The sequence below is a fragment of the Sinohyriopsis cumingii genome, chromosome 4 (assembly GCF_028554795.1).
Source record: "Sinohyriopsis cumingii isolate HCF-2022 chromosome 4, ASM2855479v2, whole genome shotgun sequence".
Classification (NCBI taxonomy): Eukaryota; Metazoa; Mollusca; class Bivalvia; order Unionida; family Unionidae; genus Sinohyriopsis; species Sinohyriopsis cumingii.
Genome location: NC_142964.1, coordinates 102,442,584 through 102,968,107, shown reverse-complemented (window position 1 = coordinate 102,968,107; position 525,524 = coordinate 102,442,584). Strand labels below are relative to the sequence as shown.

The following is a 525,524-nucleotide window of genomic DNA, read 5'->3' as shown; positions in this document are numbered from 1 at the left end:
CAACACTATTTAAACACACTGTACAAGGAATTTTTCTGCTCATTTACATTTTCTTGCCAACAGGTTTTTTTTATCTACTCAAAAAGAGACATCTAAAGGATTCAGTCTGGGAAAACTGAGGGTCCCAGGATAGTTGCTGAAGGTCCATGGGATGTACTGCCATGAAACAATGCAGTCTCCCTTCTATGTATACATATACAAGGTTGGCCAAATCCACTTACCGACACCTGGAAAAAAGCTCAAATTCTGACCAGGCATGTTGTCAAGTTACTTGTCCACAGACCTGGATCAAAAGCTTGAGAGAGAGTGATACATAGGTTATGTTTAGTTCACAATGTTCATTGTTCTGCAAGTTCTTTTGGCGAACTCACCACAGTATGCATCACTGCACCATTATTGGGTGTTAATATGTATGACATCATTCCGTTACATAAATGCCTGCAATTTAATTCATCCATCAATCTTTTATTTCATAACACGTGTACAATGTCGAAGTCTATCACTTTCATCTAGCATTTTATGTCAATATCGGTATTGCATTTTCTCACAGACAAAATACTGTAATTGCTTATTATTGCAAGCAAGTTTAGAAAAAAATAGTTCCATTTTAGTCTATCAGTTACATTTTAATCATAATGTTTGTAAACATACAGCATTTCACTGTCTTTCAAGTCCTAATATGCAATGGGCAAGTTGGCTCCGCCTTAACTATTATGGTGCCTCTTGGCCATCTGGTTAGAAGCTACTGAGTCTTCAACTCAATAAAGTGTAAACTGCATTAGACCAATGTTTCTCTAGTTCAAGCACAGCAAATGGTGTAGAGGTAATACATATGATGGGTCCTTCAGTTTCGTCTACCTGATATAGGTGGCCTCCAATGGCTCCCCTACTAAGTGAAAGGATGTTTGGTTTGTTGTAAATATGGAAATGTTATCAAGCCTTGAATACATGGCAAAGATTGGGAGTATCAGATTGATTACTCCACATTACCATTTTAGGGTGCTAAAAAACTCTACTGGAGGGATTTACAAGGAAGCAATATAATAATGCCAGGCAACAAAAGTGCTTGGCTGACCTTCTGGTCCAATGAAATGGAATGTGTCAAGCTTGCTGATTCTCAAAACATTGGTTTGTCAATGAATGTTTAGATACATATATCTGATTTCAAGGTGAATCATCCTAACAGTGAATTAAACAGTTGGTGAAATTATGTTACAGGTGTGTTTGGAAATAAAAGGCACTCGTCTCTAATGAACAGCCATGTGAATTTATCTAAAGGCAAGATCAATGTAAGAAATATCTACCACTTGTAAGTTGTGTTTATAATTTATATTTTTTTTTTACTGGAGACTGATATATAATGGAAAATAATTACACAGATAAAAATCTGTGTTTTTCAAGTATACAGGTGTATAAATAGATAAATCATTACAAATACACTAACATTTATAAGTCATGTTTAAATTATTGTAGATGAACAGTTTAAATGTTTGCTACCTGCCTGTCTTTTCCCTACTAACTAACTATACAAATCATCATATACTGTATTGTTTTTGATAACTTGAATTATTGGCAATAAAGACTGAAAAAAGTCAAAAAGAAAACAAAATAAGCAGTTTATTTATAAACAAAATTATAAAACAGTTTGAAGAAACATCACATATTTAATTTTAGCTTATTTTTAACTTTTGTTTTGATATTGTCTTATCATATTTTGGCAGGAAATCTAATCACCCAAAAAGAAGTTCAAATTGCCAGCTGACTCTTTGTAAATCTGTCCAATCCTAATTTCTTTTGGAGGGAGGTAATGGAGTGGAGGCTCAACATCATCAGTGGCATACAAATGAAATGACAACGTGGAAGAAAAAATCTGGATGATTTCATATCAAAAGCAAAATCATGCATCTAGTCAGCACCAAGTGATTAGCACAGTATCTTCTCACATCCAACTGTCATCCAAAAACATTGCATTCAGAACATCCAGTTTAGCCTGGCTCCAAAGATGCACATAATTTGCTCCAACAACAAAACATTTCAGGAAAGGGAGAGAATTGTTGAACATTTGATGACTGAAGGTTATAACAAAGACCAGATAGTGAAGCAACACCGGTCTAATCAAAACAAAATACAATGACCTCTTAAAATATTGAGAAAAGAAATATATTTATCGGATGCCATCCTGATCCACACAACCCAAATGCAGGACAAATCATCCAGAAACACTAGCCCATCATGGAATCATGTGATATACTAAAGTTAATTCTCCCAAACAAACCAGTAGTAAGTACCTTACTGCATACCAAAAAAACGCTGAGACATTCTACTAATAATAGTACCAATCACAAGCCCAGACCATGCTGGCACATCTCCAGGGTCCTGTGCTGATAAAAGATATAAAAGCTGTCAACGTATGAACTATGATAGAGACCAACATATTTTCCAGCACAATGATGAGCAAAATATTTTACATTGTCCAAATAAAACATGGCAAGCAAAGAATGTAATACATCTCATCATATATTAGATTTGCAGCCTTCAGTATGTTGTTGAAATCAAAAAACATACACAAAAGGACAAATCTTCAAAGATCTGATTCGATGATTAAAAAAAAAGCTGCAAAGTCCAGTTGCATAACACTTCTCTGACCCTAGCCATACCTTCATTAATATATCATACTGACTGCAACTGCCCAAAAATGCAACGGGAGTTCTAAATCCAGGAAAGTAAATGAATATTAAAGTATAAGTTGACAGAAAAAGATCCAAAACCAAGTAGCTTAAACCAAGAATGCTCAAAACAGGCATTACTTATTTTGAGGCCACATTTTTCAAAAAAAAAAATAATTAAATCATTTACTTCCTTGCTTATTATTGCTTGAACCATCAGTAGGAAATTTTATGCAATCTGCTACATTGATTTCTCTAAATTTTACATCCAATGTTTTGTCTATCCTTCAACATGAAACGCCTCCCTTGATATTTGTTTTTTTGGGTCGCCATTGGAGGCATTTTACACTGTAGGACTACTGTTTTGTCATAAAATTGGATCAGTATGATCTAAGCTATTTGTGTGTGTGTGTGATTTGGCTTTTCAACATAGCTCTAACAATTTTTCAGTCGTATTGCTACGATGTCTGCAGTGTGACAGTTAATACTGGTGCTTGACGCGTGTTTAATGTTGAAAAAAACCCACGAAATAATCTGAAGGAAAAAATCATACTGAGTGACAAACTTACCTCAAATTACCCCCAGGACCCGTTCTGACATAGTACCTCGTCTATCATACTATATGATCTTTTACATACTGTTCTGGGGTAATTTTGTCACTCAGTGTGAAACTGTTTCCTTCAAATTATTGTTTTTATTCAACATCATGCTCGCGTCTAGCACCCGTGACAGTTTATAGTGTTGTATAACACTAGGGCATCATGCCACAGACATGTAACATCATGTCCCATCCAGTCACGTCATCCTGACACCTGGCCGGCCAGTCTTAGCAGTAGCACTAACCTCATAATGCTTAGCACCTAACGAGGTCACTAGTAAATTATTTGAATTCTGTTAGACTGTTGTTGTATATTAATAGCATTATTATCTAAAACTGAATTTGCATATTAAACTGTCACATTATTGGTGGCTAATACAAAGTTAATTTCCTATGGTGATTTATCTTTTATTTTTACCAGTGCAGTAAAACTAGATCCTTTTGAATCACTGAATGTCATAGTACTCCACGGTATTGTACTTCCCATCTTTTGCTTAAATCTCGCATTTTCAATGGGTAGTCTAATGACAAATGTTGCCTTTCTCACTGTATATCAAGTAAAATTTAGTCATGAAATTTTAGCTTAAAGCACTATAGAACATTTTGCATCCTTTATTTGACAGTTCTATTACGAAATTATGTGCCAAACGAAAATATTCAGATAGAAATAATTCATGTATAACCGGTGTCAAAAGATATATCTCCACCGGCAACGACGACCTAGATATTACCCGGGGTTAATCACTTAAAAGGTATCACCCGACAGTGAAAGTGATATTTAAGTTGCAACTCTACTACACGAACAAATGTTAACATTTATGTAATGAAAAGCAAATTTGTAAGCACTGTTCCTGATACTAAATAAATGATCAAAGTTTAGCATTCTTTTAAATTTCAAATAATCGATAAAGTGAAATAAAACAAACGGGAGGGTGTGCGAATAGTATATAAAGAAAACCATTCTTGAGAAGAATTTGTTTAGTAACTATAACTTTGCATCATAAATAACAAATGCCTCACCGAAATTCGAATTTTGAATTTAAAAATAAACAAAATAATACAAAACCATTATATTAATTTGATAGCAAAATCAGACTTTGTTTTTGTTTATCTTAGTAGTGGTTTCTGCGGGGTTTTATATTATTTTTACTTGTTCTTATTTTTGTTTGACTCTTTAAATAGAATTAATGTTAAACGGGGATAATTTTTCCAATTTTTAAATGAATGCCGCAAAACACACACACACACACACACACACACACACACACACCCCTCTGTGTTGGACTGACAGTGATGGTCCTTGTCGATGGATATGATCATCAGGAGAAGAAAAGAAGAAAAAAATCTCGTTATCCGGAACAATTTCATTGTCAACAATAAAAAGTGCTGTGGAATGAAGTTTACCTTCATCACCGGTTTAACTCTCTCTCTTCGACTTCCGGTCCAAAATGGTGAGCTTGAAAATTTATTACACTATCTGAAATCTTTCAACATCTGAATTCGAAAATGAAATTAAGCTCATTCGAAATATTACTATTCAAACTGAAAGACTTTTTGCTTTAAAAATCGAATGATTTCTTTATCCCAGTAGAAGTATGATCGAGAAATTGATCGTGAATAGACATATGTAACCCGGTCTTGCAGGTGCCTTTTACAATAATACTTTCAACAGTGTAACTTATAGTTTGAAGTTGGTTTGCCTTTGACCACAGTATCGATACTGGAAGCACATACTCCTGAGAGTTGAAGAAATAGTTGAAAAATGTACATTTTAAGTCGTAATAGCTATAGCAAATATACAACTTCATAGAGGCTGGTATCATTGCTTAAAATTTACAAGAACTATACCACCATGTCGGCCAATTCTGCACGTCGGGCGTATCGACGAAACGATACGTCATTTCTGTACACGTTGGATCATGTGTTATTTTGGGTGAAAAATCCATTTTGTATCATGAAGGGACGATCGTGCTTTAAAGAAAAGTGTTATTCATAAAGTGTACAAAAATATCTCACATTTCGACTCGAAATGCATATGAAAATGTGATTTCTAAATGTCGGCACTCCATGACCTTCTTGAACCTGCAACAGAAAATTCCATTTGCTATGTATCTTTTAGACTCATACAGATAAATACATTATTTAAAAGATGGAAATGTTTACCTTCAAAAAATTCTACATCCTAATCCAAGTTTCCAGTTTTTGCAAGTTGTCCCAAACATACAAAATTGTCTGCTATCCACCATGTCAACTGTTTCTGAATTCTTTAGTAATTTTCCCCCATAGACAAAACATTGTAAACACATTACATCCTATTCATTGTTTCTGTTCCACATAATAGCTTCTTTTTTCTAAAATGTTGAACTTGACTAATTTTGTTAAAAAATCTGTTTAGTTTGCCTAATATCTCTTGCCATTTATTTGCATTGTTACATTGAGTTTTGTAAAACTAGCTATAAACCTGACCTAGTTACTCAACTGAATTGCTGACAGAAACAAAGTAATGTATTTCATTTCTATAGCCCGATGGATAAACAGTACATTTTTTAAAGCTGTGCGCATAATAGGCCAAGATATCACAAGTCATGAAAACACGGGGATGGTATCCCATGCGTCCAAAATTAATAATATTTTGAACAGGATATTATGGTGACAATTACCTCATTTCAAATGGTGAGCATTTCAGTATATTATTTTCGTCAATTTGTTGAATTTGGTATACGTTTTGCTTCAGTATTGGTGATAAAAAAAAACTTAGGTGTGCAGAAATGCCTGACAACATTGTATACATTAAGCCATCAGCTTTGATGTAGACCTAAAAGATAGACTCTTACACTAGGCAGAGTGTAGCATAAAATGTCTGTCAATTCTTAAATAGGATGGATGAGAAATGAGAGAAGTGTAGCATTTGTGTATAGTATATTAATTCTACATACAGGACCTCAACTCTGATATTTATGTTTTGGGCATCTGGGTCTTACTGCCTAACAGTACTGTGTAGCGTGTTTTGATGTCAATTTACATCATAACGAAAGTTTTCAGGAATATCTCACACCACTGGCAACCAATAACAACATTTTTCGACAAAGTAAACTCATAATGTTTTAGAGTTTACTTACTTTGATGTCTTTCTCTAATAAATTCAAATTCTCACAAAAGAAATGGACCTGTTTTCAAGTATCTTTGACCTACTTTTAACTTGGCTGGAAAGCAATGAAAGCCGGGAATGCCCAAATCAGGTTTAATCGAAATATTAATTTAATGAAACAAATAAAAATATATTATGCCTATTTGAACTGTAAGGAACATTTCGTTTCGCAAGAAACACATCCCCCACATGAACCTACTTGAACATACTTCAGCATACCCTGACTACTGTCACATTTAAACAAATTCAGATGTATGTCAGCGGAACATGAAAATGCATCCATTTGCCAGTGTCCAGTTTTGATTCCACCAGGATAAAAACTACACAGTATATTAATTACATATCAGTTTGTGGAAGAGTGTCGATATGGGCTGCCAAGTGTGTGAGATATTCCTGAAATTTGGACTATTCATTCCGATGTCAACCAAAATTGGAACACGCTATACAAGGCCATTATTTGGGTAGTAAGACATAGCACTAAAACAAAAATAACGTGATACATCTTACAATGTATCACTAATAGTATATGTATTATCAGTGTATCCCCCAGGGTGTAAAATTCGGGTTATAAAAAAAAAACTTTTTGGCATAACTGGGGATCAAATAAAAAATGTGGGGGTCAAAAATGTACCAACAAATTTTCATCTGACCCATACTTTTTCAGCTTGAAATAGGATATTGCAACTTGCACAGCACACATTCTCTCTCTCTCAAAACATACATATAAACCAATATGCTCAATTAACAAACAAATGCATTGTCCATTCAAAGAATAATTTTATTAGTTCATTTTTCTTTTATTTTAAAGTTGTACTTTTAACAGTCTCCTTATAATCTTCTTGAAGCAATATTATAGACCAACACATTACATTTAATCCAATACAAAAAGCTAAATCTTTTTAACCAAATGGCTGTTAATTTACTGCCTGTCATAAAATGTGTACTATCATCAGTTTCATTGTACTTCATCCAAAAACACGTTTATCCAAAAATCAAGGAGGCTGATGATTCATCTTCTTTCTAATAAGTTACACTTGAACTTTAAGATCTTTCTTTTATTGCAGCAAAGTTAAAAACCAACAAAATCTGCAATGACTCCCGACTTTGTAATCTGAATAATGCATTTGTCCCTGGAAGTTTACTGATTTCATTGTTGTGAACGAATGTCTTGGGTTATAATGTGTTCTCCATATATCTTGTGGCGAACGAGGGCAGATTTTTTAAAATTCTTAAACCCAGTCATGAAAGGATTATTCACTTTTGCAGTCTTCGCAATCTTGCAATCAGAAGTCACACCAGTAATCCTAATGGATGTGCCATATTCCAGTCAAGGGAATTATTTCCTCCATTTTTCATTAAAGTTAGATCCACAGTTACACTTTTGTGTTCTGCTTCTTTCACTTTCTCTGCTAATGATTCTTAGTGCATGCCGTTTTAATCTGGAGATCACTTTCTAGTGCAACAAGGATTGAGGTTAAACATCTAGACGACATCTTACTGAGCTCGATGGAAAGCACATAAGAGCTCGCAAGATATGGGGAAGCTACTCCATCATAACATTGCCAATGCTAGTCTGGTTCCCTGTTTTGTATGCTCCCTGCATTGCACTCTGCTGTATGAAAGGTGTGCAACGCAGGGAGCAAACAAAGCAGGGAACCAGTCTATGCCTATGCTTGAAGTATACACGATGCCATCCCTCATCCAAAGCATTGAACATTAAATAAATCCTAAAAGATTTATACAAATCGTTTGCGTAAAAATAACGCACAGCAACCAAATGTGTGTGTCAATTTTCTCCAGGGTGCGTCCCTGATGCACCAATATGCATAAAGGGAAACACTGATTATATACCGGAAAGTTGTAAACGATATGAGCTCCTGTGCAGTCGTTTGCGTCGATTTCTCTAGTCCTACAATGTAAGTCCTCGACCCAGATATTTATGTTTTGGGTGAGGAGGCCTTACTGCCTAAATAATAGTGCTGTGTAGCATATTTTGATGTTGACTGACATCATAACTAAAGTAAAATTTTCTAGAATAACTTGCACTTGGCAGCCAGTAACCACTTTTCTTCAAATTAAAGTCATAATGTTTTAGTCAAACTTTACTTGCTCTGATGTCGTTTTTCTAATCAACCTTTCACAAGAAAATGGAGCTGTTCAAGTTTCATTGGCCTACATTTCATTGTTTGGAAAGTGATGGAAGCCAGGAATGCCGAAATTGGGTGAAGTTGAAGTATATTTCTTTAATGAAATGAATAAAAATATATTAATATTGAAGAAAATGTTTAGATAGTTTCTATTCAAAATTCTTATTATCCTTTTAATCGATTTTGGTATTCCCGAATTCCATCTCATTCCAGCCAACTGAAATGTAAGCCAATGGAACTTGAAAACATGTCCATTTTCTTGTGTGGGAATCTGAATTAATTAGGAGAAAGACATCAGAGTAGGTAAAGTTTGACTGAAACATTACATTAATTTGTAGAAAAGCACTCATATGGGCTGCCAAGTGTTTGAGATATTCCTGAGAATTTGGATTATCATTCTGTTATCAACATTGCAACACGCTACACAGTGCCATTATTTGGGCAGTAAGACCTTGACACTCAAAACAAATATCCGGGTTGATGGCTTACATTGTAGGATAAGGATTCCTCATGATCTTCCCTCTGCTATTGTGGATATATACAGCAATATGATGGGTGGGTGGGTAAGAAACCGTGTCGCTTTCATCACATATTTCTGGTCAGTAACTTCTGAAGGACTTGCATTAAGATCAGGTTTGATTTCTATAATATTCTGGCAAAATTGCAGAGGTATGACCTCTTTTTGATTTTGATGGATCAAAGCTACATTCAGTATGAAGTTTTATATTAACAAGATGTGTATCCTATTTTATTGTTAGCAATTTCTGGCAAAATTGATTGGTATTGTGTTCCCTGCTTGACTTGGAACTTTGACATTGTGTCCTATTGTCAGTGGTATCTGTGTCATATTTCTAGGGATAGGCTGGTTCAGAAGGGCTGTACTTTCTATTCTGGCTTTCCTGTAATTTGAGCAACAGACCATATACCTGACAGTTTTACTTATATTACATGTTAAAATTGTATATTTGCTCATATGTACATTATTTTATAAATTCATTGCTCATTTTTTAATGGGATTCATTTGTAGAATATATGTTTGAATGGACAGTCTGTCTTTGGTAAAATCACAAAGCGATGTACCCTATTGTTGTTTTATTCTGGTACATACAAGTATTTTTATTCAATTATGTTTACCTATTTTTCCCTTGTGTTTACCTATTTGTTGTATTTTTCAGGCTCGTGTCAGAACAAAGACGGTTAAAAAGGCCGCCAGAGTCATCATCGAGAAGTACTACACAAAACTCACAAGTGATTTTCACACAAACAAGAGAGTATGTGGTGAAATTGCTATCATCCCCAGCAAGAAGCTGAGGAACAAGATTGCTGGGTAAGGTATTTTCCAACCTTCAGTAGACACCCTCTTAATAAATTTGTGTACAGAATTGGACTGATAAACAACTTAATTTCTTATGGAGCACGTTTGTTGATTTTCCAAAAGTTAAATTGCCCTATTCTTACTTATAATGGGTTTTCAATCAGTAATTTTATATTTTGTGGTTAGTATATACTCTTTCACTGTAAAAATCTCTATTGAGTAAGGAGACCTGTAAAAGTACTTTCTTCCTTTCTCTGATCAACCTTAAAAATACTTTTAGCCACCTGGAAATCTAGGTCCCACAAGCATTGTTTATCATCATTTGTTGATGTGAGTATTACAGGAGACTGATACGTACTTGCCATTTAGAAAATAATTAAATGGAAAAAATAAGTGTTCTCAAAAGTTGACCAGTCGAAGATTATATTCATGCATGTCACAAAATTAAAAGTGAAATTGGACAATGTGGAAGCAGATGTGCGTATACTACCAATGAAAGAATGAAGTAATCAGTATTGAAATGTTTCAGTGATGGGGCTAAGTTTTATTTTGTTTTCTTCCTGGGTGAATGCTTGAATCTGTACAGTTAAGTTTTAAGTGGAAAGAAAAGGAAATATTTTATAGTTTATTAGCAGACATGATTTTTCTGTTTTAAAGCAGAATTCTGCTTTTCTCCTGACTTGAATCAGATTTTTCTTGATGTAGTCTGGTTTTTTTATATCATCTTCGATCCTTTTTTTAAAAAAAACAGTCTGTCCAGTCCCATTCCGTAATGACCCTTGTAAAGTATTCGTTCCATATATTAGTTAGCACAGAAGTCTCTTAAAGACTATTCTGATTGGTCAAAAGTTTAAATTCATCCAATGAATCTTCATGCATTGGAAACTGATGGCAATGGAAAGAAGAAGCATGCTTGCAAAACATGGCATTCTAAGTGGCTGAGAGAGACCATGGCATGAAAAGTTTAGATAAAGGTTTAAAAAAACATATGGGAATGGCTGGAGCGAAAAGTTGACAGGAATTTAGTTATAAGAAAACTGATTGATAGAGGACTGGCATGTGGTGACCTCGGTAAGAAAGCTCTGAATTACGGTAATCACGGTTGGAAGAGTTTGGAACAGCATCTACAAAAGAAGCTGCATATGGAAAAATTGAAGCTCAGAAGGCATCTGGATAAAGTGCAATTAATTACTATAAGAAGAAAGATTTTTTGCATGAGAGAACAGATGTAGCTGTCTGTCAGAATGTGTGCACTGCGTGTCGGCAATACAAGCACCAGCTTGAAAGAAAAAAGGCTCTCGCTGAGAAGGAAATGAAACGATTGCACATTGAGCCAAAAAAGTCTGTGGTGACAAAAAAAAGGCTAAAGAAATCTTTGACAAAGCTGCAAAAAAAAAGCTCAACTGGCATATCAACAGGTTGTGTCTGGTAGAGAAAAGACAAGTGTATGTACGAGATTATTTGTATCTAGTGATGTACTTGGGTGTTTATTTTACAGCTTTGTTATGAAAAGAGAGAAGTATAATATGTTTTCTGCAAAAATAGACATTATTGTGACTGTATTACGATATGAACATTGACATGCACATGAAATAACTTTAGGCATCAATAGTATTGGAGAACAAATTCATGAGACAATAAATATTGTGAAATTATTCAGGCCAAGTTGAATATTTTTAAGTTTTCTGGTTTTTCAAATGATGATAATAACAGTGTTTCCTTTTATGCACATTTGTGCATCAGGGACGCACGCTGGAGAAAATTGACATACACATTTTGTTGCCGTGTGTTTTTTTTTACGCAAGGGATTCAGATAGTGCAATCAGGATTTATTTAATATCCAATGCGTTGGACGAAGGGTGGCATCGTGTATACTTCGAGCATAGGCATTGACTGTTTCCCCGCTTTGTTTACTCCCTATGTTGGGCTCCTATTCATATAGCAGAGTGGAACGCAGGGAACATACAAAATAAGGAACCAGACTAGCATAGGCAATGTTATGATGGAGTAGCTTCCTCTAATCTTGCACGATTTCCATTGAGCTCAGCAAGATGTCATCTTGATGTTTAACCTCGTTGCTTGTTGCACTAGAAAGTGATCTCCAGATTAAAACGTCGTGCACTAAAAATCATTAGCGAAAAAAGTGAAAGAAGCAGAACACAAAGTGTAACTGTGGATCTAACTTTAATGAAAAATGGAGAAAATAATTCCCTTGACTGGAATATGGCACATCCATTAGGATTACCGGTGTGACTTCTGATAGCGTGATTGCGAAGACTGCAAAAGTGAATAATCCTTTCATGACTGGGTTTAAGAATTTTAAAAAATCTGCCCTCGTTCGCCACAAGATATCTGGAGAACACATTATAACCCAAGACATTCGTTCACAACAAAGAAATCAGTAAACTTGCTGAGACCAATGCGTTTATTTGGATTACACAATCAGGGGGTCATTGCAGATTTTGTTTGTTTTTAACTTTGCTGCAATAAAAGAAAGACCTAAAAGTTAAAGTGTAACTTATTAGAAACAAGATGAATCATTAGCCTCCTTGATTTTGGATAAATTTGTTCCAGGATGAAGTACAATGAAACCGATGATAGTACACATTTTATGACAGGCAGTAAATTGACTGCCATTTGGTTAAAAAGATTTATTAGGCTCTTTGTATTGGCTTGTATATAATATGTTGGTCTATAATGTTGCTTCAAAAAGATTATAAGGAGACTGTTAACAGTATGATTTTAAAAGAAAAATGAACTAATAAAATTATTCTTCGAATGGACAATACATTTGTTTGTTAACTGTGCATGTTGGTTTATTTGTATGTTTAGAGAGAGAGAGTATGTTGTGCAAGTTGCAATATCCTATTTCAAGCTGAAAAAGTACGAGTTGGATGAAAATTTGTCAGTATATTTTTGACCCCCACATTTTTTATTTGACCCCCAGTTCTGACACCAAGGGGGTTTTTTTAACCTCAGTTTTACACCCCTGGGGGATACACTGAATAAGTTGCACCAGGAGCAGTTTTTTTATGATTGTAAAATGCATTTTTGGTTGGAGGGCCTTTGGTTCCCAGCACCACCAGATCAGGGGCAATGCCCCTCGAGATCCCATTGGGGAAGTACTCCAAAACCCCCTTACAAATTTTTCGGCTTTTTTTATGGAAGACAAAAATCGTGTCTGGTATTAGGTCATGATTACAGACAAGTTGTTACTGTTCTGGTTGTTCCATTTCTGATTACTTTCTGCTTTTTCCAAAACATCTCTAAAACCTATCAATTTCCAAAACCTTTACTTACCAATCAATTTATCTGTTTGCATACATGTATGTCTGATCTTCTGACAATGTCTGCTTTTTCTTTCCAACTGTTCCTTTTTTGCATATATACATATCTATCTACCTGTACTGTTTGCATCTTTTTTTTATAACTTAATTTTCAACCAAAGATAAAAAGAAAGCAAAAGTTTTATCTTTGTAAATAAATATGTGATTTCCTTAAAACCTTTTTTTTTAATCATACATGATTTTAAGTTGAATTTTCTCATAGTATATACTCATATCATGACATTTGGAGTTAATTGGTTATACATATGTCTAAAATTTGTAGTAGAAAAAAGAAGAATGAGAATGTTTACTTATCACATTTTTTAAGGCCCATTCAATGCAGACATTTTCTCCCCAGGTTTGTGACCCATTTGATGAAGCGTATCCAGAGGGGCCCCGTGAGAGGTATCTCCATCAAGCTGCAGGAGGAGGAGAGGGAGAGGAGAGACAACTACGTACCTGAGGTATGCAAAACGTGTGCTAATTAGATTTAAAACTTGAGGAATAAAAGATTACTATTGAATAAATAACATTTAGTTTTCCAGCTAAAGAGTTGGATAACAATAAAATTCTTGCTAACTTTGCATCAGTGTATAGAAGACCAGACATCTTTTATTGTTGTTTTGTATTTAATGCCATATCTTAGCACAGGATGGGTTATACATGGCAGCCAGTATTACTGGTGGTGGAAGAAACCAGGAAAGCCCGGTAAGAACCACTGACCCATGGGAAGCTACTGGCATGCTTTCTCACGTACCCAAATTGGCCAAGCCCAAAACTTGGTATAGGTGAGTGTTTTAGACTGCCACCCGTGGCCCCTGTGACATATCCAGCTTTTAATTAATTGTACAAAATATAACTTCCAAGAAAAAGACTTCGAACTGGAGTACTTTGCTTTTGCTGAATATAAGAGCATGTGATTATTTCATACATTGGAACACAAGTATGTAACAGTTTTTGGCCCATCCAGACTTTCAAATTGCAAAAGGTTCACAATAAGGGTATGTAAATATTAAATAATCTAGTCAGATTTCTATGTTGAAATTATTTATTTTTAGATCTTTTTGGATTATATCTTCACAACTAGCTATAACTAGCTGATTACTTATCTTGTCCTCTACCATCTACTTTGAAAACATTACGCCTCCAGACACCTATTAGTTTATTAACTGGCGACTTACCTAACCTTAAACAGCACAATCCTTCTTATTGCAATCTCAGTTTTGATTTTTTTTTTTTTATGCATGCTTGGGGCTGCCGCGGTTGGCTGCTATGGTATGTCCCTCAGAAAGGCACTGAATTCCCATTTCCTAAGTATGCTGTAGCCAAAAATTGTATTACATGGGCTGTTAAAAACCAACAACAAAAGCCTAAATAAAAATGGTGACAATCTACTGTTGAGTATATCAGCCATGGCTGCCATCTTGAAAATGATTCCACTACACCTCCTAAGTGGAAAGTCATATCAACATACGGTTTTGCCAAAAGAACTCTTATGATGTTTAGTTGGACCTAAATGAAAATAATGCCCAGTAGATGTCCAATATGGCTGTCACAATGAACAAACTAAAAATTGTAATAAAATTCTCCAGAATGGATACTCTTTCTGGAGTGGCATTTTCACCAAAAAGTTTTCCAACATCTAGTTTTTTTTTTTGAATGAAAATGGTGCCAATCTTGCATCCAATATGGCTGCCACAACAGCTAATTCTTGTTGCTCAAGAATATCATAAATGGTTTCAGCACTCGGCAGTTGAAAAGAATAAATGGTCTTATCTGGAATTCCTGAATGTTTTGCTATGGCAGATCAGGGTCTTTATTGAATGCACCTGGGCATGACATGGGTATATATGGTAACTCACATAAAGTTTAAGACAAAGATTAAGATGATCTGTTTCATGATTCAGTCAGATTTCCAGTCCTGTGTAATCTCTGTAATTCTTAGTCCACTTATTTTTAGTATTTTCTCAAATAAAGCATTGCATTTCATGATAGGGAAGTTATCATTAGTATCTATATGTTCTGAATGATGTCATTCACTTTCACAAATTTGAAAGCTGTTTTAATGGGTGAAACACAAGGTCGACCAACAATGAATGCATATTTTCCAGTTTATACATAGCGCGGTTTGCGTAATCTTGAAAAATCCTTGCACTTAAGGTGTTGCCTTGGAAAATATCCTTGAATTTAGCAGAAAACTTATTGAATTTAAATAGGAGCAAATACAGAACAGTCGGGGGCCTAGTTTCCAATTGGTCTACAGCACTCACTGTTACATAGCGCTGCCATATCACATCTGCATGGGTTTGAGTCTTGGGCTCAGCCACTTTGTGTATGTGAGAAAGGTTGCCAATAACTTCCCATAGGTCAGTTCTTTCCAGGGTGTTTCTGGGTTCTTCCTCCATCAGTTATACTGGCTGCCATGTAAAGCCTATCTTGTGCTTAAAAATGATGCTAGTCCCCATGACAGCAACAAGTCAGATTATATAAAAAATACACACATTTTAAACTTCAGAAATATTTAATTAATAAAATGATGGACTACAGTAGTAGTGCTGGATGGAGTAGCATCCCTTTGCTGTAGTTGTAACTGATTATAGTAAGACCTATTTATGTAAACCGAGTAACATATGAAGAACATTTTATTTCCACAAGAAAAAAATAATCCTTGAAAGTCATTGAAAAAATATTCTGTGGTAACATTTTGTTTGTAATCTGTCAGACAGTTGGTAGGAACAGTTGGGTCAGAATGATTATTGCCAACTTCTGAAACAGTTCTATCTTGGCAGAATGTTAACTCGAGCAGCTTATCACATCACAATTTTGCAATTTGACATTTTCACTTGAGGACAATTCAACAATTTTACTATCAGATGCCCTATACGGATTAACATGATAGAATAAAATGAGTGCATTTGTTGACACACAAGAAACAAAATGGGACAAAATGTATTGAAACATGATATATAATGCTTTTAAAAAAAGAACAAACATGGGGGTTGAACAATAGTTGATACTTGTACACTTGGAGTTTGACAGGAGTGAACACTAAGCAAAATAATGAATTTGATTGATCCATGAAGACAAGTTATTACTGTGCAGCTCAAAAGTTCATATTTTCTACAGATCTCTGTCTTGGATCAAATGGACGTGATTGAAGTGGATCCAGATACTAAGGAAATGTTGAAGATGATGGTAAGTTGGCCATTCTTTGAAAGGAATTCTGTTTTTAGAAGCTTGAAAATTTTGCATTATAGTAATATATCCTTGAGTATTCAATTGCAGCAATTTCAGTTTTACTTGTGGCATGTGGCAGAAGAGTGATACAAGTCTGGGTAGTGTCAGTTAGGTGACTGAGGTAGGAGCAGTAGATAGGACTGGAAGAACAAAAAGAAGATCAAGAACTTTTACTTTTAAGTATATTTGGCATCTGTTTTTTTTTTTTGTTTTTTTTTTCATGACCTATATGATCCAGGCAATTACATGTTAAAATTTACATACATAAGGGATTGGTCCCACATCTATGAGCTGAACTGACTTAGAGTATATGGTGTTGATTGCTATAAAATTTGAAAGGACATGCAAACAGACATGATATTTCTCTGTTTAAAAGTAGAAATCTGCGTTTCTTCTGACTTGAATCAGATTTTTCTTGATAAAGTCCATTTTTTTATATCATCTCCTATCCGGTTTTTAAAAAACAGTCTGTCCAGTCCCATTCCGTAACTACCTTTGTAAAATATTTTTTCCATATATTAGCTAGCACACGACTCTCTTAAAGAGTATTCTGGTTAGTCAAAGGTTTAAATTCATTGAATCCTAGTGTAATGGAAACTGATGGCAATGGAAAGAATAAGCATGCTTGCAAAACATGGTGTCCCGAGTTGTTGAGAGAGACTGACACACAGAGTTTACATAAAGACTTAAAAAAATGTATGAAAATGCAAATGGCTGGATTGAAAAGTTGACGGAAATTTTGTTGGTTAGTTTATAAGAAAACTGAACGCTAAAGAACTGGCATTTTGTGACCTCTGCAATAAAGATCTGAATTAAGGTAATTGCAGTTGGAAGAGTTTGGAACATAGCCTACAAAAGAAGCTGCATACGGAAAAATTGAAGCCCAGAAGGCATCTGGAAAAAGTGCAATTAATTACTATAAGAAGAAAGATTTCTTGCCTGAGAGAAGAGATGTATTTGTCTCAGAATATGTACACTGCATGTTGCCAATACAAGTACCAGCTTGAAAGAAAAAAGGCTCTCACTGAGAAGGAAAAGAAACGATTGCACATTGAGCAAAAAATTGGTGACAAAAAGGAAGGCTAAAGAAATCGTTGCCAAAGCTGCAAAAAAGAGCTTGACTGGCATGTCAACAGGTTGTGTCCATTGGAGAAAAAGACAAGTGAATGTATGAGATTATTTGTATCTAGTTGATATACTTGGGTGTGTATTTTACAGATTTGTTATGAAAAGAGAGAAGTATGTATGTTTGCTGCAAAAATTGACAAATTATTGTGACTTAATTACAATGTGAACACTGACATGCACATGAAATAACTTAGCATCAATAGTATTGGAGAACAAATTCACGTGACAGTAAATATTGAGAAAATATTGAAGTCAGGTTGAACATTTTTGGTAAGTTTATTAGTTATTCAAATGATTATTTTGGTTTATTTTATGATCATATGTTGCACCAGGATCAATTTTTTATGAGTGTAAAATGCATTTTTGGCTGGGGGCCTTCGGCTCCCTACACCACCGAATATGGGGCACTGCCCCTCAACACCCCATTGGGGGAGGACCCCCAAACCCCCTTTTAAAAAATTTCAGCTTTTTTTTTATGGAAGACCAAAATCATGTCTGATGCATAATAAACAATCCCATTGATGTGGTTAGTGTTTATGTGTTTGATTCAGACCTGGTGTGTCCAATTCTGTGAGTTTTGAGAAATTATATGTATGTATGTATGTATGTTGGCCTAGTCCATTTTTTCATCATAGTTGTTTGGATTCAGTCCTAGGTAGTCGTCATAGTTTGGATTTATGCCTAACTAATACTTTAGGATTCAGACTAAGCAGATTCTGGTATTTTTATTCAGTCCTGGCTTGGTTTGGTAGTTTCATTTCAAACCTGGCTAGTTCTAATAGCCTGTAATCAGACCTGGCCTTTCCTAGCAGTTTGGATTCAGTCCTGACTAGTCCTATTATTTATAGTTCAGACCTTGCTAGCCCTAGTAGTTTGGATTTAGTCTTGACTGATCGTTATAGTTTAGTTCAAGTCTTGTTAGTCTTAGCAGTTTGTAGTGGGTATCAACATGTCCCAGCAGTTTGGATTCAGACCATTCTAGTCTGAAGTAATTTGGTAACCAGTTGTATTTTGCCTGGCAATGCAGTCATTAGGATATGGAAAGGTTATTCACTCCCAATGTTTATTTTTACAGGACTTTGCCAACATCCAGAACCTGCAAGTAACACAGCCAATCAACACTGCTGGTGCCAGTTTCAAGGGTGCCCGCTAAAGTACAATATTGATTCTTTGTAGCAAAGAATAAAGCTGAATATGTGATAACTTATGTTTTTGTTTTTTATTAGCATTTTCCTGCATACATGTAATGTGCAGACTTTGTTAAGATGTAATGATATATGTAGTTGCCCTAGTCCTTTACAGATCCACTGCCTGATTCTGATGCTGCCAGAATATATAATTAAAAAAATGTTTTCATTTTTTAGTTTGTCTCAAGTTGAAGTGATTGGCAATAATTTTGTACATAACATGTATCTTATTTGTACATGGGGGGAGGGGGGCTGAACACAGGCTCATAATCCAAGGGTCATGGTTTTGATCTCCACCCTGGCCAGTGTTAAAAGTGCTGTTTAAACATACAACTGCACCCTTATCACAAAAGGGGGCCATTTTGCAATTTAAATTTATTTCTCAAGTTTAGTTATGCTGGAATCCTCCAACTAGATGATTGTTGTATGCATCTCTATTAGATCAAAACCATTTTAACAAAAGAAGGTCTCTGAGCTGCATTTCACATTTTACCTGCATAAGTTAAATTGTTGCATTTACTTCATGACTGTGGTTTGTTTGTTTTTTGTTTTTTTTTAATGTGAATAAAGGCATTATTTCTCTTAGATCTACCAGTTAAGCAGAAGCATTTTAACTTTGTGCAATGAGACAATCATGCAAAGAAATTTTGATAACTGTTAACATCACTGATGTGGACAAACAGCTGTTCTGATGTAGGTATTTTCTTTGGAAACATTTATTTTATATAAAAGATTTCAAGTGCATTTGATACAGTCTACAATGATTTTGTTTTCATTGCAACTATATTGCAACACAATAGTTACTTTGCCAAAAACCAGAAACTAAAATGGCCTTAAATCTTGACCCAACCCACAGATTTGGGACATCAAAAAAGATTATAAATTTTTGTTTCTAAAGACTTGGGTTAAATGTGGTAATTTAGAAAAGACCTGTCAAGATTTTCCTTGTGCTTGGTAAACTAATCTTTCAAAATAATTGATTGCTTTCCCCAATAGCAGTACCATGCCTTATATGAACTGAGATAAAGTTGAAAGTTGTATAAAATGAGATCATGTTTGTCTGTCAAACTTATAAAAACTGTAAATATATTGGACAAATTTTAGTTTGCATGTGAATGGGAAATTCCAAGGGCACTCACATAAGGTTGAATCATTGTTACAATATGAGAGAAAAAAATGCTCAGGAAAATTTTATTTGCAAAAAAGTGCACTTTTTGTTTAAAAACTGACCCAATCAAACTGCATCAGAGCTGCTCAAAGCAAAATGTGAAGGGCCATGTCTTACCCTATAACAAACTCATGTTGGCAACAATTGCAGATTTCATGTGAATAAAGTGATTGTGACTGAATGCTTGGAACAGACTTTAAAAGTGGTTGTCAAAAGTTTCATGGAATGTTATTAAATTTGACATTTAAATTACTGCAAGAAATGAAAACCATCTGCCCCTGAAATGGGGTAAAAAATATTTGTAAACTTGATTATGTTGATCCAGTGCAACTTGGAAAAACTTGACAGCTTTTGATTTGTAATTTGTCGAGTTATGACCCAGGTCAGAGGATAAATAAAGGAGATTAACAGCGGAAAAACCCAGGCAAAAAAACTAATAATATTTTTTTTAAATAACAATATGGCAAAACAAGTTAAAAAATACTGACACTTCAAGTGGTTACATATCTAATAAAGTTGAAGAGTTTTCAGAGAAAATAGTAAAGTAATTAATTGACTAGCCATGATCAAATTGATGCATTAGACGGGTTTAACTATACATCAATTTATTATACTTTCATTCAGAATTTTCACACAAAGACCGCAAATGTATTTGTTACTCTAAAATTGACCTTCAATACTTGCTGAACAGACACAATATAATAATGATTTCTGGTACAACCAAATTATTATTTTCAATCTTATTTTAAAAATTATAAACAGTGCAATTATTTGGTTTCGAATCTGACAATAAAATGAAAACTGACAATTTGTTTTCATGTATTGTGAACTTGATCAGTTGTAAATGTCAATAGTATTTTCTTTTGTTTTTCCTCAGAAATTATTACATTTACTTGCTATGGTGATTGTAATCCTGTGGGTAAATAAAATAAATGCATCAAAGTAGTTCATTAGATGCCTGCAATTCTACAAATTTACACTTGAATGCAAGATAGAAGGCTGTACAAAGGGACAAAACATTTTTTACACTCGGTTCTCTATCTCATCGATGATTACATTTCTGATTTTAAAAAATTGTTTACAGATAAAAATGCATGAAAAATATGAGATAACTTGTTGTTTGCAGTTATGAGAAAGACTCATTTTGATAATTACAAATTATGCATTTTGTATTTAAAAAAACTTTACGCATAAGTGGTAAATGCACACAGACAGAACTTACATTTTTTTTAATGCTTCTTTGTATAAGACATAAGTAAAATTGTATGACCCAGGCCATGTAATTGTTTATATTTTAAAAAATCAATTGTTCAGTAATAATTCTCTAACAATAATATATGTAATTTGTGCTTTAAATTATTTTAATGTAGCCTTTTGCGAATTCTTCTCATATACTTACAAGAAGCAAAAAAAACGATGCCTTCCCCTGCCCACCCAAAAAAACCGATTGTTTACTGCAACTTGACTATTGTAACATAATCTAATGCACACACATTAAAAAATAATGGCACATAAAACATAGTTGTACAAAACGTGCATAGTTCTTTTGGCAAACAGGATTAGCAAAATATTAAAAACATTAGATGGCAATACATATGACAAAGCAAAGAGCTTCTCAATATAAATCCATTAAAAAATACTTGTTTTGATTTTGATTCTGGTGTTTGAAATAATGTTGGCGTTTGTGCTGTTTTTGTCCTTGTTTTTGTGCTGTCACAGGTTTCTGAAATTATTTTGCGCATTATTTCACACTGAATTTTATTTGCTTTTGTCTGATTAATTTCTTAAACTCACTTAATTCTGGATCAAGAGATCTATGATCATCAGTTACTTCACAATAATTTACAAAATTCTTTAGCCATTTGTGTGGAGACAACCCAACAAACAGCGTTGGTTGACCATGATCACAGCTGTATTTTTCAATAACGGCCAGTCGAGAAACATTTTTAATGTATCTTTAGATACTGTGCATACTTCATCCCAAATGATGATCCTTGGAATGTATTTCTAGCCCATTTAGTCAGGATCCCATGCGTCCCTCTTCCATCGGAAGAAACTATGATAAGTACATGAACGCACTCCTTGTTGTTTCATTTCTCTTGAGAGTCCATGTGTAGGTGTTAAAACAACCATATCATTTGAATTCTGTCTAAATAATTCTATCACTTAAGCTGTTTTACCAGAACCACAAGGTCCATTTAGATAAAGTCTTGTGTCAGGATAATGGATCATACACAGATGGTGCATTCGGCATTTATCCTGATAATATTGATATACGATAAATATCTTTGATTTCAATGTCTGCGGATTCAGAATAATTGTGTAACATTTCTTGTTTTATTCTCCATTCGCCCCATGATGCATCATGAGCGAATTGAGTTGGTAGTTCTGAATATTTTCTTTCAACATAAAACGAATCCGTTGCAAATCTGCATTGGTAGGAAATCTGTTTACCATCGATATTAAATTTATCAAAAATACGCGAGCATTGAAGATCTTGAGTAAACTGAGGCGACTCACCATCAATATAACCAACAACTGTACCTAATCGTGTTCCGTTAGACAAGTAAGTGGTTTCTCGACTTAACAGATGTATTTCTCTTCATTGCATCAGTAATTATAAAATCATATTCAACATCATCTATGATTATTCATGCATAATGTCGTTTTTGATCATATGCTCCACCTTGAGTAAATTTACCAATTATTCTTCTACCAAGATCTTTTGCGATTTTATTTTCATAATCAGAATAATTTTGTGGTGGTAACCAAACTTCTTTCTGAGAACGGTATGATATAATTGCCTCACTTACAATCAACGATATTAGTATTTTACAATCAAGCATATATCGTAACAACACTATTGGTGTCCACATTTTTTCTTAAAAGTGTCTACCAAACCAAATATAACAAATCGGATGAAGACCTTCAGCAAACTCGAATGACTGAACATGAGCAAATCCAGTTAGATCAAAATTGGGTAGGGGTCCATTTATCAATACTCTAGTCATCTCTTGTGTGGATGTCTAAGTCTTTTAAAATATCCAGAACACTCTCCGTAACCAAGAAAACTTCCCAGTTAACATGTGACCATAACAACCGAGATAACATTGTTGTGGTCATACTCAGTATTCCACAATCCACCATGTCCGTATTCACAGCAGCTTAGCTGCACGGCTTCAAGAAATTCAAATCGTGTTGGCTTCCATGAATTTTTTTCTCTTGCAAAGTGAACAGCAACTGACAGAACAGTGAAACACTTATTTAGTAATTGTTCAGTATTCTGCGATGAAAATTTCTGCGCAAGATTTTTCATTTCTTCATGGAGAGATTCTTTCAGATATATTTCACCGTTAGGTCATACAAATTGATAATATTTTTCATCATCAGACCTTTGAAATAGCCATACTGATACAGGATCGTTTTTACTTATTTAGTGAATAAAATCAAATGCGTTTCCCCCAGAGTCTTGAGGGTAAAATCTTACGGTTTGATCTCATGGAAATATTGTCACTGCGCTGGTCTATGCATGCACATTATGATCAATGATATTTATTTGAGCTCCCCCCTTTTAAAATGTTTAGAATCGTGTAAAATCTCTCCTGTTGTTGCTGCTACTTTTATTGGGAATTTTAGTGTTTTTTCTAACTTAGCAACATCATTTATTTTATCTCCGGTATCCTTGACCGATTCAGCCCATTTGTTTATTTTTTCACATCGCTGATCTGTTAACCCATTTCCACTTATCGCGTTTGTAAAATGTTTGATTACTCGTTTGGCTACACAATTTAGTCTTGATAATCTCATTGGCGCAAGATCATCGATGTTGGGTTTAACATTTAGTGAAGAAATTCCATAAATAACTGCTTTTATAGGATACGCTCGTACGTAATATGGTTTATAAATACCAGTCAACATTCCTGGTTTGGAATTTTTACTTAGCATAGCGGTTTTCCCATTAACAAGGACAGGGTCACGTTTGTCACAGATAATCCACTCAGCGGAATCACTGGGGTTGTCTGTTTCTGATAATACAACAAATTTTATTCTGAAAAATATTTTTGATTGTCGAGATAATCAATAATCATTTTCGCCCACTCATTGTTCATTGTAGCATCAGTGACTATCACATAATTCTGAATGCTGACCACATGTGAGATACACTATTGTTGCAAAATTCTCTATTAGCATCTCGAATATTATTAGATTATTTGTCAGATCAGCCAGAGCTTGCCTTCGCAAGTCAGGAGTTTTTCTGTCAAGATCGAATCTGGCCTCAGGAAACAAAGTTTTCCAAGGTTGGATTGTAGATAATCTCTCAAACTCTTCCATATTATATTTCATACGAGTATTTAAATTAAAAATATTATATATACAATCACTAAAGCAAAGAATCAATGCAAGTGGTCGATGATAGGGTTTTCACCTCCTTGTAACAAATCTTGTGTAAATGAATTCTGCTGACAACATTTGCAAAGCATGCGTCGTGGAAGTCTTGGTCCAAAACCATGCTTATGGTGTGGTGTTGGAGTTGGAGGGAAAATACAGTTGTGTGTGCGTTGTGGTGGTAAAAAAATAAGAGAACTAAAACGATATTATGATAAAAAGAATAACAACCCTGATGTTGTCAAGGACAATGCCCTTAATAAAAATCTACATGATAAGGTTATAAGAAACCCTGAAGATTGTATAGCTAGATTTGTAAAGACAAATTATAATTTAGACAAATAATATTATATATAAAATGGAGCAAAAAGAATTTGTCAGACATCCTATCATCAAGAATTATGAAGCTTCTCATGATGGTGTAGTCAGAAATTCGGCTATAAAACAAGTTGGTGTTTGGGAGAAAAGGTATTACAATCATAGGTTTGTATACGAGACTTTTCACGGGTTGATCAAAGACGGTCTTGTGATTGACCATATTGACTCAGATCCCAAAAATAACTTTGGATAACTTCGAGCTATTACACAGAGTGAAAATTGTGCATGTGGGAATACTAGAAAGTATTAAAAAAAATTCCTAGGTCGTTAAATCCATAAATGCTGAGACCGGTGAAGAAATAATATTTCAGTCTATGAAGTATTTTGACACCTGCATGGCTTCAGTACAAAAAGTCGCGAATAAAATGTACAAATCAGCATATTCTAAAAGGTACAAACAGAAAATTGTTTGAGTATCTCCCGTTTGTGTTAGATGCAGACAACGTCCTTGATAAAAAAATAAAGGGAGATAACTCCGCAGTGGATATTAACGCAGTTGATAGAGTTATCGTTGTCCTTGACTCTCTCGAAATAGATTTCACAATAATATTGACTAGTAAATATATTTTTAAAAATGTGATTAATTCTCTCCCTCCGAAGTGTAACCTGGACTAGCTAGAATGTCATGTGGCAATCTAGAAGTTAACATGAGAGTGTAAATATTTTTCTTTTAAACGTATATTTAGTATATAATGAACCATGAAAATATCAATGATGTTAATTCTGCCATTAAAAAATTAAAACATGACGGCATAAATATATCTGATGAACTAAATCCTGAAAAAAAAAATGTTTCCGATTTTGAAACATTACAAGAACGTAAATTCGAAGGTGGAATCACACTACCATCAGAAGAAAAAACTGTAAAGCGAATTCAATGGGCTATGTTTCATTCGTTGGCTACAGTAAACGAAACTGAAGATGGGGAATTAGTCTCTCTCTCTCTCTCTCTCTCTCACAATAGAAAAAATTAGATTAGAACTGTCTCGTGAATACGAAGCAAAAAAGACAATCAACACTCGCATAATACAATTAAGAAAGATTATATCATAAACTGTCAGTGATTATAGTAATGAAAGTGAAAGTTATGGTCATTTCGTGAAAATGAAAGTAAAAGTATGTCAGATTTTAGTCGATTTGTCAGTATAAAAATATCCCCTGAATCAAGGCAGGGGTTATTATACTTTTTTTTTTCTCTTGTTTTATCAAGTATGTTTTGTCTTTTGATAAAGTCAAGGACTCTACGATTAAAATTTTTTAAGACCTCACATATAAATTTAAGCTCAAAACCTGTCCAAGAAGGTCAAGCAAGTGGCCGGTCTGGTCAGTTAGTCCGAAATGTATTCTTGATAATAGCGGATTATGACATCGTAAGTGAACCGGATTGATCGGTTCTTGCACAATCAGATATCCGGGAGGAACTTGCGGTGTAAAATTATAAAGAATATATCCCGCTTCACCTGATTTGATACGTCAGTGTTTGTCTGATAGCTACCATCAAATACGTAACATGTAAGATAGATCTTGATTGTTGAGGTTATATTTACAATTCCCGGCGAAATATGACGGCCTTCACCGTGCTGAGCATTGTCATATCGAAGAATACATGGTGGTGGCGTTATTTTTCACCACGGTTCAAGTATTTTAGAAGAAAAAACTCATTGTTGAGAACGTTGATTGATTTTATTTTAGTTGGATAGTTTCAAATGCTGGAAATATGAGATCTTGTAATTGTTCTTCTTCGATCACATAGTGTTTTAGAAACAATTGTTTGAGGGTCGTTGTGCGGGGTTTTCAATGGTAATCGACAAATTCACTGCCGAGGCGATTTATATTCCAAATGACAGAATTATCATATATTCAAAATCTGACATAACCTGATTTAGATGTTGTATGGTTGCAATGATTTCTTGTTTTAAGTCATCGTTGTAGTGTTGTGTAGCGCTGGAAAATAAATTTTGTAATTGATTTAATGATTGTCTAAACTCGACGTTGATAGGTTCGGAAAGGATCTGATAAATTGTTCATTGACAATCGGATTTAATTTATCATCATGGGTGTATAAATCGCCTATTACTGTAAGAAACTTAGCTCTATAATACTGCTGCTGTTCCTGGTGTTAACGCTGATAATACTACGCCGGCACCAGCAGTGAGCGCGGATACTGTATATACAACAACATCAATGAGAACCGCACGTCTTCGATATTTTTTTACTTTCGTTGTATTCGCGTCAACGATGGTTTATAGCGCTGTTTGCCATTCACGTACATGATCCTATCTAAATTTTTGAACGATTAATTCTGTTACGGCTATTATTATATTTTACACAGCAACCACTTGAGGCGTTTCAGCAACAAATTCCAGACACCACCAGTAAGATGCTGCGGTTAATTTCTTATCAGCTGATTCTAGTATAAATGTTTCTTCGTTCCCGCTATTTAACACAATAGACACAACCCCGGAAAACTTATCGGTTGAATGCCGCCAGGGGTATGTAGTGTATATACTAAATTTTGCAGCGCTGAACACAGACAACCTGTACACACCAGTGACTTCCGCGATATGTTTGATAGCATTATTTTGATGTGACCATGTTGAGAACCCTGGTGATATCGTGTATACGTTATTGACAATCTGCTTGTGGGGAATTTTAATCAGATCAGTTTTTTAACGATATCAGGAATTCCACTTATGACATCTTCTAGTGTTTTCTTAATTGTATCAATATTTGTTTTAATATCAGAGAGTTTTACGTCAACAGTCAACGGGGTGCCAAATAAATCGTCTGCGATTTCATTAAGTTTTCGAAAGTTTCTACTTGTGTTCATAAACATATTTATGTGAACGTCATACTCGGCCCGCAGCGTGGATAATTTACCATCTACGTTGTCCACGTATTTTATTTTGTTGTGGCATCTTCGTCGGATGTTGGATCTCTTAGCACGACTATTTCATGATGAGTTCACCTGTCACTGTGTCGCATGTATTCTTCAAACGCTTCTTGCAATTTCATTTCTGATAACCGCGATTGATATACTTGAGTCTCTGATCTTACCGTCGCTGGTAAACACATGGATGTTATCCGTGGTAGCACCTAGAACTCTACGAACTATGTCATTCCACTTGACATTACTCGTTTTAAAACGCCGTATTTATCCTGAAAAAAAAAACAACTTTATCTAGGACAACTCCAGAGAAGTTCATGATAGCAGCGAGTTCATCCTTTTGTACGGCGTAACATAGTTGATAAATTCCTGCGGTGGAGCCAACCCATACGAATCGAAATAAAGAATTTCACGGGGATCAATCGCGTATGATACCCAGTGAGTTCCTACACCGGTACTATTATCGAGATTAATAATACCTGTCTCGGTACTGTTTGGTTGTTGCGGTAACTGATCGCGCATAAAAACACCTCTAAAGTTTTTGATATTTAGTTGCTTATCACCATCGAGTAAATCAAAATTTGACAACTGTGAAATCAACGAAGTGTTCATGGAAGTCTCAGACCTTTTCCGTTTCGAGGATGAGTTCCCGGAAGTCTTAGACCTTTTCATGTTGATTTTTGTAATGCCATTCCAGCAGCGGTTCCAACTGCACCTAACGCGACCGCTTTTGCGATGGCTGGAGCTTTAGCAGCTACGATGTCGTAGCCTCAACTTGATTTGTTGTGGTTGAGGCTACGAACTGATCCCATATCATGTAATGGAGCAAAAACAAATCATCACTGAAGTCAGAAAAACAAACAGTGTACAAATCAACTACATAAGTATAATCATGTTGTGAAAGAAGTTTAGCTTATTTTTAATTTATTAAGCCCTTACACGATAAAATAAATTGGCATGGTTACTCTAACCTTATCCTGTCCGCCATGACAGACTCTCGCCGTGACCTCTTTTCTACGTAAGGCTTGCCATACCATAATTTTGATATTCTACGCTATATTATTATCAATCAAGTGTGAATAATCGCTTCTTGGTGAAATTTCAAAGTTGCCGATAAACTGTATTTACTTTTAATGCGCAGAATTTTTGACCCAAACGGCGCCAAATTTTTACTACGATTTGTTTACATTTCCAAATAAGGCGTCAATGTCCTTATATGGCACACAAACAAATGAGGCTAAGAACGGAAGTAATCATTATCTGAAATAACATGGCGGACGATCTAAACGAAAATATCGGCTGAAAAAGGTAAACGAGATTTTACAACTATTTCTGCAAAGATTTTCGATACTTCCGGTATTAAATAAGAGGACTACTCAATTTATTGGATTATATGCAAGGAATATGTTTAAGGTGTTATTATTAGGTTAAAAGAGCGCCGGATGTGAATCACACCCGGCTGGCTCCATTAACACGTATATGCTCATGTTAGTATTCTGTCCACGAGGTACGAGTAAGGGTACTAATATTAGTACTAGAGCTGTAGCAGCTATCAATGCCGCGAAAAGTGGAAATATACCGCCGGTTTTAGCGGCATCGCTGATGGCTCCAGCGGAGAGTACAAGTCGTATTCCTGTTCGGGATTGTTTGGCTTTATCAAGATGGTTTCGTTGACGCGATGTCAACGACAACTTGTTTTCACCGCCTGTGATCTGTGCTTTAGCGTTATTGTGGTTCCTGTTTTTTTCACTGATGCGGATTGTAGATTTTTAATCTGACCAGGAGTCAGACTGACACTAACATGATGGTATGATGACATTTATGATAATACTCGTATCTTTAGATCATCGCACGATTACGTATTCAGAACACTATGTGTTCCAAACATTACATGTTTTCTACTGGTGCGTCAACGATTCTCATTCGACCACCAACGCTTTCAAACAACACTGCTTTGTTGCTAAGTATGACCGCGATCGCTATGTAATTAACACCACCTGGATTCACGTTAACTGTGAAGTGTATATCAACGACAGATTGCCTAAATAATTCTAAATGTTCCAGTGAAAAGTAATAGATTGGATACAGTGTTGTAAAATCCAGCTGAGATATCTGCAACCCAGTGTCTCCATTTTTATCACGTCCCATGTACGACAACAATCGATGATACGCGCGCGCAACACGATTGTGTTCAAAATTTAAGATTGTATCTTCAGATGGTTCTTGGTGTCCATTTATTCGTAAAGAAACTTCACTGACTCCAAGGTTGTCAAATATAATGTGACTATGTTCCTGATTACCCAACTGATTAACATGTTGGAGCGCAATGAATATATGTCTTGGTGCAGAAACACCCTGCCGAGTCGCTATTTGTCATGTAAATAACCCGGCAACATTACTCTGAATGCTATCTGTGGACATTGTAGACCATGACAATAACGACTTATCACCTGTATTCATAAAAGAAGGTAATCGCTCTTCTTCAGCAATCGATGGAGTCATTACTGGCAACCATAGTGAAAGTTTAAACAGTATTACTTTACCAGCAGCAGCTGCGGCTGATCGCTAAATAGCATGATCATCACTACCCTTTCTTACAAACGCAAATGTGTGTTTCGCTCCAAAGATAACCTTTCTGACTTTTCTGCAAAATCCAAAAATATGTGACACTGGAATCGCGCATGAAAATCTTCTACGGTCACCTTTTAACATTAATTTACGTGTAGCAAGTCCATAATTGTAATTGTTGTTGGTGTTTTGTAGCATCAAAAAAGCAGCGCCAGGTCTAGCTATTGCTGTAGCCGGTTGTGGATCAGACGCAGTATCGCGTGGTACTTCTTCTTGAAGAAATTGCCTGTGATCAGGATGATCAGCGTTATCTTGGGTAAACATCACTGACGGGCAAATTGATCTTGTATAATCGTCGGAGTATCTTGCTAACCCTACTATTGTTGTGGCAACGTCAACGTCCATCTGAACTGTCTCGATGTTTTTTCCATCAATCATATATGTGGCGCCGTCAAATAACGCCATAATACTATTATTAGCAAAACCAACTATAGCCTCAGCCCCGTATGCTGCATTGAGAAGAACATCTGTTACAAGCTCACCTTCTACTTCAATAAATGCTTCAGCAGGTGAGAAATATCTACTTGTATCCTAAACTTGTAATTCGAATCGTGCGTGTTTATTTGGTTGTCTTGTGTCGTAAAAATAAAATTGATAATCGCGTACGGATTCATCTTTGTGAACTGGTTCATCCATACCGAATGCTGTGTCGGATATACGTTTGAACATTTTATTATATTGCCCATTTTCCAAATGGTTATCGCCTTGACCTTCCAAGGACACGAAAACCACTTCCTGAAATAAAACTCGTGTTTATTTTTTCCTCTTTAGGTAACATTTCTCCTTGATTTATCAGCGCTGCTAGCTTTTGATTTTCGGCTTGATTTATTATTTTACTGACATCCGTGGGCATAACTTCAGTGCTTGGCAATTTCACTGGTTGTGGTGAACCGCGTGGCGGTTTGCGTATTAATCGTGCTATTCTGTCTTTGATTGCCGAGAACGCTTTACCAATTGCACCAGAAGCTTTTTCTCGAATAATGTCGATAGCTTTCATTGATAGTTGTTTTGCGATTGGTGCTGCTTTGGGAGCCATCCTTGTAAATAATCCCTGATTGACATTACCAAGTCCATCTCCGTAAAACTCTTTGTAAACAGGTAATCGTGAGTATACTACTCTGACTATTACGGGTCTACGCTGAGAACTGTGTATGATCATCTTATTTATTATTCATTTATCTAATCACTGTAGTCATCAACGATTTCATCAATGAGAGATCGATAAACGCTAATATCTATGATACCGCCTAGAAATAATCGTTGACAAATATCAGCTGCTTCATTGATTATTTCTGGAGAACTATTTCCAGCATGTTTTCCTCCCATGAGAACTTCAAGTCGTTGTACGTCAGAAAGAACATTGTTGGGACATGGAGTAAGCCCACTTCCTCTTGACACAGTCAAGGTAGTAATACCACTTTCCAGTAGCATCGGTGTCAGTTGCATCGTGAAATTCTTCTTCTGGAGGTTCTCCATATAGTTTACGAAATTCTTCATCCGTTTCTTCATCTTCTTGCAGAGGTGGAGGACGTTGATAAGAAGGCTCTTACTGTTATCGTTTTTGTTTTTGCGGTTCATGCTTTTTCTGTTTCTGTTGTTTTCGTTCTTGTTTTCGCTGTTCTTGTGGGGTTTTTTTGTTTTTGTTTTTTTGTTTGTTTTTCTGTTTGTTTTTTTTTTGTTTCTGCTGAAGTTTATCATGAAGCATCACTCCATCTAAAACTTTGCTATGAACAAAATCTTGCTTGTCCATCTGATAAATGTTCTGATTTATTTTAAACACCCAATCAATCCATGTATCACGACTAAAACATTTAACGTTTTCAGGTTTTAAAAATTTATCTCGCGAAGAATAACTTGAAGCAGCAAATGAACCATACTCCACTAAATCCTTATTGGTTTTTATTAGCTTATTTTTTTATTATTTGTGTACCGCCTTAAGTAAATTTCTCCGTAAAACTAATTCCCTTTTCTCTTTTTTTTTTTTAATTTTTTTTTTTTTTTTGGGGGGGGGTGTCTACACCAACGGCACCTTCAAGTGCTTCTTCAAGTTGAGGAGGTTGAGCTGCAGCTATATCAGCTAAAATTTTCGCAAAATCTTTTTTGTTTGTTTAGCTCTTTTTGCTGTTTTTCAGTAGCCGTTGCAACTCTTTCAGTAACCGCTATAACAGGTCTAAATAACTGTTCTGCACTTTCTGCAAATTCAACTTGGGATTCTTGACGAACTTGTAGTTGTTCTTTAACAGAATCTCTTACGGGGAGATATTTTTTAATTGCTTCAAATCGTTCTCGAGCTAATCTAGCTGTGTGAGACTCCAACGCTGGTGACATTATTTGATATAATTTTATTCAATTAACAGCAGCAACGAGGGTGCGACCTTTCCTCCGTTAAGGTAACCCGTATAGACCTTTTTGCCCGGCCCATCCAATGGAGCCTTCCTTTTCGAAAGCTTCATTTTTAAAAATGGAACCTTCCTCCTCTAAGGTAAGCCATATAGACTTCGTTGCTCGGATTTTTTGAGGTGGGTTCACCCTCTCTGCTGCTAGGTTTCACAGAAGTACAGTACCTCGGGCACATTCTATCAGCAGAAGGTCTCAAACCCGACCCTGCCAAAGTAGCAGCGGTCAGAGAACTGGAACCCCCAAGTAACCGCGCCGAGTTAGAAACCATTCTTGGCGTGGTGAACTACTTGTCCAAATTTTCCCCATATTTGGCAGAGGTCACCAGTCCGTTAAGACAACTGTAAACAGTTGAAGCGAAAGACGTATAGTTTTCATGGGACTCTCCGCTAATAGACGCATTTGAAAAGGTCAAAGACATAATTACTATAAGCCCGGGACCTGTTCTGTCCTATTTTGACCATGAGAAACCACTGACTTTGCTTAGATAGAGAAAGAAACGTTCGCTATACTGTTCGAATGCAAACGGTTCTGTCAATATGTATACGCGAGAAAGGTACATGTTCAAACTGACCACCTTCCATTTTTTTCTATAATGAAAAAGCTCCCTCTATGCAGCCCCACCGTTACAACGCATGCTTTCGCAACTGCAGCGTTATGACCTAGAGGTAAAATATTACCAAGGTAAGAACATACCCGTAGCTGACACACTCTCCCGTAAGTTCTTATCGGATACACACCCCACCTTATCTGAAGGTAAAGATATGTATGTGCATATGGTGTTATCAGCATTACCTATATCTGATTGTAAAAAGGAAGAAATTCAGCCTCTCACTGAACAAGACCCCCAGCTTGTCATACTGAAACATGTCATAATTGAAGGTTGGCCTGAAAAGAGGTCAAGCTGTCAATCAGAGATAATTGACTATTGGAATTATAGAGATACACTTTCAGTTGTTGATGTGTTAATCTTGAAAGGTAAAAAAAAAAATAGTCATACCACAAGTCCTTAGGCTGAAAATACTAGAAACTGTACATTCAGGACATTTAGGTATTGAGAAGTGCCTGAGAAGAGCCAGAGATGTCTTGTTTTGGACAAGAATCTCAGTTGACATTTCCGATTTGCAATAACACAACAGAATTCTCGTTAAAATGTGCGGCAACATGATATAAAAATGATTGATCGATATAATTTATGTTTTGTTGACTGGTTTGTCCAATATACTGGATGGCACATTTTTCTGCATATGATCAAATAAATAACATTTAATGTTGCACAATTAGTATCACAACGCATATTAAAAGTTTCTTTCGTATTATTACTATTGAAAGAAGTATTTTCATTAATAAAAGAACAGTGCGAACATCTAGGTCTATCACATTTAGTTGATGATTCTTTTTTATGTGATGTTTTTTTTCTAATTTAAAATTAATTAGGAAATCTTTTAAGAGTTTTAGTCCTTTTATAAGCAAGTGTCGGTTTGCTTTCGTGTAGCGATTTAACACTTGCTTTTCATGATAATATTGATAATATTAATAAATCCCAATATGTATTGATAATCTTACCTATATTAGGCAAACTTGGATTATATTCAGTAAGATATCTTCATTTCTATTTTTAATATTATATTGTAGAAATTAAATTTGTGTAAGAGAAGATAATTTTAGGGAAGCAGTATTAATGATGTCAATAGGGTAATTTCTATTTAAAAAATGCGGACCTAACTGTCAAAGATAATTTAAAAACAGCGTCATCCGAAATAATTATTCTGTATCTTTTTGCTTGACTACACGGTATCCCGTTTTTACATGATATAGGATGGCATGAAGAATATTCAACATATTGATGAATATTCGTGTTTTTAACATGAACCATGTCATTATTTTCATTTTTCACGACCTCTACCTCTAAAAATGATACTTTAGTTTTAGACACATTGAATGTAAAATTTATTTTTGGATGTAATTTGTTTAAACTGTCTATAAAAATAATAATGGTCTTGTAAAGAATAACTCCAAATCATAAAGATATCGTCTAAAAATCTTAACCATACATCTGGTTTTAAGAGGCATTTATTTAGAAAGTCATTTTCTAATTTTCCCATGCGTAAGAAGGTGCCATAGGACTACCCATTGATGTACCCATTTTTTTTGGAGATAGTTTGTATTACCAAATTGAAAAAAAGTTACTTTCGAGCACAAGTTTTATCAAATCGCAAACATGTTCTTTTGACCGCCCCGGTGGCCTAGTGGTTAGAACGTCCGCCTCGGATGCGGGAGAGCGTAGGTTCGATCATACCGAAGACTTACAAAAATGGTACTAACAGCTGCCTCGCTTGGCGCTCAGCATTAAGAGGTTAGTGCTAGGACTGATCGGCCTGGTGACAGGACAATGTGACTGGGTGGGACATGATGCTACATGTCTGCGGCATGATGCCCGAGTGCTAGATATCACTATACACTGCCACACTGCAGACATCGTAGTGATATGACTGAATTTTTTTTTTAAAGCTACGTTAAAAATCCTAAACACACACACACACACACACACACACACATTCTTTTGATAGTTTACATGTATATTCGTTTTCTTCAATATAATTTTTAATTACTTCGATGCCATCTTTGTGTGGTATATTCGTGTTGAGTGAAACCACATCAAGTGTAACTAGGAATGAATTTTCAGTTGGCTTCGATACAGATTTCAATTTGGTAATGAAATCAAACGTATCTTTGTCATATGAAGGTACTGATTTCATTAGTGGTTGTAAAATATGACCAATACATTGCGATATATTATTTGTAATTGAGTTACATGCAGAAATAATGGGTCTACCTGGATATCCTAAAGGCAGTGACTTATCAACCGTGTTATGTATTTTGGGTAAAATATAAAACCGAGGTGTGCATATTTTATTTGGGAAGATATCTAGTTCATCATATATGGAGCAATTGTGTATAGATATTTGATTAATACATTTGCTTATTTTTTCTTTAATTTCTTCAGAAGGATTAGAGGAAAGTTTTGTATAATATACTTCATCATTTAATTGTCTTTCTACTTCTTTAATATAATCCTCCTTATTCATTATTGCTATGGTGCTAGACTTATCAGCTTTTTTAATAATAATACTTTCGCCTTGTGATAAGGTACGTAAAGAATTTAGTTCTTCTTTAGATATGTTTGTAAAATGTTTTCTTTTAGGACTGCTATTTAAAATTTCTTGTTTAGTTGCTTCAATATAAAAATCGAGATAAATATCCCGTCCACTAGAAGGTGTGAATGATTCTTTTTTTTATTGAAAAAGGGCTTATTTTGTAGACGAAAACTACTTTCATATTGTGAATATGTACATGATTATGAGAAAAATTCTTTTAACTTGATCCATCTTGTGTATTTGAAAAATACTTCTGCTAAATTAATATCATCATGCACTTTGATTATCGGACAATATGATAACCCCTTACCTAGAAGAATGTAATCACTATTAGAATTCGTTTGGAAAGGTTTAACACAGTTTCTTTTCCTCTTTCGATTTCTTTTGGTTTTCTGTTCTGGACGCACGGCGGCCTAGGCCGATAAATCAGCTCTTCACCCGTGATGATATCAACAGAGTTGTGGGGTTGATTTATCGGACTAACGGCGGCCGTGCGAATACTGTAGTCTATTCAAAAGTAGCCACATGGAGCAGTGCGAATACAAGTCCAAAATAATTACCGTAGACTAAGCGAAATTACGCCCATAGCTGTCTCACGTATCGCCCATCGTGGTTATTTTTATGCTTTGTTCCTGGTTATTTTTGTTTTGTCATCCGCTGTATTGTGCCAGGCTAGACGTTAGTTGGAGCAAAAGGCCGTCGCCAAAAGCTACGCCAGCTCAGACAATTCTTGTTGTTGTTGTTGGGTTTAACGCCATTTTTCAGCACACGATAGGCATTAACATGGCGGCCAGTATTAATGGTTGAGGAAAAAACCGGGAAAACCCCCCAAAAGAACCACCGACCCACGAGAAGCTGCTTGGCAGGCTTTCTCACATACCCACATTGGCTGAATCTGATACTCGAACCCACGCAGACAGAGGTGAGATGGCAGTGATCCGTAACGGAGAGCGCTTTATAGGACTCACGGTACTAATTCCACTCCAATGGTAAACATATGGAAACACTATCATATTCAAAATTCAATAACTTAAAATTTATGGGTGCTGATAATGACACCTATAATTTTTCGTGCACATCTAACCTTGGTGCAAGCTTATGTGTGGAGAACACCATATGACCCGCGGCAATTTGTTTACATACATGTGCATGAAACACGTGTTATTGATTCTGCACCAAATGAATCAGGTGCTACTTTCAGTATTGAGTACTCCTGAGTCAAGCCTGTAAAAATGTTAAAGTTGCATCAGTAGAAATTTGTCAATATTTTTTTTACATTACATATAGGATAAGCTCTCAAAAGATATTTTTCCTAAAATTTTAATTTTCATTATTAACCAATTATGGACCAACAAACCTGTAAATACTCTATTATTTCTTACCCATTTCTAGACTGGTTCACAGTTCTTCCGTATAATTAGTACCGTGTGTCCTTTAGACCACTCGGCCACTCGGGGCCCCTCAGCTCAGACAATAAAGTCTACAAGAGTAGAAGACCAGTCTAGTGCATTTAACACAGGTCTACGACAGGGGGCAGGGGACAGTTTTTATGCACAAATTTAATGCCGCAATCAGTGACCTAGTATTAAAAAAAAATCTTAAAAAATCAAATACACAAGTTTTGGATACCTATATTAAAACAAAGCATAAGAATATTATCCACTTGACCAAAGAAGTCAATGGCAGTTCATAGCAGAAGAAGTTTATGCACCCCAACCTCAAATAATTTCTTCCTGCAATTTTCCTGTCCGAAGGTCATTTTGACACCACGTGATGCTCACAGTGCAAACACAGGCCCTTTTCCTAGATGACAGTTCTGCAAAACAGTGTGTACTAAACAGGCTAATGCAACTTAACTGAAAATAGTTGTCTTCTAATCCGTTTTATAGATATTCTACTTGCCCCAAACCCACGTGTTTATTGCTATGGGAGGATAGCTTTTCTTCCTTGCCGACTTTTTCAACATACTGGACTCACGGTACTAATTCAGTTCCCATAGTAAACCTATGCAGACACCTTGATATTAAAAATTCAATAACTTAATTTTTTTAGTACTTATGATCAAACTTATTTATTAGCATAGATAAAACCTGGATGTCATCTTCTGTGTGGAGGAAAGGATACGAACCGCGGCATTTTCTGGACCTATGTGTGTTTAAAAGATGTGCTTTTAATTCCGCACCAAAGAGTCCGGTGCTAATTTTAGTAATGAGTGTTCCAAACTCAAGACTGTTAAAGGACTGAAATTCCATCAATAAAACAATGTCTGTATTTTTCTTCACTTACAACTAGGATAACCCTCAAAAGATTATTTTTCCTACAACATAACTTAACATTATTAACCAATCCTGGTCATCCAAACCCATATATACTCTATTTTATGTTCACACATTTCCAGGCTGGTTCCCATTTTTCCATACCATTAGTACCAGTTCCTACTGCAGAGTAACCATGGAAGTTGTACATGCCTGACATAAATTTTAAGAAAAACACAAGCCCAAAATACCTAGTTCACAAACATATCCATATCTTGAAATAGTAAACAATAATAGTTGAAAAAGTCACACCATATCCTTAAGAAATTTGCCTGGGGCCAATTTACGAAACTGGACCCTGCCGCCTACATGTGATGTGAAATTTCGAGGTAAGAATACTGTAGAGTTCGGACGACTATACTCAAATGTGCTTTATCAATGGATTAAGAGTTTTGTTTTGAACACAGTGGCAATTAAATTTGTCTTTTCTTGAAAGTACCGACAAATCTTAAGGGAATTCAGGTGGAAAAGTCTAGATTCACTGATTTTCTTTTAGTTACTGTTTAAATTAATTCACCACGGGAGTCTTGCCAGTAAAGCACGACGAAATCTCCGACAACATAAAATCACCTTGTCGGTACTGTACTTGTGTTAATTTATATTACCGATAAGGTGATTTCATGTTAGAGATTTCTTCGTACTTTATTGATAAAACGTGTGTATTCACTATCATGGTTTTACATGATCAGCCCGACTTATAGACAATTCGGCCCAAGACAATTCGGCCCAACTTGGACCGAAAATAAGACAATTCGGCCCAACTTAAAAGACAGTTCGGCCCAACTCGAATGATAATTCGGCCCAACTTTGCGATTTTTCTTCAAACAGCAAGTAGATACTATGTAAGATATATATATATATATATATATATATATATATATATATATATATATATATATATATATATATATATATATATGTATGTGCGTGTGTGTGTGTGTGAGAGAGAGAGAGAGAGAGAGAACACAAACTAACATATATTGCGCTTTCTAATTAAAATACTTAAAGACATTTATTTGTTATGCTTAAAAATATATGCATCTGCACAACGACAGTCTCAATTAAAGTCGTCTGGTCAAATTATCTATATTGATTTATCAAATAATAATACTTAACAGATAATATTCTACAGAATACACTTACATTTTTCTAAAAGTATGGACACCGTGCATGAGATATTATACTAATATATTTGATTTTAGGATTCAGATTGTAACACGTTATATTTTTGGAGTGACAAAAAAGGCATACACATTGTAAATTTTCGTGCTTATATTTTGATGCGGAAACTGTTATGATTAGAATGGTATTAATTTGACAACTTAAAATGATTTTGGTGTTTTGAATATTCATTATTATCAATTTAAATGAAATTTAAAATACGATAAATTTTGGTAAAGATGCATCTTACGTTGTGCACATTTATCTGTCTTTTTCGTAACTCATAATAGCAAAACGCAATAATGTTCTGAATTAAATTTATGTGAAATTATCGCAAAATACCTAATTATGCAATTTTCAACCATTTTCCCGGTGTCATTTTATTTGTAAATCATAACAAATACGTTCAAATACAAGAAGATCTCTTGTAACGTATGTATTTTGCTTGAGAATTAAGGTTTTGAGACCAAGTGGGCAAGTGCCTAACAAAATCGACCTTCTTCCACAGGAGATATGATGCATCTCATTATTGTCTACATAACTCCCAAAGCATCACGTCCATCTCTACTTCTTTTTATCAGACGTCCTTTCTCCACAGTAATATTTGTCTTTGGTACGGTTTTCCTAAAGATATCAGAAAGCTCCTAACCATTATAACTTCTGAAAACATTTATCTAGTTCACCAAATGTTTCAAATTTTATTCTCAACCTATTCTATTTTACAAACTAATTAAAATGAGAATGAATAATTAAGTTACCTAATGCAAGGATTTTGAACTATACGGTAAAAACATATTATATAAGAATTGTCAAAATATATGTTAAAAATAAATACTTGTTAAAACTATTGTCAGTTGTATTATAAAATTGGGCCGAATTGTCTTTCGAGTTAGGCCGAATTGTCTTTTAAGTTGGGCCGAATTGTCTTATTTTCGATCCAAGTTGGGGCGAATTGTCTTTGGGCCAAATTGTCCAATAGCCGATCAGCCCGTAATCACAAATCTTCCCCACTGTAGTGTAGACGTAGTCCTACATGTAAGACCTGACGCTGATATTTATGTTTTCGGCGTCACAGAACCAATGAGACCCCCAGCACACGAACACTGCTTATTGATCATTCGGTGCTTTCAGTTTTAAATTATAATAAAAGGAAACATTAAAGCGTATAGTCTTGAGAAGTGAGACGCTGACCCTGATATGCATGATGGTGGGGACGTCAACCCACCCACCCCGTATATCAGGATCAGCATCTTAGATTGTAGGACGATAAAACGTACATATGTTAACATTTTGTGTATGCAACTGACTTGAATATGGGTGCATCGAAACACCAGAATGCGTTCAAAACACCGAAATGCACTTGAGTTATATTTTATCATAGTGTATCAATGGTTGTGTGTGTATAATTTATAACTTTGATAATTTACTAATAGTTATAATATTAATTAACATGTGCTTTCATTACTGCCAACAAGTGATGCAACAGTAAATTTTACAGGCTATAATTGGAAAGCAAATGATTAAGAAGCTGGAAATCATCCATCCATGTTCAACTAATCTTATGGTCCTCATATTAATTATAATAAAAGAAGTGAAAAGATAACAAAAATGGTGGTGTTATCTCAGTTGATAGATTTTGAGAATGATGACAAAAGTGTCTTCCACATGTGAAAAGAAAAGACTTTTGACTATTTAATTAATCTGCTGTAATTAAACACCATATTATCACCATCTGTTTAATATATTTTTTTTATCAGTACATCCTTAATTAATTTAACTGTCTTTTGTAAATTTAAGAGCTGAAAATCAACCTTTACAAATCAGCCAGCATTCAGTTGTCATGGAATTGTGTAAATCCCTTTGTTATTTATTAAATACATGTACTCGGGTTTCCCTTTTTTGTGTACAATGATGCCTGAGAGTGCTTTATGTATATTGTACAATATTTTGAAACAGTGAGTTCGGTTCATCCTATACCACATGTGTGAAGTGCTTTCATCAAGCACACCGATGATGTAGGGCTACATCATCTGTGTATAAATACCTCACTGTAGGATAAAAACATTACAGAAATGCCTTGTCAGTGAGCAGTCTACTTAAGGACTTGCAGATCTTGAGCTGTAGAGGTATGAGAGTTATTTATTAATTTCTTATGTATGTTATAGGCTATAACTATTGTACTGCCATGTTTATTTTTGTATATTTTCTATGTAGCTCCGGCTTGCATAGTATAATGCAAATATTTACTATTCTTATATGTGACTTAACAGTTGATCTATACATATTAGCAATAAAGTTGCATTTTATTAAGAAGCATTTAGTACCATATGATTCTTATCGGACACAGGTAGGTTCACTTCTGATCATGCTTTTTGCTTTGTAAAGTTGTGCCTATAATATAATTTGTATAGCTTACCATATATAATGTCATTACGTGTTATCGTATATGCCTGTGTCATTCTTAGTACATCATGTTAGATTTATTTTCAGTGATCAGAGTTGAGGAGGTAGCAGCTGTAGAGCTAACCATAAGGCTGACCATAGCAGCTGTAAAGTTGACAATAGTGATCAGAGTTGACAGGGTAGCAGCTGTAGAGTTAACCATAAGGCTGACCATAGCAGCTGTAGAGCTGACAATAGTGATTAGAGGTGATAGGGTAGCAGCTGTAGAGCTAACAATAAAGCTAACCATAGCAGTTTTGTGTAACTCCATACATGTATTCTTTTAGCTGTGGGCTAATTTTGGGGTTTGTTATACAAGGTCATTTACTTGTATTCACATTTATGTTGCATTATTAGGTTTGTGTGAATTGTGTTAATTTGTCCAGTAATTGGAGCTTATACAAGCATGTATTAATCGTAATTCTTTTTTTCATTTGAGTCATTCATAAATAAACATTGTATTTTTGTCACCATCAAAAGTGTTCTGTTATAAATCCGAACCCAACCTGGTTATCTTGTGACATTCTTGCACTGAAGTGAAGATTAGATAATCAGTAGCCATTGACTATGATTGATTATCATACTTTAATTTTTATTTTAGTTACAATGTTATAATAACTTAATGGAAAATCTTATGAATCATTTCTCGTAATTTTGGCAAAATATTACCCATGGTAACATTATTCCATTTTGTATACCAAATTAATTCTAACATTATGAATACAAACATGAATATGAAAAATGAAGAAAGAAAAAGAAACAAAACTCGTTTACCATAGACAGCTAATTTCATTACTACTTTTTTCTTCACTTTTATGATATTAGTTACTGTTGGCAAAAATAGATTTTGTTTGAAACCAAATAACAAGAATCTGTTTCAGTTTTGAGAATAAACCAAGTATTTATGACTTGATCACATTTCAGTTTTTTATTACTTGAAATAAAGAAGCAGTGGTATTAACTTATTTTGAGGAATCTGTTGTTATATTGTAAGCATGAAGACCATATTTGTAATCCAAATGACGTTTCAAATTAGTTTTAAAGTTAACTTTGTTTACAAAAATGACTAAATACAGGAATAATAAAATAAAATTATTTGAATCCTCTTACCTTGATGAAGCCACTCCTTCATTATACTCATCATAATCAGATGCACAGGGTTCAGTGATTTCAAAAACCAGGATTTGAGCTTTTGCTGAGACATATCAATACACTCTGTGGTACCATTTACAACAATCTGACCACTTAATGATATTGTTTTGACATAACAATTTACAGGTGCCACAAGGAAATTAAACCATCTATACCAATTCACTAAAGACCACAGATCTGCCAACCCTTACAGTTTAACTGAAAATTATTATGGAAAATGACCCTTAAAATATGGGCTTAGAGAATAAAATTACAAATTACAGAGATATGATTGTTTGTGGTAAAATCCAGATGCTAGTTTGTCTTTGTTTGATCAGTGGAACTGGTCAGGGAACCAGACTAACTTTACCAATGTACCTCAGAAAATTTAGACTATGCATATTTTATGATGCACAACATCTGCTTGATCAAGCTGTTGCCATTTTTTTTTTTAAATGATGACCAATTTTCCGAAATATCTGGACAAAAAGGACATTAAGTGTCTAAAAATGTTTTAATAGTAAATTACTAAGGAAAAATAAAAGAGAATATTAAGATTTTTAAGGGGGGAAAAAATCAGGAAAGGCATCAATTATGTTTAGTGGGCATATGGTGATTTGGGAAAGATGATTGCCGTTGCCATGGCCCATGTGAATTTTTTTTTTAAAGGATTACATCGAGTTGAGAGATATCAAGAAGCCATTGAACTCTTAGGGTTTGAAACTACTGGAGGTAATTATGGTTGAAGTAAACTTTGCAAACTTTTTATTTGAACACGATGTTTGCCATTACTGCATCAGTCTTGGATCACACTTCTGGGATTTTAAATGTATGTTTTCCAGCTTGACAACAGCAGAACGTGATATTTTTTTACACCTTGCTGAAAACTGGTCAAATGTATGGAAAAAATTGACTGCCTTACTGAGAAGGTCTTATTAGGGTTGGCGAGTCTGAAGAAGATAGCTTACTGAACAAAGCATTGGAGAGTTTTAGCATTTTTATTTTTATTGAATTGATTTGTAAAGATGCATCAAACAAGACAGTGAAGTAAAGGTAATGAAAAGGTGGCATGAAAAACAATATATACACTTCAAAATGTACCGACCTTTAATGACTCATCTTATTAAGGTGAGTAAAGACATTTGTAATTTATTTATTTTGATTGTCACTTTGTACAGTGATGTTTTTAAATAAAAGCACCAAGTTATCTTGCAGAAAACTTGAAAGAATAATGGCTCTTTTTAATATAATTTAATTACATTCTTTGCTTTTCTGGACAAAGAGGATCAATTAAGAATGGATTAATTAAACTTAGTCGTTATACCCAAGTACCCTAAAAATATCGTACTATAAATTATTCTTTTGTTTCGTATTAAATTTTGTTATCAGTAATGATAGTACATGGTTACTCTGTTATAATATAAGTATTATTAGATTATCAGTGTTTTGAATTATTCATCCACAACTAATGAAACACTAGGCTATATACATTATAACTGTTCCGGTGTTTCAGTGCATTTCAGTGTTTCGATGCACTGCATGAACACTGCATAGAATTTAGAATAGTCATGTACTTGTGGAAACTGATTCCATCTGACGAGTGCTTGGCAATCATCCAGATCTTACTGATCCACTAAGTAGGTGCCCTCAGCGACAAGCTCCTGCATCAGATATTCTAATATGATGCACCTTTTCTCTGTGTAATGAATCTCCATGATGAGTCTCATTTTCTGCTGCTCCCCTTTTTATGTTTCTGGTCTGCCATGGCACAACAGGCTAATGGCTAGACTTAGGTAAGCAGGAATGAAGTCACTCTGACTATTTAACAGTTAATTCGTTTGACTTTAATGAAACTGATTATATATATTATACTAATTAGTATATATAATGTACTAAGCGCATCTAGTACTGAGCTAATTTGACTTAGATGCACAACTTAATTTCAGGAATATTTTTTGGGTACCTTGGGGGAAACAAATGCTATGGTCAGCAACAAAAAACAGGGATGGTTGGTCAGCCAGAAATATGTGGGCTTTTTTTCCTAATGAAATATGTCTGAGTTTGAATTGAGCAATAGTGTCGAATCATCAGTATAGCATAATATGATAATATTAATAAAACCAAATTTTAATTTTTTTGTGCTTCTGCTTATGTTGAAGAAAAATTAAGGTAGATGTGATGTGATGTGATTTTTGGATTTTTAATGTAGATTTAACAATTTTTCAGTCATATCGCTACAGTGGCAGTTTATAGTTTATAGTGATGTCTAGCACTGGGGCATCATGCCGCAGACATGTAACATGATGTCCTACCCAGTCACATTATCCTGACACCAGGCCAACCAGTCCTAACACTAACCTCTTAATGCTGCGTGCAAAGCGAGGCAGCTATTAGTACCATTTTTGTAAGTCCTTGGTATGATATGACTCGCCCGGGGATCAAACCCATGACCTCCCGCGTCTGAGGCGGACGCTCTAACCACTAGGCCACTGGAGCGGTAAACTTAGGGTAGATAGATAGCACAAACTTGTTTTCTTTTTGTTGATCTGTATGGATTTAAATGAAGCTTAAACTAGAAAATAAATATTTGTAGCCTAAATTTATGTTGGATCATAGTTACTTCCCATTATTCCTTTTTTTTCTCTACAAGTTTTGTTTACCTTTTTCCAAAATTGTATAATGTTTGCCCAAGTAGAATGTATGGTCAGCAGGTAAAAAATAAGGTAACCAGAACTATACATTATTATTTATTTTGCCTAATAGTAACAGTGATAATAGTAAGTGCTGCTTCAGTACAGGTTATAATAGACATGGAACTACAGCGTAAGTACACTTTTTAAAAGCATGCAGCAGAAAAGTATCTTGACCCATAAAATGAGTCAGCAGAATCAATTATCATGTTTGGGGGAAACTGACATGCGATGAAAATTATACTAATGCAAACAAAAGGTAAAAAAATGACAAAAGTGAGAGCACAAGTGAAGATAAGAAAAAAAACCTCAGATTCAGAATGTATATTTAATGATGACTCCATCTTGGTGAAGGATGCTGATAAAAATGGAAGCAGAACTAAATATGAGAACTTGAAGACCTGAGTGAGATAAACAGTCCTCATGGTTGAAAAAAATGAAATGATATGGTACATTGAAAGCAATTTGTAAATGGTTTAAGACTGCTGGAAAGTAAAATCCTTTCACTTGAAATGGAAATACTAACTTGCAGCTATTAGCCTTGAGCCAACTTGAATTTAACCAGGATCATTGAATTTTCGCTGGGTTTTGCGGTGCTGTTCAAAATGACAGACAATACCATAATGTTGTTGAGAAAACACTTGAAATTAGTATGAAAATTGGTGGAGAAAATACAGATTTTGTCCAAATTCGATGTTACCATGACAGTACTGGCCATGGCAGAGAACAGCTGTATGTGCCACTTTTTAAAATTATTCTGACAATACTGACCATGGCAGAGAACAGCTGTATGTGCCACTTTTTAAAATTATTCTGACAGTACTGACCATGGCAGAGAGCAGCTGTATGTGCCACTTTTTAAAATTATTCTGACAATGCTGACCATGGCAGAGAGCAGCTGTATGTGCCACTTTTTAAAATTATTCTGACAGTACTGACCATGGCAGAGAGCAGCTGTATGTGCCACTTTTTAAAATTATTCTGACAGTACTGGCTATGGCAGAGAGCAGCTGTATGTGCCACTTTTTAAAATTATTCTGACAATGCTGGCCATGGCAGAGAGCAGCTGTATGTGCCACTTTTTAAAATTATTCTGACAATACTGACCATGGCAGAGAGCAGCTGTATGTGCCACTTTTTAAAATTATTCTGACAATGCTGGCCATGGCAGAGAGCAGCTGTATGTGCCACTTTTTAAAATTATTCTGACAGTACTGGCCATGGCATAGAGCAGCTGTATGTGCCACTTTTTAAAATTATTCTGACAATACTGGCCATGGCAGAGAGCAGCTGTATGTGCCACTTTTTAGAATTGTTCTGACAATACTGGCCATGGCAGAGAACAGCTGTATGTGCCACTTTTTAGAATTGTTCTGACAATACTGGCCATGGCAGAGAACAGCTGTATGTGCCACTTTTTAGAATTGTTCTGACAATACTGGCCATGGCAGAGAACAGCTGTATGTGCCACTTTTTAAAATTATTCTGACAATACTAGCCATGGCATAGAGCAGCTGTATGTGCCACTTTTTAGAATTATTCTGACAATACTGACCATGGCAGAGAGCAGCAAGATCAGTAATTGTTTATCCACATGCGACCATTAGCAGTTTGCTTAAGAGTTTAAAAGCCACTAGACAGAAGGTTGGTCATTTTAGAAAGGGATTGCAGATCAACTTTATCGGAAAACAGGCTGCAGATGATTGACAAAGAAATTAAAATCTGCATGTACATGTCTATACACAAAACATGCTTTGTTAGTTTTATGTGCAGTTGTACATCTTTCTTGGGGGCCCCAAGTGGCCGAGTGGTCTAAAGCGCTCTTCGTTACGGATCACTGCCATCTCACCTCTGTCTGCGTGGGTTTGAGTCTCGGATTCGGCTAATGTGGATATGTGAGAAAGCTTGCCAGTAGCTTCTCGTGGGTCGGTGGTTCTTTCCTGGGTTTTCCCGGGTTCTTCCTCCACCATTAATACTGGCTGCCATGTATAGCCTATCGTGTGCTGAAAAATGGCGTTAAACCCTACAACAACAACAACAACAACATCATTCTTGTTAGTGATAGATGAGAATAAATTATGTTGAGTTGACAGTGGAAGAAAATAGTATTGTGTATTAACGGCAGATAATGACATCATTTGTACAGAAGTTAAGATCATATGTTTTACTTATCTTGAAGGAGAAAACTTTTGCATCACTTTTCCACTGCCTGTGGTAGGGTTAACATTAACATTATGACTTGGGCATCACTTTTCTACTGTCAGTTATGGGTTTAACATTAAGATTTTAAGACTTGGGCATCACATTTCCACTGCCAGTTATGGATTTAACATTAGCATTTATGACTTAGGCATCACTATTCTAATGCCAGTGGTAGGGTTAACATCAAAATTTTAAGACGGGGGCCATTTCTGCTGCCAGTTGTGGGGTTAACATTAAGATTTTAAGACTTGGGCATCACATTTGTGCTGCCAGTGGGGTTAACTCTAAGATTTTAAGACTTGGGCATCACTTTTTTGCTGCCAGTGGGGTTAACATTAATATTTTATGTTAGAGTTTCATGATAGACATATTTCTTCAACATAAGTTGTTGTATTTAACTGAAACTGAAACGAAATTAACTGTACATATAAAGTGCCTATCCAGATATGCTAAGGTTTCCTGTCTTGCCTGCAACATAAGTATTTTAGATGTCAGTGTTAAAATTATGTGTTAAAGTTTAAAAAATTACAATCTTTTTCATCAGTTTTTAATTCAGATTGTACCTGCTTATGCAGAAAGTTGCATTATATAACAATGTCATTCATACATGGAACTCTGGGGTTTAATGTGACTGGTTTACATCTTGCTTTAAGGCTTGGTGTGACTGGTTTACATCATGCTTCTTTGTATTTAAAATATTAACAAGTGCATTTCTGCAATGCTTCTGTTTCTGAATGACATTTTTTTCACCCATAAGGCACTTCTTGCTGCACTGTATCAGTGTAGGAAGGCCTGAAAAGGTCTGTCTTTAAAATATCCTATACACAATATAAAAATTTATACTTATTCCATTTTTATTATTTTGTTTTTGTTTTCTTTCATTTAGATCTATCCACTATGAGGCCAATTGGGTACATCCAGTCACCATTTTATTTTAAGAATGGGACACCACGACAGCCAACAGTATGCCCTCAGGCTCATGGCACCCTTACCATAGAGAAGTCAATATTCAACAATCCTGATCATTCACTGCAAGGACTGGACAAGTTCTCACATATCTGGTGCATTATTTTGACAAGTTGATGATTTAACAGTCCAAATGCCCATTTGACTGAATCTTAAATTTGGACAAGTTAAATTGCATCAGTTTAGTGGGCAAGTGGGTTGGAGGACTGCTATCAATTAAATAAATGGAATTTATTAAGTTTTGGGGATTTTTATATAATTAAAAAGAAAGATATTGCTGTAAATAACATCAGTTTTTCTAATTAGTGCAACAGTGGTATTTCTTCAAGTTGCAATAAAACAGAAAATTTGATTGTCATTTCTTTGAAAAAGTGACTACGCTCTTGAGGAAGTTAATTTCACCCCATCCCCACCCACACTTGCTCCAGTAACTGGAAAAAAATAATTTTAGAATTTCATGTTCCACCCTGAACTGGCCTTTATAGAAATAAAAGTATAAGGGGAGGATTGGAAGTATCTTTCTCAAAGACCCAATCACCCATGCAGTTTTAATTGGACTGGTTGGTTATTATGGGTTTAATGTCATTATCACCATACCACCAACTCGTGGCAAGCTTTCTCATATACCCTATTTGGCAAAGGCTGAGACTCGAACCAACAACGACAAAAGGTGAGATGACAGTGATCTGTAAAGGTCAGAACCTTATACCACTCGGACACATGGGACCATAATTGATCTGGCAAAAAAAGACCTCAGTGTACTCAGGTTTGATTTTGTTTTAAAAACTATTTTCTGACCACTCCCCCATTTTGGGGAAACAGGCCATATGATTTTATGTGGGAATAAAGGTCAGTGACATTAAAGATAGTTATAGTATAGCAAATATAATTTGGATGGGTCATACAGTGATAGCTACCTTACAAATTCTTATTTATGCACCTTTTTCAGTCATTTAAAAACTTATGAGTACTACTGTTAAGAAAAGTTTACAATGTTTCAATTTTGGGGGCAGCAGCCTTTAGAGGTTTTGGTTTGTAGAGTTCAACAGGTACCATTTCTCTGCTGCAAAAAATGATAACTGTATGGCTATTAACACACTGCTTGCTCTTAACAGCATCAAATATGCATTACTCACCATAATATTTGTTGTTTTCACTTTTCCATCAGCCTACTGCTGTTGTTCAGCATTAACGAAACAATGGCATCAGTGTTTCCTGTAACTACACTATCATGACAATACCCACTTCACTAGTTAATAAAATAGGCAATGATATGTCCCAGCTTTATTTAAAAGATAATTAACAACTTAAATGTCCTGGATGATTACTTTTAATTGCTTGAGGGTGATTACTTTTGTGTACCAAGCACTCGAATTGTCATGGGTGTTTTTTTAAAAAATAGTTCTAGAGTTATTACTACCATGTACAAAGTACTGTGACAGATTCCTGTTCTGCCTTTGGACAAATGAACTCATCAGACGCAAAGCAGACTGGTACCTACTTTGGACAAATGAACTGACCAGACGTAAAGCAGACTGGTACCTAATAAGGTATCAGTCATTTTTCTTGCATTCATATTTTCATTTCTTTTAAATGTAAGACAGTGCAAATAAATTTGTCAAATGTTTATGCATTTGTAAACTTTTGGGATTTTTCAGGATGGTTCAATAAAAGAAAAACATCTTTGGCATTTTTATTTTTGTCACTGTAAATAAATGATCTGACTGCATTTTCATGGTGCAATTTTATTGTCATTTTTATTGTATGGGGGATGTTTTTGGCCTGTGGTTGTGGGGCACATATCTAATTCATACTTTATTTTTTGGTTTTGGTTGGGTTCAGAATTTTTAAACTTGGAGAGTACCTGTATTAAAGAGACTTTTCCCAAGTTCTAATGGAAAAGCACCAAATCTGGAGGGCCCCGAGTGGTCGAGAGGTCTGAAGTGCTTACCGTTATGGATCACTGCCGTCTCACCTCTGTCTGCATGGGTTCAAGTCTTGGGCTCGGCCATTGTGGGTACATGCGAATGCCAGTAGCTTCTCTTCGGTTGGTCATTCTTTCCAGGGTTTTTTAGGTTTTTTCCTCCAACATTGATATTGGCCACCATGAATAGCCTATCTTGTGCTAAAAAATGGCATTAAACCCTACAACAACAACAACAACCAAATCTGAAGCAACTCCTAAATTAGAATAAATCTTGTACCATATGTACTTGCTTATAATTCGAGTCCAACTGCAGACAACATACACCCTGATCTACCATGATGGTATAAGTTGCTGGTAGATCAGGGTCTGTGTTGTTGGTTCTACTGATTACTCCTAACAAACTGAACAGACCCTGATTTGCCAGTGCATTATACAACATTAGTTTGCTGTTAAACCTGGCTTAAAAGCAAGTGTCATATTTGCTGGCCTATAAGTCAAAACATTTTGACCAGAAAATCTTAGCTTCGTCTTATACTCCGATTGACATATATGGATTATGTCAGCCAGATCGCTTTATCGTATTTTTTTAATGGAAAATAATTCTCCAAGAGTATAAAAAATAATGTGTACAAAATATTTTATTTTGGGGAAGAGATTGTATATGAAAAACTAAAGGATCCCACATTTAGTATTTTAAACAATTACATGATCGTCAGAATTAAAAATTAACATAGATCAGATGTAATTGCACTAAAGCAGCATGCACCAGTATGTATGTTGTTTCTAATATATGTTTTTTAAATTTGATTAGATATATATGTGCATTAGAATTTACAAGTTAGAAGATGAATAACCATGACAAAGATATATTCCATCATAATTTTCTTCTTGCACCTAATGATGAAATAAAACATGCCCCATAGAGAGAGAGATTCACAGCCAAACAAATGTCTTCATGATTGTAAATCTGTATTGTTCACTTGCCTGATGATTGATCTTACTTGTGTACAAGTGCAGTACCATATTCCATTGTCAATTAATACCACTAGGTAAGCAGTTCCTTCTAGTTTTTGTTGCCACTTCCATTATTAAAAGAATCGCATGGCTTTATTGTTGTATTTACATGCTAATTAATTATGCTACTGCTGTATTCAGTCATTCCAAACTTACACTTGTTGGAGATCAAGATTTGGCAGACCAGATCAAATTAGCAAGGCTGCCAACAGGAAATGAGGCTTCCCATTGGTATTATGAATACCGTACCATATAATGAAAGGAAATGTCAGGTAGTTACTTGTGTAAATTTCTCAGCCAGTGACATTTTTAAACTTGCCAACAGAATTGACAGCAATTTAAAGTACATCCAGCATGACCAAAGATCAGAAACAATTGCTGCCTAAGTACAGGAAGAGTACATACACTTTAAACAATTCTTATTTGTTGGAAATGGAGAGGTCATTATACTTGCAAAGAAAATTATACAACATGCAAAATGATCATTCTTGGGATTTAACCTAATGGAGACTATATGGATATAACTATTGTGAATATTTAAACCCTGAAGGAGTATGGTATGTATTTTCATAGTTTATATTTACTTTTTCATTTATTAATGTTTTCTCTCTTTGACAAAAGCTTCCTCAACACGGGTAGCAATAAAGTTTTAAAAAAATGCATGAAGAGCTGAACTATTCTCTCTATCTCTCTCTCTCTCATATATTGGACCATATTTTATCTTGATCACGAGGTGCAAGAAGAAAAATGCAATGGAATACATATGCATCCTTCTCTCTCTATCTCTCTCCCCCCCCCAAAAAAAACAACAGAAAAAGCATTTTAGTATTAATGATGCAATTTCCCTATTGCTGGAAATCTGAAATAGCATTTAATATTTATGAAACCGGAAGTTATAATTTAATTCCACACAGCAGTGTGAGTTTTATCCTATCTGTAACTCAGTATATTTTCGGGTCAGCGTCATTATATGTAGCTAAAAGTACATAATACATTTAAAATATTTCGTGTGAAACAATTTAGGTACTTTTAGTTACATTTAATGATCCTGACTGGAAAGGTTACTAAGTTACAGATAGGATAAAATTTGCGATGCTGTGAGGAACAAAGTGAAAAACACAATCTGAGGTATTGATCTGGCCTCGTCTTATACTCAGCATTGATTTATATATGGATGAAGGAAGTAAAATTTGTCAAATTTGCTGATTCAGCTTATACTCCACATTGACTTATAGGCTGGCAAATACGGTATGTATGGTGTGTCTGCCTGGGCATCCTACCTTACTGCCTCAAGATTAGACTAACTCTGTACTTCATGTGTAGTTATATGGTTATCCACACAACTTTTAAGTAGATTGCTGATTACTCTAAACCTTTTGAGATATCTTTCTTAATCTGATGATTTAAAATGCTACTGTGTGTATTGGATTAACAAGAGTAGATAAAAAGTCATGGTGACCTAATCTTCACCAGTCAGTTACATAAAATAGGAAGACTAAGGTAGGGTGACTGCATTTGACAGTTTGTGTATGTTTCAGTGAACTTCTGTTACTTTTTAGATACTGTAAAGAAATTTTTTTTTTTTATTCATTATTAAACTGCAGCAAAGGCTTATTTCAGAACTTGAATGGTGACAATTGTGTCAAAATACTAATTGTATTGTACTATATATACTCACTTATAAGTTGAGTTCAACTGCAAACATCAACCTTGATCTGCAGTTGCAAAATACACCAACAAATTAGTCTGTGTTGTTTTTTTTAGCTGATTACTCCTAACCAACTGCATAGACCTTGATCTGCTGACACATGTGATGGCAGTTCTAGGTCTATGCAGTTTGCAGTTGGACTTGACATATAAGCAAGCATATACATTATCTGCATATCATACACTAATGGTGTACAAGGACATAGACTAGGAAAGAGAGATAACTCTTACTGTTGTGCCTACTATGCCTTGGATATATTTTCTTTTTTTCTGCTGCCAGTCTGTAGATAATTGTAAAGTTGTTTTATCCCCTCATCAACCAAGTTGGGTTTGAATCCTCTCCAGGCTAGCCTGGGTTGGATGTCATGGCATATCTATTTACAAGGTTCTTAACTTCCATTTCCTCTCTATCAATCCTCCATACCACTTTTTATGTACTTTCCTCTCCAAATGGGCTAATTTGGCAAGAAGAGTTGTGTTTACAAGTAAAAACCTTGTCTTTTCATTTTTCAGGATAATATTTGACTTCCACAAGAACAATAACCAGCATACAAAGGCTAAAGTGAGACCCCCTCGGCTGAATGGCCAGAAAGTGGGGGTATTTTCTACAAGGTCTCCATATAGACCTAATGCCATTGGCCTGACATTGGCTAGAATTGACAAAATCTTGGGTAGGTTATAACCAGTAAATATTTTCCGCTGATCACTTATTTTGCGCTGATCACTTTGTTCAACAATTACAACCTGATCTCACTAATACAGCACAAACTGATGCCACAAGGAAAAGATAAATGTTAGAGAGAGGGTTTAATTTCAGATGACTTTTCACATAATAATAAAGTTAGTGTCTGATAAATTGTCCCCTGTAGACCATCAAGAACCAATAAATACAAAAATCAATTTTTATAACAATGTTAAACGTAAAATTTGATATTTCACAAAGATAGACAACACCAGAACAAAGGAAAAGCAACATATCCTACCTTAATATTATATCAGATCCGGAGGCACTGACAGTTTATGCTGAGATGATATTATAATCTGAGACGAGCTCTTTTTTTATGTTATATCTTTTTATTTTGGGTTCTTTTATGTTGTATCTTGTTATGTGTTAATAGACAACAAGATCTAATAATAACTATTAGTGTTGTGCTTGCATCAGCAATGTTAGCATTTTCTGTGAAGGTTTCTCAAGGTTACATAAACTTTTAAGATGTTGAACAAGTTATTCTTTTACAAAATTACAGTACACTTTACAGCCAAGACATATTGTCCAATCAACCTTTCTTTTTGTTTCAGGCAGTACACTTCATGTATCTGGTATAGACCTTTTGGATGGGACGCCAGTTTTGGATATCAAACCCTACATTCCTGAGTATGACTGTCCAATGCTTTGGCCATCACAAGACAGTCAGGTTTCTGTGGAAAATCCAGAATCTTATGACTGTGCTAAAAGTGTTAATGATGTTGTGCTTCCACCTGGTCATTGCAATGATAATTACCCAGCATATTCTCATGAATGTGGTGATATGCATTTTTCACATCAGACAAAAGACATTGCTGAAAAAAGAGTTTTTAGTAAGAGACTGACTGGACAAGAAGGTGTTTGTCCAAATGAAAACATGGCTGTGGTTAGGAGGGAAAATGAACTAAAACATCAAGATTGTAAAACGATTTGTAATTCAACTCCTGCATGTATTAGTTCATATTTGAAACATAAGTATGATGTGTTGCAGCCATGTAGTGGGGACATGGAAATGATGACTGATGAACCGCCATCCTGTACTTATGAACAACAGAATATTAGTGAAAATTGTAGGCCCTGTAACATGGATACAAACAATTGTTTTGATAATATTGGGCCTTGTAAAGAAGATAATGAAAATTGTAATCGTGAACCTTGCTGCCATCATGAGGAAGTAGAAAGCAGTACCGGTGAATCAGCACCCACTGGTGATGACAGTGAAGGTACCAGTAGTCAGGTCAAAGAAAATGAAAAGATAGGTGGACTAGTAGATGGATTCTTACTAAAAGTTTGTAATAATAATAGCCAAGACTCTGGTGCAGTATCTGTTACTAAAGAAACAGAGAAAACTAGATATCCATGTTCGCATGAATCCATAGGAAAAGAGCTATTGAAGAGTAGTTTATCAACGGCTTTACAGATGATGCATTCTGAACTCACACATCAAGTTTCATCAGGTTGGATTAGTAATCCACCAATTTCAAAACTAAATGTTCGCTTCACACCCTATTCAGAGTCTCAGCTTTCACTTTTTAGTCCCATGGCAAAAAAACCAGAATACAGATTACATCATTTAAAGAACACGAAAGAAGCAAAGTCAGCTATTTTGAACATTTTAGGTGAGGACCCGAGATCTGTCTATAGAAGGCAAAACTGCTGTGATCAGCTGTATTATTTTGCCGTGGATGTGATTCATGTTACTTGTTGGTTTGATGAAGATGCGGCAGAAGTTGTGAGAATAAAGCCTGTATCACATGTTCCACAGTGTAATTTGAGTCAAACTAAAGATTAATAAAAGGAATTAAAAATTCATGCAAATGATTTGATAAATTACCTTGAAAGTATTTGGGGTCATATCTAGATCTCTTCATCAAGAAATGCTAAGTTGTAATTCTGTGCTTCAAAAAACTTCTTTGTCGGTTGTTAAAGAAAGAAATGAGTTACGTGAATTATTATTGATATATTCAGATTACATCATGTGGTCCTAAAACAGTATTTCTTCCATCAGTCGCTTAAGTATACAGTTTTGTTTAAATCAGGATTAATTCTTAGACCTGTCACTTATCCCAGTTTGCTTGGGTTTGTATCAGATTTTTGTTTAAAAATCAGAAAAGCCCAATTTCCCGATTTTTTTCACAAAATCCCAATTTTATACAGTGAAAAATTATTTTAAATACCTTTTAATTCTCAGTGGCTGTGCAAATAGAGCAAAAGTGATGCAGAAATTCCACAAAGAATACATTATAGTTATACCATGCAAAAAATCATTTTTCCATTTTCATCTTTTATGCTGATATTTAATATGTTTATTGAACTAACACTAATTATAAGCATAAAAGATGAAAATGGAAAAATGATTTTCATGGGTATGACTGTAGCATGCATTTTTATGTTAAGAAAATAGCATAAGACAGTGGAGATGTCAATTTCTTTGTAAAGTTTTTGTAAATATATGGTTGCAAACACTGATCCTGATTTTTTCACCAAATCCTGATTTTATTTTACTTTGGCATACTGATTTTTATTCCACTCAAAGTGGCAGGTCAGAATTTTTAAAAAGTTCACATATTTGCACATGCTGTATTTATTTGAAAATGCATGATCTACCAGAGGTATGATTCAGTGAACAGTTTTATTCCAAAAAAAATATTTATCACATCAAATTCGGTTACATACAATGCAGAATATATCAATACCAATACTAGTTAAAAAATCATGTGGTTGAAAATTCAACACTTTGTGGATGTAAAACACAAGTTATTGAAAGAAAATTTACATAGTAAGCTTCTAAGACCTAATGTTGAATTTTTTATACAGTAAAACATCCATTATCAGCATGCACTGGGAAACACATTTTGTACAGATGGTTTGTTGTCTATACAGGAGACAGTTTTCATATAGAATAAGGCATGTATCAGGGGAAACTTCACTGTTCTACATCATCAAAAGATCTGGTGAAGTGGCTGAATATGTTTTTGCTTAAATATTAAAATGTTGAGTTGAATATTAGCCTGTGTTATCTTTAATCATAAAATGATAATTCACTCAGGGTGTTGCCAAACTTATTGGGCATAATATATATTTGCTTGTATCAAAAACTTCTATAATAGACAAGCTACTCTGTTGTTTAAGGGGGCGCTCACCAGTTATTATGTACTTTTGAGTGAGTGACGTATGTTAAGGTGAAGTTGTTTGCATTTAAAACATGCACAATGGAGAGAATGTTGGCATACCTCTATGCTACATTAATGTTGTTGTTGTTGTTGTTGTTTTAGGGTTTAACGCCATTTTTCAGCACAAGACAGGCTATACATGGCGGCCAGTATTAATGGTGGAGGAAGAACCCGGGAAACCCCCGGAAAGAACCACCAACCCACGAGAAGCTACCGGCAAGCTTTCTCACATATCCACATTGGCCGAGCCCGAGACTCGAACCTCTACATTAATGTAATATGGGTGATATTTCTTTGGATATTGTACTTTTGGAAATTGAACATGATCTAAGCACACTGCTAACTAAAATGACTGCTCCCTTGTGCTAAAAAAATCAGCCTGAATTAGCCTAAAGTACACTATCTGTAGCAGCTATAATAATAGGCAAAATGAATTTTGCCAGACTAGACAATACCAGCTATTGAAAGTGCAATGAATGAATTAACAACTATATAAAATGTAAAAAAAAAAGTTATCGGCTCTTTTTTATACAATGAAGTTCAGGCATTGAAAATGACCAAGTGGACCTAGCACTTTTTTGAAAGGTGCACATCTGGAATAAGGCCAAGCTGTATACTCTATAACCCACATTACACCCATCAATCATACACCAAAATAAAGGGAATTAAAGGTTCTTTGAACTGTACCTAAGATATACATGATCTTTTTTAAATAACCAGTATAACCAGTGAGGAAAGCTGGGGAAATTCTTTGTCTTTAAAATTCCAACCCAATGCAAAATACGAAACTCTAGAGCGCCACCTTAAAATGGATAAGGTAGTCCTCATCTTTGTCCATCTGTTTCATATTTGTAAAGAAAATTATAACCATACTTATTTAACACTGATTGTACAGCAGGTTTTTACACTTTCATGAGGTACTCTTGATAGTTCATATGTTGATCTGAGATTGTATCGGGGGTGGAGTAAGTCTGATTACAATTAAATCTCCAACATAATGGAAAAAATCTGAGAGGCATCGATAACAAAAATTATGTTCTGCTGATGTTTGGAATTCCTGTCTCATGTTTTTAGTGACTTATAAAATAATGCATTGTATTTCTAGCTGGGGAGATTGATGGGTAGTAACTATGTTGCAAATGATATTTTTGAATTTCATAATATTAAAGCTGTAATTTGATTGGTGAATCAAAAGGTCAACAAAACATGGCCTCATATCAGTGTTCATCAGATCTGCTTATAATAAGTACATCATGATTTTTTTATTGGGGTGGGGAACAGTGTAAATCTTGGGACATCACTGACTTTTTTAATATACATGTTTTTGAACTGAGTTTCAACACTCAGTGCTTCAGGGCTGCCAAGCAAGCATATTACTGCTGAGACTTGGTTTTCTTTGACTTTTCCTGCGACATGTTGGATGTGTTTCCTCTGACCTTTACCACCCTGAGTTAGGTGTGATTCCTCTGACCTTTCCCACCCTCACTTGTGTTTCCTCTGACCTTTCCCACCCTCACTTGTGTTTCCTCTGACCTTTCCTACCATGTGTTAGATGTGTTTACTCTTATCATTCCTACCCATTGTTACTTGTTTCCTTTGACATATCCAGTCTCAGGTTAGATGTATTTTCTCTGACCTTTCCTACCCAGTGTTACTTGTTTCCTTTGACATATCAATCTCAGGTTAGATGTGTTTTCTCTGACCTTTCCTACCCAGTTTTACTTGTTTCCTTTGACATATTCAATCTCAGGTTAGATGTGTTTTCTCTAACCTTTCCAACTCTGTATTAGATGGGTTTCTTTTGACATTTGCCACTCTGTGTAAGATGGGTTTCCTTTGACCTTTCCCACCCTGTGTTAGATGTTCCTCTGACTTTTCCAACAGTGTTGGATAGATTTCCTTTGACCTTTCTCACCCTGTGTTAGATGTTTCCTCTGACGTTTGCAATCCCAGGTTAAATGGGTTTTTTCTGACCTTTTGAACCCTGTCTTAGATGGATTTCCTTTAGTCTTTCCAACCCTGTGTTAGATGGATTTCCTTTGATCCTCCCCATCCTGTGTTAAATGGGTTTCCTTTGACCCTCCCCACCCTATGTTAAATGTTTGGACAGTACCCTGACATAACTGTCAAAGATCATATTTAAAATATGTGTCCAACCACTGCAAGTCTACAATGTTGTCTTTGACCCAGAGGAATATTTATGATCTAAATACAGATCAGATGTGTTCTAGACATGGCTTTTGTTTTGCAAATACAGTTTTGTTTGTAATCTGACAAAATAATTTTGATGGAAAGTGTTCAGAATGACTGAAGCCAGCTTCTAAATTTTTTAAGAAAATGATAACATGTTTAGATAATTTTACACTGTTGCATGAAAAAGTTGGTAACAATATCAGTATCAGTGATGATGAATAACAGAAAGTATGCAGAATAAAGAATCTAAGGATAAAGATAACGAATAAAAGATTGGTATATTGAAAGGAAATGTAGCTTTATTGAAGTTATTTTGTTAAGTAATGCTTGGCAATGTAGCAATTACCAGGTGTGAAATTAATTACTGCGAGTATACAATTTTATTTTAAAAATAATGTTACAATCAAGCACCTATAATAGTATGCAGTCTTACAATTGTGTATAATCCTTTAAAATGCAAAATTACTTTTTCATATTGCGTACCATACATGCTCGCATATAAGTCGAGTCCAACAGAAAACTGCACAGACCTGGATCTTCTGTTGCATAATGCACCTCCAGATCTGGGTCTATGCAGGTTTATTTAGAAGCAATTAATAAAACAAAGAACAACAGCCCTGACCTGCCAGCGCATTATACAATAGCAGATCTTGGTACGTGTTGTTTGCAGTCGGACTAGACTTATAAGCAAGCATATACAGTACTTTAGGTAGCAAATTTGATTCATGATTAAAATTTATTGTCTGGATAATTTATTTTAATCATTCAGTTTTACCTTTGATCAAGGAAGCAATACTGGTGATTGTAATAAAAGGAAATGATAGAAATGTTTGCTGACAATAAGCTAAAGCACTTCTATGGCTACTTAATAAATATAAAATAAATTAAAAATCACAATATATTTGGTAATATAGTAAATAAATATTTATGTGTGTGCATATATATATATATATATATATATATATATATATATATATATATATATATATATATATATATATATGATTTCATTAATAATAAAATTGAACATATCTGAGAGACACAACATACAGCACACTTGCCAAATGTAATATTTTGCAATGCAATTCAGCCATGCTTAATGTCTTAATATTTTACATTTTCTTCTCAGTTGTTGCCCCTACCTTCATTTGGTAATACCATTTCTGGATAATTTACTGCCTTGTATTTAACCTTTTCAAATGAATGAGTGTGCTGCTTTTATTGTCCCAGAATTAAAGTTGAGGATTAGAAAAATATTTGTTTCCTTAATGAGTAAGATGTATATTTAACATTACAACAGTATTTATACAATCAACTTTTTATAAATACTTTTTATACAGTATAAAATACAAAAATTAACATGAAATGATAGTTCATGTGGTAATAGTTGCAATATAATTTTTTATTTTTTTTCAAAGTGATAAAGGAATAATTGTTCATAATCATCTAATTGTGCCTGTGTAGTAATATAAGGAAAAATAAAACTAAATAAATAAATAAAAACCTAACAGAATTGCATTTTTTAATACATTTTTAGAAAAATAGACTCTGTCAAAAAGGACCTGTCATGAGGGTTCATCTTTCATTAATGTGCAAGTTCACTTGATTAAATATACCTAAGACCCTTTTTGTGCATGTCAATGATTAATCATTAAATATACCTAAGACCCTTTTTGTGCATGTCAATCATTAATCATTAAATATACCTAAGACCCTTTTTTGTGCATGTCAATCATTAATCATTAAATATATCTAAGACCCTTTTGTACATGTCAATGATTAATCATTAAATATACCTAAGAACCTTTTTGTGCATGTCAGTGATTAATCATATGGCAACATTGAAACTCCTTCAAAATCCATTACAAATATAAGTGAAAATTGCATGTGGTTCATTCAAAGTCTGCAGGTCTTGTAAGTTTGCACTGATTTTTTTCTTCTTCAAAATCATACCATTTCATACCCATCAGTAATACACAGCCAACATTAATAGTCATCTCACTTTGAAGTTTAGTAATTTTACTTGTTAGTATATATAAAGTCCATAATTTATAATTTTGGCTATAACTGAAAGTGAATGAAATGTAATGTCAGCAGCTTATTAAGGTCTTTTGTGAATAAATAATTGAAAACATTTTAAAACATTTCAACCAACCTGCATTGCATAGTATTTTGAAGACATTCTTGTAATTGTATCAGTCTTCATGCAGAGTGCCAAAACTAGGTACATGGAATTGCATTGTGCATAGCATTTCAATCAAGAGCAGGAGTGATTACTGCTGAATTACTGATACATGTACTTGTGTTAATAGATTTTTTCCTAGATATTCTTTTTTGTATTTAGAAAAGCTATTTAACCCTAAATAAAACTTTTGACAATTTCAGAATTTTATTAATTTATATTTTCTGTCATTTGTTTGCAATAGCTTCTTTTCTACTTAGATTTCAAGCTAGTTTGTGTCCCCATACTCTAGCATTGAAGATGTTTTGATACCACTGATCCGTCTGTATGTCCATCCCATTGTCCGTAACTATGTCCTCCTAACCCAATGGTTCCCAACCTTTTCTGGCCATGACCCTACAAATAATTATTTTCTGAGCCTCATGTTCCTGTTTGCACGTTTTTATAAGCTTTGCCAACCTAAAAAAATGCTGGCAACCCGCAGAACATCTTCACAACTCTGATCTGGGTTGTTACCTAGGGGTTGGGAACCACTGTCATAAGTCACTATTTGTAAGATGGGTATTGTTCTGGGGTTGGGAACCACTGTCCTAAGCCACCATTTGTAAGATGAGTATTATTCTGGGGTTGGGAACCACTGTCCTAAGCCACTATTTGTAAGATGGGTATTATTCTTGGGTTGGGAACCACTGTCCTAAGCCATGATTTGTAAGATGGGTATTATTCTGTGGTTGGGAACCACTGTCCTAAGCCATGATTTGTAAGATGGGTATTATTCTGGGGATGGGAACCACTGTCCTAAGCCACTATTTGTAAAATGGGTATTACTCTAGGGTTGGGAACCACTGTCCTAAGCCACCATTTGTAAGATGAATATTAATCTGGGGATGGAAACCACTGTCCTAAGCCATGATTCGTAAGATGGGTATTATTCTGGGGTTGGGAATCACTGTCCTAAGCCACCATTTGTAAGATGGGTATTATTCTGGGGTTGGGAACCACTGTCCTAAGCCACCATTTGTAAGATGGGTATTATTCTTGGGTTGGGAACCAATGTCCTACGCCACCACTGTAAGATGAGTATTAATCTGGGGTTGGGAATCACTGTCCTAAGCCACCATTTGTAAGATGGGTATTAATCTGGGGTTGGGAACCACTGTCCTAAGCCACCATTTGTAAGATAGGTATTATTCTTGGGTTGGGAACCACTGTCCTAAGCCACCATTTGTAAGATGGGTATTAATCTGGGGTTGGGAACCACTGTCCTAAGCCATGATTTGTAAGATGGGTATTATTCTTGGGTTGGGAACCACTGTCCTAAGCCACTATTTGTAAAATGGGTATTATTCTTCAGTTGGGAATCACTGTCCTAAGCCATGATTTGTAAGATGAGTATTAATCTGGGGTTGGGAACCACTGTCCTAAGCCATGATTTGTAAGATGGGTATTATTCTGCAGTTGGGAATCACTGTCCTAAGCCATGATTTGTAAGATGAGTATTAATCTGGGGTTGGGAACCACTGTCCTAAGCCATGATTTGTAAGATGGGTATTAATCTGGGGCTGGGAACCACTGTCCTAAGCCATGATTTGTAAGATGGGTATTATTCTAGGGTTGGGAACCACTGTCCTAAGCCACCATTTGTAAGATGGGTATTTTTTGTGCCTCCCTTTCCTAAGAGGGTCAAAGGTCAGATACATACATTTTTTAATCAGAATAAGTTTTGAATATATTTGAACCAAAATTTATACACACATTCTTAACAGGAAGATACATACAATAATTTTATGTAAGAGATTTTATAGCCTCTAAGTCAATGGACTGGGAAGTGATGGTATGTGGAAAGTAGGTATTTTGACAAAAGTAATTGAAGTTGCCCTAGTATCTTATTATAATTGTGACCATTATCATGTTCAATTTACATTTAACAGAGTTTTGGTGTATTTTTTACATTTTTTTTTCTATACTGCAGTGCTTATTTTTCCTTAAATCAGTTTCAATTGTCTTCTTGTATCAGGAGAATTTCACATGAAAAGAAGGATAAACTCTTAATAGTTCATAAAAATTGAGCCCATGACACTTTTTCTTCTGTTATTCTACAAGCAATGCAAAATAATTTTAAAAAAATTGTGCCTACACTAGCATTCAGAATTTAAGGAGTTACATGTGATTACCAGTACCTACAATACACCACAAGAAAATTGATCTTCCCTCATGTTCCGTCACTTTGCTGAATTTTGAGCATTTATGATACTGTAATTAGAGGTGGAAGGACCCTGCCAGTTTGCTTTATTGGACTTTCAGTTAACGGAGTAATAGTATTCATGACAGGTTGGTACAGTCTGTGTCCACGGCTGTCATTTTCAACAAAGATGTATCGTGAGTTTGTCTTGTCCAGGAGGGCTGCCTCACACTGCTCTACACGTTTTGGTGTGTAATCTGTGCGGTACATGGTCATGTCATCAAACTGTGCGTCACTTCTGAAGACTGTCCCATCTGGTCGGTAGCTGTGGGACTTTGAAAGTTCATGAGGTACATAGTGCATTTTGTAGCTAGATAGCCCCTCAAATGGAGCCATATTAGGGACATATTCAGCCTTTATTAAAGGCTTATTTCTGTCTCCAAGACCCCATTTTCTGTAGTCTGTCAGGTAACTTGTGATGCCATCAAATGGAGCACTTCTGGTCATAGAAGACGTACCTGGTCTCCTTACAACAATTCTTTCGATCGGCTTTTCAGTGTATGTACTCTTGTGAGTTGTCATCGTATCCATTGGGCCTTCTGGTTTCACATACTGAGACAAAACTCGGGCATATGGTTTCTCTATTGGCCATTTGCGATAATCGATCCTGTGGGTTGTGTCATCATCAAAAGGTTCATGTGATTGGAAGGCTTGAGAATCTGGCTTAAAGCTCTTAGTTTTGTCTCCCTGCTGACCCCTATAGTCCCTTTTGAAAGTTGTCTCGTTCTCCATTGGTGCATTTGATGGCTTGTACTGCTCTTTCTCATGGAGATATTTCTCCTGTAATGGATGCTTTATGTAGTCCTCTCTGTACCTAGTCTTGTCGTCAAAAGGGACGTCTGACTTCAATGTATTATCCAAAGGCTTGAAACTCTCACGGGCTGCCATTGGATGATTGGTATAATCATGCTTCATCGTTGTCTCATCCATGAATGGGGCTTCAGGAGGATGCCATGCAGCTTTCTCTCCATAGGGCCCAGGGCGACCACCAAGATCCCATTTTCTGTAGTCAGCTGTAAGAAAATTTAGTTTTGGCATAAATATTTCTAATTCACATGTAGAGTTTTCTCCCTTGAAAGATCTCTTCTTCATATGAGTAAAAAATCATTATAACAAGAAAGTGCTATAAAATATATTGTGATCTACTTTTCTCACTCTTATTATATATACATAATTTTTAGCAATATTTTGCAGCACGAATCTAGGTTGGTTAAAACTGCATAATAGGACACAAAACTACTTCAACAGCAGAAAGGAATTAATATGCAGTTATTTACCCTTCTTGTGTGCTGGACAACTTCATATTTTACAGGATTCATGAAGTGTAAAAATTGATTAAACTTTATACGACTGGCCTTTGCATCACAACAGATGTTCATGCATTTTTTAATCAATTTCAAGCTTCATGATTCCATGAATCCTGTAAAATATGAAGCTCAGTTCTTACTGGAACAGTGGAGTTAACATTGATGTACATGCATATATAATTACATCTACTTTGCACAAAGCAAGATCTTGGCTTGACTTGGTTTTTATTGTTATATGGCACACCAACACAAGTTAGGTTATTTGGTGCCGATGCAATTGGAGTAAAGTGCCCTGCCCAAGAACAGAACACAGTAGCCAACACAGGTTGATCTTATGGTAGGATTCAAACCCAGATCCTTTTGGTGAGGAGTTCAACATGCTAACCACTGTGCCAATGCGGGTCTCCAAACAGAGTGAAAGACAAAATTAAAGATGTTGGTTTGAGTCTCAGGCTCTGCCACTGTGGGTATGTGTAGCCAGTAGCTTCTCGTGGATTGGACATTCTTACTGGAGTTTTCCAGAGTTTTTTATAATGGCCACCATGTATAGCTCATCATGTGCTGAGAAATGGCAATAAACCCACAACAACAACAATAATACATAGTCTATATCTTTCTTTTGATACCTTTGTATGTGGGTTCCCCTTCAAACTTCCCAGGTGCCAAAGGCATGCCATCATGCCTTATTGCCCTTACTGGAGATGTGTGCTTAGCTGAAAATATAAGAGAAAAATATCTATTCAATGTATTAAATTTTATGGCATACTCTTCACCAACATTTGACTGGTATTTATGGTTTGTACATTTTCAAAACTTGTTACATCTCAAAAGAAAGTGATAGGTAATAAGTAACCATCTGCAAACTGTTGCCGTTTTCAAAGAGCTATGAAAAACAAGGTAAAAACACATGCTTATTCTATGTCTCAAAAGCATATCTTTTATGTCCCCTGCCCAACAAAATAAGCTCATGTCCCACTTTCCTGTCCATTTTGTAAATTCAAACTTCAATGCATATGAACTCGTCAACAAATTCTTTTGTCTTTCAAGACAAAAAAGGTGAAGGATGTATGTGATTCCATTTTCTTGTTATTTTTCAACTGAATGCAGAAAGTAAAGAAAAATTCAAAATTTTCTTTTGATTCTATGACTTTCTATCTCTATCAGTGGAGCTTTTAGGTTTTGGTTTTAAATAACTAAGTCTTTCAGTTTTTTGGATCAAGTAAAATTTTATGTGATTAAAAGAGATTTAGTAAACTTTAAAACTGACATAAAATGAATCAAGCGCAAACAAAAGTATTTTCATTTTGAAAAGGTTTGAAAAAGTTTACTCTGGTTGAATGATGGATGCTGAAAGTTTGCTCCTTTGTGATAACTATTGCACTTTTTGTAATTTCTGCTATACACAATAACAGAAAACAGTACCATTTACTGTAATGGAGACATCTTGATATCCAGTAATATTAGTAGCTAACTTTTCAGAGAACTTTAGTTAATATGAATCAACTTACGTGTATATTCCTGTTTGTATGATGTAACATGTTCCATCTCTCCTGGGGGTTTTATATACTGTTCTGCGGCATGAACATGGGGCTTCTCTACTGGCCATTTGCGATAATCAATCCTGTGGGTTGTGTCATCGTCAAAAGGTTCCTGTGATTGGAAGGCTTGAGAATTTGGCTTGAAGCTCTTTGTTTTGTCTCCCTGCTGACCCTTATAATCATTCTTAAAAGTTGTTTGACTCTCCATTGGCACAGATGATGGCTTGAACTTCTCTTTTTCATGGTAATATTTCTCCTGTAATGGGTGCTTTATATAGTCTTCTCTGTATCTAGTTTTGTCATCCAAAGGAACATCAGACTGCCATGCAGTCTGCGCTGGCTTACAACTGTATCGTTCTTGTGCTGGATGCTTTGTATAATCATGCTTCATTGTTGTCTCACTCTCCAAGGGGGCTTCTGGTGGATGCCATGCAGCTTTCTCTCCATAGGGACCAGGACGACTCCCAAGGTCCCATTTTCTGTAGTCGGCTGAAATGGTTTGGTATGGTTTAGTTAGGTTTTTTATGGTGCAGCGACATAAGTAGATTATTTAGTGTTGATTGGAACTGGAGTAAAGTGCCATGCTATACTATGTAATGTAAAATGTATGCTAGTTATATATATATACATGTTAACATCCATATAAAGAACGCCTATTTCTATTACCTGTGTTTGGCCAGCATCCCTGATAGGACATTGTACACATGCATCCATTGGCCAGCATCCCTGATAGGACATTGTACACATTCATTCTTTGGCCAGCATCCCTGATAGGACATTGTACACATGCATCCTTTGGCCAGCATCCCTGATAGGACATTGTACACATGCATCCATTGGCCAGCATCCCTGATAGGACATTGTACACATGCATCCTTTGGCCAGCATCCCTGATAGGACATTGTACACATGCATCCTTTGGCCAGCATCCCTGATAGGACATTGTACACATGCATCCTTTGGCCAGCATCCCTTATCAGGGACATTGTACACATGCATCCTTTGGCCAGCATCCCTGATAGGACATTGTACACATGCATCCTTTGGCCAGCATCCCTGATAGGACATTGTACACATGCATCCTTTGTCAGCATCCCTGATAGGACATTGTACACATGCATCCTTTGGTCAGCATCCCTGATAGGACATTGTACACATGCATCCTTTGGTCAGCATCCCTGATAGGACATTGTACACATGCATCCTTTGGCCAGCATCCCTGATAGGACATTGTACACATGCATCCTTTGGCCAGCATCCCTGATATGACATTGTACACATGCATCCTTTGGCCAACATCCCTGATAGGACATTGTACACGTGCATCCTTTGGCCAGCATCCCTGATAGGACATTGTACACATGCATCCTTTGGCCAGCATCCCTGATAGGACATTGTACACATGCATCCTTTGGCCAGCATCCCTGATAGGACATTGTACACATGCATCCTTTGGCCAGCATCCCTTATCAGGGACATTGTACACATGCATCCTTTGGCCAGCATCCCTGATAGGACATTGTACACATGCATCCTTTGGCCAGCATCCCTGATAGGACATTGTACACATGCATCCTTTGTCAGCATCCCTGATAGGACATTGTACACATGCATCCTTTGGTCAGCATCCCTGATAGGACATTGTACACATGCATCCTTTGGCCAGCATCCCTGATAGGACATTGTACACATGCATCCTTTGGCCAGCATCCCTGATATGACATTGTACACATGCATCCTTTGGTCAGCATCCCTGATAGGACATTGTACACATGCATCCTTTGGCCAGCATCCCTGATAGGACATTGTACACATGCATCCTTTAGCCAGCATCCCTGATAGGACATTGTACACATGCATCCTTTGGCCAGCATCCCTGATAGGACATTGTACACATGTATCCTTTGGTCAGCATCCCTGATAGGACATTGTACACATGCATCCTTTGGCCAGCATCCCTGATAGGACATTGTACACATGCATCCTTTGGCCAGCATCCCTGATAGGACATTGTACACATGCATCCTTTGGTCAGCATCCCTGATAGGACATTGTACACATGCATCCTTTGGCCAGCATCCCTTATCAGGGACATTGTACACATGCATCCTTTGGTCAGCATCCCTGATAGGACATTGTACACATGCATCCTTTGGCCAGCATCCCTTATCAGGGACATTGTACACATGCATCCTTTGGCCAGCATCCCTGATAGGACATTGTACACATGCATCCTTTGGCCAGCATCCCTGATAGGACATTGTACACATGCATCCTTTCAGCTATTTTACATCAGTTGAATGTAAAATTTAGATTGACAAAGATTTATTTTTATGTAAGGCTTGGGATGCCTGTACACAGTACAGCGAATCGGGTCTAAATGAACATTTAGGAATCACATTTTGTCCTCTGGACAGCAGGCGATCATATATATATATACACACGCACACACATACAAACATACATATATACATACATACAATTCAGATATGTAAGTAAACATTAAACAGTTTATAAATGTCCTCCTAGATAAATGGGCATTTTATACACATAGGTAAAATTTCGCTGCAATTGGCATTGTTGCTTCTTTTATAAATTTGATCATTTAATATCAATTTGAAATTTGTATAAATTCCAATGCCAAAAGCATTGATAAAATATTTTTTTTTTAATGAAACTTAAACATTTATATACACTATATAGTGGGTCTCTTCCCTTATGTTAAGGCTTGTACAATTTTTACCTTTGTAAGTTGGCTCTCCTTCAAACTTTCCTCCGTCATTTAGCTGATGTATAGGTTTATAAGCCCTTGCTCGCTCTGCATGCTTCTCTGAAAGAAAAAGTTTGATTTTGAGTTGCTTAGTAGCCCATCATATATATTTAAATCAATTCTAAATCTAACTGGTTGAAGTTTGGTATGGGACTCCCTTTACTTGTTGGACTTTGATAAGTTCATGAGGGCTAATGATACTAACAAATGGCACAAAGGTTATAAGCAGAGATATTTTTAATAAATATACATTAAAATGTTTTTTAAAGTTGGGTTGGGGTCATCATTAAAGGTGGACTTTTAAGATAAATGCAGTACAGTACTGACAACTTACAATGAAAACATCCATACATGGCCTTGCGTCAGAACTTTGTTTTATTTTTAATTATCTATTTGCTATATTTGACATCCTTATTAATGGTTGTGATTAAAACTGCCTTTTACATAACCTAAATAAATTATTCTGAATAATTAATAAGGATTTTAAAATATTTGATTCCTTGAAAATTTAATGTAAAAAAAAATGTACTTAAATAAGAACTAAATAGCTGCAGTTAAGTCAGTTTGGGAATTTTGAGTCCAAATGATCTTTCCAGACTGGCCAAATCACACCCCTTTGCTTTTGTCATCTTTAGCAAAAGCCAAGAAACTGAACTTGAACATTTTATTTTCTGTTTAGATTTGTAATGTTGCTTTCTATCAAATGCAAGTGGTTAGCAAATCTCCAGGAAAAATCAGAAAAATATTAATGATTTTTCTTAAGGAGTACAGCAGAATACTTAAACATTATTGGCTCAAGTAGTTTAGTGATACTTTGATGAGAGAGCAATTCTTTATAAAAAAATGGCAAAGTTTGGTTGCGTTTGATCACTGTGTTTTGCTCCAGAGAATATTGTTTACCTTCCAAGATCATAGTCTAAATGGAATGTCGTGTGATGTCATTAATGTAAGATCCAATCACAAGGACTCACTTGTCATAATCATTTTAAAAAAATGAAGATTGCTTGAAATGTTTGAGCCAATTAGAATACATTTCTACAAATAAATTATGATTTCATTTGGAAAGACCACTTTTAGTCAATATTTGTATATTGTTACATATATAAAGTTTTTAAAGTAAAATTTTTTTAACATTATTGGCTAAAATCTCCAGATTATTGCTTTTATTGAATAAAGATATCCCCCACCACTCCACCACAAATTTTTTTAAATAGTACCTTTAATCTCTCAATAAATGGATCTTGAGAAATTGTATCATGGATATCCAGACTGAAACATTATTATGATCCTATCGCATTGGTAAAAACCAAACCACCTGAATGTGTCCTGTCCAAAGTATAGCAGTACCCCAAGAGTAGAGAAAAAACACCTGCAATGTAGCTAACATGATTAAAATCTGATCCCCACTGTCCTGGCAGCAACTACTTTGGGGATCATGCTCTGGTTGACATACATTATTACCATAATCACTAATTTTATCAGCCAATCAGATGAAACCTTGTACCTTTGCATTTGGGAGACTGAGCAGTATGGCTGAAGAGCATCAATATGTGCCAAATGATACGATTCACTTTCGGATTTCTGAAGAATGCATTTTGATTGGCTTATTCAAAGGTCGTCAAAACATGACCCCTAACAGCTGCTGTCAGATGTTCACATAGTTCAGTGGAGATCTGATTTTAATTAGATTGCAATGTAGCAGTACCCCATATGCAAAGAAAATGCATTAGATAAACAACATTGCAACCAGGTATTGTATCCATTTCAAATCAAAACCTGTGTAACCTTATGACAAACTAATTTGTATCATTTGTCCATTGTAAGAAAGAAATAGGTCTAAATTGTATATTTCTACTGTTTAAGAAGGAGGATGCTAAGTTTGTTGGCAGTGCATTTTTCAAATATGTCCCAAATAATTGACTTGTATATCTCATTTACTTGCATAAAATAATTAGTGATGAATGCATCTAGATGCTTAACTATTAAAATAAAAATTGTTGACCATGGATTCTGCACTTCATGCTGTTTAAGGCATAACTACCTTAAGTACCTTTATATACTTCCTTTATGTTTCTTCAATTTTATGAAGTACACTTTATTAATTATAAGTACTGATGTACCATGACCATCTTTTTTATACTGGGCACGACATATCAAAACATCTGCATCAGTTATCTGGTATTTTCTGGAATTAGTTGCTTTGGAATGAAAGGACTGGAATATATTACTACCTTAAGTACCTTTATACACTTCCTTTATGTTTCTTCAATTTTATGAAGTAAACTTTATTAATTATAAGTACTGATGTACCATGACCATCTTTTTTTATACTGGGCACGACATATCAAAACATCTGCATCGGTTATCTGGTATTTTCTGGAATTTGTTGCTTTGGAATGAAAGGACTGGAATTTTGGGTACAAATGACCTTTCTGGGACCAGCTAAATCACACCCTTTTCCTTTCCCAGCCTATGCAGAAGCCAAAAGGTTGAACTCAATAAACGTTTTACTTTCTAAGTAGGCTGCTTTCTATTGTAGCAAGTGACATTGTTTCACTGGTTAGCAAAATCAGATAAAATACGAAAGATTATCTTCGGGGACTACTATGGGATGCAGTAGCAGCTAGTGTAGTGATATCTTTAAGTACCTTCCCCAAGGACACACCATGCTAGCTGATCTGGGCTGACCTAATGGTGTCAACTGAATGTACAGCCTTCTGTTTATGAGTCCAACACTTTAATCACTGAACCTTTGCAGGAATCAAATGCACACGTCTGGTCAAAGGGCCCAACATCTGAACCACTGAGCCACAACAGGAATCAAATGCACTAATATCTGATCAAAGAGTCCATCACCTGAACCACTGAGCCACAACAGGAATAATAATGCACACATCTGGTCAAACAGTGCATTGTCTGAACCACTGAGCCACTATGGAATCAAGTGCATACACTTCCGGTCAAGAGTCCAAAATTTGAACCACTTAGCTAAATCTGAAAAAAACATGCTTATACTTACAGTGGAAAAATCACCACTAAAATACAGTTTCAATCTTATGACCTTAAGTTTCAGGGGTCAATCCCTTTGACCATGTGACTTGGGTCTTTACAATGAACACATGAAAAATGAATGCTGAAAACTTGGGCTCTAAATGTAGCTTTTGCCAGTGCTGCATAGAATGTGTACATTTTGCACTTGTTTAGATGAAAAGGAATTCTTTACATTGTACAATGTTGGGGACAAAGTACTTTTTAGGAAATTGGGCTGCTGTCAAAATCAAATCTATATCAAAAGGTTGATCATATAAGGTAATTAAGTAAATCAAATAAGCAAACAAATAAACCATGAAATATTATTTTTTATTTAATTTTCCTTGATTATAAGTATTACTACTATATGAAAATACATAGCCATGCTTCACTAGGGACTGACCATTTAATGTTTTAAAAGGGGTTTGGTGCCTGCAAGTTTCTTTTCAACTGGGATATTTTTTTTCTTTTATACAAGATAATGTTTTCAATTAAAATGATGGTTAGAATAATGCCCTTTTTCTACTGATCAGAGCAAGAGGTTTTTTTTTCAAGCATTTTGAAGCTGGAAATCTTCAACAAATCCAATCCACCCTCCCCCCATTAAATGGTCAGTCCATTATCTAAATGGAAGTACATATAACAATAATGATATTCAGATATCAATGAAACAAAAGTCTAACAATATCTCACAAAGTTCTTCAATAATTACAATGTTTTCTTGTTGAAAAAACAAAAATATATTAACAAAAGAAGAAATAAATATCCATTTCTATAAATGCTATAATGATAAATATACATTACATAAATTTATTTATTTTGTTTAATTATGATACCAGCATTTATATTCTTGCGTACAATTTTTCCTTTGGATGTTCTCATTTTTTATAACACATCTTGTTAATTTTATTAATTATATTTATTAAAATATAATTTAAATCACAACATTTTCTCAAATAGATGCTTTCACAAAAATTTGTAATATGAAATTATATAAATAGGAACATGACGGTTTTAATATTGATCTAATAAGTAAATACACAATAAAACATTGGAAATTATTTACTGTGGATTATCCATCATTAGCATCGCAGTTACATCTATATGCCTGAGTAACATTCTCTCCCATGTAACAGTATGTTTCATATTAAAATACTGTTCCAATTAATATCATGGCAGGAATAACTTTGCGCAAAGATCTATGCAAGTATATATACCAAATCAGTATTTACTTTTATTCATATGAACAATTATATCATAATTGAAGCTAAGCATAATTATATTAAAATAACATACACCCTATGGGATTTCTACAAAAAAAGTGTTTCCTTTAAAAAATAGTTCTTTATGTTCTGAATACAAAACTTCAATTTACTTTTCTCTTGTGTAAAAAGAACTAACAAAACAACTGAAATAATATAGGTAATGTTGTAAAAAAATTATATTATCACAGTTTTGCTTCAAATTAATAATTGTAAACAAACATTAAAGCTTATTTCAAGCACTGGTTGCGTGGGCATCAAGATTTGCTATCTTACACTCCATGACCAAAATATTCAAAAGACTAAAAGAGCATTTTAAGTAGTTAATTAAGGCTGAATGGTATTCACATCATTAAATAAAAGGCATTACAATGACAAGAACCTTTTGGCAAATGATCAGCTATACATTTCCTTCACACTTAAAATATTTTGTTCTCTCAGTCGCCTCAATTACTTCCAACAAATTTGACAATTTTTACTGTAGTTTTTCTGAATGAATTCATATCTGAAAGACCAAATAATTACTGCAAAGTGGGTGTTCATAATTTCAGTGCTTTTTGTCTAGATAAAATCTGAAGAAATACTTAAATCTGTAAATGATGCCTTGAGATATCTTGCACACATTTTGGTGCTCTAAATGGAACTCTTGAAACAATTCTCATTGTTTTGAAATATCTTGGCACTTATTAGTGTAAATCTAGGTAGGTAGGACTAAGAACGTATACAATATCCAGGGGCATTAGGACAAGTTCTCAAGTAAGTACGCTCTTTCAGAGATAGGGGAATTTTTTAAATGAGAGAGGTGCCATTGGCAGGTAACTTCTGAATTTGTGAAACCTTTTGACTGGGTGTAACTGATCCACTTGCCCTGGTTCTGACATCTTTTGCTTAAAAAAAAAGGAATGTGTCGTGAAAATTGACAAGTATTTATCCTTACGGTTAGATGGTTTTATCAGTCTCATAACCGTTGATGCCCCACTGAATGGCTCTTGAAAATGCTACTGTGTAAAATGTAACAACTATATGATACACACACGCTTCTACATCTATTCACTGAGTATAATTCTACTTCTGTACAGGATAAATATGATCTTAATCCATCCAAAACATTTTTCAATAGATAGTTCATCGAAGAAATATAATGTCTGTATTGATAAATAACAAAAAATTAAAAAGACAAAAGCCTCATCTACTTCAACATAGTCCAAAGAAAAGCTGTTTCTCAGCATATAAAAAAAAAACTTTTAATTAAATTAATATACACCACCATCAAAGAATTCTCATTTTCTCACCTGCTAGCACAAGCTGTTTGCACGTTCTTTACGATAAATCTATCGGCATTATAACAGAAACAGCAAATAATCAACAGCACTTAAAACAGTTTAAGCACAAAAAGTATGCAACAAAACCTTATATTTTTGTTACAAATACCTGAGGAGGTAGTTTTGAGTTTTCATCATTATATTAAGCTGGACGATATGATGCAGCATGCATCTTTTGTATACATTTTTTTACAACAGATTTTACTCCACATAGTCTTTCAAACTTCTCTGTAGGATTAAAATGAAACCAAAATCTAAGCAAAAAGAATTATAAAAATTAAAGAACAAAGAAGAAAAATTTTCCCTTAAGAACGTGCATAAAAATCAAATAAATATACACGTGTATCATACTATATATATATATTAGCATACTATACAAAGTAGTAAAATAACAGAAACAATTCTTTATGTTGGTTTAAAATGGGGTATTTTCTGGTACTTAATAAGGCACAGGTTTATGCATGGAATGTGTACTGTGGCATGCAAACAGTTTTAAGAGATGCAGAGTCTCTGATGCAGAATCAGTCTTTGTGAAATTGTGAAAAAAAGTGCGATAATTATGAAATAAAAATGTGATAATTGTGAAATAAAAATGTCATAAGAGCGGTATTAGTATATATTTTCTTTTTCATGACAAATGTTAGACATTCAATCTAAATTCATCTCCATAATGTAAATATACTACATATTTTTTTTAAGTCAGAAAATATAACAAGAAGCCCAAGTCCTGAAATTTCTCACATAGCTGACATAATAGCATATAGCCCAATGCAAGAGTTGTTGGCCACTAAATCATAGTCATTTGGATGCTTTCTGTAGAAATTTCTACCAATGCTGTTGATTGCATGTCATGAAAACAGTTGTTGCCAGGTTTTCTGTTTTTAGCATCATTATTTGAAAGCATATCAGCCTATTTTGTCCAATTTTGAAAGATATATATGCCAGGATGCATCAGAGTTCATTTAATTCTATTTGGAAAGGGATTTTTACCAAGTTCTATAAATCTTTTTCTGCTTTAGTGAAGGAAACCAGATTTTATGGCTATATGGCATAATTTGTAAAAGACTGAAAGACCTTCATTGTAGAATGTTTTGTTAAATTATGTTAAGTGGTTTTTTAGAATATATATAATAATTAACAGAAAAAAATGGCAGATCAACATCATTTATAAAAACTTGGAAGGTCATCGTGTCAGGATGATTTCTGTCAAATCAAGTTAAAAATGCTGTTTAGTTTTCTCTTTTCAGTAATAGTGGCCATTATGAAATTGAAAATACTTCATGCTAGGATGCTTTCTGTCAGATTTAGTCAAATTGTGTTGATATTAGTTTTTAAGAAATCCTTTAAAAGTTGGTTTTTATTAATTTTTAGCATTTGATGGCTTATATCCATCATTGTACAAACTTAAAAGACCTTAATTCCAGAATGCTGTCTGCCAAATTCAGCTGAAATTAATTAATGGGTTTTATTTCTTCCGAAAAAGTTGAAAATACTCTGATTGTTGACAGATGCAGAGTAGGTGATTTATGTCAGATGCAGGGCTGTACCAGCTTACTTGACTTTATGAAGATTTATCAGTGCCATGTAAGAACGTTAATTATTATCTTTAAGCTATAGATTTCTGAAACTTAATTGAATTATTCTGATTTGTTTGTCAACTTGGCTAATGTTTTGAATAGTGTCAGGGAATACAGGGGAGCTAATACAATAAATCTGAAGCCATTATGTGACCCATATTATGTCCGAATTTGTGTCATATCAAAATGCATTATAGCTGGGTACCCTGGTATACATACCCTCCTTGACTAAAATCTGTACTTCAAATTACCCCCAAAACCGAACAGAATTATTTCAAATTAGAGCAAATAATGGATACCATACATATTCACTTATAGGTCCAGTACAACTGTAAACAACATGGACCCAGATTTGCCACGTTGTTAGTTTTAGTGATCACTTCTAACTGCAAAGACCCAGATCTTTACTTCTAACTGCAAATACCCAGATCTACCAGTACATTATGTGTCTGGGTATATACAGTTTGCACCTGGATCCAACTTACACATGAGTATATATGGTAATTCATATTTTACTACTGACACTGTAGACTTTTACAAGTCATGTCCCAACTGAACAACACAAATCTTAATCCTCATGAAAAGGAATTAGTTAAAAGCATGATTAAGCCGGCTCAGTGCTATGACAGACTAATTAAATATAGATTAACATACGTGGCTGACTAATTGCTGGTGCAGATTTTGACTTCAACAAAAGCTGGGTACATCACCCAATGCTGACTTGATTACAAACAAGACAAAGGATAAGTTTGTTTAATATTTAACTGAATTTATAACAGCACTGAATGACAGGGTTTGTACAAAATGTAAGCATCCCATACTTATGATATTTTAAAACATTATGCCACTGATAATGGCTGAAGTCTGCCATTTGGCGATCTCAGGGGACTATTTCTGCCTGGTAATTCAGTTATCGTTGTTTGGACAGGGACAAACAACTTGTGACCTCGGTTATCAAGCTCTGTAAACTTGTATCTCATACTGTGTTCAATATTCTCAGCCTCACATCTTTCCATGGGCTTTGGTGTGAAATCGGTTCTGTACATTGTTGCATCTTCAAATCTGGCATCACTCATGAAGGCACGATTATCAGGCTTGAAGCCCAGGTTTCGCTGCATTTCATGTGGAACATAGTGTCCCTTGTATGTGGACTTGCCCTCAAATGGAGCTGCATTTGGTTGATACTCTGCTTTGTTTGGAATCTTGGCTCTGTCACCCATGCCCCATTTCTTGTAGTCTTGTGTGTAGTTTGTGGTTCCATCAAATGGTGCATTTGAGGTTTTTGCAGCTTCAGGCCTCTTTGCAACGACTCTGTCAATTGGCATTTCTCTGTATGTAGTTTGATGCGTTGTGCTTAAATCCATCTCGCCATCTGGTTTCTTGTACTGCTCTGGGGCATGAACAAATGGTCTTTCCATTGGCCATTTCCTGTAGTCTATCCTGTTTGTTGTTCCATCTTCAAGAGGTGCAGATGATTGGAAGGCAGTATTATCTGGCTTAAAGCTGACAGTTTTCTCTCCAAACTGACCCCTATAGTCTCGCTTGAAGGTGGTCTCACTATCAAATGGAGCATCTGTGGGCTTGTACTTCTCTCTCTCATGGATATGTTTTGATGGAAGGGCATGCTTAATATACGCATCTCTGTATCCTGTTCTGTCTTCAAATGGAGTGTCAGACTGTTTGACTCCTTCATTTGGCTTGAAGCTCTGACGCATTGCTTGCTGATGGCGTTTGAAATCATGAGCCATTGTTGTCTGTCCTTCAAAAGGTGCCTGTGGAGGGGCCCATGCACCTTTGGTGCCATAAGCCTCAGGTCGACCACTGAAGTCCCACTTTTTGTAGTCAGCTAAAACAAAAAAAAAACAAAAAACCAATGGTTAAAAATTTGAATTATACTCATTTTCATTCAAAACTCTTGCATTTAAAACCACCTGTAAAGCTTTCCAGTAATTAAACATTAAACAATTTAAATGAGAACATTTATTTTTGGAGGTAAATTGTTTGTAAAAGCCTGTATTTTTCCATTCTTTGAAACACAAGGCACTTTAATTTGCAGGATATCATTGAAAAACTCTGTATAACAATAAATCATGAATAAAAATATAATTGGACCAACCAAACATTCTTCACAAGGACATAACTATCTTTTACTTATATAGTGCATATTGTTCCTTTATGCAGTACTGAAAGACTTTCACAACTAGAAATGTATCCATATGCCGTGGATGCCCAGCCAGCATGATGCAATCAAAGGTCAAAGTCAACAAGGCACTTTGTCTGATCATGGTGAAAGCTGAGCTTCACCTAGATTTTCATAATGTAAAGCCTTCTATCAAATTTGTTCCAAGTCAAATAGGGTCATAACACTAGAAAATTTGCTGGAAAATGGTGAAAACTTATCATTATCTGGGTATTTTTAAAACCAAATTATACTTTAAATCAAAGAAATCCTTCAAAAGTTAATGAGTAGAATAATAAAATTGAGGGAAGTCAAACAAGGGCCATAACAATGAAGTTTTTGTCAGATAATAGTTGTTGTTGTTGCTGTAGGGTTTAACGCCATTTTTCAGCACATGATAGGCTATACATGGTGGCCAGTATTAATGGTGGAGGAAGAACCCAGTAAAACACCGGAAAGAACCACCGACCCACGAGAAGCTACTGGCAAGCTTTCTCACATACCCACATTAGCCAAATCCAAGACTCAAACTCACGCAGACAGAGGTGAGATGGCAGTGATCTGTAATGGAGAGTGCTTCAGACAGCTCAGCCACTCGGGGCCCCCTCAGATAATAGTAAAACTTGACCGTGACCTATATCTTTCTAATGTAAAATCTCAAACCAATTTTGATTTTAATGCATTAGGTCCTTCTAATATTGTTGAGCAAAAATAAAATTGAATAGTAAAGTTCTAAGTTCATTAGGTGCTATAACTGCATAGAATTTTCCCAGAAAACCATGAATATTGAACTTTACCTAAGCCTTCTTCATACCAATTTGTTTTATTTCAATCATAAAGTCCTTCAAAAGTTACTGATTGGAAACAAAACTTGTGACAAGGTGTGTCAGGATGGGCACGAGCAACACTATGCAGAGCGGCATGAAAAATGAAGGAAAATTAGAAACATGCATATTCCAAACATTTCGATGGCTTGAGAAAATAGCAGATAATAACTGAAGTGTTACAAATTTTGAAATTTTTGTAGATGATTATTACCAAACAAATTTTTATTAAGAACAATTTGCTAATCTATTTAGTCATAAATTCAACATGAAGAAGGAAATGAACAAGATACGAATAATCGTCAATGCTGTAAACAAAATTACAGTCTTTATCCAACAGTGTGAATTAAGTTTAATGCTTTACTGGGCAAGAAATGTGTCACCAGATTATAAATGCCCCCTCTGTTGTGATATTATAGAAGAAATTTGAGTCAAACTGCAAGGACATATTTCTAAGCTAAACAAGGACCATAACACAAATTTTATTGGACACATATGCAAAATAAAAGGGGCACTCACCAATTATTATGTACTTTTGAGAGAGTGATGTATGTAAGGTGAAGTTGTTTGCACTGGAAACATGCACAGTATAGAGAATGTTGTTATACCTCTATGCTACTCCAATGTAATGTGGCTGACATTTCTTTGCATATTGTACTTTGTGGAAATTGTACATGATCTAAGCACACTGCTAACTAAAATGACTGCTCCCTTGTGCTAAAAAACTTGGCTTGAATTACTCTTAAAGTACTATATCTTCAATACGTATTAAAATGGGGAACATGAATTTTGCCAGATTATCCAATACCAGCTTCTGAAAGTGCAATGAATGAACTACCAAATATATAAAATGTAAACAAAAGTTATTGGCTCTTTTTTCTACAATTTACCTCAGAGTCTGAAGTTCAGGAAGTGAAAATGACCAAATGGAGCTAGCAGTTTTTTGAAAGGTGCGCATCTGGAGTAAGGCCAAGGTGTATCCTCTATAACCCATATTACACCCATCAATCATGCACCAAAATAAAGGGAATTAAAGGTTCTTTGAACAATACCTAAGATATACAAGGTCTTTTTTTAAATAGCCAGCATAACCAGTGAGGAAACCCAGGGAAATTCTTTTTCTTGAAAATTCTAACCCTATGCAAATATAAAACTGTAGAGTGCCACCAAAAGTTCAAGCCATATTACTAAATTTGTTTTTCAATCCAAGAATGTCTTCAAAACATGTCAAGTACAAAATTTATAAAGTACAGGACTGACCGACAGACTAACAGGTTTTTGTGAAATGATACAACAATTTACATCCTGATCAAAGAAGGAATTTAAAAAATTAATGAACTCAAATACGGCAGATCGATGCCCCTCTATCTACAAGCTATGTTTAATGTATAAAGTACATTCACACAGACTACACAGTTCAAGATCTGACATCAGTCCTAATTACATCATACAATAGATACCTTTATATGTGGGCTCTCCCTCAAAACGACCAGTTGATTGGTGCATAGAATCGTGTTTGATAACCTGGGCAGGAGAAGCATATTTTTCTGAAAGAAAGAATGGACAAGATGCACAATCTACAAATTTAAGGCAAAATAAATAATCAAGACAAAATCTGCCATAAATCACTCATTTTTCCCAAGCTTCAACTACTTTAAATTAGTAAAACAATAAAACTCACATACATATTATTTAGCTGACAGCAATATTTGTTTGCAATACACTTACTAATGTCAGCTGTAAAAATGTAATTTTATCAAAAATATAATGAATTTATTGAGAGAAAAAATTTAAATGCAATGATTCTAAATAAATTTTTGTACAGTAATCTGTTTATCTACAAAATGTTCACAAATTTGTATTTGTCATAAATTAGCTTATTCGATCATCCAAATTCTGATAATATCAAAGGGGTAGGCACCGTAAGATTTCTTTTGGCTCAAAAATTCTCAACTTTTCAAGCAAGTAGTTGATCTGTTAATACCATGGTAAAAAATTCAACAACATTTGAAAAACACAGAATTGGAATTGATGTTTAAAAATTATTTCATGTGATGACATAGGCACATGCTCATAATGTCTAATTTGATCCTGTGAAAATTAAACCATGCAAAACCAAATGTATTTTACTGGGACTGTTCTTTATTTAGACTGAGTTTATATTCTAAAGAAACTGGATACTGTTCAATGTTCTGCTAATTTATTTTTTATATAATCTTTAGCAATAATTAATGCAAAATACTGACCAGAAGTAAAAATTTAAGTAAAATTGTGTGTGTGTGTGTGATTTGGATTTTTATTGTAGCTTTAACAATTTATCAGTCATATCACTATGATGTTTGTGGTGTGGCAGTTTATAGTGATGTCTAAAACTGGGGCATCATGTCACAGACATATAGCATTATGTCCCACCCAGTCACATTATCCTGACACCAGGCCAACCAGTTCTAACACTAATCTCTTAATGCTGAGTGTCTATTGAGGCATCTATTAGTACCAATTTAATAAATCTTTGGTATGACCTGATCAGAATTTGAACCCATGCCTGCCTGCATCCAAGGTGGGCAGTCTAACCACTAGGCCACTGGAGTGGTCAGTAAAAATGTATAAACACTGCCTCAAAACTGGAAAAGCACATGGCATCCTGACTGCATCAAAATCAAACGTCCCTAAGATGACATTCTTCAAAAGTCACATAGAGACAGCCTATGATATCCAAGAGCTGTAGTCATCAGTACAGAGGGAGGAATTGTCTACATAATCTAAATTAACTTCTTATTTCTAATTAAAGAGGAAGTCAGTCTTCATTTAGAATCATACCCTGAAATGCAGGCCAACAGTTACATCTATGTGGTTTGATAAATCAACACTATGCCAAGACACCTTGTAATAATGCAAACTGTTTAACTTGGTCTGCAATGCACATCTAGTAACACAATAACTATTCTAAATAACACAGCATTCATCGCTTTTTCATAAAATGTTAACCAAATTCTTGCATACAAAATGGTTTAAATACAGCCTAAGCAATACCATCAATAACCAAATATAGGCTGCAACATCAACCCTCAGATGCAAAAGAAGCAATGAAGGAAGTGAGTATGAACCGTTCCCCTTCAGACTCTCTAAACTAATTGAACTTAAGCCTTTATTAATTACTAATACCATACCAGGGTCATCAACTTTCAGCAATTTTTTCATAACCATTATTGTGTACTGATAAAAAAACATAAAATGCTCTGAGAAAGATGCTAACTGTTTATATGAAACTGTTGACTCTGAAAACGTCAAAAATCCAGTTCAGTATTATTACAGCAGTCAAATAAAAATATACATATTTACAACTGTGCGTATTGTGACTTGCAAAAATTACATTTCTCACAGTACAACATACCCTCACTATAATGCTTTCATTATAACATGGTATTCCCTTACTATAATATCATCTTAACATCATATTCTCTCACTATAATGCCTTCATTTAACATGATATTCCCTCAATATAATGTCATCTTAACATTATATTCCCTCACTATAATACCTTCATTATAATATGGTATTTCCTCACTATAATATCTTCATTATAATATGGCATTCCCTCACTATAATATCTTCATTATAACATGGTATTCCCTCACTATAATATGCCTTCATTATAATATGGTATTCCCTCACTATAATGTCATCTTAACATTATATTCCCTCAATATAATATCTTCATTATAATATGGTATTCCCTCACTATAATATCTTCATTATGACATGATAATCCTCACTATAATACCTTTTTATAACATGGTATTCCCTCACTATAATATCATCTTAACATTATATTCCCTCACTAAAATACCTTCATTATAAAATGGTAAACTCAATATAAGATCATTATAAAATGATATTCCTCACTATAATACCTTCATTATAACATGTATTCCCTCACTATAATACATTCAATATAACATTGGTAGTATTGTAAGGCAAGTGGTCACGTAAACCATTTCATTAAGTGTTGGTAAAATTACATGTATGATGTATTTCATTATAAAGTAGTCTCATTAAAACTCCCATGAACACCATTATAATGATGAAGTACTTTGCCAATATTTGTGATCTGGAGAAGACATCCTATTATTTCCTAAGAATCACTGTGTTGGGTCTTCAAATTCATGGCTTGTAGCAACCATGAAATGCAATGAAGATGGTACCCAAGAAAAATTGTGGATTCCTACAGGTTGTTTTATTTGGTGAAAAATATACTTGTTTTGCCTCAACTGTAGAACAAGTTCTAATACCCTTGACTCAGCACTGTTGGTGCCAAAAAAATAATGGCAGTTATTACTTGGCACTGCTGATGCAGAAGGTAATGGCAATAATTACTCTGCACCTCAGAAACTAAAGGTAATGGCAGTAACTGATCCTTGCGGCAGAGAAAGTAGAGGTCCCGGGGGATACCACTAACATCGAAGTGGTAAACGAAAACTTTGGCATTTGCCAACCAGAAGAATGAGACCAGAGTTCAAAAAAATTAGTTTGATATGACTGTGCTAATTAGGTCCCCATGATTAAATTTAAGCTTCTAAGTTTATCAGTTAAATTATTGTCCACAAGTCTAGGATTAAAATCTTATAATCTTACATTAATAAATGCAATAATCAAATAACAGCAGCAAAAGTAATCCAACTTAGAGAAAAATTGCCTATTCACACCTTGCTCTCTTACAAATTCTGGTTTAACCCCATATACCTTTAATCAGCACCATACAACCATTACTCTGCTGATGTACCATTAAACCGCAACAATACTTAGTAAATTTGTATTACAGACAACAAACTTTTTAGCAACAGCAATCAGAAATCATAACTAATGTAAATGATGTTGTGAAATACTTAAAATCAACTTCAATCAGGGTCTTATAAATTTGAAACCAGGGGTAAATTGTTCATCTTAAGCGATCTGGGACCCATAACTCCTCTAAATGAGATTAAAACTATCTGCACATGCAGGTGTTTGAGAACGTTGATACTAACATACATTAGGATATGTTCAATGGTCCTTGAGCTATGCCATTTATAAGCTACATCTCATGCAGTACTATGAAGTTAATTGTCAAGGGTCATAACTCTATCCAAAATGAAACTGATGTGACAAAACCCATAAGGTACATCAAGGTTTTGAGACAATGTAAACACCAAAATACATATAAATATGTTAAATTATTCTGAACTATGCTGCTTACAATGATGTGCTCTAACAGATAATTAATGCTGATGGAAGAAGGGCAATAATTCTATCAAAATTTGACCTGAAAAGAAAGATGCAACTTTGAAGAAAAAAAAACACTACATATAATAGACAGTTCACCTATCAAATGGCAACCGATTATATGAAAAGATTGCAGCTATGCTGGTTACAAACAACATCCTCCATTAAGATAGAAAGTTAACTGTCAAGGGCCATAACTCCATGAAGGAAATGGATTTAATGGAAAACTCATACAAGACTCTAGTGTTATGACATCAGAATACATTGAAAGGTTTCTGACCTATACTGGTTAGAAGGAGCTGCTGCAGTGAAATTTAAAATTCTTAGCAATAAAGCAACAACTCTGTTAAAATTTTACCTACAATGATAAAACATTGAAAGGCACATCTACATGTAATGTACATTACAAATCGCCTACCAAATGGTATCAAGATATGTGTAACAACTGGGGCTGCAATATAAACTCCTCTTCTTCGACAAGTCCAAGATTTTATCGAACAGTACATATTCATAAAGTTTCTTAATTGAGTTCACACTTTTAAAAAACTCTGTCTACAGCGTACAAGTCAATACACTCAACAATGATGTTTTCCACTGTCAGTGGACAGTGGCAAGGTATGCACTCTGGTCCAGGTTCACCTACATGAGGTATGCATGAGTGAGGTACGAGTGTTCTATATGCAACCAGCACAATACCTCATCTCTATGATTTCTTCTATATAAGGGATACCACTCTCTAATGATGGGCTTAATGTTCTGTAGCTTGTTTGTGGAGATTTCATTCTGTACAAATATTTTCCAAGTATATAGGAGATGCTAATTATTTAAGTCAGTATATGGAATCTTCTATTCCTAAGTGGGTGACTGCATGGTAGCTTTGGCTGCTTTATTTTCCCTTCCATTTCCCTTAATTCCAGCATCCAATCAGTGAGGAATACTTTTTTTTAGATGAATAAATGTCAAAATTCTTTGAAACACATTGGAATACAAATTATATGGTTTTTCTCTGTGAAATTAAATGGATACTACATCGCACATTTAATCATTAGTGGTAAGTGATTGAAGAACTTTGTACTGATAGATCACTGAGCATAATAATACAGGTAAAAACCGTTATATGGTGATTCATTATAATGTGATTCCGTTTATAACACTATGGCAGCATGGCTCCCATTTTTTAATTTAAGGCGACCTCTCTTTTTAGCATCCTAAATACATGCTCTTGGACAAACTGATTATTCGTATCTCTGGCAGATTTTTAATCCCAGCACTGCATTTTTTAATGTTGCCTTAACTTCACTGTGCACAGTTTTTGCCATATTGGCATGTATACAATTCAAAACTGAAGTATATTTGATGTCTGGTGAAACCCGGCAAACAAAACAAACGATATATGATCAAGAGGTTAGTTACAACTGATGACATTGAAATTTCAATGCACATTTGCTATGGGGAACACGATCCCATTTATATTGCGATGTTATTCCTTGGACCCTGATCATCATGTTATAATAGGTTTTACCTGTAATTAGTAAGGCCAAATAAAAAGGTATGTGTGGTTCTGGTTATCTGACTGACCCTATTTTTCCTGCCCTAAAGAAACTTTAAAACAAATATTCTGAAGTAAAACAAGAAAAACAACTTACGAAAAAGAAAATAATTCTCATAAAAACCAAAAACATGTCATGTGAGTAAATTCAGGATACAAATGACTCTTGAGTTTCTAGATTACGATTCAATTAAGAACAAATACAAATAATTGTACTGACCTACCTACACTAATTTGTGGTTTTAGGTAACCTGATCCACACATTTTTTTATTTGGGCTAATCTATTTTAGACTTAAGAAGTCCTCATGCATTTCCTGTGAAGATAATAAAATATTTACAAAAGTACTTCATAGGCTATCTTGTGCACTCACAGATCATAATACATCATCTATATTAAGATGTGTTAACAAAATAACTTCCATGATTATATATGCAGTATATGAAAAAGATTCTAACATACAAATTTAATATATCCAGAAAAGGTCTGATAGAATGCAATTGTTTAGGAATTTATTTTATAGTTTGTCTTACAATCATCTTACAAATTCTGAAATTTTCAAACAAATTTCATATAATAACAATACCATAAGAATTTGTCTACCCATAAATTTCATATGATAATAATACCATAAGAATTTGTCTACCCATAAATTTCATACGATAAGAATACCATCAGAATTTGTCTACACATAAATTTCATATGGTAATAATACCATGAAAATTTGTCCACCCATAATCTGTATATGGTATGTATACCTTCAGAATTTGTCTACTCATAAACTGCATCTCATAAGTATACCATCATAATTTTTCTACTGATGCTCTTACATAATTATATTCAGAAATTTTAAGCAATTTTTCAGGCAATATCTACAAAACAACATTATCAACAACTATTAAGACACAATTCCCTCTATCGTACGAACTGTGAAAATTACAGAATTGGAGTCAATCATATAAAACTAGGGTTGCCAAAGAAACTTCACACATATTATGAAATTAATATAATAATGTATAGAGAGGGTCATATGTACAATTGAATAGCTAAGACATCAAAGAACTTGTGTGCAAAGAAAAAATATGGTCACGAGCTCACATTAATAGAATTGAGCTTTTAAATGTCTACATTTTGAAATTCTGATATTAAGTATACATAAAAGTAAACAATAAAATGTTATTCTGCCACAAAAAACAGCAGACTAAAACTGCTTGCCACAATTTAACATTATACACTGGGGGCCCAAAGTGGCTGAGTGGTCTAAAGCGCTCTCCGTTATGGATCACTGCCATCTCACCTCTGCCTGCGTGGGTTCGAGTCTCGGATTTGGCTAATGTGGATATGTGAGAAAGCTTGCCAGTAGCTTCTCGTGGGTCGGTGGTTCTTTCCGGGGTTTTCCCGGGTTCTTCCTCCATCATTAATACTGGCCGCCATGTATAGCCTATCGTGTGCTGAAAAATGGCGTTAAACCCTCCAACAACAACAACATTATCCACTGAAAGCATTTTCTAATTTCCCTTAAAAAAAAATAGCCATCAGAAGAATAGATGATCCTCCAGACTTTCTGTAGTTACAAATATAAAACTGATATAGTTTTCCCTGAAATGACCAATGACCTTGACCTGTCATGATTTAACCCAATATCATTATGCATAAACCAAGTAATAATCTAACCTCATCACTTTGACCCTCCAGGAAGAAGAAACCTTCCCATGTTGTTCAGCTCTAAGTGTGTGTGTGTGTGTGACCAAAATTATAATTTCAGTGATAATAACCTTGACCTTAGACCAATCAGCTCCCAGAATTGATCAGGGGCTGCAGCTGCCCAAGTGTAGTATTCCTATGAAGTTTGTTGAAAATTGGGTCCTTGTGCATTATTATGCATAAAACAAGAATGTAGTTTCACATTCAGTAACCTTGACCTTTGCTCACTTGATCATGGACTCAGTAAAGAGCTGTCCTTCCTCAACTGATATGAAACTATGAGGTTGATTTAAAAAAAACTGTATGCAAGAAACTTAAGGCAAGTAGAATTATCACTTGTCCCAAAATGACAATTTTATCTCAAGTGATCATGAACTTTGACATCTAGGTCACAGAATCAAAATAGACCTGCCTCTGCCCAACTTTAGACTACATATAAATTGATAAAAACTGGTTTCAGGAACTTAACTTACCAAGTTGAAATCAAAACAATGAAATTGCTGACTCCAGTAACTTTGACATTTCAACTCTGCTGGTGGCCTAGTGGTTAAAGCATCTGCCTCAGATGTGGGAGGTTGTGGGTTCGATCCCCGGCTGAGTCATACCAAAGACTTATAAAACTGGTACTAACACCTGCCTCACTTGTCGCTCAGCATTAAGAGGTTACTGTTAGGACTGGTCGGCCTGGTGTCAGGATAATGTGACTGGGTGGGACATGATGCTAAATGTCTGCTGCATGATGCCCCAATGCTAGACATCACTATAAACTAACATACTGCAGACATCATAACGAAAAAGCTACGTTAAAACTCCAAATCACACACACACACACGTTTCAACTCTGACTCTGAATCAGTAAGGAGATTCCCTTGCATGTGTGTATGCTACCAATGAAGTTTCATGAAAATGAGGCTAAGTAAATCTGACTTATCACATAGAGAACAAAACCATGTTTTCAACTCCAATGACCATGACCTTGCACAATGCAGCCCCAAAACTGATAGACTTCTGCATCTATCAGTAGATAAGCCACATATGAGGTCTGAAATATGACCACAGTCTGATAAAGGACCACGGCAAACAAAAATTACATTGTGGAAATCACTGAATAGATATTGTTATCACTAAATCCCAAGCACCTTTGGTTGGTTGTTTGGGTGAGGGAGGTGTTTATAAATTGATGAATGCTGGTCATGCAGAACAGAAGGGCATTCAGAAGTGCAAGTATTTTTCAGTAGTGCATGTATTTTGGCTACTTCTGCAAACTGACTTTTTGCTTATGTTACAAATTTTCACGAATTTGTGTGGTTATTAAAAGTACCAAATTCAAACACCCAATAAATAAAGATCTACCTGCACAAAAAAGAATGGACTATCCTTTCTCTGTGGCCAACCCATAAATTCAAAAATGTAATTGTCCACATAAACATAAATCAATGCCTATGAAAATAAAGTAAAATATAAAGATAAAGTATTACATGAATCACAAATTTTTCTGTGACAAATCTTACAGTATTTTGAATAATAAGTACTAGTGGTACATATTAACTAAAATACCTAAGGATGTAAAATGACTCAAGTTCAAGCAGCAATAGTAAATAATGAGCATGTATGACTACCAAAACAGTAATCTTTTGTTCCTGACCATTAACTGAACAAGGAGCCCACACACACTAAGCACTCTTGATGGAAAATTAAAGTATGGTTAATTGTGTTTAATGGATTAAATTGTAAATGAATGGATCACATTTCACCATGTACAGTAAAGGTAGGTAATGTAACAAAGCCAAACAGGGTACTAAACCATGCATTGGATGTGCTTAATGGTAAGCAGTTTTCCAGAATAGTTCAGTTGAGCTAATGCACATCTATAATTTTAAAATTTCAACCCGTGGGAAAATAAGAATATGATACTGAATAAAGACCAAAAACAAAACATGTACATGTAGTCAGAAGAAAAGCTAAAACTGACTGACCACACTATGGTATTGAAACTTTCATACCTACAGTGATGTAAATGATGCATGTATGAAAATATCAATTTCACATGAAGATGCTCAGACAACATAATAATTTCCAGAATATTTTTGTATAAATTCATGACTGTCAAAAAAAGAAGTATGTGATCTCCTAGAAAACTTTAAATAATTACTGTAAAGGTTAAATTTCTTAAGAGGTGCTGACTAAAGTCTGTCCTAAATTGCATATTTGATATCAGGTACATCTCTGTCTCATTTTAACACGGCAGTTGGTATCCGTGTCTACCAACTGCATTATGTACCAAACAATGGTATAGTGGGAATTATCAAAAGTTCTAAAACTTCATGTGTGTCTGGCTAGGATAAACAAAATGCAAGTCAGATATTTAATAATAATTTTAGTTTATGTAAATTCAATATATTTTTCACTTCATGGATTCTGTGCATTTAATTTTGTCAAATAATAATGTTCAAAAAGGAAATGTAGATTTAATGCAAAACCTTGTTTTTCTTCAACCACTGTCATACTGTATGTACTTGCTTATAAGTCTGATCAAACTGCACAGACCCAGATCTGCTGTCACATAATGTGCTGGCAGATCTAGGTTTGTGCAGTGTGTTAGGAGTAATCAATAGAACAAGCATTATAGACTCTGATCTGCAGGCACCTTATGCTACAGCAGATCAGGATCTATTTTGTTTGCAGCTGGACTCAACTTGTAGGCAAGTATATGTAAATTTGGAAGATCAATTCAAGTACAATGGTTTAAATTTGGTCACTGGGTCTATAACAGTACCATGTCATATCTGGATTTACATCAACTCAAGTACAATGGTTTAAATTTGGTCATTAGGTACATAACAGTACCGTGTTATATCTAGATTTACATCAACTCAAGTACAATGGTTTAAATTTGGTCATTAGGTACATAACAGTACCATGTTATATCTAGATTTACACCAACTCAAGTACAATGGTTTAAATTTGGTCACTGGTTCCATAACAGTACCATATTATATCTGAATTTGCATTATAATGAATGGTGCTAAAATAAGCTTCAGTTGTATTAACAAAAGGACGCCAAAAGCCATGCATTTAACAATACAATTCTTGTACTTTTCTACCCTGTGAAAGCAACACGATTCTGTCACTTTACATATTCAACAATACATGTATATGCATGTAAGTTTAATTTAAGGCCATTATTTGAAAATTGCTTTGTGGATTCATTTTGGCTGGTAAGAGAAATTATCAGAATAGTATGCATTTCTTTTATATTTGTATTTTTCTCACTAAAATGAAATCTTTATTATGAAACCCAGTCTCTCTTATTGTTTTGCCTGATATCTGTATCAAGTTCAGAGACAATACAATTTAATACTATTCAATGACCACAATTTGACTTTTTGTCGAAATCAGTAGCACATTACTGATCTTCAAAGAACAGTCCAAAAAATACTGAATTTTGAGGGGGAGGGGTTTCAGTTTTCATTTACATTTTAATCCTCCCTGTACACTTTTATCCTCTTCATAGTCATATGAAATACAAAAGATGAAGGTGTGGTCAACAATGTTTAATCCATATTTTCATCACTGGATAATGAAAACAGCAAACAAAACACCAGAAATGAGATCCGGATGCAATAATCAAAACCTCCCATTTGCACTTGCAGTTATTTGCCCTTCACCTTCACTGTAATCAAGAGTCAACAACTTCCACAGCACCCCTGGATACACACATAGCAACATGTAAACAGACCACAAGAAGCTAGGCGTGAACAGACTGCCTTCCATATAATGACTTTTCTGTGACTTTTTGAACATGAGTCAAGTAAATGAGTTTATACACATAACATAAGCAAATCCTGGGTTTATATACATATAGAGTTTAGGTTTAGAGCAAATATATCAAAGCACAAATGTATGTGTATTGAAACCTGATATAACTGATTTATGCTTAGTTTTATTCAGTTAATACCAGGTACCCATTGAAATGAGGAAGACTTGAATATTACTTATGAAAATCAGCTGTTAAATTCAATTGCATTCACAGTTTTTATTATTATTTTGCATGACTCCCTACCTTCCTAGTTTTCAATAAAATATTTGCAATGTAAACATGATCCCTTTTTCATTTTAAACAAACCATGGTAAATGGAAAAAAATACTTGAACACTGAAACTTTCCATGTCTCGATATTTTCCATGTAAACTACAATAAAAGCATGTACATGTATTGAAATTCACTAAACATTACTTTATATACATTGGACTGTAATTTAAGTATCACAGGACTGATAATAAGGTGTACAAATATTTTTTTCTTCTTCAGTATTATTTATCATATCATGCATTCAAGCGTTGTTAATTTTGATAGAAACATTTTAACCGATCATGCTTTTTTGTATTACTTTAACTAGAAAAAGAGGATGTTATTATATGGCTGAATTTTACTGGGAGGAAGAATTTTACCACTGATATTACTTTTGAAAAGTGTTGTGATACATTATATAAAAAAATTAACTTGCCAATCCTCTTACCTGAAATTGGCAGTGATGAATTATGGCTTCCCAACTTCCTCTAGAAAAATACTCCTCGCGAAAATGGATTCTGCTCCTTGTTACATTTTGTCACGTTCTAATAAATTCATGGTTGTAGAAACTTGACATGAAGAGCTCCAAACAAAATTTGCATTTCACATTTGCCCAATAATAATATTAATTTACTAATGGAATGTATACTATAACAAATAGTTAAATAATGAAAAACTGAATAAAGTTAATTTGCTAAAATGCTTACTATCTACAAATGATCAAGCATTTTATGTTTTAATGAAAAGTTTTTATAAACAAAATTTGAAAGAAAATTACCATTTTACATTTGCCCAATACTAAATTTGCTTTCTGTTGGAATGTATACTATATCAAATAGTTCAGTGATGGAAAGTTTGAAAATTAATGTACAAAAATGATCATTATTAATGAATGATCTAGCATTTTATGTTTTAATATGAACTGACCAACATTATTGAAATTTGTTGTGCAGGAAACAAGTTTAAATGCACAAACTTTAAACATTATTCAATAATTAAAAGAATTTTAAAAAACTAATATTTAGTTAACTATACAGGAATGTATTTAAATGTGTGAGTTATACTCAATCTAAAGGTGAAGCATTAAAAATGATTAATCTATGATGTGCAAAATAGTTAAAAGATGCTAATTACAAAATTTGAAAGAAAAAAGCCCACAAAATTTGCAACTAAGGTAATACATTGTAGTGATAGCAATATTGTGAAATAATAATTAGCAAATTTAAGTGCTGATAGACAGAAACTATAAATAGTTAATCAAATCTTGTTTTAAAAAATGCCTACCTTGTTTCTTTTCTTAAAAATCTCAAATAGCAAGCCATGATAAAGCAAGTTTGAAGACTGGCAAGTTTTAAGGTCATATTAACCAGTAATATAATGGAATTACATTCTGACAAAACTAATACAACATTATATTTTAAAGAGGGTATTTCATTATGTAAAATTATAGGGGACAATTTATTTATTTACACCATCTGTACCTAAAGCATGTAGGCAACAAGCTGTTTTTGTAAGATATTTTTGAAAGAGATACTTCTAAGCATGATTTTCTCCCTGGACTTATCCCTATTTTTTAAAATTCAAATGGTTTAGTGCATTAAGTGCATCAGATGATTTGCTTTCTGTTACATTATTTCATTTCTCAAATCAATGCTTTGTGTATGGAAGTGCACCTGTTCATTTACTGAACCAGAATGCATGCATAACAGATTTTTGTGCAAAGGTAACTTATCAGTGGCTACAGCCAGCAACCCACATAAGGCTCATTTTTCATTCAGTTTACCCATAAACACACCTTCGTACTGATTGAATCCAGTGTCAGGTTTGATTGAACTTTAACAGGTATTCAAATAAACCTAGTCAGTTTTATTCAATTGATCAACGACTGCATTTCTGAATCACCAAGGTGAATGATATTGTCAGTGGAATTCCTAATGCTTGTAAATGACTGCCATATCTAGCTTAGGGACAACCTGGTGTCATCATACCCAATAACACTGATAATAACATACTGCTCTGAGTTTTAAAATCCAACATTTTGCAAAAGGATAAAGGAACACTTATTAATTTTAATTAAATTGAAAATTATAAACATGAGGACTTTATATATCATGAATATGGATTAAATTACCAAAAATAACATTGCTGAAAGTTTGTTGTTGTCTGTGTTGTTCTTGTTTTTTTTTTAATATTATTATTATTATCATTATTATTATTATTATTATTATTATTATTATTATTATTATTATTTTAGCTTACTGTCAGCTTGGTCATGTCCAGTTGTCTATAAAGGGTGGAAATATGTGTCCATTAGAAAACCAGGCAGGTACGAAAATATACATGAACAAGATCTGCCAATGGCATATGATATACCTATCTCATGATATCTGCCCTACAAAAGACCTTGACCTTGGATCTACTGTATAATAAGACAAGAACCTTGGTCAAGTTTCATCAAAATATCTGCAGGGGTTAACAAATGACAACCTGGACAAGCAAACTGGCCACTGACTTGTATTATTCCTCACTGTGACCTGGACCTTGATGCCAGGGTATGACCAAATATGTAAAATGCTGTCAAGATGTATAACAGGCTAAAACTTCCTTGGAATATCTTCTGTGGTTCAAATGTTATACTGTACATGGACAGAGATCACTGTTTTATATTTTTCTTTCCATTACCTTGACCTTGAAGCAGGGTGTGTGGCTGTGATATGTGACATACTTTCTAGTCATGATATAAAATTAGTTAAGGTTTCATTAAAAAAACTAAATGGTTCAAAAGTTACACTCCAGCAAGGATACAAGAGACTGGCATATGGAGCAAAGGTACAGTATGCAAAACATCTTCTGAAATATCCTCATTGGTTCAAAAGCTATACTCAGAACAAGGATACAAATCACATTGTTTTCCCTTCATATGACCTTGACCTTGAGGCAGAGAGCATGGCTATGGTACACAACCATGCCATATATATGGGCAAATTTACTACAAAATATCCTAAGTGGTTCGAAAGTTATACTCCAGACAAGGATACAAGCAAACATAATTCAATACTCTTTCTGTTTTGACCTTGACTTTGAGGCACTAGGCCTGACTATGGTATGTGACACACCATCTAGTCATGATATATACATGGGCCATGTTTCATGAAATATCTCCAACTGTTACAAAGCTATGGGCCAGGCAAACAAATGATAATGGACGCAGAGATGGATTAACAATATACCAAACATGTATATAAAAGACAAGCAGTGGTGAGTGGGGGAAAATTAAACCCAATTTACTCGGTTTATGAAACAATTAGAAGAATGACGTGTTCCATGATTTATATGTATGGTCTTGTTTCTTGTTGCACCTCCTTCTTGGCGACTAACTATATTTTGTTGCAAACTCCCTGCAAGTGTTTTAATGGCAAGAATTTCCCTCTTCTAAGATAAGTATAATTCTCACTACTTTCACACGCAACTTCAAACTGATTTGGTGGTTATTAAGGTATTAAGATATTGTTAAACCCTAAAACTTGTGCTTCCACGCCAGCCAAAAAAATTTCTCTCTTTTTTCTTTTGTCAAGTTTTCTATCTTTTTTGCTGAGCTTGTTTTAAATTCCACAGAAGTAGATATCTTTCCGAAAAAGGAAAGGTCCTCTGCACATTTTTTAACTTCTTCATCTGTCGATGGATTTTATTCACCTAAGTTTACACTAGCCCTCAAAGCATTGAAATCTTCCTAAAGTTCATCAATGTCAATATAGTTCACAGTAATCTAGCTCTCTTTTTGATGAATCTCTTTTCCAAGTTACGCAAATCTGCATTGTCAGAAAGTTACATGTAAACTGAAACCTACAGAAAGTGAGCTTAGCACAAAGTATGCACCAAAAAGTTATCTTCTGGAAAATCAAAGTAGAAGTCAGATTAATCAGGGGCAAAATCATTCAAAAATAACAAAGATGGCTAAAATTAATAAAACTGATTCAATTTCTCATTCAGCTGCAAACCAGATCTCACTAAAATACATCAATACCAAGTGCTATCTTTCAGAAATCTAACAGATGAAGGATGGACAGACAGTTAGATGGACAGATAAATGCATGATGTGATTCGTCTATGACTTCACTGAGCAGAACCCTACTGTATTTACTCGCTCATAAGATAAGCACAACTGCAAACTGTAATGACCCAGGTCAGCCACAGACTAATACATACGCAGATCTGGGTCTTTGCTGTTTGTTAGCAGCAATCACTAGAACAAACAACACAAACCCTGATCTGCAGCTGCATTGTGCAAAGGTAGATCAGGATCATTGATGTTTGTAGTTTGATTTGACTTATAAATGAGTACATACGGTAATTGTTTATTTATTGTTAAAGAGGAATAGTTAATATCTAGCTAATGAGTTTTAAAATAAAAACAACTTTTGTGATTATTCTGAAACAAGGAATATAACAGTATGATATCATGTGCATTCCAAGTATTTACATTGGAGGAAGAGGTTTTTGAAATGTGCAAAGGTGCTTTGAAATGCAAGCACACCTGTCATGCAATACACAAATCTAATGCTACTGAATCTAAATTATTAAAGGCCATGCTAATGATAACAACACTGGCAAAGGTGTAGCAAACAAACCAACTCAGAACTATAATATGATAAAAAAAATGTACACAAGACCTTGCTGTGGATACAATAAAACCATTCTTCATGTATCAATAAGATAAAACTCCACTATGAAAAAATTAGAAAAAGTGAAAGTTATACTGGACCCTGCATTCAAACAAAATGTAAAAATAAATTAAAACTCTACCTAAAATGAATATGATTAAACTTATTGAAGAAATTTATAAGCCTATGAGAAAATGTTCACACGAGATTGCATCACAAAATACTGAATGATTCTTGAGCTATGCTGGTTACAGGCAATATCCCTTGTGAACATATGCAGTTAATTGTCATGGGCCATAACTCAATCCAAAATGTAGTTGTCAAGACAAAACACATAAAAGACAAATCTAGGTCGATGAGACTATGGAATCAGAATACGCTGAAAGGTTCATGAGCTGTTACAAGGACCCAATGTATGTAGTGGAGATTTACATTTATCCAAAAAAAGGGGCCAAAAACTCCAGCAAAATATTGGTCCAGAATAGACAAAAATTTAAAATACACATTTACAAGTAATAGGCAGTTCACCCAAAGAAATGGCATCCTCTGTCTCCCTATAATAATCAAGACATAAGGACTTTAGACAGACACTGCAATCTGGAGGTAGGATAATGTCCCCAGGGCTAGGTCTAGGTGTAAAACTGCTATGGTGGTTATAAGAAGTGAGAACAGATGGACAAATGGGTCGAATGATCGCTGGACAGAAAAGGTCAATTTTGCAGGGCTTCTGCATCTCAAGGATCCTGTCCTAACATGTATAGCAAAGCAAAATGCAACATAACAGCTGTTGAAAAAATCATCAAAAAGATAATGAACTCATTTAATTGTCAATGTCAATAGCAGTTCAACGTTAACTTTGGACACTAATATTTGTATGACAATCTGACTGACGATGATCAAGTGTTTTATCTAAATTCTTTCTAGTAATCACACTAGATTAAAAATGAAAAACAAAAATTTCTTTATTTTGAGTAACGTGGCCAAATTTGATGGCAAATCTGCATCTGATTCATTTGTAACAAACTGAAAGGACTTCCTGACATGATACTTTGTGCCAAATTTGATAGCAAATGAAAGGACTTCCCGGCATGATGCTTTTTGACAAATTTGGACGAATTCTGTTCAGCATTTTCACTAAAAAATTTTGTTTAAATGTCTTCCTACATCTTATTTTTATTAATAGCAATTTTGGTAACAACCATCGTATTTGATGGTAGACCAAGATCCTTTGTACGCATTTCAAAGGCCTTTATGGCCACGTGTTTTCTATCAGATGTAGTCATAGTCTATTATGACGTATGTAAGAAGAGTTTATTAACGGTTTTTCTTTTTTTAGTACAGGGGTCATCCTTAATGGCAAATCAGCATCATTTGTAATGAAAAAACCTTTATGCCTGGATGCATACTCCCCATGAATCTGAAGAATTATGTTCATCATTTGTTTAGAAGTCATTTCAAAGTACTTTTAACAATGGCAAGTAGATCTGACTGGTTCTGCATTACTTGTACAAAATTAAAATACATTTATGACTGCATACTTTCTGTCAAGATTTAGACAATTTCTTTTCAACAGAGACTGTGAACAAAATTGTTTTAATAGATTTTCTATTTTTAGTAATGGTGGTCATATTTGATAGTGAATCTGCATTATTCATTGAAAACCCTTTAAGACCATATGATTTCCATCAAATATGGTCAAATTCTAGTGATTTTGACAAGTCATTTAAATTTCATGCAACGCAGATAAATAACTACTACACATACTCACAATCAGTATGTTAAATATAAATGTTAATCTACATCTATGTGCACATGTGCATTCTATGTTTACTGTGCTCTCTGCAATATGTGCATACTTCTAAGTCATATACATGTATATACTGACTTTCAGTATCTACTATCCATAATGAAATGTGATCCATCTTACCATAATACATTCAAACTTACTCAATATCTTGACTTTACTGGTCAACCTGATTAACTCAATATCTTGACTTTATAGGTCAACCTGATTAACTCAATAACATAACTTTATAGGTCAACCTGAATAACTCATTTACTTCTAATTACCATCCACTTCAGCCCTGCAGAATGTAGTCTTGTCTACAAAGCATGATCTACCCCACTGTCTAAGACTTAATGACTTGAAAATGTACAATCTTTAAGTTGACGTCAGTGGCAGTCAATGTTCTACCTATGAATCAACATCTTGTACATTCAGACTTGATGACAAAAAAAAATGTTTTATTGAACATGTATAAACGAAGGGTAATTTTCAATTTTACCTTTCTTATTGCCACTATGTTTTCGATAATTTATTACACTGCACGAATCAAGGACTTAACATTTACCGGTAATCTAATTATAATAGAATATTACTGACACATATAACTGTATATTACCAACACATGTAATTGCATATTGGCAAAATTGTGAAGAGATCTGACCTCAGATTATGCTCAGTCTAACCAGCTGGCAACAACAGAACCTGACATTTTTTGGCAAGGATAGTAAATACAAGGAGTTAAAATCTTCATGTTTTTGCCTACTACACTGAAGGACCAATAAAAGTATTGAAGGATTTTGTATTCATTATTATAATACAAAATTCCAGGAAACTGTTAAAACCATCACAATTTATGAACAAATTTATTCAGGGTAACTAGAGCCAATTATCAATGACGTTATGGTGGCTTATTAAAGAAGGCATTAACGAGGTATATTTAAATGTCTGCAAAAGTTGCTCATTACTGAGAAACTTAAAACATAACCATCTACATTCCATAACTGAAAAATAGCTTGCCACGAATGCAGGATCACTTTTAAAAAAACTTGTGTCATTTTTTACTTTTCTTTGCTATGAAAAAGCATTAAAAGCAATGCCCTATATGCAAGTGCAATAATTTATGATATAGACTCCCTTGTAAGTCCAGTCCAATGTGAACTGGACAGACCCAGATAATGCACCAGCAGATCTAGGGTCTCTGCAGTTTGTTACAAGTAATCAACAGAGCAAAAAACAAAGACCCTGACCTGCTGGTGCATTAGAGTACATCTGGGTGTAGCTTGTCTGCAGTTGGACTTGACTTAAAAGCGATTATACATGGTACTGTTCCAGATTTAACATTAAGCAACCATAATGCAGCCTCTACACAAAGTGTGACAACTTCTGTACAATTTAAGAAGTGTTTATGTACAAGAACAGACTGTTGTTAGATGCTGCTCAACAAATTCAAATGTATTTTTGCAAATGTATTAGGCCTCTGGGGAGGGGATCACTGTACAAAATTTGGAAGCTTCATTAATTTTCCTAACATGCAAATCGTAAACCTATGGAAGAATAATGAGTTCATAGTTTTGAACACCAACATGAGCAAGTCCCAGACCGACACAGTATACTTAAAGTAATTACTCAAGTGTAAGCCATAAAATATGGGCACAGATACATGAAAACAGATTTGACTTGTAAGGATTCAAAATTATTTATAACTCTGTTAAACCTTAGGCATTTGACTGCAGTCCTGGGAGATAAATTATATATAAATTTTTCATATCTCCATTGAGTGGCAAAAACAAACATTTTCAACACCTTCAAGTTCCTGTCTTGTATACATGTATGACTACTAGAAACATTTATGAAGCAAAAGCTGGGCAACACAAAATAATCTAAAAGATTGTTGATGAATAATTTCATCAAGAACGATTTTGTCTATTGACATTTTAGTAATAATCTCCATCATCATTATTAAAATTATATTAGTTGTCACAATGACATGTAAAATATTGTGAAATTTGCAAATTTAAATCAAATACGTACCATTGGTAAGAGTATGCAGTGGGATAAATCAATTACATGTAAATACTGAAACAGGCAGACAGACAAACAAGGACAATTTGTATTTAGCATTAGGGTAATGTGCCTTCTTAGTAGGGAGGGGGTGGAAGGGGAGCTAAGGCCCTTCATTATAACACAGTTTCTGTTATAAAGTGACAAATGTCATTGACCTCATATCATTAAATGGTAGTAAATTATATCATTTACTTCATTACATGGACTGTGTTATGATGAGGGAACACTGTATATCTGTTACAATGACGGCACAGTAAGTAAAATCAGAACATCTGAACAGGCTTTTTAAGTTCATCCAACTTCTGAAACTACTGCCTCAATAGCATCACTGACGTGGCCTTGTTATATCCATCAATCAAATGAGTCTCACAAAACAACCTGCATTTCTGTGAACAAATCTAAAATACAACTTTTTTTGATCTACTATACGCAATTTGATCCTACACGTCTGAGAGAAGTTTACAAGATAAAATGATGCAATTCATATCAAAGGAATAATTTACAAGATAATTTATGGTGTCTTATGATTATTCAAACTGTAAATTTAGGCAAAAGTTTGGACGACCATAAAAAAGGACCAATTACTGCATGATGTAGATCAGCATACATGTGTTATTTCTACTGATTCTCATTTCACCTACCTGTGTAGTCTTTTTTGTAGGATGTGGTAGTGTCCATGTCACCCTCTGGTTTTTTGTAGGCCTCTCCCTGATGAACAAATGGACGTTCAAGTGGATGTCGAATATAGTCTGATCTGTAAGTAGATAAGGGCTCATAGTTTTCATCGATAGAGGGGTCATAAATGACCCTAATAGAGGGCAGCACTTCATACCTGTTTAAACTCATCTTAAATCAAAACATAAAGATATAAATAAAGTACAGACAAATTGTGCATGGGTCTTATCCAGTTGAATTAAATATATCAGTGATGGTAATGATTTAGACACAAGCTTAACATCCCATACAAGCTTAAATTTTCAGCAACACTTGGAATCCAGTTGTTGAGATATAGTCAAAATAATTTCTTCACAATAATTTGAGACAATCCATCAAATATTCAGAGAATGTAATAAAATCACACAGGGAAGACATATTTGTTTACAGTTGCTATGGCAATCTCCACTTGAATCTTGAAGCACACAATGGATTCATAAATTCATTCTATATCCTGGATGATATAACCCAGTTTATCAGCAAACAGAAACATAAGCCTAATTAGACCAGAAATCCACTGATGATTTTGTATAATTTTATACAATTAATTCAATCAATGAATTATCCTTGGAAGCTTATACTCTGTAATAACACATCCCAGGATACCTCTGTACATGTGATCAACAATCTCAGTGGTGCCGAGTTCATGAACAGCTATCTCAAGTGGTTGTTTCAAGTGGCAAGCAAAACAAAACTCTTTGCTCAACTGGGAACAATCATTAACAGCTAGTCCTTGCAACAGATCTTCAGTGTTGGTATCATTTCAAGTTTATTGCACAAAGCTGATAGGCCATGGCAAACATATAAAAATACATTATAATATACATACAATGGCTTGTGACACCAAAATACATTGCAACAGTCCCTTTGGTCAGGCAGAAATTCAATCACAGTTAGAAAGGTTATTATTAAGTTGATTGTGTCTGATCTAGCAGAGCATATCTTATCTCTGTATTAATTATCAGTTGACTGTATAAATATTGTTAATGAAATACTGGCTGCTACACAATATACCATATATATTCACTTATAAGTCAAGTCAAACTGCAAACAACAAATGATCCCAATCTGCCATAGCATAAAACACACACAGATCAGGGTTTCTCTTGTTTGTTCTACTGATTACTCTTAATAAATTACAGAAACCCAGATTTGCTGGTGCATTATATGATACCAGATCTGGGTCTGCACAATATGCAGTTGGACTATTAAGTGCATATATATGGTACCATTTAAAGATTTAATCTTCATGCAAAAATGTAGCATTTGTAGTGAGGCAGGTATCCAGGGTTGGAAATTACAATGTATACCCTTCATCTGTATTTAACTGTAATGCTACTTTCCAATAATAATAATAATAACAATAATAATAATTATAGGTTACTGCATTTGTATGGGAAAATATGAACGAATTTTGGGATGGAATACTGCATGACCTTGGGAGTGCAGTATATCCTTCTGACAAAACGAGTTCATATTTTCCCATACAAATGCAGTAACCTTTTTATTATATGCTCATTTTTGTTATTATACCTAGGGTTTAATTATATAAACACAATGCACTACAAGAAACAATGCAAATGAATGTATGCCGCATTCCAAACTAAATACACAAGCACATATTCATCATTACACAAATCAACATTATTACTGTGCACATAACTCTGCCCAGATAAATTTGAACTTAGTCGCGCGCTCAACATAACTTTCAAAAGAAAATGGCGTGTCTAGTTAAAATTGAAATTTAGAGTCATATTGTGAATAAATGTGCATTGCAACAACTTTTCCATTTGATCTGGAATGAATAGATTTTGGTATTTTTCTTGATTCTAGGAAATTTCGTGATTATTGACTGGATTTGTATGTGGCGATTCCACATGAAATACATGAGATTTAATAAGCTAGGGAGAATTGTTGTTGTTGTTCTAGGGTTTAACGCCATTTTTCAGCACAAGATAGGCTATACATGGCGGCCAGTATAACTGGTGGAGGAAGAACCCTGGAAAACCCAGGGAAGAACCACCGACCCACAAGAAGCTACTGGCAGGCTTTCCCACGTACCCACGCTAGCCGAGCCTTGGACTCGAACACACGCAGACAGAGGTGAGATGGCAGTGATCCGGAACGGTGAGCGCTTTAGACCACTCGGCCACTCGGGGCCCCAGCTAGGGAGAAGCGTGTTGACATCTGCAAATGTGTTTCTGTTTCTGTCATTGAATGTTTGAAATCATAATGTGGGGAAAAATATGAAGTCTTTCAATTGCAATTATCAAAAAGACGCTATGGAATTTAATGCTTTTTTTATTTTGAGTGCAGTAAGGAGGATGTAATTGCACTTATCATTGAAATTACAGCACAATTTTGAAATGTGTAATCCAGATTGAAAACCTATGACATGGCTCATGTAATTCAGATTTGCAGAATTATGAGAATACATTTTGAGGAAATTCAGGATGTAAAACTAAGTTTATTTTATTTTGCCATTCTTATCACCAGCTAAAGAAGAGAGTATATGACTTGTCACTTGTATGTTACTTGTAAGGACCTTATCTTGCGTCTGTTATATAATGTAGCTAGCCTAAATCCGTAACATTGTATCAACGCGGAATGTCCATGAAACATCTGTTTTAGTTCATTCAGAAACAAATTTAAACAACAATATAAAGAGCCTCTTACGTGAGTGTACATGATTTGTGTTCAAATCAAAAGTGCTGGCATCTGTGTCCAATGTTTGTTTACAATAGAAAGTAGTTCCTTTATGCACGTGAATGCTATATGTGTATTGTCGCACGAGTTCAGTATCGGGTAATACTGAATGATTCTGACGAAGTAATGTTAACGGGGGAAAAAATGAGCATATAATAAAAATTGTTATTTATTATTATTAGCCAATCACAACTTTCTGGGTGCACACAACGTAAATCCAATAAATTAATCAAAAAATCACAACTTTGAACAAAATTTTAAGAAACATTTTTGTGTACCAAAAGCAAATAACAAATATTTCTGATGGCAAGTGCATCCACACTTTTCAAAAAATGTACAAGGATAGCCACTTGAACTTACTATATGAGAAATATTGTATTATTAATATCTGGGCTGATCAAAATCCCTAAAAATCCTCTTTCCCTCTCCTTTGAAACTTACTTCAAATGTAGCTCCTCAAATCCAATATTCATGAACTCAAATAAAATCCACCAGCTCAAAGGTCTACCTAATTCAATACAACTAAAATGGAGAGGTTTTACTACACAAGACTTTCATGCTGAATAGACATTTTTCATCACAGTGAATGACTAAAAAAAATTTCCAGCATTATTACGTCGTTTTCAAAAACAACTAAGAGCTAATCTTACCTCTGAGTAGTTTTATCTTCAAAGAGGCCACCCTTGATTGGTTCCTGTGAGGGTTTGAATGACTCTCTGAGAGGGATTGGGTGTTGCTTGTATGTGTTGCTGTACTCTGACAAGGTACATGGCTGATCTCCACGCCCTATAAGGTTTGTGGGCCGATGGGGACATCGATGTCTCCTGCACATAAAAAATAAAATAAAATAAGTATCTATCAAAATATGACACAAATTTATGAACAGACATCAAGGAAATTTATCACATACAAGCTACAAGTGAGAAGAAAAAGATTGACTAAAGGTTTGGTTCATATTCATGTTTGGTAATAAAACCTTGTCTCTGCAATAGACTGACCCCACATGATTATTTTGTATTTCTTCTCAATCCCATGCTTTAACAAGGTGATACTCTGCATCAACTCAATCCCATGCTTTAACAAGGTGGTACTCTGCATCAACTCAATCCTATGCTTTAACAAGGTGATATTGTGATACTCTGCATCAACTCAATTCCATGCTTTAACAAGGTGATACTCTGCATCAACTCAATCCCATGCTTTAACAAGGTGATATTGTGATACTCTGCATCAACTCAATTCCATATATTAACAAGTTGATATTGTGATGCTCTGCATCAACTCAATCCCATGCTTTAACAAGGTGATATTGTGATACTCTGCATCGTCTACATGTATAAGAAATGTCTCTTCCTAAACTGCTAGGTGGAAATTCACCATACTTGGTACAAAACTTGCTTTAATGGTGACCATTTGCAAATGAAGTAATATTTGTGGGTGGTCAATTATCTATCTATATCTGTATGGTACATCGCTGCAATCACCCATGACTATTACATGATGGTGGTGCACAGGAGAAAGAAGAATGAACAGAATAAATGAGCAGGTAGAAATACAATTTGTAAAGGAAGAATTCAGGAATGTATTAAGAGATTACATTTTTATCCCTTCATCCCAGACCTGTCCAGCTACAAATTGTATATATCAGTGATGGTAATGATTTAGACACAAGCTTAACATCCCATACAAGCTGTTGAATTGTATATATCAGTGATGGTAATGATTTAGACACAAGCTTAACATCCCATACAAGCCGTTGAATTGTATATATCAGTGATGGTAATGATTTAGACACAAGATTAACATCCCATACAAGCTGAAATTTTCAGCAACACTTGGAATCCAGTTGTTGAAATATTGCCAAAATAATTTCTTCACAAAATGGCAGAGAAATATTTCTCTGTGTTCCCATAAAATGGGGGGCAAGATCGTCAAATATACAAAAACAACAATTGTAATTACAGTGACATTTCTAATCTTTTTTGACCAAACTTTGTATATCCATTTATAGAAGTACACATATGTAATGGATATTGGACTACATCCTTTTGATCAGTCTGAAATGGTGGCAAAATGCAATAAAGAACATGGGGATTTTGCCTTTGTGACCCATGAAAATATAGACAGCTCATGTTCACATTTCTTTGTGTGTGTTTAAAATATCATTTTCATAGATAAAATTTGTTCTTCTAGGCACAGCGAAAATAAATCCAAGGTGCACAAGCAGTGGTCAAAATATGTGTTCCAAAACACGGAGTCTTCAAAGTCTATACTCAGTGGAACAGGCCTTTTCACAAAGTTTCAATGTTTATATAAGTACCATTTACACAAAATTCAAAGTTTACCAGAAACATTTTTTGATTTGTAAACAATAATAAATAATACCAGACAGCTACTGAATACTTGCTGTCACAATAAAGATGATGCAAGTAGAGAATTTTAAACTACCAGCTGCTGTATCTTTCATCAGCAATGAATATAGTTATTACTAACAACAATGAAAATACATTTCCAAAGTCATCTGTAAAGAAAAAAATCTGCTCCATCATAAAATGTACAAAAATTTAAAAAATCAGTTCATTGATATTTATTCGACTTATTTTACTCTCACTGCCAACATAATGAAGTATCCCGTGAAAACAAAGGTAAAAGAATTAAATTATTTTGCAAAATATCTATCCCATTAAGCTTCTGATGTTAGATTGTTTTGAAAATAAATCTGGGCTTATTTTGGTGAAAGAATTTCACTGATGTAAATTTTGCAGATTGGCTTATATAAATTCAATAAACTTTGTCAGAGAAAAACACAGCCTTAACCAGTGTAATCAATTATTCATCTAAAATGTGTTTCTGATGAGTGTCTCTTCAAATTACCATAACATTTTAATCAAAATATCGACAAGAAACATGATAGAATACAACATATTTGTTTATTGATTTTCTCCAGCAGGTAATGTACTATCTCAATCAATGTAATGAACATAGAAAATCATTACTTTGTCTCATGAGCTGAAATAATATTGATTCCGAGTAAATGGTAACCAATATTAAAAAATCTGCAACAACAGAAGGTCACTTTGATGACAGAATATTATGTGAGGGTAAACAAATGAACTATTAACATGCAATAACCTGTGGTAACCAATAGTTTGACTTGAAAAATATCTATTTACCAGAAAAAACAGGTATTTTTAATTTTAAAGAAACCTGCTTTATAGGCAAATTAAACACTGAGAGAATGGGGAGAGGAAAATATGTCATATAATAAAAAATTATCTCTTTATGATTCTGTAAAATTAAGCCTTTTTCATCAACATGCAAATATATGTATGATAACTTTCTTGACTGTCCTTCTCAAATGGTCCCAACATTGAATTTTCATGACAGTATACATTTCAAATATTCATGTCCTTGGTCTGGGCAAATCTTCACCATGTTGTACATTTCAAATATTCATTTCCTAGGTCTGGGCAAATCTTCACCATGTTGTACATTTCAAATATTCATTTCCTAGGTTTGGGCAAATCTTCACCATGTTGAACATTTCAAATATTCATTTCCTTGGTCTGGGCAAATCTTCACCATGTTGTACATTTCAAATATTCATTTCCTAGGTCTGGGCAAAACTTCACCATGTTGTACATTTCAAATATTCATTTCCTAGGTCTGGGCAAATCTTCACCATGTTGAACATTTCAAATATTCATTTCCTTGGTCTGGGCAAATCTTCACCATGTTGTACATTTCAAATATTCATTTCCTAGGTCTGGGCAAAACTTCACCATGTTGTACATTTCAAATATTGATTTCCTAGGTTTGGGCAAATCTTCACCATGTTGTACATTTCAAATATTCATTTTCTAGGTTTGGGCAAATCTTCACCATGTTGTACATTTCAAATATTCATTTCCTTGGCCTGGACAAATCTTCACCATGTTGTACATTTCAAATATTCATTTTCTAGGTTTGGGCAAATCTTCACCCTGATATAAATTTTAATATTTTCCTAGGTAAGAGCCATTCTACACCATGATATATATTTCAAATATTAGGTCTAAGCAAATTTTCTGCATCTTAAGGTGTGACATGTTCATACAAGGACATGAAAATAAGATGATTTTTTAAAAGGTACAAAAATTAGCATCAACTTTTAATAAAATGTTAAGAATATTTACAACTGGTATAATCAAAGTGATCTTAAATGTTTCACAGAAATCTTGATATCCCATACTCATGAACAGTACTTTGATAATCTTCAATAGTCAAATATCACGGATACACTTCATTTTCCACACTAAGTAGCGAAGATGTATTTGGATATTTCAGAGAGTATATAATCCATACCATGTCTCTTAGAATTTATTTTAGTGGAAATCAATACAGAGAACCTTAGGCTCTTTTTCTGAAAGAAATATCAGTTGAGACACAGAAACTGATTAGCCAACTGCAATGATAAAGCATTTTCAAGTCAACTGGTATATGAAATTTATGGGGTGTTCAGGGCCAAATTTAAGCCCAATTTCAATGGAAACAGACCCCAAATAACAAATCCATATACATGTATTCTAAACATTATGCAGAATTCCCAGTTTTAAAAACTGTACATTTCTATCCATACTGATCAATTTTCCTCCAAAATAATGGGCTTAAACACAAGACCCATCATACCAACAAGAATTATTGCAACATTCATATTATCAATGCCATACAAATCTGTGGAACTCCCAAGTTTCTTTGAGTATTTGTACTTTAAAAATAAAATTTCTGCCAGGATTCATTTTAGTCTGGTATTTGACATTAACAAAGCAAGGTAAGAATCCTGTACCTATCAACAACATTATGGCTGAAAACAATTACCTTGTGTGGCTGTACAGATGAGATGACATGTAACTACTATGTGCACAAAGAACAATTTGATCCTTGTGCAATTTCATGAAAATTTCAGTTTTAGAAAAAGCTGAAACTTGTCATATTTCTCATGTCTTAAACAAAAGGACACATTAAATAGACTAGAACATACACTGACAAGCATCTGTTTGCTTTCTATGACAGCCTGTTCTTGCCAGGTAAATTAGAAAAGACGCACAAAAAACAAGAGTCCCATGTGGGCCTGGGATTGCTTACTTAGCTGACATCTGCTTAATACCCACATGGAAGAGCAGTTGGTCAAGAAATCTAGGACAGTTGGATGCTTTCTGAATAAATTTCTTCCCTTTTGCCATTGATCACATATGTTATGAAAAAAAATGTTTTAAGGTTGCTGGTTTTACACCTACCCGCTGCTCTGTACCCATCACTGGCTATCCATTCGATCCAGAATCAAACACAAAATTTGTTCTCTGTGCTACATTTCGCTGTCGGACTCTAGTCCAACATACCTATCTGACCTCACCCATGTGTACACACCAGCAAGATAATTACGCTCCTCTTTTGACAACTGTATACTCATTATTCCCACTATGAAAACAAAGTCATATGGACAGCGTTCTTTTGCATACCAGGGCCCAGCAATGTGGAATGAATTGCCCACTGAACTTAGACACAAAGACACACTGATCACATTCAAGAGGGCTCTCAAAACTCACTTATTTCGACAGCAAGAACAAACTTAAAGACCTAATAATGTTTCCTACCTGAAATATTCTCAGCATGTTTTTTATTTTTTAATGTTTTTCTAATTTCATGTTGTTTGTTTTTGTAATAATATTATTATGTTTCTTATTTTATAGATGTTGTCTAATGTTGTAAAGCGCTTAGAGCTTCTAAAGATTCGGCGCTATACAAAGTCCTCATTATTATTATTTATTTGTATCTTTATCTATATTTGATCACACATAAGGATGACATATCTCTAGTATTTGGGGCCCCAAGTGGCCAAGTGGTCTAAAGTGCTCTCCATTACGGATCACTGCCATCTCACCTCTGTCTGTGTGGGTTCAAGTCTAGGATTTGGCCAATGTGGGTATGTGAGAAAGCTTGCCAGTAGCTTCTCGTGGGTCAGTGGTTCTTCCCGGGTTCTTCCTCCACCATTAATACTGGCCGCCATGCATAGCCTATCGTGTGCTGAAAAATGGCGTTAAACCCAACAACAACAACTGTCTAGTATTTAAAGGCCTTTATGCCAGGATAATAATAAGGTGATATACTTCAATTTAAATCTTCACTATGTTATAATTATTCACCTGGCACCTTTATAGTTATCAAAATAAACAAATGGAATTATATAAACAAACAGAATAAATCAATATTTTCTTCACTGTTGGATTTAATTTCATAAAAGTAACTGTTTACAGGGGCAATATAGCTTTCCCACTTATCTGGCAGCATTATGTTTGCAAATTCATTACTCCTGTTTCTATTACTTTAGAAATGTGTAAAATACAACAAAACTGCAGAACAATGAATCTGCTGATCTGTGAACATGCATTGTAAAATCTAGATAATAAGCAAAAAGCATATAAGGAAACTTAGTGCAAAGGGGCCTTCCAGTATTTTGTGAGAAACAGGTAAGCACATATATGTACGTCAAGGAAAACAAAAAAGACATACAAACCTATTCTAACAACTGTTTTGCAGGCATACTTGCTTGTAAATCAGGTACAACTGCAAACAACACAGACCCTGACCTGCAGTTGCATCATGTACTATTAGGGTCAATGATGTCTGTTCTACTAACTACTCCAAACTGGAGAGACCCAGATCTGCTTGTGCATTATGCAATGACAGTCAGTTGATCCAACTTATAAACGAGTATACATATATATTGTATTTTAAGTGCTAACCATGACCGATTCTATTAAAATCAAAAACCTCTGACATAACAAAGGTACGATGGACACCGATATAAGGTCATGTTCTTATGACCTTTAGCATCATCACTCAAATTGGAGCTTCATATTTATGAAAGTGAAAAACGTCATTCCAGACATATCACTTGTAATTATAACTCTCTCTAACAAGAAATACAGTGCCTTATCGAGTATGTTACTAAAAATATGTGGACTAGGAATTCTAACAGATCACATTCAATTCCAACAGTCCACAGAATGTGAACCTTTATCATGCCTGTAAGATATACCCATCCTGGCTAAATCTCAACTGTAATCCGACCTCCACCATGAATGTATACAGTATTTAATTATCTTCTTAGCCTTTTCCTGTCTGCAAGCTCTACTAATTACCTTAATAAATCATCTGTTGGTCATAAGCATCCAGATCTGTTTGATAAGCATTATTATTACATAATTGTTTTTCACTGGATGGCACAATGTCATGTGATAATTCTTCATGTCACATGGTCATTCTTTATTTCACATGTCATTGGCATCACTGACTTTTATGTGATGTTATAATGTCATTTGTAGAATTGAGATTTAAAAAATAGTAATTTTATTATCTAAATCATGTAATGAAACAATTAGAGAACTTTGTTTCAGTAAATATAAAAAAATTTGAACCAGTATATCATACTGACTCCTACTCTGCATCAGTCAATAAGAGGCTTCCTGGTTCATGAAACCTGACGCTTATACTGAAAAAGGTTGATAAACATATAATATCAAAACTTTATGTGTAATTATAAATTATACTGTACTGTGGTTAAGAGCATATAAAAAACACAAAGCAAATAGTAGCTTTACAAATAATTTTAAAAAATCTCCACTTAATATCAGGATTATACAGTTGGCAGATCAATGTCTACACAAGTTGCATGACAAGATGAATAGAAACAATTCACTGGAAGTTCAATTTAATTTAGAACATTAGATAACATATACTGCTAGATAAATCTTGAGGAATCTTTCAAACATCATACTTTAAAAAACCATGAATCAAAGAGTGAATAGTAATCTCTTGTGTGGTGATTAGTGAGAGTAGTATTCTCTTGTGTGGTAATCTGATAATAGGAATCTTTTGTGTGTTCATTAGTAAGAATAGTAATCTCTTGTGTGGTGAGTAGAGAATAGTAATCTCTTGTATGTTCATTAGTAAGAATAGTAATCTCTTGTGTGGTGATTAGTGAGAGTAGTATTCTCTTGTGTGGTAATCTGATAACACTGGTCAACAGTGAAATCATTACTGACTTGAAAAGGCCCTAATCTGTAGTATTTTGGTGTGCCGAACACGAATATAACCGTGAAAAATTTGTATTGGCTCTCGTTTTGAAGATATTCATATACCTCATTTTCTATGTTTCACTGTGTAAATTTCTCCAGTAGGACTGCAGCAACATCCGGAATAATGATGTAACATTGCATAATACCATCATGCTCACATCATCCACAGTTGATTATATCATTTTCTGATGCAATGCAATACTAATGCCATGCGGCTGCTGAAGTAAGTTGACGTCAGCAGTGTACTATACATGTGTAGGCCTATTATACTAATGCCAGGCGGCTGCTGAAGCTGACGTAAGCAGTGTACTATATAAAGCCCAATCAGATAGGTTCAGCATTTAAAATATTTTAGACGTTGTGCGAGACAGTTCAAGCTACTGTTACATAAAACTTATTATTTTATCCATTTACGTACAATAAAGAACAGTAATGCCTCGAAAGTGTGTTAATACCGCGGACAATTTTTGCTATATTTGTGGGGAAGTGACATTTGCCAACCAGAAGAAAAGTATCAATTCTCAAGTGAAGAAGGCATATCATCTTTACTTCGGATGCAAGGTTGGTGACCAAGACAAGCCTTGGGCTCCGCATATATGCTGTGCTACATGTACAACACAGCTTTCACAGTGGTTGAATTGCAAAATGTCATCAATGCCGTTTGCAGTCCCAATGGTGTGGAGAGAGCCAAGCAACCACCTAAATGACTGTTACTTCTGCTTGGTTCCTCCTCTTTCCGGCGGAATAACGAAGCGAAAGAAGTCGAGAATAGTCTACCCAAACATTCCGTCTGCATTGAGACCAGTTCCACATGGTGAGGGACTTCCTATTCCAGAACCTCCAGCAGAATATTCTCTTGATTCATCTGACGAAGACAAAGGTGAGTCGACCTGTTCTTCTCCTGGTCCATCAGCATGCAGTGATCCAGATTTTCACTGTGGTGCATCATCAACCCCACACAGAATAACACAGGAAGAACTAAATGACCTGATTCGTGATTTGGACTTATCAAAGAACAAGGCAGAATTGCTAGGATCAAGACTCCAACAATGGAATCTTCTAGAAGAAGATGTCACAATTACTGCATATCGAAAGCGCCACCAGCAATTGGAGCCTTTCTTCAGAAAGGAAAGTAATCTGATATTCTGTTCCGATATTGAGGGCCTCATGAATGCTTTAAAAATCACTCATGACCCACAAGAATGGAGACTATTTGTGGACTCTTCGAAATTGAGTCTCAAGGCTGTGCTTTTGCACAATGGAAACATTCTTCCATCTATTCCAGTAGCGTATGCTGTCCACATGAAAGAGACATACGATAACTTAAGGCAGCTACTGAATTCCATTGAGTATAACAAGTACAGCTGGCACCTCTGTGGTGATTTGAAGGTAGTTGCCCTTTTAATGGGACTGCAGCAAGGATATACAAAATACATGTGTTTCTTATGCGAGTGGGATAGCCGAGCAAGGGAAATGCACTACATGAGGAAGGAATGGACTCACAGGCAGAATGTAGCCATTGGAGAGAAGAATATCCAACACCCAGCTCTGGTTGAGGCTCAGAAAATCTTGCTACCACCCCTTCACATCAAACTAGGTTTGATGAAGAACTTCGTGAAAGCCATTGACCGGACTTTGCCAGCATTCCGATACCTGCATGAAAAATTCCCTCGACTCAGCGAAGCAAAGATTAAAGAGGGAGTTTTTGTGGGTCCTCAGATTCGAGAGCTTTTCAAAGATGACCGGTTCAACAACTTGCTGGAAGGTGACGCGAAACAAGCATGGAATGCTTTTCGCCTAGTTTCTACAAACTTCCTCGGAAATGTTAGGGCAGAAAACTATAAGGAACTAGTAGAAGACATGTTGATGAAGTATAAGAAACTTGGCTGCAATATGTCTCTAAAGATTCACTTCCTTCATTCCCATTTGGATTTCTTTCCTAGCAACTGTGGTATTGTTAGTGATGAACACGGCGAACGTTTTCATCAAGATATCGCAACAATGGAACAAAGATACCAGGGAAAATGGTCCACTACAATGCTGGCTGACTACTGCTGGACACTCCTCAGAGATGCTCCCGAACAGCTGTACAAGAGACAGGCGAAGAAATCTAAGATGTAGTCAATGACTTGATTTTTTATAGGTAGGCTATTACAGTTGACCTTTTACTATTGGAATGCATTTCGTTATGTAAACATTAATTTCTTGCAGATTACAAAAAAACTAGAGCCAATTTTGCAATTTGACTGTCATATTCGTGTTCAGCACATAAAAATTGATAAGAATTGACTAATTTTATTTCAGTAACATGACTTTTGTAAAAATTTGTTGTCCAGTGTAATAGGAATCTTTTGTGTGTTCATTAGTAAGAATAGTAATCTCTTGTGTGGTGATTAGATAATAGTAATCTCTTGTGTGGTGATTAGAGAATAGTAATCTATTATGTGTTCATTAGTAAGAATAGTAATCTCTTGTGTGGTGATTAGAGAATAGTAATCTCTTGTGTGTTCATAAGTAAGAATAGTAATCTCTTGTGTGGTGATTAGAGAATAGTAATCTCTTGTGTGTTCATTAGTAAGAATAGTAATCTCTTGTGTGGTGATTAGAGAATATTAATCTAAAGGGTGTTCATTATTAAGAATAGTAATCTCTTGTGTGGTGATTAGAGAATAGTGATCTTTTGTGTGTTCATTAGTAAGAATAGTAATCTCTTGTGTGGTGATTAGAGAATAGTAATCTCTTGTGTGTGATTAGAGAATAGCAATCTCTTGTATGTTCATTGGTAAGAATAGTAATCTCTTGTGTGCTCATTAGTGAGATCAAAAACCTCTCAAGCAATGACTAATCAGAATAGTAATCTCTTATGTGTTCATCAGTGAGAACAGTAATCTCTTGTGCAATGATTAATACAAATAATATTCTACTATATGTTCATTTGTGAAAACAGTAATCTCTTGTGTGTTCATTAATAAGAATAGCAATTTCGTGTGTGTTCATTAGCAAGAACAGTAATCTCTTGTGTTCATTTGTGAGAACAGAAAACTCTTGTATGTTGCTGCTTCATGATATACTCACTTATGCTATGAACAAATTAACTTTTCCATCTATTAAGTGATGAACTAACCCAAATGGAAATGTATGTACCATGCCTTGAACACCATACATGCATATGTCACATAACAACATAGACCCAGATCTGCCATCACATTTTGCTCCAGCAGATCTAGGCCTGTGTTGATTATTGATACTAATCACTATATCAAATAATAACGACTCTAACCTACTGGCACTCAGTGTATTCCCTAGAGGTGCAAGACTGAGAGTCAAAAATCTCCTTGGTGTCAAAACTGGGGGTCAGACTGAGTAAAAAACAAACTTAGGTATCAAAACTGTGGGTCAAGTTAAAATCTGGTGGGGGGGGGTCTGAAGCACAAATGAGGGTAAAGGGAAACACTGTGGCACAGTATGATATGGCAAATCAGGGTCTATGTTGTTGACAGCTGAATCCAACTTATTTTTAATTACTTATACTACCATTTTAACTGTCATCATTATGAGAAAAGCATGTTTATAGGCAATCTTTGACACAACTGAGGAAGACAAATGTGCAACGTATATGTATCCATATGTACAACCTGAAACACACTTCATGTGTTTTGACACCTGAGGTTAAATAATTTTAGGCATAATAGTTCTTTCTCTTGCCTACATGTCAGTGGGATATAAAAAAATTTTTGCTAATTGACTGCCATTACTGTTTTATAATAAGTATTAGTATCTCATGAAATAATTCATTGGGTCACAGTCTATGGATCTGATAACATAAATGTGCACCAAAACAAATCAAGTCAATTTGTATGGTAAATTATTTCTGTTCAGAACCCAAATGACCAAGATTCATATCCAACCAGTAGCCAAAACTAATGCAGGTGGACCTTATTTTGGGTTAAGAATGACTGGTTTCACAGGTGTCATTTTATACTCATTGTAATGAGGCATGAAAAGCCTCTTGTTGGTATTAAATTATGATGCATTCAGAATGTATGCTAATGGATGCATCACCCACTCTTAAATAATTACTGCTTATTGTGTTGACACTGACCCATCATATTGCAAACTACATGGGAACCACCTTGATGTTTAAGTTACACCAGTCCATCAAATTTTTCGAAACAGCAACTGAAATAAAACGGCAAATGGCAAATGGCAAATCAGACAGAAAAATCTTAACTCAACACCAGACCACGTAAGAATGAAACTATATGCCATAATCCAGTTTTTGGGTGTGGCCTTGAAAAATAATACTAAACTGATATATTGCCTGAACAGAGATAACCAAGCATGCTCATTCGCATTGCACAACATATAAAATCTCATTATTTTCTACTGTTACTTACTACATATGAATTAGTACACACTGAAAATTTAATGAAAAATGGTCAACAAATGACTTGATGTTATGACAATCTCAATTTGTATAAACTTTGTTATTGGAAGTCAACTAGGTAACTGACACCAGGCCTGAATGTCCAACAAGCTTCCACTTCACCTGTAACTCACCATGCCAGTAATAGTACTGGTCAGTTGTCCATAGATATTAGGATGTTATAGGGTTTGACTGACACATGGTGATACGTTAATTGATGTACGTAAGGTTTCCAACAGCTTTCAACACAAGACATGAGATTCTACTGAAGACAATGAAGTCTCCAATAGCTTTCAACACATGCCATGAATTCTACTAAGACAGGGGTGCACAATCAGAGCAAATTAAAACAACACAGAAATCTGGCCCGTGAACAGTAATTATATTAAAGAAACTAATGTTTGCGGCCCTCAAGTGACCTTAGAAAATGGAATCTGGCCCTTGGCCGGAAAAGGTTGTGCACCCCTGTACTAAGAAATTGACATCTCCAATAGCTTTCAACACAGGACAAAAAATATGAGATTATACTGAAGACACTGATGTCTCCAATAGTTTTCAACACAGGGCATGAGATTCTACTAAAGACATTCATGTCTCCAATAGTTTTCAACACAGGACATGAGATTCTACTAAGACACTGACAGTATGAATGACTTATGATTTTTAGCTTCTGAGACCATTAATGACCAACAAATATTAAACTGACATGTCTGTAGCAATTATTTTGCTTCCATTGGTCATGAGGTCATTGAAAGACAGACAGACGAATAAGACTGATTGACAGAAAGTGAGATCTGGTCTGCATAGACCCGATTGCTCTTTCTCTTTTAGAATAAATTAAAAACTATATAAGTTTTAATTCATTGAAATGCACTTGCAATTCAGTTTGCTGCAAGGCTTTTGAGAGGATAGAGTTTAAGGCCCAAATGTGGACAATACATATTCATACCACATAAAAAGAATCATTATAACATAAGCCATGTAATATCAACACATCAATATCAATAATGACAATGAAAGGAACTACCAAAATTGGAAATCATTGATCATTCTGAACACGCCATTTAAAAAGACTATCTAAATGATCTACACACAATAGCCTGGCAATTTCAACTTTCAAGTGGTGGCACCAATATTTACACATGTTGGTAGGTAATTTGAATAAGCCATACTACCAGCTTAATAGCAAGATAAACAAAATGCCTCCTCAAAAGCTGAAGGGAACCCAGACATGTCAGATCCAATTCAAACTAGACAGATTTGAAGTGAAGTCAGATCTGTTTGCATCATTCATGACCTTCAGGAATGTTTTAATCTATATTTACAGTAATTACATTAAGTAGCAATCACATACTACTACTTCAAAAAATATAGAAATAATGAAAGTACAATCATTATAGTACAATGTTAATTCCATTTTGCTTTGTGAAAGAAACATGGACTGGTTATTTACCAAATTTTACTAGTGCAAATAGACTGGATCAAGTTCCAGAATTGTTTCATGTAAATTTAGTGAATTTTTCAAACAAGGGGACTCCAGATATAATGCTTTCATACAGATCTTATAGTCAATACTGATATATTTTTGTTCTTGAAGAAAGTGGTAAAAGGTTTAGTTCACATATTCATTGGCAAGACAAACTTACATTAAAACTGCTAATTTTGTTTTTTTTATAAAACCCAATCTAATTTGAATATTTATGGATGCCATCCATTAATATATATATATATATATATATATATATATATATATATATATATATATATATATATATATATATATATATATATATATATATATATCCTTTAGGGATGTATTTCTTACTGTATATGTCACTGAACTCAGTGGCAGTGTAAAGAGAGGATTATTAAGATAAGGTTGATGGTAAAAGTTCTCTGTAGTATTAATATGAAAGGTATAGTTTGCATAATGGACCAGAATTTGTTGTTTCCTTTAGAAAAGATCATCACATTCAGTGCAGTGAAAAATTGGCCATTTCTTTGGTGCTAACAGCAATTTAAAGAGGGAAGAAAGTCATTTCTCTTCATTGAGTTCAATTTATTAATCATGTCATTTTTTTTAAAATAAATGGTCTTTTTGTAATGCATTTGGACACTTTATATAATGCAGTCAGTATATAAAATAAGACCTCAACATGATGACTCCTCTTAGGATGAGTGCAGTATTTCCTCACTTATAATTTAAGTCCAACTGCAAACTGTACAGACCCAGATCTGCCATCACATCACGCACTGGCAAATAATAGTCTGTGGAGTTTGTTAGTAGTAATTGGTAAAACAAACAACAGAGACCATGATCTGCAGGTGCATTATTCTATGGCAGGTCTGGATTTTTGTTCTTTGCAGTTTGACTCCACTTATAAACCAGTACATCTAGTACCAATTTTATACCTGTCATATAATGGCTCAACTTAAATTTCACAGATGTAACAGCCATGTATAGGTCTTATACCTGCAAATTAACAATTTGTACCTGTATAAATTAAAACCTAATACTTGGATCTAAATTTCAGGGTAAATATATATTTTAGTAGACACAGTAGTAGCCACTTATCTGGATGTCATAGGAGGAAAAATAATAACGTTGCTATTTCTGAAGAATCTCCTGAAAAAATATAAAGAAAAAACAAACATGTATGCATCTAATGGTTGGTAACTGATTCCTTGGGTCTTTCCATAGCTTGTTATTGCTCAGGTATGGAGATCAATCGAGAGAGACCAAAATGTCAAGAACAACATGAATGTGATCAAACCAAGATTTAATTTCATGTAGTCTTTTTCAGGTTTGGATTTAACTGTGTACCATATATTTTCAATAACACTGTGGTCCTGAATCTGCAATATTCTGGACAATGATTCATTGTTTTATCAATTTCATTATTTTGTCCACCTTAAAACATGGACCAGTCACTCATCATCCTGAAATTCCCCATTTGGAACTCCTTTATATTATCTGTCCAAAATGTTTAGTTACTATGCCATTACACCTGTTAGATTCAATTCTTCCCAGTGCTGGGGTCAGATTCCAAACAGTTGCAGTTAAAACACCTGCTAGAACATAACCAAAGTATTCTTGAAATTCAAGTGTTCATTGTGCAGATCTAAACACTTATTTGGGTTTTCTTTAATTAAAAATTTTCAATCTTTGTCAAGAACAACTTTTCTTTCCAAAATTAACTCTTGACTACTTGATTCAACTGTCCAGTTATCTTATATCTACCTTTAAGTTAATGTGATACATGATTCTGCTGAGTAATTGTAATTTGATTCCTTACAGTGCATTTTCTAAATCGTCTGTTGATGGTACTTTCAGAAACATAAACACTGACTGACTCATTAAAAGCAATAGTCAGGTCTTGCCTATGATTGTCAAAAAATCCAATGAACAAATGAGAAAGTACATAATCACCCCTTTTGCTTGTGGTTTTTGTTCTCCTGCTTATTTCTTGACATATAAAAACCTTTTTTAAATCCTCTCAAAAGTTGTGATTGATTATTATATTTTTGGGGGGTTGAACATGATACACATATTATTTAAGATACTTTTTAAACCATCAAAATCTTTCCTAACTGAATTACCGTCTGCTTTTGACCATCTATCAGTTCCTTACCATGAAGCATCATGTTTGGTTTACATCACCAAGGAGGACTAAAAATAGCACTTGCTTTACAATTTCTGACTTTAGTCACAATGTTTATTAGTTCACACATATAAAATCAAGCCTGAAGAATAACCCTGACCCATGCAGTGACCGTTAGAAATCACATTTCATTAAATGACGTCGACTTTTCATACTCAAGTGGTTACCCACTTGGCAATGTTGCATTTTTAAGCTCTCAAGTGTCTCCCGATAAATAGTTATTTTGCCAAATAATTCTTGGTGCTAAACTTTTATTAGACTTTATTTCGTATTATAAATATATGAACCCTGTAATCTTCTAGGAAGAAAAGAAGAAAGAAAGACGCATGTGTGTGTGTGTTGGTGTGTGTGTGGAGCGGAGGACTATTTAAGGTATACTGTATGCGTGCGATATTCATTTTCTAGCGAACATTCTTAACTCTGATCCTTTTGGATAACGATGTCTCTTTTCACATTATGATGTGCAACTTCTCTCTAAAAGTATATTCCATGTGGAACGTTTGCCAAGAAAAAACTCAGAAAAGAAAATTCTAACCTACAGTTTTGTTAAAGCGGGAATCTAGCGCCACCGGGACATGTTTTTACACATTTAATCCCGCATTGTTCTAAAAGTTAAAAGCTTGTTTGTACTTACCCGCATGTGCATATTTCACAAATACACCTCTTCACCATTCTTCCTGAGTGGTATAGATGATAAAAATGTTTTAAATAAACTGTTACTCGACAGTGGTGAAGTTTATCCCGGCCCAAGTTGCGTTGTCAAGTACTTAACTCAACCTGTTTATCAATAATGGTGGATGGCAACATGTTCTTTTTATTTCATTACAGGGGGAACGAAGGTTACAAGCGGAGAAAATAGATTTGATTATTGTTACATCGAAATAAATATTTTGACAAATATCTAATTAAATCAATAATATCTATAAATAAAATCAAAGTTTGAGTGATATATGCTGATAGTTGCTCCCTGTTGACTTTATTTTTTAATCAAATTATAATATCACTCCTACAATTGGAAGCGTCCATTATCACGTTCAAATTTGAAGTGCCACCTGCTGGTAGTTTGCCGCATTACAGTATCATCACTAATGGGTAGTTAGGACAACCCACAGGCAAACTAATACTATATTGGAGTTAAGAACGAAAACACCGTGCAAGATATTGGATGAAGAAATAGTACAGTAACTGGCAATTCTTGTTTAGAGAATTATATCTGTGAGACATGAAAACGTTACGACTGTATCCAATCACATTGCGAAACTGGTTCAAAACATAAAGACACAATATATAAATAAATAAATAAATAAATAAAGAAAGAAAGAAGATTGAAATTAAAGGTTATACTCAAATTTTATTTCGAATTTTGTGACCATATTTGCTAATATAGTCTATATATTGGCGCTAAATAATCTATATGTGTTGCGGTGCTAAAACACTAAAACACATTGTTCATACATTGGAAAACATGCACTTCCAACTGCACGATGGCTTTCAATAGTCTGCATTTCAGCGAATCTCTGATATCGGGATTCAGACAATAATCACTTGGAGCTAAATCAAGACTGTATGGGGGATGTGGCAAAGTTTGAATGGTGCGCTCTTTCAAGAGCAGTCCGAGTTTCCTTTGAGCCTTGTCACCTCATTTTTTGCTATTTGGACATTTATGTTGGGGTGTAGAGTCAGAGTCCACTGCCTTTCGAAAATTTGGAATTCACCGACACCATTTGGTGTCGGCATAAGGTAGCCGCTTACTTGATGGCCTAGGAAACTATAGTAAATTTTCATCGAGATATACCTGCATGAAATCGATAGGAATATGATTAATTTTTTTTCTTTAGAAATTGCGAGTATAGCATTCTTTATGTCTTTAATCCGCTGACAGACGAGAACTACAGCGCTGATGACATTTCACCTGGAACTCGCCATTTGCGTTCCGAGTCACATGACTACACAAATTTCTCAACCTACACGTCAATGACATCACTTGTCCAACAGTCACCTCCAATATTAAATTAATAATTATTTTAGAAGTCCCACCCAGGCTCGATTTTGGTTGGAAAATAAATTAGTGAAAAATAGATGTAAAGTTCCTATGCCCCAGTCAGCAATACAGACGGTTAAATTATTGAATAAACAAAAGAGTGAAATTCAACGAATAACAATTCAATAGTCAAGTGATTAAAATTTCGCAAGTACTCTCCTTCCGCTCGACCCTGTTATAGCCAGTTGCATCATTTGATTAGTAGTATGAAATAGCTTTCCACCTGTCCTTGTATTCTACTCGTCTGTGCATTCTTCTTTCCTATTCCTCCAATTCCTTCTCCTCTTCCTCCCGACTTTCTCCAATTCCTTCTCCTCCTCGACTTCTCTATACTCCTCTTCCTTCTCCATTTTCTCCTCCTCCTCGACTCTCTCCACCGACTAGACTTGTCGACTCCGACACCTCTGTTAGTCATACTTCTTAGAGTCTCGGGACTTAAACCGAACTGGAAGTTCTGTCTCCAAAAATGCGTCCTTTACGAAGCTTTGTCTTTCCTTGGAATCTCCTTTCTAAGTTTTACCGCCAAATTGCGAGTGGCTTTCTTGGAGTATCCCTAATTGCTCAGCAATCTTCCAAGGCGAGATTAATTTTTCGCTTGCTAGTTAGAAGTTATAAATCGGATCGAAATTGTTACCATACCCGCATCTCAATTCCGATTGGATGTCCCTTTGATTCGATCCAATCAAACTTAGCGGACAATGTCCTTCTCGCTGTCTGTCCACGTGGGGACGGATTTAGAACACGCCCCGTTTCCCGTCGCAATTCCTCTGATCTTAGGACAAAGCTGTAACACATAGGTGGGAAGTCGCTCGATCTAACGCCTGTACCGATCCAAGATGCCGGATCTTCTGTCGGGTCACGGTAACCTTGCGTAAGAGATTAACTCGAGCCTGTGCCAATGTTCAGACATTAAACTTGGCTTGTAATAATACCTTAGCTTATACACGATTTACGAACTGGAGCTGAGCAAACGTGGCCTGCATATAATTAATGACATGTTAAAAGAAACAAAAAAGTTAAAACAAGATATTCACAAGTTTTCAAATGCCTCTCATACATTTTAGAAAGATAGAAAAGAGATACGAATCCTAATAAGGAATTGTTGTCTGGTCTGTATTGATTTATGTAGCTTAAGATATTTTTTTTTGTGCTTGATTTGGCTGATTCTTTTGGATTTACTGTTGGGGTTAGTTATATGTGTATGTTTATTGAATCAATCGCGGAATCAATTTTAGTTGTGTTCAGTTGTAATTTTAGAGGAATTATTTATTTCAGTTATTAATCGGAGTTACAAAAGTGCTCATTGACTTTGAGACTAAAACACTGTTTGGGGATTATTGTGAATTCATTCAAAGACGTTCTGGATTATATCATTGTGATTCAGCAAGACTAGTGGTACATCTGCACTAACAAAACTGAAATTCATTTGGAACACCCTATACTTTGGGACTTGTAATAGAGCTTTTAAGGATTTATTTGGGATAAAATTCAAGAACTGTATTTCCTCTTACATCTTCATTTTATAAATACCAGAATCTAATTATTTGTTAAATTTACAAAACATGTTGGATTTGCTTTTTCTATTACTTAGTCTATGAACAAAGAGATCGTAACAGAAAAATGGAGTGATATCTTTGACATGACGATAGTCTTGAGGCAAGCTGCAGGAAAGTACCATTATTTTGGAATAAACAACTTCCTGTCTAGAGACTAGTATCTAGCCAAACCAAAGAAAAATAATTATCGAATGTTCGCTTGTAGTGCCATAATTTTGTTCAGTACACCAGTAAAACGAATTGGGCAAAAGATTATGTAATAATGAAAAGTAACACGATATATATCTTATCTAAAAAGTCTTCTATATTCAATTCAGAAGCCTTTATTTGGCTAAACGTAAGGGGGATGCAACTGAAGAAAGTAAAAGCAACGAAGAAAAAAAGGAAAATAAACACACACACGCGCGCGCGCGCGAAACAACATCATTCAGTTCCCATCTAATTTCTGTTTACGCCTTCAATCCGTACACAAAAGTTAACATTTTTTAAGAAGTATTGTGCTCTACCAAAAAGATATAAAACATTTTTAATCATGCAATATATGCCATATCGGTGACAAAAATCACCACGAACAATAAAATTCGCGACCACAATTTTTTTAAGAGGTCCAGCTCATAGCGATTGCAGATTAAACGTGACATATTCCACATTCATGTCACTTTTCATTCATAACTTGACATATTCCACATTCATGTCACTTTTCATTAATAACTTGGCATATTCCACATTCATGTTACTTTTCATTCATAACTTGACATATTCCACATTCATGTCACTTTTCATTAATAACTTGACATATTCCACATTCATGTCACTTTTCATTCATGACTTGACATATTCCACATTCATGTCACTTTTGATTCATAACTTGACATATTCCACATTCATGTCACTTTTCATTTATAACTTGTAAAGTTATAACACACGTTTAGTCATTAAGAAAAAGGATGATCCGATTGACGATCAAGATATATAAACAAAATCTAACCACGATGACAAATATATTTCATTCAGCAGAGATTTCTTATTTCCCATAACCATGAAATATGGAAAACAAACATTAATTGAAAGAACGTTGATAACTTAATATTAACGAAGCAGTCGTGTGGATAGTTAGGAAAACCGTTTAAACCATGGATATTGAGTGAGTATAGATAACAAAAAGCCGAAAGAGAAATTTAATGAGTTTTGAATTGTTGGTGTGAAATACTATGTCAGTGATTTTTATTCCAGTGATGCACGTCTATCTCATTACTCTGGTTTGAAGATCGCCGGTGTTGAACTAGAATTGGGAACCAATTATGGTACGATTTGTTTGTGAGCAAGAATACCAATCGCGAATCTTAAGCAGGTTATGTATAAATTTAAACTGATGGTAGGGGTGATCGATCCAAATGAAGTTCTTCATTTCTTGACCTGGGTATAACAATCTTTATGGCTGGGTCATGTGTCATTCTTTAGAATCATTACAGATGGGCAAAAAAGTCCAGAACAAACTAGAAAGGTATAAGCTAATATCATAATAATGCAAGATGTCAACGAAACTGGGTATATGTTAGGGGTTTATTAATAGGAATCGAAGAAATGAGACTTCAAAAGCAACAAATGGAACAATTAGGACCAAAACTAAGAAAAGTAAGGAGAGTTATTCTTTTGGAAGAACATCTGCCAAAATCATAACGTGAACTAAATGCAGCTATTAGACACAAAGCAACTAATGACTTCGAGAAGGACTTCTAAGAATTGATGAGCAAGTCTGTATTCGGTAAAGAAATAGAAAGCCTCATAAATATGAAAACTGTAAATATTCGTAGAAACGAAAACATATTTCAAAATGAACAAAGATTTCTAATTTGCCAGAAAACAATTATTGACAAAGGTTTGGTTTTCGTTTGTGTGAAAAACAATGATAAATAAAATTAGTCAAGCATATTTACGGTGACTTCGCTGTGTTAGACCTATGATATTGCTATGGTGCAAACTATATTACAACAAGTGTATACCAATGAAAAATAATTTTTGTTTTCAAAAACTCTTATGATGAAAGAATTAAACTTCTTAAGACTGTCACTGATTCATCGTGTATCGATGCTGAAGCTGATAACTAATACGGTAGTATGAAAGCAAACATAATTTTTTTTAAAACACAGGTAATTACTAAACATGCAGATTATACAACATGCCACAGGTATACAAAGAGATTTATGGACGTTTCAACGATGAGCGAAAGGTCAAACCAATTTAAAGTTGTGTGGACTAATCGCGAAAGTCGTTTCGGACAGGTAAATAAGAAAGAAAGAAAAAACGTGCTAGGGAATTAATAACCGTGTGACCAAAAAGAACATGAGATTCAATATTTACAAAGATTGTTTACTTAATCACGAAAAATAATACCAGATCATAGAACCATCAGTTAAATTGAGGAAAGTGGCATTGTTTGCTGGTAATGATGAAATATTCTTTATTGGCATCTTAAATGCATAATGTGCTTTTTTAATTGCTGCATTTTAACTGTAAAATAAATTCTAAAACAGTAAATACAATTTAGTCACGAGAGATAACAATTTCTTTTGTAAAAACTTGTGATGGAATGGTAAAACTTGAATCGAAAACATCAAAGACATTGTTAAAAATTATGCAATATTCTTATTTTGAATGTTTTCCCAGAACCTAAAATGACAGGAAAATGAGAATAGCATGTACAAGTGCACGTGTCTGAGGGAATACATATTATAAAAATATGAGGGTGCTTGGTACATCACCCCGACCCTATATGTATGCACCCTAAAAATAAATAAATAAATAAATAAATAAATAAATAAATAAATAAATAAATAAATAAATAAAAAACATTATGAACTAAATATATAATCAAGAATATGGGAAACAACACGTTCTTCATGGGGGAATTTTAATATCGTAGACCCAGACCTAAATAAACATGTTTACTTTTAATAATAAGGATCCTAATATTTAAACCACACTCCTAGAAAAAATATTGATGCTGCAAACAGAAGAAGAAGAAGAAAAAAAAATACAGAAAGAAACACCAGTTATATACACGTACAAATTCGCAGGTAAACAAACTACTTGCCTGAATCGATTAAAATATTTTAGATCCACCTTTACCATCATTCATGACATAACCATTGTTAAATATAGTTACGACCTGACGTCACCGTATTGTATCATCACATGTTCAACAACAAATGACGAGAATTTTTAAGTGTTTCTCTATGATCAGTCTCTCTATTCCATAAAACTGACAAATCGCAAAAACTGAGATATCTCTAATTTAAAAAACAAAATGTTTCGCTTCGTTAGAGATGACCTTTTAACTGGGTAAAAGAAGAACTTGTAAATTTTGTGCAAACGTATAAGGGGGTTCTATAGAGAAAGCTGTCCAGGTGTCTAACAATTTAACACAACAGATGTAATTTTGAATAAACGATAACTGATTAACAGCCTGTGATAGATAGAACGAGACATTTTTTACATTGTGGAATTTGGGTTGTAGAAACATGGGTGGAGTTGTACAAAAATTTCCTGAGACTGTGATACATTATTTGCCCCCTCTTAATAAAACTAGTGTACAAAGTGTTGAGCATATTTTCTATGCCCTTTAAAAGTGTTGAACACATTTTCTATGCCCTTTAAAACTGTTGAGCATATTTTATACGCCCTTTAAAAGTGTTGAACATATTTTCTATGCCCTTTAAAAGTGTTTGGAGGAACCCACAACTGAGCTGACGTAGTGCCAAGGGTCATCTATCCATTGACATTATTTTGTTGTACTTTTCTTCTTCGTCGTCGAAGCAGTAGTTGTAGTAGAAGCAACAAGAACAACAGCGGTCGTAGCTGTGGTTGTAGTCATTCTATTATTTCTATCCTCTTTGGTCAATCTCAAGACACGTGAGCCCATGTCAAGGTATTGATACTTTGTCGCAAAGCCAAATTTTAACTAAAAGTTTCAAACGTTCTTTCTGGAATAAAATTTTTTAAATTAATTTTGTATGACTTTGGTTGGCAATAATTGTTTTTCTTCCAAAAATCAGCAGGCATGAATGATTAAAGTAAAGAAACAATTATACTGAATCATCCTGAGAGGAAAGTTTTTACATTTCAGTGGATGAATTTGTAGAATTTCCTGATCGACAAATGTAAAGAAAAAAAAAATCGACATTTGGCAAACATAGAAATAAATCAAGGATTCCAGAGTGTACACTTTGCATCAAAGGGTTGGTTTTTTTGTTTGCTACCAGCTCAACTCGAACAAATGCCAATCTTTTTATAGTCAGCCCAAGAAGTTAAAATTTAATCTTAAATCGGTAGTATATTTAGTGTAACAGAGACAGAACTTGCGGAACAAACAGCATGATGATGATGACGATGATGATGATGATGATGATGATGATAATGATGATGATCCTCCTCCTCTTCCTCAAAAAACAACAACAGCTACAACAACTTTTGCAGCAGCAATAAAAACAACAACAACAACAATACTGCTACAACTACTACTAATAATAAATAAATAAATAAATAAATAAATAAATAAGATCACTTTAAAAAAGCCTGTAACTTTATGTATTCGATTTTATGACGAAATTTTTATTTATGTATATTTCCTACATCGAGATTGCCATCTCTTGGGATTGTATGAAAACATTTCACTCCAGACTTAAAACCTATACAAAATAAGTATTAGTTTTTAAAAATATAATTACGACAATATATTAGATATGAATCAAACTAACATAGGCAGATCCAGAAATAGCGTTGAACGTGATGGGATTGGGGTGGGGTGGGGTGGTGAGGCAAAAAATTTTTTAAAAGGGTCTGTGGGGTGGAACACCTGGCTGAGGATTTTGTACTGCAAGTGTTTTCAGAGCATAATTTGAACCATCTTATGAAATAAAACATTCCGGTGATATCTCTAATTTTGTCAGTGGGTGAGGCACCGGCACGGATCTGACCCTGACAATTTTATGTTTTACTCATTTTTCTCAGTTATGCACACTGGTTTGACAAAAATACGCCTAAGACAATACGGCTGGACATGAACTTGATCATTTTAATAAGTTCACTTTAATAACAGATCATTGTGTCATCTTTGTGCGCTGGATTTGTGGGATTCTAGTATAAAAAAATATAAAAGTTAAATGCTTCGTGCTATTTTGTACATTTTCTTTATGTTTAAAAGCCAGATTCACTTTAAACAATAAATCAGTTCCAATTGACTCTGTTGTTATTGACAATTGTTTACCTTTAAATGTTACGTTAGGTGTTATATTCCATGAGTTGGTAGAGAAACAATGGGATAATGAGTAGGGGGATTAAATTATTATAAACAATAAGGAAATAATAAAAGAGGAAGGATAGAATAAATAATATGCATGGACTACTGAATAAGTGAATCTGTGAAATACACGATGTGCTTGATTATACGTAAACATTTCTCGAACAAGCAAGAAACAGGCAGGGTACACGATCCCATCAAAGACTATATATTAATTTAGCGAACAGATTTCTTTAGTAGACCATATTTTATAATTAAAACCATATGAAAGAAAGGAACAAGAAAATAAAGAATACATCACAGTGTAAATTCTATTATAACTGAATCAAATATATAGACTATTAGTAAAATTGTCATTTTGTTAGTTATCTGACCGGACGAGACTGTGTTTCAGAATTGGACTGAATTATGTCACATTGTAATAAAAATGTATATTACGTGTATTTACAACGTATATTTTATGGAAATCCTGCAATGTTGCAAAAGTTAAATTAATTTGTTCGTTTAGAAATATGCTTTATACCCCCTCCAAATTTCTCACTTTTGTTCTCTTTCCGAGAAAAAATTATTTTTAAAAAAATCAAAAGATATTTAACATTGAACCTTCTATGTACAAACTACCACGTATTACCGGTATATCATTCACATATTGGCGCTCGTTTAGAGAACAAAAGTCCTCAACATTTTATTAAAACCAATACAGAAAATTATCTGAAAAGAAAAGTCACATTCAGTCAGTATAAATTATTGTTAAATTCAGCTGAAAGATTACATCCAATATGATAATTTATCGAAATATACGGTGCCCGCTAGGAACTGTTTCAAGAGATTCGTATTTATTATTCATTCTGATACGTCCTCTGAGCACACGCACACTTTTGAGTACATACATTCATACATGCATACATACAACATACATACATACATACATACATACATACATACATACATACATACATACATACATGCATACATGCATACATACATAGAGTATCATTTTCTACTACTTTATATATTCATTCTTCAAGTTAATATGTCAAGAACTTTTGTTCCTCTTTTTTGTTTGTTGTTGTTTTGTGTCCGTCATTTAGTGGCAATAAAACATCGATGCTAGTATTAGGGAAATCCCAAATTGTCTGAGTAACAGAGATATTTATTTTTAAACGATTATGTTATTATGCGTCTTTGTGACAAGGAATAAAATTGAACGGCATGAATTTCGCAACGTGATTCGAAGAGCACGGTACATGCAATTGTTTGAACATTACTTATATATAGTAAATCACATGTGTAGATTGGTCACATATATTTTTTTCGTTTTTATGATAGTTTTAGTTTTGTGAAACTATTGTTTTGAGATAAAATTAATTGAAAAAGTGTGCAATAAATATGTTACACCCGTTGTCACAAATGTATTTACGCAGTGACTTGAGTAAATTAATTGAATTAAGACACATACAGTCTTTGGTGTTAATTTTAAATGAATGAAACAGTGGAATATCTATCAGAAGGCATATTTAGTGTCTACTCCGCAAAGATCGATTAACGGTTTGTATTCACATTTTAGAGATAGCTGTTTGGTGTTTTTCTCTCGTTTAGATGTCAAACTGACCATATGGCCCTTGTTATATCAGTTGTCCAGTTGGAGATTTATATTATAGGTCCTTTGTTTTTACCTATGTCTTATCAAGTTCAAATTAAGGAAAGCTGATGCCACTAAAACACTTGTGTGTTCATTAGTACTTTCAAGACTGGACTATTGTAACTCAATTCTGTCTGGTTCATCTCAGTATCTCTCCAGAAACTTCAAAAAGTTCAAAACACATATAATAAAATTGTGTATTCAGGTTATACTTGGTTAAGTTGGTACAGTTGCCTTACTGTTTATTTTTTAAAAAAATTGCCAGTGAAGTTTTGTGTTCATAAAGCAAATTTAAAACAAAAATCAAAGATGTGCAATGTGCTGAATGGAATATTACCCTCTCATTGGCCAACTGAAAATAACTTACCAGACTGCCATCATGCATCGTTTTTGATTTGCCAATGAGAGGGCACTATTCCATTCATTGTGTTGCACTTGCATATTATTCTATGTGAAATATCAGCATTGATTATCAAATAGGTTGTGCAAGAAGAGAGAAGTGTCCTCCCTTGTATTTTTTTATATAGTATATGTATGACTGACTGATATGTAGATTGTAAGCAAAGATACGAGTCCCTGTGATCAGAAAAGGGCTGTATTATATAATTTGCATTCCAGAGCTGTTCAGCACTAGATTTTACTTGTTATTTGCTAGTGTGTAAGGTAATAATTCTCTTTATCTGGAATTTCTGCAGTGCAGCTAGTAAAAGTTTGATTTATTGATACAGTTGCCATTAATACATCATAAATACCAGAAATGACACTGCTGATTTTGGAATTCCTGTTGAAAATGCACACATGATCCTTGAAAAAGAAGAAGCACATTTTGTTTATTTTTGTCTATCCCAGTTACAAGCCAGGTTATGACTTGGTAGCTTCTATCTAGGTCCATTATTAATAATATTAATCATTTTGCCAAATATGTGATCTTGCACAGTAAAATTTTATGAAAAGAAGACTTTCACTATGGAAACAGTTTCCAAATTTTGATGAAAACCTATATTAAGCTCGACGTTTTTATCCAATAATTATATTTTATAACTTCACCATATTCTGGCAGGAGAAATGTAATTTCACCCAAATAGAGTCTCAAATAGCCATCTGAAAAATATGATAGTCTTATATAGCATGATTTGTGTGTAATTGACTTGAAAGCTGAAGCATCCCAGTTAAATATTTTACACTTCATACAAATTATGTACATTGAAATTTTTTGTTTCAAGATCTATACAAAATCTTGAGTATAGCGTTCTTTTTTTTTGCAAAGATCTATAAAATCTATTAATATACCATTTGTGAGAATATCTATAAAACTCTGCTAGTGTACCTTTCATTTTTAATTTTTTTTCCAGAGAAATAAGGATCAGGATGAGGACCACAAGCATACAGAAGATTTCAGAGCTTCAGAAGAATCCAAAGTGCATTCGCAATATTTGTATCTTGGCCCATGTGGATCATGGTAGAACCATTTTGCAATCTACATCCAGTACTACATGTTTTCTGATATTTGTGTGGCCATAAAATTTTGAATATTCCATACCCTGCTAATCAGCTTTGCAAGTTGACTGGCACAATATTGTTTCAACAACCATTTCCTAGTCATTTTGTCTCTGAATGATATAGGACAGGTGCAGCCTAGTGGATTTGGTTATTTTTCGTTTCTGTATCCATGTCAAATATTAGATCTTGCTGTTTAGTTGTTTTAGTAACTAATATTGTTCTAGTGATGAATATTGCTGCCACTATCCAATTAATTTCCAGAATTGGAATTAAAGAGATTTTGAGTTAGATCAACTTAACAATAGTGACAGTGATTAGAGGAGGTGTTATTTATTAAACAGTTTTGACCAGGTATTTACATGTAACACTTTATTAGAGACTGAATTTCACATTTACAGGTATCAAATAAGTACAAAGCAAGGTAGAAGCAACTGACAGTGCAAATTTATACTTATGTTTATTAAAGTTCTAAGAGCTGGAAAAGACACATGATATAATTGATGTGAACGTAAATTGTTTCAATCATGATACCTTTGATAAAGCCTAATCTCCAAAAAATAAATGGAATGGTTTTTTAAAATACAAATTTATTATTCTTCCTGGATGTGGTTGTCTAGCATTTGGGTTTTCTGTTTGTGGTTGTGTGGGAATGTAAGTGTATATGTGTGTCTGTGAACAACTTTGGTTAAAGTTATTTCCAGAACTAGTACCCTTTACCTGGTTCACTTCATATTTCATCACATTATTCTTCTCTCTAGACATCACTACAAACTGCCATACTGCAGACATTGTAGGAATATGACTAAAGTTTAAACACTCCTGTCTTGATATACATAATCCTTCACCTGATTCACTTCATATTTGGATTATAATTTATTACATATTCCCCATTTTCTCACTACTACTCCATCCCCAGGTGGAGATCATATAGTCAAAAGTTATAACAATGACACATTTTCTCATGACTAATATTTTAGAACTGTGGTAGCTCCAACTCATCTAAAAGTTGCTGGATCAGTATCCATCCAAGCCAGGCTGGGTTGGCTGCCTCAGTATGTCCTTGGGAGACGCATTTAGCCTTCATTTCCTTGGCATTATATAGCCAGTAATGTGGACCGCTTCAGTGGTCTAAGTGGTTAGAGCATCTGCCTTGGATGGAGGTCGCAGGTTTGATCCCTGGCCAAGTCATTAAAACGTTAGTATTAGGACTGGTCGGCCTGGTATCAGAATAATGTGATGCTACATGTCTGCAGCATGATGCCCCAGTGCTAGACATCACTATAAACTGCCACACTGCAGACATCCATGTTGTTGTTGTAGGGTTTAACACCATTTTTCAGCACAAGATAGGCTATACATGGCAACCCATATAACTAGTGGAGGAAGAACCTTGGAAAACCATGGGAAGAACCACCAACCCATGAGAAGCTACTGGCAGGCTTTCTCACATACCCACATTAGCAGAGGCTGTGACTCGAACCCACGCAGAAAGAGGTGAGATGTCAGTGATCCGGAATAGTGCGTGCTTTAGACCACTTGGCCACTCAGGGCCCCTGCAGACATTGTAGAGATATGACTAAAACTATTAAAGCTACTTTTAAAAAAAAGCCTAAGACAATGTGTTGACAGTGCCATTAAAACCACAAGTTTAACTCTGTTGACAATCACATACTGCAGTCATAATATGGGTAATTATAGATGTCAACGAGATTTGATTTCAGGGATGTGTGCTGGCTTTAAAAAAGCTGTCCCCTAAAAAATAACCAACCTCAAAATTTTGTTGTCATTATAAAAAAAAATTGTTGCCATTTTCATAATACAGTACTACCCATTTATCTGAACATCCTTGGGACAACGTAATATTGTCTGCTTAAGTGGATGTTGAAGAAGTGGATGTGGTTTGGCATACAGGTGAAATTCATAAGAGGTTACCTGTCATAAGTAGGAATTACACTCAGAGAAAATAAATGAAGGAAATTTTGATTAATTGAAAACATAACCAGTCTGAAATACACTAGTGTATTGCCAACTTACAATTGTGTAGTAGAATCCATAATGCATTAAGTACTGTACATCATGTATATGAAAGATCATGAATTTGGTTATAGATCAGGTTAGAAAATCATTCACATCCTATTAGAAACACACACACACACACAGATGTTTATTATCCCAGCAGCATGTGGCTGTGTAGTTGTTTACATGCTATATGTATATGTACTTAAATTGCCCTAGATTTGGTCATCTGGAGACAGCTATCATCTTGCCATGCTACCAAGGAGATGAGACTGTTCGTAGTGAAATGAAAACATGTGAACAAATAAAAAAGTTTTGCAAGATGTCCCACCATCAATTAACCTGACAACCAGATATCTGTGGTTTCAAAAGATTTGAAATTTAGTTTTTGTGTTATTTCACCAATGATAGCAATTGTAAGCATAAACATTTTTTCCTGCAAAAAGGAAACTTTAACTGCACAATAAATGTGTTCCATTCTCTTTGGAAAATACAATTGATCTGATTCCATTGCTTTTATTTAAGTTTGGTGCTGACATCCTTTGATGAAAGGTGCTTTGTTTCAGTTGAAGGTTTTAGTCGGTTTGCTTTGATGGAGGATGCATGTGTTATTATAGTCACAGCTAAATGCCAACTTTGTTGGATCAAACAAATGCCGGTTTGTTATTATGGCAGTAACATCAAATAATTGTAGAACATTGATTGAGACCAACATTTTTTCATTTGCTTAGTGTTATTCAGAACAATTATTGCTTTAGAGGTGATTAGTTTTCTTAAAGTTTGAGCAAGACTATTTTTTTTTGGGTACATTTGTTGTAAAATAAAACATTGTTTGGTTGATTGTAGCCATTCCTGTTCCCACCTTTGGAAATTGGTCGATTTTAGCTAATCCATTAGTATGACTATTTCAGTGTATCACAGCATACAGTATGCAGGCCTGATTTCAGTGTAAGTGGATTATGATGTAACAATGCACTCTTAAGATGGGTTTGTCAATATTAACAAAGGATTTGTTCATGTAACGATAGATTCCAGTGCATTTTATATCCAAGTATGTGGTTTCCTTTCATAGTAACTTTGAGTTTCATTACTCCAAACCCAAGACTGTATTACAAGTTTAAACAGCTAAACAATCACCCCAAAAATTGTCAGATGGTATATTTTGTTGCCAATAAGAAAACAAAAATCACAATTTGCAACATGGCAAAGTCCAGTGTGATCCCTGGATTTCTGCCAATATTTGAAGTTTTAATTCTGTGAGTTGATAGAATTATGAGTTTACTTTTGCACAAGAGTGGCCCCAAAGTGGCATGGCTGTTACATGGCTTCTGTTAAATTGATATCTTATGGAGTCCTGAGGACCCCCACATTTGAATTTTATAGGGTCATTACAAGATGTTAACAGATTCCACTTTATAGTTTCTACAGTAAGTTGTGTCTGTGTGTGCATCTTTGTGTGTGTGTGTGTGTGTGTGGGGGTCTCACTAGAATTTTGGCAAAAATAGGAGTTTCACTAGCAAAAGTTGCAGTCCCCTGTCACAAGCATGTTCAGTATACATGAAGTGGATAAATATCCATTATAATGCCAGGAATAAAGAGACATAAAACCTTGTCAGTTGTATTTATTTGTAATTCTTAATATTCATGTATTAAAATTGATATCCTGTCAGTAGACTTGGGAACACATTACTTAAGACCGTTATTTAGACAGTAATATGTCGTGCCCTCTGAAACAAAAATATCGGGTGAGACATCTTAATTTTAAATTTTGGAAAGAACATTCATGTGCTCAATATATTTCATTACTCTCATATTCTTCCTTTATAACGGTGTTGATTTGTCCTTTTTGTCTGATCCGACAAGTTTTGAAGTATGCAAAGATCCATCTGCTCTAACATTTTTCATCATGTAACATCCCCCAGTCACACTGTAAAGCATCTTGCTTATAATCTAGCGCCATTTTCTATAAAACCATAGACTGGTCCACTATTTAATTTTAATATGAATATAATGAATCTGTGAGGCCAAGATCAGATTGATGAAATCCGTAGTTTTCTTGGAAATAAACTGGGTCATATACAGTTGCTATAAAAAAGAAAACAAAGAAAATTCTTACTCAGCAGTGATGTTTTTAAAGCAGATTCTCAATTTTATAAGAGTGGAATAAAAGAGATGATATTATAAATGATAAACACAACTTTTGACTGATTTTGATTTATTTTATTTTTTAATTTACCAAAACAGCATAATCCATATACTGGAGAACATAAAATGTAATTTTTGGAAAATAGGTATGAACTAAGACAAAAGCATAATAGCTGGCATGTATGCGTTTAACAGCCAAAATAATTATCCAGATTTGCAAATGTCATTTTGTCCAAGTCTCGATTTGAAAATAACAAATGGTAGTAATATTTATTATCGTAGGGTTTATCTTCATCGTCCTTTCAAGATCATGTGTGCTATACTTATTTGGCTACACTCGGAAATAAACACAATGCATAATTAATGGGCATGACCTTAACAGGCGGCATTGAAAATCCTTGAGACCTCTGTTTTGAGAAACCCCAACCTTTTCTACAAGCTGGAAATTGGCATGGTCACAACTTTTTATTGTGTCCTACGGGCTGCTTAGGCTTGGGTTTTAATGCATTATTTTTAATTTTATTGTGTCAGGTCATACCAAAGACTTAAAAAATGGTACTAACAGTTGCCTAGCTCAGCATTAAGAGGTTAATGTTAGGGTGGGTTGGCCTGGTACCTGGTTGATGTGACTGGGTGGGACATCATGTTACATGTCTGCAGCGTGATGCCTCAGTGCTAGACATCACTATCAACTGCCATGCTGCACACATCATAGCGATATGACTGAAATTGTTTTAAAGCTACGTTAAATATACAAATCACACACATACACACACACATGACATACAAGACAGAAGAATAATTTAATCAGAAGCTTACGTAAGAATAAAATGTAATTATTTCACACTTGCAAGTAAATTTAGTATTTAAAGTTATGTGAAATTTATTAATCCTTTTGCTTCTTAGTATAGAAAACATCATTTGAGTTATAATCTCAGCTATTTCAAGTCAGAGAAAATAACAAAATATAAACATGTAAAGGAATTTTGTATTTGGTGATATGTCACAATTTTCATGATGAAGACACTCAATCTGGAATTGAACAACCAACCTGTTTGCCAGTAATTCAATGTCTTTCAAAAGAGGTGGTCTCTCATGACAGGTAGTCTCACATTATAACACAGATAACATTATACAGTCAATAAATCAATACATTGTTTATCTGGTCTCACAGGTCAGGTGGTCTGTCATAGCAATATTCACCAATTATATTACAGTTTTTTATGTTTATGAAAGTGACAAATGTTATTTGTAATATTTCTAATGATAACTTTCCTGACACAAAATGCAACCATCAGATAGATTACTAAAAACAAGTGGATCAGGAATTCCAAAGATTGGCAGAACATAAACCTTTATGTGCCTTTATTAAGTGTAGAACTTGATTTTAATCAGATTGGATCTTTATGATTTATCTGTAATGCTTTAGCTGAAACATACTCTGACAGTATTCAGTTATTACTTGTACAAGTATTGCATTTATGTGGAATCATATATATGTATTTATATTTCAGGAAAGACAACTCTGGCTGATGCTTTGATTGCAAGCAATGGTATTATCTCACAAAAGATGGCAGGGAAGGTCTGGTTGGATTGGCAGCATTTAAAATAATAGAATTAATTCTGTCCTCTTTTTGTTGTTTATATTTTAGACTTTCAGTATCACTTTTAGTGATTGTGTCCATAATCTGCCATATTTTTTTTTCTTGGCATGATCATTAACAGCTGCAGAGAAATTTAACATTGATGCACGCAGTTGTAAAAATTATTGACTTAATTTCAACAGTTCAGATTTGATTGTATTAATTTTGACATGCAAATGTATCCAGTAATATTTGTACAAATTAAAAAGTGGACCATGAAGTATGTTTATGTATATCAGAAGTACTTGCTTATTATATTCAGTTAAAATGAAAAACTTAAAAAGTATTTTTCTATGAGGTGAATATTGCAACTTGATTACTACAGCGTTAGTTTTTTTAACATTAAACAAAACTGTCATCTTACAAAGATGAAATTGTCACTTTAAGACTTGTGTTATATATCTATTATTTGCCCCACTACAACACCCATATTTCACATTAATTCAAGTTACTGACACCTGTCATCCCCACAAAATGATATACCACTTTGAAAAATGTTTTACATCAATGCTGATACTTTTTTAGGGTGATTTTGCTTTCTTGATCATAAATAATTACTAGATTGTGTTTTATGTTAATTTTGTTCATGAACAGTGGAAGTATTCTTGTCTTACATTAACCTTCATCAGCAATTAGAAAATTGAAAATTGAAAAGTTAATTTAATGTCAAAACTTTTCAGCACATCAAAATTTCATTTGAATTTTGTCCTGCAGATCTGGTAGTATGCAATTGCAATCATACGCAGAAAGAGTGTTGTTAATCCTGGTTTGATCATGTTCATGTATGATGCACATTAAACACAACAATTTCATTAATTAATGTCATTAATTTTTGATTGCATAAATGCTCAACTATTCCTGACATTCAGCAACTTTATTTTTCAGCTGCGTTATCTTGATAGTCGTGAAGATGAACAGATTCGAGGGATCACAATGAAATCTAGTGCAATCAGTCTTTTTTATGAGAAAGGTAAATAAAAGTACAGTGGTCCCTTGGTATAAAGCCCCTCAGTATATCACTACTCCACTCACAATGCTGATATGGCTATATATCCAATTAAATGTTTCAGTTTTGTTGTTGAGCCTATGTTAGTAGGAAATAAGACATATCAGTTACCTTTTTGGAAGCTTCGTCATGTCAGCAACAGCTAATCAAGGGTTTGATTAAAGTTTTATTGTTTGCTTATATCTCTTGATGTATTTTGTTCATATTTGGAGCATTAAAAAACGAAAACAATTAATGATCCTCCTTCTTCATAACCTTGGGGTAAAGGTCAGTCTTGAAAAGCAGGCATGAAAGGCTTGGTTAAAATCTTTTTATTTATTTCCTAAACCTCTGTTTGGAATTTCTTCATACTGAGGATAAATCATTATGAAGCTAAGGCAATTCTTTAGGTAAATTGAATGATTGCCACTTTGACCTTGGGGTCAAGGTCTCATTCATAGAAAATTTGCAGTAAGGTTTTTGTTTAAAGTTGTTTTATTAGCTTGTGGTTCCTGTAACTGGTTGATGGATTTTCTTTGGGATGAATCGTTATGAAGCTATGACTGCTATATGCTCACTCAACTTTTGACCTGTTGGCAAATTCATGTGTTTTATGGCAATGTTTTGATCATCGGCTCAACATGGTTCACTGTTATAACTTCCATAAATGGTGCTTTAAAGAAGTAGTACGTTTTTTTATCATGTTCTTTTTTCATAGAGGTCTAAGGAAGGGCATATCTCAGGCTGCACTTTTTCAGCAGAAAAAATCTAAATATATGCCTACAACTTTTCATTAATGAATGTCCATTCATCATTGTCTCTTTTGGCACCAGCAATGGCCAAAGTCATGAAAGTTTGTTGTTGTTTGGGTTTAATGCCATCTGTCTGCCCTCCTAGCTTCAACCTTCCATGTCATCTGTGGACCATGCTGAACGTACCCACATTGTCCAAATCCGAGACTCAAACCCAAATCCAAGACTCAAAAGGACATAGGTGAGAAGATAGTGAACTGTAAAGGTGAGCGCTTGACATGGCCACTGGTTGTGATGAAACTTTAAGACAGTAATCAGTGTTTATTTTAAAATAAATCAAGCAGTGAAAACATTCAAGGTTTGCTTTTAGGCTGAGTTAAAATATAAAGTGCTTGATGGTCATTGATGTAACATATTTTTGAGGTTACATTCACCCCATTGGACAGAAGATTTGATTTCTTTTGAGGTTGAAATAATGACAAATGAGACTAAATTTATGCATATAAACAATTTATCATTTTATTAATGATCTGTAGTTTTGGAAAGAAAAATAGGTCAGAAGACATAAGAATATATTATATGATTTGCTGGTAGATAATGGGTGTATACTAAAATTGAATGAAAGCAAAATCCAGAAAATTCCATTGTGCAGCTCATTTTATGTTAACCAGATATTCAAATATGTTCATATTTTCTTGAATTTCTTAAGCATATTATACACTTTATAGCAACATTGTAAGTGTAAAAAGAAAATATGATAGTATGGTGCATGCCACAAAGTTAAGATGGCAAAACTATTGAAGCAAATAAGATATCTCATTTTTATGGTACCATTAGTGCATTATGTAATATTATTTTCCTTTTTCTTGCTAACATGTTGTGTATCCTCCATATCTGGATGGTGGGGGACATCGTGTCTCTTACCCTTGGGATCCTGTATGCAAGGATTAAATCAAGGTCATTTGTGTTGATCTCTGTTTTTTTTGTGATGCTGTCATTCATAGCAGTGTTAAAATGCAAAAGATCATGGTCACTGGTCACATTCTGCATATGGTATCTCACTGCATTGCATTTATACAATAAAATCAATCTATGAACTATCATTATGGTCATAAATTAAAGATAATCGCCCATAGTATGGATCGCTCAAGGCAGGTTTTACTGCACCTTCCAGGTTGCTTCTGATAATTTTGCTCTGTTAGGATTTTGTATGTATCGAATTTTTAATTCAGCTGCATGATATTAATACTAAGTTGTTTGCCACCCATGATAAATTAAAAAAGAAAGTTAAATATTATCACAGACTTGCTGCTTTTGTGAAAAATGTTATGTCAAATAATGAGATAAAGTACCTTTATTTTCAGAAAGTAAAGAGTACCTCGTGAATCTGATTGACTCACCAGGGCATGTAGATTTCTCCAGCGAGGTCTCAACAGCAGTGCGTCTCTGTGATGGAGCTGTAGTTGTTGTGGATGTTGTTGAAGGAGTTTGTCCTCAGGTACTAATAGATTGGCTTGCACAGCAGGTTTGACTTTATGTTAAAGGTTGTTTGTAAGGTTTATTGCTAAGAATGACTTCTGTGATACTTCTTTTCACTACAGGATCAAAGTAGTTTTAGCTTTACAGGTCTGAGACAAGAGAACTTTTTACTTCAGTTGACTGGTTTGCCATGATTTGTTACTGCTATTTGTTCCCTAGCACTGATAATTGTTAAACTTGACACATGTTCATCTTCAGGTTTAGCCTGATTTAAATGAAAATGGTTTCCTTCAGACATTTAATATGGCCACTAGGGTGACTGTAGAAAATGTAGTTTTGGCTACTTCTGTACTGTTTGGAGATATACTGTATATACTTGCTTATAAGTCAAATCAATCCGCAAACATCAAAGAGCCTGATCTGCCATAGCATAATGTGCCTACAGATCAGGATCTAACCAGCTGCACAGACCCAGATTTTGCACCAGGAGATCTGTGTCTGTGCAGTTTGCAGTTGGGTTCATATTATAAGCGAGAATATACAATACTAATAATTTTGTCACAGTCATCCTGAGATGTAGTTGATCTTAAATATGGGTGGTTCCCTTTACATATCTAATATGGCCACAGTGGCAGTCATCTTTTATTTATTTTGTTTCTAAACCATTGGGAGATTTGTTATGAAACTTGACACTAATTAATCCCCAGGTCTAGTCGATGCCTAGTATTACCACTCTGACATGTAAAATGGTTACTATTACTCATGAATGGTTTGTCATGTTGTACCTGACTGGTTGATCTTGTTACCAATCTGGAGTCCAGATTTCTGATCTGATTTTAATCAAACTTGGAGCATGTCCCTTTTTCAATAATGACTTCAATAATGAGAGATTTCCATGCATGCTTAGACCATTTTGTATCTGATTGACTGAGCTTTGTACCCCTATGGAGGCCTCATCTCTGATCCTGTTTTGATGAGCTTGAAATATGTGTTTATATCCTCAAGATCTTGAATGGATGGGCCTATATCATCATGATCTTGAATGGATTGAGTGAGATCCACATTTCAGTGATGTAATCTTGTATCTGATTGGCTAACCTTTTTACCACTTTGGAGGCAAGATTTCTGATCTGATTTTTATCAGACTTGGAATATATGCTTGTATCATGAAGCTCTTCTACAATTAGTAGTATGTAATTATATTAATGAGTTGATCTTGCAGAGCTTGTTGCCGCTCTGGAAACCATATTTCTGATCCAGTTTTGATCATACTTGAAATATTGGCTTGCATCATCAAGATTTGGATGGGTTTGATAATAAGTTAGATAAACACATGAATGATATAATCTTGGACCTGATTGGATGAACTTGTTACCATTTTGGAAGCCATGTTTGTGATCCTATTTTGAACAAACTTGGTATATATGTTTTTACCATATAGTTCTTGAACTGTCAGAAATGAGCAAGATCTATGCATATGATTGGCTGAGGCTGTTAGCACTCGGGAAGCCACAATTCTTATTAAATTTTTGTCACAATTGGAATCTGGATTTATATCATCAAAATCTCAGATAAGTTTAATGTATGAAATCCATATATACTAATGAAGGGATCTTGTATCCAAAATATGCATATATCATCAAGTCTGATAATGAGTAAGATACACACATATCACTGAGTTAATCTTCCATCTGATGGACTCAGCTTGTTGCCATTCTGTAAGCCATATTTCTGATCCAGTTTTGATGAGAAAGAAATATGGGCTTATATCATGCAGATTAAAGCTGAGTTCAGTGAAATCCACACATACTGATGATGTAATCTTGATACTGACTTGGTGAAGATTGTTAGTTCTATGGAAGTCATACTTGTGATCTGATTTTGATCCAACTTTGCATATGTGTTTATGTCATCCTGATCTTGGACTTTTTCAATAATGAGTGAGATCCATGCAAATTTATGAAGTGATCTTGCATGTCTTAGGCTGAGCATATTACCACTCTAGAAGCCAGGATTCTGATATGATTTTTTCAAGAATACTGGTTCATATCACTGAGATCTTGGGCAGTTTTGAAAGTAAGTGGGAGCCATTCATAATAATGAGGTGATCTTGCATCTGATTGGATGAGCATGTTGCCATTCACGAAGTCATATTTTTTTTCTGTTGGGTTTATTATCATCAAAGTCTTGGATGACTCTGATTATTTGCATATTAATTATTCCTTTATATTTAGAAAGAATTTTTCAGAATATGGTAAAATAAGTACAATATATAGAAGTATTGGGAGATCATTTACATTGAGTGTGTTTTTGACAATACTACATAAGCCTGCTTTGCAAAATATCAACTGTTATGTAAGCAAGTGAGTAATGTCAGCCCCACTTAAACCTCTTTTCTAAAAGTAGCCCAACAACTTTCTCATAATTTGAATAAACTGTTTGAAGCATACTTTTTCATTTTTTTTCTCCATGCAATCCATACAGACCCATGCTGTTCTTCGTCAAGCCTGGCTGGAAAATATAAAACCAGTATTGGTCCTTAACAAGATTGATAGACTGATTTTAGAGCTGAAAATGGAACCTCTTGAGGCATTTATACACTTGCAACAGACTCTAGAACAGGTACCATTTTTCATATTCTCAGCATGCTGAAGGGTTTTATACAGTACATTTTCCTGAACTGTTTTTATATATAACAAGAAAGTTGTTTGATCCTGCCTGTTATAAAGCTTGTGATTGTTTCTTTTGGTGAGTGTGTGATATCAAACAACTATGTGATTATTCCTTTTAGTGAATGTGTGATATCAAACTTCTGTGTTATCCAGTCTCTTGGTGTGTGTGTGTGTGTATGTGTCTGTGTGTGCTGTATTGGTAGAGTGTTAATGTTAATGGATTCCATATTATTCAAGAAGAAAGGATCCAAGGAAGGGTATGTTAATTTATTTTATCTCCCCTGAAAGTTATTTGAATTTTCTTACTAGTCTTGGAAGAGAATTGTGTGGTAAAAGTTGATGTTTAGAATTATTTTTTGTTAGGTTTGGAAAACAATTTTGCATTTTGAGCAAATAAGTGGCATAAAAAGTGAAGTTATCCAACTGCAAGCAGCATTGACCCTAATCTGCCATCGGATAATGTGCTAGCAGATCAGGGTCTGCGTTGATTGTTCTTCTGACTACTCCTAATCAGCTATATAGACCCAGATTTGCTGGCACATTTTGTGATGGCAGATCTTGCTCTGCAGTTTGCAGTTGGACCCAGCTTATAAGTGACTACATATGGTTACCTCATTTATAGCATATGTATAGGCACAGAAAATACATTTTAAAAAAGGATAACTTTCAAGAATTATCTGCTTCTGCTTCTGTTGAAGCAGATGCTTTTGTTGAGCAGCTTAAGTATGAAAGGGGGCCCCGAGTGGCCGAGTGGTCTAAAGCGCTCAGCGTTACGGATCACTGCCATCTCACCTCTGTCTGCGTGGGTTCCAGTCTCATGTTTGGCCAGTGTGGGTATGTGAGAAAGCTTGCCAGTAGCTTCTCGTGGGTTGGTGGTTCTTTCTGGGGTTTTCCAGGGGTCTTCCTCCACCATTTATACTGGCCGCCATGTATAGCTATCGTGTGCTGAAAAATGGCGTTAAACCCAACAACAACAACAACAATAAGCATGAAAGCGTTCAAAGTTTTTATTTTTTACCTTGGGAAATCATTCAAAACATATAGGAAAAGATATATGTCAGCCGATCCAATTTGTGAGTACTGTCAGTTACATACAGTAGTCCTATCCATCAGTATTTCTTTCACAACAAGGACTTTAAAAAAAATTTAAAATGGTCATTTAAGTTTGAAAGATAAACTTTGTTGAAGCAGTTTTTCTTCAGTTGCACCCTGAATCCAAATATCCAGTCCTTGCATCTCTTACCACTCCTAATTTGTTTTGTGTAGAGCTTGATGTAAGTGCCAGATATAACTTGTCCAAGTCCGCTTTAACATGTATTAAATGTTTTGAACAGTTATTTTAGGACTTTGAGTGATAAATCCATTGAAGAAAAAAAATCTACTTTGTTCTATCATTTTCATGCACTAGTCTTAGTATGTAGTATTATTTGTTTCTGTTTTCTCATTTCAGGTTAATTTGGTAACAAGTGAGCTGTTCACGACAGAAGTTATGGAAAAAAACTATCAGGTAAATGTTTTGTTAAAATTATGGGTTGACACGGTCAAAGCTGTACCATATTCATAGCTGCCAACCCTCACGAATTTGGTGTGAATTTCACGACTTTTTTAGCAATTCACGAATTCACGCCGCAAGCCAAAAATTCACAAATTCTCCAATCCTCAATTATTTTAAATCTTTAATAAAATAACCGATTTCCCGTTAAGCGCTAGTCGTGATATTCGCAGTTGCTGAAACGGTCTGGTACTGCTAGTCACGATATTAGTAGATCTACAGCCGATTAGTATAGTTGGTCCGGTAGCAAGCATTTTAGCCTATTTTAATCTATATGTATAAGAGTAGTTTTACAAATGCTTTTGAGAGAAACTGGGGCCTAACCGGAATTTTGCTCCACGCATGCGTCACCAACACTGGTTTGAGTTACGGTTCAGCATCGCATGTATGTATTTGAAAATGTCTTCACCAGCAAGAAAAAAATGTATTACTCAAAAAGTTTAATTTGGAATATATCAAAAATTGGCCATGCATTCTGCCATTAAACATTGATATTCATCATGCTTTTTGCACTCAGTGTGCCATCGCAGAGACGATGTGAGGAAGTATGTCGGTTGCAAAAAAACACGTAGAAGTTGAGAAAATTACGAATTCGCAGATTTCAGCTCCAGCAATATTTTAAACAATTGGTGGAAGAAATGCAGGCTATCAACGCTGACGCATTATTTGTGAGTTTTCTTGTCGAACACAATCTACCTTTATCAGCTGGAGACCATGCTAAACATTTGTTCTGACAAATGTTGCCGGACTCGAAAATCACTTCCAAATTTTCCTGTGGAAGGACCAAAAGTGCTGCAGCTCTTGTGCATTCCTCACAGCAACAGTGCAAGCGAAAGTGTATTTTCTCTAGTGAGGAAAAATAAGACTTTAGGGCCTCCTTAGCTGCAGAAAATTTGTCAGTAATTTTAGTCCCCAAGATCAACCAGCCGGCAAGAAGTCTGAACTGTTTAGAAAACAAATTTACGATCAAGCGGTTGAGGAAGTTCAAGTCTGCCACATTATCATGTCTTGATAAATAAATATTTCTGCATATATGTAGTGTTTTAGTTTTATATTGCGAACTTGATATAGTGTAGTATTGACAGTCAGAGTGGATGGAGTTATTGTCATGGTATTTTTCACGAATTATTGTCCAAATTCACGATTTTTTATCCCTATTTTCACTAATTGTGAGCCTGAAATGTTGGCAGCTATGCATATTTATTGAAAGAATTATTAGTTTTCCCAGGTTCTTTCATGATTAGTAATAGCAAACATGTAATCGAACAAATTGTTTGAAAAAGAGGATATTTAACAGCTAGAAAATATTGTACTTTTTGCATGCAGCTAATGTTTGCCATTACTTTGAATGCACTATTTTTCAGGGCGTATCAGTTTTTGTCTTGACTTCAAACCATGAATTTAAAGATCGAGTGAATACTGTCTATACTTATAAGTTGAGTTCAGCTGCAAGCAACATAAACCCCTGATCTGCCATTGCATCCATGTGCTAGCAGATAGGGTCATGAATGAGCAATGTTCCACTGCCAGTCCTTTTTTTTACAAATACATCATTTCCCACAAATACATCTATAATGGCTTCTCTCTGGTATGTTGTCATACTTTTGATGTTAAACCTAGTATCCTTTTGAAGTCAGTTACCTCTTCCATTTTTGGCTATGCACAAAATACCACTGTTACAGACTTTTGGTTACTGTACATTATATTCTAAGGGAGGCAACCATGCAATCCAATAGTAATGGTATAGTAAGTCAAAATGTTGTTTTATATGGTGTGTACAACATTTTTGAGAATTCCAGTGAACTTATTCATAATTTTGCAATTATCATATCCTTCGTTATTGTCACCTGTGATTTTGGCTGGTAACATTTAATTTCATTGAAGAACTTTTTGGGTGGTGTATTAATCATATGTTACACAAATGAGTGGTTTAGATAACACAATTTACATTTATTTTAATTTGTAAATATTTGTTTTATTCTCTTGTTTGTTTATCACTTTCATTACTGAGATGAGAAACAAAGTGCAAAAAGTGCAAATGAATAGAGTTCATATAGGATGGACATAAGATATGTCTGTGCATACAATTGCTTTTTGGCACATGCATGTAGAACTGCACACAGATGGCTTCTATTCCAGAACATTTCTGGTTATGAATTCCAACAGCATTTGAAACCTGCGATTGAGACATGACAAGTATGCAATCAGTCTTGACATGTCATATGGCCCCAATCTAAGCCCTTGGGCCTGCATAAAGAGTTCGGGATGTCCGCTGCAGAGATGGCGATGATCCTGATTGATACACCACAAAAACATCTGGTAAGTTTGGTTTTTGGTTCATGAAATGAATACTCTCTCTTCCCTCATTGTGTGGTGGATCATCAGTATAGAGTAGTCCAACCTTATCCCAGCATTTTGTCGATCTGTCTAGAACCCTTAACACTCTCAACTTGGTGTCTTCCTCCCAAATACATCAAAAGTATCGTAAAGGTGTCAGAGAAGACATCAACCAAGATGTTGAAGTTTTACCTTTAATAAAGACTATGTCATATTCATGTTCAGGGCATCCTCCATGGAGAAGGTAGTGTTCCTGGACAAAATAGTACAAAAACATTTGGTAAGTATGGTTTTAAATTATGACATGAACAACTCTACTTCCATCATTTGCAGTTCAAGTTGGATAATCAATGCAGAGAAGTTGAACCGTATCCTTTTTCAATATTTTGTCCATCTAGATGTGGAACCTGGGCCACATATCAACTTGTTGTCTTTCTCCAAAATGTGTCAGAAGTATAACTCATGCATCGGAGAAAGCACCAAACAAGACATTGTTTAAGTGAGGAAGTTCTTACAGCTTTTTGACCTACTCATTGTTGGGGTGGACCTGTTACACTGCCAGTATCTCAGGTTGGGGAGCATGCTTATTGCTCAGTTTGTGATGGTCATTGGCATGTGAATGCTTCAAGAGATGGCTCTAAATACTAACATCATGGAAATGAAAGCTGTTCTCAGGCCTTCCACACAGGGGTGGAACATATCCATGAAAACAGGTTTCTGATAATGTTAGATAATTTGATTGTGATGATGTATCTCTGCAAGAGGGGAACAATCACCAGACCTTAGCTTGATGTTATGGGAAACCCTTCACGGGGACTTCCAGTATCAGGTATTATTAAAGCACAACACATTACTGGCCAGCTCAGTGTCCTGGCCAACTCAGTATTGAGGATAATCACTGCTTTATACAGAGTTGCTCCCCACCCCACTCAACCCTCAACATGTCAACAGGTCCATGACCATAATGGGGCCATCTGATGCACAACATTTCTTTCTCACATTTTCCTGATCCCAGAAGAATGGACCATAGTTGCTTTCTATGTCAGCTGGGAGGTTATGTGGCCATATACTTAACCCCCATCAGTTTTGCATAAGAAGATATTTACAAGTTCACAGACTGGAATAGCTCAGGTTGTTCCACTAAGAAGGAAAATCTTGGATCAGTGATCTGCTAGATTTAGTGACAGATGTACCCAGACAAGTCTCTGTGACCTCCACTCAGCTCAGGCAGTTGAGATTGCCACTATTCCATCCATGCCCATGGAACCTCCTCCTTCATGTCATGTCTGACTCCTTTCAGTGATGTCCTGATTGAAAAAGTGTTTGGAGCTTCAGTTGTGGAGAGGATCACAACATCTGAATATTTTCCACTTTGAGGACATAAAAGGGGGAATCAGGTGTTGTCAGTTACTGGTGTCACATCAGTGTCACACTACTCTCAGCACCCATCCCCTGATAGCAAATGTCTTCCTCTTTCTCTTTGAAGACCAGAAGTTAGCACCTAACACAATCAGGAGATACTGTTCCATGATGTCAGACATGTTCAGACATCATGCAAGAGGTGATGTTGGTTGGAACAAGGTAATCTTTGACTTGCAGCCCAAGTTTGACATATCTAGACCACGCTCACTCACATTATTCCCAGATGGAATCTCTCCTGGGTTTTGACATGGCAGCCAAACAAATCTAAGTATGAACAGTCGTACTAGTCCAAGTATACATTGCAGGTATATAAGCAATTAAAACCAGAAAATATGAGCAATTAAGAGCAGAAAATATGTGTACCATCCATTAGCCATATGCACTGTCAACTATCCAAACAGCTGGTCAGCAAAATGTTTATAATTATGGAAGGAATTCATACCTGTTGTTATGAAAATGGGGTGCTGTTTGCTCTCTTTTCAGCTTTTCAACAATTCACTTTTTTTTTGAGGATTCCAGTATTTACAGGGTCAGTGCAAGAGGGTGATTTAGTATAGTTACTCATGTGTCATTGTGCCCAGACAGGTTCACTAGCGAAGTTCAGGTTGCCTTGCATTAAATTCACATTATCTCCACCCTATTTTGTTTCAATATAGTGCATTAATAAATAAAGTAAAATGTCGACTTGAGTGTCAGTTTTCTTGCCAAAGAAGTTGGTTGAGGGAAAGAAAAAGAAGTCTTATATTCTATTGTAAAATATGGTGCTAACTTGATGATCATAAATACCAGAAATTACCTTAAAATCTGTACAATTTGTGCCAAAAAGTCACACAAGAAATGAACAATTGCATTTTTATAGCCCAGTCTGAAGAAAATGACATACAGATCCATTACTGAAAAAATTAAGAATTTTATCCAATATCTCATCATAAAAATGTATGAAAACAGGACTTCTGCTTTGGGTAAGTTGCAGATTTTCTGCAGTAACTTATTTTTGAGGTTGCCATTTTGTGTTGTACAGCAATTTGTGGTAAGAAGAAATAATGACCATTTAAATACTTTTATAAATGTTTGAATATATTTTTGTCTTTTAATAATCAGACAAGAACAATAAACTTAAGAGTATTTTGAATTACTACACCCACTTTGCCCTATTTTGCCAACTTTGTATAATTTAGCTAGAGAGGTAATTTCATCCAGATGTTAGGGTCCAGCTTGGATCAGATTTATTATGATTAATGCATTTAAAAGCAGTACCAAGTTTTTGTATGATTAAGATGACTTCTGGTATGGAAGAAGGTAAAATTATTTTTCCCATCTAGTAACACTTGTAACAGATATGAATGGAATGAGGGAAAAGTTTTGGCAAGCATGATTGACTAACTTTCAGTTGGGATACTTCAAAATAAAAGTTACGGGGCTGCAAAACAGAAATAGTGGTCTCATGTTGGTCCCTGATTATATAGTAGAGTCAACCCTGGGTGGTCATTTGAAGATGTACTTATCGACAGATTACCGTATCCTTTCATTTTTTGATAGTCTTATTGCCTTTTTATGTCCTTCAGCTCAGTGCAGTATAAGATAGAATCTTGTGATTTGTATGGAAACTTTGTATGTATTGTTACCTTTGAAAGATACACATATTGACAAATCTTGATGTAAAAGTTATGCACCTTTTTTACTATAGGCTCATGTACATCATGGAGGTAGGGGTTGTATGTGGGTTAGTTGTGTGTGTGAGCTGTTGTATTTACCTGAGCAACTTGCTTACCATTGCTCAGTTTTATTACTCTCGTTTCTTTTTGCCTATTTATTTTGTATTTTATTACATTGGGAAGTTAGAGGCAGGTCATAAGGGTAGACAGTCAAACAAAGAAAGGTTGAGTATATTTTATTTATTGATTACTTTGTATTCTTCTTAGATATCTATTTATTTGTATCTTTTTTGTCACAGCAAACAGATGGAGATGAAGAAGGCACTGAGCAGGTAATTTATACTGAATAATATACTTATCAAGGCATTAAGACAAAATACAATTTTTACCCACTCAGTATTTAGACGTTTTTACATTCATTAATTAATTTACAAAGAAAGAAAATGTGTGTGTGTGTTTGTGCATGCATATGTGTGTGTATGATTTGGATTTTAGCATAGCTTTAACAATTTTCCAGTCTTATCACTATGATGTCTGCAGTGTGACAGTTTACAGTGATGTTTAACACTGGGGAATCATGCCGCAGACATTTAGCATCGTGTCCCACCAGTCCCATTATCCTGACTCAAGGCCAACCAGTCCAGACACCTACCTCTTATTGTTGAGCATTTAGCAAGGCTGTATGACTTCGCTGGGGTTCGAACCCACGACCTCCCACATCCGAGATGGACTTTCTAACCACTTAAGCCACCAGAGTGGTCCATAGAGATTTTAATCAGTTTATTGATTCAGCCCAGAAAAATATTGCAAAAAATGCAAATAAGAATTTCCAAGTTTTCAGTATACTAGAAATGTTACTTATTTGATAAATTGGGTACCATATATACGTGCTTATAAGTCAAATTCAATTGCAAACTGCACAGATCCAGATCTGCCATAACATAAAATGTGCTAGGAGATCAGGGTCTTTTGAGTTTGTTAGGACCCTTAAATTAATTGTTTTAAGATTGTACCAAAGTTATGAAACAATTTTGTTTTTCTTTCTTTTATCAGACTTATGACTGGACTGAGGATGCTGATGAGTTTGAAGAGAAAAACATTTACTTTTGTCCAACACAAGGCAATGTCGTGTTTGCCAGTGCTTATGATGGCTGGGGTTTTACGTAGGTTTTAACCTTATTTTGTTGAATATATTTTCTTGTTATTTACAGTTAAAGCTATGTTTAACGGTCACCCAGGAGCTTGTTAAAATTGGCCTAATTGAGAAAGTTGCTTTTATAAATAAATAATTACAGAAAGTATGATTGCAAAAGGACTTTAGTCCTTATCGGCTTATCAACTTACAGGTCATTGCAGTAGCATGATTATTGTTACTGGTATTACCATCTTCACTAGCCAAGGGTCCAATGTGATAACCCTATGTACACTTGACAGATTGAACAGAAATATTGGTGCTTTGTCCTAACAACATCCATTGGATTTCATGAGTTGTCTCCCTTAGTATGTAATGCCAACTGACCAGTATCATGGTGCATTGTATATTTCCGAAAATGGTTGGGGCAATTGACCTAAAAAGGATACTTTGGAAGTTTATCATTGAAATTATGGTTGTGTAACAGAGGGAAGCCATTATAGGTGTATCTGAGTGAAAGGTATTTGTGCAAACATGGTCTGGCACTGGAAAGCTGCTTATTTATTAGTCCATTCAAGTTGTGTGCTCCCTTTTGTCTCGATCATTCAGGAACAGTATTCTGATTTGAAGAACCTAATTTTGATTGGATGTGGTTGCTTTTTGCCGCATCCAATTAAATTCACAGACTCGAAGCACAGAAATATCTGCTTGATACGTCAAGGTGTAGATATTGTTATCACACTGGAACCTTGGCTAGCAAAGATGCTGGTACTGCATGTTGTGTGTGTGTGTGTGTGTGAACTACAAATTTTCCATGCTATGTGGATTGAACATAGTGTTAAATACCATTATCAAATATTTTTAATTAATTAACAGTGTAGCAACATTTTGGTTTGTTAAACCATCAGTCTGTTAGCATCCTTGTTAATGAATTGCCAATTTCCTTTATCTTAAGGATCCATCATTTTGCTGAACTGTTTGCTAAGAAATTGGGAGTGAACTCGGCAGTTCTTGAAAAGACCTTATGGGGTGATTTTTACTTGAACTCTAAGATGAAAAGAATCCAGAAGGGTGCCCAGGTATTTAGAAATTAATTTAGAACATAGAAAATGGTAGTTACCAATTTTCATGACCTATAATATTTGTGATTGTTTAATGAACAATAGTGTCGATATTAGTTGTGATGAAACCACATGGTATATAAACCTATCAAATTAAAAGGTACAAAAAACTAAAATTGTCACCGATTGTAATCTGTTAAAGTATAAGTCTTAAATGATTTTAGAGACCAAAACATTTAGTAACTTCACATATAGATGTTTTCCCATCATTTAACTGAAAAAAAATGTAATTTGAAAATATTTTTGGTACAAAATAACTTACCTCCTTCCCTCTCAATTTGCCTCAACTTTTTTTACAAAGATATTATAATTAAGTTTAAAATTTCATAATACATTTTGAAGATATTTCATTATAAAAAAATAGCACCTAGATTGGAAATGGTAATGAAACTTGTAAATGCCACATTGTAGCAGTCATGCTAATCCGACTTAAGCTTAAAGACCATTTCTGCCAGTTTTTCTGTATATATGCCCCCAAAAATGTGAGTTTATGATAGTAAAGCCTTTGTGACTTTTATATGAAATTGAATTTAGAGAATGAGACTTCCATTTTTAATGTTTCGAAAATATTAATAGTATTTTTAACTGTTGTAAATAGAGTTTTACCACTGCCAGGAAAACTAACACTATTGCCTTGAAATCCTCAAATACAAAATTGTTATCCCATTTAAAACTATTAAATTTTGTATCCATTTATCCAAAATAAGATTGAGACAGTATGTGACACTGTCATAATGTCATAATAACATCAGACTGTGACAGTATATCACACTGAGTATCAGGATGTCACAGTAACATAAGACTATGACATTATGTCACACTGAGTGTCAGGATGTCACAGTAATACAAGACTAATACAGTATGTCACACTGAGTATCAGAATGTCACAATAACATAATACTATGACAGTATATCACACAGAGTATCAGGATGTCACAGTAACATAAGACTATGACAGTATATCACAGTGAGTATCAAAATGTGACAGTAACATTGGACTATGACGGTATATCACACTAAGTATCAGGATGTCACAGTAACATAAGACTATGACTATATCATACTGAATATCAGGATGTCACAGTAACATAAGACTGACAGTATATCACACTGATTATCAGGATGCCATGGTAACATAAGACTATAACATTATATCACATTGAGTATCAGGATGTCACAATAACATAAGATTTGCTAAAAGTTTATTATAGATTTTACTGCAAAAACGGTTGTCATTCAAATAATCAGAAATTTTTATTGTAATTGTTAATGAGAAATTACAAATGTGTTTGTTATAATTTGTTTTCTATTTTTAGTCAAAAGCTAAGAAGCCCCTGTTTGTACAGGTTGTTCTGGAGAACATCTGGGCTGTTTATGACGCTGTCATGGTCAGAAAGTAAGAATTGCTACTTATGCTGATTTAGTTGCTTAAATGTTAAAATTAGCAGTCAGATAAAGCAAAGATACTAACAGTGACCAAAATATATTGATGTCGTACTGAACAGTTTCAAGTGTTAACATGCCTACATGATTACGCACTCAGAAACAGCAGTACATTATCAGAGACCAATGCCATAAAATTTCATGCTGAACACATTTTCAAGTGAAAACATAACTTCATTATTTGCAAAATTATATCACAATAGTAACTTTAAAAGACAATTTATGAAATACCAAGAGAGCTTCCACCTGCCTGAATAGTTTGATTGCTTTAATTACAAATTGGTAGCCTGTATTGTGTAAGGACCACTTTTTCCTTTCAGTAAGATGTGTTGTTGGGTAGATTTGAGATTTGCATTTAGGAAAGGATTTCCTGTTTTGTTTTTAGCTTTACTGGTCATAGATTGGAAGAGCTCATGGGATGGTTTGTTGTTTATCATCCATCATTTGTCCATTAACGTATGTTTGTAATCTCTACTTCTCTTAAACTACTTGGATTATTGCTTTGAAACTTTACACACACATTCATCCCCTGTTTTAGTTGGTCCTGAATGAAATAGGCGCTACTTGGAAATCCAATATAGCCACCATAGTGGCCATCTTGAAAATTGTGTTATTGTCACTCATCCTGATTGGTTGGTCATATCAGAATTGGGTTTTCACTAAGAGACTTCTTATGGTGTCTTGAAAATGGGGCTGAACTGATGTCAAATATGGCAGGACCTGATTTAAAAAACAAATTGTTGAAGAATATTAACAATGGTTTCAGCACTCTTGAGTTAAAAGAAGAAATAAACTTTTCTTGAATTATAGAAAATTCTCAGCAGCCATTAGATCATGGGTTCCTTTGTTTTATGAAAGAAATGTCATAAGGACTTATGATTAGAACTGTGATAATGATTTTACTTTTTAAATTTAGTGCTGTCTGTGGTTTATCGGCTATCTGATTGCACACACATTTTGGCCTCAGCATTAATAATCATTGATCAGTGAAAAGAAATGGCTTACATTAATTTTAATATTGTTTATTCAGTGCATTTTAGGAAGGCATTGATCCTGTATTTTTCACTTTTGGATATTGTCGGAATGCCTTCTAGTCCTCTCTTCAACTCCACCCACTTTTCAGCCCTCTACGGAGTAATACAGAATACTGTTTAAGAGCAATAAGTACTCATAATCATGAGAATTATTTACAGAGAAAATACAGATTTATATATATAACTTCCATTGATAACAACTGGCCTAATCATAGGTTTAAATTTAATACAGCCAATAGTGAAGTAGCATTTTTGATTTGTAATGCTGGTGATGCAAAGTGGAGTTGTTGTTCAGAGGTCACTTGGGTATTACTTAAATGAAGTGGTTTAAGAAGTAATCTATTTTTAGACTCATAACTTTTGCTAGGAACAAGCTTACTGTCCTATATCAGCATTTTCAAAGCATCCATCATGTGTGTACATCACAAGAATTTTGTTGTGAAATAACATGGAATGTGTTGAAATTTGATGGACATTATTTGCATCAACATGTGTATATAGTTCTGCCATCCAACTCTGATGAGCTTATTCAGATATAGGACAAGTCTAGTGTGTTCACCAGTCATAAAGGTTTTGGTGAATTGTTCTGCAACTTGGCAGGCATTCTTAACAGTTGAATATCAGCATATGGTTCTTTTGGTGAATTGCCTTGCAACTTGGCAGGCATCTTAACAGTTGAACATCAGCATATGGTTGTTTTGGTGAATTGTATTGCAACTTGGCAGGCATTCTGAATAGTTAAATATCAGCAGATGGTTGTTTTAGTGAATTGCCCTGCAACTAGGCAGGCATTCTTAACAGTTGAACATCAGCAGATGGTTGTTTTGGTGAATTGCCTTGCAACTTGGCAGGCATTTTGACTAGTTGAATATCAACAGATGGTTGTTTTGGTGAATTGCCCTGCATTTTGGCAGGCATTCTTAACAGTTAAACATCAGCATATGGTTTTTTTGGTGAATTGCCTTGCAACTTGGCAGGCATTTTGAATAGTTGAATATCAACAGATGGTTGTTTTGGTGAATTGCCCTGCATTTTGGCAGGCATTCTTAACAGTTAAACATCAGCATATGGTTCTTTTGGTGAATTGCCTTGCAACTTGGCAGGCATTTTGAATAGTTGAATATCAACAGATGGTTGTTTTGGTGAATTGCCCTGCAACTTGGCAGACATTCTTAATAGTTGAATATTAGCAGATGGTTGTTTTGGTGAATTGTCTTGCAACTTGGCAGGCATTCTTAACAGTTGAACATCAGCATATGGTTCTGTCACCATGCTCCATCAAAATTTTATACATCAGCATGAAACCTGTCATTTTTGGGATAAAAAGGTCAAAGTTCAAGGTCAGTGACACGAAGATAAATGATTTCTGAAGAAACTTCAGTTCTCAAACATGTATCTTTGTCAGAGTTTGTGGATGTCTTATCTATTGGATAAGAAAGAAGCCCTTTAATCTTGGGTTAGAGGGTCAAGGTCTAGTCAACTATTTGTAGGCCTTCTCAAAATGTAACACGGTAACTTATTCATTAATTAAAAAGTTGATTAGTTTTTTCCACTGTTTTGAAGTGGATTCTGTGTGACAAATAGTTAGTTGTGTGAGTTTTGCATGCATGTGTATGTGTGCATGCATGTATGTCAGCTTTTTGATGAAATTCTTTGAATGTTGGGTAACATTATTGATATAAGATGAACATGTGATACTGTTCTGTCATTTTTATTTGCTGTCTTAAGTTGGGCTCATTTTGTTATGACATTGTCTATCCATATCCATGTCCCCTTGCAGGTGTCTCGGAAACACTTAAGTATATTTGGATGCACATTTTTTATCAGGGAGTCCTCCGTATGCATGTAATAACTGGACGGCAAATTCAAAGACTTGCCTGTCCTGCTTCAGCCTCTTGCTGAGTGGAAAAATGTGTTGATAATTTAATCAGTTTAGCTGTGTTAATATTTACAAGGACAATTCAGTGGTAGAATGACCCCCAGATGTGCATGTTGTCATTATAAGAGTACATTAAAAGAACATGATGCAATGGAGTGTATATTTAATGAAGTTTTGGCAGGTTTTATTTAGTTGGTTTGTCTCATACCATAATCATGCTCCTATGCTTCAAGGTGAAGGTCACAGCTGTTGAAAATGTAACTTTGACTTGTACCCTTATCCAGAGTTTAAATTCAAAACCATTGAAGATGTTTGTAGTGTAAGCCTTAATCTAATTAGCTTTGTAATATCGCTTGACAGTTAAAGTAATCAGATATTCCACACTGGATTAGAACTGATACACACCAAAAGCTGGTTTATGTTATACATTCACTAGGGTTTATGTTCCATGGGAAAAATACTTTCAGGGCAGTCTTTACTCCCCTTCCTAGCTGTATTGATGTCTTGTATTTAATAAATAGTATAGAATGCCTTCTGCAGTTATTATTCAATAACAAATAACATTACAGGGGATCATGTAGATCAGTGTCCTGTTTCCTTATTCAGACTTTTAATTTTGGCCCTTATAGATAATTTAATGAAATTTTACCCTGATCCATACCTTATGAGACAGTAGTCAAAAAGTCCCAGTTATAATCCCAAGCTTGACAATAAGCTTACCCTCCATTTTTAAAACATTTGGGCAAATGATTATTTTGGATACTTTTTTTCTGTAAATTGTCCATCCTCTGTTTTATTCTTTGTGAAATGTTCTTTTGCATGTTCATACATACATGTATATACTGTTCAAGATCTATTGTTCTTTTCTTCTTGTACTCATAATTCAGACAGAGGGGTGAGGCATCCAGTGTTGTGGATACTGGACACTTTTATTGTTTTGAAATAAAATCAAGACATGACAAGGTTTAATTCCATGCAATATGATACATATTTTTCATTGCTATACATGGGCCAAAAGTTACTCTTTGTTGAACAAGTCTTAAATTAGGAATAACCTTTAAGTAGACAGGAGTCACGAAATTTGTCCAAGTTTGAAATTATTTCATTTTAATAGAACAAAACTGAAATATAATTATGCAACCTTTTCATTGATATAAGTTGTGATTACTCTGAAAATTTTAGAGCATTAAAGACATCTTGATTTTTGATTGGATTTGCTTTGATATACATAAGTGATGAGCATGTTTAGGAATTAGGTTTTGTATTAACTTCATTCATAAATCATTTGTCCTTTCAGAGACAAAGAAATGATAGAGAAAATCATCAGGTCCCTTGATTTGAAGATATCTACTCGGGATTCTCGGCACAATGATTCCAGGGTCCAGCTTCAGGCTATTATCAGTCAGTGGTTACCAGTTTCTTCTGCCATTTTGTGTAGGTTTAATATCTTTGTTTAACTCTATTGGTCAGAGACAGAAGAGTTTGCCTGTTGTCCAGCCATTATCCTTCTTTCCATTAGCACAAGTTTGTTATCACTACTGCCGTTTTGTGTAGGTTTAATATCTTTGTTTAACTCTAATGATCAGAGACAGAAGAGTACGCCTGTTGTCCAGCCATTATCCTTCTTTCCATTAGCACAAGTTTGTTATCACTACTGCCATTTTGTGTAGGTTTAATATCTTTGTTTAACTCTAATGATCAGAGACAGAAGAGTTTGCTTGTTGTCCAGCCATTATCCTTCTTTCCATTAGCACAAGTTTGTTATCACTACTGCCGTTTTGTGTAGGTTTAATATCTTTGTTTAACTCTAATGATCAGAGACAGAAGAGTTTGCTTGTTGTCCAGCCATTATCCTTCTTTCCATTAGCACAAGTTTATTATCACTACTGCCGTTTTGTGTAGGTTTAATATCTTTTTTTTTTAACTCTATTGATCAGAGACAGAAGAGTTTGCCTGTTGTCCGGCCATTATCCTTCATTCCATTAGCACAAGTTTGTTATCACTACTGCTTCTAAACTACTTGGAGCATTATGAAGAAACTTACATTCATCCCAAGGTCCAGTTGGTCCTAAAAGAAAATGGTGCCAATTCAGCTTCCAATTTTGAAACTCTTACTTCCACTGAATGAATGGTTCTTATCAGCATAGGTTTTCACTTAAAGACTTTTATGATGTCTGGTTGGCCCTAACTGAAAATGGTGATTTTGCTGATTTGACATCCAGTATGGCTGCCACAGCAACTGTCTTTTGAAAATCTTGTTATTACTTCTTCACCTAAACTGAAAAGCATATTCACATGATGTTTTAGTTTGGGGGGGGGGGGTCACCAGAATGTTTATGATGTTTAGTTGGTCCTGAATGAAAATTGTGCTGACCTAACATCAGCTTGGACTGTCATGGAGTTCATCTTGAAAATCTTTTTATTGCTACTTCTCCTAGATGGATGGTCCTATTGACATGGGAGTTTAACCAAAAGACTTTTTGATGTCGAGTTGGTCCTAAGTGAAAATGGTGTTAGTTTGACATCCATTATGGTCACCCCCCAGAAGATCTTGTAATTGCTACTTCTCCTAAACAGAAAGTCATATCAACATGGACTTTTCAATAGAAGACTTCTTATGGTCCTAAAAGAAAATTATGCTAATCTGAAATCCAGTATGCCAGCCACAATGGCCATCTTGAAAATGTTTTTATCAATATTCCTCCTGGCTGGATCATATTATTGACATGGTTTTTTTTATCAAAAAGACATTCAGTGATGCAAGTTAGTCCTAAATGATCTGACATCCAATATAGCTGCCACAATGGCCATCTTGAAAATGATCTGACATCCAGTATGGCTGCCACGATGGCCATCTTAAAAATGATCTGACATCCAGTATGGCTGCCACAATGGCCATCTTGAAAATGATCTGACATCCAATATTGCACTCACAGGGACACTTGTTCTTGCTTAAGAGGTGTTATGGAGGCATTGAGCTCAACAGCTTTGTTCATGCTGTTTTCCTTATTGTTGTTGTTGCCATGGTTGTTTTCATTGAAGTAAGTTTCTGTATCTGCTAGTACTGCCATTTCTCTTGAACTGTTGTATTGATAGTTATGAAATTTAAGCGGTATAATCATCTTGAGAAATGCCAATTACCACTAACAAAATCAGGTAACATAAATGTACTTGCCTTCACTGCCATCTCACCTCTTTCCATATGGGTTTGAGTCTCGGACTTGGCCAGTGTGAGAAAGCATGCCACTAGCTTCTCATGGGTTGGTGGTTCTTCCTAGAGCTTTCCTAGGTTTCTTCCTCCAGACATGCTGGCCATCATATATATAGAATATCATATGTTGAAAAATGTCATTCAATCCATGAAAACAACAACTAGCTAGCTCAGCCTCAGAATTATGCTTAAAAAAAATCTAGAGACAGTTGAATTATTTAAGCTTTATTCATCATCGCTATGGATTATGTATTTATTTTTTAAAGGAAATTTTAATTAAATTACGAAACTTATTTTGCCTTAAAGTTGACTTTGTAAGAGAATATGAAAAGACTTTTCAGTCAAATTTATTTATCTTCCAAATGCCAAATAGACAGAAATATTGCACCCACAAACACATCATTGTCACAGTCACAAAGGTGCTCTTTGAAGATTATTATTTTTGTTTTTATTTTAAAGCTATTGTGGTTGAGAAACTACCATCCCCTCTAGATATGAGTGAAGAAAAGGTGGAAAAACTTATGTGTAGCCAGTCTAGGCGTTTTGACTCATTTCCAGTGGAAACACAGAAGCTCAAAAAAGGTAGGTGTAATAAACACTTGGAAATTGAACCTCCAACTCTACTAACAGTATTTACATTTGTGTTTTTTTTTTAATCAAAAAGACTTGGAAGGTTGTAAGTAAGGAAAACAGCATTACTTTTATGAGTTCCAAAGTAAATATTATCAGTAGATTCCTCCTTCTAGAAGACCACCACAATAGTTTTTCAGCATCAGATTTCATTAGATGGTGGAATAGAGTGCATTTCTTTGCCAAATGTAAATGGGAAATTATGGGATTTGGCACCAGTCTCTGTATCCCATGGGAGACCACTTTTGTCTGACTTAATCTAGGCAACCAATTTTAGCAGCTTATTCCAATTTTTATTGTCCCAGACACATATAGAGATACCAGTGTTTGGACTTTGGATTTAACTCATTTCACTACAAAAAGAAGAAAAGTATATGATCGTCAAGAGAAAATAATTTCTTAATAATTGAATTAAAAAAAAGAATATATATTGTATAGGCACTTCCCAACTTACATAATACTCTACATTTGTAAACTTGTAAACTTGGACTTAATGTAAGTTAGTTAAAAATGAATATATATTGTACTTGCACACCTTCCAAATTGTTTGTACATCCCTACCAATTTGTATTCTGCCTTGTTGCTGTTGTTAGTATTTCCATACAAAATACAAATTAATAATGTAATCATCCATCAGATGCTGAGTACAGTAAGAACTAATAATCCTTTTGTATTTGAAGAATTGGCTTTGGATTCAGTTTATTATCTTCACTGAATAAATATATTACAGACATTTTGATGTAATTTTATTTTTCCAACCCAATAAAATATTTAGGATTTTTTCAGCTTCTTTTGACCACCCTGCTTTAGCACTAGTCATTATTCCATCCAATGTTTTTTCTTTCTGAAATTAAGCTTTCATTTTATCTTTCACTGGGGGGGGGGAGGGCTTTGTGAACAATATCTCATGGATTAAATTATTTCAAAGCTTGTTTTTGTAATTTATATATTTTAACATTTTGTTTTAGCTCTTTAACCCCTGGAGATTCTTTTCATTTTCACTGGAAATTGTGGTAGGAAATGCATTTTTGGAGTTACTTCTTAGTACATCTGAATACATCTGCTTCCAAGAGCTTTTTGTTTACCTGGATGCATAGGTGTATAAAAGACATTTTTGATTGGCTATTTTGCCTATACATTAGCAGTAGGGTAAAAATTGGACTTCTCTTTTCCTTTTTTGATTTTGCTTATTGGATCCATGATTTTGTTGTCCTGACCACTTTTCACTCCAAATTTCAAACTTTTTACAAGGTTCACCTGTCTGTGCTGTTTGGACCATTTTGCTTCAGTCAAAATGTCTAAATTCTGAACACAAACTCTGGTTCTGAAGACCAGTAATTTTTGGTCTAAAATAATGCATGTCTCAAAAATTGTGTTTTCCTCACTGTATTTTGTATTGCGAGTAGAAACTCTACATTATTTTGTATCATTGTAGAGCTGCATCTGTCTGCTTTTTGAAATAGCATTAACTTGGGTGTATCGTAAATGATGTTGGCTGTACAGAGCTTGGAAGTATGGTACAACCTCATGATGTGTAAAAATGTCACTCTGGGTTATTTCTTGTTTTATTTTGACTATTAAAAATTCTAAACCATGTTCAGCTGTATAAATTTCTGTATACTGAACAATGATATCTAGTTGAATTGATATATTCTTTGTTTACGTGGCCCCAATATTAGCTGACCTGGTAATAAGGCCAAGTGAACTTATGGCATCAACCAGTGTATGTTGTGCATTGTGATTCTGTCAACAATTGAAATGTTAAACTAAAAAAACACCAGGCCAATTTTGACTACATTAAACACATAGAATCCTGGAATGAAAGGCTTTCATACAAATAAGACTAATCTTCCATCAGATATGGCTGCCATTAGTAAAAAAATGTTGAAATCATAAATGGTTTCTCAAAAACTTAACAGAATTTAGTCCAGTTTGACAGAAAGTATCTTGGCAAGAAGACCTTTCAAGTTTTATAAATGATGCCAATGCACCATCAATTATTGTTGCCAGTACTGAAAAAAGGAATTATCTTTAAAGAAATTTAACTTCAAAACCACTGAAAAGAATTTAAGCCTGCTAGAGCAAAAGCATCCTGACATGGTGTCCTTTCAAACTAAAACAGTTGATGCCGATCCACCATCCAGTATGGCAACTGTTACTAAAAATAGAAAAACCTTAAACAACTTCTCAAACACTGCTCAGCTGAATTGGACCCAATTTGAGAGAAAGTATTCATGCATAGAAGGTTTTAAAGTTTGTACACCTGATGCTAATTCACCATCAGATATGTACACTATTGCCACCCACACCCCCAAGCTTTAAGATAACTTTTTCTGAAGAACTGCTGAACAGAATTTAACCAGACATTACAGAAAGCAAGTCGGGGCCCCGAGTGGCCGGGTGGTCTAAAGCGCTGTCCATTACGGATCACTGCCATCTCACCTCTGTCTGCATGGGTTCAAGTCTTGGATTCGGCCAATGTGGATATGTGAGAAAGCTTGCCAGTAGCTTCTCGAGGGTTGGTGGTTCTTTCCGGGGATTTCCCGAGTTCTTCCTCCACCATTAATACTGGCCGCCATGTATAGCCTATCGTGTGCTGAAAAATGGCATTAAACCCTACAACAACAACAACAACAACAACAGAAAGCAAGTCAGTAATAAAGTGTGTTCTGCAATTGTGAAATTAGAAACCAGACTTTAGAAGACTTAATGTTAGAAGCTGTTCAGCAGAAATTAAATAAATTTGACAGAAAGCATTCTAGTAGTAAGGACTTTTAGACTTTTGCCAATATTGCTAATAATGGAAAATCCTTTAACAACTTTTTCAGAAACCATTTGGCAGTATCTGACCAAATTTGACAGAAAGAATTCTGTCTTTGTGAGTTTTCAATTTATACCAATGATTCCAATCTGGTACATAATATGGCTGCTGTTATTTAAAATAGCGAAAACTTTAATAACTTCTTTGGAAGAAAAGCTAAACCAGTTTTGCTCATATTTGACAGAAAGTGTCTTAACTTGAATACCCTTCAAATTTATACAGATGATACTGTTTTGCCATCAGATATGGCTGCTGTTACTGAAAATAGAAGACCTTTGCACAAATTGATCTCAACAAACTGCTGAACAGAATTGGACCCACTCCAGCACAACACATCCTGGCACATGCTCCTTTCATTACTGGACCAGTGACATTGATATGCCAACAGATATGCATGAAGATACAAAAACTAGAGAAAACTCAAATTAATTGTTTTCATAACATATGCAGTTAATGGCATTGGAAGAAATTTCAAGAAGATACATTCCTACTGACCCAGAGTTAATCACAATCGCTTATGAAGATGTCAGGTAGGTCTTAGGACCACCTGGACCTATTGTCATGTTGCTTTGATTAAAATGCAAAAATATTTAAAGAATTATCACTTTTATATTCAGATGATATAGATGCATGTTTTACATGACATACAAGGTCTGCTGATAAGTTATTCTACAGTGTATTTGGGTGGAGGAACCAGAATATATTTGTAATTTACTCTAAAGTATATTTGGGTGGAGAAACCAGAATATATCTGATAATTTACTCACAGTAGTCCCCCTCTTAAAAGGCCACCCCTACTGCAGCAGGAAAGTGGCCTTATAATGAGGGTGGCCTTTCTAGAGGGGGATGACAAATGTGAATAGTAAATACATATGAAGAAAGTCACAAGTACATTTAATTCGAAAACATTTAATACTTTTATTAAAATATCACATGCATGTTGTGAAATAAATGAAAAACAAACTGTTTCATCATTTTCAAAGGAATGTTATGAATAACCATTGATATAGTTTTAAAACTGTCTTTATAATCATGTTACAGATCACATCATCTGTCACTCTGTTGGTAACAGTCTAAAAAACAAACCAGTCTCGTCACAATTAAAAATATCCTTGCTGTCATATCCCCTGCATATATTGTTTAGTCTTTTGTTCCAGTCTTCGACAGCTTCATTATTAACATCAGCTGATTCTTCACTAAGGACAGAACACTTAATATTGTGTCGCACTTGAAATCTGTGCAACCATCCATTACTTGCGGTAAAGTCGTCATATCTCAATTCAGCTGATAAAATTGTTGGTTTTTCTTGTCATTCAAATCAGGATACAAACATCTCCTGGCTCAAATAATCTTCCTTTCTTCGACCATTTCACCTTCCCACTTCTGCAGAACTGTTTCCTTATCTTTCATGATATTGTTTATCTGAGTCTTTCCAACGTTAGTTTTCTGCAAGGATCCTCGACCCCCCCCCCCCCCGATCCTCTCGGTCGGTTGAATTGCTTTCATTTTCTCTTCTAAACTGAGAATTTTTCTTTTCCTCGATGACATGTTGATCTTTTTGCAGTAAGTTATTCATGTTGCCAACTACAATACTGATAAAACAATTTTGTATGCATCTAAACAAATTGACGTGTGTTTTTAAAGGAAGTGATCTTGTCACGTGATTCGCTAGTCGCAGTCTGGTACCCTATTGTTTTTATACATTTCTTGAAACTAAGTGAGAGAAGCCAAAATGGCATTGATATGTACCATTTAACATCATGCAGATTTGACCTCGTGGCCGTTAGGATTTGTAATTTTGACAATTATTGTCATTTGTAATAGCCACTAATTATCAAAGTGAACATCTTACTAAAGGAAGCCATAAAGGCTATTAAACTATTTTCCTGCTGACTTGTGTATTGTACATCGATGCTGCCACTTCTCAGCTGTTACTACTGTTCAATAATTGTAATCTTAACAATTATCAGAGTGACTAAACCGGACATCTTATGATAACAGAACAGTAAGGCTAATTGGATTACATGTACTTACCCTTTTGTATGGATTGAAATTTGAGACTTTATCAGCTTTATGGAATAAATGTGGCTTCCCATGAGGCGTAAATGATATAATATTAACCTTAGTGGTACATGTACTTTAGTCAACACTTCTTTCAGTAACAAAAACCTGACATCAGGAAACAGAAATCGGATTACTTAACACACGTTATAAATAAAATACTGGTTCTGGATACATATTAAAATAAAATGCGGCCGCTTGTGATGGGTACATTTTATATTATTGCACTAATCTGCTGGCCACTGGTCGCGTTAGCCAGGTGGCCTTTCGCGAGGGGTACTTTTGAACACAAACTCATCGGTGCCAACGGATTCTGGCCATAAGGAGCGGGTGGCCGCTGGTCAGGGGGGCTGTTCAAGAGGGGGACTACTGTACAGTATATTTGGGTGGAGAAACCGGAATATAACTCGTAATTTACTTTCAGTGTATTTGGGTGGAGAAACTGGAATATATCTGATAATTTACTCTACAGTGTATATGGGTGGAGAAACCAGAATATATCTGATAATTTACTGTACAGTGTATTTGGGTGGAGAAACCAGAATATATCTGATAATTTATTCTACAGTGTATTTGGGTGGAGAAACCAGAATATATCTGATAATTTACACTACAGTGTATTTGAGTGGAGAAATCGGAATATATTTGATAGCTTACTCTATAGTGTATTTGGGTGGAGAAATCAGAATATATATGATAATTTACTCTACAGTGTATTTGTAATTTACTCTACAGTGTATTTGGGTGGAGAAACCAGAATATATCTGATAATTTACTCCTTTCAGTATTTTTGGGTGGAGAAACCGGAATATAACTAGTAACTTACTTTCAGTGTATTTGGGTGGAAAAACCGGAATATATCTGATAATTTTACTCTACAGTGTATACGGGTGGAGAAACCAGAATATATCTGGTAATTTACTGTACAGTGCATTTGGGTGGAGAAACCAGAATATATCTGATAATTTACTCCACAGCGTATTTGGGTGGATAAACCGCAATATATCTAGTAATTTACTCTACAGTGTATTTGGGTGGAGATACCAGAATATATCTGATAATTCAAATTGTTCCAGTTTGTTTATCAGCACTTTCCATGTTCTTCGTTGGTTCTCATCAGTGGTTGATCAGACTGTTTGTTTCTAACATAAATGAAAGTCTCAGCCTACAATTAAAGGCTTGAAGTTTTTTGTATACCGAAGAAAATAAGTGTCCAATGTCATTATTAGGAACATTAGCACTGAATAAAGTTTTAATACTTACATCACTGCTATCATTGTTATTACTTAATTTAGTGTTAAAAATAATAAATCTTCCAGAGTCAATTCTAACTACTTATTTTATTTGAAATTCAAAAGTATTATTACATTGTATTGACATAGATTTATTAGCTGATTCAGTACAATCAAAGAAATGTTTTATAAGCGCAGCCATTACTCCAAATATCTTTCTTTAACACATTTCCTTTTCAGAAGAAAATTTATATCACAGTTCTTATCTATCCTTTAATTAAATATTTCACTTTGTTTTCATTTAAACCCCATGCATTGAAATATGAAACTAATATCTCAATATATGTTGCAACTTTATTAAATTAGAACAGTTTAAGTTGAAAAAAAAAAGCAGTTTTAAGAAACAAAATTGAAAGGGGAGAAAAAAGATGGGACAGTAACTGTAGAAATAGGCAGTGAGGAAAGGATTGACTATAATCTTGGGTCAGTTGGCTTTCCTGGCTGAATACACTAGAGGATTATTATTAACAAAATGAGTTTACTGCAAAAAAAACCCCACTGGAATGACAAGTACAGTGTACGTATTATAGTGGACAAAAGGATACAATAATGCATGTATATAATTTTTATTACCATAATCTAGTATCTTCAGTCTATTAGGGAGAAAATAAAATTATACAACAGTAGATCATAAAAAGATGGTAAGCACAACACATGGCAGAATTAGTTTTATTCTGTAGTGTCACAAGTTCATTTTTTTCAATGTTAGAAAAGTTAACCAGTGTAGAATTTCACGGTAAATGTACCCCCCCCCCCCACAATAAATCAACAAAACTGTATAACCAAATAATTTTACATGCATGACAATTCTTATCCAAAAATTTGTCAAGGAGATTGTAGCTATGGTAGCTTATGTATATTTAATATCGGTAAGGGAGATAACTGATACATAGGGTATATATAAGGTGTACACTTTTTGTGCATGTGGGCCTAGTGGCTTTCGATACTGTTACTTGGGTGATATCATTAAAAAGAAACAAAATTGTTCTACATGGAATACATAATATCTACTTGGTATTACTCATCTTTATGTTGCTTGGTACAGTGACAGTTTGCTGACAATGTTTTCTTCTTATTGGAAAACACTATGGAGCTTAGAAGTCTGGCTTGATTTTGACATTCACACTTTTGCCACTTTCCTTCTGTAATTTAAAGACCTGTGTTTGGTATCCAAACTGTTTCATGTTCTTCTATCAATTTTTCCATAAATGTTTAGTTTTACTGGAGCTTTTCTGTTGAAAATTAGAGATCCTTTAATATTTCTTTAACCACTCTGATGTTAGAGCATCTGCTTCGGATGAGGGAGGTCACAGGTTTGAACCCCAGCCGAGTCATGCCAAAAAATTATTAAAATGGTACTAGCAGCTGCCTCGCTTGGTGCTCAGCATTAAGAGGTTAGTGTTAGGACTTGTCAGACTGGTGTCAGGATAATGCAATTTGGTGGGACATCATGTCACATGTCTGGGATGTGATGCCTCATTGCTAGACATCACTGTAAACTGCCACATTGCAGACATTGTAGTGATATGACTGAAAATTTGTTAAAGCTACATTAAAAATCCAAATCTCACACAGACAGACAGACACACAATTTGTGGTATATAGAAATTTTTTTTGGCAATAATTAACATTTTCACCAGTTTCCAGAAAAGTGTAATTTAGTTGAAGATATTGTGGAACTTATTTCAATTTGGGAGCCTCCCATAATAATAAATTTATATTTTCCACAAAAGAACAAAACTTCTTTATATATATATATATATATATATATATATATATATATATATATATATATATATATATATATATATATATATATATATATATATATATATATATATATATATTTTGGTTCCTATTTGGATATTTAATCTTTCCTAAGAAAAGTGCATGTCAATGCACATAGCAACAGGACTGTGACAAAATGAGGTTGTTGTTGACGTGGGGTTTAACGCCATTTTTCAGCACATGATAGGCTATGTATGGTGGCCAGTATTAATGGTGGAGATAGAACCTGGGAAAACCCCAGGAAAAACCATTGACCCATGAGAAGCTACTGGCAAGCTTTCTCACATACCCACATTGGCCGAATCGTAGACTCGAACCCATGCAGACAGAGGTGAGATGACAGCGATCCGTAACAGAGAGCGCTTTAGACCGCTTGCCCAACAAAATGAGGTAATGTGTGATCATTATACAGATACTTAATCTGTAAAACATATTCAGAATTTCTCAAAACATTAATCAATGACATTGAATGTGCTCACATAAAATTAGTATCACTTGTCTTTTTTTTCCTTTGGAGAGGTATGTGTCTTGCTAATGTTTATATGAATAGTGTGCATGTGCAGTGATTGCCAAATGTTTATATGAATGGTGTGTATGTACAGTGATCATCAAATGTTTATATGAATGGTGTGCATGTGCAGTGATTGCCAAATGTTTATTTGAATGGTGTGTATGTACAGTGATCATCAAATGTTTATATGAATAGTGTGCATGTGCAGTGATTGCCAAATGTTTATGTGAATGGTGTGCATGTACAGTGATTGCCAAATGTTTATGTGAATGGTGTGCATGTGCAGTGATTGCCAAATGTTTCTTGGAATGGTGTGTATGTACAGTAATCATCAAATGTTTTTATGAATAGTGTGCATGTTCAGTGATTGCCAAATGTTTATATGAATGGTGTGCATGTGCAGTGATTGCCAAATGTTTCTTGGAATGGTGTGTATGTACAGTGATCATCAAATGTTTTTATGAATAGTGTGCATGTTCAGTGATTGCCAAATGTTTATATGAATGGTGTGCATGTGCAGTGATTGCCAAATGTTTATATGAATGGTGTGCATGTGCAGTGATTGCCAAATGTTTCTTGGAATGGTGTGTATGTACAGTGATCATCAAATGTTTTTATGAATAGTGTGCATGTTCAGTGATTGCCAAATGTTTATATGAATGGTGTGCATGTGCAGTGATTGCCAAATGTTTATATGAATGGTGTGCATGTGCAGTGATTGCCAAATGTTTATATGAATGGTGTGCATGTACAGTGATTGCCAAATGTTTATATGAATGGTGTGCATGTGCAGTGATTGCCTAATGTTTATATGAATGGTGTGCATGTACAGTGATTGCCTAATGTTTATATGAATGGTGTGCATGTGCAGTGATTGCCTAATGTTTATATGAATGGTGTGCATGTGCAGTGATTGCCAAATGTTTATATGAATGGTGTGCATGTACAGTGATTGCCAAATGTTTCTTGGAATGGTGTGTATGTACAGTAATCATCAAATGTTTTTATGAATAGTGTGCATGTGCAGTGATTGCCAAATGTTTATATGAATGGTGTGCATGTTCAGTGATTGCCAAATGTTTCTTGGAATGGTGTGTATGTACAGGGATCATCAAATGTTTATATGAATGGTGTGCATGTGCAGTGATTGCCAAATGTTTATATGAATGGTGTGCATGTACAGTGATTGCCAAATGTTTATATGAATGGTGTGCATGTGCAGTGATTGCCTAATGTTTATATGAATGGTGTGCATGTGCAGTGATTGCCAAATGTTTATATGAATGGTGTGCATGTACAGTGATTGCCAAATGTTTCTTGGAATGGTGTGTATGTACAGTAATCATCAAATGTTTTTATGAATAGTGTGCATGTGCAGTGATTGCCAAATGTTTATATGAATGGTGTGCATGTTCAGTGATTGCCAAATGTTTCTTGGAATGGTGTGTATGTACAGGGATCATCAAATGTTTATATGAATGGTGTGCATGTGCAGTGATTGCCAAATGTTTCTTGGAATGGTGTGTATGTACAGGGATCATCAAATGTTTATATGAATGGTGTGCATGTGCAGTGATTGCCAAATGTTTATATGAATGGTGTGCATGTGCAGTGATAGCCAAATGTTTCTTGCAATGGTGTGTATGTACAGTGATCATCAAATGTTTTTATGAATGGTGTGCGTGTGCAGTTATTGCCAAATTAAAGGGATGTAAATATTGGAACCTACTTCTCCATCTTCACAGACTTTACTTGTTGACACCTATGAGATACCAAACATTCCCTTTTGGCATTAATAAAATACCAAAGTTAAATATTGTATCAATTATCCAATTGAAATGTTACCTTGACAGTCATTTTACCTGTGGTGAATAGAGATCCAACTGTAGTAAAATCACTCAAACATTAAAGTCTATTTTGTGTGTGTGTGTGTTTTTTTTTTTTTAACGTAGCTTTAATTGTTTTTCAATCATATCACTATGATGTCTGCAGTGTGAGTTTATAGTGATGTATAGCACTGGGGCATCATGCTGCAGAAATGTAGCATCTATCATCATGTCCGAACATTAACCTCTTAATACTGAGTGCCAAGCGAGGAAGCTGCTCATACCATTTTTATAAGTCTTTGGTTTGACTCGGCTGGGTGTCTGAATCTGTGACCTCCCACATCTGAGGTGGATGCTTTAACCACTAGGCCATCAGGTTAGAAAGCTTTGATAATTGCTGAATTACAGAAGCACGATACCAAAACCAGCAGATCATGATCATGTGTCCTTGTTTAGTTGTGTGGTTTTGTTTTGGTTGTACCTGGTTTGACAAAATGGGGAAAAATGCAGTATTTTTATACAAACTTTCTTTTATAAAACTGTTAATGTTTCATGGCAGGACTTTTATCATCTAGTTCCACTTTTGAATGTCAAGTGTCTTTGATTATACATTTATGTGTTTAAATTTATAACAGATAGAATTTATCGGCTCATTAATAGCACTGCTGAGATAATGCATTGTACAGCAATTTATTATGCTATCCTTGTAAGCGTGTTATTAAAACCTAAAACTACCACAACGGATATCTTACTCTTAAAAAATACAAATTATCATTTATCGACCAGCAGATTGCATGTACAGCCTATGAATGATTGATCATAGAGGAAACTTTTATAATGATGAAAATTATATGCGACTGATTTTTTGAGAAAAAAGTAGGTACATAGTATAAATATCCAGCCAGTGAGCTCACGCTCCAGTAGTAGCTGGGTGGTCACAGTGATAACTTGAAGTTGGTTCTTTTCAAGCCTTGGGCCCTGGGTGGCTGAGTGTTCTAAAGCACTTGTCTTTACCGGTCACTGCCATCTCACCGCTGTCTGCATTAATTTGAGTCTTGAGCTCAAGCTGTGTGAGAAAGGTAGCCAGTAGCTTCCTGTGGGTCAGTGGTTCAAACTGGGGTTTCCCCATGTTCTTTCTCCTCCAGTTATGCTGGTGGGCATGTACAGCCAGCCTATGATGCTGAAAAATGGCATTAAAACCAAAACAGCAAAAACAACATTTAAGCCTACTACATGTATTACAGACCATTGACCCACGTGTAGGCATCTTCTGAAAAATTGTTTTTTTTCCCCCAGTTAATTTTTTTCATCCAATCAGCAACCATCATTCTTTTCAATATAGTATTTAATATACCACCATACATTAACTGGTTGTAGGTTATACAGATGCCGTTGGCTAATTGTAACTATTTGTAATCATTTATATTTGGTTGCTAGCAAAGTATTTTCAGTTTTTTGTGGTTGCAGTAAATATATGATTTTGTTGTGGGGTGTTGAATTCTTTTTTTAAAATTTATTTATTCATATGATTTCAGTGTTTATGGAATGTGACTCAAGTGAGGAGGCACCAGTTATACTGTTCGTATCAAAGATGTTTCCAGTGGACAAGAAAGCCCTACCACAAAACAGACAGAGGTAGGTGCATTAACATCTTGAGTTACATTGTCATGACTATATTCAGTTTTGTTGTTGTTTCTCCTTTGAATACATTCCCCAATCACATTTCATTAGGAATATTCACCTGCTACCAGCCCTACTAAAAGATGAACATATGTCTTTCTCTGTCTTTATCAGTAGACAAAGGGCAATAATTCTTGCCCATTATCTCCCCTTTATACCATCAGGTGTCACCAGTTTTTAGCTTCGCTGCTGTACAGACTACATGTCATACAATTTATCCTCTAAGAATATAGCCAATTTTTTGTTCCTATGGTCCCATCAAACGTTCATTTTGAATTAAATGTGCAGATTTATTGATCTACAGTAGGTTGTATGCATTATTTTACAATTTCTCAGGGTTTGTATGGGTCATGGAATCCTGGAATAGTTTTGGAATTTAAAAAATAATTTCAAGGGCCTTGAAAAGTAATATAATTTGTCAAAACCTTGCAGAGTTTTCGAAAAGTCATGGAATTTCTGACATTGGAGTTAAAGAAATTGATTACTTCAAATTTCATAGAGCACCGATCACCAATTGAATAAAACACGATAAAATTAATACGATCAGTAAATGGTTTCATTTCATATAACAAGAATAAGTTCCCCTAACAGTAGATATCATGTGATTTCTGGTGTAGTTTGATTTGAAAATTCAAATGGTCAGCTGTGCCAATTTGAGTAATTACCACTTGACAATCTTTCAAAACGAAGTTAATTTCTTCTGAAAAAGTCTGTTATTTCTTCGATCTAACATACAAGGTAAGTACTAATTTGGTTTTGTTTATATTTCTCGCTTCATTTTTTTATAACAAGAGTAAGTTCCCCTAACAGTAGATCTCGCATGATTTCTGGTGTAGTTCGATTGGAAAATTCAAATGGTCAGCCATACCATTTTGAGTATTTACCACTTGATCTTTCAAAATGAAGTTGATTTCTTCTGTAAAAGACTGTTATTTCTTCGATCTAACATACAAGGTAAGTACTAATTTGGTTTAGTTTATATTTCTCTCTTGTTTTTCGGGTCACTCATTCCTTTATTATGTTGGATGGTACGACATGATTATAGTCATTATTATTGATTTTATATTTTTGTTTTGGGCTGTTACTTTAGTTCTAGTTTCAGAATATTAAAAATTGTAGTTTTCTTTCAGAAACCATTTTTAGATAACCTGCCAACCCTACAAATTTAGAGAATAATTTTAATATTAGACCCATCTAGGTATCCCAATTGAATTCTCCCGTTTTTCCAAGATCCCCAATAAAAATAAATAAATAAATACTATAATAGATTGCGTATTAGAGAACAAAGATTATTTAAAGTTAGAATTAAAAAATCTGCAAGAAGGCTTCAGTCAAAATTCCAGTAATATTACAGTGTGGGAATTTTGACTTCCACTTTTCAAGAGTTTTGTCAGGTTAGGATGAAACATGTTTACTGCCAATATAGTTTAACTTTAATCAAACATTTTACATGTTCCTGGTAAAATTTGATGTCTTTTTAGTGTTGTTGTTAATAGTATATTTAATGAAATCAGTTTTAAAGTTAAAGAAAAGAATTGTCATTGTCTGAAATTGCATTTTAATTTTAAATCTCCAATACTATGTAATATGATAATGAATAAGTCTTAGATTGTAAGTCTGGTCAGGTAACAGGTGATGAAAATATATTACTTAATGAACACTGGGCTGTTAGAAAATTCTGAGCACATACTAAAATAACATCTTTCATTTTATATTGCTTTAGGTAATAAATAGTCCAACATGCCTGTTATGTCCATGTTCAATAACAGTTGGCTGACTAACCCAAACTGTGAAAAATGGGTGGAGAATGGGTGGAGAAAAAAGCTTCAGACCCAATGACTGCTAAATGCAGACTTTTTTTTGCAAAATTATAGATATTGCAAATATGGGAATAACTGCCCTTAAAAGTCATTCCACCAGCAAGAAGCATGTGCAGAATTGTAAAATAATGAAATCTGCTCAGAACTCTGGTTTTATTTCAAATTCAGCCTCACCATCACCTGAAAAATCCATTGGTATGTTTAGAAACTCCTAGAATTGTTCCCATAACTCCTTGAATTTACTAGAAGGAATGCAGAACTTCAAAGCTGAATAAAAAGTATCACTTTTTAAATTTTTTATTTACATATTTCCAGAAATAAATAATTAATAATGGATAACATCAGTTTGATAAAATCAAAGAACACATGATACGTGCTGTTGCCAGATGGATAAGCGTCCCTTTGCTACAGAGGTGGGCTAAAAAAAATAGTTTTCTACTGTTGTACCTATTTTGCCACGATAAATCAATTAACATGGGTAAAGTAAAATTTCGGAAAGAAAAATACTTCTTCAGAATTGTTACAAGTCCTTGAAAGGTTTTTGAGAAAAAAACATCGTTATGTGGTTGTATGAACCATAATTAATACTTTCCACTGCTTTCAACCTCTTGTTTTTAGGTCATTCTGGCCATTAGATCCAAAGAGAATTTATAGGTTATGGGTAAATATGATCGATTCATTCCCATAAAATTCTGGACTTGTATATAATAGTGCACAACAATCAGCACAGCTGACTGCTTTAATATTTAAATAACGTATGTACTTGCATATTAGAAAGTCCAACTGCAAACAACATAGATTCTGATCTGTCATCACATAATGTGCAGGCAGATCAGGGTCTTTGTTATTTGTTTTGCTGATTACTCCCAACAAACTATATAGACCCAGAACCACCAGTGCATTATGCGACGCAGATCTGGGTCTGTGTAGTTTATAAGTGAGCATATATGGTATACTTTTCAGGATCCTATGTGATATACTTGAAGAATGATCCCCATTACACCATATAAACTGAGCATTACATAAAGAAAGAATGATCCATATTTCACCACAAAAAGCATATCAAATCAGTAATGACATAAAGAGACAGTGGTCCATATTATACCATATAAAAGCATACAAAATAGCATCAGTATGAAGAATGAATTGTCCATGTTACACCATAAAAAAGAATATAAAATGAGCAATGACTTGATAAAATGGTCCATATTACACTATCAGAAAGAAATACAATGAGCATCAACACAAAGAAAGATTTGTTCACCAATTTTTCTTGTATTATAAATGGGAATTATCTTGAAAACTGCAGTTTCAAAAGAAAATTGTCAAAGGTCATGGTTCCGTAATGATAATAATGAGATATGAAGTACATGCAAATTGCAAACTGAAAGGTCAAATGAATTATTTCTTATATCTTATTTATGTATAGCATATCTTATTTAATATTTGTATGACATGGGAAGAAAAAAAATTTACCGTCTCATAATTGTAAATTCATTAACTAATTATTGTACTGAGAAATAAATGAATACATAATGAATGATATACAAAATGTCAGTACAGATCACAATATTATTGATTATATCAGGTTTCTTCCCATGCGATAAAGAGGAGCAAAGAGGGATTCTTATAACAGTCGAGCAGGTTGTTGAAAGCAGAAATCCTGAATGAACACTGTATAGCAATAGACATTTCTTGTTAATTGCACAGTCTGTGTCATACTATTGCATATTATTACAGAAAATTTTATTACTCATGCACACACCGCTCCAGTGGGCGAAGTGGTTAGAGTATCTGCCTCAGATGTGGGAGGTCATGGGTTCAAAAACCAGCTGAGTCATACCAAAGACTTACAAAAATGATATTAATAGCTGCAGCGCTTGACGCTTAGAGGTTGGAGTCAGGACTGGTGGGCCTAGTGTCAGGATAATGTGACTGGGTGGGACATGATGCGCCACTGCTAGACATCACTATAAACTACCACACTGCAGACATTGTAGCAATATGACTAAAAAAATTTAAGGATATGTTAAAAATCTAACATACACATACAGACACAGATACGCACACAGACCCATACATGCATACACACACAAACACATGCATGCATGCACAAAGGCAGACACACACTCAAAAGCAGATGTATCAACTCATTATATAACCAGTAAATGTACCAAATTGGCACCACATCAGACAGGTATGAATGAAGAGAAAACTTCCCAGTAGGCATGTATGTTATTGTTTATTAGCCGAGTGGGGGTGGGTGCATGACAGTAGTTCTTGTAAAAGAAAAAATTTAATAATAAAGTCTTTAATTGTTTATACTTTAGATTCACTTTCATTTTTTTGGTAGCAAATTGTGTACATTGTTGCCACAAACCATAAATTGAGACACAGGGGCAACAGTGATTAATTTCCCATCAGATGTCCATCCACAAATTTAAGTGCTAACAAAAGTGGCATATTTTGCAATATTATGAAAATTGATTTACACACATCATTAGAAATGTTTGTGGGGAATTGGTGTTGGTCGGGACAAACAAAAAAAGGAATAACTTAGGTTCTGATAACTGAATTTAATATTTACTTGCAGGAAATGAATAAGTTAGTTGGTATTGCTATCATAACTATCTTTCAGTTATTTTATTTATTTTTTTGAAGTTAAATGATAAATGGAATTAAATAGAGGATATGTGCTTGAAATGAGTGAATAACGTATATCATCAGGTAGGTGAAAAAGTTAGTATTTTCAGAAGTGGCAAAGCCACAAGTGAAAATACTCTAGATTTTTACCCATGAGATAAAATATATCTGTTCACTTGTAGCAAGCAGATTTTCTTTATGTTCAGATGTATTTGCTAGCAAGATGTACTGTATAAACAGAATGAAGTAGCATAGTGGTTCCCACGTGATGTCTGCAGTTTACTTTTTATGTTCTGCTGTGTGTCATAATTATTCATACAGAAAATAAAAATAGATAATTCTTATTCCCAATTAAAAGTTAAAAAAAAACAAAAAATTTTTTTTTGCACCTTGTTGGATTTGAACTGGAGTAATTTGTAATGGTAAGCTGCCATCTTAACCACTCTGCCAAGTAAGCATGTAAGAAAAACTTAAAATTTCATGCTTATCTTGTTATCGATGCAGCAGTGAAATTATTTCCCATAATTCACTCCACTGAATTATCAGATTTATTTTACTTGGAAAATACAGTAATTTATGGCTGGCATAAATGAAGTACTATTGATATAGTGTGACCTCAGTGCTAAACATTTCTAACATAAGCATTTCTGAGCTACTTACATGAAGTTCTGTTGAAAATACACATGAAAGAAGTAAGATCCCATAGAATATATGCATAACAGTTTCATTATAAATGATACAGGAACAGCACATGAAGGGATGTTATTCCATAGCATGGCTTTGTTCATTTTGTGTTTCCTGGCACTTGAGAGCCAAATCGGGAAGAGAATTCTAAATTAATTTAGAAATAATGTATCCAGACGACAGTTTTTATGTTCTAGTCATAACTGGAGAGACTTGACAACCTCCATTGCTGCTTCTGCTGCTTCCTGTAACATATAAATATTCTCTTGACTTGATTCCAAAAACTTCTGTTCACAAATACGTAGATAACAGGATTGGAAACATTGTACAAGAAATGCATGTAGAATATGATTACATTCATTTCAACAGCTTTGAGAGCCATCAGCCAGGCTGGCAGAAAAGCAGCAATGAAGGTGAAAGCTACTAGTGACAGCATGACAACTGTTCTGATATTTGACATTCGTAACTTCAATTTTTGATTGACAGAAATGCTTCTTTCATGTAAAATTACATTTCCAAGGGAACTGCTGCTTGGTTTCAGTGAACTAGAATATCTTTTAATTCCTTTTTTGATGCTGTTTGATGAATTCTTCCTAGTTTGGAGCATTGCATCATTGTTTGAGTCATCCTTTGTCGATATGGGCAAACACGTGACACAGCAGCTTTTTGTTTCCATCATAGCTTGCTGTCGACGGTGCAGTTTATAATAGATTGATGCATACAGACAGATTACAGCCACAGCACAAATTCCAAATAAGGAAGCATAAATCCTCTGAATCATATAGAAGATGGAATTACTTATCAAAATGTCATTTTTGTTGCAAAGTCCAGAATATACAATTGCATTATAAGTCAGATTAGTGGAACTGCTGTGTTCTTCTGCTAGAATGGTTGAATTTTGTACATTGGTCATGTGATCAGAAACACTGATATTTCCCGGAAATGACTGAATTTGGTCAGTGTGTGTTTTGTGATACACACCATAAGTGAGGGAACATACAATACCAATAGATATGGCAGCCATTGCTAGAGTGAATGAAATAATTTTTGCTCTCTGAACTGTCATTGTGTAGTTTCGCCTAAATGGATGCACAATGCAGTGATATCTGTCAACAGCAATTGCAACATTGATGAATGCAGAGAAAGGTATTGTTGATGTAATGAGGAATCCATGCAGTTTACAGAGGGCATCAAACCGAATATCAAAATTTAAAAGTTCCATAACAATTGTAAAAGGCATTGTAATAAGGGATGTAACAAAGTCAGTGCCTGCCAGAGTGAGAATAAAAACAGTGGATGTCAGCTTTGGCTTACAGCGACAGAACACATTAAGAACCAAGGCATTTCCAACTATTCCTGCCAGAGAGAAGAATCCAACAATTGTCATAGCGACATGAATCTCTGTCGCCTCGTCATCCATCTTGTTATCAGTTTATGCTTTAAAGGCTAGACCCTGAAATGTAAAAAAAATACATAGCATGAAAATTATTATGCTACATGTGGTGAAACAAATAATTAGAACTTATTTTATGTTGATTGTATAATAATAATAATTGTAACTAGATTATATACTTGTAAAGTTAATCATGTATAATATCCTCATGCTTGTTTAGAGTGTCATCATCACCAAAACTCCATTCCAAGATATTATGTATATATTACTTAGCTTTTATCCATGATTGTTGATTGTAAGGGCCATTTATAAGCAACACAACATATTACATCGCCAGAATTTCATCTACCCATGTGTCATGCGTCAAATACGCAGACTTTTATGATTTGACACACAAAAATAATCGCCAGTATGTAAATTGACACATCCCAATATTACGTTTTACTCATTAATGAAAAACAAAAAAGGTTCGGTCTTAAAATCGTCACCGGTAGAAAAAATTGACGCACACCAATATTATGTTTGGCTGATTAAAACAAAATTAAGGTTTGGTCTAACTAATTTAATGGCTGATTACGACTCTCTCAAATGCAAAACACATGCACATCAGTTTCTTAAGCTAATGTTATCATAACACGTAGGGTTAAAACTGAGTGTGGAGCCTGGAGCTGACCTTATGTGACCTGTAACTGTCACATCATTTGTAGGAACAGGATGTTAGAACAGTATAATCACCATACCCAAGAAAAAGGTGGAAAATAAACATGTGATTTTAAAGTGATTCTCAAAAGAAACTATTATTTTATGCACACCTTTGTCACGCAATGGAGCAACAATATCCATTCGCTCAATTGCATGCCTTGCATTGTCCAATATAGTGTCAGCATTTGATTGAAAATCAGCATCCAAGGCGGGGGCCCTGAGTGGCCGAGTGGTCTGAAGCGCTCTCCGTTACGGACCACTGCCATCTCACCTCTGCATAGGTTCGAGTCTCAGATTCGGCCAATGTGGGTATGTGAGAAAGCTTGCCAGTAGTTTCTCAAGGGTGGGTGGTTCTTTCCGTGGTTTTCCCGGGTTCTTCCTCCACCATTAATACTGGCCGCCATGTATAGCCTATTGTATGCTGAAAAATGGCGTTAAACCCTACAACAACAGCAACAACAGCATCCAAGGCACACAAAAAATAGATCCGAAACAAGTGAAATTGTCTTTTGGACTGTGCTTATGACTGACTGATGATAACAGTATTGTTATCAAACCGGTGGAGCCTTCATCATCCAAAGATGAGGTAACGGTTACTCGTAAGATAAAACGTAGTTTGTGCAGCAATGGTTGAAAACACAGCTGGCTACATTTTTTAAAAGAAGTTAAGTTGAGTGAAGAATGTGACAGTTAAAATGCCTTTATATTTTGCCATATATGTACAGAGGCTAAAAAAAACACTGTGACCAAATGTGCAAAAAACAAAAACTTTCAGAACAGTACACTGGCAAATCATGGTGGGTTGCCAGAACACAAACTGCTGATTGAAGGTCCACAGCACCAGGCAGATTTGAATGCAGGAATATAAAAACATACGTCCAATCAAGACATAGAAGTGAAAGTGCAACTTAAGTGTGTACATTGGCTGAGTGTAGAAGACATCTCGTTTTAAAATACAAATCTCTTCTTAACTTAATACATGACTTTAACTGCTGAAGAAATTGATGCCATTGGTATTTTGAAGAATTCTGCCAGTCAGTATGACTTGGCTACTGCCTGTTCAGAGTTACTGGAGAGCCTGTCAAATGTTGTTGAGGATAGTCTTATACGTGACCTGCAAAATTCATCATTTGTGACGGCAATGGCAGATGAAAGCACTGACATAACCAACAATAAATGCCTTGTCATATATGCTCAGATTATGTCTGATGACATGAAACCTTCAGCAAGGTTTTAACAAATATATAATGTTCATATGCCTCTGGCAAGGGAATTGCCTTATTGGCTTTAGTCACATTATATAACTAATATTTCTGTTGTGTATTTAAACAATATATTTTAAAAACTACTGAAAACTGTTCAGCTTTAATAAGACTCATAGGTTTAGATTTTGATTCACTATTTTTTTGCCTTGATGAGTCAAATGACTTACATGAAGCCATTTGTAGATAAAACACAGCATTGCTAACTTTTTTCCATGATTGTAGATTATGTTTTAATATAATGATCATTTGTAAACTTGTTTACTTGGATTTGAGTTCAGGACCTTGGTTTTTTCGTTGTCAAATCTATGGTCTCCTTGATTTTTGTCTGAATGGTTCACTAAAATTTAAGTAAACAGACCTGACCTTGTTTAGGAGTTTGATTGAAATATTCAGGGGATTTTGTTGTGTCATAAGTCAGGTGACAGTCTGTATATAAGGAAGAAGTAAGCAGTTCTTCATTCCAATTGAAAGATCAGTCTGTTAGTTGTGTTCAGTTATTATTTGAGAGAAGTCATTTATTTAAATTATTATTTTGGAATTACAAAGTGCTCTTTGACATTTTGGACTTAAACATTACTTTGAGATTATTGTGAATTCATTCAGAGACATTCTAGATTACATCATAATGCTACAGCAAGACTGTTGGCAGATCATCACTGTCAAGACTTTTGGTAGATCAGCACATTCAAGATTGAAATTTGTCTGGAACATGACTGGAATTTATTGAAAACAGTCTAATCTTTGGACTTGTGATAGAACTTTTAGGAATATTTAATTTTCATTTTTCTACTTAGAGAATAAAATTATTTGTTGAATTTTACTGAACTAGTTGGGTTTGCTTTTTTCTGTTATTTAGTTTAAGACCATAGAGTCATAAGATGGATAAAAATTCTTAAACAGTTCTTAAACAATTGTTCACATCTTGTGACTACCCTTGATTTTATACTAAGGTTTTAAGTCCTTACATTGAATGGTGATAGAGAAGTTTTACAATGTAAGGCGTGCACCCATGTATATAAGCATACATACACAGACAGGCAGAATCAGATAGTCCCAGTTTATTTTGGCATTTTAGGCATTTCATTCACTTTGAAGTCTGTGTGGCATGCAGTTTACACTTATGTTTCTAGGATTAATTAGTTTCTTTGGCAAATACAGTGAAACCTGTCCTATCTGTCAACAAAATGTGGTTTCTCAAGACGGATGGTTGCTCATTAGAGGTCAACATGTTATATAATTTGATCTGTGCACAAAAAACCCATAACATATCATTCAGTTTTATAAAAATATTAATAAATAATTCACTTACGAAGCACATATAAAAAACTAAGGAAACCGCAAAATCGGATGTCCTAGATGTCCTTAATGAACCGAGTAACCAGCTAGGACTCCGGTCCTAGATGTCCTTAACGAACCATGTAATCGGCTAGGACTCCAGTCTCTTGCTAAATAAAGTATAAATAACATTCAATCTCTAAAAACATTAAAAAATAAATAACTTAAAGAGGCAATATCTAAAAACTTATAAATAACATAACGTAGGAAGCACACCCTAAACACCTCAACTAGTATTACCATAATAACAACCTCTATAAACATCATAGAACACACACCCCTTTTTAGAACATTTTGAAGAAGAAAAAAAACAACACAAGAAACACTAGGCAAATGCAACAAGAAACCAGTGATGTGAAGCAACCAGGACCGTTCCCGAGCTCTCCTTCTCACTAATGACAGCCAACCATTCAACTGTAAGGGACCTTTATGGACCCACAGATTGAGGCCAAACTATCAGGGTTCCTTGAACCCATAAAAGCCTGGGAGAGGTGGCACCATTCCCTTCCCCAGGAACAACTAGCAAGCTGCGGTGCAGTCAGAAAAAAGTGGCACATGCACAATTGTGCACAAGCCACTATAATTAAACTCAACAACAACAACGACAGAGGTGAGATGGCAGTGATCCATAATGGAGAGCGCTTTAGACCACTCGGCCACTCGGGTCCCCCACACTGTTTATGTAGTGTATCAGTTTGATGCATACAGTTGACTATTAGTGGACAGAATGACAGATGGGTGACAGTTTTTGCCAGACATTTGTCCTGGACTAATGAGAAAGCAGAAGCGATCTTCCTATGCTGGCACAGTTGCAAAGTTCTTAATGTTCTGGATGAGGCTGAGGAGTCTTTGATCAAGAAAAAGACATGGCATTCTTTGCCACCATGGTCCCACCACATAACTGCAGGAACATTTGGTACTTGATCAGTACTGATAAGATACCATGGACAACATTGATCAGTCCTGTACATCCCGTCACTGTAGATACATTCATATACTGGTTATGATAATCAATAATGGTATAACCAGTACAGCATTTTATGATGAGACATCAGCCAGCCTCATACTTCATCCATTCCAGTTCCAGTACTAGTCTAAACCCATGTCCACTGCCACCTGTTCTGGGTACAGTGATTCATCTTTCTGACACAATCCAATCCCAGTTCAGGATCTGTCCATCTCAACCCATGCCCAATGCCACCACTTCTGGTTACAGTGATTCATCTTTCTGACATCCCAGTTCCAGCTCCATCTCAATCCATGCCCAGTGCCTCGAGTTCTGGGTACAATGATTTGTCTTCAGACACAGCCCAATCCCAGATCAAAGATGCTGACAGTATCCAAAACCCAGCCACGACATTTCCAACTCCAGCATGTTACAGATGCACAGTACAACTGGCATCAGATTTGGTGATTGTGTTTACCTTGATATTGAATATTGGGCCACTTCATAATGATTACCAGTACTACCGGTCCCAGCTTGGGCACAACCAAGTACTGGTTGTGGTGATTTCCCTTTCCTGGATGCATGGTATTTACCTCAGACAATTTGCTGATGCTCAAAGCCAGCATTTGGAGATAACTGTTTCCCAGCATGGACCGATTCCCAGCCTCATTTATCTTCCCAGACTAACTGCTTCTTGCTCCAGTCAGTACCACTGCAGAGACTTTTTTTGTTGCCCAGCAACTTTGACTTCAATGACATACCCTATATACTCACTTATAAGATGAGCCCAGCTGCAATATACATTGACCCAGATCTGCAGTCTCATCTTGTGCCAGCAGATCTGGGTCTGTGCAGTTAGGAGTAATCAGTAGAACAAACAAGATAGACCCTAATCTTCAGGTGCATAATGCTACAGCATCTCAGGATCTTTGTTGTTTGCAGTTTTACTCGACTTATAGCAAGTATATATGGTAGGTTTGCAAACCCTTTCTTTTTACTCAGTCTGATGATCTTGATTGAAGAATCACCCTGTCTTCTGGCTTCTCCCTTTAGCTGTAGTCCTCCTGCTTTGTCACTGGTCACTCATAGAATTTCTGCATTGCCTGACATTCTAACCAAGAAAGACTAGCCATCCATCTAATAGTTTCTGCAGCCTGGTCATGTCACTGACATCTTGCACTGTTCTGATAGTCAATGTCAATTCTTCAGCACCTTTAGGCCTTACTTCTCATACAGACAATTTCCATCTAACTTCACTCCAGCCGTCATTGACTGCTCTGGTGGCCTAGTGGTTAGAGCATCTGCCTTCGATGTGGGAGGTAGCGGGTTAAATCCCCAGGCTAGTCATACCAAAGACTTATAAAAATGGCAATAACAGCTGCTTTGCTTGGCTCTCAGCATTAAGAATTTAGTGTTGGGACTTGACGGCCTGGTGTCAGGATAATGTGACTGGGTGGGACATCATGCTAGATGTCAGTGTAAATTGACACACTGCAGACATCGTAGCAATATGACAAAAAATTTTTTAAAGCTATGTTAAAAATCTAAATCACATACACACACACACACACAGACACACACATCAAACTTCCAACTAGATAGATATGTGAATGGAATCGTTTGTACACATGGCTAATGGACTGAAAACCTTTCCTTGACACACTATATCTGGTTCACAACATCCAGTTTTGGTCTAATTCTTTGGCAATGAGGTATTGGGACAGCACCACCCATGATACAAATGAAAAAATGTTTGGAACAAAGGAATGAAATCCCTTGTTCAACTTTTGTTTGCCTCAGATTCATTTTCAGTAAGGACAGCTATATTTTTACCAATTTCTGAGTTTTCACTTATCTGTTCACGCAATTTTCTTTTCAAGGTTTGTGCCTTGACAGTTGTGCCAACTCTTACGATTTTGCCATAAGTCTTATGAAAATTATCCTTAAAATACGAACTTACGGAATACTAGCAAAAACTATGGAAAAATTATTGTTGCCAAAAGACTGGATAATTGGTTCATCCGTATTTTATTTGGATCTGGGTTTCATCTTAGAATCCGTAAAATTAGGGAACCAGACTAACTTGAGAAAAGCACCCCAGATGCTTTAAACTGCACCTGTTTGTTCATGTGAAGCGTCTGCATGATCAAACTGTGGATTATAGAATTGTTAAAAATGGCATCCAGAAAGAAATGCATGTTTAAGGGGAAAATAAATTTCTAGAAAAGTGTTAATAATCAACACAGAAGAATAAATAGGAGTATTCAGATTCTTGTGAATAAAAGCTGGAAAGGAAATAATTACAAAAATTAGACATCACGTGTCAATTTGAGTATGTCTTGTGGCGGGAGATACGATTGCCGTCATCATGTGAAATGGAAAAGAATTTCCAAGAATTATGTCAAGTTGACAAAATTGATCAGGTAAGAAGGTCCACCATATTCAAAACCTATGAGAAGCAGAGAAACATTGCCAGTCATGGTCCACATATAGGTAACTTGCTCCAATGACTTTAAAAAAAATGTATTTTTACATCATGGAAAGAAGGACATAGTCCAGAAGAAAGATCTCTTCAGCCTTGTAGCCAGTTTTAATACATTTTGAGATAAGATTTTGGCGTTTTCCTGTAAAATGAAACCAGGTGGGGATTTTGGCATTTGAAGAACGCACTCTTTGAACTACCCTCAAGAAGGAAGGGACAGTATTTCCACTCATGCTCATTCATCCTGGATCTATCAGGATTTCAGCTTAACTGACAAGGAATTAACACATGATCATACGAATTTCTTCAGCATAGCATCATGTGAGGTTAGGACAGTTACCAACAACATAGCATTTGAGTGACCTGTTCCCTTCCTGAAGTCATGTAGACAGTACTGCTGTTATAGTAGTGGGCTTTACACCATTATTAGCAAGTGATTGGCTGGCTATACATGGCACCCAGTACATTTTCTATACACTTATCTACCTTTTTTACTGGCTTATAAGTTGGGTCAAAACTGCAAACAACACAGACCCTGATCTACCATTGCATCAGAAGATCAGGATCTGTTACTCCTAACTGATTCAGATCTGCCAGTACATTATGCATCGACAGTGTATAAAGTTATAAGTATTTGGATAAACATTTTCTGCCAATTTTTTTCCTCACCCATTTCCAAACCAAACAACAATTAAAAGTTAAATTTAAAGATAAAAGATATAAAAATAATTAAACAAGTATATTTATCAAATACTCTTTGTGAATTTTTGTGCAAGCATTAACTTACATTTATAGACTTTTAAAATAGCCAAACCTGTTATAAATAGCCACTCATGGGAGGTAATAAAACTGGCTCTGAACACTGTTGCTTGCTTAATAAAAGTTAATTTTGTTATTGTCTTGGTTTATGGGTCTATTAAGAACTGGCTGGCAGAGAAAGGTAATCTCTTAATACAGGTAATTGTTAAGGAAGGTTTGACTGTATGATCAAATGGATTATTATTCCAGCACTTATGCTAAAATCAAGGCTATTTTGTCTTACCCCAGTCACATACCTTCCCTAGCTAATAAAAGGTAGTCATTTATATCCATTTGTCCACCCATCCCATTACCGATTCATTTGTCCACCTACTGAATTTCCTATTTATTTGTCCACTCATCTTTTTACCAGCCAAATCATTTGTTGGATAATGAATGAAAACAAATTGTTTTACATTGTGCAATTTCGATTTTTTGTTATTGTCTGCATTCTGGTAAACTTTTCTTTCTTCTTCAGGCTACATTTTTCTCTATAGCATAAAGGAAACAACATGCACTGCTAAATTTTGAATAAGTACAAATTTCATGAAGAGGATCTTGAGCTTCAAACTTAATTTTTGTTAAAAATTGTTAGATTTTGCACCAAAAAACTCAACAATTACTACATGCAGATAGCATAGCTTTTGTGAAAGTACTTCCCAGTTATAAGCATGATATTTTGTGTTGGAAATTAGGTCATTGTAAGTTTGCTTATTTTGCACTATGAGCACAAGGCCCCCCCTCCATTGACGAGTCCGAAATCAGAAGAATCCGAAAGAGTTTGGTATTGAGGAACTAATGGTTTTTTACAGTTGAAAATGGTTCCAATGATTACCAGATATACTTGCACAGTTTGCTGTGAGTACTCAGTAGCAGAAACAAGATAGACTCTAATCAGCTGGTACATCATGCAAGAGCAGATCAGGGTTTGTTGTGGTTGCAGGTGGACTTGACTTGGAAGTGAGGATATACAATATTTCTGTGATTATAAAGTGTATATGTTTTTGGCAAAATGTAATACATTTTTGCAAAAATGCAGTGACAACAGGTAACCTTGTTTGTTAGATTGTTTTAAAGCAGGTACATTTATTTTTTATAATGATTTTCAGTGTTTGGTTATGAGTGTCACAGTCATTTGATTTTTGCCGTTCCTAGAAAATCTGTTTGAAATATAATAATTATAGCACAAAATTAATTGACACAGTAAACATTTTTAAAACATAAAAATTATAGCACGAAGTAATAAAAAGGATGCATTTTAAAAGTGACTGTTCAAAATAGTGGAATAAACTCAATTGTTTGTTTCTAAATGCTTTTGACTATAAGAGTATTACTTGCCATAATTTGGAAAATGTGCACAACACTAAATTTTGTCTTACCAGGTGATACATTAAAAGACCATCTTTTAGTTATGTAAAACCATTTAATACTAATGATCAATTACAGATATTGATTGATTGCATCAATACAGTTCTGGTTCAGATAAAACTAAACAGTTGCTGGCCACAGTATGTGGGGAAAAATGCATTGATGTTACCTTTAAAACCACCTATCAAAATAAAAGCTCCATTGCCATCAATATGTTGACACTTTCAGATTTGACAGAGAATGGAAAAACTAAACCATTTGAAAAATTGATGCAGCAAAACTGATCCTTTGATGATTGCCTCATTTGGAATCCCACTAATCCCACTCTCTCCAGCATGTCAAAATCCCCAAAACTCCAAATTTTAACTTCTTCAAATGAGCCACACTGAACATTTATACATAAAGCAGGAACAATAGTCTATGGATAATACATTAATGAAAAGATTAGTAGGTCTTGAAATGGTGATTTTCCAGAAAGCTCACTTTATACATTTTCAAAAAGGAGTGAAAGAACTAAGCTGACAGAAAATGGGCAGCCACTATATGGTTGGCCAGAACTTTATCTCCAGCTCAGTTAAGAGACATATTGTAAACCAAAATTTGATCTCAAATCCAGTGAAGATGCACACTGCAGACCAAAACTTCAGCTCAAATTTCATGCATTCTTTACATCACTGTAAATAATGTGGGAGAAACAAGGAGGTAAAGGAGGGATATATTGATCATTACCCCATTACCAAAAGATTCGGGAATGTTCAAAATGATCTAATAAGAAAAAGTTGCTTTACGTTCAAATATTACATTCATAACATAGTGAAACCTGTCTGAAGAGACAGTCGGTTGTTTAACACAACTTTTTAGCATCTCAGGCATCAGGTGCAGAATTAAACTTTGGTCACAGAAAACTATTTTATAAGTTACATACAACCCTAGTATATGAGTGATGACTTGTACTTACAAGTGATGTTTATTATTAGTGTTCAAGTGATGACTGGTATTTGAGCGATACTTAGTACTCATATGATGACTAGTATTTAAGTGATAATTTGTATTTACAAGTAATGCTTATTATTAGTATTCAAGTGATGCATATTATTTGAGTGCTGTTTGCCAAGAAAATAAAAGTGACTAGTTTTTGAGTGGTGTGTAGTATTCAGGTGATGACTAGTATTTGAATGATGACTAGTATTTGAGTGATGACTAGTATTTGAATGATGACTAGTATTTGAGTGATGACTATTATTTGAATGATGACTAGTATTTCAGTAATTCTTTGCATTTGAGTGATGCAGGATATTTCATGAATACCTACTATTTGAGTGATTCTTTGCATTTAAGTGATGCCTAGTATTTGAGTAATTCCTTGCATTTGAGTAATGCCTAGTATTTTAGTAATTCCTTTCATTTGAGTGATGCCTAGTATTTGAGTAATTCCTTGCATTTGAGTGATGCCTAGTATTTGAGTAATTCCTTGCATTCGAGTGATGCCTAGTATTTGAGTAATTCCTTGCATTGAAGTGATGCCTAGTATTGAGTAATTCCTTACATTTGAGTGATGCCTAGTATTTTGAGTAATTCCTTGTACATGTATGTGAGTGATGCCTAGTATTTGAGTAATTCCTTGCATTGGGGGCACTCACCAATTTATATGTACTTTAGAGAGAGTGACGTATGTAAGGTGAAGTAGTTTGCATTTAAAACATGCACAATGGAGAGAATGTTGGCATACCTATATGCTACAGTAATGTAATGTGGATGATATTTCTTTGGATATTGTACTTTTGGAAATTTTACATGATTTAAGCACACTGCTAACTAAAATGACTGCTCCCTTGTGTTAAAAAATTGGCCTGAATTAGTCTAAAGTACACTATACATAGCAGCTATTGAAATAAGGAAAATGAATTTTGCCAGACTAGACAATACCAGCTTCTGAAAGTGCAATGAATGAATTTACCAAATACATAAAAATGTAAAAAAAGTTATTGGCTCTTTTTTATACAATTTACCTCTGAAGTTCAGGAAGTGAAAATGACCAAGTAGAGCTAGCACTTTTTTGAAAGGTTCACATTTGAAGTAAGGCCAAGCTGTATACTCTATAACCCATAGTACACCCATCAATCATACATCAAAATAAAGGGAATTAAAGGTTCTTTTAATTATACCTAAGATATACAAGGTCTTTTTTAAATAGCCAGTATAACCAGTGTAGAAAGCCGGGGAAATTCTTTTTCTTTAAAATTTTAACCCTATGGAAAATGCGAAACTGTATAGTGCCACCTTAGAGTGATGCCTAGTATCTGAGTAATTTGTTGCACTGAAGTGATGCCTAGTATTTCAGTATTTCCTTGCATTGAAGTGATGCCTAGTATTGAGTAATTCCTTACATTTGAGTGATGCCTAGTATTTTGAGTAATTCCTTGTACATGTATGTGACTGATGCCTAGTATTTGAGTAATTCCTTGCATTCGAGTGATGCCTAGTATTTGAGTAATTCCTTGCATTTGAGTGATGCCTAGTATTTCAGTAATTCCTTGCATTTGACTGATGCCTAGTATTTCAGTAATTCCTTGCATTTGAGTGATGCCTAGTATTTGAGTAATTCCTTGCATTCGAGTGATGCCTAGTATTTCAGTAATTCCTAGCATTTGAGTTATGCCAATAATTTGAGTAACTCCTTGCATTCGAGTGATGCCTTGGATTTGAGTAATTCATTGTGTTGAAGTAATATGTAATATTTGAGTTATCATTCAAGTTTTGCTCGAGATATTCCATGATTTTGTTCATCCTTACCTTAAAATGTTGGAAAAAAGCCTCTTTATCCAAATATCCTTGCCTGATAAAAATTCTGCTGCTTAACTTTTTACACACTCAGTAATATCAGAGCATCATGTTTTTTAATGAAACAATGCATACAGTTTTGGTATGTGTATTGCAGAGAGATTCTAATTACATATTTTGATTGGCTGCATTCTGGTTGGCTGCCTTGGTGTGTCCCAAGGAAAGGCAGGTTGCTCCTATTTTCTCAGCATGATGCAGCAATAATTTGTTGAAAGTGCTGTTAAAAAGACCAACAAAAAAAATTCCATTCAGTATTGTCAGTGTGAATAATCTGCCTATGAAATAAAACACGTGAGGTGGATATAAATAATTTAGAACACAGATGTTACATGACATTACAACAATTTGAAAGGTAATTGTATAGGTTGTTGTGGTATATGTATCTGCAACAGAACTGTCTTCAGGACCAATGGGAAAGTGCTTTGAAGACAATAGAGAGCCAGTCAGCATAATATTGACTGTGGCCAATTGTTTTAGGTATGGTTACAATTAAATTTGATAGCTGTTAATATCTTCTGTAAAACGTATAGATATATTTAAGTCTGGCTTAAGTGTTAAGAGTTTAGTAATTTTATATCGTTTTATGTTGACAGATGGTAGCTAGTAGGCAATATAAAACTACTTGCATGTTGCAGTTGATTTGATACTGTTTCTGTATCATACAGTAAGTGAATACATGTATCTATACAAACTTATTATTTGTGTGAAGCTCACATTAGTGGAAAAGTGAGACACAGCAGTAGCCTATCATCTGGTGTCAGCAGCATCACAGTTTTGTTAGGGTTTTATTTGAAGTGTTTTGTCTAGATACATTTTCTAAAGCTCTTGATTGATTCTGTGCACAGTTAATCATTCAGAGACTAAAACAACTCATTGTGTGATGCTCTTGCTCATCCCATTGACCTGAAGGCCAGGAGCACAGTCCGTGATTGTGTTACAGTTTTTATGTTGCTATATGTTTGTTTTTTTAGCTCCTTGATAGATTCTTTTCATACTTTTCAGTGGCAAGGAAATACAATTTATTCTGCAACACACTCTCTTTTGCCCTTTTCACCATGTGGTCAAAGTAACAATCACAAAAGATATTTTTGTATGAAGGTTTTGGTTAAACATTTTGCATTTGCTTTTAATTCTGTAATCCTTTCATGGATTCTGTCAGTACTTAGGAAAGACATTTTGAGGCAATTTGTTGACTCGCAGTAATGTCACAAGGTTTGTAGCAATGATTTGAGCATTGACTGGCATGCAGGCCCTGGCAGCAATGTGCCTTTGTTTCATGCAGGCCCTGGCAGCAATGTGCCCTTGTTTTCATACTTTGAGTTCTTTCAGTTATAAGCAAGATCCATGCATATTTTGGAAGTTATATATATCACGATCATGTTGGAGCATGATTATGAGTGAAAATCATTTGGCTGAGCATGTCAGGAATTTGGCAACAAATTTCTGATCATAATTTGATAAAACTCTTAAATAGTCATTTATTATCAAGCTGTCAATTGAGCAGGATCAGTGCAATCTTTGTTGTTTAATGGGGGTTTAATGCCATTTCTCAATGCAAGATAGGCTATACATGGTGTCCAGTATAACTGGTAAAGGAAGAACCCAGGGAAACCCCAGTAAGAACCAACAACACACAGGAAGCTACTGACAAGCTTTCTAGATAATCAGATTGGTTGAGCCAAAGACTCAAAGCCACATGGACAGAGGTGAGATGGCAGTGATTGGTAAAGGTGAGTGCTTTGGAGCACTCAGCTACCTGGGGCCCAGATCTGATCTTTTTATCTGATTGGCTATGCTTGTTTCCATTCTTCTTTTGCAAAGCCTTAAGCTTATTATTGATTGGCTATGCTTGTTTCCATTCTGCCTTAAGCTTATCATTTTGATTGGCTGAGTTTGTTACCTCTCTAGATCAAAAATGTATTTCTGATCCAGTTTCTTTAAAATTTGATATATGGGTTTATGTCATCAGGAGTCTTGGATAACTTTGTAAGTAAAGAGCAACAGATTGTGCATGTTAATGATGCCTCTATCTTTAGAGAGACTTTTTATTGGGATATACAGTTGTAAAATACTTTTATTTAAACTGAACATGATATACCATTTGGGAGGCAATTTACATAGATTGAGTTCTTATAACACAAATTAGCATAGTGAAATGACCAGCTGTTGTACAAACTAGGTGAGTGATGAGGCCCACTTGGGAATCTTGTTATTAGTTTTTTTTTTTTTTATCAAAGCCTTATTCCGTTCAGTGCATATTTGGGTATGATGTTATCACATTCTTACATATTACCTAGTACCACTCCTGAAGGATTATGTCCTTGGATAGGCCATTGGGTCAAACAGTATAGTAGCCCCTCTCTTACGAGGCCACTGTTGAGCACTTAAAAGCTGGCCTTATAATTACTTGAGAGGGACAAAATGGTACAGATGTAGCATTTTGGTGTTGAGAAGGGTGGTCTCTGATTAGAAGTGGCCTCTTTTTGGTTATAGGTTTAGTTTGTGTGCGTCCAGTTGACATTTTATTTGGATTGGCTAACAACATCATATATACAGTATATACTCACTTGAAAGTTGAGTCCAACTGCAAAATGCACAGATCCAGACCTACCGACACATAATGCGCCAGCAGATTTGGGTTTATTCAGTTTGTTAGGAGTAATTAGGAGAACAAATAACATAGACCCTGATCTGCCAGCACATTATGCTATGGACAATATTTCACAGTGTTTAGAAGACTTGTTGACCACACCCTTTTAAAAGGAAAGAATTACTCTTACTGACAATGCTGGACATTTACATTGCACCACCCCAGGGTGTCGTAGAATAAATATGGCATGTTCTCACTTTTTCCCTTCACATTTCCAGGTCCTGTTCAGTTGAAGTTTACATTGACCATGTCCATTAGTACATTTATTTTGTAATACATTTAATCAGTGTAAGCTTTTGTCAAATTTATTACATACTAGCCACTGTAAGAATGCCATAGAACTGGGTTGTACTTCAACACAGACCATTCAGTTGACATCTGCATTTTGTTAACCACTAAAAGTTTTTGACCCAACACTAAGATGCTGACCTGCAGACAGTAGTAACTTGCTGTTTGTTTGATCCAGCTATGAAATTTCAAGATTAAAAGTCGAAAAATCTGTTCTGTCAGTGTGCCTATTCAAGTAACTGATGGAAAGAAGTACATGAGTAAATAATAATAATAATAACAATAACAATTATATATTGTGTGCATCATAAATTGCCAATCATATATAGGACTTAAAAATAATTTTCAATGGATTTAAATTTCAGTCCTTTTAGGTAAGAAGTTGATAAAAGCATTGAAAAAAGACAAGAAAATGAAACATGTTTGTACTGTTTTCTAGTCGAACAAATTTGCTTTATCATGGCCATGCTTGTGATCATTGTGTTATATATTTGTGCAGTTTTGTGAAAGGGTAAGTACAGTTTCTATTCAAGTGTTCATTTGATAGATTTGTAAGAAATTGAATCTTGTTGTCAGTAAGAAATTTAAAAAATATTAAAAGAACATTGTTGGCAGTATACATGTTATTTCTTATATAATTTAGAAAATTATTCTTTCACAAAGTATAATTTTTTTCCAAAACAATATTTCATAAAATGTTTGAAATTGCATGATAATATCAACAGTTTACAACTGTCTTTGACTGACAGGGCATGTAGAAGATAAATTATATAGTTTTCATCAATAACAATCCGTAAAATTAGATAAAATTGACACATATTTGCAGTGGTCAGTAGGTCAGTATCTTGTTATTAGTCCACAAGATTTGATGGTCATTAAAGTGCTGATGTCAGCAAACAGATTAGCATTTTAAACAGTGATTGTTTCAAAGGTTGTTTTCTACTGACTAGAGTAGACAATTTATACAAAATCCATAATAGATGTGTAACGATGTTCCCTCTTGGTAAAGAGGGGTGATTAATTAGATTCGGCTATTGTTATCTATAGGATGACCTCCTTCGATTTTATTGCCCTGTTTGAGTGGATAGTTAGAACATCAACAGAGAACTGAGCATAGCTTTTGAGAAGAAAAAAGACAATACGAGCCCCCTTTAGACAAGAGAATAACAATTTAATCATTCACATGAACTAATAGTGTCAGATTCAGTTCAAACAAATTTGCGTTACAGAATTTCAGTAGCAGTTTTCTATTTTTGAGTCATTTCATCATGATAACGAGAATGGTGAAACGAGCACAATGTCCACGCCTGATCTGCATCGCCTATCATCACTTTCTGTCATTGTCTCCTTGTATCCCACGTCTCCCCACCTTCATGTGTATGCATTCAATCTTTCTTAATCTTCTGTCCTAACCACTCAATCTCTTGTCTGGACTTCCGTCTTGTGGACTGTCCCAGTCTGTTCCAGAGAGCTGTTTTCCTGAATGACAAGATTACCACTCAGTCTCTATTTGTATCACCTTCTATTGGTATATAAAATGCTCTCACTTTCGTTACTCAGAAAGCATTAAATAGCTATCTAAACACTGCATAAGGTGACCTTTACGGTTAATGGTCCTTACAAATTTAGATCGTATTTTGAGTAAGGTACAATCATTATCTCTATTTAAAATAACCCCTGTAATGTACATCTTAGTCTGACCTAATTTGATAGGTCATCACCCTCGCTTTACAGCAACTGACCTTAGATTAACTTGTGAGTGGTGCATATAACTTATCTCTCTGCATATGTTACCACATGACTCCTTAGAAACTGCTTTGGTGGCCTAGTGGTTAGAGCATCCACCTAGGATGTGGGAGGTCGTGGGTTCGATCCCAGGCTGAGTCATACCAGACTTATAAAAATGGTACTAACAGCTGCCTCGCTTGGTGCTCAGCATGAAGAGGTTAGTGTTAGGACTGGTTGGCCTGGTGTCAGGATAATATGATTAGGTGTGACATAATACTACAGTCTGCAGCATGATACCCCAATGCTAGACATCCCTATAAACTGCCAAACTGCAGACTTCATAGCAATATGACTGAAAATTGTTAAAGCTACGTTAAAAATCAAAATCACACACATACACACACACACACACACAGAGAGACTCCTTAGACATTCAGCCTAGTCAGTTCCACTCAGTAAGATTCATGCTATCAACTACTACTGCATAAGACTAACTTCTAGCTCACAGCAATCCCTAACCTACAAGATTATTTAAGCATTAAAACAATCAGATATAAATATGCAATTATCTTAACTCATGATAATCAATATTGTCCTAACAGACAAATGAAATTAATTCATATAACCCTGTGAAATCCTACGCAATTGAATATTTGGATCGCATGCAATCAGTCAATTCTATCAATGAACTAGTAACTATAAAATTAAAGAAATAAATTGCATAAACAACTCTGTCATATCAACAGATTTCCATGAATCAAATAAATGATGCATGGTATGGCTCCTAGGCATATCAAACACATTTGCATAAAACAAAATGAACAAAATAGAAAATTGTGTGAAAAATTAAAATTGCTTACCTTAATGCTGTTCTTTCCAGGAAAATATGTGTCCTAGCACTAAAGGCCTGCCTTTGCCTACAAGACAGCCACCTGGTCCCCTTACTTGTCTTAATGAGAAAGAACTGCTCTTTAGTTTTCCCTTGAGTCAAACGAGTCTCGCTCCTCTTGCAGGAAAATCTCGGACTGAGAAAATTTGCCCAACGTCATTACTTTAAATTCAACATTTCTTCAAGGGTTACGCCTTAAGTTAAACTGACCAGTCTTAATCAGATGTTCCTAATTGTTCCCCAAGATAATTATTACTTCCGTCAGATTTTGACAGCTTAGCGAATCTGAGAAATATGACACATACCAACTTCCTTTTATTAAATGAATATTTGACATGATGTTCCCATTAAGCAGATATGGTTGGCATCTTAATGTTTGCTTTCCCAGGATGGCTTTGCGATACCTGGGTCAATTCCAAATTAGGCACATATGATGGCCTCTCCTTCTCCCACAAAATTTAACAACTGACATGGGAAAAGGCCAAAGTATCCCCTCACATAAAACCTTGCTGGCTTGACTGTAATAAAATTTTAATGTACATTGCATACTCAAAATTCAACACATTACAAGATGCATTTTTCCTAAATCTTGATTAGTAGAAAGAAAAAATATGTTTAAAGATTTATCTAAATGATTGCTTCCAACTTCAGCATTTCCATGGATTTGTAAATAACAGTTTCTTGGTATTCTTTAAATAAGTGGTTTGCATCCTTTATTGGCTGCGACCCCAAACAAATTTTTCTGATTCTCGTGTCTCCATTTCCACATTTTGATATGTTTTGCCACTCTAAAAAAAAATGTCCTGGCAACCCTCCAGAACATCCCAGTGACCCTGATTTTGTTTGTGACCTGGGAGTTGGGAACAACTGCTATAAATTGACAAGTGATCCCAGACAAAAAGCAATATCACGTCTTTGCAAGCAAAACATGTCAGGCTTTTTTTTTAAGAGAACCGCAAATAAGGGTAGGACCATAATTTATGCCGTTCTGTAAAAGAGGGCTGGTCAAATAAATATCACTATGTTCAGTGTAGCAAAACAATACAAGTGAAACACAAAATTTAACTCGATGAATTCATTGTGGATATGTGAGAAGGCTTGCCAGTAGCATCCCATTGATCGGTGGTTTTTCCTGGAGTCTCCCTGGGCTTTTCCTCTACCAAATATACTGATTGTTGTGTATTGCCTATCATTTGCTGAAAAGATGACATTATACTTTCAAAAGTAACAAGAGATGGGGCCTTGAAAGAGTTTGACTTCCAGTGTTCCATGACTTCCAGTGTTCTGTGACATCTTTTACAGGAGTGATCCTTCCTGACTGCTTGTTTTCCAGGCTTTCACAACTTTACCAGGGATTATTGAATTTTACCCAGATTTGAAAAGAAGCTTAATACTGATGAATGAATTTCATTTTCAGCATTCCAGCGTTCATTATTTAATAGCATTACATACCCTGATTACCATTCTTGTAACTTTGCTTTCCTAAAACAAATTCCTATATACTTCCGAGAAGACTATAGTGAGTGGGGTCATTTGTAACTCACCCTTCTAGAACAGTTCCAAGTCTGTAAAGTAATGAGAAATATCTGCTTTAAAAAAATCAGAATCATGCTTAGTAAGGGCAGCATTGAGCACTGGAAGAGCAGTATGGAGCACTGGAACAGCAGCAGAGTGCTCATCAAGGGTCCAAGTACTCTTCAGGCCTAGATTGCTGGTACTCAAGACACAAATGCAAAGCACCATTTCCATCTGAACAGTATGTCACTCCTCCATTTAAATGACTCAGCAAACTAAGTTAAACACAAATGTAATGTAAATCACTGGTGTATGAAATATAAGTCAATTTAACCTAAATAATATTTTTTTCTAGACTCTACTGTAAACGCACTACTTAGTTATGAGGTATCTGCACAGAATCCAGTATGACTGCAGGTCATTGAATTTTAGAAACAGGCCAGATTGTAAGGGTAATCACAGGTTCATGATATAGGTCACAGTAAGCTAATTTTGGTCAGTTTAGTATACAGTATGATGCCTTTAGATATAAAATTACACAACACTTTTGGCCACTGTGAAGCAAAGGAAGATTTGATCAGTAGAGAGACAGACAGACATTCAGTCCATTAGGCAGAGTTGTTTGGATGCTACATTATTTTATGATTTAGATGACCATAACTGTAAAACTGTAATTACAGATTTCGTTATACTTACCTACTCTGATCAACGTATGTCCTTGCCTGGTGAAAATCATTGCTGATATGATTCCTTATGAGCTGAATCTTCAGATGTTGTAATAATTTGGCATAGCTTTTTTTGTGACTGGCAGTGAAATATTTTCAGACTTATATATGTGGAAACTGGCAAAACAGCAGCAAACTTGGAAATATATCCGCATGCTGGGGCCATCAGTAATGAAGCCTTCACTTAGGTTGTAAGAACTCCACTGAAGTCAGCACCAATTAGCTTTGATCATTTTTGTTTACACCAGGAAATATTCTATTGGAACAAGGGATCAGTGATAAAATTTGTGTTTTTTAGGGCGGGTGTATATATCCCATATGTATAGAGGAAAATCAAGTAATCAGTGCCTAAATACTTCTCCACACAAACTACATTTGCGATAACAAGGTGCTGTCAGTTTGGAATGATAACCTCTAACTTAACCTGGTTTTGATTCCGTATGATAAACCTTCTATTGTCATATTATGATGAACTTGTATGCCTTTGTTTTCTTTTTGTTAGAAATGATTTTAATTCTTTTGGCTAATTTCTTTAATAGTTGTTATTTTCCAATTCCTCTTCACCAGTGAAACAGTGACTTAGGAACGTCATGATTTTCCTTTGGTTTTGGGAAATGAAATTTGTGCTGAAATTTTGAACAATAAAAATGTATTTTTAGAAGTGCATATTTTAGGAGGAAATTGTTTAATTTTCGGTGTTTTGCTTCATTTTGAATTGCTTTATTTTGGAAGTGGGGACCTATTCAGATAGGGACTTGGGTCATAGCATTTTTAGCCCAAGGGTATGTCTAAAGGGAAGACTCATGGAAAATGTTCTTGGCATTAATTTGAACTTTTTCAAGGTCAAGGAATAATAATAATAATAATAGTAATAATAATAATAATAATAATATTGTTGTTGTTGTTGTTTTCGGGGTTAATGCCATTTTTCAGCACAAGATAGGCTATACATGGCGGTCAGTATAACTGGTGGAGGAAGAACCCTGTAAAACCCAGGGAAGAACCAATGACCCATGAGAAGCTACTGACAGGCTTTCCCACGTACCCACGCTAGCCGAGCCTTGGACTCGAACCCACGCAGGCAGAGGTGAGATGGCAGTGATCCGGAACATTGAGCGCTTTAGACCACTCGGCCACTCGGGGCCCCAATAATAATAATAGTAATAATAATAATAATAATAAATAGTAGTAGTAATAGCATTAATAATAATAATAACAATAATAATAACAATGACAACAAAAACAATGAGGACAGCAACAACAAGTAACAGCAACAATAATAGTAAAACTTGATACAACAAACAAGGGAATTTTTTCAAGGTGTTGATGATATTGATTACTGTACTGGTTGGTAATTAAGCTGGTGGTTGTAAAGTAGTAGAAGTACTAATACTGTTGTGATACAACCATATCCATCACATTTAGCCACCGATGTTGTCTAGATAAATGAAAGCTCAGATATATGACAATAATGCTGAGAAAAATTCTTGGTCCAGATGTCATTCCTTTAATCTGCTTCATATAAAAGCCCACATAACACTTTGTGGATAATTGACATTTTGGGTTAATTGCAGATCATTTCCAGCTTATGAATTGACAATGTCTGTCTTTCTGTCTGTCTGTACATGTTGTTCTGTATGGCATCAATACTTCTGTTTGATTTTAGGTCATTTTCTTATATTTTGTTGCTCTTGGAATCAACATAACTTGGTTTTTAGAAGTGTCATATGCATTACTTATTCATACAGGAAAATTAGGTCACTATGACCCATATCTCACAGTCCAGTGACATTTATCACATTTTCTCCGGTGCTGTTGCCTATGAAGTCCCTAAACTTGGTATGTAATTGTGTCATGAGGAATACTGCAGTGATGGTTTGGTGATGTGTACTTAACTGTAGTATTGAACTCTTGATTAGGGTTTGTGTTAAATCGCTTTCTCAGACATCACTGCTATATGCCAGTCTGTTGAACCAGAAAAATTCCACAGATGTTTCCTACCATATATGCTTGCTTATAAGTCAAGTCAGACTTCCAGCAAAATAGATACTGGTCTGCCATTGCATAATGCACCTGCAGATCAGGGTCTATGTTGTTTGTTCTACTGATTGCTCCTAACAGACTCTACAAACCCCCTATCTACTGGTGTATTGTGTGATGGCATATATGGGTCTATGCAGATTGCAGTTGTTCTCATCTTATAAAGTGAGTACATTTGGTAACCAGTGAAAAAGAATATCCATAGTTTGTAATCTGCCATATTGATACAGGCAGTTTTCTTGTACCATTGCAGTGATAGCATGTGTGTGTGTGTATGTGTGTGTGATTAGGATTTTTAATGTAGCTTTAACACTTTCAGTCATATCGCAGTGATGTCTGCAGTGTGGCAGTTTATAGTGATGTCAAGCACTGGGGCATTATGCCGCAGACATGTAGCATGATGTCCCACCCAGTCACATTATCCTGACACCATGCCAACCAGTCCTAACACTAACCTTAATGCTGAACGCCTAGCAAGGCAGCTGTTAGTACCATTTTTGTAAATCTTTGGTATGACTCAGCCAGGGTTCGAACCCACTACCTCCCGCTTCCGAGGCGGATGCTCTAACCACTAGGCCACCGGAGTGGTCTGCAGTGATAGCACATGTAGTGACTACAAAGTGGTAGTAGTATATGTAGTAGCACAGTTATTCATCCATCATCAATCTTTTAATACATTTGTTATTGCTGTGCCTCCCAGACTACAGGGAGAAATTGCCATGAAACTTTACATTCATCTTATGGTCTGTTTGGTTTGGAATGAAAAATTTGCCTCTATGACTGACTTAAAATATGGCCATTATCAAAGTCTTCTTTACACTATTCCTTCATAATGGATGACTGTATCAGAGTTGGTCTTTTAACTAAAGACTTGTGATACATGCATTTAGTTAGTTGTACTTAAATTTAGTTAGTTGTACTTAAAGACTTTAGGATACATGTATTTAGTTAGTCCCTACTTTAAAAACATATGATATTTAGTTAGTCCTACTTTAAAAACATAATATTTAGTTAGTCCTACTTAAATATTTCTTATGATATTTAGTTAGTCCAATTTAAAGATTTCTTATGATATTTAGTTAGTCCTTAATAAAAATTGCACCAGTCTGGCTTCCAGCATAGCTGCTATGGTGGCCCTCTAGAAAATTTTGTTTTTGCTATTCCTTCAGAACAGAGGTTAATATTGTCATATGGTTTTCACTGAAAGTCTTTTACAATGGCTAATTGGTCCTTAGTGTAAATGGTGCTGATTAGAACTCATTGTTGCCGTTATGGCCGTCTTGTCTGTTTGGTTCAAGTCTCAAATGTGGCCAGCGTAGGTATGTGAGAAAGCTTGTCAGTAAATTCTATGGTTTGGTGGTTCTTCCCGGGATTTTCCTTGGTTCTTACCCAACAAAATAGCCTATCATGCAGTGAAGAATGGCATTAAAGTAACAAAACAAAACCAGTTTTGCTATGTCTGATATATACCAACATTCTATGCTCTGTTAAAACTAATTATTTTCTTATGTTTAAAAGCACTAAATTGTTGAACTGGCGTCATTCAGGGTATTCTTCAGATATATCCACAAACTTGATTTGATAAAAATATCCATCTAGTAGACCCATGCTGGTATCCCAAGAGGAGAGCAGTGATTAGTTACTGATGGGGTCTTGATGGTAAACTGTATGTAATTTTACTTACATCAGACATACTAGAGTTGTATCTAACTCACTCAAATGAAAAAAGGTGGTAATAATTTTTGAATTTCCTTTTGGGATGGACAAAACAGGAATTGCTAGAGAAAAGAAACATCTGTGATCTACCCTTAGGAGAGCACAAACTGCTCTACTATTTGGATTGTATAGACCTGATTCAAAATAAAACATTAGTTCTGCATGGTTAGATAGAAATGGTTTTCAAACTCATGACCGAATGTACTGGGACTGTTTCACTGCACGAGATTATGTAAAGGCAGCAGCAGAAGTAATAGTAGTGGTTGCGGTGGTAAGCAATAATATCAGTAATAGTAGTTCAATTGGAGCTGGTTGTTACTGCTGTTGTTTTGGGGTTTAACATGAATTTTCAGCACATGATAGGCTGTACGTGGCAGCCAGTATTTCTGATGGGGGAAGATCCTGGAAAAATCCCGGGTAGAACCACTGACCTATGGGATGCTACTGGTAAACTTTCTCACATACCCATTCTGGCTAAGCCTAAGACTCAAACTCAATCAGACAGAGGTGAGATGTCAGTCATCTGTAAAGATAAGCACCTTAGATCACTCGTCCACCCAGGACCCATTTAGTATTGGTGATTATGTCAGTGGTAGTAAAATGGCAGTTAGTTTCTGAGTGAATGTTGATAGTAGTAGTAGTAGTAGCAGTAATAGTACTAGTAGTAGTAGTAGCAGTAATAGTACTAGTAGTAGTAGTAGTATTAGTACTAATAGTAATTGTAGTAGCAGTAATAGTACTAGTAGTAGTAGTAGTAGCAGTAATAGTGCTAGTAGTAGCAGTAATAGTAGTAGTAGTAACAGTAGGTACAGTAGTAGTAGTAGCAGTAATAGTACTAGTAGTAGTAGTAGCAGTAATAGTACTAGTAGTAGTAGCAGTAATAGTACTAGTAGTAGTAGTAACAGTAATAGTACTACTAGTAGTAGTAGTAGTAGTAGCAGTAGTAGTAGTAGTAACAGTAATAGTACTAGTAGTAGTAGTAGCAGTAATAGTAGTAGTAGTAGTAGCAGTAATAGTACTAGTAGTAGTAGCAGTAATGGTACTAGTAGTAGTAGTAGTAGCAGTAATAGTACTAGTAGTAGTAGTAGCAGTAATAGTACTAGTAGTAGTAGTAGCAGTAATAGTACTAGTAGTAGTAGTAGTAGTAGTAGTTATATGATTAACTGTTAGTAAAATCTGTTGCAGTAAAAATAACACTATATTTGCAGAGCTGATAAGGCCAAATACAAAACATATGTGTGGTTCTGGTTACCTGGCCAACCCTGTTTCCTATTTTTACCTGCCAACCCTACATTTAAAAAAAATTAGGAAATGAAGACCAAAAAAAACAATATTTGAACTGACCAACCCTATTTTTAACTGCTGACCCAATATGTCTTTCTTCCGCATAAACAGAACAACCGATTTTTATATGTGGTGTGAGAGCAATATCAGTTTTTGTATTAGCAGTAACGTATTACATTGCATAGTGACTTACAAGTTCAATCAAATAGCACACTGCACAGATACAGCCATCTGCAGTTTGCAATCAGTAATCAATAAAGCAAGTATCATAGACCCTGATCTATAGTGCAGATCAGCATCGATGTTTTTTTGCAGTCAGACTCGACTTTTAAGCGAGTAGAGACTGTAAATTTCATAACAGAGAGATTTTGGCAGAGAATATTAGATGAACAAATTCAGCAACAGTTTCTAGGTTAAAAGATCATAAATCATTCCTTACAATAGTTTAAATTTAGTTTGTCTGATTTATTGTATCAGCAGCACACATTGATGGGAGAATGGTAAAATATTGTTTTTCCTTAACAAATGGTCCTAAGACTTGGAAGCTCAGCCACATTTTTGAAAATGATGATCATAGGGTTTATGTCTTGAATATGATGGTTCAGAGCTAATTACTTTTCATTGTGTGGTAAACAGCCTGAATATAACTTCACCAAGCATTTTCGGTTGATGAAGTTTTGAAAGTCAGTTCTAGGAATGTTTATTATTTATTTTGTCTTTAGACAAATCTCGGGGAAAAAATAACAGATATATCTCAACCTGAATGACTTGGCAGTCTGACCTAATATCAGAACATTAATTAGTGCTTCATTTTAAAAATAGGTAAAGTGTTATACATGGTTTGTGCATCAATGATATGAACAGCATATCATGTAAAGTTGGGTCCAACTGCAAACAATGTAGACATGATCTGCTGGCTCATGTGATAGATGATCAAGATCTTTGCAGCTTGTTGAACTGATTATTCCATACACACTGCAGAGATTGAGATCTGCCAGTGAATTATGTCATGGAAGATCTGGGTCTGTGCAGTTTTAGTTGGATTTGACTTATAAGTGAGTATATATGGTATGTATTATATTCCCTCACTGTAAAACTGTTCATGGGAGTCGTAACATTACACAGCTTATGGATGAAATTGCCTTTATTTGAGGTATTTTATACATATTATTGTATAATGATGTTAGATCTATGACCATACCCTTAGTATGTAAAGAGTTACCTTATAATAAGGTACATTATAGTGAGTTAGCTACACTTGTCACATTGATGCATGATCCTAATACTGTATGATAGGTTATAATTTTCATGGTTTATATTTTTGCTGTTTTTGCAGTCTTGCACAAAAATGAACCATCCTTGAAGATTTTGTAAAATTTAAATTATAACCAGGAATGATACTGAATACACCTGTTATAAGTTGATTCAAACTGCAAACAACAAAGATCCTGATCTGTCATAGCATAATGCACCTGCAGATTATAATCTATGTTGTTTGTTCTACTGACTACTCCTAACAAACTGCACAGACCCAGAACTGCCTGTGCATTATGCAATGACATATCCAGGTCTATGCAGTTTGCAATTGGACACTACTTGTAAGTGAGCATATATGGTAGTGGACAGCAGTGAGAAATCAGAATGCCCTGAAAATGATGTTAGATTGGGAGCCAACAAAATTTATTGGCATTGAACAAATACATTTTTTCCCTAACTGATTAAATGAAGCATAAACGAGAAAACAGATGTCATTCATATCTTGCATTTAACATTGATCATAATTACTGTATATATTTACTTATAAATCCACCTTTTTTACTGAAAATTTGAGTCCTGCAGAATAGGGGTGATCTTACAGGTATGACATACCCAAAAATTGATAATTTTCAAGTAATGTTGGAAACTTGAGATATTTGCAGTAGATAAAAATTCTGTGAATTCAAATATTTTTAGGTTTCTATGCCACTATTTCCATTTAGAAATGTGCATATATTGTGTTTATCTGTTTTAAGATGGTATTCATTACACATAACTTGTATCTACAGTTATTTGGATTTTAAAATATTATGGATATATAAAATACTATTCACCACAAAGTGAAGAGAGTGTGTGTGTGTCAGATTTGGATTTTCAACATAGCTTTAACAATTTTTCAGTCATATCGCCATGATGTCTGCAGTGTGGCAGTTTATAGTTATGTCTAGCATTGGAACATCATGCCGCAGACATGTAGCATGATGTCCCACCCAGTCACATTATCCTGACACCAGGCTGACCAGTCCTAACACTAACCTCTTAATGCTGAGTGCCTAGTGAGGCAGTTGTTAGTACCACTTTTTAAGTTTACAGTATGACTTTGAACCTGTAACCTCCCGCATCTGAGGCAGATGCTCTAACCACTTGACACTGAAGCATGTATATTGCTTCTATTTTTGTGCAAGCCCTGACAGCCTGTATTTTGCATAATATATGTTTTGCTGTATAAACTTAACTTTTATTGTTTATTTGTAAGATGCATGGAATTAACATATTACAGGGTGAATCAGATCCTTCTGTACTATTTTTATACCAGCATGTGACCTATAACTGAATTCATGGGTTTATGGATATTAAACGTCAAGCATTATAGATTTTAATGGATTTAATTAGGACAAATGGTAAATTGTCAATTTATTTGTGCTATGTTCGACTCAGTAATATAATTTTATTTTAACGTGGATCGTTCTGTTTTTTTCCTTATCCATCTAGGCTTGTTTATTTTTCAAAAGTGCATATCTGACTCACTGATGACATGTCAACCCTTACAAAATACACCTCAACTTTTAGGTTTTTTAGCCCTAAATAATGTGTGTGATTATAGTCAAATTTTCTTATAAGTGAGTATACATGGTGCATTTGTTTGATTGTTTACATTTTTTTTCTTCAAAACTCTTTTTAAAAAAATGGGTTGTTCAGGAAACCAGAATTACATACTTGTCATGAAATGATGCAGTTGTGGAAAGATCATTTCTGTGATGAGAAAAATTCAACAAGATCTTCAAGGAAATTTGAACAACAATACCATCCAGTCTCTAATGAGTTAATAATCAACAGTCATAGAAAACAATAAAAAATATTCACAGAGAGTGAAAGGTTTTTGACAACAGCAGTATATATCATAGCATATGGTCTGTATAAACCGTAAACAGTCCTGCTTAGAGCCGATGTAAAACTATCTCGAGGCAGCTTATACAATAGACCAAAGTCACTTAAAGTTACTTAAGGTGGTCACACATAAGCAGCTACTGTTTCACAGATTTCTTAATTGGCTGAGAATAGCTAGGGTGAAGTGGAGTTAACTTCTTTGAAGATTGTTATGGATGCATCCATTAAGGTGATTTGCATAGGTAAAGTTGAACAGCCCAATCATTTGAAGTTATGTAAGTCCCCAGATGCACATTTAGTTATTACACATTGTTACCTGGAATGAGAATGCCATTATTATTAAAGATTATTGGCAAGTTCATGATAAGCAGCAGTGAACTCGCATTTCACTCAGTATATAAAACACAAAATATCATTTCATTAGTTGGAATCATGTACAAGTGTGATTTATTATTGAAGGGAAAATTTTTGAAATGCAGATGTGATTCTAGAAAGGCTGAATCATCTGCAAAGTCAGCAAAACCCAGCAAACCTAAATTACTTTGTCAAGTGCAACAGCAGAGGGAATCATTTTATTTTTTTGCATACATTGCAAACACCATATTGACATCATTCTGCAGTATACAACATTCATTGATTTAGCAGCATCAACCACCATATTTCACACTCCCTCAAAGCAATGCATTTGTGGAAGGATCATTTCTGTGCTGAGAAAAAATTCAACCAGAACTTCGGAAAGTTTGAACAACAGTATCATCCAGTCTGTAACGAGTGCAAAAAACAGAACTGACGCATCCAGTACCTTCAAAGCTATCTACGGAACCACTGAGCAAAGACTGCCTCTAATTAAGAAAATAATCTACTATCCAATGAATTTTAATGGCAAAATCTTGAGGGGGGTATATACTATATATTTAATGCCTGGTTGTGAGTACCTGAGAGGTTAGAGCATCCACCTTGATGGGTGAGGTCACGGGTTCGAACCCCAGCTGAGTCATACCAAAATCATACTAGCAACTGAGTTGCTTGATGCTCATCATTAAGAGGTCATTGCTAGGACTGGTCAGACTGGTGTCAGGATAATATAACTGGGTTGGACATCATGCTACATGTCTGCTTCATGATGCCCCAGTGCTAGACATCACTATAAACTGCCACACTGCAGACATCATTGTGATATGACTGGAGAATTGTTAAAGCTACGTTAAAAATCCAAATCACACACACACTGATTGTGAGTATGTGAGTGTTGGCACATATGTGTATGCTGATGTTATTGGACGATACTAAATCTACCAACTATTTTTGTAAGTTTATTAAATGCTTCAAAGAAAATGGATGTTATTGACTTTGTCTTTTTTTTTAAAAAATTGAGTTGCTTAAAGGAGACCAGAAATCAAAATTTTCCTTTTACGTATGTAATTCTCTACAGATTTTAATTCGACTGTAATGTTTATAAATTAAATATCGTAAGCGGGTGGTGATTTTATTGCGTGGAAGATACCACGATTCCGTAAATTGCTGAGTTTTCCGAGTTTTGATGAGACAACAGATCACGTGGTCCCGTGACGCAATACTAGCCAGTCCTAGAATACAAACATAAACATGGCGAGCAAAACAAACAGGAGTAGACCAGATTTGGGTTGCACATTCAAAAGATGAATCTGCTGTCGGATATAATAGTTTATGTACTGTACTGGTCAGTGCTCAAATAAAAAAATTTAGGCACAGGCCCCGGGCTGGTGACTTAAATAAACTCAAGCCCTGACTGAAATTCCACAAGCTCAGACATTTCATACCTGTTAACTCACAAGCCAGGAGAAAAACCTCCTGATTTTGGGGGTATTTCCTCATCTACCTTCCGATCTTGTAATATCTCAAAAATTTTCGCAGCAAAGTCCCGATTATTACATTATATGTCAATTTTCATTTGTCAGAAGAAGAAAAAAAAAACGTTCATAGATGTAACGTATGCAATCTACAGATGCCATATTCTATTTTATCACTTGTGAATATTATAGTGATGAAATCTGTGCCAGATTTAGGCATAAGCTAAACAAGCTACAGCTTAGGGCCTCACAGTCTGAACTCACCATCTGAAGGGGCCTCTCAATTTTATTTTATACCAAATAGGGCCTCTAAAGCTTCCCATAGCTTAGGACCTCACTATGTCTAAACTACCACACTGCAGACATAGTAGCGGTATGACTGAAAAATTGTTAAAGCTACATTAAAAATCCAAATCACACACACACCCCTCTAAATCCAGCACTGGACGAAATAATTAATATCACGTGACAGTTTTTTTCTTCAGTAAATAGAACGTTAAGATTAAACATTCACATAAATTTCAGATGTTTTTAAACAACTACAACAGTACTATAGTATATAAAAAAATTAAAAGCATAAAATTGTCACCAGTTAGCTTAAATGAATGATCACTGTGAATACTGTGAAATTTTCTCTGCAAACAAAATCGCATCTCCATTTCCGCCAAAGAAACTCAACCAGTTAACACCTGACATTCCTCTACCGTATATGTAAAGTTTAATTACCATGATTAAATTAAAACAAGGAATAAAACAAAATATACCATGCAGTATATGTGGCCCTAAAGAACTAATTCAGAATAAATATTTTATTCAGTAAACAGTTTTACATGCATTAAGACTTAAACCTAAGGAAATAAGGTGGGGCATAAAACGTGGGAAAAACAGTTGCCACACATACGGTAACTTGTGACTGCAGATTTGAACTGTTAAAATGAAGTCCTAGGCATTGTAAGTTACAACAAAATAGGCATGCTGTTTAGACCTAAATGAAAATGATGCTGATCTGACATCAAATTTGGCCCCTACAGTAGTCGTCTTGAAAATCTTGTTACTCCAAAAGAAGATGAGAGAAGTTTCAACACTCATCAGTTAAAAATAAGAAATGGCTTTTATCAATTCATAGACAATCTTTTGAGCAGTGAAGTGCTTCAGTTCCCTCTGGGGACTCTTGTATTTAACAGGCTAGTAATTTGACAGAGCATATTGTATTATAGTCATGTCCATCTGTCTGTTTATTCATGCCATCGTTTCCGTGTAATATCTTTAGTTTTACAAGACAACTTTATGTGAAATAATGCCACTTCAAACATACTCTGTATGGTTTTGGGAGTTGCATCATCTTGCAGCCAGAAGGGTGCATGTTTGAATCCTGCCCTGAGCATTCTAGGTCAGCTGCTGTGGTGTGTCTCAGGGCAGGACACTACTCCAATTGTATCAGTATTATATAAACTCTCATGTGTTGATGTTCCTTTTAACACCAATCCGTCCGTAAATCTTGGAGGATATGCATTTGGGGCAAGGAAGTAATCAGTTTTAGTCTGGGACAAGAGGCTGCAGGTTATTGCTGGTTTACTTCTTAAATTGATGTAATATTTTTTGCATAAAATTTTAAGCCTTACATTGGTATGTTTACAAATATTTGCTTGAGTCTCGCTGAGCTTACCATGCAGTATTTTTTACTCACCTTCTCGAGTACTCTTTAATAGCTTGTCTTGAGAGCTTGATAATGCTATATGCTTGGTTTGACATAGGTACAGAAAAGCACCTTAACATTGTAAGTTTTCTGGGTCAGGGAATCAGGTAGTTATGACCTTATTGGTTTTATAATTTCTGTTTGATAACTTCAACTTTATATTTTGTAAAAGAGATAAATCTACAGTGGTCCTATTTTAAAATGCTGATTACAGAATTACAGAAGCAATAAAAATGCTTTTCCAGTTGTGTTGTGTTAAAGTAATCCCCCCCCCCCAGTTATTAAACTTCATTTCAAGCATGCTGCACTATGATTATTTGTAGGTAAAAACACATTATGATTGGTTATGTTTGATGTGAAATCCTAATTTGATGGGGCATAAAACAAAACCATGAACTTCAGTTAAGTAAATTATGATGACATTATCAAAATAAAAGTCAACCATTATCATGGAATCCATAAACATTCCTGGTGGTTTAATAGGATTCATATTTTACTGAAGTGTTAAACAGTGCTGTGTCCAAAACATGTTAGCACAGAATTCCGTCATTATTTCACTGTCCATGGGAGTCATCGAGTATACCTTTGCATAGTCAGACCACCTTTCATGAAGTACATTATACATATAACACCAAATTAATTTTCTGGTCATAAAATTATTAATGATGTCAAGGATTTGAAAAATTGGATAAATTTTGTATGGTAAAATTTTTACTGTGAGGCATAAGTTATCATGTCTCTAGTTCAGAAAACTCGGAATTTACACATTATGAATTGCATCAATAGTTTTTGTTGAACATAATTCATAAAATCAACAACAGTCATAATTTATGATGGCTTCAACCAAGTTGTAAATAAATAGTCAGATGATTTATATTTTTGTGCATACATTTTTGTTGTTTGGAGAAAACAGCATTTTTATTGGTACCTAAATTCATCATATAGGAAAGGAGTCCTGTTGTTTCTGTAGGAAAATAACTATATCGGTCTTTCAGTTTGTGTTTATGCCAAGAGGGCAAAGCCCATGAAGGTCATCCATTTTAGGCATTTCCAGGGAATACTTTTAATCATCTAATTGTAAAGAAAACTTAATGCTTGTTTTGTGATCAAGTTTATCTGGGTTACATTACCTTGCAACCAGGTAGTCTAGTGGGCTACTGAAATTTATCAGGATGACAAGGTTCTTTTACTGGTAGCCTGCTGGGCTACCATCTTATTTTAGAATTTGTTGGACCTTGAATGTTATGTACGGCTTGAGTTCAAAAAGTTTAAAATAATTTGAAAGGGTCACAGGCACAGATAAAACTGCAGGCTGAACAATATCAAATTTACCCATATGAGAATTTGCTATTTTCGTAAGGCATAGAGTGGTAAACCATGTTGATACATTTGTGTAGATTTCATACAAATCCTAAGTTTTTCAAATATGTAAGCGACCAATGAAATTGGGGAGGGGGGTATGGTACTTACTTTCCAACTGGGATAAAAGAAATTTCTTTTATCTTGATAAAAGAATTTCCAGTTAATGTGATGGCTAGAATTGGTTTTGTTTTTTATGCAAACCTGAGCAAGGTAAGTTTTTAAAAAGCTGTATGGGGGCCAGAAGTTAAGAAAAATAATTCCGTTTTCCCTTCCACTCACCTCCAAAAAAATAAATAGTGTCTTAATGTTTTATGTGCATAAAGCATACAGAATTCTTCTTGCCTTCCACTACTTCATTAAAAAAAAAAAAACATCTGTGTTGAAAACTCATACTAGTGAGATCTCCCTTGTGATAAAAGATATTTTATATATTAAATGAATCCCAAATCATATTTTATGTTGTAAATTGATTATGTTTTATATAAGAATTCTTATCTTTACTAGAGTCTTGCACCTGATTGGATGAAATTGTTACCCAATTTTTAATAAGCTGTGGGCAAGACCCCAGTATTCAACAGTATAAACACTAATTTATTTTTTACGTCCAGTTGTTACTTATTTTATTGTATTTAAATTGCTTTTCACAAACGTGAAGTGACTACAAATAGGTTTGAAGAGAATTCTTACTTCAGTTATTTTTGTGACTGAATCACACATAAATACATTGTATGACATGATGTGTTCTACATCCTTCACTGTTCTTGTAATCTAATTGGTAAGAGTGTCTGCCTTGGATGTGAGAGGTTGCAGGTTCAAACCCTGTCAGAGATATACCTGAGACTATAACAATGGTACATACAGCTTCCTTGTTTTGCATCAGCATTAAGAGGTTAGTATTAAGACTGGTTGGCCTGGTGTCAGGATAATGTGACTGGGTAGGGCATGATGCCACATGACTTCAGCATCATGCCCCAGTGCTAATCAGCACTATAAACTGCACTACAGACATCATAGTGATATGACTGAAGTTGTTAAAGCTACATTAAAATTCCAAATCACACGCACACCTAGCAATTGACTTATTTGGTCCTACGTGTGCTTAACAGCACCCAATAAATGCTTGACAATGTGTAATAAGTGGAAAATTTTGTGGTTAAGCCCAGTCGGTTCATTTACATATGATGTCATGAGCTGAGTATAATCAAAGTTTATGTATTAAACAGTTCTTAAATTAGCATGATCCATGCATATTAATGAGGTGACCTTGCATCTGATTGGTTAGCTTGTTACATCTCTGATGGTAACATATCTTGTCCAGTTGTGATAAAACTTGGAATATAAGCTTACATCATCAAGATCTCTGTTGATTATGAGTGGGATTCCTGAATAGTAATCAATAGAGTAATCAATGAATGGGATTCCTGAATAGTAATCAATAGAGTAATCAATGAATGGGATTCCTGAATAGTAATCAATAGAGTAATCAGTGAGTGGGATTCCTGAATAGTAATCAAAAGAGTAATCAATGAGTGGGATTCCTGAATAGTAATCAATAGAGTAATCAATGAGTGGGATTCCTGAATAGTAATTTGGTTTTAATTCGTCAGATTGGCTGAGTTTGTTATCACGTAGATTAAATCAAATTTGGTCAGGCATAGTAAATGGCTGGCTGTCATCAAGATATCCCATGAGTTTTATGATGGCGAGGTTTCATACATATCATGTGTACTCACTTATAAGGTGAGTCCAACTGCAAACTGCCCAGGCCCAGATTGGGGTCTGGTCAGTTTGTTAAGAGTAATCAATAGAGTAATCAGTAGAATAAAAAAACATAGACATTGATCTGCAGGTGCATTATGCATTTGTTGTTTGCAGTTTACTATACTTATATGCGAGTGTATATGGTATTATTGCTTGATTACATGTATTTGTGGTGTGTGATTTGGATTTTTAACATAGCTTTAACAATTTTTCAATCATATCACTATGAAGTCTTTGGTATGACTCAGCCCGGGTTCAAAGCTGTGGCATCCCATTTTTGTGGCAGACACACTTAGGCCACCGGAGTGGTTGTATTTGTTTCATTGTGATGCATAATGCTTTTATAACATAGGAAATTGTACACATGTTATTGAAAAGAAAACAATATTTAAAAAATAAATCTGAAATAACCCTAATTGTCAAAGCTGAAGAGATTTTTCAGGAATCACTCTGGTGCCTATGTGGTTAGAGTGTCCACCTTGGATGCAGGAGGTCGTGGGTTGAAAAAAGTATATTTGAAAAATAAGTATGAAAAACTAGTTGTTGATGCTTTGAGACTTTTAAGGGCCACTTAGGTTCAACTCCCAAGTTGTTCCTTATTTGCCAGAATTTACAAATAAAAATGAATTATAGCATTTTAATAATAGGATTTTTTGTTATTTAAAGCAGATTCCAGGAATGCTGTGTTGATTTGGATTATTTTTGTTTAAGGAATCAGTATGTTCTAGATGTTATGGATGTTAAACTTTCGATGATTAATGCAGGGTTTAAATGCAAATCTACATGCTAGAATTGAATGCCTGGTATTAGAAAACAAAAAATGGTATCCGATGTTTGTGATTAAACTTAAAAAGTTCTGCTGTTAAGATTTTCTTAAAATTTTGTGCAAAGAAATTTTTAATTAACATATGTTAATTTTTATATGAGGGTAGTTGTGGAAAATTTGTTTGAACAGAAACAGAGCAAAATACATGTACTGGTATTCCACTATTGTCAGGACCTTTTTGTTTTTGTTTTCAAGCTGGATTTAAATGGGTGTGGAATAATTCTGGTTTAAAATTGAAATATAAACCTTAAGCTGTACAGAGAATTCTATTTTGGATTATAGTAGATGAAAACGGTCACAGTAATGGATAGTTTTCACTGTAAAGATTGAATGTCATGCGTCAGACAGTATGTGGGGGGAAGTGGGGGGAAGTGCAGTTTTGTGAAAACTATGGAACATAATCTAAGCTTCTGTCTTTGAACAGAATTTGTATCAAATTATGGTAAAATAAAGTATCAATAAAATTGACATCATATAAAGGTTGGGAGATGTTTACATAGGGTTGTGTTGTTACAATGTGACATAAGGATTGGTGGTCAAGTTATGCAAGCCAGGTAAGCAGTATCATACCCACTTCAGTCTCTTGAGTCTCTTTTCCTAAGGATGCAGCTGTGCTTTTAAATTGGGAAGAATTGATACAGGCAGAGGCAGTGTTTTGCAACCAGAAAGTACGTGTATATATTTCAGGATTAAAATTTTCCAAATCAGTGCTCTCTCAAACTCACTTTACTAATGACAGAAAACAGTATGAATCTTTCAGAGAAAAAAATGGTTAAGTCAGAAAGAGGGGAACAAAAAGATCAAATCTGGCACATACTGGATAAAGGAATAGGCAGTAAAAAACAATCCCACACACTTTACTGTTGTTTATGACATGGAACGTAATGAAAGAAAATGTATGTGCTTGAAAACTTAATAAATAAGTAAGGGGATTTGAAATAAGTGCACAGTCCCCCCCACTCTGTTGGATCCACATATTGCATCACCCATACTGTGGTTATGATTATATTTATGTACAATAAACCTGATCGAGTTATATATGTTAATCATACATAATGTTCTTGTATCATTTTCTTCATCCCATTTGGCACAGGCAGTATCAACAGCAGAGCTCCACCTGACCTTTCTGAGTGCTATTTTGTCAGCCTTATGTAAGACTACATGATCTATGGCCTTGCTCAACTGTTTCCGATTTTTTCCCATGAACATGTGAGCTTTTATTGTGATATTTATACACAAAATGATTGGTGGGGGTGGAAAGGAGGAATGGACGGGTGCTGCATTTTTAAGAAAATAGATTCCTATTGCCTCTTTGCAGAACAAAATGGTTTTGCTCATTCCATTATTTTGTTTGTCTCAAGGTTTTTTGGTGGGGAGAAAAATTCATTCTTTGATAGGAAAGAAACAAAAATTATTTCAGCTAAAAGGAAAATCCCTCCCCCTTTTGACGAGTAGATGGTCAGTGCTGTATTTTTAACATTATAAAACTTGATGTAACATTAGCTCTTGAACCAGATATCTACTTTGCTTCAATATCATTGGTGTATGCATATTAGGACTAGCACTAAGCATAGTTTGATAAAATAATTTGGTTCTCAGTATGGATGACATACATTTACTGGATCAGCATGCATTTGTTTATTAGATCACCTGGACATCAGACCAACTGAGGTTATGGCCAACTGAGGTTATGGTATAGTCCAGTGATTCTTGTGTATTGTCAGTCATCCATGTCAGTCCATTGACAGTTGTTTGTTAGCACTATGTAATCCATATTTCTGATTTTGATCAGCCCTAGTATATGTGCTTGTAGCCTCAAAATCTCACACAAGTACAATAAGGAGCAAGATCTATGCATGTTAAATACCGGTAGGTATTCTTACACTGGATTGGTTGACCTTGCTACCTCTCAGGTGTCTCAATTTCTGGTCCAGTTTTGATCAAACTTGGAATGTATATCATCAAGGTCTTGGACAAATTCGAAAAAAAGCAAAATACAAGCATATTTATGAGGTAAGCTTATGTCTGATTGGTTGAGCATGTTACCACTAATCTGATTTAATCAAACCCAAAATAATGGCTTTGTCCTCAAGATCTCTCGGTGGGGTTCAATAATAAACAAGATTCATGCATATTAATGAAGCAATCTTGCACCTGATTGGCTGAACTTGTTATCAAACTGGAATCCATAACCTGGGTTGGATTTGCTCAAACTTGGAGAGTTTGTTACCATTCTGATCTAATTTGATCAGACTCAAAACATGGGCCTGTCCCATCACGCTCTTTTAGATGGGTTTTGATAATGAGCATGATCCATGCATATTAATGAGGCAATCTTGCATCTGAGTGTGGAAGCTAGTAACTGCTTTAGATCAGTTTTAGAATAAATGTTTATATCATCTTGATCTTGGACAGTCCTAAGAAGGAGAGAATTCCATACATATGAAGTGATCTTGCATCTAACTGGCTAAGCTTTTTGCCACCCTGGAAACCATAGTTCTCATCAGATTTGGATCAAACTTGGGACATAGGCTTTGTTTCTTCAAGATCTTGGATAAATTTGATAATGAGCAAGAGGCTTACCTACATATTTATGAGATGATCTTACACTGATTGGCTGATCAAGATCTTGCATGAGTTTTATAATCCATGCATATTAATGATGTGATCTTCTATGTCATTGGCTGAGCTTGTTACCACTATAATGATTATGTCTAATACAGTTTTGATCAAACTTGATAAATAGGCTCAAATCATTAAAGTCATGGATGAGTATAGTTATGTGCAAGATGCATGAATATTATTGAGGTGATTTTGCATCTGATTGGTTGAGCTTGTCATCACTTTAGTAACTCCTTTTATAAATAAATTTTTATTAAACTTTCTAAATAAGCTTTTATCATTAAGATATTGATTGAATTTTATTATAAACATGATATATGCATATTACTGAGGTGATCATGCATATTGATGAGGTGAACATGCATGTTAATGAGGTGATTATGCATATGACTGACTCTCAGCTTCTTATCACTTGAGCAACTGTGTTTCAACCCATATTTAATCACATTTGGTAAATAGGCTAATGTTAAGATTTTGAATGATTTTTATCATAAGCAAGATCAATGCATATTTATAAAGTGATCTTTCATCAGTTTGACTGAGATTGTTCACACTATAAAGATTATATTGATGAGTGATCTAGCATGTGATTGGCAGTTGTTTTTTTCACCACTCTCAAGACCATAGTTTAGATAGGATTTTGATCAAACATGGTAAATAGGCATATACCATCAAGATCTTGCTTGAGTATGATTATGCATTCATTTAACGCATTTTAATCACATGACCTTGCATCTGAGTGGTTGAACTTGTCACCACTTCAGCAACTATATTTCTTGTCTGATTTTGATCATGTTTGCTAAATAGTCTTCTGCTATCAAGGTGTTAAATGTGTTTGAGACTGAGCAGGATCTATGCATATTAATGAGGTAATCTTTATCTGATTGACTAAGCTTTTTACCACTTTGGAGGTTGAATTAAGTAATAACCTTTAATTGTTAGTGCTCTAAATCTAGACACTATTTCTCATCCAATTTCTCTCAGACTGTTACCTGTGGAAAGTATTTGTATCAACAATCAGTAAAATAGGTAAATTAAATATGGTAAACAGTTTGGGAGATAGTTGGAGATAGTTACATAGACTGTGTTCTTACAATACTAGATAAGCCTGCTTAATGAAATGGTCAGCCGTTATGTAACACAGATGGAAGGCTGTCACAAATGTTTACATGACTATGGAAACATGAAATGATTCCATTTAAACACGATTAATCCACTTGTATGCCAGAACTGGCGTTCTGTGGCATTTGTGATATGCTTTCATTATGGGTATTGATAAGAACTGGCATTCAGTGGCATTTGTGATATGCTTTCATTATGGGTATTGATAAGAACTGGCATTCTATGGCATTTGTGATATGCTTTCATTATGGGTATTGATAAGAACTGGCATTCTGTGGCATTTGTGATATGCTTTCATTATGGGTATTGATACAAACTGGCATTCAGTGGCATTTGTGATATGCTTTCTTTATGGGTATTGATGAGAACTAGCATTCTGTGGCATTTGTGATATGCTTTCATTATGGGTATTGATAAGAACTGGCATGCTGTGGCATTTGTGATATGCTTTCATTATGGGTATAAATTGATACGAAAAGTAAACTGCTCTTAATTAAGGCTGAAAAGAAGTAATTTCTACAATAATTCAAATTTCCCATTACCTAAGACAATTCACATCTTTACCTCATATTCTGTTAATGTATCAAGGAAGTTATTTTTATGGAATTTGGATCGACTCGCTGATCTAATGTTATAAAGAGTCCATAAATTAATTAAAGTTGACAAGAGTAAAGCCAAGAATCAAACTTAAAATTCCACATCCAGCTGAGCTGAATCTATCCTGACATATCAGTTTCATTAAACATCAGTTGTACATTTAGACCAAAGTTAAAAATTGTGTATAAGATGTCTATATTGTTCCATAAAGTTATACCCACCACAATTTTAGCTCATAGATAAAATAAAGCTGCAGATACACCCACCAGGAATATATAAGCAAACAGCTCCAGATATTTTATTAAGTTTCCTTTCAGTATTTATGAATAGTTCAGAATATGAAAATCAGTTAGCATTAATGTCTGTGCAGAATAATAAATACCATTTTTTTCCCCACTATCTTAAGACTTGCATACCAAGTTGTGGGGTCATCTTAAAAGTTACTCCCTTTTGTAATTGGTCATTGCAGACAGAAACATGTTTGGAAAGCAGTGGGGTCAGCTCAGAAGTTTCTTCCTTTTGTAACTGGTCATTACAGACAGAAATATATATGGAAATTGTTGTTTTTCCTGATACTTTGTACAAGGTATTTAGTTCATCATCACACTGCAGATATATAAATTCTGACAAATTTAATCATGCAAATGAAGCTGAAAATATGTCACGAGGTTCTGTTCAAAATGCTTAGTAAATATTTACTTCAGTTTCAGACTGCTTACTATACTAACTCTCCTGGCCATGACTGCCCCCCCCCCTTTGCAAAAAATCCTTGCTGTTTCTCTAAAGTGGAAGGTTATATCGATGTCAATTTTTCATCAGAACACTTTTATAATGTTTACTTGGTGCTCAATGAAAATGATGCAGACTCAGACCTGCCAATCCTTACGATTTGGCCATAAGTCTCATGAAAATTACCCTTAAAAATACAGATCAATGGCATAAAAGCAAAAACTATGGAAAAATATCCAAATAATTTGTTCATCTGTGCTTCATTTGGATCTGGGTTTCATATTAGAATTAGTGAAATTAGACAGGGAAGCAGACTAACTTTACAGGTGGCGCTCACCAGATAATATGTACTTTTGAGAGAGTGACGTATGTAAGGTGAAGTAGTTTGCATTTAAAACATGCACAGTGGAGAGAATGTTTGCATACCTCTATGCTACATTAATGTAATGTGGATGATATTTCTTTTGGATATTGTACTTTTGGAAATTTTACATGATTTAAGCACACTGTTAACTAAAATGACTGTTCCCTTGTGTTAAAAAATCAGTCTGAATTAGTCTAAAGTACACTATACATAGCAGCTATTAAAATACGAAAAATGAATTTTGCCAGACTAGACAATACCAGCTTCTGAAAGTGCAATGAATGAATTACCAAATATATAAAATGTAAAAAAAGTTATTGGCTCTTTTTTATACAATTTACCTCTGAAGTTCAGGAAGTGAAAATGACCAAGTAGAGCTTGCACTTTTTGGAAAGGTGCACATTTGAAGTAAGGCCAAGCTGTATACTCTATAACCCATAGTACACCCATCAATCATACACCAAAATAAAGGGAATTAAAGGTTCTTTGCATTATATCTAAGATATACAAGGTCTTTTTTAAATAGCCAGTATAACCAGTGAGGAAAGCCTGGGACATTCTTTTTCTTTAAAATCCTAACCCTATGCAAAATGCGAAACTGTATAGCGCCACCTTAAACAAAATAAAAAAATGTTTGCAATTATTTTTTTTATTTTCATATAATTAAGTATGATGTTCTGAATAAAATGGTACATTCATATTGATGTTAAGCATGAAAATAAGCTAATTATGATCATTTTTCTCTTGCTTACATAATTTGCCATGAGGTATGTTTGTGTGAGTAGTGACCTTAATTATGGGGAAATTAGAAGACTTAGAATATAGGAATAGAGTCAACTTAAATTTAAAACTGTTGCAATAAGTGACAGAAATATATGGTGAAAATGTTTCTTTTCATTTATTTTTAATGAAATAAAAAAATAAATGAAGAGAAAGTGAATTCGCTTCTTCCATATTAAACAATAGGCAAATATTTTATACTTTGACCTTTGACCTTTATGAAGCTGATGAGTACCTCCCTTTTCTAATTGTAAAATCCATTGTTGATATCTCAGAAATAATTCTGGCTAGTTTCATGTTCCTGTCATTCAGCATAACATTGGTTGCTATGTTTACAAAATGTAATGTGCATTCTTAAAATAGCTCACTTTTAACATGGGGGTGGGGAGGCTGGACTTGTTAAAGACTCTGACACTCATAAATACTGTTCTGTGGGGAAAAAGGCAGGAGAATTATTCATAAGGATTGTTTTGATGCTTGTGACTTAAATGTTTCAGCCATATAAACATAATTAAATCATACAAAAATAATACCTACATCTTCTTTATGGTGGCGCTCACCAGATAATATATACATTTGAGAGAGTGACGTATGTAAGGTGAAGTAGTTTGCAATTAAAACATGCACAGTGGAGAGAATGTTTGCATACCTCTATGCTACATTAATGTAATGTGGATGATATTTCTTTTGGATATTGTACTTTTGGAAATTTTACATGATTTAAGCACACTGCTAACTAAAATGACTGCTCCGTTGTGTTAAAAAATCAGCCTGAATTAGTCTAAAGTACACTATACATAGCAGCTATTAAAATAGGGAAAATGAATTTTGCCAGACTAGACAATACCAGCTTCTGAAAGTGCAATGAATGAATTACCAAATATATAAAATGTAAAAAAAGTTATCAGCTCTTTTTTATACAATTGACCTCTGAAGTTCAGGAAGTGAAAATGACCAAGTAGAGCTAGCACTTTTTTGAAAGGTGCACATTTGAAGTAAGGCCAAGCTGTATACTCTATAACTCATAGTACACCCATCAATCATACACCAAAATAAAGGGAATTAAAGGTTCTTTGCATTATATCTAAGATATACAAGGTCTTTTTTAAATAGCCAGTATAACCAGTGAGGAAAGCCAGGAACATTCTTTTTCTTTAAAATCCTAACCCTATGCAAAATGCGAAACTGTATAGCGCCACCACAGCAGCACCTTAGATGCTTTCATCATTGAGAGCTCAGTCTTGGGACACCATACGAGTAGCGACCTTGGAGTTTCGTCTGTCTTTGGGGTTTTGACATTGTCTGCTGTGGCTGTGCAGGCCTATGTGCGAGTGACAGTCCCTATTGCAGTTGGTGCAGATGTATTGGGAAGTCTGAATTGCTGGGGTTGCTGCCACACTCATCTTTCTGTCATGTTTCTCTGCTGCCAGCTGGCCTGTCCTCACATCAGTGACTGCTATGCCCTTGTGGATCCATTTGCCTTGGTCCTCGACGTGCACTTCCCAGCCATCAGCTGAAATGTTGCATGCCTTCATGTCCCTCTTGCATGCATCCATGAAACAGAGTGAGGGGTGGCTGACTCTTCTGGTACCAGTTGCCAGCTTCCCAAATCCTTTATGAAACTTGGACAATACCTTCTGCTTATGCCTGCTTGCCCATGACCTTGGGGTCAAGGTCAGAGTTATAGAAAATTTGTGTATAGGCTTAGGTTAAAAGGTTTTTTAATGTCTTTATTGCTAAACCTCTTAAAGGATTTTCTTCATACTTTCGATGACTAATTATGAAACTTTGACAATTCATTCCATAAGATGGTTGCACAACCTTTCAACCTTAAATCAAGGTTACATTTTACAGCGATGCTTTCATTTAAGGCTCAGAATGCATGCCCAGATCTTCATATTTTAATTCTTAAACTCCTTGGGATACAAAGATGAAAATAGGTACTTGAATGTATTACGTGTAACCAGGAATGTGATCCACACCATATAGGGTATTATTTTCATTGTCAAACTCAAATGTCAACACCATTATTTTTTTCTGTTTGGTAATTCAGATAGCACATTGAGATGAAAGGATGAAATTTGATATGCATTTGTGTCATTTTTAGCAGGTATTTATGAAACTACTTTTGGCATCTTCAAGGCCATAGACTTCATGACTATAGGGTGCGTACTGTACCAAGATATGGGTCCAGTGTTCATGCAGCAGGTCAGAAGACAGTGTAGCTTATTTAAACATAGTATTAAATTTCAAGTAAGACAAGTAACATTCCACTTCTGGCCCATTTGGTCATTGGCAAGGAGCATAAACTCACTGAAATTTAGTTTTTAGACCAAATCAATAATGGATAATTGACATTCTAGTCCATTCTTAATTGTGGTTAATGATATTACCTTATTTGATAATTATGTTTAATTATATTTCTGTTGTGATATACTGTTTATACTCATGTTAGATCTAACTGCAAACAAGCTAGATTCTGATCTGCCATTGCATAATGCACAAGCAGGTCAGTTTATACATGTATGTTGTTGGTTCTGCAGATTAGTCTTTACAAACTGCATAGGCACAGATCAGCTGGGACATTATACCACTGCATAGGCACAGATCAGCTGGCACATTATACCACTGCATAGGCACAGATCAGCTGGGACATTATACTACTGCATAGGCACAGATCAGCTGGGACATTATACCACTGCATAGGCACATATCGGCTGGGACATTATACCACTGCATAGGCACATATCAGCTGGGACATTATACCACTGCATAGGCACAGATCAGCTGGGACATTATACCACTGCATAGGCACATATCAGCTGGGACATTATACCACTGCATAGGCACATATCAGCTGGCACATTATACCACTGCATAGGCACAGATCAGCTGGCACATTATACCACTGCATAGGCACAGATCAGCTGGCACATTTTGCTATGGCAGATCTTAATTTGTAGTTGGATTTAGCCTTGTACATATGTATATACAGTAATTGTCTAATTTCAGACCCTTGACAGAGCAGGATTTATCTCTCCGAAGAGAACAAGCTCGGCTAAGACATGCTGCACGGTTAGCCCAGAAGAACAGTCCAGACACAGTTGTCCACCAGGACATGGGTCAACTTGTTGACATAAAAGGTAAATTCTTTTGTGTTGCCTACATCAGTGGTAGTGGAATTGCTGTTGTCATGAGCATTACATGTTTTCATATGTGTTAAGATCCAGTGACATTGTTGTCATCAATATTATTGGTTTGTGTTCAGATCTAATGATGTCATTGTCATCAGTATTATTGGTTTGTGTTAAGATCCAATGACATCGTTGTCATCAGTATTTTTGGTTTGTGTTAAGATCTAATGACATCGTTGTCATCAGTATTATTGGTTTGTGTTAAGATCTAATGACATTGTTGTTATCAGTATTATTGGTTTGTGTTAAAATCTAATGACATTGTCATCCATATTATTGGTTTGTGTTAAGATCTAATGACGTTGTCATCAGTATTATTGATTTGTGTTAAGATCTAATGATGTCGTTGTCATCAGTATTATTGATTTGTGTTAAGATCTAATGGCGTTGTTGTCATCAGTATCATTGTTTTGTGTTAAGATCTAATGACATTACTTTTCTGTCATCAGTTGTACAAGTTTTTGTTCAATTCTATGTTCAGGGTTTGGTGAAGTACAGTGAAGTACCTCAGATTGTACTCCACAAGAGAGATACAGAAATACTGCCTTAAAAGACCACTCTATCTGCTAAATTCTTTTCTTCTATTATTTCAGCTGGTTTGGTTAAGTAAGACTTTTCTCCAGTTTTAAATCATTTTCTGTTGGTAATACTCCTAATATTTGGTGGTACAGCATGGGGGAGGGTGCATTATAATCAAGATTGTGTAGGTGATGCTATTTATTCTTGGCACAACAAACTCATAATTACTACCTGAGGTATTCCAAGGAAACTGATGGATAAATGCTCAACTACAGTTATTTGTAAAGTTGTAGACCTGGTTTAGTCTAAGTTGTAGACTCTATTTTCAACGTTTAACATCACATTACTTGAATTAACATATTGATCATCTTGGTTCAAAGTTTCGAATAAATTGAATTTTGAGCAGTGAGAAGTTGGTTTTTCTAGAAACATGTGGAGAAAGAGAATAGTCTAAATGACATTGAATCTGTGCAAAATATTTATTTATCTTCTCAGATTGATTAAGAAAATTACATTGTCTGTAACAAAAAACATAAACCTATTAGATACCATTGCCTCTCCAGATAAATGTTGATCCACGATAAGACCTAAATATCTTACTGATTTATGTGACTTGATGACATTGTCTTTGTTCTCGTTAAGTTTGCTTTTGAACAAATAAGTATACACTCAGTTTTACCAAAACAAAATGATAGGTTTTTTTTATCAACTAACCACAAATTACATAATTCAATTTTTTTCCCCCACTTTTGTGATATGAATTAAGGTCTTGGTGTGACATAAGTGTTTGGTGGTCTTCAGCATACTAAAGTAATTCACAATAACTGCTTATAACCATGTAACTTATGTAACAAAAGAACTGCTTATAACCATGTAACAAAGGAACTGCTTATAACCATGTAACAGGGGAACTGCTTATAACCATGTAACAGGGGAACTGCTTAAAACAATGTAACCTATGTAACAGAGGAACAGAAGAGGCCCCAGTATAGTTGCCTGAGGTACCCCACAGGTTACAGTCGTTATTTAACAGACATTAACAATTTGGAGTATGTTTGATAACTATAAGATAGTGAGAATATAAACCAATTGATTTTACTTCTACAGCAGATAACTTTGTACATAAAATGAAATGCTTCACTGTATCAAATGCCTTTTCTAAATCTCACATGATCATACCAGATTTTGATGTAAGCTGTCAAATAAATTGTGCATGTAGTTTAAAATGTGAATTCTGAAAATCAGATTAATGTTCATTCAGTATATAGTTTATAAACTAAGTAGAGTTTTCCCTCTCATAAAGTCACCCTTCTACAACATGAAAATGTTCTTATATGATCTGGGATGAGCTTTCTAGAGGGGGATCACATAGATGTGAGTGATAACTATATATAAAGTACGAAAGGCATTTCTGACTTTTAAATATTGAATATATTTATTTAAAACTCACTGGAATGTTATTGAGTTATGGACTTAATGTAACAATATTTTTAAAATAATTATAAATTTATCATTAATCATGGTACAGAACCACTTTTGTCAGTAAAATCTGGGCAAAGAAATCTGACTGTAACTGTCCCTGTGCACTGATTCCACTTTCCCATTTGTTGCAGTAGAATGTACACATGTATTGATGAGGTTTGTTGTATCTTTCTGATATAAAATTTTGCAGTAGTAGTCCATGAACTTTCTCACTTTTCATTTTGTCTGAGTGCATGAAATATTCATTCTAAATTCAGAATGGGGGCCCTGAGTGGTCAGGTGGTCTAAATTGCTCACAGTTATGAATCATTGCCATCTCACCTCTGTTTGTAAGGGTTCGAGTCATGGATTTGCAAATGTGGGTATGTGAGAAAACATGCCAGTAGCTTCTTGTGGATCGGTGGTTCTTTCCAGGGTTTTTCCTGGTTCTTCCTCCACCATATATACTGGCCACCATGTATAGCCTACCTTGTGCTGAACAATTGCATTAAACCCAACAACAACAGCAACCACAAACTGTGAATGTATAATGACATTTTGCACGTTCTGCAACAACTTATTCCTTCATTGGCAATGTTTAGTTCTTACACGATATGCCCATCGTTATGTAATAAACTTTTTTTCTTATTTTTTTTAGTCTGGCACCTTTGCAGATACATTTCATAATCAGAGATGGAAGCCATTGTACTGTTTGGTGACTGTATGTCATGCTGACTTGATGATTGGATGTCATGCTGACATGATGACTGGATGTCATGATGACTGGATGTCATGCTGACATGATGACTACATGTCATGCTGACTAAAAAATTGGATGTCATGCTGACTCGACAACTGGATGTCATGATGACTAAATGTCATGCTGACTCAATGATTGATGTCATGCTAATGCAATGACTGGGTGCAATGCTGACTTGATGACTGGATGTCATGCTGACTCAATGACTGGATGCAATGCTGACTTCATGACTCATGTTATACTGACTTGATGACTGGATGTCATGCTGACTTGAGCTGAATACTGTGCTTCTGAATGATTAGCTTTTGTCATCTAGAAATTATTGGTGGTAATAATAGTCACTAATTATCAAAGCAACAAAACTTTTCCTTTTCAGCATTTAGGAACAAAGGCCATTTTGTTGAAATTAGAAATCAACAAATTTAGTGCAGTTTCTATCTATAAACACAATTATTTGCAGAATCACAAGGGGTAAATTTGACCTCATATGTCAGTCCTGACCATCTTGTGCTCTACGTTATTTGTTTTTATTATGGAAGCGAAACCTGTATTAAAAGAACAGTAAAGAATGGTACAATGAGAGATTCATTGATCTGTGAGACATTGATGCCACATGAATTATCAGCAATATTTGCCTATGCAGGCATCAGAGGTCTGTACTGTTCCATGTGAATTAACATGCCAGCATTATTGATATACAGGCAAATTTAGAAGAGGTCTGTACTGTTCCATGTGAATTAGCATGCCAGCATTATTGATATACAGGCAAATTTAGAAGAGGTCTGTACTGTTCCTTGTGAATTAGCATGCCAGCATTATTGATATACAGGCAAATTTAGAAGAGGTCTGTACTGCTCCATGTGAATTAGCATGCCAGCATTATTGATATACATGTACAGGCAAATTTAGAAGAGGTCTGTACTGTTCCAAGTGAATTAGCATGCCAGCATTATTGATATACATTCAAATTTAGAAGAGGTCTGTACTGTTCCATGTGAATTAGCATGCCAGCATTATTGATATACAGGCTAATTTAGAAGAGGTCTGTACTGTTCCATGTGAATTAGCATGCCAGCATTATTGATATACAGGCTAATTTAGAAGAGGTCTGTACTATTCCATGTGAATTAGCATGCCAGCATTATTGATTTACATTCAAATTTAGAAGAAGTCTGTACTGTTCCATGTGAATTAACATGCCAGCATATTGATATACAGGCAAATTTAGAAGAGGTCTGTTCCATGTGAATTAGCATGCCAGCATTATTGATATACATTCAAATTTAGAAGAGGTCTGTACTGTTCCATGTGAATTAGCATGCCAGCATTATTGATATACATTCAAATTTAGAAGAGGTCTGTACTGTTCCATGTGAATTAGCATGCCAGCATTATTGATATACAGGCAAATTTAGAAGAGGTCTGTACTGTTCCATGTGAATTAGCATGCCAGCATTATTGATATACAGGCTAATTTAGAAGAGGTCTGTACTGTTCCATGTGAATTAGCATGCCAGCATTATTGATATACAGGCTAATTTAGAAGAGGTCTGTACTGTTCCATGTGAATTAGCATGCCAGCATTATTGATTTACATTCAAATTTAGAAGAAGTCTGTACTGTTCCATGTGAATTAGCATGCCAGCATTATTGATATACATTCAAATTTAGAAGAGGTCTGTACTGTTCCATGTGAATTAGCATGCCAGCATTATTGATATGCAGGCAAATTTAGAAGAGGTCTGTTCCATGTGAATTAGCATGTCATCATTATTGATATACATTCAAATATAGAAGAGGTCTGTACTGTTCCATGTGAATTAGCATGCCAGCATTATTGATATGCAGGCAAATTTAGAAGAGGTCTGTACTGTTCCATGTGAATTAGCATGCCAGCATTATTGATATACAGGCAAATTTAGAAGAGGTCTGTTCCATGTGAATTAGCATGTCATCATTATTGATATAAATTCAAATATAGAAGAGGTCTGTACTGTTCCATGTGAATTAGCATGCCAGCATTATTGATATACAGGCAAATTTAGAAGAGGTCTGTACTGTTCCTTGTGAATTAGCATGCCAGCGTTATTGATATACAGGCAAATTTAGAAGAGGTCTGTACTGTTCCATGTGAATTAGCATTTCAGCAGTATTGATATACATTCAAATTTAGAAGAGGTCTGTACTGTTCCATGTGAATTAGCATTTCAGCAGTATTGATATACATTCAAATTTAGAAGAGGTCTGTACTGTTCCATGTGAATTAGCATTTCAGCAGTATTGATATACATTCAAATTTAGAAGAGGTCTGTACTGTTCCATGTGAATTAGCATTTCAGCAGTATTGATATACAGGCTAAATGTTTTTGAAAGTGGCACTCTTGCCAAAAATGGAAACAACAATCATTAACATTCAGAAGCTCACAGGGATAATTATAAGACTGCTTTTAAGCTGTATCTGTGTAAATATTAATTGGAATTTAGAAACAGTTGAATGTTTATCCTTGTTGATGTGTTGTTTATTTGCCATTATCCATTTAGAGTCTGTTAACAATCACTATTTGGAACTTCTCAAAAGCTCCAAGACCAGTTTCAGTCAGGCTTGTCACAGTATTTTGGTGTAAAGGCCTTTCTGTTTTGTACAGATAATGCCAATCCACTATATATGACTACAAAATTACCAAAAATAGACAAATCTGTCTGTTTGTCAATGATTGCTATTTTCGTTTCTCAAAAGCCTCCTGACCAATTTTAACCAAGCCTGTCATAAAAGACCTTTGAAGTTTGTACAGATTATTCTGATCCCAATTTGATATGCCTTAAAAAATGCTTTAAATGACTTCATCTCCAAATGACTGATTTTTCAGGGAAGGCATCCTGGCTTGAAGATATTTCAGGTTTGTAATAGCAGAATGCTGATCCCTCATCAGATATAGCCATGGTTATTAAAAATCAGAGAAACTCTTAAATGTATTTTTAGAAAGCACTGAAACAGATATTTTCTGAACGCGACAAAATGCATCCTGCCATGAAAACCTTTCAGGTTTGTACAAGTGATCCTTATGTGCCTCTAAATATGGTTGTTGTTACAAAAGATGGAGAGAAAAAATTAAATTCGTATACAAACCTACTCAAGAGAATATGACCAAATTTGACAGAAAGCATCCTGGCTTGCTGATTTTTAAACTTGCAGACATTTAAAATTTGCAGAAATGTAGCTGATCCATCATCAGTTATGGTGGGTACTGCTAAAGATAGAAAAAGCCTTTTAACAATCTTTGGTCCAAAACTGTGCAGCAGAATTTGACCAAAACTTGACAGAAACCATCCCAGCATAACAACCTTTCTGATAAAAAAGAAATTCAGGTTGGACCAAACTTGACAGAAATCATCCCCACATAAAAACGGTCTGACAAAGAAATTCAGGTTGGACCAAACTTGACAGAAATCATCCCAGCACAACAACCTTTCTGACAAAAAAGAAATTCAGGTTGGACCAAACTTGACAGAAATCATCCCAGCATAACAACCTTTCTGACAAAAAAGATATTCAGGTTGGAACAGACTTACAGATGTTTAACCCATACAGAAAACATCTGATTGAATAGATGACAGTTGAATAGATGAAAATCCCATGTCTATGTAACCAGCCATTCTGGAACCATAGCTATTACAAGATTTTCAGGGTAGCAATTATAATAGCCATATTATATGTGAGATTGACATTTTTTCATTTAGGACCAACTAGTCATTTTACAAAGTCTTTTATTTCAAAATCCCATGTTGCTACATCCATCCATTTAAAAGTAGCAATAACTAAAATAGTTTCAAGATGGTCACCATATTTATAAGTGCTTACTGTTTATACATAACAGAAAATGATATTTTGATATCTCATTTGCTATGGAAATACAACTTTCTTTCAACTATTTGTATCATGTCAGCAGTTTTTTCTACAAAAAGGAAATTTACAAAACATTTTGTTTTGGATACATACAAATGTGGCTTTATTGACAGGTGCTGCCAATATGGAAGTGATATTTAAGGCAGCTTTCACTGACATTTACAATATGAGGCAAAACTGAATAATCCATATGGATCCCTTGGCTGAATGATGGGTAAGACACTTGATTGTTTGGGAAAAATAATTGACTTTGGTAATCTTTTACAGATGATTCTGGGGGGTCAGCAGCAGAACGGGCAATGGTGAAGGCTGATTCTGGTCAAGAAGAAGATAACAGAGACCAGGTGTTCATAGCATTTGCCAGAGTGTTCAGTGGAACTGTCAGAAAGGGACAGAAGTTGTATGTTCTAGGACCGAGACATGACCCTGTCAAAGCTTTGGAACAGGTACAGTAACTGTAGATAGCTATGAAAATAAGACTTTTAGAGTTACATGGTTGCTGAAAAATGCTTGCTTTTATTTTTTGGCGATTACTGCATTTGCATGACAACGGTTAATACATATCCAAATTGTTGGGAGATAGTCTGAGTTGCTGGTTCTACACATGCCCAGTATGCTGAGAGATCATGGTATAAGTTGCTTGTTCTACGCATGCCCAGTCGTTACTTGTTCTACAAATGCTACTTGTTCTACACAAGCCCAGTATACTAAGAGATCATGGTATTAGTTGCTTGTTCTACACTTGCCCAGTTTACTGAGAGGTTATGGTCTTGGTTGCTTGTTCTACACTTGCCCAGTTTACTGAGAAATTATGGTCTTGGTTGCTTGTTCTACACTTGCCCAGTTTACTGAGAGATTATGGTCTTGGTTGCTTGTTCTACACTTGCCCAGTTTACTGAGAGATTATGGTCTTGGTTGCTTGTTCTACGCATGCCCAGTCGTTACTTGTTCTACAAACGCTACTTGTTCTACACAAGCCCAGTTTACTAAGAGATCATGGTATTAGTTGCTTGTTCTACACTTGCCCAGTTTACTGAGAGGTTATGGTCTTGGTTGCTTGTTCTACACATGCCCAGTTTACTGAGAAATTATGGTCTTGGTTGCTTGTTCTACACTTGCCCAGTTTACTGAGAGATTATGGTCTTGGTTACTTGTTGTACACTTGCCCAGTTTACTGAGAGATTATGGTCTTGGTTGCTTGTTCTACACTTGCCCAGTTTACTGAGAGATTATGGTCTTGGTTGCTTGTTCTACACTTGCCCAGTTTACTGAGAGATTATGGTCTTGGTTGCTTGTTCTACACATGCCCAGTTTACTGAGAAATTATGGTCTTGGTTGCTTGTTCTACACTTGCCCAGTTTACTGAGAGATTATGGTCTTGGTTGCTTGTTCTACACATGCCCAGTTTACTGAGAGATTGTGGTCTTGGTTGCTTGTTCTACACATGCCCATTTTACTGAGAGATTATGGTCTTGGTTGCTTGTTCTACACATGCCCATTATACTAGGACATCATGGTCTTAGTTGCTTGTTCTTCACATGCCCAGTAGTTACTTATTCTATACACGCCTTGTGGTTACTTATTCTACTCATGCCCAGTATGCTGAGATCAGGGTTTAAGCTGCTTGTTTTTCACATGACCAACACACTTGGAGATCAGGTTTTAATTTCACCAACACAAGTCAAAAGCGAATTCTAGATACCAGACATCTGATTGGTCAGTTTTAAATCAGTTTTAAATTTCAGAATCAAAGCTTCTTGTACTTGTGTTTCATGTGAAGAGTTTATACCCATATGTTGTCCCATTATACAAATAGTGGATCTGGGTCTGTGTTGTTTGCACTTGCATGCATGGAGGGAGGGGGAGAAAGAGAGTATTTTAAAAAATCCATTTTTAGGGGTAGGTGAATTTTTTAATCAATAACATTCCCAGCACCAGATCGTTATGTATGCATATGATTGACATGCATTAGAAATATTGCCTGTGTCTTCTGCATTCAGCCCAACTGAGCACCAATTTTTCTTCCACATTTTTAAAATAAAAAATATAGCACCTCTTCAGGGAAACAGTGATGCTATACACTTTTTACTGACATTAAAAGTGAACAATGTGTGGTTTAGGTCCATTTTATTTTGCAAGCAATGAAGACATCAGAGCATTATAAATAGAGCTGGGAACCATGAAAATGTGTACCATGGTATACTGAATTATTTCTGAATATACCACAGTACATACCACGATGCACTACAATTATATTAGAGACCAACAAATTTAATGTTCTGGGCCTTAGGCCTGGAATCTTTTTAAAAAGTTTGAAGACTCTCAACTAACTGAAAAAATATTTTGTTCTGATTAATAACAAAATAACACCATATATTTTCCTTATATTATTTGAAACAAATTATCCTAAGTTAAAAGGAAATAATCGCAGCCCTTCCCCACTCCCTGACCCTGAAAATAAAATGATCAGTACCTTTTAGTTTCTCAATTTGCTAAATCGATGTTAATTGTTGTATAGGTTGTAATCTAAAAACTGCAACTAAAGTGGCATGATTAAGCTGTGCTTTCCTTTCAGCGAGGAGCTGTGTGATTTACCGGGCTACTTTTACTTTACACCCGACTACATTAAAGGTCACTGGTCACCTATATTGTCCAAACGTGTGATATTATTATAGTTATAAACAAAATGCCATGGTTATGTATGCACACCATAAAAATTTTTAATTAGACTTAAAACTCCGCTTTATAAAATGAAAAAATTATTCGGTAATATCCGTAAACAATCGGTAGTTTCCATGTGCCAAAACCAGATATGATGTACATTTATCTCTTCTATTCAAACTAGCCATTCAAGTGCTTAATTTCCCCACATAAATGTCTGTGTGATATAGTGTATGATCGTGCTTTTGTACAGCAAATATGGTGCACTGTTTTGCATACGATGTAACTAAAAGAGTGATGATGGGAAAAAGCATTCTTTCTTTTTCTGAAAAACCATGTTTTCCAGAAAAAAAGTGTATTTAATCTGTGGGATCAAAATGGGCAGGGTTGGGAAAGTTGTATCGTTTATGCCGGATTATAGTGAATTTGGCCCAAAGACAATTCGTCCCAACTCGAAATACAATTCATCCAAACTTAACAATAGTTTGTACGTTCTTTTTCTTCAACAAAAAAGTAGATGGTATGTAAGATATGTTTTAGGAAAACTAAATTTAAACAAACTATTTTGATATTCTTTGAAAGAAAATAATCAATATTCATAATGTACATATTTATGAGAGAAAACACAAACTGACATATCTTGCTTGTTCTCATTAAAATATTTATATACATTTTTTATGCTAAAAATATATGCATCTGCACAACGACATTCTCAATTTAAGTCTTTTGGTCAAATTATCAATAATCATTTATAAAACAAAAATACGTAACATAATATTCTACATAATACGCATACATTTTGCTAAGGGTAGTGTACATGAGATATTGTAACAAATATACGTAATTTTAGGCTTCACGTTGTAACACGGCTGCATAGAGAGAGAGAGAGAGAATAATGTTGAGCATTTTGTCAGTATTTAGTTGCTGCAATATGAAGCTCTTACCAGTTAATTTTATTGTTTTTATTTTTCAAGTTGTCTTAGTGTTTGCACACGTAAATTGAAAGCTTGTCATTACTGGTCAATATCATCAATCATATCTGCTCCATTATTCCGTACAAATTAGAAAGGAAATAATTTTATGTTTAATTTGTGTCCCCCCCACACACACTCACGGTACAAAATAAATTGACAAACATACACTTGTTTGAAAATAAAATGAAAGAAATTAACCTTACATTTTTATCTTATATTCCTTCTTTTTTCGTCATGCGAAAATTATTTTTAAAAATATATATTTCCACGAACTCCGTATATGTAGCTGATGCTGGCTTGCGTATGCATCCTTAGTGTAGTGTGTATCGCTTATGTTAAATAACAAAATAGCAAATGAGACAAAAATATCACTCGATTGCTTGAAGGCACCTGCCACTTACAGATGATAAGTTACTTATTGCAAACTGACCCAGATTGTATTGTATCCAGGTTAACTATAAGTCTGTATCTCGCAAATAAAAAAATCATTATTTTAAAATACATTCAATGTGAGTGCAAATGATAATCTTTTTGGTAGCATGGGTTACAAAACTATTATTAAAACAAGTTGTTATTGTGTATACCATTTGTCCTGCAAACATCAATTATGATTACATATGGCAAACATATAGAAGCCCTGGTGATAAATACAACTGGCAGGGAGCAATAAACTCATTGTTTAAACTTACCAACAGGATATCAAATACATAGGTTATTTTATTACAATGCAAACCAACCTGGGAAACTTGACTTTGGTATCGTTTTAGTGTGCCAATTTTTTTCTTCTGAAGTCGGTCGACAAAAGGAAGTCAAGTTTGGTTCCTTTGGATTCTTTAAGTGTGCCGATTTCTTTCATCTTTTCTTTTAATAAAGTCTGCCGACACAGGGAAGCCAGCATTGATTCTTTTTACCTGTATTTTCAAAATAAATTGAAACAATGGAACAGTTTTTAAAGCGACACAATCTAATGCGCCATGCACGCATACCGATATAAGGCTGAACAGTAAACTAGTTTTCATTAGTTTCATCTAAAATATTCCCTATCCATAGTTTATAGTGTTTTATTTTTCAACAACAAGAAGCATGTACTTCATCTTGTAGGGATAAATGTATGTCGTTTCCGGTTGCGTCCTCTATAGGTGGGAAATTGTAAATAAGGGGAAGTAACAGCGTTGTATACTTCTAATTTCGAGTAATTAAATTGTTATTTCTTCTTTACACTTGATAAATTTTTTGTTCTTTTTGTGCGAGTATAACTATTTTTAATCATGTAATGCAAATCTGATATAAATAGGAAAATGTTGGAGTATGGCCGGTGACCTTTAAAAAAGCAGCCTGTAACTCATAGGTCCTCCAAACCCCACACCTATTTTGGCAACTCACCCTCCAACTTTAAATCCCTGTTACACTACAGCTGACACCCTGTGAATGACATTTTGCTGACATTAGAGACCTCATCGATTAAAAGAAGTGTTGACACTGAAGCTGACAAATGCATAACCATACTATTGATATAATTGGTAGGGAAACATTGGGTGGGGTACTGATATCTGGGAAGATATTTATGAGAGAGGGCTAATAAACATAAAACACATTGATCCAGAAACAAGAAAATATTTGCTGCACTACAGATATTACATAAAATCCCAACAAATAACAACTGCACTCCTGATAATCTAATAATGATTCTTCGTCTTTCAGAGGAATATATACTTAACATTAATATGCACAACGATTTTGTTCCTATTTTCTTATTTAAAAAATTTTCCAAAAGGAGGAGTTGGCCTGGATTTTTTTTACAGCATCCTGTTCGACTTCCATGTTGGCAAATGTGACATTTTTTAAAGATATGATTAAAGGTTCACAAATATTACATTTGTGACAAATACAACTTTTTAAAAAAAATTTTTAATATATTTTGAAATTATTTTTGTTATGAAATATGAAAACAAGCTTGTAATATCATAGAATTTCATAACAAGATTCTTTGTGAATTTCCACACATTCTTTTATTTACGGAAACTATTGAAGAACCATTACTGTGATACATACCCCGTGAATAAAATTACCATGGTAAACTGATATACTGGTAATACCATGCACCTATTGTTGTCAACTGAGATATTAATGTAATATAATGATGTCTTATTGTATGCAAGAATCTCTGGAAAACTGTATCTCCATTTCAGAAAAATAGTTGCTTATTTAGTCTAATTTGCAAAAATAACATCCAAAATGCTGAACACAACATATATCAGATAGTTTCATATAATATATGAACTATTATTAGAAATTTAGTAACATTCTTTATTATTTGCATTAATTCCTTGGCCTTGCAAAAAAATCAAAAATGACCACATGGTTTTGTTTATAGTTTTGACTTTTCAAGCATTCTGGAAGGTTGGTGTGCAGTCAGGTTGAAGAGTCATGGCAAGACATTAGATTCCTTGCTTCAACCATTTCTTTTATGCATGAATGATCTTGTACTGGTCTTTTCTCTGTTTTGCCCCAGTATCATTGAACATAAACGGTTCCTATCAAAACTAAGTGAACAACGGTCCCTGTATTTATTTCCATTAAATCACTTGGTACAGTAGCGTATAACCAGATCCATGGATAGCAATTGTGTGTAGCTTGGGGCTCGATTTTAAGTAATTCTACTGTTTTAATCTATTTCTACTTGATTTTAGGCATTAGTCCTCTTGTAGTGGTATATTTCTTTTCAAAATGTGTCCAAATACAGAAAAGTCTCTTTATGCTAAGGTGTGTTCAGATAATAAGGAGTTTCCTCCATTTATCTTCCCCTTTCCATCTGTATCATTATACATGGTGAGTTTTTAGATTCTGTCATTATTTGTGCTTGTAATACAGGGTAAGAGTCACTTTGATATTATTAAATCGTTTGGGACATCGTTATTTCTTTAAATTGTGGGTTGCATGAAGTTTCAACCTCACTGAATATCATACCTGCCAGATCATGATATATTATTTGAAAAACACATGTCGTATTATTCCCAAGCCTTTGCACAGTTATGTTTCAGAAGACAATTTTCAGTAATCTTAGTGTTAAAAAAAATAAGAGACCTTTATTGACAATATATACCTGTAACCTGTATAAACAGTAAATAATCATGCTTAATGCTAATAGAAAACTGTCATCTTCAGGCAGTTTATACAGATGAATGTGATAAAGTGATTGAAAGGTAAATCATCAGGGATAAACAACCACTATTGCACATATGTATGTGTGTGTGGTGATGATACGGATATTACATGTACTGAGTCTATCAACCATTGTGTATTTGAAAGTGTGTTACATACTTTGAAGAAAAAAAAAGATTTTTTTCATTTCTTTTGTTTATATTTAAATTTCCTGGCATTTTCCATAGGCTTAAATGAGTAGACAGTAGATATATTCTCACCGAGCTTTCACTATAGCACATCAAGTACATCACTTGTCTACAGTTCTAATATATAATACATGGCATAAATTGTTTCTTGCTTTATTGGTATTTAGTAAAACCTGAACACCAAGCTGAAACTTAATGATTTAATTAGTACATACCAATATATATTTACCCAAGGTCTGATCCAAGCTGCTGATCATTGTTACAACTTTCACAGATAATGTTACCGTCATTACAAATATAAATATTTTATGATAGATGTATATTTTTATGAATGCATGTAATATTTTAACAAGAACTATGAATAGAGAATAAATACATGTACAGTCATTGAAGGTATATTCCCTGTTTAAACCCATTTAAAAAAACTCTCCCTCCTGCACAGACCTGTTAATAGAGACTACCTGTCATGAGAGATCATTTTTTTGGTGGCAGAAGGGATGTCTCTCAAGAGAGGGTTTAATGTACCATACATGTCACAGAACTAGGATTTCATTTGGAAGATATACAAATTTTGATGAGAAGAACTTCAGAACCAGTAGAATTTTTTTCGGCATAAATTTTACATTATTGGTTTGTGTTAAGATCTAATGACATCATTGTCATTAATATTATTGGTTTGTGTTAAGATGTAATGACATCGTTGTCATCAGTATTATTGGTTTGTGTTAAGATCTAATGACGGCGTTGTCATCAGTATTATTGGCTTGTGTTAAGATATAATGACGTCATCAGATTTATTGGTTTGTGTTATATATATATATATATATATATATATATATATATATATATATATATATATATATATATATATATATATATATATATATATAATATATATATACACGCATACACACACACAAAAACCTACCTACCACAGTTCATTTGTGTGACTTCACCTACATCTTTTGGGCTCCTGAGTGATCTAAGGTGCTCACCTTTTCTAACAACTGCTACACATTAAGTAGTTTGCAGTCGGACTCTGAGTGTAATATATCATAGCTGTCAAACACCATCCAAAACCCACACAATTTTTAAGAAAGAATACAGATTATTGCCATTTAGACGTCACTATGTCTTCAGACAAAGCCCAGTAATAGTGCAGTTTGTTAAGAATAATCAGTAAAACAATGAACATAGACCCTGATTTGATGGTGCCTTCTGTCTTGGCAGATCTGGGTCTTTGTTGTTTGCATGTCGGCTCAACCTATAAACAAGTATGTATGGTATATGTAACAACCTTAACCTTTATATGTCATTATTATATACTGCGAATTCATTTATTTTTGTAAGTATCGGTTTTCATGGTTCTGCAATGTCATTTTCATTTTCGCTACTTCAATTCTAGGAAGAGGTCCTTTTGTTTCTTTCTGTTTCCACAGAAGAATCATTGTTTATTGGGATTTTAAATTGATAGTTTGTAGCGGCAATCAGATCTGCAAACATTGGTACTTCACAACAAAAAATTATCAACAGTTACATGTCAAACTTATCCACAGTGATAGATAGCAGAATAAACAAAGGAAAAAAAATAGATTGCCCTTGAAATGTGCATACGCAGAACAGCTACGAGCTCAAATTAAAGGTATCATTGGTGGTATTTTTTTTTGGGGTGGTGATGATCCAATTATGTAATTACTGGTATTTGCTATGTAATAGTAATTGATTATAAGTAACTGATGAGGCAAGAACCTGTTTCACAATGTTAAAACGCTTGCTAACAAATTTGTACAAAGTGTTTGAATTCCTTTTCTCTTTATTCTTGTTAACATGCTAGCATAATATTGAAAACCATTATGTTCTGTACAATAATGGAACCTTATATGTCCAACTGCAAACTGCACAGACCCAGATCTGCTGTTGCATAGTGCACTGGCAGATCTGGGTTTATGCAATTTGTTAGGAGTAATTAGCAGAATAAACAACAGAGATCCTGATCTGCAGGCACATTATGCTATGGCAGAACAAAATCTTTTTTGTTTGCAGCTTGGCTGGATTTATAAGCAAGTATGTACAATAATTTCTTAAATTTTACACTAACTGTTATTAAGATGGGTTTTTTGGGGGGCGGAACAGATTGCTGCTGGCAAGAAGGTTGACTTGGATGGAACATTAGCAGATCTGTCAAAGGATCAGCACATTATGACCTTCACGACAAGTGATCTGTACCTCTTCATGGGCCGAGAACTAGAAGAACTGGACTGTGTACCAGCAGGAAATGTGCTAGGTATGGGAACTTTGAAAGCTTCTTGATTCTTTTGCAAATTTTACAGCTTTTGATTCTTTTGCATTTCCAGATTGTGAGACAGATATTACTTATTTAGGTGGCAGTTATGGCAGTGGTTGTCTCACTATCCTAAAAATCTAAGATTCTGTGTTAATTTTATTTTGCCATAAAATAAAGATTTTGAAAACTAGTATAACATACTGTATATACTCATAAGTCCAACTTATGAATCCAAATGCAAACCTCATAGACCTAAATCTTTCATTCCATAACGTGTCTGCAGATTTGGGTTTTATGCAGAACTAACAAGATAGACCCGGATCTGCCAGCGCATTATACAATAACTGATCAGGGTCTATGTTGTTTGCAGTTGGACTTACATGCAAGCATATACAGTACATCATAATGTAGATAACTCAAAAGTGATATTGTTGTATGAGATCCTGGTAAACATTTCATGTAATTTTTGACAGTGATGATGTGTGAGAATCTATGGTTGTTCTTGTCATGGATCATGAGATTTGTTTCTTAGTGGATTAAATTCTTTACTTTACATATTATTTGCTACACCATAAGCATGTGGATTTGTGTTTGAGATGTGCAGGACATCAACTTCATGGACTGTATTCTATAAAAGCAAACCAATTTTTTTATATCAGAATATTTTAGCTCACCTGGTCATAAAGCCAAATGATCTTATGCTATGAACCTTCATCTGTCATCTGTCCAGTGTCCATCGACAGTTGCTATTTTCAGCATTATCACAAAACAGCCAGAACAATAGTATTTAAACGTTTAGTATGAAGCATCCTCGCCAAAAGGCGAATTACATTTTTTGCTTGGTATGGGAACTTTGAAAGCTTTTTGATTCTTTTGCGAATTTATTGGCTTTTTGATTCTTTTGCATTTCCAGATTGTGAGACATATATATTACTTATTTAGATGGCAGTTATGACAGTGGTAATTTTAATATCCTTTGAAATATAAGATTAACTACTTACCTAATTCTAAAACCAGTCCAACAGAAAACACATCAGAATGGAATTTGACTAACTTTAACACAAAGCACAGGACACATGATGCTGATGCACCATCAAATATGGATAATGAAACTTGCATTGAAGGAAATTTGCTCGGAAAGTTGACCCAAATTTAATTGCCAACTGCTGTTCCATTTGGCTCTTAGGTTCTGCCCTATAGTTTCCAGGGTTCCCATGGGTCCTGGAATCCTGGAAAAGTTTTGGAATTTAAAAAATACATTTCAAGGGCCTTGAAAAGTCATGGAATGTTCCAAAACCTTGTAAAGTTTTGGAAGTCATAGAATTTCTGATAATGGAGTTTAAAAAATTTAAACTGTTAGTTTGTAGAGTGCCAAGCATCGATTTAAAAAACTTGTTTCAAACACAACATAGTTATGATTGATAAAGTGTTTCATTTTATACATATTGTTGTCCTCAAATTTTGTGAAATGACCTTGGAAAAGTTAGGAAAAGTCATGGAATTTGGTTTTGCTAAGTCTGCAAAAACTCAAAGTTTTGTACTTTGTTTATGGTTTGAGTTTTATAGAAAAAAAAATTCTAGGTTTTCCTCATTTATTTGTTTATTTAAGAAAATACCTTGTAACCTTGTACAACTTAGGTATTGTTTAATTAATTGTTTTATTCCCTTTATTTTTGTGTATGACTGATGGGTTTAATTTGGGTTATAGCATATACAACTTCAGATGTGCATCTTTCAAAAGACTGCTGGTAATTTTCACTTCCTGGACTACAAAGTTAAATTGGAAGGAAAAATTGAGCTGAAAACTTTTTACTTTCTATATATTTTATAATTCATTGATTATACTTTCAGAAGCCAGTATTGTCTAATCTAGCAAAATTTATTTTCACTATTTTCGTAACTGCTAAAGTTAGTATACTTTGGACTAGTTCAGGCTCATTTTGCAAGCACATGGGTTGCAGCAATTTTCTTCAGTTGTGTGTTTTAGATCGTGCATAATTTCCACATGTTAAGAAATTTCAGTCACAGTTCAGGTAGCATTGAGGTTTGTAAACATTCTGTCCTCTGTCTGTCTTGAAAAATGCAAACAACTTCACCATATACCGGTCCCTCTCCCAGTAGTACATAATTACTGTAGAGAAGAAGCTTAAGTAAACGTCAAACAGGTGAGTGATCTAGTTTGTTTTTATTTAGGTGTTCCCAGCATGGTCATGATTTCATAGTTCCAAATAGTTTTGGAATTCTGCAAAATATTATTATGCTTTAAAGTGCATAGTGAGTTTCTTTAATGGAGACTTTTGTTGCATCCAACTTTTTCTCTAGCATGGATTTACATTTATCTCATAACCTCATATATCGTAAAACTGACTTTGCTTAAACCCATTAGACATGTTTCATTATAACATCAAGAAAATATGCCATTTAATGCAAATTATGTTTTCAAAGTTTTTTCACTATACTATTTTGTGTTTATTTTCATTTATTAGTTTTTTTTCTTATTATCACATCTTTCACCAGGAGCAACAAAATGAAATATTTTCATTACACAAGTGAAATATTTCCTTATATCTATTCACGAGAACATACATTTTATTTTTTATATTTTTTTGAAGGCAAAAAGATCTACTTACATGGATTTTTTTCCCATAATTGGGCCAATGTGTTTAACAGATTGTGCTGAATATACATCAGTAAAAAGTTGTACACTATTTCGGACAGCAAATTTTTAAAATTTATCTCTTGTATAATGCTTGAAATTTTGTATTTTGTTAAATTATTGACTCTTTCATGCATGAAATAAACATATTCACTTTATACATTTTAATGACTTTTAGCCTAATCTATCATGACTTTTTTAATTTATAGATATGAATTTTGTGACCCTAACTGGCTTGCAGTATAGTTCGGTGACATAATCTCTACCAAAAGTTCAGTGGTCACCCAATTTTGGTTTTTCAATCAATTACAGAGAAATTGGTGATTGATATTGTTCTACCAATTCTTAACTGTCTTGATTTAGGGATTTAAGTGATGAAAGTAGCAGTTTATTCCTTAGAATGGGTAATTTATGTTTCAAGCTAGTTTAATAAAATGCTGCAGCTCATATGGTCTTCACAACACGTAAGCATCCATCAATGTCAGTTCTATGCTGTGATACTGGTTCTGTTATGAGGTTTTTAGAAATTGAGGGTTATTGAATTTTCACTGTTGTGGTGTTTCCAAAGGTTTACTATAGGAAATGAATTAGTAGCATGTACCCCCAAATATTGTTATGTAAGAAAATGGTAATTTGTTTCAATACATTTTATGATTAGGTGACCAAAATGCACTACTTGTGTACACCTCTTCCTTGATAACTTGCAGACAATGTTAACCAAAAACACAAACAACAGTTTAAGCAAGGGTGTAAGTTACCAAGGGGTCTCAAAACATGTAAGAGGGTAATGCTATTAAATGGTTTTGTTCTAGTTTTATATTTGAATTGGGAATTATTGCAAATAAAATGCTTTTTCTAATGAAGTTGTTTGCTTTTCTGTATAAATTATCTTTATTTTGATGATAATCAATGTTTGAAAGACCATTAAAAACATTACACCATGATTTTTTGAGACTCATCACGTATACCTCTACAAACAATGTGTATTACATGACTACTTTTTATGGATATATTTGAATGTTATTGTTGATTCACAACGAAACAAGATTTTCTTTTTTTCAAAAGTAGGGAGTTTGAGTTTTAAAAATATTTTTTTTCTGTTTTGTAAAATATTGATGCTACAATTTCATTACAAGTAATAGTAAAATTCCAGCTCATGCTTTAGCCAACCTCGGAGTGCCAATTCAGGAATTTTAAGTTCACTACAAATTTTTGCAGCTCGCTTCCCCAATAGTGAACTGGATCTTTACAAAGTTTTTAATGCAGTGAGTACTCCATTCACAGTGCTTCCCTTCCTATAATTGATCACATTTTAAAATTAATAGGTTATGCCACTAATTAATGTTAGATACCTTAAATATGTTACCTTCAAGATCATATTAATAACAGCATTCAACTGGTCAGTCAGAATGAGTTAACCCGACACTATCAAGACTGCTAGATGTTATGTGGTAGGATTTGCATGCGTTTAAACTATTATGTTATTTTTGTCCACTCCCTTCATTTAATTTGATACAAAGATGTGATTAACTTGATAATACAAAGCAGGTCTACTTTTAATTGATAGTAACCAGTGCAACAAACATGTCTGAAAATCAGAGATCAAAACACAGTGGGCACTTTATTAGATTCTCAGAAATACTCATGGACATAGCTATGAGTTTAGGTTGGATTCTTCACATTTGAATACAAGAGGACATATAGCATTTATGATCATTACACTGAAACTGAATTAAAAGGTAAAATTAAACACAAATTTCACACAACAAAACTTTATTGGCATTTATTTCTTAAAGTGCCGCCACCAGTAGTCATTACTTTCGAAATATCATTGAATAGTGTTATTTACTATGTACTAAGACTTTTTTTGTATAGAAAACTAAACAAAGTATGTGACTTCTAATTTAAAATTTGTGAATTTCATAAATTAAATAAGATTTTTGGGTACTAACCACTGTTTTGATGATAAAATTAGTGATATATGAACGTTAAATTTACTAGTTTTGATTGCGATTTTCTTTATGTTCAACAAATTGGGGCCAGTTGTTTTGGTATTTTCTATATTTAAAAATGGGATCCACGACTGACCACATGTATGAGTGGGTTTTCAAGTTATCTGCGCAGGAGTTTTTTGAGAGATAGGTGTACCTAAATTCATTTCCTAGAAAAATAATGGGATCCACGACTGACCCCTTGTTATAAGCTGGTTCATGAGTTATCTGTGCATGAGTTATCCAGGGAGAGGAGTACCTGGCAATTCATTTAGTTTACAATTTTTGTAAAGACATGAAAGCTTCTGTAAATTTCTGAAATTTCATGAAATTTGTTTCTGTCATACATTTCATATGGTAGTATGAACCCAAAATATGGTTGACAGCATTTCAAGGGAGATAATAAGACTACCAGTAATGTCATATTAAGCAGTTTCAGTGACTTGGTTGGTGGCAGCAGGTGACCATTAGAGTGGTGAACTCCAGAAAATACACCACTTTTAGTGGATAGTCGTTATACTTCACACTTGCAGTGGTTTAAATATTGTGTGTTACTACTTTGCTTTGTTATAATATTAAATTTCTGGCTGGTGATTGTGCATATTTTAAACAATGTTTCAGGACTTGGAGGTTTGGAAGAGTATATTTTAAAGTCAGGAACTGTGTCAAGCACTGTGGCCTGTACTGCATTCACAGACCTGTACATTGAAGCTTTACCCATAGTGAGAGTTGCTATAGAACCCAAGCATGCAGGTATGTCCATTTTCATTTTTGGAATTGCTATAGAAACCCAAAATACAGGTGTATCCATTTTCGTTTGTAGAGCTGCTATAGAAACCAAACTTACAGGTGTATCCACTTTCATTTTTACAGGGAAGTGCATGTTTTCATGCATGGTTGACCGTAGATATGTTTATCAGAGCTCTGGGAGAATCAAATGGTTTCCAGTCTTACCCTTGTAAATTGTTTTGTAAATTGAGTCCAACTGCAAACATAATGCATTAGCAGATCAGGGTCCATGTTATTTGTTCCGCTTATTATAAACTGCATAGAACCAGATCTGCTGGCACATTATGTGCTGGCAGATCTGGGTCTTTGAAGTTTGCAGTTAGACCTACTTATGAGTTCATGTAAGTGATAACCATGGTAATGGTAAACCATGTATGGTTGGTATTCTTACTGTATATTTTTATTGTGCATGATATTTTTTCTAGTAAAGAGCATAATTGATTTTGATAGTTGATTCTTTTCTGGGATTTTTGAATTTTGGATATAGATAAATAGCAATAACTAACTTGATAATGTGTGGAAAAAATATATATTGCCAGGTGCATAAAAGTTTTAGAGCCTGCAAAACAGTAGTGGCATTACAGCATTATCCATGATGAGGTGACTCTGAAAATTGTACCCATGTAAAAATTTTCTTGGTAATTGAACCTCACATCAGCCACAAGCATCCCCCCAAATATCCCACAACTGATCATCTGTAATAACTGACACATCAAGAACTTCTTGTTGTTATAGGGTTTAATGCCATTTCTCAGTGCAGATATGCTATATATGGTGGCCAGTATAATTGGTGGAGGAAGAACCTGGGAAAACCCTGATAAGAACCACTGACCCATGGGAAGCTACGTGCACCTTTCTCACAAACCCACATTGGCCAAGTTCAAGACTTGAACCCTTGTACGCAAGTGAGAGGCAGTGAGTGGTAAACATGAGCTCATTAAGAAGTCATAACAGAAGTAAAGTTTTTCAGATGCTTGCAACATGTCTCCATGTATATTAACTAGTTCACAGTTTATAGCTAGCTTCCTGTCAGATTTCAACTGCCAGCACATGCATACACAGGATCAAAAGACGGATTCATACAAAACGTATCAAAAGGAAATATGAGAGATTATTTTATTTAACAGAACCCTCCAAAACATCAGTTTCTATTTTGATATTGAGATTTCAACTTAGATTATCATACTGTATTTGAAAAAATTGTTTTGTCTTAGTAACACTCAGGTTTTATAGCAACAGGTTCTCCAGTATGATATCAAGGTTTAATATCAACTCAGTGTATTCTTCGTTGATGCTGGAAATTAATGTTAAATTGGCATGTTAAAGCATCCAAAAGCTATTATTAAAAAACTCATTGACCATTTTTATAATAAACTCTGGTCTCAATATTCTAGAATTAAAAATAATACCCTTTCTGACTAATAAAAAAAGATTTGTAAATCACATAATGTAGTTTTGTCAAAAATATAACACTCTCTGACTAATTTAAAAATTTGCAAGTCAAAAAATGTAAATTTATGGTGACCCCCATTTTTATGCAAATCAAATTTCTTACACTAGGGCCATATATCTCCATTCCTGTTTTTGTAGAGGAAGTACTGAAGATACCAATTAGTTTGAAATTTTTGTAAATAAAATTTAAAAAAATCAACTCACACAGCATATGCAATTCCAGTGGCCTTATTTTACTGAGCTAATTGACAACAATTGACAATTGTACATTTCCATAATACTTGTTCCCAGCAATGCACCCTTTGGTGGTTGGTAATAAGGGACAATGACCATGTCAGTGCAAATCAGGACCCAGGAAAAGCACTTTAAATGTGGAGTAGACACACATAGATGCAGTTTAGAATTTTGGTATCATTTTCGTATGACTTGAGTGATATAAGTACCTGGGTTTATATTTTTTTAAAGCTACAATGGATACCACATATGTTTAAACGAAACAGCCCTTAGTGTTGGCTTCTAATAAGTTTGTTGAAATGAACATGTCTTTGGGTATAATTGTTGCTGTTGGCCTCTATAGATCAGACCTCTCTTTCTGTATGTCACTTTTGAAATTTGTTAAGTTTATTGGCAGTGGACCACTTTAAAGGGCATTTTTCATAGTTGAATGACTGCCAGCCGGCCAGGAATAAAAAATCAGGGACAGAGAAACCCCCCAAAAATGAAACTTCCACAGTGTCATATAATAGGTTCAGTGGCTTGTTCTGGAGGGAGACACATGTACAAGACATGCCATTACTCACTTACACAAAACTACATGTTAAAATATTTCATGTAATTTTTTGCACTGGTAATTTTTTTGTGGTCCAAATCAGCTACATTAATGTTTTAAATTCATGTACATCCAGAGTAATTGTGCTAAAAGCATTAATCACTTGCATAGTACAGTAAGTTTGAAAATGGATAACTGTAGTTTCCCATCATTACACTTTCATTCCTACACCTTGTGAACTTATAAATTATGCACTGATAACCTAATAGAAACTTAATTCCGAGCTAATACATTTATTTGCTTCTTTATAAGAGAGGGACAGATTTCAACCTTTTTTATGTCAATTTACTCAATGAACTGTCTTGTAAATGGCCTCATGTGTGATACATGACACTGCAGTATGACCTTGAATGACCCACCTGACCAGCAGTATGACCTTGAATGACCCACCTGACCAGCAGCCACCAGCATCTTATGGCTAGAATCCCTTGGCACCGATGAGTTTGTGTTTAAAGTACCCCTCAAGAATGGTCACTCCTCTAACGCGACCAGCAGCCAGCATATTAGTACAAAAATGTAAAATGTTCCCCTCACAAGCGGACACTTTTTATTTCAAATGTATCCAGAACCAATAATTAATTCATATCATGACATAAGGTAAGTAATCAGATTATCTCTACTGTGGATACGTGTCTCCCAATGACAGGTTTCCAAAGAAGTGTTGATTAAAGTACATATAACACTAAGATTAATATTATATCATTATCCATAAAAGCCGACATTTACAGGAAATGGGCTCAGCAATGTTATGATAGAGTTTTGGGCTTCATACATCTGTCCGAATTCTTCTCTTTGATGATTACAACCGGACATAATTGTCAAGATCATAACATGGTCAGCATAGGCTAAAAATAGATTTTGTGCATTAACACACACACAGAAATTAACCTTGAACAAAATACGGTACCAGACAAAGACCGAAAAATCACGTAACAATACATTTATCGCTTCCTTTACAAAGAAGGCATATCATCCACTTTACAAAAGTTTCATCTGCATAATTAAATTGCATACAGTTAGCAATATCCGAATATATCATTACCAAACATTAACATGTCATCATGTAAACAGAGATGTATTATTCTAGAAGAAAGTCAGTTATTCTAATCGATGACATTGGGTGAGGTGGGGAGGGGGACTTGCTGAACAATTTTATGTAGAAAAGAATCTAATAAAACAATTTCATGTTGAAAAGACTCGAATAAGCAATGTCATAACCAATCAAGAGATTATTCAGCTGCAGTGGGAAAATGGAGCAAATGGAAAGAGAATTATGTATGTACCAAGATTTAAATGACGTTTTGAATGGTTTTCCAATGTGCATGACAACAATACTCGCTCGCATATCATATCATGCTTACATCAAGAATGACAAGAAGAACCATTTAATAATTAATGTTACTTTTAAACAAAGATATTAAATGAAGATATTAAATGCTTTGAAGTATGTAGCTTTCTTACTACGTACATTACATATACTTCTCACAAAAAATTTAGTCCCCCTCTGGAAAGGCCACCCGTCTTATAAGGCCACTTTCCCGGTGCAGAAGGGGTGGCCGTATAAGAGGGGGACCACTGAATCTAATTTCAGAGATGTATATTTTGGATTTAAATATTGAAATTATTCATATTTATATGTACTCCATTTAGTTTAAATCCCCAAATGGATCATACACACTGAAAAATTATTTACCTTAACATTAAACATGTGTCATTTTCCCTGCAAGAGATATGATGTCTACATTCATTCAGTAATACCATTTATTGAAAAGTACATAAACACTGTCTGTTCAATGGCTTTGGCTCTCTCATCTCTGTTCAAGCCCAGCTAAAATTACTTTGACCTCAGTGATTTGACACCGCTAGGTGAATACAAAGGTATCACTGATCTGTTATGAAATATACAAGAGTAACACCTGGCAAACATAATACCATAGACATATTGACATAGATGGATATTATTATAATGACAGAAAAGGACTGAAATGTGTACTGAGCAGCACTTGTCCTAAAAACCTAATTTAAAGTAAATATGTGGTAATTGTCTATAGAGTTAGTCTTGGGCTGTCTATAGAGAAATAATGTCATTTTAGGACACCTATGGTATTTTTGTTACAGTGGGATATAATTGGGGCTGTCTGCAGAGAAATAATGTTATTTCAGGACACCTGTGGTATCTTTATTACAGTGGGATAGAATAGGGGCTGTCTGTATAGAGTTATAATGTAATTTTAGGACACCTATGGTGTTTTTATTACAGTGGAATAAAATAGGGGGCTACTGTAGAGAAATAATGTCATTTTAGGACACCTATATTGTTCTTAACACAGTGGGATAAAATTGGGACTGTCTATAGAGAAATAATGTAGTTTTAGGACACATATGATATTTTTGTTACAGTGGGATATAATTGGGGCTGTCTGCAGAAAAATAATGTCATTTTAGGAACCTATAGTATTATGATTACAGTGGGATAGACAACTATAGTATTTTTAAAAGTGGGGGATAGAATAGGGCTGTCTGTAGAGAAATAATGTAATTTTAGGACACCTGTGGTATATTTATTACAGTGGGATAGAACTGAGGCTGTCTGTATAGAGTTATAATGTAATTTTAGGACACCAATGGTGTTTTTATTACAGTGGAATAAAATAGGGGGCTACTGTAGAGAAATAATGTCATTTTAGGACACCTATATTTTTCTTAATACAGTGGGATAAAATTGGGACTGTCTGTAGAGAAATAATGTAGTTTTAGGACACATATGGTATTTTTATTACAGTGGGATAGAATTGGGGCTGTCTATACAGAAATAATGTCATTTTAGGACACCTATGGTGTTTTTATTACAGTGGGAGAAACTAGGGCCTGTCTATAGAGAAATAATGTGATTTTAGGACACCTATGGTGTCTTTTATAAAGTGGGATAAAATAGGGGCTGTCTATTGAGAAGTGATATAATTTTAGGACACCTATGATATTTTCAAGGCAAGATGCTAAAGACTGCAGTCCAGCTGTTGTCATGATGAATTCACACCAGCATTACATATTTATACTTGGACAATCACCTGACAAACAGAACATTCAAGTTGGTTCATTCAGGTTTGACTGTTTCCATGATTGTTTTAATTTACAAGAGGCTTTGATTTCTTTGACATAAAACTATACACAATCATCTCATTGTAATGAAGATAAAGACATTGATTAAGAAAATGGAGACTGTCTGTAATGTGGCAGTTTATAGTGATGTTTAGCACTGGGGCATCATGCTGCAGACATGTAGTATCATGTTCCACCTGGTCACATTATCCTGACACTAGGCCAACCAGTCCTAACACTAACCTCTTAATGCCGAGTGCCTAGTGAGGCAGCTGTTAGTACCATTTTAAAGTCTATTGTATGACTTGGCATGGGTTTGAACATGCAACCTCCTGCATCCGAGGCAGACACTCTAACCATTAGGCCACCAGAGCTGTCTAATTTAGAAGTACAAAATGTTTAAAGTTCTTGTAGGCATTTCAGTTTTATATATAGTCACTTGAAAATAATTATTGTCTTAAAATAAGTATACATGAAATTGTCAGGCAGCAAACAAGTGAAGTATAGAATAAATATTTAGTAAACTTGTTTATTTCTACCTTTTTTATACAGTTATTGCATTATACTTTAATTCTCAAACAGGTCTATCTTCTGATTTCATTCATCTTTTGTTGAATTTTTTTAGATTTTTTTTTAAATTAAAAGAAACATCTATGTAATTTTAATACATCAGCCCTGTACAAAAGTTTTAAGGTTGAATTAAAACACCTAAGTTATGTAATAACTTATTACATCATATGTATACATATAAAAAAAAACATGTAAGTATGCCATGCTTACTTGTTTAGAAGTCATGTATATGAACCACTATGGTGGCCAAAATGGTTAGAGTATCTGCCTCAGATGGGGGAGGTTGCAAGTTCGAACCCCAGCCAAGTCATACCGAGACATTTTTATTTAATATCAGCATGGTTGTGATTGTATGAGTGATCTAGACTATGTGAAGTTATGTTGAGTAGGCCTAGATCTAGTCTGTGAAGTTATGTTGAGTATGCTTAGATCTTGTCTGTGTAAAGTTATGTTGAGTAGGCCAAGATCTAGTCTATGTAAAGTTATGTTGAGTAGGCTTAGATCTAGTCAATCTAGTCTGTGTGAAGTTATGTTGAGTAGGCTTAGATTTAGTCTATGTTAATTTATGTTGAGTAGACCTAGATCTAGTCTACTTGAACTTATGTTGAGTAGGGCAAGATCTAGTCTATGTGAAGTTATGTTGAGTAGGTCTAGATCTAGTCTATGTGAAGTTATGTTGAGTAGGCCTAGATCTAGTCTGTATGAAGTTCTGTTGAATAGGACTTGATCTAGTCTATGTGAAGTTATGTTGAGAAGGCCTAGATCTAGTCTGTGAAGTTATGTTGAGTATGCTTAGATCTTGTCTGTGTGAAGTTATGTTGAGTAGGCCTAGATTTAGTCTACTTGAACTTATGTTGAGTAGGGCAAGATCTAGTCTATGTGAAGTTATGTTGAGTAGGTCTAGATCTAGTCTGTGTGAAGTTATGTTGAGTAGGCCTAGATCTAGTCTGTATGAAGTTCTTTTGAATAGGACTTGATCTAGTCTATGTGAAGTTATGTTGAGAAGGCCTAGATCTAGTCTGTGAAGTTATGTTGAGTATGCTTAGATCTAGTCAATCTAGTCTGTGTGAAGTTATGTTGAGTAGACTTAGATTTAGTCTATGTTAATTTATGCTGAGTAGCCTTTGATCTAATCTGTGTGAACTTATGTTGAGGAGGCCTAGATCTTGTCTGTGTGAAGTTATGTTGAGTAGGACTAGATCTAGTCTATGTGAAGTTATGTTGAGTAGTCCTAGATATATTCTGTGAAGTTATGTTGAGTAGGCTTAGATCTAGTCTATATGAAATTATGTTGAGTAGCCTTAGATCTAGTCTATATGATGTTATGTTGAGTAGGCCTAGGTCTTGTCTGTGTGAAGTTATGTTGAGTAGGACTAGATCTAGTCTGTGTGAAGTTATGTTGAGTAGTCCTAGATATATTCTGTGAAGTTATGTTGAGTAGGCTTAGATCTAGTCGATATGAAGTTATGTTGAGTAGCCTTTGATCTAGTCTATGTGAAGTTATGTTGAGTAGGCCTAGATCTAGTCTATGTGAAGTTATGTTGAGTAGGCTTAGATCTAGTCTATGTGAAGTTATGTTGAGTAGGCTTAGATCTAGTCTGTGTGAAGTTATGTTGAGTAGGCCTAAATCTAGTCTGTGTGAAGTTGTGTTGAGTAGGCTTAGATCTAGTCTGTGTGAAGTTATATTGAGTAGGCTTAGATCTAGTCTGTGTGAAGTTATGTTGAGTAGGCCTAAATCTAGTCTATGTGAAGTTACGTTGAGTAGGCTTAGATCTAGTCCATGTGAATTTATGTTGAGTAGCCCTAGATCTAGTCTATGTGAAGTTATGTTGAGTAGGCCTAAATCTAGTCTGTGTGAAGTTGTGTTGAGTAGGCTTACATCTAGTCTGTGTGAAGTTATATTGAGTAGCCTTTGATCTAGTATATGTGAAGTTATGTTGAGTAGGCTTAGATGTAGTCTATGTGAAGTTATGTTGAGTAGGCTTAGATCTAGTCCATGTGAAGTTATGTTGAGAAGGCCTAGGTCTAGTCTGTGTGAAGTTATGTTGAGTAGCCTTTCATCTAGTCTGTGTGAAGTTATGTTGAGTAGGCTTAGATCTAGTCCATGTGAAGTTATGTTGAGTAGTCCTAGTTCTAGTCTATGTGAAGTTATGTTGAGTAGGCCTAGATCTAGTCTGTGTGAAGTTATGTTGAGTAGTCTTAGATCTAGTCCATGTGAAGTTATGTTGAGTAGGCCTAGATCTGGTCTGTGTGAAATTATGTTGAGTAGGCCTAGATCTAGTCCATGTGAAGTTATGTTGAGTAGTCCTAGATATATTCTATGTGAAGTTATGTTGAGTAGGCCTAGATCTAGTCCATGTGAAGTTATGTTGAGTAGGCTTAGATCTAGTCCATGTGAAGTTATGTTGAGTAGGCTTAGATCTAGTCCATGTGAAGTTATGTTGAGTAGGCTTAGATCTAGTCCATGTGAAGTTATGTTGAGTAGTCCTAGATCTAGTCTATGTGAAGTTATGTTGAGTAGGCTTTGATCTAGTCTGTGTGAAGTTATGTATTAAAATAATTTATGATATTGAAGCAAATAAAGAATGATGCTAATGAATTCTAAATTTTTACTGGGTTTATTGCTGATTTCATAACTTTGACCAAATTCCAGTTAATATATATGAAATTATAGAAAGGTAGAATATAGATAATAAATTCAGCTTAAAAGGTTGAAGGCAATGAAAAATTTGTAGGGATATTTATTTTTTACAATCATTCCTTCATTCAGACCATTTTAGTCAAATATAGCATAATCGGCTGCTTTTTGCTGTTGTTGCTGCTGTGGATCTCATCACTTCATTTACCATTCTATTTTAGCTAATCATCCAACTGTATGATTGATTATGATTTGCACTAAACAATACCACAAAATACGATTAGAAACAGAAGAAATAAAATGCAGTCTCCCATACAAATATAAGTCTTCATAAGCTTTGTTTAAAGAAACAGATTGTCATTTTTGTGATACTGCTGTGGGCCTGTATGGCAGTGGATGTAAAATGGTGATGTACAAAACTTTTAATTTATCACTAATTAGGGGGCCAAAATCATAATTTATCAAACTTTGTTCCTTATTTATTTATTTTGTTCTTTAGTTACATGTTTATTTATTCACTTGTCATATTTTTACTGAGTAGTTTTTAAGTGTGCTTAATTCTGTAACATGTTCACATTATTGATTCTAATCTAGAAATAAAGTTGCCCTATTTGGAATAACTTAGGTGTTGCCCTACATGTCTGGCTATTCCCATGGGAACTTGAGTTCATGAGCATAGCATCATTTGGAACCAACTGAATGGTGATATATACGAGTGTCTTAGCTGTGAATGTGCTGCATGCTAGGACCTTAAAGAAGGTCACTGCAATGTAGATAATATCCCTAAGGGACCCGTGATTTCAGATGACTATAATGAAACTGGAAGGGTTAAGGATTATTCCGAAATGGTATTTTTTTACTGGGCTTTACCTCCAAATCAGTGAGCAAAGTGGAAGTTGTTTATGTGTATTAAAAAGGTGATTTTTTTTTAGCAAGGAAGTGATTCTTTTTGTTCTTTGCCTAGAAGTTTTATACCTTTATATGGACATCACAAACAGGCAGAGAAGGAAAGACAGAAAAACAGAGACCAAAAAAATGACATTTAACTTTTTTACAGGTGAGATGGACCGGCTTGTAATTGGTCTGCGATTGTTGAATCAGGCAGATCCTTGTGTCCAAGTTCTGGTTCAGGAGACAGGTGAACATGTCATCATTACAGCAGGGGAGATTCACTTGCAAAGGTGTCTGGAGGACCTCAGGGATAGGTAATCAATTATTTAAACATTTTTGGTATATTCAGATGTTTGCTGGAACATGAGGAATTATTTTCAGACCAAAATTGAACCTTGAGAATGGAAACTCTGCCCACCTAACCTTTAACTTTGACAACTGCAAACATTGGTTATTCTTTCAAAATCAAGTACTATATTGGTTAATTTTACATGAAAATTTGTCAGAACTGCAAAATTAGTGTCCGGAGATATAAAAGGTTTCTCAGATATTATCAGTAATGAAGGAGAAGATTCAAAGAAGCAGATCAGAAATTTCAGTTCAGTGTTATAAAAAATAGCAGCTTCCATGGAAAGAGCTGGCATTAAAAGCATCCCAGCTTTTAATGAAATCCTTTTATGATGTTCAGAGAGATACATGGTGCAGTAAACATGGGATTGGACCCTGTCTTACATTTGTCTTTGCCTACTGTGTTCCAGCTAGAATTTGAAAAAGGGCAGGGTACTAGTCTCCCACAATCGTGTAAAAGGTATTTAGTTTTGTGTCATCGTGCAGGAGAGAATGCCAAAATTTACCGATTTTACAATATGTGATATCGCTGCTTTTAAGTAAGTGTACAAAATTTAAATGTCAAAGTAATTGTCGAAACCCTAATAATATCCACTACCATTAGATATAAGGATTGAATAGTTCATGTAAAACATCATGGTTAACAGTTTACATCCCTCCAAACCTTGACTGGCTAAAAACTCCTCAAAACCTGATTACATATAGTATGTTGAGAGTTTCCAGAAAGTTTGGTTTTATCTCAGCCAACCAGGAACACTGGCCTGGATTCCTCTGCTGCTTGTTTGACATGATTTAAAATGAGAACACTGGCCAGGAGTTTTTAACAGGCACTCGCAGTACTGTTATGGTGAATGAATGTTTATCATTAACTTTATAATCAAGATGTTTTTTAAAAGAACGTAGTTTATATAAAAATTAACCTATTGTTAAGGATTATTATATATTTGCACCTTTATCTTTATATAGTAATAATTACATTAATCCATCTGTCCTTCCTTCTGTACGACACACAACCTCATTACCAAAACTAGACTGTCTTGTAGTTTTTGCATGAAATTTGTTTTTATTTTAAAGCACCATATGACAATCTTTTTAGCATAGTCCCACATTTTTGTATGGATTGTTGTAAAACTTGGTTAATATTATGCTTATAACATAAAGATGTACATGGTGACAATTAACTTTGTTTCAAGAATGCATATGTACATGTTCACACCACATATTAGCAGGTAATGAGTATTAACCCTTTGCTTCAAAGAACATTGCAGTGTCTGTAATTTTGGGATGTAAATTAATTATATAGTTTCCATGCTATCGGGAAAAAGTCGGGAGAAATGATCATTTTTTCCCAACCGTGAAAAGTCCTGAAATTTTGCAAATATTGATGAAAGTTGGGAAAAACCTGGGAATTTTCTGCCACCACTTTACGCCTGAAACAATGACGTAATTGAGTCATAACTAAACTGATTGTGAGTTAAATTTATTGAGGAGTTCTAATCAGAATATTCGAAGAGTGTAGTTTGGGTCATTTGGGTGCTTGCAATAAACATATATGCTGAGTCAATCCAAATGCTCAGTGGATTAGATTTGTCTAGAAGACTTATTTTCAAAGTCAGCACGATATCCTTATCTTTCCTTATGTGGAAGGTATGGAAACCATTCTAGCATCACAAGAGGCAAACATGGTGGTGGCAAAGCGTAGCTGCTTCCCAGATAGCCTAGCAAACTTTAAACATTGTTAGATCGAGTGATACTTGCATGAAATGGATATAAAAATTACTTATTTTCTCAGAAATTGTGAATATTAAAATCGTTATGTCTATAATCTGCTGAAAGAGAAGATAAAACTATGGTGTTGATGAAATGTGACCTAGTACTCACAGTTTGCATTGCTAGTCACATGAGTACACAAATCTAGCCCACTGTTTCAAATGTTGTAGAGAAAAAATAAAATAATATTAAATGAAAGTTGTATACTGGTTGTAATAAAAATACAAAAATGAAAGAACACAAAATTTTCCATATTTATATATTCCAAGAACAACTTTTGGAGTTTTGTTGTAACTACCACGTTGACACATGCTCTCTGCTTGTTTAATCAGACTGGCCAGATTGCTGGTTTTTACAAAAATATCTGACTTTCATTTAATATAATTGAATTTCTCTACAACAACATTAAAATTGAGTTTGTTGTTGACATCACATGACTAGTGGACTTCCGATGTCATCGTTGAGATTTGTGAAGTGACTAGTAATGCAAATGGGAAGTACGAGGTCAGGTTTCATCAATGCTGTAGTTTTGTCTGGTCTGTCAGTGGATTAAAGACATAATGATTATAATACTTGCCATTTCTGAGAAAAGTCTCAACAGTCCGTAACTGTTTGTACTATGTAAAAGAGCATGGTCAGAGTCTCAACAGGCAGTAACTGTCTGTACTGTGTAAAAGAGTCATGGTCAGAGTCCCGATAGGCAGTAACTGTCTGTACTATGTAAAAGAGTCATGGTTAAAGTCTCCACAGGGTGTACCTGTCTGTACTATGTCACAGGCTGTTCCTGTCTGTACTATGTCACAGGCTGTACCTGTCTGTATTATGTCACAGGCTGTACCTGTCTGTACTATGTCATAGGATGTACCTATTTGTACTATGTACAGGAGTCATGGTTGAACCGCAGGCCAAGTAGTAGCTGTAGAGCTTTTTAAGCTGTGATGTGATAGTGTACAAGATTCCCCATTCTTGAGATACCAGTTTGTTTTAGGTGAAACTCTTATGGGATGCCAGTCTTTTTTTTAGGTAAAACTCTGGATACTAGTCTGTTTTTGGTGAATCTCTGGTGTTATACCAGTCTGTCTTGGGTGAAATTCATGTATAATAACTATCTGTTTTATGTGAAACTTGGGTGGGATACCAGTCTGTTTTAGGTAAACTCCAAACTGGGTCAGTTGAGGAAAATAGGTTTGATATTGCTACTCCTTCTAAAATACTTGAAGGAAACTTTATACAGACATTCATGTGCCAAGGTCAAATTGGTCATAAATGAAAATGATGTGACTTGAACATTAAATATGGCCACCATGGTCGCCATCTTGATAATCTTGATTTCTGCTTGTCCTCCTGAGTTAATAGTTATATCAAGATAGTGTTTCACCCAGAGACTAATTATGATGTCCTGTTGGTCATAAATGAAAATGCTGCTGCTTGGACAATATGGCCACCATGTTGGCCATCTTGAAAATCTTTCATATAGGTTGTCTAAATGCAAATGGTGCCACTCAGGCATCCAATATGACCACCATGGTGGCCATCCTGAAAATCTTGTCATAGTTACTCCTTCTGAAAGGATGGTGTTAGTGACGTGGGGCTTGTTATGATGTCTGGTTGCTCGTGAATGAAAATGGTGCCAATGTGACCTACAGTATGATTGCCATGGTTTTATCTTGAAAATCTTATTGTTACTTCTTTTTGAGGAATGGTCATATTGACATTGGGTTTTCAGAAAAAGACTTCTTATGATGTCTAAATGGTCCCAAATCAGATTTGTCCCAGTGTGATTTTCTGTATGGTGGGTATGCGAGCAGACTTGCTAGTAGCTTTTTGTGGGTCAGTGGTTCTTTCTGGGGTTTTCCTGGTTCTTCCTGCACTGTTTATACTGGCTGCCAGGTATAGCCTATCTTGTGCTGAAAAATGGCGTTGAACCCTGTAACAATAACAAGAACATTAATTTCTTGTGTGTGTGGCTGCAGTGGCAGCCATATTGAAAATTGTTTTAATGATGATCCTCTTAAATGGATGGATATATAAACATAACTCTTTCATTAAAGTAATTATTTTGATGTCTAGTTGGTCCTAAAGAAAATGGTTCTAATTATACCTGCTATCTTATGGCTGTTGGATTTAAGTCTTAGTGACATGAATTGTCACTGAAAGATTTTTCTTATGATATGCAGTTGGTTCTAAATGAACATTGTGCCAATTTGACCTCCAATAATATTGCCATGAGAGCCATATTGGAAATCTTGTTATAGCCACTTCTGTGCAGATTATCCTTTAGACATGGGGTTTTCGCTGAGAAACTTACTTTGATGTCTAGTTGGTCCTACATAAAAAATGGAGCTGATCAGTGATGACCATCTTTTAAATCTTATCACTACTCCCAAAATAAAACAGATGCCTATGTGACCTTCCAGATTTGCAGTCTCTCCTAACAGCTACATTGCCATACCAACATTTTAAAACAAGCACAAAAGCTTGTAGCTTAGTTATACCTATGTGATAATGATGCTGATACAATCTCCAAAATGGCTGCCTTGATTGCCGTCTGGCTGTGTATTCTGAGCAGATGGTAATATCGAAATTGGGTTTTCACTAAAATGCTATAGCAAAATGTAACTACATTTGAATGAAAATTGTGCGTTTGACCTCCAGCATGGCACCATGCAGTAGTGGCCACATTACAGATTGATATCAGTACTCTTGCGTGAATGGTGACATTGATGTGGAATATTTACTCAAACACTTTGTGCATTATTTAAATACTTCTGAATGAAAACTCTGACCACCAACATACTTGCACTTTTGGTTTGAAAAATAGACCTATTCAACCTTGGGATTATAACATAGGCAATTGCTTGCATTTTTGTACTTTGTTGAGCTTTTGAACACAGTGATTTGTATATATACAAGTTAATTTTAAACTGAATTTGGATAGCATTACAGTGAATAAGTTGAGAGTCATCAACAACATTGATTTAACAGTTACAGGTCTTCACTCTGGCTTTTAGCTGTACTGGCTTGAGAGCATGGCAAATCAAACAAGTATAATCAGATTTTTATATGTGAATATGTCTAACAAATATCTTGAATGATGCCACTTGAATAACTTTGTTGGTTGTTTTTTTTTGTTTCCACAAAATATTATAGGTTTAACTGGACCTAGCATGTAGGTGTGTCTTGAAAAATTGTCTGAGAGAAGTAAAATGACTTACTGCCCAGGTTCAAGGTCAAAGGTCATGACAAGGAATTTTGTACTGCATGTACAGGTATCTCTTGAACATGTTAACTCAGACATGTAAGAAAATAGCTTCGTTACCAAATATGACATATTGGAGTTTCTCAGGAATATCAGAGATGGTTTCAGTACTCAGCGGTCAATAAGAATAAAGACAGACTTGTCAGTGATTCCTGGAAATTCTTCTCAGCCATTAGTGCATCAGTCCTGTCAAGGAACTCTTGTTTTGTACTTTTTTTACTTTGTTGTCAATCAAAAACTGTATATATATTCATACAATGAATATTTTCTTTCTTAGAAAAGGTCTCTAAACAAAAGTTTAAGAGAACTGAATATTTTGCATTGAAACTTTTTGTGGAAATGTCTTAATGAAATATTTCCATAGTGATGTTAGAATCACTAGAACCTATTAGTCAGTTGCATAAATAGGAGTTACCTGTTAAATTTAGCACTTTAATTCCTTTTTAGCATTTCATTATTGATATACACTGTTAAATGTAGCACTTTAATTCCTTTTTAACATTTCATTATTGGTACATGCTGTTAAATTTAGCACTTTAATTCCTTTTTAAAATTTCATTATTGATATATGCTTTTAAATGTAGCACTTTAATTCCTTTTTAACATTTCATTATCGATATATGCTGTTAAATTTAGCACTTTAATTCCTTTTCAACATTTCATTATTGATACATGCTGTTCGATTACTTTTCTTTTTTCTTTAGATATGCTAAGATAGAAATCAATGTCTCAGAACCTATCGTACCTTTCCGCGAGACTATTGTTCCGTCTCCCAAATTAGACATGGTAAACGAGGCTATCCAGGATCAGAACCAGCCAATCAGATCACAGAGACTGAAAGAATTTGAGGATGATGATGAGGTTTTGGATGAAGGTCTAGTGCAGATTTATACACCTAACAAAAAAGTTATGGTTCAGATAAAAGCAGTTCCACTACCTATAGAAGTGACTGATATTCTAGATGACAGACAGTCTCTTATGAAAACAATGTACCAATACTCAAAACAGTATGATCATTCTGACAATGTTCAGAAATCAAAGCTCAACCAGGAAACAGCTGAGGCAATTCAGGAATTCAGGGACAAACTCGAAAAAGCATTTTGTGATGCAGGCAAGGAGTGGAAAGGGTTTGTTGACAGCATATGGGCATTTGGTCCCCGTAGGGTGGGACCAAATATCCTCATAAATGGAATGGAAAATTTAAATCACCATTCAATATGGAGTTGCATTCAGGAAAGAAATAACCAACAGAATCCTTTACAGGAGTTTGACCAGTCAGTTGTAAGTGGTTTTCAGTTAGCCACCCTGACTGGTCCACTGTGTGATGAACCAATGAGAGGAGTATGCTTTATTGTCAAAAAGTTGGAATTAGTTCATGGAAAAAGTGTACAAGCACAGTCCAAGAAACCATTGGTGTCACACATGACCTCATTGAGACTAGATTCAAAAAGTTTAGAAGGAGACAGTTCAGGAGGTGTACCACATACTTTAACGTCACTTACTAGTGAGGCAAATATTCAATCGGTTGAAATTAATGCAAATCATACACCTGGTCACGTGATTTATTATGAGGATGGTCATGTGACTGATGGCAATGATTCTGAAAATAGTGCTGGAGATGGGGCAGACAGGGAGGGAATAATGGTTCCAAAGAAGCACAAGAAAAAGGAGACATATAGCGCTTTAGCAGGTCAATTGATTTCATGTGTAAAGGATGGCTGCAGAAAGGCATTTCAGACCTGCCATCAGAGATTAATGGTGGCGATGTATAAATGTAATATTCAGGCAACAACAGAAGTACTTGGTAGGTATCCTGTTATATATTGTGATGAAAATTCCAAAATGAAATGTGTTATACCTTACATATGTTTTCATTGCTAGAGAATTATTGTCTTTTCAAAATCAGGGCTAAAACAAAACACTAAAACTTTTCCATTCACCTGGAATTTAGAACTTCTTTCAGGATAGGTCTCTCCTGTAACTGAAAAGAGAGAGTGTGTGTATGTGTGTGTGTATGTGTATGTGTGTTCGTGCTTGTGTGATTTCCTTGTATTTGAAAGAAAAGGTGGATTTTTTAAATATACACTACTGCCTTATTTTATTGCACCCAGCTGATTCATGAACCCCTGTTATAACATTGGAGCAGGTGGGGATCTTTATTTTTTGTTGTTATAGAAAATTCCTCCAAAACTGGCTCCTGTTTGCTGAACATAAATACAAGTGAGATCAAAATTGGTAAATGAAACCTTGATAAATAGCTCGTTTTTTTGTCACAGAAATTGGTAGGTAGTGCTCTGAAATGTGGTATCTACATCACATCACAAAATTCCCAACTTGTTATAAAAAGTAATGTATTTTTAGTCATTTTCTTTTTTTTTTTTAAGTATATAATATACTGTACAATAACATAAATGGGGATAGTCTTTATCTATAGAAATGTTTGTAATACCTGCCGGTGGCAATACTTTTGGAAATAAATATCAATTATTGAGTGTTTCAGTTTTAAATTTTTTTATTTGGTGTGTGTGTAATCATAAATGTGATATGTCCTCTTGTATTCTGACCTTAAAGGTTCATTTGACCCTGAAAGCAATCCTCATAAGTGTTTCCATTACAATCTAATTATATGCTGACGGTTTTGATTTGTGACTTGCTGAAGAGTTCGTTGCACTGTTACAGTCAATCAAAAGTAGACTGCTTTGTATTGTCATATTAATTACATCTTGTCAATACCAGTGAATAAGTTAAAAGACATGCAAATCCTATCTGCATAAAATATCATGGCTGTTTGTGCAATTTGACCATTTACCATCTATACTTGCTTATAAGTTAAGTCCAACTGCAAACTGTACATCCCATATCTAACATCACATAATGTGCTGGCAGATCAGGGTCTGTGCAGTTTGTTAGGAGTAATCAGTAGAACAAACAACTTTGACCCTGATATGCAGGCATATTATACTATGGCAGATCAGGATCTTTGATGCTTGCAGTTTGACTCGACTTATCAGCAAATACATATGGTAAACACTTATTTAAATATTATGATTAAAACAACATCAATAAAATATCTAACATTAATTAGTAGTTTGCAAATGTGATCAAAAATATGAAGGAAATGAAGCAAAAGCATACTGCAGGAAAAGCTTAGTTTCATAGGTAGGTTTCATTATAGAGAGGTGAGATCCAAGATTCGTAGTGAACTTAAAATTCTGAAATTAGTACTCAGAGATTTGCTGAAGGATGAGCAAACATTTTGTAATTCCAGCATTGAAATCACAGCTCAGTATTATACTGAGTTTCAGCATTATTGTTTTCTTGAAATGTCAATCTTTTTTTAAGAAAACCTAGTTCTGTTCTGAATCAGCTACTAAATTAGCCACATTCACATGCAAACGGCAGTGACAGTCTTTCACTTGTACATGTGATGTGTATTGAAACCTCGTGTAGTAATGGTTTTAAATTAAAGCTTATTGAAAGAATTGCTATCTTGAAAAGGGAGGTAATTTGTGCCAAAAATAAACAGCTTCATTAAAAATAGCTACAGTGAAACCCTGCTGTAATGCACTGCACATTCTTTTTAGCATAAATTCAGATATAATACAATTGTGATAGAGCTCTTGAATTTTACAATAATTTCATGCATTTCTTGAAGCATTACAAAATTGTAGTGCTAAAATAAAGAAGAATTTATTTTAATAATTTTGCAAGATTTGTTGTATTTGGAAATGCCAGCAAAGCGTCAGTTCAAAAAAGATACCAAATACAAGAACCAGAAAAAGTCTCTTTTTCTTCTTCTTATAAAATTTTGAATCAAACTGACCAGTTACCATATCTCAACTCGTTTGGTCTACCCAAGCTGAAGCAAGTATGATATTTCAATAAATTTTAGTTGGGTCTCCCCATTTAATCTCCATTCTTCTTTACTCTTAGGCAAGCTGTATGCTGTGATAGGAAAGCGGAATGGGCAGATCTTGAGTGAAGACATGCGGGAAGGCTCCCAGATGTTTAGTGTGAAGGCATTCTTACCAGTCGTGGAGAGTTTTGGGCTAGCAGAGACCATTAGGAAGAAAACAAGTGGTCTTGCCAGCCCTCAGCTTGTGTTCAGTCACTGGGAGGTAATACACTTTATACTTGGTTGATTTTTTTCTTCAAACTTATATATAGTAATTAAAATTTGGAATTAAAAACCTTTTGTACTTGCAACTATATCAAGAAAGTAAGTATATGACCTTTATAATGTTTGATCTTATGTAGATTTTAGACATGTACAAACAAAAACCACTTGTAGACCAGAATGAAGCAACAGGAGTTGGCTCCCTTATCAGTTCTTGTGTGCCCAATAAAACCCATTGTATGTACACAAACTGATTCCCACAAATCCCCCAATACTTAATGCATGATATATATAGAGCTGCTTACTGCCATGATTCCACTCTGATTTCTTAGAATATTTCACAAAGATATGAATGAACTGCATACATTTCAGAATGTTGATTTTATGAGGCCATCAAGTGTGAATCCCATGAGTTGAATGTTGTTATGAATGGATGAAAAATAAATTAAATCTACGAAATTTATAACGACTCTAAATAATAGAGGAGATGGTCTTAAAGGTATGTAAAATGAAGTGTGACTTTGCATCACCTAAACTACTGCTGGTATAGCAAGAGGACTGATAATGCTATAAATAGCTATGCATACTTTGTCAGTGTCTTTGACAGCCATTGACGATAAATCATCTGTTATGGATGGTATGGCAAAATACTGACTGGTAGCTAAAATTTGGGATTGGACTTGGGCAAACTACTGACAGGTAGCTAAAGTTTTAGACTCTCTTGGGCAAGTTTTAGACTCTCTTGGGCTACAATTTTGGATGAGACTTGGGCACACTACTGATATTCATCTATAGAGGTAAACAAGTCTGATGTTTGTCAGTGTAACCAGTTTGTGTGTATATATATATATATATATATATATATATATATATATATATATATGGTTGTATTGATGTCTAGTTGGTTCTTAATGAAAATGGTCTCCCTTAGACATCTAGTATGGCCACCATCACAGCCACCCTGCTTATTGCTTCTTCTTCTCAGTAGATGGCTTTGTTGATATGGAGTTTTCACTGAAGATGTATGATGTAACTTTTGGTCCATGAAGAAAAATTATGTCCATCTAGTATGACCATCGTTGTGGCCATCTTGATTACTACTAATCCTGAATGAATGGTCATACTGATGTGGGATTTTCAACAAAAGAAATACTTATATGATGCATGCATGGTCCTATATGAAAATGGTGCCACTGAGACATTAAATATAGCCACCATTGCAGTGATCTTGAAAATATTTTTATTCCTGAATGGCTGGTTGCATCTACATGGGGTTTTAATTGAAAGATTTGTGATGTCAACTTGATACTAAATCAGAATGGTGCTGATCAGACCTCCAGAATGGCCCCCGAGTGGCGGAGTGGTCTAAAGCTCTCTCCATTACAGATCACTGCCATCTCACCTCTGTCTGCAGCAGTTCGAGTCTCAGATTCAGCCAATGTGGCTATGTGAGAAAGCTTGCCAGTAGCTTCTCGTGGGTCGGTGGTTCTTCCCAGGGTTTTCCCGGGTTCTTCCCCCACCATTATTACTGGCTGCCATGCATAACCTATCATGTGCTGAAAAATGGCGTTAAACCCCACAACAACAACAACAACAACCAGAATGGCCACCAAATATTTTTCTCCAAAATAACAGCCAAAGCTACATGGGGTTTTCACTAAAAGACTTGCTATGTCTGTTAGGTACTAAAGGAGAAATATGCTAATCTGACTACTATATGGCCAACATGGTAGCAATGTTGAAAATCTTGTTACCAAAACAGATGACCATAGCAACATTGTGTTTGCCTAAGTATATTCTTAGTAGCTTATAACAAAGAGCAAACAGGCTATCACATAAGCTCTTATTAAATTTTTTTGTACCAAAAACAACAGATCAGGGTCTGTATTGTTTGCAGTTAAACTTACAAGTGAGTATATCTAGTACTTGTCCCGGGGAGATTTTGGAAATTCCCAAAAGGCTAGAACTTTGAAATTTGTAGCAAAATGCAGCATGATATTTTGAAACATTTCATTAGTCCACATCATGGGTTACTTCCCTTGCATTGCTTTACTTTGGAGAGAGGGAGTGTAGGTATTTTATGAATAAACAAAATTGTTTAAATTCTGTATAATTTGAGGCTCTTTCTAACTGTGCAGAATTCTATTAATATGTGTAGATCTTGCTCATTTATCTTTATGATCTGTTTGTTTACTGAGTGAAAATTCGATAAAACAATAAACTTTCTAGATTGGTAACAAGTTCAGTCAGACAGATGCAAGATAACTTGGCCAGTATGTGTGGATCTAATTGATTAGCAACAAAATTTTCATATTTTTTTCATTCCTGTATTTTTACATATGAAAAATATATCCTTAAGATTTCTCTTTATGCCATGTAACACTTGATTGTGTGTGTCTGCAGAAGTTAAACCATCAGCAAAAAAATGAACTATAGAACAAATATAGAATTTATTTTTGCATAAGAAATTTTAATAGACACCACTTATGTTTCTGTGAAGTTATTTTTCCTTACTTCCTTGACTACAGTGATAAACCCAGTGTGATGCATTGCTGAATTGGACTTGCTTTGTGGTCAGATATGATCAGTAGTTTACAAAATATCTTAAACTTCGATGGATTAGGTCATCCCAATCCTACCACTCTCATGGTCACTGATCTTTATACGACCTGCCTATGAAAGTGAGGTGGATTTACAAAAAAGGATGTGAGGTGTTGTACAGAAGAATGAGTTTAATCATGAAAGCTTCGATTCTGGAGCAAGTTTGGTATATAATGAAAAGAAAATTGTCTTTTCCTTGTAAATACCACATATATTTTCATCTTACGATGCAAAAAACTCATCAGAATTTCAGATTTTCGGATGAAATATATCCAGTATTAAAGTAGGAAAAGAATATGTCCCCTATATATTTCCAGGTTTTATCAAACTCTGATCAGAAATATGACCTCCAGAGTGGTCGTAAACTAAAGGTATTGACACCTGCTAGATATATTCACCACAAAAATGGATCAGTACAAGTTGAAAATCTGCTATTTTAGTGATTCCCTGAAGCCATTATTTTGAAATTTGTGTTAAATTCCAGCCGGACACATCTCCATAATGACAGAAGAACATGATGCATCTATTATATCCAACTGGATGGCTATATCAATATGGGTGTTTTCACCAGTATTTCTTATGGTACCTAGTTGATCTGAAGTCAAAATGGTACCAATCATACATCCATTCATAAAATCTAGTTGTTACTTAACCTCCTGAATGGATGATTATTATGACATGGGGTTTTTGCCAAAAAACTTGTATTGAACCCATGACCTTTGGATTGAAGTTCAACACCGTATTACTAGAACTAACGATAAGTTTGATACTTTATTACTGTAGCTATCAAGAGAGAGGGAAAGAGAGACATTGACCATTATGTTGATTGGTATTTTATGTCATTTTGGCATGATCCCTCATTCCCTCTTTACTGCTGTATTTGTGTAGATAGAGTGAGAGTGAAATTATTTTAGCCCTGTCATATAATATGACAAACTGGGTGGATATGTGCATACTTGCATGGTTGTGTGTATGAGAGAGAGAGTTCTTCATCAGTTCATCCAAAATTTTGTACATTTCAAGTGTGGAATCCATTGTATCTGATACATTATTTTTAATTCTCGCTAAGAAATTTTATTCGGGTGTTTGTTAAATATTAATTTCTTGATTGTATTTTAATCACCTTGTATTTAGTTACTGCATTTTATTTTTTTTATTTAAATTTGACAAGTTTGTTGAAACTTTTTCAAATGTATAGTTTTCACTTTTAAATACCAGAATGAGTGGAAATCTGGACCATTTTGGACATTGGGTGAACTTGGACAGTCCATGACAATTTTTCAAAGAGCTGTCATCTGCACCTTGCACTGTGTTGAAAATGAGAGGTGAACTGCAACTCAACAGAATAGTGTCCAAAGTTAAACCGCATATAGAAAATGGAGAGGGGAAGTGTGTGTGGGGGGGGGTATGTAGGTGGGGTGGGTGCGTGCGTGTGTGTGTCCAAGTTCACCAACATGAGCTACATTTCCACAGCGTTTACTTAAAATCCAGAAGTTTACTTTTTCTTTACAAAATTTTGTTTCTAGCGCACTTATGGACCCATTTTGACAACACTCACAAAATTGAACAAATTTCATGCTTGGGTTTTCAGAAAGCAGTTTGTAATTTGTTTTAAGTTTTTGTCTTTTTGAAAGGGAAACAACTCTTGGCATGACAAATCATCTGTTTGCAGAAGGCATCTATTTTCTGTACAGATGTGTTTTTCTTATATACATGTATATCAGTCTTGTTTTTCTTAACAGCTGATGGACATGGATCCATTTTGGGTACCAACAACGGAGGAAGAGATTATGCATTATGGGGAGAAGGCCGATTCAGAGAATCGTGCCCGGCATTACATGAACAGTATCAGGAAGAGAAAGGGGATGAAAGTGGATGAGAAAATTGTTGAACATGCAGAAAAACAAAGGACACTAACAAAAAATAAGTAGAAAATTTAGGTTTCATATCAGGGGGTTGCTTTTATGTCAGGTAAAACTGTAAGCAACACAGACCCTAATCTGCAGTCATATTATGTGGCTGCAGATCAGGGTCTGTGTTGTTTGTTCTACTGATTGCTCCTAACAGACTTTAGAGACCAAATCTGCTGTCACTATGCAGTGGCAGGTCTAGGTTGGTGCAGTTTGCAGTTGGACTCGACATGTAATCAAGTAAAAATGACATAATATGAGGTTTATGGATTGCCATCCATAGTTATTAGCAGCTCACCTCAGTTTTGAAGACATGTCTGTTCTATCAGATAGAGCTCCAGGAGAAAATAAAAATTGATGGATTTCAGAAACTGACAGGTTTCATTACTTTATTGACAACACTGTCCATCTTGGGTAGTGACAACACTGTCCATCTTGGGTAGGGGAAAAAACACAAAAAAAATTGGTAAATGGGTTATATTACATTCACAACATTTCAACACAGTGATTCAAAAATGGAACATGAATTTTTATGTACTGAAATTTTGGTTTTGGATTAAGCAGACATATTTTACACAATAAATCACATATTTAAATGTATTCTTGTGTTCATATTTATCTTTTATTATAGAACGTCTTCAATATGACATGACAGAAATCCATATTATAATTTTGATGCAAGTGTAATGACACATGACAATACACAAAGTATATACTAAAGGGCTCAGCTGATATTTTAGCTTGGAACTGTTTCGATGTGGATTGCAATCTTTGTCAATAGACCTTATCAGTCCCTTACTGGGAGGGACTTTTCATTCATGAAAATTAAAGCCCATGAGTCTCGAAACATCACTACCTCATGGACCTGTCTAACTCATTTGTCTTTGGAGGATGTGATGAAAACTTTTTGGCAATCTCACACTACCTTTTCCTGCTTTACCTTTGCTTGTCTGCTTACCAAAGCGAAGGTATATTTTCTTTGGGACTGATTGTCATAACTCAAAAAGTGGTCCATTGGTCCATACAGATACCATCTGGAAGGGGTCTTCTCTTCTACCGTCAGGATGAGGATGCCTTGTATTTGTAAACTTTTTCACCAGTTGTGAATCATCAGCCTCCCACTAAACCGACAAATTCAGGTATGCAGTAGCAGTAAGTTATGGATTACTGAATCAAAATGTAGGTTGTTTTCTTTTGAGGGGATACAACTAATTTTCAGGATGTAATTCTTACCTGTTTGCTATTGCCAGATTCCCTCCCCCTGCCCCCCCCCCCATCCCCTTCATGTTAAGACTGCATTCTGAAAATGAATAAAAGATAATGCAAATGGGCAAGGTAGCTACAGGTTGGACTTGGGAACATTGTGGAATCCAGAACTTTCTGATCACCCTCTGGGAGGATGAATTCTTATCATACAGTCAGGGTATTTTCCATTTCAAAAAAGGATGTTATGCAGTAGTAACAGGTAACAGTCTGTAGGTATTTGGCGCCAAAAGTCAAGTCAGATTTATCCTAGTAGATGCACGTGTTAGAGCAAAAATGTTTTTCAAATAATTTCATGGATTAGAAAAAGACAAAATACTGATTCAAAGATGAATACATGAATTACACAATACAGCATTCCATTCTAAGGCAGCTTCACACCCACTGCAGGCTGTGTGGAAAGGATTTTAATATTGGCCATGATGGTAAAACAAAGAAACCTTGAATTAGCTCATTTTACTAACTCCAATACTAAGGTAACTTGTAACTTCTTTTTTAAAGCAGAACTAATAAATGCATAGGTGTTATTTACCAAGTTCTTAATAGAACATGGATTACCCCTAGCAGTAGAAGACTACATTGGTCCTTTGTTCAAATGTATGTTTCCTGATTCCAATATTGCAGAAAATATGCATGTGCAGGAAAAAAATCATCTAATGTTAGGTGTTTAGCAGAAGATAATTGACTTAAAACTGCAGAAGCCATGAAAATTGGGCCGTTTAGTATTGCAATAGACCGGAGCAGTGATTATGATGACAAAAAGTTGTACCCAGTCTGTGTAAGAGACTTTGACAATGAAAACTACAGTAGAAATACATGCTTGTCAAGGCCATTCAATTCACATTTGAATACAGAAATAACAAAGAACCAAAATCCTTTCAAGAAAAGTCGCAATCTTAAATCAATGTTTGAAAGATGTTACGCTCCAAAGTCTGTTTGGACCTCACCATGATGTTTCTACAAAAAAAACCACTCCAACTGTGTTCTGTATCATTTCACACAAAGAAATGTGATCACAATATTAAAAAAAACTTTTCCTTATCGTATGTAAACAGTTATTTAAATTTGTGAGGTGGAAACATTTTGTATGGTCACTTGTGGTTTATTATTCATGACCATACAATGTGCCCACTTGTGAAATATTTCCTTATACATTTATCTACTCAAAAAACATAGATATTCACTACATATCAATGATACAGATGGATCTGGATTCTCATACAAGTTTGGAAAATGTTTACAACTCATAGATGAACTCAGTAAACTATATTCAGTCTACATATGTATTTTGTTTTAAATACTAAGCTACAGATTAAGTTAAGTCTGCAATCTTGTGCCAGAACACCTATCAAAACAATTTTGACCAGAATGATGACTTACAGAATACAAAGATCTTTAATTCATAATAAAAGTTTTATTTGATGCTAGACCAACTACAGTTTTAACATACACAGATCAATACAGCTGAAACAGAAGTGCATTTTTGGCTTGTAAATACAGTTGTACAGGTTTTTTTCCAACTCTTTGACACAAAAATTGACTGAAATGTACACTGCAAACCACATAGATCAGCTGAGCTAAATCTTTTGTAATTGTTTTCATTTTGGTCTCTAAAAACCTGAAAGAAAATGCTTATTCTGGCATATGCATCACTTTATGTACCATTTCTTGAACTGTCAGTCACAACAGTTTCAAAACTTTAACATAGAAGCCAACTTCTCAAACTCAGTTCTCATAATGATAATGATGCAACATGCTATATTAATCTTAAACCTGCTTCCTGAAATTTCATGACATCTTAAATGCGAGCATTACTATTAACACTATGCTTAAGGAAAAATACTACCAGAAAGGGCGGGAATGGTACATCAATATACCCCATGCAAAGAAAGTTTATGGAGTCACCTCATCCATCTATCTGTCCTTCAAACTTTTGTTTATTTACCATATACTTAATTGTAACTTGAATCCAACTGCAAACAACAAAGACCCCGATCTGCTGGCACATAATGTATCAGCAGATCAAGGGCTACGTTGTTTGATCCATTGATTACTCCTGACAAACTGCAAAGACCCAAATCTGCTGGTGCATTATGCAATGACAGATCTGGGTATGTACAGCTTGCAGTTCAGAATGCCTTGTAAGTGAGTTTATATGGCATTGAGATATCTTCATGAGACTTGTTAGGTTTTCAGTCATGAGATATCTTCATGAGACTTGTTGGTTTTTCAGTCATGAGATATCTTCATGAGACTTGTTAACTTTTCAATCATGACAAGAATGACAAGATTTTGTGTCTTGTATAAAAACAGTCTAATAAGCTTCTGAAGAATTGACCCTATTTTTACTGAAAATTTTGTTTATCTCTGACTCAAGTTCTAATCTGTTTAATATCTGAACAATCTGAGCTGTCTTCTTGAAATTTGCTGTGTGTTTGTATCATGACTAGAGTCTTTGATAAGATTAAGTTTATTTAGATCATTAATTTTAGAAATGGGGTAAGCGCTTGCATATTGACAGATCTAGTTTCAAATAATGGTCATTAATTACTTCCCTTGAGATCACTGTCCACGATATCTTGGGTCATATTTCCATTACAGCAGAAAGTGAGATGCTGATTCCAGTAAAGATAAAATTAAAAGTAATAAAAACACTGATGACTTGAAGAGTTGAAATGATAATAATTTATATAAGATCAAATGGAAGAACATAACTCTGGGATGTTGCTATTCAGGGCCTTTGTTACTATCATAAGCATACTACCCTATGTAACCTGTATACAGCAGCAGAGAATTTATTTTAAAATTTGAAACATTATTGAAGGAATGATTGTGGTGGTTTCCTTTAAAAATTGTCTTCTACTACTGTTTCAGAAGTATTACAATCAGTGAAACAATATTCAAACAAAATAATTATTTCAAGTCATTTACCATAGTCTCAGTTGTCTCACTTGACATATGCAACTGACAGTTAAAATAGTGGATATATACTTTGTTACTAATTTTAGATGACCAAAAAGCTTGTTATATTTATTAGTAATACTAAATATATTTGGTAGCAGAGAGTGGATTACTATGCCAAAGACATGGAGGGATTGGAACCTTGCATATTTATTGTGGGTTTGTAACCAATAATATATGTAAGACAAATTATATATTATGCAAAAAATCTCAACATTAGCTTCCCATGGGTTCTCAGTGCAATAGACATGATAATCCTTCTGTTGATTTTTTTTTCATACAGATACATAGGTATGATAGCAGTTTACCTGTTTTAAGACCATTTTTCTATTTTTTTCTATTTTTTTTTATCCATTTTTAAAACTCATTTGTTGATTCTCCTGCTAAAGAAAATTCAAACATTACTGTTTAGTTTACTGTTTTGTTTCTTTGTAGAACAATCAGTAATGGTGACCTGACTAAAGCATAATTCAAAGGTGACTAGGTCTAGTTTACAGATTGTTTCTTTGTAGTACAATCAATAAAGGTGCTGTAAATATAGCAGTATTATAACCAGTCATAGGAGCGATGTGTAATAACTTGTTGGTAAAATCCGTAGCAAATGATGGAATAAACTTGTGACTTGCTGCTACCATCTGATGAGGTATATGGAGTTGAAATTCCTTCTTTGTCTTTGTTTTAAGTGAACATATATTACACTTTACAGATTTGCACACATCTTATATATATATATATATATATATATATATATATATATATATATATATATTGTTTGAGGGCCTCCAGGTAGATTAGTTCTTGATCTAACAGTGTCACCCTCTTTAAATAATGTAATTTTTATTATTATTGACATGCTTATTCTCTTGTTATCCCCAACAACAAAATGCCATGCAGTCAGTCTTAGAAAAATAATCAGAGAACTTTATTCAAGAAAATGTTATACCTTTCCTTGTGCTGGTTGTTGGCAACGCCACCTCTACATGTAGTATAGCTGGACACAACAATAAGACAGCCTGGGAAGTCCTTCACAAACCTATGAGCTGTTAGCAAACTCAGGAAAAGGTCAAGGTTAAGATTGCTTGTATTGCAAGATGGTTTGCCAGAGATCCAAAGCAAACACATCTGTGACAAGGTACCATATATACTTGCTTATAAGACAAGTCCAACAGTTTGTTAGGAGTAATCAATAAAAGAGACACTGATCTGCATGTGCATTATGCTATGGCAGATCAGGGTCTTTGTTGTCTGCAGTTTGACTCAATTGATAAGCGAGTATGTTCTTGCCATTTGTACATGGAGAATCCCTAAAGACGATGGTTGAAGATATATATGTGGATCCAAATGCTTCAATCTTCAGTGCATCAGTGCATTCAAGAGGAGATAAACAGAACAGAGATATGGTAATATTAATGGCATATTATTATGTGGATGTTGGGTAATTAGGTAACATTGAAGCATAGAAGGCCACAATTGGAAAGTGGTCACAAAGGACTTTCATTTAGAATTTTACGTCACATACTAGGTAATCTTCATTTAAAGTATTACAAGCTTATTCTTAACGTATGTTGCCGGCAGGGCCAGATTACCCATTAAGTACACTAAGCACATGTTTAGGGCACCAGAAAAAAATTCAAATTAAGTATTGATGATGAAATTGAATGAATAATATATGATCTGCATATATGAGTATTTTGATTTGAAATGATGGCAACATTTCCCACCTTTTTAGCTTTTAATAGTTTTTTTTTAGTTTCACATTTTATAGGAGGAGGAGGGCACCATAATATTTTCAGTGCTTAGGTCCCTGGAAGGCCTTAATTTGGGTGCCTGTTGTATATATTACCAAGAATTATATAGGGTCACAATGCATGATGGGCAAAAGCAGAGAACAAAACATTCCTGCAAAAAGATTTTGAACAGCTGATGACAAAGAAAACTTCAACCAAAATGTATTTGTATAATTCTGTAATAACCTTGACCTTTAGCTTGTATCAATTGGGCAAGAAGTGAGGAGAGTAAGAGAAGGTGTTGCCAACTGCTGATAATTTTTAGAAGCAATCCTCCTCAGTGTTGTAGACTTCCTGTATTGAAGAAAAATCTTTAACCTCAAAAATCAGCCAAGTGTAGCTATCACCATCATCAGAATACTGACATTGAAATCTCCGAGTTAATAGGCTCAACATCTGCTAGGCAGAAAAAGCCAAATCGAAAATAACTTTTACATATGCATTTCAAACCATAAATTCTAAAACAATGGCCTGCCTAGTGCTGATTAAATCACCTAAATATGAAATTTTAATGACAAAACAGAGATATATTTACTTTGCTCTGAAATTATGTTAGGGCTCTAAGAAGCAAAATCACTGTGTGACACAGTGTTCTCATGTATTTTTAACTTGGAGCTCTAGTTGAAATTAACAACAGACCTGTTAATAGCTTTTAACAAAAAGTGACTCCTGATTAATCAAAATGTATTATTCTGATATTCTTGACTATAAGATGTATATAGTGGGACCATTAAGGAAGGCTGACCCAAAAGATAGCAGACACCATTTTTCCAGGGAGGTAAATCTGACTGGAACATAAACCTGTGAATCATTAATCCATAAATTATCCTGATGATTATCATAAAAAATTACTTTTGTTCTTTGAGCATAAATAATGTCGTATTTTTTATTTTTAAAATATAGGATATAAGAAATCCAATTTTTGTTTTCATCCTTTTTCCATAGAGTCCCATTATAGAATTTCAAATGGCCAGATAATAATAACAAAGTCAAATTGCTGAAAATAATTTTTACCACACAGCAATGATTACATTCTCTCATGCCAACATAACAATAATGATGTACTGAATAAATATACTTAAGCTCTTTCTTTACATGAATTACAGGCATCTGCATAACACTTGTTCACAGACATGAAACAAAGCGCATAGAATAGATCTAGGTGTATTCCAATTAATCTAATATACATGTACATCCAGCATATTATGTACAAACATTAATACTACTTTCTTTACGATCTTATAGCTACTACATATTTATTAAAAGTACATCCAACAAATTTCACAATTATTCATAATAATGCATGCAATAAAATAACAGCTAACATTTGATTTACAAGAAGATAAAATCTATTGTGCCTTAAGTGTGCATAGGTAAAAAGTGATGCACGTTTGGTTTATCCATGAAAAACTTTGGAATTCACATTAGGTGTAAATAATTGGTAGATAAATGTATTTAGAAACATTTTGATTTTGCTCTAAAAATGTTATGGTATAAAAATATTATCATATAACTTTGCTATTTTGTCAACTCGTTAATCCATGGAGGTATTTGTCGTTTTCGCCTGAAATGCGAGTAGGAAACACATTTTGTGGGCTATTTCTGAATACATCCTAATACATCAACTTCCAAGTGATTGTCCATTAACCTAATTCCTAGTTGTGTTAGAAACATCATTTTTCATTGGCTATTTCACTAATGCTTGAGCAGAAGGGTAAAAGTTGGTTGTTTTTTTGCTTAACGAACCCATCAGTTTTGTATCGAGAGCACTCTTTATTCCAAATTCCCATCTTATCCTACTTTTTTGCAAAGGTTCATCTGTCTGTGTGCAGTTCAGACCAGTCTGCCTTACATCTGAGACCAAAAAGTCTAAAATCAGGACACAAAATTGGATTCCAACCAAGGGTGAATATTGGATGGGAAAAAAATCGGGCCCAAAAAATTAGGTTTCTCCTCCTGTATTTTGTAGTGCAACTAGAACGTCCAGATTATTTGGTATCATTGTTGAGCTACATCTGTCTACCTTTCTATAATACCACCCACTTTAGTGTATCATACATGACCTTGATGCTACAGAGCTCGGCAGTAGGCTACTACCTCCTGCCACGTAAAGCGGTGCCAGGGGTTAATGAGTTCATGTTACAACCTAAGCAAATTTTTAAAAAAATATAAATTACATCAAAAGGAAAAACAAATTAAGGGTAATTATTATTGATCTTTGTTTTAACTATAAACTCTAATGCAAGTTTTGAACTAATAATTATTCAAGTTCACACCTCGTTCATTCATATGACAAGTTCATTCATTAGCATTCATAACGTAACACTGGTGCAGCATGTAAGGCTGTGAATATAATTAAGAAAAAACCCACCCCCTCCACTAAACAACCATACAACACTTAACAAGACTGCATGCTCATAACCACACACAGAACATGTTCAGTCCTCTGTTTTACTAGTGAGTCATTATTATGACCAATGGGATTTTATGTAAAGAAAGAGTTAAGGAAGTCTAACACTAGATAAGGCAGGATGAGTTGAATAAACAAGTACCATTATCAAGGTTTAACATCAATAATAAGCATAGAGGAGGAAACTGAAAAGATCAAACATCACGAACCACTGAAAAGATCAAACATCATGGACCACTGAAAAGATCAAACATCATGGACCACTGAAAAGTTCAAGACTGACATGAAGATTGTGAGTCAGACAATCAATGACAGGATCAGAATCCTTGCAGTATCAGCATTTAGAAACTGGGATGGTCTACAGGGAGTGTAAGGACACAGTTCTCTGTAAATAATATAGCTAGTGTAGTAAACTTTGTGATGTGGACAGGAAAGGGCTTCCATAAACAGTATTGATATAAACAGTAATTATCTACCATGCATTAGTCAGGGTGATTTATTTCCAATAAGGCACCTGATCACAGTGTAATTTTTTTCTTACTATAATTCCAAGAAAAGTCAAAATATTCTCCACCCTGTCTGATCAGCTATTCCGGCTCACCTGAATGATAATGGTGTTTTAGGGGATGGGGGACCTAACTTTCACAATCCCTATCTTTCCAAATGCCCATGATGTTTAATATGTTTTCAGTTTCTCTTCCACACCTGTTGCTGAAGTGAAAATTCAGTTCATCCCGCCTCATCTAGTAGATCATATTGAACTTATTCTGACCATATAATGACATTGCTCAGATTAGTGTCGTGCATTTTAACCAATTAAAACCATCCAAAATATTTATTATATGTCGGGCTTTATACACAGCTTTACATGCTTACAGGGTCCAGGGAAGTCCTCCGTTCGAGAGCTCCAAAGACTGCCCTGGGTCAGCAAACTTTCCCAGTGGTCAAATTTTTTTGCACCTAGAGTGATCCTAAGAAACCTTAACCATTTTATACTGATTAAATATACTTCATCTAGGAATGACATAAATAACATAGCAACACTTGCACACACATTTCAAACTTAACACACAAAGGCATATGCTGAAGATTTTCACACTGGCAAGTGCAGCTAGACCTAGACCACTACTCTGAGGTGCATGCAGTTAAGCCAGGCCAGGCTTACCTAACTAATGACATTTAACAATCTCTTGCATGTTGTTTCCTATCAATTAGCCAAAAATACGTTATTCAGGGTGTCATGTCACAATGATCTGGTCTTTTCCCAACTGACCAGGTCATCATATGAATCACTGTCACCAATGAAAACATAGGAAACTTTGTCATAGGAGGGGTAAAGTGTGAAAATAGCAAATGTGATATAAATCAGAGCTAGTTCTTTATATGGGAATCACATCATGGTAGCTCAGTTTGTGGAGCATCTGACAAACAACATCAAGGGTCGCAGGTTTCATACCGACCAAGGCCAGTCCGAGGTCAGCTGCCTCAGTGTTCCCTTGGGATAGCACTTAGTTCCCATTTTCTCAGCATGATAAGTCAATAATGTGAGAAAAGTGTCATTAAAACCCACAAAAATAAAGCATAAAATCTCTTTTACACCACTCTTTCATTCCCAATTTCTGCATAGTTTCATATTCCCAAGTCCATAAAACAATTTTCACATCTTGTCATTAAATCTCAAAACACCATCTGTACTCACTTATAGGTCAAGTCAAACTTCAAACAACAAAGATCCTGGTCTGCCATAGCATCATGTGCCTGCAGATCAGGATATATACTGTTTATTCTACTGATTACTCTAAACAATCTGCTCAGACCGAGATCTGCCGGTGCATTATGGGCTTGTGCTCTTTGCAGTTCGACTCTTCTTATAACTGAATATAGACAGTAGACTAACTCATTTAAATTCATAATATTAAACATATTTACATAAGTAATTTAACATTGTGAAAGTCAACACACTCATGCTGCAATACATAAAAACAGATCTAAAATTTATTGAAATACTGCCCTTTTCCTACTGACTTTCAAGACCAGCTTGCAATAACAGTAGCATATAATGATAACAATGATAACTGGCATTGCAATTAAGCTAACTGATTGAGCATTATGAAGAAAAAAAATTACAACTATTATTGTTCATGAAAAGAAGAAAGCAATTAAACACACAATGTACATGATAATCCACACAATAATGAATCTGATATTACTGGCAAGTAGATCTCCACCAATGAAACTCCAATTGCTCTTTAACCAAGATCTACATGTGCTAATAATATACATGCTTTTCTCCACATGCATGAATACTTAACAAATTTCTTGTACAGCATGTATAAATTCTCTACAGGTGTACTACAATACTGAGCCTGTATTTAAAGTAAAAAAGTACAGAATTCAAATCTAACCTCAACCAGAGTTACTGTCTGCTCAATTTTCTTAATGTTTTGGGTTGACATCTCAGTAGCACGCCATTAATTGATGATAATCTTTTTTATACAGATTATCAGCTTTTAAAAAAAACACAACTGTACCCAGGTTGATCTAACCAATAATGCTGCTTAATCAACTTAATAAATTTATTAATTATATCTAAATGCCCATTCTCAGGATGTACAGAATTTATGGTGGAACAAAATATTAATAATAAATATAAATTGTTTAAAATGATATAATATTCAAAAGCACATTGTACAGTTTCAAAAGAAAAAATAACCCATTTGGGATTTTTAAAGGGTGGTTCGAATATGATATGTCTGTTATAAACAGGAACCTATTTTGGCTCCTATAAACTTTCTTTTTGTTGTCGAAAAAGGGATAATTTTGTTCATAATTAGATTCATTGTTTGCCAAAGGTATTTTTATTAACTTTACAGATGGATCATTGTTCACTGGGTCTTATAATTTATGGTTTGTTGCACCATAAAATACAAGAAAACTGACACCATATAAACTCACTTATAATTTTAGTCCATCTGCAAACAACAAAGACCCTGATCTGCCATTGCATAATGCACAGGCAGATCAGGATTTATGTTGTTCCTTTCATACAGATCACTGCTAACAAACTGCATAGACCCAGATGTGCCAGTACATTATGCAACAGCAGACTTGGGTCTGTGCAGTTTGCAGTTGTACTCAACTTATATGTGAGTATATATGGTAAACAACAAATACAGGTCAATACAAGTATTGTTGGACACGGTAAAATAGTACATTTTGACAAATAGATCACATTGACGTCTATTCAACTGTAGATAATCATTCAATAATGCAAGAAGATCCCTAAATGTCTTTTGTGTTTATTTTAAATGCAGGCATAGAAGTGACATTAATTTCATCATATAGTCAGCATCATATAATTATCATTACATATACGATCATACAAATATTCAGTCCGACTGCAAACAACAAATTCAAATTATTTTCTCCTCTGTTTTCAAATTATTTTCTCCTCTGTTAGATACATTGGGTGTACCAAGTGTTGTAACCATCTTGGGCCCTTATACATCAGAGTCAATCTTACCAAGTCAAACGCTGTATTGGATTCAAGACAGTCACAAAATTCTGTGCACACTAGCAATGAATGTATTACGTCACAAAACCTACCGTGTTGGTGTATATAGCTGGCATCTGCAACTTATAGTCTGTGGGCCGCATCGAGGCCAGTAAACTGGTTTTATTATGCTATATTTACATCATTTGGGTGCATTTAAAAACCATTCGGTTTACAAGGCAATGATACATTTCCCTAAGACCATGGATCCAGACTTCTGCAAATTCTTGTAATAATTTCATTTAAAAGATTTTTGAAATCAAAGTCTTGTTTTTCTTGTATATAAAGTTTATGAATGGACCATCAATAATGTTCTCCAAAAGATAATACATTTTTGAGGCTGGGCTACCTGACATACATTAAAGCCAATTGACTGTAATAAGAAAAGGCACACAATGAAATCTCTACACACCTGGAGCTGCCAGGACATGGCAGGTAATTTATTGTTATGCAATATGGATATTGAACTAACTGGTTTCACCTACTATACAAACATACAATTATCTACTCCCAGGAAAGGTGTAAACTCCAAACTTTGGTAGTGAACAGTCATAGCTACCGTACTCATCCAAAGTGATGAGGACTTGTACATTTGAATGATACAACAAAGTTTTTTTGTGTATGATGCATACTAATATCAAAATTGGGTGTACCTGAAATATAGCTTTGCTCTTTTAAATGAAAATATGTATCACTAATTAGATTCTTTTTGGTTTTCTGGGGTTTAACACAATTTTTCAGCACATGATAGGCTATACATGGCGGTCAGAAAATATGGTGGAGGAAGAATCACTAATCCGTGATTAAGTTACTGACAAAGTTTATCTCACATACCTACACTGGTCAAGCTGGGACTAGAATTTGCATGGACAGAGATGAAACATGTGAGTAATTTGCATAGGCGAGTGCCAAAGACAACTCAGCCATCCAGCATCCCTCACTAATTAGGAGCTGTAGCCAATCATAAAAGCAACAAATCATCTCATAGTAAATAAATGTCATTGTTAGCTACAAAATACATAAACAAGACTTGTTTCAACAGGCTCATTACTATTAATTAGCTGTTTTTCATGGAGGTATCCATTTTTGTGGGTGCTGAAAATTTAAGCACTGACCTACCATATATACTTCCTTCTAAGTCCAACTGCAAACTGCAAAAACCCAGATCTGCCATTGCATAATGCACCAGCAGATCTGTTTCAATGCAGTTTGTTAGTTTGTCAGTAAAACAACAACATAGACCCTAATCTGCTGCATACTATGTGACAGCAGATCAGGATCTCTTATTCGCAGTTGGACTCATAAGTGAGTCTATACAGCATCTATGAAGTATGGAAGTATCCTTTCCCTATTAGCATTGGATGATTATTTAAATTGTAAAATCTTGCAATTTGATGCCTTCAAAAATAAACGAATTAAGAGTACAGCATATCAAAACATATCAGAAACAAATTTTTAAATAAATGAAATACCTGCACATTCTATTAAAATAGTAATGACTATTCTTGTTTTAATGTGGGTATATGAGAAAACTTCCTGTGGGTCAATCATTCTTACCAGGGTTTTCCCTCCACCAGTTATACTGACCACTATATATAGCCTATCTTTTGTGGACATATCTTACTGTACAAATATAAAGAATTGTTTAAAAAATGTGAGTACTACCATATATATATGCTTATAAGACTAGTCCAACTGCAAACTGCACAGACCCAGATCTTCCACTGCATAAAGCACTGGCAGATCTGGGTCTATGTGGTTTGTTAGGAATCATCAGTAGAACAAAAAACATAGAACCTGATCTCTAGGCACGTTGTGCTTCAGCGGATCAAGATCTATCTTGTTTGTACTTGTACTTGACTTATAAGTGAGTATATACAGCAATTTCTCACTTGAATCAACCTAACATAAATGTCTGTGTACTTGGCTTACTCTGTAAAGTACTTGTTCCCCAAAAGTATTTTAAATAAACACAGAGTGGATGAGGTGAAAGTATAAACTTAGCTTTAGAAAGTGAGTTTACTCTATCTAGCTGTGAGTCAGAGCTGATTTGTCATTCACTACACTCCTCAAATGTCTTTTTTAAATATTTTAACTGATAACCAGTGCATATGTAAATTCAGTCAAGTCTGCATTAGTGTCATTTTTATCTTAGTAAGGTAACGATCTTAAATCATTCAATATCTGCACTCAGTGATTAAAACAGGAACTACCAGACAGTAGAAAGCCACTTTGCCATGTATGCATTGATACAACAAGTGTACAATTTTATGCTGAATTCACAATTTTTGTTTCTTCCTACAATTTAGTGACTTTAGTGAACTGAAATGATGAAATAATTGAAGAAAATTTTAGATGACCACACTTTTTGTAATACATGGGTTGTTATGATGTATCTAGTTGTTGCAGTAACTTGCTTGTGACAGAGTACTTCTAGCTTTAGTAAAAGATCAGCTGCAACGAAGTTAATTTTAAATAAGATGATACAAAAATTTCATATTTACATCACAATTATAAATCATAATAGTTCATAGAATCTTGAAAACTAAAGGCAATAACAGCACCATCATATTTTGAAACATGCAAGCAGCCCATAATCTTAATGTCACAGGCAATTCATGCCTCATTAATATAAAATTTCACTAAAACTAGGCAGCAAAAACTTGTAGTAAATTTACTATTTTTCATGGTGTATCAGCTTTTGTTAAGTTCCGGGTAAAAGTCACCTAATTAAATTCCCAACTGACGGTGATTCTACTTCAGAAACAAGATGATTCTTTACCCAGTCCACAAGTTTAAGTATTGAAGGCTAAAATCTTTACCCTAAGTATGGAAGTCTTTACCCTAAGTATGGAAGTCTTTACCCAGTCTAAGTAAAAGTTTTTACCCGGTCTAAGTATGGAAGTCTTTATCCAGTCTAAGTATGGAAGTCTTGACCCAGTCTAAGTATGGAAGTCTTTATCCAGTCTAAGTATGGAAGTCTTTATCTAGTCCAAGTATGGAAATCTTTACCCTAAGTATGGAAGTCTTTACCCAGTCTAAGTAAAAGTTTTTACCTGGTCTAAGTATGGAAGTCTTTATCCAGTCTAAGTATGGAAGTCTTGACCCAGTCTAAGTATGGAAGTCTTTACCCAGTCTAAGTATGGAAGTCTTTACCCAGTCTAAGTAAAAGTTTTTACCCGGTCTAAGTATGGAAGTCTTTATCCAGTCTAAATATGAAAGTCTTGACCCAGTCTAAGTATGGAAGTCTTTACCCAGTCTAAGTATGGAAGTCTTTACCCAGTCTAAGTAAAAGTTTTTACCCGGTCTAAGTATGGAAGTCTTTATCCAGTCTAAGCATGGAAGTCTTGACCCAGTCTAAGTATGGAAGTCTTTACCCAGTCTAAGTATGGAAGTCTTTACCCAGTCTAAGTAAAAGTTTTTACCCAGTCTAAGTATGGAAGTCTTTATCCAGTCTAAGCATGGAAGTCTTGACCCAGTCTAAGTATGGAAGTCTTTACCCAGTCTAAGTATGGAAGTCTTTACCCAGTCTAAGTAAAAGTTTTTACCCGGTCTAAGTATGGAAGTCTTTATCCAGTCTAAATATGAAAATCTTGACCCAGTCTAAGTATGGAAGTTTTTATCTAGTCTAAATATGGAAGTCTTTATCTAGTCCAAGTATGGAAGTCTTTATCTAGTCTAAGTATGGAAGTCTTTATCTAGTCCAAGTAAAAGTTTTTACCCGGTCTAAGTATGGAAGTCTTTATCCAGTCTAAATATGGAAGTCTTTACCCAGTCTAAGTATGGAAGTTTTTACCCAGTCTAAATATGGAAGTCTTGACCCAGTCTAAGTATGGAAGTCTTTATCCAGTCTAAGTATGGAAGTCTTTATCTAGTCCAAGTATGGAAGTCTTTATCTAGTCCAAATATGGAAGTCTTTATCTAGTCCAAGTATGGAAGTCTTTAACCGATCTAAATATGGAAGTCTTTATCCAGTCTAAGTATGGAAGTCTTGACCCAGTCTAAGTATGGAAGTTTTTACCCAGTCTAAGTATGGAAGTCTTTATCTAGTCCAAGTATGGAAGTCTTTATCTAGTCCAAGTATGGAAGTCTTTATCTAGTCCAAGTATGGAAGTCTTCATCTAGTCCAAGTATGGAAGTCTTTAACCGATCTAAATATGGAAGTCTTTACCGAGTCTAAGTATGGAAATCTTGACCCAGTCTAAGTATGGACGTCTAAATCTTTACCCAGTCTCAGTTTAAGTATGGAAGACCATTACATTCAACACAAGATCTATAAAAAGTCATATCTAAGGAAAGAAAATGAATTCTCTGTAATTTTATTATATAATCTATGACAGTGTAATTAACCGGGCATCTGAAACAAGAATAATTTGAAATAAATAGAGGCAATATATTTCTCCATGATGTGAAACCATTTTTAATAAACAAATAAAGTATCCACAGCTGAAATGTTTGCAACCTGATGTTTAAACCTGACAATTTCACAATGTAAAAAGTTTGTTTAGGTGTAGAAAAGAAATGGGTTAGACAGTGTTTATGGAAGAAGTGTTATATGTATTTTCCCAGACTTCTCTGTGCACTCAGCAGGGGTATGACTATGATAGCCTGCATAGAAAGCATTATCTGATGCTAATCATGTTTACATTTATGTCAGTTCCAGTCTAAACTCCATTTGTACATCTAGAACAAATGGATTAGCAGACAGGAGGAGATTAACAATTAATCCACCTGGATAGTGTGCTGCATCAGCTTTATCAGGACTACCATATACCATCTAACATGAATCGGCATTCAAAATTGCTGCCTGCCTGATTGTTCCAAACCCAGCAATTTTCAGACAACACCAGTAATTTTTCAATGATTCTGCTAGCTGTTTCAAAGGTTGTTCCAAACCCAGCAATTTTCAGACAACACCAGTAATTTGTTAAAGATTCTGTTTCAAAGGTTTCTGGACTAAATTTCATCAGGCTCAGAAAGTTATAATAACAGAACACTGTCTATTGACAACACATGAAGTCCTTACACTAAAACATGGCTTAACAGACATTCACTCCATACCTACTCTGATAAGACACAACATTCAAGAACCCATTTTTACTTCTTCATATTCAACAAGGTACACAAAAGGGGCATAACTCACAGTGAATTATAGTAATTGATTATTAAGATTACAGACATAAAATATCTAAGAAACTCAGTTAATGTTTACACATTTTCCACCAGTGAAGGTGTGTATGTGTGTCATTTAGATTTTTAACGTAGCTTTAACAATTTTTCAGTCATATTGCTACGATGTCTGCAGTGTGGCAGTTTATAGTGATGTCTAGCACTGGGGCATCATGTCACAGACATATAGCATCATATCCCACCCAGTCACATTATCCTGACACCAGGCCAACCAGTCCTAACACTAACCTCTTAATGCTGAGCGCCAAGCAAGGCAGCTGTTAGTACCATTTTTGTAAGTCTGTGATATGACTTGGCCAGGGATTGAACCCACGACCTCCTGCATCCAAGGCAGATGCTCTAACCTCCACCAGTGAAGGAATCGAACCAACTTAAATGGTAGATTATGAATAGCACTAGTCTTATGCTGCATAGTAAAGAAAATAATAATGCAATGTAATGATGACCTTTGACCTTAGTGACTGGGAAGAAAGGAAAAGATCATACCTAGGGTTATTACTGGGCAAACTGTGCAATGGCAGTATATATAAATATATTTATTTGAATCAATTCATGATGAGGGTAGAAGCCAACTTCAAAAATGTATCTCCATAGCTCTGACCTTTAACCTCTTTGATCTTGACCTCAATGACATAAGTGTACCCAAAACAAAATTGCACATGAAGCAAACATCACAACTGCTTTAAAAATGTGGCAAATCATATGATGTGTAGGTGTCAATGTGTGTGTGTGTACAAGATTTTATGGAACATCAGCACAATCTTGGCTAGAGTTTAGGTATCCCCAAAAGGTCTACAAGACAAAGATAAAGGCAAAAAAGGTTAAAATCCTGAAAATATAAATTAAACCATTTTTACATAAACCCAACTCTTTTAAGAAGTCCAACCCTTCTCAGCTTGAACTTCATGGTGAGATGCATCCCATGGCACAAAGGAAGTTGATCCAGATAATTGCTGAATACCTAGTAAGTTATTGGTTTTAAAAAGATGAATACCCTTATGCCAAGGATGCAAACCCAATTTATAAATATAAATAAAGTGATTCAGTTCACCTGAAATAGTAAGGAAAACACTTTTAGCTGGATATATACAACTTCATGATACAAAAACTGAATTTAATTTAAAAACACTAATTGTAACATCAGGCCACATGCAAATCTCTTAAGTCTATTGTTTATCCTGGTTCATTTCCTGTTAGGTGTACTCAAGATTTAATCGGTGCACAGCTTTCTGAAAGTTTTTTTCCCCGCCCATTATTCTACTTATAATGCAAAATAAAGAAAAAATTGTATTTGTCAAGAAAAAGTTCTGGACATTAAATAATATCCTGACTGGACAAATGAATTTTGTTTCAAATTCCTGCATACTGCTTGTACATGTGCAAAGAGGTTTATTTTTCCTTATTTTAACCAATAAATGCACTAAAACACTTTCCCACAATTTTCCACTGACAAAATCAGTCTGCACTTGAAAACCAAAGTAATATAATTTTTCTGCAAAATAAATTCCCTGCTGTATCTATTCCCACTAAAAAAGTGCACTACAACTATAAATGTAAATAGTTATCATTTTAACCAATATACTCACAAGTCAAACTGCAAATGAAATAAATTCTCATCTGGCAGCACTTGTTGCTACTGCAGATCTGGGTCTGTGCAGTTTGCAGTCAGATTTATAAGTACAGTCTATCCTATGATGCAATATAGAAACAGTAAATAGGGGAGATAAATCCTATGAAAAATGTGATGCATTTCCCACATTTATTTAGTCCATTTTTAGTTACTGATGATATAATATGTACTAAAATGGAGTTGCAATAAAGCATGTTCATATTATTTCTAATGAGATAATTCCATTATTACATGTACACAAAACCACATACGTGTTTTGTTCCAAGTTGGTGGAAAGAATGAGTTTGATAGTCATTGTCAAGACGTATCAAATGAGTTCTTTCCCCCCTACTAGAATCAAAACATGAATGTAGTTTTGTATTTATTACAGTTTTTATATAAAAAAAACCTTTCCAAATATGTTTAGCTAAAATGTATGAATGGAAGTCAAAGCAAACTGAAGTCAGGTCCAATTGCAAACTACACAGACCCAGATCTGCTGTCACATTAAGTGCTGGCGGATCTGGTCTGTCCAGTTTGTTGGGAGTAATTGGTAGAATAAACATGATAGACTCTTATCTGCAGATGTATTATGTTACAGCAGATAAGGATCTTTGTTGTTTGCAGTTTGACTCAACTTATAAATGAATAAAGATGGTACTGTAATTTATAAAAGTTTCATCTCGTGGATGAGAAAATACTTATGCACAGACATCAGTTAAAACACCTAAATAGTTCCCATGTGGGTGTACTAAGGAAATACATACTAAACACAGCGATAGAAGAATAAATGAGTACGTAATAAACCCACAACCGTTTTTGGATCACACATCAGGCACTCGACCAACAGAGCTATCGCAGTACCCTGTCTGCTTTAAATCTTAGCTGCAACAAGCATTGTAGACTTAGATCTTCTGGCTCATAACGCACTGGAAGATCTGTCTGGGACAATGCTATGCATGGTTGGAGGTGTTTTGTACATTTAACATACATTTGTATTACACTGTATTGTCCTTATTTTTTTGTACACTTTTTTATTAGTACCTTTTCAGGTGTACAAATAATAAAAGGTAATTGATGGTGTATTGAAAAGTAAGAGTGTATGAAAAATAGTAGACAACACAGTATATACAATAATGTTATCTGTTTATTTTTATACAGCAATACATTAGAGATTTTCAGACAAACTTAAGTTTAAGATGACGTTAGAAATTTCAAAAAAACAAAACAAAAAAAGGACAAAACAACTTTATTTTCATTCTATAGGTTGCTGGCAGTGGCATTACTAGGAGTGTGTGGTGGGTGCAGACCGCACCAGGTAACACCATCAGAGGGGGTGACACCAAAATGACATTACTAAGAATTCTGTATGGTCTGTTACAGAAGGAAGTCCATGGGGGTGACACCATGAGTTACCACACTGCGTGACACCAACCCTAGCGATGCCACTGGTCGCTGGTTCAAACCCTGCCCATACCTGCTCAAATGGCTGCCATGCTGTGCCTCTGAGCAGGGCACTTTGCTACATGTACCATTAATCATCACTGAATAGTCTTTCATTTGCTGATGTGTCATTAATATATCAATCAATCAATCTTAAGAATTAAGTGTAAAAATGTAAATCTATTTTTAAATCATAATTCAAGTTTAGAAGTTATATTTGGCACAACGGAAACTAATACTCTATGGCCATTGTTTGGTTGAAATTAATACTCTATGACCATTGACTGGTGGAAGACATTTTATAGGCTTACTTTACTCTTTGTTAAACTATAAGTCAATTATCCAAAAGGTATTAAAAAATTACATGTACACAGAGTGGAAGTGAATAATTAATGGCTTTTTATTCATCAAAGGAACTGGAAGACCATTTGAAGTGACAAGCAATAATGTTTCTTTACTCAATGGAATATGGATGCATATCAATGAAAGTTCAACAGATAAGCATGCCTATTACCTCAGTACTAAATTTCAAACTGCAGTTAGTTAAATGTTACAAAAATTTAAACATATTTAAATTTGCAACCAGTGGTCTTAATTTTACAAAATGCATTTTGGGACCCCGAGTGGACTAAAGCGCTTGCCTTTACTGATCACTGCCATCTCACCGCTGTCTGCATGGGTTCAAGTTTCTGGCTCAGCCAACATGGGTCTGTGGGAAAGCTTGCCAGTAGCTTCCCATGGTTGGTGGTTCTCACCAGGGTTTTCCCTGGTTCTTACCCCACCAGTTATACTGGTTGCCATATACAACCTATCAAGAGCTAAATAATGGCCTTCATATTTGTCACACTCATCATAGGGGCCTTCATATTTGTCACACTCATCATACAGACCTTTATATTTGTCAACCTCATTATGCAGGCCTTCATATTTGTCATCATAGGGACCTTTATAATTGTCATTCTCATTAAAGGAACCTTTATAATTGTCATACTCTTCATAGGGATCTTTATAATTGTCGTACTCATCATAGTGACCTTTATAATTGTCATATTCATTAAAAGAAACCTTTATAATTGTCATATTCATTAAAAGAAACCTTTATAATTGTCATATTCATTAAAAGAAACCTTTATAATTGTCATATTCATTAAAAAAAACCTAAAATTGTCATACTCATCATAGGGACCTTTATAATTGTCATACTCATCATAGGGACCTTTATAATTGTCATACTCATTATAGGGACCTTTATAATTGTCATACTCATCATAGGGACCTTTATAATTGTCATATTCATCAAAGGGACCTTTATAATTGTCATATTCATCATAGAGACTTTTATAATTGTCATATTCATCAAAGGAACCTTTATAATTGTCATATTCATCATAGGGACCTTTATAATTGTCATACTCATCATAGGGACCTTTATAATTGTCATACTCATCATAGGGACCTTTATAATTGTCATACTCATTATAGGGACCTTTATAATTGTCATATTCATCATAGGGACCTTTATAATTGTCATATTTATCATAGGGACCTTTATAATTGTCATATTCATCATAGGGACCTTTATAATTGTCATATTCATCATAGGGACCTTTATAACTGTCATAGTCATCATAGGGACCTTTATAATTGTCATATTCATCATAGAGACCTTTATAATTGTCATATTCATCATAGGGACCTTTATAACTGTCATAGTCATCATAGGGACCTTTATAATTGTCATATTCATCATAGAGACTTTTATAATTGTCATATTCATCAAAGGGACCTTCTTAATTGTTATATTCATCATTGGGACCTTTATAATTGTCATACTCATTATAGGGACCTTCATATATATTACACATTACAACACAAACCATAACATCACTTATAATATGCTATATCCAATATTCACATGTGTTCAATTTATTATTAAATATACTTGCTTATAAGTCAATTATTACTGCAAATGACAAAGATCCCAATCTGCTGCATCACAATGCACTGGCAGATTAGGGTCTATGCTGTTTATTCAACTGTTCCTCCTAACAAACTGTACTGACCCAGATCTGCCAGTGCATTATGCAACAGCAGATATGGGTCTGTGCAGTTTGCACTCATATGCAATTATGGATGGTATCTGCTTCAACTGACATTGCATCATTCACTCATCTTATCCTTTTTTGTAAAAATTAGTTACTTATTATAAAAATGTTATTTTGTTAATTTCATTTTTCTCACCACAACACATTTCACATGATATCACACAATTCCCGTCATTGGCACTGCATTAAAACACCACATGCCTGTTCAATTTACACATGATATCATACTGTACACAATGATGAGACAAGAATAATCCACAAAGGTGGTGGAAACAAAAACTGGTAAATGCAACTGGTCACTATATATGTTGCACCTCATTTTGAAAGAGCATTAAAATACATCAACAAAATAATGTTATCTCCTTTGTCTTATACATTATTCATGTTTCCAACTGGACCATGAACATGTAAAAAAAAAAAAAAAAAAAATAATGTTTATTTAAACAAATATACAGAGATTCTTGATCACCTAAATTGAATCAGTCTTTTAGACAATTTATATACATTACACTGGGTGTGACAATCCCCAACAAATATTGATAAAAAGATGGATATATATCTCACCTGCTCCACTGCGTAATACAGATACAAGTATGTTTTCACTTCCAAAAGACCCTAACCTTGCCTTGAGGTTGAATGACGGGTTAGAGTGCATGAATATGGAAGGGCAATGCTTAATGACTCTACAATTTAAATTTGGCAGCCATCCCTTGCAAGATTCATTCTTATGCACATACAACAAACTTTAACTGACCATTAACCAGGATTTTAAAATGACCCTAACCTTGCCTGAGAAAAATGGAAGGATGGATGCAAACGGGCAGTTTCCTGATTCTACAGTCAATAGCTATACCTCTTTGGGTTTGTGACTCAAGACCCTCCAGAACACTTATCCAAGATATTCAAATGACCTTGACCTTTCATAAGAGTCACAGGTAGAGGGTTGCGATGCATGGCCAAGCTTCCAATTTTACAGTCCAATAGTATGGCTATCCCTCCTTGGATTCGTGAATTGTGGCCATATAGAAAAACCTTTACCATAAACTTAACCAAGATTTTCAAATGGCCTTGACACTGCTAGAGGAAAACAGAAGAGCTGGGGTGCAATAATGCATCGATTTTTAAAGTCAGAACTTTCTGATTCTACAGCTCAAGCAGTAAAGTTATTCCTCACAGGGTGTGACTTATGACCATACAGAGAGAATAAAACTTGTTCAAGATTTTCAAATGACATTAACCTTGCCCAGTATTTATAGAGTGGGTAGGGCTGCATGGATATTGAAGAGCCAACCAACCTGATTATATAATCCAAATATGACAGCTATTTACCCCAGGGTTTCAGATTTATGACCATATTGAGAAACTTTAACCAAAGCCTTTCCAATGTTGATCTCATTGGTATTGTTGCTGGTGGAATCAGTGGTACCTAGGTCTCACCTGTGCTAAAGCAGGCAAGACAAATCTCCATAAAATATAACTCAAGGCTTTAAAGACCCAATTAAGTATTTACACAACAAAATGGAAAATTCATTGTTACTTTAAAAACTGTACATGAAAACATGCCCTCATTGGTTCTGTGTAAAGTATGTTATGTCAGCATAAACACATGTATAATTTGAAATAAAATCCACTCTGTGAAACATAATATTTTTTTATATAGACTCAATTATGAAGCTTTCAGATGATGTACCATCAGAAACAAACTTGTACTTTTTAAAAGAATGCAGTTTATATAACACATTTTAACACCTGAGTTCAAGAAATTTACATTTGGTCACCTTTACCTTTTATTGTTCATACTTTTTCAAAGAACTTTTATATTCACTTTTAACATTTGATCTTGCTAGAGTATATATTGATACCGGTATTATAATATTTTGGAGGGTTTATGATCCTAAAGTTGTTAGCAATTTTTACCGTTACATTTTTAGAACCATACTGGTTAATCAGCACTTTATGGCCAGGATTGTGCTGCTAAACTCTGTGCATCCATCCATCCATCCATACATACATACATAACAAATTAAATCATTGTCTGAAATGTATCAAATGTCTCAATGAAAGCTACTGCATTACTTTAGATTTAAAAAATATAAATTAGCTGTAAAATTCACAGTGACCTAATTTTGCCTTTAATAAGGCTACTATCCAGTTGATCATCTGAAAACTATGTATATATATATATTTAATGCCCTAAGGGTATATACTAAATGAAACCCCTGAGGTTAAAAAAAAAATTTGACTTGATTTAAACAGGCTGAAAATTCTTATTTTCTAAGTTGGTAAAGTAAACTCATCCTAATAAAAAGTACATTGTTGTCTGCTTTATTTATTTTTGCAGAATGACCTGAGGTTACAAATGTGCTTCTGTTGAAAAAAATGTTACAGAGACCACCCACCAGTACTGTCGCATTACACGAATGTGACAAGTAATCCAAAATCAATTAACTGTGACATCAATGCAACATTATCCTAACATATATACTCACCAATATGTCAGCTGCAACAACAACACAGACCCTGATCTGCCGTCGCATAATGTGCCATGAGATCAGGGTCTTAGATGCTTGTTCTACTAATTACTCAAAAAAAAACTGCTGGCACATTACGAGATAGATATATGCAGTGTGCAGTTGCAACTGACTTAAAAGTGAGCATAAATGGTACTTATTGCATAAAGTGTAACACAATTATATGGAGCAAGAGATTTCTCTTTGCTGAAGCCACATTTTGTTTAGAAAGACAAGACATACATTAAAGTAAGTTAACTTAAAAAATGAGTTTAATCAAAAAATAGTATGCAGAGTTAATTTAAGATGTGATCATGGACGTATGAAAGATAAGCACACAAATGCAAAAGAGACTACTAACGGAAAGCATCCACCAAGGAAGGCTTGACAAAAACCGAGACCACTGCCACCATCAACTGTGAAGTAATCCCTGAGCGATGCACAACAGCATAAGAAAGCTAAGCAAACATTTGAAATAGCTTTAGACAATGGTCCTTTCACTAAATATTCTACTACATTAAACATATGCCAGTTGGCTGTGTATAAGCAGAACCTTTTCAATGGGTACATTTACTGTCACTTACAATAAACTTAAATACTAGTTGACGGCGCATGTTAAGAAAGACTCTTTTTCTGTACTAATTCTGCCAGCTGTAACTGTGACCCCAGTGAGGATGCCTTGCTGCCCACACACATCTGAAACTGTGCTGGATCAAGTTTTACATCACAGTTTATGTGGTGGAATGCATGGACCATTCCCAGATCTACTGAACGGAAAATTGTCAAGTTACTGGCAACTATTTTGCTAAATAGATCCACGTCTTCTTTCCCCCAGCCCTGGATACTGATATCGAATCCTCCAACAGCATCCAGGTCACTCTGATACATGGCTGCGATACCGTATCCAAATTGTCGCCAATAACCCATCCTGGCTGATCTGTCGTTAATGTCAATGTCGCATTCGTTCATTGGTTTATCAGAGCATATAATACTGGGGTCGTACTGACTGAACACTACAGGAAAATATATTTGTGCACCTCGAATGGTGTTCAAACGAATGCGAGACAAGGAATCCATGTTAAACAAGATGTCTACATCTACAAAAAAGAGAAGATCGCTGGGTGAACATTGCTTTGCGCCGAGATCAAGAGCGCCAGCTCTGGCAAAAGGTCCTTTTGCTTCAATGACTTCAATAGATCTGCCACCATATTTTTTTTGATATTGTCCAACTACTTTGATAATCTCATCCACGTCTTCTTTGGGACAATTTTCAGTGAAAAGAACTAAATGAAGAACTGAAGGGTTATGGGGACTGAGACAGACATCCTCAAAATTTTTCATGAATCGTTTGAACTCAGTTTTTTTCCCTGATAAAGGCAGAATGAAATGAACGATTTCTGTCAGTTTTTTATCTAAGATATTGTGATTACCTATAAAATGCCGAAATATATTTGGGGAATGATGCATTTCACTGGAATTTGTCACCGAGGTAAAAGGACTTTCTATGGCTTCAATTTCAGTGAAAGGTTGCCGAAGATAAGAATGTCTCCTAACTGGTACAGTCATTCTTTTACCTTTGTGTTTTCTGTATGTTAATAAAACATCCAGGACATAGTCCGCTCCATAAGGAGAAGTTGTTCTTGTATATCCATACAAGATCTCTTTAAAGTCGATAGTCCTACCTTTCTGACGAGCATTTTTGTTAAATGAAGAAATTGTTTGTTCAATAGTCTCATCAAGAGCTATTTTCAAAGATGAATCAATACTTTTACGTGGATTTACCTTTGCATGTGATGAGATTGACCGAAAGAAATAATCCCATACTGGTAAATCTTCATCGAACACGGGAACGTAGTTTAACAATGATGGATGAACACTGTAATAATTCTTCTTTGTGGAAGGACTCCGTTCATTGAGAACCTGGTTCATGTCATCTATCTCCCGCTGCAGATAAATAATTTTCTGCCGTAGTTCCATTATGTGTGTAGATTTTATATAATTATACACACGATATTGATGGGTTGGAGTTTTGACAGGGTGCAATGTTATTGCCTTCAGGACTTCTTTATCTTTCAGTGCTGTCTCAAATGAACCTCGATAGTCTTTAAAGTTCTGAAAAAACAGGTGCTGCATCTGAAATTATATATAAAAAAAGCAATAAAAAATATAACCTGAAATTATATTTTAAAACAACAGGCACAAATAAATATAACCTAAGATGTTCATATCTCAATTTGTAAACGTCTTGGGTCATTCAAAATGAAGATAACTCTGGCTTTTTTCCCTACATCATCATTCCAAGAATAGACTTTCAGATGTAAAGAAACTACTGTTAATTGTAGCCTATCCTTATTTTAAAAAAACTGTATGTAGTTTCATCACAGTTAATCCTTGCATATTCATATGCATGTTGCCTTCTGACCTGAGATGTATTTATCAAGTCTGTGCACCAGAAAACAGATCGAAGTTCAATAAATCAAGTTTGATTTTTACGAAAAAAATCCAAGGAAAATATAAAACAATCTGCATTCAGCAAGTACTGTGGGTACAATGCTCCACGTCATCCATTCCACCCCTGTCCCTTTTTCTTACCATCTTATTATTACTTTTTCCATTCCTCGGCTCTTTTCAAGAGCACAATTAACAAAAAGCACTATGTACACTTTCTAAAAACCACAATTATATTACAAGGTTTGAATTCCCCTCCTTTACGGTGTAAGGGATGTAAAAATGGCCCAATGTACCTCACCTGCATAGCGCAAAATGTGATTATCTGACGCAACATTTTTAATCTTGGAAGCATCCTGTGATAATGTTCACACTGACAAGGCCTTTATATTGAAAAAGTTCATATAAAGACAATTTGACTCTGTATGTCAAGGATTTCACCGATTTTGTACCTTTAATTTTGTATCGATTTTTACGAATGCATAAACTTGCTTGGCACTATCTAGCCACCATTTTGCTGATATGCCCTCTCTCTCTCTCTCTCTCTCTCTCTCTCTCTCTCACACACACGCGCGCGCGCGCACACACATTTTACATTATTTCCAATAGTGTAGGACAATGTTCATGATACTAGAGTATTATAATGTACCTATGTATATGAACAAATCCATGTCAGGGTCAGATTAAAACCAGATCTCCATATTCCTATGAGGAAATCTGACGGACACCAATAAAAGTTCATGTTTTGGTGACCTCTGGAACTTCCATTCAACCTATTTTTAGTATCCTATCAGATAAAGTGAGAGAGTTATCGCTAATGATGACATGTTATCAATGGCTAAAAATGACATGTTATCAATGACACGTCACTTTCAGACATTTGAAAGTTGTGATTTGATTGGTTAACCACAAGGTCAGCAGAACATGGCCACTTATTGGTCTCCACCAGATCTCCACTTTGAACTGTTGAGGTCTAATTTTAATCAGGACACAGTAGAACCGATCTTAAGACCACCCCTTCTGCCTAAAAGCCAGTCAACCACCGTATAATCAATAAATCTGTGTGCTGCGAAAAATCTGGTCTTACATGAAAAGTTGGTCTTTCATAGCAGTTGTCTTGCAAGACAAGTTTCACTGTATATAGCCAGAGGACCGTGAGCAAGAATGGTTTAAAAATAGTGTTTAATCAGTGTATTGCATAACATTATTCCAGTTTTAACCTTATAATCCCAACTGTGTAAGAATAACCACAGAAATCTGTATAAAGAATGCTGGTGACAGAATTTTACATACATGTAAAGCAGGACGCAGCAAATTTATTTTTAAAAAAGCATTTGACTTGAGCTTCATCAAAAATTTGCAAAAAAGTAGTAAATGTAAATGAGGAGGTACAATAATAAAAACTATTAAATGTAAAACAATTTCCAAGTATCCAGACATCAGATAGTGAAAAACGTTCAATCACATGACCATGGAGCCATGTTGCAGTATTGTCCATTTACTTCTAATTGATTTGGAATTCTCTATCAAGGCAGTCCATTTTTAATGCTAACTCATTACAATCTAAGGAACGAGAATTTCTGTCTCATATATTATCAATTCTACTTCCAAAATCTATTTAAAATAAAGAAGAATAAATGTCCCCATCTATGGCAAGAATTGCATGGTGGCATAATTGGAGGTCTACATCTGCATTATTATTCAATAGGGGAGTCTAGGTAACTAAGTAGGTAGAGCATCAGACTCATGGTCCAAGGGTTGCAGGTTTGATACCTACCCACGCCAGCCCAGGTAGGATGCCTAATCGTGCCTTTGGGAAAGACATCGAGCCTGCATTTCCTTGGCATGATGTAATTAAGCAGATAATGTTACAAACTGTGTTTAATACCCCCATGATTACTGAAAATGCAACATATATCTTCAATATATTTGTGGTTATACTGTTTAGCAATCACTGAAAATAATTGCCCTGAATATAAAATGACCTAGATATAACGTAACTAGGCTGACAATTTCATAATTCAGTGAGCTTGTACAAACCTATTATCACTTTACTCAAATTTCCTTGGCACTAAATAACCTACTTGTGTTGGTGTGCTATAAAGCACCCACCCACCCCAAACCAAACCTGGTCTTAACTGAATGGATGATCTATGTACATGTATTTAATTTGAAGCTGAGAATGACCTTTACGATCAATGATAAAATGATATTAAATTTGACTACATGATAAAAAGAACATAATTCAGGTTTAACAAAACAGAACTCCAACTTTTACCCATCTGTTCAAACGCGAGCGAAATGGTCAATGAAAAACGACGTTTCTAACACAACTAGGCCTCAGGCTAAAATAAAATCTCTTGGATGGTGATTTGTTTGGATGTATTCAAAAGTAGCCCCCAAAACAAGTTTCCTACTCGCATTTACGGCGAAAATGACAAAAATCTCCAGGGGTTAATGAGTTAGAAGTGCCAATAACGCAACGTATCAGTATTATAACTGCCACGGATGCCTGAAGCACTTCAATATTGACTTCTGACACTAAAATGAATGCTGTTTGAAAATAATTTGCCATCCCCTGCATCCTTTAAAATGATGCTCAAAATGAAGCAATCCTGCTCAAACTTTTCTCTTAATAAAATGAAATGGTTGGAGTTTGTAATACAGCAAACCATTTTCTAACATCTTCAGTCAGTAGATAAGACTAATTATCAATACAAAATTTAACCGTGCATTTTTGTATATCGTATAGACTGGCTTACAAGTCGATTTCAACTGGAAACTGCCCAAACCCAGATCTGCCATTGCATAATGCACCAGCAGATCTGGTTCCGTGCAGTTTCTCAGAAGTAATCAGTAGAACAAACAACAAAGACCCTGATCTGCAGGCACATTATGCTATGCAGATCAGGATCTTTGTTGTTTGCAGTTTAACTCAACTTACAAGTGAATACAATGAGTAAAATACTTTATGTCTGTTGCAACCAAATGCAGGGTTGGAGATGCAGAATATGCCAGATGCGCTCTCCTGCATGTTGTAAAAGGCAGCTACTTGAATCAGGAGCTGTGGTGGTGCCTTTTTTCTTCGTGTGCCAGACTTGCAACCGAACGGGTGCAGGTTCGAATCCTACCACTGGATCGGGTTTTCTTGGCTAATGAGATGTATTCTTGGGCAAGGCACTTTACTCAAACTGCCTTAGCACTAAATAACATACTTGTGTTATTGTGCTGTAAAACACAGAACACCAAGCAAATCAAGTCTGTTCTGTCAGATCAATATATTATGAACGGCACTTTCAGACATTTGAAAGTTGTGATTTGATTGGTTAACCACAATTGGTTGATTTAAAGTTCATTCTTTGATACAAATAGTCAATGAATTTGTATCTTTTTTGGTGGGGGAGGGGTTTACCAATTTTCAACAATGAACCATATAAGAAAATGTGCAGGACACCTTGCACTATCCACAAAATGAAGTATCCTTTACCGTGTCATATTTTGTCAAACCACAAAAAAGTTATATCCATGAAAAATCAAAGTAAGGTCTACAAGAAGGCTGTTATGTATTGATCGACAACAAAAACTGATTAAAAAAAACGAAGGTGCTACTGTTGTAACTTAAGTTTTGATTGGATGAAATGTAAATCAGATCATTCTGTAACTTACGCTTTGATTGGATGAAATGTAATTGCCTTCAGGTTATTATGCAACTTGAGCCCTTCTGGGAAAATGTAGGATTCCAAATAAAGAGACCAACATACAGAAAGTAAACCAGACAGCCTAATGAAAACATTACATGTTTTTTTTTTAAATGGGCAGACGGAATGTTGATCTAATTTCACAATAAACTGAGTTACAATTATCTAAACCAATTCTGCCCACTTTCCATATCCCCAAAAAAAAATAGTGGGAGAAGATCTTTTAATTTAGCTGCAAATGAAAAGGTGAGGACAACAAAAATGATAATGTGCAGTCCCAGCTGAGAAAAGATTGGTTAAACTTAGAATGCACTGCATGAAAAGACTGTAATTATGGGGCCAAGTAAGGGTCTAAGGAAATAATTAATGTAAACAGGCCAGGTAATTATGGTTCTGATATGGGACGCTGAATTAATTCTGACTGCTTAACCACGCAATTGGACCCTTTTACAGCCACAAACCCATGTAACTTGTAAATCCCAGATATTCAAGGGCTTGTAATTTACATTATATGATTGGCAGGTGAAAAGACATCTGTATCAAAGAAAAACATCTAGTTCCCTCATTAGCATTTTTTTCGGTAAAGTTAACGTATAAACTCGTTTATAAGACGAATCCAATTTTAAATTGCATAGACCCAGATCTCCTGTTGCATAAAGTGTCAACAAACGTGGATATATGCAGTTTGTTAGGAGTAATCAGTAGATCATACAATCGAGACTATAATCTGCAGGTGCATTCTGTTATGACAAATAACGGTCTTTGCTGATTGCAGATTAACTCGACTTTTAAGCGAGTACAAACAGTACTAACTTGCCTTTAGCGACAACTGCATTAAATTGGTCAACTTTTAGATGATAATGATGAAGGACGTAAATTGTACTTTTCATAATTTCACAATACATGTAGTCCTAAAAACAATATTTTCCATGTCTGTCTATTTTAGAAGAAAAAGAAATGTGGAATGCAGATGCAAAATAAGAAACCCCTACTGAGTTAGGACAAACCGTCTATTCTAATGCCAGACTACTGAACTCTGTTACTTTAGCTTGGGCAAATTCCAAACACAATATGAATGACATCATTCTAAGAAACAAAAATTTGACAAGAATGGTAATGAAAATTGTAGAATGATTGTTTTTTCATTTTCGGAATAAATCCTTTTCACAAAAAGTAAATGGGACCCATAATGGCCGAGTTGTCCAAGACGCTCACCTTTACAGATCACTGACATCTCACCTTTATCCACGTGGGTTCAAGTCTCAGACTCAGCCAACATGTGTAAGTGAGAAAGCTTGCCTGTAGCTTCCTGTGTGTCAATGATTCTTCCTGGGGTTCTCCCAGGTTATTCCTCCATGAAATATACTGGCTGTCGTGTATAGCCTATCATGTGCTGAAAAATGGCATTAAACCCAAAACAAACAGCAACAACAATAAAAAAGTAACTGGATGCTATTACAGAGTCCTAATATATATTTCGGTACAGATGCCCCTCGTATGAGAACATTCTTTCGGTGATAAAATGGTGACCCTATAAGTGCAGTGACCATTCTAGTAAAGTCATTCCCCTCTTATTCGGCCATTCTTTCAGGCATAAAAAGGTGACACTATCCATGCAAGAGGAGTGACCATTTCAAGTACAGTTATTCCCTTTTACGGTGCTATCCCTTCTGGGATAAAAAAGGCGATCCTTTAAGTGGGATGACTATTTCATGTATAGTTATCCTTCTCAAACTGGGCCATTCATTATGTTATAAAACTGTGTCCCTCTATGTAGGATGACTACTTAAGAGGAAGGCTACATGATAACACGGCTGCTACGTAGACCCAAATCTGCTGGCATATTATGCAATAACAGATCTGGGTCTGGGAAGTTTGCAGCTGGAGTCCATTTATGAGTATATATGGTTACTTTGCGGACTTTTCTGTATAATTCTAAGAACACCAATCCATACTTCGATGAAACATCTCAACTTGAACAGTGTAGTGAATTCGTGTAAAATGTCTGAACGTTATTATTTCCAAAGAATAACATAAAGTGAAAAGTGAAACCTTTTTTTATCACCTCGTAAAACTAATATACAATATGCAAATTAAACTTGTTGCAAAATTTTGAGTTGAGTATTTAATCAATTTGCTATGTTTTATACAAGAGAAATAAACTTAGATTTATGTACAACTGTTTTATATAGTCTGTAAACCAACAGCTTGATTCAAGTAGGGCATTCGTCTTAAGCCATTTGCAAATTGTCATTCTCCATCTTTTCTGCATTGATATTCATGGGATTTCATCAGTGCTCTCCACGAATAAAACAAGTCTTTTTTCATGCCGGTATCCTATAATTTTTCGGGATGGAAAAAGTATGTTTACACTCAGCTGTTGTGAGTTCGTTGATGTGGAAAGAATCACCCCCATTCTTCATTACAGACATGCAAAAAGAGGATAGCTAAGAAGTAATTCTTTCTGACTGCTCCCAAAATTTTGAATACTTCTGATAGGCGATACGAATAATATCTTGTGTATACTGCCTTCAAATCCACATAACTGTACTTTTATTTTTGAGAATGTGTAAAGTTAAAAATATTGTCTGCGGAATGGAAACATGTGGAATCAGTCCTAATTTAAACCAAAGTACACCATACAATGGAATCCATCAACAGAAACCACAGGAAACCTGTCTTTCTGAGCTATGCGGTTCTTTGATACATCCTTTTGTGGCATTTTAAAAGTACGATGGAACCTGTCTTGAAAGAAGACCACCACTTCTGCCAAAACAAAATCGTCTCTCATAACACTATATATTTCAATAAATCTGTACATGGAGAACCTGGTCTCTCAAGACAGGTGGTCTCTCATAGCAGTGGTCTCTAAGGCAGGTTTTACAGTACCGGATAAAAAAATCCTTTTGTGGTCTCTTATGCCAGGTGGTCTTTCTATGAGATGCCTTTTTAAAACAGGCCTGCTTGCATTGGTCTAATATCAGACTTCAATAAATTGTATGGTTACCTCACATTGTGACACTGTTCAGTCTTTCATGCTGTTGCAGTATTAAAACTGTCCAACATTTATTTACTAAAAGGTCTGAAATCTAATCGACAGAAAAGAAAAGAAAAAAGAAAAATATTAATTTAGTTAGATGCACTGGCGCCAAATACTTAATTATTCAAGAGAATTCACAAAAAGCTGCGCTTTCTAGCCCATCCCGCTGAAGATTTTCTTTCTATTTCTTTCCTGTCAGTATATGTATACATTTAATTTAAAATCTTTCAACTGATGCTATCTCTTGCAACTATAATTATTTTCACATTATCTATGGTAAATCTAGAAAATAATGAGATCATGTGATACCAAAATCAATGTAAAAAAAAATAGTCCTTGAGTCACAATCTTGTATTGTGTTCTATCCCCCGACGCATTGTCGACGATACAGCAGTTTTAGTCCAAGTTCAATGCCAAACCTGACAATTTTTCTTTATTCTCATTTACTGTCAATGTGGAAGCCACATTATTTTTGGTAATTAATTTTATTTTTGGTAATTAATTTTATTTTCGATTGATGCCATTCTGCGTTCGCCATAACTAACAAAGCAACAAGGTGCTGCAACTTAAACAATATATATGTAGATTTATCAGTAAATAATGTGTCCACAGATGCATCTATTTTCAATTAAACATTGCTGACAATGATCTGTCGGTGTGCGTCTGGAGATGTGATTGTTTTCAACGAAACATTGCTGACCCAAATCTGTCAGTATATAATGTGTCTGCAGATATGACCTTTCAATTACTATAGTCCATGATCTGTTAATGTGTCCACATACCGTATGTACTCATTTATAAGCCGAGTCAAACTGCAAACAACAAAGATCCTGATATGCTGTAGCATAATGTGCCTGCAGATCATGGTCTATCTTGTTTGTTCTACTAATAACTCCTAACAAACTACACAGTCTAATATCTGCCAGCGTAATAACTCCTAGCAAACTGCACAGACCAGTATCTGCCTGCGCATTATGCGACGGCAGATATGGGTCTTTGAAGTTTGCAGTTGGGCTCATCTTATAGGCGAACATATATGGTATTTAACTGGTTATAATCAAATACTGTAGATCATGATCTATCAATATGTGTCCACAGATGTCACTGTTTTCAATTAAAAAATTTGTAGACCCCAATCTGTCACAATAAAATACCCCCATGTTGTCAACGCAGCATTGTAGAAGACCCGAATCCATCAGCATAATGTGCCGACAAAGATGGCCGTTTTTAATCAAACAATGTCGACCTATATCTCTTGCCACATTAAAAAAAGATCTGGGTCAGTACATTTTCTAATTTGTTGTGCATTATAAACAGGAATATATGGTATTAAAAGGGACTACTGGCATTCAGTATGGTGTTTTCTTTCCCCTAAAATCAATTTCAGCATGTTCTTCTTGAAAAATTCATGGTTTTATTGGTATAACATCTTCCTAGACAAATCAATAAACTTAATGAAATACACTGAAAAGAGGCACACAAAAAAAAAACATAAATTATCTTCATGCATATATTTTCATTTTCATGGTTGTTTTTTTTTCCTTCAAAGAAAGAAGTTGTATTTTGATCAAGGCTTGCATATTTCAAACGGGCAAATGAACCTTTTCATCATCAAAGGAATCAATGTTCTTTGGAACTTCAGAATAACTTTTTATATCAGCAATGAAATCCATGAAAGGTGGCAGCCAATGAAAAAAAATTTTTTTTTTTACAGTACTTGATAGGGTAAAGAAAGAGCTTAGGCAATAGAAGGGAAATTACATCACTAGATACAATAAGGAAAGAGCTTAGGCAGTAGAGGTGAAATTACAGCACTGGATACAATAAGGAAACAGCTTAGGCAGCAGACAGGAAATTACAGCACAAAATAAAATAAGGAAACATCTTAGGCAGTACAGGGGAAATTACAGCACTAGATAAAATAAGTCAAGAGCTTAGGCAGTAGAGAGGAAATTACAGCGCTTGATAAAATAAAGGAATAGCTCAGCTCGTAGATAGGAAATTACAGCACAAGATAAAATAGGGAAACATCTTAGGCAGTAGACAGGAAATTACAGCACAAGATAAAATAAAGGAATAGGTCAGGCAGCAGAGGGAAAACAAGGAGCTTAGGCAGTAGAGTGGAAATAACATTTTGAAGCATATTTGTTCCGATAAACTTGCAATGTTATTTCCAAATGATATGCCAGCTGGAAATGTATTTTACAATACCGGTGAGCTCTTGCACTTAAATTTGTATAATACTGCAAGAAAATAGCTTTCTATTTCCTTTACAATTCATAATACCTATAACGCAAGAAAGTTATAAATCAGGATTACAGTAATTATTCAACTGGTAATTAAGCTCTGCTCACTTTATTTTCAGTGCACCCAGGGACTCTTACACATAAAATCCTGTTCTTTTACATCTTTAAATTAAACAGATCAATCCATGCTGACTGTTCAATATATCCTTTCCATAACATTTGTCCTAATCACCGACACATTTTACTGATTCAAATAAATTCTCTGAACTCCAAGAAGATATTATAATACATAATTGACAGCAAAATGAAAGGAAAAACTGTCTGCTACCGTTGATATCAGCATTCTGTCTGTTGATTTTGCCTCTGTATGTGTTGCCAAATTTGTGAATTATGAAAGACTTATATTACAACCTACAACCAACCACAGAGGTAAATTTGTCTTGACTAAGCTGAAGAAGTATGGAATATATATATATATATATATATATATATATATATATATATATATATATATATATATAGGTAAATTTGTCTTGACTAAGCTGAAGAAGTATGGAATATATATATATATATATATATATATATATATATATATATATATATATATATATATATATATATATATATATATTCCATACTTCTTCAGCTTAGTCAAGACAAATTTATTTATTTTAAAAGTATTTTCTACTTTTTGTAGTTACCACCTACCATCAGTGGAATGATATTAAAGGGAGATAAATATCAAGTCCATATATATATATATATATATATATATATATATATATATATATATATATATATATATATATATATATATATATATATATATATATATATATATATATGCATGCACACACGTTTGGCCCAAGCAAATGAATGAACCATAACCAATCAATCAACTAAATCTTGATAGAAAAACTGGTTAAAAATCGAGATCAGTAATATTACTGCTCAGCATTTGATAATGAAAGCATTGAGAATATCGATGTCTTGGGGGCTTCAGGCGATACCAATCTGTATAAAATCATATGGAAGAGCATAACTCCAGACATACTTCTATTCACGGTCCTTGTTACTATTGCAAACATACTGCTGTAAATAATCTGGACAATATTTCTTAACGTTTCTTTTCTTTATATGTCACAAGAGAACTATTAGTAACATTTGAAACATTATTTGATGAATTTATGATTTCTTGTGGAGATTTATTTTAAAAGTATTTTCTACTTTTTTGTAGTTACCACCTACCATCAGTGGAATGATATCAAAGGGAGATAAATATCAAATCCAATCATTTATATAAATTTGCATAACCTCCCTTGACAAATACAACTAACTTGAAAGGTATTGTGTAAGACCATCAAGTTTGTTTCTATTATTAGTAATAAAAACTATATTTGGTAAAATAGGATGGACAATGTGCCATAGGTATGGAGGGATTTAAATCCTACAAGCAAAGAAAAGTATTGAGCCCACATGCAGTTGCAGCTGCCTGCCAACATAACATAACCCCAAGTAAAAATGAAATGCAATTCTTAAGAGAATGGTTCTATGGGAATAAAAATGGTTTGCCTGCAACTCACTGTACTATAATCACTCTCATTACATGCAGCTTCATCCTCGTATATATTATGCACAGGATTAAACCAGTGGTACAAAGATCTATTGAAATAATAATAATAATAATAATAATAATAATAATAATGTGTTCTACTTTTTGACTCCATGGCCCAGGGCATTCCAAAAGCACGTGTAGGCAGGTAATTTACTCATCTAAATCTGCCTGAGCTACTGTTACTTTTTTGCTGCCTCCTGTGCCTTTCTTGGGGAGCACCCTCAATCCCATGTTGCTTTAAAATCCTTACCTACTTCCAATTTTATGGAGTGCTGTTATAGCCCTATCAAGGGAAATAACATAGGGCACAGCTGCAGTAAAAGGGAAAATGGTGAATTTACAAATTTATAATTATCTGTGTATTCCCTAGGGGTGCAGTTGTTGTTGTTGTTGTTATAGGGTTTAACGCCATTTTTCAGCATAAGATAGGCTATACATGGCGGCCAGTATTAATGGTGGAGGAAGAACCCTGGAAAACCCCGGAAAGAACCACCGACCCTCGAGAAGCTACTGGCAAGCTTTCTCACATATCCACATTGGTCGAGCCCGAGACTCGAACCCACGCAGACAGAGGTGAGATGGCAGTGATCCGTGACGGACAGCGCTTTAGACCACTCGGCCACTCGGCCCCCCCCCCAAAGGGTGCAAGACTGAGTAAAAGAATTCCCTTGGTGACAGAACAGGGAGTCAGACTCTGCAACAACAAAAAATTGTATCAAAACTGGGGGGGGGGTCCCAATGAAAAACATTTGGGATCTCTGAAGCACAACATAGAAACACTGACTATAGTGAAGTGAAGAAAAAGTCGATTAAATGTTGTAATGGAAACAAACTGTAACCATAGGTTACCCTACATTATGACCCATGGGTAAAAGTAGTACTAACTGATCAGGATTATATAATGGTCTTATAATTCCATATATAAAATAATTCAGGTGAGGGGTTTAGAAATACAAGTGATAGAATTTTGTTTTTATCATAGCTTGTAACCAATACAATATTTGACCCCATGGCTGTACCCCCCGTATAAAACCCAGAATAATGTTTGACCCAATGGCCATACCCTAGGATAGAACCCAGAAGCAGTAGTAAGAGAAGGGGAGTGTATGGCCATGCCATGTTATATACCAAATGTGAAGTGAACCAAGTTCCTAACCACATGTGCTGGAAGAAACTTGTTTTAAAAAATACCAAAATGGCTGTTCCCAATATAATTCGTAATCCCATCACCCCACTGAGGACAGGAATGGTACTGACAAAATAGTACATATGGCCATGCATAATTCAAAACAGGAAGAAAATTCATGAAAAAATTGATGGAATGATAATGGATTTTTTTGTACAAAAAGTGTCCACATATAATTCTTGACCCCTGGCCCCACACAGGGGAAATATCTCCTGAGAGAAGGGGAGTATGTGATGTTTATTCCAAATATGAAGTGAATCGGAACGGGTCAAAGGGCTAGAAGTACTAAAAAAATTACCCAAAGCTGTCAATAGACACACACACACACACACAGGCAATCCAAACAATATAGGCACCCGTTTATAGTAATTATCTTGTCATCACATTACGAGTAGGTATACTGTATCCACATTAATAGCATCACCGATGACGTTCTCTTGTAAAATTTAACGTACCTGATTTAACATAGCATATGATATCAATATAATGCATGTGACATAATATGCTTTGCAGGAAGATAATAAAATGAAGACATGTGTTGGAACTAAAATTTAGGTTCAATTTCCATATTATTTCTAAATTTACTGCCGGAGTAACGATCATTTATGCCTTGCAATCATATGTGAGAAAGTGCATAAACTAAGATATTAATTATTTACAATAATTATTTTGTACCCAGTTTTATGAATTTAACAGCCGCACAATCCTGTTTATCACTCGTTTTTCACCAGAATTAAACATCGTGGGAGGTACTCTACTCATTCTTCTTATTAACCCATAATTCATGCAAGCCAAATTATCATCATCATCATCATCATCATCATGTCTAGAGATAAAAATTCTCACAAATATCCACATTTGTGATGTTCCCGCCCTATCTATGGAGGGGTATGACAGTGTCTTACCCATGTCCATCCTGTCGTGTTCAGTCCTGGCCACACTGGGTTATGGCCCCCGTCTGACTTGGAACTATGCCTATAATGGCAAAATAATGGCTGGGGCATCTGATATGTATGAACACATCTCTAGTTTACTCCCCACCCCGTCTACACCCCATCCACTGGCTGCATTAACTGCCAACTACTAATCCTACTGAAACAACCAAACTATGATCATGTAGATGCAGTTCAGGTTACAAGGAAGAGTCAATAAGAACTTTGACCCCAACATCTGACCGCTTGTGTGCTGCATCCAGAATCCAAAACCATCATTGTCATCCACTCATCTACTTCAAACATAATACCAAATAAGGTCACCCTCCCTCGCCTGGTTTTCATGGAGTTCAGGTTAGTAAGAAAGCAGTGATGGATAAAATTATGTATTTTTGTCACAAAGCAGGCTTTCAAATTTATCTTTAAAAAAATAATATGACTATATACAAGTTCTGTATAACAATGAACGATGACAATTTATTAATATTACAGTTACTAACTACTTAGGCTTACACGCTCCGTGGGATTCATATTCCATACCAATTCAATAATTTACAAATATATGCCATACTACAGAAGCATTTGTCACGTGTGCCACACTACCATATATACTCACTTACAAGTGTCGGTTCCAGCTTGGGTTAATTTATAAGTGAGTAATAATGGCAGTCAAAGTGTGTGTGTCTGTGTGATTTGGATTTTTAACGTAGCTTTAACAATTTTTCAGTCATACTGCTACGATGTCTGCAGTGTGACAGTTTATAGTGATGTCTAGCACTGGGGCATCATGCCGCAGACATATAGCATGATGTCCCACCCAGTCACATTATCCTGACACCAGGCCGACCAGTCCTAACACTAACCTCTTAATGCTGAGCGACAAGCGAGGCAGCTGTTAGTGCCATTTTTGTAAGTCTTTGGTATGACTCGGCTGGGGATCGAACCCACAACCTTCCGCTTCCGAGGCGGACGCTCTAACCACTAGGCCACCGGAGCGGTGGCAGTCAAAGAGTCTGTAAGCCAGTGGTAACTGTAATGGTTTATATTAAGCAGGAGGTTGGACATTTAAAGTGCAGCAGCAAATCACCACTAACCAGGACATAACATATCTTATGGTCACATGAAGTTAAGTTCCCTCGTATGTACAGGTAGAGGGGACACTTCTGAAGCTCCCATTTAGAAAATATAGTAACTCCTCAATCCCTAACATTAGTTAACCGAAAGAAAAACTTTAATTACAGCAAAAAGTCAATTTTTGTAAATTAGTGCATTTCAAATGAAACTTGAAATATAAAGTTTGATCCAGGTCAAAAAGGACGACTTACCTCTGCAGCACAGTTCATTTTGAGTGGAGCTAAGTTACTTTATTAACAATAGCTATATTATATCATGAAAATGGGAGTTAAGTGCCTTTTCCCAAATACACTCAATGACGATCAATGACGACCTGGTACTGAACCAGAAACCCTTGGATTATGAGTCCAATAATTTATCAACCGAGCTACCACAGCTCCTAACCGAAATAAAGATGAGGTGTATTAAATTAGGGTTGTCGTACGTCATCTTTTCCAGGATATGTCCAACTTATCAGTCATTTAAATCTCTACAGATAATGTTCAAGTCTCGAGCCTGGTCAATGTAGGTACATGAGAAAGCTACCCAGTAGATTCCAGTGGGTCTTCCTGGGTTCGTTCTCCATGTATGGCCTATCTTGTGTTGAAAAATGGCATTTAAACCCAATAACAACTACTATACAAATACTGATACAGATATATCCACTCACCAGTGTCCTCTTTTTTGAAAGTTCAAATATGGTAACCCTAATACATTGGATATAGTGGGGTTTTCATGTTAAAAATGCAGACATGGTCAAATTCTACAGAATAGAACGAGCTGTCTCAGTGAGGTTACAATATTGAATTTGTTATGGATAGCACTGATGAACTGGCATAATTATGCAATGTGTGTACATAAATGTCATGAACCAGAATTCTTAGTGAGCCCATTTTTCCAGTGTACGCACACACACACACACACACATTCTCTCTCTCTCTCTCTCTCTCTCTCTCTCTCCTCCATGTGATATTATAATGAAGTGTTGACTATCCCTACATAAGTGTCGATAAAGTGCAATCATGACGTCATGCTTAGGTCATAGTATCAACAGTGAATGTCCATGTATGCATATAGTCATAACTATAAAATTCCAATCCCATTACAGCAATAATATTTATTAAACATTAGGTACGGATAGGTCATAAGTACAGAGACAAACAATCCCTTAGTTTTGGTGAACAGAATAAGCACAATGGCAAATGGTCATATAATTTTGGAAAAATCTGATACCTAAAAATGTAAAATCCATGTCAGCCAAAGCACAACCTTGCTGGTCAACGTTCTGCTTGGTTGGTATGGTAGTTAGTTGAGCTGTGTTAATGTTCTCACAATTAGATCTTTCAGTGCATGGGAACACTGAACAATGGTCACACAGACTGATTACTTTACCAAATAGGGATTGAGTTAGGATCACTTGGGGGTCAAACATCAGGCCACTGCTATCAGCTGTCTGGACCTTTGTTGCCTTATATACTCACTTATAAGATGAGTCCTGCTGCACACTGCATAGACCCAGATCTGCCATCGCATAATGCGCTGGCAGATTAGGTACGTGCAGTTTGTTAGGCACAATCAGAAGAACAAACAAGATAGACCCTGATAAACCGACACATTGTGCGATGGCAGATCAGGGTCTATCTTGTTTGCAGCTTGACTCAACTTGTATGCGAATATATACAGTAACTGCTTCTGCAGACTAACCTTTAGAAAACACAAGGATGTATCCTACATGCACAGCACAATGACTGAACCTGCAGATAAGAGTTAGTTCCATTACTATAGATACATAGACTGAGTGTGTATTGTTGTTTTTGTTATAGGGTTTAACGCCATTTTTCAGCACAAGATAGGCTATACGTGGCGGCCAGTATTAATGGTGGAGAAAGAACCCGAGAAAACCCCAGAAAGAACCACCGACCCACGAGAAGCTACCGGCAAGCTTTCTCACATATCCACATTGGCCAAGCCCGAGACTCGAACCCAAGCAGACAGAGGTGAGATGGCAGTGATCCGTGACGGACAGCGCTTTAGACCACTCGGGGCCCCAAGTGTGTGTGTGTGTGTGTGTGTGTGTGTTTGTGTGTGATTTGGTTTTTTTAAGTAAGTAAATAAATATGCAGAAATGACTGATTACATGTAATAGGTAGGTAGGTATTTCCACAGGACTCTGACGCTTTTATCAATAGAGTAAAATGAAATCTCGGACCACACGAAATGACATTATCGGTACCAAATCGGACATGAAATCACCTTATTGGTACCATAAATTAACACTGTTAATTTATGGTACCGATAAGGTGATTTCGTGTTGTCAGAGATTTCATCGTACTATATTGGTAAAAGGTCAGACTCCTGTGGGCATTTCATGGCACATAACTTATGTACACTAATGTAGGCTAACTGGGGTAATATATTTATGGACCATCAAAGTCTACAATGAAAAGAAATTTTCCAGCATATGTTAATTTAGTAAGGGGTTAAATTGGTGGCTGAGGTAATTTGAGATTCACCATAAAGTCACTACCACCGGACCAATTACACCGAGTTGTCTGGGGATCATATTAACCTCATTCATGGGTCAATGTCTGCAGTAGCCGTTTGCGGTAAGTAAGTTACAACGGCGAAAGCACGTCTGCACTCAATGATCTATGTGTAAAAAGAACTTGCGTATAGCCCAACATCATCGTACACTACTGTACCGACTTGGATCTAATAGCACGTAATGTACCGGTTGATTATAGACTGGTCAGACAGCATGGTGAACAGAATAGACCACGGGCAGTGTGTGAACAATCTATAGTAGCTACTCTTCAGATTCTTGTGCACTGCGGCGGGTTTTGTACGCGGTGCAGATCCAGTCACGTGTGTAAATTGTTCTTTTCTAGTCTTTTGCAAAAGTGTTGAGTTCACCAGCTACAGCCAGGTGTTGGGAATGTCATTAGAATGCAACTGAATACTCCCACCATCACGAACTGAATAATTATTGTCATATGGTTTTGGGAATTGTATAATATTTCATTTTACCATGTGAATTACAAGCAAATATTTATAATGCAACTGATCCCCATGGTCTTATGACTAAGCATCACAAAACTGGACTACGCCAGATCGGTGCCCTGATGCTGCTTTGGGATCGTAAACCGACTCTAATGGGAGAAGTTTAACTAGCTGTGGCTACAAGAAAATTTGAAATGCAGTAGGTATTTATCATACGATGTTTTCATGGGAAGAAAAACAATAAAAAGAAGGTTAAAAAAACAACAACAATGAGCAGCACTGTATAACAATACCACCGTGATTTTGAATCCACTTTTGGGGAATCCGCTGTACCTAGAGACTCTAGCTGACTGATCAGGGATATAAAATTTATCTGTATAAAATGTATTGGGCTTTCATTTGTGACTGGAAGTTGTTGAACCCTTTGATTACAAGTCTGACATTGAACCAATTGAGCTACATGTATCTCAACTTCCTCACTTATGAATATATTTATTATTATTATTATTATTATTATTATTATGTAAATTTATTTCTATTTTAAGAGGGTATCAATCATCAATCAGTAGCATAGCATGAACTAACCCCACCCGGGGTTTGATTGCATACTTCATTTTGTGTAATATGAAAAATAAAAATCAATTTCGTAATTAATTACAATTTTCGCTGATAGCAGCCACCATCACTATATACTCACTTATAAGTCAGGTCCAACAAACAAAAATATGCCATGATCTGCCATCGTATAATGTGACAGCAGATCATATGCCATGATCTGCCATCGTATAATGTGACAGCAGATCAGGGTATGTGTATCTGTTCCACTGATTTCACCTAATAAACTGCCTAGACCCAGATCTGCCAGCTTATTATGTGACGGAAGATTTGGGTCTGTACATTCTGCATTTGGACTCAACTTATGAGAGTGAGTGAATACAGTATGAGACTGCTTGCTCAAAAAAGGAACAAGTTCTTTGCTGTAGAATGACAGTCTGGTTCAATGAGCAGCTTTGACTGTAAGGAAGAAATTAGAGTATTTGGTATATCTAACTAAATGACGCTGGTACAGCTTAGAAAAACTAAAGGACGCTGGTACAGCTTAGGAAAACTAAATGATGCTGGTACAGCTTTTCAAATACATATATGATGCTGATATAGTACTAATATTAGTACCCTTACTCGTACCTCAACCACAACAAAATCAAGTTGAGGCTACGACATCGTAGCTAGATGCTGATACTGCTTATAAAGTAATTAAATGATGTTGGTACAACATAGAAAGTAACTACACGATGGTACAGCTTAGAAAGTAACTACATGATGGTACAGCTTATAAAGTAACTACATGATGGTACAGCTTAGAAACTGCATGATGGTACATCTTAGAAAGCAACTACATGCTGGTATAGCTTAGAAAGTAATTATATTATGGTACAGCTTGGAAAGCAACTACATGATGGTGCAGCTTAGAAAGCAACTACATGATGGTACAGCTTTGAAAGTAATTACATGATGGTACAGTTTAGAAAGTAACTACATGATGGTACAGCTTAAAAAGCAACTACACGATGGTACAGCTTAGAAAGTAACTGCACGCTGATACAGCTTAGTGGGTAACTACATGATGATACAGCTTAGAAATTAACTACATGACTGTACAACATAGAAGGTAACTAGATGATGGTACAGCTTAGAAAGCAACTACATGATGGTACAGCTTAGAAAGTAACTCCATGATGGTACAGCTTAGAAAGTAATTACATGATGGTAGAGCGTAGAAAGTAACTAAATGATTCTGTACAGCTTAGAAAGTAACTCAAAGATGCTAGTACAGATGGAAAGTGATTCAATGATGCTCATACAACTAAGAAAGTAAATGATGCTGGTACAACATAAAATGTAACTACATGATGTCAAGACAGCTTAGAAGCTAAATGATGCTGGCACAACATAGAATGTAAATACATGAGATCAGTACAGATCAGAATGAAACTAAATGATGCTAGTACAGCTTCACTGCAGGAGCAGGCTTTCCAAAAATCTCAAAAAGGTACATTTCACTGCCACCTTCCCATTCCTTAAAACTGACTACCATACTCCATTACATAAGAAGTTTGTGTCATAGTCAACCAAATTACCATCACAATTTATTCAATTTTAATATTTTATAGTACATAATAATACTCAATATAAGTATTCACCAAATAATGTTAAGATACACTTAAATCTTATTTTTAGTAATAATAATATATGCGTGTCCCTTTGAGTTCAATTTCCTTTCCTTTATGTACTTTTATTAAATTCATTTCCATCTTCCCCTGCATGGTTAGTGATGTAGAATAGGTTTGATGTGCCCTCCTGGATGTCATTAGAGTGACCAATTTAGGCAGAATACATTGTGACTCATGGTTAACATACCAGGCAGGTAACCAAAATGGTACACGGTCAAATCCCACCAGTGGATCATCTCAGGTCATCCGAAATGGCATGTCCTTGGGTAAGGCACTTTACTTCAATTGCCGCACTAATTAAACTGTTATGCAGCCATTCTGTAAAAACCAAACTAGACACGTTTTTTTAATTCTTTCGAGAGCTCATTTTTATTCATTTTCTGTTAATATGCATGTCCTTATTTCAGCCATACCCCCATCAAGATCCATAACTAGGACCAAATTATCTAGGCGAGAAACTCCAAAGTTCACATAGAGAACAAGACTTACATGCAAGTGAAATCAAATTTGTTAAACTACAGTAATTGCTCTGCCTTGTTTTAATGTCTAATGTGTGTGTGTGTGTGTGTGTGTGTGTGTGTGTTTGCGAGCGCGCGGGGATGTGTGTGTGTGTGTGTGTGATTTGGATTTTTAACGTTGCTTTAAATTCTTTTTAGACATATCGCTACGTTGTCTACATTGTGACAGTTTACAGTGATGTCAAGCACTGGGGCATCATGCCGCAGACATGTAGCATGATGTTCCCACCCAGTCACATTATCCGACCAATCATAACACTAACCTTTTAATGCTGAGCGCAAAGCGAGGCAGCTGTTAGTACCATTTTCATAAGTCTTTGGTATGACCCGACCGGGGATCGAACCCACGACCTCCCGCATCCGAGGCGGACGCTCTAACCACTAGGCCACCGGAGCGGTCGTGTAATGTTATTTGAGTGTATAACACTGTCAATACTGCAGAATAAGGTTATAAACTGCGCTATTGTATGATAAATACAAAGTTTCCACCAAAGCCTGAGGAGAAATCACTTCAAAGTACCTGGATGAAAAATACTTCCCTGTATTAGATCTGTATCTGTTATTTGGATATCTTCTCAATTATTCCTCAGATGCATTATCCTTGTACCATAAATCAAGAAACTCTTACACAAACTGAAGTTCTTGTAATAGGGAAATAGTCAAAAACAATTTTTAAAAAAAACGAATTAACTGGACAAAGACCATAACAGGATGAACTATATAGGGCAGAAATTACTCTTTATTATCACACTGCCTTCATGCTGGGTACATTGTCTTCAGTGGGTCAGTCAGTCAGTCCATCCATCTTCTCCTAAACCACCTGGTGGAAATTCACCAAACTTGGAACATAGACTACCCATGTAGGAACCATGTTAAAGAGTGATAAATTTCTGGAGGCCACTTTCCTAGGCAAGACTAATATATATATATATATATATATATATATATATATATATATATATATATATATATATATATATATATATATATATATATATATATATATATATATATAGTTAAATTAGAATGTGTTATTGCAGAACAGATATAACAGCACAATGCCTAAAAATTGACTGATAGGTGGACATGGATAAAATCATATGTCCCCAGCCACACCACCACTGATAGCTCGAAGACACACCAATGTTAGCTAGAAGACAGTCATCTAGTACAAACTGTACATATTACAGTACACTATACATGTAGTACAAACTGTAGCACTATACATATAGTACAAATTGTACATACTACAATAGACTATACATGTAGTACAAATTGTAACTGTACATCTAGTGCAAATTGTACATACTACAGTACACTGTACATGTAGTACAAATTGTAACACTATACATCTAGTACAAATTGTACATACTACATTACTCTATACATGTAGTACAAATTCTAACACTATACATATAGTACAAATTGCACATACTACAATAGACTATACATGTAATACAAATTGTAACACTATACATCTAGTACAAATTGTACATATTACAGTACTCAATACATGTAGTACAAATTGTAACATTATACATCTAGTACAAATTGTACGTACTACAATAGACTATACAGGTAGTACAAATTGTAACACTCTACATCTAGTACAAATTGTACATACTACAGTGCTCTATACATGTAGTACAAATTGTAACACTATACATATAGTACAAATTGTACATACTACAATAGACTATACAGGTAGTACAAATTTTAACACTATACATATAGTGCAAATTGTACATACTGCAGTACTCTATACATGTAGTACAAACTGTAACACTTACACATCTATACATGCAATGATTAGAGGGCCTCATGGTAAATTCGTGAAAATCAATTCAGCTTCTTTAAATAAAATCAATCTTTTTATTATCTCAAGACCCTACCTGTTGTTGTTGTTTTTGGTGTTGTTGTTGTTGTTATTGTTATTGTTGTAGCGTTTAACGCCATTTTTCAGCACAAGATAGGCTACACATGGCGGCCAGTATACCTGGTGGAGGAAAAAATCTGGAAAACCCCGGGAAGAACCACTCACACACGAGAAGCTACTGGCAGGCTTTCTCACGTAACCACGTTAGCCTAGAAACTATCTGTAAAAAGGGGAAACATAGTAAAAGCTCCCTGTAATGACCAGACTGTGCTCCTTTGGTGTTTTCTGTTCACAAGGTTCATGATGCTACAGAGAATCTGAAGGAACATGGGTCTACGAAAACTTAAAGAGTAGGAAAAGATCTGGCAACATCTTGTCAACTTGCTTACCCACCCACCCCAAACACAAACACATATAAGAAGAGTCAAATTGCAAACAAAGATCCTGATCTGCCATATCATAATGCGCTTGCAAATCAGGGTCTATGTTGCCTGTGCTACCGATTACTCCTAACAAACTGCACAGGCCCAGATATGCCAGTATATTATGCGATGGCAGACCTCGGTCTGTGCAGTTTGTGAGTGGAATCGAGTTATTAGCAAGCATATATGCTACATACTGCTAAATATGGTGGACCTTACTACTTTCATGACCTCCAGTTTCTTGTCCTCATGCAAGGACTCTCGCTTTTCAAACTTTCGTCCATGGTTACATACACATCGTCGTAAAGCAATCTCAATCTCTGAAGATCTTACCAAATGCAGGAAATATATCCATGAAAGTAAACACGTAAACATACAAACATGCATTCTGACTGCCATTTTTACTTGGCAACTCAAAGGTTTTCTGTCACAGTTGTGTTGGAAGTGGAAGCAGAAATATTTGATTTGCCGCATACCATCAAGAGTCGGTACTTGTTTTTCAGTAAGTGCTAACAACAATCTATGCACTCCCATAAAAGCAGCTGTTTTTCTTATGTCGAATAATATTCCCAGTTCTGGATCCGTTCAGACATTGAGGCCATCCACACAAAAACCATACAACCATTGTGGGTGGGACCCAAAAATACATCACTGGTATCCTGCCTTGCAGTCTGCTATATTTAAACAGAACGCTAGCAGATAAGAAAAAGAACTTCAGGTATTAATCATGAGCCAGCTTTGTGAGACATTCTGTTTTGCTTCAGGAACAATTGCATAAATTTAACATATTCAAACCCAATATTTCATAAAGATTGCGGTTATCTTGAATCCTTCAGGAGACAAGGCAGCTCCACCTCTGACAACAGCTACTTTATTGTGGACATGGAAATTCTAATTTCTTTAAGTTTAATCTTGAATCAAAATTGATAACAATCCTGCATGTGGAAAATAAAATTACCTTTTCTGCGTATATAAATACTTACGGCTACAAAACAAAACTACATCTACAGCAATGGCTCCCATCATAAATCTGTTCCACATATTTTGCTGCATATTCCAACCCTCACTCACCCTTACTCCAAAACTGTGACCCAGGGGTCATAATACAAAATCCACCATATAATATGACGTGCCTTCCTGCTGTGATTGTGTGTATGAAGTATGGTCAGCAAATATTTTAAAAAATGTCAATGAAACTGAAAATTGTGTTTACTTTACCTTTTAACCCTTCACATGAATCTTTGGGCAGAATCCAAAGATGACTCTTTTTTTTTCAGATGGTCTTAGATTGGGCTACATAACTATGAATTTGCACCAATCAGTAGATGAGACATTATACTGGGCAAATGGATGGACAAACAGGCAGATGGCTTGACAGATGCTTTGATTTGGATGTGTTGGTTTTAATGGCTCTTGGAACAATTTAGGACTATACTGTGCTGAAGAAATGGAAGTTAAGTGCATTTCCCAAAGACATTGAGGCAGCCAACAAGGGCTGACCTGGGTAGGTATCTAACCCATTATCCTTGGATGACAAGTCCAATACTTTATCAACTAAGTTACCACAGCTCTCTTACATGGACGGCTGGAAGATATCACAATATCCCCAAAATGTTTTAAATAAGAGTCCTGACCACAAGGAAACTAGATGAAATTCAAGAGATTTCTGTCTCTTCTTCACTCCATCCATTTGCAAATCATCCTATATATTCCACGCAAATTCCAACATACAAAATCTTGTACAAATCTCTTTTTTTAATATGTCTGAATTAAAATGTTTACATGAAAAGAATAACACAAAAATCTTTTTCACGGCCTTTGACCTTGAACCTAAAATTATGAACAGAAGATAACTGATCTTGTCTCAGATCCTATGAAGATTACACCCAGATGGTAAGTCTGGCTAGATACAAAGATCCTATGAAGATTATACCCAGATAGTAAGTTTGGCTAATTACACAAATCATATTTTTTGCTTAATTGGAATCATTCAAGGTAATGATGAGATACATCCATAAACCGGATGTGATAAAATTTTCTCACCCATGCGACAGAGAAATCTAGCTGTTTTGCTAAACTTATTTTCTTATCTCAGTCTAGTCATCTCAAACCAGTCGTCTCAGTCAAGGTGTCCACGCGCTCAGAACATCTTTTAACAAAAAGTAAACTCTTGGTGTCGTCTGCTGTGCCTGACGTAGTTGTTTTAAAATCAAACAACAACAACAAATATATAACAAAAACATAGGAACTTAAGGTCGATCCATCTTTGAGAACATACCATACAAAAACATTTCGAGAGAGACGAAGACACACGCTTACGATGTCGAGCGTTTTGGTATTATGCTAGTTCGTTCCACACAGCGTGGTCAGTTTTATACTATATGCAGGCCTAGCTCAGTACATTTTCAGGTCAGCGTCACTAAATGTATCAAAGCTCCCTAACTAGATTTAAATAATTCTTGTGAAACAAATTATATACTGTTAGCTAACATGTACTGTGCTACATATAGGATAAAATTCTCAATGTTGTGTGAAATGAACTATGACGGAAAACACTGAGCCATGCACATAGACTATAGACCTATACACTTCAAAGCCTACCAACTCTCTTAACAACTACAGAAAACTTAGTAACAGCCAGAAATGTGTTATGCCAAACATGGTTTATTCTAATTTCGTTAAGCATCTCCATTGTGACCCAGCTGAACCAAAATTATACCAAAATATTTAATGACAAACAATGCACTTACCAGCCAGACGGAATCATTTATCCGTCAACACATTAATCCCTAAGCAAATCAAATTGCACTGTAGCACTTGCCATATTTCCAAGACAGAAAATTAAATTTTCAAAGAATCAGTGAACTTGAAAATGTAGCACATGGTTATCCGCTAGGGTCCGTATTTGGAGGGTCTTTTATACACGGGGATAATTTTACAATCCATATTAAGGAGACCACAGGGATTTCACAATGAGTTTCACCTCCAACGAAAAGGAGAGATATATACGATAGTGACACAGATCACTAATTACCCACGAATAATCTAATGCAACATGTTACTCTTCGTTACTGCTTGTACTAAGTATAACTACAGTAGAGCTGAATACCCGGTATCGTTTCATTATTTACAATATAACTTTTCGAAATTGGAACTGATAAAAATGAAACAGTTTCTTGTAATAAATATTAATTACTTAAAGCCAATTTTACATAACATTCATATATTAAATGTGATAATACCTCATTACTATGCCACGTTTTATGTTGTTATTTTTCTTTGCTCACGCGTATAAACTGTGTACTTCGGATGCAACGGTCACATAAAAACAGCCCTCATCAACAAATTTGTATTAAATTTGTACTCGGAAAGCCTCGTGGGGGAGACAAATAATGTAACCCCTTGACTGGGAATTCCTTGTCTCGGTCCAAACCCCAACATAGATTCTATATAATCCTACTTGTTCGTGTCATCTTGTTCACAAACCACTACAAGAGAAAACCCTGATCCATGATCTTTAACTTTGAAATCAAAACCAGAGCTGACTATGAACTTTTTATGTAAAACTACTGAAAAAGAACTAAATACAAAGTGCGGTCGAAATTCATTTATATATGTGCAAGCTGCTGTGTCCATAATTTACGTTAAATGTAAAAATTCAAGCTGTGACCTCTGACTTGACCCCAAGTTCAAGCGGATCTGATTTTCAAACAAACTCATTCATATTAGCCTGGACATCTTGGTCAAGTCAGATCTGCATCATTTTCATTCAGGACCATATATATATATATATATATATATATATATATATATATATATATATATATATATATATATATATATATATATATATATATATATATATACTGTATTGCAAGAAGTATTTAAACTGTATTTGTAAAATAAATTTTGAAAAATAAAGTTTGATGAAAAACGTGCTAATATGACGAACTGTCTGTAAAGTACACTGAAGACATGTGTAATTGTTCATGCAGGCCTATTATTACTCTGGGGACTGAGAACGAAATTAAACGGACTTGTATGCAGCACATGCAATCTTGAAAACAAATGGGTTGCATAGTTACTTGCATAGTACACACCAGGTACAATAAATGTACATAGTGTGTGTGTGATTTGGATTTTTAACGTTGCGTTAACATTTTTTTCAGTCATATCGCTACGATGTCTGTAGTGTGACAGTTTATAGTGATGTCTAACACTGGGGCATCATGCCGCAGACATGTCCCACCCAGCCACATTTTCCTTACACTAGGCCGACCAGTCCTAGCACTAACCTTTTAATGCTGAGTGCCAAGCGAGGCAGCTGTTAGTACCATTTTTTTTATAAGTCTTTGGTATGACTCGGCCGGGGATCGAACCCACGACCTCCTGCTTCATTGTAATGATGTCCATGAAAACTTCGGCAGCTAATAGTGAGACCACTTTACAATTAAGTAAATCACACATGTAATGTTATTAGTACACTGTATATAGCATAATGGGATCCCTGACCATATCCATCTTATGAATGGAAACGTAAAGGGCCGGAAAAGGGAGGGTGTAAATGTCGAATTTTTAATTGTGTTGAACTTTAAAGTTGAATGCATTGAGCATTAAAATTTTATCACATTTAAGCCATAAAAACTTTGTGAAGGGTCACTAGGACCTATCTCCTTTCTCTCCCCCCCCCCCCCCCCCCGAATCACTGTTTAAATTTGAAAGGCTAGCACTTATGACTCAGTGAGATTTTATCAGGGCATTGCAACGCTGTCCTGAGAAAGTAAACATTTTAACTACCAACCATAACCGCTTGATAGGAGCCCATGTCAAATTATCATTTTTAAAGGGAAATGGGTATGCATCATAGTTAACAGATTACATGCTGTCTAAATCTGACGAAAGAAATGGTTATCTTGGGAAAAATTTAGGAACTGCTGCTTACGATTGGCCAGAGTAAATTAAGACGTACACTTTTGAAATAATGTGAATTTAAAGTGACGACCTTAGTCGAAATTCTTTAGTCTTAAATATCCTGAGAGAGGATAAGTCTGACTCCGCGGAAGCCTAAAAATAATTCTGCTTTCCTCGTTAAACAAGAAAGGGGACCAGGTGGCTGTCTTGTAAGAAAAGACAGGGTTTAGTGGTAGGACACATGTCTTCTGAAAAAGAACAGCATTAAGGTACGCAATTTTAATTTTCCACGTAATTTTCTATTTTTGATTGTTTGTTTTATGCAAATGTGTTTGATATCACTAGTATTCATATTATGTATCGTTTATTCAATTTTATGGAAATATGTTAATGCTAGAGTTGGTATGCAATTTATGTCTTTAATTTTACAGTTACTAGTTTATTTAGAGAACTGACGATTGCATGCTATCCAAGTTTTCATATGTGTAGGATTTCACAGGGTTATGTGATATAATTTTTTGGGTCTGTTAGGACGATTTTGATTATCGTGAGTTAACGATAATCGCATATTTATATCTGATTTCGTACTGTTTAAATAATTTTGTAAGTTAGGGATTGCTTTGAGCTAGAAATTTGTGAATTTTCTGCAATAGTAATCGAGCATGTAATAGCGTAGGTAAAGAGATATGATAACCTTAGATATACCGCTAGCGTGTTAATTATGGCTGGTCGCTGTGAAGCGAGGTGATGTTCTATCGGATTCGTTCAGAATGTATGCAGTGTGGATAGCCAGTATGCTTCTGAGTAATGTAAATGAGGGAATTTTATGTACGTGTAGAAACTGGTACATACAGAGATTTAGGGGTAATTTTGTCCTTTAAGGAACATCTTTTTGGGGAGAGACAGGACGGTCCGAACACGGAAGTTCGAATAAAGAAGTGACTAGTTCAGAATAAAGGACTAGGTAGCCCAGAAAGGGGTGAAGTGTAGAGAATAGGAAGGCTCGAAGAAACAGGAAGACGTTGATACACGGTCAAGGGAGGAAGGTGATGCAATCAGTCGTGGACATTGTGCTCTTTTCATCAATCGTTACTATGATGAAATAAATCCAAATTAGACACTGCTATTAAATTATGTTGATATAACTTAGATTGAATTGGAGTTGCTGCTATTAATTGTTACGGATTAAATTTTGTTATTTTTCTTGCCTAAGGGGGTGGGGGTGGGGATCGTCTTGCATTATTTTTTCCAAATAGTCTTGCTCAGTTCTCTGTTGAAATTCTATCTTTCCACTCCCACCGGGCTAAAATATCGAGGGAGATCATCCTCTAGATAACGACAGCCAAATTCATTAACCACCCCTCCAAGAGGGCGATGTTGCAAGAGGCTCCAGGACACAAGCACACACACACACACACACACACACACACACACACACACACACACACACACACACACACTACCACACCAAAACGTACAGCACAAATGTAGTCACTTGTCACTTGACAATCGTTTTTATTCCTGCGCATGAATAATGGGTATTATGCAAATTTTGAGTAAACAGACTCACATACTTTTGCATCGGTGCCCTTTAGAGGAAAGTCCGGGCGCTTTGAAATTTTGGTAATATTCCACCCTCTCAAACACACAAACACTTCACCCAATCCGGCCCTGCCATATTCTAATGAATAGTGAGGGAGTGCTATATACTGTATAATGATGTCCCTTATTTATGAAAATAAACATGTAGGAATTGCAGAAAACGATTCATAAAAAACAGTAGAAGGTCAATAATGCAAAGTGCTCCAGTTCACATTTCCATTTGTTCAAGTTTAGGGTTAATGCTTCACATGTATGTACCGCTCCGATGGCCTAGTGGTTAAAGCGTCCGCCTCGGAAGCGGAAGGTCGTGGGTTCGATCCCCGGCCGAGTCATACCAAAGACTTACAAAAATGGTACTAACAGCTGCCTCGCTTGTTGCTCAGCATTAAGAGGTTAGTGTTAGGACTGGTCGGCCTGGTGTCAGGATAATGTGACTGGGTGGGGCATCATGCTACATGTCTGCGGCATGATGCCCCAGTGTTAGACATCACTATAAACTGTCACACTGCAGACATCGTAGCAATATGACTGAAAAAATGCTAAAGCTACGTTAAAATCACTCACTCATGTGTATGTATGTATGTATGTATGTATGTATGTATGTATGTATGTATGTATGTATGTATGTATGTATGTATGTGTGTACGTATGTATGTATGTGTGTACGTATGTATGTATGTATGTATGTATGTGTGTACGTATGTGTATGTATGTATGTATGTATGTATGTATGTGTGTGTGTGTGTGTGTGTGTGTATGTATGTATGTATGTGGAGTGGATAGGGACATGGGGTCCAAGAAATGATTGTCAGAGAAAGTGTCCTAACTGTAAAACACGGTAAAACCATAGTTATTATAACCCATCATGGAGAAATGAGAATGTTCACAATACGGTAGTGTCTGCACTCTTTCATACCCTCTAAGTTATCACCAATGTGATGAAAATCGGATCTACACTATCAAGTGTGAAGATACGACAGCGACCGCTTAAGGGTCGTGTTCCGGTGAACTTTAAATTAGCCAATGGAAATGAAGCTTTCAAATATCTGAAAGTGAATAAAAATCGTTCGGATTACATTGATGCGCTTCAACTGCAATGCTCCGTCTCCCAAACGCGAAGACATAAGACTTCATCTGATTGGCTGATAAATTTAGCGATTATGATAACACTGACCACCAGAACATGACCCCTAAGTGGTCGGTGCCAGATTTTTACCTTGAACAATGGAGATCTGATTTTAATCAAACTGAGGTGACATAGCCGTTATTTTTGCATGCACTCTAATTTTCATACCCTCTTATTTCGTACACTATCAGTTTTTCAAATATGCTCATTTTTCATGCTCTGATTTTTCATACCCATTCATTTTTCATACCTTATAATTCTACTTTTTAATTTGTTGTACTCGAATTTTTTCATACCCTTTAATCTGTCATCACCTTGAATTTGCCATACCTTTTAAGTAGCCATACCATCTCATTTTTCCTACTCTAAATTTTTACCTATTAATTTTTCATACCGCATAATTTTAACTTTTCACACCCTTTGACATACCTTCTAAGATTTTCATACGCTCTAATATTTCACACCCATTATTTTTTCATATACTCTAATATTTCATACCCATCATTTTTTCATACACTAATTTTTCACACCCATTATTTTTTCGTACACTTTAATTTTTCACACCCATTATTTTTTCATACATTCTAATTATTCACACCCAATATTTTTTCATACACTCTAACTTTTCACGCCCATTATTTTTTTCATACACTAATTTTTCACACCAATTATTTTTCATACCGTATAATTCTACTTTTTCACACCCATTATTTTTTCATGCACTCTAATTTTTCACCCGCATTATGTTTCATACTCTAATTTTTAACACCCATTATTTTTTATATATAATTCTGTTTAAAATCTCTTTCATTTGTCATACCATTTAATTTGTCAACCTTTTAATTTGTCATACCCAAACATTTTTCATACACCAGCAAACCATAAAAATTTTAATGAGTGTTTGGTTCTTTAATATTTTGTACAGCAATATATTATCCCCCCAAAAAAATGTGCAAATTATAAGTACTCATGAACCTGAACATTAATTTTGTAGCTAGAAGTGTTTGAAAAATTACAGACAATGTAAGGATCAAAGTTCGTACGACCATTTTAGAGAGTTTGGATTCAATTAACTTAAAGTCTGGATATCTCGGGGTCGAATAATTAAGCATCTACAGTAACTGTTGTTCACGCATCAATATAAATTAGCAGAAACTAGATTTTTTGTTTTTGTTTTCCTCATTTCTAAAGCATCTGAGTTTTGGTGTCAAGAACAATTTTCTGCATTGCAAAGATAATACGAACCCACGCACCATAATCTAGTAAACAACTATGAGCGGAAACAGAATCCCGTATCACCAATACATCGCCAAGCTGCCACCATGAAGACATTTTAAAATGCTGAAAATAAGGCAAAGAATATCCAAAATAATTGGGTTCTTATTAATTGCTACTTCTAATAGCAATTTTGTTTTATTAATGTCAGATTGCCTTAATTAGTCCCAGTGCAATCCTATATTTTGAAAACAAGAAGAGGTAAGGGGTAATCCAACTGCGATTTGGTTTGGCTCGGAGCTTCAAACAGGTGAAAACTGGGTATACCGATAATTCGGGCAGTAGAACAGTTGGCAATATTCCAGAAGCCCCTCCCCCCCCCCCCACTTTTCTCTCTCTCTCTCTCTCTCTCTCTCTCTCTCTCTCTCTCTCTCTCTCTTAAATCCGACTTAAAGTTTGATTTTATTAACAATAGAAATGCATACCAACTTTGATTATTTACAGTACAGAAAACGAGTTGCTACACAGTATACATATCAGAACTGCCCGTGTACTAGACCAACAAGTATATCCCCACTTCTTTTCCATACATTACTGCTAGCGCTGCCAGTAATGTCAGAAAAAAAGCGGAGATCTACTATTTTACCCATGTACAAATGTTATCATTTGTCAAGACCTGCGTTACTCTGAGATATATGACATTTTAAAGTCCCTGTTCCAATACAAATAACGAAAACATGAATATATGACACTCACTTTCCTCAATTAAATGAACATTTCTAAAACCCTTTCATTACAATAGCAAAGAAGTTATATACATACATATATATATATATATATATATATATATATATATATATATATATATATACAGAGAGAGAGAGAGAGAGAGAGAGAGGCTTGTTTTACGAATAAAATCAACCCTGATATTCTCATGCGTTGATTTCCTTCATCTTATCAATAATGCATTTGACTGCAACATGATGCTGGACAAATAATAATGTATAAGAGGAATTTGTCCCCATTTTTTTGGCTGGCCTCGACAACATCAGGCTGTGTACTGAATTCAGTTGAAAAGCCAATAGAAAAATTGAGAACGATACTGGATAGAAAGAAAGGGGGTGGGTCTGAGAACCAGGGGCTATAAAAGATGACTCGGAATGCAAAGGAACTCGCAAGTGTTTCGGCTATACCGAGCTACATGTCAAATTAGGTTTTAGTTAAATAATCAAGGAATGTATTGTGTGGGAGAGAACTGGGTGGGTCTGACAGTTAGGGTTATAATTCGATGACACAGAACGCTGACAATCAACTCCGCTAACGTCTCTTCAAGATTCGCCTGGCTGCCAAATTTGGTTGAAAAAGGAGTTACTGTGTGGAAAGAAAAAAATGTGCAGCTGACGTGCGGGTTATATAATTTCCTAAAAGTACGCAAAATTCTGACAATGGTGTTTCTTGGAGTTCTGCTCTTTTTTTAAAACAATTTTCAACAAAAAAAGAGAGAAGCATTCTTTATATTTTGCCTAATGATAGTCCTTGTAACTTGCTACTTTCTAAAAGGCATTACCAGGAATTCAGGGCAAAAACATCTTTTTTTTTAAAACTGCTGACTGTTGAAACCATCTCTGACATTCTTAAGCGATAACAAGACTTTCAAATCAGCCGCTGTGGCGGTCATGCTGATGTAAGCACTATTTTCCATCAGGACCAACTATACATCTTTAGAAATCTTCTACTGAAAACCACATGTCAATTTGACCATCCTTTTAGGAGGAGACACGATAGTAAGGTTTTCATGATGGCGGGCATACTGGATGTCAGATCTGCACCATTTTCATTTAAGAACCAAATATCACAAAAAGGATCTGGTGAAACACCATGTCTATATGACCATTCATCTAGGAGGAGTAGCGATAAGATTTTCAAAATGTCCGCCATATCAGTCATACTGGTGGTAAGACTGGCATCATTTTCACGTAGACCAACTAGTCATCGTGTGAAGTCTTGTTGTAAAAACACAATGTCGATATGACCATCCAACTAAATAGTTGGATGCTGTGGCGGTCGTACTGAAGGCCAGATTGGCCCCATTTTCATTTATGGTAAACTAGGCCTCATAATAAGTTTTTTGGTGGAAATCCAATGTTAATATGGCTTTCCGTGCAGAAGAAGTAGGATTAACCAGACACCACCACAGTAAGTCTTTTGACTGTGTGAGTGTTTGTGTGTGTGTATGTGTGTGTGTGTGTGTTTGCATTTTTAATGTAGCTTTAACAATTTTCCAGTCGCTGCGATGTTTACAGTATTGCAGTTTACAACCACGAGAATCATGTCCCACCCAGTCACATTCTCCTGACACCAGGCCGACCAGTTTTAACGCTAACCTCTTAATGCTTAGCGCCAAGCGAGGCAGCTGCTAGTACCATTTTTACAAGTCTTGGTATGACTCGGCAGGGGCTCGAACTCGTGACCTCCCGGATCCGAGGTGGACGCTCTAACCACTTAGACAACGGGAGCATTTACATGTCCGAGCAGCACTACTTTCGTTTAGGACTATCGAGATATCAAAACAGCGATAACAAACTTGTGCTAACAGACTGACGGACGACACAAGACGGATAACAGATCATCCCAAAAGCTCTCCAAGTCTATGACCTGTAGATTTATGAAATAAAAACATATTAATCGTTTCTAGTTCTGAAATCTTCTGAAATTTCATAAGTGCACATGATTACATCATGAATATTTCTAATTTTAAGATGTGGCAAAGTTAGTGCACTCTGCTATTCAAGTTAATATATATATATATATATATATATATATATATATATATATATATATATATATATATATATATGCGCAGCTTCACATTTTTGCCTGAAAAAAAGTATTCATTAGCTTAAAATACCAGAGACACCCTTCATCCCCTACAATATATGTGACAATAAAGCTATTTTCGGAATGCATGTTATTACACCTTCTTAACCTAGCAACCGCTAGTATGCTAACAAAATACAAGTGCATAAATCCTGAAGTATCAATGATGAATTATATAGATGGAATTGGACAAGTAAAGACCTGGGTCACGGGGCCCCGAAGATCTAAGGGTACAAACTTTCAAAACTTCTTCATAAAGCAGAAGATAAAAACCTATGGAACTGCATTTTCGTTCTTTTCTGATCATTTTGTTTAAAATGAACGAAAAGATTTGTTTTTGGTTTTTAATCCAGCTAATTTTAATTTGTAATTCGGTTTTATTTCAAGATTTAAAAAAAATACAAATGAAGGTAACTTCCACATGCACAATGCTGCCAAAATGCTTCGTGAATGAGGAAAATCAAAATAACCATACTCAGCTAATTTTTAAACACGTTATCGATATCAGTGCACCATTTGACTGATCATACAAAATCATCTGGAAAAAAAAAAGAAACATAATTAAGCAAATGTTTAAATTTGTCTTAAGGTTCCGTTCTGGAGTTGTGCACATTTGTACAGGGTTAACATATTTAAGAAGAAGAAAAAGTATTCCCCTGATTTCATCACTGGTAATCCTTATTATAAAATTAGGAGTGTGTATCACAAGGAAAGTTTAAAGACTGAACAGTTTTCTTTATTTCGATATCAGAACGATGATGGTTGATTTCGTTTGAAAGTACACGATCGGGTCATGCACGTGATGTGCATTTCTCAGAAGATAGCTAGCTCTGCACAGCTTCACTTTATGAACTTGAAAGGTAAATTTTCTAAAATAAGAGTCAACCGTTTTTCAAGTTTTTTAACATATAAAAATCAATAATTTTTAAAAACAGCATTGCCTACACTATGAAAATTCATTTCTGTACTGAAGAAGAAAAAAAACATTCTTAGGAAATAATCGTTGTGCTATTTTATACCCATTTTCACAGCGCACATAAGCACTCTTTTTTCATCATCTGTCACCTCTGTCTGCGTGGGTTCGAGTCTAGGATTCGGCCAATGTGGGTATGTGAGAAAGCTTGCCAGTAGCTTCTCGTGGGTCGGTGGTTCTTTCCGGGGTTTTCCCGGGTTCTTACTCCACCATTATTACTGGCCACCATGTATAGCCTATATATCGTGTGCTGAAAAATGGCGTTAAAACCTACAACAACAACAACAATCATCATCTGTCTGCATTAGACAAGTTTTCCCAACAGTGATCAAACAAACTGTCAATCCAAGTAAGTGAAAGACGGCAAGTGCACGTTGACTTTCTGGTAGAGCTGTGGAGCAAACAATTGTGACATGCACATTCCCCTCTTTCAAAGATACCCTCAAAATCCCAGAGCCCAACAAACCGAATTCAGCCAATGTCTCAAAATTATCAAACAGCATACCAAAATTCGTTAAAATCCAATTATAATCAAATGGTTTGCTGTGCGAAAAGAAAGAGTGTGGGTTTAACAATTAGGGAGTATAACTCTGCTTCAACATGACACACATGGCTCAGAATCGAACTCAATCAAGGTTGCACCAATATCCAAATTCATACCAACTCTGGATGAATTCCAATAATAAGTAAGGGATTTATGTGCGGAAACCAAAGTGGGTGGATCTGACAACCTCAGGGCTATATCTCCACTGACCATTAAAAAAGATGACAAATGAACTCAGACAAGGTCGAATCAATATCAGTCTTCTTAAGAATTTCTTGTGCAAAAACTATAATCTAGGTCCGAAAATCCGAACCCGTAATTCCATTCAACGAAGACGCAGATTTCTTACAATTAAAACTCAGTCAGGGTCTGGTCATTATAAATCTGAATACCACACGTGAATAAACTGTAATAATAATTAAGGAAGATATTGCGCAAAATGAAAATTCGAAAGATGAAACAATCAGTGGATATAACTCTGTTAAACAATGATATGCGTTGTTACCAATTGAACGGTCTCGTCGATATATAGTTGTAAACCAAAGCTGATTGAAATCCAATACAAATTAAAGGAGTTATTGTGTAAAACTTTAAGTGGCGCTAATGGATGAACAGACGGATGGACAAGGTCAATTAAATTACCCACTTTTTTCTTTTAAACAAATAGCGAAGAACGAGTCAAACAGAATGTTGTATATGGAGGAGCCCAGGGGCTACTCGAATACAGGATCTGGGCTATGGGCTACTCTATCGCGAGTTCAGGTACCTCAATGGGCTGCTAAATATCATGACATGTTCTACACTTGTCAAAACGTAAATAAGAAAATATTTCACAAAGGGAAATAAATACAAATGCCTACATGGTATAACGTAAAAAATGGGGATCTTTTAAAAAGTAGTTTCATATTAAAGGGCTTTTTTCCTGGGCTACCAAACTTCTTTTCTTGGAAGCTTGCCACCTGACTTTGAAATCTGCCGGACACTTGCAATCCAAAGTAAGACTGTTTTCAAGATTTTTTTCATTCTGAATGTCTAAGTGAGTTTACTCCAGTATGTTTCTTTAATAGCTCTGCAATATTGGATGAATTAATTACAGACAAGCATGCCTAACATGCAACATGGTGTGCCTTATCTAGAAAGACGCATTCATCTGCATAACACCGGTCTGTGAAAAGTTTTCTGGTACAGAAACCATATAATTACCAAATACCCATGTTCAAACAGATCCACTGTTAAAAATTTAACACTGGCAATAGCAACCTCTAATAGCGTAAAGATTGATTTCCAGCTTGCAAAATGCTTTTTATCTAATTAGCAGATAAAAGGTATTTCCCTTTGAATTTATTTGCAAAAGACAGGCGGTAATCCTCTGACAGATAATAACTTAATGGCTGCTCAGTGCTGATAAATCATTGTTGTATTACATGCCCAAAATAAAAAAAAAGGTTTGAGATGCTTGCACATTGTCACTGATGAAAATGATGTGATATAAGTTGAGTCTATAGGACCACGCCCCCCTTTCTGCCATAGGACCATATACCACATTCATGCTACATGTCTGCGTCATGATGCCCCATTGCCAGACATCACTATAAACTGCCACACTGCAGACATCGTAGCGATATGACTGAAAAATTGTTAAAGCTACGTTAAAAATCCAAATCACACACACACACACAAATACTTATATAAAAAGGCAGACTGCATTATTAAAACCTATCAGCCTGAGTGAAGAAACCGGTAATCCTGGAAGAAAGACTATCACAAGAACTGAAAGCATGGAAATTGCTGTCGCAGGTTTAATTCAATTTTTTCAGCACATGATAGAAAATACTTAACGGCCAGTATATCTGGTGGACCAAGAACCCGAGAACCACCGAGATGTCAGTGATTTCTAAAGGCCAGCTCTGAAATAATGGTGTAGCTGTGGAGTATTGCATCACACACATACACACACACAAATATATATATATATATATATATATATATATATATATATATATATATATATATATATATATATATATATATATATATATATATATATATATATATATATAAGCTAAAACTGCACAATTCATAACCAGCAATGGAAATCACGTGTTTATTCTGGACGGAGTTGTGCACTGCAATTGTGTTGATTTTTTTCTTGTCCAAAAGTCTTAACTTTCCAGTTAATTACCAAATGTATAAACTCAAACAGTTCTACTCTATAAATCAAATCAAGCATACGTCCTAAAGGCACTGTCAGCAAAGTTAGAACGTAATTTCCAAAGAACTTTATCATCCAATTAAAAAAAGAAACGCATTATTTTTTCTTATATAACAAGTCGCGAAATGGCAGAACCTGTTTATGACTGCCGAAACATCAATATTTAATTGAATTCAGTGAATTTTGTTCTTATTGATAAAGCTCTGTCGGATTTTGGATATGGAACTCTTGGGCCATATTTCAAAACCAGAATGCTATCAAATAACGTAGTTCGTCTCGCGAAGCTTTTAGCAGTCTCCAACACCCATTATAGACATTACTTATCACTCAAAAACTAAACTGAGATTAAAGTGACGTTGACATCGAAATGTTGATCCCTTTTCTGCAATTTTTGTAATCTTACTCAGCACTGTATACCCAGCATTGTGCTGATCTACCACAAAACCATATATACACACATACACTCACGCACGCACGCACATATACACAAATACGAACATCCTGCGACAAGGTATAATAGATAAAGAACGATAAAACGAACATTCTTTTTTCCGATATCAAAGTACATGCGCTACAATGAGTTGGAGAAAAAAAAATTACTAATGGGTTGTCTTGTTTTAACAATCGTTGTTCTAAAATCTGTATCTGAAGGTACCATCATGTTTGTGCACCCCAGAAACTTTAATTTTACTGACTGAAAGACCCCATGCTTTGATTAGTCAGTATTAAAAGCATAGTTATGCATCACTGATTAACCATAAGGTGACAGTCAGTATTAAAAGCATAGTTATGCACCATTGATTAACCATAGAGTGACAGTCAGTATTAAAAGCATAGTTATGGACCATTGATTAACCATAGAGTGACAGTCAGTATTAAAAGCATAGTTATGGACCATTGATTAACCATAGAATGACAGTCAGTATTAAAAGCATAGTTATGCATCACTGATTAACCATAAGGTGACAGTCAGTATTAAAAGCATAGTTATGCACCATTGATTAACCATAGAGTGACAGTCAGTATTAAAAGCATAGTTATGGACCATTGATTAACCATAGAGTGACAGTCAGTATTAAAAGCATAGTTATGCACCATTGATTAACCATAGAGTGACAGTCAGTATTAAAAGCATAGTTATGGACCATTGATTAACCATAGAGTGACAGTCAGTATTAAAAGCATAGTTATGGACCATTGATTAACCATAGAATGACAGTCAGAATTAAAAGCATAGTTATGCATCACTGATTAACCATAAGGTGACAGTCAGTATTAAAAGCATAGTTATGCACCATTGATTAACCATAGAGTGACAGTCAGTATTAAAAGCATAGTTATGGACCACTGATTAACCATAGAGTGACAGTCAGTATTAAAAGCATAGTTATGGACCATTGATTAACCATAGAGTGACAGTCAGTATTAAAAGCATAGTTATGGACCATTGATTAACCATAGAATGACAGTCAGTATTAAAAGCATAGTTATGCACCACTGATTAACTATAGGGTGACAGTCAGTATTAAAAGCATAGTTATGGACCATTGATTAACCATAGAATGACAGTCAGTATTAAAAGCATAGTTATGCATCATTGATAAAACACAATAGCTGAGGTCTTTACAATCACAAATAATGCCTCGTATTAAAAGGCTTATTATTAACACAGCAAAATTTAAACAAAGTCAATGAAGCATGAAATACAGGTTACAGAAATCACTGTGGCAAAATAAAGCAGGTTAATTAACGATTACACAGCTCATGAATATGAAACTTAACTGCATCCAGTAACCAATGTAAACATTAATTATCAAACAGAAAAAAGGTTCAGACTAAAGTGTTCATGACAACGAAATACTGATATCTTTTCTCATTCAAATTTTAGGCAATTTCTCTTCACATATGAACTTTTAATCTTTCTTAAATTTAAAAACTCATCTTTTATTCAGTACAGCATAATCATTATTATGCTGACATTCCGTTAAGCCACCCACATACCTACCTACCAGCCAACATATACACATACTGTACTGGGCAAAAGACACCCACACCTTTGCTGCATGGCTGTAGTAGCAATAGAGATGCATCCAATTATCAAGTTCATGATTGGAACACAAAAAGCACTCAAAAATGCGCTTTTAATACAAACTTACAAAGTCAATGAAGCATAAAATACAAGTCACATGGACCTCATTTTTCAATAATGATGCAGAACAAATCCAGATGCATTCACTCACAAAGTTTCATGATTCTGGGTAGGATAGTATGCATTTAACATACCATAAATACGCGTGGTCACGAGCTAATGGAAAAAATATAAACCAAAGCCAATAAAAGATGCGATATAGGTCACAATGAATTTTTTTTGTACGGGTGAGATACTAAAAGTGATGCATATCATAATCACTTTCATAATTCTAGCCGGCAAATGTGAAATGTAGGTTACAGTGGCCTTTTATTTTAGTTTTGTTTATTTTAACCTACAGAAACACTGATGAGAAGTCGTTTGTTTGCTAGTTTGAGAAAGATTTATGTAAATTAGAAATTGGTCTGTGTGTTTTAGAAAAGCATACCTAATAACACCATCAATTTATAACGAGTCGATTAGTATCATTCGCATTGTATACTCTGGTATAAGATTGTATAAGATTTTGTCTTTACAGTTAAGAGTGAAATGTCACATTTTAAACTGTGATTGTTTTGATAATGGTGAGCAGCTTTCTGTCCCTGTAGTATGTGTGTATTGGCAATGATTTTGATGGGAAGATGCAGTGTTATCTAACATGGTATTTAACACGGTCTCTCTGCTGTTTAGTATGGGATTCTGGGGTCTTGGGCAACTTGACCTTTCGGAAGAGAAACGTTGTCCTGAAGGACAGAGGTGCGCGGTATTACCGCGTTATTTTATTCGTGGTATGTACCAACCACGTCACTTTCCTCTGTACAATTTTTCAGTCATATCGCTACGATGTCTGCAGTGTGGCAGTTTAGAATGAAATCTAGCACTGGGTAATCATGCCGCAGACCCAGTCACATTATCCTGACACCAAGCCGACCAGTCCTAACTCTAACCTCTTAATGCTGAGCACCAAGCGAAGCACCTGTTAGTACCATTTTTATAAGTCTTTGGTATGACTCCTCGGCCGGGGATCGAACCCACGAGCTCCCGCATCCGAGGCGGACGCTCTAACCACTAGGCCACCGGAGCGGTCAACAGTGTGTTTGTATTATTCAACCCAAAATACTTTATAAAAAAATATCGTGGTTTTTTTTTATATAAAAAGGTTGTATCTGTCGCAAATTAATGGTGACAAATATAATTTTTTCAACAATCCTTTAATTACGTCTTTGAAACCTCACACGTATGCCAACGTGGTGGCCAACAAAATTGCGGATTAACACACACACACACACACACACACACAAGCAACAAAAAAGTACATAACATATTTTATTTCTTATTTTCCTTTTTACTAACGTATGTAAATTTATTAAGTAAATGTACTCCGTTGTAAGACTGCGAACCATCGTATGATTTTCAGGAGCGCACTTATTTTTATATCTGAATTATACGTAATTTGTCAAGTCCACTAAATATTTTCTAGTTTGCTGAGTGTGTTTCATGTTTACTGACCCACTCTGATAAATGTCTTGCCCGGATGTTGGCATCCCACTGAAAGTTTTCCTTCTTGTTAAACCTGTAAGCTTTATTATCAATATTTCCTATTTTTTTTATCAACAGGCCCTCTAATGTCAGCACGATGTCATTTACAATATCATATATATTGTAAGCTTAATCATTCCACTGTAGTTACAACTTTTAGATCGCAACTTGTACAATAATTAACATGCACATAGCAAAGTCATCAGCTATAAAGGACTAACCATTAAATTGGGGGTGGGGGCTCTGATTTTCTTTTGAGTTGAAACATTATGATTAATACTTGTTCCTAATTATATTATGGATACAATATGGTGTTACTTTGCAACAAATGAAAGCAGGATATTTTTCCAGTTATCAGCACACGGAAATCAAGCAAAACCGCGTCTGGCCCTTGCCCCCAGAAAAATGACTTGTTGGTCCCTAATATAACTGCGGTATATCGTGGTACAAAATTTTTCGCGGTATCCAGCTCTGCTGTAGGAACTGTGAACTTTCCACCCCACTTGTTGTCGTGGTTAATCAGGGTGAGCTTGCCTGTTTGGCCTGTTAGAGACCTGTTTGTTGACTAGCTTTTGCTGCAGTTTACTTTGAAAGAAAAATGCTGTGTACCAGCACCACATAGGGGATAGATTAATATGGGTTAAGATAAACCAATCAACAAGTGAAGACCAGTGTTCGCTGGGTAATTACTAAAGAACTACTCACAGTAGCATTGGTAGATGGACCATGATAAAGTCATGTTTAGAACCGTTTGTTTCTGTTCTGGAAGAAGTAATACTGCGTATCACTGATTATTTACAGTCGTGTTTCTTTGAACGTTATACGGTTTATTGTCTTTTAATGTATATTTTTAGGAGATGAGTGATTCTAGTTTAGCTTTAGTTTGATGTAGTGACGGATCAATGGGACCCGATCTACTAATTCATCTAGCGGATCAGATCAAACGAACCTGAGTTTGATCTGTAATCGCGGTTGTGAATCACGAATCAGGTCTGTGGTTGATTCTCGGAGAGTGATCAACTGTGATTCATTTCATTGCCACGCGTATTGTTTTTGTAATCACGCAGGGAGGTGTGATGTTCGGAGGCGTAGGTAAAGAAACACGTGTTACCCGTCACTCGCATTTAATACTCCGTTTAAAGCTTTCATTGCATTTAGTGATTATTTGTTATATTTTATTTTGGGAATATATTTCCCAAATCGAGTAGGAGAACAGTGCGCCAATTACTAAGAGCAGACATCGTAAGTATAGTATTCGTGAAACGTTAAGGTAGCATGAACCAGTTTCGTAAATTGAACCCTCCCTCATTTTTAACGTAAGGAATTTTGTGGAGATTCTCACGTTTGGACATCTGAGGTGGACGTAATTCTGTAAATTACGTGTCTGGGTTATGTTTTGTGATGTGTGTCATAAAATACCGATCTGTGGATGAGGAAAATATACCCTGATAAATGACACAAATGTGAAGCATTAAAACTCACGCAAGTGTGAAATTATAGTCTCGTCAATGTCTTATAGATAGCTGATTAGAGAAAAAGTCTCTGTGATATTGGCGCGTGTTAGAATCCATAAGTTGACAAATGAGTACTATCTTGAGGTCTCTAGAAACAGGAGAAACATCAACCTCAAGCCAGCAAGCATCACACTGGCTGTGATGTTGTCCAAGCACATATGTTACCTATTTCGTTCCGGACGATTTGTGAGAATATGACCAGAAAATGTGGTCTAAAAAAACTGGAACTATCACTTATGAAAGTTCAATGTTAGCTCTGTATTATTTCGTGAACCACAAAAGAACCTTTTTCATAGCAAACGTAAGCAATGACGAGCAATATATGCATAGCACATGCTTTATCTAGACAGAATTGTATTCATGTGTGCATAACAGGTCTGTGAAACATTTTTCTGGTACAAACGTCTTAATTACCAAACACCCCCATTCGCAAAACTCAAATTAAGCGTAGGCAATAAAATATTTTGTATGAAAAAGACGGAGTCTTTACTTGCAAAGAACTTTATAATCCAATTAAAGAAGAAAGGCACTTGTTTTCCTTAGTATACTGTCATATTCTGGACACTGAACAGTCTTACTAGCTGTGGCTGCTGATGTAGCAATTTTTTTTTCTACATTAACCAAATAACATTTACTTCGATAGTACCGGGAATTTTCTTAGGTGATTGGAAACAGGGCTTGGGATCATCATTTTGGCAAAACGAGGATAAAAGTTTCAGTAAATTATTATCATGCATGAGGTACCAGTATATGGTTGATCTCGTGTTTGCTACAAACCTATGAATTCAACTACCCATTAAAACAATGGTCTTTCCAATGAAAAACTCCATGAACGTAAGTATTCACAAAAAATGTACTTTTCTGTAAAACCATGTATAATGATACCAAGAAAATAAACGCAACGGATATAAAACCACAAAATTGTTCTGTTCCGAGTCGGGGGCAGAATTAGTTTGACGCTGCTTTGGAACATACGCCTCGGCTTGGCCTCCTAGACATATTCCCACGGATTTTGGATTTAACACACACACACACCCTAATATATGTAATGTTTCAATTATTTACTAGAGTACGTGAATGTGTTAAGTATATGTATCCTTTGTAAGAGTGCGAATCATCCTACGATTGTTATCAGCGCACTTGTTTAGTGTCTGAACTTTAAGTAATTTGTCTCAAGTCTTTTAAACATTTTCTCGTTGGTCAAGTGTTTTAAGCTTACTGTTTTCTCCCATTATAACAATAATGTAGCTAGTAAACTGTTAGCTTCTGTATCAACATTTTTATTTTGACCAATAGACTCGAATGTCAGCACGATGTAACAGTATCCACTCGAGTGTAAGCTTAATCAAACCACTTTAGTTACAGCTTTTACACTGAAACTTATTCAACAGTTAACATTCACATAGCAATTCATCTACTATGAGGTGATGACCATTTTATTTTTGGGGTGGGTTTTGGACCGTGATTTTCTTTTGAGGTAAAATATTTTCTTTTCTTTTATCTCGAGATCTTTATTTTTTGTGTGCAGATAGTATCATTGAAATATAATATGTTATTTTGCTATAAATCAGAGCAAAATACTGTTCTAATTATTGACAAGCAGAAATGTAAAAAAAAAAAGTGTCAGGTTCTTGGCCCAAAACAATGAATTGTTGGTCCCTAATATAATTTCAGTATACCATAGTACGTATGAAAAGCATGCATGTATTGCAAATTCATTTGCTGTCTTCGATTTAGAATTCGTGGTTTTACGGTACCCTCCCGTACCGCGGTTAACCGGTATACCGGTAATACCGTGCACCTCTACTCCATATACTTCAATGACAGCACGTGGCCACATAAGCTGCGAGTTCAGTATACGAAAAATCATCACTTGGCACCTCCCCCTCCCCATCACGGATGCTCTGAAATCCAATCTAGAACGTTGCCTATAACACAGGAGGAAATAATGGCTTATATGCAATAAGGTATACATAGGAATATGCGTTTAAATGTGCAGATGTCGAAGTCGACGCTGACACTAGTAATACAATTGCTCTCCTCTACTTCACAGAGTTGTAAAGAAGCAAGAGTACCACGAACGGCGTATTATATGTCAGCCCCGTGTTGTACTGCGCCTCTGTGTGAATACTAATCGGATATGTTTGACTTTGGATACTATTGCACAATGGGCCACAATGACTATGACCTTTTACCAAGATTTGCGGCCTTGAACTAAACTTAATACTTTATGTATAAACTATTTAGTTTATATTAAACAAACCATGACCTTTAGACTCTATAATCTATTGGTATGGTGCAGTGTATAATTCCACGTGCAATGTATATGTCATAAAGTATGGCCAAACTACATGCTGCATTTGTGTAAATGTTTAATAATAACTCGTACATGTCATTGTGGGCAAAATAATACTTATAGCGCAAAAAAGAAACGCGCATACCTCACAATAAAATCTAGCATAATGACAAAGCAAGGTTATCTTTTGTCAATAATGTCCTCCAAGCCTTTGTGCATCTCAGCAAAGGAAGGTGGAACCAGTTGCCCATTCAAGAAACCTTTATTATTATTATTATTATTATCATTATATATATATATATATATATATATATATATATATATATATATATATATATATATATATATATATATACACCTACAAAGAAAAGCACAATCACGGAAAAACGTATATGAGCATAAAAGAACTACATATGCACAAATGTACTGTACCTTATGTCAATAAATGTCTGCCATTGTTTCAGGGCAATTCATCAAATGTTGTGGGTTTGGTCGCACGCCGGATTTATTACTGTATAATATGTACATTTAACATCTGACAACGGCATAACTCTGACATGATCACTGAATCAAATTTGCATGTTAAACTCGTTTCAACAATGTCTCAGTTTTTATGTCTGCCAAGATTTAATACAACTTGCCCAAAGCTGTTGGATTAGTTGTACCCACAAGATATGTAAAGTGAAAGGAGCATAATTCTAGAAAAATGCACAAGAACGTCATGACACAAATAAAATCCAAACGCTGACATCATATTAATATCTCCCAACATTTAGTTAAATGCATGAAAAACCGTGTGGCTAGTTTGAGAAATAAAGGCCACTGCGACATGATGTTATGCTGCAGAAACTATAGTGTCTACAGTCGGAAACCACCTTGTCTACCGTCAGACCAACATCACAATCGGTAATTTATCCACCACCACCCCGTTCCGTACCTTCGGTCATTTGGATACAATGGCATACATCTCGAAAAATACATCATAGAATGGTTGGTAACAAACAATATGTGCATCTTGACCTCAGGTCGATAGTTTCTGGCAAATTGTCATGGCTATTCATCACAAACTGTGGACACAAGATTTTTTATATACAGTACGTACATTTAATATGTGTATTTAATACCAAAAGGCGTCAAAACTCTAGAAATAAAATGTGTATCAGTGCATGACAACAAAACGATGAGAATACTGACTCTATGGTAATCTTTCAAGTTTCAAAATGATCCATGGAAAGATGTGCAAACAGTTGCTGACAGATAATTTCAGGACATTCGTCCGTAGGAGACGGAAGGTCAAGACTTCCACTATATACTACTGCAATATTCACGGCGGAGACTAAAAATAATAAAAGCTGAAAAAAATCACAGAATTTACAATAATGACACAAAATAAACTCCCACCAAAGTCGTGCAAAGGAAATGAATTAGTTAGTGAAAAGAATCCTTTCTATATAACCTCGGGAAATAAACAGATGCACCCCTATGAAAAATGCTAATCAGATATAATATCGGTAATCCACCTTGTTACATAACAAAGAACAGAACGAAAACACCAAATGAAATTACCCTACACCGTCCAGCTTGAAGGACACATTTGTATAATCAGAGTAACAACATTATTCAAAGCATCTTCATTGTAATTTAAGCTAAGTCAAATTCTTCGTAAAAATATGTTTAAGCGTGATTTTGCAAAACGTAAAATTGCAACTGCTTATTGGTGCGCTTCCGTTGTTAAATCTTCAGTTTCAGAGATGTGTAGGTTTACACATTGTCAAGCTCTTCCATCGTGAAGATTAGTAAATTCTGCACCAGTTCCGCAATCCCACAATGCCTAAGTAGCTGTGATAGGTACTGAAAAACACAGAACTTTGAAAGTTTCATAGCGCGCTTTCCGTCAAGATACCTTGTACATGAAAAGTAAAAACCTTTGAGGACTTAAAGTAGCCTTCCGTAATCCTTCACTGAGAAGCAAAAAATGGATCTTTATCGTCTATCAAATAAAGCGCAGATAATTCCTTGCCCGAGTTATTCAACATCTAGTCGAATTTCCTTGAAATTGTGCTGACAGGAACTTGGTGGCATTTTTAGTATGATGAACATGAGCAAACGGACGGATAAACAAAAACCACAAAGAATCCAGAAGTCGTTTTTCGTACTATTTATAACTAAGTAATGTAGTCATGTTCTTATCATCATTTTAACACCTCAAAAATGGTATTCTCTGATTCTCTGATCAACGAACACTGTAACCTGTAACGTAGGTGCCACCAGAAGAGAATTTTTTTAAAAATCTTTCTATTTATAGGCACTCCCGACTTTAAAACAGGCTGAATGGGGTACCTTTATTAAAATAAACTCAGTATTTATATTCAAATTCAGTAGAGGAAGCTTATCAAAAACCGTCTCCTCTATTCATTTTCGATTAACGAAAAGGAACTTTATCATCACAAGTATACCACTGATAGACCTGCTGAACTTACATAATACTAAGTTCAGCACCTAGCAACATGGTTTCAATTCTGAACCAGGACTTCATTCTAGACTTGAGCCCTTTAATATCGGCAGTTTAATTCATACACGATTCTCATTTAGATTGCTGGATTATAGGCTTAACGTAATATTATACCCAATCCACGTTTTCTTGCCAAAATACAAGCTATGCCCACATATCCGAAACTGGCCAGTATACCGCATGAACGGTAGGTCCTTAAGGGTTAAAAAACGAGGTTCCTTTGTACAATGTATCATTCTGGCAAGAATTTGTTTTTATAAAAAAACGATTCACTAGTAATCATCATGTGCAAGGGAATTCCATTTTCGAAAATTACTTTAACTTCAGTATAAATTCTATTTATCAACCAATTGTTTCTTAGATTTTATTCCAGTTAAAATCTGTTCCGGCTTTCATAACCAAGAAAATCTAAAGTAAATGTTCTGAGATTAGTTTTAAAAAAATTATGAAGAAAAAAGTTGGATCCATTTCCTAGCTTTACAATTTATTTCGCTGATATTCACATGACAATTATGTCAACGTGCATTATGAATTGATAGATATTTGGAATTACAAGAGGCTCAAGTGGGGTGGTCTAACAGCTAATGCAAAAGCAGTTGTCCAAGAAATCTGGGTCAACAGGATGATTTCTATATAAATTTCTTCCACTCCTGTCGATTGCCTTTCAAGGCTTTCCTATTTTTGTACCTTCATTCATATTTGATGGCACATCGTAATTTTCTGTCAAATAATGAAAAACCCTTATGCCAGGATACTTACTGCCAAATATGGTTAAATTCTATTCAACATTACTTTTTGGGTTTAATTTAATAAAGTTGTTTCAATTTGTTTCTATTTTTTAGTCAGTAATCATACTTGATAGCTGATTAACATCATTTGTACAAACATGAAAGCCTTTTATGCCAGGTGCGTTCGGTAAAATATATTCAAATTCTGCTAAACAGTTTTTGAGAAGCCGTTTAAATTTATTCTTTTATACATTAAGTAACAACAGCAATATGTTATAGCCGATCGTCGATTTGTGTATAAAACTGAGAGGCCTTCATATCTGGATGCTTTGTTATAAATTTGGTCAATATATCGTAACAGGCAAAGGGCCTTAGAGAACCTTACCGCCGCGCGAATCGAACAACACCTGCATGAGGCTAACTCGAGGTCGATGTTTCCCCTATTTGCAAGTACCTTATGAAGACAGCTGCAGTTAAATGACGAGATCTTAAACGAACTAATGCCAGAATTTTTTTTATACTCTAGTCATCGAACGACCACACATGCAGACACGGTATTTTCACTAAGAGTTTTTTTTTTTTTCTTCTCACATCTGTATGATTTATCAGTTCGCTTTTCTAAGCCGCTGGTCTGTATTTCATGGTACGTATCACAAAACATAACCAATATAGCTATTATACAGGATTATTCTATCTTAAATAATGGAACGCTTATACGTGAGAATATCCCGAAAGCTCCTTATGTTAAGAAGTTAGGGAGGGTCCATTTTACCAAGTAAATCATGCTACTATAAAGTCTCGTGAAAATCTAGACAAAGCTATAAACCGAGACTTAAATACCAATAGCATCCTATGTTTGCTGCATTGTGTTATGCAGTTTTTGTAAAGCCCTTCTAATCTTGTTCTAAGATGGCAAAATACGTGAGAATATCCCGAAAGCTCCTTATGTTAAGAAGTTAGGGAGGGTCCATTTTTCCAAGTAAATCATGCTACTATAAAGTCTCGTGAAAATCTAGACAAAGCTATAAACCGAGACTTAAATACCAATAGCATCCTATGTTTGCTGCATTGTGTTATGCAGTTTTTGTAAAGCCCTTATAATCTTGTTCTAAGATGGCAAAATACGTGAGAATATCCCGAAAGCTCCTTATGTTAAGAAGTTAGGGAGGGTCCATTTTTCCAAGTAAATCTAGCTACTATAAAGTCTCGTGAAAATCTAGACAAAGCTATAAACCGAGACTTAAATACCAATAGCATCCTATGTTTGCTGCATTGTGTTATGCAGTTTTTGTAAAGCCCTTCTAATCTTGTTCTAAGATGGCAAAATAATACATTTTTTATTCACGGTCGGCATCACTGGAGCACATTTTTAAGCTCTCCCTGCCAGTATGTTTTGTGTCAATTTGATATAATTTTTATCAACAGTGTTTGAGATAAGTCTTTAAAATATTCTATTTTTTTTTTGTATTGACTGTCATATTTGACAACGGATCAGCATCGTCTGTATAGCATTCAAAGGTCCACATGCCTTATGTGAAGTGTCGAATTTTGAATTACAGAAAATTTTAAAGTTGAATGCATTGAGCATTAAAATGTTATTAAGCCAGAAAAGTCTTTGTCAAGAGTCACTTCGACCTTTCTTCGTTCATCTCCCCCCATGTCAGTGTAAACTTCAAAGGGATAGCATACTGACTCAGTGAAATTGACCGGGGTATCTTAACACGGTAATTAGAGAGTAAACATCTGAGCTACCAACCCTAACCACTTGGTAGGAACCTATGTCCACTTATCATTTTTTTCAAAGGGAAATTGTCACACACTGTCGTTCACAGATTCCGAGCTGTCTAAACCGGATGAAAGGAATTATTTCTTTGGGAAAAATTAGGGACCGCTGCCTACGATTGGGCAGAATAAATTAGAGCGTACACTTTAGAGCAATCAGACTTTAAAGTGACGACCTCAGTCGAAATTCTTTAGTCTGAAAATTTCCTAGAAGAGGAAACTTTGTCTCGACTCCGTGGAAAGCATAAAGAGATTAGTGCTTTTCTCGTGACACAAGGAAGGGACCAGGTGGTCATCTTGTAAAATGAAAGACATGTTTAGTGCTAGGACGCACAAGTTCTGAAAGAGAACAACTAAGGAACAGCTTACTAAGAGAAAGACGAGACAGTCTGGAGACAGGAGTCCGGGACAGGAAAGAAGGACGAGGTCATAATAAAAAGGACCAGGACGTCCATGAAGGGACAAAAACAGAGCTTAGGAACGATGAATTAGGTGACGTTGATATACGACAAAAGGGGAGGAAGGTGGTGCAATTAATCGTGGACATTGCGCTCTTTTCACCTCTAGTTATGAAATAAATCCAAATTAGACACACCTGTTAAATTCTACTGATATAATCAAACTTGAATTGGAATTGCCGTTATTAATTTGTTCTGATTAAATTTGTTATTTTCTTGTCAAAGGGGGCTCGTATTGTTTTATTTCTTCCCAGTATTCTCGCTCAGTTCTCTGTTGAAACTCCATTCTTCTTTCACTCTCGCCGGGGTATAATATTGAGGGAGGTCATCCTCTAGATAACGCCAGCCAAATCCAATTAACCACCAATCTTACTAAGTGGGTAACGTTACACCTTTATGCTTTCTGTTTGGACAAATTCTGTAGGGCGGCGTTTGAGAAAAGTTTCTTTAAAGACGGTTGTACTTGTAGTAACGGTAGTCATATCTAATTGCAGACTGGCATCATTTGTAAAACAAACAGGAAAGAATAAAAGACAAACCTTAAAGCCAGTTTTCTTTCTTTGTATGGATTTTGGAACAGATATCATTTAAAGCTTTTTTCTCTCTTCTACTTCGAACAACATCGGACATTTTACAAATCAGACTAATATCATTTGTATAAACTTGAAAGGTCATCATATCTGAATATGCTCTTCCATGTATGGTTTAAATTAGTCTATTGGTTTTTGAAAATAGAAACGCACAACGGAAGCGGGTCCAAACGAAAATCGCTTAGTTAATGACCATGTGAGTTGAGTAAAAACCATCAGAGATAAAACAGAACTGAATAAAACATGTATTTAAATGACGCAGGCCCTCAAACTAATAAATTACAAGACGCAAGAGAAAACAGCCAAGCAAAGGAGCCATATGAAAGAAATCATTTAAATCTTGACAGAAAAATGTCAGTCTGATGAAAATCGAGATCTGAACATAATAAGTAGATATAACAGGCACCGATAAAGGTTCACGTTCTGCCGACCTTTGGAATTTCCGATCCACTTATTGTTAGTAGCTTGTCAGACAAAGCTAAGTTTCATGTAATGCTTTTCTGTTTCATAAATGTTTGATTGGGGAATCGAAAGTTCACAAGAACATAACATCGTATCGGTGTTCGTCAGAAGTTCTTTAGATAAGATATATCAGGTTTAATCAGATGAGAAGATTGTACAATTCAAGCATAATCATCTTTGCACTGATGTAACTAATGTAAGTTCCTGTACAGCTAATCCTTCCGAAACTGTCGAGCAGAATGAATATGGACCGTCAGGGTAAAAACTAAACAACAAAAGGGGATGGATAGGCACAAAGGACGTCAAGGAATAATGGCAACATGTACAAACAATCCAACTGCCGTAGTTACGACAATGTAATGCAGCATACATTTCAAGTGACCTGAGTAGCAAAAATCAATTAAGGCAGTGTCTGTTGTTGGTGCTGAGAGTTGAAAGAAGACGGGCATCGTATTGAAGTAATAGGCTTTGCACACACAGGATGCCTAGGCAAGATGGAATCTCATGCTAAGAAGACATTTACTGTCACACACAATTAACAAACTGTAAAGTACTCGCTACTTCGTGATATACAGCAGATAAAACAGATGACAATCGCATGAGGTAATACGCACTGAGATAAAGCACAATAATTTATAAGTCCAGAAAAGCTGAATCAAGAGGGAATTAGCTTAGCAAGGAAAAATACACCTAAACATTTCAACTCCGTGCTGACTTCAAGGCTTGCCTATTGTAAATTACAAACCAAAATATTTTAATATTAAATGACATGGCATTTTGTTATTAGAAAATTTAACTATACTCAGATAAAATAAATTAAATTGATTAAACCACGAGAGCTCAATTTACAAACATAACTTTATTAAAAACTTAAGACGAAAAAAAAATATGCAGGAATTGACAGAGACTATAAAGTGCAACCCGAGAAAAATATATGAGAAGAGTTACAAATTACAGTCTGAAGTCAAACATTAGTCACAAGTCAAACATCACAGTCTGAAGTCAAACATTACAGTCTGAAATCAAGCATTAGTCTGAAGTCAAACATCACATTCTGAAGTCAAGTCGAACACCTTTGTAATTTCTTGAACGCTATCTCTTAACTTTAAAATAATGCCTTGGTGTTTTAAGGCACAACAACACTAGTATGGTATTTAGTACCTGGGTATTAGAGTAAAATGCCTGATGAAGGGCACAACACAGATTCCAACCTGGGCTGATCAAATCGAAGGATTCCTACCCGCACCTTTTCGACCGCGTGTCTGGCATAAAAACCACAGAATGCCATTCGCTCAAAGATGACGTTCATGATCTCCAGGAAACATTACTCTGAACTCTTGGGTCAGGCCAATGAAAGAACTCTCAACAGTTTCAAACTTGTGAGCAAAAAATGTACAGCACACTTAAATGATATGGATTTTGTTTTTAATTTCTTACTAATTAGGTATGTAAACACCTTGTATTTTTCTAAACATTTTAGATAATACATTTATTACATTTTTTTTTTTGGGGGGGGGGTTAATAGCTTCGCCACATATACAGTGTTTTAATTTTTCAATTCTGTTTCTCTTGCTTACAGATTTTAGTTCCTTTAAGTTATCTAGTTTGCTTGTAGCTTACTATTGATTCCTGAGTACTGCTCTCATAAATGTGTCGGGGGCCCGGGTGGCCAAGTGGTCTAAGGAGCTCGCTTTTATAAATCACTTACATCTCACCTCTGTCCACGTGCTTGCTAGTAGTTTCCAGTGTGTCAGTTGTTCTTTCCGAGCTCTTCCTCCAGCAAATATATTGGCAGTCATATATGGCCTACCGAAGGATATCGTTAAACTCAAAGAAAGCAAAATAAAACCAAGTGTGTGTCTCTGTATTGTTGTCAGATATTCCCAACTGATCTGTCTTATGATACTTATGTTTCCAATGCATTAATAATAAAAAAAATGTGTGCAATGTGTTAAGTACATGCATCATCTATTCAACTCGTTGTACTTGTATCAAATACGTAAACATTTCTCTTGATTCATTTTAAAAAAATATTTATGGGGTTTATCTTGTAATTGGTAAGGGGTGGATGTGTATGTATTTTTGCATGAAAACATGTATATTAATAACTAGTTACATAAATAAAAAATAATACCTGATGATTGTTTAAGTTAATTGTTACGTTGTTGTTTATAGTCGGTAAAATATCTACAATGATAAAAATCTTCTTATTACGTAAATGCAATTCCGACACTAAATAAAATGTGTCTATGTCTTATGTGTATAGATAGTAACTGCCCGAATACTTTCAGATGTGAGAAATCTTATTTGCCACGTCAGTCAATCAACAGGAGACGTTTACGTACATTGCATACAAAAGAAAGTTAGACCACTATATGGCGTGATGGTAACAGGAGAATGTCTAGTAATAATGTACTTCTTGTCGGATTTGATACCAAACATCAGCTAATCCCCCACGTGATAACACATAATCAAAGATAAAAATAACCGTTGTATTATATTCCGTCATATATATATATATATATATATATATATATATATATATATATATATATATATATATATGTATGTATGTATCATACACATATATAGTCCGAGTTTCCTCTGACCCTTGCCACCCCATTTTTTGATATTTGGACATTTATGTTGGGGTGTAGGGTCAGAGAGCATTCCCTATCAAAAAGTTGGAATTCGCCGACACCATTTGGTGTCGGCATGGGGTAGCCGCTTTCTAGCCGACCCAGCACACTTTAACGACCTTTCATCGAGATATACCTGCATGAAATCGATAGGAATATGATTTATTTTCTCAAAAATCGTGAGCCTAGCATTCGTCATGTCTTTAATCCCCTGATACACGAGACGAAAGCACGTCGTTGCTAAAATTTGACCTGGATCTGGCCATTTGTATTCCAAGTCACATGACTACACAAGTCTCGCAGCCGACATCTGAATGACATCAGAGGTCATCAGTCACGTGATATCAACAACAGATCTTTTCTAGTGTTGCAGTAGGAAAACAAATCGAACATATAAATAAAAGTAATGTAATTTTTATAGAAAAATTAAAAAACAAACTTCTCAAAATATTTATTGTGAAAACAACGACGAAAATCTGTAAATGTTGCATAAATTTTGAAGAAAACCAGATTCACTATGAAGAGCACGTGTCAATGTGATAGTCACGTGACACCGACAAAAACATCGCTGACACGTGTTGGGTACTTCTTGAAAACGGTTTTCTCCACCCTGCTGCGATACCGACAGGTTTCTGTTCGTTGCTCTCAGAATAAATATGTTGAGAATTAAGTGTGCATTATATTTATTTACAAATATTAAGTGACTTCTATATAATATGTCCAAATTCTATGTACAACAACATGGGAAATTTGTTTATTTCGATATCACGTGACTATATGACCTCTGATGTCATTGACATGTAGGTTCCGAGATTTGTATAGTCATGTGACTCGGAATGCAAATGACCAGACCCAGGTCAAATTTCAGCAACGACGTACTTTCGACTAGTCTGTCAGCGGATTAAAGACATGACGACTGCTATGCTCACGATTTTTGAGAAAATAAATCATATTCCTATCGATTTCATGCAGGTATATCTCGATGAAAGGTCGTTAAAGTGTGCTGGGTAGGCTAGAAAGCGGCTACCCCATGCCGACACCAAATGGTGTCGGCGAATTCCAACTTTTCAATAGGGAATGCGCTCTGACCCTACACCCCAACATAAATGTCCAAATATGAAAAAATGGGGTGGCCAGGGTCAGAGAAAACTCGGACTAACACGTAGAGAGATATGTTGATTAGAAAGAGTTTAAATGCAGAGTTGGAGAGTAAAAGCAGACACATGTATACAGACAAATAAATATAGGTATACTCGATTTTGCAAATAATTACATTTGAGAGAGAGAGAGAGAGAGAATTAAAGCACGTCTGTTGTTGTTGTTGTTGTTGATGGGTTAAACCCCTTTTTTCAGCCCAAGATAGGCTATACATAGTGGCCAGTATAAATGATGGAGGAAGAACCCTGGAAAACCCCAGAAAGAACCACCGACCCACAAGAAATTACCGGCAAGCTTTCTCACATACCGACCGCTCTGGTGGCCTAGTGGTTACAGCGTCCGCTTCGGATGCGGGAGGTCGTGGGTTCGATCCCCGGCCGAGTAATAACAAAGACTTATACAAATGGTACTAACAGCTGCCTCGCTTGGCGCTCAGCATTAAGGTGGCGCTCTATGGTTTTGTATTTTGCATAGGGTTAGAATTTTAAAGTAAAATAATTTCCCCGGCTTTCCTCACTGGTTATACTGGCTATTTAAAATTAACCTTGAATATCTTAGGTATAATTGAAAGAACCTTTATTTTGGTGTATGACTGATGGGTGTAATATGGGTTATAGAGTATACAGCTTGGCCTTACTCCAGATGTGCACCTTTCAAAAAAGTGCTAGTTCCGCTTGGTCATTTTCACTTCCTGAACTTCAGAGGTAAATTGTATTTTAAAAAAAGAGCCGATAACTTATTTTTTACATTTTATTTATTTGGTAATTCATTCATTGCACTTTCAGAAGCTGGTATTGTCTAGTCTGGCAAAATTCATTTTCCCTATTTTAATAGCTGCTATGCATAGTGCACTTTAGACTAATTCAGGCTGATTTTTTAGCACAAGGGAGCGGTCATTTTAGTTAGCAGTGTGCTTAGATCATGTACAATTTCCAAAAGTACAATATCCAAAGAATTATCATCCACATTACATTAATGTAGCACAGAGTTATGCCAACATTCTCTCCATTGTGCATGTTTTAAATGCAAACAACTTCACCTTACATACGTCACTCTCAAAAAAACATAATAACTGGTGAGCGCCTCCTAAGAGGTTAGTGTTAGGAGTGGTCGACCTGGTGTCAGGATAACGTGAACGGGTGGGACATCATGCTACATGTCTGCGACATGATGCCCCAGTGCTAGGCATCACTATAAACTGCCACGCTGCAGACATTATAGCGATATGACTGAAAAATTGTTAAAGCTATGTTAAAAATCCAAATCACATATACATTCTCACATACCCACAATTGGCCGAATCCGAGACTCGAACCCACGCAGACAGAGGTGAGATGGCAGTGATCCGTAACGGAAAGAGCTTTTGACCACTCGGCCACTCGGGGCCCCCATGTCTGTTTGTAATGACGCGTTTGCTTTGTAATTTCATAGTTTTGGTTCTGTATTTTTTGTCGTTGTATATGTTTATATGTGTTATCTAATATTGTTAAGCGCTTAGAGCTTGTAAAGATTATGCTCTGTGCTAAATCCACATTATTATTATTATTATTATTATTACTGTAATAAATTTGGAGTATGCGTATTTGGTTATAGCGTCCCGTTGTAAGGAATTCTTAGATTTTTGTGATTACTTGTCTGGTTACTGGAATGCGGTGCAACGAAAATATTCCTTAGCTAAAATTAATTAGCCGATTACTAAGAGCAAACGTCACTGAGTGAAGTATTAGTGAGTTTCCATGATGCCATGGTTCACTAGTAGTGAATTCAGGTAAAAACCGAATGAGTGTCCCTGGAATAACAAAGTCCCTACTAAAATCTAGTGGCGTACATTGGTGGTTTGACTGCAGTGTGAGTATTTACACTAGGAAAACCGACAAATTATACAATGGAATCAAGAAGAAGGGACTCGGCAGATACCGTTTATGTCGCCATGGTGGCAAATGTGATGCAGTTGTACTTGCGAAATGTGCCTGGAAACCCTAGTTTGACAAGCCTAAGGCGGCTTAGTTAAAATAGTTCCCTGTGTAAAGGAATAGTTGTATAGTTTCTACGGCGTGAACTGCTGACGGTAAGGAAACCTAACAAAAAGAAACCATGCAGATGTGCGGTTGATTGATATTTGGCAGGTGTGATATGTGGTTTTGCATTGATCGGAGTAAAATGTATGTACAGTACGGACACGTCGGGCTTTCTAATTTACAACTGAAATTTATGGAAGTGTTTGGAAATTTGGGGTAAACGTATGATGTCTAGCGGGAATCGCGCTAGGGTTTGACATCGATCTGTCAAGTAAAGACCTCTGGCTTGTATTATTATTATTATTATTATTATTGCTTTCTTGTCGAATTGGGTCAAATTTTGTTTAGGGTCTTTTTAGAAGAGGTTCTTTAAAGGTATTATATTTTTTTATTAACAGCGGCAATATTGAATTGTCTGATCATATTGTGTTCATTGGAGAAACATTGCAGCAGTCTCCCCAAGCTGCTCCGATGGCGGGTTTTCAAGCATTATCCCTTCTGGTTGCGAGTTCTACATGCTAACGCCATAGCAACCACAGGAGAATGTGTGACAAGTTTATCATTTTATTCGCTGTGGCAGTCATATTTTAGGTTAGTCACATCTGCATCCTTTTTTATGCAGTACCAACCAGATATTACTATTAGACTTCTGGCCAAAACCCCATTTCAATATAACTCTCCATTTAGAAGGAGCAGACATAAGATTTCTCATAGTTTCCCATGATGGCCATACTGGATGTCAAATTGGCACAATCTTCATTTAGTACCAACCAAACACCATATTAAGTCTACTTGTGAAAACTCAAGGAGTAGGGATTAGTTTTTCAAGATGGCAGCTGTGGCTGCCATACTGGATATTAGGATGGCACAACATCTATTTACGACCAAAGTAGAGACCAGAAGTCTTCAGATAAAAATCGCATGCTGATATGACTTCTGTTCAAGAGAAATGTGTGTGTGTGTGTGTGTGAGACTGTGATTTGGATTTTCAACGTAGTTTTTTTTATAAAAAAAATTCAGTCATATCGCTACGATGTCTGCAGTATGGCAGTTTATAGTGATGCCTAACACTGGGGCATCATGTCGCAGACATGTAGCATGATGTCCCATCTAGTCACATTATCCTGACACAAGGTCGACCAGTCCTAACACTAACCTCTTAATGCTGAGCGCCAAGCGAGGCAGCTGTTAGTACCATTTTTGTAAGTCTTTGGTATGATTTGGCCGGAAATCGAACCCACGACCTCCCGCATGCGAGGCGGACGCTCTAACCACTCGGCCACCGAAGCGGTCGTTCAAGAGGAATAACAATAATAAGATTGTTTTAAGATGGCTACTGTGTTGGCCATATTTGATGTCAGATGGGTACAATTTTCATTTATGACTATACATCATATTACGCCTTGTGGTGAAAACCTCATGTTGATATAACCTACCATTCAGGAGAAGCAGCGATAACAATACTTTCAAGATAACCGCTGTGGTGGTCCCATTGGATGTCCAGCTGCACAATTTTCATTTAGGGCCAAATAAGCATCACAATAAGTCTTCTGGTGAAAACCCATGTCGATATGACATTTTGCTCAGGAGAAGAAGTGACCAAAAAAATTTTTCAAGACGGCTGCAGTGGCGGCTTTATTGACATCAGATTGGCACCATTTTCATTTAGGACTATAATGTCTTCTAGCGTAAACACTATGTAGATGTGTCGATCCGTTCGGGACAGTTGCAATATCATCTTCACGATGGCTGCCGTGGCTGCCATACTGGGTGTCAGAATTGCGCCATTTTCATTTCAAACAGATATTGTAATGTGCTATGACAATCCTCGAAGTAGTTTAGATAGAGTGGCGATAACACATTTGTGCAAAGAGACGGACGGACGTCAAAATACGGACAACAGGCTATTCAACAAGCGCCCCTGGTCAAAAGACAAGTTAAGCTAAAAAAAGATAAAAGCCAGGCCAAAATTTTTTCCATGAATCCCATAAATTTTTTTATTAATGTTAACTCCTGAGTGTGACACCATCGCAGTTATTCTTTTGCAATAACAATATTTTCAATTGACAACCTTGGTGTCCATATTGGATGTCAAATCGGCATCATTTTAATTTATGGCCAGCTAGATGACACATTACGTTTACTGGTGAAAACTCCCATATTGATATGACTTTCTCTTTTTTTTTTTTTTTTAAAGTTGCAAAGACAAGATTTTTAAGATGTCAAATGGAGTCAGTTCAGCATAATTTTCATTTAGAGCCAACTTAACTTCATAACATGTCTTCATGGTAAACTCTTCGTGTTAATAAGACTCTCCATCTAAGAGGATTTGCGATAACAAGTTTTTCAAATGGCTGTAACAATCATACTGAATGTCCGTATTTCTCTAGCGGTACATCGTCTTAGAGTTTCGTCGCGCAGTTGACATTATAAATGATTCCGTCTCACACGGGGAAAGTCGACACACTTAAAAAAATGTACTACCCTTTGTGGACACTGACAGGGTATGCCATTTTCGGTAGCCAAGGTTCCGATATATTAACCTGATCTACATCTTGCCGGATCTATCACATAGTTCAGTGCATTGTCCTAGTGACATCTAATGGACTTCACAGTTGCCTCCCTGACTATGTAATGCCAACTTACAGCGGTGATTTGGACATAGGCCGAGAATGGTAGACGCAACTGACTTCAGAAAGATGCTTTGCGTGTTTAACATCAAAAGTATGACTACGTACCAGAGAGAAGTCATTACAGGTTTATTAGGGAAAGGATGCATTGGTACAAACACGTACCGGCAGTGGAAAAAACTGTTTATTTATGGGTCCATTCCATGTGTGTGCTCCTCTTCTCTCAATCATGTAGGAACAGTGTTCAAGTTTAAACAAGTTGATTTTGATTGGATGCGGTGGCTTGCCGCTGCATCCAATGAAATTCACAGACCCGAAGTACTGAAATATCAGATCGATCCGCCCATGGTGTAGATTGGGTTAACATATCGAAACCTTGGCTATCGAAGATGACGGTATGTGTGCACACTGGTCAAGGTCCGCACTTCAGAAAGTAGATACTATTGGATGTTCAAGATGCACTCTTTTCATGACAGCTGACTACACCCTGAGATAAAGACACGTTTCACGACAATCCTCCAAGCAGTTTAAGTGAAGTGGCAAAAACGAACTGGTGCTAACGGACGGACAATAGACGCTGGATTACAGGCCACCCTATAAGCTCTTCTCGTCTATGACAAATATAGTTAATTAAAACTGGATGAGACTAGACTTCTGAAACTGCGTCCATTAACCTAAAAAAGAGTACGTGAGAAAGCTTGCCAGTAACTTTTCGTGGGTCGGTGGTTTTTTTTCCGGGTTTTTTCCCCGGGTTATTCCTCCACCAATGATACATGTATATAATATAATATATAAAAATGGCGTTAAACCCTACAACAACCTAAAAGACATAACAGAATATCCTCATGCATAAAAAGTTATATAACTGTTGTATTTACAAAGTTTTTAAGGTACAATGTAATATGACTCAAGTATACACAGATGCAAGGATCTCAGATTCCTTCTCAAATGTATGGTCTGAAAATATAAGCTTAGTACGCACTTTAAGCTCAAACATTTAACTAAAGCTTAGTCCGATCAATGACATTTGTATATCTTCCACCATTTCATTTAACATTATATAGTCAACGGAAAGACTGTTAGTCACATAAATGCAACAGAAATACTTTTGACCTGGTAATAAAGCCAGTGAGCTATCAAGTTTTAAAACGAAGAAAGAAAATAGATTGAAAAATGAAATCCAGTCCCTTTTGTTATGATTTTACTCTTTTCCTTTAATTTCTTTCGTGAAAAAAAAAAACGATAAACCTTGAACAAAAAAAAATCACCATGGATATATCATAATTTGTAATATTAGACTGGTAACAGCAGTGCTAATGGTCACATACAACTAATTATTTCCTAGAGCTACGAAACCAATGTGTTATGGAATATTAGATACCATATTTGAGCGAATGAAGGTCTCTGACTGGCTAAAAAATATCTACTGGAATTGTACATGCTTTCTGTAATAAAAAGTATACAAATGAGTGCGCAACAATACGCTTGAAACCAATACGACACTATCTTATCGATGCCGCGCACGGGTGCTCCTGGGTGACACTTGAAATATTTCTCAGAGCCTAATTTGCAAAATAAAAGATCTAGATTTTCTCTCGAAAAGAGCTGCGTGTCACATCGTTTTCATTGTCACAAATAGTTACACCTGGATTGACTGAGCTTCAAAAGGTATCAGTGTTTTGCCAATCTTGTACAGAAAGTACAGGACGTTTTGCCGGTCTTGTACAGAAAGTATAGCGTTTTCTTCCTGTCTCGTAGAGAAAGAATAGCGTGTTTTGCCAGTATTGTGCAGAAAGTCTTGTACAGAAAGTATAGTAATTGTGTAAAACATTGACATTACGGTATATGTGCTCTATAACCAGTGGCAACAATGTCACCCACTAGGGGGCTACATTGCTGGGAGACGAATTTTTCCAACACTGATGTATAAAATATGACTTCATCCATAATGACTCTTATTGCACTCTAAATCATGCTGAGAGGAGTGCAAACAATTAATAGTGAGAAGCAATGCACCGATTAGTTATCTTGAAAAAATTCGGTTATCTGAGAAGAAACTAAAAATCAATTACGTATCAGCCCCAAGGGGTAAACATGTATAAAAAGAAAGTAAAAGTGGGTTAATCTGAACCAGGTGGATACCCAAGATATTAATCTTGGTAACTGCAAAGGGCTAGAAATAAAAAAATTAAAATGTTGCTACTTGCCCACAATGAAAATTTCATTACATTTTTTTACATTTTTTCTTTTCTTCAACTCTGTATCAGTTACACATCAACATAAGGTGTCACTTCTGTGTTTCTGAAAACTACTGGTGTTGATTTAATATCAGAACTTGGGAGAATCGATAATAGACAACAAAATCTTGATGTGTTTCGAGTACAAAAAATCAAGGATGATAACCCTAACGGCAAGCATTACCTCCCATTTATATGCAGTCTTGGTTACTCAACAACTGAACTCTTTGTAAATAAAAACTGATACAGTCTACACTACAGTATCAAAGATATAGGACTCACGGTACTAATTCAGTTCCCATAGTAAACAAGAAATTTGTGGGATGCAGAGTCATCACAGGTCATCACCATTAAGCATGGTGGAAGAGACCTAAGTGATCATATCTGAAGCATTATGTTTTAAAACACAACTCGGAAATATCTTATTGCTTACCATAATTACACTATAAATGGTAAATTGTATAAATTTTATACATGTACTACTTAGATATAAATCAAAGTCCAAAACACACCTGCTAACATAGTCAAATCTACGCACTGTTCCCCCTCCCCTTCTTGGCAACAGTTGATATAGCTGAATATGTGTTTAATATCCCACTGAAAGTCACTCTGTGGTTTACAAAAGGTATTAATTCTGCTTGTTATCCCTAAACAGAACCATATGATTGCATTTATAGTAAAGTTAATTGCACTTGTATATGTGGAGTCACTGTATTGCTGTAACTGTGTATAGGACTCAAGGTACTAATTCAGTTCTCATAGTAAACCTATACAAACACCATGATATTAAAAGTTCAATAACTTAAAATTTCTGAGTGCTCATGATCAAACCTATATTTATCGATATAGATGAAACCTGCATGTCAGCGTCTGTGTAGAGAAAAGTATATGAACCGCGGCATTTTCTGGACCTGTATGCGTTTGAACATGTGCTTTCAATTCCACACCAAAGAGTCAGGTGCTAATTTTAGTAATAAGTGTTCCAAACTTAAGTCATTTAAAGGATCGAAATTCCATCAGTAAAACAATGTCTCTATTATTTTCACTTACAACTATGATAAGCTCTTAAAAGAGTCTTTTTTTTAAAAACATAACTTACATTATTAACCAATCCTGGCTAGCCAAACCCATATATACTCTATTTTATGCTCATCCATTTCCAGGATGGTTCCCATTTTTCCATGCAATTAGTACCGTGTGTCCTATACAATGAACGGCGTATCAGCAGGGGCAAATAGCCACCGAATGTGCAACAGCCAGGGTTCTAATACAGTACGAAAACAAACAAAAAACTGATTATTTTAAATGCCAATTCAGACCAGAAGCTATGCAAGTTAACATTAGCTTTGCACTAATCTGGAAAGATTTAATTAAGAAAAGCCCCAGCACAATATTTAAATATATATTACTTCAAATCAATTTTTTTTTCGCAGCTTCGAAAAAATGCCATTTTCCAGAATTTTAAACTAAAAAGAAACGTGATAATTTTGTTTGACTTAAAAAGTGAAAGTTAGGAGTTTGTATGTAAAAATTTGACAAAATCGTTATTTGCTAAAAATGCTGCGTGGTATGATTCGTAAAAAAAAAAATCTTTGTTTCTGTATTATCCAATGGTTTGATCGAAAGTTAATACTGTACTTTGATATTCCCATAATGATTACAAGTATAAATTCCCCTTCATAAGTCCAGACTTAAACGCTGGTTTAGAATCCAAAAACCTGATTGGATGAAACTTAAAGTGTGATTTGATGTAACTTGGTATTATGAATAAAGGTAAGAATTCTCTTAAAAATATTATGTTTGTTAATCATTACAAATAATCCTTCTGTTCAAAGATGACAAATCAAATGATTCTTACAAGGGCACAAACTTCAGACAGACCTATCTTTCCCATTTTAAACTTAATAAATATCAGATTGATAGATTATCCACACTGCTATTTTAAAAATGAGATTATGCTAAATCGTGGTTTTGTTTTTTTTTGCCGCCATCATGAGGCTGAATGTCATACAATATCAATCCTAGGGACAAATTTTTAACGTAGGAATTACCATCTTGTCGCTATAAATCCACAACATGGCGGCGAAAAGAAACCGATTTAACATAAGATTTCCCATCTCGTTCGTAAGTGCCCCACTATACTACTGAGATATAAAACCTTGGAAAAACAATAAGAACAAAGTAAAGTACTCCCTTACAGTAAGGCCATTCATTATAACACTGTCTCTATTAAAGAGCATGTGACATTGGATCCCATTTTACCAGTGAAATTATATGCATAATGTGCTTCAATATAAGTTGGTCACACTACAGGAGGTACCCCATGGCTACAATGGACACCATTATAACGAGGGAGTGCTGTATCAAGGTACCTTGAAAGAACTTGTGTCTTGTTATGTGATGCAACACCCGTTATGTGGAAGAGGCAATCTGATTAAAATCAGATCTCCATAGTTCGACGAGAAGATCAGATAGCGACTGCTTAGGGGTCATGTTCTTGTGATTTTTGAATTAGCTAACTGAGATCGAGCTGACATAAATTTGAACGTGAATCAAATCGATAGGCACACATTGGTGCTCTTCTGCCACATTACTCAGTCTCCAAAATGCGAAGGCATAAGAATTCATCTGATTGGCGAAAACAATTAGCGATTGTGGAAATAACACTGATCACAAGAACATAACCACTAAGCGGTCGCTGTCCGATCTTAACGTAGGTCAGTAAAGATCTGACTTTAATCAGATTGGTGGAAGAAGCTATGATGAATATTCATCGAGGTCATATAATTTACAGGCATTTCCCCATGTGTAATGTTATCTTCGAAGAAACTGTGTGAAAAAAGAGGTAATGGTCAATACTCTCGGTTAAATGGAGCCATTGTAATAAAATATAAATATACGCTGTGAAGAAATATACTTCCTTTCTTTAAAAAAAAAAAAAAAACGCTTCCTTAGGAAAAGGCTCCTGCAAATGAAACCACACAAGTTAAACTAGAAACAAACCAGTTTTAAATTATTTTTCTAAAACATAAAAAATAAAGGCAAGGAATGTGACAAGTGCTGCAGTCATTAAATTGTACAAACCATTATCGCTGTAATATCGCATAATGACGCAAATTTTGACTTTCACACTTTCCCATGCATATTTGACCTTTATAATGAGCTTCTATTACATGAAAGAAAGACTTTTCTCATTAGACCTTAGGATCTCATGACCGTACGCAACTTCATCGAGCACAGACCTAAATCTGCAAATTCAAATTCAGCCGGCATATCATGTTATACGCTGTTTGCTTCAATTAGCAGGCACGACGAAGAGTGTTATTCTGACGCATTATAAACAGACAGATCTTGGTTCCTACGTACTCATGTGCAAATGCTTAATGGAAAGCAAATTACGTATTTACTGGCACGCAAATTAAATTCAACTGCAATCAACACAAACGCACAATGTGTCTGCAGATCATGATCTCTGTTGATCTATTGATTAGTCCTAACAATCATCACATCGCATGATGTTTTGGCAAATCTGGGTCTATATTGTTTGTTCTATTAATTAATCCTTACAAGAATTAAATTATGCGAGTGGAGACGAAGGACTAAGATCCTTACAGCTGGATCTGACTAGATACAATAAAGTATTAAATTATTGTCAGTAACTTAAAATCATATTAATTACCATTTTATTCAGAGACTGTTCAGCAAAATTTTGCAAGAAGAAAATTTAATATCAGTTGATATTTTTTGGAGCAAACTGCATTATACAAATGGAGCCTTTAGAAGACAAGTTACATGATATTTTTCAAACAGTAATTCCCGTATACGAGTCAATTTTTGATTATATACACAAAAGGAAGACAACAATTAATAAATTTACAGGCAATAAGAAAACTGTACGAACAACTTTAGAAAATTACTTACGAAGCGAACCTTTTTTTAACACTCTCATATCTACATCAACCTTGCAATAACCTTTATTAGGCCTTCGATATTTTATCTGATAATCAACCTTGCAATAACCTTTATTAGGCCTTCCATATTCTATCTGATCATCAACCTTACAATAACCTTTATTAGGCCTCTATATTCTATCTGATCATCAACCTTACAATAACCTTTATTGGGCCTTCGATATCCTATCTGATCATCAACCTTACAATAACCTTTATTAGGCCTTCCATATTCTATCTGATCATCAACCTTACAACAACCTTTATTAGGCCTTCGATATTCTATCTGATCATCAACCTTACAATAACCTTTATTGGGCCTTCCATATTCTATCTGATCATCAACCTTACAATAACCTTTATTAGGTCTTCCATATTCTATCTGATCATGAAAACTTTTAAAAAATTTAAATGTATCAAGCAACTCTTCAAAGTTTGTTTATGCATATGAAAAAAATTCTAACGCGAGAATTTTAATTGATTGGCTTTTTAAGCCAATCTGAACTTAGCTGCAGGTACTAGTGCAAACGCCAATTGCAACCATTTATCTGTGTTCTTCTACAACACATATTAAATAAAATGGTTCCCCGTCATATACAGCAACCAATTCGCAACTTCTCGGTCTCCTACGACGAATCCAATTGTAGAAATAGACCAGATGGTCCTAACAGGTTGCGGTTTCCGGGAAGAAAATGTACAAGAATAGATGTTGTACCTTTGAAAAGCACCACAAAAAAAGTACGCTAATGAACTACTGCATAAAACATTAATTCAAAAACGTTTCTCTTCTTCCAACGCTTTTAACTGGATACAGTGCGAAGGTCTGTGCAAAGAATCAACTTGAGGATTTTCTGTTGTTGTTTTGCCTACTTCTCCTGTATCTAGCACACCATTCAATGGCTTAGTATAGTCAGCTTTGGAAGAAATGTAGGTCATTACAACCTCAATTTATTTCATGTCAATGCATGTTAACATAGGTGATAAATATGAATGTGTACATGAAACTGCATGTCCATATAAGTCACCGAGGCAAGGAAACTGATCTTCATTGGATACAGATTTTCTAGCATACTTTGCCGTTGTAATTATGATTGCCGTAGATTAGTGTGTTTAAACTTAATCTTCGGGATGACCCGCACAGTCCCATTTAATAACCAACAACTTGCTTTATCTATTTCTCAACAACTTGCTTTATCTATTTCTCTAAACAACAAAGATCAAAACTGCTTTATAACTAAGATCAAGAGTGCACAATACGGACCACGAACACTAGGCCCGTCCCTAGGGCAAGGCGAGCGAGGCAACCGCCTTGGGCCCCGCGCTTTCAGAAAATCAACTCCGCAATGCAATTATTTTGCTTGGGGCCCCGCTCATCTCTTTTGCTGCCTTCGGCCCCGCACATCATAGGGCCGGGCCTGACGAACATATTTTGTGCGACCCGCGGCCCGTATCCAAACTTCATGGATACGTATTCCTGCTTTTATTATAGACACAAAACTTGGCCCGCTCAGTTCCAGTTAAGCCTGATTCTGGTTCATGTAATCGCTAGAGTTGTGAACTGTCTTAGAAGACACGTCACTTTATATGAAAACAATGTTATCCTTGGGCAACAGCAATACAAAGTTTTCTATTACCACATAAATTTACATAAAAGCATCTTGTGGTCTACCTGCCATTCGCGTCTCAGGAAACACATGTATGTGTTATGACCATACTACACGTAGTCATGCTCTATTTTTAGACGGAAAACCTGTAATCATTTTTAAATACAATCTTCTTTCGGTGAGATTTCCGGAAATTTCAAGATTTTTTAATTTTTTAACTGGAGGCCCCTCTCCACAAAAAAAATCCAACAAATTTAAATTAAAGTTTATGAAAATTTACAAAACAGCGCCACTTTAGATGCTAACATTACCTATAATGGGTCCATTCTATAATATAAAAAAACTTTACTTGTGCATACTCATTAAAATCCATGTCTCATAGAAGAAGGATGTCCCTGAAGCAAACAAGAGGAATCTATTTTAAGCGCATTATTGTTAATTTCCTCCGAGAGCACACATTTTGCTTTAAAACTTCGGCCTTTTTTTGTTCTGCCGATCATTGTTTCTTACACAGGAAATGATTTATTTATATATATGAAATCGATAAATTTAGAATTTTGTCGTATTGTCTCATTGGACTGGATAGTTTCCAATTTTTTTTTTGTACACCAGCTAATTTGTAAGGTACAGTGCATGAGCCTAATAAGTGCGAACCTTGTGTATATAAATTCCAAGAGAACCTAAATCTGCAGTTTGGTTTACACTTTTTCGAGTTAAAACTTGAAAATGGATTGGCTTGTTCGGTGACTACCCCTTTTGCAATACTTGGGCAGTAGGTGCAACTGTAAATAGCACTACCACTGCCAAACAAATTGAACCAGACCTGCCACTGTCTTATTGGTCTTCATTAACATAAGATTTTTATTATATTTTGATAAATAGCGTACGTTCCAGTATTACAATAACTGACATGCTTTTAAAACTATTTTCCAGTTTCAAATGCACATATCTCACTATAAGGATGTGAGGAGTCACGTGCAGCTCCAAGCCGAATATTCTGTACAAGTATGTAACTAAGCATGATGCATTTTTAAAGCTGATCATTGTACATAAGACTTATTCAAAAACCAAGAATACGCAGTCAATTTTAATTAATCAGGTGCCGACAAGGTGATAGATAGAGTTAACATATCGGAACCTTGGCGCGCAGATATGAACCGTACTCTACTGGTACACTACTACTTCGCATGACAATGTTTCGATATGTTAACCCTATCTACAGGGACGTCATTTCAACTCAATTTTTTTTTTTGGGGGGGGGGGGGACAAAACCTGATTCATGCAAATATCAACGCGCTGGCTCAGGTTGAATAACAGATTAGAGAGATAGTAACAGCAGGGACGTCATTTCAATTTTTTCGGCCGGGGGGGGGGGGGGCCTTGACGGGCTTGTTAATTTTCGTATGTAGGCTACAGCAATTTTACAGCACATGTAATGCATTTGCCCCCACTCCCCGCCCCCTCCCTAATGACGTCCCTGCCTATCTATCCCCTAGGTTAGCGAAGATGGGAAACCAGATGTGTGGCTACGATTTATCGATTAAGGCTTTCTATGATCTGTGTCATTCTTTAGAAACCTAGATTATTTAAATAAATTTCACCCCACAGATAAATTTACTTTACACGTGTCGAAAAATAAAGTAAAACTGTTGGGTGCAGACGTGGCTAAAATGATTGTAACGATTTAATAACTATGATATATGTTAAAAACACAAATGTTCGACAACATGTTGAACTTTCTTCGCATCATCCAATATCACGCAAAAAATATTTCCGTACAGACAAGCGAAACGAAGAGAACTACTTCTGATAATAATTTTCGAAATTCTTTGACAGAATAACGTCAAGATTTTTTAAACATACATTATCCAACTAATATTATTGATGCTGCTTTCGAAATTTCGAGAAGGTATCTTTCCTGACACAGCTTGAGACAAAGACAACAATTTAATTTCTGTCAGTCAACTCCAGCACCCATTAAGCATAGTCCGAATATACCTAATATTGTAAGACTGTCAAAAAATATTGCAATTATCAATGTTAGTGTTGAATCATTTCACAAAAGCAGACCTTGGATGCGAAAGGTCGCGGGTTCGAACCCCGGGTGAGTCATACCAAAGACTTACAAAAATGGTACTTGCAGCTGCCTCGCTAGGCGCTCAGCATTAAGAGGTTAGTGGTAGAAATGGTCGGCCTGGTGTCAAGATAATGTAACTGGGTGGAACATCCTGCTACATGTCTGCGGCATGATGCACCAGTGCTAGATAACACTATACACTGCCACACTGCAGACATCGTAGCGATATGGCTGGAGAACTATTAAAGCTACGTTTAAAAAAAATGGACTCGGTGCTGGATCTGACTGACATGTTAGTTGGATGCCGGATCTGACTGGCATGTTGGCTGGGGGATGGGGATGACTGACATGTTGTTTGGGTGCTGGAGCTGACTGACATGTTTGCTGTGCACTGCAGCTGATTGACAAGTTGGTTGGGTGATGGGGCTGACTGTCATGTTGGCTGTGTGCTGGAACTGACTGACATGTTGTTTGGGTGAAGAAGCTGACTGACAAGTTGGCTGTGCACTGCAGCTAACTGACAAGTTGGTTAAGTGCTGGAGCTGACCGACATGTTGTTTGGGTGATGGGGATGATTGTCATGTTGGCTGTGTGCTGGAGCTGTCTGACATGTTGGTTGGGTGCTGGAGTTGACTGACATTGGTTGGGTGCTGGGGATGACTGATATGTTGGTTGGGTGCTGGGAATGACTGTCATGTTGGTTGGGCGCTGGAGTTGACTGACACTGGTTAGGTGCTGGGGATGACTGACACGCTGAATGGGTGCTGGAGTTGACTGACATGTTGACTGGGTGCTGGAGCTGACTGACATGTTGGCTGGGTTCTGGAGCTTGCAGACTGAGTTCTTATAACGAGTATGTAAGCTACATGATTATTTTCTCTAGTTACTCATTCACAGGTTGGGGGGTACTTTCAAATGTAATAAATTATATTAAAATAACATTTGAAATTATTCATTACACTTGCAATTATTCGCTTTGAGGTAAAGTAATTGGTCAAAACTAGCATTACTTTTTAATGTTATCTATATTTTGATTACTTGTTATTGCATTTGTATATAAAATCAATGTATGTGTGAGAGAGCTATATAAAACTTACATCTTCATAACTAAAAGCAATCTATAGTTAGAAGAAAAACACACTGAAGCATTCAAATTAAACACTGAATTGCTACCAGTGTTGGTCATCACCAGGTGACATCAGAGAGCTATCATTAGGCACTTCAAATCTTTGTTATTTATTTTAACTTTCATATCAATAAATCTAAACTGGCTAGATACCAGCTTGTGCTGCTTGTTATTATTTATCCAAACGTCATCGCATATTGCATTACAGATGATGAGCGGTTACAGTTTGTTTTCTATTGTACCTATATGGACTAAAACATCAATAGAGATGCAGCTAAAATAAATTTCCTTTGTATGAGGGCCTCAGGGTAGATTAGTTCTTAGCTAAGTGTGTTACCTTCTTTAAATAAAGTCATTATTATTATTATTCTTAATATGGACTAAAACACACGCTCATTCATATATATATATATATATATATATATATATATATATATATATATATATATATATATATATATATATATATATAATTCCCAAAAGTCTAAAAATGCAGCCGCATGTGTTTGCATTGTTTTCCAACAAGAACAACAACAAAAAACAATTAAAATCAGTTCAATATTTTAAGCACGTCCGCATGAATATGTAATTTTTATAATTAGAAAGTAATTTTAATTACAGGTATTATTTTTTTTATTGATGTACAATTATGTATTTTTGAAAAAGTCTTATTACAATTATTTGTGAACATCTAAAGAAATTAGTAATATATTACAGATGATTACGATTACCCCCCGATTTGCTCAAGAAACTTTTTGATGTTTCTTTATTTAAAGAATCACTCAACATTTTGTGGATGTAAAAAAAATCTTATAAATAAGTACGTTAAGACTTATTTGAAGATGTTTCAATTTGTTCTCCCCCCGCGCCCCATACATTTCAATATTTTATGCTGAAAGACCCATATAAATATAAAAAAAAAAGGCCCGTAAACTGAACGGTAATCAGCTGATCAAATGTTTATTTTATGTAGTCCTAAATGTGGCGTACCAATTGCATGCTGCTGTAACTAAGGAATTATAACGGCAGACGAAAGGGTGCTCTTTATTGGATTTGAGATAGGGGTGTTTTGACTACTTGAAGTAAAAGGGTACTTCTTTATTGACCTGCTTTCCTCGCGTGTCTACAAGAAACACTGAATCTAGGTGCACCCATTTAACAGCGAATAAGACAACCAATTTCTACAGGAGACAATCACGTTGACCTTATTTTATGGCCAAGATGGTTAACAAGATGCGTGACCCTGACGTCTAGCGTTGTAATGACAAAGAAATAAAGCATGCAGGAAGTTTCATATTGTACAATTCCAACTACTGCTAGAAATGATTAACCCGATTGTAACGTCTGGCAATGTATCAGCAGTGTCGGTCCAAGCTACCGTACGTATCCATGATAAAGTCATCTTAAAATGAAAACGCCATGTACGGGATTTTGGCTCAGATTTTGTATGACCAAATTTCAGACTTAATATATAATATAATATAACTGACATCCCAGATTTAAGAAGAATTCTACATATACAAGTTACTTTGCTTTTTCCTTAAACTTATGTTTTCTCCTTGAAAAAAATAGAACTGAAGCAAGGGCTTGGATTCATTATATTCGGGTCTTATGTGGCTGTTTATTGTTCTTGAAGACTTTTACGTCTTTACTAGACTGCTTTCCACACGTGCATAATAGAAAGGTTTATTCTAGCAGGAGAACGGTTTAACGGGTATGCATTGTAAATTAAACAGTGTGTCCGACAACACCGAATCGTCCTTGTTAATTCAATTCGTGAACGATGTAAACAGTACAGTGTACCCGGCCAGAAGCCAGGGACGTCATTTCAACTTTATTGGAAAGGGGGGGGGGGTGTGTGTGCAAAACTTGACAGGCTTGTTTATTTTCGTATATAGGCTACAGCAATTTTACAGCACATGCAAATTCGGGGGAGGGGGCAAATCCTCCCCCCCCTCCCCCCCCCCGACGTCCCTGCCAGAAGCTATTATTATCATGTCCCATTTCAGCTTCTCTGCTAGCACAGTTAAGAAGGTGGACCTGATCGATCGAATCGTGCAAAACCGTTTTAAAATAAAAGGTGTAACCTCAAACGAAAATATTAATTTGTTTCAAATAATTCATTTCATCTGTTCCTAGGACATCACGGATTTTATAACGCATGCGCAGATACATCAGACACTTGATAGGTTTGACCAGGTCTAGAAGAGAGCTGATTTGGGGAATTTAAAAATAAAATAAAAATGAAATATTAACTGTCAAAATTAGAATCAAAAGCAACCAAACGTAGTTTAGAAACATAATATAGTACAATTAACCCTGTGATCGTAATGTAATTAATTTCGCAAAGTATGCGAGAAACTCTTAAAATGCGACAATACATTAGAAGGCATTGTATCGCATATGCGAAGTTTCAAGCGACCGCTTAACAATCCAATGGAGTAGTCGCTAAATGGAACGTTGTAGTACTTGGAAGAAACTACTAATTACCGGCAAAAGTAGGCCATAGTGATTACAGACGCTTTTTGTATCAGCAGTCATGAACATTGGATGGGTATGTGAAATCTATGGAGGGGGATTACCGCCATAATTATATGGGTGTATTTTCTAATCTTTTTTGATGCATTATTGTAAATGGTTTCTTGCAAGTGCTACTTTCAAAATTCTATCCATGTATTTTGTATTCTTCATTGATGCAAAATGTACGTTGCAGTTTGCAAGTACTACTTTCCTTCTACATTATTGTCAATAGCTGCTTGCAAGTGATACGTTAATAATTCTAGTCATGAATTTTCTATTCTTCATTGACGCAAGCTGTAAATGGCTGCTTGCAAGTGCTTAGATAAACTTTCTTTCTGCATCGACCTTAATAAGCGTACATCGGTTTTTTTTGTGCACTGAGGGATACTGTAGCACAAACATATTTGCCCCTGCCCGTGGCAAGATCACGTAGTCGTTTACAAGATGAACGACTATCTGTCCGATTTCAGTCTACTCTTCCTTTGTTCATATTTATAAATTTTCAAATACTGCAATTTTCTGAGAAAACAGATAGATGATGGTTTTCTATTCTATTAAAATATTTGGGAGACCGATTTTTCCAAGTTGTACTTTTGTTTATATCTGGAAATGACCATCAAGAATGGGAAGGGGTCCTCGTGGAAAATTGGGCATCGGCAACGCTTCCCCATCGCGCTCTATTTTGTGCCGTCACCTTGACCTCTCGCCAGGCTGTTTCCGCCATCTTTACCTCCATGCATTTTCATGTTTTCTGTAGCATGTCCACTCTCCTCTTGCCTTTAGGGTTCATTCTAAGGCTTGATGAGTGATGTAGTCAGCTGGCTTCCTCACTGGGTAACCTATCAGACTCCACTTTCTCTTTGTTTCTGGTTATCTGATTTTGAGTATATTCCGGAGGTATTTTGTTCACAAATAACTGCCGTTTGTTTCGTGCAAGCACTGATTTGACACTGCAGTTAAATATACAGATTGAGGGGGGGGGGGTATGTAGGAAGCACGGCGTTTGTCTATATACTCGACTTTGGAGCCGACACCATGCCCGTTTCTTTCGTTTAGAACAATGAACACTTTTCGATTCTAACTACGGTATCATCTCGTACCTTTCTTTCTATTCGGAGATCAATGTAAAGCCATTTCAACGTAGTTTTTCATGCTTTTTGATCAACTTTTTAACGACTGTAATTACGTTTCAATCTACATGATTCCTACTGAAAACGGACACATAGATCTTGATGAAATGAGTGAATGTAATGCTTTTGTAGCTCAATTACAAGACAATTATCAGACTAAATAAAAACAGTTATTTCAAATTTTAAGCTGTTAAAGAAAGAAGTGCGGACTCTTAGTTTTCACTCGCATTCTGATTGTGAGCTAAACATAAGCAAAGTTAAACAATTCTGCTACATCAAGCAAAAACATTTTATAAAATATTTTCATAGTTTAACGAGTGCTTGTTTCGTTTATATGGGGCCTCGGGTCTCCGAGTGGTCTAAGGCATTCGCCTTTACAGATCGAATACGTCTCACCAGTGTCCGCCTGGGTTTGATCAATGTGGGTATTTGTGAAAAAGCCTGCCAGTAGCTTCCCGTAGGTCGGGTTTTTTTCCGGGGTTTTCCCCAGTTTCTTTCTTCGCCAAAAATACTGTCAGCCATGTATACCCTATTATATGCAAGAGAATGACGTTAAAACCACAAAATCTGTTTTGTATTTATATATTCTTTGTATAGAAATCGTTTGTTTTATGCGACTGTATCAACATGCTGATTCCTCCTCACTCACTTATTTTGTCCCACTACTTTGCTTATTCTGAGTTGGGAGAAGTCACTTAGCCGTCAAATCTTACTGTAGCATCGATCGTGGTCGGCATGAGAATGTGGCAAAAGTAATACCCGATAATATAACAGGGCAACGTGATATATCAAGCTTGAGAATAAAATAAAAAAGATATATTAATCCGTATGCCCAACAATCAGTATTATGGATATATCAACGTGATTGTACAAATAGACAGATGGTACAGTGAAAATAAATGATGTGCAATCCCCTCATTCAACAACCTGGTTTTGACAGTCCCAAAAATTATTCCATCATAAAACGGGCGTACCTAAAGATGAAAGAGCTGTTGTAATTTTAATTTTAATTATATGTATCATATGTGTTAACCATGCCAATCACATTTTGAAATTCAATTTAAAGTTTCTTTTTTTATATTTGTTATTATTTTACTAAAAAAATTCTAAGTCCAAATAAATTACAGCAACTATGTTGGTACTGAATGAGGTTTTAGTTTTTTTTTTAAATTTAAAAATTACAGATTTTATGAGTGATTTGTTTGAAGACAAAAAGCTGTTTAAATATGGAGAAATTAATAGGTGTTGGCTCAAGAATGCCTTATACAATATGTTGGTCTATAACTAGAAGTTTAGTATGTACGCGAACAAAACTGCCGAGGTTCCGATGTGATAACTCGATGTAGATCGGGTTTATCACATCGGAACCTTGGCTAGCGAAGATGGGACTTTAATTGGTCATAAAGCTATCGATTATGACTAATATATTATTCCCGCTTTTCAATTTTTATAATTATCACCTCATCATTCTTTGATTATAAGCAGACTCGACTATAACCACTTCATACACTTCCATATCTTAAAAACTACACATAAACTTCGCTATTCATGTATATTTACCAAAATATTAAATGTACTTAGACCAACATAAATATATATTTCCAGTCGGCTAACCTTGTTTTTCTATGCTGACCATAACAATTTTTCCCCTCAGGGTACAAAAATAAAAACTGAGTACCTACCCTAATTTTAAAAGTAGTGCAATAGGAAACACTGTATATTTTTTTCTTACCTATTGTACATCACATTATGTGTATATAATACTGTTTGTTTCCTAAAATTTATTTCTTTCGAATACTAGGACTTCACTCTCAAAGCAATCTGTGTAATTTCGTCCTTACCGGAATAAATGATATGCACTATGCATCCTAGCCCTGTCACCATTGTCCCTGAACGAACATAAAATTTCAAAAACATCATTCTCGTGCACGTACCTCTAAAGGTGGTATTTCGGGAACTACAGTTACTTTAGTTTAAAGGGAACTTGATGGCCCTTGATAGATTCTTCGTTTCTTAGAAAGTAAAACCTAAAAATACTTTTTAGGATACTTTCTTAACAAATCTATTTATAACCATTTTAATTTATTCTAATATTATCGATCGTTGAAATAGCAAGGATATTACTAGAAGCAATCCAAACTAAAACAAATATTGCATTTAGCAATTGTATTGTCTTGCGAGTTCAAAGATAGATATCAAAAGACACTTTCTCAAAAGGATAGAAGTCTGATACGTGCATTCATCCCATTCATTTTTGTTATTCGGTCAAGCAAACTATATTTTTATGATTTGGCCGTGAGACTTGTACTGTATCCAATACACCGGGGCGTTGTGACCATCACTTATGAACAGTAGAACCATAAATACGGCCGCCATGTGTTACGTCTTTTGTACAAAACCCACTTTCATTTGTCAGATTGTCAGATAATCCGGTCTCAAAAGAGACATAACCCGCTTAATTCACGCACCGTCTTCGACACTAACCGACGTTGCCTAGCAATACAAAATGACACGCTCTGCCTTACCACTTGGTTTCTTCGTTTTCTCTGATACAACCCATCCAGAAAATTTCCTCAAAAGAGGTGATAACGAACTCATGATAACGTGCGATACTTATTTTTCTTCTTAGTTGCCAGTAACTCTAACGTTTGACACCCAAATCAACAGGTAGTTTTTTTATTATTAAATTATCGCAAATACAACCGATTTACAAAGTTACGTCAATGCATCTGACATAAACGTGGAGTTCTTGTGCAGGTACAGTTTTCCTCCTCTCATTCCGCGTGATCTTGAACGCTGATCAACCAATCTGATGGCGGGCATAAAAAAAATACGAACTCTGTATATATATATATATATATATATATATATATATATATATATATATATATATATATATATATGAAGTGTTACATAATTAGCACGACCATACCTGAAGAATGGATGCACGTCCCAGGATGACACCGCCGACATTCTCGTAGGGTGCTAACACTTCTAATAAAACATGTCATTGCTATGAGATTTTTTGTGGGCACCAACGATAATTAGACCTAACTTCATGAAATGTACTCAAGTAATAATTTCGTCCGCGACACTTGACACATTAACCCTAGCTCACCGGATTCTATGTGCAGTACTGGTGCCGGTGTGAGAAAAAAGAAGAATAAAAAGGTACAATGTGCAAAACTAGTAGCGAAATCCTGGTAGTGTTTTAAGTTAGTAAAATATGTTTTCCTCTGGATGAAACAAAGCAGAGATAGTGATACTTATATGGATCGGCGGGTGGAGAAGGGTGCGATGTGAGGGGGTGGGAGAGTAATCGACTTGGGTACAATACAGACCGAAAGTACGCTAATATCTGAATTGTGATATATCACTATTATCGAAAAAAGTGGCTTCACTATCACAATACAGTGAATTGCCAGAAAAGTCAACACTGATGAGGATGATGATGATGATGATGATGATGATGATGATAACGAACCAAAGGTCATCTTGCCATATTCAAAGCTTCCAGAGAGCCCTGCCTCCGTCAATTTCAAATTATTATCCAGGACTCTTAAATGTTTTTTTGATTTTTTTTCTCTTTAAATTTGGCCTACATTTTTATTAGTGGCCACTTCCAGGTTTAGGAGAAATATAACCGTGTACTTCTATTTTAAAAACAAAATGTGTGTGAGTGTGTGTGTGTTTATTGTTACGTAGCTTTAACAATTTGAGTCATACCACTACGATGTCAGCAGTTTATGGTGATGTCTAGAACTGGAGCATCATGTCGCAGACATGTAGCATGATGTCCCCACCCAGTTACATTATCCTGACACCAGGCCGACCAGTCCTAACACTAACCCCTAATTGCTGAGCGCCAAGCGATGCAGCTGTTAGTATCATTTTTATAAGTCTTTGGAATGAGTCAGCCAGGGTTCGAACATACGACCTACAGCATCCGTGGCGGACGCTCTATCCACTTAGGAAATCTATTGTAAAAAATCATTATATATATATATATATATATATATATATATATATATATATATATATATATATATATATATATATATATAGGTATGATTTTTTTAAATGTGTGTGTGTGTGAATGTGCGTGTTTTAACAATTTTGTATTTATGTCTCTGATTATGGCTTGGTTATTTTTTAGTGATTAATTTCCTGATTATGGGGAGTCTAAGTTGTGAAGATATTTCTCATTCCGAGTAAAATTAGCCAATACCTCGAAGCAGACGTCATACTGTACAGTACACACGTGACTTTATGGTAGCATAAATTAGTTTTGAAAAATGGACCCTCCCTAATTTCTTCTCATGAGGAATTATCTGTATATTCTAATGCATACATATTTAGTAACGTGAAATAGGTTAATAATTTGTATAAGGTATTTGGGTCTTGTTTCGTGTTGCATAGCATAAAGTACCAATCGTAGGCACGCGCTTACTGATGGTCACACACATGTGAAGCAAGATACTCCATCCAAGTGTTAAACTAGAGTTTCATGGTGATAAGAAGAAAATTGTTTGTAGTATTGACACGTTTGAGAACCCTTCATTTGACAATGACTGTTGTGGTCAGGTCCTTAACTTAAAATGGAGGACATATGGGCTCAAACCAGGCTCACGCTGGAATGGTTTGATTCGCTCGGATAATGAAATTCCCTTGTGTGTTACAGTATCGGTCTTAAAATGAGTACACTAGACCGTAACGAGCATACAGTACTGATTCTTGTGTTCACTTCATCAATTTTTTTGTCATATGTCACTAAAAATGTTGACTCCCGTGGCGCCATCTGGCTGCATGGACACGTCTTGTCAGTGAATTATCAAAAAATCTACACAATATATTGTTTTTCTTTGGTGCACGTATGCTTTCGTGCTACAAATGACCAAAGTCACTAAAGGGGATGAAAAATGTATGTCATGAAATTCTTATATTGAAAAGAAAGTGTATTAAGAAAGTATTCTATCAAACACTGGTAGATAATAAGTGAACATTAGCAGTTAAACGAGAACAAGATCCCGAACATATAGTTACGGTGCATCTCTTTATCACGAGAACCAGGAATTAAAACATTTTATGAATTTTACTAAAGCATTGCTAAAACAGTTTTCTTTATGACACATAAATGCTGACAGAAACGATAATAGTGAGTTGAGGCAGTAAAGATAAGGTGGTAGAAATATCAAAACAAATTGCATTATCTCATTTTTTATACATTTATTTACTAACGCTAGTGCATTAAGTGGATCTAGTATTTTTCTTTCTCTTTTTTAAATGGAGTCGACTGGGAGGAACCACGGTAGCTTAGTCGGTAGAGTGTCAATCTGATGATGTAAGGATCGCAGGTTCGATACTCACCCATGCTACAGTTTCCCATGCCTTTAGGATCCCTAGTACAATTATCATTTCATTCCTGTGGAACTCAAACATATCAAATTTAGTAATAAATATATTTTGATACTCTAAAGTTATAATGTTCACAAGACACTTGTAAGTACAGTATACAATCTTTGGGTCATTGTATTTTATCGTGAACCTGATACAGCACTCCCCCTTAAAACTCACAGTACAACAATGTCCGTGGAAGCCGTAGAAAATAATGCGTTATGTATCATGATACCGCTTTATAATGACATGAATGAAACATAATTTTTAATACAGAATAATGAAATGGGATCAATGACAGTACACACCTTATAACAAAAACCGCGTTATAATGATCTGCCTTATAGCGAGGAAGTGCTTTTCAGAATGTGAGAATTTGTCTCAAACAATTGTCAAAATATAACTTCATGCTAAGTATGTTTAACTCTATATGGAATTTATTGGAGGGGGGAATGAAGTTCTTGAAGTCGTATCGCACAATGCGTGAAGGAATTCGTATATATGCATTGGGGAATTCGCTCACAAAGCACATTTGAGTTCAGGGATTTACAGATCAATTTGCCAGACTACCAGGACAAGCTCAAATCTGGTCCGGGTAAGCTCAAATTTGCAAAATGCTAGCCCGCGGGCAAGTCTACAAAATTGATAGAGGGATACAAAAAAAAAACATTTTTTTTATATACTGAAAGTCAGTTTATGAGTTAAAAAAAAAAACAGTAACTCTCTGCGAGCTAATTTACCGACAAGAGGCTGTGTTCAGTTCCTAATGTTCTTCTTCTGCATAACCCGCTACAATTTATTTCATCTACTGTACGCGATACGCTTAATTTTCCAAGGTCAAGTTCAAGTCAGCTTTTCGCGGGGCAAGCTGATATTTATACAGCTGGAAAATCCCTGGAGTTCATCACAGGCTTACTCAAAAACATTGCATAATTAACTGTCCACCAAAAACTCAAAATATAGTTTCACTTAGTCACCGTGTCTATTGTTTGCATTTTTACTGTATACTATAATCCCTTGCAAAATCGAAGACCTGTTCATTCCTGATCACCGATCTATGAACTGAATACCGTAACTCGACTCCAAACTCTGTATGTGTGTGTGCGTGTGTGTGTGTGTGTGATTTGGATTTTTAACGTAGCTTTAACAATTTTTCAGTCATATCGCTACGATGTCTGAAGTGTGGCAGTTTATAGTGATGTCTAGCAATGAGGCATCATGCCGCAGACATGTAGCATGATGTCCCACCCAGTCATATTATCCTGACACCAGGCCGACCAGTCCTAACACTAACCTCTTAATGCTGAGCGCCAAGCGAGGAAGCTGTTAGTACCATTTTTGTAAGTCTTTGGTATGACTCGGCCGGGGATCGAACCCACGACCTCCCGCATCCGAGGCGGACGCTCTAACCACCAGGCCACCGGAGCAGTCGACTCCAGACTGAACTCGCAGCTAAACTGATTAAACGATCTGCGATCCCACATGGTTGCTATCTGGATTTTACATCGTTTGTCACCAGATACTGGCATGTACGACAAATCAACAAAATTACATGGATCTGACTTCAAATTTTCAAGTTTCAGATTTAAATTCGCTTAATGACAGATAACAATATTAAATATAATGTAACCTACTGATCAACTCAAATTAGGGAAGGAGGAGTTAACCTAATTTCTACCTAACAGTCCAAATGTGCCCCCCACACACACACACACATCTGCACATCCTGCAGGTATCTATACCACATGAGGAGATGGTGTGACCATATGATTTATGTGCCCTAACTAGTACTTCTCCACTTGAAATTTCCAGCTTCCTACCTAGTAAAGACTTGTATGGTCAACAATGGTCTATGGGCTCTTTAGCTATCACATAACACATGTGAGACCATGTCACCTGACACTGCTGCTAAAGTGTGGGAAATATTTGTACCTACCTACCCAAAAATGGTATAACCTACATGGAGATCTGATGGACAACAATAAGAGGTGGTTTACCAATCAAATCACAACCTAGCACAAATTTGCAATGCTATATCTGATAGGATACTAAAAGTGGAATGGAAACTGCTTCTGTCAGATATGTTGAGGTCTAAATTTTAATCAGATTGGAATACTGATATCAGTGCATTCACTGTACGACCAAACTAGAACTCTAACATTATACACTGGAAAAATTATCATCTTCTCATTTTTCAAAAAACTTAATAATTTAAGCAACATTGTTAAAATTTATATAAGTCACTATAACTTCCTTTTTTTAAAATCCACTATATCATTCAAGGTATTTTTCTGATACACGTATATCCACAAACAAGGTTAAATTATAAAAAGCGACTGAAACATATTTATACCAGGATCAATATGGTCTAATTTTCAAAACTCAAACAAAAATGCAGATATGTTGGCTGTTATATCTGCACATTTTCATTCAGAACCAATTAAACACTGCAAGATGGCCTCTATTTAGGAGAAGCAGTAAGAAAAATACATGCTGATCATGTCTGAGGTTAGATCAGACCCATTTGCAATTAACTTAAAACAGACATTAAAAAAGTCTCTCAGTGAAAACCCCATGTCAATATGACCATCCCTTAAGGAGGAATAGCGATTACAAGATTTACAAGATGGCAGCCTTGTCAGTCATACTAGATGTCAGATTGATTGACACTATTTTCATTTATGACACACAAAAGACAACAGTTATATATAAATGCAAGTACATGTTGCTACATTATTTATAAATGCAGACACATTTATAATCGCAAAGCTAGTAACCAAAAGGTACCTCGACACAAATACCAGGTGGTACACACAAAACTACATCAAGCTGCATGTGTCACATGTTAATTAAATCTCAACAATCAAAAGTTAATACCTCTGGCAAGAAACTGGGGTGTTTAAACAACAGTATACAGCCATGTATAACATGCACTTAAAACTGCAGACTGTGTTTTGATTATATAATTGGTAATTGGACCCATGCATCTAAAACAGCCTTGCCTGCGATTGATGCAGCTATCTTTGATGAGACTATATCCACTTACAGACTTAGAAATCATGCAGTAGTAAAAGATACGGTAATAATATAGAACTAGGAATCTTAAGAAATGTACCCCAAAACAGAGTCCATCTCCTGTTACACCACTGTTAAATTAACACAAATTTCTTACAAAAGCACCAAAATATTAACTGAAATCATTTATTGTATTTTCAAACCCTATTTCTTCTTTAAGCTCCTCCTATGTTGAAGAGATTCCCACATTTTTTAACAAATTTCAAAAGAATGGGTAGTTTCCCCAATAACCCCACCCCCCAAATTATAATTTCTGCACAACCACCTGACATATACAAGAACAATGAATGTACTCATGACAATTCCTGAATGGCTTGATTATACAGATGATTAATTAACTTTATCATATGTACTAGACTATCATGTGATCAAGTAAGTAATGTGTTTTGACAAGCCAATAAATCTTGGTAGTATGTCAATTAGTACCAACACCCGAACAAACAAAAAAAAAACACAACAGAGATATGGGCCTCATGGAGCAAAATCCCTAAAAGACAAAGTCAGATCATATATATATATATATATATATATATGCACTGTTGAAATGTCTAATGTCTTCACACCTGAAACATAATTACAAGACACATCCCAATGCAAAATGGTAACCTGACATCATTTAAAAACAAACATTAACTGTATAGTTGTTCTGACAATGATGTAGTGTTGTCTTTAATCCTTTTTAAAATATAAAAGTATACATGTATGTATCCTGTGTGGTAACTTGAGATGATCCACACTTACTCTTGTAATATCCTTTGACTTCTGACCTACTCAATGATTTTAAGCCTTCATTTTCATCTGCTTAACCTGGTTACACATTACACTAATTCTAAATCCAATGATCCTCTTTAAGCCTGTGTAGAAAGAATTCATGTAACAAGTAAAGTCCACAGTACCTATGATAATGTGACTATTCATTAGTCTATATTATTCACACTTGTGAAATAGCATAATGTCCTGTTGCTCAAAATATGTGTACTCACATACTGGTGTGTGTGTGTGTGTGTGTGTGTGTGTGTGTTTATTTTTAACATAACTTTAACAATTTTTTCAGTTATATCACTAAGATGTCTACAGTGTGGCAGTTTATAGTGATGTCTAGCACTGGGGCATCATATCATGCCGCAGACATGTAGCAGGATGTCCCACCCAGTCACATTATCCTGACACCAGGCTCACCAGTCCTTTTCACTAACCTATTAATGCTGAGTGCCTAATGAGGCAGCTGCAAATACCATTTTTATAAGTCTCTGGTATGACTCTGTCAGAGTTCGAACCCATGACCTGCCACATTTGAGGCAGATTCTCTAATCACTAGGCTACCGGAGCAGTCTACTCACATACTGGTCTTACAAGTGCAAATGCTTTTTTGACATTCATTTACCCTATGCAAAAATATCATCTCTGCTTACATTTTCTGTACCATATAAAGCAATGAATGGACCCCTTGGGCACAGAGGACCCAGAGGAAGATGGGGCCATTATTGGTTTATACAGGCACTAAGCACTGGGCTATCCTTCTTTGGGAACTTAGAGACTGTGTAGATGAGTTCAGGTTGCAAGTATAGTTTACTAGGGGCTGGATGCACTGAGACACTAATGGAAAGACTTCTGTGTGTGATTTGGATTTTTAATGTAGCTTTAAAAACTTTCCAGTCATATCGCTCTGATATATGCAGCGTGGCAGTTTATAGTGATGTCTAGCACTGTGGCATCAAGCCATGGACATGTAGCATGATGTCCCACCCAGTCCCATTTTCCTGACACCAGAAGGACCGGTCCTAACACAAACCCTTCAATCCTGAGTGCCAAGCGAGGCAGCTCTACTAGTACTATTTTTACAAGTCTTTTGTTTGACTTGGCCATGGTTTGAACCCACAACCTCCTGCATATGAGGCAGATGCACTAACCACTTAGGCCACTGAAGTGGTCAAAAGATGGATGGACAAGAGCAGTTATGTAATCAGAAAAGTATGGCCAGAAAAAGGCTGTCATGCAACAAGTACTTCACAAAATGTCTAGCTGCTTTAGTTGTTGCTCTGAATTTAATGCCATTAATCTATTGTGCACATAATAGGTTACACATGGTGGCCAGAATATTTGGTGCAGAAAGAACCCAGGAATACACAAAAATCCACTTACCTGCAGTAAGCTATTTTCAAGCTTTCTCATACATGCAAGCTGTCTGAGCCTTAGATTCAAACCCAATGCAGACAGAGGTCAGATGTCAATGATCAGTAAAGTCAAGTGCCCTCAATGGCACTCTGGCACCCTAGCTCCATTGGGGGCTGACAATTTAACTTTTCTTGGGGGTAGGGGGTAGCTGTGCCTGTCATATTTCTTTCATTGTAAACTGCAGAGCAAAGACATTGTTCTCAAGCCATTGGTCGGCTAAAATTTTGTTGTTAAACAATCCTAAGCTCCCCCCTCAAAAAAAACCTGTCTTCCATATAATGGTTTGGTCCCTCACAAAGAAGGTTGAAGGTTATATAGGAGTAATGTTTGCATTCTTGACCTGACCGTACAAGTTTAGTAAAATTAAAATACATGAAAAAGACCCTGTACCCTGTAATCTTTTTCTTTCAAGTGACCTTTTCACCTCAGGTTAGAGATCCAACAACAATATCCCCCTGACATACATAGAGTATAAAAACCAATATACAAAGTTTTGGTGAATTTCTACTGACCATTGAAAATAGAGTTATGGATAAGTGGGACAAATACATGGAGGGTATCACAATAGGCGAATCTCAAAATGCTTGAGTTTAATGCTTATTAATTCTTACCCACTAACACATCGGCCCCTGCATGATGACACGATCATATGCCAAGATGATAAACAAACATGTTGAAGTGACCCACATTCAGTACCCATTACATGCTATTAATGAAACTTTAAAACATCCCTAATGCAAGTAACAATGTGTAATTTTCCTCTGATATTCAAAATACAACCAGAACATCATCTGGACCTTGTTTCATTAAAAACTCTCAGCACCAGGATAGTTACCTGTGTGTTCATAGGTATAAAGTTATTCTTATAAAACTGTGGAAATACTGAAAAGTAGGTTACAATTAATTTAGTTTGTGAGAGCAGTGTAAATTTGATATAATTTAAAAGTGTAGTGTTGTTGTTGTAGCGTTTAACACCATTTTTCAGCACAAGATAGGCTATACATGGCAGCCAGTATAAATGGTGGAGGGAGAACCCGGGAAAACCCCGGAAAGAACCACCGACCCACGAGAAGCTACTGGCAAGCTTTCTCACATACCCACATTGACCGAACATGCGACTCGAACCCACGCAGACAGAGGTAAGATGGCAGTGATCCGTAACGGTGAGCGCTTTAGACCACTAAGCCACTCAGGGCCCCAGTGTAGTGTTAAATAGTGCACTGACTACTAATTATATTAAATGTACAGTAAACATTAAAAATTAGGCCATTTGCACATAGTTTTGGTGTGCATTAGAAGTTCTTCCAAACTTTACCTAGCATGCAAGTTGTTCTCTACCAATTTTTTTAATATTTTCTGACATAACTGGTCATGGCATAGAACAATCAGTGTAATTCAATTGCATCAGATTTCAAGTGCTGCTGGACTGATAGTCGATTCCACGAGGGACTGCTTACAAACTGTGTCTCAAAATATTTGATGCAGGATTTCAATACAAGAGGAATTTTACTTCCTGGGTAGTAAAGTCTAACAACATCAGTGAGTTAACAAGTTGCAAGCCATCTAAAATTGCCACTTTACATTTGTTCTCCACCAGAGCCAGTAATCTCAGAATAATACAAGTGTAGGTGAAGAACAACTTGGTGGTCAATAAGTGAACAGGTATATGAAATCCTATGCGTAATACCCATTGATTTCAGCTGAGAGAGAGAGAGAGAGAGAGGATAATTATTGACTGGAAAGTTGCATCTAAGTTAGAAGAGAGATAGAGAGAGGTGTAAGAGCACAAAAGAAAGAGGGGATAATTATTAACAAGAAATTTTGGACTATTCTGTATTGGCAATATACCCCACAAGTGTATGGCAAAAGACCCTGACCAAGACATCTTGAGAATACAACCATTGCATGTAGAGAACAAATAAATGGCAACTGGTTTTCTCTCCTGTGTGACTTGTTATTTATATTTTTAGTTCTTTCTGATATAAATGTCAGCTCTTCAAACTAATAACAAGTTACTCACCTCAAATGCCCAAGTGCAATGAGCATTAGCATACAGATGAACACAGCGACCCACTTCAACATCTTCATGGGTTGTATATAAATTTTTCAAGCATGTCTGCAGATGTGGAGAAATTCTTCTTAAAGTTTCTCTGCTGAAGACAATACCAGTTCCTCCCATACAATAATTGTCACTATCACCAAGGTTTAACTGTCCATATTCTTCCTTAGTCCCAACACCAGCCTGACCTATAAAGTGTGGGACTGAGCTGTTTACTGATCGCAAAAATGTCTCAAGTTTATCTCCCTTGATAAAAACATCATCATCGGCTCGAACAAACCATTCATACTTTTCAATATAATGTTCATACATGTACTTTAACATCATGAATGATTTTTTCTGTGGTGGATAAGAGTCATCGACTCCTGGTAAACTTATCACTGGTATATTAAATGAAGAATTTGACCCTTCACTTGAAAAGAATACAACCTTACCATTAATTGTTTTAACCCAAGTCCTGTAGGCCGACACAACTCGGGAATCTACATATTTCTTTGCAGTCATAATTCCAACAAAAAGGAAACCTTTTTCTTCAGCTTCTTCTATTATAACACCGGAAGATTTTCGGGTGGTCTTTTTAGAGTTAGACAAACTAGGTGCCAGTGTATTGTTAGCATTATCAATGTTCTGTCTTTCATCCTGATCAAATTCAATATTTACATTGACAGCCAAGCAACATTTTGAACGAGTGAATGATTGTGCACAAGGAATGAATGCATTTCGACACCAAGTAGACACAAAAATCCCAAAGCAAAGACCAAATATCGTTCCAGTCACAAAGTTTTTGTGTAGTCTATATTTACTTTTGGCCATAATAAACCAACTCGCATTGCCATTCACTTGTCAGTACTGATGCATCCGAAGTAACCTTCAGCCATACCAACAAAAAATAATTTTACCAGGATAACATTACAAAGTCTGCAATCTCGTTCATTCTTTATAATATCAGGTTCATTTAAACTGCACCGTAGATATCTTGCGATGTGAAATGTTCTTAAATATTGAACGATGACGAAATCTCAAGTTCACTCCCTCATCAGAAATGAATGTCCTGTTTAGTACAATATATCTTTGTAGTAGTATTTCCTTCACTTGCGGACACTTCATTGATTCCTCGTGAGTAATTATTAATTGAAGTACACGTGACTATATCTACTACAACTGGTAGTAAAACATGAATGAAGTATACATTTGTACCCACTGAAATAAAAAATCAATCAAGTGCGTGTCCAATCAGAGCAACCTCGGCCTTTTCTGTCAAATCTTACAAGAGAAGAAAAGCAGGGGATACTCCGATTGGTTAATTCAGCATAGCCTGGTACCTTGGCGTCCTATGATGCTCTGTGGAGCATCATGGGAGGCCAGGGTACCAGGCTAATGTCAACGGTCAAATATGACGTCACTACTATTAAGGGTAATGAAAACCGGTGATAACGAGAAATTTCCCTCTGGCAAGTAATGTCATGTTAGTGTATGCAACGTGCATGGGCATCAAAATACCTCTGCTTCAAATTAAATTAAATCAAAATAGTTTGCTAAAATCTAAATGCTTTCGTTCGCATTCGTGTTGTATGCATGGGTTAGCTACTTCATCGTTTGGAAAGTTGTTCGAAGGTGTTCTGTTATGTTGTTCTTCAGCAGAACAAGAAAGAATGAAGCAGGCCGTCATAAAGCGCCGTTTTACAAGTTATTTATTAATTTTGGATATAAGATATTCGTTAGATTATATTTAAAATAATTGTATTATACCATCAATTCGAGTTTTAAATATCAACGAATCTTATGTTATCATCTATCGTAGATTATGTTTTTATAATTTCGATTTTACGGTGTCAAAATAGAATTGAAAGCTATGAAGTTCAATTTATGATATGACATATTCGCAATCATAAATTCCTTATCATTCTTGATATAAAATATTAATTCTAATATGACAATTTTTTCTGACACCCCATCCCCTTACCTGGTACTAAAATACACAATGTTCAACCTGTCATTGATTTTTTTTAAATATATAAAATATGTCATAAATAGTAAAATGGCGCCTCTTAACTCATGCAGACTAGAAAGAAAAACCGTTATCCGTCATTCGTTTTTTTATGAGTGTGTGCACACTTTATTTTTCCTTAGCTGACTCGGTTATAATATAATATCATTTTCCTCACTGCTTTTAAACTTGTTAATTACAAGTTTAAAATTGAATAATAGCACCTTTAGAATATATCAATTTTTTTAAAGCATTTCAATACTTACCCAATCTGATTACAATCACGTAGGACAGAAGAGATCTGATTTTAATTAGACTGGGACTTACCCTGCAATATCGCCACACTTTATGCATTGTATGCACCTTTGCGCCTTTGTGTCTAATACAATTTCATTATTCACTCATGTTTTATGGACCTTCATAACGCCACTTTACGCGTTTTACGGACCTTTTTAACGCCACTTTGCACGCTTTAAGCACCTTTTTAACGCCACTTTGCACGCTTTATGCACCTTTTCTTCTTTATACCAGAAAATGTAAATACTCTGTCACATACTGCCATTTGACGTGTTTTATACATATTTTCCCCAATAGTGGCTGAGAAAATTCGACTTTGTGATATCACTGCTCTGATGTGAGCCGACTGGGACTGAAGAAAATGTTTTGCATTGCGCATCATGCACTTACAACTGCAACATTTAAAAAAAAACAACCTTGTAACTGCTTATAAAAAGAGCCGATTTAAATTTCGTATAGGATTGTTTATTGTTGGTATATTTGTCTGTATTTATCATGCACTATTCAAGTGTATTTCTTATTTATCCTTTCATATTTCAGTTTATGCTAGCATTTATCACAGACTGTGCAAAGGATTACAAGCATCTCCGCCAGTTACCATCGATGCCATTATATATCCATCGAAATCGCGAGAGAAGGAGAGAGTTAAGATATTTTTACGCTAAAAGAAAGAGCATTTTCCGCTGATCGTTCTTACGCGTTTATTAACTCTCTCTCTCTCTCTCTCTCTCTCTCTCTCTCTCTCTCACACACACACACACACACACACACACACACACACATTAGAGTGATATGTCATGTTTCTATCCCGAGGACTGGCGTTGTACCACACTCGTTTAACCTATAAACGAGTGTGGTACAACGCCAGTCTCAAGAGAAATACAAAGATCAGCGTCTACAGAGCTGTCGTACTGACCACCCTCCTATATGGCGCAGAATCCTGGGTCACCTACAACCGCCACCTCCGCCTCCTTGAACGCATCCATCGGCGCTGCCTCCGCACCTTCCTCAACATCGACTGGAGTGACTTCATCATCAACACTGAAGTCCTCAAACAAGCAGGGATCACCAGCGTTGAGGCCACGCTCATAAAGATACAGCTACGCTGGGCAGGGCACGTGTCCAGGATGGAGGATCATCGCCTGCCAAACACTGCACTGTATGGTGAGTTGTCCACTGGCCGCCGTGATAGAAGGGCACCTCGAATGAGATTAAAAAGACTCCTTGAAAAAGACCCTCACCACCTGTGGCATCGATCACCACCAATTGGCATCACAAGCTGCTGACCGTGAAATCTGGCGACGTACAGTTCACCGGGCCACTGCCACTTTTGAACAAAACAGATGGCCAAGCTTGGAGCAACAACGATGGCGAAGAAAAAAACAGGAACTATCGACAGCACCCACCACAAGCCAGACATTTCCCTGCAGCCTCTGTGGACGTACGTGAATGTCACGTTTTGTGCTCTTCAGTCACCAACGCGCGTGCAATAGACGTGGACATCCCCCTTCCTAAATCTTCGCAAGCGAAATCAAGCCAACAGCAAAAAAATCTTGAGGAGCAATTGAAGATTGTGTTTACTAATGGTTCATAAGTCAAAAAGTCGTAAGCGCTTGTTCGTTAAATCTGGATTTTGAAAATATCACGAACATTCGTAAACAAGCAGAACATTTCCTTCTTCGGTATAACAACCGCTGCCTTTTACGAGAAATTAAACTAAATTCGGCTTTCGAAACAAGAACCAGTCCTCATTTAATATGCTGTCACAATTTTGACAAAATGTATATTTATTATTAGGCTGCGCTCCTAAATACAGAAAGTATTCAGCACTGTTCCTTACATATTTGTAATTGTAAACTGTTGAAATTGTTACATTGGATAATTGTATTGTTTTAATCGTATGATTAAGATGGATGAATGGAAAAGATGTACTGGTGGATGATGCTACTGTGTTAATTAATAATGGATACTTAGTTAAAAGGTGCCTTGAATGATTGTAAAGCACAAAAAAATGGATAGTACTTCATTTCGTTTGTACTGATCCAATTATAACAATTTAAATGCATCCACAAACTTAGAGAAACCAGAATGCATTCAAAGGGGATGCAACTCCAGTTTTAGAAAAGTTGTCCTATATTCATGAAAGAGTTTACCCCCTTATTATTTGATTATTTGACACAAGATAACATGTGACAAAATAAGACAATATACAATTTATATAGAGGGGACATGATTAAACCAACAATTAAACACAAGTTCTAACGATATATTTACTGACATACAGCAAACAATGAAAGCATGAAATAAACACGACTTGCAAGACAGAGACAAATTAGGACTTCTCCTAAAGTAAATATGAGTGACGTCCCTTCTCATACGGTCAGAAGTCAAAGCAGGATGTTGTGCTCGGATGGTCTCAATTCAGATTCGTCATATAATTATTTAAGCACGAATAGGCAATAATTCAGCTTTAAAAAAAAAACAAAAAAAAAAAAAAACAACTAAAATCTGCGCTATTTGTGCGAGTAATTTTTGAAATTCCTTATCAATAGAGACTGTTTCACTCCAAATGATGCCCAGCCACTGGAGCGCAAATGCGGCAACATTATTTCAACTTGCAGAAGACATGTGAATTCATATGGAAGGCCATAGCCGCCAAAACTGTGACATTAAAGCAAAAATTGTAACTTTCAAATAAACAAAGAATAGATTAAAATAAAGTAAGCATGCATGTAAAATAAAAATATTAAAATTCATACAATAAGATCAAAACTCAAAATAAAACCAACGAGGCAGAAATTAAACCGATAAATTTTAAAAGGAGCAAAGAAAACACGAATGAAACAATTAAAAGCCAAACAAAATAACGGTATCTAAAATAATAAGATCAAAATAAAAATAAAACAAACTAGGCAAAAACCAAGTAGTCAAATGTCAAAGAAACAAGCGAACCGTGAATGAAACAAGCAAACGCCAAACGAAATAAAATGTATTTATATGAAACAAACAACAATCATGCTGAGTGATGTAAAATGAAAGAAACACACAACAAAAGATGTAACGAAACACACATATATACAACACCCATGCACAAACACTCTTGACAAATGAAACACAATAGTCAAATAATCAGCTTTATGAAAAGAACCGTTTGAACATGGTACATTATGTGGGGCAAAATGATATAACTAACACTGTAAGGCTGTTAAATGAAAAATGCATTTGTTTACACGCGCCGTAAAAGGCAATACAGGCGAATTGCGTCCACCGCAACCAACTCCGATGACCCCTGTGCAACTGACAACATCAAGATTGCCCCTCGAATGGACATCATCGAACACGGACGTTTATTTCCAAGAGTTTCCCATCTCAGTAGCCTTAATTAGTTCTGAAATTTTTAATTTCCATTTTTAATCAATTCCGCTCAATTCAATTGAACCGCACAAACCAACCAATGAGTGTGTAGGGGATACAGTATTTTATGTGTTGTTTCATTAAATCCTGAACCTTTTTATTTTTATTGTTTATTTTTTTTGTAGAGAGAGTTCTTTGAGGTATTTTGCTCCACGTACTAGTCAGAAAGGTGATATTTGTTTGCAAAAAAAAGACAGTAAAATATATAACCCACAGATTCGGTGAAGATCTATTGTCATGTTCCCCATATTTGTAATTATTTCCGCTTGAGTATATTCAACCTTTTTCTCTGTGACACAAAGAAAATCTCAAGTGATGATAACTCTGAACATATATATAAAAAGCCTCTACATGTTAATAATTTTCGGATATGCAAACAAGAGAGAGAGAGAGAGAGAGAGAGAGAGAGAGAGAGAGAGAGAGATAAATGTTAGGGTTGGTTAAAGTGTGAAAAACCATTTCATTTTCTTGTTTCAGAAAAAATCGTAGAGATATTGACAGTATAGATGTTCAATTAACAAACATATCTAGTCATTTTTTTTTACATAGTTTTAATGTATGTCAGCTTGCGAATTTTTAGAGAATATTTGTGGTGGAAACTTGAACTATTCAGGTTTTTCAGAACTGATGCATACTGGGAAAATACAATATTAATTTTTACCGTTAGGTCTCATTAATCGGAAATATTAAAAAGACAATTGTGGTACACAAATATATTGGGTGAAAATACACACAGACGAATGAACGTAGTTTTTATGTACACTGGGTTAGCTTTGCTCTAATTTTTCCTCGCCCTTTCGTTCTCCGTACCTTAAACAATGAAGTTTTGGAAACTTGTTGACTTTGCAGTGACTTAAGTCATGTACTTATTTCAAACACATAAACAATGGAGCAATTATAACAAAATGAGCAGGACTGAACTTTACTGACAACTCAGATCTGACAGTAGGTTTAATAGGTTAAGTAACAGTACAAATTAATAATGATCTTAGTAATACGGATAGACACGGGGAGGGTAGAAAGCTGTTCTGATAAGTATTTTGGACAATTATTTTGGCCATACATGACAAAGTATGATGAAATAGCAATCAACACAGCTATTCTCAGTTCACATGGGAACTCAACGATTTCAGTATAACTTATATACATCCTTGAATCGCATTAATATTTTGGCTTATTTAAGAAGTCATTAAATTTGCAGTAGAATGTTTTAAATACTTTATACTTTTAGTTTTTTATACTATTTTGGAAAAATATTGATATTTAAAGGATAATTACACGCTTAACCCTTACTTCAGTGACATTAGTTTTAAAATGGCTTAAAATGAAATATTTTTTAATATCTGTTAAGTTCTTTTTAAGGGCATTATAAACATAAGAATGCCAAATGTTTATATCTATCTTTCAGCCAATCATTATATAAGAGTGACTGAGATGTCCATAAATTATTCATTTCTAAATCACACAAAATATGTCTGACAAAGGAAAGCCATTCAAAACTGCATATACTAGCAACAGCATAGTGCGACATAATATCATATAATCAGAGCCGGACATAGGCCGAATGTACCAACTAGGCCCAGTCGGTCCGTGCGCTCGTAGGGAACCCGCGCATTAGTAATTTTAAAGCGAATTAAGAAAATTTTAAGTTCATTATCATATAAAACGTGTTTAAAAGTTTATTTCCAAATGCCTTGTTCACGGGGGGGGGGGGGGTTCACGTAAATCCAGAGGCACCCACCAAAATGACCCAAATCGGGCCCTGCCGGTGCTGCGTATCATATTTCTACATTTTTGATTTCTTCCTGAACAAGTCTACCTCACAACATAACACCCTTTTAACAGCCCGATGTAAATGTTCGTAGAAAACCTACCGGTCTGTGAAACAACACAGTGTCTTAAGTTTTCTTGAAGATAAAACGTTTCGTAAGAAATTAATGTGTACATATTCTACAATGGAATTATCCCTAAAACTGTCGCATCTCTGTAACAATAACGGTAAAACAGTATTGCGAAAAAATTCACTTCTCAATTCTCTGTAGTATATATATATATATATATATATATATATATATATATATATATATATATATATATATATATATATATATATAATTAATTTACGTTTTTTTTTACATTTTTTACATGCATCTTTAAATTTTAAGGCTTAATTAGAGGATGTGATTTTATTTATTACAAGTTGTGTTACACATTTTTCTAGCCTTGAGCAACTTCTTTTTCTTCCGGTTGGGGGTGAGTGGGTCAAGAAATATTATTGAAATTATCATATCAAGTCTATGTAATTATCATTCTGATTATACTGGATACATATCACTTCTGAATTATTCGATTTCGATCTTGGTTTTCGAGTCGCCTTTGGTTCATGCCACAAGCAGCATCAGGCTATCCTGGTTCTTTTCTGGGACAGCAGTTTTCGGCTGAAGAAGGCTTTCTTTGATCGGTATGAAAGCCCTATTTGATAACTATATTGCGTATGTTGTATTATTTTAAAGGAAGGAGTGTGTGAACTAATGCTTTGTTTGTAGATGGTATATTGTGTGTTGGTATTAGATGTGCGTATTTTATTTATGTGGGTTCTATTGTTTGTGTGCTATATTGTATGCGTGTTTTAGATGAGTATGTTTCTCCTGCGTTCTAGTGGGATGCGTGTGTAGTTTTTCCTTGATTTTGGGTTTGGGTGTAGGTTTGATTTATTTTGTGTGGCAATTTCTTATCTGTTTTAGTCATAGGGTGGACTGTTGGACTCTTCTTCCTTGATGATGTCTTTCTAAATGTAAATTCGTCTACTTTATTTGCTGTCTTCACTCTTCTTCTTCCCTCGTAGTTTGTCTTCTTCTTCCTCCCCTGTCTCTTCATTATTTTCTGCATTGGAGGGCCCTTGTATTCTGCGTCTTCTTTTCCTGATCTTTTTTATTTCTGCTCTTTGTCCGCTGCGTTTGTCCATTTTCCTGCGTTGACTTAACCCGATTATGCATTTGGTTACTTAACGTTAATTGTCTTTTTTGGTTTTGTTTTGTTCATTAGATTTTTCCTTCTCCCTGAAAAATAAAATGACGCAAGAATGTTTTCCTGCAACGTTAGTACCTCCTTCTCCATCTTTACTATTAGTGGATGATTTCAAAAAGAAAAGGAACAATTGGAAGCAGAAGAAGTATTTATTTAATAACAGCAAGAAGAGGAAAGAACAAAGAGAGAAGAAGAAGAAGAAGAAGAAGAAGATAATGATTAATAATAATAATAATAATAATAATGAGGACTTTGTATAGCGCCTAATCTTTAGAAGCTCTAAGCGCTTTACAACATTAGACAAGACCTATAAGATAAGAAACATAATAATATTATTACAAAAACAAACAACATGAAATTAGAAAAAAATAAAAAAATAAAAAACATGATGAGAATATTTTAGGTAGGAAACATTATTAGATTTTTAAGTTTGTTCTTGCAGTCGAAATAAGTGAGTTTTGAGAACTCTCTTGAATGTGATCACTGTGTCTTTGTGTCTAAGTTCATTCGGCAATTCATTCCACGTTGCTGGTCCCTGTATGCAAAAGAACGCTGTCCATATGAAGAAAACCTTGAAGCGTGAAAGACAGAGGTAAGGAAGTGAAAACAAAACGCTGAGTGTGCTTCAATACATTTTGGAAAAGTTAAAGTATCCGAGACAAGTGCATCATACCTCTTTAGCTCAACCCAAGAGAAAACGGCCTTCACGTGCCAAGATTTATAAATTTCCCACCATTATATTCACGCTCACAGTTCTACCAAAGCGGAAGCAGGAGGAGGAGTAGGACTTGTCCGTGGAAACAAATCGAGACAGTTAAAGCTGACGATGTTAAGTCAATAAATGTTTTTAAAGAACCCACATACAACGGTCCTTGTCAAGGCCACATATATCTTTTAGAAAAGAGATACTACTCAGTGATTGCCAAATCAAGTAAAACTTAAAAATCCCTTTGCCCATGACTTAATGGTGATCGTGTATGTGTGTGTTTAAATATTGTGTCCATATTATACAAAATCAAGACGTCTTCTTTGGTATATCCTCTTTTGAATCACGATGAAAATTTCATAATGCATCACAAAAGACCATTTCCGCTTCTTTCTTCCTTTCTTTCAAATTTTATCTCTTTTTTCATTTTCTTCACTGGCACGGGTTCTTCCTCTTCACTGTCTTCTAGGTTCATATGATTCCGTTTCTCAATAACTCTCCTCCTCACGCCTCAAGGTTCTCCTTCTCGTTTTCTGTTGTTTATAGGGCACTCTGAGGACGGATATTCTTTTTTCTAACAATTATACCAGTTATCTTTACATATGCATCTCTTTTCACCTGTATTCCCTTTGCTTAGCTGTTGACATTCTGGGCCCAATGTCCTTTCTCTCGAGGGATACAACAGGTATCCGACGTCTTATGATGAAGTACACTGTCAAATGACCCTTTGTAAAACTGATCTTAAGGGTGATCTGTTTGGACTCTTTAGCTTTACGGTCTGAAAGGTGACTGAATTATATACCCTTACTGTGCGAATCAGAGCGTGACTATCAGTTCTAGGTGAAATATACACGTAAGGGTCGGTCCATGGAGACTTGTATACAAAAGAGACTACAAATAAATCATATTTACAAAACATACAATGAATAGGAAAATGTATATTAAAAACAGCAGTGGAGTTTTCACTGATGATTTTGTTTGTTTATGTGTTTTTTTTGGGGGGGGTGTGTTGATGTTTTTGAAAATTAAACTGAATCAGGTTACCAGAGCAACCTGTTAAGCGGTCGGAGTGACCTACTTTAAGAAAATGTGATTAAATTATAGGCACTGATTTGCTATCATCCCTGAGAGGTACAAATGCTCAGAAAAGCAAATCATATATACACTTAAATGTAACTTCAATCATGGAATATTGTTTTTGTACGCCTAATGCAGGTTTCAAGACAGATGGTTGTCGGTCCATGGAGATGCATGTCTACAAACAAAATCTACTCCGACACCGCTTGATGACCTCAATACGAAGCGTCCATTTAACAGAAACTTATTAAATCTCTTGCTTTGGTACAGCAAAATAAATATAGCAGATTAATTTATAATTAGCGTTTAATCATAAGTACATAAATATTACTTTTGCGTTTTATTAGACCTTGCATCTTATTCCCTCACCCCCGAAAAATAAAATGAGAGCCGTTTCGGTGCCGAAGAAGAATTTATAGTAGAAGATATTATCCTATAAACAGTAGTAACTTATTACTTAATTACTTCGTTTACATTAGGAAAAACCTCGTAATAAGAGTTTAAAAATATTTTAAAATTAAATCGTCACAGTTCTTCTGATAATACTTTTACGAATGAGTAGCTTATAAAATGTATACCATCTGATTACAAGGGTAAAATGAACCCAAACACCGATCAAAATGGCTGATATAATCTTGAAAATGGTTTGCTACGAGAGACTATGCGTGGCTTGATATTTTCCGTGCAAAAGAGCAAGACAGTAGTTTCTGTCAAGCTTTTATCAGAGCTGAACTTTATTGGTTTTATTCGTTGAGACAAATCAAGCCGATGCTAAGTAAGGGGGTTTAAGTGCTACAATAAGTAGACCGTCGGCCTCAACATGGCGACTGAGAAAAGCAGTGGGAAAGGGAAAGGAAAGTTTAGTGATGAAGGCATCGAGAAGAAGCTAACATCCTTTAATAATACCCAAGACAGCGTTCAGACTTTATCACTATGGATTATTCACCATAAGGCACATCATCAGAAGATAGTGGAACAATGGTTAAACGTGTTTAAAAAATGTAAGACTCGCTGCAAATGGTATCTTGATGCAGCCCAACTGAGTACGTTTCTCACACCGTTTTAGATATATGGACAGTTATGTTCGGGTGGAAGGCCAGTCCACAGTCCCATTTGCTAGCATGGAATTCACTGACACCATGCAGTAATGGCATAGGGTCGCTAGTCGTAATATAGTAATATAAGTTTAGGCACATGGACTAGTATTATTGCTAACAATTTACCTTCAAATTATGTATATAAGGCTGCAACATTTTCTCTCTATCTTTTGCTAGGTTAAAGAAGATGGTGTTTAAATTTGTATTCCTTACCTCAATCAACAGGAGACTGATACATTTGCTCTGTGTCCTTTATCCGTCGATATGTGCATGGGATGCTTTTATAGGATCTGCAGTAACAAAGAAACTATACAGTAGCATATACACTTTTAAACTGCTTATCTTTAAAATAAAATGTTGCTACTCAAGAGTTATGTTAACAAACTTATTGTCTATAGGTAAATGCTATAGTTAATTTTTTTTATTTTATATCAGCATTATCAGTTAGGCTGGAACATTTAGAAGTTAAGAGAATTTTAGCACACATCAGGTTGATACACTAATAATGCTGATAAACATTTCTTTAAATGATGGTATTTACCTTTAAACAATATGTTCCATAAGAGAACCTTTGATTAGTAACATTTAAAAAAAAGAAAAACAAAACAACGGAATTGCCATTTCAAGTTTGTAAGTCACTTTGTTGTTTCATGATCATTGTAGATCCTACAGAAAAGCACCCCATGCATGTGTCCAGGCATCTGGATCCATTACTGAGTTTTTCATCATATACATGTAACAAAAGGAAATGAAATCACTATAATCCTCAAGATGTTTTACTGAAATTGTCCAACATATTCAACAAAGATGTTTTATAAACTGAGCCTGTCGTAATATGAGATGAACTTGCAGAAAGTGAAACAACTGTAAGATGGCATGGCATGCACATTATAATAGCTATTCACAGTTCATTATGATTGCCAGGTAGATAGTGCAGAGTTTTATTTGTAATTGTTTAGATTAGACGGCATCTTTTAAATTCTTGTAAAAAGTTTACACACTTAGACATTTTGGTACACGTTGCAGCCATAATTATCAGTAAATCAGCTTGATGTGTAATATTGTGTAGTGTGTGCCATGACCAGTTCTTGTCAACTTAAGCTTTTTTCATAATGACACCACTTTCAAGGTCAAAATTACATATACATACTTTTAGATAAGAATTAAGATCAAGTTCCAACTAAACAATCCATTTAATCAAAGATGTTCAAATATAGGACTTAATTGTAATGGATAGTTCCTGCCTCAGTGGCAGCCATATGCATGTTTGTTTCCATGATTACTGACAGTAAACTTAGCTGTTTTCATGTGTAAACATTGCAGCCTTAGATAGTATAAATAACTTTACCACCAATTTTTAGCTGAGAGAGCTATGCCATACATAGCATAATAACGTTACCACTAATATTTAGCTTAGAGATTCAACTTTTCGTGCTTGTATCAAATTTGACTTGCTATTCCACCTTTAAGGAATGCTAGCCGGTTTTCCAGCTTTACTGCTACACACAGCTATGATCATGCACGCTTATTAATGCAAGTGCAAAGCTCTGAATGGAATACTGCCCTCTAATTGGTGAACTGAAAATAAAGTTATCGATGGGTGCATTGTATTGAATCCTGATATCAATAAGTAAAACATTTATCTTCTCATTCATTTATGTCATTGATAAGCAGACACATAAGACAAATTAACATTATTTAATAACATACATTGCCATTTCATACATTTGATCGTCACATGATGGCCTAAATTTTTCTTGATGTTAGAGTCAAAGGATCGTATGATACATGGAAACTATGTTGGGAAAATGCTGATTGTAATGAAATACTTGTGTCATGAAATTTGGTTATAGTATGACTGAATAGTGCAGCAGAGGAGAATAGGTTCTTCATAAATGCTTCATATACTTTTCTATATCAGGCTTGTTGGGTTCAACATCATAACTGTCCAGATAGCTACAATGGTGTAGAGATGAATGGAGAAAACTTGTACTGTTGTTTCCCTCCATCCCTCTCTCTCTCTCTCCATATCTCCATCTAGCACATTTAACAGACACATACACATTCATCCAAGAAAACTTGTTCAGCAACTTAAAGCATCAGTCCAAGTAGGACATTCTTTTTTTGATATATATGGTATGTATCTTGTATGCATTCCCTTAAAGTTTCTTATTTTTAAGTTCTGGACTTTCTTGGCTGGAAATTTAATGTCCCATACATCAGGTCTGGATGTCTTGTCATTGCACTTGAATGAATAGATCAATTAAAAATAAGTTTATATATATATATATATATATATATATATATATATATATATATATATATATATATATATATATATATGTACAGTGTGACCCTGCTATAGCGCACTCCGTTACAACGCGAATTCGCATATAATGCGGTCGTGGCGTGGCTCCCAAAATTTCATATACGTGTATTTTTCTTGTGCACAAAAAAATCTTAAAAAGTACAAAAAAACGTAAAAAGTTGCTTATTATTTTGGGGAAGAGATCGCGTATGAATAATACAAGACACTCATGGCTTGGCTCCTGAAATTTTATGTGCATTTTTCTCGTACACGAAAAAGTATTTTTTTCTTATTAAAAGTAAGAAGAGGAGAAAAAAAACATAAAAGTTTATTCTGGGATTGCGTAGGTCCTCACCAATGTTGCAAACTTGGATTGTTTTTCCTTATTGGCTGCAAAACATACCATGGCTTTTTTATTTATTGGCAACATTGTTGGCTGTTTCATTTTTTTTTATACAACCATTGGTTTGGAGTGCAGCAATTCAGAGGCCCCATGAAAGGAAGCTGCAAACTGGATATAAAATGCACTGAAATTTATCTGTTGTTACATAAATTCTTTGTCCATACTGACAAAGCATCTAAACAGTGCATTGTTAGATCATAATCCGCTTATCTTGACATCTAGCATGAGTTCTGTATGTTGTGAAATATCCGCTTTTTTGTTGTTGACATTTCTGGTAAGAGAGATCAACCGGACAAGGCATTGTCTCGTAATCTATCATTCATCGGATTTTCGGCCACTCGCTAGTAATTAATATATTTACAAAGACTGACATTTGTATGTGGATGGTAAGTAAAATTCCTCTTCTTTTCACTCAGAATTAAATCCTTCAGAAAACTCGTGTTTTCTGTAATAATCCCTGTCAACAGAACACCTGCATCTCTATCATCCGTTGACCCTTTGTTAATTTTCAGACGCATGTGTGGAAGGCAGCATCACGCTGCTACCACAAATGTAAAAAAAAAAAATACATCTTACTTATTGGTTTATTCAGTAGGCATGGAGGGACAGTAACTAGAATAGTCTAAACGACGACCAATTCCTTTTTTAAAATGTACCCAGGTAAAATAGTTTGCTGAAATTTCAAAGAAAACAGATTACTTTTGAAGCACCAACTGTTATGAAAATGTACTCAGCAGATGGAAAAAATACCAGTCTCAGTCATGCAATACAATTATTTGATGTTGCTGCCACAATAAGAAATGGGCTTTCGTTTGGTTCTCCAAAGCTGTCCTTTAGTGGTGACTTCAATAGCACATGCACCCCTTCATCAAAGAAAGCCGACTACAATCTTTCAACAACAGCAAAGAACTTTTCTTCAAAGGAAGTCAGTACCAAACTTGTGATGGAATCTGATGGATTTTAGCATTTTCCAATGTGACTGGAACACGTTAACTGTGCTGTGAAAGTGTCCTTTTTGTAGGGAAAAAGTTTATGCTTACGAACGCTACCAACCGCGGCTTAAAACGCAAACATTTACCGACTTGGAACTTACTTTAAAGTAAATGTGCTTCGTCATTCGTTACATGATTGTGCGATGTTTTTCCACTGAATTCAGACCAATATGATCTGTTACAAAATTAATGAATATTTTAAAGCTGTGTGTGTGCATATTTTCGATGGAATCACTTGTATTGTGGATTCAATGTATATGATGAAGTTCACAGGTGAGTACACGGTGTTGATACTCTAGTCATGCTAAACTAGACATTTATATATAAACAGGATTCACATATATGTACCAATTCATGGTTCTCTAAATAAAGTAAACTGTTATATTATGTCTTCTCTGTTTTCACTACAGGTGTATTTCTCATTAATATGCATCAGTTTAAGATGGTAACTGTGCCGACGAAGCACGTATTTTACCGTCCGCATTTATTACCCCCACCCATCACCACCTAATTTTTTTTGGGGGGTACATTTTCTTCAGCTTACTGACTTGCTTGCATATAACATGGTTTGGTATATAGCACGGTCGGGTTTTATGGCTCCCAACTGCCGTGTTATAGCGGGGCACACTCTATATATATATATATATATATATATATATATATATATATATATATATATATACATACACACACACACATACACACACATTTACTCATTTTAAGACCTCTTATAAGCCTTGTCTTTTTTCTTCTGTTTTTGATCATTTATTTATTTCCTCATCATTCAGACAGGCTTTTGTGTTTAATGAATAATGTTATTTTGTGGATGTGACTTCCCTTGATTAATAGCTAGTTTAGGTAGAAATGTTTGGTAACTGTTTTGTATTTTGTGCTGTTATGAATTTTTGAGTATGTATGTATGTATGTATATATAGACACAAATATGCATCAAACAGGGTGGAAAGGGCTTTCCCTGGATTCCACAGGAGAATACATTAACGTAATTGTTTATTGCAAAGATATACAATTATCACACATGTTAGAGAATTTACCTATGTCAGGAATATGGAATGACTGTTTAGGTGAGAATTAATTGCTGGGTGGATATGTAATGTGGCTTACCAGTATTTAGAAAATCTTAAGCTTAACAGAACACTCAACCAAAATTATAATAGCAACACAAATTTCACCCTTGGTCAGGTGATTAAAGTATACTTAAAAATAGCATGTTATTGATAAATATTGAATATAAATGGAGGTGATGTATTTATAAAGACTTGTACAATTGATAAATTTGCAATGTTCTTTTTATCCTTAGGACCTTTTTCTTGTTTCATTGGATGTATTTTCTGTTGTGTCTGCATTTAGAAGTTGTAACATTCTTTTTCAAACATATTTGGATTACTGGATAATTGTTGCACATAACTGTTTTTGAAGTACCATTTACATAATTATTACCGCTAAAGTTATATGCAGACTTCATTGCATAAGTCTGCATAGCAAAAATAACTCCAGTATCTCCCACCCTCTAACAAGATGTCCAGTGTTTTGGGGGACATGCAGTATTAATTAGATGCAGTTGTAAAATCTAACATTTACCTAGAATATGCAATTTAATAATTTAACATTTACCTAGAATAAGCAATTTAATAATTTAACATTTACCTAGAATATGCAATTTAATAATTTAACATTTACCTAGAAGTTATCATGTTTATGAAAACTATCATCTTTGTGTCAGGTAGAATGCTTACCAAGTTCTGCTGTCATATAGTGTCCAGGAGATTAGACTATGTTAAAACATGATGGAAGGGGTCAGTGCATAGATACTGTATATACTGTCTTTATGTAAAAATACTGCAGTATTTTTTAAAGTATCTTTGTTAAACTATGCCCAAAGGGATATTCTTCCAAAGATGTAAGTCCTTACATTAATACATTTCTGTGGAAATTGGCATTCCTTTCATTTTTAAGTATCCATTCATTTTCTTTTATAGCTACACCACGCCACAAGTTGAATCTGTTTTACTTGTGCAATGATGTTGTCCAGCATGCCAAGAGAAAGAAGTTGACAATGTATGTTGACAGTTTCAAAGAAGTCTTGAAAGATGGTGTGGTCAGTGTCAAGTGAGTATTAAGATTATCTCCCTTTCAGATAAACTCCTAAAATATTAGATGGATTATTATGTCATTTTTACTTGGCACATTACAAATACTAGTGATTTAAAATGGAACCATCACAGTTAAGAAAGACTAGTTGTATTTTAGGCTTATTATGATCAAACTAATCCTATTTCCCACAGAATTATTTTTCATAAGTTTATATAGACCTATTTTAGAATAGGATTCATTAGTTTGAGATCCCCACTCCCAATAAATTGGGAAAATAACAAAGCAAGCAACATATTTGATTTATCCAATTTGACTACATAGAAGGATGAATGACTTCAGTACTGAAAAAGTTGTCATGGAAGCCTTTGTACCATTATAGAATGGAAAACAGGTTAAAGTCTTTTAACATACGTTGCAAAAAAGCCCATGCTGCAGTTTGATATAATCAAAAAGAACAAGTAGAAAGCATCATGAATATACCTGTACTGAAATGGATAGTCCCCCAGGAACCATCAAATATTGGAATTTTAATAGATAAAATTGTCTTGCTGTGTTTTTCCTGGTGCTAGTTCCCTGTCTAAGGTGATTATTCCTTTTAATAATTAGCAGTTGGAGGTCATCTAGAATAAAAACAGCAACATGATCCCAGTCTGAAGCCTTAAACAACTTACAACAATCAGAATGTCTTTCTTCTTTTCCTAGTACTTGTTGCAGTTCCATACATGTCTTGGACACTTTGTTTCATTATTTAAGTCATCTCTTGGCTCTTTAGCTGTCAGATGAATACTTTTTGTATATACATTTCTTTCAGTTTATACTCTGATTGTATTCCTTGATCACATTAACATTAGGAATATAAGCCTGCTACATCCTGAATTGAGCCCTTCTATGAAATGAAAATTCATCTTTTCTGTCCATTTCATGTAGAAAAAGGGCATTAACTCTTGCTCATAACCTCTCATTGCCAATGATGGGTGTTTTTGGTTTTTAAGCTTTGCTTCTGTTCACAGCATAATATGGAATAAACCTCCTATTAAATCCAAGTCATTGCATGTGAAATTCAAGCCATCCATTCCAAATGTTTGATTTATAGGGAATGATATTCATAAGGAGGTGGTATACATTACATTTTTAATTTGTTTAATTTGGAGGATATTTTGTACTTTTTCTCATGTCATTTTAGATCACATGGTACAGCATGCAGTCATTGATGCATTTTGATTGTCTTTAGTTTGCAAACTCTGTTGATAATGGGTGTTATTTAGTGAATTATTTATTGCCTTAATAACACAGTGAAGTGTTATTTTATCTGTTGTTTCTTTTATTTTGTCATTTGAGAAACATGTCTCATAAATGCAATAAATGTAAGAAATACAAATGGGAAGACACACACGATATGTACTTGGTATGTACCAAATGTATCTTTTCTTCCCCATGCAGCTAGTGTAAACTGTGGTCTTAGGACATCTGGTTGGCTATTCTGCAAAATTTGGCAGAAGTCAAAGAGAAGATCTGGTAAGCACACAAGACCAATATGGATGTAGCAAGAATACGTATGAAAATAGAATCAGTTGTGAGCCTTGTGGATATGCTGCTGCTCCCCCTCCAAAAAAAAAGAAGGGCTATGTCTTTCACCACCATGATATTGGTAGATTTGGGGAAGACAAATATAGATATATTGTAGTTGCAGTTGATTTGCCAGCCTTTAAGCAACACATACATCAACATCAAATGATGCAGGAGACAGCAATACATTTCCTGACTTTAAGGCAAATATGACCTCTAGCTATCTTTTGCTCTTGCAGATAATTTGGATATAATGGGGGATTGTTTCCCCCATTTTTAGGCAGCCCAGTGGGTATGAGTCCTTCCCACATGTCTGAGCTTAGTCTTTTGGTCTTTAAGACCGGCACATTGGGTATTTTTTGGCTCCAGTAGATGCAGTATTGACTGTCCATTATATGTATCTTAGAACTGACCAGCTAGCCCAGCTGAGCCTGCCTGACCCAAACTTGATTGCAAGGATCGTAGTGATAGATCAGTAATGTAGCCAGACATATGGCTTGGTATATATGTGGGGACAGAAATCTTACTGATTAAAGATGCAGATTGGGATGGATGATAGCCAAAAATCTATCTGTCCAGCCATGCTTCCTGCTTGACTGGTATAGAAGCTTCAACATGTCTGACAACTGGGCCAACCATTCCCCAGCCCAGATGTGACAAAATTACTTGTTAGAGCCAGCTTTCCTTATTTTCACTGCCTACCTGCAGTTTATTTAGGGATGAATGCATTGCAACATTGTTACCTCAGGGCATAGTTTATCCTGAAATGAAAACCAAGGGTATTCACACAGTGGATATGAAGATGCTTCTTACAGAACTAGTATGTACCTTGAATATCCTTGAATGCCCCTAAGGCTTGAAATCCCTTTTCATGTCTTTGAATATCCTTGAATTTTGACCGAATGTTTACTGTGTCCTTGAATATACATGAAGTTTTTTGTTGGAACAAAAAGAAATATCTGAATGATATCTTTATCATTTCATTGGCTCTGTTGTTCACATTTTGAGAGTAGGTTTTTTTCAGTTTGTGAAGGGTGTAATGTGTATTAGTCATCAGAAGGTCAACAAGAAAACTAAGTGATCAATCGTGAACCATAACTATAAATGTAGTTCATTTTGCTTTCATGAAACATGGTTTCAGAGGAAGGAATAGAAAAATTGGCTTTAAAAAGAAGGCAAAAGCTGAACAAAGCGTGTATAAAAAGCACATTGATATTTTGGCAATGGGAGAGTAAGCATTAAACTGTCATGCAGGTGGAAACAAACATTCAGCTTTAATAAATTCAAGCTTATCTGCTGTTCCAATTACAGACTTTTTTTGAATACAAGTTTGTAATCTATTACTGGGAAGCTAACTACTGCCACTATGTTAATGCATGTAGTCCCAGCATTAGTCAGAGTTTCAGAAGTTTAGCTGAAAATGCACCAGAGGTTTTGCAAGCAGATATTTTGTGGACTCTAAAAGTTGCCACAAGCCTTTTAAGTTTTCATTCGTTTGGAGACATTTCAGACCTTTTTAAGATCATCTTTTCAGGCATCTTCAAGCAACATGTATGTGAAAAATGCAGGTCAGCATACCTTCCCACCTTTGGTATTGCACCACATTTTTCACCATTTCTAGAGCAGAAAATCAAAGGGAACACATTTGTGCTTTTCTTCGGGGAAAGCAGGAATGACGATCTTCAAGAAAAACAAATTGATATGCACATCAGAGTATGGAGTGGTTATTTTCACCTAAGACTTTCTTTGTCATGCAATAGCAGATGATATTACAGACAGCTGAGCAGTTCAGTCGTAAAGTTTGGTTACATCGTCATTTAGATAGCTCTAATGTGAACCTCATGGTTCAGAAAGATCTGACAAAGGAAATGGAGTTGCAGACTAATAAAAAAAATTATCATGTAAATTTTGTATGACTTGTAGTTCCACTAAATTAATGGCAAATACAGCTTGCTTTCCAGTACAGTTATTTTGTCATCTTCTTTACCTATGTTAGAGGTATTTTAGCTTTTATCTTGATTCAATGTTACTCCTTGAGAATCTGGTTTGTCATTGAATTTTTTTTCTATGTAAACCAGCACGAAGCCTGATTTTAGCAATGGCCCTTCACCAATCAGACCATTGGATGAGAATGTAAATGCATTTAACATGTCTCCCCCACTAGTGTAAAAGGTGGATAAGTATGGGTTTCTCACCACATCGAAGTGATTTAAAACCATGCCACATCAGTGATGTTGGATCTGGCCTCATTAGCATTTTTCCGACTGGCTGATAAATTGGCCAACCAACATGCCTGGTAGTCCATGGCCTGAATTGCTTGGGTCATTAGTAGAGCAGCTCATCATGCAGTGGCTAATGCATTGACTGTTTCTGCAGATCTTGACTTGATTTGTCAAGACGTGTGTTTATGGGCCACACCACTGCTTTACACATTTTGATTTGTCATGATGTGTGTTTATGGGCCACACCACCAAAACTGCTTCACACATCTTGGCTTAAAGGATGTCTACATTTTACTCACATTTGTTGTTTGGGGGCAGATTGAAGAAATTCAGAGTCAGGCTGCACAGGAACTACCCCTCCACCTGTATCCATATTTAGGAACCTGCCATCCTGCCACAATGGAGGGGCGAGTCTTTTATATGCCAAAGGTCATTAAGATCTCATCCTTATGCCAGCAGATATCAGCCAAATCAGTCTGTAGAGATGATTTTACAGTGGAGGTAAGAAACCAAGTTTCTCTACCCCAAGCCTCCTGCTTGCTGATGCTGATCTAACACCACCACTACCTGTAGACAGGATAAATGTGTTTGCCAGACTCCCGTGGTTTCAATCACATCAGCCTTTTTCTGCAAAACAGATGGTTGGTCCAAGTCATTTCATAGGGGCATCAGATTTTTTTGTTTATCTAATCCCCTCTTCTTCCTCGTCATCTAAAGGCTGTGCCATCAGATAGGGAGAAGGACCATATTATTCAGCAGGAGATACAATTGCTTATTGACAAACTAATTCTATTCATGGCTGGTACTTATAACTCAACAAATTAATAATTCTGTCAAAATTCAGGATGGAGATAGCAAGCTTTTTCCAAATGCACTACTTTCATCTCACTGTTCACCATGCAATACAAAAGTTTCTTTTCTTTGCTTACTGCAATACAATTTACCAATTTCAAGTCTTTCTCTTGAGTCTTTGGGTCCTGGTTTTGATGCCCAGACCAGTCCTGGTCGCTTGCCTTAGTTTGTCCATTGGAAAGGCATTTTGTTCCCATTTGCTGAATATGATATAGCCAATAATGTGCTCAGCATTATGTTATATACCAACAACAACAGCATGACAGATGTGGAGTATACTTTCTGAATGGCTTGCAGTTGTGGCTGGGAAGGAGCCTTTCAGTTTGGCGTGAAGAGGTCTGTTGCTGAAAATGGATCCCTCATGATAAATTTAATTCTACATCGTATACCTTGACTAAATTTTTTTGATGGCTTGCAGTTAGTAGGTTATAGGCTTAATAATTTTGGGGTCCAAATTTTCAAAGGTCAAATTCACTGTAGCTGAATTCTGAACAAAACATTTTATTTCTCAACTGTACATGTACCTTAACCAACGGATGTGGGTTTTTTTGGGGCAAGAAAGCAGCATTGTAGACAATGTACCTTGACCAAATTTTGGGGAGGGCTTATGTTAAGGAAGAGACTTGTTGATCTTGAGGTAAAAGGGTCAGGGTCATTGTGACTTGAAGAAATGGGGTTTTGCAAATAACTTTTATTAAAGGATAAGTCCCGTGACCAGATTTTATGGATGGCTGGCATTTACAACAAGAAAGGAATCTATGCATTTTGGAATCAAAATGTAAAAGGTAAAAGTCATGGCAAGTCTAATAAACAATTAGTTTCAGCCACATTGAGTTTAAGCCAAGGCTGCATACCTTGCCCATACGTCAAGATTACTTAGATCCATTAGTAATAATCTCTGTCATCATTCCTGGCCAACTATAGTTCATTCCAGACAGCATTGTGAATTTTACCTAATCTGTAACTCAATAAATTTTCAGGTAAACATAGCTAAAAGTACCAAATTGTTTTAAATGCTTTGTGTGGAATGAATTAGGTACTTTTAGCTATGTTTAATGATGCTGACCATCAAATTTACTTGAGTGCCTATATAGAGGGCTGTTTAACATGAGGTGATCATATAACGTAACATTCACAATTCTGCTGTTTTATGACGTTTAACATAGAAATATGTGTCTACTGCTGAAACCACAAGTTCTTTGCTTAACAAATTGAGGTATTAAAATTTTTCATATTAAAACATTTTATATACCTCTGTTATGTTATGACTTTTTCCTTCCATCTATCTGTTAATATTTGCTTTTCTGGGCTATAACTTTGTAATGTGAGAGATTTCCATGAAACATTGCCCAAGTGTATATCATGACTGAGTGGTGTGTTCTGTATCATAGCTCCCCCACCTCTTAATTTAACATTGATTTGTGTATTCACATGCATAGTCTACTAAAAGTAGTAAAATCCAAGCTCAGAGGTCAAGATCATGAGTTGGGAAAAGTAAGGAGACATGCATATCCTGTGTTGTTTGACATCCTCTTGTTGGCATTGGAGAAGGCGATCATGATTGACCTAAAACATGAAGAGGTCAATTTCAGAATAGAACAAGATCCAGCTCATGTCAGTCAGTATTAAAGCTAAATTAAAATTCATTTTGATTACATTAGGATTCACACAAGTTAGAAGTAGTCTCATTAATACAGTGAAAATTTCCAAAGTCAGACACTATCGGGTCCAACAGTGTCTGACTTTTTGACTACCAGTGTATGAGCTTTATTTAAAATACAATATTTGGCTGGTCAGTAATGAGTTTAAGTTAGAGTTGTTGAGAGAAGTTTGACAGTTGGTGTCATTATGCTGTCTTTTCTGTGTAATTATGCAGTCATAGAAATTCCCATTTTCATTTAATTAGATCCACAAAAGATGATACAAATATTTTTATTTATTTTCAGGGATGTATCTGTTAAACCAAACATTGATCGTATATTCAAGATATGGGAGGAGAGGAGTGTATATGATGCCAAGTTTGTGGATGAATTAAGATCTCTATTAGGTAATATACAAGCATCTCTTCATCCTTTTTTCCTCTCCAAAAAATTCTGTTTAAAATCAAATGCTTAGGCTATGTTATTCTGCTTTGTAAAGATCTGAAACTGTTACATTGTTTGTGATCCTAAGGTAATTAGTATCCAGATATTTTCCTACTAGTCAGATTTCACATTTTATATGTAATTTTGGTTGATTCATTGAATACCCTTTTGATAATTTCTTTGAGACTGAGTGAAACTTGTGCATCTTTTGGAAATTTGACAGTGACCTTGTGAAAGGCTAATCAAAAGTTTATCTGATAATGACATCAAATGCAACTGTTTAGATTCTTGCAACATTTAGGTCTGATTTAATTACATTACAGAGAACATTCACTATTACAGTAAAACCTGTCTTGAAAGACCACTGCTATGAAAGACCACCTGTCGTGGGAGACCAATTTCTCAGTGCATGGATTTATTCATTATATAGTGCTATGACCTGTCATGAGAGACCACCTGTCTTGAGATATCATTATTATTTGGCAGAAGAGGTGGTCTTTCAAGACAGATTTTGCTATACTAAATAATGACCATGCTTGCGACATCATAGCAATATGACTGAAAAATTGTTTAAGCTTTGTTAAATATCCAAATCACTCACACACACACAGAGTGGAACATGAAGTCCCATGTCCAAGCTACAGATTACACGTGTTAATTTTATTTGTATATTCTGCCTTGGCTGTTGGTTTTCTCAATGATTTTTTGGCAATCCAATTTTATATATTGTTGTGTATATTTGATTTAATTATATCTGATTTAATATATATTTATTTTAATTTAATTGTTTGTTTGTCAGTTTTACATTTTTTATATTTTTCATTACATGCTATTGTAATGTAAATTTATTCACTAGAAAATAGTTTGACCTTGACTGTTTGTTTTGTAAACACCAGGTGTTGATCTAGATCCTGACTATGATTCAAAATTAGTAGCAACCACATAAATAAGTTCTATTTGTATTTTAAAATGATTGGTTGTTGTTGAGGTTATGGGACGACATGTTTAAGATGTAAACAACTTTTTATTTTTTTTATTTCTTAGAGTAAAATGATTGGTTTTTGTCAGGGCCACACTGGGTGTACGTGATCTTTAACAAGTACATAATTTCGATGAGATTCTGGAACATGATCACATGACCCCCTTTTTGTGTTTTAGAATACAATATAACCTTTGTTTTGGAGAGATGTTCTCAGTTTAGTTGGGCTCTTACACAGGAAGTTGTATGTTGTGCTGTTTGGAGTTATTTCAATTTAATGGATTCAGAAGGATTAATTCTTTTTTTTCCTCCTGGAAAATACATGTGCTCATATGAAATTGTTGAACAAGGACAGCTTTTATAAAAATTTATTCTGATTTCCAAAACTGGAGTGATATTTCTTGTTTCTACAAGGAACTGTTGTCTTCAATGCTACATATTACAGCATATGTCATCATCTTCCATCTTGGATTCTGGATTCGAAATTGAAATCATTAGAACATTTTGTTATTAGGACTTCAAAATTTGTATTCATGGATTATTCTTGGATTATTTTTGGATTTGATTCTTAAAACCGTAAGTTTTTTATTTTTACAGAATTTTCCAGGGAAATAAAGTATTGTATTTTTTTCAAAGCTTGTTGTTTTCACTCTTGTGTTACTGTTTATTCGAGCCTAAACATGCAACATAAGAATATTGTTCATTTGAGTGTTAGTTCCACATAGCTCCTGCTGTATTTGAGTGTTATTTTCACATTAATTTGTTATTTCAGGGGCTTTTATAATACAATCATAATAATTATTTTGCAATGATTACCACCTCCCACCAAACTCTGATGTCCATCCTCTGGGTAAAGAAAATTGGAAGTAAACAGGATGTTGGCTTTTCTGGAAGCATCATATTGGGACCAGGTTCTTTTCTCAGCTTTGAAACCTTCCATCCTAAAAAGAAGGAATAATATATGATTATGTGCAGTCCGTAGCTTGGACATGGGTCTTAGTGTCCCATGGGTTAAGCAGTGCAATATTAGTAGGTAACGATTACTTTTTAAACAGTTAAGATTCACCCCCCACCTCACCCCACCCTGAAAATTTATTTTTAATCTTTAAGATCAAGTCTTCAGTGGTGGAGCTTGTGCAGGTGGGGGTTGGGCTTGAATATATGTTCAGTATAGAATGTGTAATGATTTAAGGAGATACGTAATTTTGCACATCTCGTCATATGTCAATTTAAATAGAGATTGAAAACTTTTAGGATCTGATTGGGTTTGGTGAGTGTAACAGTTTAGGAATATAAATCCATTCCTGGTGGGCTGTCACTGGGGTAGTAGAGTGTGCCAATACTTTTGAAATTATCCTCTCATCCCTTGTAGTGGGCCTCATGTGGTGTGGGTGATTTTACATAAATTTGAGATAACTCCTGAGATGTTTGTCTCAGTGTTTTTAAGATGTGATCACTTACCCAGGTGTGTTTATATGTAATCACTGACCCAGGTGTCAAAATATTTCAGACTGGTACTCCTGGATGTTTCCTTACCTACCCAGGGACTTTGCCCTTGGGTCAAAACCAATAAGTAATTAAGATCTTGCCATAAAACTATATAGACACTCAATGGAATGAAAAGACAAATTTGTAATGCAGTTGATATTTACACTGGATTCATCCATATTCTGTTTCCAAAATAATTTTGTCCCTTAGTCAAAACTTAAAAGCTTCTAAAATCCATGTACACACTAGTCATGAAAAGACTAATGTAGTCATGCCTAGGTCTGTCATTGCCTTCAGGGACATGGTTAAGAGGCCCAAACTTGAGGATGGATTCAAAACATTGGAGGGGATATATTTTACAAATGCAGAATGCTATTTTCATATAAACCTTGATATAGCTTAGCTGCCAAAGATTTGTTCCAGTATATATCACCCTGTCATTCACTCAGATTGTAGGGAACTTTTAATATGGTTCAGAAATGATTTAAGAATGGAAGTTACACAGAAAGCGTTGTAACAGTATTTGATATTGATTCTTGTTATGATCTTTTAAAAGCCTGAGATGATTCACCTGAATCCAGCTTTCTTCCACAAGGACAAAAAAGACAAAAAGGTGGTTTAAAGAAGAAAGAAGTTAAATGAATGTTTTATATACATAAGTAAATTTATTGTGTCACCTGCATAAGCATATTGGGACATATGTTACACATTGAGGTCAGTGATGGCATCAGCTTCAATGTTATAGTTTTGTGTCAGAGCTTTGCAAGTGTAAAGGATAATGAGTATATCTTTGTATGGTGCCAGCATGAGACCAGGATCTATGGAAAACCCATATTCACAGGACACCATGATCTATAGAAATCCTTTGTTCACAGGAAACCAGGTTCTTTGGTACCCTTGTTTGCAGGTGAGTTCCCAGGTTCTATGGAACCACTCATTTGCAGGTGAGACATGAGGTCTGTGGAACATTTGTTTGCAGGTGAGACAACAGGTTCTGTGGATCCAGTATTTTTGGAAGGTGAGACACTATGTTGTGTTGAAATCTTGTTTGCAAGTGAGACACAAAGTTTTGTGGAATAGTTGTTTGCAAATGGGATACCAGTTATTGTGAATGCTTACTGTATATATTCATGTATAAGCCAACACCCCCAACTGAATAGGTATACACTAAAAAGTGCATGACCCATGTATAAGCAGACGCACAACTCTGTGACATCACATGGTTCTAAATGCATTTATTTAGGCAAATTTATCTTAACGAAAATTATTAAAAAGAAATTTTATAAACTTGTTTGAAAAGTAATTTATTTAATTTTCTGTTTTTGCATTGTTTCTGCCTAATTTAGATTTGTGTATAACTTGATCAAACGATGACAAGAATTGAGCATTCACGAGTTGCTGTAACACTAACTCTCACTTCTGACTCAATTGTCGTTTGTTTATGCATTATTGCATTGGACATTTTATATCAGTACACCAGTAACTACGTTTTTATTTTGCCTTTAAATTGTAAATACTGAACTCATTAAAATGTGATCCCAGTATGACAACACAATGAACAACAACAGTTTGATTCATGGCTCATGAACAACAGCAGTTTGATTCATTGCTCGCAATTAGGCAACAGAACCTATTTACATATGGTGCCACCGCATGTACGTTGTAGGTTTAAACATGCACTGAATGAAGTACATTCCTCTGAAAGAAGTATATCCCTTGGAGTCGAATCATGGGCACCACTGCACTAAACTTTAACGATATCTCCAAAATACAATAATGAAGTTTCAGAAATGATGCTTTGAAAATTATGCTAATGCCGTAAAAGCTGAGTTGTAGTTTGCTTTGATGTAAGCGATCTTACACCATACCTGTCAACTCTCACACCGGGAGGAGAAAAAGAAAAACCTACTGATTTTTAGGGTGGTTCCATGCCTACCTCCTGATTTCATAATATCTCCCGATTTTGCAGAGAACTCCCGATTATTACATTATGTCTTTGATTTTCATTTATCCTTAAAAACAAAAGTCCTACATAAATAAATATATGCAATCCATGGAAGCTGTGTTCTGTTGTATCACCTGTGAATATTATTACGATGAAATAATTACTTTACTAGAAAGAATTCACTTTTCCAATAAATAGAATGTTTAAGTTTAAACATTCGTGTAAATTTACAAATTTTTTTTTACAACTGCAAGATTACAAAAATCAGAAAATAAACTAGAACAAAAAATTAACCACAACAATAAAACTGTTGACAATTAATTTCAATCCCAAGAATGATCACAATGAATGCTTAACTCCATATGCTATTGTGCCATTCCCACCAAAGAAACTTACATGAGTGAACACCTGGTACTTTTATACGCAGCATATGTGTCCTTAAAAAGCTAATTCAAGCTACATATGTTTATAGTAAACAATACTAAATGCCTTATGAGTTGACAGTAAGGAAATAAGGTCAGATAAACGAGGGGAAAATACTTGCCACATGTATGGTACTATGAGGCTGCCTATTTAGGTTCATTTAGTTCTCCCGAATTAGGAATCTTTTATTTGCCAATCTATTGTTGGTGCTTGCATAGCACACAGTAGTGTAAACATGGTTTCTTTGAATTATGACGGAAGGCCAATCATTTTCACAAAATAGTTGCATCGATAAGCAGGATTAACTTTTAATTAGTTGTGCTGGCTTTCTTGCTTGTTTATTTAAGACTATCCTTTAGCTGTTGTGCAGTTTGGCACAGCTGACCTGACTATGAAATTAGGGCATTGCTTGGGAAAATAAGGGGCGTCACGGGGAAAAACATCGCGTCCTTTGAGAATTTCATGCATATTGGACCCGTAAGATAGGTCAATATTTAGTGAAAACAAGGTCTTAAAAATGCCAAGAAAAACCTCCCAATTTTAGGTCCTAATCTCCCTATTTTTTTTATTCAGTCTCCCTACTTGGATTTTGAAAGGTTTACAGGTATGCCTTACACCCCATTTGACAAAACTACGGTAATCATGCTAATATTGTGGAATGAAAGGCAATTACACATCAATGTACTGGTATAGTTGCCGGTTGAAATTCCCTCTTGAAACAAGCCAGTTTCAGGGTTTAATGATTAACTGGCCTGTATTGCTGTCAGAAAACGAAAGACAAATCAGGCCAACTATCAACGAAGGAGATGCCCAAATGTTCAAGCTTTCCATTGTGTGGAAAGTTATGACGTTGTTCAGCCAAAACATAAAACTATAGTGGATTGATGATGATCTTAGTTGATTATAATGAGAATTTTAGCCTTTATTATTGTCACTCTTCGGGAACATGCAAGTTATGCTGGCTATGTGCCTTGTATAATTAAATATTACCTCAGAACGCAACGGTGGCCAAGTGGTTAGAGCATCCGCCCCAATGCAGGAGGCCATGGGTTTGAACCCTGGCTCATTCATACCAAGGAATTCTAAAAATGGTACTATTAGCTGCCTCGCTAGGCACACAGCATTAAGATGTTAGTGTTAGGACTAGTCTGCCTGGTGTCAGGATAATTTGACTGGGTGGGACATCATGCTACATGTCTGCGGCATGATGCCCCAGTGCTAGACATCACTTTAAACTGCCGCACTGAAGACAATCGTAGCGATATGACTGGAAAATTGTTAAAGCTATGTTAAAAATCTAAATCACACACACACCTCAGTTTGTAGGATCGCTTATATCATTAAAAATTAGTAACTTCTGAGCGCATAATTCAGCGTAAATGAAACAGTTATTTTGGACTAGCTGACATGTTATCTGAAAGAATGCAATTTGGTCAAAACAATGGCTACTACAAAATCTAGATTTAATATATTTGGGAATAAATAAGGATTTAAGTGATACTATGCGCTGTGTAAGTACTGTACATTATAGTTCAGGCTGGTCTCCGGGGTAAAGTCAACTGGCAAGCGAATTATGAAGTCTATATTTACCTTTTATAAATTTCGTTTTGGAGAAATCAGAAAATATGCACATGCAAAATAATAACAAAATCAATGATAGTGCTTTATAAAGTTTAATAAGTGTCGAGTCACTGAATATGATTTTTTTTTACAGCCATTACAGTAGTCAACAAAAAGACTTAAAAACTATCAAGTTTACACATTGGCCCGTGGATAAGCCGACCCCCCCCTTTCCCGGGCTTAATTTTTTCCAAAATTATTCGGCTTATATGTGAGTATATACGGTAATTATTTATTCACCACAATGAGAAAAAAAGATGTTAAACTGTCTGCATGATGTATCATTTGATATAATTAAAAGAAGGCTTTTTCTTTACAGATTCATCGTGTGCAAATTCGGTTGGCAGCAAAGTGTCTCCACAGCTGTTGGCAGAGTTTAAGGTATAGAAATCAGTCTTTATCTTCCATTTAGACCATGCATATTTCATATAATTTTACAAGAAGTTCTAAATTCTAATACTTGCTTTCATTGGCATGGATGTACTGTATATGCTCATTTATAAGTTGAGTACAACTGCAAACATCGAAGATCCAGATTTGCCATCACCTAATGCATTGGCAGATCTGGGTCTGTGCAGTTTGTTACAAGTAATTTGTAAAATAAACCACATAGACCCTGATCTGCCAGCACATTGGCTGTTGAGAGTCTTTGTTCACATGGACTTGTAAGCGAGTAAATATTGTACGTATGAGCTGATGCATGAACTGGAGAAAATGGCAGAAATAAAAGTTAACTATTGCTTGCTTCATACAACCTTCCAGATCAGTTTATTTAAGGGTTTGCTGCAAGAAAGATCCTAAATAATTTCAATTAAATTTTTTTCCTTAAATAGTCTTTGAGTTTGATGTTGAAAACAACATGACTTTATCAAAGGGAATACAAAATATTGCAGCTGAAAAAAATGTTACTTTTTACATATAGTGTATTTATATGGGTATGTAAAATGCAGTTCATTACCCAGGTGCAGAGTCCTAGACACAGATTTGCTTTTGCATACTGTGCAACCAGTTCAGTCTACACAATTCATGTGTCAGTCATGCACCTGATGCTGGTATTCCATGATCCAGTGCTATCCAAGACAGAGTACAGATGAATATGGGGCCCCAAGTGGTCTAAAGCGCTCTTTGTTACGGATCACTGCCATCTCATCTCTGTTTGTGTGGGTTCGAGTCTCAGATTCGGCCAATGTGGGTATGTGAGAAAGCTTGCCAGTAGCTTTTCGAGGGTCAATGATTCTTTCCTGGGATTTGCCAGGTTCTTCCTCCACCATTAATACTGGCTGCCATGTATAGCCTATCGTGTGCTGAAAAATGGCGTTAAACCCTACAACAACAACAACAGATGAATACAGTTGACTACAATTTTGGCCCAAAAATAAGTTTTAATTTAAAAATATGTAAAAGAAAAGGGAAAAATAATGGGTACATTTATGAACAATAGAAAGTGTTTTGTAAATATAAAGAGTAATTGCAAATTATGCAGCTAGTGAAGAAGGAGAAGTGAAGCTTACATTTAAACTTTGCAGTTTATAATCATGCTTTTTTTTTTCCAGCCCCAGAAACTCATTGATAAAATTAACAATTTCAAAAGATACGAAGCAGAGGTGGAATTGAAAGGGAAGCAGTTGTCCAATCTAAGGATAGATGCAACTAGTGTGGAGGCTGTCAAAAAATTGAAGGGTATTGTCATTACCATGTATACTCACTTATAATTAAAGTCAAGTCCAGCTGTTCTCACCCATGCGACAGAAATCTAGCTGTTTTGCTAAACTTACTTTTCTTATCTCAGTCTAGTCATCTCAGACCAGTCTCAGTCAAGTGTCCATGCGCTCAGAACTACTTTTTAAAAAAGAAACACATGTTGTCTTCTGCTGTGCCTGATGTAGTTGTTCTAAAATCAAACAACAACAACAACAACAAATACATAACAAAATCATAGTAAATTAAGGTCAATCATTCTTTGAGAACACGCCATACAGAAACATTTTGAGAGATACGAAGACACACAAGCATATGATGTCAAGCTTTTTGGTATTATGTTTGTTCGTTCCACACAGCATGGTCAGTTTTAGCCTATATGCAGGCCTAGCTCAGTACATTTTTAGGTCAGCATCATTAAATGTAGCTAAAGCTACCTAACTAGTTTTAAATACTTCTTGTGAAACAAATTATATACTGTTAGCTACATTTAATGATGCTGACCTGAAAATTGACTGTGCTACAGATAGGATAAAATTCTTGCTGTTGTGTGAAATGAACTATGACAGAAAACACTGATCCTTGCACATAGACTATAGACCTATACACTTCATAGCCTCCCAACTCTCTTAACAGCTACAAAAAACTTAGTAACAGCCAGAAATGTGTTATGTCAAACATGCTTTATTCTGATTTTGTTAAGCATCTCCATTGTGCCCCATTTGAATAAAAACAACACCTACAATATTTAATGACAAATAATGCACTTATCAGCCAGAAGGAATCATTTATCCATCAACACTTTAATCCCTAAGCAAATTTCGCTGTAGCACTTAACATATTTCCAAGACAAAAATAAATGTTCAAAGAATCCGTGAACTTGAAAGTTTAGCACATGGTTACCCGCTAGGGTCCGTATTTTAAGGGTCTTTTATACACGGGTAATTTTACAATCAATATTAAGGACAATGCAATTATGTCACAAACAGTTTCATCTCCTCCAAAGAAAAGGAGAGTTATGTACAGTAGTGACACAGATCAATAATTAGCCATGAATAATCCAAGCACAGTCACTTGTGCTACATGTAACTTTTTTGTTATAATAATAGCCTATACACTACAACAGAGGTGTGGGCCCAGTATCATTTCATTATTTACAGAATAATTTTCTAAATTGGAACTGATGAAAATGAAACATTTTCTTGTAATAAATATTAACTCTTTATTGTTAATTTCATATAACATCCATATAATAAATGTGATAATAACTCAATACTATGCAACGTTTTTTTAATGTTATTTTTTTGGCTTGTGCATAAAAACTGTAGTTTGGATGACACTGTAATGCTGTAGTCCTCATTAACATATTGGTATTAAAGCACCGCATGTAAACATTTGCGTGTGAACTATATTGTACAAGTGAGAAGTTCTTTTTTACTTTAAAGGAAATTATTGGGTGAGAAAAAGAATCTACATTGGGGTTTGCACTGAGACAAGGAAATCCCAGTCATGGGGTTACATTAAATGCCTCACCCCTCGGCAAGCCTCAAGGGGAGACAAATAATGTAACCCCTTGACTGGGATTTCCTTGTCTCGGTGCAAACCCCAACATAGATTATAATATTAACAACATAGACCCTGATCTGCAACCAGATACTGTGCCAGCAGATAAGTGTTTTTGCTTGCTTATTCTATTGATTATGCATTATACAATGGCAGATCTGGGTCTGTGCAGTTGGACTTAGAAACTAGTATGTTTGTTAGTTGATTTGATAGCTTTTAAGATGTAGGTCATCAAGTTTACATTGTTTCAGGTATTAAATCTTGAAAAGTGAGGAGGAAAAAATGGATATGATTATTGAGGAATACATGGGTGATTGCACACAAGACCAACCAGTTATTTAGGAGGGGGGTACACATCTTTAAAATGAGGTCCTAATCTCGTTCATTTGGGAAATCCTAGACATAATTCTGTAAAACTGGCAATTTTGCAGTTAAGAAATTTTAGTAGTTTGGGTGTGTAAGAAATGCAGAAGTGAAAATAAAAATTGATCTCTTGCAAAATATGACTACCAAATAAAAATGTGTCTCTGTTCTAATTTGCAGGTACACCTCTCCCTCGATAACTCGCGCTCTTTCATGTCCACAAACATAGACCGCACTATAAGCAAGGCGCGAGTTACCAAGGGACCTCCAAAAATTGAAAAAAAATCACTTTGACATCAAGAAAACCATGGGGGATGGGGTTGCGTTAGGGAACTGGGCTGTTTAATGACTGAATCCTCATTTTACAATCATGTTGATAATAATTTTTAATAATGCACTTTTTCTAATGAAGTTGTTCGTTATTCTGTTTAAATAACATTTTTTTTTCTCTCAAAATATCCAACATATGAAAGATCTTTCCAACTGTTTTGAACAACCATCACGTGTACGCGAAAAATCTGTGTATTACATCACTGCTTTTTGTTTTCTTGATGAGTCTGGTTCCCGTAGTGGTATTTACTAGTATCTTGCCAAATTGGTTGTCCACAATTTGGGAACTAGACTAACTGTTGATACACCACCAAACAAGATTCCTTTTTTTTCTTCAAAAACACGCGACATTTATTTCGTGACACGTCTATGTCGAAACTCAATTTTTTATTGTTCAATTAGTACAATGTTATGTTGTGATTTCATTGGAAGTAATAATGAAATTTCTTATCATCCCTGAGGATATCTCTAAATGCCAGTTAAAGAATTCTCTGAAACTTGCTTGCCCATAATGGTCTGTATCTGTGAAATCAAGCTCTTAATTTTACGAAGTATTCATTTTGCTTTGCTGTCTTGTTAGCTTTGATTACAGTTATGAAAGAGTCGGTTAATTTAAGGTAGTTTCTGTTACATACACAATAACGTTTATTACAGTGTTCGATTGATCAAATGAAGTGAGTTCACCCGACATATGACTGAGGCCACTAGATTTTAAGTTAGTCCGATTTTTGTGCCTTTTCAATTTTCTTTTATTCCACCTCCTTTTTTATTCAAAAGACATAATTAACGTGATAATATAAAGGAGGCCAGCTTTTAATTCAGTGCAACAATACAACAAATACTTCCGTAAGTCAGTTATCAAAACACGGTCAGCACTTAATTAGGTTTTTAGAGAAACGCTCGCGGACATGGCTGTTACGTTAGATTGACACATTTTATGTTCAGTTACAAAAGGACACATTGCACTTATGACGATTACACTTAAAAGGAACTAAAAGATGGAACTAGAACAGAAATTTCAATTGATAAAAAATTTATTTAATTTGTATTTATTTATTAAAGTACTGCCTCCACTCTGCATAAGTGACATTTTCATTGATCGAAATTTCCTTGCATATCGATAATTGCGGTGTACTAGGAATGTCGTTTGGTAAGAAAATGTAAAAAATTGTATGAGTTATTTTTAAATTTGATATTTCATAGTGTTGATTAAAATTTCCAGTTCCTATCTACCGTTTTCAACGATAAAATGAGTGATACATCAAAGTTTCCCTTACCAATTTTGATCGCGATTTTCTTCAAGTTTAACAAATAGGGATAAATTTTTGGGGTATTTTCATGTTAAAAAATGGGATCCACGCCTGACACCGCGTTATAAGCAGGTTCGCGAGTTATCAGGGCACGTGTTATCGAGGGAGTGGTGTATGTAGATTGATTTTTACACCTTCAGTTGTACTGAAATGCATTAAAAGGACATAATCTTGTACGAGTCTTCTTATGAAACAGATAATCCTCAAGCCTATTGTCAGTATTGCTGTAATGTAAACCTGCAAATGAACACATAACAATGGCATAGAAAGAAAGAGTTATGCAAGAGAGATACTGCAAAAATCGGGAACCCCAGCATTTAAATATTTGCCAGTTATTGGCAAAATCAGCACAACAAATTTATGCAAAAATATCCCGTTTTTGTTTTTTTTTATTATATGCTGTTCGAGGTGGGGATGAGTGGTGGGACCCAGAATGAGTTTTGAATTTTTTTAAATCTCTGAAGTTTCAAAGTAAATTTATCATTGTGATTATTGCTCATATTTTGCGCCAAGTAGGTCATAGAAAAGAAAGATAAATGAAATATGTCATCCCTTATGGACCATGCACAAATGACCAAAATTAGTACATGATTAATGTAGCTGGTAAAGTAGCTAATGTAGCTGTACTGACAGAGCCACACACACCTATGCTAAAAAAAACATTGTATTGAATCCTTATAATCTGCATGGAACATAAGTATTTTGTATTTACAGTTTTGAGAAATTGGAGCTTTTATGATCGGTGTGTAATGTCTTGCTGCGTCCATCTTGTCACATCCTGCCATTTCTGCCCCTACTGCCAGATCTGATCATGTCTGTCACATCCTACCATGTCCTGCCATTTCTGTCCATTCTTTCATGTACCTCCTGTCATATCCTGCCATGACCATTACTATCTTTCTTGTCCTGTTATAAACATTTTTTTCTTCAAATTAGTAACTTGTAAAGGACGCATGAATTAAAACCAACAATTATTTAAGATTTTACAATAGGAATAACTGTATGAAATTAGATTGTCAAAAATATTGTCACAGAATTTAATAGAGTTATGACCCCTGTGTAACTTTGAATTTCACCGAAAATGAATTATATCGGCAGGGGCATTTGTGTCATCTGGACACATTTCTAGTTTGAGTAGTTGTTCACAATGCTAAATTATATCACAGGACATCTTCCCAAATTTAGAGCACTTCCCATAGGAACAGTATGTTTTGATTGAATAGCCCAACCCTTGCACTTTCGATAGGCTAAGATGTTTATCATTGCACAGAATCATTAGGTTAAGTCTTTGCTGATTTTGGTCAGATTGCTTCATGACAAAGACAAGATCAAACTTGCTGCTCAAAGCATTAATGGATGCAAGCTTTTCTGTTAGTATGTGATATTTGAAATCAATGGCTTGAATATTATTATGATACAACCAGATGTCTTCATTTTTCTGCAAAATGCTCAGTTAACAGGACTGCCAGCCCTTATGATTTTGCCATAAGTCTTTTGAAAATGACTCTTAAAATATGGACTTGAAGGAATAAAAGCAAAAACTATGGAAATTAGATTGTCATGGTAAAATCTGGATAACTTGCTCATCCATGTTTTATTTGGATCAGGGTCTCATATTAGAGTTGGTGGAGTTGATTAAGGAACCAGGCAGACTTTAAATTGCACACGTTTTCATGGAAAACATCTTCGTGATGAAACTGTTGATTATAATAATTTTTAAAAATGGCATCTGACAGGAGATATATGTTGAAGATGAAAGGGAAAAGAAGCCTGTTTAGAAGTGTTAATAATCAGTACAGAATAATTAGAAGGAATATTTTGATTCCTTTGAATAAATGCATGAAGGGAAACAATTACGTTTATTGGACATCATATGTTGATTTGAGCATATCTTGTGGCAGGAGATATGATTGAATTCGTCATGTGAAATTGAAAAAAAATTTCCAATAATTACATTGATTTGGGAAATGGCAACAAGCATCATTGCTGAGCCATATTGAAAGTTCCATACAATCTGAGAGAATGACACAGGTTGATAGATACCAAAGCAAATCTTTGGCAGCTAAACTCTGGTGAGGTTTATCTGAAAATAGCTTTCTGCAGTTGTAAAATATATCCCCTCCATGTTTTGAATCCATCCTCATCTCTTTAATTCCACTCATCATATAAATTTGTTAAATATATAATATGTCACTCTGTTTTGTGTTTGTATTCTGGTTCTAATCGACATGAATTTTGCCTATTTTGCCAAGCATTTTGGACTGCAGATCCAGGTTAGTAGCGTAAATAAATGTACATTTTTCATACAATATACTGTAATTATGGCATGTAATATATAGCTTGCACTTTTTATGGTCAGATTACACTTTTTTGCCGCTTATGTTAGCAAAAAATTGCGTTTATACCTGTCTTGGGGTGGCATGTATGTTGGCATCACTGTGCTTCATGGAAGCGGAACTTAAAACCGACTCTTAAGACAGATGGCGGCTTAATAGCACTTTATATTTGCAATATGATGTGCTAGTGACTGTAAAGCGTTGTTGTTTAAGACGTTATTTAAAAGAGGTGCATTTTGAGGCTGGTTTGCCCGTATTAAGAATTTACTTAGATATCAGTTATATGAATTAATGGATTTGCCTATTTAATTGCAGATCGTGCGCATGGAAAGGAGTTTTGCCAACAGTTTGAGGATTCGTGTGTAAAAATTGAAGACTTTGTAAACAGTCTCAAGAAGGACATAGTTGATCGCAAATCTATGGTAGAGATGTGTGAACAAAGTGAACTTTTCTATGATGAACAGTTCCGAGAGGCCAGAATAGTTGCACATGTAAGATGAGATTGCTTCTAAAGCTGAAAAATGCAATAACTTTTATTAGTAGGAATCCATTACAAATAAGTAAACTTGAGTCTTAAATTGTTGCATTGTCCATGTTTTGTCAACAGATGTAACATTTGACAACTGTTAGAATACTGACTTCATTTTTTTAAATTTTTTATTTGGCAGTCATAAGGTGTTGCTTATTTTGTTATGATGTCCATCTCTGTAAGTCTATCTGTCAGTTATTTCTTTTATTTTTGCACAATAACTTGAGTTCTCCACCACCTACTGTTATCAAACTAAGTGAATGACTTGCAATTGGGCCATGAAAGAAGCAGTTTTGAGGTAAAAAGGTCACTATTTGGGTGCAAAAGGTCAAAGGTCAAATATTAAAGTCGGTGCAACTGAAAGAAGAAAAATGTTTTCTGCTAAATGACATTTGCTATATATCTCAGACCTTGTCAGAATTTATGAATGGCTTGCACATGGGGTAAGGAAGAAGTCTATTGAATTTGGGGTCAAATGTCAGGGTCATTGACTGAAAGAAGTAAAATGGTTTTTGCATAATAACTTTAGTTTTTGACCAATTACCTTGATCAAAGGTTGTCATTGGCTTGCACAAAAGATATATATGAGGCCTATAGGTTTGGGTTTAAAGGTCAGGGTCTGGGTAAGTTCGATATTAAAATAATGGTTTCTGCACAGTAAGTTTTGTTCAGGGTTACATTCCATGACTAAAGGTCCCCAGAGTCAACCATGCCCTGCTATTGCCTACAAAAAGGATCATTTAACACAGTCTGTGTTCCCGTTCAGGGAACTTTTGTTTCCCTTTGGGCCATAACAGTTTCAACCGATGCTATGCCATTATAAATTGGAAATAAATTGGTGTTACAGCAGTTTGATTTAGGATTCTTCTACATACCGAACAGAGAGCTTGCCTTTTTGTATAATCATAAAGTTTTTTACTTGTCCCTTGTTTTGATGGTACATTTTCCTACAAACTGCACAATGTTTGGAATAGGTGCATGAATGAAATATAGGACCTTTGAAACAAAATGTGAGCAAAATAATCCTGATAGATAACTGATTAATTAGTCTTGGGCTGTCAAAGAGATGACAGGTTGTAAACCCCTATTTTTTACTTTTGTATTTATTCCTAAATACATATCCTGAATTTAAGCATTTTGCACATGCATACCTGTACTTGCCAACATTCTTATTTTGTATTTCAGGCATATAAGAACTTTGGGTCAAGGATTGCTAATGTAAAGAAGAAAGTCGATGACTTAAAAAAGACACTACCCTCAGCCCCTAGTCCTGTTCCCTCCCCAACAGTTGATGCCCCCTCCCCAGGGAACACACCACCACTTGAGACCATGGACAACACAGAGTCAGTTGACATGGATTTGGATGATGAAGAGGGAGATCAACCAAGAATTGTTGGTAAGCTTACAGAACATCAGCAAATTGATGCACATTTTAAAAATATTTGCTTTTGGCAACTGTTTAAATTTTAAGTTAATCTTGAAACTAAAACTCCATAAGACCCATAAACTTAGAAACCAAATGCACTTAAATGAGGAACTTCAACACTGCATGCTGATGGGGACTTCAGGTGGTCTTTGGTGCTTGCCTTCACAGATTACTCACACGTCTCACCTGTCTCCGTATGAGTTGGAGTCTTGGCTCAAACAGCATAGGCGTATGAGAAAACTTCCCTCTAGCTTCTCATGGATAGGATGTTCTTCCCAGGGTCATCCCAAGTTATTTCTTCCCAAAATATACTTGCCGGCATGTAGAGCCTGTCATTTGCGGATAAAGAGTATTAAACCACACAAAACCAAAACCAAACCCTCTATGTTGATGTTTCATATTTAGCTGGGTTTGGAGTTTTCTCTTCCATTATTATCTTTGCAAATTTTACCAACCTCTACAAACAATAATGTCACTCCAAAAGCCTACTTTGTTTAATTGCTTGACCTGCCAGTTAAGAGCTGTTACATTCTGTAATAACTTGCATAAAAAGATGTCTGGCCCAGGCCAGGAAATGATACAACTCTTGAGCTAAGTGTGGGCTTGAGGTTTGTGATCAGCCAATCACAAAGAGCTTTACTTTTATATCATCATGCTTGATTGGCTGATAGTGTCACTTAAGCTTAGACTTGAGCTCTAAAGTTTTATTATGTTCTGGCCAGTGTTTATAAATATCCAAAGTGCAGCTGTAAGTTATCATCCTCAGTCACTTCACGGCTAACTTATTGTGGATTACAAGATACATCAAGAATCCTGAAGATGTTTTGTGCTTATGCTGGATATGTTGAGGGGGCATCTAGTGTTTTCCATGTCTCTCCGTCCTGTCTTGTTCCATCCTGCTCATTGTGTTTCTCTAAAGATGCATTGCCCAATCATAATATGTCTGGACCACATCCAGTATGGCTTGGCAGCAACAGTAGAGTCTTCAAATTATATTTAGTTCCCCTTCCTCTTTGGTAACACTCCATTGGCCTAGTGGTTAGAGCATCCACCTCAGGTGCAGGAGGTTGCAGATTTGAGCCTTGGCCGAGTCATACCAAAGACTTATAATGTGGTACTAACAGCTGCCTCACTAGGCACTCAGCATTACGAGATTAGTGTTAGGACTGTTCATCCTGGTGTCAGGATAATTTGACTGGGTGGGACACGATTCTACATGTTGGTGGCATGATGCCCCAGTGCTAGACATCTCTGTATACTGCTACAATAGACATCCTAGTGTTACGTTAAAAATCCAAATCAAACACACAAACACCTTCCTCGTTTGCAAGAACCCCATTTGCTACAGACATTCTAAGAGACCCACTCAGAGCTGATGTACTGCAGTGAGAAATCAGTACTTTTCTCTCCACTGGTGTTGGATGGAATGAACGTTTCATCTTGGCAAATGAGATGACCTTAGCTGGCTTACATCAGGCAACCCACTACAAGACCATCTGCTAGTAATAACCATCTACATCACTGGTTCCCAACCCCTAGGTTGCAACTCAAATCAGGATTGCTAGTACATTCTGGATTGTTGCAGAGGTTGCCAGGATTTTTTTTAGGGTGGCAAAACTTACCACAATGTGGAAATGGGGTCATGAGGCTCAGAAAAACTCTTTTTTTTAGTTGGGAACCACAGATCTAAACAGATGTCAGCTCAGTGGGTTGGAGAGCCCAAGACCCTGTTTCCTAGAATTGAGTTGGAAAATCGCATGTTTCGGAGCCCATAACTTCAGTTTGGTACAACGCATAAAAGTCAATGTGGCTTGATAAATAGAAAAATATCTCAGGAGTAAATCAAGCCATATAGTATGGTTGTGTGCCTTTAAAGACGGAAATTGCAGAAAGAAATCGAGGGTCATGGGTGGAACCAAGTATTTGGAAGTTACGTACCTTCTCTCTTATATAGTATGATAGAGAGGGTCCTATTTCAGAACTGCTCATGGGGGTAATCTACAGTATTTTTGTCACTCTGTATGATTCTTTTCCTTAGGATTATTGTTCTTTTTTCTCAGCATCAAGCTTGCGTTGAGCACCTGTACGTTAAAGCATAGATGCTTAGCAGATGGGCTAACAAACTTAAATGTTAAATCGAGTTATACCTGCATAAAATCGATATGAAAATTATTTATTTTCTCAGAAATTGCGAGTATTAAAATCGTTATGTCTTTAATCTGCTGAAAGACGATGAAACTAATGCATTGATGAAATTTGAGCTGGTACAAGCGATTTTGATCGCTAGTTGCATGTGCACACAGAATCTCACAACCATCATTTTCGTATATTGTAGAAAAAAAATATTAAATGAAAGTCATATACTGGTTGTAACAAAAATACAAAAACCAAAAAGCACAAAATTCTCTATTTATTCCAGAGTTTTGTTATATCACGTGACTACCACGTTGACATGTGCTCTCTCATGCAGGGAGCATACGAAGCAGGGAACCATACTACACTACTTGATGACTCAGACTGGCAAAGTTTCTTGTAGTTGTTCTCAAAATAAATATGTTGAGAATTGTATGTTCTTTCTGGTTTTTACAAAGGGATCAGACTTTCTTTAATATAATTGAAATTTTGTACAATGACATTAAAAAGGAGTTTGTTGTTGATATCAGGTGACTATTGGACTTCCGATGTTGTTGTTTGAGAGTTGTGAAGTCATGTGACTATTAACGCAAATGGCGAGTACCCAGTCAGGTTTCATCTTTGCCGAGTTTTGTATAGTCTGTCAGTGGATGAAAGACATAACAAATATAATATTTGCCATTTTTGAGAAAATAAATAATTTTCCTATCTATTTCATGCAGACAATAGTCAATATAACATAGTTTAAATTTACTAGGCCCACTGGTAAGCTATCTTACGGTGGCGGCAATTCGAAAATTTTGTATATATAATTGCTCTGAACCCACACTCCATCCTAAATGTCCAAATGTGATAAAATGGGGTTGGAATATCCAGAGGAAACCTGGATTAGAAAAATCTTGAATCTCTGAGCTGAACTTTGGTGCAGAACTATTACACAGTGACATGTAGCTTGAAGCATTGGTTTATGATCTTAAATAGAATGCAGGAGAAATGGGAAATTGTCGTACCTTTTATTATATATTAAGAAACGATAAGAGCCCATGTATCAATACAGGTTTTGTTGCTGGTTTATTGAACTACAAGAAGACAAGTTGATTTTACAGAAAATTCAGTCCTTGTTTATACAGCAATATATAATTTTGAAGGTCTTTGTCAAAATTTAAATAAACGCTTTTGTAAATGTCTTTAAATGATGGAATTTTTAACCAAATCGTCTTAAGGAGTTTAGGTTGGTTGAAAAATATTATTTGAGATTTTATTGGCACATATAAATTCAGGGTTAAACTTTTTTCGTTACAAGAAAAGATTCTGATACTTTGAATTTTTTTTCTTCATACTGTGATAGGAAATGTTTAATTTGTATAACATGCACATATATTGCTCTAGAATTCTTTAGAATTAAAGGTTTGAAAGGAAACAAAATAATTTATGCTCATTATGTTGTTTCCACGTAGCAACATAATGCAGGTCAGCAAAGTAAAGTTAGGATTTGTATTCTGTACATTGAAATGGCTTTAAATGCCAATTTATAGGAATATAGTCAGATTTGTTTTGTGTGTCTTAATTTTTGGTTTTGTACATGCTCATCTTTTCTGATATATATGTTTTCGAGAATCTTGAAAGAGAAACATCTTCAGATTTGGAAAATGCATGTTTTTTTTATCCAAAATGTTCTTTTATTCCATTCAGTAATGGTCATAAGTTAACCTTGAAAAAGTTAATTTCATCCTGGAAAAGACTGGGAAATTTATATTTAGAAAAGCGTGGGAACCATGATAACAGGAGACCTTATATGACAAGAGTGTCCTCATTCTATCTGACAACTTGACTGTCATCAACTACATAAAGAGGCGGGGGAAATCAAGTCCCCAGACCTCTGCATTCTTCTTGGTGATTGTCTTAGTTGCTTTAATTATCAACAAATTGGTCCCCAAGTCCAACACATCCCATCCATGGTTCACTTTCCTGATGGAATCAGTCAATTCATACTGAATGGTCTGGTCCATTCAGCCCACAGTCTTAAACCAAATCTGCACTTACTGTAGTTGACTAAGGTAGACTTGTTTATGACAAAGTGCTATGCCAGGCTCATGATCTGCATCTTTAAGATACCCTTTACATGGACTGAACAATCTCAAGGCATATGCCAATGCCTCAAGTACTCAGAATCTTGCAGAAAGTGATGGAAAGTGTGAAAGGTCAGTATTAAATGACCATCTGAATCTAGTGGCCAAGATTCCCAGAAAAATCATGGCATTGCCTCACCTACTCAGACAACCACGAATGCAGGGTTTCCACCTAGATCCAGAATTGCTGAACTTTGCATATATGGATCATATCAAGTAAGCTTACAGAAAGAAACTCTTGTCAGTACAAGTGGTGCAAGGCTCACCACTCTGATAGGTTACAAAGACAAAATAAATTTTCTTCCAGTGGTGTGAGAGGGAGCCCTGAGTGGTCTAAAGCACTCACCGTTCTGTATCACTGCCATCTCACCTCTGTCTATGTGGGTTCGAGTCTCAGGCTCGGCTAATGTGGGTATGTGAGAAAGCGTGCCAGTAGTTTCTCGTGGGTCGGTGGTTCTTCCCGGGGTTTTCCTGGGTTCTTCCTCCACCAGTTATCCTGGCCACCATGTATAGCCTATCTTGTGCTGAAAAATGGCGTTAAACCCTACAACAGCAAGAACAACAACAAGAACCAGTGGTGTGAGCAACAAATTTGTCATCCCTTTAAAAGCCTCAGTACCGCAAATAGCAATTTATCCAATTAAAGTTCCAGAATATCAGACCTTTTAGACTGTTGGGAAGTATCAAGATGAAAGACCTGATGTTTTTTTGTGAATGCCAAATGACTATTTTGCATGATAGTTATTGACAAGGTAATTGACCTGTCAGCATTGAGCATATTTAGACCAGAAGAAAAATGTAAACAAGACCTGCTGACTTGGATGCTGGACACATTTGGCTCTGAATAGTGTAATAATTGTGACAGAGAAACAGAAAAGTTGGTTTAATGATTTTTTGAGGAACCCAAAACAAGGATTATTGTCTACCAGACTTATTTGATAACATCTGCTCAAACCCTCTTTTGTTTAAGGGATTTATTGTACAGAAAAGACCATAATTTGATGTTAAGAGGGCAGCCACATGACAGTAGTTTTATCACATGTCTAATAACTGAAGATACGGTTTTATTGTACAGAGTGTGTTGTTTAGCCAAAGCGAACACAAGTATTTCTAGTTTTAAATTGAAATGTACATTGAGAAACCAAGACTCTTAAATGTTTTATATCACACATTTAATTATGTGCAGATCTAAAGTGTTGAGGTAAATGTATGAATTGCATTGTTTGGAAAGGCATACAAATATAACAGCTGTGTATATTCAAGAAATGGAAATATTGGGGTCCAATGACCCCTATAAGGTAAAAAAATTAGGGTAATTTACAAACAAACACATTGCAAATACCATTGCCTGTTTTTTGTTTATTCTAAAAATTCAGACATGAAATTAATGCAGGCAATTGCGTGTCTTGAATTTATTAATTCCTACAGTAAATATTCGCTTTTCCTGCATTTTAAGCTTTGAATTATTCATTGTATGGGCGGACTACAGCATGGTTATCTGTAGTTTCCTTGTCCACTTAAAAACAGTCCACTGGTCAGTTCATGATTATTTTTGTTGACAAGGAAATTGTAGCAAACACTGTTGTTTTCTCACCTAGCAACAACCAATTTAAAGGATATAATGCTGGAAAAGTGAATATTTATTGCGGAAATAAATAAATCTATGTCCCGAGCACGTGTGATCATTATCAGCCTTTCTGGTCATGAGCCTACCTTACTGAGATTTAAATTCCTCATTCTCAAGTAACCATTCACCTCTATAAAGAATTTATTTTGGATATCTGAGTCTACATTTTTTCCCTCCCTGTACACTACTTTTGGAAATAAATGCATATTGTTTTTGCTGATGAATTAATCCTTAACCATGGATCATGTGCTCTCAAACAGTGCCCAAGCTAATCAAAATCAGTAACACATTTCTGTCAGCCAGTGAAATTGATTGTCTTATGCTTCTTTGGCAGTAAGTGCACTCGATTCAGTCAAAAATATTGAGCTTACATCTTAAATTTTCTTGGGCATTTATTTTTTCGGAAGCTTATGGGCTTGGTGGAGGGAACCTTCTTGCACCAAATATGACAACTGTCATTGGTGGAAGAATGCAGTCTGTAATCAACCATGCAAAAGACACCCTTTTCTCTTCATCCTTTGTCAGTGGATGTCTGAGTGTGGGTTCCATTTCTGCATCAATCAGAGCATGGTTATCTCCTGTTTACTAAATCATCAGTGTTAAATATTTGTAAGACATTAACCATTTCTAATAATTAATTAATGAAAATAATTCTGTTGAACAAAATGTTGGATATCCTAGTGGTCATGAGGAAAGTAAGAACAAAAAATTTCACATCAGTTCATATTCAGAGTTAGCATTTCAGTTGAAAATAGACTATTCTTCGGATTGTTCATTACTGATTTATGCATAATAGTGTCAGATATTGATTTATACATGAAGTGTAACTTTTTATTTTTTTTATCAGATGTCATATTCATTTGTAGTTGAACTGTAACTTTTGACATGCTTTCTGGAGTGTCAAGATTGCTGAGGAAATTTGCATTATCAAGGAATTTTGTGGACTTCAGAAAATAAAACTTGATGGTGTATGAAAATAGAATGGTTTTATATTCCAGCTGCCAACACAACAGGTGGAAGGGTGGCTTATACAACTACTGTAAAGTCCTTTCACCAGCCTATTCCCAGTATTATGGAGATCAAAATGCAACAACAACAACAACAACAACAACAACAAGGTAGATAACCTTGCAGGCGCTATGACACGAAATTATTTAATGTACAATGGATTGCACATTTACAGTTAATTTTGAGCGTCCATTGAGTATTATTGTTCATATAGATTTGTGCAAATCTTTCATTTTGACTCCTTACAAAATGTCTTTTCTCCACCCCCACCTGCTTTTAAATTGGTACTTGCTTATAAACATTTACCATTAGATAAATTTAGCCATTTGTCAGGAGGAGATAACTCAAGCATGCCCCTGCAAATAAAGAATGGAACTTGTTTTTCCAAACATTTGTGCATAAAGTTTTTAAGCTGTAAAAACACTGAGGTAAACAAAATTCACTAAATTATATACCTAGATAGCTCAGCTGGTCATAAAGCAGAAGAACCTATGTGATGGCCCTGTCTGTGGTTATTAGCACAAGTTTGTTATAAGTTACTATATATATATATATATATATATATATATATATATATATATATATATATATATATATATATATATATATATATATATATATATATATACATACATATATATATATATATATATATATATATATATATATATATATATATATATATACATACATATATATATATACATACATATATATATATATATATATATATATATATATATATATATATATATATATATATATATATATATATATATATATATATATATATATATATATATATATATATATATATATAGACACATCCACACCACACACACACGGTTAGTTGTTTGTCATAAGGTTGAGAAATCATAAAAAGTTTACCTCATGACCATTTTTCCATGTAATTCAAGGCTAAAATTAACACTAGAAATGCATCAATTGCTCATTTGTTTCACTAGTGCGAATTGCAGGCTGAGAGACAGTCAGTTCTGATTTTGCTAGTGTACAAGAAATGTTTCTAAGTTGAAAATTATAACACTAGTTAATTTCAAAGTGCTGATGGCATATGTAAATGAAATCCTTTAAGTATAACTTGAAATTCAACTTGCACTGGATTACCAGCTATGTGAAAATATTGTTTTATATTAGCTTTGTTAGTAACACAAGAAATGATTAACTCATTCAACCCCAAGACTTTTGTCATTTTTACCTGAATTGGGGATAGGAAACGCATTTTGGAGGTTAATTCTGAATACATCTAGATACATCTGTTTCCAAGAGTTTTTGCTGAGACTGATGGTTAGTTGTGCTGAAGATTTTGTTGTTCATTGGCTGTTTAGCTTGTACATGTGCAGATGGTTAAACGTTGGAGTTCTTTTTTTTTTGCTTGTTAGACCCATCATTTTCGACTCCTGGCCACTTCTTACTCCCAATCCCCAACTTATTCTATTTTTGCAAAGGTTTGCTTGTCTGTGTGCAGTTCAGACCAGTCTGCCGTTGATCATAGGTCAATAAGTATAAAATCTGGACACAAAATCTGATTATGACAATGGGTAAATGTTTGGTATGAACAAAATCTGGTCTCAAAAGATAGGTTTTCCCCTCTGCATTTTGTAATGCAAGTAGAAAGTCTAGATTATTTGGTATCATTGTAGAGCTACATCTGTCTGCTTTGTTGTAATACCACCCACTTTGGTGTATTTTAAATGACTTTGACGCTACAGAGCTCAAAATTAGGGTACAGCCTCATCACGCTTACCGGCGGGATTGGGGCTGAATTAAGATGAAGGTATTTTAATATGAACACAAAAAGAGGGGATTTTTAATTGATAATAACTGACTTCGCTATTGTAGCTTTCCATTTAAATCTTATTATCATTATGTTGGTATTTGTTACATCAGATCTTGATTTTGATTTGATAATTGTCCTGATTTCTGTGTTGTCCTAGATCATAATTATTGTTCATATTACCTCCATTTAGATTCCTAATGATGTTGTAAATAATTTTGTTGCTTAAAGTATGGATTGACTAGACTTCAGATTGTATAACAGAAAAATCCATTTTTAGATTTCATAGTGCTTACATATAACCTTGGATTTAAATCAGTCACATGTAGGTTTTATTTTCGTACTTTTCTAAATGACACTTTTAGGTTTATCTTTCACAGGTCTTACAACTTTTTAAACAATTACTTCCATGCGTATTGTAACCTTGGCTTTAAAAGCTATAACATTCACTTTATGATGCTATTGATATAGGACACTGCACTGTATTAAATTCCCATGACTATTCATGCATCATACAGGCATATGCAGACGATACATTTTGTTGGTTGAATGTTGCAGCAATGTTCCACCCACTGTGACAGTAACTTATTGACATGTCATCATGTTTTCCAGTCAGTTTACCTTTAGTTATATAAACCATCTGAACTTGCCTATAAGTTGAGTCAAATTGCAAACAACAAAGATCCTGATCTGCTGTAGCATAATGTGCCTGCAGAGCAGGGTCTATATTGTTTGTTCTACTGTTTATGCCTAACAAACTGCACAAACCCAGATCTCCCAGTGCATTATGTTATGACAGATCTGGGTCTGTGCAGTTTGCAGTTGGGCTCTTATTATAATTGAGTACATATGGTAGTTCTGATAGTGCCAGTGTATTTCATTAATTTTACCTCATGCAGTACAGACATGTCACTTAATATTTCCTCAACAAATAAGGGCACTTTTGTACCTGTCCTGAAATATTTAGCATATTATTGAAGAAAAGAAATAACAAACCAAATATTTTTACTTGAACTGAAATTATGTAAACATCAGACAGACAAAGTTCATTAACTTAAAATAATCAAGCCCATGTTCGGATGTAACACTGAAAAATTCAAATTTCACATATATTTTATAAACACAAAGCACTTGCAATTGATGGTGGTAATTCAAGTCAGTGTTTATGGTACTTTTCAGTCGAAAATGATGTGTAATATTAATGATTTGAATTGGAATTGTGTTATAACGAGGGACAGTATAATGGGGGAACTGTACTTTAAATTTGTTAACTCATGATGCCTTGATAAAGTCCATTTCTAAATACCATTCAAAAAGAACTTTTCCTTTAAAGTAAAGATGTTACTGTTATTATTATTCCGTAAAATTTTGTTTATTCATGTAATTTGGTTATTGCATTCATCATTACATTTATATCACTTTTGAAATCGATAGATGTCTACCTATATACCTGATTTACATTCTCAGAAGTGCATTGGAACTGTTTAGCATACATGATTTCCCTTGGAAATATCCCATATTATATTATGATATTATTTCCACAGTTTTTCTTAACTTAAAAAAATATTACCAAATCACATTAACATTTGAAGAATACTCTCTGCTACCTCAGAATCCAGCCCTTCCAGAAAGATGCCAAAATGCAATTCCACATGTAGATGGAGGAAAGTAACTCATTGCTGATTAACTCCCCATGTTCACACTTGTATCCAAGATGTATTCCGTTTAAACTTGAGCTTGCAACTGTGAACAGTACCTCCAGAAAATGATTATAACATTGCAATTTATATTTAAATTTGACCATAATTTTTATCTGTATAAGTCACAAGGTGTATACAAAATTTGTTGCTATTGTCTATGTGATAACAGTCAATAACACAAGTTTCCACCAATGTAATTGTATTGCGCTTTTAAATTTTGGTTTATTATGCTCTTCTTGGGTCATCTTAGGGCACATTCAAAATCTTTGAACATTTGGAGCTGTCCATAAAGCCGTCTGGCCCAGCTCCAACAATTGCGCCAGATCAGCATTCCCCAGCCAGACGTTACTCCATGCTGGATATAACTAGCATATCAAACAGGTTGAAGCTTTTTTATGATGATGTTATCATTGCCACACGGAATGCTGAACCTGTGTAACAGAGCAAACAGATGGAAGACTATACCTCAGTTGACAAGGGTGGTGGGGTTGTGACACAGATTTGCTTGAACATTCTGATAAAACACAGGGAGGATGGAATTTAGTTCTTAGGCAGCAATTGAAGAGATATACAGAGTTTTGCTTCTGTCAGAATGCCCTCCTTCACTGGCACTAATAAATATTGTATACGGTCAAGAGTTCAAGGGACATTGACAGTTATGATGAACATGTGTCCTTCAGACCTTTGCCAGAGATTGGAGAAATTACTGGAAATCGATCAGACAAAATTTCATGATGCCAGTAATTTGAGGGCCTACTTTTTGGCAAGTTATTTGCCTGCAACTTTCTAATCACACTGGTGCAAATCATGTACCAATGCTTGTCAGTCAGATGTACCTAACCTATGTAACAATATTACTGCTGTCAACATGTCTGCTTCACTGATATATAATGGACAAACAAGTTTTTAATGCCACAGCTAAGTTGACTAGGAACATCAGTTTGACTGCTTCCCTACTTTTACTGGTGTCTGTAGTGATCTTGCCAAGCTGAGAAGGCTGGAAGTGACAGTGTCTGAGAATCGGTATGCTGTAATGCCAATGTGGTTGACAAGGCTGCTCACCACATGATGTCAAATACAATAATATCCTCTTGTAACCTCAACTTGACAAGAAGAGATGCACTCCTATCATTGTCTCTTAAACCTCACCATATAGTAACCCTGCGCTTTCCCCCTTTAGCTTCCACTTCTGTTTGGGGGTCAAATTGAGGAGTTGAGAAAGCAGGTGGCAATAAAGTGGGTGATAGAGGTAGTCCTAAAACAGCAATCCCTGGATTTCTATTCCAGACTCTTTAAACCAGTGGAAAATTGAGACATGTCCTAGTCTTGAGCAGATTGAATCAGTTTATTACTGCCCCAAAGTTCAGCATGGTGACAGGAAAGGTCCATCAGTCTGTCTGTGCAACACAACAATTCTGCCATCAACCTCAAGCTCTCTGACTTGTATTTCCATATATTTATTCCCATGTTATCTAACAAATACCATTGTTTCAGTAATGCCGGGTAGTGTAACAATTCTGCGCCCTTCCATTTGGTTTCAGTCTCAGTCCTTGGGCCTTCACCAAGATGTTGGACTGCACAATATTGCATGTTAGGATATAATCCTCTGTAGTGACAGTGGCATACCTGGTTGAGATACAGCATACACATTTGGTAATTTCAGTTTTGGTTCACAACAAAAATAACGTTTACCTCATTTGAACTTTAGGTGGATTGTCAGTGTGGAGAAGTCAGATCTTGTCACATTTATTCATCCAGGTATGAACACAATCAGTCTGGTATGTCTTTCTTCCAAATCCATCAACAGTATCTTTCATGCATTAGAAAAGGCACCCTTTCAGAAACTCCTTTTGGCAAAGGGAGTTTCTTCAACTCTGCTTAAATATGGCAGCAGATCCTATTATACCTTGGCTGCTGTTATGTGCCTCCTCTGCAGATGTCCCATCTGGCACAGTGGCACCTGAGCACAGGTTGTTTAGATCATCAGATTATGATCTTGACCAAAATGAGACACTTCTGCTTTAGTGGCAAGAGAGGGAGTGTGGTAGCAGCAGGAATCCCTCCAGATGCCGGTTTATCGGGGTGAAGGCACGTTTGGTTCCAGACTTTGTGAAGATCAGTGGTAAGTGGGACACTGCAAGAGAAGACATCAGACCCATGGAAATGAAGTCTATTCTGATTGCCTTTAGAGATCACTCACTTCGTACCTCGGTGTATGTGGTTTCAAGTCTCAGCTCATCCATTGTGGGTATGTGAGAAAGCTTGCCTGTTGATTCACTGAGTCTATGCCATATGGGACTGACTGATGCAAGACCTATTTATGATAAGGTTGAACAACAAACTACCCATCTTCGTTGCTCCATTCCCAGACCCCTGAGGCATGGTCCATCAATGCTCATTCCATCAGCTGGGAGGGATATGGATATGTGTTCCCTCCATCAGTTCTAATGACAAGTCCAGAAAATGAGGGGCAGGGCCTGCACAATAGTTTTGATTGCCCTTTTCCGGTGGGACAGATCCTGGATCCATGACCAGTTTGATTGGGCATTGGACGTACCCAGGAAAATTGTAGCAGTCCCCCTGCTGTTCAGGTAGCCAAGGCTGCCATTATTTCATCCATGTATTGGGAAACTCCTACATGCCTAATTCTTTTCAGGGATGCAATGCCTGAATTAGAGTTTGGTTTGTCGATTGTGGAGGAGATCATGAAAGCTGGATATTCCTCCGCCATGAATGCATTCCAAGGGAAGGGACAGTGTTTCAGTAACTGGTTTTATATTAACCAAGTCACACTTCTCCCAGGCTTCATCATACAGTTGGCTAACTTCTTTATTTTTCTGTGGAAATTTTTAGTAAATTATCTTTTTCAAAAAAATATTTGCCTGACCATATCACTATCAATTCCTCGCACCCTTTCTACAAATGCTAGTATCCTGTTATAGGTTTTACAAAAGCTTAAATTGCTTACTTTTGGGATGCAGATGGCCACCTAGCAGGAACAACGGGAGTTAATCTAAAAGAACTCCACTAGGGGTTGCACAACTACTGGTACCTCATGGAAAAAGTAGGTACAAGGCTAAACTTTACTGGTACAGATGCTAATCAACCAGTCTCATTAATTCATGGTTTATCATTTGTATAAAGTAGGGAAAATTAATGTTGTAAACAAAACTTTTCAGAAATAAAATGAAACGAGTTTCTGACATATACAGGAACTGCATTGATAATTTACATCATGACAACATGACACAACATGAGAAGTGTTAACTCATTTCGTCACAGTTAGAAACTTAATCCACACACAACTAACAACTTTGGGTCCAAGTTCACTTATAAAGTAAATAGTTACGGTGTTTACATGCATGGCATAAAATGGTTAGTTTTAGTGGCTCAGTTTAAGTGCAAGCTTTCAGCTCCAGCACGGCTTACAAGATCACATGACTTGCAGTCATTCATGAATAGAAAGCATTAGAATCCAAACAATGCAGGTTCCTCTGTTTGTTATTAATGTGAATAAAAGATTGGATTAACATTGATGTTGCAGATAGAGGGGTGCTTTAATTTGTATTGCTATGCACACTGCAATAGCAATCCAGTACTATGTTTCAGTAATACGATAGCCTCGTGAACTCTGACTCTTACAGTAAGTTGTCTATTTTAATAGACCAGGGGGGCAGAATCCTTTTCTTATTTTGGTACTGTGTTGTTGCTGTCATTTACTGGTCAAAGTTGGCAGATATATTGGGGTTACAGTTATATGAAAAGAATAGGTCCACTTCTGATAGACTTTGATGTTGAGACAGTATATTTTAAAAACTTAATTCCTTTTTCAGTTTGTCAGTACATGAATACTGAGTCTCATTTTCCAGTACAGGAGTGAATTTATCAGTAGAAACTGGCATATACTGATGTAACTGAATCGCATTAGCAGAAACTAATCAGCAAATGATAATGTGATTGGGAAGTTTTTTGCAAAGAAACATAATTTTCTATTTAAACAAATTTCCCCCTGTCTGTGATCACTGCAGATTGGATATAGACCATTCTTAATGAGATCCTCATGAATATTAATGTATCGCGAAAACAAGGCTAAGCTAGGCAGATCGAGAAAAAATATGGCGTCCTACTGTACATCGAGTAATGATCTGAGCTGTTTGCCAGATATTTCTTTTGCATTCGTTGAGAATTTCATCACAGTTGTCTCCAAAATAAAAATATAAACCATGAGTTAGTTGCATAATTAGTGGTCCAAAAAAAAATCAAAAAATTATTTCAGCACAGGCCATTGAAATTATATCACTGTAGTAAAACAAAATGCCAGAATATGCAAGAAAAAAGGGGGAATTCTCTGAAATTAACTTACTACAATGGTAGAATTTCAGTGGCCTGTGATTTAAGTGTGCATTTTTCCTTATGTTTATACACATCAATAGGTTTTATCAACAGTTTCATTAACTATTATCCAGTCATATTCTTTCTCTCTCTCTCTCTCTCTCTCTCTCTCTCTCTCTCTCTCTCTCTCTCTCTCTCAATTTCATTGAACTTGTCCTCTCATCGTTTTCATTTTACTGGTGCTATCTCTTCTCTATCGTGGTCATTTTCATTCTACTGTTTCTTTTTATTTTTTCAACGAGATAATAAAGTTCAGTTTTTCTGCAATTACTACTCGTACATCAACTCATAATCGCTGATATTAATGCGCTGCATGGAGGTACACAGAGATTTTGATGACCCCTATTTGTGGAATGGGACTAGTTGTAACATTTTTACAAACCTTCCATTATAAAACACACATACATACACTCATTTGCTTCATCGACAGAACCTATTTTGCGTTTAGATTTCTATTTATTACATCATTCAGTTGCAAGAAAATATAAACACACCAACAATCATCCAGTTACTTATCTTAAAATTTGGCCCCTCATTACGACTTATTGATTGCAACAATCCATTTTCATCGAAACTCCATCTTCACTAATGGAATATGGTGGAAGCTTAAATCTATGTGTATTCTAGCATTGCCATTGCACAACAGAACACAACAATATTCGTCACGATTTGTTCCCTTGCCAGTATCAATTGTAGCAGCCATGGTTGCAAGGTAAAATGAAGCTGGTGCCTCGCTTAGCCTCGTTTTGGATTCGTTGACCCAGGGTCACATGAATACATGAATACATTCTGAGAATGGTCTGTTGGTCTTGATTACTTGGGCAGGATTTAATTTTGATAACCCCTGCAAGTGTGTGCTAGAGAGAGAGACAGACAGACAGACAATACACAGTGGGGCATTGAAAACACATTTTTCTTTTTCAAAATCAAATTTTAAATCACACTAGGTCAGATGACAATTATGCTTGAACTTTATTAATATTAGATGTCGCCTGAAGCAGATATATTTTAGTATTTTTGGGGTGTTTAAACCCACGTTCAAGATGCACTTATTTTCGTTGAATTTTGCGCAGTCTGTTACAACTTAAAGGTATTAAACTAAGTAACAGAAAGGTGCTTAAATCAACAGATTTTGTAAAATTCAAAGAATACAAAGTGAAAATTTAAAAACTTATAGTATTATAAATTAATTCCCAAATAGTCCTAAAAGCACTATCAGAAGTACAAATGTATAGATTTCCAATTGAATTCCAGTTGTGTTCCAAAATAAATCTGAATATTCAATGTGCTGATGTGCCTGTAGTCACAAATATGCCAGTGACCTGGAATGTGGTGATGTGCTAAGTCTTTTGATGTATCACTGTAATATAATCCAAAATGACCTTGACTGAATTCTCTGTACAGTATGACCCTGCTATAGCATGCTCCGTTATAACACGAATTTGGATATAAAACAGTTGCAGCGTGGCTCCTGAAATTTTATATACATGTATTTTTCTTGCACACACAGATTCTTTCTTAAAAGTATGAAAAAAACTAAAAAGTTTATTATCATTTTGGCGAAGAGATCGCACATGAATAATACAAGACAATTGTGGCGTGGCTCCTGAAATTTTATGTATTTTTCTCGTACATAAAAAAAAATTCTTCTTAAAAGTATGAAAAATAAAGTGTAAAAAGTTTATTCTAGGATCGTATAGGGCTTCGCTAATGTCGCAAACTGCAATTTTATTTTCCTTATTGGCAGCAAAATAAACCATCTGGTGATTTTTTATTTTATTTGCGACATTGTTGGCTGTTTAAACTTCTATATACAACCATTGGTTTGGAGTGGAGAAATTCAGAGGCTTTATGAAAGGAAGCCACAAACTTGATATAAAATGCACTGAAATTTATCTGTTGTTACATAAACAATTTCTTTGTCCATATTGACAAACCATCTTAACAGTGCATTGTTATATCATAATCCACTTATGTTGACATCGAGTATGAATACTGTATGTTGTGAGATATCCTCTTTTTTTTGTTGCTGACATTTCTTGTAGCAGGGATCAAACGGATTAGACATTATCTCGTAATCTATCTTTTGTCAGATTTTTGGCTGCTCGCTAATAATTAATATATTTACATAGACTGACATTTGTGTGTGGATGGTAAGTAAAATTCCTCTTCTTTCCACTCAGAATTAAATCCTTATTTTCTGTACTAATCCTTGTCATCAGACCAAAACACCTCTGTTGACTCTTTGTTAAATTTCTAGCGCATGAGTGAAAGGCAGCATCACACCACTACCACAAATGTTAAAAAAAAAAAAAAAAAAAAAATCCTATTGGTCTATTCAATAGGCAGGGAGGAACTGTAACTACAGTTGACCAAACGACAGCCAATTCCTTTTTAAAAATATACTCAGATAAAATAGTTTGCTGGAACTTCACAGAAAACATAACCTTTGAAGCATCAACTTCTATGAAAACATACTAAGCAAATGGAGAAAAAAAATCAGTCTTAATCATGCAATACAATTATTTGATGTTGCTGCCACAATAAGAAAGAGGCATTTGTTTGGTTCTCCAAAGCTGGCCTTTAGCGGCGACTTCAATAACGCATGCACCTTTCATCAAAGAAAGCCAACTACAATCTTCTATAAAAACAAAGAACTTTTCTTCAAAGAAGTCAGTACCAGACTTAAATAAAAGCAATGAAATCTGATGGATTTTTTCATTTTCCAGTGTAACTGGAACACATTTACTGTGCAGTGAAAGTTTCCTTTTTGCAGGGAAAACGTTTGTGCTTATGAATGCTACCAATGGCGGCTTAAAACACAAACTAACTTTTACCAACTTGGGACATACTGAAAAGTAAATGTGCTTCATCATTGGTTACATGATTGTGCTATGTTTATCCACTAAATTCAGACCTATATGACCTTTGACAAAATTATTGAATATTTTGTATCTGTGTGTGCATTTTTTTTCAAATGGAATTACTTGTATTGTGGATTCAATGTATGTGATGAGATTCGCAGGTGAGTACATGGTATTGAGACTCTATTCATGTGTACTTCAGGAAAAGAGTATTAGGCACTACATAAATGTGTATTAGTCTCAGATATATGTATAAGACAGGAAGAGAGAATCAGGCACTACATAAATGTGTATTAGTCTCAGATATATGTGTAAGACCAAGGATGAGAGATTATTAGACACTACATAAATGTATATTAGTCTCATATGTATGTAAGACAAATGAAGAGAGTATTTGGCACTACATAAATATGTGTTAGTCTCATATATGTTTGAAAGACAAAGGAAGGGATAGTATTAGGCACTACATAAATGTGTATTAGTCTCAGATATGTGTGTAAGACCAAGGAAGAGAGAGTATCATGCACTATGTAAATGTGTACAAGTCTCAGATATATGTGGAAGACAAAGAGAGAGAGGGAGAGAGAGAGTATTGGGCACTACATAAATGTATATTAGTCTCATATACTTGCAGATGAGCAGAGAGAATTGGGCACTATACAAATGTGTATTTGTGTAAGAGAGAGAGATTGAGAGAGAGTATTCCTAACACTTTATATCATTAGTTTGATATTTTGTATTTTCAGTTATTTTTCAAAGTATTTTGGTTTTTTTTTATTTTTATTTTAAATTTATCACAAAATGTCATTCTAAACTTGTAGAGGATTAATGCTTATACCCGAACAGATAACCTAGCGCAATAGTAACCCTCAGTACAGTTCTTGACCATTGATTTCATTGAATAAAGTAAAAAGGTAACATTCTTTGAAGTGTCATTAATGTGCTATCCACTGCTCATGATGTAAAATTCTTGGGCTGCATTGTTTAAACTGAATTGGGAAAGGACATGAATTTCTGACATTTGCAAAAACTACAAAAAACAGTATTGCTTAGAAGCAGATTAACTTTTTCTAAAGACAGAATACATGGCTCTTCTGTATTTTTAAAAATTAATATCAAAATACATAATTGACATAACATCAATTAATTATTCAGTGGTATCTGATTGTAAATCAGACACCTCAGTCTTTCCATGGATGGTCTTCATGCATTGACTCTCAGATGTTAATTAGTAATGTTTACCAGAGCCCTTTACTGTGGAATTGCACAGTGCATGCCTGCCAAGTCGCATTGGTTATTTGTAGGTACTTACACGTGAACTACTGAGTGAGTGTGAAGGGGGATTAACTTCCCAATGAGACATGCAGAGAAATGAGAAGAAAAAAATGTGAGCTTTATTATAGTTAGGAATGAGGAAAATTTTTGTTATTATGTAAGAATTTTTACCTTATGGTGGGATTTCTTATATGTCAGCAAATGTATAACAACTAATACAGAAATAGAAGCAGAAAAAAATAATAGAACATCTGTGCAGATGTTGTCTTGAAAAGACGCATGGAAAAAAATTCTACATCTTTAAAAAGACATTACAACTTTTAAGCATGCAACAAACAGACATGATTTTTCTCCATTTTAAAGCAGAATTCCGCTTCTCTCCAGATTTGAATCAGATTTTTCTTGATATACTCCATTTTTTATATCATCTCTGATCAGGTTTTTAAAAACGGTCTGTCTAGTCCCATTCCGCAATGACCCTTGAAAATTTTTTGTTCCATATATTAGTTAGCACACGACTCGAGTAGAGAGTATTCAGATTGGTCAAAGGTTTAAATTCATCCAATGAATCTTTGTTCAATGGAAACTGATGGCATTGGAAAGAAGAAGCATGCTTGCAAAACATGGCATCCTGAGTTGTTGAGAGAGAGCATGACACAAAAAATTTAGATAAAGGTTTAAAAAACATACAGAAATAGGAATGGCTGGAGCAAAAAGTTGACAGAAATTTAGTTGGTCAGTTTATAAGAAAACTGAACGCTAGAGGACTGGCATTTTGTGACCTCTGCAAGAATGATCTGAATTTTGGTAATCACGGTTTTAAGAGTTTGGAACAGCATCTACAAAAGAAGCTGCATATGGAAAAATTGAAGCTCAGAAGGCACATGGAAAAAGTGCAGTTAATTAGAAGAAAGATTTCTTGCATGAGAGAACAGATGTAGCTCTCTGTCAAAATATGCTCACTGAATGTTGCCAATACAAGCACCAGCTTGAAAGGAGAAAGGCTCTCATTGAGAAGGAAAATAAATGATTGCACATTGAGCCAAAAATGTCAGTGGTGACAAAAAGGAAGGCTAAAGAAATGGGTGTATATTTTACATATTTCTTATGAAAAGAGAGAAGTATAATATATTTGCTGCAAAAATTGAGAAATTATTGTGACTTAATTACGATGTGAACATTGACATGCACATGAAATAACTTAAGCATCAATAGTGAGTGTGGATTTTTAACGTAGCATTAACAATTTTTCAATCATATTGCTACGATGTCTGCAGTGTGACAGTTTATGTAGTGAAGTCTAGCACTGGGGCATCATGCCTCAGACATATAGCATGATATTCCACCCAGTCACATTATCCTGACACGAGGCCGACCAGTCCTAACACTAACCTCTTAATGCTGAGCACCAAGCGAGGCAGCTGTTAGTACCATTTTTATAACTCTGTTATGACTTGGCCGGAGATTGAATCCATGACCTCCTGCATCCGAGCAGATGCTCTAACTACTAGGCCACTGGAGTGGTCTCAGCATCAATAGTATTGGAGAACAAATTAATGTGACTATAAATATTGTGAAATTATTGAAGTAAAGTTGAAAAATTTTGGTAAGTTTATTAGTTTTTCAAATGATTATTTTGATTTATTTTATGGTCATAAGTTGCACCAGGAGCAATTTTTATGAGTGTAAAATGCGTTTTTGGCTGGACCTCAGGATTTGGGGGAGCTGCCCCTCAAGACTCTTTTTTTTATGGAAGACCAAAATCATGTCTGAACAAAGTAGTGGTTGTTAATTGGAACCATTATTATAAATGAAAATTATTACTTGATTTGAAAATGACACCATACTGTTATTAAGTACAGTATAGACATGTAATAACATGGCATTATCATATTAGCAAACTGGCATATTAGTATCTGTAGAAGAAATAAAGAAATGATAGCAAAGTCTGTACTATATATGTTCACTTTGATAAAGAACTCTGCAGGTATGTGATATGCCATACATATTCTTGGATGATTTTCTCATTTCTTAGTTTCAGAATGTCATTATTTTTCATCCAAAACCAACAAGTGGAAAAATATGATCAACAGCAACTCACAAAAATATTGTCGCACAATGATTAGCAGAGTGAAACACAAGTATCACCACCTTACCTTAATGATTTTCCTTGTCACACAAGGATTAGCAAAGTGAGACACATATATCACCACCTTACCTTAATGATCTTCCTTGTCACACAAGGATTAGCAAAGTGAGACACAAGTATTTCTTATTTGTTTGTTGCTAATATTGACAGCAGCTGCACTGGCTTTCATCAGTGTTCATATTTTTTGTGAAGATAATTAAAAAGTATTTTAAAGTCATATATACAGTGATAGTACATCATACTACATTTGTCAGCTAACTTAGGTCATATACTGCAGTCTTTTTTATTGGTGTAACATTATTTTCACAGTCATTTCAGTTTATTTTCTTTGTTTTGCCTTAGAAGACAAATGAAGGACTCCTTACTATGGTCTCTTGATTTCGTTCATAAACCCTAGTGTAAATGTCACTAAAGGATTCTCATGAGATGAAGTCAGTCACCTTTTTGTATTTTCTTTCGGCAGCGGCCCCAGCTTACTCGCCAACAGCTGTTGATGGGAACAGGGAGAAGTCTGCCAGTCCTGAAAGGGAGAAAAGTCGACATGACTACAGGAGGCACTCTTCTTCATCCTCTTCCTCACCTCCATCATCAGGTATCACAAAAAAATTATAATTTTCATTTTTTTCCCCCCAGCATTTTTATTTTTTTATAATTCAAGTGTTTTACATCAACTGTTCAGCAGACTGTGACTCTGTTCTTACAGTGGCCTGGTTGGCATGTGCGTTTCATTGGAGAAAGCTTGAGAGCAAGGAGAAACCATTCGCTCATATGTCATGAGATCTCCACCAAACAAGAGTCTGGTAAACAACCAAGTTTTTCTTACAATGCCAGAATGTGGCTTTCCCATATATGAAGAAAATATTTCTTTGGATGAAGAAATGATTCATCCATTATCGTCCAAATGATATGAGATAATATTTTATGTACTCATGGACAGGATATTTGGTCGATTGAAACATGGTCACTGAATTTACATCTGTTTACAAAGTGCTTAAGTTTATGAACAGTTTACCTTGGATAAGTACTTTTGGACACCTTTACACATTTCAGTGGAAGCACATTTCAGTGTCTAAATTCAATTCCTATACAACAGACTCGATGAGAGAAAGGGTTAAGCATTCTGTTTTATTATGGCTTTAAAGATTGTGACAAATTATGCATATTAAAATTTTTGAGATTGGGAGAGATGTCTTCATACTTTTCACTTGTATGAAGTTTTGCCAAAGTGCATTATACAGGGTTCCCACGCTACTGGGAAATCGGGAAAAAGTCGGGAGAAATGATAATTTTTTTCCCAATCGGGAAAAGTCCTTGAATTTTGCAAATATTGACCAAAGTCGGGAAAAACATGGGAATTTTCCTCCTCAACTTAACATCCGAAACAATTACACAGTTGAGTTGTAACTGAACTGATCATGAGTTAAATTTATTGGGTTCTAGCGAGAATATTAGGAGGTTGTAGTGATGATCATTTGGGTGCTTTCCATAAATATATTTGTTGAGACAATCCAAATGCTCAGTGGATTAGATTTGTCTGGTAGACTTTTTTGTGTCACAAACAGTTCGATACCCGTATCTTTTTATATGGAAGGTATGAAAACCAGTCTAGAATCACAAGAGGCAAATATGGTGGCCTTAAAGCATAGCCGCTTTGCGGATTGGCTAGCCAAATTAAACGTTAAATCGAGTTATACCTGCATAAAATCAATATCAAAATTATTTATTTTCTCAGAAATTGTGAGCATTAAATCCTTATGCCTTTAATCTGCTGAAAGACAATAAAACTAATGCATTGATGAAATTTGAGCTGGTACTAGCGATTTCGATTGCTAGTCGCACAAGCACACAGAATCGCAGAACCGTCATTTTCAAATATTGTAGAAAAAAATTAAATGAAAGTCGTATACTGGTTGTGATAAAAATACAAAAATGAAAGAGCACAAAATTCTCTATATTTATTCTGAGACCAACTTCCAGAGTTTTGTTGTATCGCGTGACTACCAGGTTGACATGTGCTTTCTCATGCACGGAGCATGCGAAGCAGGGATCCAGACAACTCTGCTTGATGAATCAGATTGGCCAAGTTTCTTGTAGTTGTTCTCGAAATAAATATGTCGAGAACTATATGTTCTTTCTGGTTTTTACAAAAGTTACCAGCCTTTCATTTAATATCATTGAAATTTTGTACAATGACATTAAAAAGAAGTTTGTTGTTGATATCACATGACTATTGGACGTCCGATGTCATTGTGTGAGAGTTGTGAAACCATGTGACTATTACCACATTTGGCGAGTACCAGGTCAAGTTTCATCTAATCCAAGTTTTGTCTAGTCTGTCAGCGGATTAAAGACATAAAGACTATAATACTTGTCATTTTTGAGAAAATTTTCCTATAGATTTCATGCAGCTATAAGTCAATATAATATAGTTTAAGTTTGATAGATCTGCTGGTAAGCTATCTTATGGTGGCGGCAGATTCCAATTTTTTTAAATATGTAATTGCTCTGAACCCACACTCCATCATAAATGACCAAATGTGTAAAATGGGGTTGGAATATTTGGAGGAAACTCGAATTAGAAAATTTCGACTCTCTGAGCTGAACTTTGGTGCAAAACTATTACACAGTGATATGTACCTTGAAGCATTGGTTTTTGGATCTTAAAAAGAGCGCAGGAGAAATGGGAAATTGTCGTCCCTTTTATTATATATCAAGAAACGATAAGAGTCCATGTATCAATATAGGTTTTGGGACTGGTTTATTGAACTACAAGAAGACAATTTGATTTTAAAGAAATTTCTGTCCTTGTTTATACAACAATATATAATTTTGAAGATCTTTTGTCAAACTTTAAATCAATCTTTTTGTAAATGTTTTTAAATGATGGAATTTTTTAACCATATGGTCTTAAGGAGTTTATGTTGGTTGAAAGATCTTGTTTGAGATTTTATTGGCACACTTAAATTCAGGGTTAAACTCTTTTCGTTACAAGATAAGATTTTAATACTTTGCATTTATTGATTTTTTTTTCATACTGTGATAGGAAATGTTTACTTTGTATAACATACAAATATATTGCTCTAGAATTCTTTAGAATTAAAGGTTTGAAAGGAAACAAAATAATTTATGCTCATTATGTTGTTTCCACGTAGCAACATACTGCATGTCAGCAAAGTAAATCTAGGATTTGTATTCTGTTCATTGAAATGGCTTTAAATGCCAATATATAAGAATATAGTCAGATTTTTTTCGTGTGACTCATTTTGTGTTGTTGTACATTATTATCTTTTCCGACATGTTTTGGAGAGTCTTGAAAGAGAAACATCTTCAGATTTGGAAAATAAATGTTTTATAATCCAAAATGTTCTTTAATTCCATTTATTAATGGTCATATGTTAACCTTGAAAAAAAAAATTTCATCCTGGAAAAAACCTGGAAAAGACCTGGAAATTTATATTTAGAAAAACGTGGGAATCATGATTATATTGGTAACAATTTACCAGACCCTTTTATGATGGAATTCTCTTGAAACTAAGTAAGAGCCAGGTGGAATGAGTCTAATGAGCACCTACTAACCCTCACATATGTTGGAACTTGGCTCACACTCAAGGTTATAGTGGTGCAAAACAAGTGTGTTACCATTGCAGTTTTGACAAGCCTGCATTAGCTGTTTCTGTTTGGCATCCATGTGCTTGACTGTATGCCCATCATCCAGACCATAATGTCAGTGTTGAAGTTTTTCTTCTGTAGCTAAATAATACGCAGCTCAACAGAAATGGTGTCTCTCATTCTTGCTCTTCACTGTAAAGCAAAGTTTTAAAACTTGAGTGATCTCGGAGATCTGTGGTCTGTTAATAAGAGTAAATCTGAGTGTCTTGATAAAACACAAAAATCAATAGTTGATATATGTTATGGAAGAATAAAATATTACTGCATGAAAGCCAGATTATTTATAACATGTCACTCTGTCAATGATAGGAATTAAACATCCTGAAAATGCACTGTATTGGAGTTGTTTCTCTTGGCCAGGAAAAATTATATTTTTCAATATGTTAGTAAATCAGAGAGGAAGAGACGTTTCTTTTTTTTTTGTTTTTTCTGAAGGATGAGGAGGTAAAATAAGTGTTTTAAAGCTATAGTATTCATCTATAAAATTACCTTTTTACATGTCAATATTTCTTTTTGTTGTAGAATGTCATTGTCTTAAAGAAATCAGCTTGAACTGTCATGTCTGCTTGATCAAGCATTCAAGGCACGGCAGATGTCTTTAAGCATATAAAGCTTTTCCTGCTTGAACCACCAATCTTTTGAACTAATTATAAGACTCTTAGAGGTCAGAGGTAATAATTTTGTATTCCATGTAAATCATGATGATCTTGCCTTTAAGAAAATCAATAAATAATTTTTCATCATATTTATTATTAATATCATTTATGATTTTCAATCACAGGTAATATTCTTGAGAACAGGATAGCCAGTATGCTGACTTCTCTACCCATGGTTACAGCTTCAGAGGTTTTTGGGGCCAGCAGTATTGCAACTTACACACCTCCGAAACCTTCCTCACAAACAGCAATCCCACAACATCAGGATGGTGGTAGTAACACTCCTCTGTCAGACGAGAGATGTTCCACACCTGTGCAGGATGAAAATCAGGAGACAAAGCCCTCGCCACAAGCTGCAGCACCAGTGCCGGTTCCACCCCCAGCTGCAAAGAGTAATCCAATAGATTTTCTTAGTCAACTTCTTACCAAGACAACCAACACCTCTAGTAGTTCCAATTTTCTTCATAGTCTGTCTCTCTTGACAAACACTGTCAAGATTCAGGTTACCCAGCAGAAGGCAGCTCTACAGGGTAATATTCCCATCAGTCAAGTCACAACACAGCCATCACAGATTGTGCCAAATGTTCCAGCTCCTGTGGAACCACCCAGCAGCTGGGCAGCATGGAAAGCAATAAATCAACCCCAGCCCCCTCCCCCACCCCCTGTTCCTCCCCAGCCACAGTCCCAGCCCCCATCCCCTCCTGTAGCCATGTCTATACATTCACCAATGCCTCCACATTCCCAGATGCACCAGCCAACACCAGTTCCACAAGGAGTTCCAGCTCCACCCAGACCACAGATAACCTCCCCACAGAATCTAGGAGTACCTCCTCCAGCTCCTAATCAAACCATAATCACCTCTCCTTCAATGGGTGTTCCTCCCCCACCTCCCTTGAATTACCCCAGTGTTCCTCCTCCTTCCAGCTTTCAGCCTACTAATCTGTCACAAGGATTATACCACGAGTCAGTTTCTCAGAGCCTTTCAGGGCCTCATCAAAGTAGCTATGTTGATCAAGTTCCATCTTCAGAGTTATTAGGCAGACAGATGTCATGGGAGTCTGAGGAAGAAACACATGTCCCCCTTAACTCCCCTCCCCCCAAACCCCTTCCACCTCCACCAAAGGGCATTCTTCGTAACAGATCTTCATCTTTAAAAGAGGTGACAATTATTGATGATGAGAAGGATAAGAATTACAACAAGGATGAAACATCTTTTCCTCCCAAACCCCCAAATCAACCCCCACCCACTGGGGATAGGAAATCCAGTAATCTGATTCAGATCTCTAGCCCAGCTGCTGGAGTAGATGCAAACTCCAGTGATGTACAGTCCGAGTTCATAGCCAAGCTGAAGAGAAAAACTACAGGGGGCTCCAATCTAGTTGTTCCTCCGATTGTGGATAATAACAAGATGGAGAATGGAAGGCAAAATGTGTTCTCACAAAATCCTGTTCGACCAAACTTAACAACCATCACACCTCAGGCTGATGAAACAACAGAAAGTGAAGCTAATTCAATCAGTGTGATTGGTTCAAATGACACAGTGGGGGAACCAATCAAAACTTTAGGGCACAATGATGTAGAAGAAAATGACAATTCCACCGGACAGCAAATTAGCACTATAGCTGGTATAAGGAGTGCTATACATAGAATCGAGCCAGTCACCAGATGGGAGGATGGAGACCTGCATGATCCTCAGTTACATGATGGTCAAAGCTCATGGGATTACAACAGGGAACCTTTTTACACTCCGAACAGAGGGTATGAGCAGCTTGGGCAGCCAAGATTTGGAGACCCAAGACATTATTACTCAAGGGACCCTTATTATGGGAACCCTTACAGACCACCACCCCCTAAAAGGATGTATCCTGGTTCTTATAATCAACCCTATTATGGAAACAGATACTGACTTTGATTCCCAGATACATTGGCAGAGTGATTGTACCAACTTGTGGGAAATATTAGTGAGGTTTGAATGCCTCCTTATGGTGGAGCTGCTGATATATAAAAGGTGGTGTTGAAATACTTGGTACAGGAATGAACTTTGAATGTAAAGATTTGTTGTAGATGTAGAAGGAATATTCTTGGCATTGTTGAGCATTTGTGTGAAATGTTTATGTATTAACATCAGATGAATGTTGAATCCAGGTCAACTGATCAGGGTGCAGAATGTTTGTGATGCTCATTTTGTTTTTCATTACTTTGTAGTAGGCAGTGGGAAGAATTGTTTTCTATGGCAACTTTTTTCTAAATTGAATTTTAATGTACCTACAGTAATAGTTGAAAAGCATTTGTTAAAATTTTTGTGCAAAATGGCATTTTTCCTATTCGATTTGGTAGTCTGTCATGCCAGTGTTTACAAATACATATTTATCAGTGAAGATCTTTATCATTATGGGGCCAATCTTTGAAGATTCAAGGTACATAATTATCCTAAGCAGAATGGTATATTTTTTATCATTTTTAATATGCATTTTGTAAACTTTTTTCAGAATACAATTGTTTTTATGATAGCATGTTTCAAGTCATGAATATATGCAAATATTTACCATGTATTGAAATAAGGGAGACCATTCCTGCCGATTTTGGTGCTGCAGGTTTCACAACATCTTGAGTGCTCTAATTTTGCTGCATACCTTGAAAAGGTTTTAAATTTGAGATCAACTCCTAGAGTACTAGAAAAGTGCTTAAAATTGCTTGTCAGTTCTGGAAAAGTTCTTGAATTTGTAAACATTTTGTTCTGATATAAATGTAAAGAAAATAAAGGTTTATCAATCAATCAGAAACTTGATCTTCCTGGAATTGTACTTCCGTATTGGATCACATATTTAGTGAAACTTAAAGTTCTAGTTGGGTTGTTTATGTGCTCATTTTGGTATGAAATTGTAACCATCTGATGATGTTTAAATGACTGGATGCCGTCTTTAGTGGGACATTAAAAATGACAGTTTTAAAAAGGAAAATATAACAAAATGTGATTTGTGATTCAAATTTGCTAATATGATGATATATTAAGCTTTTCATGTACCAACTCTGATAATTTTATTCACATTCAGCAAATCAGGGCCTAATTTTGCCATTTGTATATGCTCACCATAGGAGTATATTATGTTGTGATGTTAGTCCATCACCATTGTTCCAGTTTTGTTTCTGTGCAGTAATTCGGGTTGCCAAACATTATGGATGGCTTGCACTAGGAACAAGGAACAGTCCTATTGGTTTTGGGTTCAGAGGTCAAAAGCAGGTAACCTTTGAAGGAAGAAATATAGTTTCGACACAAAAGCCTGAATTCTCCACTGTTGGCAGTTGCCAAACCTTGTCAATGACTTGCGCTTATGGTAAATGAGACACCTATTGATTTGGGGACTAAAGGTCAAAGTGTCGGGTGGAAAGATTATAAAGGTTTCCACTCATTAACTTGGGGTTCTCCACCAGCTGTATTTACCAAACTTTGTGGATGACTGGTAATTGAGGTAAAGCATGACCCTGTTGATTTCTTGACCGAAGGGTCAAAAGTCGGGGTCTTTGGCTGAAAAAAGATGAATAATTTCTGCACAGTAACCTGAGCTTTCCACCGTCCACAGTTACCAGACTTTGTGGATGGCTTGCTCTTGGGGTATAGAAAAAAACCCTGATAAGCTTGAGATGAAACATTGAAGTCGTTTTGTTTGATGAAAGAAAAATATTTTCCACCAATAATATTTGTTCTTCATCACAAATGGGGACCAATCTAGATGCCTTGCACTTAAAGTAAAATAAAATCAGTTTTGGGTTCCAAGGTCAAAGGGCAAAGTCACAACTACTGAAAAGAAAAATGGTTTCTGCTACAAACTTAAGTTATCTACATGAATGACTATGAAACACAGGGTGACATTCATGATACTATATGAAAAGTCTTCTGCCCCCATGTTATTTATAGGAGGGCTTGTAAGTTAGCAAGCATTCTATAATGGGAAGTGGTGTTTAGTGCTGTCAGATTACAATTTTGTCCTTTCATTTCCAAATGAAAGGTCAGTATGAGCCAGGTATTGGAAATGGCCTGTTCACTTGAGATGAATAGCAAGAGTTGCATGCTGTAAAGATGTGTACAGTTTATCAACACGTTAGTAGTACACTGATTTTCATATTATGTCAGGATAATAGTGCCAGCTCAGGAAAGAAATTAGAGTTTTGATCAGTTTTTATTTTCTTAAGGAGAAATGATACATCGGATCTGACTAAACTGTATTACATTATACCTGATCTTGAAAATAGATTAACTGTAATTTTATCCAGATTTTAAAACTATTAAAAAATTTTGTTGTCTTGTCAGTTAAGGTTTTGCATCCTTTTTCCTGGGGAAATTGAGCTATTTTGTTTTGTTTTTCGTTTTAGTAGTTGATTGACTGTTTTGACAAATACTGATATTACTAAGGTACCTGTTCTTGAGGAACTAAAGATGATGTTTCTATGGGAGTCAGGTGTAATTGTAATGCATTTACTTAAATATGATCAGTGGCTTATCTTCTTCCATTTCTTCAATATTCAGGTTTTCTTTATGCAATGTCATATAGAAAATGTGCCATACATAAAACTTTATTTTAGAAAAAAAATGAAATCGGTAGTCAACATGTACACACTTTACAATTTCTTCTTGTCAGGTGTTTTTCTTTCTTTTTTCTCTTTATTCTTGTGAGGATTTTTGGTAAATCATGTAGAGACTTTTACAAATGTAACTCTTCATTATTAAATGATTAACAAATACCATTAATTGTAATGGAGTAATTAGCCATATTTTCTTTAGCCCCCAGCAATCCATGTTTAACTACTGCTTTAAAGTGTTTGTGCCATTGCAATCCTTTATTTCTATAATTTCTATTTTAATCTTTTATTGTATAATCATGGGCATACATTACAGAAGACTGATCATTTTTATGCCATGACATATTCAGTGGCAGGCATCCTCCAGGGCATGGAATGGATAGCAATTTTTAAATTTACCTGTATGGTGTAAATGTAGCTGGATAAAACCAGGTGATTGGCTGGATGCATGCAATAGACCATTGGTTGCACCTGTTTTTTCTGTGTTGATTCATATAGTGTTGCCTATTTCCATCCATCTGTCAGATCCGCACAAGTTATTTTTGTTGGTTGAGAATTTCATTTCTGCTCGATAACTTTTGAAAGATCTTCTGGGTTCAGATCAAGATTAGTTAAATTTGCAACATTTTCTGACAAAATTTGACCTAACTTTTTGCCTCATTTGGTTAAAACTTTGCCCTTGCATTTTGAAACAGGGTTTCTTCACTTCCATCATTTCGTCAAAGGCGATGGTGTCATATGGATATGGTTCTCGGTTCCCAGTTTCATTCTAGTCCTATAAATCCAAATAATGCAATTCTAGAGCCAATTTCTGCAGGTCTCCTACAAATGTTTGGTTTAGCGTTTTATGGCACAGGTCCATGAAATCATCTGTTGATATGACAGTTTTATTGATCAATCTTACTGTGAGTAAATGGTTTGCATGAAGTTGGACTGTTTAGCTAATTAGTTACCTCTACACAAAGTTTAAATTGTTTTGAGAATTCTTAGCTGTATATGTATACACCCTGATCAGTGGCCAGGCTGTGTCTTGGTGCATGGAAAGTGTGATGATCTTTAATGTACCACAGTCCTCCCTCATTCTGAACTGTACATTGTTAAAAGGTATTCCCATTCAGAACATGGTCTTGTATGAGTTGACAGAAATTATGTTGCTTGTTTAAATCCGGTAATTCCAAAAATTTCCCTTACAGTTATTGGTCAATCTTCACGAGTGTTTGAATATTGCTGTCGGCAAACAAATATTGGTAGAGCTACCAATGACAGTTAGTATCACATATACTTGCTTATAAGATGAGTCCAACTGCAAATTGCACAGACCCAGATCTGCCGGCGCATGATGTGCAGGCAGATATGGGTCTGTACAGTTTGTTAGGGGTAATAAGTAGAACAAACAACATAGATCCTGATCTGCCGGCACATTAAATGATATTACAGATCAGGATCTTTTTTGTTTGCAATTTGACTTGACGTATAATCGAGTATATATGGTAGTTCCAGATCTTGAATTGTATAATCTTTAATTAGATGTAACTGATGTGGTCAGTAATGTGCTTTTGTTAAATATGAAGCATGGAATTTCATCCAAACGTGCTATAATGTAACATTAGAAATATAATACATTACTTTGTTTTACTGTATAACAGTGTCACAAGGCAATTTCTTTGAGCATTGAAATATCTCAGCACTTATTGAGTTTATTCGGCATTAAAATCCTGTTAAACAAATAAAAATTTGATGTTACAGTTTGAATAATATAACATACATCTCGATAACAAACAGCAGAGCACCTAATTATGATATTATTTAACTCCTTTGATATATTTCATACATCACCGGTACTCGTGTATATATCATGTGCCCAAACTTCGTTAATTACAATATGCCAGAATAGTACCTCATCTTTCAAAGATATATTATTCTTCAGACTGACATAATACTGTGAATTCATTTTGTTTTTATCAACTGTTGTTTTTAATATTAACAAATATCATACTTTGATTGGTACTTAGTCTGGACATGCCTCTTAAACGTTATGTGTTAAGGGTTTTATAGTCAGAACATGCTTGGGCTTTTTCAACAGTGATTGGAAAAACATCTTCGAAATAATGCAGAAGCTGCAAATGCATGAGCATTGCACAAATTGACATTATAGGGTATCACAGATCATTGGAGCATTCATTACAGCCACCTGTTGATTTAGGTGATTTTCTAATGTCCAGAATATGTTTTTCTTTTCCAGTTTAAGCTTGTTCAAAAACTTGATTTTACTTAACTTGCATGAACAGTCCCCAGAAGTTATAATATTTTTATTACGGTACTAATTTACATTGCATAGTTCAGCATTTGACTTTGGTTTGAGCCATTTTACATTTATTTCCCCTTCTCATGCAGCATCACTTCATTGAAGTATTTCCGAGGTGGATTTTTGTTTGAAAAGCCTGAAGTTGTTCTGAATGAGAGGTCCTATCAATCCATTGTTCTTTGAAACTAATAACCCCCACCCCATCACACAATATCCTATTAATTTGTAGTACCTAAACTTAACAAGACCAGCGGGGGAGGATTGCTACATTGTGGTTCTTTTCATATTTGTGGGAAATCTTGTTCAAGGTTTTGAAAGTTAAGTCTTTTACATGTTTCAAAATTAGCAGCAATTTTAAATTAATGATATGATTGTTGAATGATTATGAGCTGTACAAATGCAAATTCTGATATTTTTGTTGTACATAATTATTATGCTTAAAGGTTTCATTCAATGTCTTTTAAGTTCACAAATCTGTCATGCCTTTTACAAAGTTGCTGCCAGAATGAACATTTGCATCAGATTAGAAACAAAATGTCAGCATAGGAAAAATGAGTTTTCATTTTAGTTATGTAACGTGATTTCTTGTTATGTAGAGTCTGTATAACTGGTAGGAACTTTGAAACTGGAGGTGACTGTTGCATAGTAAAGCTGCTTCTACTGACGGAAGTTTTAATGCTTTAGTTTAACTTGTTCACCCCTGGAGTTTCTTTTCATTTTCAAGGGTAGGATATGCATTTTTGGGTTTACTTCTGAATGCATGCAAATACGTCTGCTTCTGAGTGATTTTTATTTAGCCAGATGCCTTGTTGTATAAAAGACATTTTTTATTGTTTCACTCATGCATGTGGAGAAATGTAATTTTTTTAGTTTTTTGTGTGTATTGGACCAACGATTATTGTGTCCTGGCCACTTTTTATTCCAGACCTCAAATGTATCCTACTTTTTGCTTAGGTTCACCTGTCCATTTGCAGTTGGGCTGGTCTGCTTAATCTCAGGCCTAAAGATCTAAAATATGGACACAAACTTCAGTTCCAAAACCAGTCAATTTTGGTATAAAGATAAGAAATCTTTATTCCAAGGTTACATAGGCCATACATCTAATTAAAATATAGATATAAAATAAAAGTATTTTAAACATAAAAAATTATATATATGTCTTATGTACAAATATACAGACACATCTACAACAACAGGCTGTGTCCAGCATTGTTAAGAATGAAATTACGAAGCACATTCAAGGAGTTAATTTGTTCCATCTACTTACAATACATAATTGAAAAGAATGTCTTAGTTCCAGAGATTTCAAGATACAGTTCTTACTATTAGATATTCTTGTCATCATTGAGAATGCTCAATTTCTCATTATGTCAACAAAATTGAATTGTAGAACTACATCTCGCTACTTTTCTGAAATACCACCCAGTTTGGTATATCATAAATGATGTTGATGTTAGGTAGCTCACAAGTAGGTTTCAACCTCATGACACAATAACATGGCACACAGGATTAATAAAAGTTAATTCCTCAACACAAGTGAAATTTTGCCAAATATTTCCTCAAAAGTCTGTTTTTCTTTATAATATATCTTTTCAGGCAAAAACCTCAAATTTGCATGGACTTCTCCATTCTATGTCAGTGTAATAAACAGTTCCATTGCTACATCAGTAGAAAGCAGTTCCAAAATTTTACATTACTTTTAGGACAGAAACTTTTTACAAATTTTGATTGTACATATAATGCTTCAAATTGTGTACTTTGTCTGATGAATGTTTTCATGTAAAAACAAAGAGAATATTATTTTCGTTAACTCATTTTTCTGCCCAGATTTATACAGAGAGTCTTGCAGGGGTGTGTATACCATAGCAGCATGATATAACACTCCAACAGGCTTCCATGTAACATTAAACAACAGAGTTCAATGATTGTGAGTTTATCTGTGAGGATTTGGGCTGCATTTTTTAAACATTTATTTCTGCATTCAGTCATTCATTTTTGTGTGATGGTAGACTTGCAGTCATTGGTTTGCACTCATTACTAATCAAGGCCTAATTTCTCCATCATTTTCAGATATTATTATGACTGTGATGACAGTTAAAATCACTGCTAAAACAATTATTAAGTTTTTAGAAATGTTGTTGAGTGTAATAGGTATATGATAATGTATGAGTGACACCAAATGTCGAATGGTAACAGGTCATGCAAATTCCGCCACTGACAATTTACATGATTCATGTACAAAACTAATTATAAAAAAAGTTAATACTAGTATTTGAGGTCTGCTCTTTTATGTTTGAGGTTCATTTTTATGCATTCTTGACGGCGCCTTTTCATTGTTTACTTGAATGTATATAGAGGGTCAACAGTGTTGACACACTTTAAAATCTATCCATTCTGATGGGGAGAGAGATACTTGGTAGGAGAGAAAAGGAAAAGAAGAAGACAAAATAAAATAGGAAATAAGGTCTGAAGAACTTACATAAGGTCAGATATACTACTTAAATGGTAAAAGAAAGTAGTTCCGAAAGTGATATTGCCAATCACCATTGTGGCAATTATAATTTTTCTCCCAGTGATATTTATCAGTATCTCATTATGAAATATATAATAAAAAGTGTTATTAACTGCTGCTTAACACTTTATTATAAAAAGATTGTTTTTGCAAAATTGTGTTCATACTGCAGTTTGTAATTTACAGTGATATTCCTGTAAGAGATCAAGTACTATTCAGCTGCAGAATAATATCAAGATTAACGCTTAAGTCTGCTGTTAAGGCTACCTTGTTCATTTAGGCTTTCATTATGTTGAATTTCCTTGAGTTTAAGCATAAAATACAAAACAAGATAACTGCTCCATTGGTCTAGTGGTTAGAGCGTCCACTTCAGATGCGGGAGGTTCGAACCCCAGCCGAGTCATACCAAAGACTTACAAAAGTGGTACTAACAGCTGCCTTGCTTGGTGCTCAGCATTAAGAGGTTACTGTTAGGACTGGTTGGCCTGGAGTCATGATAATGTGACTGGGTGGGACATCATGCTACATGTCTGCGGCATGATGCCTCAGTGCTACATATCACTATAAACTGTCACACTGCAGACATCATAGCGATATGACTGAAAAATTGTTAAAGCTACGTTAAAAATCTAAACCACACCACACACCACACAAAACAAGATAGAGGTCAGTGTCTTCATTAATACATCACTGGTTTTCATATGCAGAAAAGTTCTGAATCTGAATTTTAAATGTGAAGCTTGGTATGTCAGTTTTGATACCAACAATAGATTACCATTTCCTTGCTTACCTTTCATGGATGGAGAATACTCTCATCCACGTCAGAAATTTCCATTCAGCTAAATGGAAAGTGTCTGAAAGTCTAGAATTAAAAAGAACACAGACCTAGTCAGTCCCCCAAATCATGACGGAGAGTCTTGTGCCATTCATTATCACCACCAATATTTCTGATTTATTATTCTTGCAGAAATTTTTTATTTGCAGGAATAAATGTTGCACAGGGATGGGATAAATGTGGGCATATAAAAGCCCGTTGGGATATGCACCAGACCTGAATGTTTTGCACTAGTTCACAGTGCAAGGATGGTTATCTCTTCAGTTGTCTATATTCAGATGAGGTATAGGACTTTGGTGGAAGTAGGTGAACTTGTAAGGGCAGGTAGAAAGGTCCTACTTTCTCATCAGGAGCATAGGGTTTCCTTCTTTGAGTTCCTTGGGACTAGAAAGAAGAAAACTCTTCCCAAGGGAATATAGGATCCTTCTCTGTACTCTCAGCAGTCCAGGATCTTCCAAGGGCAGATATACTTGGGCAGAGAGTGAGTTGCCCTCCTCCCCCATGAGGGAGGAGCAGCATCCTCTCCAAGACTTTAGCCTGCTTTTGGCAGAGTGAGTCACGCACCCCCTATGAGGTAGGAGCAGCACACCAGTGATGGTGTAAAGCATATTAAGCCACCCAGAATAGGAGAATAGTGAGCTTGACATGAGTACTGAGGCCAGACTTTCTGGAACTTTATGTCCAATAGGGGATGGAATTTTCTAATGTGGCTGTACGTAATTTCCATCCTGGAAAGGGAAAGTATGAATTAGCAGTAGGTGGAATTAATTTTACCTCTAAAAATACTACAGAGTTGTCTGACTGTACAAAAACACATTCTTACCTATGATATTTGACCCCACTATCATACTGTTGAGGAATAAATTTGCATACACAGATAGATTAATTGGGTAGTTTATTTGGGCCAATTTAAGTATAAGAAAAGGCAAAGCTACCATATATACTCCTTTATAAGTTGAGGCAAACTGTAAACAATAAAGATCCGGATCTGCAGTAGCATAATGTGCCTGCAACTCATGGTCATTGTTTGCTCTACTGGCTACTCGTAACAAACTGTACAGACCCAGATATGCTGGTGCATTATGCAATGACTGATCTGGGTCTGCAGTTTGCATTTGGTCTTGACTTATAAGCGAGTACATATAGTATGTACCTGCAACATGCCTGCCAAGTATGGACAAATCCCTTCCTAAAATTATGCCTGCTAAATGCATACACATTCTGTGTAGTACTACTGGTTCTGGTAGATAGCAAAGTCGTCTTTGCCGACACACTCTACACAATGCAATACTAAATGTTAATGGATATTTTTATATCTAAGTGTGAATATGCACGTAAGTAAAAGTCCAGCCATAATTTATGTTGACCATGCCTTGGTGGAATTCGGCATAGTGATAACTTTTGCATCTGTTTGCATGTCTGTACATCGATCTATCCACACCCTATCTTAGGTCAGTATTAAAGATTTTTTAGATTAAGCTCAGTGTTAAAATTTGCTAAATAAATTATGGCTTTGACAGTAAGAGAGTCTGTAGTTGTCTCGAAAGGCTTCATTTTCCAATTCAGTATTTACTTGGAAGTGTTTATGTTGGGTGTACTTTTCTGAATGTAAGCTTAATATTATAGAAATCCTTTCCAGTGCGCTCACTGATTGATTTTCAAACATGTCACATTTGATTTTCTTTTGAGTGGGTCTTCTTCAGAGATAGTACTATTTCTGTGTTCATTAAATTGTATATACTCTTATCAGAATAAGAGCATAGTTTTGCTTGAATAAAATGGCTTAACTTTGAGTACATACGAAACTAAAATCTAGCACCAATATGTTTGTGCAACATGTGACGATACATTGAATAAAGCATGTTTTGAAACCTTTTGCCAGACTTCAGTTGTAATAGAAATTGAAAACTGTCTTTAAACATAACATTATTACACATATTTAGGGTTTTTATGAAATTTAAGGAATCTTTTGAAAGTGGAACTATATCTTGAAACCAGAGTTTTTGTCAGATATTTTAGGACTCGAAAGATGTAATTAATCGAGATGCAGGAGTATAGTGTAATCACAGAGTGCCCCAGTGTATCCGTGCATAGTTCTGCAATCCATACACAAGGATGCTGTTTTGCAGTTGGATCGCCAGTTACATTTAGAAGTGTCTTTTTTAAGGTTTTCTTTGTGTAGTTCCAATTTTGATCAACTTATTGCATTTTATTTTCTTTAGTATTACATCTCCACTACAAAAGAGCCTTGAAACCAGTGAAGCTTAGGAATCAATTAGCTGATTCTGATGCAATTTGGTGTACATATTATCTAATAGATCTAGCTGTACTTTTTGTGGGTTTTGACTCCTTAGTTGGTTAGAGTTGTGGCTCCTGAATATTAAGTTATATAATATCTTCATATTGTATGTTGCTTTGTAACAAGCATAACTTTGTGACCTTTCCAAAATATTTGATGCCTTTTGGTAGGTGAATTGCCTGTTACATTTAAATGTGCAATTTAAAATGCATCATCATTTCAGATCGAATTTTTACAGAGATATTGCCCTATAACCATCAGTTTTACATCTCTGTTACTATAACAACAGATCATAGTAGCTAGCGTAGCTTAGGAACCATTCAACTTATTCTGATACAGTTTTGGTGTATATATTGTCTCTGAGTCCTAGAAGAGCCTTTTATACACCGTTTCCCTCATCAGCTCCATCTTCAGTAGTTATGGCCTTTGACGACTGATTTAATATTTTCGTGTGGGATATTGCTCGTCACCAGCGTAGCTTTGCTTTTAAGAAAATGTCATTGGGTATGTGAATTGCCTATTACAAAAAATATGTGGTTTTGAAGGGGTTTGCTTTAGTAGGATAATTTTTTTATATCTCAGTAGATCATAAACCAGGAGAGATTATGGGATGGTCTTTTGCTTGCAACCATCCATTTGTTAGCGCAAGAAGTTTGTTATTGCTACTCCTCCAAAACTGTTTGGAGGATTACCATGAGACTTTACACATGTATTCATCCTGTGGTCAAATTGGTCATAGCTGAAAATGTTCATCAGACATCTGAGAAGGCCACCATGGCAGCCAGCTTGAAATCTTTTTATTGCTACTTCTCCTGAATAGATTGACATATCATTATTATATTTTCACTCAAAGCCTTGTGATATCTAGTTAGTCCAAAATGAAATGGTCCTATCTGATATCCAATATGGCCACCACGGTAGCCATCTTGAAAATCTTGTTTCTTTTATGTGGTTGGTCATATCAGCTTGTGGTTTTTAGTTAAAGACTTAAGATGTCTTATTGGTCGCTTTGTCATTTATCCAACCGTTAGCACAAGTTTGTTTTCACTACTCCTCCTGAACTACTTGGATGACTGCCCTGATACTTAACACACACATTCATCCCAACGCCTACTTGGTACTAAGTGAAAATGGTGCTGATCAGATGTTCATTATAGCTACCATAGCAACCGTTTTACAAATCTCATTATCGCTACTCCTAACGTTGCATATTTTCTTGTCGCTACTTCTGCTCTTGTTGGTCCTAAATGAAAATCTTATTATCGCTATTCCTACCGAGTGGATGGTCATTTCAACAGAGGTTTTTAATAAAATTCTTATGATATCTAGTTGGTCCTAAAAGAAAATAGTGTCAATCTAACATCCAATATGGTCACCATGGTAACCATCTTTAACATCTTGTTGTTACAACTGTACCTGGACAGAAAGTCATATTAGCATGGAGATTTCACCAGAAGACTTCGTATGAGATCAGGTCGGTATTAAATGAAAATGGTGCCGATCTGACATACAATATGGCCACCACACATTGACAACCTTGAAAGTCTTGTTATAGCTACTCATGAGTGGATTATAGTATCAAGACAAGATTTTTCACTACAAGACTTCTTTTGAAACCTGATTGGTTGGAATGAAAATGGTGCCAATCTGAATCCAAGATAGTTGCCACAGCAGCTATCTTGGAAATCTTGTTATTGCTAGTCCTTCTAAACGAATGTCATATCTTGAAAATATTCTTATCTCTGCGTCTCCCGAATAGATGGTTATATTAATATGGGATTTTCACCAGTATACTTACTATACTATGTTGGTCCTAGATGAAAATGGGTCCAGTTGTATATCCAATATGGCTGCCATAACATCTGTCCTAAAAAGAAGTGTTGTCACTATTCACCCAGAATGGATGGTCATTTTGAAGTAAGATTTTCACCAAAAGAATTGTAATGTCTGTTTTGTCATAAATGTAAATGGTGCAGAACTGACACTTTGTATCTGCAGCGTAACAGCTAATTTGAAAAATTGTTATCGCTGAAGTATATCGGCGACATTTTCATCACTCGACAGTTTAAAGGAAGAAATGGTCTTATCTTGAATTCCCTTTCTTCCAGTCGAGCATCAGTCCTTTCGAGTAGCCCTTGTATTTTAGCGTTATTGACCTTTACATATTAATATTACACCTTCACTACAAAGGATTTGTGTAACCACTTACCTTTTTTGTCATGTTAGCTTCATTTTCGATAGAGTTATGACACTTGAGAAGAACTTTCCTTCACATGGAATATTCGTTGCAACTGGCATAGCTCAGGAACCATATCCTGATGCATGCTGGTATGAACATTATCTGATAGACTTGTATACACCTCGTAAGGGTTTAGTCTTCTTGTAACAGTTGTGGACCCCTGACTAAATGCTTACAGATAACTTTACCAAAATGATTTGATTACAGCCCAATATGGCATGTGAATTAAGATTGGTGACATCTTCGAGTTTTGATTTCCGGCATTGTGACCTCATTAGCATAGGTTTTGATGAATTTCGATGAAATTAGGCATGTTGCTTTATATTAATGAGACATTGAATTGATTTATTTCAAGTATTTAACATTATTTAGGAGCGTTATGGCTCATTATTGCTTGCCCTCCAAACTTCGCTTTGCACATAATGACTTCACCAAGGAATATTGCATTTCAGGCCAAGTTCTAATGCACCTTTATACTGCTGAGAGCTGGAATAAATTTTCACATCATCATTTGGAAGAGTTATGGCTCCTGAGCACTCTTCTTCCAAACTTAGGTTTTGCAACAGAAGTTGTTTTGTTATGGCTGTTCCAAGTAAATTGTGGAGAGCTGTGTCCTTTGCAATGCAACCATTACCATCAACTCTAGTTCATATTTTATGTTTAGTGAAGTTGCAATATTAAAGAAAAACTAAGTCATCTAGTTTACAAATACATTTCTGGTTTAGGATAGGATATATTTGTGGGAAATGCACAGAACAAACGACACTTGACCTTTCCTATCTGCACTGAGTGTCACACATGCACATTTAGCCTTTACAGTCTGAATCCACACTTTGTTAATATTTTGTTTTCATAACTTAAACTCCAGATGAAAAGCGTGTTGGTGTAGAAGACATTTTTTGTCATGGTTGTTTATAAATTTATCACCAGAACGTTTCTCTAGTCTGAGAGTTAAACCAGATCTTAGGAATGTGTAGCTCCATCAAAGAAATGGAATTCATCAAAAATAGTTCTCCTTCAGATAATGTATTTTAGCTGTCGGTGCTTTGATTCGGTGTTATTTAACTTTTGCTAACGAGCTAAGCCTTTTGATAAGAAAAGAAAACTAACACGACCACATTATAATTATGCCATACATACTCGTGATAAGTCCAGGCCACAGTACAATTATGCCATACATACTCGTGATAAGTCCAGGCCACAGTACAATTATGCCATACATACTCGTGATAAGTCCAGGCCACATTATAATTATGCCATACATACTCGTGATAAGTCCAGGCCACATTACAATTATGCTATTACATACTCGTGATAAGCCTAGAGTGAAGATTTAGGAGATTTGGCATGATATTTTTTAATCAAAATATTAATATATCACACTTGGAACATTGTTCATCTAAATTTTATTAGTTCAGACTCCTTTAAGTGTTCACAAATAAAAAGAAACAAAACTGACAAAAACATATGAAGATAGTCTTTCAGCTTCTTTCAGAAAATCACGAATAATTAAGTAGGAGATTGTGAAATCAACAAGATGCCCACATCTAGTCAGACAAATAAGCAAACATACCTAAAACGGTATAACTGATCAGTGTGCTGAATCAGATTTCCCAAAATTAATGTTATTTTATCTAAGATAACGTAGGATCCAACCTGTCTATATTTACTTCTCCATCCTTATGGCGGTTTCAAGAAACTTGCACACGGTTGCTTGTTTGTAAGATGTTAAAAAAATGTTGAGAAGTTACTCAGAATGTCAATTTTTTCATAGTTTAGTGTTACAATGCTAAGAAGGTTAAGATAAAAGTTTTATGATAACATGTAAAAACAATTAGCTTGAAAATCTTTTTATCGCTATTTCTTCCAAGTGGTTGGTCATATCAACATGGGATTTTCACTAATAGTCTTCTCTTGATGACTTGTTGGTCCTAAATCAGAACGGGACCGACCCGGTGTCTACTAGGGTTGACACATTTGCCATCTTTAATTTTTTTAATATCGCTACTTCTCCTGAACGGAAGGTCATATTAACATGTGGTTTTTACCACTAGATTTCTTGTCATGTCTGCTTGGTCCTAAATGAAAAAATGGTAACAACCTGTTATTCAATATGGCCACCACAGTGGCTACCTTGAAAATTTTGCTATCACCACTCCTCCTGAATAAAACGGCATACTGACCTGGGATTTTCGCTAGAAGACTCCTTGTTATGTCTTACTGGTCCTAATATAAAATGATGTGTTTCCGATTGCCATTATCATGTTATCGCTACTTCTCTTGAATGGATGGTTATATTTACATGTTCTTATCTTCTAAAAGACTTTTTATGGTGTGTATATAGTTCTAAATGAAAATGTAGCCGATCTGATATCCAATGTGACGCCACAGTGGCCATCTTAAAAGTTTAGTTATTGGTACACCTGAATGAAACGTAATATTTTTGACCGGGGGGGGGGGGTCGCCAGAAGACTTATTATGATGTATAGTTGGTGTAACATAAAAATGGTATCTATCTGACGTCAACTATGGCCACAACGGCGGTCATATCAGCATGGAGGTTTCCACACAAATATTTCTTATGATGCCTAGTTGGTTCTAAATGAAAATGATTGGATCCGACCATATTGAAAATCTTGCTATCTCTACTTCTTCCAGTTGGCTGGTCATATCGACATTCTGATTTCACCAAAACACTTTTTATGATGTCTAACTGGACCATAAGATTTCTTTTGGTGAAACGCTTTATGAATATATCCATGTGCTGAAGAGGAGTAGTGATAACAAGATTTTCTAGATGGCCATCATAATGATCATGCAGAACGTCAGATCGGTATCCATTCATTTAGATTCATCTTGGACACCATAAGAAGTCTTCAGGTGAAAACCTTATGCTGATACGACTTTCCACTTAGGACGAATAGTGTGATACCACGATTTTGATGATAGTTGTCTTGGTGGCCGTATTTGTTATCATATCGACACCAGTTTCTGTTAATACCATCTATTCATCATAAGAAGAAGTCTCCCCATGAAAACTACATGTTTACGAGACTTTCCGTTTAGAAGTCTTTTGAAGTCCAGTTTCGATATGACCATCCAAATCAATTCCTGATAAGTTAATGAGATGATCTTAACTCTGACTGGCTGCCTTGTGGACACTTATGAGATTTGATTTATGAATATATTTTGATAAAACTTGCTTTGTTTTATATATCAACAGGGTCTTTAAATAGTTCACTAAATAGTGAAATACACATTTTGGAGATGAAATTAGCTTGTCCTTGATTATTTTAGCTGATGGATACTTATTTAATAACAGATTTACGAAATATAAAGAAAAATATATCTAGTAATATAGGTTAACATAAGGTTTATCTTGACAAGATCTAAACTGAGTTGGATTACCGGCATACTAAATGGATATTAGTGAGAATCTACCATCATAGATACCTTATTTTTGACTACCATCCTAGATACTTTATTTTTGACTACCATCCTAGATACTTTATTTTTTACTACCATCCTGGGGACTTTATTTTTGACTACCATCATGGGGACTTGATTTATGACTATCATTCTAGACACTTTATTTTTGACTCCCATTCTAGATACTTTATTTTTGACTACCATCCTCCTTTTTTTTACTACCATCCTAGATACTTTATTTTTTACTATCATCCTGTATAGTTGTTTTCTTACTACCATCCTAGCGACTTTTTTTTACAACCATCCTAGGGACTTTATTTTTTACTACCATCATTGGGACTTGATTGATGACTATCACCCTAGAGACTTTTTTTTACTACCATCTTAGATACTTTTTTTTGACGACTACCATCCTAAATAATTTGTTTTTGACTACCTACCTAGATAATTTTTTTTACTACCATCCTAGATACTTTATTTTTGCCTACCATCCTAGATAGTTGTTTTTTACTACCATCCTAGCGACTTTATTTTTTACTACCATCCTAGGGACTTCATTTTTTTACTACCATCATTGGGACTTCATTGATGACTATCACCCTAGAGACTTTTTTTTTACTACCATCCTAGAGACTATATTTTTTTACTACCATCCGAGAGACTATATTTTTTACTACCATCCTAGAGACTATATTTTTTACTACCATCCTAGATAGTTGTGTTTTTACTACCATCCTAGGGACCTTATTTTTTACTACCATCATTGGGACTTCATTGATGACTATCACCTTAGAGATTTTTTTTTTACTACCATCTTAGATACTTTTTTTGACGACTACCATCCGTGAGACTATATTTTTTACTACCATCCTAGATAGTTGTTTTTTTACTACCATCCGAGAGACTATATTTTTTACTACCATCCTAGATAGTTGTTTTTTTTACTACCATCCTAGGGACTTTATTTTTACTACCATCCTAGGGACCTTCTTTTTACTACCATCATTGGGACTTCATTGATGACTATCACCTTAGAGATTTTTTTTACTACCATCTTAGATACTTTTTTTGACGACTACCATCCGTGAGACTATATTTTTTTTACTACCATCCTAGAGACTTTATTTTTTTTACTATCATCCTAGAGACTATATTTTTTACTACCATCCTAGATAGTTGTTTTTTTTTTACTACCATCCTAGGGACTTTATTTTTGACTACCATCCTAGATACTTTATTTTTGAAATTTTGATGAAATTTTAATGATATGTGTTGGCTCATGTATTAATAAGATCTCCATCTGTTTTCTTTATATATTTGATCGGGGATCAGGATTCCCATACGCAAGAAGAGTGATATCTGGCCCACTTGAACTTCTTGTCTTCTGTACATATCGGATCTTTCTTTTAAATTGGTCATATGTGTATATTTGTTTCTTTTAGGAAGCAAGAGGCTCAAGATGGCTTATTTCTAAATGGCAGATATATTAAAGAGAGATATCATTATTGCTTTTAAATTAGCGTGATCGTTAGACTAGAGTGATCATTAGAGTGATCATTATATTAGAGTGATCGTTAGACTAGAGTGATCATTAGAGTGATCATTAGATTAGAGTGATCGTTAGACTAGAGTGATCATTATATTAGAGTGATCTTTATATTAGAGTGATCGTTAGACTAGAGTGATCATTAGATTAGAGTGATATGGTTTCCTGATCCATGCTACAAAATATGTCCTACAAATAATACGAGTTTGAAACCACCTGCTGTCATGTTCTTTGTGTTATTACTAGACACTACAGTTTCGCATAACATGATTCTTTGTTAACAATCGGCGTCACAAAAACTTAACTCGATGCTAAAATGGACGTATTGTCTTGGTGCGTGTAAACTGTCAATGGACTGGAAACGTACCCCGTTTGTTGATAAGAGAGAGAAAATAACAAGTACGCATCAACATAAACATGTAAATGAACTTAACAGACATTGATATATCAAATATGGATCCTACACCAATCAAAATGCAAAGAAAAGAAAATTCTTAATGTCATATATTTAAGTACTTGAATTTAAATATCACAAGTATAGCAGTTAATGGCTATAACGTTCTGTGGTGAAATTACTAGTCAAGTCTGACATTAAGAATTTTCTTTTCTTTGCATTTTGATTGGTGTAGGATCCATATTTGATATATCAATGTCTGTTAAGTTCATTTACATGTTTATGTTGATGCGTACTTGTTATTTTCTCTCTCTTATCAACAAACGGGGTACGTTTCCAGTCCATTGACAGTTTACACGCACCAAGACAATACGTCCATTTTAGCATCGAGTTAAGTTTTTGTGACGCCGATTGTTAACAAAGAATCATGTTATGCGAAACTGGAAAAAGTTGATCGGTATACAGATTATTTTAGGATTGCCATTCCAGACATAAATTTCAAAATCCAGTCAGAAATGTTCGCTATTCTATATTGATTTTTACCACTGTATTAACATGAGGAGGATTGCGCGTAAAATGGGAATAATTCCGGCCATTGATCATCACTTTTCAAGAGGTAAGTTTACGATCAAAAGGTAGAATTCACTTAAACTATTAACACCATATACTAAAGTCATTATGATGAATTATTTTATTTTTAGAAATAAAATTCATCCACTCGGTGCTCGCATTTAATATACATATTTATGTAATCAAACACTACTTTTAGAGTACTTGTATATGAAATAGATCAACTAAATGTTTTTATACTCGATAATTCAAACTTTAGGTGTATTTCTTGACACGCATAACAAAGTAACTGTTTGATTACCACCTTTTACTAGCATGTGAATCTATTTTAAGGGTAGGTTCATTGAGATGAAATGTAAATCAATGAGCGCATTCATGTTTGCTCTAAATGTACGTGTGTAGCTGCTGTAGCATTTCATGTTATCCATGATCATGAATGCATTATATTAGTATACAAGAAGCCATAGTATACAAGAAACCAAATAATTAGCTGTTTCGTGTACCCCATAAAAGGCCATTAAGAAAAGCAAGGTAATTAGGTAGTTTATTATTCTCGTGTGTGTGTGTGTGTGTGTGTGTGTGTGTGTGTGTGTGTGAGAGAGAGAGAGAGAGAGAGAGAGAGAGATAGAGAGAACAACATGTTTAAAGATAGTAACAGTATTTCCATGCTAGTACTAATACTTGACAGCACAATACGACTGACAGTGACTAATACATTAAATGTAATTACGGCATTAATTTTGTCCTGTGTATCCGCATGTCAGTCGGATATGCCGACCAATCATATTTTCAATTTTTGTAATATGCTGTCAATACTGTGACCACCATCCAGCGAAAATATGTTCACTACCAAGTTACTGGGTATATATCGAAGGATGGCAGGAAGATTTTCATATAGAAAATCGTCCTCCTGTAGGAACTATGTCTTGCAAAATTTATTAATGTCGATTAGATGTGTGTGTGTGTGTGTGTGTGAGAGAGAGAGAGAGAGAGAGAGACTCAAATTAGAAAAAAATGTGATGTATTTTCCTGTTGATGAAACAGCAGATGTACGACTTCTCTCTCTCTCTCTCTTTCTCTCTCTCTCTCTCTCTCTCTCTCTCTCTCTCTCTCTCTCTCTCTATATATATATATATATATATATATATATATATATATATATATATATATATATATATATATATACACATACATACATAGCACACGCACACACACTTGAATAATGAAGTACAGTTATGTGTGTTTAAGATAATATATATTTGTACATGGAATGTTTACATAGCCATTTTTTGTCCATGGATGTAAGTTGAAAACAACATGTTTACATTCACTTGAGTTCAAGATCAGTCTTATTTACAATTAGACTAGGTTTTTCCATTGGATTGATTCATATTCGTTTAGGTTGTAGGTCAAGTGAACATGTGTATAAGTATGGATTTGATAAGCAAATAATTAATTCCTCTCCTATATCAGCCTGTGGGAATCCATGATCAAAATTTACAGTTGTGGTATTTAAAAAGTATTTATTGGAATTACTAAAGTGCTAAATGCCTTTGGAATAACACATTACTTTGGGATTATAGTGAACTCATTCAAAGACATTCTGGATTGTATCACTCTTATATTTGGATATCTAAGACTATTGGAATTCATTCGGAGCATTCTAAGCTTTTGGACTTGGATAAGATATTTAGGATTATTATGGATTTGATTCACAAGTATCTCATGAATTTTGTTTTTACTTAAATTGTTGGTTTCACTTCTTTTTGTTATATATATATATATATATATATATATATATATATATATATATATATATATATATATATATATATATATGTCGCAGAGCGTACACATTGTGGATAAGTACACATGATGGGTTGCAATTCGAGTAAAGGCGACGAAGCAGCAGTTGTTATTTCATCACCACCACCAGATTCACCAGTTTCTTTGCTCGGTCTGGAAACATTTGACTTGCTACAGTAACCGGCATCCGAGGATCAGAAGGTAAAGCAAATTTATTTTGATCCCATAACTTCATATTTAAAACAAATTTGTAATTTATAATTGCGGTATCTTGGAAACTGTTTACAAAATGAAGTATTTTTCAATACATTCTTCTTTTTAAGCTCTTATTGATTCGTTCTTGATGTCCAAGTTTTACTGTGCATTTTGTCCGAAAGTTTGTATCAGCAGGCATCTCATGCATCGATATAACAAGTAAAACAAAACTTTAGCATGGCTATATTTCCTACACAATTTCGCTACTTGAGCTTAATGTTTACAATTAAAAATTAATGCAGAATAATGTATCCGGCATGTCCGCTGTCCTAAACGTCTCACAAAATTACTGTGAGTGAAAACTACTGGTGCATCTTTCCATGGACTGTGTTAAAATTTGGCGAACATAAACATGAGGTAACTTATTGTTACACGCAAAGGGGTTACTCTACCTGGCGAATTCAACAATCGTATGAATTCTGTTGGGAGTCTCTTGTTTTCCCCTATCACCATTTACTTCTAGACAACAGTCGTTGTAAACGGTAGTTCTAACAATGCGCCAAGTCTATAAATACTTTTCCTCGAATCAGCCAATGACCACAAAATATCCAAGCTTCACATTTGCATCACAACTCCACTACTGCATGGCAACTCACAACTGCATGGTTTCTCCTTAGGAATCTGTAGAGTAACGTCAGTACTTAAAATACCATAAAATAGAAATCACAACTCAAACACCCAATTCAGGGATCTATTTTCCGATTCCAACCCCAAGTCAGTCGAAGCACAATTTTGAACCATACTTCACCTTCATTTACCGTCCACTAAATTTACCTTCATATCAACAATAAAAAGCGTCTCCAGATAATGGAACAACCCCTCCTCCAGTATTCCACTATATTCAGACCCTAACGCGCGCATATTTCACATGGAAATGCACAACCAATAAACACCTTTAAATTAAAATAGGAACTACTTTGCTCAAGCCCATTTATTCAGCTCAGATCTGAACTCAACTACGAAACTAAACCATGCCATCATAAAATCTCATCCTCACTGCACTCTGTGATATTTGTTCCTATAAATTGGCTAAATACTCGGACTGAGAAATATTTCCCCAAGACCGACCCCCCACAATCAAGCAAGTAATCACAAAAATCTAGGAAAGCTAAAAAATGGAGACGTAAATATAAATGGCGCGTACCCTATATTTGTTTATTCTGTCTTTGTGCTTCGGTTTTTTTTAATAGAGTTATGCCCCTTTCTCTTAGTTAATTGTGAATGTTTTTTTTTTGCAAAGTCTTACATACAAGTACACATTCTTCCAATTGTTGCTTTTTCTACTTGAATAACTAATTTAAGCACATCTCCTATTTTACGCTCAAGAGTAATTTCTTGTCCTCATTTACTAGAAGTAGAATAAATTTACATTCAATTTTCACGAATTTGATGCCACACCCAATTCAAAGTGAAAACACTGAACTTTTAATTAGGATACAATTGTGGAATGAAAGAAACGCTCCTTCACACTAATTTTCATTTTCAAGTTTACAAAACCTTACCTTCTACCTTCATGAAGAGCTTGAAACACAAATATTACACATTTTCAGTGGCTAAATTTAATACAAACTTCTAGCAACACAATATAGTATAGTCCTTGGCAAATGTCACACACACACACACTCACACACCGATACCTTTCTTGACAAAATAACTTTATAACTACGTATGGCCGCATGAAGAAGGCTATAATAATAATAATAATAATAATAATAATAATAATAATAATGATAATAATAATGAGGACTTTGTATAGCGCCTAATCCTTAGAAGCTCTAATCGCTTTACAACATTAGACAACACCTATAACATAAAAAAGCAATAAAAAACATATATAATGATATTATTACAGAAAACAAACACCATGAAATTAGAAAACATAAAAACATGCTGTAACTATTTAAGGTAGGGAACATTATTAGGTCTTTATGTTTGTTCTTGCAGTCGAAATAAGTGAGTTTTAAGAGCACTCATGAATGGGATCCGAAACCAGTTCCCGCTTACACTCCTTGTTGAGAAGTACAGTCAGTTATAGCAATGGCGCGTACAAAGCAAACCACAGTTTAGAAGCACTGGATTCCCCCACAGGACTATCTGAACTGCCCACTACGGACTCCGAAGCTCAAAAAGGGTGAGAAGAATCATCACTTTACACAAAATAATTAACCAAACCAAACCGAAAATTATCAAGAAATGGAAAACAACATGGAAAAACGAGGCATTGAAAACAAAATTCGTGCAACACGAGGCAATATGGCGACGAGAAAAGAAGTCAATTACCTTGAGAAATTCTTCAAGCTGGAAAGAGTAGTGATACATGACAAAAGCTACCTACAATGTAAATACAAGGAAGGAACGCAAGAAATAGACATGAGGCACATACAAAGGGAAAATATACCTTGTCTAACCACAGTAATGATAGCCATGAAAATAGCCCACCCGGAATGTATGGATAGAGTATACTCCATAAACCCTAATGGATACAAAGGCTACATAATAAGACCGAAAGGGAAGAAACCAATATTACCATATGGAGAAATGCAGATTGGGAAAGAAAAAGTGACAATAAAGGAACCAGAACCATTGCTAAGGGAGATTAAAAAACGAACAGGAGAATTACATGTTACAGACATCCCGCTGGAAATACCAATAGAAGCAATAGTCAAGCGTTTTGAGGAAAAATACAATATCCCGGTTAGCTCAGCAAGGAACAGAACGATAGAAACAACATCAATTTTAGACGGAACACGGATATTAGAGATAGAAATCAGTAACATGAAGAAAGTAAAGAGAGCCTTTTACATATTCGGATTCTTAGCAAAGACATGGTACAAAGGATGCATTTTTGACAGAACATGCAATAGATGTGGGAACACAGGTCACACACCATTTAAATGTACCCAGAACTCGGAAAATATAGGACCAATAATGACATCTACGAAAACAAGCAGCAGACAAATAGGAAATATGCAGCCACAACAACAACAACAACAAAGAACACAAGATGTGCAGCAGCAACAACAACAGCAGCAGGTACAAAAACAGGAAATACCGAAACAAGCAGGAAAAAAGATAGAACAAATACAACAACAAAGAGATGAGCAGAAGCAGCAACAACAACAAGAGCGTTTACAAGAACAAGGACAACAAAAACAAAAACAAGAACAGGAAATACAGAAACAAGCAGGAGAAAAGCAAAGGATAGAACAAATACAACAACAACAACAACAAGAGAGAGAAACTATACTACAGAAAGAAATTGAAAACAATAAAAAAGGGCTAGAAGTCCAACTGCAGCAACCCAAACAGACAAGAAATGAACAACAAGGACAACAACAACAACAACAACAACAAACAAAGCAACAACAGGTGATGGAAAATAGACAAGAAGAACAACAAAAGAAAATAAAATCACAACAGCAACCAGGGTCAACAACAACGACAACAACACCAACAGATCAGCCTCCAGAAAATGAATCACGGGGATGTAAACAACAACAACATCAAATACAAATGCAAATACAAGAAAGTCAACTGCAGCAACCCAAACAGACAGGAGGACAACAACAACAGCAACAACAACAAACAAAGCAACAACAGGAAAATAGACAAGAAGAACAACAAAAGAAAATAAAATCACAACAGCAACCAGAAAACTTAGAATTACAAGGGTCAACAACAACGACAACAATACCAACAGATCAGCTTCCAGAAAACGAATCACAGGGATGTAAACAACAACAACAACAACATCAAATACAAATGCAAATACAAGAAAGTCAACAAGAAAATATCAAGCTAATCCAACAAGATATTGAACATGAGCAACAACTAGAAAGCAAACTACACCCAAAACAAACAAAACGAAGTCTACAAGAAAAAGAAGGGATACCAATACAGCCATCATTACAAGAAAGTGACTCAGAAGTTACAGCTTTCAAATTACAACAGATCCAGAAAACACAAACACCTAGATTATTAGAAACACCCCAAACAAACAGGATACCGCAGCAAAATTCAAATGAAGACCCAGAATTGCTACAACCAATGGAAACAAGCCTAGATTTAAGGAAAGCACTTCGAAATAAGACAAAAATGAAAAGAAAAGAAAGGAGAAAAAGTCAAAAAGAGACAGAAGCAAAACCTATGTTCAGCTATGATGAATACATTGAAAGAAAGTATGGAATTTAAATAATTTTAAAAAAAAAAAAAAAAAAAAAAAAAAAAAAAAAAAAAAAAAAAAAAAAAAAAAAAATTATTACACTTTACAAAAAGCAATAACACAATAGCTAAACATACAGAATAGCAATCATAACATGTAGGGCAGGAGGGCCTCCCTAACTGGTCTGTGAAGATCAAAAAGGAGAGAGAACCCTCCAAAAAAAAAAAAAAAAAAGAAACACAAATATTACACATTTTCAGTGGCTAAATTTAATACAAACTTCTAGCAACACAATATAGTATAGTCCTTGGCAAATGTCACACACACACACACTCACACACCGATACCTTTCTTGACAAAATAACTTTATAACTACGTATGGCCGCATGAAGAAGGCTATAATAATAATAATAATAATAATAATAATAATAATAATGATAATAATAATGAGGACTTTGTATAGCGCCTAATCCTTAGAAGCTCTAATCGCTTTACAACATTAGACAACACCTATAACATAAAAAAGCAATAAAAAACATATATAATGATATTATTACAGAAAACAAACACCATGAAATTAGAAAACATAAAAACATGCTGTAACTATTTAAGGTAGGGAACATTATTAGGTCTTTATGTTTGTTCTTGCAGTCGAAATAAGTGAGTTTTAAGAGCACTCATGAATGGGATCCGAAACCAGTTCCCGCTAAAGGGAAACGAGATGACATTTACAATGTGGAGGTCTTCGCAGAGATAGATGAAAGAGCTAGAAATGTGAGATCATGTCTCTTATGTAGCTCTTCCTACAGAAATATGTACATCTATAATTCTCTTATTATCCTATAAATCTATCGGAAAAATATATATTTAATAATCATATCGGAATGCAACGACGTATCAGGAGATACATTAAAATTAATCACGACAGACTGAACAGAAGAAAAAGAAATCTTTCCTACTCTTGTCATCTTTCTGATTCCTTTTTTTAAAAACAGCACTGATGATATTTCCCCACATTTTGGATTTTTCTGGAAACGCCGTCTTGGGTTTTGTATTAAAATAATGTTGCAGTAGCATGAATACTTTTTCTTGAAATAAAGTATAGCTTGTGTAGCTTGCATTAGTGTCTGAAAATACATTTAAGTCAGACCTTTAGGCAACAGATGAGCACGCAGAAAGCTGTGAAAATTTAGTTGAATATCTTACTTCCGGCTTGGATACCAACCTACAAAAATTGAGGGCCATCTTCGGATGGGTTCACAGTCGTTTATGTCAAGGAAAATTCCAGGAAACGTACACATCGATACTTCATACGGATACATTCGGTTGATACAAAAGCGGAAGGGATCCTACTCATCATTCTAGGCTCTTTTATGTCGCTAGGTACACTATATAGTTACCAATTACACACACCCTTGTTCGTTATCTTTTTATTTAAATACCTTTTGATCTCACCTTTTTATGATTAGGAAGATATCTTTGGTATGCGTTTGTTTTTATCTGTCTAAATAAGTATTGTCGAGGGTGGGCTCAGCACTCAGGCCATGCTAGATGTTAGTACAACAGTCTAGATGTTAATATATGAAGAAAGTTAGATTCAATAAAATTATTTTACTTTTAAATGACTTTTGTAGTAGTTCAATTTTTACACCGGAAATACATTATTGTTTTTCTATGATCAGGTGTGAATTAACATTTTTATTTTAATATATCTAATTATATTTATAAATATATGGGAACTTTATCACAACAATCACTTAGCAGTGTTTTGAGATAAAGTGCTTTGAAAAAGTAAGACCTTCCAAAATGTTGACATGCATATCTTGCCAGATGCAAACGTCTCATAAAACAACAGAGCTTTAAATTGTAGGAAAGTCGGAATACCTTGCGCGATAGCGTCAGGAAATGCAAAGAGTCTTCACTATCAAGTTGGAATGACGACAAATGTACGAACCTGCGCAACACGGGGAATGCGATGTTCGTGGAGGGTGGATGACGATTAGTGTTTCCTTTGTGGGCCTTTTGGGGTGTGGGAACTTATCGAGAGGGACACTACGTTATGCAAGGTAATAAAATGAAGCAATGAAGTATTCTTTATTTATTAACAAAGCAAGAATAAGGTGCGCTTTATGTAAAACAATTGAATATTTTGTGTATATGACAACATCATATATATATATATATATATATATATATATATATATATATATATATATATATATATATATATATATATATATATATATATATATATATAATTGACTGATTACATGCCATATTGTGTAATAAACCAACTATTTTCAACTTCCACTTGCCTCAGAAAGTTTACATGCACTAGAAGAAAGGAGAAGGCTACATATTTTTTGTTGGCATTGATTAGCACTTAATAATGACTTAGTACTAATTTCTGAAGCAATGATTTACATGATCATTTCACTTTCATAAACATAGAGAGAAAACAATTAAACCTTTATTTGCATCTATGTAAAATATGAAATAAAACTCAAAGGAATTTCAAAATCAGTAGATTTTATTTATTATTTCAAACAGACAGCCACACTTTTGGGACTTACCTGAAATAATATTTGTTATTAGCTCTTCTGGCCAGGAGCTTATGATCGCTTGAATTGGTTATTCTATAACCAGTAAAGGCCTTCGCATGAATGATTTGGCGGGCCTGTATTTATGCACGGGGCCCCTTGTGAGCTCAACATTTGGAAATAAACTTTCGAACAAGTTTGACATGATATTGAACTTAAATTTTCTTCCATCGCTTTAAGTTTAATTGCTCTCCATAGATATATTTTTAAACATTACAAACACTCGGGCCCATGTGAGCGAGGGGCCTGATTGGGCCAAATCGGACCAATCGGCCTAAGGCCGGCCCTGTCTAGAACTATATTTATGGTCCAATTTAGAATGAACTTAATAAACAGACTTGTGTTATCAAGATGTAAAACGGCTATTATTATGAGTAGGATCTGCATTTTAATGAAATTCATCGCAGTTAAAACTAGATATATTTCGTATGTATTATGTTATGTTTAAAGGACACACGGTACTAATTATATGGAAAAATAGGAACCAGCCTGGGAATGGTTGAACTTGCAATAGAGTATATATGGGTTTGGCTGGCCAGGATTGGTTAATAATGTAAGTTATGTTGTAGGAAAAATAATCTTTTGAGAGCTTATCCTAGTTGTAAGTGAAAAAAAATAGAGACATTATTTTATTGATGGAATTTCAGTCCTTTAACAGTCTTGAGTTTGGAACACTCATTACTAAAATTAGCACCTGACTCTTTGGTGCGGAATTGAAAGCACATGTTTCAAGCACATGCAGGTCCAGAAAATGCATATCCTTTCCTCTACACAGAAGCTGGCATCCAGGTTTCATTGAATTTTTAATATCATGGTGTTTGCTTAGGTTTACTATGAGAACTGAATTAGTACCGCGAGTCCTAAAATACCAGTCTTAATGCAATCAAGGGGGCTAACCTACGATATCTCCTCTTGAGACTCTGGCTTGAGTTATTCCCCTTGACAAATGTTAACATCCATATACAGTAAATAAAAATTGATCAATTCAGTGAAATAATGCACATTAGGAATTAGCTGCAATCTACAACTGCAGTTTGAGTCTAAACAAGACATATTGTCACAGAAAATTTACAGTTATGGTATACCATAAACTATTTGCAGCGTTTCAAGTAGGATCCAAATTTATGTACGTTTGCCAGGAAGTAATTGTGTTTATTTCTAGGATTGATTTTGTTCCAGTAATAACATACCCAGTGCGAAAAGCATGTCCAAATGCATAAAAGATTTTGCAAAAAAAAAAATTATTTCTAAATTATTGATCACCTTTGAAATTCTTAATCATTTTGAAGACAGGTTTGATAAGCTGATCTACGTATTGTTGGAATGTTGTTAGCATTGCTATGTTAAAGTGCCTTAAGTGACATATGCAGTCTTTTTTGTTATAGCATATATTTGTGTATTAATTTTGGGTTTTTCATATATTCACTGCCATTACTCAATCTATTATTTTAAACGTCTTTTTATGTGTTTTAGTTTTTAATATTCAAAAATATCACATTTTTCATTCTCCTATAAAACTTCAGAATTTAGTTGCTAAGAGAAAAGAAAATCATGGCCTTAGTAAACACATACAACGAAAAAAGAAAAAACAAGGCCTTAACAACACATAAAACCAACAAAGAAAAAACATGACCTTAACAACACATAAAACCAACAAAGAAAAAACATGACCCTAACAACACATAAAACCAACAAAGAAAAAACATGACCTTAACAACACATAAAATCAACAAAGAAAAATCATGACCTTAACAACACATAAAACCAACAAAGAAAAAATATGACCCTAACAACACATAAAACCAACAAAGAAAATCATGGCCTTAGTAAACACATAAGGTGGCAGGGTCTATTTTCGTAAATTGGCTCCTGGCAAATTTCTTAACTTAAGCCTAAGGTGTGACTTTTTCAGCTATTATTGTTTACTATTTATAGATATGGATATATTTGTGAAACTAGGTGTTTCGGGCTTGTGTTGTTCTTGAAATTGATGTCAGGCATGTACACCTTCCATAGTTGCTCTGCAGTATGTTGATACTGCAATACCAATAGTCGACTAGGAAGAAGAGCTAGCCTCCCATAGCAGTAGACACGTGGGTTCAAGGCAAGTAGAGTATCTCAAAAAATGCTTGGATGACAACTATTCTGAATTGCATCAAACTATTTAGTAGACAATGTTTTTCAAAATTTTCATCCAGGAAAAGGGCTTGCGTTTGCACTGTGAGCACCACATGCTGTCAAAAATGGCCTTTGGATGTGAAAAATGCATGTATAAAATAGGGGTTGGGGTGCATAAACTTCTTCTGCTATGAACTGCCATTGACTTCTCTGGTCAAGCGAGTACTATTCTTATGCTTTGCTTTAATATAGGTATCTAAAAATATGAACCTTTTTGACCTCACTTGTGTATTTGATTTTTTATGATTTTTTATACTAGGTAGCTGATTGCGGCATTAAATTTGTACATACAAACTGGCCCCTGCCCCCTAAAACCAACAAAGAGAAAACTTAACGACACATAAAACCAAGAAAGGAAAAACATGATCTTAACAACACATAAAACCAAGAAAGAAAAAACATGACCTTAACAACATATAAACCAAGAAGAAAAAAAAAAAGACCTGATCAAACACATAAAACCAACAAAGAAAAAACATGACCTTAACAACACATAAAACCAACAAAGAAAAACACATGACCTTAACAACACATAAAACCAACAAAGAAAAAAACATGACCTTAACAACACATAAAACCAACAAAGAAAAAAACATGACCTTAACAACACATAAAACCAACACAGAAAAAACATGACCTTAACAAGCACATAAAACCAACAAATAAAAACTAACAACATGAAATATTTCAATGTACGTGAAGCCTTGTGACTATATAGGCCACAAATTATAGTTTCATACGTAAACTTTGCTTTTTATAGATCACTGATGACTTAGATCATGAAGGAGAGAATATGCGTATTAATTATGCCTGTATCTTTTTGGAAATACTTTATATAGGACAAAAGTAAAGAGGTAAAATTGGCAAGACAGTTTGTAATGATGGTTTTCTTTCGGTACTACATAAACATGCTTTGTGAAATAGTCAACTGTTCAGTTATTTTAAGTCAGGTGAATAAGACCAGTCGACTTGGGCAGCTTGTTGGTTTTATCACATTGACAATGGGGACTGCTCCAATTCCATTTTTTATTTTTAACCTCCTTCCATGTTTCTAATACATAATGAATCAATCATTCCATTTGAAATTTCGTAGATAAATCTAAGAGTTAAATCTTACAAATTCAACAGAACATCCTCTTTTAAAGATGATCTTTTTTATCAACAGTTGCAAATATGTATTCGTGTATGTTTTGTTTGGTAGGTGGTGAATCCGCTAGGCATGATCAAACACTCGGAAAACAACAAACCTAAGAATGTTTTCTTTTCCCGAAAAGTTTGTGTACTTTGGCCTGTCAGAAAAACAGGAATGGCAGTTTCTTAAGAAGGCTTGGTCAATAAGAAAATTAGCAGACGTTCCATTGTGTCGGCCGCCATTTTTTAAGTATGCGATTCAAGTGGATATTAGTGGAAGAGTTCATACCAAGCACGGGGAATGCGACTTTACTTTGCGATCTGGAGAAGTGATTTACTTTAGCTACATGTTGTATTACAACCATGTCGAATCAGCAGGTCACTGATTAAAACATTTACAACTCATAAAGAAATGCTACATTTTACCTTGCCACAAAATAATTCTTGTGTATATTATATACGACTTGCAGACATAGGTGTGTACAAACATAATTTTCACCAGTTAATCAAGAGGAGGACATGCCGATAGGGTATACGAGTTCAAACTGTTCTGCGATGAAGCAAAAAACTATTCCATATCCAGTTAATCCTGTGATAGATTTCGGTGTATTTAACGACACAGAGAAAAACGGTTTATCAACGAAATGTCAGAAAGAAGGAATCCTGTATTTAGCTTCACAGAGTCGAACAGTATTTGCTTTCACCATGCTCAAAAGGGTATGCGTGTATACAAGGCAGATGAATATTGGTGCATCAAAACAAGTAGAATAACTGAAAGACCATGTCTCTGTGGAAGAAGTCTTCGCTAAAAGGATGTTGAGCTTGAATGTAAAAGTGCCCGGCGAGGAAGGAGAGTACGCTCTGCAGATAAATGCTAAGGAAGAGGAGAACCAAACTGCCATTGACAATTCAGCGGAGGAAAAACAGTTCAACGAAGAAAGAAACATTTGCAATTATATGTTGGTCGCAGATGGACGAAAAGGGCAACTTTATGCTAAATAATAAAGATTAATGGATGCTACCGTCTGTGAAGTAGATAATTGTCCGCTGGAAATGATAAAATCATGGCAAATAATAAACATTACACGAATGCTATACATGCGTTTTGTTGAAAAAAGAAACCATTGTAGTATTAGAAGTATTATATGTTTTGTGCCTCGAAGTGGACACTTGCAATCACTTGCTGGCCAATAGAAACACGAAAAGGCAGATTTTATGAAGTAGTTTACGAGTTAATGGATACTGCTGTTTGTGAAGTAGGAAATTATCCACTCATAGTGATAAAATCATGGAAAATACACTTGAAATGATTGCTGTAATGTCCGTTGTTGAAAACGCCACCATGACAATATTTTATAAATAATAACTTAAACTGAATCTGTAGATTGAGTACTGTCTTTCTGAAAATACTTGACCAAGACCACGTCAAACTACGCTATCAAATGATCGTCATACCGATTTTTATATGTATAGTTGATGTTTGTCATTTTTGATGAATTATTTATGTTGTTAGAAAACGCTCATTTCTAAATGTGTGCAATAAAAGAGTTCTACCGCATTTAGATTAGGTTAGATATTTTATTGCCACAGACAGGAATAATTATACATGTCACAAGGATAGGATAAAAATTAGCTAGCTTGCTATTTCCTTTTCAGAGAAAATGCGCTAGTTCAGATTATTCAGGTAATAATGAACGTGTCTAAAGGAAGAGAACATTTTCTATGACATGCACTTCGCTCTAATAAATTCTAATTCCCGTAATTCACATTTCTTTTGAGCAAATAGGCCATGTACATTTATTACCCTTCCCATCCCCACCCAATCCTGCTTTCTTGTTGCTCATTTGGTAAAGTGTCGGACTCATACTCCGAGGATAGCTGTTTCGATACTTGCCATCGCCAGCCTAAATTAGCTGCATCGATGCGCAACTGTGATTAGCATTTAGCTCCCATTTGATCTATATAATAAGGAAATACTGTTTCAAAAGTGTCGCTAAAACCGATCAACCCTTTACTTTCAATTTATTTGCATTTTATCCATTATCCTCTTCAGGCTTTTTTCAACGATGAAAATCAGAATGATGGATGTTGTAACACTTGAACCAAATAAATATTTTACCCAAGTCGACAAAGATTTTTTTCTGTACACATGATACAGCCCCTCCCACAAAAAATAAAATAAAATATAACATCAAATAAATAAAGTATAAAGAATATAAGAAAAACCAAACCCAAAAAGAAGAGAAATAGAAAAGACCGAACTAAAATAAGTTGTATTTAAAAGGATATTTTCCATGTGATAGTTATTTTGAATGGCGGCGCATTGTTATAATTCTCTTATGTCACTTCTGCCACGAATTACACATACAAACAGCAAAGTAGAATCATACCAGCAATTTAGAACTGGAGTGCAAATGCAGAGTTCAAAATGGGAGCATAGAAAAACAAAACAAACATGAAAAACAAAACCAGCAATAACAAGAACATCAAGAAGGAGAACAAAAACAAAACAAACCCAGATACATTATTTCTCATGTGACAGCAGGGGCTATAGTAGGTCGTATGCCATACATAAAACTCATATAATTTAACGTATCTTCCTCTAGTTGCTCAAATCAACATATCACATGTCCAGTGTTCATCGGATATATTATTACAAATTATGTTATCACTGTCATCGATTTCTAAGGGTAAATGATTCCACTTTCTGACGCAAGGGTTCATAAGATATTTCTTCACATATCAACGAGAAACACTTGCTTTCTTTTCAATGGATACGTTATTTTTCAAAATAAATACATATCTAATCATCTCTGTTGACGTGTCAGTCCTTCAAAATTCATGAAAGAAAACAGTTACTAAGTAATGTTTCTCCCAGGAATATGGCAAGATTTTGCGTCTGATGTGCATCGAAGTGAAAAATTTAAATTTCAAAAGACATTGATCTGGAGGACTAGAACGTGCTTATGGAGAAAAAAGAATGAACCGAGTGACAGTCGAGGAGTTTCCGCCACGGCAGTATCGTTTGCTGTATACACGTCACTGTACAGTTCATAATAACGATTCATTTTTCCAAGGCTGAAATCTTGTATCAGATGCGCTTCTAATACCGTTTACTTAATTTTTCAGAACGTGATTCTGTAACGTCGCCCTCTTAGTAAGAGGAGTGGTTAACTGGGTTTAGCTGGCGTTATCTAGAGGATGAGCTCCCTCGATATTATAGCCCGGCGTGAGTGAAAGAAGAATGGAATTTCAACAGAGAACTGAGCGAGAATACTGGGGAGAAATAAAGCAATACGAGCCCCATTTGACCAGAAAATAACAAATTTAATTAGAACAAATTAAAAACGGCAATTCCAATTCAAGTTAGATTATATCAATAGAATTTAACAGGTGTGTCTAATTTGGATTTATTTCATCATCATAACGAGAGGTAGAAAGAGCGCAATGTCCACGACTGATTGCATCCCTTCCTTCCCTTTGACCGTATATCAACGTCTCCTAGTTCATCCTTCCTAAGCTCTATGCTTTGCCCCTTCATGGACTTCCTGGTCCTTTTATTCTGACCTGTTCTGTCTCCAGACTGTCTCGTCTTTCTCTCCAAAAGCTGTTCCTTATTGCTGTTCTCTTTCAGAACGTGTGCGTCTTAGCACTAAACCTGTCTTTCTTTTTACAAGACGACTACCTGGTCCCTTTCTTGTTTCACGAGTAAAGCACTAATCTCTTTATGCTTTCCACGAAGTCAAGACTAAGTTTCCTCTTCTAGGACATTTTCAGACTAAAGAATTTCGACTAAAGTCGTCACTTTAAAGTCTGATTGCTCTAAAGTGTACGCTCTAATTTATTCTGCCCAATCGTAGGCAGCGGTCTCTAATTTTTCCCAAAGAAATAATTCCTTTCATCGGGTTTAGACAGCTCAGAATCTGTGAACGACAGTGCGTGACAATTTCCCTTTGAAAAAATGATAAGTGGACATAGGATCCTACCAAGCGGTTAGGGTTGGTAGCTCAAATGTTTACTTTCTAAGGACCTTGTTAAGATACCCCGGTCATTTTCGTTGAGTTGGAATGCAGTCCCTTTGAAGTTTACACTGACATGGGGCGAGATGAACGAAGAAAGGTCGAAGTGACCTTTCACAAATACTTTTCTGGCTTAAATGCGGTAAAATTTAATGCTCAATGGATCCAACTTTAAAGTTCGCTGCAATTCAAAATTCGACACTTCACACATTCATATGACAGCGGTTGCCTAAAAGTTACGCAATATTTAACGCAATATACAGTGAGGGCGAATGAATTAAATTAAAGTCCAACAATAATACAAAATCTTCTTTTATTATGAACAAATATCTCAAAATCCCTAGAACCCTTCTTTATGTCAGTGGCTTAGCCCTGCCATTTCAGTGGGGGTGGGGGGTGTATGATTAAGCTGAAATGTTGTAAGCATGTAAATATTGAGGATTCGAACATGCACTGAAATTTAATTTCCAACAGATGAGAAGGCAATTATCGAATCTACTGAGGTAATTTACTTTATTAAGTGTATGGGTTTCCTTCTTACATTAACAATTATGCCCAACTTTAAGTATTTTGGTCTACATTAAAGATTATTATCAATATTAACAATTATTGACACATTTAACAATTATGGACTACTTTAACATTATGGACTAAATTAACAATTATTGCCGAATGAACTGATATTACAATTAAATTTATGCAAGAAAAGACAGCAGGGTGACAAAATACATTCCAAAAAAGATCTTAATCCTCTCAGTTCTCAGTAAGAATTAAAATAGTAAGACTTAATTGCTCTTATTATTTCAAGATCACATTAATCAAAACAAAGCACCATGTAATTATTGTTCTAGACGTCATCGGTTTGAGTGTTGAAGGTCATGCTTTCGCCATCCTTAGGTGCCACTACACAGTTGTTTTATGACTGGCCGTGGTTACATTTTGTTATTACTGAAGATATACCCACACTTTATCTCATTGTTACTCCATCACTTTTACAGGTGTGTGAAGAATGCATGATTTCATGTTGTGTACACAAGCGAACGATTCTAGTACATAAACACATTTCTGCTAGGCGTTCGAGATTATGTTTTCGCTTACAATGGCTATGAGCGGCTGCATATTTTCTCTTGGCTTTATTTTGATGTGTTAAACATAATTTTCATTGTAAGCGATTTTGTGGGAAAACGGTCCGTTCACTGTAAAGTTTCTCTTTATCAAAGTATGTATCTTGCACGCTGTTATCACTGCCTGGTCTATGAAATTTCCTCGAAGTTATAAGGGAACCGAATATGTCCTCAAACCCTTCAGTGCCAATTCAGCAGTAAAAATTCTGAATAAATACCAGATGTTATGCGCTAAAGTTCAACGTACCCGAAAGATCAAGATGAATTCATGGGGGATCCTATGCCTGTTTGCTAAACTCTCCCTCTTCTATTAAATCAGCACGAATAAGGTACGAAGAATCAGTGACAAAACTCAAAACAACTGTAAAAGATAGAATAAATTTATTACTATCCACCAGGAATTTAAAAGACTTAGGCAGAAACAGCCTCGAATAATTCTTCACCAGAAAACTATACTGAAAGCTTCGCGTGAAAAAAAAAGACGAAATAAGGGTTCCTTTAAATGTCTCATCTGCTAACGCTGAAGATTGCAATAAAATGTTGACTGTTAGAGACCTATAATACTCTCGTGTTCCCGTCCTTGACACTTCAGCAGAATCAGATAAAATCCATTTCCATCCTCACAGGCATGTACCTGACACAGCTCTCAATGCATTAATAAACATCTGGGGAAAATTGCCACTCTTTATTACGATGGCACAGATATTGATTTCAATATCTCACCTAGAGGGGACCATATTGACTCTTCCAGCCATCGTGCCATTAACACTAACAAGTTGATGTTATAAGACCATTGAATCGGTGATAAATAACAGACTCTTCTGCTATCTCGAATTCAACTAAATAATCTCACATTTTAAGTACGGATTTAGACTCCAGAGATGGACAACTGACAAAAAAATTAGACTTGAACTTTTTTCAGAGAAGTTTTCACATGGTAAATATATTTTTTTACTCGGAGAAACATTGTGACACCACGAGTTACTTTTGAAAGAAGTTTTACATCTTTATCTCATATACTTTATATACAGCAATAAATGTTATATAATTAGGATTGTGCTCATGTCATTCAACCATACATATATATATATATATATATATATATATATATATATATATATATATATATATATATATATATATATATATATATATATATATATATATATATATATATATATATATATATATATATATATGTGTGTGTGTGTGTGTGTGTGTGTGTGTGTGTGTGTGACCCATGCGACAGAGAGAAATCTACCTGTTTTCCTAATCTTACTTTTCCAATCTCACTCTGGTTATCTCGGACATGTCGTCTCAGTCATGGTGTCCAAGCGCTAGGACTGGAACAACTATTAAAAAGAAACATTTTAATTTTTCTGCAGGGCCTGGCGGAGTTGTGAATAAATTCAGCAGCAACAACAAACATAGATACATAACCAAAAGAAATTCACTCATAAAGCAACTTAAGGTCTCTCCAACTTTGATAACACCACACAAAACAGTTTGACACACACACACACACACACACACACACAGAGCCAAAACTGCACTTACCAACGACAGCGATTCATTCATCAATCTACATGCTATTCCACAAAAGATTTCCATGTAGCTTATCATTGCACTAGTGATAAGAACACTTACCATATTTTCAGGACAGAAAATATAAATTTCCCAAAAAGCCATGAATTAGAAATTTCATGATGTCACTACACACTGTTAAAACTGTACCCGCTAGACATATTGTACTCCACAGAATCGTACCTTTGCCTATCACATAATGTTTTCCAAATTAGAATTGATGAAAGTTAAAACTTAAGAGTATAAAATATATTAATTAATACTTGTTAATTTCATATGACATCCATCGATTAAATGTGATAATACAGCAATAATATCAATTGATTCTGTGTTTCTATTTTCTCATGCGTAGAACTTGTGCACTTAGGGTTGACATGTCACATGTCACCCTATTGCCCTCATTAACATATTGGTCTTAATGCGCATTATTTGGAAAACAAAAATACTTCCAACACATAACAATTATAACTTTTTTCTTGATGTTTTTTTCCTTTCCTAAGAGCGGCATATACAGATAGATTCTATTTAGATAATTATTTAGATACAAAAATGGTGACCTCTATGTAGAGTGAGAAGCAATGCTAGTACCTGATGAATACTGTGTTTTGAATCTGCTGACTAAACTACAAAGGTATATTAATTGAGTTGGAAAAAATGGGTCAGAAAAATAATCTATGTCGTTGTTTGTACCAAGGCAAGGAAATCCCTGTGCCGGGCTTACACTGTTTGTCTCCCCACGGGACTACGTCTCTTGGGGAGAAAAATAATACAACCCCTTGACTAAGATTTCCTTGTCTCGGTCTAAACCCCAACACAGATTCTATTAATCTGTTGTGTAAACTGGGGTGCAAATGTATGCATGTTTGGCACAGCTCGTAACAATGGCTTGGCTAATATCATATATTAATAGTTTATATTGGATAGATGCAATTTTACTGCATTTTAAAATGTATTACATCGTATCGTATGAAACAAAATAATGAAATATTATGTCATACATTTTAAGTATTTAATCATCTTTAGGCAAACCATATGATATAAATACAAACTTTAAACAAAACTTAATAAACAATACTGTAGTAATGATTGAACTCCTTGGGTAGGAATCACAAGAAAACTTACACCAATGAACATTACGCAACTGGTTTGGCTTAAACGATAACAATAACGTCAAGGGTTAATGACGTCATCTTTTTGGTCAGAGAAATCAGAACACTTTATTAACAACCCGAGATCTTGAAGGAACTTAAACAGAGAAAGTGAATGCTCGATACCAACTATAATTATATGACATAACAAGAAGAGATTAATGTGCAGATAATTGATATATGTATCTCTATACAGTACACACCTTTCCAAAAAATCAACGCTGATTTTGTGTAAATTGATTTTCTTTGCAAAACGTGATTGAAATTAGGACACTTCAGTCTGTTTTGGGATCAATCTTTGTTGTCTGGATCGTGATAATAATTATAAACAAAGAAAGACAATATATTGGTACTTGGGATAAATATATATGAAATATTTTACCTTTTTAAGTACAAGTGACACTGTATGAAGTTTATTTATTTTCACACCACGAATGACCTTTAATGTTCTTAATTAAAGGCAGGTTCTTCAGCATCACATCATAACACTTTGAAACACTTAATTAGATAAACGCAGAAACCGATGACTTTTTCAGGAGCTCTCCTTTACGTTACTGTCCTCTGTCTGCTGATTCTGCCACTCCTCTAACATACGTATTATTTTGTTTACCTGGAAATAATGTAACACATTGTAGATATTACAATTCTATGTGGGGCATTAGTAGTCTTCATTGTAAGCAAGCCGTGATGGCAGTTTAGTTTCTTACCTTCTAAATTTTACTGAATTATATCAAAAACTGATAGTGTCGACAGAAAAATAAGATATACAAGTAAACAATTAAACTGAACAAGACTACTTTTCATACCAAGTCAACTGCGCCAAAATCTGACTATTGTGTATACCTCCATCGGATATCAATGTAACGGTAAAACAGCAAAATTCGTGTACGGGTTGCTCAATTTGTGTCCTAACTTCCGGTGTAAGAACAGGCTAAAGGTGCGTTTCGATGTTGAAGGGGAGTATTGACGTATAAAGAGTACCTTGTTGGTCCTTACCCAGACGAAAAATGTGCCCGCCCCAGGGCTAATGCTGCGTATACTTGATTCAACATAGTCCTGTACAAGATCTCGCACCCTGCCGATCACAGCGGGTGTTACGTGGTCGGTGTCAAAATGCTCCACACGGTACGGTAAACTTTGATTTCCCGTTTTTCCGAGCAAAAGCCTTATATCTTCCCACGTCTGGAATAAGAAGTTAAACAAAACTTTTTCAGAATTTCCATGTTATTTTTGCCTTCATTTCCTTAATTGCTTTTTGTTTAAATATTTTTTTCTTCACATAATCTTGAAGATGAATTTATATGAAATCTGTCAAACTGCTTGCTGTCAAGGAACAGAAAACTGACGAAAATCAAATTACAAAAGATCCATAGGGTTATTGACCAACACGTTTTAGCGAACCACTCAGGTGGAAGACAGGTAAACAAAAAAAAAACAAAAAAAAAAAAAAAACAAACCCTTGGGTGATTAGATTGGCCAGTTACCAATTTATAGTATACGCTAATTGCTTTCCATTACGCCATTTCTTGGTCGATGTTCGACGTCCTTTCGCAAAGAAATTAATTACAGTGGGTTGACGTAGAAACCATAATTAATATAACAACTTACAAGAAAGTAAGCAATGATTTAGAACTTTTGCAACAATCATTCTACTGTTGTGCGACAAATCCTAGACATTGGAGAATATGAGAGCCACATTCTGCACAGCCTTAAGACCAAACTGAAAGAATATCAGCGTGTGCCTCTCTTCAAAACCTCCAATTAATGCATAACAAGAGAAGCGTCTAAAATTCTATAAAGCCAGGCTACTGGCATAAAAGTGCAAATAAAAACGAAAACAATTTATTTCTATTCTTTGAAAGACTCTTCTAACTCCACAGTTAGTATACCACTTGGAAAATGTTTCAATCATAAAAAATGCACAACCAAACTATGCTACATTTTCCATCCCTTCATATTATCTTTTTTTTTTTCAGTTTTAAACGTAATTTGGGGAATGGGTGTACTAATCGTGGACATGGCCTTAAATACATAGCACTAACAGAATAATCAATAATTTGCCAAAATAGGTTAGAATGTAATAATAATTGAGGTTGTTGTTGTTGTTGTTGTAGTGTTTAACGCCATTTTTCAGCACACGATAGGCTATACATGGCGGCCAGTATTAATGGTGGAGGAAGAACCTGGGAAAACCCCGGAAAGAACCACCGACCCTCGAGAAGCTACTGGCAAGCTTTCTCACATATCCACATTGGCCGAATCCGAGACTCGAACCTACGCAGACAGAGGTGAGATGGCAGTGATCCGTAACGGAGAGCGCTTTAGACCACTCGGCCACTCGGGGCCCCAATAATTTAGGTTAAAGATTTCTTAAGGACATAAATGTAATAATTACTTGAACATCCTCCTCCACTTCACCCAGTGGCAGATAGGTGGCTGTCATTACCGTTTTGACGACCTGGGAAGTCGTGTGATAGCTACGGAGCTCGTTTATCGTTGCCTGACTCATTGCCATGACATCGTGACAGATCTTCCCGAGACTGTCCAAATGGCTTCTGAGTTTCTCCGCTTGGTCCGAGAACTTTCTAATCAGAGGCCTTCCAGTACATCTTAACCCACTGCTGAACGACAAAGCCTTCTTTATTGTTTCCAAGTGTCGTCTGTTGATGGCGTCTCTCAAAGCTTTTTGAAATATTAAATGATTTAATTGTGCGTAAAATCCGCATACAGAATAAATTTATATTGATCTAATAAATGACATTAAGAGCTTTAACTTTGGTTTGAAAATTTAATGCTCACCATTGGTTGAATTTTATCATGTTTTGCGATATTGTGCACATGTGTACGTCATAAATGTTTTGTAACATAGCGATTTCATCAAACCATTTCGTATTCAAAAACTTTAATTTTTTCTCACCTTACTGAAGAAGCGTCACTTTGAGTAGGGAGCTATTTTGAGTAATATCTGCATCTAAGAAGTGCATACCTGTTAATTTTACGAGGAACGCTGTAATAACGGAAAGAAAGTTTGCTTTCAAGTGCTTCTTGTTTAAATTTTTAGTTTAATATTACCATTAACAGAGGGAGACTATAATGCTTAATCAACTTATTTATGCATATTGATCTGACTTGTCGCTACATTCCATAATAATTTATATTCCCTGACCACGTCTCTGACTTGCCGATGTTATCCATGTATTTTAAGTCTCCTTTATCACTTTTCTGCATTGTCACTGGAGTTCTTATACGATATCTCCCCTGATCGCTTATCCGACTACACTGAAGGTTAATGTCTCATTTTAAACATATAACCGGATGTAAATCTGTCAAATATTACATGTGTGATCACTTTTCTGAATTGTCGTTATAGTCCATATACTTTATGTCCCCTGATCCCTTCTCTGACTTCTCGCTATATTCCATATAAATTATGTCCCCTGATCACTTCTCTGACTTGTTGCTATAGTTCATATGCTTTATGCCCTCTGACAATTATCTGACTTGTCGATATGATCCATATACTTTACGTCCCCTGACCAGTTCCCTGACTTGTCGCTATAGTCCATGTACTTGATGTCCCCTGATCACTTCTCTGACTTGTCGCTATAGTCCATGTACTTGATGTCCCCTGATCACTTCTCTGACTTGTCGCTATAGTCCATGTACTTGATGTCCCCTGATCACTTCTCTGACTTGTCGCTATAGTCCATATACTTGATGTCCCTTGATCACTTCTCTGACTTGTCGCTATAGTCCATATGCTTTATGTCCTCTGACCATTTCTCTGACTTGTCGCTATAGTTCATGTACTTTACGTCCCTTGATCACTTTTCTGTATTATCGCTTGAATTTATATACATTATGTCCCTTGATCATTTCTCCTACTACATTGAAGGTTGATGTCTCATTTGAAACATATAATCGAATTTAAATCTGTCAGATATTACATGTGTTATCACTTTTCTGATTTGTCGTTAAAGTCCATATACTTTATGTATCCTGATTACTTCTCTGACTTGTCGCTATATTCCATATACATTATGTCCCTTGATCACTTCTCTGACTTGTCGTTATATTCCATATACATTATGTCCCCTGACCACTTCTCTGACTTGTCACTATATTCCATATGCTTTATGTCCACTGATCACGTTTATGATTTGTAGTTATAGTCCATATACTTTGTCCCCTGATCATTTATCTAGCTTGTTGCTATAGTGCATATGCTTTATATCCCCTAACTCTTCTCTGACTTTGTCGATATGATCCATATACTTTATGTTCCCTGATCACTTTTCTGAATTGTCGCTATAGTTCATGTACTTTATGTCCCCTGATCATATTTCTGACTTGTCGCTTTATTACATATACTGTATGCCCCCTGACCACTTTTCTAAATTGTCGCTAGAGTTAATATACGTTATGTCCCCTGTTCATTTCTCCGACTACATTGAAAGTTAATGTCTCATTTGAAACATATAACCGAATTTAAATCTGTCAGATATTACATGTGTGTACAATACTTTTAAGAAATACTAAAAACGGAGGTTTGTCTCTTAGTACACAATCACACCTACATTGTTTCGTTTTGAACTTTTGAAGGCATTTTATCTTTGAAATCTCCAAATGTTATGGCATTATAGTGTTCAGTCGCATTCCAAACTATCTAGATAAAAATATCGTCCAATGTAACATGTCAATCAGTTATATAAAACTCGTGGCTAAAGCAAATATGCAACATGAACTGATAAAGAGTAGCAGCATGTTAGTGTACTTACCTTGTTTTACTTTCAGAAACTCCAATTCTTTATTCGCCTTGGTCAATTCTCCTTTGTTTTTCAACTTTAGTTCTTTAAACATTTTGACGGCGGCTTCCAGCCCTATGACGTCTTGCTCCTCAATCTTGATTTGCAAATTCTTCCTAGCTTTTTTCTGAGTCGGGTTCTATCCAGAATTACGTTGATGAAGATGAAAGTCAGCCATGCAGTAATTCAAAATAACTTGGCATGCATAAGCTTTAATAAAGAATACATATAATTAGTTTGACAAACGATACAGGTATTGTACTTTGGACATTTGACTCCGTCACATATTCCCGGTCTTATTTGTTTCTTTCCATTCCTACATTTTCATCAAAATAAACAGTTCATTACTATATGATTAAACGCTGAATTGTGTTCAGTTTCTTCCAGGTAACAAACAAAAAGGGTTACAGAAATTTCAGAATATGAAGCTAATCGAACATAAGGTTCGCCTGACGTCTCATTTTCAGTATAAAACTTAAAAATTAGACAAGTTTAGAAAAAAGTAAATTAATGTCAGAACATAATAACGTAGCAGAGAAAGCTGTATTTGCTCAAATGCCAAACAATGTTCACTTGAAAGTATATTTGTTTTCCTTAGTCCGAAAGAAGACTTGTCATATATTCTAAATTTACTACACTGGACGAGGTATCGTACCGTTAGTTAAACATTGTAAAGTAATTGTGTGATATTTGGAAACAATATATCCAAGGATATTACACACCACATGAACGAGGGCCCGATATTTTGTAAGACTCAGTCAATAACCTTTCAATTATGTATCTAAAAAAAGCATAATAATCATTATTTTATGTTATAGGAATAACACAATTGAAACAAATAATTGCTTCTACGTTATATTGAACATTTTACATATCGCACATTTTTGTCATGGAATCTTAACACCGCGCAGTAATACACGCTATTTCACTGCTATGGAAGTGCAAACATGGGGTGATTCTCATTCAGATGTGAACGAAACAAAGTTTATTTTTTAAACAGGATGGAATGTCATGTAGAAAAAACAAAAACATAACGAAATCTTGATGTCTGGAAATAAACATCAAGCAAGACAGCAGTGAAAATTGACTTTACCATTATGAAAGGATGAACCAAAATCGCTCCAAACTTATCGTGGTAATTGTCACACTGATACTATCATGACGTCATGTAAAACTGAAAGTGCAGATTGCGTTAAAATTGTTGCCAGGGTATTATAGTCCATCGGTCTTGGATAATATCCCATAAAAAGGACGCATATTCATTACTGAGTTTCTTGTGTTTCATTACATTCCTGGTAAAAGATACAACAACGGCATGAATAAAAATGCACTGTGAGAGAGAAGTTGTTGACTGATACATTGTATCAAAGGCCAGAATCTCTCTCTCTCTCTCTCTCTCTCTCTCTCTCTCGTACTACCGCTAACGGCAGCAACTAGGGATCGCCATTCGTCCATTTTCAATATTTTTTAAATCATATTTATTTATTACTTCTTTTTTTTGCAATCAACGCCTTTAGATTTGTTCAGATTTGTTAAATTTAGTCTGATTTGTTGATAGACGGTTTTCTTCAGATAAGACCAAGATTTAATTATTCTACATTACTGGTGTTGGGTACAAAGGGTTACAGTCATTGTTGCCCCCTGGTGGCCATCAGGTTCGTGACATAATCTAAAATTAAATCGAAGCCAGAAATAGTTCATCGCATACGGGCATGTGTTTGCCGTATAAGGAAGTGATGAATAGTTTTACTTAACTATTACCAATACAACTGGATATGGACTGGACAAAACAACATTAAACGAACTGGACTGTTTATAAGGCATATAATAAACTTAGATATACACCAGATAATTTCAAGTGTCATGCAATATTGTGCTGCATTTGGGATGCAAAGTGCTAGAATCGTTTTTTTTTAAACGTAGACATGAAATAAAAAATGAGAGACAAAGAGAGTTTGCTTTACCTCCGGTCTACTGGAAAATTTCAAGTAATTAAGGCAGTTGTACTTCTCGTCCCCCGTTTCAGCCTCGTCACCTGCATTCACTTGTAATACATAATCACCAATTTCTTTCACATTCACTTCAACTTTAAGAGATTTCCCGTCGGGCGTATGCTGTATTTTGTGAGATATATTGCCTTGGAGTTCTACAGAAGATATGGTATTATGAACAAGTCTGGTGGAAATATAAGTATCTTTTGTCAAAACAAAGTCGTATTCTGCCATCTGATGAGGAACAGCGTTCACCATTCCTTCTTTATGTGACACAACTTTCAAGCCAGCCTTTTCCGTGTCCGCGCATGGACCGAATCCAATTTTTGGACTTATCGGAAGAGGGTTGACATCTTCCTGTATCTCATCACAGAAGAGCCTGAACTCGCAGATGACTTTCTTGGTATCAACAGCTTTGTTCGCGAGAATCACCATGTTATTAACACCAATCTCTGGAAAGCGGATATGGACTTCCCAATCCGCATCAGTCCTATTCGTAAAGATATATCGATCAAGCTGGATGCCTTTAGAAAGTTCCTTTCTCGATTGTTTCTTGTTATAATACATATCATAGCTGAAGTACATGTCTTCGTTCAGCTGTAGAGAGACAGTGCATTCCCCGTCTTCACTCTGAAGAGTGCAGCTGTATTGGTTGGTTATTTTCAGGTCATTCAAGAAATACACAGTGGGGCATCAAAGAACTTTTGAGATGACCACTGGACATCCAAGAGCTGCCATCTTTGCTGATCAGGTAAAGCAAAATAAATAAATTCCTCGGGGTCGGTTAAAAAGAAATAATCTGTAGTAGCGGTTTCTGCCCAGAAATAATCGATTGTAGCGGATTCTGCCCGGCCGTCTTTTGCCTTGCTATTTCTTTGCCGCCCGATGACTGAAAAGGTAGTAAATACTGCATAGCCTAAGTAAGTAGCGCATATTAGGACGAAAAACCCGTCTAACAGGTGATTAGATTTTCAACATCATGTAAAATTAAGGGATCGACTGCGTATCTGATACCAACAACTTTGCACATCAGAGATCAAGTGATCATTTTCCACGCATTTTTATTCTGAATCTGTGGAAAGAATGAATTTGATAAGACGTAGGAATACATCAAGGCCATCAGACGTATTTATATATCATACATAGTTCGTTCTCCCTGACTTTGGTAAGAACGAAACAAGATTTTTAAATTGCGGTTTTCTATATATTATACACTTATCTTTTGTACTTTCCAAATATTTATAGCTATACAATGTAAAAGAAATTAAAAAATCCCGGATTCATAACTTTTTTAAACTTGGTGCATCGCAGAATATTCACAAGCTGATGTCAGTGACAAAACACCTAAATTGTTCCAATCTTGGTATACGATACTGAGTACGGTCTGGACATCTGATTCGATTACGACACCAACCCTGCAAGATTCAATGGTTAAGTAATAAATGGTCTTATTCCCTCCGTACTAACTTTTCTCCGTTTCAAAAATTAAACCCTTCACACCATTTGTATTCTGCGTGGATTGCACAAGTTCTAATAACTTATTTCACGTTCCCTTGAGATGATCTCTGAGGTGGAGATAAGGAGAGAAAAGCATCTATCCTGTAAGAATGACCACATAATTTTTAATGTATCGGAAACAACGATATAATCTGAGAATATATACGTGCCAAATAAATTAGGCACCGAACTGTTATCTTGGTCCCCACATGTACCTTCCCGAGTATTTAGCAACCATGAATGCTCTTGAAAGCAAAGATGTTGATTGAATGTTTTCCACAAACTGTAGTGAAATCAATTGACCCTAATTGTTCAGAAAGAAGAACTTACATATGCTAGATCAATCAGTTTTTAGAACTTACTCAAACGAAAATCTGGATGAATATTTACCCCGACTTGATGCGTCTGCGAAGGATGGAAATATCAATCTCCATTCATTGGAAACGTAGACAGCTGCCCACGATTTCCTCAACATCTGGTTGCAGGTACTCTTGTCCATACCAGGTTCGTAGTCTGTATCTTTTGCAATATCATGAATAATCACACAGGGGATACCCATTTTTCTGTCGTGAAAAAGAACACAGGAATGTAAATGGTTATATATTTTCCTTAACGTTTGCATGGAAAGGGAAAGAGACTGCCTGTCTTCGTGTAACTATAATGTAACTATTGTATTTGATATAAACAAAATGTTTCAACTATGATTCTCAAAGAACAAATTTCTCATCAGATTTTATACAATTCGGATAAAGTAGTGATATGTAAAACATCCATCTTTCCGTGCTGTCAATCAACGTTTTTTTGGACACACTTTTGTATGTGGTCTTGATTGAATATGAACATAATCTGTATATTTCAGTTTGTGATGTTCTACAAGAGGATTAAACATTACACACCTAAGATGCATAGAGAAATGAAATACACTTGGGGTCATATTAAGACTAGCAATTTTTTTGCTTGGGGCCCCGCTCATCGCTTGCTGCATTGGGGCCAAGCATGCTGCCTTGGTTCCCGCACATCCTAGGATCAGGTCTGACCACATCCACCCACCCGTTAGGCCAATGCATATTCATATTCCCTTAAGGTAAATGTAACAACTCACATCCAAACAGTACAGAAGTAGTTTTTAACTAACCTAATTGCTTTCGACTCCCGGAATCTTTGTCAAAGGTAAACGTACAAACCAGACCAAAACAAAACAAGCAATAACACAGCCAAAATTGTTGAATTTACAAGCATTCAATGATCATGAGTCTAATAAAAGTAATGTTTGAGAAATGCGGATATCGTGTCCATTTATTTTAGCTCCGATTTTAAAGTGGCAGTTTGGTTGATTTTATCCTACAAGAGGAGGAGCAAAAGCGTCATCTGTTTCTTTATATAAAAAGACGCAAAAAGCGTCCTCTGATTCATTATATAAATTGACAAAGTTGCACATTTTATCCCGGATAATTCATTCTCTGTTTAACAATAACTACAACTAAGTCCAACGAAGAACTACAAAAAAGTAGTTATTATAGGCAAGTGAATAAATAATAATACATTTTTGTTGAAAAATATGGGGTATAAACAGATAACGATTTTATTTTGTTTGCGCCAAGGTGCCCTCTTGATTTAAGCCGCTTGGTTTCAGTGCTCGTATGCGGCGTATCTAGTAAGATTCCTTTTCTTTCCTGGCACTGAACATTTGGCAAGGAAAAAGAAGTGATCTGCTACTGAACTTACATCCAACTTCTTTGTCATCTAATCAGATCTGTACCTACTGGTCCTTTTGTGTGGTTTTAAGGTTTCTCCGACATATTCAAGGCCGCGGATCTCACATGTAGTGAGATAAATTACATTCTCTGATTTGCAAATTTTGTTTGGACCATGTTGTTGTTGTTGTTGCTCTGGTTTTTTGCTGGTCTCTGTTACATGTTCACATTTGTTTGAACCCGTTATCACCACTGGAAACAAATGTGTCAATATGGTCTTGGTCTGCGATTGGCGTTAATATTCTTCTGACGTCTTTGAGGATTTTCTGTCTGCGATGACTACAACAGGTTTGCTCTGGAAGATTAACTTAAAAGTGTTGCAAGATTCCACGACGGGCCATTATTTCAGGATTATCTGACTTATTCTGTGGTTGTCTGGATGATAAGTCAGGATAAATAGTGTCTGATCAACCATTTCCGTACACATGAAAAGGTCCTGGTTTGTTTAGTCTTTTGTGTTGCCTCCGTTGTCAGGTCTTTGCTGTAGCTTCGGTTCATGAAATGTTCGGACAAGTCTTTCGATCTTTCACAGAATGTTTCATCGTCGGAGCATATTCTGCGTAACCTCCGTGCCTGGCTGTACGGAATGTTTCTAATGCCCATCTACTCAAAACCAACACCAGTCTCCTCTCCCATTAAGCATTAAGTTGTAAGATGTCATCCAAGGAATCGCATTTGGAACATCCCATAGTTATAGCCAGGTAATGAGGTTTCATGAATGCATATATATATATATATATATATATATATATATATATATATATATATATATATATATATATATATATATATATATATATATATATATATATATATATATATATATATATATATATATATATATATATGTATGTATGTATGTATATGCAAGCTTGCGATAATGTTTAAGCAAACTTACAAAATGTTAAGCCACCCAGCTTTTCTCACCCTCTGACCCTTGAGTCGCCAAAACATTCCTGCGAACGCATATATGTTCTTTATTAGCATTTGATAGACTATTGATATTAGTATTATTGGAAAATTGTCATTTTATCATTGGACTTCAACCAGTAAGACAGGATTTCCATAGTTTCGAAATAATACTTCTGTTTGATCCACAACCATCTAAATTTTTGTAAATTCGATGTACTCTGTATTTATTGTTTGTTTTGTTTGTCGGTTTCGTAACTTTGCCCTTGACAAAAATTCAATGAGAGTCGAAAGCTCTTGGGCGACTTAAAACCCATTTTCCTGCGAACGAGTCCATCAGAGGTACTGGATAAAATGAAAGGGTACAACTTGTGATCTTTATATATTATTTTTTATTAAAACGATTTGTTGGTAGAGGGGGTTGGGGTGGGTAGGGGAGTAAAACGTCCATCGATGAAAATGTTTGGAGATAGATACAACTATTTACTTTTCGATAAAATATACTTTTTACAATTAAAGAGCCTCCTGATCGAAAATAGAAATGCATGAGGAACGTTAAGAGCAGTCGGAGACAATTTGCAACGAGTGAAGATAAAAGAATTTGCCTGGCATAGAATATGAGTGTTAAGTCAGAATGCTGCAATGATTGGAAATGAGGACAATTGAACTGTGTTTGACCAGGCGAGCTATCTGAATTAAATGGTTTAACATTATCAAACATCTTCGATGTAAAAGTGCCACTCCTACTACGGCTACACGAACCGATCTTTAACATTTTCAGTGCATTTAAATAAATGCTCATCTTCACTTTTTCGATATTTACATTTTCATATCTTGTTACTTTCCTTATTTTAAAATGACTGACATCTTTAGTCTAATTTCCCAACCACTTCCTCTTAAAATGGAAACTTGTAAATTATTAAGAGTTAGGTGAAGGTCACGGCATCGTGTCTTTAAGTACCCACATTCTTAACCTTGGTATTTATTTTCTTGTAGTCTTCCTCCCTGTAAATGTCCCTTTTCCTATTCCTGGGAGGGATAGGGTCAGGATATGACTCGACTTCGTCTGGTACATCAAACTGCTGTTAGAAAATGCACACGGTAATTTCTTTCCTGAACTGTAAGGCGTTTGTGAAAAATATTTACAGTAGGTGTACCAATACACCGTTCTCGCTTTCTGCTAGAAATTTCATAATAGTTTGAAACATAATAGAAACCTGTTGCAACATATATGATTTAAAATTATCATTGCTACACTTTTCTATCTACAATCACTATCCACTATCGACTATCATGATTCCATTGCAAGCTTTTAAGAAAAAATTATCCCAGAAATATTAGACCATTTTAAGTGGCTCATGTGTAAAGACAAAGTACGCACTGTTGCTCCTGTTTTGGAATAATTATTATTATTATTAAATAATAATAATAATAATAATAATAATAATAATAATATTATTATTATTATTATTATTATTATTATTATTATTATTATTCCGAAACATGAACCCTTTTGACCACGCATGGGCAACTTCCTCCAGGGTGCAGGCCGGATAAATGATTTTATAAAGCCTCACCTTTGTTGTAAATAAACAGGTAAAACCCGGTCACCAACCGGATCCAGCTCGCGGGTACTATTTTTTTAATTCCTGTTCTAGTCAAATAGGAGCAATAGACTTCCGTATATTTTATTCGAATGCCACTGGTACATATGTCTTTGAAGTTAATATACATTCTCAATACACGAATGCGTGTTCAAAACAATTTAATATTGTTTTGTTGTTATTATTTTGGGTTTAAAGCAATTTCTCAGCGCAAGCTATATAGACATGGCGGCCAGTATAACCTGCAGAGAAAGAACCATAGAAAAACTCCGCTAAGAACCACGGACCCACTGGAAGCTACTGTGTCAAAAGAGTTTAAAGTAAATGTACTAGATATGTAATTGCTGCATGAAGCATTCGTCAGCCAGAGGAAAAACGGAGGGAGAACTGTACATGTTAAATCCACATAGATGATCATTTAATGTTTTGTACAAAACTTGTATAATTTTCGGTGACTTCAAAGTTTGTGAAAACGAACTATTGTATACTTCAAAGACTGAATTGAATATGAAATGCAATTTAATTTTATCTGTTTTTCATTCTATTATACTTCCAAACATCGCATTATTGTTTTTTTTTTTTTTAAAGATTGGCCCAAAAGAAACCTACAAAGTCTGTTTGTAACTAAAATTGTGACAGGTGAGTAAAACAAACAATAAGAAAGAAAGGATCTAATCACTAGACTAAATCGGTTTAAACATTTTATACTTGGATTGCATTATATGTTTATAACATTTATACAATGTATATGTGCTCTGGACGGCTCAGATAGCGACATAATGTTTTCTTTCTGTGGAAGGAACTAGAAAGCCTGCGTGAGATTGTTGGCTTTGAACGAGTGACCACGTACCATGTTACACGTTAGAGTTGTGGTTCGAACGTGGGACCGCAGAGGTACAAAGTGAGCGTGTTACCGCTGTACTAGCACCAATCAGAATAATATTCATTTATTTGAAATGGAGCACAGTTTAAACGCAGTCGTCACTAAACGAATGTCGTCTGGGCCAACGCAGATGTTGATACATTTGTATTATTTTCTGTCCAGGTATTCCAATGATAAATGTACAATACAGTTTTTAATCATCGAATGGAAAAAAGAAACCAGCTTTGGGATAGATCATTATTTATTTAATAAATATTTTTTTTATACCTCAGAGTCGTTTATCTCGTCTAGCTAATGTAAAGAATCGTCTGCTTTACTTGACGTGCATCCCATTCTGCGGCCTTCACCTAAAACAATATGTAGGGAAGTAAATATTTGAAGATGATATATATTCAAACTGTTTTCAATAGCAGAGATAATAATAATAATAATAATAATAATAATAATAACAACAACAACAACAATACTGCTACTACTACTAATAATAATAATTTGAAGTAGTAATAATAATATAGCAGGGGATAATCAAATCTCTCTGCGATTTTGAGGACTACATCATCAATGATGCTGCTGGTGATGAAACGAAGTTTGGCATGAAGAAATCCATGCTGAGCGTACAATACGGTACTTGCCTATCAGACTCACCTACAAATAAATGTCCGCCCTCCTAACTCAGTTTTTCAGTATCGGATGAAATACTTATTATATAACAGACAAACTTGGGTTGTACCTCATGAAATTGGTCTTCTTTTGCGCATTTAGATACGTAAAAAAATGCGGCTCTGCCCTGACTGTTAAAATCCACATCCTTGTCAACTAGAGCGTTATTGGTCCTTTCTTATTTATATTGTGCGTATTCATATAATTAGTTCTATTGCAATATGAATCACTCAGCTATCTTGTTGTAGCTTTGTTATTGAAGAATGGACTTCAGTCTACTGTCGTATCGTTCTCACAGAGAGAGTAGGAACGATCGGAATGAAACAACCCACTGTTCCAGTCAGCCTGTTTCCTCAAAGCTAAACTACTTCTTGGTGTTGAGACACAAAGGTGTCTTTTCTTCTTCATTCATGTCTGATGGTGCGGAAAGTCCTGTTAGGCAATAAGTAATTAAGATTAAATAATTCGCTTCCTTGCGTAGATCTCTTTCGACCCCATATTCGAGCTTGCTCGAAACAGAACGTTTACAATAAGATTGACCTGTTTGAATTAGTATCGTGGTAAACATGTATTGATTCTCAAGCACAAAACAGTAGGGTGCTAAAGACTTAAAAGAAGTTATGATTGCAAAAACATAGATCAGGTGTGTCCGAGATCGTTTACTTGCTTACAGATGCCTAACCACCATAATACGAAGGCATTTGGCCAAGAGAGGCTTTGTGGAACGCTTTGTAACGTTTAAAGGATGTTCTAGTAATCTGGGAGTCGCAGCTCTCTCTGTCTCTGTCTGTCTGTCTGTCTCTCTCTGTATATAAATCAACATAGTTTATGCAAATTTTGAAATAAAGAATTTTGCTAACATGGTTTCTATCAAATCTGATCAACTTCTGTGGGTTTTTGGTAACAGTGGACATATTGAACAGTGGATCAGCATCAGCTTTGTGAAATTGTGAAGGCCTTCATGCCAGAATGCTTTAATTTAGTAAATACCTTAATCGGAGCAGTCATTTTCAGTTATTTCAATTTTTTGGTCTTAGCTATGTTTCTTGCTTTTAATAATGCAAACAAACTTAATGACAGATCATTATTATTTCTTTAATAACGAAAGACCTTTTTGCCAGGGTGCTTCTGCTCAAATGCGTTTGAAGTTTTCAAGTTTGTTTAGCAATTTTTAAGATAAAGTTGTTTAAAGGTTTGTATGTTTAGTATTATTTGCAAAATTTGAAACTATTTATGCAATATTTCTTTCAGTCAAATGTCGTCAAATTCTGTTAAACGGTTTTTGGAAAGCAGTTGTTTAAATTATTTTTCTAGCTTTTGTAAAAAGGACCATGTTAATGGCGGATAGGCATCATTTGTACAAGTCTCAAATCATTAAATAAAAGAATGCTGTCCGTAGCTTTTTTAAAATTCTTTGTTAACGTTTTTGAAAAGAAGTCGTTAACTGTTTTCTATTTTTAGCAAGGGTGGCCATATTTGACGGATGGTCGGCTTTGGCTGTAGATTAACAGCACTTTATGACAAGATGCTCTCCGCCGAATTTGGTTGCAGTCAAAATTTGTGAAGAAGCTTGAAATACCGAATGCAATAAAACACAATAAAGAAGACATTAATCGTATTTCCGTCGAGTATCCAGGCTGTTAAGAAGTACAATTTAATTTCTACGCCCTCTTCCTTAACCTTCATCTCTTTATCTCTCTGACAAGTATACGGCAGTCGATTCAAATCCTATATTCATCCATTCGACAGCCGATAATGACGTTTTCCAGACAAGAAAGAAACCGATTACAAGGCATTAATTTGGTTTAAATATATCTCCTACTCGAATGAAACAAACGTTTGGCTCTAAATTTAAAAGAAAGGGACTTCTTTTAAACTCTGTGTATATACAAGTACCAGACTGACCCACCCATTCTTGCAATCGAGTAGTAAATAAACAAGTTCATTTTGCAAAGAAAATGTTATAAATTAAGCGTTACACGTTACATTCAAATATATGTGGGAAAGATAAACAATAATATTAATAGTACTTTTGTCCAGGTGTCCGCAAACTCTTTGATGGATGCAGGATTGCAGTAAATCATATTACCTTATCAGTACAGTACTTTGTCCAGGTGTCCGCAAAGTCTTTGATGGATGAGTATTGCAGTAAGTCATATTATCTTATCAGTACAGTACTTTTTGTCCAGGTGTCCGCAAACTCTTTGATGGATGAGTATTGCAGTAAGTCATATTATCTTATCAGTACAGTACTTTTTTGTCCAGGTGTCCGCAAACTCTTTGATGGATGCAGGATTGCAGTAAGTTATATTACCTTATCAGTACAGTACTTTAAATCATACTTGACAGGATATACACCTTTCTTAACTCTCTCTCTCTCTCTCTCTCTCTCTCTCTCTCTCTCTCTCTCTCTCTCTATATATATATATATATATATATATATATATATATATATATATATATATATATATATATATATATATATATATATAAACACAATTTATGCAAATTATTAGTAGCAGAGACATGCAGCATGTCTTGTGTAGTAATGTAGCCCCCTTGAAGCTCCATCACTCTCTCGTTTCTGTTTTATTTATTTTTTGCATGCGTACCTTTTAAGTCATGAATGCATAGGTACGCAAATCAAGTATGTATGTATGTATGTATGTATGTATGTATTTATATACGCACGCACGCACGCCTGCCTGCCTGTCTCTCTGTATGTATGTATGTAGATATTTATGTAGGTAGACCGCTCCGGTGGCCTAGTGATTAGAGCGTCCGCCTCGGATGTGGGAGGTAGCGGGTTCGAACCCCGGCTGAGTCATACCAAAGACTTATACAAATGGTACCAACAGCTGCCCTCACTTGGCGCTCAGTATTAAGAGGTTAGTACTAGGACTCGTCAGTCCGGTGTCAGGATAATGTGACTGGGTGGGACTTGATGCAACATGTCTGCGGCATGATGCCCCAGTGCTAGACATCACTATAAACTGTCACACTGCAGACATTGTAGCGATATGACAGAAACTTTTTAAAGCTACGTTAAAGACCCAAATCTCTCACACACACACACACACACACACACACACACACACACACACAGATATATATATATATATATATATATATATATATATATATATATATATATATATATATATATATATATATATATATATATATATATATATATATATATATATATATATATATATATATATATATATATATATATATATATATATATATATATATATATATATATATAGGTAGGTAGGTAGGTCAGCAGTTAGTTAGGCTGTTAAGCCGGCAGTTAGGTATTTTAGCTGTATTCATCTACTTGTAAATGATCACAGAAGATAAAACCGGAAAGAAAAGTACATATATAATTGACAAACGGATGAAACCAGTCTGATTAATGGCTACAGATTACCGTACAAGATAACGGATTATTCTAATAATCTGTTTATTTGTAATGACATGTCTTTACTCTGATAAATCTTCTATATATATCATTTTGAGACTCTGATGGATGCGGGTAGGATTTCCTTGATGAGCTGTATTAACTTGTTTGGTCTAGGGTCTTTTGATTTCCCTCTAATGAGTGCTTTATCATTACTGACTTGAGAGGAGGCTGATGACGTAAGTATGATACACAGTCTGTAATTAACATGCATCTTATCTTCGTTTGGAGCCGAGATATTATAAAATTAGAAAGTGACAAGGTTCTTCATCTATCTTGATTGTAAATCAAAAGGCATTAAATTGCAGGAGCCAGGATTTCGATTTTAATAAACATCTTCATTTTGAAGAAACTTAACACATTAGCGTGTGAAGGAGGGCATATAATTAGTTCATAATTACAGAGAAGCATGAGGATTGGAAATCTTGTCCATACTGGTTTTTGGACACACGTAATGAAAGCGGCAACATAAACACAAATTAGTCCTCAGCTACCTGACGACAACTTTTTAATGCTCTGCCATATTTATAAAGGGAATTTATCAAGTTTCTAATGCGCGTCTTTCCCGTCCCGTCAAGCCACGTCCGAGGAGAATTTCGTTTTCAAATAACTGTTTAAAACTTCCTCGTGGATTCAAGCTATATATTTATATGACTTTACAATAGAAAGGCCAAGGTCAAATTTAATAACTCCATTTTCCAGCAAAGTGTAATGGAATTTGTAGAGAATATACGAAATCCCACTTTAAGGAGGAAAGTGCGCGAAGTAGCACCACATTTTAGTATTATGCATAGCGAAAATTGAATCCTAAAAGTTTATTAACCAATTTAAATGCAAATTTATGCGTATTAATTTTTGTTTAAAAATCCAACAGATGACATAAATATGAGAATGAACGAATCTTTGGGCTAATTTGCAAGCAGTCTGCACACGCCTAATATAAAGGTGGCCCATGATGGCCGAATGGTCTGAAGCACCCGCCTTTACAGATCACTTACATGTCACCACTGTCCGTATTGTTCGAGTCTCAGGCTTGGCCATCGTGGATATGTGAGAAAGCTTGCTAGTAGCTTCCAGTGGGTCGTTTGTTCTTCCCGGATCCTTCCTCCACCAAATATTCTGGCCGCCATATATAGCCAATCAGGTGCTAAAAAATTGCGTTAAGCCCATAAAACCAACCAACCAAACATACAGCTTTTCTAGTTAGATACAAAGAGAGGATTCATAAAAATTATTAAACAACATCAACGAATGAACATAACTAAAATGAATTCTTGTCAATACAATAAGTCTGTTATCACTGACTGAAAAGAGAGCTCATAAAAGTCTCTAAGACAAAGCACTGCAATTCAGGTATATACGAACCTACAAAGTCTCGTGAAATAACGCTATGCCCTCGAGCGTGAGTTCATAGTGGCCTAAGCTATTTTATATTGATAATGGTAACCGGCCCTTCGGATATTTTGACATGTTGCTATCAATATATTTTCTTGAGATGTTAAGATATAAAAAAATTGGGACAGCAGTGTGCATTTCACAGGAATCGGAAATCAGTTTGTCCAAACGTATTATATATCATAAATTAAAATGACATTAGTTTGAAAGATATTTGTATTGATGAATTCCTAATATTTCCCACAGGGTGATAAATATGTATTATCAGTAATGACCACATTTGGTTCATAATTTAAATTAAAAGTTTAAACGCACGACCCCCAATATGTTTATACACTACTGAGCTGCTCATCAGCCGAAGATCTGTGCATCAAGTTCTATTTGGGACTGATTTTCTTAAGTACTGTATGTTTCCAGAAATGTGCTTTGTATAAGCCTTTTGTTGACAACAACAATTGACGATGCAACTGAGAAGTGACATTAATCAACGGAAGCTGTATTTAATTTCTTCGTATCCAGTAGCGTATTCACTATATCATTAACACAACATCGGTGCTGGTTTCAGTGTCGGCTGCACGCACTTCGGGAGAGCCAATTGAATAACGACCGCGACGAGAGCAATTCTTAGTTCTGCAGTCAAGATGCAGTTGTCAGTCTCAGGTCTGTTTCTCCTCGTCGGTCTCTTCTCGTTCTGTGAACCATTCTTTTTCGATTTAACCCCTGAAGACAGAGCTAGAAATGTTTATAACAAAAGAGAAGGTGAGTTCATTGTTTTATTTTTCTGTCATTATTGCAAAGTTAAAATTGCTTGCTATGTTTTCGGTATTAGAGATAGAAATCTATTCACGAATTAAATGGATCCGAGTTTTCATAAAATAATTTAGAAATGACAGTGGTAACAGATTTCCGAAATGTAATGGCTGCAAAATAGTTTCACATGGAGAATCTGCAAAATCCGAGTGCGTAAAAAGGCTTGAAGTATTGTAAATATCACCATACTTTATGTTTTACGCTTTACTTTGACGGCTTGCACTGTCAGAAAAATACAACTTCCAGACCTTCACGCACGCACACACACACGCACGCATGCACGCACGCACATCGAACACATACTTTCGTCAACGTTTACAAATTAACTATACAAGAAATTTGCATATTTTATACCTTCTGTTAGAATATGCATTAGTTTTTAATCGCGTTTACAATGCGTTTAATGCGATTGGTACTTTAGACATTGTGCTTTTAATTTCAAGTAATAGTTTAAATTTCAATAAGCATTTTAGGAAAAGTGAGTCAAATTTACTTCTTCACATGCCGAATGAAATAAAGTTATCTCGAAAAGTGGTTTTCAAGGAGCAGTTTCAGTTGAGTACACGGCCATGTTTTTACATTTGTAAAGCTAAGTGAGGATGAGACTTCTTTATTTCAGATTTCTTGATCCCAAAGTGTATAATGTGCATAAAGGATGGGTAGTTTCAATGATCGTGGTAACTCGTCAATGGCGTTATACACATATGAATAATTATATGCAGCATTTCATTCGAAACTCTCAAGTAACTCTTGCACGTGATTGGCACATTTATTGTAGCTTTCTGATGTATAGGAAACTAGGTGTCATGTAATCATGGCATCAAGATGTGACCAAATGATTTAATATAAGTTGTTATCTAAATGGTTTTGCAGCTTGAAATTCCCTCATCTTAGCTTTGATCATCAAAATATATAAAAAATTGTTTAGTGACAAGTTTTACGATATTGATTACTCGAGAGTCACCATCCAGAAAATATAACATAATAAATAACATGTATATAGCTTCATTTTGTATGCAAGTGTACGGGAAAACAGCAAAACAAAGAGCACATATAAAAATTAACTGAAATAAAGTTTAGTGGCGTTTTAAATTTTTGCTGAGCGTTAGCTATAAATGTTCTATAATTTCTTTAAGTTTGAATGTGTTTTGATGAATACACAATACTACATGCTTGGTCAAACTCGAAGGAAAAAAATACGTCAATTATACGATTATATGGATAGTTCAAGACCAACACGTTTTTCCGCACCGTATGAAAAAACGTCGTTTCTCTAGCTCAAAAAAACAAACAAACATGAATATAGATTTGTATTTAGAAAAACCCTTTTTAAAAGCTCTTCACGATATATTTCATTATCTAGTATGTCGGATTTGATTACTTGTGATTATTTATTCGGATTTAATTAAATGAATTTAATACTACTTGCTCTAGTCAACAAGAATATCATAGATTTAAATTATATTCCAACTTCATTCTTAAACACGTTTCAAGATATTTAAAAATTATTACAAATTATTGAAACGTCAATGGTATCTTCCTATCACGAGATTCTTCGCAAATAAATAGTAAAAAATGTACGTAAATAAATTCGATTTATGCAATGCCACATTTTGCAAATGATACCACAAGCACTTAGTCTAGCTTAGGATCACGGTCTCGAAAAGTCAACGCAGTAATTATGAGACATTATTAATATCGCTTCGAAATGAGCGTACCCTAAGGCAGCTATCATTCTCAGACGTAAAGCTCACAACTACATGAAACCATTACTGTGTATCTGGTGAGTATCCTGTATTTGAATATCTGGTGAGTATCCTGCATTTGAATATCTGGTGAGTATCCTGCATTTGAATATCTGGTGAGTATCCTGCATTTGATTATCTGGTGAGCATCCTGCATTTGAATATCTGGTGAGTATCCTGCATTTGATTATCTGGGGAGTATCCTGCATTTGAATATCTGGGGAGTATCCTGCATTTGATTATCTGGTGAGTATCCTGCATTTGAATATTTGGGGAGTATCCTGCATCTGAGTATCTGGTGAGTATCCTGCATTTGATTATCTGGGGAGTATCCTGCATTTGAATATTTGGGGAGTATCCTGCATTTGAATATCTGGTGAGTATCCTGCATTTGAAAGAGAGCAGGAGTCTCAAAGCCAAAAACTTGTCACAACTATAAAAATATCTTTAGAAACTTCTTGTATGTATACTGGCTCTTACTGCTGAACGACAACAACATGAGTGTTGTTTATAGATTTTGGTTAAATTGAAGAGACAGTAAAGATGCGTCCATACTTGATTATGACTAAACGTATGCCTTATATTAACATGGTATCATTCGGGCATCAAAGAAACTATTTCCAGAATGAGATTATATTTCTGCTGTAGGAATGGTTTAGTTCTCCGATCACAAATGAAAATACCTCAATTTTATATATTAGAATAAGAATTTATTTTACAGTATAATTCTGTAATTGCATATCATACAAATACTGGTACTATCTCTAGTATCCTATTATTAACCTCATCTTGCTATTCTAACATCACTAATTGACGTCATAACGTTTGGTACCATATGACCATTATCGTGTTGACCTGCTGTTAAACCCTAACATAGACAAACATGCTGGCCAGATGTTAGGATACTACCCACCAACCTTTTCTTGAAGTACAGAAAAGTCATTGATCTATTACTTTCCTGTAAATGTTGTATATTGTACATTAGTTTCTACTTGTTCGCTTCATTATTTGTTGTAAATAAATAATACAAACTATGCTTGTTCAGTTTTCGTCAGAGATCAGTTGGGTCTGATTTGGTTTCGGTTGCTGTCAAAGATTAACATTACTTATTTGCAACTGCTATGTGACACAATTAAATGCACTTCTTGTACATATTCATCAATGTAACATAAAGCCATTTAAGGTCGCAAAGGGAAACCAATGTCATTTATACGCTCATTCAAATAGCAGTCGAATGAAAATACATCTGTAGACCTTACAATCTTTCAGCTTGATTCTGAGCTCGAGATTTTTTGTCAGTAAGTCGTAAAGAACTTTACTTTTTAAAAGTCACTTCTGATCGGCATGGGGTAGAAAGGGAATTTCTTATTTCAGTTTTATGATATACGGGCTCTAGGACAATTTATGGTGTAATAATAAATAGTCAATTAGATCAGGAGAAAAAATGTGAAAATACGCGAGATGAGCTTTATTACTTTCAGCTAGACTCTCAGGTAGCTCCATGGAATCTTCGCCTAACATTTTGGAACCACGTGGGAGTCTGCTTAAACGAGACAAGGGTATAAGAATCTCACTTTGCTCACGTGATTAAAAAAAATACCTGATATTCTGATATGCAAGCCAGCTGTTTAAGTTGTGCTGCATCTTGACCAGCTTTTTTTTACCTTTACATGATGCAAGATCTTTAAGTTGACACATAATGAATTCATCAAAGCAAGTCTTTGATGTAGAAACTGCATACAGGTATTAATCTAAGAACCGTCGTTACCGATAGAAACAAGAGTTCTATTGGATGGGTCACGAAACCTACGCCTACATGTTTGAAATGGATGTTGGTATATATAATGCAGGGTATCCTTCAGTCAATCCTAACCTTTGGTAACTACAGGCAGGAAAGTAACATGGCCAAGACTCAAATGGTTCTGAATATTATGCTAGCCTTTTGCTTCTTTCAAGCGGTAGCGCAAGATTATATCATAGACGTACCGGAGAATGGGAGACATGCACGTAAGTGTTGATGCTTTTGTCTTTTTGTTTTCTTTTTGAAAATAAAGCCCCAAACATATGACTGTTTTAAAGACTAGACATATTTCCAAACAGGGAACATAGTGATTGTTTTTAACCGTACGATCTGGAAAACTTGCAATTCAGATAATTTATTCTCTGAATTCTTTACTTCGTTTGATCTAGAAAGGTATCTAGAAAGAAAATGTTGAATTCTGATGTTGTTGAAGAGTTTACAGGCTTGTTCATGACGATAACGAAATTAAACATATACAGTAGCATAAAGAATTTTATACATTTTATTTACGAAGAATGTATGAATGAATGCATGCCTTCCTTGTCAGACAGACCAAAATTTTATATATTGTATTTCTAGCGACTCTTGCGTGTTTAGAGAAACAACGATTTATGCCCCCACCAAAAAAGGAACGACTTTTGCTCTGAATTTGTAATCGACTTGAAACAAGAACTTTTTAAAACTCTTCCGTTCCTATTCAGAATCAGTTACTACGTACAATAAATGGAGAACAATGTCGGATACTGGTTTAAAGTTTTTAATGAACTATTTCTACCCGGACAATCAATCAATATATATATATATATATATATATATATATATATATATATATATATATATATATATATATATATATATATATATATATATATATATATATATATATATATATATATATATATATATATATATATATATATATTTGTGTTATATCTGGAAAGACTTTTCGTTACAAGCATAAATTAATTCAATTGTTTAAAGGCTCAACGGTCTTGCTAAAAATACTCACAAAATCTTAAGTCTTTAGAGTATTCGAAAGCCTTTGTGCAGAAGCAACCTTGCACTGAAATTAATTTGTAATTTTTGCCTGCTACAATTTAAATGTCATTGATGGAAATATTTACCAATATAGCTTTTCAAAACTTCAAAAGATTACCTTAATCAGGATTAATATGTGACTCATTCGTATTACTACGATGGGTATCGGGGTTGTTCACGGCAAGCAAAGGCGATTGGGAAGCAAATGTAGCAGTTGAAAGAATGTTTTATTCTTTCAAAGGATTTTTTGCTATATATGGTAGTTTAGAAATGAACATTTTAATCAGAGGAACCCTTTCGCTTACAAATTAAAACTATACAGCTCAAATAAATCGCGTTCTTTTTACATTTGTTTTCTTAATATGCAATTAAGGTATTATTATTATTATTATTATTATTATTCATTTTTTCCATGTACTCTGATCAAATTAACATACAGAATTTTTTAGCATCGGAAGCCGTCATACAACTATTGGAATGTTGTTCAGATTTACACAGCTTTTCTTATTATATATAGCTCTCAGCAATAATGACATATAATAGAATATATTATGTAGATATTAATGTATATTAGTGATATATCTACTTTATGTCAGTCGACAAATATTGATTTTGTTAGAATTTCTATCAGAAGGGACAGTTTTAAAAAAAAATATATCAGATTTCTCTTGAATTCCTAGGCATTACATTATATTTAATTGTATGTGAATATGTGAGGTTAAAAAAAAAATACAATGAATATTGTTGAATATTCTTTCGGATTTTCTAGTTTTCCCTCGAAACAAAGCTGTTATGATACTGAAAGCATAGCGATATTGATCAACTTTCGGAATTTATTGATTAAGGGTTTATAAGCAAATTTTAAACGTGCATGTCTAGAATATGCTAAATATCTCTCTCTCTCTCTCTCTCTCTCTCTCTCTCTCTCTCATGTGTTAATATTGTCCATTTATGCTACTATGACATAATATCTGCATTGAATCATATTGTAACTGCATTGAATCATATGGTGACTATGCCGCAAACAGTATGAAGCTTTGTCACTGTGTGGGAAGGGCTTAATTTCAGTTCTGAGAATTGTAGCCCAGGGGTCTCAAGCTCAAACCACCCCCAGGCCGCATGAGGGCATTTTTGATGGCCCAAGGGCCGCACCACCTTTGTTATCTCTTATGACACATTGTGACGCCAATCATTTTGCGGGCCACAGGATACGGCTTGGCGGGCCGCATGCGGTCTGCGTGCCGTGTGTTTGAGACCCCTTTTGTAGCCTGATTCCATTCGTGTCTAGTTTTTGGCAAATAGAATATGTTTAAAGCAAAACAAAAACGAACACAGAAGTTTTGCACATGACGGTCAATTATCCAAAGGTGATTAATATGAACTGAAATTGATGAGTTTAATATTACGATGTTATCGTATACATTTATTTCCGTGTGTCTTCGTTTTCGCGCATGTGTACAAAAGAGAGGGGAACTAAGACTAGCCTCTTTCAAATATCAATTACTAAAACTTTAAAGCATGAATGATTCATACAATTGTGAAGAAAAAAATCATATTTTGTCTAATTTTATATTTTTACTTTACAATATTTCCCGTCACTTTTTCAAACTTCGATGATGATAAACGATGAAAAAGTTTACGTAACTTTACCACTGCAGAAGTTCCTTCTCGTGGGTCGGTGGTTCTTTCCACCATTAATACTGGCCGCCATGTATAGCCTATCTTGTGCTGAAAAATGGCGTTAATCCCTACAGCAACAACAACCACTGCAGAACATCAGTCCTCGACATTCTCTTAGAAAAACACTCAACTCTATTTCATATCGGGCTTTATGAAAAACATTGATCAATCACCATATCTATGGTCTTTCTCATTATCACCACTAATTCGTACGGTCATTTTTTCTGTATTTTTTACTACTATTAGAAACGACGTTGTAATTGCTTTGGATAAAATTGCGGGCTATGTCAGTAAATTAGTAAGGTTTGACTAACATCAATAAGCGACTGAAATCTTGGTGTCTCCTTACTATAGTATCATTTTGCGAGGAATAGTACTTTCTTACATACTTTTTAATACAGGGTTAAACAATCACGTTTGATCATGCGCGTATAATTGCTTATGCACTTATGAACATTATGCTTTTTACAAGATGCACCAGATTTCCTAAATTACGTAATCTTCGATAAAAGCAATTCATTTGGTAATGGGAGAATAGCCACAAGATTTTGGACAGTCAAGTTAAGAGAAGGACGTCATGATTACTGTTTATGGGACATCTGGTACGCAAGATGATATGACACTATTTTTGAGGACGAAACTCCCATAGTTTCAGAAACATATCATTGAAGTGAGGAAAGACAATGTTCCAGTGATGGGAATAGGATGCAGTTTCATGATAGAACCTTTTTTTCTGCTAAGTAATTTATGATCGATTAATAATCAGTTAGTTTGTTAACGCGATATCTTGCCAAAATTGGTGTTATTTATTTAAATATGAAGTGAGAGCAAACGTTTGACTTGTCGATTTCAACCATTAAAAACCATACATTTGGATAATCATTCATGCATATTTTAAAAAATTCTCATAACGCCGAAATTTCATAACATTATGTAAATAGGTTGAGACAATAATGGCAAGTATGACACGGTTTGTTAACAACATTTGGGAAATTCTTTGATCATTTCCTTAATCCATTCGCCCTGTCATTATTTTTGTTTGTGGAATGTTCTGTGTTTCAGTTACATATAGTGCGTTCGTAGTATCAATTATAAGCGACAATGAAAACAATGCATTATGCGTGGTTTAGCCGTCAGTCTATCACAGTTGGACGATTTTTCAAGCTAAGGTTTTACCTAATGTTATGCAAATGATTTGGTACAAAACAAAAGTATAAGGGATGTGCTTAGATATTGTGGATGTGCCATATTTGCGACATGACATTATAACCGAATCTTCATCAGGTACCTCCGTAAAATCTTCAAGCAGACGAATCAAGAATGACAAGGTACAGGCAAAGAAAGAAAAACTAACAACTTCACATTATAAAACTTCACGTTTGTAATTTTTTAAAATATTTTTTGTTTTATTCCTGACTTGCACCATCTATTTAAATAGAGAGAAGGATGAAATGTCGCCATCTTTACTTTCCAACGATGGAGTCAATGGTCCTACTTACAGAGTAATTTAATAACATTTTCATGAATACATTCAACGAGTAAAGTTCTTTTGAAAGAACAGTGACATGTTTTATATATTTTCATAATTTGTTTACGTCAATATAATACCGTGAAAATATTGCGTTGTCTGAGAATATGTATGTATGCATGAGTTTTGACAGCGCTTAAGCACAATCATGGATATATCGTGCCAAGCAAAACCTATGTAGCAAAAATGGTAAATTCAATAACCTTGCAGAAATCCATTGGAAGACACACCCTTCTAACCAAATATACACCAAAGTAGTATAGGGGACTATCGTAACATCATCTTCGACCGTTATGGCCTCAGGGATAATTGAACATTATAAGCCTACAATTTTCTCACTGGGCCATTATGGCCTCAATCGGAATTCAACGCTGAGACTATAAAGAAGTCTTTTGACCAATAAACCGTTTTACTAACCAATACCAGCACTTGCTCAATAACACCCTAATCAAGACACGATTTCGCTAACCATACCCTCACGTGCTAAGCAGTACTCACGCTTAGTAACTGATACACTGTGTTACTGACCAGTACCCTTATCGACTGATCAGCAAACGCATCCTCTGACCAATACCTACACATGTTAACCAATTCGAAGCCTTACTAAACAAACGTCACACCTATTGACTAACACATACACATATTACCAATACACAATATTACTGACCAATGCCCATGCTTGCTAAATAATACACATATATACTGACCAGTAGGTATATCAGTAACTGTATGTACTGGTCAGTATATGTTGAATTCCTCTTTTTACAACCCATGTGACGAAACTATATTCTCATAATATTAAAGTCTTAGAACATAACGTTAGAGTCTAAGGAGAGAGAAAGGAGAACGGACTTTTACAGCATTTAAATGTCTTGTTTGCACTGAATGAAATGTCCATGATACATTAGTCAAAATCATCCACTATTTTCGGTTACGGTTGTAATATACATTGTTAAACAAACGAGCGACAAAATCCCATTTAGTACTGCCATGGCAATTACCAGCGGTAAATTTATGTTTCTCTTTCTCTCTGTTTAAAACATGCAACATGTTTATTTAAAAATAAAGCTGACGGAATTGTTTAAAGCATGGATTGCACGAGCTATTAAGGTTAGGTGTACTTGCTGGATTCCACCCCCACCACCCCGGGTAAAAATAAACACTCTGTTGGGGAGAATTGCCTGCGTGCAATTCCACCGTAAAGAAGCAAAGATGTGGCACCATTTTCTCTGTTTATCAATGTACACTGAGTGGAATTCATATCGTTCAATTTCTGCGTAAAGACGTATCTCTTTCTACTTCATTGAATGGTGAATTTTAATTTACTATGCACAATTATATAAAGCTGATTTTTTATTTCAGAAAATAAAATTTGTTTTTTTCCCTCCTTTTTTCAGTAGATAGTGCTGTGTATGGTGAAGAGGCCTCTTTGCAGGAAATGCCCTGGGTTTTAAATATACCATATAGAACAGGTATGTATATAAGTAACACTCTTTATCCTATCCTTTTAATAAATTAAAACTGAGACAAACAAACATAAAGACAGACAATCGCAGTTTCCAAAGATGTAGCAATGATATTTTCTTAAACCCTCTCAAGGCTTAAAATCTTTCATTCGACAGGATGGACATGTATAATTCGTGTCTTCCTTGTCTCAAATTTGAGAGAGAATATAAAATGGCAAAACGAAATTTTGTGTGTGATTTCCCAAAAATTACTGTTAGCCCTAGACCATCTTTTTAAAATCACGTCAAATTATTAGAGTTTAGCTGTTGCCTAGGCAACCAAAGACACAAACACGCAGCACCTATTTATCTCAGCTGGGAGATTTTTTTCCTGAGTGTTAACGATGTATTTGCACTTTAACCATATTTTGCCCGTGCTACAATTTATACCGGATAATAACATCATGTCGGTATGCAAACGAGCACTTCAGTGGTTCGGAAAGCGTTAAAAACGATATTGACTCAAAACAGTGAATTGATTTACTCAAGCATTCAAACACACAGGCTTAAATGCACCAACAATCCGTAAGTAAAAAGACATAAAGTGCAAGAATGTGCAAATAAATTATAAGCTTCTGTCATGACCTGAGAAACAAATCATGAGTAAAATCTTTAAATCTCTCTGGAACGGTCTGAAAATCTAACCAGGTAATTTATTTTTATAGCTGTGATAAAGTTTGCAAAATTCATGTTTCACAGCTCAAATTGATATTTTATAGATCTGCATACGTACAGAACGAATGGACGGACAATAGCTAAATAATATATACCCATTTCTACTATAAGTAATGTGGATATTATTCTAATGTTTTATTGATTTGAAAACAGCGACATGAAGAACTTTGTTGTAAGTGTGAGTACATTCAGTAACGAAGCAACGGTCAAAACTTGTTTGTATCACTTTTTAAAGCGGTAAGGTTTATTTTAAAGTGGCAAGGTATAATTTTGGTAAATTTGAGGCAACAAGTGCTGTGTATCTTGGTATTGAAAAATATTATTGGTTGATTGAAATTATTGACTAAATAGGGTCTCAAGGTAACCATCTAGCCAAATTCAGCATAATCTATGTCCGTGATAGGATGATTGTGTGCAGTATGAATGCCAGTAGCTTGTATAAATAAGGAACTCTTCCACATATGATAAATTTGTTTTAACTTTTCTTTATTGATTAACCGTAATACTAATCTATCCTCTGTCTTATCATGTTACCATCCGGCCTGTGTTCACGGTCACCTGACGTTTGTTATCGCGTTGATTCCATTTTTGAAAGTTGCTTACATTATTTACTCCCTGGATTTTTTTCTTCTTTTTACTACCGTAAATCCTCAGTGGGTAAAAACAAGGATTTATGTGTATGTGCAAGTACAAGATAAAGCAGCGTGTATTTTTTTAAATTATTTAAGATAAACTTTCTCCGTTGGTGCATTTGTGAGTCATTCTGTCAGTCAAATCGTGGTTGCAGGTACTGAACAAATTGTTTGCTATTTTGTTTCTGAGTCGCTACTTCGCAGGAATGACACTCATTATCCATCTTTGAAGAAAAAGTAGGGATTGTGTGATCCTTCCACTCCGTCCGTCTGTGTCTGCGTATATGCGTATTTGATTTGCGGCCGACTGCTTCTCATAAACCGTTTAAAATAGGTTTGATCCTTTGAATATATCTTGGGTGGTCTGTAAATGTGCACATCGTTGTTGATTCTTGTCAGAGAAACTAAGCTAGGGGAATTAAATAAATTTAAAATCATTTCCGAACTATTAGTCTTATTTGTTTGAATAATGGGATGTGTGATCATTTTATCCCAGCGTCAACCATCTCCGATGGAGTTTTGAATCAGACCCTTAGTTCATGCCACAAAGGCATATGTGTGGCCTCTTGGGTCTTAACATCGAAACCATTGAGATCTCCGCTCTGTAGTCATAGCAAACACTTACTAGACATGACAAGATGAATTCAGATATGCAGCTGACATTGGCCCCTGGCTCTATCCAAATCCTTATGTGACTTAACCCCTGGGGCAGATTTAGTAGTGTTCAAGGTCAAAACAGCTGAGCTGAGGGATATAGGTTTTCAAAATGGAGTCGATTTGTTCTTGCGCAGAATGAGTAGTTTAAGCAAAATGTAGTTCATTTAACTTCCGAATTTGAAATGGATTGATCAAGTGTCAAAACAGCTATTTATTTTATCAAGAGAGTCTAACTATAGAGTAAGGGATAAAAGTCATGCAAAATAATTTAGTATGACATTTTGTTTACTGATCCTGTAATCGATAGATTGGAAATTAAGTTCAGTTTTATCTTCATTATTTTGTTTAATTATTTATTTTTATTCTTTAATTCCGTTGCAGTTTGAATATTACCATTCTATTTGAAATGGCACTTTCGTATTGCAATCAATTTTGCATGCATGGATAAAATCTTCAATTTATTTATTTATTTATTTATTGATTGTCATTTCAGACGTTAACAAAAGATCTTCAACGGACCTGAACACCCTTATTTCCCTTTTGATGAAGAAAGTATCACCTATCATGCCAGCAGGCCGCCCCAGCAGTTTTAGATTTGGTGCTGGAAGGAAGTGATCCAAGTCAAGCATCTCACTGACAGTGGTGGTTCTAAGACCATCTGAGGTCAAAACGTTCCAGAACGTAATACGTGTTCTCCATGTTATGAACAATGTAGTAAAGAGCTCCGTCTTCTGTACCTTTCTGGAAATTATATAAACATTAAAATCTTAATTTAAATAAACATATTATCTTGATTGCCCACTACAACTTATTCTCTTCGTTGCTCGTTACATCTTATTTTAAAAAAATCCAGTAAATTAAGCCTGTTCCTTGGCAATGCTACTTGCGCGCATCTTAACTTTTTAGTGGAAAGACTTACAGACTTCGCCCTGCGTTATAAACAAATACAAAATAGCGAATTTACGACAAACTAAGGTTACGACCATGGGGTGCTTTTACAATCACTTTATTCGTTTTTGGACAGCCGGTCAGACAGATACTTTGCTAGAATCTTATTTCTTGTACACTCAGTTTAATTCAATAAAAAAATGTAATTAATACAATCCACGAACTGATCTGTATAGAGCTATGAGCAGACCTGGCCCTAGGTTGTGCAGGGCGCAAGGCAACATGCGGTGTACAAGGTACCAAGCGATGAGCGCGGGGTCCCAAGAAAAAAAAAATTCATTGCGGAATAGCGCGCGGACCAAGGGCGGTTGCCTCGTTCGCCTTGCCGGGCCTGGTAATGAGATATATTTGTAAAATATCTACACGAATAAAATGGAACACATGTACATGTGAATGCACACAGACACACAGACACACGTAGATATAGTTTTGATGCTCCCCAGGACTCCAGTGTTATAAGCCTTTGATGCTCTACACTACAGGACTCCAATTAGTCAGTCATGTGGTTATCTAGAGGACTCCAGTTACTTAATCTTGTGATGCTGTACAGGACTCCAGTGAGTTAATCCTGTGACGCTACTCAGGACTCTAGTGTGTTAATCCTGTGATGCTGTACAGGCCACTAATGAGATAATCTGTGATGCTCTATAGAACTACACTGCGTTAATCCTGTGATGTTCTACAAAACTCCCGTGTGTTAATCCTGTGGCAATGAGACCACAGTTATTTATATTAAATGCGTCATTACGTCACGTTGTTAAAATCGTATGTCACACAATGTCACTGAATAAAAAAGTGTCTATGGCGTGATGTGACACACAATTTTGTTAATCATACATATAACTTATCAGACTGGTTGAATAATGGATGCAATATAATTTGAAGTGAATATGTCGCGTGTGATTCTATATAAATGAGGGATGATGGGTATTAGAAACCGGAAAAAAGCCACACACGACTCCTTAGAAGCCCCAGCTCGTCTTACTTGAAAAGATCTGAGACACATCGGCGTTATTTTAAGGCGCTCTTCATGGCTACTTTAAAAAATGATTCAAATATGCGTCGTATTTATTCTGCCATAGAGACACGCTTTGGACTAAAAGGAAAACAAAAAATAAGTCTTGATTTAACGGAATTTCTTCATTCAGTGGATAAGATTATTCTCTCTCTGTCTCTGCCTCTCTCTCTTCGAAACTAGATACTCTAATTTAGTCACAATTTAGCCACTTTCAAATAGCCAGAATAAGCACAAATATATTAAAATAAGACAAAAGTAAAAAAAAAGTAAATATAAACACCACAAAACTTCCCATTACAAGGAATATGGCTCCATACCTCCCAGGAGAGAAGGGAACGTTCTTCAAAGTAGTATTAGAATCTCCGTGCCAAGTTTCATAAAGGCTTTAAGAGATATTTTCTGGCTGTACGTGTCGCGAAGGGGGAGGGGAAAGGCACATTGGAGTCAGATGGTAATTCCGGCCTGCACGCTTTAATGATTCCCATTATTGGTCTAGTTGCGATGTACATGAAAAATAATATCGTCCTGGTTGGTAACTTTTTTGATTGAGAAGCTCCAGAGCAACGGTAAACAAATCTGCTTTTCTTTCAAGCGCTACATTTATTAAATAGATTGACATGGGAATTCTAGCATCAGTGTGAAAAATGGTACAACTTTTAAAAAGCGGTATTTGAATGATCTATATATAAAACCATATTCTTATGTTTCATAACTCAGCTGTGATGGATGACATAATCATAAGTGTTGAAATATTCAAAATAACGATTTTGACATCGCCCGAATCCGTTATTTTGTTCATGCAAATGTAACCCATATGAAATTGGGGTGTCCTAAATAACAGTTAACGTACGCATGGCAAATTCATCTACGATAAGATGTTGGCACAATCTGATTAAAATAAAATCTCCACTGTCCTACCTGAAGATCTGACAGCGAGCGTTTAGGGGTCATGTTCTGGTGATCTGTGTTACTGCAATAATTGCTAATATTATCAGCCAATCAGATGAAGGAATATATTCGCGTTTGGAGACTGAGCAGTATGGCTGAAGTGCATAAATGTGTACTGAAATGTTATCTTTTTTATCTCAGGATAATTAATATTTTTTCAAAATAATATAATGGATATAATATGGTGTTAGTTTGCTATACGTAAGAGGAAAACACATTTTCAAGAATTGAAAGAATGACATTAAACAAAAAAGTGTCAAGACTGCTAAAGAAAATTAAATTGTTGGTCCCTAATATAATAGCGGCATACAGTGGTACATATCGCGGTACGTTCAGAAATATCACTGTACTAGATTTTTCGCGGTTTCCAGCTCTAGCGAATCCCATACAAGAATTCACTTGATTTCCTGTTCATCACAGGCTTCTTACATAAGTCGGCTGCCTTTGATCTTGGCGAGGTGAGCAGCTGACTAATCCAGATATTGGTTTTTTTTTTTTTAAATTTATATCCTGCATAAATTAAAACTGGTGTGTATTTTTAAGTCGGCGATGATTCCATTTCCAGCATGGATTAAAGTACATTGATCTTATGTGGATGTTAAATTTGGGAAAGAACAACGCATAACCGTAAATTATGATTTTGTTGTACAATTGACATAAAACAACAACAATAATAATAATAATAATAATAATAATAATAATAATAATAATAACAGTGATATTCGGTGCATGTTATTTGTTCCATAAACAGTTTCAACAGGCGCCTCTATATATAGCTGTCACCTGTGTGCAACGGCCATATTTGTCTTGTCCCCACGAGTGACCGCTATTTACAGGTCTGACGGTAATTGTTTTAAGAAGAATTGCCTTATTTTTCGTTTTACAATGGGGTGGTCATTTTTGATGTTTCCTTGCACCATGTGACACTTGTGTTAGACACCATAGAGAACTTTGTTTTCTACACACTTGGAGGAGTACATTGTATTTGTAAATCAAGATTCATTTGCATGAGTAGAATCCTTGAAAACCTATCTTCGTCGCCATTCGCTCATTATATTGGCACTAAAATGAGCAAAAGGCACATCGGTAATCAGATTATAAATAGATTTTAGAAGGTTAACGGAAGTACTGATTTTAATCTCTCGTCACATCGTTCGTTTAATTCTGCAGAATTCCAATTTTATGTTTTTTTTAATTTGCGTTTTATGCAATATGAAGCCATAAATTCGTAAGAGTTTGGATAGAGTTAAATAAAGAAACATGGGTGATTTTGAGAAGCATTTTAATGATCACATCGACTGACATATATTTCAAAAAGACTTGTTCCATCCAGGCACCACTTTTTGGTCAATTTTCATTTAAAGCACGTATTTAGGTAATTTCCTTACCCAGTTTACTCCAGATCTTTACAGAATTAAGAGGT

The 525,524-nt window shown here is 35.2% G+C and overlaps 9 protein-coding genes across 18 annotated transcripts; 5 read left to right on the top strand and 4 right to left on the bottom strand.

Annotated features, from left to right (window-relative positions):
- Positions 1-4,658: 4,658 nt before the first annotated feature.
- Positions 4,659-18,768, top strand: LOC149801806 (small ribosomal subunit protein eS17-like). The gene is made up of 5 exons (XM_089956158.1): positions 4,659-4,715; positions 9,735-9,886; positions 13,559-13,664; positions 16,327-16,395; positions 18,641-18,768. Exons 1-5 carry the CDS (start codon positions 4,713-4,715, stop codon positions 18,716-18,718), a joined length of 408 nt encoding a protein of 135 aa, XP_089812284.1. The 5' UTR covers positions 4,659-4,712; the 3' UTR covers positions 18,719-18,768.
- A 19,413-nt stretch (positions 18,769-38,181) lies between these two features.
- LOC149801805 (tRNA (adenine(37)-N6)-methyltransferase-like) lies at positions 38,182-61,807 on the top strand. Of its 5 annotated transcripts, XM_089956156.1 has the most exons (6): positions 38,182-38,398; positions 41,187-41,356; positions 41,721-41,879; positions 48,582-48,756; positions 53,823-53,980; positions 54,609-61,807. In XM_089956156.1, the coding sequence occupies exons 4-6, from the start codon at positions 48,593-48,595 to the stop codon at positions 55,844-55,846; spliced, it is 1,560 nt and encodes a 519-aa protein (XP_089812282.1). In that variant the 5' UTR covers positions 38,182-38,398; positions 41,187-41,356; positions 41,721-41,879; positions 48,582-48,592; the 3' UTR covers positions 55,847-61,807. The 5 variants fall into 5 exon arrangements, with proteins under 5 accessions (XP_089812282.1, XP_089812278.1, XP_089812283.1 ...); XM_089956152.1 differs by lacking the exon at positions 41,187-41,356; XM_089956157.1 differs by lacking the exon at positions 41,721-41,879.
- A 145-nt stretch (positions 61,808-61,952) lies between these two features.
- On the bottom strand, positions 61,953-121,156 carry LOC149801804 (stabilizer of axonemal microtubules 2-like). Of its 2 annotated transcripts, XM_089956150.1 has the most exons (7): positions 121,009-121,156; positions 104,820-104,993; positions 101,391-101,503; positions 69,433-69,519; positions 66,660-67,178; positions 65,778-65,864; positions 61,953-64,857 (listed from the first exon to the last, which is right to left on the bottom strand). In XM_089956150.1, the coding sequence occupies exons 1-7, from the start codon at positions 121,044-121,046 to the stop codon at positions 63,848-63,850; spliced, it is 2,028 nt and encodes a 675-aa protein (XP_089812276.1). In that variant the 5' UTR covers positions 121,047-121,156; the 3' UTR covers positions 61,953-63,847. The 2 variants fall into 2 exon arrangements, with proteins under 2 accessions (XP_089812276.1, XP_089812277.1); XM_089956151.1 differs by lacking the exons at positions 61,953-64,857; positions 65,778-65,864; positions 66,660-67,178; positions 69,433-69,519 and adding exons at positions 72,806-78,496; positions 81,114-81,200.
- A 9,312-nt stretch (positions 121,157-130,468) lies between these two features.
- On the top strand, positions 130,469-270,070 carry LOC149801802 (elongation factor-like GTPase 1). The gene is made up of 22 exons (XM_089956149.1): positions 130,469-130,513; positions 132,265-132,371; positions 138,088-138,155; positions 139,102-139,186; positions 141,318-141,451; positions 143,917-144,054; positions 145,555-145,611; positions 151,370-151,402; positions 152,124-152,233; positions 153,158-153,281; positions 154,640-154,719; positions 158,977-159,113; positions 161,350-161,472; positions 173,355-173,454; positions 224,456-224,586; positions 231,549-231,727; positions 240,400-240,550; positions 245,819-245,950; positions 255,632-255,779; positions 261,547-262,646; positions 264,776-264,960; positions 269,303-270,070. The coding sequence occupies exons 2-22, from the start codon at positions 132,281-132,283 to the stop codon at positions 269,489-269,491; spliced, it is 3,495 nt and encodes a 1,164-aa protein (XP_089812275.1). The 5' UTR covers positions 130,469-130,513; positions 132,265-132,280; the 3' UTR covers positions 269,492-270,070.
- On the bottom strand, positions 175,601-199,779 carry LOC149801803 (uncharacterized). Of its 2 annotated transcripts, none has more exons than XM_089956147.1 (2): positions 199,543-199,779; positions 175,601-180,099 (listed from the first exon to the last, which is right to left on the bottom strand). In XM_089956147.1, the coding sequence occupies exon 2, from the start codon at positions 180,064-180,066 to the stop codon at positions 178,840-178,842; it is 1,227 nt and encodes a 408-aa protein (XP_089812273.1). In that variant the 5' UTR covers positions 180,067-180,099; positions 199,543-199,779; the 3' UTR covers positions 175,601-178,839. The 2 variants fall into 2 exon arrangements, with proteins under 2 accessions (XP_089812273.1, XP_089812274.1); XM_089956148.1 differs by lacking the exon at positions 199,543-199,779 and adding an exon at positions 191,889-192,017.
- Positions 270,071-276,475: 6,405 nt separating the features above from the next.
- LOC149801801 (uncharacterized) lies at positions 276,476-292,446 on the bottom strand. The gene is made up of 3 exons (XM_089956849.1): positions 292,356-292,446; positions 290,845-291,475; positions 276,476-290,751 (listed from the first exon to the last, which is right to left on the bottom strand). The coding sequence occupies exons 1-3, from the start codon at positions 292,444-292,446 to the stop codon at positions 290,505-290,507; spliced, it is 969 nt and encodes a 322-aa protein (XP_089812975.1). The 3' UTR covers positions 276,476-290,504.
- Positions 292,447-294,555: 2,109 nt separating this feature from the next.
- LOC149801800 (chondroitin sulfate synthase 1-like) lies at positions 294,556-385,138 on the bottom strand. The gene is made up of 2 exons (XM_089956146.1): positions 383,849-385,138; positions 294,556-296,434 (listed from the first exon to the last, which is right to left on the bottom strand). The coding sequence occupies exons 1-2, from the start codon at positions 384,698-384,700 to the stop codon at positions 294,917-294,919; spliced, it is 2,370 nt and encodes a 789-aa protein (XP_089812272.1). The 5' UTR covers positions 384,701-385,138; the 3' UTR covers positions 294,556-294,916.
- Positions 385,139-395,017: 9,879 nt separating this feature from the next.
- On the top strand, positions 395,018-461,544 carry LOC149801799 (uncharacterized). Of its 2 annotated transcripts, XM_089956144.1 has the most exons (10): positions 395,018-395,396; positions 401,193-401,322; positions 407,894-407,994; positions 414,806-414,867; positions 416,040-416,166; positions 422,402-422,577; positions 423,801-424,011; positions 430,929-431,048; positions 445,577-445,705; positions 449,564-461,544. In XM_089956144.1, the coding sequence occupies exons 1-10, from the start codon at positions 395,216-395,218 to the stop codon at positions 451,342-451,344; spliced, it is 3,018 nt and encodes a 1,005-aa protein (XP_089812270.1). In that variant the 5' UTR covers positions 395,018-395,215; the 3' UTR covers positions 451,345-461,544. The 2 variants fall into 2 exon arrangements, with proteins under 2 accessions (XP_089812270.1, XP_089812271.1); XM_089956145.1 differs by lacking the exon at positions 430,929-431,048.
- Positions 461,545-509,666: 48,122 nt separating this feature from the next.
- LOC149801798 (uncharacterized) lies at positions 509,667-521,994 on the top strand. Of its 3 annotated transcripts, none has more exons than XM_089954350.1 (3): positions 509,667-509,875; positions 519,119-519,190; positions 521,681-521,994. In XM_089954350.1, exons 1-3 carry the CDS (start codon positions 509,758-509,760, stop codon positions 521,800-521,802), a joined length of 312 nt encoding a protein of 103 aa, XP_089810476.1. In that variant the 5' UTR covers positions 509,667-509,757; the 3' UTR covers positions 521,803-521,994. The 3 variants fall into 3 exon arrangements, with proteins under 3 accessions (XP_089810476.1, XP_089810475.1, XP_089810477.1); XM_089954349.1 differs by having other exon boundaries at positions 519,116-519,190; XM_089954351.1 differs by lacking the exon at positions 509,667-509,875 and adding an exon at positions 513,578-513,678 and having other exon boundaries at positions 519,116-519,190.
- The last annotated feature ends 3,530 nt before the right edge of the window (positions 521,995-525,524 follow it).

Coding starts and splice junctions, on each gene's coding strand:
- LOC149801802 (XM_089956149.1), top strand. CDS start 132,281: ATGAGGACCACAAGCATACAGAAGATTTCAGAGCTTCAGAAGAATCCA. Junction 145,612..151,369: donor TTATGGAAAAAAACTATCAG/GTAAATGTTTTG, acceptor TTTTTGTCACAG/CAAACAGATGGAGATGAAGA. Junction 231,728..240,399: donor CTGTCAAAGCTTTGGAACAG/GTACAGTAACTG, acceptor GGGGCGGAACAG/ATTGCTGCTGGCAAGAAGGT.
- LOC149801806 (XM_089956158.1), top strand. Junction 9,887..13,558: donor CTGAGGAACAAGATTGCTGG/GTAAGGTATTTT, acceptor TTTTCTCCCCAG/GTTTGTGACCCATTTGATGA. Junction 13,665..16,326: donor GAGACAACTACGTACCTGAG/GTATGCAAAACG, acceptor TATTTTCTACAG/ATCTCTGTCTTGGATCAAAT.
- LOC149801800 (XM_089956146.1), bottom strand. CDS start 384,700: ATGGCCAAAAGTAAATATAGACTACACAAAAACTTTGTGACTGGAACG. Junction 296,435..383,848: donor ATTGCACTTGGGCATTTGAG/GTGAGTAACTTG, acceptor ATATAATTTCAG/ATGCAGCACCTGTTTTTTCA.
- LOC149801799 (XM_089956144.1), top strand. CDS start 395,216: ATGGCGACTGAGAAAAGCAGTGGGAAAGGGAAAGGAAAGTTTAGTGAT. Junction 416,167..422,401: donor GGCTGTCAAAAAATTGAAGG/GTATTGTCATTA, acceptor ATTTAATTGCAG/ATCGTGCGCATGGAAAGGAG. Junction 422,578..423,800: donor AGGCCAGAATAGTTGCACAT/GTAAGATGAGAT, acceptor TTTGTATTTCAG/GCATATAAGAACTTTGGGTC.
- LOC149801801 (XM_089956849.1), bottom strand. CDS start 292,446: ATGCACTCTAACCCGTCATTCAACCTCAAGGCAAGGTTAGGGTCTTTT. Junction 291,476..292,355: donor TGTATTACGCAGTGGAGCAG/GTGAGATATATA, acceptor ATAACAATTAAG/AAGGTCCCTTTGATGAATAT. Junction 290,752..290,844: donor GATGAGTATGACAATTTTAG/GTTTTTTTTAAT, acceptor ACAATTATAAAG/GTTTCTTTTAATGAATATGA.
- LOC149801804 (XM_089956150.1), bottom strand. CDS start 121,046: ATGGTGAAGAGGTGTATTTGTGAAATATGCACATGCGG. Junction 104,994..121,008: donor TGTGAAATATGCACATGCGG/GTAAGTACAAAC, acceptor TTTTATGTGCAG/GAGACATCGATGTCCCCATC. Junction 69,520..101,390: donor CTACAAAAAAGACTACACAG/GTAGGTGAAATG, acceptor TTTTTCTTTCAG/AGAAGCATGCAGAGCGAGCA.
- LOC149801803 (XM_089956147.1), bottom strand. CDS start 180,066: ATGGATGACGAGGCGACAGAGATTCATGTCGCTATGACAATTGTTGGA.
- LOC149801805 (XM_089956154.1), top strand. CDS start 48,593: ATGAGGCCAATTGGGTACATCCAGTCACCATTTTATTTTAAGAATGGG. Junction 48,757..53,822: donor GACAAGTTCTCACATATCTG/GTGCATTATTTT, acceptor TTCATTTTTCAG/GATAATATTTGACTTCCACA. Junction 53,981..54,608: donor TAGAATTGACAAAATCTTGG/GTAGGTTATAAC, acceptor TTTTTGTTTCAG/GCAGTACACTTCATGTATCT.
- LOC149801798 (XM_089954349.1), top strand. CDS start 509,758: ATGCAGTTGTCAGTCTCAGGTCTGTTTCTCCTCGTCGGTCTCTTCTCG. Junction 509,876..519,115: donor TGTTTATAACAAAAGAGAAG/GTGAGTTCATTG, acceptor TCCTTTTTTCAG/TAGATAGTGCTGTGTATGGT. Junction 519,191..521,680: donor AAATATACCATATAGAACAG/GTATGTATATAA, acceptor TTGTCATTTCAG/ACGTTAACAAAAGATCTTCA.